This window comes from Harpegnathos saltator, unplaced genomic scaffold (assembly GCF_003227715.2).
Source record: "Harpegnathos saltator strain DR-91 unplaced genomic scaffold, Hsal_v8.6 scaffold612, whole genome shotgun sequence".
NCBI lineage: Eukaryota > Metazoa > Arthropoda > Insecta > Hymenoptera > Formicidae > Harpegnathos > Harpegnathos saltator.
Genome location: NW_020230441.1, coordinates 1 through 500,000, shown reverse-complemented (window position 1 = coordinate 500,000; position 500,000 = coordinate 1). Strand labels below are relative to the sequence as shown.

The window sequence follows — 500,000 nt, the reverse complement described above, 5'->3', positions numbered from 1 at the left end:
GTGCCGGATGACAGCGGAGCTCGTTATCCCCATGGCGCTATCCTGAGCATTTTGAACTTAAGGGAAGATTACCCCGAGACAAGTTATCGAGACCAGCGCGCCGTCTTCACCAGGAAGACCTCGTCCATAATCAACTCGGTCGGCGCTTTCAAGAATTTAATAGTCCTTAATTTAGGTGACTCTCCCTCTCCCACCCTCCCCTCTCTCTCTCTCTCTCTCTCTCTCTCTCTCTCTGTCTCTCTCCCTGCAGCTCTAAGCTTATAATGATGATCTCCAAGTTATCGGACCCTCTTCAAAGGCAAGGTGCATTTTATCGCGTTAAGATAAGTAAGATGATTGTGCGAGACATATCACGACTCTCATTCCGCTTGCTTTCCTCATTAGCGGATAATTGATTATATAAATTCTCCGGATGAACTGGTCGTTAGGAACATAAGTAGCACGAGGACGATTGGAAAGTTTTCACGGAGTCTTTCCTCCGCCAGAGCTCGACGGCGCAGTAAACGCGTCGTTGAATAGTACGCGTGCTCTCCGACGGAGAAGCGTCTCCAATCGGCAACGTAACGACTGTTATTCCATCGCGACGCTCCTCGTTAGCTCTTTCCGCCCGCGTAAGTCCTCAACTATGCACGATTGTCGCGACTCAGGCAATTAGAGAAATATCGCCGTGTCGGTGCGGACGCGCGCGTGACCTTCGCTCGACTCGCGTCCTCCGCTCCCCGTCCGATAGCTGATGCGCGCCTCTAATTGTTTATAAAGCGCCAGTCGAGCAGTCCGAATAAACGGGGGGGGGAGGCTGATTGAGTTTTGTGGGTTAATAGGCAGCGCCCTGTCGAGCCCACTCTCAGCTGACCCACGAGAGAATTCACCCGGCCCCGTCTTCAATCCCCGACATTACACTCCTGACTGAAGCTTCCATATCCCGAGGCTCGGTAACCTGTGACTGTGAGTTTAACAGATTGAGACACGACGGCCGACCTCTTCCTTTTCCTCTTCCTCTTCTTTCATCCCACCTATCGCGCCCGCTTTTTCTTTTCGCCGGCTTTCCCGTTCTTCCCCCTCCCCGTCGAGCAACTCGGGGAGGTCGATATACTACCACCATCGCGCACTCCACTTTCCTCTACCCTGGGCTCTTCGCCTTCCTTCCCTTTCTCGCCTCGTTCCCACCTTCGAGGACGAAGGCCACTTACTTGGGCTTTTTCTCTTTGACCTACTGCTGCCACCGACACGCAGATCTGCGCGATCCCTCGGCACGAAGCACGATAAGCGACGTCAGGACGTCGGGTGGCCCTTTTAAGCTCGACCTACGACGACGACGGTGGTCGCTCCGCCCGATCGGATAATGTCGCGATCGATTTTCCAAATCGAACCGGAGCCACGAGGGAGGGGGTATGAGACGGTTTGTTTGCGAAAAATATCCGGCGATCTGACGCACCGATGGCGACAGTGTTGGTAGATCCGCCGTCGCGCGCGCGCACGCGAGATCGCGTTTTGTTTCCCTTTCGCTTTTTCCCGTGTCTTCCCTCTCGCTCGTAAATTCGCGGTGTTTTAAACGGCAAATACTTGAAAAGTAGTGCAATTTTTCCGAAGCGTAATCTTACATCTGAAACGAACAATTCGTGCCGGTGCAAACGACTCTGCGCGCCACGCAGGTATCGCTTTTTATCGCTCCCTCAACGTTCTCTTTTATATATTTCATAAAGCATCGCGCGTCCAAATGCGGACTCGTTTCACGCATCGCGAAAGGGTCCAATTTTTCTGGCAAGAACTGTGGATGTACGCGCGGATAACGCGTTGCATATATAGAGGCGAAATAAATAACAAACCGCGCGCGCGCGCGCGCGTCGCGGGTCGCGGTCGGAAGAGGGAACGACTCGATTTTATTTCTGTATAATACCGAATTTCAGTCTCTTTCTCGCCCCGCTTTTTTTCCTTTCTCTTACTTTCTTTTATTCTTCTTTCTTTCGCCCCACTCGTCTGCTTTTCGTTCCGACCCGGTTCCTGGCTCCTGCTAAGCGTCGGCAACGACGGCGACGGCGGCGGTGGCGGTGGCGGTGGCAAAAGTTCGCGCGAACTGTGACATATTTGGAACACTTCGCAGCTGCTTCGCGAAAATGGCGAAGGATTGTTAGTTATTCCGCGATACTTTTTGACGAGTGCAATCTGGCAGTGACTTGCAAGGTCGCTTAAAACATTACGCTTAATACATTCCAGCTGTGACTGTAGCATCAGCGAAACCTTGAGGCGCTTGTAAATAATTTTATGCCCCGTCATTTTTCCGTTTTAATTATCCGCTTAATTATCGCTTAATTGTCCGTTTTAATTATTCGCGCGTAGGAGAGTGTGAAGCAGCGTGAAATGCGCGGAAAGAAGTCCGTTAATGAAATCTAACAAAACGCGACTATTTTAATTTAATCATCATAAATTTTCCTTCCCGCTTCCGGCTTCCTCTCATCTCCGACTGTATTCTTGAGATTTTTGTTCTTCGTTATGACACAATAAAGATATTTAGGGAATATAATACAAGTAGCGTCGTGATTACCTTAATTTAGCTCATCGCACGCGGAACTGCTTGATTGTTTAATCAGGATTGGGTCAATTAGGATATATGAACCTGCAAAATCTCGCCTCGTGGAATATTTAAATATCGTGCGCGCGCGCGAAATCTCGTTCATTAACGAGGATCGCCGGGGAACGGACGGATGGAAAGACAGAAAAGCCCATGCTTTGGTTTCTCACTCGGAGAAATAGATAATTGATCGATTGATCGATTACTTGTTGAAATAACGATGATTCCTTTTAGCGGGAGGGCCATCAAGCTCTCGAATTCTCTCCCCGAAGCTGTCTGTAGGGCGCGCATGTCCCAAATTATGCATGGCCCATGGTCGCGCGCTGTAGCCAGTCTGTTTCCACACGGCGGATACGGACTGCGTCATCGATACGCGTGAGGCTGTTCTTTATATATTTCTATTCTCGCACGTGCATGAGACGCGTGCATTCTCATGCACGTGCGACCTTGTGAGTTGAACTGGTGCTTGGATTTTTGCGATCTGCAACAACGCACTCACCGCTTGCGAGACACGCACGCACCGCTTGCGAGACCCCGCCCCGTAGAGTGTCACCGAAACGCAGAGATCGAGGTTTGTTGGCTTTCGCATTTGCATGACAGGAAACTGACACACGCACGCACACACGTGAAAGAGCGCGATCAGGACACGCGCGGCTGCAGATCGGCGATCCGAGCCTCCGAGTGAATCTTCACGAGTTGATCAATCGCCCCTGAGGTTGGAGGAGTAAGTCCGTAGAGTTACACATTTCGACGGAAGCGTCAGTATTTTGTACGTTCGTAGAAGTAGGTAAAGAACTTAGTAGAACGTAGCTGAGAGAGAGAAAGAGGGAGAGAGTGCATGCGGGACGAGGCTTTGTGACGCATCTCGCGATTATCTCGAAGTTACATGTCCAACTCCGTATCGTTTCGCGCTGGAGTTTCTCGACGCTGCGAATCGGCGGGGCGAGTAAAGAAGAAATTTGAGAACCGATGTATATACACGTATACACATAACACACACACGCACACACACACACACACATACACGCATATACGCGCGCGCTCACGTCGATATTTCGTAATGTCTCGTGTTCGGCCTGACGTGAAACAAGAACAAGAGGCATCGAGCGAGAACGACGTGGATATTTCCCTATTTTCCGAGTAGCAATCGGAACTCGACGAAGCGCGGAATTCGCCAACTTCACGAAATTCGCCCGAATACGATATAATGTACACGACTAGCTAATGTGTGCAAATATTGGCTTAATTTCCGGCGTAAAGATCCGAGTGCAATGTTAACGCGGGGAAAATGGTGAAATACAATTTCGCAAAGCCGCCGCTTTTCTTACCGCGAGAGTCATAGCTCATCGATCGTAATTAATTCGGAATTGCACGTTGATTGCTCTTTCTCCGTTCATATTCGATCCTCGGAACGAGCCGGCCGCGGCGCGGCGATGCGGCTCGCCGATGGAATGCCTAATGTCCGCAGAGAGCCTGTTTACTCGAGAGTACGATTAATTGTCGACCGACGCGCATCGTTAGAACTCGTGTCCCGTTAAAGTAACGCAGCCGCAGGATCAGGATCCCCAGCGGCGCGTGAGCTGCTAAGCGTCGCAAATTGAGAGCCCGCATGTTCTCGCGACAAATCCGAGCTTCGAGATGATCGCGCGCGCGCGCGCGCGCGCGCAAGCGATTGAGGGAGCAATGCTCGCGCGCCGGCGCCCCTGCCCTCATTAACCTGCATCTCTGATGCTGTTCAGGCAAGGTGGACGAGAAGGCGACGCAGCTGCACGCGATAGCGTCGCTGAAAGTGCTGCTGGACGCCACGAGGCCGCACAACGGCGCCGCGACGTCGACCGCCGCCCATTATTCCGGCGCGCCCTCGAAGGAGACGACCCTGCAGCTGCAGCAGGGCTCGCAAGGCACCACCACGACCACCACGACTACGACCACCACTGCCGGCACCACCGCCGGTATTCAGGAACTTCCGAACGGTGGTATTGCCGTCGGTATCGACGGCCTCGAAACGGTAATTATCGCACACGAAGGAGAGAGAATATCCGATGTCGCGCTAATGGAACCGATCGACGAATCCTGTCGATCCCGATAGGTCCCCCCATGGCCCGCATCAGGATCGCCGGATCGCGTTGCAGCCGATTCCTCTGAAAATGTATTTCACGCTGGGAGCAAAAGATCGCAAATATCAGCGAGATTAGACTTTTCTCTTTTCGGCCCCGGCCGTATTTTCCTGCTGTTTCGAGAATAAGAAAGCAGCAGTTGTAATACGCGTATATATTATTATATCGCTCGCATTATGATAATACCAATTACAAGAATAATCCTCCTAACTATGATCCTTTCGCTGTACGATAATCAGTAAAAATACCAAACACCTTTTTCTCAGCGCGCGCAGACTCTCTCTCTCTCTCTCTCTCTCTCTCTCTCTCTCTCTCTCTCTCTCTCTCTCTCTCTCTCTCTCTCTCTCTCTGTGCTCGAGTTTCCTTCGGATTCGAGCGTTTCCGTGAACTTGCGGACACAGCTTATTAAGAAAAAGCTCGTTGGCGCAAACGCATTCGTGCTGTGTCACAAAGTCGATCGATAGCTCGTCTCCACGGAAATGATGAGCGGTTCCGCTGATCATTTCCAAAGTGCAAAGTTACAAGCTGCGCGCGTTGCCGCTGTAAGAATCCGCGATTCGTTGGACGGTTGCCTCTCCGGCCGAGGGATTGGAATAATTTGCGCGTTTGCCGCGCTGTGTGTCGCCGTAAAAACAATAGGGACCGAGAAAGCGCTGATTGGAATTTGTCGTTCCACTTTTCTCGGCGACGCGCTCGATGATTCGCCCGCCGTGTATCGGCCGTCACGTATCGTGTCAAACGTGACCGTCCGGACGCTCGTTGTTTTTCAGCGCGAGCAGTCCTTCGGTTCTCCAGCGTGCGAGAATACGCGGCCGGTCAAATCCGCGACTCGATAAATCGCCCCACGATGGGCTAATTTCGGGATCGGTATAACTTGGCGATCGCTGTCGCGCGCCCTCACGAGCACGCGTCGTGAAGGGCACGTCATGGCTCGATATCGTAACGCTCCACTTTCCGTTGTGAAATGTTTGCTCCTATCACGACTTGAATATCCCGAATTAGAATAGGCGGCTTAATTTCCACAATACTGCGAATCACGCAAAGTAAATCCTTTTTAAGCCGCACGTCGAACGTCGCTCGAAACGTAACATTTCTGTCTGTGTAATTTTCAGCTCACTGCTACTCGCACACGGGCGTTCATCGATTTGAGATTGGAATGTGGTACAATTTGGTCGAAAACACGAGAATTTGTACGACGGCTCTCAGATATTCGTCCGCTGTATGAAGAAGGAAGATTGATTGAATTAACGTGAAGGAGCCAAGCACACATTATTAACGAAGGAACCAGAATTTCTCTCGGACGCGAATTTGGCTCGAGAGCGGCAGAAATTCTGTGTCCTTCGATCCAAACGTACTTGGTTCCTTCGTTGTCCCGTCAACTGAAACTCTTTCCTCCTCCTCCTCCTCCTCCTCCTCCTCCTCCTCCTCCTCCTCCTCCTCCTCCTCCTCCTCCTCCTCCTCCTCCTCCTCCTCCTCCTCCTCCTCCTCCTCCTCCTCCTCCTCCTCCTCCTCCCCCTCCTCCTCCTCCTCCTCCTCCTCCTCCTCGTGTAAAGAGTACAAAATAAGCGCGCGGCCGATAAGAGCATCGCGGCTCGATGGTTGCGATTGATTGCTTTTTGCGGAAAGATAACATCAGCAAAATATCACCCACGTCGAGATATTTTTCCGCTTCGCAAAGTACGTGCGGCCTTTATTTATCCGTCGGTTCTTTCCGACGGCGAACCGCGAGCCCACATTCCGATCATGTTAATACCAAAGTTGCCAGCCATCCCAAACGCGGTTCACCCAAGCGTCCACATACCACGTTGCGAGAAAACGCATCGTGAAAGTTACTGGCTCCATCGTCGCCGATAAGAGTACAGACGAAGAGCAGAATATACGACGGAGAGTAATTCAAAGAAAGCAAGTCGCGAGATGACGTTGTTGCTTCCCATACGCGGATGCTGGCCGAGAGTCGTAAACGCACATACCGAGCACACGGTAGTGTACTGTGGGCGTAATGGTTGAAGTCGGCATTACGAGGGAGAGCCGCGCCGGTATAAATCGAGACATCGCGTTCTCATCCATTAAGTCTTATCGGGACAAGCGCAATTCTCACCCGCGCCGCAAACCGACCGTGCGAACTTCGCGATCATAAATCAGCGTGTCGCTCGATATTTGTCGGCTTCGAACTTTAAAGTTCATCCAAGGTTATTTTACCTGCTCGGCGAACTCGGTCGCGTCAAAGGGGGAGGGAGAGAGCGAGAGCTGTGAGAAATCGAGGCCCGTGTCGCGTCGCGGTGTCTCGCAAGAAACTCGCTAAGATTTCGCGAAACGCGCGATCACGACGCGGTAGACGCGGTTTCGCGATCGTCGTCGAGGGCGGCGGATGAGTGAGGCGGGGGAGGAAGGGGAAGAAGGAGAGAGCAAAAAGAAGACTGAGGATCGATAAGGTTTTTATCTATGTCGGGCGCGCGACGATGTTCTCCTCGCGACGGGAAATTTTCTTGTCGCTTTCCGTTCTCGGGGGAGATACGACTGCGGCGAGACGGTCGATGTGGATGAAGGGGAAAAAGAGAGAGCGGGAGAGAGAGAGAGAGAGAGAGGGAAAAACCTAACGAGCACGATATTGCTTGTCTGAACTTCCCCGTTGTTCGTCAGATACTATCGCGGTGAATTCCGTCCACACTGACGGACGGAGATAAATATTCAATAATTCTCCCCGACGCGCCGACCGCCGCGATGGAACGCTCGAGAGCAAAAGAGAGAGAGAGAGAGAGAGAGAGAGAGAGAGAGAGAGAGAGGGGGGGAGGCAGAGAGAAGAAGAGAACTCCTCATTTCCCGTCTCTCTGCGCTGACCTCCAACTTGAACGAACCACCTTCTATCGCTATCCTATACTCCGGCTTCTTTTGTAACCTCCAGAGGGTTCTTTAAAGCGACGTCGCGAATTGCAGATCCGCTAACGGATAGATAGGCGCGTTTCTCTCGCGCGCTATCGGAATCCCATTTAAGCTCGTTTAACGACCGACAATGCGATATCGCGGTACGGTAAGCGGGCCGCGAGCGAACGAGCGCTCCAGATCGCGACGAATTTTCCGCGAGGGACGCGAGACAAAATGCGCGCCGGGCGCGGCGGCTCTGATCGCGTTGCTCTAATTAAAACGGAGAACCTCCCGGACGGCTATACGGCACAACGCAGCACAGCCGCGGCGGCGGCGACGGCGGATCGCTGCTCGTCGCGCGACAAATTGCGGCGAGCGCGCGCGACCCTCGCCCCTCGCGGTTCAAATCGATACGCCATGCGTCGTGTCATTTTCTTGCGTCGGGCATCCAGCCTGGCTTTTATCGCGCGCATTAACGTTTACCGCCGCGCGCGCTTAAAAAATGCATCGCACGTATAAGCGAGGCACGTTCCCGGTATCGGCCTCTTATCTCGGCATCGCCCTTCGCTTTTACGATCGACTAAGAGCGAGATCAGCTCCGGCGATTCCTCTGATTCAATCAGCCGCGATATCCTGCGAATTTCCGTTAAGCTCAGTCGCAATCCTCAGTACGCAATTCTATTTTAACGCTTATTGTTCTTGCCCCCACAAACGGGTAACGCGTCGCGCTGCCTGGCCGTAACGGCGAACGCAGAGAGAGAGAGAGAGAGAGAGAGAGAGAGAGAGAGCCGCGTGTGACCCACATCAGCGACGCGAATAGCTCGTCGCGTTGTCGCGTGTCAAATCCTCTTCTTTCCTCACAAAGACGCGAAGGGCAATGGCATTTTGAATTTCTGCACGAATCTATTGGCCTTCTCGAACGGAGAATCCGATTGGAGGCTGCGCCGACGCATCGTCATCGAACGTATCGCCGACGTAAAGGGAATGTATATCGCGTATGCGGGAACCGCGTCTTCTTTCCCAGTCCCAGCTGAGGAAAATCCAGAGTGTTGGCTTGCTTTCGCAAGTGTTTAGTTGGCTGTTTATAGGGGTAGTGTAAAGGGAACGGAAGACAGAGAGAGAGAGAGAGAGAGAGAGAGAGAGACAGAGAGAGAGACAGAGACAGAGACAGAGAGAGAGAGCTCCGCCGTCTTCGCTCGCATTCTCGCGCGTATCTGCCGCGTTCGTAGGACGACTTCCGATGACTGTAGCGATGAGTGTTGAAACAACGACAATATCCGCGCGAGCGGAGGCGTGAACGCGCGCGCGCGGTTGATCGTCGCCTCGTTTTGGCAAGTTACGACGCCCGACGATGCTGCGATCGGAAATCGACCGATCGTTGCAAGTTCGCGAGGATATTAGCCGGCGCTCGAGGTATGACAAGGCGCGCTCCGGCGAGGTGAGGGATTCGCAGTCGGCTTTGTCCCAAATGAGCGAGGAGAAGGCCTTTTCATTTTGAATGCATCGGGAATCTGGGTCAATGCTGCAGCCCGTACCCACCACCCGTCGCTGCCATTGCCGCTGCCGCTGCTACGGCTTGCCGGCCAGGCAAGCTTTCCACGGATAATCGGAGCAAAGTCGCCAACCGTCCGGTTTTCCGCGCGAGTTTCCGGATTTGCGGCTGACGGCTCGACGACGACCACGACGGCGACAGCACGACGCGACACGCGAGCGGGGCTTGTGTGTAGTGCCGGACGACTCGGTTGACAGTGAACGTTGTCCTCCTTGATTCTACAAGAATGCGCGACGAGATCCGAGACGAATGCAGGCCTCTGCCGATGCTAATCGAGCGAGCCGGAGCCCGTAAAATCTCTCGACGCTCGGACGACATCTTCGATCTTATTTCCGAAGACCTCGCCGATGTGGGTCACGTTGGGTCCTCGATATTGGTTCGCATTGCGCCGCTTTGAGCTGCCAACAATGAAACAACTCGCGGTTAGCTCGTCGCAGCGATGCACGACTCGTCTTTTTCTCTTCTGCTTTGCTCTCTGCTTTGCTTGCAGACAGCCGAGCCTCGGTGTCGTCCGGGCGATCGCTTTAGAGACGTCGTTTCCGTTTTTCCGCCGGCAATTAGCATCCTGTTGATCAGAATCGAGCGGCAGTGTCGCCTGAGCAAGCGAGCGAAACTCAATCCGAAAGCACTCGGAGCAATAGGGATCAGTCGGAATTACAAACAGTTGGCCGTACTTTCCCCCGGAACGACGCGGAACGCGTCGGTAGTTTGCGGATGTAAACGTGCGGCATCGCGTCGCGGTCGCGTCGAGGCCGGAATGACGGAAAGGGACTTTGTACCTTTGCCGCAATACTCGTAGTTTTTAAAAGGGCCTCTGAGAGCTCTGCGGCATCCCTCGTCTACAGCAACGCGCGTCGATGTTTCCGCCGCATTCTCCGCCGGAGAGGCAACGAAGTTAACCCGCGTGCCTCGCGAACACGGCCGCCCAACCGAACACACTTGACGAGCGCGCTCGGTCTTCGATTTTACAATTCCTCGTGTCGGAACCACGTCTCCCGAACATTCTGCTATTTACGAGCTAAAATAACGCGGCTCGTCTCTCAGCCGCGCTCATAATGGCCGCACTCGGTACTAACACCGCTCAGCAGGTTGAGCATTCACTGAGCTCCCGGCTTTCATTTGGCTTGTACTTTAGACCTTGATCAAATCTAAAGCTTTATGCACCATTTAAAACGAGGAACACGCTGAGCGGTTGTGCTACCAAATGACTGCAACGTACGCCCTCGTTTGTAAAGAGTTTGAACAAACGACGGGGGGAGGAGGGGGAGGGGGGGGAGGGGGGAGGCGATTTCAGGCAACCCTCACTTATCCTTCAACATGTGTTCTTCGTTTGCAGGGCGATGACGATGAGCCTCCGGAGGCCTTGGACATGGGCTGGCCTAGCAGCCCGAGGAAAAGGCTAACTTACATCTTGGTCGCGCCAATCTTATTCCCCCTTTGGTTGACGTTACCGGATACGAGAACACCCAGAGGTAATTGTCAATTATCTTTTTATACCGCCGCGCGACTTTTTCTCCCTGCCCAACCGAACGTTTCTCAATTTCAACGACGTCGTCCCCGTTCCTTGATCCCGGCCAAAGCCTGGCGCGTGTAACGCGAAGGAAAAATCAAATAATTACGCTTAGGCGCTTTTACCTTCCTCCTCTTGCTGGGGAATTGTACTTTCAAATGAAGGCGAAAGTTATAACAAGCTCGAGGAGGTCGGACCGAATAAAATTCCTCGCGTTTTCGTTCGCTCGAGGCGGCCATATATTTGCAGCAACATCAACACCTCGTCCGGTGGCCTACCTCCCTTGGGTGTTTTCACTGTGCAGACCCTTCGGATAGCGAGATATTAGGTTCTTACACACTCAATGAGCGATCGGCCTCGAGTGGGGAGGTTAATAAAAGCAGTCGAAAGCAAGATCGTTAAGCGCGAGATCGTTCGAGCGGTTTGATTTACATTCCTTGCGTCCTCCTTCTCTCCTTCCCTCTCTCCTTTCTCTTGGTCCTCCGAGAATAAAGAGAAAGAGATCTGAGAAGTCAATTAGGATATCTACGAGACGAATATATAAATCTTTGTGTAGAGGGCGGAGAGAGTCTTAATTTGTCGAAGTTGGATGGATAGAGATAGATATGAATCGAAAGCGGGACGGGGAGAGCTTTTAATCGACAAACACTTCAACGATATTACGAGAAATAGCCTAATGTCCTCCCCGCTCCCTCAGTCGTACTGCTCTTTATGCTATAAATGAAATAACGCTGTTAAGAGGCAGCGCGGAAGCGCGACAGAGTAATTTCTGGTCCAATTTTCTTGTAATAACTCGCTACTCGTGCCGCATTCGTTTCCGCCACTACCGTGACCGTTGGTGAATAATCGCGGACGTACACACACATGCACACACGTTTGTTTCTTGCACGCGCTCGACCGCGATAAATCGCTAACTGAAATAAATAAATTCTCGATCTGTATATTGTCCAGCTGAGAACGCGACTCGTTAGGGCTCAAGAATCTCTCACGCTATTTAGACTACCCGACAGCGGATTTTGTATACTCGATTACACCCGCTTATTGCATATCTAACGTATCGCTCGGCCCGTCCAAGTGTGAATGACGATTTATCGCCCGTCGGAAATATTAACCGACGAAGGGAAGGAGGCGCGCAGGAGCGTTTCGAATGCACCATTAATTACAACTCAATCTCTCTCTCTCTCTCTCTCTCTCTCTCTCTCTCTCTCTCTCTCTCTCTCTCTCTCTCTCCCCCCTCTCTTTCTGACTTTTTCCTTCGGATATGTATTTGTTTCTTTTGTTTCCTTTTTTTAAACTCGCTGAAAACTCGTTTGGGTCGGATTAAATCCTATCAATCAGCGCAGACGTCGCATAGCGCTTCCGCTCGTCCCATATCGATCCCCGGGGTAATATTGGCGTAACTCCGGGATTTCGGCCCGTCGATCTCGCGGAGCATGGAGATAGGATAACAAATTGGTCGCATCAACGACAGGTCGGTCAAACGGCATTCATAATTACGGTCCCTCGCGCGAGTCCGCCTCCGGCTGACTTATGAGTTTGTTTCTCTTCGTCCTCCTCGTCCTTTTCTATTACGCGCTCGAAGCGCGTTACTGATGCGCGATGCGCTCTGCAGCGGGGATCCACGGACGGAAGGAAACCGAATGGCGCTCGTGACCTCGCGAGAGTTTTTCGCCGCGTCGTTTCTTCGCCGCGAGAGACGCAACGGGTCGCGCGTTATCGCCGGAAAGCGAGAACGTTGCCGTCTCGGGAGAGAATTTCCTCTTAATAAGAAATATTAAGATCGGCTCGCGAGCGGTGCGCCGTTGCCGCCGCCATCAATCACGGGCGCGCTGCGTTATCACAGACCATTAACATGCCTCTATTGCGACGCCGCACAATGCCCGCGACGAAAGATGATATTGACACGCTAATTTCACATTGGAGACTGATTGTTGCGCTCATACGAATGCAATAGATGGGCGGGCGAGTGGGCGGCCGTGCGCTCGCTCGCGCCACGCCGATTCCATTGTCGGCTAAAATTCCGATATGTCCTTTGAATTTCAGCAATCTCGGCCTTTGATTACTGATCTATTAATATGGTCATTGCCATGATCAATTAACGCGGGCTCGCACGCGTCGCAAAACGCACGGAACGGTCGCGGAATCGCCGGCGATTATTTAGTCCGCTTGTTCGCGATATCGTTGTATATGTTGAAAAATTTGCGTCAAGGGACAGATGGTTTTTTGTTTCCCCTTTTTTTTATGCATACACACGCATACATGTGTGTATATACGCAGGCAAACGCGTGGTCGATTTTCTCAGTGCGATTCTTTCGCCTCTGAATTTGTTTCCAATTTAAACGCGATGCCGTTGAAAACGGTGGATGTGGAGCGATGAGCGCGAATATTTCTCACATGAAATTAAGATCTACTTCCGTGTCAAATGGCGCTGCCTCTCTTCATTTCTCGCGCGGATAAACGGATAAACGATGGAATAATTTAAACTACTCCCGGGCTTATACGTTCGACTAATCTCGCTTAAATTAAGCAAATCAGCGATCGCACGGCATTCCCGGTTGCCATGCATTTCACTTATTCCGCGATAATTTCATTTACTCCGATTAAAAGATTAATATGGACAATGGATCGCCCACGACGGGGAGGGGGGGGGGGAGAGAAACTTTCGTTCCGTTTTCTCAGCCTGCAAAGTCGCCGTGATCATAATTGCGCGAGGAGGGTCTAAGTTACGGCATGGCGATCGGTCGAGCGCATTTAGCATACTTAAACTACTCCCGTTAATGGGAACTACAGTTAACTACAACGTAGAAACGGGACGACTTCATAATTCCGCCCCGGAAGGACATTCCGTCGCCGGTCGCGGGAAAGAGGAGGAAGAGAGCGGTGTGACTTTTCGTGCGGCGGCCCCCGACTCGGGGATTCCCACGGGAGAAATTAACCGCGCACGCGGCTAGCCGATAGCCAATATCATCGGCGTCGCCAAGCTTTACGCGGCTGCGATTAATGAATCGCGATCTCCACGAGGCAGGGCGCGGCGCGACGGCGAGCCGTGTGTATTATATGTGTAACGGATGCCGCGCATCCGTTGAATTTCAGGGAAGAAGTTCTTCCCGGTGACGTTCATCGGCTCGATCTTCTGGATCGCGGCGTACTCGTATCTGATGGTCTGGTGGGCGAACATCGCCGGCGACACAGTGGCCATACCGCCGGAGGTGATGGGCCTGACGTTCCTCGCAGCCGGCACCAGCATACCGGACCTCATCACGAGCGTCATCGTCGCGCGAAAGGGCTACGGCGACATGGCTGTGTCGAGTTCCGTCGGCAGCAACATCTTCGACGTGACCGTTGGGTGAGCATCCAGCCCGACTTTCGGCGTCGCGCGACGTGAGACGTACGGCGCGTCTCGCGATGGCGATGTGAAAGCTGGCCGTATTACGACGTACGGCGAGTCGCCCGCCTGAGACATATCGGCGATATCGATATCGATATCGATATCGCATTCCGTTCTCTCGCGACGCGTTTCGCGCGCGCTTTATTACGCTTATCAAACGGTCCCGGACGACGGAGGACACTTGGCGAACCCGTGGAACACTGTGTGTCATCCGTTTCGCTCGCATGGCGTATGAATATTGCAGTTTTCGCTGTAAGAAGGCATTCCCCTTTCTCCCTGCATTCTCTTCTTTTTTTTTTCTTTTTCTCTACGAGCCGTGGAGAAGATGAAAATTCTTATCCTCTCTCGCCACGCGAAAAGCCAGCGCGAAGCTGAAAGGTATTCCGAGCCGCGTGAAGGCTGAGCCTGAGGGAAGTTATATTTTATTAGTATAATATTGTAATGGCGAGATATGTGTTAAAAGGGGAGTGACAGATAAGCACACTATCGCCGAGAGCATTCGTGCTCTTGCTACAGTTGCCATTTTGTGCCACGCGATAGCATGTTGCAGCAACGTGTGTGTCTCGTTGATCTTATACGTGAATAGAGTTTCACGATACACCCCGATATATATGGAACAGAATTGCCAGACCACCATGTAGATAAAAGCTGCAGAAAAATAACAAATGTATAAGTGTGTATGCGCGCGTGTGTGAGAGAACATCTCTAGAAAGCGCGGGATGTCATGTCGATTTTCCGAAAGGATTATCTCGAATCTCGTGAAAAGATAAAAAGAAGGAAGGGCCGCAGCATGTAAATTAGCATGCGCTAGATAACGTGGACCGGCGCGGCGGTGCGGGAAGAATAGTGTGGAGTAAACGGTCGCGCGAATATCTCACAATAGCTCGACACACATCGGCATTTGCTAAACACACAAAGATTTCGGAATCGCGGCATCTCCGCAGCACGCTAAGGCGCAAAGCGGAGCGCCTCGGAGCGACTGAGAAATTTAATACCCGAAAGCGCGCGCTGTGTTTCTTTATTTTCCATCCCGGACTCATTTACGTCACGCTACATTGAGAGATCGATTAACGAGGAGGGCCAAGTGCCAAAGAGGCCGAGAAGCTTATTCGGAAAGAGCGCGATATCAATCTCGAATTTCGGTAACGGTAATCACTCGGGCGGAATGAGGAAACGTTCCAGCGTTCCATTGCGTTTAACATCGAGCGAGAAAATACTATCGGCCGTTTCACGCCGCGCATTTAACGCTCCATATTATTATTATTATTATCATCATTAGCGAAACACGCGGCGGGATTGTTTTTCGGTGATGGAGCAGCCGACATACTCATTTCGCTGCTTTTTCAGCGTCCGACTTTAGTCCGAGTTTAGTCGGCGCATTAACATCGACGGAATTACACCGACGATCAACAAGCGGCATGTTTCTCTACCTTCCAAGTGATCGAGATGATAAATTTTTGAAGAAATACATTATGCAAAATGGGGCAAAAATGTTCGTTTATTTCTTGTAGTTTCAATCGACGTCTACGAACAGTACCAAATGCGCGTCGCTGCATAAATCCGAATAATTTTTATAAGAAACTACGCTCACTTTTGTGCGCTTGGTAGCTTGTGTTTGTAATGTTAGTAAGGTACGCGATATCACTGTCGTTTATTGTTTCTCATTTGCTCTCTCTCGTTTTTGTCCACCAAACACGAGCGCGCGCGCGCTCATCGCGATACTCCGCTTGCATTGCCGCTGGAAGAAACGATGCCATTGTTATTCATATTGTGCACTCCGGAGTATATGCGCGGCCAATGGTTGGTACAGTTATATCGATGTTACGCTGAATGGAGCTGTACTTAGCTCACCTTCAAATATGCATCCGCTTCGAAGATACATTCGCGCCGCGATCCGAATCATTAGGCGCGTAATTGGATGTTACCTGCTAATGTACCGACGTTACGGAGTATCTCGGGAGCAAATTAGACGAACTTCACAATGCATCCGACTCCTGAATCCCGACTCCTGAGTTCCCGAACGGCGGCTCACGCGTGACATTTGCTTTTCTATATCCACGAGACGCATTATTGCTGCTATTCCTCCGCGCCGCGACCGTAAAAATCGAGACACGTAACAGCGCGACGAGCATCCGGGGGCAGATACGATACCATTTACGAGAGCCTCTCCAAACGCGCAATATTATTTCGTAATTCTTGCATTCGATGGTATCGAACATTGCGAGGTGCTTTGCCGATGCTACTCGAACAATGTCAGCATCGCCGCGGCGAGGGATCCGCGGAAAACGGAAATTGATAGACGATAGGAACGATTACGGCTCGTAAGATATCAACGGCGCAGCGCAGTTCGATAGACGAGTCGAACAATATCGGAATTATGAGGCTCTCTGCGCATGCATGTGAACACAATGCATTTCATTGTGTATATATGCAATTAGTGCATGTATGCGGAAATACTATACTACGTATAACGTCAACATACCCGTACACGTATGGAATAAGTGTGCATACGTGTATGCATGTTTATTTTAAAATGTAAACATCTGAATAAACATATACAGAGATTCCGGGATGTTTTGGAAACGAAAAATTGCGAAGATTAATCAGGTCAAACTGAGGAGAAGAGCCAAGTAACATTTTGCAACAATCGCAATAGTTATTAAGTTATTGATAATTGAAAATGACCACATTTCTTTTAATAATTGATAACTTGAAAATTTGCGTATTTATTTAGAAAAAATGGTAAAGGATCTTTTTGTTCAAAATGACCCAATTTACAATTTTATGACGACTATTGTGTCTAACAATAGATATGAGTATATTGAACTTTGGACTCTGAATCTTGAACACAATAGCCGTCATATAATTGTAGATTAGATCTGAACAAAAAAATCCTTTACTATTTTGCAAAATAAGTACGCAAATTTTCAAGTTATCGATTAAAAAAGCTTCTAAATGCTATTTTCAATTATTAATAACTTAATAACGATTGCAATTTTTGCAAAATGACTTTTCTTCTCAGTTTGATCTGATTGATCTTCACATCTGATTAATCTTCATACTTTTTTAACAACCTGTATAAGACGCATACACGTATGCACGCACGTACGCTCTTTCTCATAATGTATGCTCACGCATGCGATACGAATCGGAATTTTGCCGACGAGATCGGATAAGGTTGGAAGAGGCATGCGGTATTGGTAGCCGGGACCGTCGTGGTATTCTCATTATTTCACTGTAATCGCATTCGTTATTCGCTTGCCGGCATTATTGTATTGTTGGCGGGGGAAATGCCGCAAATACTGTTCCGCGGACACGACTCACACTCTCTCTCTCTCTCTCTCTCTCTCTCTCTCTCTCTCTCCCCCTCTCTCTCCCTCCCTCCCTCCCTCCCTCTCTCTCTCTCTCTCCCTCCCTCTCCCCCTCCCTCTCCCTCTCTCTCTCCCTCTGTCTCTTTCTCTCTCTCTCTCTCTTTCTCTCTCGCCGCGATAAGATCTCGAGGAGACTTCCAGCCGCCCATGAGCCGCCGCCCAGTCGAACCGTGTTTTTCTTCAGCGCGTTTAATGAAAATGCACGGTTGTACAGCCGATCAACGATCGATCATGGTTCACGTATCCGTGATCGGCTGCCAACTGGCAAACTGCCTGGCGGAGAGAAGGAAGCGGATAAATATTTCTGCTCCGTACGACGCTCGCAACTGCGCATCAAAGGATACGCGATATATCCAAAATACATCGACCGCATTGTTACGCATAAACGGGTAAAGGCATAAATTATGGATGCTACATTTTGCACATATATATATTTTTTCGTTTATTAGCGCAATACCCACGTTTGTAACCGATCGATGCAATAGTCACAATCCCGTTGCGCAAATGCACGTACCAAGAATGTTCCGTCGAGAGCATATCACGTTTCGCGAGTCGCGTATGAAGAAATCATGGTGGTACGCGAGTTTCTATGGAGTTAGAACCGACGTGTGCGATCCGAGTAAATGGTATAATTTCGAAAAAGACGCAATCTTACTGCGCTAGGGAGGAAAACAAGGGTGCTTTCAGGATAACAGGAAAGAATTCGATTTCGAGATTCTTAAATTAAACAGCGGACTGGGAGAAGAATTCAATATGACATATGATCAATGATTCAATATGATCAAATATGTATGATCAATATGAGAGAGAGAGAGAGAGAGAGAGAGAGAGCTCTCGATAGCAGTTGGCGATAAACCACCGGCCGTCTTGAACACCAATTTCGCGTGACTCTTCGCGTTGCTGCAACTCTGTCACGAATCTCTCGGCTTTTCTTCTTTTACTTTGCGACAATAGTTGTCGAGTGTACAGGAGTGCGTTATTCTTGAAAATAAAGACTAGGATGGGGAATAATGTTACTTGCGGCGGCAAGTCAGTCAGACAGTCGGCTCGATGTGCGTTTTGGTTCTGTCCGCAGGCTTCCTGTTCCATGGCTCCTGTACGGCTTGATCTATGGGAAACCCGTGGAGGTGAACTCGGTAGGCATGGTGTGCAGCATAGCGATACTGTTCTGCATGCTGCTGTTCGTGATCATGAGCATCGCCTGCTTTAAGTGGCAAATGAACAGGGGTCTCGGCTTCACGATGTTCATCCTCTACTTCGTCTTCGTCGCCGTCTCGCTGATGTTCGAGTACCAGTTGTTAATCTGCCCAGTGTAGGACTGCCAGGACAGCAGCCGTGATAACGGGCGAAGCAGAATGCATCCCCTCCGGCAGTGCGTTGCCGGAGGCGGAGGAACACGTCTGCGGATGGACGTACACACACTTACGGGTCTCGTCACCATCATCGTCATCGTCGTCGACAGGTCTCGGTCAACGAGAAAAAACTCTTCCCTGCGGTAATCCCGCAGCTTCGAGCCCCGAGGAGAGAAAACCGTGCCAGTTATTATCTCTTCCTTCCCGCGCGCGCGTGCGCACGTGCGAAGGAAATTCAAAGGTCAAACGGCAATATAGCATCATCTTCGTCACACATCATCGTCATCATCATCACCATCACCACATCACCCCATTACCACCGCCACCGCACCATCACCGGTCATCGAGTCGCAGCAGTTTACGTACCGCGCATATTACAAGGTGTCTTGTTCTCTAGTCGAGCTGTATATATTGTATAAATCTTGAAATACCTGAAATGAAATACTCGTCTTGTTATAAGAATTCATCGAGCGCGGCACTCCACGACCGCTCGAGTGCGCTACTCTATTTAGGCACGGCGAGCGCGTTAGCCGATCGTGCCAAGGACCAAACGAGTGTAACTTCGTATAATCCGCAGCAGGGGAGTCACCCGGCTAAGTTCGAGTTCCACCCTCTCGAGCGTCTTCTCCTCCTCCTTCCTCTTTTTCGTCCTCTGTTTCTCCTCGTTACTTGCGAGCGAGCAAAAGAGCGAGTCGGCGAACGAGCGGTCCCGCAGATCGCTGTCGCTACTCGCCAGTCATTTATTATTACAGACCGTCTTGATTCAAAATATTCGGACTTTCGCGACCGGAGAGGCCGGCTTGAAGGGAACGGGTGTTCAGATGCGACGGCGACGACGTCGTCCAGTCTTGAAGAGAGCGCGTCCGCGTCGAAGCGCTGAGCAGCGTCTCTCAGCCGCAGCCGCTGTTATATTAGCAATAAATCAACGCGATTCCTCGAGCTACGGTGATCGAACTGTCGGATTTCTCCAACGTCCAACGCAGACTCACCGCGATGTTTGTACAAAATGCGCTCGTAGGACTTCTTGTTTGACTCCTTGGCACGCTCATGTCCGAATATTATATATGTATATATATATATATATATCTATGTGTATATATATATATATATATAACATTACCCTAGATGAAAAGTGGCCTGACCGCTCGCCGATTTTTCTCTAAAGCAAGACTCTCTCTTCGCCTCTACTATAATTGTAGGATAGCGTTATAATTTCATTCTGTTGTGCTCACGGGATCCAATCTGACGCGGTGCGCTGTCCGGCGTTTCGTTTCGACGAGTGAGCAGAAGGTGCCTGCTCGAGTGAGCCTTCAAGTGCTACATATACAAACGTGTTGTTTCTCTCTGTTGTTTCGGTACATGGACAAGCTTGTCAAAAATTCACACCATGAAGAATCAAAATAGTATCGTCGGAGTCATACATTCGAAGAGTCGTTTCGTTCCTCGCCGGATTTCGTTCTTCCGAGTAATTTTCGCCGCGTAAGTCGTCAATTATGATCACAAAGTGAAGTAAAGCGGTGTTTGGTCGATAAAAGAGAAATTCTACGCTCGTAAAAAATTGTTTCAGACGCCGCCGAGAGTTTCTATACGTCGTTCGATCGAACGACGCGATTCACAAACACCGATAATCACATCTCGAACAAAACGACTGACCGCTGCACCAGTTTTACAGAGCACGATCGGAACGGATGTTGCTGTTGATACGTGAATAAGAGATCGAATGATGGAGGTAATAGTAACGGTAATCAAATAACACGAGACGCTGACCGGCACCGAGCGTTAACTCCTGCTTTATTTCCTGCGTTTTCGTTGCGGTGAGTCATTATTTCGGGCAAGTTTGATGAGCGCGGCAAGCGAATTCTCGAATAAAATCAAAGAAAATGTGTTCATCGACGCGATGATAGTGTTAATTTCGAGCGAGATCACCGCGGTGACGGTCGTTCTCGGTTAATTATCCGTTAATTGCGCATTAAAACATCGTCGTCGTTTCGGGTTAGTTAAACGCGTTCTTACGACTGACTAAACTTCCGCCTTTAAACGTTGCTTTATAAAGTGCTTCGGTTGCAGTCGTACACACCGATCAAGCGAGTCCATTTAGTCCATTTATTCGGTGCTGGTCAACGAGCGAGAGTGAGAAGCGAGTCCGTTCGAGCGCAAGGAAGCGTCTCGTTCGCGTAAAGACAACTTCGATTCGATTCCGCGCGCGAGTTTCCCCGTGTTTCCTTTTAAAAATACAATTACTATTACAACTACTACAACTACTATTACTATTATTACTGCTACTACTATTACTACTACTATTACTACTACTACTACTACTACTAGTAGTACTATCACTGCTACTATAACTATTAATACTATTACTACTACTACTACTACTACACTAGGAAAAATGTATTGTTGCGTGAACCAAAATTTTGTTGTAACAACAAAATTATTTGGTTAAAATATGCCCAACAAAACTGTTTAGTTCCTGTAAACAAATATCTTGTTTGATTACAGTTTGTTCGTATAACGTAATACTTTTGTTATAGCAACCAAAAAGCTTTAACTATATGAATTTTGTTAAAAATATAATTTTTTCTTAATATATAAAATCTAAATTTTAGTGCCCAGAAAGACAAAATAGTATCTATTGAGCATTATTTTAGTTTATGTAAAATAATATTTCGTTATTATGTAATTTTTATGGATAAAATAATTAAAATGCTTAATTTTTGTATATGAAGTCTAAGAAACAACAAAATCATTTGGTCTAGAGAACAAAGCAGAAAGATATATTTAGTTGAGACAACTAAATATTTTGTTATATAAAACAAGATATTTGGTTGCTATTAAAAAATACCTCAATTAAACAGTTTTGTCAGAGATACTAAATTTTTTTCCTAGTGTACTACTACTACTACTACTACTACTACTACTACTACTACTACTACTACTACTACTACTACTATTAATACTAATACTACCGTAAAGATCTAATCTGTAAGCAACATGCGAAAGCAAACTTTCCCAAGTGCATAGAGAAAACTATTGCAAATCGCATACTCGGATTAGTGCGTCGTGCGAGGATCTCGGATTGCCCAAGAACACTCTCGCATCGCTCGCCGACGCGCCTTACGCGCGATCGAATCCTCGTACGGTATTTTCTCTGCGTGAGGAAAGTATCGAGATGTGCGCGCGCGCGAAAACGCGTAGAAATTACGGAACGTGCCGGGCACGTATGCGTTAAACAAAAAAGAAAAAAAAAACAATTCCGAATGCATGCCCTGAAGCAAGTGCGGAAGATACGGACGAAACGTCGAGTCGCTTAGATGTTGCACTTTCCGTGATGTCCTATCAGCTTGATACTCTCCGAGCGGCTACTATTTTTTCGCTAAATTCGAGTTTCCGACATTGCACTACGACATTTGACTAAGATACTATTAGAGAATATTAAATTATTAATATGATTGTTATATGTGCACAGAGTGAAGATAAACGAGTAAGCGAATGAGCAAGGATTCACATGGATGTGTGTACGTGTGAATGTGTTTGCGTGTGTGATTGCCGATGCGTATGTGTATGAGAGAGAGAGAGAGAGAGAGAGAGAGAGAGAGAGAGAGAGAGAGAGAGAGAGAGAGAGAGAGAAAACGATAGAATGAAGAAGAAACGCAGGAAAGGAGAAGCAGGGATATGTATAGACGCAGAAAGCGGGCGATTTTTAATTCAAGTTACAGGGCTCGTGTTGTATAAAGTGTTTGTAAAGGATACGTTTTAAGGGCATAGAGGTAATAGTTATAATGTGATATCGATTATATTACGTACGAAATTGGGAGGATGTTATTATACTACTTACGGTTTGAGAGATACAAAGAGAAATAATATACTTGGTAGCCTGAACGCCTAAAAGCGGCCTATAGCTTTTTATTAAGCTCACAGCTGAAGACGCAGAGAAATCGACCCATAACGTAAAGAAAAGAAAAGGAAAGACCATGATAATATATAAATATATATACATATACATATACATATAAAAGTACCGTCAACGTTAATCTCGATAGAGCGAATTTTAGATTACCGAAGAAGAAAGGAGACCGCACACCGTAGCGAATTCGGCGACGAAACATAACAGGGCGGAAACGTGCCGTACGACACATTAACGCTCGTATACACGTGTAACGATACCGACACAATCGTTTACACCTTTTTGTATGATCCTGACGTTAAAGGGCGAGGAGGGCGATCCACGGTCTTGCGGCTTTTGCGCCTCGCATCGCGGCGTCACGGTTTCACGCGCGGTTGACAGCTCTCTATTATGTTTATCGACCCTTCCAGACGAACTCTATGTCTACCTGTCACATCTGCCCGATAGCAAACAGCGTGGCGCTGTCGTGGTTGCTTTCGTGTGCTCGATCGTGTTCCAGAATCTGCAGATCCACGCCCGAATTGGATTCCTCGCGCTCGGGTTTGCCCGAAGGGCAGACAGACAGCGTTTGTGGGTCGGTGCGATCGGTGCGACCCGTGTGCAGTGGGCTGAATTCCCATATCTCGGGTCTTGCGATATCGGTTACCTGTGCGGCAAGAGAATGTTGTTGATACACGCCAATTGAAAATTAACACGTACCCATTAGTTTCCAAAGAATCAGACTCGGGACGCATGCTCGACGCACGATCGCGGCACGGGGAGGACCACGTCGTCGGACGTGGATTCTCGTCTGCGCGAGACGTGCGAGAGTCGCGTCGGATGACGATAAGCGGTAGAAGTACAAAGTTAAGTTAATCGAGAAAGAAAGAGAGAGAGAGAGAGAGAGAGAGAGAGAGAGAGAGAGAGAGGGAGAGAGAGGACGATCGTGCAGATATCACGGTAGCAATTATGATTTAAATAGAGAGCGAATGAGACGAGTGGCGACGATCTTGACAGCAATGCGATCCTCCCGAGATGTCGGTCGTTAATTAGAACGGCGATGACCCCCTTTCGCGATGGAGCTTTCAGCGTTACGCTGTTACGAGAGAGGAGGAGTTTCGCGTGCATGACGGTGCTATTTCTGAACGGACGCACACTTCTTTTGCCTTCACGGGCTTTCGTTGCCGATCGTATTCGTTCTTCTTTCCGGAGAATCTCACCCACGTCAGCGACCTCATTCTTACGAGTCGAGTCTTGAGGGCGCGATAAGGAGGAAACTACAGTAAAAATCGGAAGAGATCTCGGACGGGAGTGGAGACGGAGCGTACACGGCGGAAAAAATGTTGAATTAACGTGAAAATGGACGAGGCAAACGCGTGCGTTTTCGTGGATGGGGACAGATTTCTCGGCTTTCAGGGGCAGAGTCTGCTTCGAAGAGCCGGAAGTTCCGTCTCCAGGCCCGAGACAGCACGTCTGATTCGTTCGTTGTCGCGTTGACTCGGGTGATATTTCTCCCCCGTGTACTTCACACTTCGGTCGATGCGAGCCGTGCGAAACGGAAGTCGCTGGGGACGCGCGTACGACAAATCTGCTCTGAGAAAGACCTCTCGACGAATGCACTCGGCGATGAGTCGTCCTCGGGCGAATTTAGCGCTCGGCGGATCGCCGCTTGAAAAACAGAGTCGGGCTGCTTCGTGACGTTGAACGATAAATGGAGAAATGTGTACGAACTGCGGGAAAAGTGGGGAACGCGCCGTGCCGGGGCACTTTACAGCGTAATGTGCAGAGCACGAAAAGGATTAGTCTGTCAGTCGAGCGGCGAAACAGCGCGAAAGCGGATTAGCGGCGGCGAATCGCGTGATAAGTCGAAGGTCGTGCCGGACTTGGCCCCGAGGGCTCGAAAGCGCAGCGGCAGCTGTGCTATCGGCGTAATTTATGCTTCGTAATATACTACGGGACGGGACAAACATAACCAACGCCGCGCTGTCGGGGGGAGGAGACCGATCGGTCGCCGATTTCGGGACGTCGCGGTCGGTCGTCGGAAGCGCCTTCGACTTGCGAGATTCATTACTTCCGCGCGCGATATTCCGCCCGGATCTCGATGGCGCTCGTGCGAAAAAGTTATATTCGACCGACGATATCGGCATCGAGATAGAGCACGACCCTCGCGATACGGAATCGCCACGCTCGCGCCCGCGATAGGGGAACGCACCGGGGGATGATCGAGTGCAGCCAGCATGGCGTGTCGTTGATTCGTTCGACATTATCGCGCGCGCGACTCTGCGATCGTTTTTTATACGCAGAGGAACACCGCGGCTTGTAATTTAGAACATCATATAAGGACATGACCGTCTGATCCGATTCTTGTGTTGTCGAATTGTCAGGACGCACGCAGGCATATTCGCGCAGAGTGTGATGAGAGCAAGCGAGCATGGGAGAAAGAACGAGGGAAAGAGAGGAGGAAGGGGGGGATATTTATTTATGTGCATGCGTAACGCACGTACGTAACTTTCAGTTTGACAGGCGAACGCGACGAGACGAAGCTCGTGCTCTTGAAAGAGATGGAAATTGCTCCACAGCTTGGCTAAGAAATGCGTCGAGATTGGGATGCGAATTTTTGTTAACTCTGTTATCACGCGTGGAGGGGGCGAAATATTATCGAGACAAGAAAAGAAAGGGAGGAACAGCATGAAGATCTCATTAGCGTCATTAGTGTCAGCGCATTCTCAATTCAAAATAATGTATAATGATTATTACGATGGATTCTGCTTGATTTTTGAGGGCGCCAGAATACATGTACACACGTACATACACCTACACACACACACATATATATATATATAGAAGGTTCTGAAAATACAATTATTGTTTTATATTTACAAAAGCTTCATTTCCAAACGAGTGGCTTTCGAGACTTTTATTCGCGCGGCAAGAACGAACTTACATTGTTACGATATGTATAGGACCCTTTTATATTTTTATGTGGATGCAATACACTGTACTGTTTAGCGTTGATGGTAGCTGTTAACTTTAACGAATACACGGAATATCTGTCGCGCGCTCGTAGAAACGCTCCGAACTAGATCTTAAGCGCAATTGAGCTTAAGCATTGAGAGCATTTAGTTGATTTCGTACTTTTTAACGTAGCTTTTGAGAACCGTAGAGGAATTTTTACATCCCGACGAAAGTCGGTAGAGGTAATTAGAGCCGAGCACGCGACGACGATCGAAACGATCCCGTAATCTTCGACGCGAGTAGTTTAACAAAGAAACGAAGGAAAAAAAGAGAAAAGGACAGTGAACGACGAATCTGTTCTCAGCACCTCGATTGATCGTGCGATCTTTGAGAGCGCCCGTCGCTCTCTTTCCGCCGATTCAGCGCGATATTGTATAATTGTCACAATTATAACGTGAATATAATAATAATAACGCGGGATAGTGGAATAAAAAATGGGACACAAAACGCACGCTGTGAAAGATAACAAGATCGAACGCTTCGAATATTTTCTTGGCATTCACAAAGCGCGAACGCACATATCAAAGAGAGAAACGTTGAACATATATATATATATATATATATATATATTATATATATATATATAATTGATTACTTAGTAATATATTATTAATGACCTAAGTCGTAAGATAATTATTAGATGAGGTTATACGAACGTTATAAAGTTTCTATGATTACAGATTATATATAAATATGTATTATATCGTTCGAATTGTAAGTTGGGGATTGTCCGCCGATTATCGAATTGTATATGTATCGGAAGAAAGAGCATAGACGATTGCGATCAGCGTGTTATCCGTGACGCAAATATCGGAAGGATCTCGTTTCTCGGGCTTTTCTTTTGATATATGTATATATATATATATATATATGTATATATATATATATATATCATTGTCGTCATTATAAAAGAGGAAAACGTCACATACATAGGATTGTACCCCCGTCCATCGCCGCAGCAGTAGATTTACGGGATACGACATAGTTAAAAATTCACGACTTACAAGATAAATTAGGTCACCGCAGAGTGCTAGAAAAACAAAGGGCGAAGCGAAGAGAAATATAAATATATACATATATAAATATAAAGATAAATTATAAATATAAATATAAATATAAATTATAAATATAAATATACATATAAATATAAATATAAATATAAATATACATATAAATATAAATTATAAATATAAATATAAATATATATATATATAAATACATGAATACGCAAACACATATAAATATGTAAAATATGCAACGTTGTATACGTTCACGTCGACGATTACCAAAGTTTTTATTACGGTAACAATTTCGTTTCTTGATGTTCGTAAGATACGTCTACGACGCGTTACTTCGATCGGGGCCGAGGCGTAACAATTAATTGTTTCACGCGCGTATGCGACGCGGCGCGCCCCGGGGTGAATCGTTTTTTCGCAGAGAACGGCAATTAATTTCTCGCTATTCTCGCAATAGTCGCGACGGAAAGTCACTTTCCGGATAGAGGCAAGAGGACCGACAAAAGCGCACCAACGACCATGTTCCAAAGTTCGCGCGGGACGAATCTCAGTTTAAAAATAATTAGCAGTCGTGTAATAACCAACTACGAGTTCAACGTAACGGAGATAACTAACCGCAAACAAGAAAAAACAGTTATAACGAACAAAAGAGGCACTCTTACCAAAAAAGAAAAAAAAGATGTACGAAGAAGAAGACGAAGAAGAAGAAAGAAGAAGAAGAAGTAAAGAGAGAGAAAACACGCTGAGACGATATTGAAGGATGTCACGACGTCGCCGTGGAGCCAGCGCCGAGGATTCAAGGCTGCTCCTGTCGAGTCAGGATCGCGCTTCAGGATCGCGAACGAGGTCGACGGCAACGATGAGGCGGGAGCGCACCCGGGGAAGATCATCGATAACGATCGACGCCTTAATCATCAACGATTTCCGCGTTCGGAAGAAAACGTGAGGAAAGAAGAGAGTCTGAAACGGACGCGCGTTTGATCCGGATGCTGATGATGCACGGCGCTGACGCCAACCGGCCCATGATTGCCGCGTGTGTGCAATAAAGCTAATATAACAATATATTAATATCATTATATACAACATTTTTACGGCATATACGGACACGAAAGTAGAACAAGTGAAAACAAACCAAAGATCAGAAGTTTAGGAATAATGATTACTTGTTGTTGTCTACCATAGCGCCATAGCATAGGTAGGACACTAGTCATAGGCTGTTCGAAGGATGCGTGCGAAACGTGCGAGAACGAGACCTATCTCGACAGAGTGTGCAAGAAAAGAGAGAGAGAGAGAGAGAGAGAGAGAGAGAGAGAGAGAGAGAGAGGGAGAGAGAGAGAGAGAGAGAGAGAGCGAGAGAATGTATGTGTGCATGTCCGTGAGCGAAAGAGAGAGAAAGTAAATCCGTACGAATCCAATGAGAGGAACGAGTGTTTCAAGCGATACGAGAGAAGATCGCGAGCGTATATTCTATTGATTACTTAATTACAAATATATATATATATATATATATATATACATATATATATATTCATATATATATGTTCTGTACATATATCTATGTGTATATATATACATACTCGAAGAAGCTAGTTACTTAACGAAAAAAAAAAAATCAATGATTGAATTATACACAGAACCTATACATAATATACTTTAAACGTGTGTGCCTATGTGCGCACGTGCGTACGTGCGCGTATGTGCGCGTACGCGCGGACACTTTATCTTCTCCACCCTCGCGATCCCTCCTTCTCCCCCCTGCTCGTCCTGCTTTATTCTGCTCTCCTCTTCCCCTCTGCCCGAGTCCTCTCTTCCCAACCGATTGGTCACACGCACTTGCGCACATATCCATTACGCATTACCGTAGCCGTGTTGTGTAGGGATGTCTTTAACGAGTAAGCTACGATTTCTCATGTTACATGTTATACGACAAAAAATTCCAAAAAAAGAACATAATACGAAGAACACAGGAGCAGAGAGGAAATCTCAAGTACGACGAAAAATATTTCTTCCGGTCAGTTGCAGGATCGTTTGAAGTTACACGTTGAAATACGCGCAATTATATATATGAGCAAACGAAGAAAAAGAAGAAGAAGAAGAAAACAGAGAGAAGAAATATACAAGAGTAGAGAGAGAGAGAGAGAGAGAGAGAGAGAGGGGGGGGGAGGATAATGAAAACACGCGTACTCTGTACACTTGACGCTACGTACAATTAAGTCGAGTTACTCTCCATTCGCGACGCTTCCTCACGATCTTTTTACGATTCGATTCGGTGTCTGTTTCTTTCCTCATTTCCTCTTCATTTGCTTTCGTCGCGAGGAAAGCCACGACGGTGACGGAGCAGGAGCGATTTTTACCGTGAATTGTCGACGACGCACATTTCAAGTTGCCACGACGGAGATCCGCGTGTCGGCTTCAACATTCGAGATACAGAAGAACAGGAGAGACGCACGGCGATATCGGTTTAACGCATCGCGCTGGAACGAGTTCGTGCGATCGTGCAAACAATTCACAGTCTCGTTAAAATGAAACTTATCACTTACCGATGTAGCTCACGCGGTCCAAGTCCGACGATTATGAGAGACACCCGATCGTTTCGTTCGATGATTCGTTCGCAGTGATGATGGCAATGCTGATCTTTGCGATATTATCTTCTAACCTCTCTTCTGTCTCTTATTTATTCGTAATTACTTCAAATAAACTGCGAGATAATAACTGGGGATGCTCCAACGGACAGCTGTTAAAATTGTACGGCAACAATATACAGCGCGGTGTTACGAGGCGAAGTAACAACGAAGTTGCGCGATCCGAGAAAGACCGATTTCTTTTCTAGCGAGTGAATCTCGTTGCCGAGATGCGTTAAAACGGTAATGCCGCGGTCGGATGACGTCTGTTGAAACTCGTCTACCGTTTGCGAGTCCTCTTTACCTAATGTACAGCGTACAGCTTGTCGCGGGTTTGCCATCACTCTTTGCATGCTAACCGCTCGTTCCTCCACTTTTGCCACCCGGTAACGCGTTCTTGCGGAATTTTGCGGCAGAACGGCAGAAAGAAAGAAAGAAAAAAAAAAAAAAACGTTCTCATCAGCGTACCGTACTTTTTCAAAGGAGAACCGTGTGTTTCTTCCCGGCGCATAGCTCCTTTAAGAAGCTGCGCCACACAGTAAGTGGACCTTCGAATCGACGTGAGAGCATATTCCCTGCACGGTTAAATCCGACTTCTCTCACAAAGGCGCGCGCCTTCGTCCACTTGCGCGTCACTCTTTTCTCACCTGGAAACCTTGAAACGTTACATCGTGCGACTGAAAGATGCTACTTGATGAGGCGCGACGAAAAAGGAAAATCAAAAAAAGAAAAAAAAACAACTGCGTTTTACAAATAATACCGAATTAACGCGTAGGCATTTATTTAGAGAATACTCGTCGAGAACGTTTCCACTATGTAACGATTGCATACCTATAGACCAGTTAGCCGATTGTTGAGGGGAGGCACGACGTTACGACATAGCGATAACTTAAAAAGCCAAGTAAACGATTCTTCAAAGTTCCCACACGCAAAGAAAAGAAAAAAAAACGAGCTTTACGAGCGCCGAATAATTTACGGGCGCATTCTGACTCTCTGAGAAACGTCAAAAACTTTGATTCGCGAGCATTCGTTGTTACACAGTCGACAATAATCGAGTAACGAGTTTACATTTCTATCTATCGCATACTATCCGATAAACTTGAAGAAAAAGTAAATAAATAAAAACAGAGATACGTTAACGTACGATCGAGCTCTATACTTATCTCGCTCGAATTTATTAAGTATGTCGCGATATATCGGCGGTGTGTAGATTCCTTTACCCGACGTTTGATCCTTATACGGCAGCAAGGATCACCTTTTCTCACGCAGCGTAGCTTCTCCTTCGATTCCAACGCGACGCGCGATTCTTTTTTCCACCCGCAACGAACGCTTCTTTCATTTCAGACTGAATTGATGAAGTCTTCGAGAGGAGAGGAGAGGAGAGGAGAGGAGAGAGTTGGTTCCTTCAGAGTCAGACGAGGGTTCCCCTTCGGCGCCCTCGTGCGTTAATATATGTTGATATCAAACCGACGCAGTTACCACATTCTCTTGTTCCATTTCGTCGGCAAGAATATGTTCTCTGATTTGTGAGGAATATCCTTACCCTTCTTTCGCCGTTATCGTGGAATTTCGAATAAACGTATAACGAGGTTTCAAGTACTAACTACTTCTCAGCTACTCGTGAGCGAGCGAACATGAATATTCGATGACGTTCTAATTAAGAGAAACACGTACAGGTTTCTCTTTTCTCGTTTCAGGAATTATGGGTAAAAACGATGGAACCGGCTGATGGAGTTCGGGAAGACCAACGGGCGAGTCTCGATGAACACGGATCCGTAAGCCGATCTCCCCCGAGAAATTTGGATCGCGAATCCGTGTTCATTGAGACTCCATCGCCGCTCGTCTTCGAGAGTTCCGTCAGTCAGCTGAGGTTTTGCGTATATAAATTGCAAACGCTTCGTACATAAAACCGACAACGCTGATTCTTTTGATTACACGTCGACATATTCTCTCGTATCTATAATTACCTATCCAATTGCAATTTGCAAGTTAGATCGCAGAGGCAAGTGAACAAATATCTCGCAACGGACTCATCATCATCAGCGCTCTATTTTCCGCGTGTACGTGCCGCATGTGTGGTATCGCGGATGATCGCTATTATTAATTCTACGATCATGGTTGCGGCATTATTGCTATATCACACGCGTATCCATTTATGTACTGCGGCGTGTTAAATCGCTCGAAGTGATTGAAAGCTGGGCAATAGCAGACGATGCTCAATGAATCGGCGATGCGACTATAAAATTAGAGCACGAGTACGGTAGTGTGTTTGGGCAGCCTCCAAAACGATCTTACTATCTCTTGTTATCGGGAAGAATGGGAAAAAGGGAGCCCGTCGCCATTATGTATTATACATATATAAATATATTAAACGCATAAATATCGTCATGTGAGAGCGGGCTGGAGAGAAAGAGAGAGATGGATATTGTTGTTATTAATGGAACAAAAATCCGAATATTTCGTTGTATTTTCTAATGCCTGCGGGACAGGATAGTTATTATGACGAGAAAGAGAGAGAGAGAGAGAGAGAGAGAGAAAGAGAGTGAAAAAGAAGAATGAGCGAGAGAGAGAAAGAGAGAGAGAGAGAGAGAGAGAGAGAGAGAGAGAGAGAGAGAGAGAATGAGAAAACGTCGATAATTTTATTTTTCGATCGTTCCCTTTTACGATTATTACTTGACTCGTCCGGTGTGTAAGTGTTCCTAGGAAGCGATTGTTACCTCTCCTTTGCGTTATATTGAGTTCCACGCACCGACAATGATAACTCCCTTATCGTTAAGTCCGCCTCTCGTTTCAAGAGATCGAACGACACCTCGAGAGAACAACGGAAAGACAGCACGGCATTTTCTTCAAACGATCGCGCCGCCGTGTTCGATGCTGTCGATCGACGCATGACTTTGTGAGGCGGCTGACTAACTCGAGTGGTATCCCGCGAACTTGTCGTGGCAATAACGTACGGAAAAAAAAAAACTTGCGGAACGATACGCAGTGACACCCCATCGAGGTACATTGCGAGCGAGCGAGCGGCGGCAGCGGCGGCGATGACGACGATGACGACGACGATGACGATGACGATGACGATGACGATGACGACACAATGTTATACATACGCAATTAAACTTATAGTGTTTATTACTTAGTAGATAAGCTAGATGCGACGTAGAGAAACGCGCGTGTCACCGATGTAAATTTTTATAAAGGTTCTAAAGAAAAAAAAAGAAAAAAACGAAACGAAATGTAATGTAACGTAACCGTAATGATCCACAACCGAGGGAAAACCTCAGTTTTCAATGTCGCTAACGCGCGAGATACGACTCAGTCGAGTTAGCCGCTGTTTTGTTAAACGAGGTCTCGGGAGGGAAGATCAAGAATGCGACCGGCATTGCGATCGTCGAGCGTGACAGAGTTGAATCGTGTCGCCGGGAGAACGAAGAAAGATGTCACGAGATCCGCAAACTATATCTATTGATGAACGTGCGCGGGTCAATACACGATACTACCCTGTCATCATCTCCCTTGACCGATCACGCGCTTGATCGTCGATCGGTAGATTCCTTGTGACACGTGGCAGCGAACAACAGGCGGAGCAGACGGACGGACAGATGGACAGACAGACAGACGGACAGACAGACGGACAGATCGGTGGATTATCAATTATTAACGCCAGATATATGCATTATTCCGTACCAAGTACGGCTAGAGTTATTACGGAGTAATTTATTATAGAATTATAAAGAGTCAACTCTGTATCGCGAGTAACGGAGCACGTACGAAGAAAGGCCTGCATCGACCATCTCTACACTCTTTACACTTGCCGTTAACACCCCCTTCCCCCGTCCCGACCTCGTTACCTCCCACCCTCTTCCTATTCCTCCTCCTCCTTCTGCATCCCCGTCGCTCCTCTTGAACCCTCGACAAAAACAAAACAACATATTGTAATCTATTGTAGATTGTTGTAGATAAATTATACGGTTTGACCGTACATTGTTACTTTTTGTCGACAATATAAAATACACAGATATATAAGTAAATGCCACGTGTTCTCTTTTATTGTCATTTCATCACCTCGCCGCGTCAATCGTCGACAACAACTTCGACTCGTAAATGTACATTTCATCAAGCTGTTTATTTCTTTATAATACACAAAGTAAGAATTATAATATAATACAGTATAATGACGAAATGTATGCTTATTGGCTTTTCATACGAGAAAATCGTTGGCGCGCTAAAGAAACAATATTTACAAGATATATAGATTCGATCACCTGTTATCTTTTCATGTTCTTTTTCTTTTCTTAATTAATGAGTAATACTGGGCATACTGGGTGATCCTACTACATCGATGATGTCTGCTTTGACTTCTGGCTCCGTTTTCGGTAGAAGTGCCGGTGGTATGGTTAAAGTCTTAAACAAAAGATACGAGATTATTGTATGAAACAGTTGAAATAAGTATAACACGGAATTACATCTTTTCAAAATCTCGCGTAAAATTACCTTTCCCGGTGCTAGGGCTTCATACTGATGCCTCAAAGATTGTAATTCATAATCGCACGTTGACAATGCGCTTCTCAACTCATAATGCAAAACTATGTCACTACGTAGTTCGTTAAACTGCTGACATATTTGCTCCGTTGGTGGTGGATTTAATTCTATAATGAATAATATAGCAATTTTCAGTTTCCTATCTATAATATTCCGAGAACAATATAATATATGAAGCATAAATTACAGAAAATCTACCTAATCGCAATTCGTTCAGCATTTGTTCAATGCCTTTCATTTTCTTTTGGCCAAGACTGCTTGGCAATTTGATTCTCTGAGAACGAAGAGTAACTCCACTGTTTTTAAAGTCAGGGAATTTAATCCCAGTTGATTCTACTGCCTGCAAATTTCACAATATATGTATTATTTCCAGTTGAAATTTAAATTTTCTCACAGCTTCAGGTCAAGTTGTTTTTAAATTTTCTTGAAGCATCAATATTAGAAAAATATTTCAAATAAAAATTGAAAGAGCTTTTTTAGGTTATTCTCACAAGAACTTACATGAGAAGTATCAGTCTTATTTGGCCTATTCCTAGAATTGCTATTCTTTTTGGAAGATTTCCTCTCACTCTTCCTGGGATCTGCTTGGTGATCGGCAGCTGTGATTAATTTTTGCAAGTCTTGTGTTTTTCTGTCTCTTTCTTTTTTCCTTTGTTCAATCTTACGCAGTTCAGCTAGTAATGTCTGCTCCTCTTCTACTTGCTCAGGAGTACGTTCAAATAACTTTTTGAGTTGTTCCTTCCTACGTTTCTCATGCTCCGCATCAAACATATATACTTTGTCGGTATGAGATTTTGCTTTTGTTAATGCAGCACATACTTGGTAATATCTAAAAATTTATTTGTAACATGTATAATCAAGAAAGCTATATGGTACATAAATTGATAAAATACAAATGCACCAATAAAATATTTGCCTCTCTTTTAAGTCTTCTACAGATCTTGCTGGAAATTTGTTACGGTCCCACCTATCCTTAATGATAATAAACCTCAGATCAAATCTCTTACACAAGTCAAACAAATGGTCCGTCTCTGCTCGTGTCCAACCATTGGTTACTAAATGCTGTACATATTCTGCATTAGTATATGTTGGTATGGGTACTTTTTTATTGAACTTTGCAAAGGGATATTCCTTTCCAGCGTCAGCAACACGTCGCCAGTGATGAAATATAGCACCGTCTGTGCGTGCGGGATTAGTAAACGGTGTCCACTTCCATGGTCGCACTTTCTTCATACCAAGTTTGGCGCGGGCCTGCTTGTATCCTTTCCCAGTGTCCGTCGGAAACATCGGCGGAACATCGTTATTGTCCTTGCAAAGTAGCGCGAATACCTCACGGTGCATACCCTCCGGACGTTTTGGCACTTTGTTGTAGTCATATTTCTTACGATTTTTCTTGTCACTACCTAATATCGATTCTTTTGTAAGTTCCGTAGTCGTTGGAACTTCAATGTCTAGGATATCACGCACATCTGCCATTCTTGACAGTTCTTTTAAATTGTTTTGACGAGGTACTTTATGAGTTAGAGGTTACTTTTTCTTTATGAAATTAAATGCGATATATCAGAATACACAGAGATACAGTTTTAATTTATCATGTCATAAATATTTTTACTGCACAAAAACATCGTTCAAACGCACAAAAGCATTTCCCACTTGTCCAAGATAAAAAAGTATTAAAGGAAGATAAAACATGTAAAATCCGAACTATACTCAGAGGCAGCAATAAGCAAGGTTCATTCGTTACAAATGGCTGTATCCCGGAAAACCCCAGGCTTACGCCAATCCCTAGAGAATAAGCAAGGTTATAGCAGAGAAGAAACTGAGAGCGGTCAACACGGCGTTTTCGGCGACACCGATTTTTCGCACTGGGAATGGGCGCTATCTGCATCCATTTTGAGAGGGGAACTACGATGCTACATCCACTTTAGGTCTCGACGGTAAAACCTGCATCTGGTGGCTGTCCGTGCTACAACCACTTTCAGGCGGTTTATGTCCGTGCTACAATCATAATAGCGTACTTGACAAGCACGGTCTCGCGCATTGTTATGCATTTGTAACATGAATTAACATGTTAACATGCACAAAAAAAAAGAATTGAGATATATGATTAATATCAAAAAAAGAATTGAGATATATGAATAATATCATGAAGATTATATACGATTTATATCGATATATAAATATATGATAATAAGATAATATTTTGTGTGTACCCAAAATTAATTTTCTAAAATATTTTAGCGTTACGTTAGTATTTATTTATACTCCGGCGTTTTTTAGCGCAGTTGTGTCCGTGTGCATGTGTTGCATTGAAAGTGTGCGTGACGTACGTGTGCATATACGCACTCACACACACACACACACACACGCGTCATACGTAACAGATCGAATCTCAGGGTATATGCTTAACATTTTCAATTGCCGTACGTTTCTATGTAAGAATATAGTCGGCACACACACACAGAGAAACTGCTCCTGTCTATCCGTCTGAAGTCCCGCCCTCCGCTCGGCTTGTTTTGACGAGCCAAGCGAAAGAGAGAGAGAGAGAGGGAATGTGTTCTGTCCATCTCACTATGATTCGCAACGTTGCCGAGATTGTGCTTCCCGATACACGGCCGAAACTGACGTTTCACTCTCGGCGTGAATCCAACGAGATGATCAATAGCAATTGATTTCGACTAAACTCGTTGTGTCGATAGATTTGCATGACAAATTAACATTGCACTTAAAGATTTCTCCGTTGATATCTCCGCTTCTACTGAGTGTAGAGAGTCGTCAATGTAGTCGAAAATGTAGGGTTTTGAGAGGACTTTATTTTGGAGCCAGAACCAGGCCTGTATCTCTAACCGTTTAGGAGATATCGAAGGTTAAAGTTTTCCAGCCTCTCTCCGTCGATATCCAGCCTTCCTCCGTCGATATCTCCGCTTCTACTGGGAGTAGAGAGTCGTCCATGTAGTCAAAATGTAGGGTTTTGAGAGGACTTTAATTTGGTACCAGAGCCAGGTCTGTATCTCTAACCGTTTAGGAGATATCGAAGATTAAAGTTTTCCAACCTTTCTCCGTTGATATCTCCGCTTCTACTGGGAGTAGAGAGTCGCCATTTACGGCAAAATGTAGGGTTTTGAAAGGACTTTAATTTGGTACCAGAGCCAGGCCTGTATCTCTAACCGTTTAGGAGATATCGAAGATTAAAGTTTTCCAACCTTTCTCCGTTGATATCTCCGCTTCTACTGGGAGTAGAGAGTCGCCATTTACGGCAAAATGTAGGGTTTTGAAAGGACTTTAATTTGGTACCAGAGCCAGGCCTGTATCTCTAACCGTTTAGGAGATATCGAAGGTTAAAGTTTTCCAGCCATTCTCCGTCGATATCCAGCCTTCATCCGTCGATATCTCCGCTTCTAGCGCAAGAGAATCATTCAGTATTTTAAATCTTGTATATAATTGCAGGCTATTGATCAAGTAATCCCCTGATTGTTTCGAGCAATGTATTTTATTCAACGTCACAAATACACACATGCAAGTATCTATTTGCAATTCGCATTGACTCGAACGATATTTTTTAGTCCCACATCCGTCATGCAGAATTTTGTTTCTCTTTTCATTTTGACTCACTGAAACGACTTGCCAGTCAGAGCCGGCCATGTTCCGCAGAATATTTTGATCGGACCAATCGAAAATACGATATATTTGATGCGGATTTTATCTTCATATTTGTCCAGCATGAAAATTAAATGGACTTGAAGCTTTCGAGAAGCGATGAGGAACAATTACAAGGCAAAGATCGTAAGAGTGAACACAGATGTTAGAAAACTTGTAAACTTTACCTTCCGGCCGACCCTGCTCTGCCCGAACCGGATCCTCCGATGCGGCATCCGCGTCCGCCGGACTTGCTTCCCGCAACGTCTGGAACAAAAATTTAGTGTTCTTGGTTGGTAAGCTGCGGTAGAGAAAAAATGGTTGGTCGGGATGAGTGGAGAATATTCGAATAGAAGAGACTTTGATACGGCAATATATATTCGTAGATTTAACATTTAATACGTACTTTTATTTTTTCTGCTCCTCCCCCCCTCTTCCCCGCTCTTTTTAGACCGGCGGGCATAGTCTGGCATAGAGATGGCAACTGTCATTGCAGCACGGACATAAACCGCCTGAAAGTGGATGTAGCATGGACTTCCACCATATGCAGATTTTACCACCGAGACCTGAAAGTGGATGTACTATCGTAGTTCCCCTTTCAAAATGGATGCAGATGGCATCCTTTCCCAGTGCGGAAAGTCGGTGTCGCAGAAAATGTCGTATTGGCCGCTTTCAGGTTACTCTCTGGTTATAGCAGAAAGAAACCTGATGAAAGCGGCCAACACGGCATTTTCTGCGACACCAACTTTCCGCACTGGAAAAGCACGCCATCTGCATCCATTTTCAAAGGGGAACTACGATGCTATATCCACTTTCAAGTCTCGGTTGTAAAATCTGCATGTGGTGGAAGTCCGTGCTACATCCAATTTCAGGCGGTGTTTATGTCCGTGCTGCAACTACAGTTGCCATCTCTATACCAGGCTATGTCCGAAGGTCTAAAAAGAGCTGGGGAGGGGGAGGGGGGGAGGAACAGGAAAAATAAAAGTACGTACTAAATATTAAATCTTCGAATATATGTTGCTGTATCAAAGTCTCCTGTATAATAAACGATTTGACACGCCTGGAGACGCATGATGTATCGTTGCCCGCGTCCCGTTTCTTTCGCCCTGCTTCTCAATTCAGCATCCCGTCCATTCATTCTGGCACTGACAGTGGCCGTTAATGAGCATTCGATCCGCTCGGAAGAGCACGTGTTAATTAACGCGACGATACTCCGATTATAAATATCCCGCGAGTCGACGAAATATCTGAAATTTTAAAAAAAGCATCAAAGAAAATCACGTTGATGTTGTCATGGGTGAAATCTCACCCTGGTATATATTTTTTTATTTTCGAAATAAAAAAAGTCAAACGAATGCAATTAAATGTTATTATCATCAATGAATATTAGATGAAAAGTAGAAGAGTTATTGTCCGCAGCGGATAATCTAACATTTAATAAAAACGAGATAAAATTCGCATGGGATGAAATTCCACTCTTTAACGCTACCATGACCTTCAAGTATTCTCCGAAAACGACGTCACAACAACTTTGACACTCTGTACAATTAGTTGCTAACACATTTTCTAATCGTACACATTCCTCCTTAATTAACATAAAGCTAACAAATATCCGATGCTTCGACAGAGTAATTTTGTTTATTTTCAGTAATCAATAAATAGTAAATCAATATCGCGTACAGTTGAAAGGCCTCCTCGCATTTCCCTTGTCGTTTCGGAACCTTCGAGAAAAGAAGAGACGCCCAAGGGCAAGTCTCTCTTGCTTCAACCGCCGCCGAGGCCCGCAATGTTTACATCGCGCCGGTTGTGTTGATCGGCTCGCGAGTGACGACAACACTTTTTACCCTTCGTATTAATACTCGTGCGCCTCGCGTACTCGACCTCATTTCATCAACAGCAGCTGTGCGACCCGCTCGTCACTTCCGTCTCGTGTTGAATTGAAAAAAATGTATCTCATCATTCTTCGAGATACTCAATCCGTCGGCATCGCGTCGGCATCGCGTTGATTAACCGCACGATCGAATCGCGAGTATCGGCATTAGAAGCGTGAGTGAGTGAAATCCAGAGGACTCCAGCAGCCGGGAAGCAGGACGCCGGCAGCGATATGTCACGTTTCCAGGTATGTGGAATCATTTATTATACGGGAGGTCTCGAATAACGAGAGCGGATGTTTGATGAATTTTCCGGGAATAAGAAGTCGGAATTTCGCGCTCGACATTCACGATCCGTCATCATCCGACTAGTAATCACAACTTTATGAATCTGCAATTATTCTCGTCAATCTCTGTCTGTCTATCTATTTATTGCGTTGTTGTATACAAAAGATATTGATCCAGACAGAGACGGATAACGGTCCATGAACGCGGATTTCTAATTCATCATGTTCTCGATCAAACATTCTGAATAATTCCCAATTGTGTGAGTATACCGGTCTTGTGTAGAATATTCAACGTCATATCGCTTATTAGACTGCGATCTTTTTCGTTTTCTGTCAGCGCTTCTTTCAAGTCTGTTTACTCTCGTTACGGGATCTAAATTTAAATGTCCATTCGTAAAAGAGTATTTTCGAGAGCACACAACTGTTATCTCCGCTTCTTGTTGTCATTTTTTTTCGTCAGCTCTTTCAAGAGCTCCTATCTAGACATTCAATGTCAATGAAGAAAAAAAATCATAGCGAATATTCTCCACTCATCCCGACCAAACATTCTTTCTCTACCGCAGCTTACCAACCAGGAACGCTAAATTTTTGTTCCAGACGTTGCGGGAAGCAAGTCCCGCGGACGCGGATGTCACACCGGAGGATTTGGTTCGGGCAGAGCAGGATCGGCCGGAAGGTAAAGTTTACAAGTTTCCTACACATCTATGTTCAACCTTTTATGATCTTTGCCTTTGCAACTTGTTCCTCATCAGCTCTCTTGAAAGCTTCATGTCTCATTTAAATTTTCAATGTTGGAACAAAAATATAAAGACAAAAATCCCATATCAAAATATTTCCGTATTTTCGATTCATCCCGATCAAAGATATTCTCTCTCTACCGCAGATTATTAACTGGGAAAACTACTTTTCTGTTTCAGTTGTTGCGGAAAGCAACAACAATCCGGCAGATGCGGATGCCGTACCGGAGGACCCGGTTCGGGCCAAGCAGAATTGGTCGGAAGGTAAAATTTACAATTTCCTATACATCTGTGTCCAACCCTTTACGATCTTTGCCTTTGCAACTTGTTCCTCATCAACTCTCTTGAAAGCTTCAAGTTTCATTTAAATTTTCAATGTTGGAACAACAATATAAAGATGAAAATTCCGTATCAAAATATTTCGGTATTTTCGATTCGTCCCGATCAAAGATATTCTCTCTCTACCGCAGGTTATCAACTGGGAAAATTATTTTTCTGTTTCAGTTGTTGCGGAAAGCAACAGCAATCCGGCGGACGCGGATGCCGTACCGGAGGATCCGGTTCGGGCCAAGCAGAGTCGGCTTGAAGGTAAGTTTACAAGTTTACTATAGTCCTTTGTTTGACCCTTGGCGATCTAGAGCTGGGATATAATTTCCGACTCGACTTGAATTACGATCGCAGAGGGTAAATTACTTTTTTACTCGCCCGCACTCGTTGGTCAAATCTAATGAGCGAATGTGAATTTTTTGTTACAGAGTTGAAGCGGAACGTAGCCGACTCTGACTGCAAGTCGTTTCGGTGAGTCAAAATGAAAAGAGAAACAATATTTTGCATGACGGATGTGAGATTAAAAAATATCGTTCGAGTCAATGCAAATTGCAAATAGATTCTTGCATGTGTGTGTTTTTGTGACGTTGAATAAAATACATTGCTCGAAACAATCAGGGGATTGCTTGATCGAAAGCCTGCATTACATACGAGATTTAAAATACTGAATGATTCTCTTTTGATGTTCAGTCATCTGAATAAGAGATATTCATATCTACAACGCGATACGGTCATCAGCTGCTGTATTTTCATTTTTCAAGCGGGCCGCGGAATTATTTAACGATAATTATTTGACAATATTCAATTGTCCGTGTAAAATATATTCATACGCATAAATGCCGATACCGTTGGCTACTTTTCTTTTATTTCCAAAACAAGCTGTAGAATTATTTGGCAATATTGTCCATTCATCACGATCCCTATTGTCTCGAGTAGCGTATAATGCGCGCAGAAATTGCGCCAACGCACGCCGAGCTTGAGGTATCCTCGCTCGCGTGCCTTTGAATATCGCGATCGCGGTTATCAATATACGCGTTTTTACCCGCGCTGTTAACAAAGAAAGCTTAAATTCTTATTTCGCCAAAGTATCGCGAACGTAAGCTTCGTCGTGACGGAACTATCATGCGTGAAAACTTTGTCCCGATCTCTTTCTCTCTTTGCGCTCCCTCGGAGTGGCCGGTTTCTGATTGTTTAATCTTTCCTCGCATACATTCGCGAATATTTCACGTAGATATCGATACTCCCACATTTTCGCGACTTTTCAGACGTGATCGCAAAAGCGCCGTAAAAATCCGTTGGACGAGTCGATAAATTTTCACATGGTTCTTACTCCTCGTCGATCGAGTTTATAGAGTCCGTTTCGCAGCGCGTAAAAAGTTTTCACCGATGTCGACGTTCGTTAATTGACGCAAATATCGCCGTTCTCATACAAGTACCGACCGCGTCGCGGAAGTGTGGCGAAAGTGTAGCAATCAACGTGGGACATGCTGCAATACGGTGCTGCGCGATATGGAAAGCGGCAGCGGACATGGGCGGACATTAGTGGATCTGGTTGGATGCAACGGGACATCATCAATATCATCATCGGTGAGCGTTTGACTCAATGCTCGCAGAGAGCTCTTTTATTATTACATTGTGCATGCCGCAAATTTGCATTGACTTTTGTAACGAAAAATATATTTTATGAATTATTGCCATATATTATGGCCATATATTATTGCCATTATATTATTGCCATATATTGTTGCCATATATTGTTGCCGTATATTGTTGCCATATATTATTGCCACATATTGCCATGTATTATCGCCATATATTATGGCCACTTGAAATCGCGCGAACAATCGAAAAAACTGAATTTGCCGATAATCGCAAAAGCACGCGGCAGACGTCACGGACGGATGACAGCAGCCCGTCTCAGGGCTGCCCGATAACAATGCTATTACTGCAATTTAACTTTAAACCATAGCGGCCTCTGGTCGCAAAAAACTTTCTATCGCGGACTAACCCCTCGAGCGGAATGTTCCCGAGAAGTGCTCTTGACATAAACGCTGGTTATAAACGAACTTGCCTCGTTAGGGCCTCATCGCGGTATCGTTGTCGCGGAAAATAAGGAAGAAAGGAGTTAAACATCCGCATCGTTGTGAAAAAGGGGCGATGGCGTCCCTTCGCGAGTAGAATTTTAGGCCTTTGCGAACGCGAGCGTTAAATTTCACCGCGGCTGCGAACGTCCCCCGACTAGTTTCTTCGCGGAAACTGAATATTCATAACTCGCGCTTGATCGTGTGTTGAGACTCTATAGAGGGTGGGAGATTGAAGCGGGAGTTGATGATATAAGTAGTGACAAAGTAGTCGCGCATTTTATGATCGCTCTTTAAAATGGGCGCTTCTTTCGTCGGTGATAAAGAAATCAGAGCTTGCTGCCGGTGAGATCGTAAAAACCGCATTGATTTTTCTTCCGTAGCTGCTCCCGCGACCTAATCCACGTTTAATCCGCATTACGATCATTTTTGCGGATAAGTACGGGGAAAGTGACATCCGCGGATAACTTTTGTCCTTTGAACCGATACGTCTCGTAAAGTTTTCCAGTTCTTTTACGCAAGTTCGTCGCTCGTACTTGATAAAAAATGTCCCGAGACGTGCCTACGAAAAATGTTGCACGTGGAGAATATTCAGCGCACGTACCATCTGGAAGTGAAATACCGTGAAGGAAACCATTCTCGTGCTAACTTCTCTAACTTATGCTTTACAAGTTTCGAAATCCATGAAAATTTCAAGATCAGATACTGCTTGTTTGAGGGAGGTTTTTAGACATTCTCTGTAAGAATCTTGAAGAGCGAGTATCGATTTTTTCGAAAGATTCGAGATGTAAATCCAAATCTGTTATTTATACGCATACGAGTGTGCGATTGGCTGAGGTTTTTCTCGGGGGCGAGTTTTGTCGTTTCAAATCTCGCAAGAATCGTATGAAGAAAGCTTGAGATAATTATACGCTCACGCGTGTGAAAACAACACACTCGAATTTGCAGCGACGACATAGCGGGGATATTTAGCGACTACCTTGAAATTTCCGATTAGATTTCTCGTCAGCCGTCGTTCTATCGCCTAGCTAATCCCGTCTCTTTCACTCGAGTGCCTAATCAGGGAAATTTTTCTGGTACGCTAAATCCCATAAGGCCATCAGTCTTTAGTCGAAATTCATTGGTTATACGGTTACGCGTTACTATGCAGAAAATATGTCATGGAATTTCAAACTGTATGCGCCTAATAACATCGTATGTTGGAGTCGGATATTATTAAACTTATATTACACTACAGGGATTATTTTTATGATTTATAATATTTATTCTAAACTTTAATATGATTCAACTAAAATGGCGCACGCGTAATACGTGCTTGTAGTGTTCTAGTGTTAAGCCAGCGGCACACAATGCTTGTTTTTGTGCTGGATTGCTTGCTGGATGAAAATACTGTGTTCTGATTGGTGCATTTCCATCCATCTTCGGAACCTCTTAAGAAATATATAAGTCAACCATCTGTTCGACAATGTTTTTCAAAATCAGAGACTTGGAATTGTAAAATGCCTTTTAAACCACTTTATTATGATTATTTTTGTCAAAATTGCAACCTGCTGAATTTAGTTTATATTTTGTGATCGAGAGAAATTATTGGGTGTACAAATTAGTTCGGTCCGTTTTCAAAAGATGGCTCCGGCTGTTATGAATGGTTCATAGTGACTGCCGATTTTGGCAGTTTCAGAGAGGTTAGACATCTGCCAATAATATTCAGTTTATATCGCTTTGAGTTTCATACAAAAACCTTGTTTTTTACAGTGTTGAAAATGTCGAATTTTGTGTTAACCAAACAGCATTTGCGGGAGGTTTTAATTTTCTGCTTTAATTGGAGGAAAAGTGCAGCTGAAGCCCATCGAATGCTTGTTGAAGTTTATGGTGACGCTGCTCCAACTGATAAATCATGTAGGGAATGGTTTCGACGTTTCAAGGATGGAGATTTCAGCGTCGAAGACAAGCCTCGCTCTGGACAGCCAAAAAAATTCGAGGACAAAGAATTAGAAGCATTACTCGAAGAAGATCAGAGTCAAACGCAAGAGGAGCTTGCAGAATCATTGGGAGTGACTCAACAAGCCGTTTCTGTACGATTGAGAGACATGGGATTTATTCAAAAACAAGGAAACTGGGTTAGGTTAAAAACTGAAACCGAGAGACATTGAAAGGCGATTTTTCACTTGCGAGCAGCTGATTCAAAGGCAACAAAGAAAAGGCTTTTTTGCATCGGATTGTAACTGGAGATGAGAAGTGAATATTCTACGACAACCTCAAGAAGAAAAAATACTACGCCAAGCCCGGTCAATTGTTGCCATCGACCTCAACATCAACACCAAAGCCGAACATACATGGTTCGAAGATCATGCTCTGTATCTGGTGGGACCAAAAGGGTGTTGTTTACTACGAGCTGCTGAAACCTGGAGATCCCATTACGGGCGATCGGTATCGGTTACAATTGATTCGTTTGAGCCGTGCATTGCGAAAAAAACGGCCAGAATACGAGCAAAGTTATTCTTCATGACAACGCTCGGCCTCATGTCGCAAAAGTCGTAAAAAAATATTTGGAAACGCTCAAATAGGATGTTTTACCGCACCCGCCGTACTCTCCGGACATTGCTCCTTCTGATTACTGGTTTTTCCTAAGGATGCAGCACGATTTGGCAGGTCACTGGTTCACTTCTTTCGCAGAAATCGAAAATTGGCTCTAAACTTGGATCGCCTCAAAAGACGAGTCATTTTGTCGAGAAGGAATTCGAAAATTGCCTGAGAAATGAGAGAATAGTAGCCAGCGATGGAAAATACTTTAATTGATCTGTTCATTCATTTTGTTTTGAAATAAATATATTTTTTAACACAAAAAACGGACCGAACTAATTTGTACTCCCAATATATAGATGAAAAAATAATTTATTGTTCTCGTATTCATATATATTTACTAAAAAATAAATTAAAAAATAAACACTCTATATATAGATTAATTTTTAAAATATCACACTAAATGGATAATAATGATAAATAACATCAACATACTTCATGTATTAAGAAATGATTTATTATCACAATATTATGCAATATACAAACTATTCATGTTAAATAATTTGTCTTACAGAAAATGATATAAAATACATATTTTTTTGTTCTTTTTTTGTTAAAAGGAAATGCATTTATACAAAATATTACAAATTATGTGTTCATATTTTGTAATAATTTTGTATCTAAATTATTAATTGAGTAGTTATGATGTGTTAAAACACAATCATTTCCCTTTTTGAAAAGCAAAATGTATTATAACATTCAACTAAATAGTATTTTATATCTATTATATTTTATATTTATTAAGCAAGAAATATATTGAAAAGATAAAAATGTATCTCTCTGAAAAATATGTTCTAATATAAATAACAAACTGCCACTGCAGATATAGATACAAGATATAGACAGTCTTACAAAAAATATATAGTTAATTGCAACATGAATTATTTCTTAATTTATAATGGTTAAATACCTTATATTACATTAGATTAAATTTTTTGTCTAAAAAATATTAAAAGAATGAAACAATCATATAAGAATATTACCCTAATAAATCAGTAATAATTTTTTAAATGAAATTTCCTATCTTTATTTCGTCTTTGTTTTTTTTTTCATTCAGCATCAACTATAATGCTAAAATCAAAAATTTGGAATGATTTCATTCTTAATTATAAAGATAGAATTTTCATACCCTTTTATACATTTTTTTGTAAATATAACATTCAAAAATTAGGTAATGCAGGGAAGTTGTACATATTTTGTGAAGTACATATATATATATATAATCACTGATAATTATATATTTATGCTATTTCTATGTTATAGCAACAGTTTTCAATGTAACATCTCAATTGACATTAATATCATTAACAGAAGATATTTTGCATTTTAATTTCTCTTCTAAAAGTCTCGTTCTCCCTTATATGTAAAGAAAATTTTATGGTTCGCTTTTTATATTTTATTTGCCTATTTTCTCTTAATCACTTCCTCAAATTGCTTTTCTTTAATCGAGTTTAAGCTTACTTGAAATTCCGATTTAGAAATATCTTCACTTTCGGGTTATTTATTTAAATATACAATTCATGAGTACGTCACGTCTCTGTCTTCTCAGATGATTCATTCTCATCTAATAATTGCTTCAAGTCTGACTCTGTGGCTTCAGTTGTTTCACCTGGCCTTTCAACTACTTCTATATCTGAATCTACAATAATAAAAAATTACATATACATTGATGTTATTTATTTCCTCTACGTTGTTTAATCAACATGAAAATTGAATTATTAAGACAAACATTGTAATATATATATATATAAATATAAAAGTATGTACCTGTATCTGATTGTGTGCATGTTTCCAATTCAGTATGTTTTACTTGCTCTTCTTCTGCAGTGCAGGACATAAGTTCAGATGTATTCGAAGTTGCAACAAAGCTACTATTATCGACATCCAATTTAGGAGCAGAAGGTTTTTGTTTCCTTGCAGGATTCCAAAAACCACAGTAACAACATCGGTATGCTGTGTATGGATAATATATTTTAATAAGATATATTCTCGAGAGTATGTACACTTAAAGGGTCAGTCTCATTGATATAATTTAAAAAATCGATTTATTTTATATTCTTTAAAAATTTAATGAAGGATTGAATTGATAAGTAATTTAATTATAACAAATATATCTTCAAAATAGTTCTCAAAAATTTCGAATATTTAGAAGATTATATAATTTTTATATAATTTATTATATAATTATATAATTTTTCCCGATAATGCGCATAGACAGGAAATCGCGAGATAGTGAGACAGATCAAAGCTGAGAATATAGTTATATTCCCTTATATTTCGGAAATGATAGAGATTTTCTTCTATTGTTATCCACTTTAGTTCTAGTCGAAAAAGAAAAAATTTTCAAAGAAATATGGTATCGCACAGGTGCTGCGAAGAAACAAAAGACTTGTTATATGATCAAAGATTATATAAATTCTGGAATAGCAGATTAAGCATAAGAATAATCTATTACCAAATATACGAAAAAACATTGCAGAAATTCTCATTTTTCTTAGAACAATGTTCTCAAGATTGCGAGGAAATTTTCTGAGTGAATATTTTAAAAATTTTGCACATTTATTCTTCATATATTTAGTTTTCGTACCACAATAGTTAATGTATGTAGATTTTTTTTAGATCTTTCTCTTTTTATCTTTATTCTTTACTCTTTCTTAATTACACAGTTGTAAAAAGAAGGCAAGGAAAGAAAGTCTTGATTACATTTGGCTGCCCTGTGTTTGTCAGTTTTTCATACTTTTATTTTAATGTGGTACAAAAACTTTAGGTACATTCGCACTGATTATAATTTCTATCATAAAACTTGAATATTTTTATTTACAAAACTTCACAAAATTTCTCGCAATTTCCATGTGTTATTCTGGAAATACCTTATTAAATAAAACTCAAAAGGAAAGACAGGAGGAAAAGCATTTTTTTCTTACATAACTTTCTTATTATATGTATGATAAATACATATGTAGATTTTATTCAAATGAATATAATACTTTTCCTTCATTCCACTCTAAAAAATCATGTAATTTTAGATCTCCTTGATGAAATCAACCCTTTAGAAAGAAACATTTTACTCACCAAAATATTCGAATTCTTCTTTTAGAGCCATTCCATTGTGTGATTCACATTGTCGACAAATTAATGCATAGCGGTTTGAAGGGCCATCACCTACTAAGTAATCGACCAAACGATCAATCACACTCCTCTGTTGTGACAACACAGGTCGTGGTAAAGGTGATCCTAAAGTCACATATAAACAATCTCCAATTATTTCAAATATATTCTATATAATATATATGAATTTTTATTCTATAAATATGAGTTTATTGAAATATATCTTAGAAAATAAAATATATTTTAATAAATTTATATATATATTATATATATATATATATTTACTTACGAAAACCTACATATGGGACAGGACTAATTGTTTTAGAACTAATTTGATAAGGAGTATTTGAAAGTTGTTTAGATGGCCCACCACTTGGTGTCGGTATACCAGAGGCACCACTTTGTGTACTTTGCGGCTGATTTTGTAATATATTTTGTGGCTGATTCTGTGTAGATAAAACTCTTTTTCTTAAGTCGCCAGAAACTGGTAAAGGGGTGACTGCGATTTGTGGAATAGGACGTCGAGGTGTTTCAGACGGTGCAGGGAATTTTGTAGTAAGCTGAGAAAAAAACATCAATTTTTTTAATTTTCATATTCTATAATTCATACATACTTGAAGATAATTATATTTCATATATATATTGCTTTCATAATTGTGTATCTGTGTATGTATATTTAATTTTTATATACACACTCATAAATATTACAGATTTTTAAGTACAAACCTTTGGACTTAACTGTAAAAGAGAAACAAAAGCAATGTGAATAATATTACATTTACAAGTTCTAAAATTTTAATTTTCAACTATGTAAATATATTTAAGAGTGACTGTATATAAATAATATAGGTCTACTCACAGGTGACATGTTTAATTCATCTGGTGCAAATTTTAACAATATTTCTTTAGCTTTCTTATACGTTTCTGTTTCAATAACTTCATTCAATATCTTCTTTTTCTCTCCTATAATCGTGGATAGTTTTTCTTGATTATGAGTAATTTTACGATTATAATACCATGAAACCATTTTCTTTGTTAAAAGTATCCTAAAAAAAGAAGACACGCTTGGTCATATTTCTTATATGCAAGTATTTTTATATTAAATAACTTTCATAATTATATAGACTTACAAAATTGGAAAAAATAATAATGGTGTTATATAGAAGAGTTGATCATATAATGAAGCTGGGAAGAAGCAGAAGTAAAAGATGAATGCTATCATAACATACAGAACAACTCCATAAATGATGATAGTCCCTACTATCTTTTTATGTTTTTGTTCCGTAGTTTGTCCATATTGTTGGATTTCTTTGATTTGCTATTAAAAAAAAGAAAGTTAAATATTACTTTATTGTATAACATTATGTATATATATAGTAACAATATATATGGTAATACATACTGCATCAAGATTCTCTAAAACTTCAATAGTGGTCTTCTTTTTCTAAAAACCATAAATTTTGTATCACAAATATACTTTATCAAATTGTTTAAAAATATAAGTATATTTTTATATATTCTGTAAATATTAACTTGAAAAGACACTATAAAAATAACCATGAATTAAGTCAGAAAAATAAATAATTGGTCAAATAACACACAAAGTTGGCCTTAAATTCTATATTTAGGTAATTTATGAAATTAACATAAGCATATAAAAAGATATAAGGTTATATCTAACCAAAAATATAGAAATGGAAATTAGTTAAATATATAATCGCATATAAGCAAATCGCAGCAAATCATATAAATGAAAATATTGACCTTGCAAAATAATAATAGTCATAGTGATCTCAATAATAATGGCTTATAACTTATTCTACTGATAAATAGATGTATATGTCAATTTTAGCAATAACGCTATATCACTCATAAAATTACAATGCTTATCTTTTTATAAAGAATTAATTTTGTCTACAATTAAAAGACACGATATTCAATTCAAAATTCAATTCGGTTCAGTTCAAAACACTAGCAAAGTAAAGCATTTGAGCACAATCCAACTTTACTTAAGCAGTTTTATTATTCACGCATCTGTAATGCATTGTCTTTTGTGATGCGAATGATTAAGACCAAAGTTCATTGAATGTTAATGTTCGATGTGATTCGTATTAAGCACGGAATAAAATTATCAGCCAATTTCGTTTACTCATGGAATGGTGGTAACCGAGAAATTGCATCATGCTATGGAACAGATAGCTAAAATCGATTCTCCGCGTTTTTACGCAGCAAAAGGAAAAACGGCGATGCAAACGCACACTGATTACATGTCCGTCACGATATCTTCGTAGCGACTTCTTATGCGTTCGAAAAAGTCCGCTTTCGCGCGCCAAAGCTCATGAAATTTTCAACTGTCAAATACGCCGTCATCCGGTAACGGACAAATGGATGCTATAAATAGCGGTGAATGACATTTAAAAATACTACTCAGCGATCGCTCGACGAGTTACGCCCAAAAAGATAGATGCTAAAAGTGCTCCCGCGCATATAGATTTGGCGACATGACGGTAACCTTACGTATATGGGCCACGATACGTCAGACAGGTGGACAATCTTGACACTCAGTCGTGTTGCTTACTCACCCGAAATCTGGACAATATTATCCCCATTATCGATCGGTTTACAGCGAAGGTGGATCACGCGATGAGATTCTCGTCAATCGTGCACACGTTGAACGCGATTCGCGCTGAATCCGACATAAAAGATCTTCCAGACGTTTCAAAATAACCCTCGTTCCTGCCCCACGAGCCGGCGGCTGCTTCTTTTGTCGTTGTCGTTGTTGCCGTTGCCGCTGTTGCTGCTCGGTGCGAATCCAAATTTAAATGGCGCGGTACGTTTTTATTCCGATATTTATAACTCAGATCGCCTACAAAATTCCTCGGCGCGTCACCCGACGTACGGCCGCTATCATATTCGGCGTGAAAGAATAAATGCAGGTGACGTCCCGCCAGCCATCCGTCTATCCGTAGTCAAGTCGTAGCGAACTAAACGGACATTCGTCTCACCTAAAGTCCGTGTCAAATTGTATACTGAAGACCAAGCATCGCAAAGTGTAGATTACAATTGGACCAATTGAGTGACTACAGTTCTGTGTTCACTCTATTCTGATTGGTCAATTTCCAATGACCAGTTCTCAATTCTCAATTTACAATATATGTTTTGTTACAAGCATAATGTACAAATAGCTCGAACAGAAAATTAATTCACTTCGAATTTCAAGAATTTAAAAAATACAGAGAATAGAAAAATTTTTACCTTTTTACATTTTAATTTTATTATCGTATTCTCAAAATGTGAACTTCTTTTATTATTTATTACTTTTTCTTTATATTTTATATGTTTGATAAAAAAAAGTATCTCTTTGTACACCGCATATAAATTATTATTACATAGCATATAAATTTGTACTTATAAATACTCCACTAGGTGGAATTATATTGTCTTTTTCCTTGAGCATTTATTTTTAAAATTGACAAGAAAATACAGTGACATATATTCTACATGTAAAAAGAAATGTTAATCATTAATAATTAGAATATACTCACTGTGATAAACATTTTTTAATCGTATCTATCGTTGATAGACAAAAATATTCTTTTTATATTTTAATTTTATTATCATATTCTCAAAATGTGAACTTCTTTTAGTATTACTTTTTCTTTATATCTCCTTTATTATTTCCTCAACGTTAAAGGGGGGAGAGGGGCTGATGATTATATTAAGATATCTACAGAGATGAGTCAATTTTTTATTATGCTCATAATATAATTGCTGATTAGCATAAAACATATAAGACACATCTTCAATGTAATTTTCATTTATCTATGGGACATGGATTATTTCATATCCCTCGAAAAACATTAAATGCAATAAATGCAAAACTGGAAATTTTATCAAAATTTAATCTGCTTCACTCTTACTGTTCTTACTACCTATGATAATTATGTAATTGTATTAATGTACAAAAACATACATGCGTGAAAAATCAATTCTATTTTACTAAATACAACAAAAAAAAAAATATGACTCATAAAACAAGTCCTGACTCTTATCATAGTCTATCAGATAGTGGTGTTAGGTAAAGAAGTTTCATGCATGGTCTAGAAATAAATAATTAATATTTTATCGTAGATTTTTGGATTAAAACTTTAGATCCCCTCTACGGTCTTTCGTTTCTTTCAGAATTTTCAACTTTTCGATCAAATCCTCCACTCCCATCTCGCCGTGCACCACGTTGTCTCTCGTCCTAATGTTCACTGTGCCAGCATTACGCTCTTTCTCTCCCACAACTGAAAGAACCCATATTGATATAAAGGCATTTTGCAATAGAGAAAATCACTTCTACCGCACAAGGAATAATATTATATTAGTTAGATTATAATTTTATCGAGCTAGTTCGGTACGTACCAAGAATAAAATTGAATTGCGCAAGTTGGGCATTGCGAATCTTCTTATTGAAACTGTCGTTTGGATCTACGTCGATTTCGACCATAATGCCAGCATCCCAGAGCTTCTGCTTCACCTGATAAGCATACTCATCAAGTTGAGACGCTACCGGTACGACCATCGCTTGCCGAGGTGAGAGCCAGAATGGCCATTTTCCCGCGTACGATTCGGTTAGAATAGCGATCATGCGTTCCACAGATCCTAGAATAGCTCTGTGTATGATCACTGGTCTCACTTTCTCTCCCGATTCGCTGAAACGCACAAAAATAATTAATTACACGGTTAAACTTTGGATTAAAACGCATGTCAGTTGTCAAACTTACTTGACATAAGACAGATTGAACCTAATTGGCAGTTGGAAATCCAATTGTATCGTGGCGCACTGATGAGCTCTTTTCAGAGCATCCCGAATGGTAATATCAATTTTGGGTCCATAAAACGCACCATCCTGAGGATTCAAGGTCCATGGCTCATCAAACGTGTTCAAACTGTCTTCCAATGCTTTCTCAGCCTGATTCCAAATGGCTATATCACCCAGGAATTTCTCAGGCCGAGTGGACAGACATAGATCGAACGTGAATCCAAAGACAGAATAGACATGCCGTAGGAAGTCGAGGGCGCTTAATATCTCCTTATTGATTTGGTCGACAGAGCAGAAGATGTGCGCGTCGTCTTGCTGAAACCGTCTCACTCTGGTAAGCCCCGTTAGTGCGCCCGACATTTCGTTACGGTGTAAAACGCCAAAGTCCGCTAATCTAAGCGGCAATTCGCGCCACGATCTGCTTCGAACGTCAAAAATCATGCAATGGCCTGGGCAGTTCATGGGTTTGAGTGCATAAGTCTCCTTCTCTACGTCAAAAGAGAACATATTCTCAGCGTAATGCTGCCAGTGTCCCGAAACTTGCCACAACTTGCTGTTATAGATGTTTGGAGAGATTACTTCTTGAAAGCCTCTCTTTCGATACTCGGAACGAATGAAATCGATTAAAGTGTTGTATATGTAAGCACCACGAGGTTGAAAGAAGCAGGAGCCGGGTGACAACTCATGAAAGAAGAACAGTTCTTGTTCCTTGCCAATCTTCCTGTGATCCCGTTTGGCCGCTTCTTCTTGCAACTTCTCCCATTCTTTCAATTGCTTGTTATCTGGGAAACTTATTCCATATAATCGTTGCAGAGATTCCGCATTCGCGTTACCTTCCCAATATGCGGAGGAGTTCTTTGTGATCTTAACAGCCCTGATTTTCCCCGTGTGCCTAACGTGTGGTCCCCTGCACAAATCGATCAGAGGACCACATCTGTAAGCTGTGGTGGTGGGAGTATGTATCTTCTCGTTTATAATTCGTAATTTGAATTCATTGTACTTAAACATCTCCAAAAGGTTCTCCTTGGTCATTTCCAGTCGCTCAAAAGGCTGCTTCTCTTTGACTATATTTTTATATAGACTTTCCAAGTATGGAAAGTCAGTATAGGAGATACCTTTGTCATCCAGATGCATGTCATAATAAAAGCCATTCTCAATAGGAGGTCCATAACATAGACAACCACCATATACTCTTTCCATAGCTTCTCCAAGAATATGAGCACTAGAATGCCAAAAGACTTGCTGACCTTCTGGGTCATCAAATTTCAACAATTGCAGCTTACAATCGCCTTCCAATGGCCTGTCAAGATCCCACAGTTCATTGTTGACTTTCGCAATCACAGTATTGTCTGCTAATCCTTGGCTGATACTTTTTGCAACATCATACGGAGTAGAACGCCAAGATTGAGCGCTAACTTCCTTGCCATCTGGGAGCATCACAGTTATATCAGCTGGAGTTCTTGCAATTAATTCATTCTCGTATTCTTTTTTCAGCTTATCCCATAACATAAGACGGTCCTGAAAAGTTTCATAAATAATAACCTTTCTTGATTGCACTAACTGTTATAAAACATCCTGCATAATTATTTGACATTTTGCACAAGTAGAAAATTGTGAAAAATCTGTCTGATATTTTGTCATATTATTTTCTGTGTGAGCTTACTTGAATGTATGTGGGCCAAGGATTAAGTTCAGACACAGAGTTTTCCATCTCAGCAGTCTTCTTCTTTTGCGCTGCTTTCATTTTCGTCTAAAATGAGAGAATCTCAAGTGAAATTAGCCAACTGGACAAGTAACGTGACAAATTGACATACGTCACGACCACCGCATGTTAGGTGACCTCGTGAGAAAGTGTATTCGTGGGTTGCGTCAGATTATCGATTGTTATAGTTAATAATTCATTAAGTTCACAAACAAATGATGCATGGCAATTTGATTTTACAATTAGACAATAACGAGTGAATTCAAAACCACAAATAACAATACTGTATAAGAAAGTAGGGTCAAAATACATCTTAACCAACCCGGGCATGTGTCCACTTAGTAACGCTGTAAACGGTTCTACAAACGTGAGAACGTAAATTTGTCAGCATAGTTTAATAATATTAAAAGATGAAAAGAACGCTAAAACCCGAATTGTATGTAAAGTTGAGAGATCGTGCCTTTTCGTCCGTCAAATTCAGATTTTGCACTTCAGATACTACGTTGTCGGTCATATTGGATGGTGACACTAATCATATGAAACTATACGAGTGAACCACAATAAGAGATTCACCGCGTGCTACAGAGCTACTTATATACACATCACATAATGAGCGTTTTGTACGTTCTTGGATTTAATTGGTGTATACTTTCAGATCAAGATTTAAAAATGCACCTCAATCAAATCCGAAAATTTAATGAATACTTAGTGAGTAATTTTCACATTGAATATACCTACTGCGTAAGTATGTTCGATTATATGCGAGAAAAGTTATTAAATTTAATTTGAGATAACGATGAATCTGATACATTTAGTATGATGCAATAAATACTGTTCTCAACTTGTCTTTTATTGTATTTTAAATGATAGAATATATTTGCATGTTGAAAGAGAGAGAGAGAGAGAGAGAGAGAGAGAGAGAAAAGGAAAATAGAAATACTGCAATAAAGTGTAAAAAGTGTAATTAAATTGGAGAGATCAAAATAGAAACGTAGAATAGAAAAGAGAAATAACGTGTTTGGAAAAATGAAAAAGAAAAATTAACAATGAAAAATATATGTTTTCTTTCATAAAGTATACAAAAGAAATATCATTTATATCAAAATTTAATTAACCTAAGTTACATTTGATCTTTCGTTTCTCTGATTAATTTTAGTCTTTTGTTTCATATATATATATTTAAATCCGATACATATTTTATATATATAGAATATACTTTTAATATATAAAAATAAAATATATAAATTAGAGAAATAAAAAATTACTCGATCCTGCCAGGATTCGAACCTGGAATCTTCTGATCCGTAGTCAGACGCGTTATCCGTTGCGCCACAGGACCTTCTTGTCCTCTATGATTAAAACCAATGTTTTGCGGTACCAAATATATTCTATAATTACAACATGTTTGCTATATCTATTAAGAATTTTGTTTAATTATACTGATGTGTATATATTTTTTGCTTCTTTGTAATATGTTAAGTTTAACATAAGGCATATGATTTTCTAAGTTCAACGTGCATATGAATGTACAAAGTTCTGTTATAACAAATTGTTTCAAATTTTATAATTTTTTTATTCAAAAAGAGATATAATAAAAATATGAAATAAGTTTATACATATAACATTTAAATAAAATTTAGATAACAGACATATACAGTAAACTCTGCAACATATTGGAATATAAAAACATATAAATTTGGTTTTTGTAGACACATTCATCTTCTAGTATGTTATAAGATTGTAAGATAAGATATAATTATGTAAATGTAAATATAGATTTTATTGACATATTTGAAAATTAAATTTAAATGGAGTTTGAGTTTTATCAATATTGATAATCTGTTTTGCGCTGACTGATGTTTCTTGTATTCTATGGTCATTTGTTTGTTCTGGATGATTCTGTTCACTGCATTTGGCAGCTTTTTTGATAAATACTGATTTTTTATTAATTGCAGCAGGATTTGTAAACATGACATTTGATACAGTTTTATTAAGCTTCCGTTCATCTTCAGCCATTTTATCTCTATAGTTTCCCAATGTATTTCTCATTATTTGTCTCTTCTTTATTAATGGTGCAGTATTGCTCTTTAATGAACGTAAATATTTATTAAAATCTTGCACTTGTTTCTCTTGTAATTTGCTATTAGCTAAGCTGGCTTCTAATTGTTGTATGCACCAACATAATTCTAATTCAAATTGATCCTCTATTTCTGGATTCAAACCACTTGTACTGTCTGCAGTTGCTTCAGGAGAAATACGTGGCTCTGATGTACATTTTTTATTTTTAGTGCTACGTTTGGAATTCTGAAATAAAATGTAATACTTTAAAGTTGTTATCAAATTATTTCAATAATGTTTTTAATATCTAAATAATATCTAAATAATAAAATATGAAGTTTTCTATTACCATTGCAGATTTTGGTGGCATTTTTTTCCAATAACGAAATTATTTTCTGTTTTATTAGTTTATGTTGTCCCAAAGTAATAATACGTTACAGAAAATTGATTTATAATTAAAGTTAATCTTGTATACTGCTTCACTTTACAATACAAGAATATCAGGTTATGTATAGCATGAAATAACTACAGACCTTTGCGTAAATCGCGCTACAACCAAAACCTTCGAAGAGTAAACGCAGACTGTTGATTGACTGCAATTTGCAATGGACAGGTGGTACCTGCGCACGCACTGTGAAAGAACATTTTTGAAAACTAACTAGATCTTTAGTTTTTTTGGACATATATTCATTGAGCACTGATAATTGTTAGGCCGGGTCTACAATAAGTGTAGTAAGCTTTAAGCCTTAAGAAATTAACCAATCCTAGTCGACTTTTACAAGAATAATCGAATAAGGTTAGCCAATTTCTTAAAGCTTAAAGCTTACTACACTTATTGTAAACCCGGCCTTAAGCCCGGTCCAGAATAGGTTGCAAACACCTAGTTGCGAGTTGCGAAGAATGGCAACTACTAGTTACAAAGTGTTATTTTCAGTCGTAAGATAAGTTGCGGTTGCTAAAAGAGAGTTGCCCAACTTTTAACTTCTTGGCGACGGCAACCGGCAATCGCAACCGTCTCTTACAACCGAAAATAGCATTTTATAACTAGTAGTTGCCATCTTTCGCAACTCGCAACTGGGTGTTTCCAACCTATTCTGTCTGGACCGGCCTTTTTGATTTATGACGTTTGTAACGCAAAGAAGAATAAGTATGCAAAATAATATGGATTTCTTGCACATATGCAAAATAAGCTTTCAATGATACCTAACAAAAAAGAGCGCAATAAGTACAATAGTTTTGGTAGACTCAGCTAACGTTTAAATTGGGTTGCAGTTGAGATATGTAAAAAAAATCGACATTAATATAACTTAATATTTCTACAAATTAATAATAAATTTTGCTATTGAAAAAAAAAGAAAATTAGAGAATTTTATATGATATTCTTTTTTTCTTGTTACACATTTTTCTAGAGCGCATGCGCTGAAAAAAACGAGATGGAGTAATATGACTCGGTCATCATTGCCGCCGGGTTTTTCACTTTGCTAATATTCATAGGCAACCTAAATTTGCTGCGCTTGCGCATCGAACGTGGCCTCAGTAAAGTGCATAGTTCATGTCAAAGAGTGCTGAATATGACCACTCGTATTTGACCATTCTTAAAAACTTTATTCGAAAGCTGAAATTTGAATGTAAACATTTCAATTGCTATTTTCAAATTACAAGCTCTTGAACTTAAACTTTAAAGTGAAGATAGCGAAAATAACCAAATTGCAAATTTAACGATATACTATTTTTTGCCTCGATCCAGCACTGTTCGCGCCTACTGGCGAATGTAGTCACCGCCACCAGTAAGTACAGCGAACATGGAGCCGATCGCACACCTCGTGAAAGTGTCTGTTCCGAATTATCTTGCTGGCCTGCCGATTCCTGAATCGATAGGCGGCTGGTTTCGTCTGGGAGGTAAAATTTCATTCACTCTTCTCGTAATTTGCTTTCGAAAATCATGTTTTCGTTTTAGCATTTTTCGCACTTTGACCTAACCTGCCGATTTTTTTCTTTCGCCTTCGAACATTCAATCTTCCCAATTAATATGACTCTTTTATTTTCTCTCCATGCCAGTAAAGGACTGGTTCGCTTTGATACCGCCTACCGCAGCTCTTGCCGGACTCGGATATATGTCCTATCGAGCATTTTGTCCGCGTGCCAGGCCTGCGGTAAGTACACACGAAGAAACACCCGTTATATCAAGGACGATAGTCACTAATATCGGCCTTTGAGTGTGAGTGACTTGATACGATTATGTAACTTCTAAATATTTCTTTTTAAAAATCGCGTTTGCAATAAACTTATTATTGCAAAGCGTCAAGACGAGTCAATATTCTTTACGATCAAACTTTTGCACTTCCGCAATGTTTTCAAGAGTTTTCCATTTTTCATTTTGAATGCGTGTAGGTCCGTTCATTTTAGTTGCACTTCTTGCACTTAAAGTGGAGCAAGTGAAGGTAATTTTATGTATACTCGACTCGAGGGTGCATGAGTCAGATGTAACAAAGTGCATAAATGCAACTAAAGAAAGATGTTTTTTATGTGATTTGAGCTTTCTTTTTATCATCTGTATGGTTCAGTATTATCGTTATAAATGTTGCTTTGTAACTTTATGGTTAACCATCTATAATTTCCTATTTAATTTCTCTCAAGTGCAGAAGATGTAATACGTTTTTTCATAAGAAAAATTAAATTTAAAATCAAAAAAGCATACTATATTCGCTATACCAGTAAGGATCCTGAGATTGAATAATCTCTAGATCCACAATATAAACTATTTTTATAGGTTAGGTCTTTTCAGTATACTTCCTTTATGTATCCTTATAGGTATATAGGTATAACTATACCTATATTATTATTTATACATACAACATATACAATGAAGAAAATAAATATACATGTATATAAATATGAATATATGATTGAAGCCCGGATAAAATGCGTTAACACGACATACCATTCGATCTTTCACACTAAGCGCTAACAAATGCCGACCGGGAGGTAATGGAGAGAGTGACAGAGGGAGAGAGTATCGATTTATCGTTGCCCCTTATTCTGTGGCGCTAAATACAAATGATTAAACGGTACACATTGTGTTACGTGCTGATGATATCTATGTGAAATTTTACAAAAACTGGACTTACAATCGAGTTATAATATTACAATAATTTATTTTTGTTCGGTATGATTAACAATTCCTTTTTTGGTATAATAATCTCAATAAGTAATAATACCCTGTATAAAATGTCGAATTGAAACGTATTAAAAGGTATTGACATTTTGAATACGTCTGAATTCTGCTTTCTGATCCGAAGAAAGGGATTGAAAAGTGTTAGTTCCCATTAAATTTCACTGCGCTAAATGCAAGACGGCAGTGGTGAATGCTTCGCATTAAAAAGGGTTTAGTTCGTTTCAAATATGCCTTGCATTCAAGTGCAATCGATAATTTCCAAATGTGAACTTCCGCATTGAAAAGTATTCACTTTTTCTCCTAATTGTTTTCGGATTTAGAGGCATACAATATTTTCACATTCTATTCTCCCTCGCATTGAAAAGTATTGGCCCGTGATCCAATCCGAGATTTCGGCAAAGCAGAATTCATGACAAAATCTCGTAAATGCGAAACAATATTTTTAAATACGACATTTTATACAGGGTATATATAAAAAATTGAAATTGTTTGTTGTTTAAATTTATGTTGTTTAATTGTTTAAATTAATTCTTCAGGCTGTTCTTCCTATTGTTGCTGTTCTTTTTTACGATAATACACATACACGCACACACACATACACACATGTATGCTTAAGATATATCAATAATAGAAATATAAGAAACTATTAATATATTGCATTCTTCTCTCTCTCACACATAGCCAAGTGGATTAGTTAATCTGAAAGTGAAGAAGGACGTAGCAAAAGTAGTGGATACCGTTGACATTGAGGATATCTCCGAGAAAGCTGTATTCTGTCGTTGTTGGAGATCTGAGAACGTAAGTTCCTTCTATCAGAACTGTAGCAAGTGATACATAATCTCGAGGTTCCGTTACGTTTTTAACCTACTTAGCTAGATTCCAAAAATATGATTGCAAAATGTCTGCCGGGTAATAATAGCACTCAGATTCAAATTGACGCGCCTTCTTGAAGCAGTGAGATTTCTCAAAATTTAATAATCGTGTGTATATTATTTTTTATTATATCTTTTATTATATTTATTATATATATTTGCATATATGTTATATGCTTTTTCAATTATTATTTCTACGCATATTTATTTCTCATTAGAAAATTATTTCTTGATTGATATTTAAAAAATATGTATAACTTTTAATTATCTTTCGTATGTTACTAATTTCTAAGATTTATATGTTGTTGACGCATATGCAATCCTATAGATATATATTACAACCATTTTTCTTATATTGACTTTATTTAGTAAAGCTTATAACAGTGGCTGCGTTCAGTAGAACAAAATGATCAGTGAGCGCTTAGTGATTATTGTCTGTGATTGGAACATTTTTTAGATTCTTCATAGACCCAGAAGTACCAATCAGGAGCGAGAATCACTAAGCGCTCACTGATCACTTTGTTTTGCTGAACGCAGCCAGTGAGTTACACAGGTTGCGTGAAAAGTTCGCGGAGCGGCATCTATAAGTAAACGGTAGAATTATAAATTGTAGTCGGTTATATAGAATCACTCTTCACATGAACCTAGGTTAAGTTTCATTTCCATCTATCAATTCTTTCTGTGCTTACAAGCCAATCGAAGTTGACGTATCAGTATATTTGTTTGCAATGGAAAATTTGAAACAGCGTGCAGTGATTGAGTTCTTTGTTAAAAAAGGTTTAAAGGCAATGGAAATTCATTCCGAGATGGTAAATGTGTTAGGGGAATCTGCTCCTTCAAAAACAATGGTTTGTAAATGGGCACTTGAGTTTCAACGTGGTCGTACAAACATTGAAGATGATCCACGCAGTGGACGTCCAAAAAGCGCTTCAACACCAGAAATCATTGAGCAAATACATGTTATTGTTTCTGAAGATCCACGTGTGACTACGCGTGAAATTGCTCATACTATAGGCATTTCAGATGAACGGGTACGGCATATTTTGCATAAAGAATTACAAATGAAAAAGGTGTTTGGAAAAGTGGTGCCGCATACGTTAACAATTAAACAAAAACTCGCTCGAAAGCAAATTTCTCAGCGTCATTTGGATTGTTTTAAGAAGAATAAAACCGATTTTATGCGTCGTTTTATAACTATGGATGAGACTTGGATCCATCACCATGATCCTAAATTGAAACAGGAACGTTTACAGTGCACTGAAGCTGGATGTTCAGCTACAAAGCAAAAAAAGCATGAAAGATTGGCGAAAAAGGTTTTGGCATCAGTTTTTTGGGATGCTAAAGGGATTTTGTTAATAGACTATCTGGAAAAAGGTAAAACAATTAACTCTGAATATTATTGTAACCTTTTGGATCAATTGGACATAAAAATTCGTGAGAAAAGACCTGGTTTGCGGCACAAACAAATCATTTTTCACCAAGACAACACACCTGCTCACAAAAGTGTTTTGTCAATGTCTAAATTCAATGAATTGAAGTACAAATTGCTTGATCATCCACTGTATTCGCCAGATTTGGCACCCAGCAACTTCTATCTGTTCCGAAACCTGAAACAATTCCTCTGTGGAAAGCATTTTTTGTCAAATGAAGAAGCTATAGCAGCTGTAGAGGCATATTTCGCAGACCTTCCAGAAACACACTTCCGCGATGGAATAAAATTATTGGAGAGCCATTGGGCCAAGTGTATTGAAGTTAATGGAGACTATATTGAAGAATAAAATCATTTTTAGAATTAGGTATTCTTTATTTCAGTTTCACTCCGCGAACTTTTCATGCAACCTGTATAACAATTTTTCTTAGAAACATCGTGTATAGAGTTTGTCGTAAAAAATATACATTACTTTTTCTTAAATAATTTCTTTCATACAGTGGCCCTACTGCGATGGCAGCCACGGACGTCATAATAAGGAGCACAACGATAATGTAGGCCCGCTCGTCATCACAGATAACGAAGGAGATTAAGAAAAGTGCCAGCCAATGTTGATCGTTTGCCACAATCACTGTAAGATAGCTACTTCAGATAAAGTGACAAGATAAAGATAAAGAAACAAACAAATGCAGGGTGCATTTCTCATTTTGTTGTACAGTATAAAATAAATCAATTTGAGGGGAATAATTCAATTATACAGTGTCGATATCAACAGTTAATTAGCATTTAATATTTATTCTTATATTTTAGCTTATATTTAGCATATAGCTATATATTAGCTTATATTTATAGAGACAATAACATCGGTTTTGAAAATGCATTTTTATACTATGCGCAAGTGACATTGTAATTTACGCAAGTGGTTAATCATATATGAAAGTTGTATATATCTGTTCTCTATAAAGAAAGTGACATATACAAAAACTACACATAAAAATTATGAACATTATATAATTATTCACTTTCAAGTATGCTGCAGCGAAAAGTTTATGTAATAGACTAAGAATTATTTCCCTTCAGATTGTTCATTTGTCAGTTGTATATTATAGATAAATTTCTTTGTCTTCTTATTTTTTAAACTGCGGTTTCTCGGAAGCATTTTTAAATAAATTTATCCCATATTTGGTGATCTTATTCTCATGCGTTATTTAATATTTTACCTGCAAATATCTATATTTCAAGATTTAATTAAATACATCAATAAACAATCCTATCCCAAAGATGAGATCAAATATTCAATGTATAATTATTGTTCAGTGGAACTGTGTGTGATATACACACTGAGAGAGAGGGAGAGAGAGAGAGAGAGAGGGAGAGAGTATTCTGTGACTGTATGCTGCCTTACGACAATAAAATTGTTTTTGATACAAATACAATCATAATACAATTTATAAAAACAATAACGATACAAATACAATACATTTACAAAAACAATAACAGTACAATTGTTACAAAGAAACATACGAAAACATTCATCCATTATACATTTTTTTTTAATTAGCCAAGTGTTGTGATGTTTTCATCTGTTTATTTGCGAGCTGTAAATCGAAACTTCATACTGCAATATTTTTTAATAGAAATATCTAACCAAAAATGTTTTGAATAAAACTAAATTATATTCTTTCGTAGACTCAAAAATATGATTTTATATAAGAGTTCCTCCTATTTAGAAATTTAAAGTTAATTCCTGGAGGAGTTAGGAGACTAACTTTATTTCAGTTTAAAGGATCTTCAGGTTTATACAGTTCAAAATCCCAACTTTTAAATATAGACGATTTAAATATAAATGATGAAATAGTTCTTGAGAGATATCGGATTGTAAAGAATTATATGAGCCAAACTGTATATTTCATAATAAAACATAACAAATATAAATAATAATATTAAAGAAATTTAATATTATAATGTTTATTTCAATATATATGTTTATATTGTTACATTCTCTTAGATAGCCAAACCTGTAAAAACAACTTTTGCATAAGTATCTACTGCAGATTCTATCAGTAGCTTATTAGCAGAAATATAACAGGATCCGATGACAAAATATGACAGGACTAATGGCAGAAACCAAACAGGATCTGTTGCTTCAATGTATTTAAACGAAAATTACTGCAAATTTTGTTCGTCTTCTGCCGTCAGTCTGCTGTTAAATTCTGTCAGTATACTTTGTGGACAGAACATGAGCCAAAAGCGGATACAGATGTCTATGAATTGTCAACAAATCCTGATCAAATCCGTCAGCAAATTGCTAATTAATTACTTACCAGAGTTATTATTAATTTCTTGTCGTTATTATTGCTTGTTTCCTCCTTTTCGTTTTGAAACAAATATGATAGAATAGTATGCATATATACTAACAAAATATATATAAAAGAATGTTTTTAAGACATCACGAAGACATTAATTACTAATTTTAAATAAATCCAATTAACTTCTAGCAATGCAATAAAAGATAATGCTAATTTCCGTTAAATACACTAATTGTTTTGTAACAAATTAACTTTTTTTGAAAAAATGGTACTTGCAATATATTAAAATGAATATATTATTGTATCATTAAAAAATATTTTATAATATAGGACTGAATGTAAACCGAATATTAAATAACAATATTTGATAATTTGTTTCAATAATATATTTAACATTGGTAGGGGATAATGCTTTAGATTTATAATATATTGTAATATAATATTATAATATAAAAAAATATAATATAATATTATATAATATTATAATTATATATATGTACATTTAAATTTATGCGCATATATTACAATTGCTAAATTTAAGTGTATCATCAGTCTGTCAAGATTTATATAGATACATAATTATTTATCTATATGAAATTAATTATTTCATATAATGCTAGACCAAAAGCATTACTTTTATATAGAAAAGCGAGCCATCAATATGTTCTTTGTTACTGATACATTTTCTTATGTATTATTACATTATTACATATGTATTATTACGTGTATCACATATTGTATGTAATGTCTCAATATGACTCATATAAATTAATAAAGAGAAAATTGATGGCTTCCACAATTTAATTTTGACAACAAATAGATAAATATTATAAATAAACAATATAAAATCTTGCATAAAATCTTAGTTACGAATGCAAATAGTAAATGCTCCTGCACAGTTCATTATAATTCATTACAAATTAGTCTGAGGATAATCATTAGCAGAATAAGTTTTTCATAATAATAAAGTGAGAGATACAATATAAAAAAAATTACAAAAGAATAAAAAATTATAGACTAATCATAGATTAATATAAAAAAATATTATTAAATTATTCTTTCACCACTGATTTTAATTCAAATCCTGACAATTAATATTTTACGTTCTTGTAATTAATAAGAAAAATAATTTAATAAGAAAATATTTTTGAGATAAATATTTTGGACTTTAGATAAATTTTAGGAATTTTCAAATTAGGCAAAATATAAATTGTCGAATCTATTTGTCAAGAAACATAAACATATCTTTTATCATTGCTCATGTGCATTTTTTGTGAAAACCATCAAATATTTTTCTGGTATTTATTATTTATAAAAACTATATAAAATATGTAATATATGGTAAAATGAAATTGTACATAAAATGAGTATTATGGAAATTAAAATATCGTTTACTAAATTTTTATATTGTTTGCATAATCGCATAATTTATGATATAATGCCTTTAGTAAAGTTTCGGGCTCTAGAGAAGTATATTTTACAGAAGAATGTTCCTGTAAAAAATAAGTTATTATTAGTGACAAGTAATATAATTTATATTCATGTATTATAATCAGATGTGTTGTATGTGTGTACGCGCATATGGATATAAATATAATAAAATCATATGCAATATAATGAAAAGAATGATATAAAGAAACAAATACATATATTTGTAAATATTGATAATAACTTTTAAAAGATATAAGTGTTAATGTTTTGGTAAAATTGTTTCAGTTAAAATCTATGAATTCATATTCAATGAATAATTCATTTTAATATTTATTTATAAGTTGGAAATGAAATAATATTATAATGAATATATTTGTATCAATATATTTAATATCATAATAAAGTAATGTAGAATATATCAATGGTTGTAAATCTTAAAAAAGAAAGGAGATATGTATGTATATATATTTTACATTTATATTTTTTGTACAATTGTTTCTCTTAGATTATTTATATTCAATTTGTTTATGATATTGACTGCATTGAGTGTGTATGTAACATATTTTACTGATGTATATATATTTCACTTACTTTTTCTTCTAAGTCAAATTCATTAAGGTTTTCAGCAGACTCAAAGCGGGGATGATAGCGACGATCCTTGGAATTCGTCATCCTAAATATTGATTGTTGATTTAGTATGAACGAATAAAATTTAAAGATTATATTGTATAATATGCTACATATAAAAAGTTAATAATTTGTAAATATTAAAATTAATAATCAAATATCATTAATTTTACGAGTATTAAATTGTACTTACTCATTATCAAAATTATGAGTTTCATAGATTTCGATTAGGAGAAATAATATTATTATTAAGACTATTGTTAGTAATATATGCGCATTTTTTAATATGAATTTTTGTATCCTTTGTAGGAATGAAGTGCTTGTTAATGTAATATAATCATTATTTGTTTCATTCATAATTGTATCTAAAAGAATAATATACACAATATATTATTTTTCTACAAATAATATATACACGTTTAAAAATAATATAGATTAATGATTAGTGATGTTTAGGAGATTCATTTCTGATGGTCTTAATCTTCAGATATATTATAAAAGCCGCCTTCTTGAGTAGCCTTTAAAAAATTTGAGCTGTCGTTCACTGTTTATTAAAACGTTGTTATCAAAAGTTTCATAAATGAAAAATACTTCTTCGTCACAATATATATATTTTTTAAATGGTAAACAGTATTTATATATGCGCGGAAAGAATTATTATAGAAATGTGCCATAAACATATCAATAAATAAAAAATCGATTCTCTATTGAAAGAAAAACTTTGTATTTCATTTATATAAAATCAAACAGAAAAGAATCGATTTAAAAAATCAATTTTCGAAAGAGATCAATTTTTTTTAATGTTTTAAATCAAGATCACTCATTATTATTTTAATGTACCTTTAAGAAAAATTTGAATAATTTAAAATTTAATCTCGTAACTTGTGTGGACTAATTAAAAATAATAAGTGACATACTAGTTTTAAGATCCTGAACTTTATCATCCTTACGGGAAAAACACTCAAATATTGAGTGCAGATATTAAATATTTGAATGCTTTTTCCGTAAAGGCAGTTATATTTGAATAACAAATGAATGATTTTTAAATGTCGTCCTTACTATATTTTTTGGATAAATTCTCGTTTCTGTCTTTATCTCTTGTTTTATTGTCCATTCTTCCTATATTTTGCCAGTTTCCACCATTGCACACATAGGTATCTTGTAATAAAAATAATATATTCTTAAACTATCAATTATTATCAATTATATTAGATTATTATTGATAAATTAATTAGAGATTCTAAATTATATTGGCCTATACTTATTTATTTATTCTTAGGATATGAATATAATAAAAATATATTTACCTTTTTGAATGTATAAAGCCTGCATTTCATTTCCAACTATATTGAATGGATACGGGATGTGCGTTATTGCAATTTGAAAAACCTGGAACACTTTTTGCGTGATAGATATTAAATTTCATTCAATATAATAATAAAACATAATTAGTAAATATTAATCTTTTTTTTATATATAATTAATATGCTATATATAAAAATCTAAATTGCAATTTTGTAAATTTTGTAAAATTTTGTAAATATTTTTGAAATTTTAACTTATTTAATTGAACTAATTTAATATTATTTAATATTAATAAGAATATTATAGTTCATAGAAACATTTTTAATTGAATATTTTGATAAATATGTCAAGTCCCTTACAAGTAATTATAATCGCAAATGAGATGAACCATGGTGCTCGCAAAACAATGTGTATCATGATGGGCAAATTTTCCTTCAATAAATTTGAGAAAATAAGCAATAAAATGTTCTATATAATTGAAAACGATTGATAGATTATTCAGAAGTGCAGAAGTTTTTCCCACAGTTGAACTGTCCGTATGTGAGAGATATGTTCCTGTAAACATTTACTTAAACTAAAATTTTCACAATGTGAGAATTGATTGTTTAAGAAAGCAATATGTCTTGTGATTTTATATATAAGTCTTATCAATAGAGCGTGACAATGTTTGATCGGTAGCAACATCGCTTTTTGCTAGTTCTGTGTATAGATATCTAAAGACATGCGAAATATATGATAAATTGCTTTAAACTACCACGTTAAAAATAAAACTACATAATAATATATATATTAGAATTAAGTTGTTGGAGCGAATAAAAGATAGATATTTTATAGTAGCAATGGCTTCAATATATACATACGTACATACCTCTGCCAAACCAAATGAAGGACTGTTTCTCAGTCACCTAATGTTGTTATATTCGCAAGCTTCCGAAAATATTCTAATTTCGTTATAAGATATCCATCTATTGTCGTATTATTATTGCTGCTTACAATCTTCTTCATTTCACTTTGAAGCGTGAGTAACGGTATACATGACACGAGATAATGTGTACATATACCAACATGTCAAAAGTATGTACACAAGTGTTACTATGTATGTTTGTGTGTATATATACTTTTGCTTCAAAAAAAAAAAATATATATATATATATATACAGGGTGTCCCATTTAACCTGACAAATCGTAATATCTGGAAAACTACATGTCGGATCAAAAAGAGTGGGTAATGAAATTTGTTCGTCTCGAAGGGGGACATCAAATGATATCAAACTCGATCTCCCATCCCACTCCCGGGGGTGGAGGTGGGGGGCAACTTTGAAATTTTAAATGGGAACCCCCATTTTTTATTGCAGATTCGGATTCTACGCTACAAAATACGTAAGTTTCGTCCGAAACTTTTTTTTTTGATTCGTGATAGATGGCGCTGTAATTGCAAAAAATTATATTTTCTGCAATTCTCCAGAAATGATCATTGGATTGAAAAATAAAAAAATACCTGTTCAATATTTTTAAAAAACATAATAACAGTTATTCCCCCCCATCCCCTCGGGGTAGGGTGAGTGGTAACGTTCAAATCTCAAATAAGAACCCACATTTTTCATTGCAGAATTAGATTTTACGTGAAGTTTTTATGGAAACAATTTTTTTCATTCGTGATAGATAGCGTTGAATTTTTCCGAGAAACTACTTTTAGCGTTACCCAGGAACAACGACGAGGACGTAGTAGCTTTCTGTTCCCTTCGGGGTGCTTGTTTTAGGTGAGTCCCCTCGTCTCTCACCATCGGGGTGATTTTGCATAATTAATTTGTTAGTGGCATCTCTCCATCGTCCGCGCCCATAAACAAGCACCCCCGGGAGTGGGGTGGGAGGTCGAGTTTGATATCATTGGATGTCCCCCTTCGAGACGAATAAATTTCATTACCCACTTTTTTTTATCCGACATGTAGTTTTCCAGATATTACGATTTGTCAGGTTAAATGGGACACCCTGTATATATTTCTGTTTAATATATATAATTTCTATAGTTCATTATGAAGATTATCAAAATATTACAAGATATTCCAATCAAAAAATATTAGATTCATTCTGAATGTGTCCATTATGTCCAGATCATAATTATGAATATATTCAGGATAATCTTAAAATATCCTATGCTATCTTTCTTGTTCTCTTTTACATTATAATGCAAAGGTTTAATAAAAACTATTTTTAATAGGATTATCCCCAGCTTATAAATACTATCATTATTAAAATCATTATTATATCATATACTTTATAATATTATAAAATATATAATAATTAATTAGTTTTTAATATTTTGACTATCTTGTTCTCATAAAAAAGGCACAGGAAAACTGAGGCACCCAAACAACTTTTTTAAATTAGTATTAAGATAATTCAGAATTTAGATAATAGTGTAATATAATTATTAAGTAACATAATATACTACGAATAATATAACAGTACAATAAATTTACATATAATGACCAGCATCGATTTGAAATTTTTCAACAAACTTTTTTCTTTCTTAATTGAATTTGGTAAAAACTGATAATATATAATTAAAATATAATATATAAAATTAAAATATATATATTAAATATAAATATATAATATTAAAATATAATGTAAATTATATATCAATGATAATAAATCAATAAAAATGATAATCATAATAGATCATAATAGATAATAATCAATAAAAATGATAAATCAATAAAAAAAATGATAATAAATCAATAAAATATCAATAAATTATATATAAATGATATAATCACGCTCGATTTTCGTTGATAGTATTATGTATGATTTTTATCGTAATTTATCATTTTTACGAACTTAATATGATTAATAATGCAATTTGGGAATTTTGTTATTAAAAAATATTTTTTGCTAATAGCAACATTGTGATTAATCCGCGTTGAAAATGTATCATTTCCTTCGCAGATCCACAAGCTCGATGGGTGCCATTGCGTCCAACTTACAATGCTTCGCTTTCTGAAAATATAATATATCTGACTAATATATATCTTTTATTTTCCCTTTCAGAAGGGAATTAAGAAAATACAATAATTTTGACAGTTGTAAGCGATAATCAGAGAAATAATAATTCGAGAAATTTAAATAATTTTAAAATATAGAGATTTTTCATAAAATTTTCTTTTAAGAAAGAAATGTTTTTAAAATATAGATAATATTTATGTGAATATATATAAAAATGTGTTAAATCATTAATTTGTCAAACTTACCATGTATAACGGTGGTTCAGTAGGATGAGGATGGAACCCAGTTTCTCTACAATTTGCAATAAAATCCAAACCATAATCCAGTGTCAAGATAAAGAATCCCGTTCTAAAATAAGTAATGAATTTGAAAGACTTGTCTGAAGAAAATTGAGTATTTAAAGGCTTTTTATATGTTACTTCAATTTTCCTTGTAATAATACGAGATATAATAATAATAATACAAGATAGTAATTATATATATTTTAATTTTTCTCTTTTTCATTTTTTTTTAACTTTTACTTATTATACATACTCATCATATTTAGGTGCACAGACTATCGCTATTGCCTCAGCCATCAGCAGTTGATAAGCACAATGTGTATGTAAATCCACACTCGACAAAAATGCAGTTTGTGTAGGGTGAGTCTGTTGCAATAACGATATTTAATCTAGTAACTATTTACTATATATATATATATATACATGTATGTGTATGTATATGTACACACATACGCACACACATATAAACAATTTACTATATAATACAGAAGATACATGCTTTTTGAGCGTTACAGAAAAATTTGATCATGAAATTTTAACAGGATCTTTTTAATCGAAAATAATAAGCTAATAAACTATTATATCAAGGAACTATTATAACTGTTGTTTTTGATCAGAAACAGAATATAGTTGATATAATGGAAATGAGCTGTACATACAAGTAAATTAATTAAAATCTACATACATGAATCCAGCCAAGGGTAATCAGATTATGTTGGTCCTGATAATCAAAGATATCTTCCTCATTGTGCGTGGTGCAAGAATCTGGAGTACTGGTTTGTTCAGGAATAAGCAGATGTGTTACTAATAATTTATTTCTTTCCAATTTACCAGCTAGAATGCCACAGGTTTCTTTATTGTTCATCGTATTACTGGAGGCAAGTGTGAGGAAGTCGCGCATCAATTTGTTTGATAGGATAACATCGCGTAAGGATGAACCATCACTCATCAATAAAGAGGGTTTGGTCGAACGATCTATTGTTGGTATTTTTCTATATAAAACAAATTAGGCAACAATATTTTATATAAAATCATCATCTTTTAAAAGCTTAAATATTGTAGAATTTGAAGAACAATATATAACTTTTTATAAAGTAAGACTTACGTATCTTTGTAAGTACATGTTTTGTCATTATCACTTGAGGGACTTATCACAGGCTTGACAGGAGGTACAACAGGCAATAACTTAGTCTTTGATTCTTCTGGTAATACCATATTTGAGCCGATAGTAGCTTTTAGTGCCTTAATAGCAGCTATAGTAGCTACCTTATTTTTCCTCTCTTCTTCTTCTTTTTGTCTGAATGAAAACCAAGTAAACAGCAAAGACAATTATATATATATATATATATGTGTGTGTGTGTGTGTGTGTGTGTACAGATTCATTGGAAATTTCTTGTAAAAGTAATATAAATAATTATTTTAATACTTCTGAAGTTCCTCTTGTTTTAATCTTTCTTTTTCAATCCTTTCTTTCTCCTTTAAATCCTCTAAATATTTGTCTAGATCTGCCTGATATTGCTGCAATAACTGTTTCTTCAACTCTTCTGCTTTGGAAAAAACAATTCGCAAAGTATATCTATTCGTGTCTTTATCTTTAGCTGATACACTGTTATATTGTGGATGTTTTGTAATTTTATCCACAAAAAGTCTGTTCAAATAAATAATACATATGCATATTTAGAAATATTTAATTATATAATTTATATGTATATAAATATAAATATATTTAATAAAGAATAAAAGTATAAAAAATTACTAGTAACTACTAAATTATTAATATTATATACAATATATCATACAATAAGCACATAATAATAAGTATATAATAAATTTGATTGCTTATCAATATTACCTACGTTATGAATTTCATATACAGAGTATAGGCACACTCATAGTTTTGATCTTTCATGCACATGTCGGCATATCTAACTATTTCTACTCCAGAGCGATAATACCTGAAATTGAGAGAAGCTTAGTTTATGAAGAAAGATATTCTAATTCTTTTCGATTAATATAAAAATCAACTTTAAAATTTTTCACATAAAATTTATATTTATATATATATTCATGATATTAAAAATATAAGTATATATTTTGAGATACTCAACCTGTGAACAGGCATATGAGGATCTACACTCACTGAAGAGGCTTGCTCTGCGAGTAATTTGAGTCGTTCTTTGGGATCTGTACCTAGATCCTCCCTCAATCGCCTCTTATCCATTTTGTTGGTTATATCTGCACTGTATACTAACAATTACTTTATTTTTTAGTTATTAAAAATTTTATATATATAACCATTACATTTTTTAATATTCCAATGTTGAAAATACTTTTTTTAGTATCATTAATGGCGTAATGTAAAATTGGGAGCGGAAAATGGGGGGAAGAATAACACTCGATTCTCTTGTTCCTTTTATCAAAATTCGTCGAAACCGATAAACTACATTACTTTGCTAGGTTAACTCTGAGACGAAAGTTTAGCTCTGTTGTTTGGTCTTACTATTGAAAAATGCAAGTTCATTTGACCCATCAAGTTAAATCTCGTATTATTGGAAATAAACGTTCTCCTGACGTTTAAATGCAATATTTTAAACTAAAGAGATTATTTAATAACTTATTTACTATTTAAAAATAGCAATTTCTCTGCCCTATTATCGGGTCACACTACGACTTCGATTTTTTATTAAAGGCGTTAGCGACTCATAGCGGAGTCTTTGGAACTAATGAAAATAACCGACCAAATAGTAATGAGTCACTTAGCCAAGATTCAAACCTCACTTAATCAAGATTCAAATACGTCCTTTTACACGATACCGCTGTATGGCGCCAGGTGATCCATTAGCCAACTTTCCACACAACGAGCCTGGTTGGGTGATTTCAATTTTTTATATTAGAGATATGTTTATTAGGTATTTCTACGGCATAATATTATATTAACACACACACACATATCAATGAATTTGCATGTCTAAACTTTGAAATGGCAAATTGCTATGATATAATTTCTGGATGATCGTACAAATAGTTTGAACCTAATAATATCTTGTTGAATTTATTATAAAATAAACGATACAAAAGAAAAGATTCGGCTAAAGCTAAATTCGGACTGATTCGTCGCGGAAGGTGGAATTTTGCTGACCGTCTCTGACTATCACTGATCTTTACTGACTAACTTTACTGACTGTCGGTCTCTCATTAATTCTCTATCTCTGAGTGGCTGTCACTAATTAATTGTCGCTCGCATTCATATGTCCGCCCGCATTCCTCCGGAAAACAAAAGTCAAACACATCGCGTCATAGAAAAGGGAGGAACGGAGGGCGCATAGCAACTGCATGACAAGGTATTCCGTTTAAAAAAACAATCGCTCTCGAGAAAATCACACTTAATAATATTTCGGGGCGACCGGCGTTCGTTGCCTACAATATATTTAATGATACAATATATATATATATATATATATATCTAATATTTTGGATATTAAAACTATTTTAAGTATTTTACACATTCCAGACTGCAGATTTTTAACAAACATATAAAGTACTAGATCTGTTTTTTTGAATTATTAGATTACATTTTCTATATGTAATCTTTTAAATGCTGTAGACACATATATACATTCAGCAAATGCTATTGACGTAGTGTGAATGTGTATATTATTCATATTCTTTTACATATTTTAACGACGATAAAATTTAATTTATCTTGGCTCATTACTTTTAATCTTGCAAGAGATTCTTTTTCCTCGAAAACGTACGACAATCAACAGTATTCTACTCTTAACGATCGTTTAACTCCAAAATGCTTAGCACACAAAAGATTAAAAAGATTAAACATATAAATTTTAAATATGATATAAGAACAAAAAGGGGAGGAGAGAGAAATTGTAAGAAAGTATAGAAAATACAGCTGAAAAGAACACATCGCGACAGACTTATCGATCTATAATCGATAAAGCGACGCTATAATCGAAAACATTGATGCTTCGAGAGTCGCAATTGATGCTATATTCAGTCAATATGAGCGGATCGCGTCATGGCAGGTTAGACTGCAAAAGTCGCGCTATATTTCTCACAATCTCGGACCGTCGAAGAAAAGTTCGGCGCGCGAGTTGTCGTCGGGAGAACTGAAAATAAGTTTTGTACGTTTGTTAGCAGGATATCGTTAAAAAGACGTCGAAAGCGAATATCTCACGGAGCGGGCCAGGCCGAGAATGCCGAATGGAGTGTCGCGTGTTTGTCGCGTTATGAAATGTTGAGATTACGTTTCTCGACTCTCCGAGCAGCGTCTCGCGCGCAAATTATCGCCAAGAATGCTCAAAATATGTAAGTCTCGTGCATTTGTCCCGACAAAATGCCATTAATAGTTACGGAATGTATCTCACGGATCGCTCGGCGATCCTAATGGCCCATTAGGATCGCCGAGCAAAGTATCGAGTGCCTTTGGATAGATTTGAGTATCTCAATCGTGGCGGTGTTCGGTCAGTTACGATAATCATGGCGGGTGCGGCAATGCCATAGACGTATAATAACTAGACCGCGCATTCGGCCGAAAAGTCGTCAAATATTAGAAAGAAAGAGCATGCTTTGGGGTATCATTCTGTCTTCGTCTGATAATGTTTGGAGTGGAGATTATTTGTATCGTTCGGAACTCCCCTCCTCTACCTTCCTTTTTCATCCCCCCATCAAAGGCTTCTTCATCCTACCACGCGTCTTTAGAAAAAGACAGAATGGTACGTACAGCAACTATCTCTTTCTAATTTCTGACGCGTTCTAGAAAAGGAAGACGTTGAGATCGCGCAGTCTAGATATTATACGTCTATGATATTCGACGAGTCGTCCTGTATCTCTCGCGATCTCGGCTCGTCGAAGGAAAGTTCGACGGACGAACAATTAGTCGGGAGTGCCGAAAGGGAGTTTCGTGCGTTTATCGTAACGGGATATCGTTGAAAAGTCGACGAAAGCGAATATCTCGCGGAACGGACCGTCGGGAGTACCGAGTGAAATGCCGTGCGTTTATCGCGTTATAGTAGCTTGAAGTTCAAATCGTTGTACTTTATGCTGTCGACTTGACGAAGTGCAGTCTCGTGCGCGCGCGCGCGCGCGAATTATCGTCGAGAGTGTCGAAGTGTAAGTCTCGTGTTTCTGTCGTGACGAAATATCGTTAAAAAGCCGAAAGAAAACAAATATCTCGCGAAATGGCCCGTCGAGAGTGCCGAGTGACGAAACGTGTGCACGCCATTTTACGGAAGTACGAAATCCGTATCGTCAGATCGAATCCTGCATCTTCAACCCATCGAAAGTGTTTTGTGCGCGAAATGTCATCGAGAGTGTCAAAAATAAGGGTCGTGCGTTTATTGCGATAGAACAGTGTGAAACAGTCGCAGAAAGTGAATATCTCGCAAAACGAACTCTCAAGGGAGCTGAGTAAGGTTCATCATGCGTATTCATCGCGTGTGGCGGATCCGGCCACTGCTTTCTATGCCTTCAACCCGCTGAAAAGTTGGTAAGTACTAACAGAGTACAAAGTTACAAGAGATGAAGCGTCTGTTATTTCTGCACGTCGAGCGAAACTGAATCTTAATTTCCACCGAATGAAATTTGCCTCGTTTGAATAATATTTTATTTATTTGCTGATTATTTCTCGGGAATGTGACGAGTAACGGGGGAAGTGGCAGCAAAAAGGTCAAGAAATTTCCAGTGTTATTTTTAATTATATAACATACATGGTTACATTGAAAGCATTACAAGTGAGAATAAAAAAAAGGAAAAAAGAGAGGAAAGGTCTCTCGATCTTTGTGTTTCGTAGAGAATTAATTTTTGTCTCGCGATCAAGATCGTAAATTTTCCTTGCTATTCAAGTTTTCGTTTTAAGTCACTTATCCATTTGCACTTGACAAAAGCGATGATAATTCGGTAACTGATATACAATAAGACAACAAGGAATACACTCCAGCATAGAAATGGCGCATAATAATCCAGCCACGATATATCACGTCCGTGGTACCGCAAATGTCTCGAGTCTGGAAACTTCAATACGTGTTCCACACTCCATATCGCTCTTTCCATTGGCTTTATTAATTCATCCTTGACAATTGCCGACATCCTTCTGATATTGTTCAGATACCTGCAATTCGAATTTTTTTAAGACAACGCGCACTCGATAGCACTCTCTATCAATTTGGGTGAATTGGAATTCTAAATTTTATCCAATATCAAGACGTCGAAGATAAGACTGATTAACCGCACTTAATCTTGTAATCTCAGTCGCGTTATTGGATTCGGATTAAGAGTTCGCAAATTATAATACGTTAACTGATGTGATTGAAATAAGACTAACGCGCGGAGATGAAGACTACCGATCGCTAGTGACTGTTTAGACTGCCAACTCATTTGTCGTAACGCGCGGTAATCGGCGGTCGTCACTCGCTATTGAAAATAATGAATTTCAATTGCAGTTTCCAATATTCCAAAAATATTTTTCAAGAAAATCCTGGAGATTCTTGATTCGATAGCCAATCGTCACATATCATTCGTAAATGCGTACAGTCGCAAGAATAGCGATCGAAATGACGAAGTGCCGGTCGGGATTAACTTTCGAAAAGTCACATTCTCGAAGCGATTCCGTTCGAATCGCGTCGTGCTCACGTTTTATTTTCGACGATCTCCGTGAGCGTTTGTACGATGGAGCCCTCGGTCATGGTGTCGATGTCCAGTGTCAGTCCGATACCGGCGTCTAGGATTTTACGTGCGTTGAAAAGTTGATCCCCGAAAAAGGGGATCGCGACTACCGGAACCGAGTGGTGCACCGCCTCTTGCAACGACTGCAATCCGCCTTGCATCACGTACGCTATCACTCTGGGATGCGCTGCATATATAAAAGCGTCGTAAGTACATAAAGTATCGTGAAATGATGCTTCACGGATTATTTGCTTGTCGAGCGCTTATACGGTGGATCGACGCGGCGCGGCGCGTGCGGACAGCGGAGAAAAGCAAAGCGACGAAATAGGGAGCGAAAGAAAAAAAGGGAAAGAGAGAAAAATGAAACAAAAAAGATAAAAAGGAGAATAAAAAAGAGGAAAAGAACGAGGAACAAAGTTTCAGTGATCAGAGCGCGACCGAGAGGTGCGACGCACGAAATTTCATAAAAATGTCCGTATTGTCATATTTATTTGTTCGCGTGCTTTCTTTTTTTTTTCACGGTCGACTGATCATCGTGTCCAAGTATTAACACGTTTGAAATTTGTTGGATGCAGTTCTCTCTCTCTCTCTCTCTCTCTCTCTCTCTCTCTCTCTCTCTTTCTCTTTCTGTCTCTTTTTCTGCCCGAATGTACATTATTTTAGTGCGCGAACACGTCGAAATGAGATTTTTTCATTATGCATAATGTGATACATATCCTAATCGAAAAAAAAACATTTTATCTGTTTAAGATTGGAAATTCGCGCGATATCTGTATTTCGTATCTTAGATATCTTTAGATATCAATCAAATTATATGTTCTTCAAAATTTCACGAGTGAAAATCAATAGTTTTTTTTCGGGAATTGAGCTTTTAAAGCGCAATGAAGTAATAAAATTTTATCGTTCGTTTAAATCTTACGATCTCTTCGAAACGATCTCTTCTGAAATTCCACTTCAAGATTTAATTAGGCATCTAACGTGTTTAAAAATTGCGATATCCTTTTGGGAAGGTTTATTTCAAGCTTACTCGTAGCAAATTTCGAACGCTTGCAAGATCGCACGTAAAAAGTTGAATATTAATTAACGTCGTGCTACCGTCAAACTTTAGAACATTTTAATGCGCGACTACTGAACAAGTGAAATGAGCTGCCGTCGTAATGTCAAAGGAAACCCCGGAACACCCTTTAATCGCGTTACTTCTTCCAGTCATTAGCTCACATTTCCAACATTAGTACGTTCTCGATCAGGTAACCGCCGTCTGTCTATCAATGCACACAAAACTTTGTGTACGCTTGTGCATTTGCATCGAGGCCGTGCGTTACTGTCGACAGGAGTTGTTTGTCAGAATTTCCCGCGAGAATTTCACCGCCGTATGCGTCATGAGTTATCGTTTCGCTTCGTTCCGCTGTACGAGCTCGTGGTCGTATTTTCCTTGGTCGACGGTGTTGCCGGTGGCTCTTTCTCTCTCTCTCTCTCTCTCGCTCTCTCTCTCTTTTTTTTTTTCGGTCGGTTTCAATACTTACCCTTAAGCGGCTTCCACAAAAATAACGGATTTCGCCCTACCAAAGGCGAGAGAGCCTGGTATCGACGTGTGCATCGGCCTTTCTTATATTCCACGTTACTTTTCTCTTTGATGTGCTACGGTAGAGGAAGGCAAACGTTGCTCTCGAATTCAAACATCCGAGTAACGCGATCTCGATCGGTAGACGACGGGGCTTTGATGATCATTTGGAAACGCGGCGGCGATGCCATTTCGATCGGCGGGACTTTGTTCGGCTCGAGACCCAGTCGCGAGTTCGTGCGCAAGCGAGTTGCCCGATATAAAGGGGGAATACTTGTCTCGTCTTTGGTTGTGCGCTCAGCGGAGCCGAGAAATAGCGCGCGCGCGCGGCCGTGCGACATAGTCGTGTAATTAGGTTCAAATCGTTTAAAGACTCTGGACTGTGAAGGAGATTGCGGCTAAAGAGTGTTGCGTCTAGCCAAGGAAAATTGACGTCTTTCGTGGGTGAAAGCGGCGTCAAAGTCGAGGACGCAACTTCGTTAAATATTTGCGCAGCGATGGTCGCTAAGGCGCTCGTCGTCTTCGTCGTCTTTGTATCGTCGAACTCCACTCAACGAATCCGCGAGAAACTGAGAATGCGATCTCGAGAACGGCTGTATTCGCATTAACAAAATAAGAATGTGTAATCGCTAAGGTATGAGTTCCCGAGCTCGTTTACGATAATAGCGAACGAACAGTCGAGCACTTTGGCGATACACGGGTTTCTCGCGAGATCGTTATCGCACAATTAACTTGGGACTCTGCATTTCGTCCGTGCTGGAAAAGTTTCAGTCCTATATTTCGGTCTCGCGGTTGTAAGGCGCGGCTGCAGTGATCTTTATTCGCAATTACGACGTAACTCGGATTGATCTATAATGTCTGACGTTTACGTTAGTCTAACAATGGAGCACCCGAATCTTGTTTGGATTGAGCAGAACGTTTGCTTTTTTAATTAACGTATTAAAATGTCGCGGAGATGAATGAATTAAGTGCGGTCGCGTGCACACACGATGAAATTAAACAGCGAATTTGCATTATTCACTTAAATTCGGACGAACTTTACTTTTATGGGACTTTCGGATTTGTAGATGTTAGAATATTAAACAACGGAAAGTTGCAATAGAAAAAAGAAAGAATAATAGTCTCCGAGCATTTTCTCGTAGGAAAAATCAAACTCGGAGATTCAAAGGATTCGTTTTAAGAATTATGGGACGCGAGCGTGACGCGGATCATGCGATAAACGCGGCGACGAGAACCGTGGCTGCAAAGAGATCGAAACAAAATTTGCAAGATGAATTCCGCCGGTCTATCGTTTTCATAATCTAGTTGATTCCCTATCTGCGAGCACAAAGAAATTCCGGCATAAAACGTTTCTCATCGAACCGCGTTGTAAGTGCATATTCCGGAGCGGTTGATCCCCCTTTCGCGCAGAGCGAGGTAAAGAGGAGGTCAGTTTAGCCTTGGGCAGCCTTACCGAGGACCGCTTGTTGGGGCGCCCACTTCACAAATTTGATGTTGGCCGGATGAATGGCCATGTTCCCGCCGTGTTTCCATAGAACTCTTTGCTTGAGCGAGCTCAGGGCGTTGCACAATGCGGTCAAAGGCCCGGCGGGTAGCTGGTGAGTTTGCAGATTCGAGCCCAGAGAGAAATAAATGGCGCCATCCCGAGCGCTGTCCAGAAACTCCTGGATCTCCTGGGACGAGGACAAAAATTTCGACGAGTCTTAACGAGGGAGATACGGCAGACGCGCGACGGTATTTATTATCGAACGGTGAAGCGCTCGATTTCGATATCGGCATTGTATCTAATATCGATACGAGTCGTCGATACGAGCCTTCGTCGCGAGAAAGCTCGGAAACGAGTCTCACACTCGTATTTCGCGCTCGAACCGCACCGGCGTCATCGTTAACCTTTCATCGGAGTTTCGCAGTCGTTCTATTCGGACGTCATCGTTCGCTGGTATTTAGAAACGAGGGAATCTGTGCGTACGTGTGTGTATGCGAGGCACAGCTTATGTATACATATATCTCCCGCTCGCTAATTAATCGCATCTATACGTTTCGCTGTCATCGCGATAATCGAGGAACGCGGCCGTGAGCGAGCTTCTTCATCCTGCGAGATGGTTTTCGAATATATACGTATCTCGATGTTCGCTCGTATTTCCTGTGCGATAAATTTTCTGATATTGGGCCGTACGCAATTTCACGTCGAAATATTATCTGCGCGTAATGTTATCGTTTTATGAAATACGTTTATCCGCGAAGTATCCTTCGTGTATTTGCAAGGATTGCGTTAGCAAGTGCTACGGTAGGACGCAAATAGGACCGATTGTGCTATTAATGTGACTGATATCACTGATAACACAACTTCCTTTGTTAATTGCGGAGCCTGCGCCGGCTTTTATGGAAGGTACGGTGGCAATGGTGGCTCCATATGCACAATGTGTAGCCAAAGGCTTTGTCCTATTAATTACAACTTCTCATGGATTTCGATACGTCCTGGTATATGTATATAAAGACGAACACATTGTCGCGGTCACGTTCTGCATCTCGACATCGGGATCACGTGGTAATTGCAGTTACCTTCTGTCGTACATTGTTCTCGTAATAATCAGACAATTTCAATTCTAATACGGCCGGAAGGCTGTGAGATTTAATCTGGCTTATTTTCTCGTGTGTATTCCATCGAATTGTTCTCTTCCTTGGTGCTTGTAAATTTATCGCGTATTCTCGCGTAGAGTTCTCGATCGAATAAGTTGCCAATCACACACAATTGACGTCTCGTCTGTCTGTAGTTCTGTTTTAAACTGAAGAGAACATTCTCTTATCACACAGTCGAATAATTATCGACTGTCCATAAATCGATATTGCGTTGATAGAGAGATTGATACAAACAAACATTTACGAGATGATATACTGCCAGATTGTCCGGCGGACACAAACGGTTGACACTATTATGCCGTTACAGGCGATTCCCCAGTTATTTTTTCTACGGTGAAGGATCTTCAGCGAAATACTCCTCCGATAATATTTTTCTTGTCGGCCCTCGGGAGGCTTACAACGGTTCGCGGTAAATAGCAATGACGTTTACCTTTACGTCGCCGACGCTGAGTCGTCGGCAAACTTCTACCGACTGACTATTGCTGGTCACCTGCTAGAATAGTACGTATTTTCCCGGGAGAAATCATTCTCGAGCGACACACAATTTAGCTGTTTCCGAGATGCACTTAGAACTGCGAAAAACGAAGGTTTAATTGACGCGATTAATAGCAACTCTCTCTAAAACAGGAGACATTAAATGTGTGTGTGTGTGTGTGTCGCTGTATCCCTAACTCGATAAATTGCACAACTTCACTTTATATTTCTGTAATCCATTCCCGTTGTAAATGAGCGATTAAAAGTGGTTAGAAGTAAGTGAGGATAGTAATATAGGAGGGTAACTGTTAATATAAGCTGTGCCCACAGCTTTGCATTTGAAATATTGTAAGATGGGATTATATCGTGCCAGTATGGGCACGACTTTACGTCACGTTAATTAAATTCTGCGGTACTATACTTAATACGCAGCAAGTCATATAATTATTAGCTTCAACCTCGTTACCTTCTCGGCAGGATGAGTGTAGAATTCTGTTTTCCTTTCTCTGCAATGTCGCGATGATTTTTCGCTCTGATTTCTCTGGCATTTTTCTTTTTCCTTCAGATTTCGATAATTTTTCTTTTTTTTTTTTCGCAAACACGTTATATTCTTACCTCAGGCAAGGGATCGGGTTTTTCCGTTATTTGCAAGCTGTGCACTTCGATCACGTGCGGTAGTAATGGTTTCGGATAGCCGAACACGTGATTGTTGCCCAGAATCACTAGACTAAAGTTCTTATCGATGTCATAGACGGATATACCGGGCGCCCATTCGTTAGCGATGCGTTGAGCCCGTGGCAGGTGCCAGTATCGATAATATAATCTTGTCCACGTTGTGTAAAGGATATTCCATATACGCTCGTTCAATGTCATTCTGTCCGTGAATGGGTACGCCATGTCTGGATTCATGCTGGGGTCGTCTGGATTTCCTGTCAACCAATAATGATGACTGTTATCTATTCTTTTTTCTTTTTTTAACATAGTATATCAGCAGTGATAACATCCTTCATATGTAATACATCAAACGGAACATATTGCGGAGAAAATGTGAGAATTGTCTGTTCATACAGTACAGAAATTTATCTCTTTGACTTGAAATATAACATTATAAACATAATATAATGTTCGATTTGTGACTTATGTATAATAGAAAAATTTGGCTCTCGTTTTTCGAACTCGCTCTGCAAAATATTTTCTCTCTCTTTCTCTCTGGCGACTCGCTTTTGTCCGGGACGAATTGATGGATGGATGGAAAAGTAAGCGTTATTGCGCAGTGCGAGCTCCTTCCCAAATCGAGAAATAGGAGCCCAACGTGTCAACGCGCCAAGCGGATACCTGTTTTTCGAAAACTCGATTGAAAAACGGGTGTTTGGGTCGAAACAACATGGAGAAAGTTACCGCTCTCGAAACGCATGTGCGCCTTCTCAAAACTTGCCCGGGCTTTAATTGAAATATTTCACTAGCGGTCGCAGCGATCTATTTCACGGTCTATTACGTTCATCCGGAAAGAGTACTTTCGGGTATCTTCAATTACGTCGAAGTAAAGGAATCGAATGGCGGCTAGCTGTGGCACGTCCCTCGCTACCTCTTCTCTAGCCGCTCGTCGGGTCAGACCGGTACAAGTTAAAGCACTACCGAGTAATCTATCCTTTTCCACGAAGACCTGGTCTCCGATTGCTCGCACTTTCTGCTTTGCCGACAATTTACGTCAATTTCCGCGCGCGGTAACGACGTTCGCCCGGTGCTACCCGGGGGTGTGAACCCCCGCTAGAAAAAGACGTCGCGGAACGACCGTCCGACCAGGGTCGTACACGGCTGCCGTCGTTACCACTGGGTGACTTTTGCAAACTAATAAAATTCCCCTAGGCCGATGCGAAATCGCGCCGCGAAAGCTCCTCCGCCTCTTCCTCGTTGCCGACGTACTCACCCACGGAATCCATTACGTAGGGCAGGTTGCCTACGCTCAAAAATCCCATCAGCACCGGGAAGTTGTAGTGCTTTACGAGGACGTAATAACACTGGTACCATAATTGCTCTATAATGATCGCATGGAATGTCTCGTTGGCCCTGCAAACAGGCGCGAGCGCGAACTAGAGGCGAGATTTGTTTGAACGGAATAGTCGTAGGGCTGTTAAAGTCGTCGCGACTTTTGTACGTGTATTAACATTGCGCGCGCGACGGAGCCGCTTTTTTGTGGACGGATTTCGCGTGATCGATTCGCTTCGATCTATTGTATTGTAATACTTCGGACCGCGAGTAGATTTACGAATACTTCATGCGCAGTTGTGAATTTAGATTTACGAGTTTAAATGGGAATAACCAAGTGACGTTTGCGTTACGCTATAAGATGGTCGATGGCAGGGCTGAATAATTGCTTCTTGCACAATTCGTTCGCTTCCTGCATGTTCTTATGGAGTATCGCGTAGGCTCCCATGTGTCTGTTCAAAATAAAGGAAAGTTTAAGATTATTCATTTCTTTAGAACCCAAGATCGAGGAAATTGTATTACGTCTGTCAATTTGTGTGCGGAATATGTTAAATGTAGAGTACGTTCATACCTCAATTCTGTGCAGTCTTTTTTCTCATATGAAAATGACAAGTCTATGTTCTTGTAATTGGATGGAGGATTCTAGAGAGTAAGACAAATTGAAAATATCAGTCACGTATAAGCGATTTGACGGTACGTGATGTTATGAAAAAGATGGATATTTTTACGGTAGATTTTTATATCACAATAATTGCCTTTTTGTTTTAAAACGTGAATAAGCGTAACTCGGGGACTAAGTACACAAAACAGCATCCATTTCAGATCTTGTAGAGGATACGGTAAAAACAGTACAGTAAAAAAAATTATATTTACCAGTGAATGTTGCGAATTTACGGGAAAAAGGCAATAAAGCACCGCAACAGTTCGTGTGCGAGACAATTATGCGTTCGTTAGTTAGGTTTTATCCAGTTTACGTGAACAATTTAATGCCTAATTTTGCAGCGAAAGAAACAGGACCATCAAGCCGTGAGAAGACACATTCAGCAAAGAGAAATGTTAGTAGAAGTAAATTGAAGCTAAACGAAGTTTGCGTAACTTTGAACTCGAGTTTAGAGAGACAGGGAGAGGAAGAGAGAGCGCGAGAATGAGAGAGAGAGAGAGAGAGAGAGAGAGAGAGAGAGAGAGAGAGAGAGAGAAGGAGAGAGGGAAAGAGAGGAAGAGAGAAATATAGGGGGAGAAAGAGAGTGAGAGAAGGGGGAGAATGGATATCGACGAAAGGATGGATAGGAGAAAAGAGTGAGATGTCAGTGGAACGATCTGAGAGAAACTGAGAGAAGAATGTCAGGAAAAAAGCGAGTAGATATAAATGGAGAAAGTGGATTGATGGAAGATAAAAAAAAGGGAATGGAAAAACGCAGGCATCGAATAAATAAAATATCCATCTATCAATCTATGGTATTTCCGGGGCATTTTTCCATCGTCTGATTGTAATATTTATTTCGAGTAATTAGTCTGGCCTGAGTGAAAAATCGAGTAAAACGTCGTCGCGCGCGCGACTCGAGCATTTTTATTCGGACCGCGTTGACGCGCCGAGGAAATATCCGTAGATACGGTTAAAGTTGCAAAGTTTATCGAGACTTGGAAATAACTGCAAACTCTAGCGAGAATGTTGCAACGCCACGATTCTTCGGCGAGCACAATGCGGCTTTGTCGGTGACAATTTTCGTAAGCGACGATAAGCGGGCGTTGAATCATGTCGGTGCTCCGGCGGGCAATAAAGACTTTTTGTTTGCAATATATCTCTCGTGAGTTGGTAATACAGTAAAAATGTTAATATCTTCGCGTCATTTATACGTCACGCTGATTAATGCGGCTTTAAATGCGGCTTCAGGTGACAACTCGCACTCGTTTTGCGTTCGAGAGAAAACTTTAACGTCCGACGTGTTCGAAGCGACATTGTCCGCGCGTAAATTTGAATAAAAATAAAGCGTTAGCGAACGAGAAAAGGAATCGTTAGAGAGATCGACGTACCTTCAAGGGAATCGTTGATACCACGGTAACGTTGTGGCCACGGCCCGCCAGTGCTCTCATCAATGCTTGAAAGGGCTGTTGGTGGCTGTAACTCGTGCTCGGACAAATACCCAGTATGTTATATCCACGGCTCTGTTGGAGAGTGCAGAATAGTGAAACTGATAGCAATACGAGCGTCACGGCGCGCATCTTGGCACAGAACACTTTCGTTCGTGGACGCGAAACGGCCGTTCAATCTTTCAGGGAAAGAATCGAGGCTACCGGTCTCTCGCAGGAATTTTTAAAAAGAACCCGGAAAGCGACGGAAAAAAGGCGAGGCGGTCCATATGAAGAATTCAATACATGTTCCACGATCAGTTTGCTTGGGGCCACGATAAATAAGTGAACAACTTGTCCATTGGTCGGGTGCTTCTCACTCAGCTCTGCGAGAGAAATAATGCAGGCCTTTCGTGCGCGCGCTATTTTTTTATTTCACCAGGAATATAAAGGCGATATTCATAAAAGCACGCTGAGCTTCGACGAATCTATTCCGTTATCAGTCATTGAGAGTAATCGTGTCGCGTCGTCCACTGCCGTCGACGAACAATGTAAGTCTTGTCGGAAAATATTCACGAATTCGCGATCGCGTGGTCGCGTTCGTAGGAAACGACGAAGATACGCGACGCCCGGCGAATCGTTAAAGTGACCAATTTCAATAATGGAACCCACACGACCTCCTTGAGGGCGTCTCGCAATTTCGGAAATTGAAGAGTGTCTCTTAATTGCGGCGGAGACTCGGTTGCGCTGTGTACGGTTACTTGTTTATTCTTTATCTCACTTTCACATATAGTTGCTTTAAGTTTAATGAAATTTTGAAACACGAGTCAGTTTGCAACTACGATGCTCATCGTACGCATACTCCGCGCGAACACGTATTATGTATTTACGCACGTTTTCATTTAGACTATAAAGATATCCAAATTGAAAGCGAGGCAAAGAGAGAGAAAGAGAGTAACAGCTGGAAAAGGGTAGAAAAATATAAACGCTTGGAGAAACGAGTGGGTGGAGACAAATCACTTACCGACGCACCATTACCTTCGACATATGACTCTTCTTATTCTCGTTACAAGGAGAGCGGAGGTTCTCTGTTGAACGCGGATGGTAACTCTGTTGCTGGAAACGAAGAAGGCTCTATCGCAGAAGGAAATTTTTCCGCCTCTAGAAGAGAGAAGTTCTTTGTTTTTAAAGAATTGGGTTGACTTAATTGATAGCTTTCGTTGTGCCCGCTTGTATGTGTATGTGTATGTATGTGCGCATCGCTCTTCTGCTATGATATTCTGTGCTACGTATCAATCATATTAGAAAAGAATAAGCAAAACTTTGTGCAAAATTAAATTTTTATAAGCGAAACACATTCGGCGATATTGAATATCGGCGTGGCGATAAATCAAGGAAAGTCTTACACGCGTAAGACGTCCCGCTTGTTAAAAAAGAACAGGTGCGTCCGCGTGTCGATTTTTATTCGTTTACGAAGCTTCAGTCGCGAGAGATATATCCCGCGGATAAAATCGAGAGCACGATCGAACGAGAAAAAAATTCTCGCGGGGTTCTCTTCCTTCCTGTTTTTCTTCTTTCGAAGCGTTGCGGTTTCATGGGGTAAATAAAATTGCACGCGGTTGCTCGCGCCCGGTTGTGGTGCGACATAAATTAAAGATTTCTGACGCTGCGCCATTGATCGGCCAAGAGAAACGTCCCGTGTGTTTGAAGACAAAAGGTTTTTGCATGGTCGTCGTAAATACGGGTTTAAGCGTGGCGCATTACTTAGAGCCGTAATAACGCCGAGATACGAAAAGCCTCTCGTTAATTCGGGCCGTCGTATGCGGTGTCGCCTTGGTGTAAAGGCTGAGAACAGTGGCGCATCATGCGCGTTGTCTAGCGGAAAAGTCACGAAAACTTGCCTTTCGGGCCGCTACGTTCTGCTCGCGAGCAAGATTTACTAAGGACAATTTCCAGCGGGCGCTTTTTGACGGCATACGCGGCCGCGCTTTCGTTGTTTAGTCGCTGCGTACGATCATTGTTCTCGCTCATATATTTCGCGAGCGTTCAACAAACTGCTCGCACACGTTTCACAGCAGACTTGTATCGATTTTTCCAAAGCGCCATTCTCCCCGATAACAATATGTCGAAACCGTTCCTGCAAAGACACGTCAACTTTCCAACCGGTGTAAGTGGCTTCGAACGTCAGACTCCTCTCGCCATGACGTCTGCTAGAGAGCCGCGTCGCTCGAGTCATTACTCACGCGTTTGAAAATATTATTATTTCGCGAGGCTTTGCATATTTCCCGCGGCAATCTTCGCGCGGGTCTCTAATAGGTCTACGTCACAACTTTAAAGAGCCTCGCTGACACCGCAGGTAGACGGCAAATTCGAATCACGTGTCAGAATCAGATGCGTCTGATAAGGGTTGAAAGCACTTTTGATGAAGTCGGAGGAGGTTCATCTTGGAACTTGCAGGCGGGGCGGAATTGAGGAAAGCGATGACTGAGAGACTAAGTTTGGCAAATTGTTCGCTAGAAAAGTGGATACTGTTAACGTGCAAACAGAACGATTATAATTTCACTCACACGTGCGCGCGCGCTCACGCACATACACACACACCTTTCTCAAATTACACAGCTCTTCCTTCCGAGCTCTCGCTTTAACTTTTGCCTCGTATTGCTTTCTCTAACGAGATTATTCCCCGGGGAGGAAAAGAATTGTGTGAGAAGAGAATCGTTGCCGGCTCGTGTTATCATTATCGAGATATTGGACGTCGTTGAGCGTTGTTTCACCTTGCTCGAAGAGTGTGCGATTTCACGCAAACGAATATGTGTATGATCGCAAATGCGGGGATATTGAAATGACATTCCACAACGCGCAACGTGCTGATATATTGAAAAGTATTCCTCACAGCAGCCTCCACAGTCATTATGTACTATGTAAATGAAAAGACACGCTTGATAAATACGTCGTATTAACGTATCGATTAAAGAGCCATTCGCGTATCAATAATCGAATCTGATCGTTTCCACGATGATCGCGAGTTCGCTCGTGTTTGCGTGAATACACATCCTCCATTGTGCTTCGTGTGAGCGTTAATCCGCCTGTTGCGGCTGTCACGCATGACAAGACGACGGGTGTCCAAGCCCGGGTCGAATCGGAACGGTCGATCGGATCAGCAGGACATTTAGGATATCTGTCATTTGCGGTTTAAATTACTCCGTGAATAATACAGCGTGTTCTGGACTCCGCAGCACGACGGGGCGCGCGACGAGGGTGGCGATTACGAGAGATGCAGAAGGGCGGACGGGGGTGGGTAGGTAGGTAGATAGGTAGGTAGGTAGGTAGGTAGGTCGTGCGCGCCTGCTTTTGTCAAGCCGCAACACGAGCCGCGGCTTTAATACAATACAATACCGCCGGAAGGGTGGAGAGATGAGAGGCAGCGAGAACTGGAGGGAGAGTCCCGGCGAAGGGCTTATGGTCGCGGGCGCGAGTGCGAGCGAGAAAGTTCGGCGCGACAGCAAAATGCTGTGTGTGTCAGTAAGTAACCGTCTAGATTTGTACGCCCCCTCGCCATCCTGGAAAACCCAACAGACTGCCAGAGGATGTGTCAGATTCAGCCGCGTATGTTTTGCAAGAGCCTTACTCCCCGCTTCCGCTCTCTTTTCTCACTATCCATCCCTGCGCGCGTTCTCTCTCTTTCTCTTTCTCTTTCCCTCTCCTGCTCTGTCCTCTTCTTTCTCCCTCTTCGTTGTTTCGTATCTCTTTCCTGCGTGTCCTCTTCCGTTGTTACGCAGGGACGCAGTTACAGGGATGAATCCGTGCAAAAGCTATCGAAACTTAAGTCACGTGTACACAAGCACAAGGAACTCTCGGAATGTAATGTTCGCGCAGGCGAATCTTTGTCAGAGTTATATATCACGTAAAATAGATACAAGATCTCTCCTTTTAATATCGCTTCCTCAGGTCGCGCGTTCGCAGAGTATCAGAAGATTATTAGCTGCCGGCTGCCGTAGAGGCCGTCATTTGCGCTCGATCGCGGTATTTTGCAGATCTTGGAGTTCGGGAATGTCCCGGTTAGTTTTTCAAGTTACACAACGTGGAAAAAAGGGCGGGAATCGATCCGCTCGGGACGCGTGTGCTCGCTCGGTTACGCTTCCGTTGTAAGATGGCCGGAGGCGGTTATTAGCTCGGAGAGTTGGCGCGAGAAATCATCGTGCGTCCCTGTACAGCTGTATACCACTCACTTGCAAATCTGTCGCTATAATTCCCCCGCCTCACGTTAGCCATCCTTCTCGTGAATTCTGAGTTTTTGCGAGGGCGCTTATGCAAGCGGGATTCCGGGTATCTGCGGCTAATTTCGCGGACTCTAGCGAGTTTCCTGAACGGGAAGATCCCGCCATATGGCGCGCGGTTTGCGAATCCCCGCCGCCTCGCGGCTGTTTTGCGCTCGGATCGCGCGAGCTACGGCTGATTTTGTCGTCGCTGCATTCACCGTGGCGCGAAACGTCTGTGAGTTTAATGTATCTCTTCGGCTTCTTGGCAGGTGTTTCTTCTCGGTATTCATTTTAACGCCGGCGATGCATCTTTCAGACGGCGGACAACGCGCGTGCGAATATCGCGCGCTCGTCGTTTACACAGCCGCCAAATTATTGACATCCCGATATTTCGAGGATACGCGAGGAAAACTTAAACTGCTATCGGACGATCTCTGTGCTGTTGAAATTTAATCCGCTTGAGCCGCGGCAATCCGCACATACACGATTCCGCGCGTAAGCGCACGGATGCATCTTCAAATTGCTTAATGGGACAGAAACGTAAATTCCCGGATGCGGGGAGCTCTTCTAGAATTAGCCACGGCTTTAAAGCAGCTTGCACGATTATGTACGCGCAAGTACATATTTTAGGCAAGGATTCTTTGCGAATTGCTAGATGAGTTTACGACACGGCTAATGAGATTACTTCTGGTCACTGAGCATTATAGTCAAGACCCGAGAACTTTCTGCATTTCTGAGTCGCGTCAAGGGTTACCCGACGTTCCGCGGGTCTCGCGCTTGCGTTTCTCGCGCAAGCTTAACATAGCTCGTCAACTTAGGCAAAGATAAATATTTACGAGCTCTCCATTATACGTTATGGAATTTTTACGACGAGATCCTTCGGCGTGTAATACCACGCCGAGCACTCGCATTTTTGCGACATATTCTCCGCGGTTTATCTCAGCGAGAGCTCTCGCTAATTGGACGGACGTTAATGGCAGATTATTTAACCTCTCGCAATTCCCTCCCTCTCTCCTTGCGACATATTCACGATTTCGCTCGAGTTGCGCGATGCGCGTCACGTTCTATCGGCGAGCGACAAATCTGTCGCGAAAATGCATCTTGCACGACCGGGGGGAACCGTCCGTTTCCGTAGTACGCGCGAGTATCGAGGGTTCCATCGGAGAAATGTTTCGCGCACTTGATCCATTTACGGGATGAGCTTTCGGCGCAGGTGACAATAAGAAACCAATGGAGCATGTGAGAATACACAGCTGTGTATGTGTGTGCGTGTGTGTACGCCTATATGGATACCTAACTGGATCCTACGCGGTCGAGACGATTTCGCGAGCAGAGATAGGACTCTCCGAGCAAACGATAACTGCTCTTCGGAGACACCGGCAGGACCGAACTTCGTAATGCAACATGTGCTCTCGCATGCGCCGTCGCCTCGGATAGTTATTGTCGTGGATGTCTGTCGGCACGATATCTGTTTTTCTTATTGCTGAATATTGTTATGTAGAGTGCATTGGAAGAAGCAGATATTATTCCGTACGACTCGTTCGTTCGTCTTAGTCTCCGTCGATCGTCCTTTCGTCACGCGTCCAATTCGAAAGTACTACGGAGGAATGTTCTCGGTCGTGATTCATCCGCATAACCGTCGTACTTTCTCAGATTGATTCGTCCTTTGCTCGCGCCGCGATGATTAAAATGGAGGCAAAAACGGGTACTTTTGAGAGCTGTGTATTTTCCAGATTGCGACGCGACGTTTTTACGAAGGATACATTTTAATTCGTAATTTATTTCTTCAAACCGTTCAGATCGCCCAGGATCGCGACCGCCCAGGAAGCTCTGATTAGCGTGTGCACGGTGTTTTAGATGAATCGAGCGGAAAAATATCAAGTCCGTATCAATCGTGCGAACAATTCCTGCGCTTAATTTCGAGAAATCGATCAATTAATTTCACTTACGAAACACGCGCGTGTGCACTCGTTACTCGCGCCCAGCGTGCCCCGCTCTTTCAGCCTTCTGCAAGACGTATTACTCCCCTCTTTAATCTTTTCCTACGCTCGGCGCATCCTCGTCTTCATCGTGGCGCGTCTCGTCGTGAGCAACGTATTGTGTTTCACATTACAATATTGCGAAGTCGCCCAGCAATGGAAGGAGAGGGCCAAAAGGGGACAAAGTGGGCTGGAGAATATAAAAAGGGTAGGACAGAGTGAACTGCGCGGCAGGGAGGGTTGAGAGAGGGAGGGTAGAGAAAGGGAATGGAAAAAGAGAGACAAACGGAACGAACACGTAGAGTCTCGGAGCGCGTATAGGATGAGTAATGAAACGGTCAGGGACAGAGGTTCTCTAATCCCGCTGGATATAAGATGAAATCGTTCGAGGAGAGTAAGGGAGAGACAGACAGAGAGAGAGAGAGAGAGAGAGAGAGAGGGGGAGAGAGAGAGAGAGGGAGAGAGAGAGAGAGAGAGAGAGAGAGAGAGAGAGAGAGAGAGAGAGAGAGAGAGAGAGAGAGAGAGAGAGAGAGAGAGAGAGAGAGAGAGGGAGGGAGAGAAGGGGAGAGGAAGGGGATAGAAAGAAGGAGAGAGAGAGAGAGAGAGAGAGAGAGAGAGAGAGAGAGAAAGAGAGAGGGAGAAAGCGACAGAAAGGGGATAGCGAGCCGTAAACCGACGGGGAACCGAAGAAAATCCGGGTCCGTTACATTGAGTACCGCCATCGTTTTTAGATTAGGTTCGGCCAAACGCCAGATTTTGTTCGCCGTGCGAGAAACAAGGCAGGAAATTTACGGACGCCCGCTCGTAACGTTGAAATTCTGATACGACCGCGAAAGATCGAGCGGGTCTGCGGAATAGAATGCAACGCCGCGCCGCGCTGCGCTGCATGCGGTCGTTGCGGGCAACAGATACGTGGAATTGTTTTACTATCAAGAAATAGCGAGTAGGTCGGGTTGACGCGTGTCATTTCTGCAGATTTCACTTGAGAAATTGGTCAACGTAAAGAATGAGAGAAAAAGGGAGAAAAAAGAAAAGAAGAAGAAAGTCGGAGCTTCTTTTGGAAAAAGTGTAAAATCAGCGACACTAATCGAGCGACGAGTAGCTTGCTTTATGAAGCGTATCCGTGATCATTTGTCTTTGACAATCGGTGGAAGTTTCAAGGGTGAGTTGCAAAACCTACACAAGATAAACTCTGCAATCAGGAATGCGCGATTACGCGACGAATCGACGAATAAAGGGCGACCCGCGCGAGTCCCGGGGAGGGGAGGAGAGCAGCGAAATTTTGTGGCGCCGGCGTTGAATCAACTTAATTAAACTCCTTAATCCATTTCTATAACGTCTTAACTCCAATTCTTAACGAAGTTTGCGGAAGAAACTTGCAGACGCATTCGCATGTCGTTTTCCGCGTTGAAATCCATCGAACGAAAACTGGAGGATTAGGCGGCGGAGCACTTCGATGGAAAAGGAAATGTCGCGTCCTTGCGATAACCAAGCTTGCCGATCGAACCCTCTTAGCTATGCCAGGTATTTCAATGAAAGACTTGGATGCAAGAATCGGTCGAGGGTCCCCTCTATTGAATGCTAAGACAAGCGATAAAGCTGTTGGAGATATTTGAACATTTTATCGAACAACCTCCTGCATTATAATTTATCGAGGAATGGCAATGACATTTCGCGATTACCCATAATGTCAATTTTACAAAAGTACGAAACATAGAAGAAATGAGAACTAAAAGATGAAGCGGAGGTACTTGCGAATCTCTTTCTTTTTACGGCTTTCACTTAATGGACATTTGTAGCAATATAAGCGACATGTCGTACGAAAAATTATAATTTCAATTAAATGTTATTGTTGGATAGAAAGATGATGAGAAAAGTCTCTCTGTAGCGTCTAAAAGCTGCCAGCACATATTGACGTATTGACATTTATGATACATATGCTTCAGTCCCAATAATTTTCTAGGTGCATTTATATTTACATTTTCGCGCATGAAACGAGCACGACACGAACTGCTTGCTGGCACGGTCGGCATTGTAATCGAAGCGGCACAAACACGTGTCGTCCATAACAATTTTCTACATAAAACTTATTTTTTTCTATCTCAAAACATCCGCACTATCAAACATTTTCGGTAAACAACGCCACTCACTATACAGTCCAACAAATGAAAGAGCCGGTGATTGCATTCGCTGATCAAAAAAGTTATGATATTGCGCAGAGAGTCTCTCTCTCTCTCTCTCTCTCTTTTTCTCTTCTCCTCTCTCCCTGTCTTTCCTTCTCGTTATTTAACAACCGCTTCTCCCAGAGGCGAAAGGTGAATCGAGTATTAACTGTTTGCCAATTTCTGGCGTGATTTAAGACCGTCGACTTGTTTGCTACTGGGAAATCAGAAAAGTTACCGTTAAAGCTATCGCGGCCGAGCTATACGAACTGTCGCAGTGTCGATAAACGTTCATAACATTATTGGAGCTGTGCACCGTGTACGTTTCGATTCAACGCGGATCCTATAAATCGCGCGTGTGTGCTCGCGCGCCTCGTATCGATCGGCCATTGTACGGACTCCCGTCGGAGCGAAATTGTTTCGCGAATTCGTTTCCGCGCGTATCACGCGCTGTTATGCTCGAATAACGCCGAATTAGGTAATAATGAGGATATTGTCATGTCGAATGTTATTTAAATTGATTCCAGTGCGTTGCGCGTTCGTTCTTGCACGCGACGCCGGGATGTAGCGCGACGATCGTCGCTTGCGTTCAGGATTCGCGTAAAAGACCCGGAGTTAACCCGATTAACGTTTATTTACGTATCGCGTGTGGCGTATTATCGTGTCAACATATTACTCTAAATGTGTCAATTGACGTTTATATCCGGCTTAACCCGTCCCAGTGTGCAATTCCCTGAAATTTCGCGGTAAACCTGGTCCGGCCCTCGTAGGATATAACGGCTCTCGATAAATTTCGCCGTGGGACAGCGCGTTTTCGAGGATTTCTTAAATTTCGGTCCTGCGCGACCGAGATCGCAACCGAGATACGCCTCGGACGGATCAAAGTGTCGCGATTATAAATATTTCGATGTTCGTGCTTACCAACTCCCTTTCTTCTTGTCGCTTGACCGTGGCGTCGGATTCTGTTGCCTACAATTTAACACGGAGCCCATCAAATATGTAAGAAGTGTCTTTGTGAAGTGACGGGGCTTTTTACACTGATTACAGTGTTTCCCGATGCAGAGCTCCGTCGCTTGGCCCCACCGACCCATCTCGACCTAGTCTTCCAAGAGGAATATCAGACTTCAAAAAAAGAAAAAAATAAGATGAGAAGGAAAATAGACGAAAATATATACATCTTTATGTTATATTATACAAAACTGCAAGATATCCGGCGTAAAGCGAATAGAGAAGATGGGGATCTTTCGCGGGGAAATGTATCGGGAGCACAGACACACACACACACACACACACGTATGCATGACAGCTCCTGCGACGTAGCTGTACGCGACATGCTTGGGATCTATCAGACATTACGCGCAGAAATCTATGTAATACGCTCGCGAGACGACGACAACGACAACAACGACGAAGACGATGATGATGATGACGACGACGACGACGACAACGACGGCGACGACGACGACGACGACGACGACGACGACGACGAGAATGCGTGTGCTGCATCGGGTCGCAGCTGGGGAAGGATTTCTTTGAACGTGCCTCGCATTCGTCAAAGGGGCAAAAAAGGGGCAAAAATGGAGGCACTCGCGCTCGAGCGCGCAATCCCACTGACGTTGCATCTACTAAGAGCGTGCAATGTCCTTAAGGTCCGGAGTAAAACGTAGCCGGGGATATAAAAGTGCCGACTGATGTAAGGGGGATGAATTCTGTACACTTGCGTTTACATACGTCGGCTGACATCGAGACGGTATCTGCGTCGGAACGCGATACGACCGGAATACGTGCGATCGTCATTGCGATGAGAGTGCATCATTGATTTCTGAGCGATATCTTTGGCGCGACGTAGATGCGCACATTTCGCGTTACGTTTTAGTGTAATGATTATCGTGACACTCAATTATCGGATGTTACTTGCAATAATCTCTCCCCTGCCTCTCTCTCTCTCTCTCTCTCTCTCTCTCTCTCTCTCTCTCTCTCTCTCTCTCTCCCCCTCTCCCTTTCTCTTCTTTCTCTCTCTTTTATCTCTGTGTGAGATCGTATCGCGGTGAAATTTTATGTATTTTAAGGGGTATTTATATTTGTGTCGGATCTATTGTTGTCGGTATTCGACGCCATTTCACGATTAAAAGATAAATTGAGCTTACATAACTTAGGTTAAACGAAGAATTCAATTAGGTATCAATTAGGTATAAATTATTGCCAATCACTCTCTCTCTCTGCCTCTCTCTCTCTCTTTCTCGCATCTAATCAAGCAATTAAGGAAATAACATTTGGAAATAACATTGAGTTACTGGAAATAACAAATTCGTGGAGACAGAAAATTGTTAGAATACTTGGATTAGGTACATTTATCTTTCCCCGTTTCCCGAAATAAACATTTTCTGACATCGCATTTTTTGACATCGTGCGACGAAAGATCGAAGATAACAAGCAACTTGTTTTGCTTTATTAAAAAGCATCATAATGTACAACATCGCGAGATGATTGATGGCGTGATGTCACAAAAGCCATCGATTCAAGAGAATTTTTAAGATACAAATTATACAAGCACGTATTGCGTACAAGTGTACAAGCGTTAATGGACTTTCATTATTGAACGCACTGGATAGCGTATAATATCAATATCGGGCGTTCCGCTGATTACATTTCCCGATGGTGTGCAACTCATTTTATCTATTCTTCATACTAATGAAATATTTATTACCGCTCTTTATACAGGCTATAATATGCAGCAGGCAGCGCGTAAATGACGCGCGACTTTAAAAAGCTGTGTTAATGGTCAATCAATCTGTCTGATCGACTGCGCCGACCTAAAAATGATGAAGGGCCGTCTGCGTCCGGCTGGCTCTCTTTGCCTTGTTTCATGTATCGGATTTATTCCCCTCACGTCGGTTCTCAATACCGTAAGCGTGCACTATTCGACGTGAATCCGTCCTTGATACGAGCACGAAGAAGGTTGCCGGACTTATCTCAGTTATCCCATGATGGAGTGGTGATGCACCGTCAGGCTAATTTCAAATGCGGTCTGCAAAGCGGGCAGCAGTACGCTTTGATCGGACGCAGCGAAGGGCCCGTGAGCGATTTAAACGGCCGCTCGGGGCTTGCCCGATCACCGAGCGATCTTTAAATTGCCGTTCAAATCACAAATCCTTCTCTTCAAAGTTGGAACTTATCAAACCACGCTAATGACGATTGAATTTGATTAACGACGATTTAATTCGATGGATTTCTCGCGTTTATTACGTTAATTGCGTTCGCGCGTATTTCGCTGCCAATAAGGTCGATTACACGCGTCATCGAGCGCGCGAAATTTGTCCACTTTCCCGACAGAGAGAAGAAGAAGAAGAAGAGGAGAAGAAGAAGAAGAAGAAGAAGAAGAAGAAGAAGAAGAAGAAGAAGAAGAAGAAGAAGAAGAAGAAAGAACAAAAACAAAACTCAGAATCGCATGGCGCCGTGTCTCAAATTGCCCTCTTACCTCGCATTTCTGTTCACCCCTCCGCCCGCAAGGCGACTCTTCGCCGGGCACGACACGACCCTCTTCGCGCAAGATATTGCAGCTCGTCGAGATCGGACTTTCCGAGTCAAAGGCAATCGCCTGTTTATAGGCAGTATCCAATCTACATCGGATGACGATGGCGACGGGGGCGTTTACATCGCTACCGTTGCTTGAACAAACAAGATGTAAATTCGCCATACCGTGCAGCAGGCAGCAGGCAAGTAATTAGACGCGTTGTTGTGGGGCTCGAAGCTTTGAACTCCCTCTTGGTATCGAGGCCACTGTTTTCTCCTGTTGCCCGTTCCTCCCCCGCTTCGTGATCCCGTTCCCTCGTCCATCTTCTTCGGGAGTACACAAGCGGCGGCGGCGACGGCAGTGGTGACGGACACTGCCGCTACCGCCAGCTGGCACCCCGTCTACATACGGTTCTGCGTGCGGGAACGCACGTCTACGCGTCCGGTCGTGCGGCAGGTACACGTAAAGATACACAAATTTCGACCCTTTACGGTGATCTATCGCGCTATCGCACCGTGCTAGTGGAATTTTAATGAACATGTATGTAGAGAGACGCGAATTGTCACGGATGTGCCATCGGCCACGCGCGCGAGTTCGCACAAGGATGATAAACAAGGATGCGGTCGATTAATGCCGATCAACCCTGCCGTACTCTTCGGTCGCGGGCCTTTCGCTTTGTATCGTGTGGAATATAAAGCCGGCCGTCCCTGTTTAAAATGAACGTGCATTTCGACGTTTATTTCGTCTGCCGTCGCAAAGATACGCGTGTCGTAGGAAAATATGTGCGTATAGCTCTCATTGCATAAGCAATTAACGTACTTGATGCACGCGATGAAAAATAAACGAAATATAATATGGTAAAATGCTCGTTTTGCCTTCCACTCTCTCTCTCTCTCTCTCTCTCTCTCTCTCTCTCTTTCTCTCTCTCTTTTTCTCTTTCTCTGTTTTTTCTCTTTTTCAAACATTTTAAAAAATTCACACGCACGCGAATGAGGCTGTCGTGACGAATGTTTTCACTCGTAACACGTATCGGAAGGCGAAAGAAGTCGTGCTAACAGAAGGATTCCGTTGGTTCAACAAAACCGTCGTACCAACCAGCGGACGCCTTCTTTTACTTTCCGTCCGAGTGTAAAATCTTTTCTTGACTCCTTCGCGGTCGAGAACGCGGCGGAGGAAAAAAAGATGGCGGAGAGCTTTAGACTCGTTGGAGTACCGACCGAAGTCCCCGAGGTGGTCTCCACTTCCAGTATTTACTATGTTCGTGGAAAAAGCGCTGGCGCGCTTTCGAAGATCGTTCTCGTTCTGTCAGGAGTCGGTCTTCTCTCACTTTCTTCGTCGTATTACTTTGTTCCCACCTGTGTCCGAGGAGTCTTGAATTAAATATATCGTGAGAAATAGATGCACCTTCGTCTATCCGTTTTGTTCCCCCTACGTATCAAATCAAAATTCATTATCTCGGAGCTTCAAGTTTAACCGGCGACTAATTCGCCTCGCGCGAGAGATACTTCCCTCCCTCTCTCTCTCTCTCTCTCTCTCTCTCTCTCTCTCTCTCTTTCTCTCTGCAGTTAAACAAATTTTTCCTCCCAGATCCTAGATATACAAATTTTACAGCCCGGATATACAAATTGAGGCGATTCAATTTTCTCCGTCTACCGTTATTAACGCAACGAGGAAAAGGGGACATTTGTTAACGTGTCCCACCGTGCCGGTATGGCTCACGAAATACGGTCTTCGACATTCAGTCCTATTCACTGTTCCTATTCACTGTTCGCGAGCAATATTATTAATCAAAATCACATTACGGCCTTTCTCTCTCCCGCGTAGTGTGTAATATATTTTCAATGTAATGACGGATTTCTCTCTGTGGAAGCTGAAGAGGAACGTACGTGAGACGCATTTGATCCGTCAGACCGTCACCGTTATTCTAGACATGTCGGGGAGAAATGAGCTTCTTTTTTCTTTTCGGAGTACTGCGTAAAATATTCAAAAATTGTGCGACGTTACAGTCACGCCGGTGAGTGTTCGCTCGCCATGGAATTTCTTGAACATCGTTACGGAGGCCCTTGAACACCGACGGAGGACACACGCCAGACAAACGAGCGGGACGAAAGAGCCTGCAAAATGCACGCAGGGCGGAATATACCGAACTATATCAAACAGCACGACGGTTAATATTGGATTCTGTCGGAGGGAACGAGCGCAAGGATCGAACGTGTTTCTCGTTAAGTGAAGCAATTACCCAGACCTATCTGTTACTTAGAACACCGTCAGCAGCCACCACAGCCTTTTAGTTTTGAAGACTACCTCAGCACTACGTCACAACCTGCAGCGCTGTGCTTTTTGCCTCGCGTCTTTTTGTGTCGCGTCGCGGTGACAGTTACAGGCTGGCTCGTTTTCACTTTCGCATTTAGTGTAGTTTAAGCGAAAGAAGAACGCGAGCGAGAGAGCGAGGCGATGTTTCGCCAATTGATATCATTTCGTACAAGCAACGCTCGCAGTGCAATCACGTCCGAACGATTTAATTTTACTCAAATCCACATCCCTCTTAAATTTCTTGAAATACTCTCCCAGCTAATTTTGTGCCGGCGATCTCGATGACGAAGAAGGTACGCTATAGATTACTCCGTTAAAATTCATAGCTAAAAAACAGCGCGGATCACGAAGCGTTACTCGCGTAGAGAGCGGCGCTGAAAATTATTACCCGAACGCGATCCTCTTCTTTAGAGTCCCCGAGTGTGTGGATGTGGGTGTTTGTGTGTGCGCACGTGTATGTGCATGTGTGTGTATGTGTGTGGAGGAGGGGGCGGGGAGTGGATGTGCTTTTTTCAGCGCGCTCGGCTTTTTACGACGACACCTTCCTGGGTCGATAAATCATCGTTTCGTAACGAAGAAATTGGCCCGCACCAGATATCCGCTAATTATATATCCTGTGTTGCGTCAATTTTACTTCACGCAGCGCTGCACTCTATGCATCGGTAAACTTGTAAATAATTAACGAGCGTTGCTCCTACCGTCGTTAACATCCTAGTCCGTTATTGGCTCTCCCTATTAGGCGATATTGCTCACGATCACGTGGCGGTGTGTAAAACTCGTTACGTTTCCGGACGTGTACGGGGAGAGAGAGAGAGAGAGAGAGAGAGAGAGAGAGAGAGAGAGAGAGAGAGAGAGAGAGAGAGAGAGAGAGAGAGAGAGAGAGTGCGCGGGGGTAGCGGGCGTCAGTACATACGCGGCTTATAAAGTTCTTCTAAAACGTTCGCGTCTGTCGATACCTATCGCGTTTCTGATATTTCCCCGTGACCGCGTTCACTTTTGTCTCTTTAATGCGCTTCGGCTTTATCGAGTGAATTCCGGGATCAGCTTTCCAGCGTCTGATTGCACAAGCTACGTGATATCGATGAAACCTTAGCAACCCGTGAATCCACGATGAAAATGAAGATCCAGCAGGACATAATCGCGCGTGGTATGTAAAATGTAAAATGCATCATTATCGAATAATTCGGCGACGGATGTCGCCTCAAGGCTGTAAAATTTCAAGAATCCTTTGGAAGTCTAAGACGATTCTTGTCATCTGTACGTATTGAAAAGCGTGTGACCGTTTTGCTTCCGCGCGAATTTTATGCGCGACCAGCGGACTTACCTCCTCGGCCCTTGCATTGATATGCACGGCTTTGTGGGCAGCGTCCTTTAATCCGCGCGCTTCCGTTGTGGGATATCACTTCTGAAATTTTAGATGACCACGACGGCAGTAACGAACAGACACGGGTATGGGGTCGTTTGAAATTAGCCGGGGATTTTAGTAGGGGCGTCAGGTTTCAACGTGGCTGGGTGGCTCGTGTTAGAGTGTATGATCGTGCTTCACTTCGGAGGCATGCGCTTTGAATCTTAATTCGCATTATTAGCTTTAACTGTCTATATCGAGATCACGCTCGGTGCGATAGATCTACCCCGCGTAAAGCGGGTATCCCGCAGTTAAGACACCCAAGTCCGACGTGTTTTTCGATTCTACCTCGCGGGAATGAGAATGAGAGAAAGAGAGAGAGAGAGAGAGAGAGAGAGAGAGAGGGGGATGGGACAGGGGAGAGAGAGAGAGAGAACGAATGAAAAATATGAAATTTACGAACCGACGTGTTCCGACGTGCACTCTGTCGATTCTGTATCGACTTTGTAATCTTGCTGTCCAAAGTCTCCCCGATGAGCAGCTCACTAGCCGCCACGAAGGCGCGCGTTATATCGTGACTCTGTACGTTATCCGCGAACAACTAAATAATAATAGATAAGGAAGATTCCGCCGAGCGTAGATATCACTTAATGTCCCGGAGCCAACTTCTCTTCCGGCTTGCTATCCCGCGGGAGAGGGATATATTTCCTAAGAAATTTCTACGATGAAGAAACGATTTACGAGGTGATATAAAAAATAATGGTTTAAACAGAAGAGCCCGCGCGTAATGGAACGCTTAACATTCTTTTGTCTCGCCGGGACAGCCTATCTCTCCAGATCATATCAGCTAATTATTTCATCGGGGAATTATTGTCCGGCCGGACGCGGCGTGGTTCCGTCCGTCGATGCCGCCGCGCCGGTCCAAACATTCCCGACTCGCATCTTCCGGTGGATGCAGCCCGAACAGGTTGCGAAATCGTTTCGCGCAGTTCTTTTTTCCAGACGCGGGATGCTTTATAGCGAAGTATTCATTTGCAGCGCTACTGATTTTACGTAATAATGTCGCCGGAGAGAGTCGCTGTTCGGTGTTAATTGCCAGCGACGACGAGGACATAATACGCACAGATTGTTCTTAGACTCGCCTCTCTCGCACATTATGTAATTCGCACGTAATGAATCCTGTTTTCGCTTTGTTCCATTTCGTTCTCATTTTACCGTTGATTCAGCGCTGCCTTCTTTTTTCTTTCTCTTCTTCCCCCCCCCTCCCCGCCCCCCTCTCCTCGCTCGCTCTCGCTCTCGCCAAAGTCGACATTAAAATAAAATTATTTCCACGGGATTTATGTCTTCATCTTTGCGCGAAGAAACGCGGAGGAGTATTTAATCGTTTAAACATGTCACAACAATGGAACGCGAAGAGGAAAACGATGCGCAACGATGTACGTTTCTTTTTATTTTGCCGTCGCGCTGAAGTCTAATCAATTTAATGTTTTTGCAAATCAAAGGTGCACGTGATAAAATTTCGCGTAAACGTGCACGTATAAACATATAGATGCAAGAAAGAGATAATCAGATCACCAGAGAATGGCTTGCCTCTAAACATTTCGCGCAAGAATTATTTCGATCAAATAGATCTTCTATTCTAGTAAAATACTTGACATATCACTTGATATGTCGCAGCGAAAGGAGCCAGGTGGACTTGAGCGCGCGGCATGAAGAGTAAGTAATATCGTGCAATTATCGCGCGCTTTTCCTAATGCTGACATGTACGTTTTAAGCTGCGCACTCTCTGCGAATACACCAATAGCTATGCTTATGAAAGATGCATTGTGGAAGGTAAGCGCTTTAAGGAGAGATAGAGAGAGAGAGAGAGAGAGAGAGAGAGAGAGAGAGAGAGGAGAGAGAGAGAGAGAGAGAGAGAGAGAGAGAGAGCGGAGGAAGAGGAGAGCATGTAGAGCATTTACTGGAAGAGAGGTCAGGTGGGGGAGTTAAGAGAAGCTTCTGGGAGAGCGAAGTCAGACGAAAATCGTAATTGTTCGCTATGTTAACTCGACGTTAAAATGGTTCTCAGTTATTAATACCGCCATGAAATGGCGCTAATCTCCCTCACAGGACAGCCGTGAGTACATTCACGTAGGCGACCTAAATACTTTCCTAGAATACATGGTAGTCTTAATCGCAACGGTAGTTATTAGCACCCTTAGGTCTAATGATGGCGTGCAGCGCGTTTCAGAAGAATCATCTCGTTGCTGTCAAGTCTTGACTATTCGGGAACTTGCTCGAGCGGAATGCGTCCTCCGCTTATTAACGCAACTGTTCCTGGAATGAAATTTATTACGTCAATCGCGAGCGTGTTGATTATTTAAATGTGACGTCCCCCTCCTTCAAGGATCTCTCTGGCTCTTTTTCACTCTTTTTCGCTCGTATTCTCGTTAAGCGGTACATAATTAATGAATTTTCCAAAATCAACTTCAGTAATTGTATTAAATTAGATATTTATCTGCGATTAAACCTTCTCTGCTTCAAATGTAATAATTATTTTATTAATTAGTAACTAAATTAATAGCTTAATTAATTTTATGCAGCAGAGACGAAGGAAAGGAACATTGAAGGACACAGTCGTGTATTACGACAACGTACACACAGACCGTTACGGCTAAGGTTGTTGAATATGATTAATCACTGTAATATACTTAAAATGTTAGCTGGTACTTAAACAGGCTGCTCTCCCGATGGGCACTCTTTCCGATTCATTCATGATTGAGTGAATGGAGAAGTGCGCGTAAATGAAACGAATGGCAAAATTGAAATTACGTCTGGAGAACAGAGAAAATGAAGACCCATAGTCAGACAAGATGGATCTGCCGGTAATGATAGTTCATTTTGCCAGCGAAGATTTTAACTGCGGCGGAATATGGGCATCAGGTATATTGGCGAGAGACGAATAACGAGCCGCAATGAGCGATTCTCGACCATTGAAAGCGTTAAGTCGAAATAAATTGCATGCTTCAAGTTCTGATAGATCAGAAAGGAAGGTGTCTGTGCGGAATAAAATTTGCAGGCGTGATTGTGACACAATAGAGCGATGCGTGCGCGATTCGTCCTTAGAAAATAAAATCTAAATTCAAAGATGAAATTAAGATCAAGCAAGGGTAAGCAAGTGGACATAAATGGCCGAATTGGATTGTGAACCGCGGCAAAATCTAGCTGCTGAGACTATATTGTGTATGTATTTTTAAATATATACCTCTCGCAGAAAATGGCGTGCTCAGACAATGCAGTGTGTAATAAATTTCTAAGATAATCGATAATACCGTCGTATAGTCGCTACTTTGGCTGCGCAAATAAAATTGAAGACGAGGATCTAGTTTGTGGAGTAATTAGAAACACTTGTGCGATTCTTATGAACGAACTTGATTCAAACTTGAAGACTTAAAGCTCGAAAACTCCGTGCTAAACCGAGAAAGCTGTAAGCAACGTTAGTTTCTGTAGCTGGGTATACTTTGGGTAAACGCTTTACAGTTTCACGTAATATGTTTCGGTAGCAGTTGAGCTTATTTCTTTTAATATTTATATCGCATCTACCATGGTGAGCACGAACTCGCAACCATTTGGAATCTCTCGAGTAAAGGAGAGGGAGAGAGAAAGAGGGGTAGAAGGGGGAGGAGGCGGAGGGCGCGGTGAATTTCCAGAGTACACAAGAAAAACGACATATTAATTTTCTCTTACTATCTTTAATATTTCCTGTAGCATTGTAGACAGTGAGAAAAGAACGAGAGAGAGAGAGAGAGAGAGAGAGAGAGAGAGAGAGACAGAGAGACAGAAAGAAAGAAAACAACTACTTTAATGCTCGATCGAGAGACAATTTTATGAGACAATAAGGAGCGAGATGTGCTTTCCAAACTTATTGCTGTTTTCTACGTTGTCGCCTCATACATATTCGTTCCTTAGTGTCTTATTTGCAATTGTCCGCGGCTCGCACACGTATACGTGCGCACATCCTGGGATAGGGTACACTTTCCGGATTTAATTGCGACCCCGTGACGAAGCCGCGCCCCCGTGTTCGTTACTAGGTTCTGTGTGCATTTCCGGCTCGAATTGAAAGCTTCGTTTCACACACGAACGTACACACAGTCGCTCGCCGTAACGTATCCACACACAAGTGCACGATTTTTGCTTTTCTATCTTCTATCGTTGAGTGCGCGCGAGGTACGAGTGCTACGCATACATGCGTAAGCAGGCGTTTACATAAGGTGGTGGGTGTGTGCGTGCGTGCGTGCGCCGCGTCTTACGCACGGCAACCAAGGATTACGTGTCACAAATTGGTATTACCTACCATTGCGAACGTAGAGACGCAGAGACAGGTGTGCGCGCGGCATTCCGAGCGAAGTGTCTCGAAGTGCAGCCAGCATACCTGATGCCGCTCTACGTAGTAAGTTCTAACACGATTTCGTGACAGGCAATTTGCTTTGTAAGGAAATAATTGCAATCAGTTAGACCAGGCAACGTACCGAATTCACCACCGTTTTAAAGCTTCGAATGCCGCTCGGAAGGACAGAAATTCGTTCGCCGCTTTTCGGTCGTCGCACGTTAAACGCGATTCTCCTCTCGCACGCTAAGTCTCGATAAATTCGCTCGTCGCTCGACTAGAAAGCTACCGAGCTTGCTCCTTCGCGCGCTTTCCCGCGTGTTTGCGTCAAGTTATCGCGTTATTCTCGCGGATGAATAGTTAACGCGCCTTTAAGTAGTTCAAACACAGTTTAAAAAAGGAAGAAGCTTCGACGGGACGTCCCTTCTTTTTGCTCGCGCATCTTGGCGTGCGCGCGCGCGCGCGCGAGTGAAATCCCCATTTTCCAATTAAACTTGCGAATTTCTCCTCGCGTTTTCTCGCGCAGAATTTGCCGCCACGGCGAGTCCGCCGGCGAGTTAACCCGGCGCTAAGTACGCCGATTACACTCTCAATTTGTCCACGCAGCATTCGTGCACAAAGACGCCGTCGCTCGGAGGTCCCGCGGGAACCGTTTTGACGCGAGACGCCGATAGATACGGCGTTATCGAGCGACGGCCGTGCGACTGAGCGAGCGAGCGAACTCGATCGCCGGCGCCGATCTTCGGAAAATTCAACTTCACACACGACAGGGTGTCCTGGAGGCGTTTGAGATGCGGGCATTATGCGCTCCGACGATATTGAAAATATTTTAGGAAATCTGTCACGTGTCGCAGAATTTACCGCCCGATAAAGTCGGGCGGATTTAACAACACTGGCCGGGATTATTTGAGGAGGAGGTAGTAGGACTCTCTCGCGCCCCTCTCACTCGCGAGAGACCGACGCGCGGAATAAAAAAAAAACAACCGTCGGTGCTTTGTAATTTTCATCGACGTGCGTCGCGCCGGATATGACGGAATATCGCGGAGGGATGTAATCACAAAGGCGTTCCTTCAGCGGTTACTCATACAAAATGCCGTTCTCGCGGATATGAAGGACGCAGCTTTTGGCCGGAAAGAGGGAGAACGAGAGAGAGAGAGAGAGAGAGAGAGAGAGAGAGAGAGAGAGAGAGAGAGAGAGAGAGAGAGAGAGAGCGAAAGAGAGGCGAGAGCAGAGAGAGAGAGAGAGTACTCTTCACCTGTCAGGGCTTCCGATTAAATACTTGTACCCGTAGTCGCGAGAAACATCTCGGCGAAATTTAGGTGCTCAATTTGCGGCTAGATCCGCCTTATTGCCCCGACTTGCGCGCGTTCACCTAAACTTCCGCGCGAGGAGATTCCCCCAGCACGGCGAATAAATCCGCCATCGTATACGAAACGGCCGCTACGTGTCGAGTCATTCTGCGGGTACGACACAAATTCCTTTCCCCGAGTATAGCGCCGTTGAGGGAATCCCGGGTAAATAGAGTGCCACTGACCGCCGTGAAAGACCCGCACATTTCGTATAAGAGAAGTCAGAAGTCTCGCCGGGCGACAACGTCTTCGAGCCCGCGCTTCTTCCGCCGCTTTCGGGAGCTTGCGGCCAATAATCGCGCTGCTCCATGGCCGACAGCCGCGCGCGGAGAGGCATTCTGTTCTTCGCCCCTCAGCGTGTAATAAATTTCTTTCCGACTGAAGTTTCAACTGCGAAAGAGAGAGAGAGAGAGAGAGAGAGAGAGAGAGAGAGAGAGAGAGAGAGAGAGAGAGAGAGAGAGAGAGAGAGAGCGCTTCGGCTTATTTACGAGACCGCTATACCACGTCGATGGGGATACGGGGCTCCGATGTATATACGGGCCCATAAAACGTAAACGTAAAAACAGAGCCCGTTAAGCTAGTTAAGTTAGCAGCCGCCGTTTGTCCGTCCGTCTGGACGCGACTTCGTCAATCTCTCCCTTCCCCCCTGCCTTTTCCCTTATCCCTTTCCTACGGAAGATAAGTAATCGCGGGAGCTTCGCGCGGGCCGTTCTGTGAACGTTGATTCCTAATTCGCGGTCTCTCACACTGCTACAAAACCGGCCAGCCGGCGAGCGCGATCCCCGGCTCGCACGAACGTACCGCACACGCGATCGTATCGACTTGGTTGGACTTCTGACGTCGCTGCCTTCGTCGTTAAATAAATAACAGTAATTCCGGTATCCGTTGCTACAGCGGGATCGCGGCGAATACTTGCGCGCGCGCGCGTGCTTATTGGATCTGTTTAGAGTAAAGACTCTCGGTTACGGCGGACGCACGTTTGCGGAGCGCGCTGCATGTACGCGCGTGTACACGTCTTCCGGAAGATACCTCGCGGAATCTCGCGAACGAAACATCTCCGCGGGAGGTCGGAGGTCGGAGGTCGGTAGGTATCAAAGAATTCCTCACGACTGAGTAACGCTCGATTCGGGGCTCGTATCGTCGACGCGGGGGTGCGCAAACCGAGCACCGCGGGAGCGTACGTCCAACAATGCTGCCGCAGCCATCGCCATGCTCTGTGTGTTACGCCGGAAGATATTGCGCAGCACCCCTGCCACCGCTGATCGTCGAGGGGACGTCAAGGCGCGGATTCCGCGGCGGCTCCGGGTAGCAAAAGCGTTTTCCAGACGATGGACGTCAAACGAATCCGGGCTCGCGTGAATGCGTTTGATCTTTCTGGTTTTAGACACGGCGAACAACTTGCCGTTACCGACTCCCGTTTCTCGAAATTCTTCCGCCCTCGCCATGGCCCACACCTCGTCGTCGTGGCTTTGCGTTATTATGCTTCAACTTCACTTCGCAGCGTTACCTTCGTTTATCTAGCCGCTTTCTCGAGAACGACGGTGGGGGGGATTACCGGGGGGAGCTGCGCTGACTTTTACCGAGGGCTCGGATGTTAATAATTCTCGCGGTCCCGCGTCAGGAACGTAAACAAGCAGGCGGGCGTTAATGGACACCTGATCCTGCATCCTTCTGTAATGAAGGATGTATAATTTTGTAATATTAGATGTTCCCCAGCGAGAGTCTGTTCCTTCGACAGTCGCATCTGCGAAAGACCTGTAGCTGCTTGCTTTCGTTTGTCGACTTCCGACTTTGTACCGCGTTCATCTTTGATTTGTTTCCGACGTTTCGCGAACGTTCACTTGTTCGAGGAGAGGATTATTTAGAAACTGTTTCTGCTTGATCTTGTAGAAATGAACTGGGATGTTTATACAACGTCGAGAGAGAACAAGTCGAGGATGGACGCGGGAATCGAGCCCGGAAATCAAATCAAACATTTCTCCACGTCGCGCGGAAGCCTAAAATACCACAACTGTAACTTTTATTGTTCTTCATCGGGACTGATCCGTGGACGTATCAGTACTTTCTTAACGAAACGCGTTTCCTTCTCTTCGCTCCCTCGTTACAGCAATAATTCAACGATAGGTTATTTCCATCGATGCGCGTGCACATATTTCAAGTAAAGAACCATTATCAGTGTTGAAGTATTGTATTTCGAAGTATTCTTTTTTGAAATTCCGCTGGGGGTGATACATTTTTAATATTTTAAAATTTAATTTAATTTTTATTTTGGTCTTGCACTTGTTTTTGGTTGGTATTAGAACGCTTCCTGTTAAAGATAGAAGCGCAGGAAATCAATTCGCTGATGACCTAGATGATAAAATATTACTTTTTGAATAATTATTCGAGTGACTGAGTGCTTCATATAGATAGTTATTTTACGTTACGGCTACTTTACTTGCAAATAGGAATAAGAATTTAATTCAAGGCTGTCGAGATTTTAACATGTTAACAGTTGTCACTTATGTGCGCGCGCAAACGTCAGGCTACATTAGCGGATATCCGAATTCGATATCTGCTCCAAGTAAATTTCGACATATAAGCGTGCATTCGTATTCGCTGGCATTTTAATTTTCAATCAGGTGATGGTAAATGTCGCCATATTTATCGCCGAAGAGACCGCATTAAATTTGTTGTGCGTCGACTTCCTCTATCGATCGACAATTTTCTGCTCGCTCCAGCAGGGATAATTTTATACGTCATACCGAGAAATGAATTTGAATTCGTCCAGCTCCTGAAGGCGAGACAGGAAAGGGCGAGAAAAAAGGTGACGCGATGAAAATTAAAATTGAAATTACGTGGGAAAAATATATATTATTCGAGCGCAGGGTGAATTCGCGCTCGAGTGAATGCCGCGCCACGCCGATAACGGTCCGACGCGCGGCAAAATTTACGAAAATTACCTCCTAGAGAGAGAGAGAGAGAGGAGGGAGGGAGGGAGGGAGGGAGGGAGGGAGAGAGGAGAGAGAGAGAGAGGAGAGAGAGAGAGAGAGAGAGAGAGAGAGAGAGAGAGAGAGAGAGAGAGACGTAAATTCCTCGTGGCTTGTTTCTCCGCGATGTGAGGCCACTCTCGCGGATGACCTGGTGTTTTCTATCTCGATTAACGACGCTGCTCTTGTTTAACGAGAGACAGATCTTACCGGGGGATTCTTACACCGCGCGCGCCTTCCACGGCGCGGCGCGACGCGCCTCGTGCGCCGGCAAAAGTATCTTCCAAAGGAGGCAGGCATCAAACAACCCCCTACTGCCGGAATCGTCGCGGCATTGCGCTCGCGCAGGGTCGAGCGCGCGTGTCCGCGTGCGGTATATACGCGGTGTGGAGCAGTAGCACCGGCACCACCATCAGCACCAGCCAGCATTCAGCAGCAGTAGCCGCGACGTGGCTGAAGGGGCTTTTCGGGATGTCGTTGTCGTGCTAAGTTCATCGCGCGGCGTGTCGTGTCGATCGTCGCATTGTCTCCGACGTGTGGCTTGGTGCGGATGCTTTGCGTTTTATCCCGACGACGACGACGAGGACGACGACGACGACGACGACGACGACGACGACGACGACGACGACGACGACGACGACGGCGACGACGACGACGACGACGACGACGACGACGGCGACGACGACGACGACGACGACGACGACGACGACGACGACGACGACGACCGCGACCGCGACCACGACCACGACCACGACCACGACCACGACCACGACCACGACCACGACCGCGACGACGAAAAGGACGCCGACTAAAGCAAGCTGGCCAATTCGTGCAGGCGAACTCTCGAGAGTTCTCGCCGTGCGAGCGGCTCAGAATCGAGTTGCGTTTCTCGTATTCGAGTTTCGCAGGTGCGCGATTTCCGATCTTCCACCTCCTGCTCCATCGTCTCCTTTTCCGCCGCTCCCTTTACTTCCACCGTCACCACCATCTTCGCCTCCTCCCGCACGCTCGAGGAGGATCCGTGCCTTCGGAGGTCTTGTCGCAAGTTCGCGCGTGATCAATCGGGACAAGTTGCAGTACGAGTTTTTGTTCCGCCTGTTCTTGTCCCTCGGAACGATCGTCACTCGCCGTTTCATCGAGACCAGAGAAGTTCGGGATCGGTTCACTAGACGGGTATGTTCTCGTGTTACACGTCGCACTACCTGCACAAGGAAGATTGGAGGACTTGAAGCTGACGACTGCGAGGGTTGACGAGCCACGTGATTCCGAAGTTTCCCGGCTCCGGACGGACGTTCTCCGCTCCGGATTCCGAAATCGTCGTCCTGATTGTCGCGTTCGTACGTGCCGCGCGCTGTGATGTTCATGTATCATCGGCGTTAATTGCGGTCTTCTCTCACCGTCACGAATCCTCGCCCTGCCGGTCTTCGGCGATCGACATCGTCGGGAGAGCCAACACGAGAACCGTTCCTGCCTCTCTTCTTTCTATTTTTTTTGTCTTTTCGAAAATGACCCAAACTCGTTAGTCACGTGAAAATCGGCGTAGCAGGCAGTGCGACAGGGCGACTGTAGCGTGTTTTACGGCGAGATGTTACCGTTTGAATATCGCATTGTTCGACAACAACGTTTATACCCGGGAAATGGGGCGGGCTTTATTGTCACTAAAGCGATCTCAAGTCACGGACTTATATCGCTCTCGAAATAACCCGTTCAATCGCCGGTAATTTCCACGACTTATCGACTTACGTCGCTCGCCCCGCGAACTCGACTCGGATGCCGTTTTTCGTGATACCAACGTCCCACGAGTTTACCGTTTCTACCCACCGCCGCGACCGCGAAATAACGGGGAAAACTCTAAGCCGTCGTGTTTTCGCGCGGTAATGAGGCTTGATGCGCGTAATTCTTATGCGATAAGGGTAACTCGCTCTCTCTCTCTCTCTCTCTCTCTCTCTCTCTCTCTCTCTCTCTCTCTCTCTCTCTCTCTCTCTCTCTCTTTCTTCCAGCATTGATTAACGAGCCTCCGCCGTTCGACTCGAGCATGAATTCGTACGAAATCCGGCGACGTGCAGATATCGTTCGGTAGATTTATGACGTACATTGACGATCGTTTGCTCGGCGCGACCGCCTGTCCCGGAAGTATAATATTTCCGAATCGATCGTACGTCGCCGATCACAGAAGCCGCGAATAATCGCATTGTCGCCGGCGTGTACCGTACGCATGATTACACCGATAAATCTTCGTCGCTCGGCATAAAGGGCAGAAACCAAGAGATTCTCCTCCATTCAGGAGAGTATATAGCCGAGAGAGAATTTAAATATTTTCCGCATATTAGGGGGGATATGTCAGTGGATATTAGTCGAATCTTCAGTGACAGTGACGGCTGCTGTGTCATCACTAAAGTAGCTGTCGCGACGACTTTTTGTGGATAATTTCGAGTTTGACGTCATCGTGCGTGCGTTTCCCTCGAGACTGCTGATAAGGAAACGGAACGTTTAACACGCAGGATTCCGCAACAGCTTTCTGTGCAGAAACGCAGGCATATCTTTTCTTTTTTTGTTGAAAATTAAACGGATGCGTATGTCTGTCGATGCCTTTTCTATCAAGTGACAAAGAAATAACGCGGTCGCACGATCGGAACGCGTTGGCGTTAATCTCCTGGGTCGTCCGAGCGTCGTCGTCGTCGTTGTTGTCCTCGTCGTCCTCGTCCTTGTCCTCGTCCTCGTCCTAGTCCTAGTCCTCGTCGTCCTCGTCCTCGTCGTCCTCGTCCTCGTCGTCGTCGTCGTCGTCGTCGTCGTCGTCGTCGTCGTCGTTGTCGTCGTCGTTCGTACACATAATTGAAAAATACCAGAGGGCGAGACAGCGCGACTGAGCTCTCCGACGACGATTTGATCGCGGCACGGTGGAAACAACGGTGATTGTCCGCGCGACTTTGTAATTCGACGGACGGACCGTCGCGAAAGTGCAGTGAGATAAATGTTTCATGAACATCCGGACGTCGCACCGGGTAGCCTCACCACCTCCACCACTACCACCACCACCATCGCCATCACCACCACCACCACCACCACCACCACCACCACCACTACCACCACCACCACCACCACTACCGTCGACTCATCGATAGTTGCGGCGCAGTCGAAGGTGGTTCGAAGATCGTCGACGATATGTCCCCGGAAATCTACGGACTCCCGTGAAAAAGTACGTATTATCTCCCGCTCGGGGATACACCGGGGGTTAACGTATCGGCGATTTGGCGCCGCGCTTGGAAAGAGTTATGGAGCAATCCGCTCGTGTAATTCAAGAGTGCCTATTTATTAAATCTAGTCGAGCGTTATGGGGCGCGCAATTGTGTCGTCGTTGCCGTTCCGCTTCATTCGCTCACGGGCCTCGCTATTATCGTTCAGGCTTGTTCGTCGCGCGCCGCTCTTTTCTGGATGTTTGCTGACGGCCTCGCCGTTCAACAGCGCGTTGTTCTTCTACGCGTTGAATGTTGGTGATTTACGCGTGACCCGCGCGCGCGTTTATCTTTACTCGTGTGTCCATCGTTTCACCTATGCCACCGTTCCACATCGCATCGCATCGCTGGATGTCGGTGTCACTCGCGCGCAATGTTGCGATTATTGTTTATCGTTAGAAGCAGACGTACAGGGTATCCTATATACTTTTCGCCTATTGCTCTCTCTCTCTCTCTCTCTCTCTCTCTCTCTCTCTCTCCTCCCTCTCTCTCTCTCTCTCCTCCTCTCTCTCTCTCTCTCCTTCTCTCTCGAAAAAGCCCGTCGGGGCTAACCTTTGAGAGCGTCGACGTAACGTCAGCGATCTTCTCTCATTCCACTTCTCATTCCGCCCCTCTCTCACCCTCCCTCTCTCTCTCTCTCTCTCTCTCTCTCTCTCTCTCTCTCTCTCTCTTTCTCTTGCTCACGCTCGCCCATCGACTCTCTCCCTCGATGACTTCAAACGGTTCCCCGAGGGTGCTTGAGTCAAAGGGCTCTTACAGTTACAAAGATATGTGTGTTACCGATCGAATGTGGTGTATCCATGCGTTTCTCTCGTCGCCGCCAAAAAGTGTGTGTTCTCGACACGATCGTTCGACGACGACGAAGGGGACGGCGCGGTAATGTGTTCGAGTGCGCGCACGCGACGCCTCCACAAATCGTTTGCGCGGCCGCAAGGAGAGAGGCCGGAAGGCCGCGCGATGTCCGCTCGCGACTCTCTCGCTGCCGTGTAATACTTATCGTCGCGATTCTTCCGCACAATGCGAACGTTCCCACGCTCCGCGGTAAGGACGACCGTGGGCGATCGCCGAGGTAAAAAGGAGGCCGCTTCTCGAAAGTGATCGAAAGCGCACGTCGGCTCACGTGGCTGCTCTGCATGCGTCGCCGCGTGATCCTCGCGCGCAGAGGATCCTCAGCGCGAGAAGCGCTGAATACGGATTGTTACGCATAATGCGGCGCTACTCATCCGGCTTGCACAAAACACGCCCGCGTTCGTCGAGTTTCCGTAATCTCGAGATCCTGTTTGTCGCGGTGTACACAAACCCCGTTAGTAACCGCAACTTTCCTCGTTAAGAAATGCTGATCTGAATGAAGCCCATTCTTACGGTCGTTCGCCGTATTCGGAAGAAACTCCCGCGAAAGAGGAGTTTCATCTCCTCCTCGTCGCTCTTTCCCTTCCCGCCCCCTTACTCTCTCTCTCTCTCTCTCTCTCTCTCTCTCTCTCTCTCGCTCACTTCTTCTTTTTTTTAATGCCTTTCTCATCGCTTTTCCGCCTTTCTCGCCCTCGAAGCCGCCTTAACACTCGTCCACCGCCACCGCCGTCGCCGTCGTCGTCGCAACCGCCGCCGCTCTACGCCGGTAGTTAAAAACTTTTAATAATAGATAAATGAGCTGAGCTGCGATTGTCCCCACGAACATTGTTCCGTGGCTCGGCTGAGCTTCCAATCATTCTCGCGGGCGAGCGAAGGGGAGGAGATGCGATCTCTCGCGATGAGGCCGCATGGCGCGCGCTTCGCCGCAAGGACGAGCAGCGCTTTAGTCGCAAGCGACGTAACGCTGCTTGCGCGAAGACTCGCCTGGATCCGCGCAGACACGTTTGAGACACGCGAAAACGGCAACGTGTTCCTCGTAATAATTATTATACACACCGATCCTCCGATCCCTCCGATCTCCGTTTGTCGGCGAGCGCATCGAAATGCGCATCCATGTGCGACAGTCTTGCGCCGCAAGAGCGTCGAGACGTCGAGGCTTAAAAAATACCAGGGAATCTAAATACCAGGGGAATGCGAAGAGAATAATCTGCTAGCATTCTTCTCCACGCATCGCGATCGCCCGTGCATTCGAATTTCGGCATATCGGTAATTAACGTGCGTGCGCTGCGGTTTGCATCGCGCGTCAACAATGATCCGAGGCACAAAACGGTACCGTGAGCGCGCGTAACGCGGCCGCTTTTCAAGCCGCTCGCTTCCGGAATGCAATTACGGCTGTTTTGTCGCGTGTCTCCGCGCGACGTGTTTGCGTTCTCGGCGACTCGTCGCGCGGAGCTTTGCGCGCGCGGCGTCGCTACGACGACAGCCTGATACCGAGGACGCGGCGCGTAATTGTACGTCCCGCTTGTAAACCGGGAATTTATGATTGTATCCGCGACACTCGCGCGCGCGCTCACCTGGGCGCCGCGCCGCGACGCGACGCGGCTCGACGCGTCTCGACGCGCCGATGTTCGATATCGCTTGCAAATGCAAGCCGCGATAATTAATAATGGATTTATCGGGGCGAAGGACTTATGCGGCCTTACGTCGCGGCTAAACGCGAAGTTTTATACGACACGGCGACACGCCGTGTGCTTCAAGGAAATTTAATTAATATTTTCAGCCGGTTTCGAGTCCCCGGCAAAATATAATACTCGTCCAATGCGAGACGGTGAGACAAGAAATTGGTCTCATTTATTTCCGCTCGCAAACATTGTGCATAGCAAATGGGGAAAAAGTGTAATTTCGAACTCGATGTGATTTAAGATCCAGGCGGTCGTATTTGTCAGCGGAATACACCGCCGGAAGTCGCATGGCGATATTCACGATGTATTCTCAGATAATATGGATTTTCCACTCGACACAAAGACCGGAAAGCTACTTTCAAGTATACGCGTGGTACGATTAGTCGAGCGATATCGTCCGTCATGACTGGTTACGTCGCGCTTAAGTCGCGCGAATTCACGAGATTTATCGCATCGGCGATGACGCTCCTTTTAACTCCGGGTCGGAGGGTTTATTTCCGCGGTGGCGTTTATTGCCAGCGGTCCTCGATAGATGTCCATCGAACGACCAGACTTTCTCGCCTCGCAAACTTTCAATCGACTTGATATCGTCCTTTGTTCTTTATATACACCCGGCGGCGGTATGAAAATAGAAGACACGATGTACAGTCGCACAAGTTTCGGCAGCTATGAAGGCCCGCCGATTGAAACGTCAATTATTGATCTGTCTGTGTGCTACACGAACAGACAAATGAATGATCGCCGTGTTGACCTTTCACCCGCCGGTATCTCGGTAAGCTTGGCATCAACTTTTCCTTCGCGCGAATTCAGTCGGGCGTCATCTTTCTCTCCTGGCTCGGTTTACGTCTCGAAAAGAACACTTTTGACTCCTGAAAAGTCCTTGGCAAGCGGAGAGCTGAACAAGAGCACTGGCCTTACCATATTCTATGTTTACTCATTGTTACTCTGTTGCGCACCGTTGATGCGTAAAGTTGCAAGTTGGCGTCAAATCTCGCGCGCTTTGTTCGTCTGGCCTATTCTTCTATGATGATGTCGTCGCGACGACTAATCGTCAGGTAGACGCAGCGGGGAAAAAGCGGCGAAAGAAGGCTCTTCGCGGGGAACGGGTGTAGCAAGCTGAATATCGGCGATCGGCCGTGTCGTATAGCAAAAAGTCGCACTGTAACGTTACTTGTGCCCGAGATGTTTTTCTCACCCGTGCTTTTATGACGACGGATAATAAAAGTAATGCCGGTCGTAAAGAAAATAGAGACGTTGTCCTGTATCGAACATTGCGGCCTCACCATGACACAGCTCGACTCATCATAGCGATTGTGTCCGTGTTTTAGCTTTTACGTTTACCGTGCGCGATATACGCGACTTCGTTACGTAGCTCACGTAGGTTATTAGTCTTTAACGCCACGTCGCTAAATGTTTAATATCGCCCGGGGAAAATAACCTCCCCCCCTCGAGGGGGGAGGCCGATGCTGCGCTAATCCGACATTGAAACGTTTTAATTTGTATCCTTTTTCTCTCTCTCTCTCTCTCTCTCTCTCTCTCTCTCCCTCTATTTAATGTCTCGCGTAATACAACTTTTTAGTATCTCACGCAATGTGTAAATTTGCGCGTTTATTATTATATTCCTTAGAATATTACCGGTCGTATTGCAGCCTATATTTGTGTTTTGCAGTCAAAGTCTAACACTATATAGCTTCATACGGCATGACGTATAATATATCGTGATATTGGTTATTATTAGTAGCATTATTTGCTGCTGCCATAAATTAATTGTCACAATCGAGAGTCAGTTATGGTCATAGCACTAACTTTGATTTGAGCCTTATTTATCCAGTGGATATATAATATATTCCCGATAATTATACAATGACCATTTCATGATCGTGAATACAAATATAAAGAAGTGAATAATAATATAAAATCGCTATAAAAAGTTTGCGGGTTGAGTGAGTTCCAGGGACCTTAATTCTTCGTCGTCGATTCTTGCATCTTCCCTTCGGAAGAAACACCTTCCGTGCATTATTATGCACGGTGATCAGACAGTCTGCATCACTCGTATTTGTTTTCGCAGCGTTGTCGCGAGACGTGTTTGTCCACTCACATTCCTATTGTCGCAAAGTGTAGGCGGGCAAGAGAGAAGCTTGATTGAATCGAACCGAGAGCTATCAGCCGACGCTGTCCTCGTCGATTAAAACGACCGATTAAAAGGAGGGACGCGCGATTAAAGTACGCGCGCTGATTTCGCCGGGGCGCGCGAAATCGCGCGAGATTAAAAATGACGTTACGGCGGTGCAAAATTTAACTGCTCCTGACGTGGCGTGTTTTGCTGCTCGCGGCTACGCGAAACATATCGGGAAAACAAACCGGCGTGCGTCGCGCGCGTCCGCCCGATTTACGCTTATCGGCGACAAATTCGCCGACAAATTCGGAGCATTGCGCCGACACTCCCGTACAATGGGATTGAAGATATAACGTGTAACGGAAGCGGAGGTGGAGGCGGAGCAGGTCAGGCGAAGGAGGAAGCAGTAACGACTGTCGCGGCGCGGTAGCGGCGGAAGCGCCCGCGAGAGCGGCCGATTTCCCGGATTGGCCTGACGTTTAATGAACGCCGCCAGACATTTTGATTTAGAGGACAGTTTGATTTCGAAGCGGGGCACAATAACCGCCAATTTGTAAATCACCTCGTAAATCTCGGGCGTCGCGCAGTAGCCGAGAGCGACACAACGGCGCGGCCGACGCGGCGCGGCGCGGCGCGGCACGGCGCGGCGTGGCGACGAATCCCTGGTTGTATTACTAACAGCCATCGGCCCGATTGGATTAAACTATCGGCGCGCCGTTAAAAGAGACCGACTGGCGCGAACCGGTCAGCGAGCGTGGACGACTGTAAACACAGTCGGCCCCGGTCTCCCGGTGATATAATAATTACTACGGCGCGGCGCCGGGCCGAGAAATCGGAAATGATACGGTGCCGCTCGGTAATTGGAGCAATTTCTGGGAACTATTATAAATTAACGCGGCCGACTAATTTCACGGCACACGCCGTGCCACAGCCGCGATATTAACGGCGTGTGCATCACAAGGGTCGATAGCTTCGCACTCGTTCGCGCGAACATTCGTCGCGTCGCGTCGCGTCGCGTCGACATCTTGGAATTGGCCAGAGCGGGATGTGTCGCGGGCCGCCTTCTCTCTGCGAAAAATATGCCGCGACGAATAGCTGCAAAATCGCAAGGCCGTTTCGCACGCTTCAACGAAGGCGACGTGAACGCCGATTCGAAGCCGATAACGAGGAACGAGGCGCGCTCGTCGAGCGGCGAATTAATATCGTAATTTCGTTCCTACTTCGATATGCATACCGCAAGTGTTCGACGTGCAGTCTCTTAGTCGCTCGTTTCCCGGACGTAAACATAGCTGTACGTCTTCGAAGTTTAGCATGCACTAACTGCGGTCTTCAAGCGAGTAGATGTGACATAACACGGAGATACCTAAACTACGTGACTCCTTGCACGGCACGCTTATGCATTTGCATACAATCAACGGCGACAGCGCCCCCAATATTCAGCGATTGTGATTCTTCGTGCGCGTATGATTTTCGCGCGAGAAAATCGCACCGCGACGCGCGCACCTCGCGTACGGCATTCTCTTGTGCGCGTAGTAATTTTTTTTCCCGCGAGTTATTGTGCTTTATCGTACAACAAACTATTTTCCCCTTAGCGCGTTCAGGTCACTTTAATTAAAGCACGATGAGTCTGACGGACGAATTTCGCTCGTTCGCACGTTCAACTGTGCTTTTAACATTTATTGCCTCCTCACGCAGTCCTTGTACGTTTATCTTTTAATTGTGTTGCCATTATCAACGATCATATTGTGCTGGATTACCGCAGAGAGGAGTAACTGGCGGTGTAACGGAGAATCGCCGAGGGCTGTTCATGCAAAACATTTTTCGACGCGAACCCGTCGCAAACAAGTTTACGAGAAAAATAGATAAAGGAACGCGGACGTAGAGCTGTAACAGTGTTAGGTAACTGAGTTTGCTAATTATGAAGCGAACGCGATAGTAGAAGTAAATTCAGGGCTATAGCGACCCGCGGGTCGTTTTACTCGAGTACCAACGCGTGGCATCGTTATGAAAATCCCTGTTATATATCCCGGCAAAACTCGTGATAACATTATGAATTGCGCATTACGCGCGTAATATTAGAAGAGTTGGTGCACTTTAAATATCCGTATAACGGCCTCGAAACATTTCTGTTGCGCAGCCGGCTTCACCTAAAAAATACCTAGCTTTAATGAATCTTCAAAAGGAAAAAAAGAGGCACACATTACATGTACATATAATTCACTGCACAATTACGGGATGAAAGTGACGGGAGTATTTGTGTGATGTCGCGCACACGCATAGAGATACCACGATTAATATCTTATTAATATCTGAAGAAAAATTGAAGAGTAAATTAGTCAAGGAGACCGGCGACTAGACAGAGAGTTTCGTCCGCGCTAAAAATTATCCCGCATTTTCGACTTGTACTATTCTTGCGCGAGGATCTAACCAATCCGCGGTTGCGCCATCGCCGCTGCCGCAGACACTCTGCGTCAATTCAGGTTAATTTAAACATTGAAAAAGTTGCGCGCGCGCGTGCGCGCGCGTATCGTTCATTCATATCGTCGAGAGTCGACGGCGCACTGCGCGCGCGAGCAAATAAAAACAGCCCCTCTCATTATTCGACTTCTTCATCTATCGGTATTTCGGATCAAATGTTTCCCCCCTCCCCGCGCGCGAGTCTCTGTGTATGCCCGTAAATACATAAAATTAATGCCGAACGGCACATCGGCGATTCCTCGGATAATTATACCGCTGTGCTATTCATCGAGTTATCTTACGCTGATGTGATCTTCGTGCTCGTGGAACGCCATCGATGGTCATTGAGCTGTATGCATGCGCGATATTGGATACGAACTTGAACCGTGAATAGCAGTCGCATCTTGTCGCGTATTATGCACATATTTCAACTCGATAAGTCTGATTAACATAGGACGTTCGTTAATTACTGCGTCCGCGTATTACATTGACTTAGCCGTGCGTTAATGATTTCACGGCTGCGCGCGTTTCCGACCAATCGGCATATTGCAACATTGCAATATGCATTTGGACATGCACATTATGGCAGATTGACGTGTGCATGTGTTATTCACCGGCGCTGGCGCGCGTGCATTGTGTTAGATTTATATCATACCCTTAATGATAAAATAGGGTTATTTACTGAAGGCCGCTAATAACCCGAGCGATCTGTTTGCTCGCGGACAACAACGGCGTACGGTGATCACGCGGCGAGCTGTATCATTAATAATAAATGCCTTTTATTATTCCCTTGAAGCCGTCGCTTTCACGTGCGTTTTATTCTCACGCTCCTTCCTCGCGTTGCGGAGCGAGAGAGTAAAAAGAAAGAGCAAGAGCAAGTGAGAGAGAGAGAGAGAGCTAGCGAAGTTCGAAAAGCCGCGAAAAAGATTAACCGACATCCGACAATTTCCGTCTCATTCATACGTTTATCTCGAATTATATTCGTATGAAGATGACCGAATGTTATCTTCCTGCTTGTTTTTGCATCGCTGAGAAAAGATTGACGAGATGGAGGAAAGACTCGATAAGCGCGCATATTCGCATACTCGACCGATCGATTTATCCCGCGTTTTTTTTCCTCATGACTGAGTCCCACTTTCCGTTTTTACAGATCACCTGCGGAACTTGAAGCGCACGTCGAGGGAACAATGGCGGACCGGCAAAGAAGAAGTCGATACTTGACCATCAGTATATTACATATTATCACAATAATGTGCCAAGGTATGTGGATCGCGATATTTCCGCCCGCTATCTAGGCGGCGCGGCGGGATTGAAACGTGAGACATTTTCGTACGTTGCGCGCGCGATGATATCCGCGGGCACGATATATAATATACGCACGCACCTCTACAACGGTAATGTGATTAAATCCGCCGTAAGGCATGAATGTTCGAGCGCGCACACCGATGCGTATCGTCGCACGCGATGGATTTAATTTTACGGCTTACGGTATTTACACATCGACCCCCAATATCACGAGCTTCGTCGATCTCGTGTGTTTGTACCGCGTCTCGGTTTCAGCGCGGATATCGCCGCGTGGCGAAACACGAGAGGCGACTCGTGTTCGACCCGTACAACGCCGAGAGATCAGCGCGCGGCTACTTTCGATAGCCGACCGAAGCGGCGTCGCGTGAGCTTTGACCGTGCGGCAATTATGCGTTGAATTGCTGCCAAGGGTGAACTGGATTACCGCCGCGGATCGCGGCACTCACTCGCGCGGCGCGATGCTCACCGGCGACGAATAATGCCGCGGGCGTTATTATGCCGCTCGATAAGGCGCGCGCGCGCGCGCGATTGTGTTTCAATTAGATTCATAACGGGTCACTCGCAGCGGGCCCCGCGGCGCTACACGCCGCCGCGTGCATAGGCTAATTACGCAAGTTCGTCACGTCACGTATGAGCGTTCGGCGAAAGATGGCCGCGGCAGATCGTTGCAGCATCTGCTGGAAGAGAAATCGCGGAAGTGCAGCGCGCAGCGCGCGCTGTTGTGCGTCGCGCGCTCGAATTTTCCTCGCGAGACAGAGTTTTCTGACTGAAGTTTATCGAAACGATATCGACGCGCTCTCATCGATGGCTCCTCGCTATTCGCCGTTATTGCCCTCGGTTGTACGTCGCAGTTGTCGCTGGACGCGCCGTATCTCGACTGTAAATCGTTTCAAAACATTGTATTACGCGGAGGATGGGTGTGAGTATCGCGCGCGTGCCTTTTATTCTCGTTTTTCCTTTCCTCGCGCGCGCGCGCGCGCGCGAGTTTGCAGTGATCGCTTCACCGTATTTGCCTGTGGAACGCTCCATCGGTGTATTTCGATTCGGCGTCACGTGTAAGGTATGTTTAATCGCCGTTGAATCGTACGCTCTCGTCGCTAATAAATGTTGCATCCCTTCGATCAGCGTTAATCAGTCTTCCGTTCGCCGTGCGCTATTTACCCGCGCGTCGCGTTATCGTCTCCTCTTCCCCTCGCGCGTTTAATCAGCGGAAAGTTGAGGAGATACCTTCGAATCTTCTTTCGGCATCTCATAATTATCGCTAAATAAGTCGGCTAGTCATTTTCTCTACTTATACCCTAATAAGATATATTAAAGAGTCTCGGGGTATAAACTTTGCTTTCTCCTTTCGCGGCTATTCTCCAACTTTTAAACGATTTGACGCGGCGGTATCTACTTTATCTCGACGGCGACAAGTAGTTTGGGTTGGAGCAGGTCGGCGAGGGAGGTGAGGGGAGAAAGCGTAGGACACACAATGATTAAAAAGGAATTGGGACAGAGCGAATAGAGGTGTGAAATAGAAGACCACAGATAGACAAAGAGATAGAAAGAGGGGGGAGGGAGAGAGAGAGAGAGAGAGAGAGAGAGAGAGAGAGAGAGAGAGAAACAAAGAATAGCTTCGGATTCTCGAGTCTTACGAAAGCCGGCGACGGGAATATCCGGATTAAATTGGATCTACGCCTGCTGATATAACTTTGTAATATTCTAATTAAAGATACAACGGCCCGGTGTAACGAGTTTCGCGAGCGTCGGTCGGCGACGCTCGCGTTCTTTGTTCTCGCTTGTGTCGGCATCTGTGCTATGCGTCACACGTTGCGTTTATGGTGTTTTCTTTCTCCTTCTTTTTTTTTCTCGCGATACGCACGACGACGCGCGTCGCGTCGCGTCGCGCCGCGTCGCGTCGGTTGGATTATAAAATACAAGGGGCGACGTGCGAGCGCGGGATTGAACTTCCTAAAATTATAGCTCGGTCAGGGCTCGCACGTGCGCTCCTGGCGCGCGGTGCAATTAATTAAAATTGCACGACGCAGCGCTCGAATGACGGGGCGGCGGCGGGCTTTATGTGCAGAAATACGGTATTCACTAGTTTCGTAATTACTGATTCCTGATCTCGTGATTAAAGGGTTTCCGCTGTCCTGCGGTCCCGTATGACGTATTGCAGCGTTACATCGGGTTCGAAACGAGTGCGACGTGAGTTTTGCATACAACGCGACAATTCGTTGCCAGCTTCGTCCTCGGTGACATTGCTGAGATTTCACGTGTTCTCTCTGCGATAATCGAGGGAGAAAGGGCGCGTGCGCGCGAGTGAGAGAGAGAGAGAGAGAGAGAGAGAGAGAGAGAGAGAGGGAGGGAGGGAGAGAAAGAGAGAGAAAAAGAAAGAAAAGAGCTTGGCTTATACAGCCGTGACGGCCTTTCAGCGGCGATTACGACCGTACGTAAAGTTGCGTAACTCGTTACATCACTTCGAGTTCTCCGCCTCGGGCGAGCGTTTGTGTTCGACGTGTTAAGAGCAGCGTGCTTTATCGTTGTCCCGGGGCTTGCGAAGTTATTTTCTAATTCCCGTCCCGACATTCGGCTGTCGTTGGCCGACGCCGCGGTACGTTTGGTAAAAAACGGAGGAAAAAATGACAGCGAATGATGCGATGGCGGTCCGAGCTAATCGACCGAGTCGATCTTTCCCGCCTTTTTCGGTCGCGTGGTCAACGCACCGAATTAAAGAGAGACGCACGGACAAAACTCTCGGACTCGGCGCTTCCCGGGCGCTCGATGTTGAATTGATAATTGGCGGTATATGTCAATACAAAACGCAGCGACGGCAGCGGCGGGCCGTGAAAGCCTTCGGAATGTTGATACCGCAAGGATATTGTGTCATTCATGATCGGCCTAAGCAATTCGTGTGTATTTCACCAGCAGCCATGTATGGCAACTAGCGCCGTAATTTCGTATCGCTTTGAGGCACTAATTTAAATACATATTAATACAACGCGTATGCAATCCGCCCGGTGCGGGGGCATAGAGCAGCCACGGGCGGACTTTGCCGGCGTGAGAGCACGACTTTGCGTGCCAGCCAATCAACATGCTGGGCTATGCATACGAACGAACCTGTCGACGGCTTGCACACCGAATAAATTCGAATACGCCGGAGCACTCGCGTTACGTGCAATAATGTCAGTTTAGCAGTTCAGACGGCCCTGAATGGAGCAATGAGACCGCGCAGAATGGCATGGCGCGCGTTATAGCTCGGAATTTATCGCGAGATACCACTCGTTCCATAAGCAAAGACAGAGAGAGAGAGAGAGAGAGAGAGAGAGAGAGAGAGAGAGAGAGGAGGGGGGGAGAGAAAGGGAGATTATCGCCGCGTACTTCCCAATTTGTTACGAGGTTGAGGCTTCGGCAAATTCGTTCTGCCCTTCGCTGGGAAATTGCATTTGTATTTGCTAAGAAATACGAGCTTCTCTCGAAAGAGTACGTGTTTCTCGAATACGAACACACAAGCGGCATATTTCAAATTGAACGGAAATAAATCCGGCGGGTGACGATGAGACGCAACCGCGGATTGTTCCGAAGATAGAAACCGGCCAGGAGAAATGGGCCAAGTGTGAAATGTAGGGTCAGCGCAAAATAAAATGTCGATCGCTCGTAGTCGAAGTTTGTGTTACTCTTTTAGCCGTATTGGCGCGGAGGATCTCTCGGTGAATTGCTTTGTGTGCTATTTTTATGTGTGACATTATGATGTATGACACGATTGACTATTTTCAGTAGGAAACACGTGAGTAAATTCGAAAAAATGTTATGAATCGAGACAGTTTAAATGACTCGTAAGCTACTTGCGAATGGATATCTCGATAACGATCGCAGGCGATAAGTTGGAAATGTACCTTCTGCAAAAAGTGGCCTAAATTTAAGAATAGGCAAATACACGTATATCTTCAATCTCAGTTATATTCTGCACGAGTTTATAGCATATTTCGACAATATTACAACTCTCTCTCTCTCTCTCTCTCTCTCTGATATTCATTATGTATAATCTCGTTAAAACTGGATTAATTTAATGCTACTATCCCAAGATAATTTCTTGAAATTTACACGTTTAAAAGGAGATATAACGTTGGACAATTCGGATACCTATTGTGCGAGTTATTTCTGTCTACCTCCTATATCTATTATAGGCCAGATTTCAATCCCTGAATTAGCGCGATAAAACGATCACAGCCGCGTTAACGAACATGAACGAAGATAGGACTTTGGTAAATTGACTCGGTCTTCTCGCGGTATTCTCACTAAAATTCGCTCGTCATGTCGGGGTCAAGTAAGGACGTACTCCGCGCCTCTTCGTTTCTTATGTCGTTGCGGCGAATGGAAAAACTTCTGGTATTCCCCGGTCGACAGTAAGATCGTAGATTCTTGATGCAGCCTTTCTACCTAAAGAAAGAAAAATAGAGAAAAAGCGCGGAAATCCCTTGGAAAAAGTACCTTAGCGCTGCTGCTGCGCCTTGGGGAGGGGGGCGACGGAACACAGCAGTCGAGCTCGCAATCGTTGCGTTAAAAACTTTCTTTTTTCCTTGTCCTGCGTTCGTCGCGCTGCAGAGCACCGTACTGCACCGTACTGTACCGCAATGTATTGCACTGTATTGTGTATTATACCGTATTACATTGACTGACTGACTGACTACTAGCCGGCTCTTTTCTCGTGACGCGAGGGGACTGGTCGGGCGCGCATAAATGCAAAAACATATTTAAAATGTTATCTCACGGTGAGTCTCGAGCCGCATTCAAAGTTAAGACATTAAATGTACATTAGTGCCGTTATGCGCGTCCGCACACGCTACTTAACCTCCGGCCTACCTATACGCCCCGCGTATATACCTATACCTGTACATACACGCTATATGTTATTCATGTTCGAAGCACTCTTTCGCTCTTCGCGGCTCTTTTATCTACCTCGATACACGTGGTAATGAGAAATCTTTCGCGCGAGATACTTCCCGAATCGTCGCCGCGCACTTTTCCGACTTCCGAATACGTACAAGCAAATGACGCGATCGAAATGACGATGTATCGATGATACTTCCTCGAGGAGGACCCTCTCCGATATACACGCGCGGCATGAAGTTTATATTACATCGATCGGGGCGCGCGCGCTCGCGCGCGCGAGCCGAGTCACTCGAATTGTGACGTTCTTTCCGCCGCGCAGGTCTCCTTGGGAATGGGAAATCCGCGCTGTTCTTAACGGCGGCCTCGTATCTCCATCATTAGCCAGGCAATCGAGGGCGCAAACGCTGAATCGCGCTCGTATTTCTTCCATTAACATGCGGCCCCCTTTCATTTGACTGCAACTTCAGCGCGACGCATATATTTGATACACGAAGCGAAGAATGCAAAATGCTCATCCGCGCGACTGCGTGTGGAGGAGCGTACAAAAGGGACTAAAAGTCGCTTTGAAAGCCGCGAAAGCGGATGTGCGCCGTCGACTGTCGCCGAGCGTTTTGTTCGCGGCAAAAATAAAGGATAAAAAGAGGGAAAGGAAAAAAAAAAAATACAGGCACACACCGATACATTATATGAATCCGTTTCGCGTGTACTTTCATCGTGCTGTTCCCGTTCGCGCGTACAACGCGCTTCATTTGTGTGTCGCGCCGCGGTTATGACGGCTAAATGCTGTTGTCAAACTTTGTCGAGAGCGCTCTCGCACCGGTGCGTTATTTGTCCTCCTGCGCGATTGTCCTCGCGCGATGTATCAACATGAAGACGAGCGCATCTTATACATCCCGTCGAGCCGTCGCGACGGGAGAGAGACCGCGGATAATCGAAACGAAAAGCGACTGCCGTTGCTGTACACACATTGGCAGGGATAAAGATTCCTTACGCGCCAACCGATAAGGGCAATCTGTTTTGCGCAGACATCCAGGTTGCAAGCCTAATCATTATTCGTTACGCTCGTTGAAAGATACATTGAAATAGAAACCACGAAAAACACGGCGAAACGCCAAAGTATCGAGCGTCGACGACGATATTTTGTCGTATACACGGCAAGAACGCTTCTTCGTATCTTGCGTCTTCAACAACCGTCAACAAGCCGTCCGCTGATTCATCGCTTCTACTCGAGCGCGCCAAATTGACCGTTGATTGAATTATTGAGATTAAGAATGCCAAGATTAGTAAGCGACGGTAGGATCGAGAGCGTTCTCCTCCTCTCGTCGTAACTCGAAATATCACTTTTCGCATTCGGCCGATATTTGGCTGTTAATTGCGGCCGCTTGATTCGAACGATAGAGACGGCGGCGGGAGAGATTACAGAACTGCGAGGGGACAAGAAAACTTTCGGTACGCTAAAATTTCTTCCTCCACCAGGCGGCCACGTAGCACGATCGTTCTTTTCGCGATTGCAGACTGTGACGGTTGTTAACGAGCGAACGACTTTTTAGCGTAACGGTACGAGACCGCGGATCGAGAATAGCATAGGGAATGCCGTCCGCCGTCGCTATACATGCAGAAATAAAGGTTTCTTGCGCGCCGACCGATAAGGGCAATCTGTTTTGCGCAGACATCCAAGTTGTAAGCCTGATCATTATTCGTTACGGTATTTTCGCTCGGTTGAGAAAGACACATTGAAGCAAAAATCGCGATCGCGCTTGTCTTACACGACGAGCTTCATTATTCGTTTTTCCGTCGCAACGTAAAAGTGTTTATCTTGCAGCAAGTTCATAACCTCTACGTCGCAGACGGTTGCAATAGCGACGGTAAAAAGTTTATCAACAATGACACGAATAAATAATAAATGTCTGATGCATAAGTGATACCAGTGAAGTGTTAAACTACTTGCTGGCTACTTTCGATGAAAATATCGAACTCCTTTCGTTTCTCGCTTGTTTTCGTAAATGATTCGCATGCGCATCCCCGGTTCTCGACAGACTTCCCAATGAACTTAAATTATTCCGTGGATTATAAACGTCGTTTGACCCAGAGAGAAAAATTTATCGTGTGTGTCAGCCATGTTTCACCTCTCACGATTTTTGCGACTGATGCTCAGCATTCTACTGCTGTTTTTGTTTTACTTTTACAGCATTTTACAGCAGCCAGCTCCGATCTTACGAGATCACAATTTATGATCAATCAGTCAATAGATTGTGAGTGATTAATACCCGGCGAGAGATACCGGTCGACAAATAGCTGTGCGTTGCTTATTACAGAACGCGTTCGTGTCCCGTGTTTGCCAATGCGCAGAACATATAAGCCTATCATTTTACCACCGACTTGACTCTCCGCTCCAGAGCAGCAATAAACAAACCCGAATGGATTTTCCTATCGCGTGCTGTTTGATTCGCAGGGGCTGAGAAAGTTGCTGAAAAGGCGTCACGCGAATATCCGTGTGATGACTTTCAATGCGCTTTCTAACTCGCGCTCGTGGCGAGCGGCACGAACATATCAATCCGCCCGCCGTATTTCGCCTTCAATCGCCGCACAGAGGCGTACATAGACGCCTCGCATCCGCGATATACATTCTTAGTTCGATCTCGCTAGATGGAAACTGACTTTCATCCCGCATTCGAGACGCGCGAGCGTTCACGCCGCGCGCCGGTTTGTGTCGAGAAGCCGGCAGGCCTGTGCAAACTTTCGATTCGATGAACGCGCTCGGTGGCTTCTCGCGGGCCGTTTAATGGCGTTTCCGTGTGCCTCCGAAACGGGGAAATATTAAATTTCAAGACGCGAATTCTCGTGTCGCCGCCGCCGAATCCGCATGCGCCAGCGTATTCTAGGAGCATAGGCGGAAGACGCGACCGTTTCTCGGCCTGCTTTCGGGGGACCGATAAAAGTGTCATTCCAGAACGTAATTCCATCTCCGCGTGCTCCTCCGATTCTCAGTCGCGGCGCAAATTATACTCGTACTAGCGAGTGTTTGAAAAACCATAGTAGCGCCGCGTGCGATGCGCTACTTTCACGAGCGCTTTCGTCGCAGCTCTTTCACAGCTTCGAACTGGCGTGTTAACTTAAAGCTAATTAGTCACTCGAACCGCTTAGAGAAATTGCAGCGATACATGTCCATTTTCATTTCCCAAAAGATGGAACCCCCCCTCGCCTTGCTGCGTCATCGCTTTCTCTCGAAATCAGAGAAAGCAACGGCACGGCCGAGCTCTCCCCTCACCCCTCGTTGGAATTTTTACTTTATTATCAGAGCAATCGCAAAACCACCGAGATGGCAAAAGTTTCGGTGCCGGTGTTTCGCTTTTACGGGCGTTACATCGCGTCTCTATACATCTATACGTATACATCCCGATAGTAAGAGAGAAAGAGAGAGAGAGAGAGAGAGGGAGAGGGGGAGAGTTGTGCAGTTAGAGGGAGAGGGAGAAAGAGCGAGTCCCGGGTTACTGCAGTACGCAGGCTGCAGTTTCGCCCTGTGTTACGGTTCTGCTCGCTTTCAGTCTTCCCCGACGATACGTAACCGGGCTAACGCTGTAAAAACGTCCGGCAGCGTTGCAGGTTACAGACGTGTTACATGCGCGCCACACGGTCATTCATCTTCCTCTTGGCCGTGTTTCTGCCGCGGCATTTTCTTCGCTTCTTTACTTACGCCCGCGAGTTTTGCGTCTTTTATCCGACGAAACGGCGCGCTTCGCTTCGCCTGAGCGGCGATTTGACGTGACGGAGATGCCGCCACCGGGTTATAGCGCCTCTCCCCGCCGCAAATTTGCAATTGTTCGCCGCCGCCCAGCGAGTTCCGTTCTTTCCATTTTCGGCTTTTTCATTGGGCTGATGCACACCGCGAGGAAACGCCGAGACACGTTTAAGAACGCGGAGGAAAGCCTTCGATTCGATGGCCTTCGATAGTCGCATTGTGACGAATTTATGCATATGGTTAAAGTATTTGTATACGTATGCAATGTAATCAATTATTCGGGTAATTGTCAGAGATAACTTTTGGACGGAAACTTTCGGCAAAATGAATTGTACTGGAGAAGCCATTCATTAATTGGAACTGAGATTGCCAAACGCAAAATGACTATTTCCGGGACATTTTTAGACGACGAAAAATTGAAAAATTGGTTGTTAGAGAATTTTAGTTAAATTTTCTTTTTTTTTTTTTTACTACACAAACGGTTTACTTCATATCAATTTTCTTGGGTGACACATTAAATTTGTTGACCTTACAATTCGCGGTGCTCTCAGATCTCTCTCTCTCTCTCTCTCTCTAGTACCAGTTAGAAACATGAATATTGCGATTATAATTTTGTTGAAATTCTAATTTTCCGGAACAAAAGACTTAAATTTCGGGACACGGGACAAAAGCTTAAAAATTCCGAGACAATCCCGGAAATCCCGACCATCTGGCAATCCTAATTGAAACACATGTTAATGGTTATTAATACATTTAGCCGAACATATTTGCAATCATATGGAAGCTCTGCTTCCAAGGAATACACAGCCGCCTTAATAACCTCCGTATTAGAAAATTAGTTGTCGCGCTTTAGTGTCTCGTTCGCTGCTTCGGCGTAACACACGTCACGTCACTTGTACCACGGATGTTGGCGAGGATGTTGTTAACGTCGTATAGCGTGGGCGCGCGTAAGGGAAAATCGTAAACTCACTCGTTCGTCCGTATTATTGCCCTTTGTTCAGCAATTTTACTACTTTTGACGTTCGTTACTCGCCTGCTAACAGCTGACGTTTCGTTTGAGAGAGCCGCGTCTTATCAAGCGTTCTCAACTTGCAGCGCGAAAATTCCCGCGTTGTAATGCCCTCCCCTGCTGCATTTGACGACGCGCGTTTCGAGTACCAAAGCACGTCCGCCGACGCTGTAGAAAGTTTTGAAGATCTTTATATATCTTCGCTGTTATACGCCGCCGTTGACTTTGTAAATTTGAGAACGAACTACCTTAAAGAGCCTCGGCGAGCGCTTGAGCTTTTTTCTCTCCCTCACGACGACGTGGCGAATAATTACGTTTCGTCGTATTTTGATCGGGTCGGTATTATGATTGCGAAGTGTGAAGTGATTTTGCCCGTTGCCCGTCTACATTGTATCGAGACGATGTGAGCACGTGAGAGCAATACGTTTACTTTGGTTTACATTGTAGCGTCGAATAACACGGAAACGTGCCGCGTTGTTATACGATATATATATATATTATATCGATAATATATACTTCTCGGTGGCATTTGCACGCCACCGAGAAGATGAAAAATCCTCCCTTTGAGGTGAACTTTCCAGGGCTGAAAAATCACGACAGTTATCGTCGATCGCGGATGCTGAAAATGTCGGCGGGCTCGGCGGAGCCGAGAAACCCCCTTAATGCACGGGAGCATTAAGGCGTCTAATTTCGCCTTTTGGCTTGCGCCCGCGTTGAAATGCAATATCGCCGCGGAAGAATTCTGCACGAAGTATTTCCAGCATTTCTCAACTATTTTCCAGGCTGGACTGCTCGCTTCATTAGTCGCGGTCTCGTTTGCGGGTCATCAACCACGATCTTATTCACACGTGGAAAGTAGCCCGATTGCTTTTCCATTTTATACTGTGGTGGCTCTTAAATTATGGCGTCTGGACGCTCGAGATAAATCCCGGGGATATTTTGCCCGTGGGAAAATCGCGAGCGGGATTTTTGTACGTGTGTCTTGCAGAAAATTCCGCAACGACGGTCGCAGTATTTATAACGTAATATGAAATATTTCGTGCGCAATCTGGCTTGAACGACGCGCGATCCTCACCGTCGCGACGGTGTGCTGGTACGTTTGATTTCGAGAAATTAATATTACGATTAGGACCGAGGCTTTGAGATCGCTGCACGCTCGCCGTGTGAATGTCGAATATTTTTGCGACTCCTCTCAGACAACGTCGCGCGCTTGAACCGCCGCTCCGGCGTTTGCTGGCATCTTTCTACGACAAATTGCGGCCAAATAATTGCGAAAGACTCGAAAGGGAAAGTGGAGGGCGTTATGCGTCGGATTTGGGTCAGGTATTCGCAGTTAAAACGGGTGAACAGGAACACAATGTTTAATTGCAACGTTCCATCTATCTCGCCTCGCCTCTCCTCTCTCCTCTCCTTTTCGCCCATCCAGTCGCGAGCGCAGCCGTCTTTCGCGAAGGGCACTCATCCCGGTGAAACGAGACGAAAAAGCATTCGCGTTGCCCGATTTGAAAGCATTACAGAGGCAGCTTTGCAATTATTATCGCGCGCTGAAATTAGATGCGGTTGCGCTTCCTCGTCTGCCCCGCGTTTATCGTGTCGCTGGAAGCGCGTTCTTTTGTCGAGGGCGATTTATGGTCGTTTATATCGCTTAACGATGCTGTAACCTCGTCATTGCTCGCGTCTTCACGAGAACGGCGACATCTGAACTCGATTCAATTCGGAAAATCTCGCCGACGAGCTGGAATAGTCGCCACGCCGCGCGCGCAATGATATTCTCCCCGCGGTCGCGATGATACTCGGCGATGTCGCGCCGATGTACCGACTTGAGACGGAGAAGAAGAGAGAAGGAGGAGGAAAACAAGAGGGCAAATCAAAGACGAGATAACAAACAAGCCTCGCATCTTCGTCCCGAAAGAGAATGCCCTTCCGCGTTAATGGATTAATTGTGTGCGGCGCTTATCGTCGATGTCGAACGACGGTGCGCCAGTTGGTACTGCCATGTGTATCCCGCGCGAATAAAGCAATTTTCTCCCGGAGGCATTTTCAGAAAGAGGGTGCGGAGGAGCACTCGGCCCGCCAGCGTGCACGTCTCTATCATCCGATAACACTCCGGGATGGATCGGTTTTTTGCTCCTGGGGAACAATTCTACCCTGGCTATTATCTGCCCTCTTTCTCTCTTCCCTCTCTCGTTCCCTCGCTCTCTCTCTCTCTCTCTCTCTCTCTCTCTCTCTCTCACTCTTCTTTGTCGCTCCTTTTTCGCTTCCTTCGCGCCACCTCACGCCACGAGCTCGTCTCATACCATCTCCCTTTCGCGTTCATATTTCCGGGCGGATCGCGCGCGTCGTCTGGTAAAAACTATAATTGTATAAAAGATGTTCCAGACCGAGCACATTGTTCTTCTCCCGGTCGCGTGGACTCGAGCCAAGCGGAGGAATTTCCATAGATCTCGCTATTGATTTCCTTATGGAATCCGTCCAGCCGCGCCAGCGATATTCAAAGATTTACTCCCGGCAATATAAGACTGCGGGAAATCGCGCGCGAAAGTACCCGTCGGCGATATTGGTCTCTTCGTCGGAAGGCCATTCGAGGATGGCCATTCCCCGTTAATGGTGTCCCGTTGCAACCGATAGATTCATTCACGCGAGACGCTTAATATCCCGCCGCGTCAAGAACATTATTGAAAGCTGAACGCACGTCGGGCGTTGCTTCAAGTCAAGTCATTCTCCAACTTTGGCCAACTCGCCCAGGTTTGTTTCGCGTGGCACGGACGAACGGTATAAGCGCGGGAGGAATCGCCGTTATAGAGCATCACTCTCGGAGAAGGCTTCTCGCCCTAGTCTCTTCTCCGCGGTCTAGTCACTTCTCGTCGGCGTGAGAAGTCCGGCGGCGCGTTGCATCCAAATCCCCGATGAGGCGTACACGGCGCTCTTGTATCGCAGCGCGCGGCATGTGTATAAATTCCATGTGTTCTACAAATATCCGATTCCGCCTCATCAGCTCGGATGAGAGCCCGTTAGTCCGTCTTTTTCCGTCGCGCGGTATTTACGTTTGACTGAACGGCGCGGCCTCATGGGGGAAAAGCCCGGCTTAATGCTCCTCTCTCCCTAGCCCCGTATTCGCGGCAACTTCTCCGGAACGATTAATGCAAAGTAGCTCATAGTGTCAGTTAGCATAACGCCGAAGGTGCGCCGTATCGTGGCGGGGAGGGTCCACTAAGCCGGCTTACTGTCGAATGCCGAGCACTATTACTTCGGCCGTGGGCGTCGGCGCGCGATGCTCGCAGGTAATTTGTAGCCTTGTAACGATGGCCTTTGTGCCAATAATACCGTGCATGATTCTTTGACCGCGCACGCTATATTGGCGTGTCGGCCGGCCGGCCGGCCGGCCGGCCGGTCGGTCGGCCGGTCGGCTGCTCTGCAAAAGGGCTTTTTGCGCGGGCGCGCATATCGTCAAAATGCACTGCGCGCGTCATTACTCGACGGGCGTACTTTGCGTTCGGGAGAAACCTCGTCGAATTCAATTCCAGCGGCAGCCGACATTCGCGCTGCGACTCCGCTCGAATACGCCCCATTTTTTCACAATTTGTACCGCTACCGGCCACCGGCACGGCGATGCGGCACTTTGTGCGGAAGCGTGATTGTATTTGATTAGTCGACGCGAACGTCGAAATGGACTCCGAAGTCTCCGAGAATCGAGAACGAAGATCGCTCGTGTGTGCGAGCGATGTGTACGGCGCGACGGATAAACAATAACACGAAAGAAAAAGAGGAAGAGAAGAGGAAAGAGAAAAACGAAGAGAGAGAGAGAGAGAGCACAGGGGAAGCTGTAAGAATTCAGCGACGTTAATAAAATGTTAGTTTAACGGCGAGTAAAACAGATAGCTTTCACGTGACAGTTATTGGAGTACCGGGTATAAGAGCACCGCTTTAATAATACGGCGCAATCAATCTTGATACCGAGTACGTCATATAAAGAGAAAGACGTTTGTGTACACAGTAAGCTGTTTTTCGATCAACATTGGTAATTAATATAAATCACTGCGGAGAAGGCGGTGTGTGTGTGTGTGTGGATAGAGAGAAAGAGAGAGAGAGAGAGAGAGAGAGAGAGAGAGAGAGAGAGAGAGAAAGGAGAGAAAACTACGCTACGTCAGCGGGATTCGTTGCAGCGCGCGGGATGAAACACGCGACGTAACCGTAAGATCCGCGGGAACTGCATTAAGAGGATGAAGTCACCGTGCTTAAGAGGGGGAGACGCGAAAGAAGTCGACACAGCGGCGGTGTTTCGGAACTTTCTCGCGGTAATTTGAATAACAGTGCAACAAATACTAATTTGACCGGCGACCGTTTTCGCGCGCGCGCGCGCGCGCGTGCGTGATGGCGGCAAGCCGCCGATGGTGTGGAAGCTTTAGTGCAGGAAGCTGCGCGAAGCCTTAGCGAGAACGCCAAGAGTCTTAGATTAATCTAGGGGTGTTGCTGTTGCTGCTGTTTCCGAGCCAAAGTTTTCCTCTCGAACCGAGGCGACGCCGCGCCGGGAGGTTTCGCAGCAGCAGTAGCAGCAGCAGCAGCAGCAGAGCGAGGGGGAGAGGGAGAAACAGAGGCGCATAGGGAGAAAGGGTGGGCAGAACATGCACCCACGACCGATACGAGTACTATCAAGGGTTGGCCGAGTAAATGAATATAAATGACGCCGGAATGTGAATACCCGGGGGTGACTGCGCGTGAGCAACGTGTACCAGATTTTCGATATGCATCTCGATAATCTTGCGCATCCCGAGAACGATTGGATTGTGCAAGAGGCGCGCAATAATATCGAAAGTTGCGCGAGGGCCCGCGATACTTGGGGGGGGGGGGAGGAGAGAGAGGATACTTTGTGGCGCCGATACTTTGTGCTGCTGATATTGAATATTTTTGGCGCCGAAACACTTTGCATTACAGATAGCTATCAGGTTGGTGCAGGGCGCAGCGCATCGGCATTCCCGTCGTGCATTAAGGAAATTAAGGAAAAAAGAATCCAGGGGAGGGAGGGAAGCGAGCGATATCATCAGCACGAGTCAATAATTGGATCGGGAAATGGCGAGTTTATTCGTTATTGGAAACACAATCGGTGTTCTCTGCGACCGCTGTTCGGGCGACCGTCTGTTTGCGCTGTTCTCCCGCGAGTTTCTCGCTGCAACGATTAAAATAATAAATTTAAGACCGGCATTATACGCGAAAAGTTTTTGCAACTGAGTGAAACTATCGAGCTCCGATACGGACGCGAATTTGCGCAGCTTTTGGTTTCTCCCTTCTCTACGCGCGATGATCCGCGAATTACATTTTCACCTCGGAAATGCATCGACTCGACGAGTTACGCGCTCTTTCAAATCGATATTCCGTCATCTTTGGGTTCCAAGCGGAAATTCCAAAATGCAGCGCGCGATCCGACCCGACGAGATCGAAGCGCGCGCGAGCGAGGGATCCTGAAAGGAGTACATACATCCCGATTATTCGAGGTGCCATCTCGTTTCAGCGCTATTTTTTTACCTCATCGCGGTCGATTCGCCCCAGACCCGTTCACATGAACATATATTTCCGAATTATCGACAGCCGAGCCACGCGACAAATTGCGCCGGAGTGCCCCCCTGCCGATCACCGACAAGTTTAATAGGTTGTGAAATCATTCTGAAAAATAGTATCGGTCCCGGCGGAACGGGATGATCTCCGACGTACTATTTCGCGGCTGCGGATTTCCGAACGCCCCGTCAACTTTCTATGTGGAGGAGTGAAATATATTTGTTCACCCTCTAGCGGGCTTAAGACGCGAGTTTCGAGACTTTACCGCGCTGTATCGATAGGTCTCCGCGGATACATCACGTGTAAGGGACGCTGTGTGCGATGAGCAGCAATTTGTTCGCTTTGCATACGCGATCGTTACCGGGAATGCTCCCGACGCGATGAGTCGACCTAAAATTGCGACGTTGTTAGTCAGAAAACACATATATGTAAGCTGTACAAGTATGAGATCAGTCAAAAAGATTCACTTCGATTTTTATTAGAAGGCCTCAGATATGTGATACGGACAACAATGCCAATAATACTCTCTCTCTCTCTCTCTCTCTCTCTCTCTATATATATATATATATATTGCCAGAATATCGGCGATGAAGTAAAAATACATGGAAAAGAACGACAAGAGCCAATTGCAGGACGACAAGAGCCAATCGGCGGAGGATCGCAAACAGCGGGGACACGACTGCTTGACCGATGAATAATTTCCCTTTTCCGCGACGAAGTCAAATTCGACTGAAAACCTGAAGCGTACGTTTTGATCTATCCGACGTTAAAAACAAACGTTCGAAAACGAAAAAAAAAGAAAAAGAGAGATGAGGGAGCACGGAGCCGAGTATATTTTTTTCTCAAATTATCACGATGTGATTTATGACCGCGTGCGGGATCTTTACGCGGGGGAGGAAGGCTAATAACGGAAAAGAGACTCGGAACGGACGAGCCATTCTCCTAATGAAGTATGTGCGCACGCGAACGTACATATCGAAAGTTATCTACCATTCCGCGAACACACAGACGGGGAATATGAGCTTGATATACATATGTCAGGGTCAATAGACACTAGACGCGTACGACGGATAATGGAAATCGAAAGACAAGCAACGGTTAGGGCATAACGGCGAGCGTTTGATGCTACGCGGAAATCCAAGGGATCATATCGAGTTATTTGCCCATTGCGATTAGTACATTCAATTCGATGACTTGTACGTAATCTTGTGTCGGTACGATCAAAGCCGCTTGCTTGCGTCGGAGCGTCGTAATTCTCTCTGTATCGTCGCGCGCTGTCCTCTAATGTCACCTCTCGCCTCTCTCGTAATTCACCTCGCGTTGACGGTGACGCTAAAATCGCGAGCGATTTCTCCCCCACCCCTCCGTTGAATTTAGACTCCAGACGGCGGCCGAAGTATTTCGTCGTATTTCGTTATCGGCGTGTGTCTCTTTATATTTTATGCCCGCGCAGTCGCGGGAAATATCGTACTCTCTCGGCGGAATTAACGACGTCTCTCAGCCGCGCTCTCGCGCTCTCCCTTCAAACGATATTTCATCAATCTTCCGATCGGTTTCGCCTAACAAAAGCTTCTCGATGCATTAATATTAATACGGGGATGGGCGAAGGGGCGAAGGTGTATTATATATTCCGCGCGACGATTTGAATGTGACATTTCTCGACTCCATTGAGAAATTGCTCTGTAGGAATCTATATATGTACAGAGCGAGAGAATATCAATGTTAAAAGCTGCGCAGCTACGAGAGAATTGATTTCTCTGCTCCCTTTTTTCTCTCTTCTCCCCCGCCTCCGTGATGTCTTACAGATGTATGGAAATGACAGCTATTTTCATCTAGGGACAAATCGGTATCGGTGGTGCGAGGGAGAAAAAAGCGACTCGAGCGGTTAATACGTATTGATGTGCGCTTTATCCGGGAAAATAACTTCTGCGCGCGAACATCGTCAAGTATAAACGAAATCGCGTGTCCCTGTCCGAGAGAACGTACCGGGCTCGTCCTAGTCTCTGGTTCAACGTTCATGTCGCTGATTCCAGATAAGCCCCGAGAATATTAATCGGATTCGCGCGTTTATTTTATGCCAGCCTATATTTTATACAATCCTGTCTCTCACTCCTCGCTCGATCCGCGCCGCTGAGCTGAGCTTTACGCGGCCCGTCTCCCGTCGTAAATTGAGGCACCAAGGCGTAGATCGGTTATGCCCTCATCCGCGCGCGTACTGAATTAGAAGCCGGCGGGGCGGAAGGGAGAATTGAACGGCCCATAAATCCGTTCCCTCCTCCGACGGGCGTTTCGTCTCGCGTACACGACGGATTAACGGTCGGCTGTATCGAAAAGGCGTTAAAAAGTTCATCCGGCGTAACTCGCGATCGGTGGCAGCAGAGCAGAGCGCGCGCTCGCTTTCTCTCTTTCTTTCCCCCCTCCCCCCGTTCTCGCCCCTATTCCACAATGCGCAACGATAACGATTCGACCTCGCTATCCGCACGCTCGGCCAGTCGCGGAATGTTTGCGCCGCTCTGCGCTCAGCGCGCCGGAATACTTGGTTTACCTTTTCCAGTCGCTATAACGCGGGCTGCGGTACACGTTATGCCGGGAACTGGGCGTCTTTTTCGCGGGGAGGGAGCTGCAATTCCGGGGGATCAAATTATGGCACGAATTAGCCGAGCATTCGATTGCCCGTTGTTGTTAGGCGCGCGCGCGCGCGCGCGCGAAACGACAGAGCGGCGCGGTGCGCTCGCTTTTTCTCCGCAACGTGTGTGACCGAGCGGATTAGAAAAAATCGCGCGAGGTCCTTCATTTTTTTACACGCGCTACCACACGAGAGAGAGACGGAATGAAGGAGGGAGGGGGGGGGGAGCGGGACAAAGAGAACGAGCGAGAGAAATCTCGGTGCGTAAGTCGGCGCGTCGACGGCGTATCTTTTAATATCGCGGAAAAGGAACGAGGCGATTCAGTCCCCCCTCCCACCTCCCCCGGGCGCCCTTTTATTATCCTTAACGCACTGATGCGAAATTACTATTCTGCCCGGGGCATATGAATATCTCGGCTCGGGCGCGATCCGATGGTATCCACGTTGAATGTAACAGATTCTAATGGTTATGCTCATGGTTATCGGCCGCGATGGTGGAAAAAAAGCAGCCGGTGACGGCAGGGGCTGCCCGGGAGAGAGAGCAGGAGGAGAGGAAAGAGGGGGAGAGCCCGTGTCTAATTACTACGGCGTATCTGGCTCGTTGAGGATACCGCTCGCTCGCCACTTACACAATACTTCTCTCTATTCCGTTCTATTCCGTTGCGCCGTTAACTTTCTTCCTTCCTTCCTCCCTCCCCTCCCCATCCCACCCCACCCCACCCCATGCCACCCCGCGCCGTGTTTCTTTCTCCCCTTTGCCCTCTTTTGTTTCTCGTTCCTCTTTTTTTTTATTTCGAGATCAACGACGAGTAGCCAAATTATAAGCTGCGTAACGGCGCAGTCGGATAAAGCGCAATTTTAGAGAGCCCGCGCTGCGCCCGGATATAGCGTGCGCGGACGACGGAACTTTGTTGCGAGAGTTGAATTATCGCGTGAACTTGCTCCGCGTCGGCGGAGACTCCGTAACGACGGAGGAGAGACGTAACAACGTAATGGAATATTTAATCTCTTTTTGACTAAATTATTTAAATTTCGGAAGCAATTTCTTTCCTGTTGACGCGTAGAGAACTATTTGCATAATACATTTGCGGTTAATTGGGTCCGCTGAAAAATTTATCCTTTGTTTAACAAGATTGTTGCGCCGGCTAACAAGCGCCGGTAATTTCACAAGCGATTGTACGGACTAACCGAGCATCGCGCGTATGAAATTTCGTTACAAGAGTTTCATTTACGGACACCGCGCGCCCACGCCGCCGGTCGGCACTGCGCTTGCTCCACTCGAGAGAGTCGAACACACTTAACTCCTTTATTATTCAAATTTTCGTCGCAACTTTTCGCGGCCGATGCATACGCAATTATACTTCGGACGCGTCGTGACTATGCCTGAATACGAACGTGTAAACAACGACATTAAATAGCCTGTTAAATTCTCGAATGTATTTGCAGTCGCGTTCCGCGTGCCGCCGAGAGAGAGAGAGAGAGAGAGAGAGAGAGAGAGAGAGAGAGAGAGAGAGAAAAGAGTCGTAAAATCGATCCCGGTGTGTTCTTTCCGCATTGAATTTGCCGTGCTCCTAATTTCGCTGGAATCTCAACTCGCGGTACTCGATTATTCGAGATTTCCATCGCGGTGAGCGCGACGAAGATATTCCAATTGAAGAGATTAGAACGTTAAATGAAACCCAAGTCGAAAACCGAGAGATCGAACCCGAGACCTCTCGCGCGATCAGAAATATACACGCGATTCGACGCATACGTCGCGCACGCGAAGCAAGCTGTAGCGAGTAGTCCAATGATTAATGTATTTGTATAGATCGTATGATCTTGCTCCTCCGGGGAGATTACGGCGTTTCGGCAAACAAATCCACCGCGTGCGCAAAGTTGTGCGATTCCGATCGCGCACCGCACCGTACATAGATTGCTTTACCGGTCGGCTGGCCGACCGACCGCCGACCGATGAATCTCAGATTACAAATACATCTAGGCCAGTCGGACTTGTGTGTAATTTTGCCAAGTTTACACCGCGTCGAATACGACACACATACACGCGTACCCCGTCGTTGAAACTTTGCTGAATCGCGCCGCCTGTACACGGCCGACACCAAAGCGCCGACCAGAGCTACGTGACTGAATGTTTAATATGCTTGGACGCGCTGCCATTATCGCGCTGCGCTTTGAATATTTTATGGCTAGCGTCATTCACATAGAACCGCGCTCGCGGGTTGCCGAACGAGGTGCGAGTGCGTGCACAGACTCACGCCTACCACGCCTTGTAACAGCCCCACTACTACTAGGCGTTATCCTTCATTTGGGCCGCGCGGGACTGCCTTAGATTCGCGTCGTTCGCGCTCGTTAACGGCTTCTCCGCGCAGAATTTATGTGGAATAATTTGTTATGGCGCTACGATCCCGCGATTATCCTCTTGTACTCGCCGATATCGCGCGTAATCACAGTGTCACGATATTGCTCCGCCATCGCGCCGCGCTCTACACCCGACGCTTCATTACGCGCGAGGTCTTTCTCTCCGCGCGCATCTTGTAAAATGTAAATTAATAAGTAAATACATAAATAAGCGGCTCTCGGCGTGCCTCGTCATTTTTCCATTATCTGCACAATTTCACGCGCCGCTGCTTTTTTTTCCATTCATTCGAAAACATTGAAAGAGAGAGAGAGAGAGGAAAAGAGAGAGAGAGAGCGAGAGCGAGAGCGAGAGAGAGAGAGAGAGAGAGAGAGAATTTGCTGACTGAATTCTCGAAACCTAATTAAGTATATTGAGGCTTGACCTCCCTTGTCGCGCGGTAAAAATACATTACCGAAATTTAATCGTGATGCACGAAAATTAAACACGAATGTTTCCTAATTTGCTCGTCCGCAGCCCGGAGCGGAGCAGCGCTCGCGACTTGTCGTTTCACCGCGGGAATGACAAAAGTACGTCCGGAGGATAACGCTATATAACGAGAGGGTAAAGATCCCTGCCTGTATCTGGGCAATGTCGATCCGCTAAGAAAGAGATTTAACCTCCAAGTTAAGGAGTACTCTCGGATACTGACTGGTAAGGCGGACTCGTCGCTATGGGTGCACCGTCGAAAGAGGACAAAGTAATAAAGTTGATGGTAGCGACGAGGAAGGGGGAGGAAGGGAAAGGCGGAGGACAGCGTGGCTAGGGGCGGGAGAGAGCGGAAGAAGGGGGGCGAACGGCGTGGAAAAAGAAAGACAAAGTAATGAAATGGAAAAGTTTCACACTGCGCCTCCTCTTACTTGTAATGGCCGGTAAACGAATTAAAGAGCCAGGAATCCTCACCGCCGTGAGCTGGAAGTAACTCGTAACGAGAGTATTTTTAGATTTCGCCGGGAACCAGACGAAGTGTACGCGCGCGCGCCCGCGTGTGTGCGTGTATGTATTGTTGTATATGGTATACGCGCACGTGTATGTGTGTGTGTGTGTGTGTGTGTGTATATGTTTGCCGGCATCGGCCCGTGTTTCGCGAAGACATCGATACTTCCACCCTCGCTCTTTCTTTGGAGACATCCCGGCTCTTCATCGTTTACAAAGTTTTCAACTCTTTTGTTCAGATGGAAATGCTGAATTGTTTGTTGTTGTCGCAGGAATACTAACTTAAGTACTTCCATGCCGCCCTCTTCCCCCTCCTCCCCTCGCGTTATCGATCGGTCTCTTGTATCTTTTATGCTTCCAAGAGATGAGACGCTTTTAGTTTCCTTTTTATGATCGTGGACGATTATTTACTGTGTAACGCGCGAATCAGGAGGTATTATCCGTTCCAGAAGAAGCCCGAGCGAAACGAATTGAAGCTCGCGATTAAGCTCGCGGGGAACGAAAATGTTTGCATCAAGGTAAAAAGATTTGCTTCACACATTCAGACTCAGTAATTCCGAAATATGCGTCGGTCGAATATTGTACGGGTATTAAATTTTCCGGTCGCGTTCGCAGACCGCGTTTTCACCGCGGAGCATATGTTCTTTTTTTTTTCGTCGAAAATCGATGCGATTTGCGTCTATCGCGCGCATCGTGCAATGCAACGCTCCGCGAACGTTGAAATTGCGTGCCACCACTTCAAAAGTCCCACGACGTCCGGCCAAGTCCACGGATTAGATCCGTCGTTGCTGCATCCTCCGCATCCGTTCAGCATCCGTCCATCCAGCCATTTCAGCATCTAACATTCGTAGTGTTTAGCCGTCGAGTGCGCTTCACTCATTTACTTCACTACACTCGCGCGCGGTCATGGTGATCGTTTAATTAATTATTTCCATCGATCTAACGGAAAATTGACGGATTGCGGAAGTACGATGAATTGCAGCACTTTGGGAACGTATTTTCGACGCGCGTGTAAAAAATAAAATATTGAAGATTTGATTCATTCGGGTAAACCGAGAAGAAGAAAATGTGTCATTTCGCGGGTGATTACACTTGTTGAAAATTGTGAAAAAAAATTACATTTCGCGAGCCTTTTTATATCTCGTGCAGAGCGAAAACAGAAAGATTAAAAGCTGAAAATTGCGAAAGTCGCGAAATCAATGCGGTCATTGTCCCGCAAGCAAAATGGCTGCTAGACCAGCGCATTGTTACGTTAGATTGTTTCACGCTTCTTTATTTCGCAGATTATAGAATTTTGCGTTTATAGAACGTAAACGTGATGTGTGTGTTTACTTATGAGAAATTTAGAAAATTACCGTGAAAATTGCAAAATCTATCAATCCAAAATATATCAGCTGGAATATAACAGCTCGAATATATCTGGCCAAAATAATCTCGAAGCGATCCGCAAGCAGTGGCGTAATTCTGATGTGTGATTTTCATTGAGACGAGTAGAAAATAATCACATCGGGAATATTCCAGTTGAACAGATCTAAGCTCGAGTTGAATATAAAATCTGAAACATTTATGTAAAATTATATAAAGGCCCAATGATGAATAAAAATATACGTAATATTATAATATGACGGACAAGAAATCGATAGCTCGAATAGATCCCGGCCAACGGCACAAACATATACATGCGAGAGCCGATGTGCAAAAATCTACAAGTGTAACAAACGGCAAAAGGCATTAATTTTGCTAATCTAAGCTTGTAAGGCCCGTCACCTTTCAATTTTCATACATACTTTCTGATTCGTCGAAACTGCAACCCAAATCCAGCCGTACAGATCCGGGATAGAAAAACACTTTCACCGATTAAATTTAAAGTTTAACGAAACGATCCGGACAGGTACGACGAGCGTGTCAGCTATGTGCGATCGTAATTTAACGATGTTTATTCAATGAGACAGAGTTGTCGATCGTAAGGGATTACAAGAGGTGATAGAAGAAGTCTATAAACCTACTTTCGAGCCGACCATGCTCGGCTCGAGTTCGAATCTTCCCGTGTGGTATCCACGTTCGTCAAAAGTGCATCTCTCTCGGATCCGTTGCGACCGCGCATCTCTGCCAGATCTGGGAAAAAGTAGTTTCAGAGTTACTCGGAGAGATATTGAAACCTCAGGACGGACTTATTTAAGAATAATTTGACATCCGGGTGGTTATCTTGCGCCTGAATGCTCAGTCCATATCGAATAGTCGAAATCGCAAGAAGGTAAACGTACGAATATGGAATATGGAATGTTGGATAGAATGTTAGCCAGAATTGGCCGTAGCCGGTGACACCAATAAATTCGCTAAGTCACCGGCGAGAAACTAAAATCAAAGTTGGCGAGGGGCCAACGTAATCGTTACAATTTTCCGGAAATTGTGTTTGGAAGTAGTATAAACGAATCTTGCCCCGCCGTCGTTGTGCCATTACCCGCGAGCCGTCCGTGTGCGATAACTAGTCGGCGCAATGAATTTGACAAACTTGTTGTATTCGATTAGCACGCGCGCACGACTCCCCCATGTAACTTCGATGGTATTCAAGCTGTCGTGGAAGTGGAAAGTTACACTACTTCCACTTAACGCATTATGCGGTTATGGTGAAGCCACGGGCTTCAAAGTGCTCGACGTCTGTCGAGCATGAGCAGTTTGTGAATATATTACATCGCATCAAACACTTCCGGAACCGACAAGACGGCGTGCAATTAGAGAAAAGATCGCCGCCAAAGGAGCTACTCCCGCGCGAGCGCTAATTGAGACTTAACGGCTTAACGGTCGCTTGCTCCGAAAGTGGATTAGAATATTACTCGCGAACTAGGACTACGTGTTAATTCTATCGTTTCAGACTCGCCCACGTAGATGCGATCGAGAGAGAAGACGAGAAACTCTCGCGACGAGCCACGACAACCCCCCCTCCCCCGCCGCGGAGGATCCCTTCCCTTCCCTTTTTTCCCGCGGTATTCTTCTCGCGATATTTGACAACAGAAGATAGATTTTGGAAACATCAAACTTACCGATAGCGGTCCCCCCGGATCGCTTCGAGGGTTGCATGTTGCAAACGAGGATTATAATCGCGCGCTCTTCATGTGGGATTAACATTCGCGCAAACACAGAAAGCCTTTCGCATCTCCGCCGCGCTCGCTCGGCGCGGCGTTTGCATCGCGGCTCCGTTTATTCTCGTGGCATTCCTCCCTTCCCCCCTCATTCCCTGTTATGTTCTTTCCGTATTGTGAGGTACAGCCGCTCGGGTTTTCCAGCCCTGCTCTCTACCGCGGCAGCCACCCCCGCGTCCGCCAGATTCGCACACAGTTGGGCGCGGCGTTTTCCCACGAGTCGATCGTACGGCCGGCTAGTTGGCTGGTTAGCTGATCGGCAGACAATTGGCGCGGAGAATACGAGGAGGGCGCAGGTATATTTACCGAATCAAAAACTAAAGCCACGACTTTTATTCGGGAGTTTTGTAGTAGCGAGATGCTATATACATATATACATATATATATATATATATCGTTGCTAGTGTGAGCGCGACGAATCGAGCACCGATACAGGCACGCCGGCCAATCGTGCGGGAATCGAAAACCTATTCGCGACACGCCGGCCCGAGCTTGTTTCGTTTTCGCCCGTCAGTATGTCACTGTTTGCCAACGGCACGTGATAGAACAGTGATCCGGCAGAATTTACTTGTAATACGCTAAATGTTAGATGCATGGCGCTCCATATATTCGTCCTCCATAAATTGATTGCTGCTCGATCCAGCCGCTGCTACGCATAGAGTATCGCGCTCATGTTCGTGAGAGCTGTGCTCTGTTCTCCTTTCCTTCCTTGAACTTTTTCTTTCCTTTCTGTTCCTTTTTTCTTAAGTAAGAGAGAGAGAGAGAGAGAGAGAGAGGGTCAACAATGTGTCGCATTTTCAGCATATATAGAGCATATCCCTTCCGCCACAGGAGGCACCTTGAATTCGTCCGTTCTCATTTCGTCGTTCCTTGTTTGTTGCGACTTGCCGCGTTCTTGCCGCGGTCGCGTTGTCATAAAAAATAGAGAGCAGAAGCGATTTCGAAAGCCTTCCTTTCTCAGTCCAGATTATTCGCGAAAGATTTCTTCCTTCTGTATGGATCTACTTTAGTTATTCGGTACGCGCGGATTAGGTAATTAAAAAATGCATTTGTCACACATACATTCATAATCTGCGAATAGTTAGCGGCGTCTGCTGTTTTGTCTTGTAATATTCGGTCACGTCGGTAACAATTCATCTTAATCAAGGAAATATTATTCTCGACTTCTTCCGCAATAACGTCGTCTCGCTGGCTGAAACATTCATCCACGTTCACTAATGATTCCAGACTAACCAAAGATATCAGCCTCTTCTTAGATCTAGCTGCTGCCGAGTCTAGGGCATACGTGTTAATTTAATAAGCTAATTTGGCAGTAGGCCAACATTCTGAAGTTCCTGGTTTCTGTCCGGGGCGAAATTGCGCGGTCGCGCGTGCAGCATCGAATAATTAATTAATTATCGGATCGTCGTCGTCGTCGTCGTCGTCGTCGTCGTCGTCGTCGTCGACTGCGGCAACATATAGCGATTGCGCGTATAATGTTAACGATCCAAGAATGCTCTCACGTAGATGAAACGTCAAATTACCCACCGCTTCAGCACTTTCGTCTAGCTTGCTCGAGGCAATCTTATTCAGGTTATCAGTCACAGACAGAGCGGCCGCGACGGGACACTTCCGTATTTTGCCGGAACTCGCGAGTTACTTTGAGGTGAACGTTGGAAAAAGCTTAATTAACCGGGACGTTCTTTCGCTTTCGCTGCTCGGTTTCTCTCGCTCCTTCTTGGGCCTTGAACGCTTCGAAATCCCGGCCGTTTCTATTCGATCTTGCTCCGAAAGCTCCTCCAGACATTCCGAAACGTCCTCATCTGGAGTAAAAAAAATCAGCGATCACGCCGAGTTGAAGAGGGAGCGCTCCGCGACAACGCCGCTTTGAAAGATATCGCGATCTCCGGAGGATCGCGGATCATCGGAAACGAGTTTACCCCCGGTCGCACCCTCGGCTCTTCCTCGTCCCTCTGGCCGTCGATAAAAAGAATTCGTTCGTGCGATAACGATAGAAAATACATTCGCAGTAACATCGGGAAGAAATTCCTAGGCTAAGGGAAATGTTTATCGCGCGGGGGTAATACAAGATACGGTAGATACAGTCGGCAGAATCTCCGGAATAAGAAGATACTCCTTCCCCGAAGTCTCGCGCGCGCAGTTTCCCCGCGGGACACACCGGCGAGGACGACGCTGAAAGTTGCGCGCGTGGATATAACGTAGACGTCAATATCGCCGACTGCGTCTATACCTCTCTTTCCTCCTCCTTTTTTCCTCCTCGCGCTCCTTGCTCCCGCGTGTGTATACATGTAAAACTTTGCCCGGTCGGGCGTGTGCGGCGCGTCGAGTGCGACCGTTTAAACGGCTGCGAGAAACGGCCACTCACCTCGCGCGTTGCGCACCCCGTGAGAAGCGAAATGCCGCAGGGAGAACGGCCGTCGCCCTTTCTCCCCTTTTTCTTCTCGCTACTCGCCCTGCTCCCCCGGCCCCCGGGCCGGCGTTAAGTTGTCCGGATCCGGTTGCCCTGGCGTTCGTTTGGGCGAATATGATAAAAAGATCCGCTCTCGCCGGCTGCCATAGGACGTGTGTCGCCGGCGCTCGGTGCATTTTTTCACGACGCAACGGCTGCTTCTCCCACGCTGTTACGTCACGCGAGTGCGAATTAGCGCGTTACCGCGCGGCCGTTTTAGCATAACGGCGCCGAAGCGCGCGCTCAAAGACTGTCAGGGATTTTCAAAAACGCCACTGTTCGCGCGTTCTCCTCAACATTCGTGTTTAATTAACGGGGATGAAAGCGCGGCTCCGCTTCTTTTTTTTTTTCGGTTTTATCCGCGCGCACAATCTTTAATATCGCGTAGCATTGCATGTGCGCTCTCTCTCTCTCTCTCTCTGTCGCTCTTTTTTTGTTTTTTGTTTTTTTTTTTTTTTTTCTACGGAAGTGCCGATATCTACTCATCTATGTCAATCGATAAAATATCATTTGGGCAGAGCAATTCGATGCGCGGCCGATTGTTAATTTGGAATAATAAAATGGCCGCGTGAAAAAGCTGTCGTATCTGAAGCTATAGTTTTGCCATCGAATCCAGACACAATCGGTTTAACGTCCTGTTTGAAATTTCCGATATCCGCCCGGCGCGGTGTATATTCCTGTATAGATGGAACGATTTTTGATTCCTCGCGACTGCATTTCCCGATCGTCGTTGCATCCTGACATCGTCGCGTTCTCTCTCTCTCTCTCTCTCTCTCTCTCTCTCTCTCTCTCTCTCTCTCGTGTGTCTGTCTGGAAATCCCCGCTAGAGAACAGCGCGTTCTAATTTCAAATCGGCCGCCACGCACGATGACCTCGGCAGACTGAATGATGATCTTGGATGCTCGATGAATCGTCTGTAGTTCCGTTGGCAGTTATCTCACCTCTTAGCAGCGGTGCAAGAAACACGCAGCGCGCCCGACCGATATCCCTGGCGGAGATGCGGAAACTGTTAAGTTTCCGAGCTGTACACACGGCGAGAGTTTCCGATACGCTCGTCCCCGCCGGGCAACTGTCTGCGTTCGCTCGTATCATTCGTCCGCGTCAAGTCGAATCGTCTAATGAATTTGCGCGGTCCAGTTGGGACGCCGTCAGCACCCGTCGGGGACAGATTTACTGTCAATTTGCTTGTACGACCACTCGGAGTCCTTGCAAGTGCCGAATTCGTAGTCGCGACTGTCGTTTCTCGCTTTCGACGCACTACTGCGGCTACGATGGCCGAGATTACCGCGAATAGGCGGGTATAATTCCTGATGCATTTCAACCGCCACTCCTCGCCCTCGACGTCGACTCGGCAGATTTCACCGGCGGATGCCTTTGAGAACGATAAACAGTTTCCACCCGGCGAATAATTATTTCATTTCTCATCTCCGTGATTCCATCGACGACAGGAGGAACAGCTGGCTGTTTGTTGCCCGGCTGAACTTTCGCTGGCACTAATCGATATTTCTGCAAGATTCCGCTTCGGCGAGAAGGGATAAAGTTGCACGCGATTTCCCTCGTGTGTGTCCACGCGTGTGTGTAACGCGAGAACGTCGCGTTATATCAGTTCGCGCGTCGCGCCGTTCTCGAAGAGGTATCCGTGTTTTGCCGGCTGGACATTACACACGACACGCTTGGCATAACTATATTTGACATCGAGTTGCACAAAATACCAGACGCTTCAATCGTTTATCGTAATTAAAGTGACGCAGCGGAATAATCGCCCGGCTATTTGCGCGTGTCGCAGTCGAAGCGCGATCGACGCGACGGCTCGAAGGAGGAAGAGGGAGCGACGACATGATTTTTAATTTCGACTGTATGCGGATCGCGCGCCGAACATTTTAAAACCATCGACACCGCGGATACGCGCGTGCGCTTGCACGGCCGTTGCAGCGAGCGCTAGAAAATAATTCGCGCGCCTAAACGCTCGTTTGTAGTCCGCGCGCATAGCGATTAAATCGCGGTGCGCCGCAACAATCTCCGCGCCCATCCGCAGGGGTGTAAAATCTACACACAATAGTCACACACCGCGTGTTGTGTTTGCAACACGGACGGACGACAGTTACGCTGAAACTTATTGCACTCGGCGAGAGTCTAGCAGCCCTTATTTTCCCATTAGCAGTTTCCTCCGTTTCTCGCCGGAGGCTCGACTACTTTAGCGACACTCGTAACGTAAGAGGAGTCGCAGCGATACAATGCGGCACGGGTCGTCGCAGCGAAGTATCGGCTAATAATGCATCCACTGACCCGAGCAGCGTTTTATGTGTGCATGTCGGATTGCCGGAAACGGAATGTCGGGAATGATGCGTGCACGTACGTCGGGAGTGCATCGCAAGTTACGAAGGTAGTCCCAGAAGTACCTGGCCTAACAAAGAAAACACAAAAAAATTTGGGAAAAAAATATCTTTATTTCTCTACATAGTCTCCAGACACTTTTCCCAGCGATGTTCAGTAGCTTCGATACCCTGTTTATAGTGGGAATCGTCGAGCTCCTCAAAATAGCCATCAAGCCACCTTGGTGTCCATTGTTTTGACTGTTCCTTCGTCTCAGGTGTGAAATGATGATGGACCCATGTTTCATCCATGATTATGAATCGGCTTTACTGCTGCGAAACTTCGCCAACGCTCGATTGAAACATCCTCACGACGCTGTTTTTGTTCCAATCGCGGCACCCATCTAGCGCACCCAGCTTTCTCATGTCCAAATTTTCAGTCAATATGCGATGTACAGCACTTTTTGAAATGCCTACCATGTCTGCTAACTCGCGCACTTTCAGTCGACGGTCATCCGCTACCATTTTGTGGATTTTCTTCACCATTTCTGGCGTGGTCACCTCATTTGGTCGACCACTGCGATGTTCGTCTTGGCAGCTCGTACGGCCTCGTTTAAACTCTGCCACTCAATATTTTACTGTTGTAAACGAAGGAGCAGACTCCTTCGCCCAGAGTAGAATCTAGCTCCGCTTTTGATATTGGTTGGACTGAGGCCTTTCAAATGAAAGTATTGTATCACATAACGATGACCAATTTTTTCCATGTTTACAAATTCACTGAGAGCGTTCACTATTGATGGCTGCCAAACAAATACTAAACTAGACGTAGCGTCGTCAAACTTCAAACTTAAGCTTTATAAGGTTGGTACTTTCTACCATAGTCATTCTTTTGCAAACAACAACCGCTATCTATACGTCAGGTCAGATATTTCTAGGACTATCCTCGTATAACTCGGTCGGAATCCGAACATAGCTCGCGAAAATTGATACGCCGTGTAGAGACAGATCGGTCGGATAGTCGAAATGGCGATTTGCGAGTCGAGTATAATGTACAACGGAGAATCCGTTCGTTGGGCGGCGGGGGGAGGGGGGACACTGGATTTTGCGCAATAATTTTTTATAAAGTAGATTTTTCGTTCTTTCTTCTCTGTTCACACACAGACAGTCCCTCTCCTTCTCTCCCTTTCTCCGTTGTCCTCGCTTTGAAATTGTTATTTACGCGGTAAATTTCTTGGAATTATCTTTTATTCTCTTTGTCTCTCTCTCTCTCTCTCTCTCTCTCTCTCTCTCTCTGTTCGCGTAACGAGCATTTATAACTGTACCTTCTCGTGTTTCTCCGCGGCTCTCCTCGTTACGCTGTAAAAGTGTCGAGACTTGTGGCTCCTTAATAAGGGCTCCTTTTGCACGCCACTCTTTTTGCATTTTTGCGCGCTGATTTCCTTTCTTGAGCGAGTCCTCGTATTTACACACGCGTTAGGAAACCAATATCGTTGTTCGTCCGCCGGCGAACCCGGCCTGCGCCGTTTCTGCGATTTTATTCGCGACGTTGGCGCGGCAGCAAGACGCGTTATCATGATTTAGCGGCATGAATAATGCCGTGGATAACGACAACGTCAGATGTGACCGATGACGCAGAGGACGGAGGATGTACGGTGAAATATTCTTCGCGAATATCGCGATACATACGCGATGATCGCGCGACGATCGCTTTTCTTTGTATTTCATCGTGGTCGATGAATCATTCTGCCTCCTCCTGCTCATACGCTCGAATATTTCCCTCGTCCCGTTGGCCGGCGGAAGAATCAATCAACGTCCTATAATAAAGCTCAATTCCGGAGACTCCGATCGTACAGTACGATCTGGCTTTCGGAAGGCGGACGGCCGGAGATAACGCCGGAGCGCCGATTTAACGGGCGATTTGTTCGAAAGCCGCGAGGGCGACTTTCACCGGCCTCGGCTGCCGTCGCTCCTGCACCTCGCCAGTGGTCAAGGTAAACCATGCTTTCGCGTTGTAACGCCCCGATAACACTAATCTGTAGTTACTGGGCGGTAGGTAGGCAATTTAGCTACTCGGCCGCCGCGCCGTCCATATCTTCCTACGTGTTGGTCGGTATATATCGCTATAGCGCGCAACATTATTGGCAAATTCGTGACACAGAATCGCACACGGTAGCCGGGCCTGGGCTGGGTGTGGGTTGGGTCGAGAACACACGGGGAATTGAGAGCGGGCTAGCGAAACAGTCGGCGGCGGTAGTGCAGGAAGGGATTGGGCCGTTGCTCTAACCGTTACAAAATAGGCGTGCGGTCGCGTTTGAAATCCGGATACGGTTATTCTGCTCTCGGGCTTAATGTCGCCATTCTCCGGCCGGCTTTCGATCCCGAGCGCGAGCGCCGCGTCGTGCATCGGGCGCGCGAACTGATACTAACACGAGACCCGCGCCTTTTCCGCGGAACTTAATAATCTCGATACGTTGTTATGTTAGTAAAAAAAAAAAAAAAAAAAAACCGTGTCCCTCGGACGGCTATTTTTAACAAAATCCCACGAACGTACGTGGCGCACGATATTTGCTCGACTGCAACGAGAGAGAGCGCAGTTTTTTTTTTTTTTTTTCGTTCCCACCACCACCACCACCATCGCCGCCGCCGCCGGCTTACGTGCCGGCTCCTGCGCGCGATAACAGTTGACCCCTTGAATTTTTGGATTGGCGCAAAAACCACTCACGTCGTGTTCGCACGATCGGCCTTTGACGCCGGCGATAGGATATCGGGGACGACACGCGACGTAGATCACCGGCCGACCGACGATTTCATGATTTCATCTATTGTCTGGTTTTTAATTCGCTTTCTGCACCGCAAGTTCTCCGCTGCTATTTTCATTCGTCCGATATTACGCAGAGCGTCAATATTTAACAGCTATCGGGGGCACCTCTGCGTTCTTCTGCGCAAGCTACACAGAGAGAACGATTTAGTTGAATCGAACAAATGCTTATTTGGAATGGTCCAAATAAATTTTTTGATCGATCGAACAAAGTTTTGTTTGATGCAACAAAAATATTTTGTTGCAGCTTAGTTCCAACGAAATGTTTCTGTTGCGCCAAACAAAACTTTGTTCGGTCAACCGAAAAATTTATTTGGACTATTCCAAAGCAGCGTTTGTTAGATTCAACTACATCGTTCTCTCTGTGTAGATATCGATGTTTCCAAGTTTACAAGAATAAATCTCTACCGTCTCTGAAAATGCTTGTTATTTCAGATCGCCCGATATTTTGCAGCTATTTATTCATTAGGTCGCATCGAATTCAGATTCGGACGATGACCGCGACGAAGGCGAGGTGAAAATAAAAATTGTGCAGCCCGTTAAAACAAGAAAGCCCACCGCGGTACGAACACAATAATTGGCGCTACGTTACTCGCATAACGAGTTGTAGCAACGGAGAGCGCGCCGCACGGGCTAATTCGGGAAAGCGTTGCGCCCGGCCAAGAGGAAGAGAGCCGCTCTCGACATTATCGGTCGCGATGTTAATCGCGAAACTGCACAGGGCGATAGCGAAAAAGAGGCGGGCAAATGCGAATAGACGGGCGAGCGCCGTCGAAAATGGAGTCGCGAGCGGATCGGGGAGTCGTTTCAGCAGGTCTGCCATGTCGCCGTCATAAATCTGCGGCACTCGGCGGTTCCGCTGCGAGAGGCGCAAGTTTATAACGTGAGACCGCGGTAGGAAGTAGATAGCGGAGACACGGCGGTGGAACGGAGATGGACAGGCGGACAATGAGAAATAGAGTAACAAGAATGAGGGACGGGGGAAATCGCAGAGGATGAGGCTGGAGAGGGGGGCCGGGGAAAGGGGGAACGAAGAAGAGAGAGGAGGAGGAAGGGTCGGCGTCATGGAGCGGGGAAAGCACGGGCAGCGCAAAAGTTATTAAATTTGATTAGACTTCGCCGCATAGCGGTGCAGAAACGCGGATAGGGGAGTCGAGGTTGAGTCAGGCCGGAGCTGAGGGAGGAGGGAGGATTGAGAACAGCGAACGCGGGCTTGCCAAGGATGGGCGATGGGGCCTGAGAGAAGGGGTGAGGAGGAGGGAGCAGGGGGAGGCAGATTTCACCTGGGGTTGGTGGTCGCACCGCGAGAAACGTCGGCGCAGCTGGGTATGAGTTTCGAACTGGCATAGGTACCGCGCCGGAGTATCTATGGCTTATGACTCCTCTCTCTCGCCCCCTCGCTCCGCCAGGGCACAACGCACGGCTCTCCCTCCCTCCCTCTCTCCCTCTCTCTCTCTCTCTCTCTCTCTCATCTTATCCGCTCCTCTCTTTCTCAGGCTACGTGTAGTATGTATGTGTGAGTGCGCGCGCGCATCGGACCTATATCGTATTAAATATAATTGTTAAAGTTTACGCGGCGCACGTGTGAGGATTATGACAGTCTCGACGATTTACGTTATTGTCGCGAGCCAGAAGGTACGTCCGCGCCACCGCGACACGGTGACCGCAATAATCGATGCGTACGAGCGCGAGCGGAAAGTTCGCACACGAGTGTTTCCGAGGCGAGTTCCCGCCCGTCTCGCATGCATTCTCCCTTTCTCTCTCTCTCTCTCTCTCTCTCTCTCTCTCTCTTCTCTCTCTCTCTCTCTCTCTCTCTCTCTCTCTCTTCTCTCTCTCTCTCTCTTTCTTTCCCTCTCGCTTCTCTCGATCTTTCACGCAGGAATGAAATCTACGGGGATGTGTATCCCTCCCCGTTTCGTTCCCCGTGAAATTCGCAATTTTCATCGACGGTTTTTCCAGATTCCGACTACTCGCAATCGTGCGTTGTATGTGCGCTCTTTTCTTTGCTTCTTTTCACTTGAGGTGTATTATCAGAGGATACAACTCCATGGAGCACCGTAGGTTCGGGATAACGATTGAAATGAAGTTTATGTTGCCGCGCGGTTGCTTTTTATTTCGCGCAAAGACACGATAACGCGTAACAACGGCACATACACGCGCGTGCGTTCTCTCTTTTTCCTTCTCTTTCTCTCCTTTGTAGAGCGAAGCAGGACAAATACGTCAGAGCAATCTGCAAAACTTTCTCGATCATCGTGTTGCTCCCTGGGGAGCAGTTCACGTCCGATTTATGACGGTGGGGAAAAAAATAAGATATCGATCGGCCGCCTTATTTCTCGGCACGACACCTTCCAACTGGCAGCGATACCGGGGATCATTCGCATTAAATTCCTCCGAGACCTCCGACGGAACGTTCGCTAAGCTCGAACACGTCATATAATGTCGATTTCTTTGTTCGCGCGATTTTCATCCGATAAGCGACAGTCACGCGCCACCGACTGTCTTCGAAGATTGGCCAATCGCCGAGATTCCCAGCGGAGCTGTCATAAAAACGTGACAACGAGTCACAACAATTTTATTCCTTCCACTCACCCGGTTAAAACGTGTCGTTTCAAATACTTTATGTGGCACACGTGCTGTGCCGCCGCCGCCGTCGCCGCTGCGCCATACCGACGCTGAATCTTTCAGCATTTCAGCAGTCAAATTTAATTCTAGATCATTAAGCGTTACCGACAAGTCGCGACTCAGTATCAAACGCGTGTTATTTATTTACGCACCGCGCGTAATTATTGTGTACAAAATTCATATCAATTGTTGCAAGCCCCGCTCTGCGTTACATTACCGCGCCACCGCTCGCGCAACCTTATATGTGCCGCGTCGATTCTTTCCGCGTTTCGCGAACGCACCGCGTTTCATAACGGTAATTGGCAAACACTTTGTGTTGGCGTTATCGGCCAACGAAACAATGCCGCGGCGATTCTTTGTTTCGTTTCGAATCTCCGAACTGATTTACCGCGAGAACGCGCGATTTTCCCCGCTCCTTTCCTCGCAAACTGATAAACAGCGTGGAACATTGGCCGCCGTGCGAAAGCGCACGGCAACAGCCGTGTGTGTGTGTACGCGCTCTTTCGGGCTCTTTAATCGCATCTTAGCTTAAGTACGCGCGATGCTCGTCGCGAGGATTTCGGGAACCACCGGCACGAAACGAACACCGCTCGCGTATAATGCGCGCGCGCGCGCGAATCCTGACAGTCGGCGTTAAGCCAGCGCCAGTAGAACGAGTCTACACGGGATCAGACGGTGGTGCAACCTACATGTAGGCCAGCCTCGACTGCGACACTACGTGCTCCGTAAGCCGAGCCAGAGAGAGGAGCGCCACCGAAAAACCACCTCTCTCTCTCTCTCTCTCTCTCTCTCTCTCTCTGTCTCTCCCTCTCTCATTCTCTCGTCATCCTTCGCTGCCGGCTCGCTCGCTCGCTCGCTCGCTCGCGTACCGCTTTCCTCGCGAAACCCTCCGTTTTAACTTAATTAGATGCTGAATATTGATCCGACCTTCGTCGATTACCGAGTCCTGCCCGCGACATCGTATCCCGGCGGCGAACGCCGCAACAAGACTAATTCCGCGACATCGTTTCGAGATACACCCTCGGCCGGCGCGGCGGTCGGAACGATCGGAGTAACCACCTGTTTTAGATGCCTCGATATCTGTTTTTATGTCGTTGCCTCACGACCGCGCCGGTTGTACGTTCGATCGCTGCTGAGCAAAAACATGCTCTTCACTTCACCAATCGTGCGCGCGCGCGCGCGCGCGCCTCGTCTAAGAATACGCAACAATGTACCGATGTGGGCGCGAGGTGGAGCGCTTTGGGAAAATTGTGTATGTATATGTACGAGGTACATCGTCTATGTTATGTGCACATATGTGCAGTGCGCGCGTATACGTGTGTCTCTCCATTTACGTAAAACGGCGCGTACACGGCTGAGGACAAATCCGAACCGCTCGATGCAATCCGTTTCGAGCCGTTTAATAACGCCGGCTCATGGCGGGCGGTAATGACCGCTGCAACGGGAATACCGCCGCCGCCGAAAATGTCGCGGGGCTCGGATAAGCACGTACTGGAACTGGCGGCGCTGTTTTCGGCGTAATCCCGTTAAGTAACGAGAGAGAAGCACGCTATATTTTCTTGCCGGCGCGGCGCGCGCCTATGCCCTCGCGAAAACAATGCTTCCCGGCGGCGACCATGCGACTGCGGATCGGTTCGTGAAACGAGAAGGGTCGCCGCCGGGAAGGGGCGGATGAAGAAGAAGAAGAAGAAGAAGAAGAGAGAGAAGAAGAGGAAGGCCAAGATGACGTGCGTTTAACGCGGCTGGCCGGGGCGGGCCGGAGGAACGGGGGGAAGGATAACGGTGATTTTTCCGCGGGGGTTTCATTTTCGCAAATCGCCATCGCAGCCTTGTGTGCCGGCTGCAGTCGCCGTCATCGTCGTCGTTCTCGTCCTCGCAATCGTCTCGCCGCTCGCCCCGACACCGACGACTACCTTGCAAATCGCCGGTGATAACGCCGAACGGCCGAATCGAGCCGTTAACTTATATATATATATATACACACACACACACACACATGCGAGAGTTGAAATTCACGCGCGATGGCTTATCATACTTACCGCTCGTCGTCGCCCCGGCGACGTTCATCGTTTTACTACTCACGTTCGCCCGGAGAGTCCCGCGACTAAGAGTGTTTGTGCAGCGGGATACTTGGCCGGCGCGCTTTCCGGGACTCTCCGAAAAGTAAGGTAAGACATTTTTTCCCGCGGTAACGCATAACGGTGATAAAACGCGGCGTCGCAGCCGCGCGACCGCGCTAACGTTCGCTCGGGTTTGTTGCGGGGGGGGGAAGCACTCTCGCCGCGATGCTACATGACGACGGTCCGTGTGGCCTGACTCGGCAGTCGACGAATAAAACGGACCACGTGCGGTCATCTCGCTGAAACTCCGCCATGAATCTGCTCGAGCGAGGACCGTCGCGAATCGACGGTAATCCGGCTTCATCGTGCGGCGACAATGGCCGAATCTCGCATGCGTGTTTCTTCGCGTGTTTCGCGCTTCCGATGGCGTTCTTACGATGCGACTCTACGGCGAGAGAGTCGCTCGAGTTGCCGAGTTGCGGCAAATCTCGTCGTTACGACGGCTCGACCTTGCGCGAAATAAATCCGCGAGACCGCAGCATCCGCATTTAACGACATTATCAAAGCTATGCCGACCGCGATCGCGAAGCTATTTCCGTAAATTATGTCGCGCGGTATGGTGCGTGAAGCTTCAGGAATCCCTCAGAATGCCAATACCGCGGCTTTAATTACGACAATACAGTTACCGGTGACCAATAACGCTATTAAGCCACCCCGAAGCGCGCGTTCACTCGTCCGTCGCAAATATATATCGCAGAAAATCGGATCGTCCCGAAGCGCCTCCGCAATGTTAACAATAATCCGAAGGGATATAATTAATCATTGCGGCACACGCACGACGCTTCAATTGGTTACATTTTAGGCAGATGTGCGGTGCAAAAAATCGGGGCGCGCGTCGCACCGCGCGCGTTGAATGCGCGGCCGAAGGCGCGCGCGCGTGCGCGCGGCGGGATCTGAATTTCCGTTTTTAACGAGCGAAATTCGCCGAAGCTCCCACGACGGAATTCGTCGCTCTGATTCTAAATACGTAACGTGGCCGGAAATTAAGAGGAGCAGCAGCGCTGAACGCAGCAGTGGCAGCCTTGCTCGCAGCTCACCCTGTGTGTACTTCGACAGCCGATCACAGGTGCATTCGAACTTGCGGCTTTCGCTATTATCCGTGCGGTTCGCGATCGCCGCGCTTAATTACGCCGTCTCAATTTTGCCGGTAATAGCTCGTCTCTTTCCATTCCGGTCGGCGAACCAAGTCTCGATTTCAATCGCGCGAATCAACTGCAACATCGAATCGCGAATGATGATCGGCTGAGCCCCGCGCTCACGTATATACGAAATACGGCCCCGTCAAATAGCTGTCGAACGATCGCGGGCCGCAATAAGCTGGAATCCCGGGAATGCTCGCGCGTTCCGCGCAGCTGCGTGCCGCTCGGCAGAAAATTTCAGGTTCCTCGGTCGGATTTGCGGACGGGAGTTATCGGCGGGAGAGCACGGCGATTCTGCTAAACTAAATACCATCGCGCACGATATTTCCGAGTCCTCTTTTGTGTCACGCGAATGCGTCGGCCGCGAGTCGCGCTCGGTTCCTTCCACCGATCGCGTTTCTTCGCGTTCTGCGCGCTCCCGATTCCGATTCGGAAGCAATTTGCTCGATTGCGCGCACGCGGTCAGAAGTAATCATCGTGCGAATAAAAAGGGAAGAAGGGAGAGGAGAAAACACACGCGAGCGCGGTAGTAGACGGCGCCGAGGTGAATTTTAATGCGTTCTCGTTTCCGAAGCGGCTCGTGCATTCGACAATTAGTACGTGCATTCTCCATTTTCCCCGCTGCGTCAACAATATTACGGGCGCGCGATGCGCGAAGACTGCGCTAATAAAAAAAGCGCGACAGAGAGGGAGAAAGAGAGAGAGAGAGAGAGAGAGAGAGAGAGAGAGAGAGAGAGAGATCTCAATGCTTCGAGTAAATAACACGCGACCGTTTTGTCGGCGTATTATTAAGCCGGGATACCGGGGCGCGTACAGAATTCGAAATATTTTTAGATTATGCGAGTGGCGGCGGGCTTCTCGTGTGTGTGAGATATTAAAAGTAAACTGAATTAACTCTTCTCGCGTTGCAAATTGCGAATTTCAAGATAAGAGGACGCGTGTACGGTGTTCTCGTCCGTCTCGTAATTAATTCTCCCGCGATGCATGCGAAACGGCGTTTTTGCAAAACTTTATAATCCCATCGCGCAAATACGCGACGATCTAGCGCCCGCCGTGTGTTCTTTTAATTAAACGCTCTATAATGGCTTCGTGGCACGCGGATGAAGCGATATCGGCAAAGGAGAGATACGGTAATAATCGGACGCGGAAGAAAGTTCGCGCTCGGAATGGCCGGTAAAACAGTGGACGCGCGGGCGGTTATAAAGAGGAACCGTAAACCTTGGCGCGCGCAGTAAAAAAGGACTTGGCGATGTGAGAGCGAATAAATTTAAACACCGGCAACTTTCATTAGTCGCGAGTTTCCGCAACGGCTCTCAAATCTCTACGTCTCTACGGCGTTAATAGCGCTTACCGTCTGCGCTTTTAACGATTAACACTCTTCGACACGGAGCAATCGCGTTTTACCGGAGACTCTGTCATTTCATAATCTCCTAATTAATCGGATTAATCGCTAATTGGATTTGCGGTCCCTCCCGAACGACGAGTTGGTTTGAGCCCGAAGATAACAACGATGATCTTTAACTGACATACGCTCCGCGATGTTTCGTCGCCGAGCGTTCAATTGATTTTTCCTCTAGCGAAAACACGTTGTTTGTGCTAGCAGTTTGTCGAGAATCGTCATGTCGGAGAAAATTCTCTCTCTCTCTCTCTCTCTCTCTCTCTCTCTATCTATCTGTCTCTGAAAGAAAAAGAGAAGGAGAAGTCGCGGCGCTGTGTTACTTAAAGTCGACTCCATAAGGTAGTAATTATTAACTCGACTTATTTCTGCTGGGGGGTTAAAAGGAAAGCAGGAGGGTGGGCGAGAGATGAGCCGCTGTCTCGACGGGTTAAATAAATTGCCATTGTAAGTCGGTTTACTTTGGAGACAGCTGGTAGCAGTTCAGCCATCCGGCGAACGTTTGCACATGTGAAATCCAGTTCGTAAAGAGCGTCTTAACCCGAAAGCTATGGCGGGGGTGAGTCATCTCGGTTGCGGGGGTGGTCTTGCCTCGTTAAGACTACGCCACAAACTTAGAGAAGTGCTTTCGGTGTCCACAAGTCGCCGATCACACGGCCTTCTGGAAACTTGCGGAGAGAGAGAGAGAGAGAGAGAGAGGGGGGGGAGGGGAGAGGAGAGCGGAGGTACCTTCCTCGAGTTCCTTCGGTTTGGGCGCGTCGACGGTAGCACTGCGGGTAACTGCGGCAGTTGCGGCAGAAGCAGCGCTCGTTTAAAATTTATGAGCTAGGCGTGAGTAATAATCTTAAATATCGGATAGCCCGGAACAGCGAGACCATTAAATATCTGTCCCTTGACGTTATCGGCAGTCGCGCTTTGTACGGCGGTACGCTCGCGCTTCGTGCGACTTTTTCTCACGTCGGCGAAGAGCCGAGCGGACTGATCTTTCTATAAAAATGTAACGATAGGTATAGAAATAGAAGGAACAGACGGGTATACAAATACGAGGGTGGAAATAGATAGGCGCTGTACATGATGAAATGAAAATTGAGAGTTGGAGAGAAGATGGAAGGAGTAGAGTGCTGAAATATTAACATTTGTTTAGACGGATGCGAAAGTAGCGCAGCTGAGAAAGATTACGAATTTTATCGGCTGATATTTTTTCTCTAGTCTATTCTTCCTCGCATCAGTTCTTTTTTTCATCTTTTCCACCAAATATACTTACTTCTTTCCAAGTTTTCCAAGTGAACTAGTTCTTCGTAAAATGACAGGTCATTCTTTTCGTTGAAAGGCCGATGTGCAAGTCACGATTTATACAGAAGGTATAATAAGATACGGAGACAGTCAATTTTGCAAGTCTTGCTACAATCAGTGTCACTCGTAGCGCTTTTAAATTTGTATTTTCGTGTCCATGTTCGTATTCGTTACATTTTTAAACCCCGTCATCGAAATAACCGGTTCGTTCTCGGCAGATGGTGGGACACTAGCCGACGGAAATAATTCAAATGGACTATTGCTGCGGAAAAACGACTTAGTTGACGAGAATAACTCGCCTGATATTTAACGAAAACTACTTTCGTACTTTCGCGTGCAAAGATAAAAGAGGAAGGAACTACGAGAATTATTATTTCTTGCACAAATTACGGCTCATACGTTGGCGCGGGCACAAAAGACAAGTTCTGAAACAGGAGTTAAGTCGATAAGTATGTTAAAAAAGTTTCGAATTACATTTCTTCTTGAAAAGTAACTTCGCATACTTATATTCTATTCCTTATAGACACCTCAAATTGAATAATTAAGTAAGTTACCCTGGAAAGTTTCCTCAAACTTACTGTCTGGAAAAAGTTCAAGTAACCGCTGCGTTATATATCTCTTAATTTTACCACGTGAATTCCTCATATTAATAATACCGTATAGATATCAGAAAGAATTTCATCGCGCGGACTTCTTTCGCGACGAAAAAATTCGGCCGATTGTTATTCGCGAATATCATCGAATATTGTTTGACCTTTATTTCAAGTCGCCATTTTATCATGATATTTCTCTCATTTGTAAACGTTATTTACGACACGACATATTTACTTGGTGTATCTTCGATAACCGAATTCATACATAGTCACATCGTGTCCTCTTCTTTCTTCATTATTTACGAATAACAATGCGACAGACGCATGCTTCCTTCGCGATACATCGAAGAGCGGACCCGTCGTTTCTAGAACGACGGGTCATGTATCATCGATTACTCGCGACTCCTTGCAGTTCGCATCGGGCTCTGGGGAATTACTTTGACCCCAGCTAATCATTCTCGATCATCGCGGAATTTTTCATCATATTTTTCTCCGTGCTTCCCTCGTGTCCTCTCACGAAGCGCAGAGACTCACTTATCCTAAGCCCCGGCTACAACCTCCACGAGGCACCCTCGCAAAGTCACGAGACATTTACGATCTCGCCGTGCGAAGGGAAGCGTCTCCTCGCCAGCCGACAATGTGTCACGCGTATACCGCTCCTCAGACGGACATTACGCGTGTTACGTAATAAGGTGATAACCAAGAAACGAGAGGGCGGCCGCCTCGTGTGTAGGGGGTGCCTCAATTTTCGGAGGGATTGTCGCCGGTGCTCAGGCGGAGGAAACTGTCCCTGTTCCCTTATTCCTTTGCTCGCTTCCTCCGCGTATCGCCCTTTCCGTATCGCTCTTCATTTTTGCAGGCGGTATCCTCTCACGTTCTTCTCTCTCCGTGTGCGCGCGCGCGCGCGCACGCGCGCCTGTGTGTGTGTGTCGCTTTTCTACGTCGTGTTACTCATGTTTTCGCTTGTCTCTCCTTGTATTTCCACTTCCGGCGAACGTCGGCTTGTCCTCTTGGGTTTTCTCTTTCTCTCTCTCGTCGTCCCCTCACGCTTCTTACGTCAGGTCCATACCTCGCGTCGCTTCTTCCTCCTTTCCCCACATTTTACCTTCCTTCTTTTCCATCTTGCCGATCTCTTCGTGAAAATTCCTATTTCCTACATTATTTACGTTCCAGTTCGTCTTTCCTCGTCTTTGCCACTTCCGCCAGATGTTTGTCTGCCACCTTGCTTTCTCCTCCCTCTCCCTCTCTCTCTCTCTCTCTCTCTCTCTCTCTCTCTCTTCCTCTCTCTCTTTCTCTCTCTCTCTCTCTCTCTCTCTCTCTCTCTCTCTATCTCTATCCCTCTTTCCTTCATCCTCGCCTTTTTCATTAGATCCATATCCTATGTTATTTCTCTTCTTCTTGTCTTCCATCTTGGGTACGCTTAACTCGACCGATGCGCCGAGAGTCCGACGATGGAGGCAGCCCGGACGCGTTCCGTCGTCTCCGCCGTCGAGAGGAGATTCTACAACGAGGGCCTTTACCTTGGTAAACGTTTACGGTTGCCCCATTGCATCGAAGGATCGCCGTTCTCTTTCACTTCGTGCCAAGTGCTCCGGCCGGAGCGACCGGGCTCGTCTCAAAGACATTTTGCGTTTTATTGCCGGCAGACGCTACGAAAGTAACGCCTTCGCAGAATATTTTCGCTCTTATGAAATGAGAGTCGAGAAAAGATCGCGACGAGGAAAAATCTGTCTTATCTCTCTTACCGGCCCTACCTAGTCTCGTTCGATAAACGTTCCTGGACCTTCTCCCTGTCTCTTCTCTCTCCCGCCCCTCCTCCCTCTTTCTCTCTCTCTCTCTCTCTCTCTCTCTCTCTCTTTCTCTCGCGGTTTTCCTCTCGTTCTTCGAGATATATCCCCCTGTTCAAGATCTTGTTCTCTTCTTCGCCTCCATTTCCTCCCTCGCGGTCTTCGCATTCCTTTTTCTTTCCTTTTGCCGTTCCCACTTGTTGGTGGACATTTCCTCCTTTTCACCTCCTTATCTGCGCTCCTTTCAGTTCCGTCCGTTGTTCGTTCTCTTTTTGCCGCTATCTCCGTCGACGGGCCGGCTCTCGGGCCACGGTATCCTTTTCTCTTGCAATCTGCTCACCACTTTTCAACGTGGGAAGGTAATGTGCACCGGCTCCCGACCCCCCCCCCCTCCCCACCTCTAAGAACGGGTATACAGGCGAAGCGGCCCTTTGCCTCGGTAAACGCTTACAGTTTCCGCTAGCAGCGGAGGAGCCTTCGTTACACACAGCGCTCTTTTTTCGAAATTGCGCTGATCAGCGCTAAACCTCGAAGATGGTTTCCACGCATTCCGTCCGGCGCGGGCGTTCCGCCGCATCGCGCGCGTCTCTTCATTTTTCCTTTTCCCCCCTCTCGCTCTTCTCTTTCTTCTTCAAATCGATCCGGAATCGCCACTTTCTTTCCTCTCGCAGCGCGCGGCGCCTGATGTTTCTCGCGGCAGACTTTCCGCACTCGCGGTTGAATTTTTAACGATCTCGGCGCGCACCCGAGGAGAAGATGTGAATTTCCGCTTAACGAACGGGAACTGACGAATGAATACGCCCGTAACGTTCTAATCCCGCGCGAGGTCGCTGCCTTCCCGCGGAATCGTTTCCTTTATTATCTCCAGTCTCCGCGCGACGACCGCGCGTCTACATTTCTACACTACATCTCATCTGTCGGTTGTTTTATCGCGTCTCTTTCCGCGTTTTTTTACTCGCCTTCTCCCTATCGGCAGTTACTCCTTTCACGCGCGGTGTCCCTTTTCCGTGCAATCTACTCGCCACTCGACGCCCAAAGGAGGAGGAGTAAGTAGCAGTGTGCCTTAAAAGATGGTGCACAATGTACTTTCACCTTGGCAAACGTTTACGGTCGGCCGGCAGTCGTCCTTTATACCCGACTACGGCGCTCGCATTGAGTCACTCCCGCTGGCGGCACGGGGAGGATCTCTTAAGGGAGGCGTTTCGTCACTCTCACTTTCGTAAGGCAAAGACGAAGGACAACACTTTAAACGCGATTCCCGAACGCGAGTAATGAACACGAGGAACTGTTAGCGCGATACACATCGATAGTCATCGCGATACCGTCGCGGTCGCTCGCAGCAAGATCGTCGAGTAATGGCATTTTAATCCAAACCGGCTGTTCTTTTTCGTCGTTACTTCAAACGTGCGTATATCTTTGTCTACATTTTTTTTTCCCAGCGACGTGAAGCTGTCTCCAGTCAAGACACACACTCGCGAAACTGACGGGCACGAGCCGGAGTTTCGCAGCGGCGAGAAAGCCGTCCGCGTACATATTTAATCTCGGCGGAAAACCTCGTCAGTGCTTAATGCAAAGAGACGGCTGTGTGTTTGCAAGAATTTCATAAGTTTCGCTCATTCAACGCGAAGATTTCGCGTTCGCGCAATAATAGTAATGCACACGCGCGCGCGCGAGAGAGAGAGAGAGAGAGAGAGAGAGGAGAGCCAGAGAGGGAGAGAGAGAGAACGGCACACACACAATGTTCGCGTATAGCTGGCCATGACATTGTATACGACAATCGCCGTATATTGTATATATATCGTAACCGACGGCTATATGCACGCGTCCGTGTGTGTGTGTGTGTGTGTGTGTGTACGTTCGCGCGTGTGTTTATTCCGCAATCTCCGTCGTTACGGTTAGAGAAGAGGAAAGCGTCGCTTTCTAGCGCTTCTCAGGCGAGGATGAGAGGTGAGGATGTGGAAAAGAGAGAGAGAGAGAGAGAGAGAGAGAGAGAGAGAGAGAGAGAGAGAGAGAGAGAGAGAGCGAGAGAGAGCGAGAGAGAGAGAGAGATGGGAGGGGAAGGTAGAGCGCGGAGAGGAGCATAGTCTAGGTTCCTTCGTGCTCTCTTACAACGGACCTCTCGCCACGCCCTCGCCTACCCCTCGAGAAACAATATAATGTGATTTACTAGACCATTACTGCCACTGTACTTTCCGAGTAGCGGCGCCTAGGTACGGCGCAGCGACCTTCCATAGACACACCGCGCTTACCGTAGTCACGTATAACCGACTATTCTCTATCTCATCTGCCTTCCCGGCGACGGCATCTCTGATCCCCCCATCTCCGTCTCGCTTCCTTCGCACGTACAACGGCCTTCGCATGTTTCGCTTTTTCGCCTGTGAAACGCTAAAGTAGGACGGCGCCTTGCGCCGCCGCCACCGGCGAGAATTATCCGTGAGATTATCGCGACGCGCGGCGTTAACAGCCGTTCATCCGCGCGCGCACCGGGAGGTCCATGTTGACGCCGCACCGACCGGGTCAGCCAACGTCGGATAATAACAACGCTCGTTCGTAAAAACGAGCGATACGCGAGAACGAGTCGGGCGAGAAGCGGGCGAGGATCGGCCGGCTGCGATCGTAACGCGAATTCCGACCGGGTTCGTTCGTGCTCGCTCGCGCGAGCGAGCCTTCGCCGAGCGTATGCTCGCCGAGCTCTACGTATCGCTCCGCGATAAATCCGGTCGATCGTTATGAATAAAGGTGTTTTATGCACGGACACACGAGGCGCCTGCAATGGGGAGCATCGGGGGTTGTTAATAAAAGTAAGCCGCGCGCAGCGTGCTTGAAAATTCTATCATGCGTGAGATTAGCCGTAAGAGGATTGATCGGTGCTCTTCGATAACTGACCTGTGATCCGCACGTATCACGCACGTATCGGATATCGGTGCATAGAGTTGTAACTGTTATTCTCTGTGCTCTGCTTATATATATATATATATATATATATATATATATATACACGCACACACACACACAGGGTGTCCGGGATATTTTGGAAACGAAAAATTGTGAAGATCAATCAGATCAAACTGAGAAGTCATATGTCATTTTACAAAAATCGCAATAGTTATTAATGTTTGAAAATGACTACATCTAGAGGCTCTTTTAATTGATAATTTGAAAATCTGCGTACTCATTTGCAAAATGGTAAAGGATTTTTTCGTTCAGAATGATCTAATCTACAATCATATGACGGCTATTGTGTCTAGCGATAGATATGAGTACATTGAACTTCAGACTCTGAATTTTGAACACAATAGCCGTCATATAATTGTAGATTAGGTTATTCTGAACAAAAAGTCCTTTACCATTTTGCAAATAAGTACGCAAATTTTCAAGTTATTGACTAAAAGAGCTTTTAGATTTTCAATCATTAATAAACTTAATAATTATTACGATTTTTGCAAAATGATACTCGACTTTCCTTTTCAGTTTGACCTGATTATGTCCACAATTTTTCGTTTCCAAAACATCCTGGACACCCTGTATATATATAAACACACATATATGTGTGCCGCCCGGGCGCTCGGCCGTAAAACTCGAATCGGCGTGGCTAATTCTTTATCGCGAGCGACACGCTCCCTCGCACTCCCGATGGAGTCTCGCTCGCGAGATTTCGCGATTGGATCGCTTCTTTTTGCTCTGTCCTTTAAATGGACGGCGATCTCTTCTGCCCGACGTCGCGCGATTTCATTGCACCGCGCCGTGAGCGTCACTCGCGTTAATTCAGAGATCACGGCAGATCGATTGGTTTTAGATCAAACCTCACGATGCGAGTGGTTCCTTGCACGACCCTTAGAGTTTCTTATCTAAAACTTATTCGTATATGTTAAATCGTAAATTGCTAAAAAATATGAGGCTTCCTACGCGCTACTAGGATTAATAAGGATTAAGCCAATGACGGGCGATCTTGATTCGATTCTCAGAAAATCGATCTTTTCCTACAAAAATCGGTTTTCTTTTATCGATTTTTATACAAATCGATTCTTTCGAACATTGTGTCCAATTGAATTCTTCGTTAAACGAAACACTTGTTGATGAATAAACATACCAACGCGAGTCGAAACTTGATTCTCTATTGAAAGAGTCGGTTTGTAGAAAAATCGGAGAGAAGAGAATCGACTAAAAGAATCGCTTTTCGGGAGAAAAACATCGATTCCCTGAGAATCGAATCGAGATCGCCCTTCGTTATTACTAATGCACTGGTTAACGCCAGGTCTGAAATGTTGACGCTTGCGAGTCGCACATCGAGATTAATTTCGCCGTCATCTTTAATCGCCTCGCGATAGGCGCCAATATCAGCGCAGTCGCGGTGCTGGATCAATGACAAACAATCCGCGGTTAAAGCGATCCCATAATCACGACGGTCCGGCCGGCAGTTCGAAATTGCGCGGCTAATACCTCTCCTCGTGAAAAAATAGCGCGGCGAGCGCTCGCGGCGCCCCGGGCGTGCCGTCGTCATTAAATCAATCCGCGGCTCCTTTGGCTGTTTTCATTAATCAAACCACGAGACGAAACGCGCATTTCATATCGCCGGGATTGATTGGTTCAATATTTAAGTTAATCGCGTGATCGGTCACTCGCTCGCGTCCCGAGGTGTACCGCGCTCGAAACCGGACGAAAGAGTCCTGCGTCGCGCGGTGTACATTATCGCGGCGGTTTGATCCTCTCCCCGTGAAATGGAGATTGATATTTCCAGTTCGCATTCGACGTCTCGCATACGCGTGAAAATGAAACTGCGCCGCGTTTAGCGAATAAATACGTTCCGGCCCGGCCGTGTTTGGGCTAGTCGGAAAAACAAATAAGAACACACACCGTTCTGCAACCGGGACTGACCCTCCCCCCTCTCCTCCATCGGTACCCGAAAAACGCGGATTTTAGCAACAAATTCTCTGGCGAATAAATGTCTCTTTTTAATATCTTACTCGATACATCTCTCTCTCTCTCTCTCTCTCTCTCTCTCTTTCGCTTTTCCTTCCTCTTTCTCGTATCGCATCGGCCGCGGCCGCTGTTTGAAGCGCGAAACTCGAGACATAGCGCGGCCTTTATGGAGGAAATCCGTGATCGATCGGTGATCGTTAGCCATCCAGTCGCTTTCGCCGGCGGTCATTCGTATGATTTACGCGTTACAGCCACTGGAACTGCGATCGGTTACTCCGAAGCCGCGTGTTACATGTGAATTTTGCCAGGACACGTTCATTCTTCTCTCTCTCTCTCTCTCTCTCTCCCCCCTCTCTCTCTCTCTCCTTCCCTCTCTTTCTCTTGTCCTGCCTCGGCCCGCGCGCGCGCGTTCTCTTGAACTAACGACTGCGACTATGCATCGCGCCAATATGTTTATGCCGATGATACATTGTGGGGTGCATACGCGCGTCACGCTTCAGGCCGGTGATCGATAACACCGTTATCAATCAAACGGGCCGGAATTCGCGCGAGATTGACGACGACGACGACGACGACGAGGGGCGACGAATCGGAGCCCGGGAGTTCAAGGCTAACACGGTGCGATCGTCGCATCTCGCGGAATCTCCGCCGTGGGGCAATACGTTAGCCCGGCGTTTCTTGTGAGCGGTCCCTCTCGCCCGCGGCTCTGTCGCGGTGCGCGTCGCCCGGCCCTGCCGCCATTCGTTCTCCCTCGCGGGAGCGGCAATTCAGCTTAGCCCAGGCTGAAATAGCGGTTTCCGCAGAGCAAAAATCGCCGCCAGGAGTGCACCTATCCTGCCCGCCCACGCGCTACCGAAATGCCAAGAGGGGGAAGGAGATGGAGAGAGAGAGAGAGAGAGAGAGACCGCGACGGAGGGGGAAGAAACGAGAGGAGCAGAGACAGAGGCCGATGAACGAGGGTCGACGCTGTGTCTCGCGGCTACTTTGCATATCCCTGGCGATGGATCCGCTAAATCTGCGAGGCGATCGATCTTTTCTTCGCCGTGCCTTTTTTCCTTCCTTTCGTCCGCCGCCCTGTACGTTCGCGCGCTCGCGCGCTCGCGAGCGAGCTGGCAACCTCGTGGGAAATCGCGGCGAATCGACGATCTCGGGCCGCTCGATATCGCCCCCTTACGTATCCGTACAAAGCGGATTATGTATATTTTTAGGCGGTCACTTGTGTGTGTGTGTGTGTGTGTGTGTGTGTATGTGTGTATGTTTATGTGGCGCGCGTAAACCCTCTCCGGCGGGTTGTTTCGATCTCGGAGAATGCGCTCTGCATGTAAACGAGGACGCGACTTTTTTCCGCGCGACGACGTTTCATTTCGCCGCGCGCCGCTGCGCGCTTCCCAATTTAATTTGGCCCGCCGTATGCTTTCGGGATTCAACGAGAAATTACGGCGTCCCTAATTGCGTGTTTTCTTACGGAGTTAGGAGGACGGAGTGCGCGCGCGGGAATAAGCAGGGGAGTAGTAACGAACAGGTAAACGGGCTCGCGCGTTGTAACGTTGAAAACGGCTCTGCGCTGCGACAAGGCAGTGGAGGAGCGGGAAGAGGAGGAGGAGGGGGGGAGGTGGGGGTGAAGAAGACAGGAAAAACTTGTCGGCGCCAGAGGGTAGGATGCGAACGGTGGCGCGGGGATCGTGTCGTTTCGTAACGGCTGAGACTCGAGTCGCGCGATTGGCCTGCGCGCTCGCAGGAACAGCGGCGACTCCTTGATGATCGGGTTACGACAATTTCCTCGGCAAGACGCGAATCAGCGCGTCCTCGCGCTGTACAAGCGCGTCCGCGGGATCGATCTATCGCGTTAGAGCGTCAGAGCGCAGATCAGATTGCCGCTCCGAGCCGCGCTCGCGCCTCGCCGGCTGTCCTCTATTTTTACATTTTTTTTTACATTTCGCTCGTGGGAAATCGCGGCCCCGACTCGATGCCGTCCGGTGCCGCGCTCGATATCCTCGTAAATGTCCCTCCCTGTAAAACAGGTTTTGTGGTTCTACATGCTGCCGAGAGCGTGGTTCATAAATCCTTTTGATCGGGCCAGCCTGACCGGGGCTGGGGGATCCCGCGCATGCGAATCAAACGAGCAATTTCCAGCTTGGAATTCTAGCCGGGGGCGAAAGTTACCGTAGACAATCGCGGTCGCTGCACGAACACGCGCGCGCGCGTTGCTCCTGTAATTATTAATCGGATCGGCCGCGTTAATCGGCCACCGTTCGCCGCGCATTCTACGGGAACAAGAGGGAGGCCATAACGGATACTGTTGCGAATTTATCATGACGCAACGCACAGCGGCCGCAAAGCGGCAGGGGCAAAATCAGCTTTGCCTGCCCGGGCCTGCGAAACGTGCGCGACGGTTCCCCGACAGCATCGCGCCTGGCTTCCTTCGGATTCCTCAATGATGATCGCCGAGTGTCCGCGGTATCGGGAGCCGTGTGATGCGGTTGTTGGCGAAGAGGAACTGTCTCAGGGAAGTATGCTTGTTCTCCCCGGGCAATATCTAGTCGAATACTTTAGAGGCCCTCGCGCGCAGGCAGGATCGTGAAACCGAAACTAATTAACACATCCATCTCACGGCGAGAGCGCGGTTCGAGCTGTAATTACTCCGGAAACGTGCGCGCGCGAGGGTCGGAAGTCGCCTTTTAACGTCGTTTACGCCGGCTGATTTCGAGCCAGCGGGGAGAAAGTATCGATAAGATCGAAGTAGGATTTATCGTCGGCCTCGCGCCTTCCCCAACGGCGATCTCCCTAATCTCGCGTCTAATCTACCGGCCGGGACGGGGGGAGGTGGGAACCCCGCGTTGCGGAACCCCGGGACGGAGATATACATTCTCGCCGACACTAAGAATTCGTCTTTCGAATTTATCGCGCGTTGATTTAATTAAATCCCTGGCGCGCGAGCACGGTCGTTGCCGTCGCCGCCGCCGCCGCCGCCGCCGCCGCCCGCGCCGCCGTCGGCGGCGGCGCCGCCGCGCAACGCGGTCGCTCCTTTTTCTTAATTAACCGCCGCGCGACTACGCCGGGTCGCGGCACGACGTAGCGCCGGCGAATAAAGTCTGAGAGGGAGGGTGAAGGCCATTGTTTGATACTCCGCCATTCGCGCATATCTCAGAGCGTCGTGCGCAGATCTATGTGTCTATCGACACGAACAAAGTTGCTCGGCTCTTTTACGGGAACGCTGGAATTATCAGCGACCCATCGGCGCGGACAGTGATTGTTTCGCGGTGATTAAAATCAAGATTGAGATGTGCTGTTGCCTCAGGTAATGACTGGCCCTGGAAACCGTCCGAGCCTCGAAATGTTGGTTCTGCATTAACCCTGCAAATTCCGCCCGACTAGAGAGACCAATGGAGAGAGAATCTCGAGGTACGGCATTATACAAGCTGCCGTCCTGCCTTGACGCCGTAAATTATTATTAATTGCTGTATTCTCTGTGGAAGGAGACTTATTTCGGGATTACTTAATATTCGATTTTCTCACTACCTTGTCTGCATTTGATCTTCATACTGAATTTTCATCAGTAATTTATGAATAGCTCACGCAGCTGCAGGGTATACGAGGACGAGAGATGTTGAATAGTTTAATAAAGATTAATAAAGGTTAAGGTTTAAACGGTGAGTGAAGCGACACGATTTTAATTCTTATAATTTTGTTTTATTTTTCTCGGCGTTGGAAGTTCCGATAACTCTTGCAACTCTCAAACGAGCTGATAAGGAAGTAGCCGTAAAAGCACAATAGCCGTTAAATAACAATTATGTGTTCAATGATGCTGTTCATCTGATGCGGTGCATATTTAAAATTAGGTTTTATATAATAACAATTAGGCTAAACAGATGTGGGGAAAAAAAGTGTTGGTCAATGTCTACAAGACTAGACGATTGAAGGAGCGTCATTAGATGCATGCGAAAATCAATACTTGTCTGAGATTTACAACAGTTCTTAAAGCTCCAACATCCATAATCGAAAATTATTTATCATCTCTATGAGATGGTAATTACAAAATTATCCGTGAGTCATTATTTTTGGCCGCCCGAATCGATATTTCTTCTTGCGCCAGACAAATATAGGAGCTAAAATTGAGCTAAAATTCGCCAATAATAGTGGCTTGCAAATGCTGGCCTAAATTCCACCTCGGGTATATTTTTAGTTCCGACGAGTTTATTGAAGGCTAAAGGTTCATAGAAAATAGCAAGTTTATTAACCTCATTAAAATTGGAAATTTCCCAATATAACAATAATTTTATATAGCTGGAAATGCACGATATGTCGCTGGCTGTGCTCCCGAAGCTCTGGCTTCTCGATCCGCCATCCTACTGCTGGCTGCTCCGTCATGACACTCCGGATGCTCGCTCATGTCACCGACAAGTCCGATTTGATCGAAGAAACACGTGTCGATTAACGCGGTGCCGACGAGAGCTCGATCGAATATTTCGACAGAGTATTTTTCTTACCCAACGGGAGAATCGCAGTTTACGTGCCAACGTGCGAATGCACGGCGTTCAGTATGATAGCTTTGAGAATTCCTGCAATTATTATATAGATTATTAGGATTGTTTTAATCGTGCGCGATATTGATTTATTATTTATTGATTTATTATTTATGAATCGCTAAAAGTAGAGGAGGAGACGATTCTGTCAGAAATGTATATCATTTGCCACAGCAGTAGCTGTGCTGTGCGATGGAGCAGTCAGGAGTAGGGTACTGGATTGAGAAGTTAGGACGGAGGATGCGGGATGTCGGGGGGGGGGGGAGACACCCGGGGTATATTTCCAGGTATGACAAATCGTTTATCATGCAAGAGGATTCCGATATTAACAGACCTTTAATGAGCCCACCGGGGATAAAAATATACGCGAGTCGAAATTTAGGACGGCATTCATAGCCTGTCTTCATTTGACAAATAGTGATAGCTTCGTGAATCTCTGATTAATTATTCGCCAACCTGTGGCTGTACTTATCCCGTATATACGTATGTTTAATATGACTTGATATTAGTTTAAACGATCGAATGATTATATAAATAAACGATTCGTGCACATGAATACGTAATTCACAGTCTAATTTTCAAAAATCTTAAATAATTCATGAGTTATGAATGCCGGTCCAAGATCAATTTTCCAAGTGTTGATATTTGCGTCCAATAATATACGTTGAGCCGTAATTTTGTTCACGTTTGCCAATGTTTTCTTTCCTGTTTATCTTTACCTTTGTACGAAATTCCAATTTCAATAGTGAATTGGTAAATAGCATTATTGGACAGATAACTGTTATCTTTGCCTTTGCAGCATCAGTTTTTTAAGAGCTATATATCTTATCTACTTCCAACCTCAAAAAAGAAAAGGAAAAAAAAGAAAAATTAGGAAGAGATAAAAATAAAACGTGTAATTCTTTTTATCCATTTTCCTATTAATCTTTATTAAATTATCCAATATTTGCTTATTTTATATACTCTTTATTCGTAACTGAGCGTTATTTTATTAACATGTCGATGGCTTAAATTACGAATAACGAGCGCACGTATAGAATAATATTGAGTATAGTATAATCGAACATTAAACATTTTTGAGTAAGTACTTCTTCGAGATTCTTCGACACGGCAGACTGCCACTATTTGTAGCGGCAAGGTAGATCAGTAGCTCGCAACAGCGTCACATCCCGAGATTCTTCATTGATTTTTCAAGTTCGACGGAACTTGCAGGATCAATGGCGAATTAAAATTTCGATTTGGGTATGTTTTATCGCGTTTCTCAGTTACAGATCTGAGACAAATATTCTTTGTTTTTTTCCTTCTCTTTGCTTGTTCGCCCCTTTTTCTTTTTCCTTTTCTAAAGAATGCCGTCGATCTGCTGTTGTGCATACCTTTGAAGAAAAGCACACAATTGTAATAAAAATATTGAATTTATTCTTGCTTCTAATACCTAACCATTCATATCGTACGAGGTGTGAGTGTTGTATATGAAAATCCGAAATCGACACTCGGAGCGTTGAGAAACAACAACGATCACAGTGAGGTCAATGGTGGGGACAACGATGTGTTTACGTTTGGAAGATAGAGACGCGGATCATAAAAACGATGTCGCGATAGAGGTAGGCAGTTAGTCGCTGTTGGACGCCCGAAGACGTTACATGTGTCGTCGTAGACGTGCCGAAGTAGACGTGCCGAAGTAGACGTGCCGAAGTAGACGTACCGAAGTAGACATGCCGAAGCAGACATCGCCATCGTGCAGAAGGTTGGTGAGTGGTTGATCAAATCATTGTTTTCTAATGTTAAATCGGGTGACCGGGCATCGCGAGCATTGTTCCCTTACACAATTAATTGATTTTTCTGAATTCCGAATACCGGTGTCGTCGTGCGTTTCCCCTTCGACATCGGTCCGATTCAGATGTTTTCTTGATCGCCAGACCGCGCGGGCTCGCCGTGCATTTTCCAGTACGAACTAAGTGATCTGAGCCAGCAGTTAAGAGGGACATCTCGTGCGCTTTCCCTTGATGTCCATTGTACCTCTTGGTGCTGGATGGTGAGCTTCAGGCTGGGATACGTTGATGATTTCCTCGAGCGCTTTCCCTTAAAGATCTCCGAATGTTCGCCAGCGGTTCGAGTGTGCTCATATCCACTCGGACCGTCATTTTTAATTAATTATCACGTGAGGTAATTGCGCGAAAGCCTGACTCGAAGATGGTCTGGCACTCGGTGCGTCTCCGTATCCCGCTTGACCTCCACCGACGGGCGTCTGAATTATATTATCGTTATGCTGTCTATTGTATTTTTTGTGCTTACTACCTCGAACTCGTCTATTCATTCGGCACTTAGGCTAATATTACATGTGTCGTACGACAAGTTTGTCGGATACATTGATTGGCGTACGCGGAACGATCCTAGAAATATTCTGTTTGTTAAGCAATCAACGTATTCGAAAAGATTGTCGTACGACAGATGTAATATTAGCCTTGGTGTGTATGCATAAGGCAAATAAACAAAAGAAGAAAAGTCATGTCTATAGGGACTCGCTCCCATGTTATATTATATTTATATTTATACATCCTATACTATTTATTCTTACACAAAATAATATGAACTTTAACCTGCCGAGTGCCCGGGGTACTTTCACTACCGGCTCGCTTCAATGTCTTATCCGCTTAAGAAAAGTCAGCGAGTTTTAGTTCGCGAATCTGACGGATGAATAAAACGACCGATAGGGCCGAAATCGTACTCTGCGCGCACCGGGTGTACATTTCGACGATGACAAACGTGCATGCGTGCGGTCATGCGTCAGCAAATTCCGCGATAATAACCGAAACAGCACATCTGCCATTCAACGTTCCCCTCTCAACCCTTGTTCTTCTCTTCCACCTCCCCTTCTCTCTCTCTCTCTCTCTCTCTCTCTCTCTCTCTCTCTCTCTCTCCCCCCTCTCTCTCTCTCTCTCTCTCTCGTCCTGTATATACATATATATACATACATATATACACACACACACACATATATATGTCTACTCGTATATACATCTCATTGTTTGTCTCGTCGTCACGGATACAATAATGATTGTGTCTCGGAGGTTATTGTTGAAATGTCTGGTGCGATTAGAAGAGTGATATTACGGGTAGCATTCCCAAAAGCGCACGGTACAATATCAATCAAAGTCTTTACGCGAATCAAGGGAATCTGAATATCAATTGCCTCTGCGATATACGGTCGAAATGTCAGTTATCATATAGTCGTCCGTTGTGTCTTGATATACGGAGGAGTAATATCGAGCTCACTCAATATTTCTAACATGATCTTCGCGGAATAGAAATTATTTCGTCGCGCCGTGACGAACGTCGGAATAATATAAAACGGCGTTTCGCTATTCGCACAGGAAGCGCGATGAATAATATAACACGATAAAATCAATATCTGTATTAATATCCTTCGGACCGGTTGAGAACGAGGTGATTTCCAGAGAGAATCACGAGTTTCCTCGCCGCGAAGCGTAAGAAAATTTTGACGAACTCCTTTAAAAGTCAAATTGTTTGGGATAAATTGGACCATCTCTTGCGTATGCCTTTTTTTCGGGAAATCTCGCGAAAATGGAAAAGATGGAAGAAGCGCGCGCGCACGTGCGCGAGAGAGAGAGAGAAAGGGGAAGAGAGAAAAGAGAAAATCGGGGATCTCCGCGAGGAGGTACGTTGTTAATGCTATTATCGGAATTAATGTTTCAACGTATCCGTGGAAAGGCTGTTCAAACAATCTCATCACGATGGACTTACCACTTCTCTCTCTCTCTCTCTCTCTCCCTCCCCTGCCCCTCTCCCTCCAGTAGGTGGTAAAGGGCAAAGAGAGAAAGAAAGAGAAAGGGCAGAGACGGAGAGACTGTTTTAAGTAGTTCGTCCATTTTAACAGTCTCACCTGCCGGCTCCTTCCAGTCGACCTAGAATGCCGCGGTGTGTTTCGAAAGCGGGCTGCCGGGGCGCTCACGCGTATAGACGGCGGAAGGGGGTAGTTAAATTTGTAATTTAAATCAATGTTAATCTTACAAACTACAGCGTAACATACCGGGGTAAGATTCATTGCCGACGTTCGGCGGAAAGACGCTTATCAGCGGGATTGGCCGGGAGGAGGACTCGCGCGCGTCCGCGGCTCCGGCGACGAAGTCGTTTAGCCGTATTGTAGCTCGCGCGATGGATTAAAGAGACCCCCCGCACGGTCAATATTATTCTGCGATAATGTAACTCTCTTATCGCGCGGTATCTCGTGGACGAAATTTAAACGGAATATCGAGCGTCGCTGTTAACACATCCATAAACACGTCGGCGCTCGGAATTCCGAAAGTGTCCAATGGCGGCGGCGGCGCCTCGTTTAATCTCGAGAACTCAACGCGCACGTTACATTTTAATTGCTGAATCGCCGCGCCCTCGTCTCCTCGGCCCGGCACTCGGCCGGCTCTACCGGCGCGGTGGCCTGCGGTTTTTCTATTGGCGCGCGATATTTTCACCCCGAGATTCGCGTCATCTCTATTCTCTTAACGACGCCATTCGTCGTCGACCGTGATCGCCGTGAAATGGCTTCTTTATCTGCGCCGCGCTCGACGTTTACAGCGTGCTTCGTAACCGCGTCACGGTCGTACCCGGAGCTGCGTGTGTATGTTGCCTCCTCGTTAGGGAGGGACCACCATCGCGTCATACCGCGCGCGAGATTTACGGCGGCTTTCGCACGCGTGACTTAAGCTTTTCCACGCGTACGAAATCGATGCGCGTGCCTCGCGCGTTCTTATCGACAGGGTGTATTTCACGAGCGTGTAGATTCACACAGCCAGCCGGCCGGATGTGTGAAGTTTCGGCTGTGCGTCGCTGCGTGTCACACATTTTTCTTATTTTATTGAACATTCCGCCGCACAAATCCCTCGGTATTGCACATTTTTTTTTCACAACACGACTCCGCGACTCGTCCTGTGTGGTTGAGCATAATAATTGTCGTATAATTGCAATTGCATTTCTCTCGGTGAAGCTGTCTTTACGGAATCGTAATTATATTTTGAATGGAAGTCTCCCTACAAAATTGCATCACGTAGTTTTCGTACGATGGCGCATCGACGCGCTACCGGGGCACGTCGCAATATTTTTACGAATTATATTGAGAATCGCGCGGCTTCGTCGTTGTTTTCTTTGAGCAAAACAAATATTCATAGCTGGGGTTTCGTGGATCGACGTTTTTCGTCGATCGTCTGTAAGACAAATACCGACTCGCTGTCGTCGACTTCGAATATATCGGCCTGAAGGAAGAAGGAAACAGAGAGAGAGAGAGAGAGAGAGAGAGAGAGACAGCCCGAAACTGAGTCGTAGCTTTCATAAATCTACGGAGATTTCGTACTCTTTTGTTGCTTCTTGTTTTTCCGCGTGAACGTAGACGGCAGCGCGTACGTGTACGCGTTGGATGGTGTATCGAGGCGGTTAAATGTCGGTGTATATCTGGTTCGATCAATTATTGGATTCCTGTGAGTGCCGCGCAAACGGCAGAGAGCGGAGAATGAAAAGCTACCGGCCCGCTTCTTCCTCCAACGACTTTCCTCTATCGATGCTCTTCTAAGCTCGGGAGGCAAGAGGCGTCTCTCTCTCTCTCTCTCTCTCTCTCTCTCTCTCTCTCTCTTTCTCTCCGAGGACGATCACAACAGTCCGCGGATGAGTTCCTTCGCGGCGAAAATGACGAAAAATTTAGAGTCTCATCCGCGGGATCTTTTCAGGCGCAGCTCGGGGTAGCGCACGCAATTTATAGATTAACAAATGCAAACGACCCGCCGAGCTCGAGCCCCCGGCATCAGCGACATCGTAATGCTGTAATGGACGAGTGAAGGGAAATCGGGTTTTAAAATCTCGCCGACTCATTTCCTCCCGTTTCAATTTACCTCGTAAATTCTCGCGATTGCTAGCTGACGGTTACTTTTATATCCAATTACCGGGTTTTCGCCGGCGCGCAAGCTCTTCATTTCAAGCGGGGAAAAATTTTGTTCAACCTTTTCCTTTATGTCGTATTCTTAAAATGTATCTATTCTCGAGTATTTCTATCAACTTTTGAGAAGGACAACAACGAAATTGAGCAAAGGCGCACGGCCTGAAGTTGCCAAGTCGTTACGAGGGCCTGTTTCGCTATATTTTTCTGGTAAATAAATAGACCTTGTGAATTTTAAGTCAATTAGTCGTGCGCTTTCTTTGGAGAAAATTCTTAAAAACAGTCTTGAAAACGACCTTCAGCAAACGACTCCCCCTTAATTCAACTCATTTTTCAAATCTGTCCACCTGTTGGTATTATGCTTTCATTAGCGAAAATACGACAGAAATGAGCGTTCTCTCCCTTTCCGTCTTTCCCTCGGCTGTAATGTATTACCTTCCTTGGAAGAGCATAATACGAAATGTTAATAGAGAGCAATTTTTCATTAAGCGCTTTTCGTCGTGTTGTACAATAGAATATTTTCTATTGTCCCGCGATATTCCCCGTTGCAATATCGCGAAATTAGTATTCTTCGGTAAATCAGTCACCCCGGGGCCATATCGCGGGGGCACAAAGTATCTCCGCACAGTTTTATTTCATGTCGACGGCGCTCTCTCTCTCTCTCTCTCTCTCTCTCTCGACGACGCGGCGTGGTGAAAAACACCGGTGAGAGAGACGCTTCGCGCGGTCGATTCAATTTAATACCTTTTACGATTCGATTTTTTTTCCGCGCGGCCGTTATATTCTTCCCGCCGATTGAATTAAGAAATGAACAATCGCCGCGGCGCGGCCGCGCTCGCGCGCGCGAATCATTCCTGGCGCGCGTATTGCACTTAACTCAATTATCGATATGTACGAATACGCGCGGGCTCGAACATACGTAACGCGCGCGTCAGTTCCCACAGGAGGTTTTCCGCATGTATACACGCACTCACGCACTCATGCACGCACGCACGCACGCACGCACGCACGCACGCACGCACGCACGTACGCGTACGCGCACACGCGTAAGCGAAGAAGAGAACGGTATCCGCACGGACGCAATTCCACACGCTCGCTCGCTCGCTCGCGTGTTCGTCATTATAGCGGTACGTTGCAAAACGCAGCCGTCGGGGAAATGCAAATTGTAAATTGAATATTACGCGCCTCTCCGCTAATCTCGATACTGCTGTATCGCTTAGTCTCGCTACTATCCCCGCGTCTGTTTACGGCTTCCATGCTAATTCGCGCTCGCACGAGTCCGAGAGTAGCTGCCGTTGATTCACGAGGCTCGAAAAATCGAACCTATTCCCGGCGATCGAGAGCGGCACCGCGAAAAATTACGGAATCAGCGGACGCCGGTTGTTTTCCTTTTCCCCTGTGCTAGTTACGAGTGTGTGTAATTTTTCTTTTATCGAGCTCGCGCGACGCCCACACGCGACCTGAGAACAAACACACGAGACCACAATCGGAAAATGATCCGCTCGGACGAGTGTGAAATCCACGGCGGAGAAATCGCTCCGGAGCAATATGAAATTACTTTCTCGCAGCGGCGAGATTGTGAGCGTCGTTCTATTAATCGCTGACTGGCTGTTCCGTTACCGGTATCGATCGTCGAACACAAACATGCCGAGCAGACCGGATCTATATTCGGAATTCCGTATTCATAGTTCGGTGGCGTTTCGTCGTGAATTTCTACGCTCGTAGCGCAGCCGAGGAGACAGGCGAAATGATTTTCCTCGGAAAATACGAGCCCCTTTGTCCCATCAGGTACTTCAAAAGATCCCTCCGGCCCGCCGAGACTCTTTTCGGTCGATGCAAAAAAGAAACTCGCCGAGTTATGATTTATCGTAACGGTAAGGGGCGCGCGCGCGCGCGCATAAATATATATATAATATATATATATATATATATATATATATATATATACGTGTATATATACACGCATATATATACGTATATGTGCCAGGGACACCTATATCGCGCTGCAGGTCACATATAGTTGGCGCAGGGAATGGACCAGGTGAGCCATGGTTCACATGGGAAATGAATGTTCTGTCGCGGACGGAACATGCTGTGAACATAGGGCAAGCTGCTTCATCGACCGAGAGTCGCGCGCGAGACTGCGGCGGAGTAGTTTTGTAGGATGGAATTCGTTGCGGATTTCCCGAATCGGACCCGAGATCCCTTCGTCCTTCTTTTTATCCCTCTGCTGAAGCTCTCTCACCTTTCGCGCGACGCGCACGCTCGGCGACTGATCGTTAAAGTGGCATCGCTCTCGCGGCAGCTTTGTTGCCTCCGCGAGACGCTGAACCTCGGTGAGCGTTGATTTTCGTCGAAATTACACAACGCTATTCGAAGACAAACGAAACGACGCGGCGGAATCTTACGCGGACATCAGGCCGACATTCACGTTTAACTTGTCCTAATGTCGCTCCTCCGCGACGCGCTGCACTTCTCGGAGCTCCCCCGGGAGGAAAACAAGCAAGTGCGACAGAACGTAAGGAGGATATGTAAATGCGATGTAAAGTAGAATTGACTGAGAAAGCAACGTCGACCTATTTTTCATTACTTATGCCGCGCGCGCGCGCGCATGACTGAAAACACAGCCACACGCGGAAAACACTCCGAAAATATGAGAACCGCGATTAAAGTGCGGCGTTCGGTGCTCGCTGAAATATTATGGCCTAGTAGTTAATTCTTTCCGCCATTTTCGACAATTTTCAATCTTCATTTAAAAATCAAGAGAAAAAGATTAGTCAATGAAATATTCCCTGTTGTTGTCGTCGATGACCTTGCGCCATTTATTAGGCAGCTGCGATAGAAACTTTGTGGCTTTGAGGCTACAGAGTCATCGATGAGATCTCGTACGTTGTCAACGTTGTCGAGAAACTTGTATCAGACAGTGCGTGTTGCATCGACCGAAACAAGTAAAAATGTGACGGAGCCAAATCTAGAAAATACGCCGCGTGTGGGAGGACTTCCCAGCCCAAGTATAAGATGGTTTCCTTCGTGGCTTCCTCTATATGCGCGGTTCAGCGTTGTTATAGTCCAGTGCCATGGCCTTTTTCTCGAGTTGCATCGCTCAAACATATCGATCGCTCTTGGTAAATCTCTGCTTTAATGGTTTTACCCGGTTCCAAGAGCTCATAGTGCGGCACACCTTTTTGGTCCCGCCAGATACAGAGAACTTTTTTTCCGAAATGTTTGGGTTTTGCTGTCCGCATTGTCCGGTTGACCAGGGTCCACCTGTGATTTTTTGCCTATGTTTAGAATTTTTATACATAACCCATTTTTCGTCACCAGTTACAATTTCGTGCAAACATTTTTTTGGTTGTTGTCTGGCGAGCAGGGCGGTCGCATGTGGTCAATCGGCGATTTTTGTCGTCGTGGTTTCGGTTAACTCGTGTGAAACCCACTTCCCTTCTTTCTATATCTTTCCCATACGATGTAAACGATCGCAAGTAGTTTTACGGCTTACTCCCGGCTCTTCCGCAAGTTTTCGTTGTGTCCGTGCCGTCTTTTCATTCTGTAGATTTTGCAACTCCTCGTCTTCAATTTTTTTTTGCTCGACCGGGGCGTAGTCGGTCGTGAAGATAAAAATCATCATATCGAAAACGCGTTTCAATCAGTTTCGGCACGTGTCAGGATCGGTCACAGTATTGTCACCAGCGTTTTTGTTTCAATGAAGTGCGAGATGCACCGCGCATCGAATATGTTGTTGATAGTCATCGTGAACGCTACTCATTATTTAAGGTTATGTGCATGAAACGCCAAAGCATATGTCTATGAGAATATTTCAATTTGAAATTCTGCTCCGAGCTATGTGAATTTCATCGGAAAGAAGCGACTGCTAGACCTTGTATATCAGAGGGTTAAGATTTGATCCGGTGGCCACGCGCCGGTTAAGGGTTAATCACCGCGTCGCCATGCACAGGCTTCCCCCGTGTGTTCGCAAGCCGCTCACGAGCTCCGGCGAGGAACTTACTTCACTTTTGCTCCCACGTGCGCGGTCCGTGCGCGCGCCAGCGCACTAGATAGTAGCCGTAAAAAATACACCCCCTAGATACTCGTAGAGAAGCCGGCATTCCCACTCGGTTTCCAGACAACTTTTTATTCTTCTTCCCTCGCTATCAGGGACGCGCTAACGATTGCGGCCGGCGCGCCGATAGGGGCAGAGAGCGTCGGTAGCAAAGTGAGAGAATGAGGATAAAAGGGGATGAAGGGGTGAGAGCGGGTCGTAGAGCCGAGTCTCTCGATCCTCTCTTGCTAACTTTGTACTCTTTACCGTCCGATGGCTGTCTTTCCTTGTCTTTTTAGTTGACTGTATCGTTTTCGCACTCTTTCTCTCTCTCTCTCTCTCTCTCTGTTTCCTCGCTATCGCGTCGCCACCACCGCCACCCCCGTCACCGCTCTCGCCCGCTCCCTTCCGCAGTTGTTATCTATTCAGGAGATTATACCTCGATCGGCAGTCCGCGTGCACCGGGTAACCGATCTTGCGGTTCGTTCGCCGGTTGTGCTTTCTTTCGAAATGAATCGCAATAAGGATTATCCTTCGTCTAAAAAAAGAAGAGGAGGAACAAAGAGAGAAAAGGGAAAGGAAGAGGAAGGGCAAATACGGTCCCCGTGATTAATCGAGTGTGCGAAGGAGCGGCGGGGAATTAATAGCGACTTGATGCTTTCCACCGACGAGTCGTCGGGATTATTGTCTCTTCAAACAGTTCCCCTCTCGGCCCGACGAAATATTATACGACGTGCTCGCGAGAAAGAGCAAGAAGAAGTGTCAGAGAAAAACAAGCGGGGCGCTACGTGCGCGCGAGAGTTCCTCGCATTATCGGGCCGCGTAACTTTCGTCGTTGGCGTCGGGGGATGATTGTTTGGCGGTCTCTCTTTCGCGACGCGGCGCGGCGGTGTTTGCGGAATGGCATTCGAGCACTCGATACCGCACTAACCGGCGAGAGAAGTTTCATCTTATTGATATTAGCCCGAGAAAGCACCTAATACTGGATAGTAACTTCTTACACTTTGCGGGCTCGCGCGACCACAGAAATTTATTCAGGGTAAATACCGAATACGTGACAGATCAACTCGGTAGCGCCTCGCCGTCGCATGATTCGCCCGCGCGATCTATCTCGAAAGAACGTGACGCCGTGAGACGGGCAGTTTCTTCATCGAGAAGCGAAATATAGCCACATAAATCGTTCTACGATGTCGCACGGACAATAAGAAATTCCGCTCCGCGCGCTAAACGTCATCGTCGTCCTTCTCCTCATCCTCCTCCTCCTCCTCCTGCCCTCCTTCGTCCGACGATGAGGATCGCGCGAGCTCGCCTCGTCGGATTATCGTATATATATTCGCGGCGACGCTCTCGGACGTTCAACGAGGGTGAATGCGCCTACGTGTGCGGAAATATGATGGCGACCGTGTGTATAATAGTTATTTATGTGTCGCGGAATGCGCTCGCAGAGTGCGAGCCATCGAACGTCGATCCTGCGCACCGACGAGGCCAGGGTGGACGTGCACTCTCTCTCTCTCTCTCTCTCTCTCTCTCTCTCTCTCTCTCTTCCGCCGATGTATCGATTCGCCCAGCGGGTTGGCCGGCAAATAGCGAGATTTATCGTTGACATATTTATAATGCCGCTCTCGCACTTGGCTATTTGTAAGATACCGGCGCTCGTGTATTTCACATCACCGCCGTACACGAATTGGCAAGACGGCAAATTGGAGCAGATGTTTCCTCCTGAAAGTGTACCGCTTCTCGACGTTTATAAAACGCGCGCTGGATTTTACGATCGCGCGCGCGCTCGGATCGTCGATATTAATTCTGTTATCATGTATCGCGGCGCATCAATAACTCCAAATTTCATACTCGCCGTTGTGTACAATGAGCGCAGGAAAACGGTATTTGCGCACACGCACGCGCACACGTCTGTCCTTTCTGGGATAATTTAACAGGAAAAATAACGCTCGGAAAATGTGGCTCTATTGAAACATTTCGCATATTTTCACATGTTAAATATAAAAGTTCTCACGCTATACCACGGCGTTTTTTCTGTCTTTGCGAAACCGATTCCGGCAAGGCTGCGCAAATCTCTCTTTCACCCGTCGCATATTCCGAGGTAATTTTTATGATCGCCTCTATTACGTAGAAGTATTGTAAATCCAAATTCGGCAGTTTCGTCTCAGCGCATCGACGTGTATCATCGGCATTTCGTCGTATTTCTCGACGGAAATCGCTGGTACTCGGCTTCGGCGAAGACACTAGTCGCCGCGTAGTATCTCGTAACGTTGGAAAAACCCGTCCAAGATCGTGTTGCGAGGATTGAAGTCCGCGGATAATACAGCCGTGTTTCATAATGCTCTTTCGGAGAGCTGGTTCTCTCCATATCTCTCTCTCTCTCTCTGTGTCAGCACAACGCCAATGCAGCGCAGAAAATCAAGCGGAATGTTCGTACGAGCTACAAGGGACTATGATTACAAGGGTATCCATAATACTCGATATGCCGCGGAATTTTTGCATTCGCCGCGATCGATATCGGAAATGTATCGGCGCACGGACGATTCAATCATGCGAGCGCGAACGCCCGGCCTCTTCCGGCGGCTTTTGTGCCAATTCTTTTTTGCGGCCGGTTCAAAAAGGGTATCGAGGCTGCATCAGCGCGCGCCCGCTGTCAGCAGTAACAACTGTTGAACAGTTGTTGCCGCTAACCCTGTGCATCGTGAGAAAGGATATCGGAAAATCAGATTTCGGGCAACAATGGACAGAAAACGACGCGTACGTACCTGTTGTTCGCGGGTCCTCGCGCGCTTCGATATTAAATTTCGAGCGTGGCGACATCCCGACGAAACATTTATTCGCCGGGTTGCGGGCTTCAAAGAAAAAAAACAAGTAAGAGAGAGAGAGAGAGAGAGAGAGGGAGGAAGGAAGAGGAAAAAAAATAGACGGCATCGTCTACTCACCTGACAATTATTTCACCGCACTGAAATTAGGTATTTAAATAGGCGCTACATGCGAGTAGCACGAGGCGGGGGAGTGGGGGGAATAGGAGACTTTTTATTTTAATTCCGGCATACGCGAGCGGCGTGCGCAGCGTAGCATGTATTTACGTAAAAATGGAGGAGTGTACTCTCTCTAAAATTCATTTCTGTGATTAATTTTATAATTGCGCTCCCGCTCCCGTGCCGCCAGTTACGTCGCTAATATTTGCCGTGGGCCGGCCGCGCCGCGCGACGGCACGGCTTTTGAATAGCCACGGCCGGATGATTAATCAGTGGGAAATGTTTATCCGCCTCTCGTTGTCCGCGCGGAAACGCGTATGTCGGCCGAATGGGGATGGCGGCCGGCGTCGCTCGGGGGAGCGGGACGCTAAACGCGCAAACTAATAAAAAGGAGCGAAGATCAATAACGAACAAACAACCGAACGACCGAACGACCGAACGAACGAACGAACGAACGAACGAACGAACGAACGAACGGTTACTTTCCTCCAACTTGACGTTGTACGTCGGCGCACTTCTCTCCCTCCCCCCTGCCCCAACCCCCGACGAGAACTTTCCTATTCCCTTTTCGGACCCTCGCGCGCGACCGTCTCAAAGTATATACCCGTCGACCCCTTGATTGCGGACATCTGAGTTTAAATTGATCCCAATGTTTACAGTCGTCGCAAACATGGAAGCAGGTCTATGGGTTTTCTCCTTCGTTCTCCCTCGCTCTGCCCGTCGCGGGCTTCCCCGTCAATCTCGTCGTCGTCGTCGTCGTCGTCGTCGTCGTCGTCCTCTGCGTGCTCGCGCGCGACTTTGCTCCGTTGGCGTTTCCCTGTCGGAAACGGTACCTTATCCCTCCCGCGAGGTATATACGTCGAATAATCGTGCGGAATGTATCGAGATCTTGGGAAACTTTGCGCACAGCGGTCCATCGCGTTCTGCCGTAACTGTATATCTTTAGATGAGATCGAGAAGCGCCTCTCTACGTTGCGCGTGTCGACTCGGCAACGGGAATGGCACAGTCCGGGTATATCGGCGAGCGTGGAATTTCAAATGTTTTCTTAGCCGAATTCGGCGAGTCATTTTTAACGTTTGCTTTATTAACCGCCCGCTGTCGCGGATTTTTCAATCTCTCTCTCCCCTCTATTTCACTCTTTGACATCCGGCTCTGCCGAGCTGGAAGTTTTCTCTTCTGTCTCTTCGTTTCCCGAAGAACGACCGCGCGAAAAATCTCGAGGGTGACAGCGACAACAACAATAAGCTGATGTCTGGTCGCGCGAATTTTCGACCATTTTAGCTATCGAGATTCTTCGACTGTTTCGTAAGAAGTCGTATGGACCGGCAGCGAATGAATGATTTCACTGACACTGTCTCTCGCGTCTCAAACTCGAGCGACTCCCCATACATTTGAGCAAGAGATCCTCTTTGATTGTGACTTTCGATCGGCACAATTCCGCCTCGTCGTCGCGCTGTCGCGTTATCCTCGTCGACGTCGTGCAGCCGGAAAATTAAGATGGACGAAGGAATAGAGGTAAGGACGAGGCGGGGGCGGGAGGGGGGGTTCGCGGGACTCGCTGCGAATGCGCCGGTGGATTAACTTCTCTCTATGCATAGCATTTTAAAGCACGTTCTTAATGCCGTAAGCGGCGGCACGTAGCTAACAGGTGTCGCGCCTTCTTCCGCGCGCCGGCAAACTTTGATACTTACCCGCGGGAATTTATCGGACATCGCGCGAGCGCGAACGATAATTCACGCCCGGCTCGCTTTCGTTTCGGGAGTTGCCTTTCGTTTCGGCGCAGTCGCGAGATGCTTGCTCGAGAGAGCGCCCGGGGGGTGATTAATTACACCAAGTATCGGCGTGCACGCGCTGAAAGAAAAAAAGACGCGATAAAAGAGAGGCAGGCTGCGGAAGGAGAATCGCTTAATGCTGCTCGATGCCTGCGATGGCGCTCGCGCGATTCGTTCTCGACTCGCAAGAGACCCGCGTAAACGCGCCGCGAGCGAGCGGATAGATTCGCCACGCAGTCTTCGAGCGTCGAACCGGCCTGTCGCTGCCTGTTGTGCGGACGGATATTCATCTCGATCGCGCCATTTCGAGACTGCACCTGTTGTCGCGCTCTTCACGCCAACCATTTAGTAGCCCAGCTAGTCAACCAGTCAGCCAGCCGACGCCAGACTGGTGACTGCGAAAGTGTCTCGTCGTGTCTGCTTAAGCCACGACGAGCTCTCGGTCCCGTTACAGCGGCCGATGAATCGCGCAATTAATCTTCGATTCAGAGCCCTCCTGGCGCGGCCACTTCGGCAATCCGGGCTCCTATTCGGGGGACTCGGCTGTGCAAAACCATGGGTAAAACGATGACGGTCGCGAAATCGGCGCCGGGCCGATTCCACGAAAAGTACATTCGGACCTCGACGTGCTTTTCCTCTCGTTGTCCATTTTGCTTCCTTGTTTCGCTTTTGTTATTTTCTTACTTTCGGAGCCGGCTTCTCGAGCGCGCTTTCTTGCGCGCGGAGGGATATTTCCATGAGTATCGCACACAGCCGAGCAGTTCCTTCGAGTTTACTTTGATACACTTTACCGACGCCGATGTAAATGTTTCTCTATTAACGCGTGTTTATCTGAGAGTTTTGTTTTATTTGTCGAATAAATCGTGGGCAAAAGTTTTCGGGAAAGTTCCGAACCGACGTCGAACGGTCCGCGTCCGTGGCTTTTCGCGCGACGGATTGTCACGCGTAATAGAGGACTCGAAATCACCCGCTCTTGCGTCGGTCCGGCAAAAGAGCGAGAATTACTCATACGAGCCAACGCGCAACGCATCGCGCGAGGCGTTTGCGCGAAGACACGCGGGCAAATTCGCGCGAATGAATTGCAGCATTGCTAACAAGATGCAGCGAGGAATCAAGAGCGGGGCTTTAAATCTTGCCGCAGTCACGATAGAGAGAGAGAGAGAGAGAGAGAGCATTCGGCGCATGCTGCCGATCGATACTTTTCAATCAACGTGAGTATCGCGATGACTTTCGCCTAATTTCAATCCCGGCTTTACGAATGCAACGTTCTCATTGCTTGCTTGCTTGATGCAGTTCCTAATTCACGGCGTGACGCGACGCGATGCGACGCGACTCTCCTCCTCGGCGTGCAATACCGCGTCCTGTCAGATGATACAGACACGAAAAATCGCTACGGACCGATCGCACCGACCTCTCCCCGGACGTGACGCAACTGCGAATCGCGGAAATGCGAGTCGTCGTCGTCGTCGTCCCTCCTCCCCCGTTCGCCTCCCAACCTGTCATTTTTCTTTCTCTATTGCATGATTTTCGATCGTTCTCTTCATTAACGTTCCTGCCGCACGTCGAAGTGAGAGAACATCGCCATCGCCGCTTTTCGGACTTTGCCTACTTTGCGTTTTCCCGACACCGTGTTCTTCTCCCCCTCTTTCTTTCTCTTTTCTCTTTTTTTTCTTCTTTTCAGTAAACACCCATCGGGTATCCATATTTCGCGCTCTCGATCGCACAGCTCGCGCGTGTCCCCCGAAAATTTACATATCGCGATCGCTGCGCGGGTTTTTACTTCTCTTTTCCCGTCGATACGATTCGCATGACGGTGCGGAGCGACGGAGGGACGGAAAAGGATTACAAAGGAAAAGGACGATGCGGGCCGGGAGGACGAAGAGCGGGAGCCGGAAGGAGGCGCAGGACACTGTATGCTCGTCACGTTGAAATTTCGCCCACGTACCACTTTCCCGAAGTCTGCAACCGGGGAAAAGGGAGAATGGCAGGGAGAAGCGGAACTGTCGAAGTTCGGTTTTATAAGGAGAGCCGCGTCTTAGGTCGGTGCGAGGGGTGGAGATGATGGGCGGACCGAGGTGTGAGGGCAGATGCCTTTTGAATATCAGTATTTCACGATGCAGATGGAAAAATATTCGCAGGTGCATCTACGTGGCGCCGGTGCGGAGAGGAGAGGAGAGGAGAGGAGAGGAGAGATGGTTTCATTTACATTATGCACTCTCCTTTTTGCTGGCTCCGTTTGTGCTTCACCGACCATTCTCTTTTTGTTGCGCTCTCTCCCCTCTGTCTCCTCCCTGTTGTCCCCTGCCTCTCTCTCTCTCTCTCTCTCTTTCTCTCTCTCTTTCACTTTCTTGTCTTGTCCTTTTTTTTTCGTCTAGTTTCTCCGCTGTTCGAGGTACGTGTAACTATTTCCTTCTGGCATAGTAACCGGATGAAATAGCACGCGGCATGAATAGAGCGAGCGCGATGTTGCCGTTCTCGGAGATATTTTACGGAGTGAGGCAGAGAGAGAGAGAGAGAGAGAGAGAGAGAGAGAGAGAGAGAGAGAGGGAGGGAGGGAGAGGGAGAGACCGAGAGAGTCGGGTAGGTGCTCGCAAATGGATTGGCGGAGCGAAGTAACTCAATGCGAAAAGAATTAAAGATTGGCCGGCACTCGGTTTCCCATCGTAACGTTAAGTGCTCGGTAATGGAAGAGTTAAATGTTAAATCCATCGATAATCGAAAAACAAGCGCGCGTGCTCGCGCCCGGCCACACACGAGCGCGGGGCACCCTGGCTAGCTTCGCGTATCGCGATGTTACTGGCATAATTACCGCATGAGCGGCAAGCGATTTTGTGACGAATTCATCGGAATCATCGTATAATGATCGGATTATAATTAGCGGCGTCGATGAAAACGGCTTTTCAGCGGATGAACAGCTCGCGGGCATCGCGTGCGGGGTAGCTAATAAAAATCGATAACCGTGTAAACTCGGCGGATACAATAATCGATATTGTTGCACAGTCCTGTTACGCGTTACAAATAAACGAATATTATTGCCGTCATTACGAGCGCTATTCCGCCGCGGTTTCGGTTTTTGCAGTTGCAATCGCGTTTCATCGCGAAAATATCAAATCCGACGCGATCGACATCCGCCCTCCCCCTCCCTCCTCACTCTTCACTCCCCTCACTAGGCTTCCCGCGGGCATTTTTAAGTAATAGAGATTGATTTACATGACTCTATTGTTGTTGCTACAACTCGATCGTGTATCCACGAGAATAGGATGTGCGTCGGGCGCGCCGCGCGCGCGCGCGCGAGAGAGAGAGAGAGAGAGAGAGAGAAACAGCGGAGAAAACAACCGGAGAAAATAACTCAACCCAATTAGCCCTCGCTGCGCATTAACACACACCGACTCATTATTCCGCGTTTCGGCTCGCGTCGCGAAAATGTCGCGATGCAGGGCGCTCTCGGCCTTCCGAGCCCGTCATCGCCGCCCGCAATCCCGCGCATTATCCGCCGCATGCGCGATGAATGCTAATACACCGTGAGTCCACGATACGGTTATTTTTACCGCGTCATCCTTTGCAATTAGAACACTGTCGGCCGTCGGTGCGTGCGTGCGAGCGTGCGTGCGTGCGTGCGTGCGTGCGTGCGTGCGTTCGTTTTCCGAGCGCTCCACGCGCAGTCGGCGTTATTAAACGCACACACGCATCCCTTCTTCCTTCCCCTGCCCCGCCACGCGCCATACGTATATAATTCACGTCAATAATAATCCCCGAATTCAATAACCTCTCGGAAAGACCACGTAAAAACCCATTAAAATTATAAAATAACCGGGGTCGACGCATGCCATCCCGTAAATGTTAACCAGTCATTTAGTTCGCGCGCGCGCGTCCGTTTTATGCGGCGTTATATTTTAAATGCAGCCAGTGCGCCGGGCGTAATTGCGACGCCGACCGACGAGAGGCGACCGGGATGGAAGGCCGCCGCTGGCCCGACGGGGCTGGAAAGGGGGGGACGGCAGAGGAATGGGAGGGGGGGTGGAGGGTGACCGGCAGGCGGGGGGACACAGGCGAGACGACCGCGCCGTGTGCGAATAACTTTAGTCTCGATAACCCCGTTACCTAACCGGCCGATTCCATTATACGCCATGCGAGTGGGCGGGGGGAGGGAAATTACTATTATTCGCGCCGTTGTCGCCGCAGCGAGAGCGGACGGCCGGCAGTTTCGCGAGCGACGATGCGCCGCCTCGTTTGTCTCGAAAATACACGTCGTTTGGTCACGTAATTCGTCCTTTTGACGCAGCCTGTCACGCGATCCGACCGCACGAGCGTGCGTTTACGCCGAAATCCATGCGAAATATTATTCGCCGCCGTAGTAATTCCGCCTCGCGCAATGATATCACATGCGCGCGCGCGGCAACGACGAAACGGCACGGCGCGCGGTCTCGTCGCCCCGACGTGACAATGACACGTCGACCCCCGAACATGGCGCCCGGAGGATCTCCGGAAAATTCGTCGATTTCACCCCCTCCGCCGGCCGGCTCGCGCGTCACTCCGCGTATCGCCGTGAGCGTGTAAGCGGACGTGCGAATGATCGGCCGGGGTATCCGCGCGTTTCCGCTCGCGTTAGTCCAACGGATCGCTGCGAGTCGTCGAGGAGAACGAAGAAGTCGCTCGGCCGAAGAGCCGTTTCTCGTCCGACCCGGGCGCGCATAATTAGCCGTTCGGGCAAGAAATTGCGCACGGGCAAGAATTAATCGTCGGCGGCACGTGTTGTACGATAAAGATGGCACTTGTCGAGCACGCGCGCGCCGGGTAATTGCGACTCGCAATTAACGCCGTGTAGCCAAAGTTGTTTCGAATGGATTATGATTAACGGGTCCGCGCTCCTCGGCGTTTGCAAATCGGTCGGTGTCTTTCGCGCGGGCGCGCGCGAGCTGCCGCGAAACTTCTCCCCGCGCTCGGCGGGCTTAAACACCGGCAAGTTGCGAGCGCAGTAGCGAAGGGACATTACTCTCCGGCCGTGACGTTATATGTCTCCGAGCGACGGGCGCGACTGTCAAATGCATAATGCGCGAACGCGAGCGCAGCCGGCGCGACTGCTAATGCATTGCACTTCGGAATGAAGTACAGTTCTTGTCTAATTCAATACAAACGCCACACTCCTCTCTTGTCTACTTTAATGCGATAAATGACAGCGGCCCCCCCTCTCCTCCTCCTCCGCCGCCGCCACCGCGCTGCATCCTGCTGATTATATACCTGATAAATCCGGCAATATCGCTCGCGCGCGGCGCGCGTGCACGCAACCTGGAAGTGGAATTCGCGTCTGCGCGTGTCGCTCGAAACGCGCGTCGCCGTTTCGCTATCAATCGACGAGGGGTCCGAAAAGGGGCGCGTGATAACAAAAATATTTGCCGAGCGCCCCCCGGCCTCGCCTCGCCGGGGCGCGTCGGAGGATTATATTGTTGCTCGGGTCTCTCGCGCAGGGGCGGGGGAGAATTGATCGCGGCGGGCGCGAAGACACGCTCACCGCGAATATTCATCGCACGCGAGTGAGGTAAGTGTGATAGGGACGCGGGGGAGTGTAATATCGGCGGAAGCTCGGCGGTGTGTAATCGCGACGCAACCCGCCGCGCTGTGAGATATCGCGGAGACTATTGAGGCGGACAGGTGCTCTTGACCGCGCAGTTTCTTTTGATCGCGGCCCGTGCCGCGCTTGTTCCGCGTTTATCGGAACAAGACGAGATCGTAGAGCGCGAAGCGCGGCCGAGCCGAGCCGAGCCGAGCCGAGCCGAGCCAGGCGCAGGCACCGCCGAAGTACACCCTCTGTCCCAATATTTCCGGGTATTTCCCGGAATGGCTTTAAAAAGAACAAAAGTAGTTAAGATATTATTTTATTTATTCGAAATATTCTCCCTCGGCATAAATACAACGATTTGCACGTTCAGGAAGTGCATCGAATGAAACTTTTTTATGCCGCTGATTGGAATGGTATTGAGATTGCTCGTCGTTGACCGTTGAATGTCTTCAATTGATGCAAAACGGCTGCCTTTCGTCGCCAAGTGCAGCTTAGGGAATGGAAAATAGTCGCAAATCCGGTGAATACGGGGGATGTTGAAGCAACAGAATTTGATTTTTGATCAAAAGTTTTTACACAGAATTTAATGTCGATTCTTTGTTCTTTATTCATTTTTCGACCGAGGTATTAAATTACTGTCACTTAAATGCGTAGTATCTCGGTTTCTAGTGAACGAAATGTCATGAAATTTTTGTGGGTTATTAAGGAAGATCGACACTTCCTAACTCAATCTCCCATCAACAGAAGGCGCCACTGATTTCGTTAAAATAGAGCCATTCCGGTTATTGTTTGGGACAGAAGGTGCAGTCTCGCCGGTCGTTATCGAAGATCGCCCGACAAGTTGTCGTCGATAAATCGGTCCTGATGTAGGTAGGACGAGACGCAAACGCGAAAGTCAAACGCTCGCTGTGTAAACACGATGCCTCCTCGAGTGATCGTTGTGGCATCGCGCGATGATTATAAAGATACGGAAAAAGACGGGAGAAAAATTGTCAAGGCTCAAAGACAAAATTATCCAATGACGATTGGCTTTCCCCCCAACGCTGATTATGTCGCGATCTCGACATCGCGTCGCAGTGCGTCGTGTTTTTCCTTCCTCAGAGAGGTCTCCTCGTTTGAAATTTTAAACACGCACGCGTCCTCTCGCAGCGTACTGGCGCATATACGAGAGTAGGAAGGGAGAGGAGAGGAGAAGGCCGAAAATTCTTAATCTATATTCATTCAGCGGCTTGATTTATGACCGCAATGCGAACATTTTTGCTTACTTTAGAGGAACGGCGCGTTAAAGGAAGGTGAACTTGAAAAGACGCAAATAAGAGTGGTGAAGTCGAACGATGCGCGATCTTTGCTGGCTTCCAGCGTGTCATGTCACTTAATTTATGGGTTAATTTTAACACCGTTATAAAGCTGAACTTCTCGAACTTATTTCGATGACATTATTGAGCGACGCGTGCGGTTTAATTACGCCTCTGAAACTTTAATGGTGTCAGCGGCAACGCAGGGAAAATATAAAGATAGCATTTTTGGGACTTTCCGTCTGGCTATGCAATTACATTCCATCTATCGCGTGAGGCAGATTAATTTCGCCTGTCAGATAACTGTTAACGTTAAATATATTTCCACCGCCAAGTCCCGCTTCTTGTCAATGTATTTTTACCGCTATCGAACCGTCACCGTAAACAGAATTAATTGGCTCACCGGGAGGGTCCGTCTTTCACTAGTCAGTTAATCGAAAAAAACTTTCCGCCGACACCTGAGTACCGCGTATGATATTGAGTGTCTCGAAATATCGATACTTTGTTGCGAGTTTATTTCACCGGGACATACACACGCACGTGTGTACTCTCCACTTTCGCGATATTTTTGTCTCATTCTGGAACAACATTAATATGATTTTTTTGGATCATATTAATATAATTATTCTGGAATAATATTAATATGATACGCCGCAACGGAACCGTAAAACTACGATTAGCAGATTGAATATCGCAAACGGCACAGATTCAGCGACAGATCGCGACGCAAAGCTGCGCGCGGGAAACAAGGAAGGAAAAAAAATCCTCGCGATCGATCCCGCGGAGGGGTATCGCTTTCCAATCACATCTGAGATCGCCGCGAATGCGTGTGTGCGTGCGTCCATGCGTTTATGGCACATTCAAATGGAACGGCGAGTCCAGTCTCAATTAACGCGATGTGTCTGCTTCGCGCGCAATTCCCACCAGCGAGCGACTACCGGGCTATCGAATTCTCAGGTGAACGTCGAATAGGAACGCTGCGAAGGAGAAGGGAATATCCACGAATTCGCCCCGGCACTGTTGAGTCGCGCACAGTCAAACGCTCCTTTTGTACGGCCGCGCCGTCGAAAGTAGGTAAATCAACGTTACGACACAAACCGTGTGAATCAGCGGCCGCTCGATTTGCTCGATCAACTTTTCCTCGAGATTCAACTCGAGCTGAGCATTGTGTCCGACTCGCGGCTGTCCAATTCGGATCGTTGCGAGAGCTTCGTCGTAGCCTGCGCCCAGCCTTCTCGCCTCGCCTCGCCTCATCTCACCACCATGTATTATATCGCGAGATAACCGAGAGCGAAAAAGACGCCACACTTAGACCGTTTCCTCCACTTTTCTTCCCCGTCACCCTTGCCACCCCGTTTGTCTTGTTCTCCTTCGTACTCTATCGATCACCGTGCTGCTTTCGCGCGCGGGTTGCCTGCAATTTCGATCGTGGACCAGTTACAGCGGGGTATTTTAGGACCTAATAACTGGAATTGGAGATCGGCCGCTGGGGCAGCTCTCAGCTCTCGCTACGCCGTCTCGAAGCCGGGGGATGAGAGCGACCGGGCTTACGGCTGGCTATCTTGTCTCCCTTCCTCCCGAAAACCGTCTGACCGTTATTCTGCTCGGCAGGACAAAATATCGTTGACATGGAAGCGAATGTAAATGATTTAAGATACTCTGCGCGAGATATGTCTGAAGCGCGTGACACGAGTTTCGATTGTAGACGAGTTTTCAAATGTCAAACACGGGAACAAGAGCACGAATATTGCATGCAAAGTGCACCTTGGAACGCGTTACGTATCGAACGTTCGTGCTTAAAACACCGTTTGTGTGTCTAACGTCGAAAGTGATAATAATGATAATAATAAACGAACGAACGAGAGAGAGAGAGAGAGAGAGAGAGAGAGAGAGAGAGAGAGAGAGAGAGGGGAGAGAGAGAGAACGACAGCTCTAATGTGCCAAGTTTGAGCGAGAGGGGTGTAAACTCAAATATGCGGGGGAATTGCTTCCCGCCATATTGGTTTCTATCAGTTTACACATAGACGCATGTCTGTGAGATGTGATTAAGAGGTCAGGTGCATCGAAATTACGAAAATTAATATTTTATAGCAAAATGGTTAAGTGTATAGTGCCAGGGTGTTCAGTAACGAATTATATAAGATAAAACATCTAAATATCCAAATATTTAAATAATTGGAAATTAGAAATTCTAAAATATTTAAAAATGTCCAAAGATTCATTATATTATATCACTTATTATACTTTTTATTTATTAAAACGTACTAAATAAAAATGTTGAATGCGAAGCGATACATAATGTGATTTTTATAAATTTATGAGCGACATTTTTATGTGAGTTTCATATATTTAAGATCGTCTTAGATTTATCCTCAGATACTTCCTAGCCAATAAAACGATCCGTGCAGCATCTAAAAATGAACTTAAGATAATTGTATTAAAATATAAGATCCGGCCGTGAACACCGGTTTAAATTTTATTTTGAGACTGCAGTCTGCTTGACGCTACAAATGCATTGAAGCATTAAATGGACCGCGATAAGAGGAACAAATATGGCGGCTCCTCCCTCCCCCCCCCCCGCCGCGGACGTGTTACCCCGCTATAGCTTGTGCTCCGTCCCCCTATTCCTTAGTCCATGGTTTGGACAAACGCTTGTGGGGGACGGGGGGCTGGGGGACAAACGCTGCAGCGGCACCGTGTGCTTCCGCCATTGACTTATCGCGAAGATGATGTATCGCTACCAGTGGTTTAATTGATGAAACGGTTATTATACCGCGATAGCTGTCTCGTTTAGAGATCGGATGCGCGGAATTAATTGCTGATTCCAAAGTGCTCGGCCGCGGTGCTGATTAGCATTGCGCTAGCTGCGCGCGATACTAGTCAAAGGGTGGGGGGGGGGGGAGGAGAACGCTCGACTTGTAATTCGGTGTAACGTGTATGCGCCGCCGCTTCTCCGTCATAGTTTCGCCGTCACCGCGCGCAGACAGCGCCGACGTGGTGTCTGGAGCTCGCGAGTAATCCTCTCGTTGAGGAAACATCAATCCCCGACGCGAAATTCACCAGACAATCCGACAGCTCGAGAAGAAGAATGCGCGCGACGTCGAGCGCCTGTCCCGGCGACTGCCGCCCGCGACACCGCCCGCCGTGTAATTGCCCCCCCGAGACGCGAACGGAAAATGGAGATTGGAAAATCTGAGAAGGCGATCGAAATTATAGCTTCTCCATAACGACTTATCTCTCGCGGATAACGCCCGGGAGAATTGAATTTTCTCCATGATATATCACGAATATATGTATTACCGCCTGTGTAAGAACCCGCCCGGCCGCGCCGCGTCGCGTTCTATATTACATCGCCGTGATATAACGCGATCGCGCGATAACGCTCGATTTCAATTTATCCATATTCTCGCGGCTTCAAGGACATTATTAATCAACACGACCGCGTTGACCGCGATGAATCCGTGATCCTTCCAACTGGCGACCGCGATAATCGCTTTAAACCGCTTTTATTTCGGGAAGGATAAAGTCACATCGTGTTCTACGCGTTAACACAGTGCGACTCCTAGTCGAAATTTACGGATCCTCCTTTCCTTCCTTCCTTCCTTCCTTCCTTCCTTCCTTCCTTCCTTCCTTCCTTCCTTCCTTCCTTCCTTCGCCTCAAGGAGGGAATTATATGGCGTTTTCCCCAAGACCATTTTTACGAATTTTTGTCACAGAAACGGTAGGATCAATGGACTTGAAATTTTCACAGTGTATTCATTAATGTTTAAAGTATAAAATAAATTTGTTACTATCTATGTGGAAAGTACATATAAAACTTTAAACGCGTTTATCTGGAAACACCATTTTCTTAAACTGTCCGATTACGCAAAAACTACTGAATCGAATAACTTGAAATTTTTACACAATATACGGTAGACATGTAATTTTCGCCCCTACCTCGAACACTGTTATATTTTATTTTATTCATTTTTTTTTAAACATGATTACAAGTTGAAAAATGTTTCATTTTCGATACCTTTTTTTTGTACGGCCATTATTTTTCCAAACTGGGTTTCTCTTTGGCCTTCATTTTGGCACGGGCTGTAATGGCAACCGTATATTAAAAAAAAAATCTTTCTCAGTTTTTGACCTCAGAGTGAGAGACCCGGAATTATGTCGACAGCAAACATAGAGCTCGCAAACGGATGACCGCATTTTTATCTATAATTACAAATTGCGTCGGTTTTTGTGATTCAATTTTTTGTGATTCAACTGTGATTCAATTCAATTTGTGATTCAAAATTTATTTTATATTTTAAACATTGTGTGATGAATACATTGTGAAAATGTCAAGTTCACTGATCTTACCGTTTCTGCTAAAAGAATTCGTAAAAATAGCCTTGAAAACGGTCTTCCGCATGTAATCCTCCCTTGATTCCGCAACGAATATTCGCGGTCTCGTCATAAGAGAGACCGGGAATCGAGGGAACGACCGAAGGTGATCCGAGTGGAGCGCCCTGAATTGGTTCGACGTTGCCGCGCATAGAGGACGGCTTGGGGGGGGGGGCAGAGGGGGCAGGCCGGCGGTGCAGCCGCTTATTTATTGCCGACCCATAACGCACATATCTTCGGTACAATCTTGCCTCGCGGACGCGGAGAAAAAGCTGAATGCGCGCGATACTACGTAGGAGAAGGCTCACGTGCTTACGGCGCGTTAAACTTTCAATGGCTCGGCTACTTTTACCATCTGGAAGGTGCACTCGGCTTCTGCAGCTGCAGCCGAGGTGGAATTTGCTGGCTTACGCGCGTCGCGGGTTATTTACGCGGAAGATACCCGCCGCGGAATCTTCGTTTTGAATACACAGTAAGCGATTCTCTCTCTCTCTCTCTCTCTCTCTCTCTCTCTCTCTCTTCCTCAGCTTCAGCTTTAGTCGTCTACCGCTCTGCAGCGGTAGTGAAATCGTAAACGTGAGAATCGACGAAAGCGCGCGCGCCTCTCCGTTTCCTTCTGCCGCTCGGCAGTGCTCGCTCTTTTTCGGGGGAGAAAAAAGCGGGTTTCCTCTCTCTCTCTCTCTCTCTCTTTCTCTCTCTTTCTTTTGCGAAGTCGCGTATCTCGCTGTACTTCGCGCGTACTTGGGCCGCCAATCCGCGTCCATTGGAAAATCGATCTGTCGCGAGGTACCGCGGCGGGCACACAAATTAAGAAGAGGTGATACGCGCCGCTCGCCACCGCAAACGAACAAAATTTATTTGCCATGGTCGATTTAGCATCGATGCCCGCGCACCAGGTATATGCCGTTAAATTAATTATGAAATCTAAATATTTGCGCCGTGTTAACAAACCGGCTCTCGTTCGTGCCGTTCGCAGTTTGCCCGGATATAATCGTTACATCACGTATCCCCGGGCGAGAGCTAATCGTGCGTTTTTTAATAAGCTGTCGGCAAATACGCGCCCGGACGATTGGTTCTTGAAATGTAATCCACCTCAGAGACAGACGTCACGATCCATTTGAAATATCAACTGCGAGTTTCCATTATGAAATCGTTTGTTCTCGCATAGGAGGCGGTTAACGATACAAACAGCGCGGTGGATATTCTGGGCGAATCGAATGTAAACCCTTCTTATGCATACATTCGCCACCGGCCCCTGTCCTCCCCGCCGCCGCCCCCCCCCCTCCACCTCCCTCGCCCTTCCCCGCCCGCTCCGTAATCCGTCAGATTTAATTCACTATCACTCTCCGGGCTCGAGCGAAGCGTCGGCTGCGTCTAAAAATACCGCGCCGGCGCTCGATATGATATACACGCGGAATATTACGCGGAGGAATATCTATCGAATGAGCCATATCGCGGGCGATCCAAATATTCGCGACGCTTCTTCGGCGCCTCGTCCCGCTGACGCGGGCCCGCTAGAGAAAAATAACGTGACGTATCGCTGCCGCTTGACTCTCCCCCCGCCCGCGCCGCAAATCGGGCCCGGCTGGGAGCGAGATAATGCAGTAACGCTGTTCGTTTGAAAGCCCGAAAGCGCTCTCGCAGTTGCGCGAGATTACGTCGAGCGCCGTCTGCCTAAGCAGGAAGGACACCGGGAGGCGTCTCGACCAGCCAGGATCCGCGTAGCCTTGAAAACCTTATCATCGACCGATCGGTCGGCGGAGGGGGAGGTGAGAGGGGCGTAGGACCTTGTACAAACAGGAGAGACGCGCGACGTGGCTTAAATTCTAATAATGCGTGATATGAGTCGGCGTATAAGGGAGCGAGGCCGGAGGAGGTCCTCCTCCGAATGCACAAATACAAGACGGTCGCGCCTCGTCTTCCGCTTCTTCTCGTCCGGCGGCTTTCGTCCGCTATGCGAGATAGGACGACGATAGGGGTAGTGCGGGATGTGCAGGGTCTTTGAAAGGCGAGGGCGTGCGCGAAGATAAAGTCCCGAGCCGGCGCTCTTGAAATATTTTCACCGTCGATTACATTGGAAAGGACCGATGGATGTTTACGGACGTGACGGCTCTCGCGAGGCGGCATGCACCCCCGCGCCCGCGCCCGCGCCCGTGTATTATGTGTCTAGCGATTTCTCATATTTCAGTTTCCCGCGCGCGATAGCGTGTTCGCTGCCTCGGTGTAATCATGCGCGCGTACGAGAGAGGCGGAAGACGAGAGACGATGATGTAACACAGCGCGCGGGAAACGTCTCTCTTACCTCGCCCCGGCGGGGAAGCGGAGAGACAGGACGATGCCGCGGCGCCGGTATCGGAACGTCGATAAATATAGCGGCAAAGGGCGTATCGTTGTGCTCGCGGAGAAGTAATATCATCGTCGGATAACAATTGTTCGAGCTCGCGATACGCGCGCGGTAATATCCGGTCGAGACTCCGGGCGAGTGTAGTCGCCGCTGTTTCCGCATTGACATGTCTGTGCGCGTGCGCGTCCGACGTCTCAATTACAGTTTATTCGATTTCCCGGTAACTCGAGACGCGCGAGCTGGCGGATTCATTGGGAAATTGGATAATTTCGGCGACCCGTGCTCGCTTTCATGCGACATTTTACACGGCGACGTTACGAGACACGCGTGTACAGTACGTTGACGCGACGCGATGATTGCGCGGCGGTCATCAACAACAAGCGTCCGATACGTCCGACGTGTTGATCGAAAACTGTGCATTTACGATTGCGATTAGGCGTAAGCGAGCCGCGTCGAAAAGCAACGGCCAGCCGTTGCGCGTATTGCGCACACAATGACTACTCGCTCCGAGTCGTCCGAACAAATTGACTCTAGAGGTCGTTTTTAACGGCCAGTTGGCTTTTCAAGTTTGCATTAGCGGTGCAATATCGAGCTGCAGCGGCGGAACGAGAAATATTTGCCGACACCTGTTTTCCGAGGCCAGAGCGCCGCCTATATCGAATATGGAAAATAAAAATCGATTTTAAAGATTAACGCCCCGTTCTAAATTCCACATTCGCGCGGCGAGATGAAGTTGGGACGATAAATAAGTAACGTATCTGAAGACGCCGCTCGCGCCTGGTCTTCTCCGCCTCGGTTTTCTTGCTCGTGATTGAAAGTCGGGAGCGCGCGCGAGAGCGAGTTCGCGAAAGAAAATCGATTTATCTGGCTGGATGTGAATTCCCAGCGCGATTTTCATCGGCGGGACGCCGCGACAAATGGAGCGCGCGCTCTCGCGGGCCGCCGCCCGGCCGGGAAAATGAGAGCTTATTATATAAATACGACACGTTCGAAGTGTGTCGCCCCATTTCGAAGCCGCTAAATTACATTAGTATCGCCACGCTCGCGGAGTGTATCATCGCCGCGAGCGCGAACGTATGAGCGAACGATAGACAGCCGGACGGGACGTAAAAGTCGTAGTTGAAATATATTTCCCCGATCGCGTCTCGGCCGGCAAGAAAGGGCCACGGGGCTTGCTGGATCACGGAGGGGGCGATGGTCGTAGAGGACGAAATAAACGGCCACTAAAAGCGAATTTGCCGTGAACGACAGATTTCTCGTCTGGTCTCGACTTGCCGGCGGCGCGAAGACGCGACAACATTATCTCGAATCAATTTACGAGCTGTCACCATTATCACGGCTCACCGCAGCTTAGCAGATAAAGCTGCGGCGAGGAGGGGGAGGCGGGAAGGGGAGGGAGGGAGAGAGGGAGGCGTTGTACGCTCTGGGAGTGTACACTAATAATACATCCGTCGGTGTCATTAGTCCCCCGGTAACTGTGGTAATTACGGGTAAGTCTCCTGTTTCCGGGAAATATCGGGGATGTAACGTGTACAGTCGCGATAACGCGGCCTATCTCTCAACGTCATTGATCGCCGGCGCAGCAATGCGCATTGTTCTAATGTACCGTCGCGGGCGTTAAAAAGTAACGAAGGGGGAATATATTTTACGCGGCTTGTGTCTGTCTTTCTCTCTCTCTCTCTCTCTCTCTCTCTCACACACCGGCGCGCCGCGCTAAATTAATGGCTCGCGCGCGTCTCGTTGTTCGAGTCGGAAGTGCGGAGTATTTTCGGATTTTCGTTTCGAAATCACGCTTTGAAATCAATCGCGGAGGCGCTCTCGTATTCAGGACGGATGTATCTTTCATCAACGCGCGCGCGCACTCTCTCTCGATATGAGACGCACCGCGCACGGCTCTCTTCGTTTCTGCAAAGACTAGTATCGGCATAAATCGGATTATGCAAAATGTATTTTCGCTAGCCTTTCTCTCTTAGACGTAAATTCTTCAGCTCCTTCCCCGTCTCTCCAGCCGCCTCCTCTTCCCCCCCCTCTCTCTCTCTCACGGAACTAGGTCATCAAGGGAGCGTTGATCCATTATTTAGTTTCCTCCTGTGTGGCTACCTTCTGCTTGTACCCACTCAGAAATATTTTCCTTTGTCAACAAAAGCTTTCGTCCCACTTTCCTCGATTATTTTGCACGAGTGCGAATACACTGAATGCCCTCGTGTACCTCTCGGAGCACCTCTGAATCGCTTATGAAAGGCAAATCTCGAAGCGAATCTTGTTCGCTTTGTCGTTCTATCCGCCAGATAGACCATTCCGCCGTATCACCTTAGGAGGCTCCCCGTTTGTCGTCTCGCGAGTACGCTCGAGGAAACAAACAAATAAAAAAAAACAACGCACCGTCTATCTACACCCGTCCACTGATTCGCTTCGTGCGAATAAAGCGAGGAGCGCCGCGCCGGCGAGGGCTGCGGATTTCCGCCGAGGAGATTTGTTTGCCGATATTTATTCCGCGTCTCGACCGCGTCTCCCGCCACCCTCCCTCGCGCGCGCGCGCGCGCGCGCGTTGACGCGGTTATAGTAATTACTTTCTTCCACGCAGGAGAGCTACGGTATTTACATAGTAATTGTACCCGTGAAAATCACGCGAGAATGCGGCAGCTGACGCGTCGCGGTGAATCGTGACGGGATCATCGGCCGGCTATTTTGCAGCGGCGGCGCGAAAGCCGCGGTCGCCGTGTAAACAAACGAAACTGCGGGCCCGAATTAATTGAAACTCCGTCGAGTTGTGTGCGCGCACGTACGAGCATTCGTTCGGTCACTCTGGGATTTGGCTCGCGTTGGCGCGCGTTCCCGTCGACTCGGTCGTCTCTGGAGGCCGCCGGGGGATCCCGCGCGGCCGCGCCGTTATCGGTCATTCTCGCCCGGCCAACTTTAGATTAACATAAAACAGCGTTATCGGCGCGGCGCGGCGCGCCGAACGCCGTGAGGAGCGATCCATCGAAAGTTAATCGAAAGCGTAATAATTAGATCGCGCTGATAGATGAAGAGCCGGGAGAGCCGCGCGCGACCTCTCTTTCTCCTCTTCCTCCGTGCGAGCGAGATCTCTTCGAGTCCGCGATTGCGAGGAATTGGCGGCAGTGTCGACCCTCTCTCCCCCCTCGCGCTCTCGGTACCTTCCGCTTCATCATCGTGGATCCCGATCGCTCCGCTCCGCGTGCTTTCGTCGGCGCCTCACTTTGTCGCAATTGATTCGATAAAGCGCAGCTAATCGCTAGGATGGAACGCGTGCCGTACGCGATAGCCTCGACTCGAAAGTGTCAGTCGTCCAGCGAGACGAGTATATCGAATACGCGCGCACGCTCTGGAACACATCGCGGCTGCAGCATCTCACCTCCAGGATGGGCGCTGTAAATTTTGCGAAACATCGGGAACAGCGGCGAACTCGCCGGTGTGACGGGATCATCGGCCGACTATTTCGCAGGGGCGCGGGTTCCGCCGCAGTCACCGTGTAAACAGACGAAACTGTGCGCCGGAATTAATTGAAACTCCGGTCGAGGTATTGTGTGTGTGTGTGTGTGTGTGTGTGTGCGTGCGCGCGCGCGCGCGCGCGCGTGTGGCATGTGCGCGACCCCGCGCGAGCTCGCACGTACGAATAATTGGTCGGCGATAAATGACGCGAAGAGAGAAACAGGTCTCGTCTTGCCGCCCATTCGCGCTCCATTCCGCTTCCCTCCGACGAGGCGAAACGGCCGCATCCTTCCCTTCCTCGCGCGGCCCCGAGCGCGAAGAGCGCGGAGACGGAAGAAGACGTAGCGCCTGAGAGGGCGCGGCGGAGGGTGGTGGAGTGCACCTTCCTGGTTATAGATTCTGCGAATTCTCCCCACGTGCCGTTTCTCGCCTAAACTGCACGAGCAAGGGCTTTGATCCATCAGAATTTTCACGCAAACTTGCTTACCGCCGGCAAGAGAGACGACGTCGTTTAAGCTCCCTCTCGATACTCGCGTATCGCTCGCTCTCAGACTGCCGAGTCGCGGAATCGTGCCGCAGTCAGGTTTGAACCGGTAGCCAGAGTGTGCCTGCTGGAGGCACGCTGACGATACGCGCCATTTCCATTGTTTGCCGTGAAATCGGTCGACGCTCGCAGGACGAAGACGCGCGGGTGTCCGCGTATTAGAAAATCACAGGAGCGCGGAGAGCTCGAGGTTGCTCGTCGGAGAACTTTTGCCGGCCGGACATCGCCGCTTGGTCCACGTTCAAACGCGAGTTCTACCGCGCGAGGGGGCGGGGGGGGACGCGCGGAGGCGTCTCCGCAACAGTCTCGATCTTCAACTTCTCCGCCGAGCGCGCGTGCGCTAACGCAAAGTTAGCGGCTGTATCTTCGCGTTGCACGCGCGCGCGCGCGCGCTCGGCTAGTAGTATCTCGCAGGCCGAGAATGAGCGCGCCATAAATTCGGTCAAGTATCAAGCCATAAATTGAAACGTTAGGTGGCCGGAAGAGCGCGCGGCGAAGGTGAGGCACCGCAGGTAGCAGCGTTGCGGTCCCACACCACCCACTCACCCTCTAGCGCGTCTCTGGCTTCCCCTTTCCGCTCTTTCCTCAGCCGCGGTCTCGCCGGTGGAGCAGCGATTCCCAGCGGCCGCCGTGGATCCCTCCTCCGCCTCCTTCTCGTCGTCGTCGTCGTCGTCGTCGTCGTCGTCGTCGTCGTCGTCGGCGGCGGCGCCACTTCGTGGCCGCGATCCGTTTCGGGAAATTCGCGAGCGTTCGCGATCGAGATTGCGCTTGTTGCGAGCCGCAGCGCGCTAACGCAACCATTTTTGGGAAATTGGGTAGGATACTCCGTGGAAATAGAAGCGCCGGGTCTGCAGCAGCTGTCGCCGAGGTTAGCCGTGGCGTTCCGCGGAGGAATGTACGTTTCTTAATTCCAGCGAGAACGTTCTGCGAGATATTGCGATAAAATCTGCCACTCCGGGCTGGGGCTTCTCTATTCGGAGCTGGCGTCTCTATTTGAGAGACGCGATTTGGCCCTCCTCGCCGACGTTCCTCGTGTGCGGGTACAGCCCGAGTGATTAAACCTCGAGATTATCGAGATAATCGTCCCATCGTCGGGAGACTCGCTTATCTCCGACAATTGTCGTCGTCGACAATCGCTCGGGCTCGGCGAGGTAACGCGATCGCGCGTATCCAAATTTCATCCGAATTTCGGGCTGCCCCGAACTTCCTCGCTCCCTCCCTGTTTTCCACCGCAGCTCGTCCCGAAGCTGCGCCGATATCGCGCGGCGATCAACAAATTCCGTTGGAATTTTGCCGCGCGAAATTAATTAAGTCGCCCTCGCCGGGTCTCTCGGCGAATTTCTCGCGCTCGCGAGCCGTCAAAGGAACGAACAGGAACGCACTGCGAGACACACACTCTCTCTCTCTCTCTCTCTCTCTCTCTCGCTCTCTCTCTCTCGCCAGACGCGAAATGCACGTGGGCGCAGATTATCGCTATCTATTCCGAACTGTTGGCGAACTTTCGCGCTAATCTACCGCCCGTCGTGTTTCAACTTCTCGCGGAATTCCCGCCAGGTAACTCCCCGGCCCCCCGCTCCCGGTCATTTTTACCGCGGCATTCCCGAAATTTTCGCCAAACCGAACAATGGTCTATCTTTCCGTTCTGAACTTGTCGGGATATTCAAATATCAGACGGGGAACCGCGTAGCGTCGCGATGGGAATACATAGTCTGCGGCAGTTTTTCGCGATTGCCGCGGTATCCGTATCCGCCCAATCCCATTCAGCGTCCTTTCAATCCTTTCGTTTCTCTCTATCTGCGGTAATTCCAATTCAACGTCGTCGAATCGAGAGACTCGATCGAAGTGACTTCGAAATGTGTTGCGCCCGCCCCTCTCTCTCTTTCTCCCTTCTTCGTTCCTTCACCCCGCTCCCCCTCTCTCTCTCTCTCTCTCTCTCTCTCTCTTTATACACGTACATATGTCTGGAATCGCATTGAGAGAAGGCGAACGCGATACACATTCGGATCTGAAAATGGGCGCCGTCCCCAAACGAGGGCCGCCGTCGGTATCGCAGCCGGTTGCAGGAAACGTCGTCTTCGTGAAGCTCCATGATTAACGGTACTCGGCAAATTGCTTCGCGGAATTATACACGGCTATTTCAACGGCAATTTGAAGGAACCGAGCGGCTTCTCGGCGAGGAAGAGAAGAAAAAATAAAGTGATAATGGAAAAGGGAAAATGCATCACGAGCGAGGATTCATCGAGTCGCGGCAATTTTTTCTGGCATTTCGCGCAATCGCTGCATTTATTTTTACTCGACAGCGAGCGTACGAGCGCAACAACCGATTAAGTCATTTATATCGTCGATTTCGAACCGAAAGAATACATTTCCCGCGTTTATCGAATCGTCCAAAACTCTGCGCTGTGTGTGTGTGTGTGTGTGTCTCTCTCTCTCTCTCTCTCTCTCTCTCTCTGCGCTTGCGTGTGTGTGTCGCGCGATTACATTCTCATCCTTCTGCTTGAAAGTGGAATCTTATCCGCCCGCGTTAAACCAGAATAAAATGCACTGCCATTATCCCCTTATATATCCGTCCTTGCAACCGGCGCGCAAGGATGCGTTCGCAGGATACAGGGCTCTGTCCATCAGTGACGCCGCCTTGCGCGACGTGGCGACGGCGGCAGGAGGGAAGGGGCGGATGGAGACTGCGTGCGCTGCAAAAATCGAGCACTGTTGATTCAAGCGGAAAAGCATCTATCACATTCGGTCGGATTTTATCCCCGCCAACTTGCCCAGCAGCCCTGATTTTATCCGAGCTCGGCCATTTTTTCGGAGGCGACGTTGCGAAAGGTCGAATTTTATGGTACACTTCGAATAACATTTCCGTAAATCCGGGACGCGCGCTATCGCGCGCTTTCCGCTCGCGGGCGATCGAGTTTTAGTGAAATGAACATCGGACAGACTGCGTCGTTTATTATCACCGTCCGTTTTAATAGACGACGCGCCGATCGATGCGCGCGAATATATTTTCTCACTCACCGTTGATCCCGTCCGCCGGCTATTCTTCCATCGGTGTTTGCGCGCTGTTCCTCTCTTTTCTCCCCTCCCCTTTTCCCTCCTTTATTTTTTGGTTCTAACTCGCGCCGCGTTCGGAAAGTTGCCGGGAGGACTGGCTGTCCTTTATAATTTCGAAAAGTATACGAGAAGAAGAAAGGGACAGTTACACGCCGTCGAACGCGACGTAACCCGGAGCAAGAAAATGAGAGAAGAATGAGCGAGCGGCCACTCCAGCAGGGCGAGCCGGGACTTTGCCGCAAAACTCGTCGAGCGCACACATTTTCATTTTAATTTAAAGATAAAATTACACCGGTGCGCGGCGGAGTTTCCCCCATTGTGCTGTGTCGGGCGTCCTAAAAGGACTCTGGTATCGCTACGGTTAACGAACATTGACTTTTACGCGGTTTATGCATTAAAAATTCGCGACGACGAATATATATTTTTATACGCACACACACACACATATATATATATATATATCTTTTTCTGTGACCCAGATCCTACTATATAAAAATACTCGTATCTTCCATGCACACACACACACACACACACATCACATACGCCGACTCCCCACTGGAAGCCCAATTTTTCGGCAGATACGCGCAATCTCTCTGGATAAGATTAACGTCCGGAAAATGGAACAGCGCGATTATTTTCCAGCGGCAAAGTCGGTTACCGTTATTTTCTAACTATTTCGGACATTCCGCGTGCGCGAATATTTTTCCTGCGTCGCCCTACCTCTCACGGGTAACCCGCACGCACGCACGTATCGATATGCATTGCGCCGAGAGATTGCACGGCCTGCAGCTAGGTTTACATTAAAAATTCCTAAATCCTCGGACTCGCGTATCCACCACCGCTATATCCTGCGACCGGGACCGTCCGTATTGATTTTTCAAACGCAGCAAAATCATCCCTTAGGGTCCGCGCGCACGGGGGGGCGCCTGTCCGGACGACGAATTTCAGACGAAACGCGTCTGGGCATTCGCGCCCGATCGCTCGTAGCGCACGCGTGTGCTCACGCAAATGCGAGCGTTTGTGTCTCTACGCAGATCTGAGTGCCGAGCGAAATATCTGCGGTGGAAATTGCGCGAGAAATTCGAGTCCAGTCAAGTTGGCGCGCTGGACTCTGTGCAAAAAGTGGAATCTCCTTATAATCGTATAATCGCGAAAAATAAGAATGGATGTTACAAAAAATGCACGCGGGGATTAAATTGTACAAAGTAATTAAATTATCAGATTATCGTGCGGGAATTATGGGTGCAACGGATTTCCACGTCTCGTCGACGAGGTCTTTCGACATTCGTGCGCGACGCCTCTAATTTCCGCTTCCATTCGCGAGAACGCGCGTCGCGGCCGGCCAGAGTTTGATTCGCGATTCGCTAAAGATTACACGCGCTTTCGGCGAGAGAGCTTGCGCGTATGGAAGTCACGCGGGGTCATAAGCGACGTTCTATTTTTTGCCGCTTTTTTTCCACATTTTCTGAACGTGCTCTAAATATACGCGCATGTGTGCGTGTCGGGATGCGACTCCGGTGACACTCTCTCTCTCTCTCTCTCTCTCTCTCTCTCTCTCGAAAAAAAAAAAAAAAAAAAGAAAGAAAATACGCCGACCGAAGGGGAAAGTACGTGCGTGCGAGATAGGAGTTAGGTTAACGAAACGGCAATAAAACGACGAAGCGGTACCGCGTATAAAACGCGAGCGTGTTCCGGAACGTAAGCCGCGCCGAACTACGCGCCGGGGCCCAGATATCGTTTTACACGCAACGACGTGTACGCGCGTTCGCGGTGGGTCGGCGAATTGCAAATTAGCGGCCATTATGCCGGCCGATCGTCGAAAACAGATTTTTATTTGGCCTCGTGATGAGCCGTGCGCGCGCGCGCGCGATAGTTTCTGTTTCCATTTCTCCTGATTTGGATCGCTGCCGCATGCGAAAAATAAATAATGCCGGGCGTCGCTCGCAACGAAACGATAACCCGCTCCGATTGTTCCGCGGTACACTGCAAATATTCCGCGCGCTGTTCAATCGATGCGTCGGTATCACGCGACCCGCGGGGGCTCTTTCCTGCTCCGTTATCGGCCAAACGAGCGCACACACATACTCAAGGCGACGCGTTCCCAGACGCGATATTTCTCAGCTTGTGGCGATATTTGCGAAAACTTGTATCTCGCTCGCTGAGATAAACCGGCTTTACGCCCCGCATTCGACAGTGATTTTCCTCAATTAGATCCTTCGGCAAAACGCTCGCCCGTGACTTGTCGTCGTATTTCTCCCGTTTTTCGTTTCGCTTCCAACCCACCGGGTCCGATAAAAGTGCGCGCGCGTACGTACGTAGCACGGCGGTAGTCAGAGCGTTGCGTTTCTTTGCGGTTAGGAGTCGTGCGACTTAACATATTGCGCCCGTGGACGATAAAACCTCCCGACAGCCGTAAATCTGGAACGTCCATTGTTGGCGTATGTGTAAGACCTGAGAGAAAGAGAGAGAAAGAGTGTGTGTGTGTGTGTGTGTGTGTGAGAGAGAGAGAGAGAGAGAGAGAGAGAGAGAGAGAGAGAGAGAGAGAGAGAGAGAAAGGAAAGTAAAGTAAAAGAACAAGAAAGAGCCGGGCTCGTATATGAGGCGTGAAATAACGTGGGTCAACAAATCTCGCCTTGAGCGCGACAACGCGGAGGAGGAATTCTATACGACACTTGGTTACGGGGGAATCAATCGCGAGTGACTCGTTGAGAACATCCGCGCGGGGGAGTGGCGGACGAGACTTTGAGAATACGTGCGAAACGAGGCGCGCACCCACACACACACACACACACACACACACACAACGGCTACCTCGCGAATAGACGGCATCTCCAGCCTGCGCCACGGTTCTCTCTCCCTGCGCCTTTGTCCGGGCTGTTTAGCGAGCGGACGTGTAGATAAACGCGCGCAGATGCCTCTGATTAGCAGCGTGACGGGATTTTTGCCGTCGCGTCTCGGAACGCGTCGCATTTAGCCATTTACGTCGGCACGCGCTCATTCAGCCACGCATGGCACAGACGAGCCGAAGAAAGCGAGGGACGCGCGCCGTTGCGCACGCACAAAGTCCTCCAAGCGTCGGCCAAGGGTTGCGCGCCGCGAGGGACGCGACGCGCGTTGTCGGCTCTCCGCATTCACCCTCCTCAGGAACGAGCGAACGAGCGAACGAATGAACGGCGGTAACGTCGCACGCGCGTCCACCCCTCGGCGCGTCCCGCCTAACCCCTTTCATTCGCTTTCGCGCGGCGGGACGCGCGGAGGGATATTAGCGCGGACTAATCACATCCGTATTGTCGTTGCAGTTCCCTTTCGCTGTCCTCGCCAGCGCGCGATCAGATCTGTGTCTCTCTCTCTCTCTCTCTCTCTCTCTCTCTCTCTCTCTCTCTCCCTCCCCGGGATTAAGCGCACCGCTCTCCCTCTCGCCCTCTCGCGCCGAAGCGTCGCCCCTTTGTTTTTTTTAATTTCGCACTTAGCGCGCGCGCAGCGAAAGAGGACGGGACATTGATAACACGGACACAGCGTCGGGATTTTTGCGGAAGACGCGCAGCAGCGGCCGCGCGCTCCAGAGAGAGAGAGAGAGAGAGAGAGAGAGAGAGAGAGAGAGAGAGAGAGAGAGAGAGAGAGAGAGTTTCTCTCGCGTGACACGTCGCGAGTGCGACGAGGAGTTGCTTTATCGTACGCAATTTTTCGCCAGAGACGAAGGCACTCTCCCGGCTTGTCTACACGCGTCAAGCAAGTTTCGTGCTACTTTATTATTTTGCGCCGGGTCGGCGGCGTCGTTAATCTTCCTTACAACTTGTCTGACAAGTTGTCGAGAGGGGAAAAAATCTCGTCGATAACTTGGGCTATCTTTTCGCCCGGTAGAATCGATGCTCCGAGATCGACGTTGTTCCTGCCGCGGCGCGGGCGCAGCGAGCGGGACAAGCTTAACCGGGAAGACGTTGTGCCGAGGTAGCTATTGAATTTCTCCGCGATAGCAACGTTTCTCAGTCTTCTCCTCGTGTCCGGGCCGAGTGAATCAGTAAACTATGATGTAAAATTTAAGCTGACCCCGAGCCTTGCGCCGGCGATTCAAGCGGCGTACGAGTCGCCCGATGCGCGATGTTTATCAAAGGCGAGGATTTAAAGAAGTCGCGAGATAAACAAGTGCACCTCAAAGATACGACACACACATACACATGCGCAATGCAAGAACGTCGGGATTCGTACGAAGAGCCAACCACGGCAAGCTTTTTCACCTTACAAGAACGACCCCAGTCAATTGGGTCGTTCTTGATCAAATTCGATGAATGACGACCGAACGAACGCCGGCATTCCGCATGCAAAGTAGCTCCTCCGCTTTTCCGCTTTTACGAGACGGAGCATATCCTATAGCCGCGCGCATTCATGCCCGCTGCTTTACGCGCGTCTTCGCGTCACGATTTGCAATAACCGCGAGCAGCAACCGGCTGGGCTCCGCGGACGTAACTCGAAGAGGCGCGAGCGCGCTGCCCGACGACGTGCGACGCGCGGGCGCGCCGTGCGCCTCCCGTTGTTACTTCCGTCGTCGTAAATTCTTTATGGTTTCGTCTCGCCGTGACGCTGCATTCTTCCGTTTCTTCTCTCTCTCTCTCTCTCTCTCTCTCTCTCTCTCTCTCTCTCACAACCTCTCTCGATCTCTCTCCTTCCTTTCTCCCTTTATTTTTCTGTCTCTTCCCCGTTTCCTCACGACACTCGAACCGTACACGCTCGTTTCACCCGTTCGCTTGTTCCCCGCGCCACTTGGCGCCGCTCGCTTCCGGTAGTCCGCCGCGCTTCATCTCCGCCGGGACCGGCAGCGGCTTCAAATTAGCGCCATTTACGCGATACGCTGGAGAATGAGTATCTTCGTCGTTCCCGGAAGTGTAACTCGATTAAAACTTTAAGGTATCGGGAGAGAAAGAGAGAGAGAGAGAGAGAGAGAGAGAGAGAGAGAGAGAGAGAGAGAGAGAGAGAGCAAACTCTCCTCCCCCGCGTAGGAGAGCGGAGTCGTGAGAGAGATGGGGCGAGGGATTTTAAAGCACATTCGGCGGTGTTTCGGCGAGAATAACGATTTATGTCGGAGGGAGGAAAGCGTCGTTGACTCAACGAGAGCGGAAGAACACTGAAGAACGGATGTGAGTGAGCGATGATGAAGAAGAATCTTCGGCTCGCCCGCTCCCCCCTCTCCCTCTGCTATCTGTCCTTGTCCAATCGCGGATCGACATCGCGCGAATCCGAAACGCGAGCATACGCAAACTCGGGACTAATTAATACGCTTTCATCTTCGGGAGGATGGCCACACGCGCCTATATTGTGCGCTGGGCTGCCTGTTAAAGTTATTACGCGTGAATCTACTTTACGTTTCGTCGCTGGCTGCAAGTTCCGCCCGGTTATACCGTTAAATTACCCGAGTGTTTGCGTGCGTCGGAACTTAGCAAATTGGGGACAGCAATGTTCTACGGGTCTCTTATAATTTCGCAAATACCGGCAAGAGGCTTACCTTCGTCGCGGTGCTGTCTTGCACTTAACAAATGTGTCACGTCAGAGCACCTTAAACCTTCACCGACGAATTCGCCGGCAACAAACAGACGGAACTGAATTGTGCTCGCGAGGAGGATACTCGAATACGGGACAACGTACGACGATAAGTTTCATAATTCACGGAATTAGAAATTGCACGTACAAGCGCGCGCGCACACACACACATGCAGGAGACATTGCGATGTGATCGCGAGTAATAACTTAAATAGTAACGTATACTCCGGCGCCGCTCGCGCTGAAATTACGCGAGGTACGCTAACTGAAGCTGGCCGACGGGAAAACATGCCGAGTGAAGGGGGGAGGGGGATAATGAGGCTCCCAGAGGTGCACGAGTACCGCATATATTTATTCGGAGATGCTTGGAATATTCAGCGCCGTCAACGTAAATTTCCTCCTTTCCTTTTTTTCACAGTCGACGCAGCCAGGCGACGTCAATTGGCGTAGATAAATTAATTATGAGACGGAATGCATAAGCGCCACAATTTACACGCGTTTACTCGCGCCGATTGATCATCCGCTCCGCGGAGCGAAAACCCGTCACGCCAAAGTACCGCTAAATTACTCAAGTGTTCGCAAGTGTGTGCTCGAGAAATTGCAGGATGCACGGTCCTTGCAACTCCACCTCCTCCTCGGCGCGGGTTACCCGCGCGCGGCGCGCTCTCGCTGGCGCGGTGCATTCTCGCTGCTGCGACTTCCACGGATCGCTCGGATCGCGTAAACGACCGTAAGTCTTCCTGTGATCATCGGGGGAAGACGCTTAGCTCCTTACCGCCGTTGTTCCTAATTTCCGTCCGGCCCGATATCGATTTCGATTAACGGCCGCGAGGAGCCGCGCAGCCTGCCGAGAAAAAAAAAGAAGTAAGAAAAACTGATTACTCGCTCGCTCGATCGCGTTTCTCCGTCCGTCGTTAAACTGCACCGGAGTTGTATTGTCACGAGTAAGATAATCGCCTCGCGGCTCTCCTCCGGCGGGCGAGACATCGATTAATCAGGGAACGATTAATTCGACCGTCCAATATTCGCGCGTTTAAACACGATTGTTTCGCGGTTCTTGCGCGCACGCGCGCACACACACACACGCGCGCACACACACACACACACACACACACACCGCGAAATCGGCCGCTGGGCGATTTTCCATTTTCGGCTCGGCGACATTTATGTCAGCGCAGCCGTTCACATCCAATTTCGTAATACGCGGTTAAACGTTCAAAGGCGGACGCGGGCTTCCATAATACATGACGGTTTCTAACAAGGATACATTGTCGATGCGATAGCCAATTCCCGGGATTCGCGGCGCATTAGAATTGGATCTGCCGGCGGGTTTACATTCCGCCGGTCGCTTATCCAAGAATAATTTCCTGCTTGATTGGCATCATTCATCTCGGGGGATGAATACCCCGCAGCCGGCGGAGATGAACTTCCGCAATTAGATATCAGTTACGATCGTGACCCGCGGTAAGTGCAATTGAAACTGCAGTGATACGATATCATCCGGCGGCGCGCGTCGCTGCGGGCCACGCCGGCTTAACAATTCGCGCGGCAGGGCGAATTCCTTCTCCTCTCCTCTCCTCGCCCGTCCTCCTCCCCCTGGACTACAGCCCCGTCGACTCTTTTTCTCCTCATCTTTTGCACTTTTGTCCTTGGCTGGCATCGATTCTTCCGCCTGGCGTGGCGAGAGGGGGGGGGATCTCGCAGTGCGACGCGATGCTCCTTTGTCGAGCGACGATGAAAAGATGGGCTTGTAAACAACTTGAAGCGAAACTAATGTACGAGAGGACTATTGTGTTAATTGTGAGATAACCCCGTTCCCCCCCACCCCTCACCGCCCGCCCTTCTACCCCGGTTCTACTCGCGGTCCTGTGCAAGTTTCGTTGAATTGTTTTAAGAATTCATTGTTACCCGACCCGTCGCGCGCTATTGTGAGCGTAAGAGCGACAAAGTAATAAGCCGTAATTAAATCTCGAAAAATGACCAAGAGAGAGTCTGACGAGTTCCCGATGGCAACATATTTGCGAGACGCGAGAGACGCGAGATATTTGACACTCGGTTTTCGCGTTTGCCTGCCGCGTCCACATCTTGCGTTTGTTTCCGACGCTTCGTAAACATTTCAGTAGGTAGTGCTTCTTCGCCAGCAACGGCCCGGGTATCTCAGCCAGCAATCGCCGCGTGAAAATGTTCTTCAATAACGCGCGTTGTCGCGTCGTCGCGGGCGCGAGACGATCTTCAGCAGCGGCTAATTCTCGCCCGCGACGACGCGTCCTCGCGAGGAGGTGGAACGCGAAGGAATTCGCGCGCACAACCGGCACGAGGGGGGTTGTAATGGATGGATTTTACCGGACAGTTATGAACTCGAGGGAAAGGCGCGGGCGACAGGTCGGTGGCCGTAGCTTTCGTATATCAGTAATAAACCGGAAGAAGGAGGTCGAAGAGTGGAGGAATGGCGAGAGCTGTCGTGCGGAGCCCAATTGTTTTCCGTCGAAGTGGTTTTGTGCCAGGCGGCGCTTCGCGTCGTCCACCGGTGTAGCAATAAACTGGCTGAACGGTCAAAGGTTCTCAACTTTTCATTTTATCAGAGATAATGGACTCCGCACCGAGAGAGCGGAATGAGGAAGTCGCTGTTGCAGAGAGGTGGCAAAAGAGAAAGGGAGAGGGAGAGGCAAAGGGACAGAGAGAGAGAGAGAGAGAGAGAGAGAGAGAGAGAGAGAGAGAGAGAGATAGGAGAAAAACAACACTTGAGAGAGAGAGAGAGAGAGCGCCACGGAGGGAAAACGGAGAGCGCGGAGATTGATTTTTCACGCACGATTCTTGCACGTGCGATCGATTCTGACGGCGGAGCGTTTTTCTTCCCCTTTGTCCTAGTGCGTCCACGGATTACGGTTTTGTTGAATTCCGCTTTTTCCGCGGCCCCCGGGAAAATGGGGAGATTAACGGAATCCTAAAACGAGCGTAAATGTTTGTCTCTCCCGTTTTTGTCCGGCCTCGCTCCTCTCTCGCGCTCTCGCGCTCGTGTTCGACTCGCGCCACCGTTTACCTCCTGCGCCACCACGGCGAACGTCAACGGCGGCACGAACGTGTCGTCGAAGAGATTAAACTTGTAGGAGAAGGGACCGGTGCGCGCCTAGGTCGGAATCCGTCGTCAGTCAGTCTGTCGATACGTCGCGATCGTTTCTGCGCGCGAGCTCGGCGTGAAGCATATTTTCGCGTGATCAGCCATCGATCTGCGCGCTCTCGGGGCATCTCGACGCTTGAATATTCGCGGTTTTTGCCGAGGCGAGGACGGAGAACGAGAATAATAACAGTAACAATTGTACTTTATTGGACGCTTTGCGAGATTGCACGGCCGAAGACCGCTGTGTGTGTGTGTGTGTGTGTGTGTGTGTGCGGAATCGCAGAGAATGTCTTTTGTCGAGTCGGCTGAAAGGTGTCACACAATAGCTTTGCAGCTGATATTATCGCCGTGTCTGATGCAGAGGGATGAAAGCGCATACGCGCTGTAATATGAATTAAAATAATACGCCGTACAACACTCTATTCCGCGTGAAATTCAAAAATTAACAAGCGCAAGCGGCGTGACACAGACGCGCAGACATTTCACCGTGTATCTCGACAATTAATCAGGAGAATACGAATAAATATCGCTGAATATATTCTCCGTCATGTAAATTCTACATATCTGTTTGTTTTCCTTCGTCGGATTGCGTAACAAGTAAAACTTTGGATTTTTCGGACTGAGAAATTATCGTATCTTTATCATTTTTTCGTACCGTTATAAAATTTTACGAAACGATGCGATGTGTATGCGCGCCCTTTTTTGATCCGCGATATCTCTCGCCATTCTTCGCGTAGATTGCTCCCCAAAAATATAATCCTTGTGACACTTGAGCTGAAAAATTCAAAATTACCTGGATAGCCGCGCAATCCGACGCATTCAGAGCGGAACGTGGAATTTCGCGTCGCAGCGAAGTAATTATGCGCCGGGAGAAGACCGACGAGGTACGCACGGCAGAATATCATTCCGAGTCGCCGTTGTTCGTGCTCTACGCTCTTATTTCGCTTAACGGCTCATTTGGGCGTTCATTGATAGGAAACAATATGGCTTGTGGGACGCTAAAATACCGTAGTAAAGCTATTACGCCGCGGTCTCTCGCAGCAGTAAAAGACAACCACGAGGACTGTTCGAAAAGCGTCGTGCCAGTCGCGACGCGGTACCAGCCACGTCGTCCTCCCCCTCTTCCTCCTCCATCTCCTCTACCTCGTCGTCGTCGTCGTCGTCGTCGTCGTCGTCGTCGTCGTCGTCGTATTGAATGACTAACGCTGCACGAAAATGTTTCATTGCACCAGTCGCGGTTAACTCCCACTTCGGGCAGGCTTCCTCTCACTCTTCCCCTCTCGTCCTCCTTTTCCTCCTCATCCTCCCTGTATAAGCTGTATGCTCCTCGTGAGCCTGAACGCGAACGAAATTCGAATGCACGCGGGCTCGGTGGAAACGCACTAGCACCGGATCTTCGCGCCGAGAAGCAACGAATGCAGCTTGCAGAGCGCGCGTCGCCGCCGCCCCCGCCGCCGCCCCCGCCGCTGCCGCCGCTTCGTCCTCGTTCGCCCATTAGAAATTCTAAGTTCATCGGCGGTAAACCGCGAAGTAGGAAGTTTCGCGTCTAGCGAAGTCAACAGAGCGTTAAAGGCAGCGACCACGTTCTCTCCCTCTTGCGGGGGCGTCGGTCTCCTCTCTTTCTCTCTCTCTCTCTCTCGCTCTCTTTGGCTCTCCACCCCCATCGCCCGCTGCCGTTCCTCGCTGCGGATGGCAAGTTCGTGCGCCGCGTTCTGCGCTCCTCGCGAAGAAGGTAACAAAGCGTCGAGACACGATACCGCCGCCACCGCCGGCCTCTTGCCGGCCGCGTGGAACCCGTATCGTAATTAAGGAAAAACAGCGGTGCACCGTAATCATTGAGGCGTTGTGCGAGTTAATGGCCGGCGTGATTAATGATGCCGCGCGGCGCGACCGGGAGGAGGGAGGTGACGGACATCTGACGTACGGCCCCGAGTAAAAGTTAAGACGCAGGACGGGACAAAAGTCCCGGGGCGCGGCAGCTAAATGTAACGTCCCAGGATTCAATCGCGCCGGTGAATGGAATGATCACGGCACAATGGTGATAGCGAGCGGTGCTGATAGTCGAACGTGTACGTTTCGGCGAAGCCGGTGAAGGCAGAAGCTCTACCTCGAACGGCCCTCCCGCAACCGCTGCGGCGGTAAGTAAGAGGAGACGCGTTTCGCGCGAGATCCTCGGAATTTCTTTTTTCTCAGAGGGATGTGAGGAGGGCGGGTATCGTCATTCAAACGCGGAGCGCGTTTCGCGTCGTGTTTTGAGACGAACGGACAGACGCACGGACGAACGTCGGTGGCAGGAAAACCGTGTTTTCCCAAACGAAGTTTTTCCGGAATATAGGACGCAAGTTGGGGGTATTGCACAATGAGAGCCGTGGAAGCCGCAATTGCGAGTTAAGTGGAGTTGCAAATTTCCGCGCATCGTTCCTAAACGCCGGCAATTGCTCGTCAAAACAATCCGAAGCCCGTCGCGCCGGAAGAGGCTTGCATATTCAGCGCGGCTCGAAGCGGCAGACGTCTGATTTCGTGCGCGCGCGCGCGCGCGCAGTCTGGTTGATTCAAAAGCAGGTTTAACGATAATTCCCAACTGCGATACGAGCGAGCGACCGAGCGAGAGAGCGAGAACGAGAACGAGAGAGAGAGAGAGAGAGAGAGAGAGAGAGAGAGAGAGAGACACAGAGAGCAGAGACCCAAGGCGCCGCACCCCGGCGAGGCTCGCTTATAGCATTCGCGCGGCATCAAGGCGAATGCTAATATTGATACAGTCTCTCCTCTTCGTCACTTCCGGTTCCCGGCAGGCGCCGTCTGTCGACAGCGTCGCCGCGTCGTCGTGGAACTCGTGTCACTCGTTGCTAATGGTAATGCGCGCTAGACCTCTCTTATACGTCTCCCGAGAAATATTCGCGGTCTCTGACAAATGAAATACCGTCTAGGCTAGGATGTGAGCCGCTCCTCTGGCCCGGCATTGCGGGCTTCGTCCGCGCCAAGCGGAAAGAGGATTCCCGTGTCGCGCGAGGAACCGCAGTGCGATTTATACCCATTTTCTATTTATTACTTCGTAATCCTCCGCCGTTCAAGTGGAAGGAAGGCGAGCAGGAATAGAAAAATGAGAAGGAGCTTCGCGCAGGGCGTGACGCGTAAGGACGATGGGAAGCGTCCAAACGTCCGGATAATAATCAGCGGACGTGAGTGTGATTATATTTCGCCTCGTCTCTCTCCACGTGTGAGTCGTCTCTGTTTGCCCAATCGCATTGGGCGCGCATATTTTACTTTCGGCCAGCTCGGAGCGGCGCAGATGTTACTGTTAATGCAAGAGTTGTACGAGGCGGTCCTTTCATCCGCGCGCTTATCGCGATCACCATGTTTTTCGAGATATTTTTCCTGCCTGCTCAAACACGAGCTTCCCATTCAGGTCGATTGACTCTCTCTCTCTCTCTCTCTCTCTCTCTCTCTCGATGACGCGGCAAAAGGCGGCGACGAGGAGTCAGGGCCAACGGCAGGAGAATTGTCGTCGCGCGAGACCGTTTCTCGATTATCTATCGCGCAGTTATCGAGAGAAATTCCCTCGCGACAGAAACGCCCCGTGAGAAGTTGGCGCGGAATTATTAAAAAAATTTAGCATAAACGGACGATAAATTCATGGGGGGAAACTCCGGCCGCCGCAGTAGAAACCACGTTCCGGCACCTGTGCGGAACTCGCGAATAAGTTCTTATTTATACCGTCGAACGCACATTATTTTTCGCGGGCGGTCTCGCGAACTTCCCGCGGCAAGTTTTCGGAGCGCGTAATGGCGGTCAGAAAAACTCGCGCCGCTCCTCATCAAATATTTATTCGGAAATTCGAGGGTGGTGCGGACGACGATGGGGGCAGAAGGGGTGGTGAGATGAAACTTTCCTTTTTTATGCGTACCAAAGTGACGCAGCGCCGGAGTTCTCGGCGGAGTGTAACAGAGAGAAAATTTGACGGTCGCGGCGGCAGGGGGGAGGGGGAGGAGGAAGATGAGGTAGCACGGGATAACGAATGTCGCACCCCGGGCGCGGATGGTACTTTAGCGCAAGTTTCTTTTGCGGACGTACACGCGCTTTCATCGCGTCATTTTCCTGGGTGGTCGAAACTCACGAAACTCCATCATCGACTCTCGTATTAACTCGTATATTTTACCTGAATACACCGCGCTGAATACCACGCGCGCTGGAAGAAATAGCTCCGCCGCTCTCTCACACCGGGCTTCTTCATTCACGATGTATCCTCGAGCCTCGGGGTCGTTAATTACTCGCCGATACTTCGAGCGCGCAAGCTGTCGTTGCCGGGCAATTAAAATCCGTCGCCTGCGCGTTTTTACGCGCGGGCTACTCTCGCGTCAGACCAGCATGACGCGCGAGGCGCGCTCACGGGATTGCGATTGCACCTATTTCTCGCGCTCATCTGAGTGTCGAGAACGGGCCGGCTTCGACAACATCGCGCGATCACGGAGGGAAGAAAGGCGAAAGGATGGAGGAGCGGAACGCGACGGTGAACTGGGCCAACAGCCTATCTCGGCAGCGTAGTTTCTTGCTGTTCCTTTCGCATTGCTCTCGCCATATCCGCCGGTGGTTGCCTCGTTCGTCCTATCGCTCCATCTCTCTCTCTCTCTCTCTCTCTCTCTTCTCTCTCTCTCTCTCTCTCTCTCTTTTTTTCTTCCCTCTCTTTCTTTCCTTTGTGCTCATATACATGCGCACACATACACACCTTCCTCTCACGATCTCGCGACGGCGAGGCAGATTCATTTCGTATTTATTAAATTTCATAAAGCATTCCGGCAGACAACGGCTGTATTTTCCATTTTCTCGTCTCGGAGGGCGGAAGAGGCGAGCGTCGTGGAAAATGGAGAACGCGACTAGATGACTGCGTCGCGGGGGCCGCTCGTCGTCTCTCGCGTCGTCCTCCTTCCTCTCTTCCACCAGCTGCTCTTCTTCTCTCTCTCTCTCTCTCTCTCTCTCTCTCTCTGTGTGTGTGTTCGCGTCGCATCTTACTTTTTTGCTCTTATTAATATACATATAGGTTTGCCTTTTTCTTTCGTCGGCCGCACGGAGAACGTGAGTTAGGTGTCACCATCCAGCCGGGCCTGTTTTACATTTAAAAGCTCTCGCGGTGCGCGCCGCTCTCGAATCTCGAATCGCGCCACACGGAGCGTTCGTGTTCCAACACACACACACACACACACACACACATCGTACACACGAGTACTCGAGAGATCTACGACCCTCCACGCGGAAGTCCCCGGTGCGATGCCGGTCAGCGTTTCCGGGCCGGGATCTCTCGGCCGGTTCACGAGGTCGCTTCGGGATGAAAGGAGCGCGTCGTGATTCGGAAGTTCGGAGGAAACAGGTCTTATATAGTCGCTAGGTGACTTTTATTTCGGTGTAAACTGGATGTCTCACGCTCAGCCGAGGAGCTACAGCGCTCCCCGAGCGGTTGTTTACGCCGCGTTTCGAAAGAGCGCGGTGCTTGTGACGACGACGACGACGACGACGACGACGACGACGACGAGGACGACGTCGAATACACGTGGAACAAATTGTTATAATATTTCAACGCGCTCGCTCACGTGTACTTCGGAGCCTCGAACGTTTCGGAGGAGCCCGCCGTCGGGCGAACCGATACGTCAAATCCAATTACAAAACGTATAATAGCGGGGCAGGCACACGCTGGAGGATAAAATTGTGGAAAATTAGCAATTAGTAATTAGAATAAATTAAAATGTATTAATGTAAAATCAATAACGTAAAATTGGAATATTAATGGTCGGAATTAGTAATTACAACGTAATTTATAGATAGTGTCCGGTGGCAATCGGTCACGTAACTGGGACTCGCTTGCTCATCGATATTCTTCCGCCCTTGTCGGCATTATCAGCGCGAGCTTGGCAATGTCGCATTGGCGGCTAGCGCGTTACGCGATTCCGCGACGGACGTCCGTCGAGATGGTCCGGAATGATCGAGTATCGTTACGAGCGAGACCGGCGGGACACAATGATAACCCAATTTAGCAGCGAAAAATCCGGCGGCCCAAGCTGCCCGATATTGAAAGTTGTCGATGTCGACCGCCGATGCTCGATACATTACGACGGCACGTGTACGAGATATTGACCAATGACGCTCCACTATTGCTATTGTTGGCTGAGATCTTATTGAAGTAGCCTGCATCGACCTCGGGGGCGAGAGTGTTGCTGCGCCGCGTCAACCATATTTCAAAACGAACGGACGATATTAAAACCAGTATTAACGTCGAAAAGTTTACCGATATTTCTTCGTTTTATCGATTTCCACTTAGCCTTTCTCCCTCCCTCCCTTTCTCTCTCTCTCTCTCTCTCTCTCTCATGCGCGCGCGCGAGCGATCCGTCTTAATAAATACTCGATATTAATTGTGCTGTGAGGTTTATATATACAGGGTGTCCCAGAACAATGGTATCAGAGCTCGTGGGGACGTAGAACGAACTAAGGCGGACAAAAAAGTCCCATACTGTTTTGCAATATTCGCAATAATTATCGGGTTATTAATTGTAGAAATCCGAAGAATGGGCGCGCGCCGAGATGGATGGTTGGAGGAGCATTATACAGCCATTCGGGCTAGAGCGCGGCTCAGTTAACAATGTAGGAGCGGAGAAATAAGACTGGCGCATAGCCGAATAGCGATGCGTTGTCGTTCCTCGACTCGATAATTATTATCTCAAAACGGTGCGGGACTTTTTTGTTCGCTTTAATCCGTTCTACGCCCCCACGAGTTCTGAGCTCCAGAATTGTCCTGGGATATCTTGGGATGTAGCTTTCTCGCTTAACACGAAGCATGAATATCCTAGTTTCGCGATGTTTCGTCCATATCGCGTAACTCGTGTCTTTCTCAGGACGACACTCGACACTGAGAAAAATTATTACTTCCTTCGTATATCTAATCATGCTAACGGTGCTCGGTCTCCACATTCTTTTATGGCAGCTTATCTAATAGAGACACGAAGGAGAACGCTTGGTTGGACGAATTTTCCGCTGAAATACGAACGATTCAGAAAAATTCCAGTTGAAAATACCAGAATTCTGTTTGAGTTAACCGGAACTCTTGATAATTTAGACTGACCCCTGATAACTCGAGCCGGATTTCCTATATTGTTCATATTTCACCGGAAAATCGTTTCATTCAGCCGAACCTTTTCCTCCCCGAGAACTGCAGGGATATGGGGCGCTTCCTGTATTTTAGTTACGATAGTGATGTCTGCGCGTATCGTAACAACAGGAAGACAGAATTCATCGCGCAATTTTGAGCGACCTTGATAATAAGTAGCTTGCTTAATCATCCGCAAATAGACTGTAACCGCCACGACCTGGTCTCGGCGCGTTCCCAATCGGAGAACGAAATATAATAGCGGGATAAATGTGGGACGAGCGTTTCTCGAGAATACGATGAACGAAACGGTGAACAGCTTCGCGGAAATGGAGATCCGTTAAAATTAAGCAAGATATTTATTACCCAGCTTTCCGGCAATTATAAACGACACTGCGTTGTTTAGAAGTGATCTGCGATAAAACGCTAAAACGGCCGCAGGGATCGACTCACGATATGCACGAAGGGCTTCTTCTCGGTCGATTTCCCGCGTTTGCGAAACTTCCCTCAAACACTTGTCACAAGATATACTCGCGCAAAGTGACAACACACATCGAAGCATGCTCCTTTTGGCAGAAATACACACGACAAGAAACACCGTCCGACGTCATACGTCAGAGTCATACATTTTTGTGGGGAAAATATTCCGAGATGAGAGACGGAAAGCGCGAAACAAAGCTGAAATTCGCATTATCTCACTTGGACGCCGGTCGGAAGCCGAGCCATATCTCCATATCAGCGTTTCTCCGGCGCCCTCGGTCATTCGCATTTACCTCGTTCCAGAGGTGACCGCGCTGCAAGCCGCGCGACATTACCCGCGGCGAAAGCGAACGGAAGCGCGACGCGGACGGCGCAAAGCGGGCGACCCGATCGAAGCGCCCGCAGGAGTTTCGTCCCGACGCGCGCGAGAGCGAGCGAGCGAGCGAGCTATGGGGTGCAAAGTTTCCGCGGCTTGCGACAGCCGCGGCCTAAACTGGCAACTTCATTCCGCTCGCGGCTCGTTTCACCTTCCACGCTCCTCTCCTCTCCTCTCCTCTCCTCACCGCTCCGCTCTGTGTCCGAAAGCGGCGGTGTCTCGTCGCGCGAGCGTTCCGCCGAAGGATTTGTACGCTTTTAGCGGTAATCCCGCGGCCTCCTCGCCCCGCGCTGCTTCGCGCTCTCCGCTAACCCTCTCGTGCAATCCCGAATCACTGTTCAAGCCCCGCGACGAACGAACTCGACGGCGGCGGCGGCGGCGGCGGCGGCCCGATCTAGTCGGCGACCGCGCACCACACCACTCCGCGGGTCTCCGCGCGCCTCGAATACGTCGGCAGACATATGCGTGCGTATCGCGCGTCCGGAGTCTGCCCGTGGAACTAGCGGATTTAGCGGAGAGAAACCCCCGGAATTAAATTTTAATTAAATCCACCCGGCCGCTCCCCCCCCCCGGCCCCGTTTGTCCCCGGAGTATCGCGAGAGAGCGAATTTTTCATCGACTCCGAGTGTTGTCGTTTCGAGAGCGGGTAGACGTACCCGGCAAACCACCCCCGCTCTCGATGTCAAAACGGCCGGGGATTATCGCGGCCGCGGCGGGTCGTTTCCGACGGAGCGTGCTTCGGTTAATTATGATTCGCACGATGCGAATCTTTCGCAGCGGCTCCGTATACATTAGTTGTCTGCCTCGTGAGACCACGCCGGCAAGTCGAAGTCAAATCAGCCTCGAAGCATGCGAGCGGTTTGTGCGCATTCTCATCTACCGAAAAATATAAATGACGTTCGGTGTGCGCGGGTGCTATCCGCCCCGTGGCAGCCCCAAAGAAAGCACGGGGAAAAATATCTCCCCGGGATGAAGAGTTATAGCTTTCTATTAACCCCGCCGTAACCCCCGCTCTACGAGGGAGAAAAATCGCGCGGTGTATCAAGAGCCTTTATGCAGTCCATCGTTCGCCCCGCCCACATAATGCCTTAACAATAAAAAATATTCGGGCGGCCAGCGGGGCAAAAAATGGAAATTTTTGAACCCGATTTGCATTTCGTCTGCACCGTATCGTCGCGCATATCGGCTGAAATTAATTAAAAATCAACAGTATTCGGCGTTAGCGAAAAACGTGCTGTGGGGGGCGAAATAAAAAAAAAAGATCCTCCGGTATATGAGGAGAGAAAAAGAGAGGAGGACGGGGGGAGAGGAGTGGGAGGGGACAGAAAGGAGAGAGAACGAGAAAAAGGAAGGAGCCGAATGATCTCGCCGCCATTAATCGCACCGTTGATCCCGGAATAGTTACCGACGTTCGCCTTCAGACTGGAGAACAGTAACACCTTCCTTTTTGTTCCACGTACTACCCTCCCGCCCAGTCGTCCCTTCTCGGCTCGCCTCACCATCACATAGAAACGAAAAACGTGCATCGCGGTCTCGCCCGATGATCCTTGATGAGCGATATCCGATTCCGCTCCAGCGAACAAAGCCTCGTTCTCACCGGAAACGCCGGAACATCGTTATCGTGGCAGCGACTCCACTCATCACGAGCTTCCAGCTTGTCGAAAATCGAGCTATTACTATATACAGGTCCCTGATACGCAGCAAGACGTGCCAAAGGGTATAATAGCTCGGGCCATCGCTCTATATATGCTGCATGCGCATCCTGCGATTATCCGCTCATTACGACCTCACGTACGAGGGGATAAGACGGCGGCGATGGGGCGTCTCTCTCTCTCTCTCTCTCTCTTTCTCTCTCTCTCTCTCTCTCTCTCTCTCTCTTTCTCTTGTGCGCGCGCGCAAGTTACGAGAAACATTTTACGTTTCTCACAAATCTGCCCCCTTTAGTCACTGAAAGATTATTCCGAAACAGATACAGTTGTCGGGGGGAATTGAGAAAGAGATGAAGTGGGAGAGAGAGAGAGAGAGAGAGAGAGAGGGGGGGGGAAGGAGAGGAAGAGAATTATTAAATTCTCGCTTATATCGAAAACGGCAGTTTCTTTGACATTCCGCGCATATTTTACACGGACGTAATAGGGAGAAATATATACACCTTTGCGCGTTGAATATATTCAGAATGTTATTATATAATTATTCCTCACTTAGAGCTGTATCCCGCGGCTTATACGCGATGACAAATAGCCATTCTCATTTTAATTAACTTAGTTTTAATTAATTTCGAGTTTAACACAAAGTACTGATCCCGATGCCGATGCCGAGCACGTTCCATCGCTGATAGAAAGCCAAGATACACCCGGCGTGTTCCGATGAAACGCGAGAAGTATTGCACGTCAAATTTACCCGGCGAAATGCGTCAGTCAGACGGTATATGTTAATACCGTGCGGGACGTTATTAACAGCTTTGCGCGATAACGTGGGCCGCGCGCCCGAAAGAGAGAGAGAGAGAGAGAGAGAGAGAGAGAGAGAGAGAGAGAGAGTGGGGGGGATGAGCAAAAGAGATGGGCGTGAGAGGGAGAGAGGGAAAGAGATAAAAGGAACCGCGTTTATAATAATCTTTCATCCTGAAATAATAGTCGCGGTGTGCGACTCAGGAAGGAAATCGCGTGCGTGTGTGGCTGTGCGTCTGTGTGTATACGTGAGCAGCGCACACGTGAGAAGAAAAAAGTGATATAATCCAGAAATTTCTACTGATACAACCATGAGTCATGTGTCGTTCAGTTGTTTGCGAGCCGCCGCGGTATAGTACAAGTGAGATTTGTTTTGTGTATCACGAATAACATCTCCGTGCTAAAAACAATGGAAGCGTGAATAATGGGCATCGCACGGAAATTTCTTCGGTTATGAATCGACGCTATGATACGGTCCGCCATGCGCGGGATCGACCGATAAGATTTCGCAGGGAAAAAATCGAGCAATCTGGCGGCGACATAAAAATTACACGCGATACGCTCGGATTCCCTTGCTCCTTTTGTTCGTGCATTTTTTATCGATTTCCAGTCGCTTGTCCTTGAGCGATGTGTATGTGTGTGTGTGTGTGTGTGTGTGTGTGTGTGCGCGCGCGTGCGCGCTCGCGTCGTGATTTGTGATATTTCGACGATGAAAAATGCGTGTATTCGAGATTACACGAGAAATGAAATTTGAATTAAACTGATAAAAGAATAGGCACACGCACGCGCAGTGTCGGTTTCGTCGTCATTTTTATCAAAGGGGAACATCTGGTTGACTCTGGGCGTCGCGAAAATCTCTTGAATTCCGTCACTCGTCAATTGCGTACCTCTTTTGTAGCGTCTTCGCAAAATGAAAAGGGGGAGACCGGCAATCTCTTTAAACGTCGCGCGCGGCTCCACATCTGACATCAGATACAACGACACGAAGGAAGTCACAAAGCGGGCGTTCTTCGAAATTAGTTTTGCGCTGCAAAGAGACCAGAGCGCGATCGCTTATTTGTGTGGCCCCGCGCGCACGCGCGCGCGTGCGCGTGTCCTTCTCCCTCTATAAGCTTCATAATATTACATTCCGTGCCGCGAAAGAGCCGACGCGATCGTCGTGAAATCCATTAATGCGCGCGACGTTGTCGTTGCTGTCGTCAACGGCCGGCGCAAAGTTTAACGGGCCCGATGGCCCGTTAATCTACCGTAACGTAAACGCGTCTCATTAGTGTCTTATATTTTCGGAGAATGATCCGACGATGCATCCGACGTGTTCGCCGAAAATTCTCCCCGCTCGACCTGTGCAACGGAGCTGCACTTTTCAGTCGGACTCACGCAGAGTTAATCGACAGCCGGGCGACAATAACGCGGCCAGAGTATTGCTGCTTTCCGCTTGAGTAGAGCGTAAATCGTCCCAGCCCCGGGCTATCACGACGGGGTGATAACGCCCGGCGGTTCCCATCCGAGGAACTGCTGCGAAACAGCTCGTTCGCGCGAAATGGAATCCCGCGTCGTCGACGTCGTTGCCGTCGCCGTCGCCGACGCCGTCGTCGACGCCGCGGAACGCGCGAAACGACCGGCCGCGTAACGGCCCGCGATGGCCGTGTAAATTTGTTTCCCGGCGAATATCGTTTTCTCACATGACGGCCGGCGTGACGGTTCCCGCCGACACATGAATTTACGAGGCGCGCCAGCGGAAGGAAGGGAGGTTTAGCGTGAGGAACATGGCCTCCGCTGAGGCACTAAGTCGAGAGAAGCCGAGGGCTACCGAGGCCGCGGGGCAGTTCCAGCAGCTCGCGCGATACGTGACTCTGTTCGCTCGATCTTTAAATCAGTCTGGCCGGAGAGAGATAAGCTCGAGTTTCCGCCCTCGATATTGCGCCACGGGAGAAGCGCCCTCGCGCCCGATGTCTTCTTTATTGACCTCTTATATCGGCGCTGGGTCCGGCTGCCGTGGATCTCCCGCAGCTATTTTCGATTCAAAACGCGAGCCGGCCGCTGGCAGCTCGCAATAATTTCCCCGAGCGCCGGCGAGCTTAAATATCGCGCGTTTCGCGTCGGACGGAATAAATTAATCTTGGTGTATTGCCAGATTCCAGGCTGAAACGAATTTTAGTCAAGTCAAGTCTCTTGAGCTGTCCCGAGCGGCTCTAGCCGTTTGTAGTCGAGACTGATGACTCTTCTCTCGTGGCTCTTTATCCCTTTTTAACGGCCTTTGTAAAGAACACAAATAAATGCACTCTCTCTCTCTCTCTCTCTCTCTCTCGTTTCTCCTTTGAACCGGAACGGATGCATTCTTTAATTTAATTATCGCGACGACGATCGGGGATATCGGGGGGATTAAGAAGACGAACGTCGAGGCGTCAGCCGTAACGAAGCGACGCTCCTGTCGGGAAATAAAAGGATTTCGGCGAAGAATACCGTATACACTCGAGCGACGAGGCGGATACTAGTGTAAATTGCCGTCTTGCGCGCCATTCCGAGCGATTCGCTGCGCTCGCCGAGAGCGATCGATTATCGTCGTAGAGAGCGCTACATCTCACGTCGTCATAATTATTTCCGCACTCATAAAGGACTTCCGCAGGAGCGCCAGCGTTCTATCGTCCCCCGACGATGCAATCCTCGAAACTCACTCTCTCCCTCTCTCTCTCTCTCTCTCTCTCTTCTCTCTCTCTCTCTCTCTCTCTCTCTCGTTATCACTCTCCGGCTGAGAATCGTGAGGTCGACAACGGCGCCGGCGATGATGATGACGACGACATCGGGAAGTGTTTAGCCGCCGGGGGTGAAAAAGGGGTGACGGCGACGGCGACGGCGGTGTCGGGCGAACCGGAGTGATTATGGCGGCCGTTTTTCCACACAAAAGATCAAACAAATGAGACCCTCGCGTTCGCGACGAGCGCTTTTCCGGAACGCGATTTTCGCGAATTCTGTATCTCTTTAAGCCTCTTGTCTGGGGGCGATTAGGCGGGGAGGGCGGGCGGGCAGCGCGGCGAAATGCTCGAAAACGGTCGGATGGCTGCTCTTATTGTCCTCGTCGTAACGGCCGAGTCGGATTTCCATCCGGCTCTCCCCCCTTCCCTCCCTCTTTCTCTTCCTCCCTCACTTTCGCTCTCTCGCTTCCTCTCACACTTTTTCTCCCCGCTTTTTTTCTCTCTATCCACTTTTTATACTCTCCGTCCCCTTTCTCCTCTTTCCCCCGTCCCCTCCTGCTGCTCCTCTTAGCGCTCGTTTGCAGCTGTAAAAATCGCGAGGATGGACTGTTGGACAAACAACTCTCGAAACGAGCGCATCTCGTTAGCTCAGGCATTGCTTTGGTACGGAATCTATATTTGTTTTCCTTTTTTTCCATTCGTCATCGGAACGGATCGAAGAGCGTCTCTCGCGCGGTCATGGCAACTGCAGTTTCCTTTCCGCGACGTGAGTAACGAACATACGAACGAACGAACGAACGAACGAACGAACGAACGAATGAACGAACGAACGAATGAACGAACGAAGGAACGAACGAACGAACGAACGAACGAAGGAACGAACGAACGAACGAACGAACGAACGAACGAACGAACGAACGAACGAACGAACGAACGAACGAACGAACGAACGAACGAACGAACGAACGAACGAACGAACGAACGAACGAACGAACGAACGAACGAACGAACGAACGAAGGAACGAACGAACGAACGAATGAATGTACGAACGCCGACGTTAATCGCGGAGAACGAGCCACGTAAATTTATAGCTCGAGAGTCCCGCGAATCGGCCACACGGCAATTTTTACCGTTGACGAGCAACATGGTGGTATATTATTCCGCGGAACGTCCGTAAACGATGCGAGTTTCGAATTCACTCGTCGGATCTCGCCTATCCGGCCTATCCGAGCTATTCCGCATATGCCGCTAATCGGCCGTGCCCGTACGACGAATAACGCAGAATTACGTCCTTTATCTACGGGATCTGATTAAATTATCATCGTGTACGCCGCGATATTCACGGATCGTACTGTGCTAATGCTTAATTACTGCGAATAATTCGCAGCTTTATCGACTCTAATAATAATACTCGATGCGATTTAGCAGCGCGCGCGCGCGCTGCGCGTTTTTTCGCCGTGGCCGCGATTCCGCCGCGTTTTTCCGCTCCCTCGTGTCTCCGCTCCTCTCTCCTCGCTCCTCTTCTTTCTCCCTCCGTCTGTGCCGCAGCACGACGCGACAGCGGTTGCTGCATAATTACCCCGACGATTGACGTAACTTCCGCGGATGCGAAGCTTATCCGTCAGAACGAGTTTAACCAATCACGAGTAAACAACGCGGATCGGCGTTCTTCGTTAGCCGACGTTTACGGGCTTGATTAGATTCGAGTTTCGAGCACTTGAGTTTATCTGCGAACGCGCTCTGCCAGCAGAGCCGGCGAGCAACATCCATCTCGCGGGCTCGCGGCCGGAAATGTCGGTCGGAAATTTATAATTCAGTATTGTCGCGACTGTGTATTATGCGTCGGGACTGCTGAAATATCATCTCGGCGATGACGACGACGACTTTTCGTGCGGTAAGTCGCGGGAATCCCCCAGCCGGCTCGTGAATTCGACGCGATTCACTTATCTACTCCGCGCTAGTCGGCGACGAGACAGCGCGGCAGTTTCGCGACGGTAATCGCCGCTAGGGCGTAAATCAAATTTCAACTTTAATAGCCCTCGAAACTTATTCGATTCATTAATGCCTCGCGAAAGCGGTGGCTGTGGCGGCGGCGCGCGGCGATAATTCCTTTTCCCCTCGATAGGAGGACCTCGCCCTCCCGCCCGGCGTCGTCGTCATCGTCCCTTTGAGGACTAACGCGCCCGCCGTTCAACTTTTGCGTCTGGCTCTCGCCAGCTTGGGGAAGCTCGCGTTATTTTCACACTTCGACACGCTTGTGTGAAACTTTAATCGCGAGGCTCCCGGGATGATTCCAATTCGGATTAGTTACGCGCGCGGATCGGCCCCGGTGAGATCCCGCCCGACTCTTCAGCCGGGAGGGCTTCCATCGTTTCGGAGAAATCGGAGAAATCAAGCGCAATACTGACTAAGGTAAACGCACCGAATTACGCCACGTTAAGCAAAGACTAATTTTTGAGAGTCTATTTTTAAAAAAGTAAAGTGGTGTTAGAGAGAGAGAGAGAGAGAGAGAGAGAGAGAGGTAAGACTATGAATCTTATCAAAAGTTATTATTGTAAACTAGCGAAAACACACATACAAATTAGAGATAAACAAGATTATTTATTTATATAGAAGAATTCAGCGTGAACTGCGAATGGCTCGAATTACGCCCACTGAAAATGTAGGTTCCAATTTACGCCACTGATTATGTACCGAATGACGCCACTCTATATTACATTATATTATATTGCATAAAAACCATATAACTCTATAATATTATTTATTAACCTTTTTATCATCTTTTATTATATTTTAATCGTACAAAACTAAAATATTTTATGATATATTACTATTTTTATATTACAAAAATATCTCATTTTATCATATTATAAGGTACAATATCACTTGATAGGTTAGTAATCATTTAGAAGCAAATTCAGTCGAAAATAGTCGAAAGTGACAGATCTTTGAGATAAGCTTTCGAGATTGGTTTTCACGGAAGATCACATTATATTTTCGTATATTTATTTTAACGGAGCCTATGACGCACTATCACGACTACTTTTCGACTATTTTTAAACATTTTTACCCACGTGTGTTTTATTACGCGCATAGAACGTAAGCTAAGGTGGCGCAATTCGGTACATTTACCTTAGTATCTCCTGTGGCGTGCGTGCGTGCGTGCGTGCGTGTGTGTGCGTGTGCTCGTGCGTTTGATAAACATTATTTATAACTGCATGATTCTTTTATCACGAGACGGGGCAATACTTCAGAACCTCGGAATATTGCAATCTTCAGCAGGAGAGGCTATTTCTTATCTCCATGCACTCCTCCCTCCTTTCTCGTCACGATCTTTTCGGGCAGCAGTTCCTCTCGTCGCGATCGTGAATATCTCCACGCGCCGCCGGTGGATGTTCCTCCGAAGAAACGCGACGTGGAATGAGAGCGATAAGTTTAATTAGCGCGGATGTTTAGATGTTTGGAATCGCCGTTAGCCACGGGATAATACCGGGCATTCCGCGTAGCCGATCCTCTTTCGTAGCTTCTTCCATGACACGCATTTTACATTTTATATAAAGAGCGTAGGCGGTCGCGGAGAAGCGTCAAGCGCGCACCGCCGCTCCTGTCGCAGCTTACACGCCGGATTAAAGTAATTTCGTGGCCGTGTATCACCCGGATAACTCTGCCCGTTGGTGTTTATTAGATAAATGTAGTCGCCGCGCCGCGCGTTTCACGCGAGTCACAAGCGCGACGGCGAGGACGAGTTTCCCGCGGAGGGAGCGTGCGACGCGCCGAGTCCTGAAAGATGACGGCACGACGACGACGGGACGACGACGTGAGGTCCCCCAAGATCTTCGCTCGTACTTCGTCATGGTTCGCCACCGTCGAGACCATAAATTACCCCGCGATGAATTACGAAAATATGTCGCCGAATTTCCGCATAGTTCATGGCGAGCGGCAGCGGTCGTTTTCGCCGTTTCATGGGCCGCAGGGTAACGCAGGGTGAGGGAGGCGCGTGTGCGAAAATGAATGGAGACGTGGCGGGAAATTAATAGCGAGCGAGCGAGCGAGCGAGAGAGAGAGAGAGAGAGAGAGAGAGAGGGAGGGGCAAAGAGAGGAAGAGCCCAGAAGAAAAGATGCCCCGCGGAATCCGCGTCGGTACGGAAAGTTTCGATCCAAACGACGTCACGCGGAGATTAAGGAACCCCGAGATTCGACGAGATCAAGCGAGGCGCGGCTGAAAATTGCGGGGGGACATGGGGGTAATTGAATTATCCGATGTCACTGGTTACAGAGAGCGGTGTGTGGCCTCGCGCGAAGTGGAGCGAAAACCTCGGAGGAGCCGGCAAGCTCCGGCGTAAAACCGGCGAGCGAACGGAGCGCAGGCACGTCGCGTAATTCTCCGAGATTCCCCGCTGCGTCGTCGCCGGCCGACGACGACATTGACATCGATTACGAAACGCGAGACGACGGCTGAAAGCGATAGGGAAAACGATATTTAGCCGGCAATGACACGGCGCGCGGTGTAATGATCAGCGAGAGGTTTTCCGAACATCACTCTGGCGCGCGCGCGCGCGCGCGCGCGTGCGCGCTCTTTGGCGTGCGCGTAGTCGAGTGTATTCAAATTACAGCGATCGCGAGATGCTTGTGGTCAGGAAAAATGAATGGTGACCGGAGACAGAAATATCGTTGAGCGGTCTGCGCCATGGCCCGGTCTGCGGTGGATGGAATGCGGTGGCGTTCCGAATAAAATCCGCAAGGCAAAAGTTACGCAGGTGAATTCAAAAACAATCCGCCGGAACTCTACACCCGCGGTATCCGATAACGAGAATAACGCGTGCTCGGAATTCGCCGGCAAAACATACGTACCCGGTGGATCAAATAAAAAGGGAGAGGGAGAGATAGGGAGAGAGATAGGTGAGAGAGAGAGAGAGAGGAGAGAGAGAGAGAGAGAGAGAGAGAGAGAGAGACCTTGATTACTCGACTGCTGTGTCCCTTTTCCGATTCTTTTCCGTGCTAATTAAACGCGAGCCGGTATCCTTTACATCGGTTCGACACCGAATATGCGACTCGACAACGGTCGATGTCACGGTGATTTTTTGCGTCGCGTCACCGACCAGAGGAAGAGACAGTAAGAGAGAGAAAGGGAGATAGAGAGAGAGAGAGGGATGGGAGGGTGAGAGTGAGAGAGAAAGGGAGGAGGAGCGCACGCGTCTGATTAAAAGCGACTTTCACGCTGATGATTCGCGTGACGCACGTCAGACGCCTCCTACCCGTCGAATCTCGCGTGCTCACGCGCGCGATGATTGCGAGGATTGATTAAAAACTCGGATTCAAGACCGAAGGATACGGCGGCGGCGAGGGGAAAGGGGACTAACGCGACACGGACAGGCTCGGACGTAAATTTCACGCGGAGGCGGACGCGCGACAGCTACTACACGGCTCCGGCTGTTTTATCGCGCTTTTTAACTGCGCGCATTTTCGAGAAACGGAGCGGCTGACGCGGCTCGACCCCGCAAATTTTGCCGTAGCTTTCAGCGAGAGACAGAAACGGTCGGACGGGCGGACGGAAGGATAGACAAATAATTGAGTGCGCAAACGGCACGAGACGGGAGCGTCGGCTGGCATGCCTCCCTTGGCGAGAGAGAGAGAGAGAGAGAGAGAGAGAGAGAGAGAGAGAGAGAGAGAGAGAGAGAGAGAGAGAGAGAGAGAGAGAGAGAGGAAAGGATTCGATTAGATCTACTTGTACCGCGAACAGTAAACCATAACGGGTCGGCCTTGAAATCAAAGCGGTCAATTATCACGGGCTCAAAAGACTCCATTTCCGATTTCAATTCCGGAGAATCCGTAATGAAATAGGTTTTCGCGGCGGAGGTCCTTTGATCTTTCCTTCCCCGTTCTCTTTCTCTCTCTCTCTCTCCCCCTCTCCCGCGCGTCCGATCCTTATCCTTTCTCCTAAAACTGATAGATTCGATTGAGAATCAGCTCCCCCTCTGGCTTATTGAATCTGAATCCGCGCGCTCGCGTGCCTTGAAATTCCCTTTCTCAACGTGTCGAGCGTCCGTACGATCGAGCTTCATCACGTACGCGGAATGTCCTTTAAAGAATTAGAAATTGCGGATCACGCTGTTGCAGTCCGTAGCGCCGAGCTATCCGAGCGGCTCACGGAGAGCGGCTTTAAAAAGATCGGGGACTCACTCGGAGCACTCGGAGGAGAGAAAGGAACGAGAGAGAGGTAGACGCGACGAACGTTTGTTTTTCGCGTCGTCTTTCTTCAACATGGAGGACGGATAGACGTGCTTTCCGAACGTAACGCGGCGAGCGGATAAGACGTTTTTCTCCCCTCGAGATTAGGGATGCAATGAGCGTTGCAACGACGGAGCGCGCGCACGCGCCCGCTCGTTAACGATCTCGAGCGATTACGAATCGCCGCGCGACTCTCCCGCTCCTTCTTCTCCTCCTCCTCCTCCTCCTCCTCCTCCTCCTCGTCTGTGCTTAACCTCTTATAATATAGGTGCGCCGAGACGTGCATTCGGCCCGCGAAAGTTATAGCGACGCGAGTCAAGTGGCATTATCAAAAGATCAAGCGAAAGGCACTAACTCGTGCGTCATATATCTTGGCGCGGGTTATTCGCATCCACGAGAAACTGCTTCGAATTCCACTTTTTGCCGCGTTTCGCGGCCGCCTCCGCGAAGCCCTCGCCATAAATTCATGCCCCTTACACCCACCCATAAACTTGAGCAATATTTTCTCTCGCCCTTCGTCGTCGTAGCTCGCCGCCCGGTGGTGTAGCCACTCTTCGAAAATGTCAAGCCGATGTGCGCGGCGACGGTCGATTCGCCCTTCGAGACGAGCAGATTCGACAACCGGCACGGTTAGGTAAATTCCGGCTCCACGGTAATCTTCGAATACACCCGCGCAGTCCCACGGAGGCGGAAACGGAGCGGCCCATTCATCCCCCGGCATTTAGCGGCTTGAATGACCATTCGATCGGCGGGCGCGCGGTTTGTCTCGTGCAAAGATCGCGCGATTGTTTCCGCCTCGGCTGGAAAATCGATCGCCTCGTCGCAACGTCTCGCTCGCTCGAGAGGAAGCAGTCAATCTGTGTATCCAATTTCGACTTCTCCGAGACCGGGTCGTCGCGGTCATGCAGGACTCGTTGTATCGAGCACGCTCGTCCAACGGAGGACGGCTTAAGAAGGCCCGAAGGTCCTGCGAAGGCGAGTCGATTGAACAAATCGTGATCGAGCGAACTTCTCGCGGACACGTAAAACTCGCTTCTCGGCCGCGGCCGAGAAAAGAACGGTATTGCGGGCTCTCGCTCGTCTCTCTCGCGAGGCCGCTGATCAAATTACGGTGACGTCTCACGAGCGGGGCTCGCGGAGCGTCCGTTTTACTCCGAGCGCCAGAAGTTTACGAAACAATGTCCGCGAGATATTTATACGGGGCCGCTGGCTATACGCACGTCTGTATGATCGATCCTGCGCGGGTAGAAAAGGACGGAGGCGGAGGGATGGGAGAAGGAAGGAAGGAAGCAGGCCGAGCGAATGTATTCCGCGTGAGCTTGTATACATCTTATCTCCGGATTACTTTATCTTCTAATAGTAATGGAGGTTTTCCAACTCCGGACAAATCTAATTTTCCACGCTGAAGCTGACGGTGTGCTTTGAATATTTTATCCGCGTGAAACTTTCCTTACCTCCGAGCCCGCCGCCAGCGCGCGCGCGCGCCCCTCAGCATCTCTCCACTGTCGATTCCTATAAAGAAGTCTGAGTTTATGCGACGCTCCCGCACTCGCCGCGGCTCGCCGATTCTCAGACCGATCGATCCGCGCGCCAGACACACAATCGTAACGAAACGTACACAGCGATCGCTTCCGCGCGCGCGCGCGTGTTGCCGAAGCGAACGCGTCTAACGAAATCTTCGGCTTGGTGTTATCATCTCGAGTCGTCGACATTTTCCAGCGGGCGTGCATTTTCGCTTGTCGCGTTATTCGCCAAGAAGCCTGTTCTCCGCCTGGCGTCGTTGAGAGTCAACGATCGGGGGAATGGCGTATCACCGATTAGATAAGAGCGTTGTGGTTACTCTTTGTAACAATCGACCATTTTAGCTCTCCTCTCTCTCTCTCTCTCGAGTTTCGCCGCTATTATCCGAAACGTCGATTTCGTTAAACGGATTCCCGGCGCGTAAAGCTTGCCAGATACCAGAGGTATCGTTAATTATCGTTCCTCTCGAACCGCGCCGCGCGTAATTAGATATTAGACACCCTTATTTAATTCACATGCCACGGACGACGGCGCGAAAGACGTATCGCGGCCGGGATGCGATGTTAATTACTCGGCGGGGGGGAGGTGCGAAATTGAAAAAAAGCGCGCTCGCGCGCGCAGGACGGAAGCATTAAGTCGCCAAACTTTCACGGAGGTGGAAACGAGACGCCTCTCTTCCTCTCTCGATGCCTCTCTCGACGAGGAGTTCCGCAGCGGAGAGGAGAGGAGAGGAGAGCAAGAGAGACGCCGCGCCACGCCGGGCGTTCGCTCGCTCGTTCGCTCGCTCGCTCGTTCGCTCGCGCCAGACGATCGAACTTCCTGGAATCTTCCGGCGGGAGTAAATTGAAAGTATAAATTACAGATAAGGGATGCCGGACCCTCCCGATCCTTCGCGACCGGGGTGATCGTCCTGGATCGTCCTGAAATGGCGGTTGCGCGAGGAGTCAGTCAGTTATGCCCCGAGCGTGATGCTCCTACCGATCAACTTTCCACGTTGCCCCTCCCTCCCTCCTTCTTCGTTCTTCCGTAGATCCAGATATTCCCAAGGAGCTACTACCTTCCGCGTCCTACGGCACCCATCTCGCCTTGTGTGTATGTGTGTGTTCGAGCAGCCGTACGCGTGCATTATGCACCGGTAGTCGAGCGTAGGAATGCCAGGCACGAGGCTTTCGCGGTAAGTGGAAATATTTCTGCCGCGAGAGAGCGGCAAAAGGTATCACTGTCAGGTAACTGTTCCGGGAGTTGTTTAAGCGCGCGAAGCTGAAAGGTTCACCGGCCGGAATTCCGCGGCCGTTGCCTGCGCGGGGGCGAGTACATTTTTGCCCGGCGGGGCGCTCCGTTGGAAAAAATGCAGTCGATAGGGTTAATGCGGCGGCGGCGGCAGCGAACGAGCGGCAGCGAACGAGCGGCAACTACTGCGGACAGCGCGCGTCCGCGGTAATTATGACGGATCGATTAAAACTGACAAAATAGAAAGAAGAGAGAAAGGGAAAGAGGGAAAGCAGCGGGGGGCGCAGCGCGGCGGGGGCGAAAGTTTCGCGGGGCGAAGCCGTCCGAGCGTAAACTTGGTAAAGGCGGAGATTGCATGGCGATGAAAGTAGCTCGAAAGTTTCGTGTTTTTGTAAGCACAAGAAGAGAGGAGGTAGGTCGGCGAGAGGGGCTGCGGAGGGGAGGGGAGTCTAAGTTGATGTTAAAATCTCGCGGAAATTTTTGGACGTGCTAACGACGGCGGCGGCGGTGCGGCGCTGCTGCCGGCGCGGTCTGCTCGCCGCTTTTCATTAATAGCGGCTCTTAATTAAAAAGCGATCGCGCGCTGGATTCGTTACGCCCTCCAGCCCCCCCCCCTACCTGCCCTGCCCCCCTGCCCCTCCACCGTTTCGACAGCTGCTCCTCGGGATCTCCGCATAATGGTTTTCCCGGTTTAGCAAACACGTTTGACACCCCCGTTTGCGACGCGAATGCGCCGCGCTCTGCCGTTGCATCTCGTTGTAACCGTAGAACTTCAAATACGTGACTGCCGTCACGAGCGCGTCGTCGTCTCCCGGCGTGAAAGCTGCGAAAAATGTCACCGACACGTATCCCCTCGGACGATTTCGTAGACGCCACGGGTCATCTCGTCGGATTTCCATTCCACGTAGCGCCGCGATATTCCTTCAAGCCCGAACGTCGTAATGACGACGTTCGATCAGGCTGGCGTCGCGCAGCGAGGATCATCGCGGCGACGATTGTGTCGTCTCCGTCGGAGTGTAATCCACCTCGGCGAGTTCTGGACTTCCTCACTCGCGCATATCTCGCGATGCGATTTGCAGCTTGACGCGTTAATCGCGCATACGGGAGGAAGAACGGGGAGGGATCCGGAGTAAAGGTGAGAGAGCTCCGACGGGAAACAATTTTTACCGTAATACCGCGCAGCTGCGAGATGAAGCCAAGTTACGCTCGTGACAAAAGTAACTTAATATAACTCTGGCGACGAGTATTTTCTCCCGCTATTTCTCCGCGCCAGTCATTAGTCGCAAAGTTCCCCTTGTTCTCTCTCTCTCTCTCTCTCCATCCGTCACCGGGATTTCTGCTTTTTACGACTTGGGTACATATTGTACTTTGCCCATACCGACGATATTATAATTATATTCGCGCATATAATCCGGGAATAAGAGAACGACCGGCAAACTTCCCGTTATCCTTTAAACGGAATATCTTCTCGCAGTGTCATTCGCTCGCTCGTGCACTCACGAGCACGCGCGGCCTTTAATCTTCGCTCTCCACTTATCTCATATTCGCCGCGCGATCGATACAATTTTTCAATTTTGCAGAGGAGAGGAGAACCGCGCCGCAGCGACGGTAAGCAAAATCGAGTTAACCGAAATTCACTCGCTCGCTCGCGCTGCTCGCCCGTAGGAAGTAAGGGCACTTTGGCGAGGGATAATTGCTTAGTCTAGCGGAACAACATTGTAACTGACATCGCGGTGAAAAAGTGAGGGCACTCGCGTGGCCGCTTATTTCATCTGTCACCTGCTCGGCCGACTCTTGTCCTTTCTCGGCGAGTGTCTCCGCGCCCGCTCCAAGGACGCACACGGCTTAATGAGCGATGGCGAATTAGGCGCGAGGATCTTGAGAATCGCCGAGCCCCGGGAGAGAGAGCCCGGGATGTGGAAATTCTCTCTCGATCTCGCGCTTTCGGTCGCTTCATTATACGTCCGTCGAACGACGAGATTGCTCTCTTTGCAAGCTTCTTTTCTCGTGCAAAAATAATTTTCTATCCGTGTGAGGAAATCCCCGCGCAGACATTCTTGCGTCCTAAGACAGTGATGTGTAAATATTTATGCATACACACACACACGCGCGCGCGCGCGCGCGCGCATCCTAATACTCTCCAAGTCAGTTTACTCGCGTCTACGACGGCGTCTACAGGCGTCGAAGGCGATTCTCGTGTCGACGAAAATTGGATTATTAGTCGCGCGTGCAAATCAGGCTCGCATCTCCTCGTCGGCTCGGCGGAACTTGAGCCGTAAAACAGCGTCGCGCAGGAAAGTTTCCGTCCGTGAAAGCCTTTCCGCGTAAAGACTTCTCATTAAGTGACCGATTGCGCGTAATTAACGCATACACACACACACACACACACATACACACACAGGGCGGAAAACTTCCGAGTTATCCGCCTTCGCTTCGTATAGTCGACCTCGTCGCGACTTTCCGCCGACGCGATGCGTTTCTTCGATGTTGTCCCGGCGTTATTTGCCTCGTGCATTTCCTACCGTACAGTAGCGAACTCCAGCCCCGACCCACTTTTCTGCAGAGTCCTCGAGAGTCTTCGTCTAGAAGATCTCGCTCGAGTCGGGCTGCAGTCGAGATGCGTCGGATGCGCCCCTTGATTGGCAAATTGGTGTCGCAGCCAGCGGCTTATGTGACTACAGATTTTTCGTTGCTGTGTATATACATATATATATATATATATATACTCCCGTACATTCTGTGTGCGCCATATATACTTCGACCTGTACGTGAAGCAAGACGAATGTGTGAGATCGGAATCGAGATCCCGTTTCGCTTTTAGCTTCCCCGTCCATTTTATCCGTTCGCCCGTATCTTCGTTCGCCCAGCCTTGAGCATAGCGAGATTGTTTTTTGATAGAACGCTGCTCCCGTGGACGTTTCGTTGTATTTTAAAAGACATTAGGTTTCTCTCTCTCCCACGCCTGTCCGTCCGCTCGTCCGTCGTCTGTCACTCTCCCCCTCCCGCGTCTTGAAGAATGCAATTTGCCACACGGGGGAAAACGCCACGTTATATCTCGTCGGACACGTCGCGTGTTTACCTGCCTCCCTCGTCGCGCCGACGTAATTACCCCCATCGCGCCCGACGTCCGACACGGGGAAGGTAATCGCGCCTCGAAGAATGCGCAAAATTTCATTAACGATCCCGTGAACACGTCGAATGAGACTTCAAAGGGATGCCGGCAGCCCCGTGACCGGCGCGCGCAATCGTTCCGCCATATAGCGAAAAAGGTAGGAGGCGTAATGACATTTAACACCGTCGCGGACTCACGCTTCGTTTCATTCTTTCTCTTCAATTACGTCGGGGTACGTTCCGTTCTGATAACGCGATCTCTCGCGCGCGCGCGCGCGCGCGCGATAAAAATTGCGATTCGCGACGCGACTGTTTTCGCGCTAAGCCGCGACGGCAGATGTTAGAAAACGGTGAAAGGGCGCGTTCTCTAGGAAGAAATACGATCAATCGGACTCGCCGACTCGATTTTCTTCATGAATCGCGCCACGAAGGAGACGTCTCGCGCGCGTCATTACTCCTGCACGTGTAGACAGAGAGAGAGAGAGAGAGAGAGAGAGAGAGAGAGAGAGGTCAAAGGTGGCTTGGGTTCCGGCGATACTCGAGTGAACTGTGATCACCGCCTCTAACGGTCGCGCAGGTCAAGTTACATTTATCCGTCGCTCGCGAACAATGTTATGCACTCTGCAGAATTTCCGAAACAACGCCAGAAGTCCCAGCCTCTCTGCAATTTGAGGAAATAGACCCCCACGGATTTTGATTTTCCATCGAAGCGGCCCCCCTCCCCCGTTCACTCTCACCCCCTTTCTCTTTCTCTCTTTTTCCTTCTTTTTCTTTCTGTCGAATATCTCCGGAAGAAGATAGAATTTCCGAGGTCGTCTTGTCGATTTCGCTTAAAACGGAATTCCAAGGGTTCTATGGTTCTCATAGTTGGCACGGTGAGTCGCGGAAGGACGCGCAACTGTGCTTAAATCGTCGAGATACGGCGGCCCAGGCAGTCGGAGGGAGGTGAGACACGAAGACGGAAACGGCGCAGTCGAGACCAGCTCGGTCTTTCGTCTAACCGAGCAAGTTGCTCCTCCGCGTCGTTAACCCTTTTTGGGATGCAGAGGCCGGACCCAGCGAGAAAGGGCCCCCGAGTACCATCCACCATTAGTAGCCGCCTCGCTCGCTTCGACCTCGCCGTACTCTTTTCCCGTCTTTTCCCACTCGTTTCCCCGCGCTCTCTCTCTCTCTCTCTCTCTCTCTCTCTCTCTCTCTCTGTCTCGGTCTCTCGGTCTCTCTCAATTTTACACGCCGCGGGAAAAGGAGTCCGCGGCGACGACGGGCACGGGCACGCGTCTTAGACGCCGCGAGAATATTAAATTCCCGGAGCGGTGCATAAATTAAAAGATAGCGGTTTTCTACTCCGGCTGCGTATAAATTTTGCGAGAGTCGAGGGAGAGCCGGTGTGTGAAGGATAGCAGACAGGAGGCTTACGTCGAGCTGAACGGAGAAGGCCGAAGGAATGCACAGCCGATCCCGCAGCTGGCGCCATAATGCTGTTGAAGGAGGGAAATCTCCACGGTTCTCTCTATTCCCGCGATCCGCTGCATCTTTAATGCTCGTATCCCTCGACGACGACGCCGTCGAAGAAATCGAGAAAGAGAGAAAGCGGGAGACAAAAGAAAACGACGAAAATCATTCATTAAGCGCTGCTGTCGGGTTCCCTTAAGAGCACTGAGCCAATATACATATAAAATGGAACGAGTAGAAAGATAAATAGAGATAACTATAACGAGAGCGAATGATATGATAAAATAAAGAAAAAAAGAGCAGAGGCAGAGAGAGAGAGAGAGAGAGAGAGAGAGCCAAATCGTACACTTCAGCTTCTCCGACTGTAGTCGGGATCGAAGTAGAGTTCGAGTTTGGACCAAAGTCCGACGTATCTTTGGATTGTTTTTCCTCCCGGTTCTCTTACTCTTTCTCTGTATTTTTTCTCTCGTTTTTGTCGTCCGTCGCGGCTAAAAGTGTGGTCGACGAAAATAGTTGACGAAGCGCGGCCTGAATGCGAAACTCTCAATTCTCCGTAACGAACGTCCGTGATGTTTATTGAGACTTATATTGTTGCCCTCGTGCCTCTCTGTTGCCTTGCATCTTTCACGCGGATGCGCGAAAGGTGACAAGAGTAAGAAATAGGAATAGAAATAGTTCGAGTCGCTCGTCGAGTAGCGAAGCGTTATTTTCTTTTATCTCCGCGTATCTCCCTCTCCTTGTTAGTAGCGCGGTCCTTTATTTACGCGCACCTTGTTTGCCGTCTCACCGTTTATTTTTTCCATCTTTCTTAAGATGTCCTTTGCTCGAACACTCTGCAAGCCGGGAGTGGGAATCTTTAACTTTGTCGCGCTCCGAAGGACTGCGTTATTTTTATCTGTAAGTGTAATTCATACAGCAAGATACGCAAGACACGCACACACATACACACGCGCGCGCAAGTGCGATTATGTCGAGAACATCGTTTCTACGTCTCTATATTCGAGGAATTAGAGGTAGAGCTGTTTTCACCGTTTCGTTCATTAATTCTTCAACATTATAGGATCTTTTTATCGTCTCTTATTACTAGGACGGGTAAATTTTCACTTACAACTTTTTTCTTTTTTTTGAGTGCACATGAACTATAAATATTCGGCAAAAATTTGTGGTAGTGCGTAAAATGGTTTTAAATGATATATGATTTTTTTAAAGAAAAATAATAGCTTTTCACTGTAAAAGAAACTTCTTTTATTTGAGGATAAACGGTCTAGGATATTATGTGAAAAATATCGTCGGGCGAATTTTCATTCATCCTAGTGCTTGAGAATGAATCATCGCGGTGATTGCCGCTTTATATCGAGGTAAGAGAATCTACCTGAGCATACGATCGAAATATTGAATAAACGCTCGATTGCGCTTGAGCAATCTCCCGTAGAAATGTCGCCTATGTGTCACTCGCCCGATATTCGCGCGGCTACGATCATCGCTTCCTATAACGATCAACTTTCGCTCCAATCTGTATCGTCGATTTCGAGCGCATCATTTTCCCGCGCAGTAGCCGCGTGTTATCCGGAGCGCGCACTTTCGCGGCGTTTTTGCAGCGATAGATGCGCAGGATTGAAAAAGCCGGGTACTTTTGAACTATGAATATTAATGTCTGCTCCGACATAGATTGAAACTTGGGGGAAACGCGACCAATGGCGCGATATGAAGTTTCACGACGATGGGTGCGTGTGCAGGTAAAAACTATGGAGAATGCAGAAAAAGAGGGGAGCAAGGGGAAGAAGGGGGGACGAGAGGAGTACACGCGAGTGGTCTTTGCGTAAATTATCCTGCAGCATGAAATGTATGAAATGTGTCTCGCATTTCCGGTCGTTTCGCGTCCGCGAAAGCCCCACATGTGTGCGTGCGATACGCGCTGGGCTCCCAGCGCGTTTACTCCGTTAATGAACGAGAATTATGTCGCGTATGAAGATACTAATTAATTAAATTTATCGCTACACGTTAGGACGCTGCATATCCGGTGCACGTGGGGCTTTGGAAGGCGCCGAATCGCGTACTTTGATTTACACCGCCCGCGCGTCTTTGTGCACTTCAGGCCCGGTCTGCAATACGCGTTGTAAGCTGTAAGCCGTAAGAACTGACCAATTATAGCCGATTATTTTTGCAATAATCGACTGTGACTCGCCAATTCTTACGGCTTGCGACTTACGACATGTATTGCAGACCGGGCCTTAACGTCATTGCATTTTTCGTACTGGCGCGTTGTCCGATTTTGTCACCGCATTATGGCGATTAATCGACGTTTACGACGGCGCGAGATCGGAATTGTGTGTAACCCGAGCTTTCTATGTTTATGTTGCAGGTGAGTGCCACAACGCGACTACGCGATTACGCAGATATTCCCGTTGCGTTCGCTTTTCAGAATTACGTAAACAAGAGATGGTAAGTCTGTCTGATATTTCTTGCGCAACACGTTGCGATACCTCGCGCGCTGCTCGTGCCGAGGTATCTCTCGATACCCTCTATGCGACTCGATACTTGTGATACGCGAAAGTGTGAGCGAAAAAATAAGCTATGACGACGATTTAGCCAGAGTTTACATATTTCTTAGCTCTTATACAATTCGCGGCGTCGCGCACGGAGAGAAAGAGAGAGGCAGAGGGAGAGAGAGAGAGAGAGAGAGAAGAAGGAGGGAGAAAGATAGACACGGAGAGTCTAGCAGCGCACTGCAGTCCTTCAAATATTCATACTTAATTAGCGTGAACTAGGCGAGCAGTTAAGTGCCAGTGGTATCGTTTGCTATGCACGACACTTCCCCTCTAAGCTACGCGGCACGTCTGAACTCTAGAAAGCTGTCTTAATCTTCGGTGGCGGGGGGGGGGGAGATAGGAGGGAGGGGGCAGAAAAGAAAGATTATATAACTGGCAGGTATCGAGCGATTATATTTATTCGCGCGGCGAGGAGAGGCTTCCCCTCTCTCGCGACTTCCAAAGTAATTTACCCGCAAGTTCGCAAGCGGATTTATTCGTCATTATTCTCCATTATTAGATCACCACCGCCGAGCCTTGCCGAATAATACTCGTAACAACTCTCACCCCGTCTCGATCGGCTCGACGAACAATTTCTCCGGATAATCGTCGTTTGGAGCGGTCGCGACTGCTTCGGACACGCGGAACGTCGATATTACGATGCTAATCGCGCGCACGAACGAGGAGTTTCGTTACGTTTTTACGGCCGCTGTCCTTCCGGGAGATGACGATGCCGCGCGCTCGGAATCGACGGCGCGGAGAATGCGTGCGAGATAAATTGTCTCGCGCGGCAGATCTCCGGAATAAATTATTTTCATTTGCATGCTTAAGCAGCCGGAGCGCGGCTACTCCCGTTTTTAATCCCGAAACAACCCTATTTTCCCCATTTCTCTGCCTCTTCGCAATCCAGCCCTCCCCCTCATCCACCATCACCACCACTACCTCCTGTCTCCTGTACTCTCCCCCCCCCCGCCCGCGCCCCTCTTCTATCCGCGCGCATAGCGAGTCTCAGGCTCTCACTTCGCGCAGAACGCGCCTCGATTTATCACCCTAAACTTATTCCTCCGGCAGTCAACGTTCCCGCCCTCCTCGCCAAGCCGCACCTCCGCCTCGTCCTCCCATCCGCCGCTCTTTTCGCCGAGACGATCGTCATCCTTAGCCGGCGTCCTCCGCGCCCTCGTATTTGCGCGTTCTCGTCCCCTTCTCATTAACACGCCACTTTCGACCCTCGCGTCGTTCCCGGCGCACGGCCTGCACTTTTCATTTCGCCCCCCTCCCACCCCCGCTCCCCTCGTATTATTTTCGTCGTTGAAAGACTCACCCGACCTCTTCGCCGGCGTTATCTCCGCGAGAAGGCACGTCGGGGAGATTCGTGCAATCGATTGGGGACGACAAGAATCGACGGTCTCGGCCACGGTGAGACGACAGCGAGGGGTCCCTCGACGCGTCATTAAAGGAGGTCCCCGGTCGCGCGGGGGCTCTCCTCGCGCTTCTCTTCCGATAAACCGTTCCGCTCCGCCGGCGTCAAATTCCGCCGATTGTACAAACTCGAACGTCGCGAGATCGCGTCGGCCGTTTGAGTCTCTTCCGCTCAGCCGATTTGCTGTCGCGCGCGTGCCTCCGGAAATTAGCGCGGTACGTAGCTCGCCTTTCGTCTATTTCTCTCTCTCTCTCTCTCTCTCTCTCTACGTCTTCTTTATCTCCTCCCGCCCCCTCTGTCGTCACGGCGGTAAATATAATTACTTTAATACCTCGCGCGCTCGGAAGACGTAATTTATTCACGGTTATGATTTTGTTTCAAAGCCCGAGCGCGCGAACGCGACCCGGCAATTTGGATAAAAGCACACGCGGAAGACCCGGCTTGTGTATGCGCGCAGGTAGCGCTATGACACTCGTGCTTCGTGTTTTCTGAGACTCCTCCATTACGGCGGCGGGCGCCCTGAGTTCCCGCTAAAGCGACGGGGCGCGCCGGCGCCGCACATTAACCCCGCGGTAATGCATGCGCATTCGGGATTATTAATTACATTTCCCGAGAAAAACGTTCGTCTTACCTGGGGGATGCATACGCGCGGCCGGCCATTTCTTACCGCCGCGTTTCGCCCACGGCTCGCGGCGCGCTTCGCCGCGCGCGCCGACCTTAATACGCGAGAAAAAGCGATGCGCCTTAAGCCGATTATCAAGTCGCGTTGATGGAAAAGATTCTGCAGCCTTCGGGCGAAAAATCCGTGTAAGCGGGCTGCTGGAGGGCGGGGGGAGCAACCGAGGGCTCGGCCGCGATAACAGCGGCGATAAGTCGTTTCACCGTCGTGTCGCCGCGCGAACCTCATTTCCGAAAGCCATACGAGATCCATGCGAGATCGTCCCCGCACGGGGATGATGGCGCGAGCGCAGGGGGAAAAGTAATGTATCTCCGTCGTCGCCGCCGCCGTTGTTTCTTCGCGAATTATTCGCGTTATCAATCGCCTGGAGTTATCCGCGATGCGGAGCGGCGCGAGACGTAATTTACTCGGGGAACCGGCGCAAGAGGCAGAAACCTTTATTAGCGCGGCCGCGCGCTCGAGAGAGCTCCGCGAGATTTTCTTGAAAAGTTCCCGAGTTTGCCCCTCTTGCTCCCTCTATCTCCCTCGCCCTCATTGTCGCTTTCTCGCGTAGATGCGCCGTCGCGCGGAAGGAAAATCTTCCTCCGCGGCACGCGTTAATAAGGTGAAAGGCGAGACGCATTCGAGAGAGACCGGCAGGCCCGTCAGGCCGCGTCAAAGGTTTTAATAACGTCGAATCGGTGAAATTTCCTCCTACGCGTCCCCCTCCCCCTCCTCTCTCCTCGTCATTTACTCGCGCGTGCGCGCGCACGCGTTTCTGGACCATAATGCGACGGCTTTTTTCCATCAGCGCTGGCGGGCGGTTCGTGAACGGCGTTTCGCATGAAAAGCAGACCGTATAACGCCGCACCGTCGCGAACGACCTGCAAAACCCTACTGACCCATCCCGGATACGGGCACTTTTACGATCTCATAGAAGCCCCGTACGGAGGGAGTTTATTCGGGTTCTCGATGCATATTCCAGCTGTATTATTTTCATAATAAAACTCATTACGCCCGTCGTATCAGGAATTAATTCCCCCGTCGAGACCGGTACTTGACTTTTTTGCGTCGCGCTACTACCAGCCTTGATATATACGAATGCCATTTTCTCGACGCGTTAAAGCATGAGAAAAAAGGAGGAAACCACCCAACACGTTTTCCAAAAATTGGCAAAAGCTGGTGGCAGCTTGAAGCGAGTGAAATTCCCCGGGAATAATGAAAACGTTTGCGGAATAGCGAAATTGTTCTCTAAAGTCAGAGACATCGTATTCATCTTGTAAAATACATCTACTTGTACCGCGCGTGAGTATTTGAATTGTACGTGGTAATATATAACACGGAATAATAACGAAACATAACTTTTAGGTCAAATCATCGAGCCATATTTTTAATATTACAATGTCGTGTAATAACTTTCGTATTTCTTCTTCGTCTGTCTGAATTTCGGACTCGCCGAGGTCGTCGAACCTAGGTCCGAAAAATCCTGATCGCAAGCAGAGCAAAATATGACTCGCGCGTAAAATTATTTAAATATATAAAAAAAAAAAACAAGTCAGGCGAGCGGAGGGTCAGCGGAGAAGAGGGCGAGCGGCGTATGACGACGTTATATCAGCTGCTTTGATCCTGCAATTTGTCGTGTTCCTGCTCATCCAAGATTCAATGTCCCTAGACGAAACTCCTTTCCGGGAATCGTCCTCTCCTCTCCGGGACGTCATCTTATTTGTTCCTTCTACGTCGTGCCGAGAGGATCTTCCGCCTTTTCGTCCGCTCCCGACGACATGCACGGCGGACCGGAAACCGGCAGTACGTCGGTCCTCCTGCGCTCTCGAAGTCTCGTATCATCTCTAATTCACGTGGCCCTTTCTCCCGTTTCGAAAATGGAATAAAAAAGAGTGGAGGGATGATCAAGCGAAGCAGGCGACGTCAAAGAAACGTAAATTCGCGTTCTGAGAGGCGCATATCGAGGCGGTATTGTTCCGCTGGCGCGGATTCCGCAGAGAGAAGGAGAAAGAGAGTGAGGCCCGGAGGAGGGGGGAGCGGAAGGCGTCTCACGGAGAATACTCCAAGGGGTCATATCTCGGAGTAATCTCGAGATAATGCAACAACTGTTACGGCCGCTTGCTGCGGTCAATAAGCTATTAATAACAACGCAACCCGATATATACATTTGCATCGACGATGCGTTTAATCCTCTGCGGTTCATAATTATTTTCACAGTGTACTCCGCACTTGAGCCGAAGCAATTCGACCGAATTGAGATTGCAATTGAACCGGGAGAAATAAAAGTGTCTTTCTTTTAATAAAAATACAAGATAAACTCGACAAAAGTTAACCTTAACAAAAATAAACTTTCGTCTCCCTTATAACATTCTTGTATAATAAATGAGGTCAGCTCATCACAATTTCAACAAAATAATCGCCCAGTCACACCGGACAGAACCGCGAAGGATCAAACATGGAATTCAGAGACACTTAAACGGCGCCCTCACCGCCCCTCCGACTCCCGAGGAAATTCGCGCGCACTTTTCCGCGATGAACGCAACACCCGAGGGTCGTGACGGGAGGATGACGCTTAAACGCGCTGAAACGCGCAGCCCGAAGTGTCGTGTTCGTAACGATGAAATTTCACCGCGCTAGTCGCGCACCGTTAGCAGTCGACCAACGCCGCGTCCGCGTGGCGTCCGCGATTTTTCGTCGGGGCTGCGCGCGCGAACATACACACACGCACACGCGCGGGGGGGAGGGTGGCGCGGCAAGGCGGGCGAGACCGTGTTGTGCCGCAAGTTGGCCGTACGCAGCGAGCCGTGCAGTCAGCAGTGAGCTGCGGCGCGTTCGCGGCGCGGCTTATCGCGCGCGGAAACCGCGCGGCGTAACGCCTCTCCGTCCGTGGCCGGGTATGATGTTTGAGCGCATTTGAATATCAGGAAATGAAGCCTCTTGTCCCAAGGGCGCCCCCGCCACACAGAGAGAGAAAGAGGAGAGACACAGGAATAGAACGCTGCGGGTGGAGCAGCAGAAGGAGGAGGAGGAGGAGGAGGAGGAGGACGAGAAGGCGGAAGCGAAGGAGGCTGGAAATAGAGACACTCCGAGCGAGTGAAGGAACTACGCCATTTGAATAATACTTTGCATTTAAATGTCAGAGTCGATAAAAGAAGCCGCCCCACCATTTGAAATATCCCATTACGCGCTATTATCCGTCGCCGGCCGGCCGAGAATGTCTTCGTCTTCGGTCAATTCGACGACGTTCGACGACGACGACGACGTCACCCATGTCGGACAATCGTCGTTTCGCCGGCCGGCGGAAGTGCTCCGGTCGTCCGACGCGAGGAAGTCTCTCCCCGCGTTTTCACTTTTCGTCACTCTCGCCGGTTCGACGGCGCGTTACCCGGCGGTGAGACCGCTATTAAGTCGCGGGATGTGCGCCGTCTCTTGGACAACTTTTCAGCGATGTTGCCGCTCGGCCAATTAACTCCACAACAATGATTCCGCGTAATTCAGACGACGCCTTTAACGCGACGCGCTAATTGCCTCGCGCAGGACGAGGCTTATTTATCCGAACGGAACAATGGCTGTTTCTGCGCCCCTCTCCCTCCGCCGGCGGCGGGAGATCACCGGGGTGGTGAAAGGATGGTGAGAGGGAGGAAGAAACAGGCGTTTCTCCCTTCGTCGTCGGCAAAGTTTCTCTTGAAAATGCAAGAATTCTCTTCAATCCGATAAACGTCCCTTTTTAAGCGATTTCTATTTCGGACTCCTCCCTTTGTGGTCGGCGGCGGGTAGCTTGGCGGTTCCGAAGTTCTCTCTACGTTTTCTATATTCACGCGGAATGAACGGTGAGCTTTCCGCTCCCCCCTCCCTCCTCTCTCTCTCTCTCTCTCGCCCTTCCGCGCTCCTGAAATTACTTTCACCCATCCCAGCGCGGCCGGCGGCCGTCGATTCATTTTTATACCGACTTGATTCCCCCTCTCGCGAACGTGGTGCAACGATGCGTGATCACGTATCTCGGTAATTGCTGTTTTAACGGCCGTTCTTTTCTGCTTTTGAGGGCGCGTTGTGTTGAGTCCCCCCCTGGGGGCTGACCCGGCTGCGATCGGAATTTCCGCGACGGTGTGTCGGAACAAAACTCCGCGGACAACTCCATGGAAATTGGCGGGACCCGTTATTCCTCGGGAGTTTACGATACCGACGTTAAGTCGGCCGCTATCAATAACGCGAATCACGAGGCGAGATCGATTCTGTCCTCGAGCGGAGATTTGAGCCGCTGTCGCCGCTCGCGAGCAGTCGCTAATTGCTGAAATTGCGCCGAGAGCGCGTCGCCGCCGGCGCCGGCCGACGTGCTTCTTCGTCGTTACGACGGGATGTCGTTCTCGTTGTCGAGCCGTGCTCTCTTTGAAGCGGGACACGACGCGTGATTGCTCAGTGCCGCTCAATGTCGGCGGAGATAATTGTCGCCGCGGCGTTTGTTTCAAAACGCTCCGAAACGGAAATGGGCGAGGCTCGTTTGCTCGCTTTCTTTTCAATCTCTCGATACGTCGGCACGCGTCTGCGATCTCTCGTTGCGCGTTGCGCAACCGAGTTCTCCCCCACCCCCCTTCTCGCTCCCGCCCGGTATTTTTATTATTATTATTATTTCGACGTCGAGATCTCTTTAAGCGCGCATAAGAAATCCGCGAAGAATGAAACACGTTCGTTTTCAGCCATATACATGTGCCATACGTATGTATATGTACACACACACACACACACACACACACCACACACACACCACCACCACCGCGCGCGCGCCATACGCGGCCACGCATATGCACGGGGTCGGCCATTCTGAAAGGACCGTTCGCGTATTATTAAAGCGTGATAGAACGAGAGTGCCTATTATGCGAGCGGCGTTGAAAAGTTTCGCGAATGGCGAAGCCAACGGCGACGGCAATGAGATTCCTCTGAATTTAATGTGCTCCACTCGACAGAGCGACTTTGCTCCTTATTCCCTTCACTGCTCGTCGCTTCTCATTTCGCGCGATAATTACACCGAATATATGCGAATCGGAAATAAGTTTTAATCAAATTTGTTGGTGAAGTAGGCCGCGCCGATCCGTTACTTCGCCTCGCGGCCCGATCCGCCCGACTTCTGGCTTCTGTCACGGCTAATTCAGTCCCGCTCGTGCCTTCCGCGTGGCCGCACTGCGTCTTCCCCGGTGATACACTCGGTGGGTCTTTCCCTGCGGCGTCTATCGCGCACCCGAATTTGCCGGATCGCAAACGACGTCGCGCGATCCTCCGGCAATCGTGAAATCTCCTCGCGACGGATTCCCCGGTCGCGTGCAAGATTATTTCAACATCAGACTCGTCTTCTCGTCTTCCGCGCGGAAAAAGAGAAGGAAAGGCCCGGCCTTCTTCCCAGGAACTTTGCGAACGTGTTTGCATCAAAGTTATCCTCCGCGATCTTGAGGAAAATTTATCCGAGCGCTTGAGCAAGTCTCCGTCTTTTTGGTTTCCTCTCCACTACGCGATAGCCCGTAATTATGCAAAAAAGGGAAAAGTCTCGCGACTCGTTAGTCGCGGAACAATCAGATAACGGAGCGCTTGCGTATTAATCAATGGACAGTGAAATAATGAAACGCGGGGAGATATCGAGCGATGTAACGTCGGCGGACAACTGAAATTCATCTCATCGCGACTCCTGGATAGTTTTGACACTTGTTTCCATCTCCCCGCTCTCTCTCTCTCTCTCTTCTCTCTCCTCTCTCTCTCTCTCTCCTCTCTCTCTCTCTCTCATTCCCGCCGTTGCGGAATTATTCCAATCGACGAGCAGCTCCGGCGCGATTCAACGTAAGTCGTTAATTATTACGTGCTCCTGACTAATCATTCCTCGTGATTGTTCTCTTTTTTAAAGACCCGCGCTCGTGCGCGCGCTATCTTGTCATTCGTAAGCCGGCGAGTGTGTATATTCCGCCCGCTATTTCGCGAGCGATGACAATCTATCCGCGACAGAACCCCTCCATACAACACTGTTCGCCTGTTTCTCGATTTCCTGTTTTGCATCGCTTTTTTATCCGCTATTGTTGGCGGCACTATCGTTACGTAGTCGTACGCTACTGAGCTCCAGATACGGATTAGGAACATAAACCTGGCCTGGCTTCAGCGAGCCAACGTAAAAATAGCCCAGCTGGAAATCGATCCACCTTTAAAAAACATATTGCGCGCACACACTCCTTCCGAGTATCGAGTTGTCCAGATAACCGTTATTTAGTACGGGGCCCCCCGGTAATTTCGCACTGGCCGAGTCGTCGCCCGAGATAAAATTCCTATCGGCATTAGAAAGTGCAGCGAGCGGGCCGAGGGCGCGCCTCGACGTGAATTCCGCCGCGTCGCGCCGCTCCGCCTCTGCTCTTCACACTCGAGCGTTCGGCGAAAGCCGACGCGCACACACTTGGATATCCGTTCGTTTCCCGAGAGTGCCGCGTGCACCGCGAGAACCGCGTGTCGCTTTCGATCGACATCGCCAAAGGAGGTTTTAATATTCCCGATTTTCCCAGGCCTCTCGGAGGGAGGGCCTCTGCGCGGAGAGGGATGATTACGACAGAGAATTTCGCATTTCGCCGAGTACACGATATATTGTATTTGGAAAGATGTCTCTCCTCGTATGATTACGCCGGGATTTCCCCCTCCCCCTCTCTGTCTCTGTCTCGCGAACGTGACTGATTTATGGGCTCCTTTTATCGGGATCCCGGGACGAATTTCGCTCGCTATCACACTCGCTCGCGAGCGTTTCTCGCTTCGCGACGGTGCGCCTCGCAGCCGGTTGCCTATCGGCGACAGCGAAGAGACGGCGGGAGGCTTTTCAATTGGCTACAGCTGCCGTATGTTATCGAGAAAAAGACCGTATACGGCCGACGTGCGACAGCGCGTATACGTATAGGAATATTACACGTATATCTATGCGCGATGTGTATCCTCCTGCCCGAATAGACAGCGACGTTGGCTCCATCGCCGACAGATGGTTCCGCTATTGACGTATACCTGCTGCCTACCGGGACGCCTCTCCCGTTCAGCGTACTCGCCAACTCGATTTTTCTTTCCCCACCCAGTCACATCCACCCATCCACCCATCCACCTACCTACCTACCTACCTAGCTACCTAGCTACCTACCTGCCTTCCTCCCTTTCGGCAAGATCCGCCAACGATTGCAATATACCTTCCTTAAATTCGAGAGTCCCAACGGAGGAGCGAACCGTCCCGGCGAGAGGCTGGAATCTAATTTTCTTTGTATCTGCGACGACGCTTCGTACTTCCGCCCTTCAAAGTTCCGCCCAACTACATTCCGCGTCGGCAACATCGATATTCCGCCCGGATCGCGTTCCGGGGCAGTTACCGGCGTTATTCGCGTTACGTCGCCTGTTAAACAGCCCAGTCGTCGTAACGTTTCGTCGACACGCCGATCTTGTCTCGCCGCGGAGAAGCGAAAAGCACCGTCGTCGTCGTCGTGTTGTAACGCACCGACGTAATATCGCTTAGAATTTCGCGGCCGCGCGAAAATGATTCTCGTTCTCGATACGTAATGGCCGGGAATAAAGACTCGACGATATTTATACGGGGATCGTTTCGCTCGCTTATCGACGCGAACACATCGTATCGCCCGTTCTTACGTTCTTCCCATCCCCCTTCGCATTTTCTTCCTTCTCCAAGCGTTGACTCCCTGGGTACCTTGTTGTGTTCGGGGCACTTCCGATACACCTATCTTAAATTCGAGAAAGAAAGGGAGAGGGAGAGAGAGGGAGAGATATATATATATATATATATATATATATATATATAGAGAGAGAGAGAGAGAGAGAGAGAGAGAGAGAGAGAGAGAAAGAGAGAGAGAGGAAGCGAGAGAATAGGTTCAGGAATTGGAACTGGTCGCGTATAGCTTTCTTAGCGAGATCGCCCGTGCCATTTCATTTGCGCTCTACGTCCCTTGCGCAATAATCCCTCTCTCTCCGCTGTCCCCCTTTCTCTCTCTTTCTTTTGCTCTCCATTTCTCTGTCTCTCTCGTGAGGAGAGCGCAGGGAAGATAGCGGACCAACGTACAGTCGCAATGTACACGCCAATTTCGAGATAACGGGCCGACCACGTAATACGATCGACCGCGCGAAACGGCGGAATGAAATTATAATTATAATGTCACGTTTGCGGCAAATTTCGCTAGTAATTTACGAGAGCGGCCGCCTCGTTCGAGCGCGATTGAAGCTATAATCTCTTCGCAAAATAAATTGCCCTAACCGCAGTGGTGTGCATGGATGGAATCGGAGTGAGGTAAAATAATAGCAGAGAAACATTAAGTTTGCATCGAGAGAAAGACCCTGGTAGTTGAATCAAATAAGAATAAGAATTGGTTTGTTCATCAGACAGAAGCCGACGCTTCGAAAATAGACACAAAACATTGACGATGAATGTGCTAATTGAAAAATTTCGTTAAAACAATACGGCATATTATAGATATTAATAGACGACTAGCAGGTTTATATGTATCGCGAGTAACCTTTCAAGATTTCTGATGACAGATGTAAAATAAACATTTATTGGACGTTTATATTTATACTCATGATAGATATCTATATAAAGTCTATCATTAATGTCCGATAAAAATACATTATGTACATATGACTAGGTCTCTTATGGAGATTAAATATATAAAACCGTCAATTGGAAACGTAGGTCGTTAATTAGAGATGTAATAATAATTCATTGTATTCCAATTGACACTTATTTTATTGTTTTATGAGAAGTAATCTCTCTAAGGAAGCTCTATGAGCTTCAAAAGGTATATGTATATAAGAGATCTAAGTAATATCAATGCATACACATATAAATCCAATGTCTCCCCGCAATTTATTTATATGTGTATATTCAAAATTTTATTCTTTATATGCATATTGTATTACGCGTTTTATTGTTTTATACTATGTTACATTGTAACAACAATTGTAAAGTATATTTTATGTGTATTATATAGTATTATACAGTGTATTATATTAAAAAACAATTAAGAATAAAAATATGTTTAATTATGAACTGAGAATTTTTATATTCATGTCCATTTCACTTATTATGTTTTATTTACTTTAAACACCGCAAAAATCCAAAACTCCCCAAATCTCCTGTCAGAATTCCGTACTATCTCCTCGCATATCCTATTCTCCTGATACTATAAAAAAACGCAAAAATAGGGAAACTGAAAAATTCAAATTTCCCGTAGAACTGCGGGATACCTCTTCGGTCATTATATTCTCCTGATACAAAGTGCGAAAATCGAGAAACTGAGAAAACTTAAATTTCCCGTCAGATATTCGGGATACTTCTTCGGTCATTATATTCTCCTGATACAAAGTGCGAAAATCGGAAAACTGAGAAAATTCAAATTTCCCGCAGAACTGCGGGATACTTCTTCGGTCATTATATTCTCCTGATACAAAGTGCGAAAATCGGGAAACTGAGAAAACTTAAATTTCCCGTCAGATATTCGGGATACTTCTTCGGTCATTATATTCTCCTGATACAAAGTGCGAAAATCGGAAAACGGAAAAATTCAAATTTCCCGCAGAACTGCGGGATATCTCTTCGGTCATTATATTCTCCTGATACAAAGTGCGAAAATCGGGAAACTGAGAAAATTCAAATTTCCCCCAGAACTGCGGGATACCTCTTCGGTCATTATATTCTCCTGATACAAAGTGCGAAAATCGGGAAACTGAGAAAATTCAAATTTCCCGCAGAACTGCGGGATACCTCTTCGGTCATTATATTCTCCTGATAGAAAGTGCGAAAATCGGGAAACTGAGAAAACTTAAATTTCCCGCCAGAAATTCGGGATACCTCTTCGGTCATTATATTCTCTTGATACAAAGTGCGAAAATCGGGAAACTGAGAAAATTCAAATTTCCCGCAGAAATTCGGGATACCTCTTCGGTTATTATATTCTCCTGATACAAAGTGCGAAAATCGGGAAACTGAGAAAATCCAAATTTCCCCCAGAACTGCGGGATACCTCTTCGGTCATTATATTCTCCTGATACAAAGTGCGAAAATCGGAAAACGGAAAAAATTCAAATTTCCCGCAGAACTACGGGATACCTCTTCGGTCATTATATTCTCCTGATAGAAAGTGCGAAAATCGGGAAACTGAGAAAACTTAAATTTCCCGCCAGAAATTCGGGATACCTCTTCAGTCATTATATTCTCTTGATACAAAGTGCGAAAATCGGGAAACTGAGAAAATTCAAATTTCCCGCAGAACTGCGGGATACCTCTTCGGTCATTATATTCTCCTGATACAAAGTGCGAAAATCGGGAAACTGAGAAAATTCAAATTTCCCGCAGAACTGCGGGATACCTCTTCGGTCATTATATTCTCCTGATAGAAAGTGCGAAAATCGGGAAACTGAGAAAACTTAAATTTCCCGCCAGAAATTCGGGATACCTCTTCGGTCATTATATTCTCCTGATACAAAGTGCGAAAATCGGGAAACTGAGAAAATTCAAATTTCCCGCAGAAATTCGGGATACCTCTTCGGTCTTTATATTCTCTTGATACAAAGTGCGAAAATCGGGAAACTGAGAAAATTTAAATTTCCCGCCAGAAATTCGGGATACCTCTTCGGTCTTTATATTCTCCTGATACAAAGTGCGAAAATTGGAAAACTGAGAAAACTTAAATTTCCCGCCAGAAATTCGGAATACCTCTTCGGTCTTTATATTCTCCTGATACAAAGTGCGAAAATTGGAAAACTGAGAAAACTTAAATTTCCCGCCAGAAATTCGGGATACCTCTTCGGTCATTATATTCTCCTGATACAAAGTGCGAAAATCGGGAAACTGAGAAAATTCAAATTTCCCGCCAGAAATTCAGGATACCTCTTCAGTCATTATATTCCTCTGATTCGAATGATATTAATAATGTGGATTTTCCAAAATATGAAAATTCGCAAAAATTTTTTCAAATTTTATATAAAGGGAACATGATAAGTGAGGAGGTGGCACATTTTTAGGAAATAGATATGTAAGGAGTTTTCAATGAAATAATAATGTTATGTTTAAATAGTTATATTTATTTCTTTTTGTACGAATGTAAAATATAATTGTCTGTAATACAATGATGAGCAATATATTACAATAGAGCATGAACAGTATATACGTAAAAGATAATATATAATATTTTAATATTAATATATGTAATACAATAAATAAATATAATATAATATGAAATATGTATGATACAAATCAAAACATAATATAATATAATATGATATAAATCGAAACATATGCATGAATTTTCTTCGAAGATTTTATAAATATTGTTTAAAGTTTCTCTCAAGCATGGATAAAATGTATATATATAAATTAGAAATATATCTAATTATTATATCTCTGAATAATTTATTACATCTCCAGTTGAGATTTATTTCATATTCATAAGAGATTGCTAAATAATATTTATAAATGCTCTAATATATATAAAGCTCCAAATCATACATATGTAACGAATTTCTACGTGAGATGGACTTTATAGATATCCATAATGGATATAATATAAATGATCATCAGATATTCATATGACGTCCAACATAGAGACAAACATCTAGTGAAGTTACAGATGTTTTACGAATATCTAATATTCATTGTACATAATAAAGACGCAGTATTCCGTGTGTAGAACACGAGTATATTAATATTAATAGACTGATACAAAACCTATTTACTCGTGTTATCTTCAATTACAGTACAAATTACCTCGCATCTCCTGTAAAAGTCGCGATCAATCCTGCTGATAAGAAGTGGTACTTTGTTTTTGAGCCTGATGGCGACAGTGGGTGGTTTCCCTAGGAATGCGCAATGCAGCGGGTTCAAAATCTGAAATTATAAATTTCAATGGCATAAATTACTTAGCATTTTATATCAAATTCGCTGTCGATTATGTTGACAGCAAGTGGTACTTTACTCTTGAGTTTAATAGGGGGGTAGTTTTCAAAGGAATGCAGTGGGAGTGCAAAATCTAAGTATATTTTAGGAATATGCAACATAATAAATTACTTAAATACGTTTATTCGCGTTCAAATAGATAGCGCTTTTAGTTTTTTTTCGCGGGATCGTTTTGGAGCGCTCATTCTGACGCATCTGAGTAAGCGAGTTAACGCGAACGATCGCTACTAAATTCATAGGATTTCTATCAAGTGTATAACGGTTGTATTTACACGAAATAAACAGAGAGCCACGTACAGCCGCCCGACTCGTTTGTGATTCGACGTCGGATAAGATGCAATTTTCGCGATGCAATTCGCAGAACTGTCCGCGCGCCGCACGTTAAACGAAAATAATACGGTTTTGTAAAGTCATCATACACGAGAGCTATGAACTGTTATAGAACCGCGCATCAATTCCGAAGTAATACGTCCGGAGAGAGTTCAATTTAAAAATCGAAACGACGGGATGGAATTCAAATTGCTTCGGCCCGGTTGTGATAAAAAATACATTCGATATTGAGTATGATGCATGCGAAGTGTGCGCATCGAGCACGGCTAACGGATTCGATATAAAAAAAAAAAATGGAGCATAATAACATTCATTAGATCCCACTCCCTGCTCGCTCCCCCTCCGCCCCTTCGTCCCTCTCATTCGTATTCTGCTGTTCCCTCTCCTCTCTCCCTCCTGTCTCTCTCTCTCTCTCTCTCTCTCTCTCTCTCTCTCTCTCTCTCTCTCTCTCTCTCTCTCTCTCTCTCTTTCTCTCTCTCTCTTTCTCTCTCTCTCTCTCGTTCTGTCTCTCTCCCCGATAACTCGAATCCGCCGTGCAGCAACGTGTGTGTAGAGCTCGATCCTTTGGTTATAATTAATGCGTCATATTTATTCATTTCTCTTTTGCATGTAAATGCCGGTCATTTACATCGCCGACTAATTGCAATTATATCGTAACGCGGTCCCAAACAACGGGGAATATACGAGGCACATTGTATCCACAACGCGGTCGTACGAACTAATACAGTAAACTCGAGACTATCTCCCGTCTATCTCATCCTAACTTCGGTGTTTGTCCTCAAAACTCGTTCTCGTACTCGGTTCAATGTAAAGCTAAGCGCCGTCAGAAGACGGCGCGTCAAAGTTTCACCGGCGCGCGCGCGCACGCGCGCGACCGCGCGACGGATATTCGCGCGTACGGATGGAAAAAAAGAAACACGTGCAAAAAAAGAAAGAGAAAAAATAATACGTATTCCCCGGCGTGATTGATGGTCTTCAGGAATTAACGTGGTCGCCGCACGCATGGTCTACGCGAACGCCCGGCTAAATGCGCACGGGACGGGCGACACATTTACGTCATATCGAGTGACTAATGCGTCTATTCCCGCATTGTTTACTTCGCGTTAAAATCTTCGTACCGTACGCGATAGCCGAAGCGGCTCTATTTATAACTTGACGGAACGAGACCGGAGAAGACACACGAGACGTGCGTTCATCGCGCTGTTTCGATTCTGACACTCCTCGCGATGTCAGCCGTGACGTGCGGTACAATTCGGTGTGTTCCTAAAAAGACTTTCTTTGGAAAGTCTAGTAGTTCTGCCGTAAACGCGATTTATGAATTATCGCGTGTTTAATTTGTCGACAATTTGGAGGAAATGACGTTTCCTAATGTTCCTCAATGGTTTATTGTCGGTCTCACGGTATAATTTAGCGAAGTGAACCACGTGTGTTTTCGAGTGACGAAGGCGACAGGCGACAACTCGAATATACTCCCGTGCAAAATATTAATTATCGAATGTAATTCGGGGTTACCTGCTGCTACGTTGCGTTCACGAAACTACGAAAACCAAGATGCAAATAGACGCAATTAAATCAGTACCTGATTCCTCCGTCTCCCGGGCTGAAGTTTTTCAGTATCATCCGGCTTAACAGAGGTAGGTCAACAGAGTGTCGCATCACTTGTTGATGGGTGTGAAAAGCTCATGTTGATTTACCGCGACTCGAGGCCGGCTGAGCGACTGCGAGATGTCGATGAAAAATCCATCGACTGCGCGAAGTCCGAAGTCCGGCCGGTCACGCAAGGCTGGCTGGCTCTAAAACGTCGTCTTACTTAATGGCAGTAAGCAGTAAGAAAGTAAGCGTAAGCGGTAAGAAATAAAGGGATCACAGTCGACTATGACAAAAATAATCAACCGTGGTTGGTCCACTTTATTTTTACTATTTCTATTCACGCTTACTTCTTACCGCTTACTGCCATTGTAAAACCGACGCTTTATAGTACGCGCCGGTTTATCCGGCGTGTTATCAACTGCGCTCGATGCATCGGGCGTTATTTGGTATTCGGGCGAATTAGGCTTCGGCCTTATGTGCAATATTTATTCGCCTCGGGCGAACGGGAAAGAAGACAGGCGTGCTCTCTCCTCGCAAGGACTACTCGCCCGGCCGGTCGATGGGCGCGCGAACGTTTGTCCGAAATATGAGGGGGTGTTTAGGGACCACCCGGTATTCCCACTCCAATTCAAGTAATGGAGTCTGAAACATTCCTCTCACACACCCCCCGTCTACCCTTCCGCCATCGCTTCTCGCCCTCCCCCCGTCCCTTGCCTGCGCTTCCTCGCCGTCCTGGATGAGCGTGCCTCGTGCGATAGTCCGAGCCACCTAATATCACCGTCTTACGTTCCGCGGCAACGTCGACATAAATAAGCTGTCGAAGTTGAACGCGAGCTGATGTATCTTGCAAGCGCTAAGAGTTCGTCATTACGCCCTGCCGCTCCGACCCGGGGCTGGCGAATCTCGCGAAATTCCGATATCGATCAAACATCAATTAGGTCGGCGCATCGACGCCGGCTTCGATCAGAATTAAGCCGCCGGACTCGAAAATTGCGCGAAAGTGCGAAGTTCGCCTCGAGAATCAAACGCGTTAACTCAACGTCGTCCCGTCGCAGTTCGATAAATCGCGCGCGAGTTCGCAGCTCGATAACGCGCAGTTGGCAGATTTTCCTTTGTGCATCCCTCTCCCCCTCCCTCCCCCCGACGCGTGGCGCGCGGCATGTCGCAGTGAAAACACATCCCGCTTTCGATAAATATCTCGTTACCACAATGCACACGTGATATTATTTACCGGCATAATTATATCCAGCGCGCACTCGCGGCGGGTTAATATTTATTTTGCATGACGCGCGGTATCCATTATTTATTGCGCTTACGTTTATCCCGGTAGGAGCTGAAGCGGAAGCCGACAGAGCGGGCGGAACTTTTGAACGACTTGACGCGAGACACGTATTTTTAAGTGACGCGCAAATGAGGATTGACTTTGTCTCATCGATTCGACTCGCCTCCACCGACGCGTCAAGTGCCTATTTTCAGCGGCGCGCTTCTTCATTCACCTCGCCCTTCGGGCGATACACACGCCGAAGGGTGAAGGGGGAGGGGGCAGGGAGGAAGCTTTGTTCCTATCTTAACGAAGCGATATCAATCTTGGCGCGAGCGCAACGCACAAAGCAGCGCGCGCGGTGTCGTGTGTTGTTCTTTTATTTAGGCAACTCATCATCACCGCTCGCTACCTGTCGCAAGGACGGAAAAATCTATTCTCGTTACGTGTGTCACGTACATCGAAACACAATTCTCGTGCCTGACCGGCGATAGGGATACGTGTCCCCGGCTAAATTTGCCGGCCGGGTCGATAAGCGAAACAGATGTCGGAGTTAGATACATCTTACGTGTTGTATCTCGCAGTCTGTTTCCCGCGCGAGACTAACGATAACGGTATTACGAGGATTCATTCTCCAAATGCACTTGATGCATCACCAAATTGGCTTCTGATAATTCAACAAGGAACATCCACGAAGTGTGCGTCCCCTCCCATTTCGACGAAACTTGGCATATTTGTAGAGTAGCCCAAAATAAGAGACTCATATTTTTTATCGGCAAAATGACTCTCAGGGCTCTTTAAGGGCTGAGACTTAAGGGGTGAAGTTTCATCCCCTTTATGCTATCTCGATAATTATTGCAAATAGGAAAAAACTTTGCGGACAAAAATTGTACGGCATGAAAAAAGCCGTCCCCTGTAAGTGTAAAATACGCTAAACGCGAGGAGGTTATCTCTTGTCGCGGAAGTATCGCAAACGGAAGTATCGGAAAGTCCATTATTAGTACTCGCGCTCGCGTTGGAGTTGATCGGATAACTGAATTTCGTCTTCGCGACAAAGTAGACTCCCATTTTGGGAACGTCGTCACTCCCTCGATCTGTCTGCGCGCAGGAAATATTCAGTCGGTTATCGTAGCTCCGTTTCCGCGGAGGGAGAGGGGGAGGAGAAGGAGGGGCGAAATTTCGCAAGAAACATGCCAGTTGCTTGGAAATTTGATTAACGCGATTTGTGTCTTCAAGCGTCCGGGGAAAACGCCGAGTACGGCGCGGAGTTTTCGCCAACGGTGCGATAAAGTCGCCGTGTTCTGAAAGTTTTAAGGGTATCCTGTATCTCCAGGATCGCGCGATCATTTTCGGCACAGTTCCTTGTTACGAAAATAGAAGAGAAGCGTTTCCCGGAGACGACGAAATGACCGGGGCGCAACTTTCCGGCGAGTCGCGAGTGACGCTCGCTCGCGAACAACGGCTGCTATTATGAAACGCGCGATCGCGAGCGCGACGCGATGCAATAATATTCGACGGCGACTCGCGCACGGAAGTGACACGCTTGTGACACGCATCCTCGGTATTCTCGCGCCGTAACGCGTAATGGCGGATCCGCGCCGCGTCGTCGAATATTCACCGGCGACAATTCCTCTTTCGGCCGTAATCATCGATTTCCTATCTTCGACGTATAACATTCTAATCTACCGCAGAAAGGGAAAGAGAAAAGACGCGTGCACCAGCGCCGATGTGGTAATGAAGAGAGCGCGCGGCGCTGATACGCCGAAAAAGGACGAGCTTGGCCGTAAAATGGAGGGGGAATAAAGTCGATAAGGATCGTCGAGTAAGTATAAGGGACCGCCCCGGGACCTTTTCCGGCTGCCGTAAAAACGTACCGAGCCTTACGTACCCGGCCAATACGAGCGATTGAGATCGCTAGATGAATAAGAGCGGCAAATCCTCGAGTCGCCTAGGAAGAAATACAGCGCGAGCTCAGCCGGAGCTCCCGAAGATCGTGGACGATCGAGACCATCGACTGCGCCCGCCTGCTCGCTCTCGCTCGCGCGCGAACCGCGTCTGTGAATTTCTAGTAGATAGCGAAATTGATAGTGAGGGTGAGGGGGGGAGAGAGAGAGAGAGAGAGAGAGAGAGAGAGAGAGAGAGAGAGAGGGAGGGAGGGAGACAGAGAAATCTCCTATTGATAACACCCCCACCGCTCGGAGCTATCATAACTGGAAATCCCTCGTGATTGCGGCGGATTTAGTATAAAGGATATGTTTGCGCTTAGCTGAAATAAACTGTAAATTCGTGGATAAACCGAGCGACGATAACGACGTCCCATACGCGAGTCTAGGAGCATAAAATCGCCCCTATTAAACTATCACTTCTACCATAAAAGAGTCATGATCGAAATGATGACGGAATTAAGCGGCAATTGGATAATAATTTAGTGCCGCATGTCCGATTTTAGTGTGCTTAACGAGCGGTTGAGCAAAGGTTGTCACCCTCTGACAATCGAGAGACCTCAGAGAGAGAGAGAGAGAGAGAGAGAGAGAGAGAGAGAAAGAGAGAGAGAGAGACGTCGCGTCAAGTCAAATTGGTATCGCTGCTGCTTAAAAAGAAGGCTGGGGTGAAAAGAGAGTCCCTTTGCGACGCGGGATCGATGCTGAACCGTCGAGATACTAAAATCGGTGTGTCAGTTGGGTGCACAACAAAACACCCTTCCGACAGCGCGTGTCTGTGCGCAGGAGTATATTCCGATTACGCGGCTTAATTGCGGATAATCAATCGCTAACGGCGCGAGCGCGTCGTGCCGACCGATCGATCGCTCGCAATGATGTCGGTAATTAAAATAATTACATCGCGATAACGACGCGGGATTGTGCGCGCCGTGCCAAGGGGTGCCTTCATAATTCCGCGCGCATTTTCATAATCCACCCTCCGTCCCCTTCCCGACTCGGCTGAACCGGCGAGAGCGTTCTCCCGAAATTCACCCGTTTTTTCCGCCGCATTTATTATTCCCGTCCCACTTCGGGCATCGCGACGCCCGTCTCGTCCCGCTGCGTAAATATTTCCTCTCGTAACGCGCCCGGGTAATCCCGCGGGCTGCAGTCGGGCGCGGGTCTTGTCAAATTCACCGGCGCGTTGTCTCGATTGTCTCTCGTCGCGCGCTTCTCTCGGAGCTCCCTCGGATAGTCGCTGGACTTGGAGCCGGGCCGCTGGATCGATTCGTTCGCGACGGAACGTTGCGCGATAACGTTTCATCGCGAGCAGAACAGCGTCTAAATTACGGACGAGCTTCGTCGACGGTGAGACGAGAGACGTCCACGGCGGCGCCTTTCTCAAGAGACGCACGATCTCGCCGCGGATCGAAATGCGCATTTCAGATGTAGCCGCAGACGGTGAGACCGAAACTGTCGCGCAGCCCCACGGCTTAAGCAACGGCTGAAACGCGCCGCTAAAGTATCGCACGCGACAGGCTTGAGAGACATCGCGCGCGCGCGCGCGTGCGAAAGAGCCCGGAACGAACGGCGCCCCGAAGTGGCGGTCGCTCGCACTCGCGTCGACTTAATGTCCTATAAATTGTGCCGCAAAGTGCCGGTCCGGCTCACCGACGATGGCACGCCCGTGGCCATCCGCGGCCGGCGCCGAGGTTTCGCTGCTACGCGCGGGAGGCGCTCGAGGAAAGTGCGCGCGTAACGCATCTCGCCGCTGCGACTCCGGCTCGGATCCGCCGGAGAGCAGCACACGTGCTCGCAGGGGGATGACCGTGCGTGTACGCGCGATCATACTCGTCGACGATGCGCGACGCACTTACACACACACACACACACACACACACACGGATGTACATACCCGCGTGCGTCGTACAGTCGCGGCTGTGTGCGCTGCTCCCGAGCTTGCGTAATTAATCCCGCGTGAGACTGCACGAACGTACCGCGCTAATTACCCGCTTCGCGCTCGACCGCCTTTCACGCGCGTACGCGCGCGCGCGCGCGTGTGTGTGTGTGTGTGCGCGCGCGTATCGCGCGCGCACGTGCATACTCCGTCTCGTCGCCGCTTATCTCTGCTCGAAGTGGGAATACATATTTTAATCGCGAATATAATGAATGCCGAAGCCGTGCGGGAAGATGAGAGCGGGCGGGTGATTTACTTTTGTCCAATGGCCGATCGATAAATCAGACGCGTCACAAAGAGACGTATGGAAGTGTCCCTCATCGATTTTCATGGGCTCCGCGCGGAGCGGCTGAAAATAAGAGACATGTTTTTTTTATACATCCTCTCTCGCGCGTTCAGGACTTGTGAAGCGGCCCCTCGGAAGGAAATTCGATGAAATTGCGAGCGAGCGAGCGAGCGAGCGAAACACTGTGCGAGGCATGCGTGGAAAAAATGTCTTGAGCGCGCGGCACTCGATGCTGCTTTTGCGGTTTTGTATGTGTGAGATTTGAGAACGTATCTCGCTCGCCAACGTGGCCGCAAATCTCAAGTTTTCTTGAAAAAGTCGAGCACGAGATTATTATGGGGTGTATCAAGTGCCACGCGCGAGAGACTTTCGCTCGGAAACATCTTTTCCCATATATCGAGGTACTCACTCGTGATAAATTTGATCTCCTCCGAGGAAGGAATTGCTTTGTATGAAAACTGAGAGATCGCGTGTGAAGAAAAATAGGTGGCTCTCGTTTCTCTGAGGCGTTCGTTCTTCGTTGCTCCGCGCAGCGACACGGTCGAAGCCCAAAGTCAGAATCGGCGTGGCCGTTTTCCTCGTTAGCTCTACAAGCCCCGTTCGGTTACGCCCTGAATTTTACGCGCGTTCATAAAATCGTTCACAATTCGATCGCGCAAGGTATTCGGCCGAATATAAGTATCATAGCGCGAGCCCGTTACGATTATTGGAAAGCGGAAGCAATATCCACGGTTAAATCGCGCGCGATTGCGGCTTTATGGGCGCTCTTAAAGCGAGCGCGCAAAACGAATTGATAGCGCGCGCGCGACAAGGCTGTGAGTCAAGTTTCGTCCTCTCCGCCCGCGGCTGCGGCAATTACCGCCGCGCTTATCGCGATAACTTGATCCCGCGATCGCCGACCAGACCATTCGTTTATATCCGTCCCGTTCATTCACGTTCGCCTTGCGTTGTTCCCGTCGCTCGTCCTTCCTCGACGAAGCACTCGCGGCGCGAGGAGAACTTCCCGTGAAATAATATTCCTCGCGCGCATAACGAATAGGTCGAGTGATTTAATAATCAGAGTCACCCCTCAAGAGGTGTCAAAGGGAAGAAGAAGGACGCAGTTGGGACCTCCACGAGACGAATGAATGGACAGACGCGAATAAATTAGCCGGAGAGAAAGCCCGGAGAACTTTCAATTATAAAAAACGGAATTATAAAAGTCGCTCGCGGCAAGCGGCGGCGGCGGCGGCGGTTAAACAGGCCACGCGAGATGAGACGGCCTCGCTTCTTGTCGATATCGTCGCGAAGAGGCCTACTCTCGTCTCTCGTCTCGAGGTGCGCCGTCATCGGGAGAGTGAACGAGCTGGGAGGAAACGATACCGACCGCGCTTCACTGACCCGTGTAACGTCCGGGCGGTCTCCTCTCTCTCTCTCTCTCTCTCTCTATCTATCTATCTGTACTTTACAATCGAGGGTTTTATTGAAATCTCCCGCTCTCCCTATATAAACTCCGAGAGACATTTTTATCTGTCGGATAAATTCTCCCAGGTCCTCGCTACGTCTCCCCGGCACCGCGAGAAAGAGCGGTAAAGAATTCCCTCGAGAAGGGTGAGTCGGAGACTGGAGATGGAGGTGGGGGATGGCGAGGATGGCGGCGGCAGCGGCGGCCCAGAGGGGGCCTCTCGGCCACCCGATGGAGAGAAAGAGCGACACCGGCTTTACACTCGGCGAGAAATTATTGGCGAGATATGAAGGGGCTGAAGTTACTGCTGATAAACCGAACCTACGGCACCGAAAATCGCATATGAGCGTTTCCCGCGGAATTTATGCCCCTGCCCGCCTCTGGATTCCCCCCCCCCTCGCTCGCTCGAGCTCGTTTGGATAATTTGTCAGCCGCGCTGACAAATGTCACTGACGCGCCGAAGAACGATGGCGTCGATATAATACGTGTCTTCATCTGTACGACCGATTACATCCGGCGATAATGGTATTGCGACCGCGTGATAAAATCGGATGAATAATCAACTCGGAATCGCTCGACGGATCGCGAACGAAAAATTGGAAACGGCGCTCGCGCGTGCCGCTTCCGCTTTCCTTCGCCCTTTTGCGCTCGTTCCCGATTCGACATATCGTCGCTTCTGCAAAATATATCGCGTTTCGCCGCCGCACTTCACGCGCGATATCTCCCGGCTGCGGGAGAGGGACAGAATCAAAGAGTGGGACACAGAGAGAGAGAGAGAGAGAGAGAGAGAAAGAGGCGTTTAATAATAAATAATAATATAAAGAATAATAGCACAGAGTTTTTCCCCACTCACCGCTGTGCGGCGCGCTTTATCTCTTGCAACGGATGGTCGATTCAATTTGACGACTGCTCTGGTATCAATCGACGAGTTTAACGGCACGTATTTGACATATTCCAGCCGAAAATCTCGATTAAAAACGTTTCGCGCGCGTGTGAGATTCTCCCTTTGAGAGCCCGGAAGTTACGAATAATGGCGACACGTGTTTCGCGTGCACCGTCTAATAAACGATTGTACGTGTGTTCGCGAAACACACACACACACACACACACACACACACACATACGTTACGCAAGCCGGTGGTGTGCAGCACTCCGTCATGTGGTCTCCTCGCGATCCCGGAAGACGTCCATTCATCAGTACGTACGCTCCGTGCTTCTTTCAGGGCGCAGCGGGACACGCGGCGCTATTAACAACTCGCGTTTAAATTTGCAGAGTTCGGAATGCGATAAAATTACTCGCGCCCATGGGGCGCGATGATCTCTACGGGCCGCATCGCGGCCGAGTCGCAGCGGCGCGCGCGACTCGCTAACGTCCCACTGTTTGCGCGAAGTGCGAATTTGACGACGCAATTAACGAGCGAGCGCGAAAGCCCCGGCCGTTTCACGTCGCGCCGTCCGCCGTTGACGCCGAGCGCGGATTTCTATTTTCGTCGGCATTCCTGTGCTGCACGAGCGCGAGTAACGCCTCCAAAGGCGCGGATCGATCCCGGGGATGTCAGCGACTTGGCGCAACGTATCGGCTAAAGTGTCTCCTATCTGTTGCAGATGCAACTCGTAGGACGCGCACGTCTCGCCGGGGCGCAGAGACACGTCGCATCCTCGGGAGCTTCTGCTACTGGCAATTTCGCAAATGCGTCGAGACGCGTCTCACCTCACCGCCGTTCACCGCCTTCCTCCGCTCGCCTTCATCTATTACTCGCGATAGCGCGATACCACCGCGGTAGCGAGAGCTCCTTCTTTATCCGAAAACGGCCGGCCGTTAACGAGCGGCTCCGAGCGAGACAATTCCCACCGCGAGGAAGCTGCTTCGCCGCGCTTTTATTCCCGAATAAGTAGCGCGCGGCTGAGAATTATCCCCCCTCCTTCTGTCCAAGGAGACTCGCGCGAGTCGTCTGTTCTCCAGGCTCTGCCGAGCCGCGCAATTTCTCGCAGGAGAGCGCCTCCGTGTCTCCCCTGCCGAAGCCGTCGTCAAGCGGCGGGGCGGCGCGCAAGGATAATCGCTCACGACAGTCTTGACGTTGATCGCGCTGCCGATCCGATCGGAATAAATTCCAGTTTGTCGCACCCCCTCCCCCCTCCCCCGTTTCCCGGGGTCGCACTCGTCCCGGTGCGTGTGCCAAGTGTACGTTTAGGCTCCCCCGGTCGAACGCGAACGCGCGACATACGCCGCGCGAGAGCGGGCGGCGGGGCGTGGCTGCGTGCGCGCGCTCACGCGAAATTGGAAACACGCCGGCAGCGAGAAATTTTCAGCATTTATGCGCAAATTCAATTCGGAACTAACGCACGTGGGGACTATAAATATCAATTTGCCCAAAATATTCCGCGTGATATACAACTCCGGGCCGCGAGAGCATGCAACGGCAGACAACGGCGCCGCGGGAGAGTTGCGCATGCTGAATTTATAAAGTTTACCGCGCCTGCACAGCCCCGCCCCCTCCTCTCACCCGCCGCGTCTTCGCGCGGAAACGGCGCGACTTTATCCGCGCGTAGTCGTTCGTCGCGCGTAATATATTAACGCGTTTTTAACAACGACCTGCTCCCTCCCAACTCGTTCCCCCTCCTTCACTCTCTCTCGCCCTCTCCCTCTCTCTCCCTCTCTCTCTCTTCCTCTCTCTCTGCCTCTCTCTGTCTCTCTCGCGCGCGTACGGACTGGCGTACAGCCTCCGCGTAACTTAACTGCTTAACGTTAAGCCGCTCGTTTGAGCGCGGGGCGCTCTCTGTTCTTTGCACACGTGCGATATTAGCGCGTCGTTTCGCGCGCTAAATCCAACAACAGCGTATTAATCCACATAATTTGGCACGGGTAATTATGGCAGCGCCGGCGCAATACGGGATACAACAAATCAATTTACACCCTGAGAAATAAATTTGCGCGCACGCACGCGCTAGAGACGTGGGGAAGGGGGAGGAGGAAGCGACATCGCGCATTGATATCATTATCGCTAAGCGCGATTATTCGCGAGACGACAATGCGTGGCGCGGCATGGCGTGGCAATCCGCTCGAGCTTAATAATATTAATTAATCGCAACGAGAGAGAGAGAGAGAGAGAGAGAGAGCGCATTCGTTCTGCCGCTCGGTTCATCTGAAATTCATTCTACAATACGTGTCGTAAGTCGTAAGCCGTAAGAACTGAGCAATTATAGACCGATTATTTTTGTGATAATCGACTGTGATTCGCCAATTCTTACGGCTTACAGCTTACGATACGTATTGTAGACCGGGCCTTAATCGATTCCGGCGGCCGACTTCCAGTCGTTGAATTTTATCTCGCACGCGCCTGCGTCTTCGTGCGAGCGAGCGAGTGAGGTGGAAGGATCCCTCTCATTGCGAGAAAGCTCGCCGAAATCGAAGCGAATCTCAAGCGCGACGCAACTTGTGCCGCATTTACATTTGCAACAGATGAGAGGCGCGTCCTATACCGCGTCCTATACTCCCTTCCGCGCCGGCCATCCCTTCGATTTCGCCGCTGCATTCACGCGCAGCTGACACGTGCACGTCGGAGTGTAATCGCACGACGGAGAGGAAATGTTTGTCGAGCGACTCGGCGACCGGTCGAGAGTCAACGGCGTCCCTTCTTAATAAGCCCGTGATGTTCGTCCCTCATTACGTAAGTAGCTTCAGCTTTCAAGCGCGTTCTCAAGTCGCAAGTTCCAATTCCAGTTGTCGCGATGTTAGCCCCGATTGACTTCGTTGCTATCGCTACGACGAGATATCCGACGACGCGCGAGTTACGCGCGAAATGGGGACACTCGGTCCCCGCTCGGTGCGCTTCGCGCCGCGTGAAAGGCGCGGGGGGATCGCGGGGAAAAATTTAATTTCTACCTCCGGTCGCGCTCATGTATGCAAATAATGTCGCCAGTATGCTGTCTTGAGTCCCGCGCCGGGAGGGACGGAGGTACGGCCGTGAGTTGCGGCAGACTGTGAGGGACATCTATAATTCAAGTTACAAGTGTGGAGCAGCGGAATCGGGAAATAGCCGGGCGCGGTCTTGGGGGAAAAGGTGGGAGGGGGTGGAGAAGATAAACCCGGAATAAAAGAGAGAATGGGCGCGGAGAAATGGCGAGAGGATATCGCGCAAGAAGGAGAACGAGACGGAGACGGAGACGGAAGGATCGAAAAGGAGAAGGGAGACAGACAAAGGAAGAAGGAAGGAGAGAGAGAGAGAGAGAGAGAGAGAAAGGGAAAGAAAGGAACGAGCACGAGGTATACCGTTCGAAGGTCCAAGTGCGTCTGAGAGGCTAGTAATTTCTTTTTATATCCATCCGGCTCGATTCGAACCGTTGCTTTCCCACTTTCGACCCTCGTATTTATCGCTCGCAGCCTTAACACTTCGCGCGCGCGCGCGCGCGCGCGGGATTGCGCGACAGAATTTCTTCGTCGCCCATCGGGGGATCGGAAACAAAGTTTCCCGCTGCCACGAAAATGATTTGTCCGCGAGTACCTTTATCGTCGCGACCGACCGGGGTGTCCGAACTGCGCGCGGTTAACTCACAACGAGGCTGTCGATCGCGAGTTTCGTCCTTTAGTGCGAACTCTCGTGAAAAATGAACGTTTTCCGGCTAGAAAGCGTTTGAGAGCGTTTCCACTTTCCGCGACTTCGCGCTAGAGGAGTCGACCTGTGCGCCGTCAAAGGGCCTGCGACTTTTACGTAGAAAATCAAGTTAAAAAAAAAGAATGTTTCTTTCCATTTATTTGACGATTCGATGCGCGATGGATCGCGTTGTGGTGAAAAACAACGTAAAGAATTAGCAGCACGAGCTCGTAATACCTTCGCGTTCGTAAAAGCAAACCATAACTGGATAAATTGAAACCGGTTTTGACGATCGTAAAGCTGCAAGAGAGAAAGACAGAAAAAGAGTGAGAGAGAGAGAGAGAGAGAGAGAGAGAGAGAGAGAGAGGGAGAGAGAGAGAGAGAGAGTTTGGTTATTATTACGTTATCATAAATGGGGCACAATGAGAGACGCATAAAATCAATGCAACGCAAAATTATTACGGTCGTATCGTCGTAGCGTTTACTTAATTGCTAACGTTTTATCTCGTAATATATTAGAGAGTGCGGGCGAAATTAACGATCGCGCTTAAAATATGTGCAGCAACTATCCCCGTGAAAATATATTTACGACGCGCGCGCGCACACTCTCGAGAGATCCGAAATTACGAGGCAAAAATTACAAAGTTTCGGATTACGCGCTTTTCAGCCGCGCGGTCCGGCCTCTTCGCATTCCCAGCCGATCGTTGGTGCGTTGGAAGAATCGCGGATGAATATAAATTGAATTACCAAACGCAACGTACGATGTTAAATAACAACGTTGCTCGGATAATCTCTCTCTCTCTCTCTCTCTCTCTCGCCGCGGGAAACGAACATCTTCCGAGTGTTCGCAGCCGCATAATTCCGAGCAGATATTTGCACGACAGCGTCGTCCCCAGCCATAAATCAACTGTAAAACGGCGCGCAACTCCGGCCAGTTCGATGGCATAACCGCCGAAAAATGTCACCCCTTACACCGCGGGTATCGCGGTTCCATCGTCATGAATAAACATACACGGCTCATGAGTAAATATGCGGGTCGTCGGCCCGCTCCGACTCTTTCCTCCGGACAGACCGAAGTTCGGCCATCGGTTCGATTCCAATGGCCGACTCGCAATTCGATCGTTAACGTATCCCGCCGAGGAAACGCCGTATAAATACGCGGGCCGTGGAGACAAAGCGAAGGGAGAAGAGGAGCGGAAGACCGAGTAAGACACACAGACACGCGCGTGCATCCACGGCGATGGCCAACGAGTTTACGACACTCGTGACAAGAAATTGCCATCGCGATGAACTTTGAGGAGGACTTGGGGCTTGTTACAACCTACCGGAATGCTTGCTCGATGCTCCAGCAAGTTGCAGCCACGTAGTACTTTTACAATACGAGCGGCGAGACGCAGCCTTGTACGCGCTTGGCCGATTGCCGCCATAAGTTCGGCGCAAGCTCATTGGCAATATCATCGGTAATATCTACGTTGGCAAGACGGCGTCTTGGTCGCGGTTTATCGTGATTCGATTACCGTCCCGTTGGCAAGATACGAATATCTTATCGTATCCTGCGAGCAAAGCCGAGCCGAGCCGAGCCGAGCCGCGCAAAGCGGCGGCACAAAGGAAGCGAAGTTTCCTCTATTAAGAAGCCACACGGATGCGAGATGACCCGCCGCGGGCGTTCCCTTATCCGATCTTGAGTTTTATGAAGAGCGTTTCCGGCCTCTCTCCGGCGGAGCGCATCAACGCACTTCCGCTGTGCGCGGCGCCCTTCGCTCGTCGTCAAATCGATCGTATTTGTCTCGAATCGCCACGTACGACTTCGACATTCTAATTTCTAATCGGGCCGAGAGACGGGCTCGCGCGAGCCTTCTACTCGACCCTGCTGAAATTCGCCAAAGCTCTTTAATCCCGGAGCTGCCGCTTGACGTGCGCGTCAAGTCTTCTTTTTCGACATCTCGCACGCCGACGATGAGGCTCGCGATTTAAGCGATCCCCCGCGCGCCGAAGCAACGTGTCGCGCGCGGTGCAGTCGACAAATGACGCGAAAATACAGCAGGCGAGAAAAATTCAGCCGAGAGAACTTCACCTTCTGCTCTCTCGACGAGAAGCTCGGAAAACTCGGCGATTCGAGAGCCGAGTGCGGCGCACGTATTAACGTTTAGCGTTTAAAGGTCCGCGCGCAACAGCACGCTCGTCCGTGCTTTCGACTGATGTGAAACGTCGACGGAAAATCGTCGAAATTTCGGTTTGACGTACAACATTCGGCCTGGTTCGGCGCAGCTACGGCCGTATTCTGTGTAACGCCGGAACTATATCTATGTAATAAGCGGAGTGTGCGCGAGTGTGTGTGTGTGTGTGCGAGAGTGGTCGAATATAATAAATCGAAATTCAATCGGGCGCGCCATACGTGTCGAGACAGAAAGTAACGGAAATAGAAGCTTTCTTCATTAGACGAGTGAAGAAACTCGTGCAACGCGGAGGAGCCAGCTTGTTTAATCTCGTTATTTCTCGGCCAAAGTTCCTCCCTCTCGAGAGCGCAAGCGTACCATCTTTCATACAGTGCCAAGTAAACAATCAGGACATTTATGGCCGCGGATCAATAAGTGAAGCAGTGCGCTCGCGAAAATCTCTTTCCCAAGTCAGCAGGTCCGAAGATACATAGTCTGCAAACGAGAGTTATCTTTGATGGAGAGAGAGAGAGAGAGAGAGAGAGAGAGACTCGGCGGTTACACGTTTGTTACGCGCGCGATTCCAACATCCGGTATTTGTTATAGGCTCATGTACTTTTCATGCCGCTTTTGTTATAAACAATTCACGAGTCAATGCGATAATGTAACATCAGGACCACTCATGAGGATTATCGCCGGTCGAGCGCGATCGTTGCAGTTGAGGCTTGAATGAATTCCAAATAGCGATATCGATCGGCGCGTCGAACGGAACTTTCCGTCCGAAAACGCGGCGATGCTTCTCGCAAGATTAAACGCAGTCGCGATGCCGCGCAAATCTTGGGGATGTGTAGAAGAGGATATTGTTATTCGTGACATTATGCATTTTTATGACTTCCGCTCTATTAAATATTTTATATTATTCTCCCGTTCTCGAGGGTGAGAGAATTGCATTCGGTAACGTCGTTTCAGTCTTAATCTATAATACTTTATGTTAATCCGCAGCGCGATTTTATAATGTACGATACCTGATTTTTACACTCCCAATTATTATATACTTTACATTTCTAACTATTATACATTATATATTACTTATTTATTCGCACGTTAAAATAATTTTATTACAACAATCAATATGCACAATTTACTTCGCATAAGAAACGCTATGAATTAATAAAACACAAGAGCGATATCTCGGTCATCTGCAAAAATGCAACGTTTATGCGAGAACCGGTTTATAAAAATGCGATACACATTTTTATCTGCGAATTAGTAAAGATCGAACAGAGATTTTGCTTCGCTGCTCATTAACTTAAGTATCGCGCAGAGGCAGAAATTAGCTACGGTTATCGCGGATAAAATATGACTTTCCATGCTATTTGTGCATGCATGTGCAATTGCATTATTTGCATCGCAAACTGCATAGTCCGATTCGCGACGCCTATGTTTGTAGATAGAGAGAGAGAGAGAGGAGAAAGAAAAAGAGAGAGAGAGAGAGAGAGAGTTCTACCTGGTCTTAAAATTAATCTCTTCAGTCCTATCTCTCTTTCTCTCTCTCTCTCTCTCTCTCTCTCTCTCTGAATACTGTTTACAAAGTAACGTTTTGCACATACAAAATAAATTAGCGACTCTCATTCGCGGCTGATTTGTACAAAACTTATAAAATTTCTTAACTTACGCTTGTGTGTACGGCCTATTCTTCCGCCAAAAATCGCTCCGATGAAAACTGCCTTCTGTACGGTTCCGTAATATTGCGCTGCCGGCTTGTGAGGTAGACGATTCGAAATATGCTATGTATAAAAAAAGAAAATACTGCGAAGATACACTGATGACAGGCATTTTCAACGGTCGCGAGCGACGACGAGGTGATAAATATTACATCCTAGTTTGTGTTACGATACATATATATATATATATATACGTATACATGCTTCTCACTTAATCGTTTCCCTCCTCTCGCTCCTCGTCAACCGCCCATCTAGACGCGAACGCAATTGTACTGTACAATTATTACCTGCAGATATCATCGTTATATTCTAGGTAGAAGCGAAACATTGAAACAGTAATTAACGAGAACGGGCGATTTCTCTCGTTCGTTGGCTCGAATCTTTTCCCTCGATAACGCCCACGTCAGTCTTTTACGCGAATACGGCGCGCGCGCGCTCTTGCCGAGTCTGCGTTAAACACCTACGCAATCCCGCGGTATTTAATGCATGGATCTTTGAAAGCCAGCGTCCTTTGTGGACATCGTGTGATTAGTGCATCACGTGCACCCGCCTGCCGCTCAAACTCTTGGAACGGAAGTACAGAGTGATGTCGGAGCGCGGTGTGATGGTAGGTTGGCTACTTTGATCTTAACTAATCAAGCGAGTAGTCAATACATCGACCCGCTAGCAACTCTGCTCTAATGACCCATCATCGATGCATAAATCAGACGTCGAAGTTGTGTAATCACTCACGCTATTATAGTCTCAGGAATGCCCGCGCATTGTTGGGTGAAATGACCGGCCGCTTGCGCGCACCTTTCACGCACACGCGCGTGAAATATTCTTATTCAGAGACGCGTATTTTTTTCTTTCTCCGTCCGTTTTCAGTCGTAGTTTTGCCAGCCATCGACGCGCTCACGAACGGCTACACGAAGGAGAGAGTCCTCGCGAAAACGCGCGTGTGCGCGATGTGAGACCGAGGGAGGAATTATTCATACGTACGTTACAATACTGATCGCGAGCGGAAAGACATGCAGCGAGGCGAGCAGCGGAAGTAACAGCGTCGAAAGTGACTCTCTCGCAATGCCGCTGCTCGCACGCGTATTCCGTGCACTTGGAGTGCGGCACGTGCGGCCACGCGACGGCTTATATGAGCCTGCGGTCATCTGCGCTTAATCGGTGCTTCGCGTAGCCTGTCATTCGAACGCGTCGTTGAAGCCGCTCTGCACCGCTCCGGACCGCTGCCTTCGGCCCTAGCCGACGCGACTCGTAAGCGTTAATTTCGTCGCGTAAACGTCGTTGGTGTTTTGCAGCAGCTTCTGTATCGGACACTTGTCCTTCGCGTACCAGTGCGACAAGGCCGGGTAAGTTTTCGGGCTCTTCCGCTGGTGCAGCTCGTCGCAGAGCGCGCAGACCGTCCGTTTCGTCGTCCCCTGGCCGACTCGATAATATTTCTTCCACTGCAGGAAGCTCTGATACCGCCGCAGATCCTGAGAGAGATATTTCAAGTACGCGGCGAGCTCCTTCGGACTCTCGAAGTCCAAGGCATTCACGTAGGAATTCGGCGGTGCGAACCGACTGTAGTTGGCACCCCCGTAAACCACCGGTACGACATTGTACCTGCGGGAACACATCGGCAAGAGAGAGAGGCCCTATTATTGGCTGGCATTATCGCACCTCCTCGCGCTCTTAACCGCTCCGACCGTCACGACGGTGAGCGACGCATCGAGCGTCAAGCTCTCAAGCGAAACTAGCGATTCGACGACTCTTCAGCATGCGTCATGTCGTGAGAATTAAGCGATTGCTACGCCACGGCGAGCAGCAAAAATACAGACTCGCGAGCGCTTCGTTAATTATTCCATCGCGTCAAAAGGCCGGCTGAAGAGGCGCGCAATAACCGCCCGCGATCTCTGCACGGCGAGCGAATATAGCGACAAGATAGCGAAAGTGAACGCGGATGTCTGTTCGATATATCTAGTCGTATGTATCTATGAAAAAAAATAAACACCGTTTGCACAGTATGATGCATTTGTAAACATTAGATTGCGTTTATCGCTCGGTGCGATAACGATCGATCGCGCGTCGCAACGGCGTTTGATGCGCCGTGGCTGGCTGTAAAATTGACTCACTTCTAACTTGGAATAATACGAAACGGATATTAGCGCGAGACCGGCAAGTCGGTCGCTCGAACGAGAGCGACGCGAGTGAAAACGGGGAAAGGAGGAGTGCGACTTCGTCCTTGCGATCCCACAATCCGCGAACGGCGACGAACTCGACCGGTATCGTCGTCGGCCATCGAGACTCCGGCGATGTTTCCATCGGGCCGGCGCGGCCGGCCCGGTGTCAACTTTGTGCACGTCGCGTCTATTATTGAGCCGCATCAATGCCGCATGACGCGAGAATCCACGCATGAGTCGAGAATAGATCGCGCCATGGATTATGCAGCGACGCCGGAAAGGTCAATCCTTAAACGTATCGCTTCGCGTATTATTCAAGCGGCCGTCACTCAAAAGCAACGACGACTTCGCCGGGAGGTGACGCGCGCGCGCGATTTTAGCCCCGCGAGAAGGAACTCGGAGGAGAAGACGTTTTATTCGCGGCGAAATCACCGAGGTAAAGGAAACAAACCGATAATACGCTTAGCCGGCGTTCCTTCTCTCCCGCTTCGCATTGGCGACTTGGCGAATCTCCCCGATTCAGCGCCACCGAATAGCGCCGTCTATTCCGCGAAGCCGAGCGCCGGGCGACGAGTGAGAAGTTGCGGTGAATCGCGCACGACCATCAGGGGAAAACACCCGGTTTCGCCGGATAGCGGATTGTTAAATTGTCTTCTCCCTCCCTCCCTCCCTTCCTCCCTTTTCTCTCGTGAACGCAAAGACGAGCTGAAGCGCGCGCGCGCGATAGTCGCGGATAACGATCTGCCGTTGTCCGAGGCGTGTTATTACCTGAGCGGGTTCATCAGCTTCTCGGTCACGTAATCGTCGCAGAAGGAATTCTCGAAAGATAGGTAGAAAAAGTAGTTGGGCTCGACCACGTCGCGGAAGCAGTCCCTGGTCTTGAGGCAGCTGCGCTCGCCGCACTCGCCGTACACATCGACGCCTATGTGCTTCGACAGCTCCTTCACGTACTCCAGCCGGCCACTTTTGGCCTGGCAATTGCTTACAAACCAAGTTACCGGCTTGCTCTTACCCTTCACGACGTCCAATATCCCGGCCTCCTCGTCCGCCGCTTCCTCTGCACTCGCGAAAGCTGATTAGTCCTCGCGCGCTTCGGACACGCGGTCGAAGCGCGCGACCCGGGCTCGCACCGCGGACTCTTCGTCGGCAAGCATTCGCGGCTGCCATGCGCAAGAAATTTCGGCCCGATTCATCGTTGTTCGCCAATTGTTCGTGCCAGTTGACCGGCTGACTACGACGAAGAGGACGCACGAACCGGAAGCGCGGGTGTTCTCGTTTTCACGCTCGACAGTTGGGGGAATGTTCATCGTACTCAAATGTCGGTGACACCGCCGAGTGGCATTAGCGCGCTCAATACGACGAGGGGATTTATACTTTTCATCTACTGATCTCGCGGGACTGAAGAGATCTGCTCGAAAATCGGTTTCGGAAACTTTGCTTTCAGTTGAAAGGTTGATACGCCTTGAACTAACCCAGATACACGTTTCGTAATTGATCACGCTTGGACGTTCACAGTCGTGTGCCAACTTGGTTTTATTAGATAGATTTTTTATCGCTCATTATCTTGACAAAAATCAGCCGATCGATTGCGGGACGTATTAAGTTAGTCGAAGGTCTCTACCGACCTCTTAACCCTTTCGCTGTTAGCGGGAAGAGTGTACTTCCCACCTTTTCTTGATTCAATTTTGCGTTGTAAATCATATAATTTTGAGGAACTAATCGGGGAATTTGAGTTTTCCAGATCGCTGAATAGTTGTTCAGCATACTCCAACAAGTTTTTATATCCAATTATTCATTTGTGATTGTTTCAAATTAACAAATCAAAGTTGAAAAAAATGCTTTTTTTAGGGAAAAATCGATTCCTCGGAGAGTACTGAATGTAGAGGTCTGAAATTTTCACCAAATATTTCTCTGATGTAGTACAAAAACATATATATTTTTCAGTATTTTTTTGCAGGTTAGATTTTTTTCTATAAACAAATATTTCTACCAAAACGGCCGAAATTTTATTTTTTTGCACTTTTCAGCTCTATTTCCCTAGTTTTTTTCATTCTGTATCTCCGTCTTATCCATCCGTACTATCAATATTATTTTACTCAAAAATGAATGTTTAATCTCTAGTAAGCATAAATATGCAGTATTGAACATTTTCCCACATAAATGTTTTCCAGCTCGATCGAGTTCCATCGTCTAGAATCATATGTTCTTATTACAACCTGGTCATTATTTAATAACAATTGGAATTTTCATTAATTTTTTACATCATGATCGCCATACGGAGTCCGCCATTTTGAATTTCACGAAATCTGACTTTAGATTCGTAATTAGCGACCCAAAAAACGTAGGACTACCAGGTATTTTAATAATTTTCTCAAGGGAAATTAATTCAGCAGTGAAAGGAGTTAACCAAAAGCAGAGAGTCTCCGAAAGCAATTTCGGAACAAGCCCAAGGATACTCGTACCGTTCTGATAAGCGGCCCAGTCGGGGTCCACGAAGGGCGCAACCAAGTCGCCGGTTGCTACATCTTCTATGGTCCCGTAAGACCACAGTATGTCGCTGTCGAGCCGATACGTCATCGTGAGGTTGAAATAGTTCTCGTAGTACTTGTCGGGTATCTTCCGGTTGGCCGGGCTCTCCAAATTCACGTACACATAAAGCTGCCGCGTCCGTCGCTTCTGCGGCACATCCCGCACATACAGCTCGTTACCGTGGAAGAGGACCGCGTCGTAGTCCTCCACGTTCAGATGGGCGTGATCGTTGAAGACCTCGCATCGGTCGACGGGACAGCCGCGGAAAACATCGCCCTCGCCGAAGTAGAAGTTCCGGTTGCCGAACAGCGTGTTCCACAGGAGGATCGTCTTGATGCCGGCTCTGCTCAGCTCCCACGCCCGCATGTATTTCTCGTCGGCGAACTCCGGCTTGCTTACGTTCGCAGCGGGGTCATTTTTGTGGATCATGAACGTCTTGCTGTACGTGTTCGGAATCTCCGCGTCGTAGAAGCGCGAGAGGTAGAGGCAGAACATCACGATCGACAGCGCGATCAGGCCGATGAACAAATACAATTTCTTGTGCATTGTGTCGGTGCTGCTGCTGCTGCTGCTGCCGTTGCCCCTCCTCGCGGACGCGCCCACCGCACTTCACGCAACGGCTAATCGCTCGTGCCATCGTCAATGCTTCGAGCAGGGCCAATTACTCGGTGCATCATCGTCGTCGCCAGATACGCTGTACGGATAGACTGTTATCGTTCTGCTCGTCCTTATTGTCGCTGCGAGCATCCGTTCGCTCGCCCCGCGTATCGTGATCGAGATATAATTTGTCGCGTGGAGGAGGGGGGGGAGAGAGAGAGAGAGAGAGAGAGAGAGAGAGAGGGAGAAGAGGATAGATCCCGGCGCAATTGATCGGATCTCGTTTGGCATTCGACTATCGGTTATCGGCATAACAAATATACTTTTCGTGAATCTCTCTCCCTCCCTCCCTCCCCGTCTTTCTCCCCGAGCACTGTTCGTATAATGAGGCTGCTTTTCACGGAGGGAAAAGCCGGCTCACGGATCACGGAGGAGCCGGAGTACAGAGCGCACACAAATGCGGTTTGGAGAGATATCGCGCGCGTGTGCGTCCCCCGCCCCCGCCCCCGCCGCCACCGCCGCGGCAAGACGTACTCTCTCTCTTTCTCTCTCTTTCTCTCTCTCTCTCTCTCTCTCTCTCTCTCTCTCTCTCTCTCTCTCTCTCTCCGTGCGGAGGAAGACAAGTCGCGCGAAAGGAAAACTTGCTCGTTCAGCAACTTAGATTTAGTTCCGGCTCAAAAAGACACGGAGCGAGATATCGCTCTCGTTACGATCTCTCGGTACGCGCGGGGCGCGCGTCAGTCGCGAGATAGTCCCGCCGCGCTTAACGTTCGATCTCACGTTCGCAATTACGACGTTCCGCTGCAAGTGGCGCCACCGATCGCACTGCGAGCGACGACTCGGCCAACTAATCTCCGATTTAGCCGGTTTCGCTAGTCGCGAGACGTAGCGCGAATAACGAACACGGGGGAGGTCTCGCGAGTTAACCACCGACGTATTCGACGTTACTCTCGTATCTTTACGGTGAAGAGAATGGAAACGAGAGAGAACATCGCTCGGTCATCGTTGGTCGTGTTTGATCCGGTGCCCGCGACGCCGGTTCTCCGCTCAAACTCGCTCGTTGAGAAACGTACCGCAACCGTGGAGTCTCTCTGCCTGGAGAGGCCGGCTTTCGGATTTTCCACTTGGAACTTTGATCGCTTTGTGCATCTTCCACGCGAGAGCACACTAATTGCACACGCTCGTTTCTAATTAATTAACGCCGGTCGGGAGCCGAGCGGAGTCCCTCGTTCGTCCTCGCGCGGTATCTATACGGAGAGAAAGAAACAGGAGCCGTTTATTGCTGAAAACACGACAAATCTGAGATTGAGAGAGAGAGAGAGAGAGAGAGAGAGAGAGAGAGAGAGAGAGAGAGAGAGAGGGGGGGGGGAGGTGTGTGTATGCGCGCACGCGAATAAAGTTTCCCCTGGCATTCTTACGTCATGATGTAGCGCGCCAACGGTTTATAACGAACGATAGTTTCCTACGTCGTTAACAGCACGAGATAATTGCGTTAATAATCCTATAACCTATGAAACGCCTCCTTCTCCCTCCTCCTGTCTCTCGCGAGCGCGCGGTTGCAACGCGAGCAATGGACTGAAATCTGAAATGCAAGCCGTAAGCGTGCGTTTCAAGCTCCGAGCAGATACGAAAGAGAGAGAGAGAGAGAGAGATGCAGCCCGCTCCTTCATCTCCCTCCCTCCCTCCCTCCCGCCCGCCCGCCCTGCAGCGCCAGATGCCGGAGGACGGGCGATTAATTCGCCGCTACTTGCGCGATGAAAGGCGGTCCGCGTGAAACAGCAGACATTTTCACGGACGGATAATAATCGAGTTCCTTCAAAAGATCATAAACGTTTGATGTCCTTTCGACGATGGATGTTCGCCGTGCGCGTGCACTTTGCTCAGTATATCGTAGCGTGGCGAGGACGAGGACGGTGGGTGGTGATGGCGGTGGAGGTGAGGGCGGAGGGGGGGGGGGACGAGCTCGGGACGGGAGGGAACGCGAGGTTTCGTTTGATTAAAAATTGTTCTCTCATGATATCGAACACGACCATAGGCGGTCTTTTTGTCTACTCTCGCCTATCTGGAGCTCGCGCTTTAATCTCACGTCGCGGCAGTCGCGCCGGCGCCGGTTACGTTTCGGCTAAGCGGGCACGAGTCGGACGGGACGGTTAATTAACACTGCAAACTGCGCGCGGGCGATAAAAAGTACAAGACAAACGAACAAATCGTCGAATACCGTTAATTAAGCTTTAATAATATAAGTTCTCGCCGGCGCTTTAATTAGGCGATCGTCGAAACAGGAGGAGGAGAGGGAGAGCGACGTGCGGAATTAAAGTAAATTGTAACTTTGCTTTGCTTTGCTTTGCGAGCGAGCGAGCGAGCGAGAGAGAGAGAGAGAGAGAGAGAGAGAGAGAGGCAGACGTAAAAACAGGTTGCGACCGCGGGATTAATGACGTTGTATGACACACGATACGTCAAGTGTCAGCTGCTTCTGTTGTTTTGTCAGGGACGGCGGACAGGCGAGGGGGCGGAGAGGGCAGACGAGGGGGTCCAACACATTTGTTATTTTATCCTTGTTTAATAGATTTACTTTGTATAAATATGGTAGGATCGCGCGCGCGTGTGTATTTACGCGACGTGCATCGATAGCATTCAATATTCAGGAGTGAGTTAATATTGTAGACGAATATGTAACTGAACCATTTAATCCCAATTGGCAATAATGAATGATTGCATCAAGCCGGAAGGCGGTTAGTAGAGCGAGCGCGGGGAATGAAATAGTTAACGATTAATTTTCTACTACGATTACTCCTCCCCGCTTATCTCTGACGGAATTGTGATTGATGACTGGACGAGTGCGACGTTTGGTTACGTTACGATTACGAATAAATTAGAGACCGAGGTCAGAAGTGACGTTAAACGAGTGGTGATCGCGCGGTGATATACGCGGCGAAGTTTTCCGTTTTTAACTCCCAGGTGCGCATTCTTGGCGTTTATTACATATCATTACGTATTAAATGGGCGTGTATCACGCCAGCTTAAAAAGCGTGACAATTACGACTCTTACGGAGGGAACTCGTTGGCCTCGTGTGTGCCGTACGTACGAATTGTTGCACGACGCAATTATCATATAATAATAATAATAATAATAATAATAATAATAATAATAATAATTTTATCATCATTCGGCGGATCGGTCGATGCCGAGAAATGAGCAGAGAGAGTCTACCGGATAATATTTTTCAATTAGAGAACATTTTTTTCCGCTGGACATATTTTCAAGTAGAATAATTTTCAAGTAGAGAGATAAAACCCGTCGGATAATATTTTCCGATGAACGCGCGCGCGCACACATTTTTTAATTAATGATTGATTCCTCCTTCCGCAGAATACTCACTACTTCCACGTTGTAATCGCAGCTGCAACATTTTCCGCACCGCACCGATGTACGCCACGGAAAAAAAAAGAAAAAAAAAAGAGAAAAGAAGACATAAAACACGATACAGTTCCAGGATTCGAGCGGATCGTGTGTGACGACCGTTACGCTCGCAGCAAGACCGGACTGCGATTCGTTGTTCGCGCGAAGTGGAACTGTAACGGTGTTCGGTAACAGGCTTGATATTCCTATCGGCGAGATAATAATGTCTGCCAATAAAGCCTGTGTTCGCATGAACGCGAGCGCAGGCGAGTACAGTTAACTCGCGCCGAGTCGCCGCCGTTGTAAACCTTATCGAAATTTGCTCACATCCGCGGACGATTAGATTAGACTGGACATCGGCGCGTTAATCAGCCGCAGGAGCGCGACTCCATCTTGCCATTCGCGGGTCAATATTTGCGACGTTGTTGCTCGTGTTCGCGCGCTGCGCGTTCGTCCGGAACCGCACAGGTGCGTACAGGTAGAGGACACGTGCGAGTCTCGGTAGCACGCGCATCCTCCGGATGACTTCGTCCTTCGTGCCCCGTGCGCACGTATTATGAATACAGTCCGCCCCTCCAGCATTTAACCATGACTTCATCGATCGATAAAACGTCGTACGGCGAGAGATGAGCAAGCATCGCCGATACTTTTTCATAGCCCTTACGTCACACGAATGCGAGAGGTTCCGTGCCGGTGCATTTGAGGAGGTCACAGCTTTTGTAGCGAAGGCCATGAGCGTGTGCGCGCGCGCGCGCGCGTGTGTGTGTGTGTGTATATGTGTGTGTGCCCGGCGACATTAAACATTGATAGATTACACCGTGACCGCACGCGGCTTTCGTACGGGCAACTCATCGACGTACTAATAAACATCATTGTGCGCGTTTCCCTTTGTAGCCGACCGCTTCGCGCGCTCGCGCATGCGCGGTGTCGGTCCCGCGCGGCGGAGGGACGCGAGTGAGCGCGATCGAGAACGGCGCCGTGCGCGCCGCGCGAACTCGATCGAAGATTATCGTATCGGCGGTGCGTTGCGCAATCTCGCGGCTGCGTGCGATTCGTTCTACTGCGCACCGCATATTTGCATATTTGCATATACGAATACTTTTTTTCCGGCCGACAATAACACTTTAATTATCCGGCTCGTGCCTGGCACGACGCGAGCGCGATCATCTCGTCTCCCTCCGTCTCCCCGTCCGCCGCTCTCTTTCTTCCCCTTTCTCTGTCAGCTTCTCGCGACAATCGCGAATCGCGACAATCGACCCCGACGTCTCGCACGATTGTCTCGCGATTGTCGTGCGAGCTGCGAGGGGCCAGCGGGACTATTCAACTCGCCGTACGTTCGTGTACCACCGCGCGCGCTCCTCTCGACGTGGCCCCGGCACACTGCGGAAAATACGCTTCTTCTGCGATTGGCTCGCGCGTCGTCACAGAATCAAGTGTTTCCATCGATTGCACCACACGCGCGCGCCGAGTGACGTTTCGAGCTTCGCCAGACACATAGTCGCGACGGTCAACGCGCGCTGCGACACACGCCTTGCCGCTCCAGAAGTTCCAGCCCGACTGGTTAAGCAGAGCGTAGACTCTCTAACTTATCTAGCTAACCCAGGCTAGCCTCAGTGACGGAAAAGTGAAACGCTTCGCGGAATCCGACGCTCCGATGAAAATTGCGCGAATAGGGGACATGTGTGTGTGTGTGTGTGTGTGTGTGTGCGAGGGTATGACACGCGCGAGCGCCTAATTAAAATGCGCCACCGACCGCTATCGTTGTGCCGTGCTCGCGTGTTTTATGATTCCACCCTGCGCGTCCGTGCGCGCTGATAAACAACGACGATAATTCTCATGTTTCGACATGGAGAAGATCCCGCTGTTATTACATTTGCAAATGGTGCCTGTATGTGCGATGACGAGTTTGCGTACTAGCGGCTGCGGTAAATCGAAATGGTAAAACGCATCGCCGTGTAATGTCCTCGTGTTATATAAAGAACGGATTATGCGCGATTGTGCGCATGTTTTCTTTTTCGATGTGCAATCGATCCGCGCGAGCTGGGCGAGGCGGGCGCGTTTCCATCTCAGTCCTTGAGAACGCGAGATTTCCTCCTCCGCGCTACGACGAAAACACCAAGAGTTTTTCATTCTTTCTTTCTTTTTTTTCTCTCTTTTTTTTCTTTTTTTCTTTTTTTTTTTTTTGAAAGATAGTTGGAGGGGGAAAAGAGAGGCTAGGAGAAAGCGAGGGAGAGAAAGAGCGAGAGCAAGAGAGAGAGAGAGAGAGAGAGAAGCGATGATGAAAAGTACAAAAGAAGAGAAAAAGCTTAAAGGAAAAAGGAGAAAAAATTGAAAGAGAGAAGGTTTTTTTTAAAGGATTGCTGAGAGGACGAAATATTTTCGGGCTGTCGTGAGTACATCGATGAGGGAAGTAACTTGTTGGAAAGAGTCGAGAGCGACGAACATAGCGACAAATGAGATCTTATCTATTAGCGTCGTTGAAAGTATACGAGAGAACATGAATACAAATGCCCCCGTCGCAACAGTTGATAACTAGCGCGCTTGCGTCAGAAGCGCAAACCGGAGAAATCCGTCAAGCGACAGTCCAGGCGTGAAAAAGTCCGGGATAAGGGGATTTCGAGGTCATGCGATGGTTACCGCCCTCGTCTTCGGGAAATCAATATTAGACGAGTCGCGAAAATAGATGTGAACTGTACATCGAAAATCGATAACGGGATTGCCATGCGCCCGCAGACGCGATTACGAGTCTGAGCGCGCGAGTTCCACGCGATGGCATTGGTCCACTCGAATCGCTCATAACGCTCAGAAACTTTGCCGACCGGTCCTCGGATTTTCTATCGACGCTTCGATCAACTTTCACGCGGATGCGTTATTACAATATCGCACGCGTGTCCATGAGGCATCCTTTATACGCGTTATGCGTGTATGTTATCCGTGTAATCCTCCCCTCCTCCCCCCCTCTCTCTCTCTCTCTCTCTCCGAACACGCAAGGAAGGCGCTATTATCGGAGGATTTACATATCGGAAGCATATTAAATATGATGCGTATTATGCACGGCGTTCGCGCAACGCGGAGGAAATTTGCAATGCGTGCGCTCATGATGAATATTTCCTCTTTCTTTTTCGTAAACTCATGGGAGCAACGTGATCGATTTTCACGCTTCGCCGAGAGAGAGAGAGAGAGAGAGAGGGGGGGGGGAGGAAAGGGAATAGTCAGTCGATTATAATCATGGCTTCTTGAATAATTGATGACTTTGACCTATATAATATCGTCTTTATCGCTAAAATGCAAGCAAGGCCCGCCTGGCGCGCCTCGCGTGCGGAGCGTTGCGTAATAACGGTGCATTCGCCGTATTGTTGTATCTAGTACAATGACCGTCGTAACGCCGACTGACGCAGTGTCCCAGTAATATTCATGAGTTCCGCGTAAGAAAAAGAAAAAGAGGAAAAAAGAAAAGGGAGAGAGAGAGAGAGAGAGAGAGACAGATAGAGAGGAGGAGGGAAATAAAAGGAAAACGCGAGAGATTCGTTCCCACTTGCCTTATCTTCATCTGCTTTTCTCCATTTCATGATTAAAAATCGTGAAATAAATGTTTTCTCTTTCGGAGAGCAGAGGATCCCGGGGAGGGGACGTCTCCTCTATTTCGTTTCCGCGAGGATCGATCGCGCGTGGAGAGAGTCGAGAAATCAACGGTATCTGCGCGCAACAGTCTCGATGTATTGTCTTCACGCGAAATTACCTCCTTTCAGAACGCACCGCGTATTTTTCTTTCACCCGCCGGGACGGGAGGGCTTCTCACGCGTGCGTTCCCGAGTCGAATTACTCTAGCAGATTGATTAATTACTCGACTTGATCGAATCGATATTCGGGTCCTCCCCGCGTAACGTACGGACGCGGCGCACGAATCGAATACGCGTAAACAACGCGAGCGTAGCTCATTTTTCACGCGTACCGTTACGATCTCATCTAAAAATCGAATCTTATCCGCGACGCGATTTCTGTAGCGCTACGCGCCGCGCGGCGGAGCGTCGCGTCCCCATTCGCACACGTGCGTACCTAAATATTTTGTATTTCGCTCCGGAGAAACACGTCGTCGTCGGCGGACAGACGCGCCTCGCCGAGAGAGTCACACTCAGCCCCGTCGCGCGTTGCTTCGCCCTGCGAGACGGAGCGGGTCATCCCGCGCGACATCGATTTCGGCCGCGCGCGCGGCCTGCAGATTTTATCGACGTGTCATTAGCGGGATTGAAATTTATGCGGTGCGCAGGTAAGTGCTCTCTCCGTGCCGGCGGAGTATTACGGCGCGGCGGCGATTAAGAGACCGTGCCCGAGAAAAAGCGAGACGCGCGCGCGGCTTCGCGCTGTGCAAGCACGGTTCTCATGTCACTCAGTCGTGAACTCCGGAGACTTTTACAACTTCGGTCGAGGGCTGCGACGGACGTGTCGGCTGAAGGGCGACGGGGCAGGCCGTTACACGCGCCGGACGCCGCGAGTTTTCCGCTTTGGAAAGCTCGCCAAAGTGGGGACCACGCGCGTCCACGCGAGTCGAATCGCGCGCTCGGCGCGCAATGAAGATTGTCACGGCGGAGTAACATTCGACCGGGCGGATTGATATATCTGCGATGCACAATCGTCCGCGCGCACACGGCCTTTCTCTTTGTCGCAACGCAAGAGGCGAGGGGGCGATGAAAAAGGAGATGAAGCGAGGAAGAAAAGCATTTAACGGCGCTCTCGTCGGCTCGTTAACATACATTATAACGCCGCTTATCGGGGTCAAACTAACTTGCCGTCGCGGAATTTTTACGCCGGCCGTGCGCATTAAGAGCGGCAATACATTTATGATTTAAAAACCGAATTTATACATATTTATGAGTTACGAGACCGCTATAGCAGCCATTTGTCGCGTCCGAGAGAGATGGCGGCGAGCGCCAGGCCCTCTCGTTAAATATGCAACGGATTACAAATAGAACGTCCGATCTTACTCCCGGCGCGGAAGCCGTCGAAGAAGATCGCTCGCTCGCTCGCTCGCTCGTGCGCATCGTCACTTCCAACCGGCCGGAACGGAAGCCTCTCTCTCAATCGTCGACTCGCTACAGTCCTGATTAATTTCCCCGTTCGACACGGGCGCGCTCGAGAGACGGCCGACGAAGCGCCGCACGCTCTCCAATTTGTCTCCTCCGACTTAATAATAATCCGAAATCTGACCGTGCGACCTTGTCGCGAACACCCGCCGTCCGGAAGATCCCCCGGGGACTCGCCGTCGCGTCGGGACCATGAAGTCGCTCGACGTGCCTCGCGTTGCCGGCGACACGTGGAGCTTGCGAAAACACCCCCCCCCGGCGCCCCGCTCGTGATCCTCGGGGCTCGTCCTTCCCCGCAGCGAGCGGCTCGACATCAGCCCGCGTCAGCAGCGACCGTTGTATTGCGTTTCTCTTCTTGTCGATTCATCGCAAGCTCAGAGTCGGACGCTCGTCATTACGCTGACGGATCGCGCGTCGATAAGTATTACATCGTCACGTGGACTCGGCAAGTCCCCGGGACGTTTCCCTCTCATTAAACGCCCGGGGATTTGCCGACTGACGGAGCACGTCGGTCGTGCTTCGTCACTGCGCTCGTATCTCTTCCTCGTCCTGTTCTTCGGGGTTAAGGGATCAAGCAAACTTGCTGGACACCGAACGCAAGTGTCTTGGACGCACGAAGACGCGACGCTCGAGGTTGCTGTAAATCATACGACTCGTGGAAAGTGTTCTTGTCCCTCGTTCTTCCGATCGTATCTGCAAGGAGGAACTCTTGGCGAAACTGACCCCGCGCAACAATCAGCTCGCTCCTCTCGCGCGCTGAGGATGAAAATACTCAAAATGCTGCGGGCGAATTTTGAGAAGATTGCCAGGCTAAGAACGCCAAATTGCCGTGCTTTCCTCAGGTTCCGCAAAGCGACCTCGAGCTGCGTCGCGCGGACACAAGCGCTCGTGACGGGCGAACAAACAGTCCGCGCGCGAGGAGGCAGGGTATTATTTCGCACTCGCAGGAGTTGCAGGCGAATCGAACGCGTTCGTCGCCGCGACTCGTTCGCCGGGTCAGGCGACATCCGCGGTGGTCATCAGGGCGCGATCTCTCGGCCCGCTCGGAGACGGAGTTTCCGCCGCGGAGCGTCGCGCCTGTGTGAGCGATCGCGAGAATGTGTGTGCCTCTGGTCAGCGCGAAGTCTTCCGCCGGAATTGACGGCTGCCCTCTTCCGCTCGAGCAGCCAGCCAACTGCCCTCTTACTTCACTCTTGAGTGCACCACCTCCGAAACTTCTTCGGAGCCGTCGTTCGTCGCTCGACGCCAACACACTCACACACACACACACACACACACACACACCAACACACACATGATCTACGATGCTAGCACCGGCCTAGCTCTCCTTTTCAGCACCTTCGATCCTCGCCGTGCTCGAGCGGATGTCGTGGGTGATCCTTTCACCGCGCGGGAATGATATCTTTTGCTTCTCCGGCTGTTATTTTCCCTCGCACGTCGCGCGGCTCGTCCGGAGACAGCGCGACGTGCCCCGCATCATCCCTTCACGCATACAGACGCACACACGCGTGCAGAAAGCGGCTAATGAAATCCGAGGCGTCCTCTCGGCGAATCACGCGGAAGAAAGGAGAAACGATCGTTACTGTCGCGCATCGTGGGGACGCAAACGTTATTTGCATACCTTCGCATTTTTCACGCGACTGCGAGTCTCGCGTGCCGCTGGCATTTCGGCCGCGCGTGATTAGCGCTGAACGGCGCGGCCGTTATCTTCGGCAGAGGCCGAAACGTCCGAACGATGACGCGTTCGTTAAAAAGAGAGTCAGGAGAGCGACGTTCGTCACACAGCGAGCGCTGCACTTTTCGCGAGTCGCGCGCGCGCGCGCTGCGTGCCGGCGGGATGATTTCGGTGCGATGTCCAAATTTTTAACAACACACGTTTTCTCCCTCTCTCTCTCTCTCTCTGTCTCTCTGTCTCTCTCTCTCTCTCTCTCCTCTCTCTTTTTCTCCCGACGTGTTGTTTAAATACAAATACCTGGCAGTTTTTGCGGTCGCAAAGTGCGAAGGTATATGAAGGATTATCATCCCCCGTGACATCGCTTGAATATTCCGGCGTACACTCGCGCCCGCACAACGGGAATAATAATGATAAAAATATTGTGCATTTAATATTCTACGGACGCGTGCTATCTGCTGGCAGAGAGAAGAGAGGGAGAGAGAGAGAGAGAGAGAGAGAGAAAGAGGGGGACAGGCGGGCGAAGGGAGGAGTAGCCCCGCGGCTATAACGATATATGTGTTTTTGTTCGGCTTTAAACGGAAAGTATCGCAGCTATATAAATTTAAACTCGAATTCCGCGATGCTGCCGTTTGCATGGTAATTGATCGTTCCAAGTGCGCACGCGCGTACATGCGTGCGTAAAAACTTGAGCGGCCGCGGAAACGAGCATGGACTAAGCGTTCCGAAATATTTCCCGAATATTACGCGAATTTTAGCGGGATATTTCCAGCCGGAATTATTAACGCGATATATAAAATAACCGTTTCATTCGTTGCTACGATAACATAAATCGCGAACTATTTTTCTCGTCCCGCGAGCGAGCACGATAGTGTAACAGTCGAGCGTTCGCGGCGACGGCGACCGCGACGGCGCGAGTGCACTTTTTTAACGGCGCTATGCGAGTGCCCGCTGTATGTATGTATGTGTGTTTGTGTGTGTGTGTGTGTGTGTGTGTGTGTGTGTAAACGCGGCAGGCCGAACGTGCGAGCGCAATTTTAACATAACAACACGCAATATGCATTCCCGTACACGTGTCACGCTCTGTCTTCGTTCGCCGATCGATTCGGGCTATTCGTTTGTTCGCGCGTGTACATTTACATAATTGCGAAACCCGATTCATTAGCGGGATTACAGTCGCGTTATAAAAAATGACCGGTCCCCCCCCCCCCCCCCGCCGCGCCGCTGACCTATCTTCTGCGTTCCCTCCCTCCCGGCCTGCCGTGAAATCGATTTGTCCGAGCACAAATAATTAAGCCGCCCATTACTAGCAGCCGATGCTAATACGCATTCTCTCTGTGAGAGCGAGATTCAATAAACAAACGTCGATGGGATGAAGAAGAGTGGCGTCGCGTTGCGGCTCCGGGCTCTGCCCGGGTAATTAAAGCGATCTGGGGCGCGAACGCGCGATTGTAGGGCAACGCAGCGTTTCCGCCGAATAACGCGGGCATTATTCGAGCGGCGCGACTCGCGCGCGGAGCGCCTAAAAACGCGCTGCATTTTGCCGCTTCGCGGCCAGCGCGCCAAGTGGGCTCGAAGAGCGGAAAGAAAAATCGGCGCCGCGCGGCCTATCGACGCGATTTTACGGATTTCGGACGCGACGTGACACAATGGCGGGCGAGCGTGCCCCCGCGCCCCCCTGGCTCTCGGCCGAATAATCGTTTTTCGCTCATTTATCCTCGAACGGCTCTCGTTTATCGATGACCGCAATTCGGCGGGACAGTCCGGTCGTTCGAAGATGAAAAATTCACGAGCCGACGCAACCGCGCGCGCGCGCGCGGGCCAATTGCCTCCGCCATCTCTCTCTTTCTCTCGCCGTGGCCCTCCAGGAATTGATCAGCCCGGTGATTATCGTTTTATCGACGCCGTCAATTCGCGTTTTTACGTCCTAAAATATCGACGAGTTAATCGCGTTACTGTTTACGCCGGCACGACAGTCGTTAATTATTTCGCGCCTCCGCATTATTCCGCGGATTCGCATCCGCCCGCATGCGCGCGAGAGCGCGGGCGCGTGCGACATCGAATTTTGCACTAAATTTATTTGGAATTAATAACGGAGAGCAAGAGAGCAAGAGAGAGAGAGAGAGAGAGAGAGAGAGAGAGAGTGAGAGAGAGAGAGAGAGAGAGGGAGAGACAGAGAAGCATATTGACGTCGACGATAGGAATTACGCGTGCCCGCCGAATGTAACTACTATATAAGTACGCTTCCATAAACATCGGTCGAAGTTAATTGCGCGATTCGGATCGGCCGCATCCATCCGTGGATGCCGGTAGCATCGGCGGTCATCGTGGACGTGAACGCGCAACGGTAGAACGATGGAACACACCAGGCGGTTGAAGCGGAACGGAAAGCGGCGGCGAGAGCCTCGCGGGCGCGAAGGCGAGGCGCGTCGGACGCGCGCGCTTCATTCAACGTGTCTGATCTCGTCTTTCTCTTCTGATTACATGTTGCAGCGCTCTCGGATCCGCCGATATTCGCCGAGCCGATACCGAACGTCACGGTGGCGCTGGGAAGGGACGTGAGCCTGCCCTGTGTCATCGAGAACCTCGGCACCTACAAGGTAACACATACATACATACATACATACACACACACACACACACACATACGCGCGCATCGAAAAATTCGTCATGCCCGCGCCCCGCTGCGTAAGCACGTTTTATTACGCGCGCTCCGACCGCGACGTCGACGATGAAGCGCCTCTCTTTTTTTAGCAACACATGCGCGTGCGGACAACCGGTTCCTCTGATCCCAGTAATTTTCTTCTTCGTTCGCTGGGTGCGAGAGCGTGTTTTCCCCGACGACCGGGACCCGCTGCGTCCTTTACTAAACAGAGTTTCCTCAATTATTCGTTAACTGGATTACAAAGAGCGTGTTACAGCGCGCGAGCGAGCGAGTGAGCGAGGGCGAGAGCGAGAGCGAGAGAGAGAGAGAGAGAGAGAGAGAGAGAGGGAGAGGGAGAGAGAGAGGGAGAGGGAGAGAGAGAGGGAGAGAGAGAGAGAGAGGGAGAGAGAGAGGAACGCCCTGGAAAGACGCTCTTTACGGAGTTCCGCTTTTTGCGTTTGCGAGGTCGGAGTGCTAATTTTCTACGTGGCATTCTACGCGATATCTCGTCTCAATTTATTTTTCCCGCGCGAAATAAGATAATATTACGTTATTACGCCGTCACGTATGCGCGATACGTAATATCGCCATGAGACATGTGCATATACACTCACGCGTTTTCGCGTGTGCGTTCGCGGCGGATAAGATGTGACCGCGCAACTTTTTCAAGGGTTCGCAATTATCGCGGCGATAGATGCGGCAATAAGCAAGTCGCCTCAGAGTAAACAAGAGAAAATAAAAAGTGTATTCTGATTAATCTCTCATTTTTCCAAGTAGTGAGATGCAGCTTGAAAGAGAAAGAAAGAGAGAGAGAGAGAGAGAGAGAGAGAGAGAGAGAGAGAGAGAGAGAGAGAGAGAGAGAGAGAGAGAGAGAGAGAGAGAGAGAGAGAGAGAGAGAGAGAGAGAGAGAGAAGATTCGCCGATATCACGGAAGGATAATCTCTCGGCGGAACTTCTTCGCCAAGAAAAGGAGAAAAAAACATAATCGCTACCTGCCACGCTTCGCGATCCGCGAGTTCGTTCCGGCGGCGGCGCTGAAGACCGCTGTTAGGCAAGCGTATTGGAAACGCATCAGTTGTCCCGTCGGGGAGTTGGATGCGACCCCGCTACTACATCGCAGCCTGCGGGCGATCAACGTTGCGCACGGAACAAACGTATCGGCAGGCGTAACGAGCGATGTAGTTTTCGCGTAGCGAAGCGGAAATGTGTGTACGCGTGCGCGTTTCGTGCACACGGGATACATGAAAAATCGGGGGAAAATCCATGGACTTCATTGAAACTCGCCCGATCCCCCGCATTGTCTCGAAGTCGCGCCAAGTCGGCTGGGTGTCGAGCTCTCGCGGGAGCTCGACCCGTTAAATAGACGCCTCGGCGAGAACTCAATGTAGTTATTATGAACGATTCCATTAAGTAACGATTCCGTCGCGATAACGCCGCGCCGGCATGCTTTCATATTTCAACGTGACAGATAGTCGAATTATCGCACGCCCCGACAAAGGGACGGAAAGACGAGGATCGCCCGCATGCGTGTGTGTAGCCGCAGCACGTGTCCAACTTTTGCACCTTCGCGAGAGAGACACGCGGGTCCGAATTGGGCGACGCGCCGGTAAATTAATTTAGCGAAGAGCGACGCGTCTCCAAAGTGCGTTCGCGGTCCTGCTCACTGCGCTCTTCTGTCCCTCTCGGTACAACCAAGCGCCGATACAATTACCCGCCAGTCTTCATACACGGATAGACCGTATTGTGCCGTTAGTCGGAAAATTGCGCCAAGAACGCGGTTAAGTCCCGCACGGGCGATCTTGAGCGGCCAACGGGACCGATCGTCGACCGATCGTCGACCGATCATCGACCGATCGAGGGCACGATGGCGCAGTGCTCTCTGATACAAAGTCCACTGACCTCCGTGCGAGACGACCTAAATTCGTCCGATTATTTTCGGTGCACGAATATTTTCACTTCAGATCAATTTTACTGAAGAATCGAGAAGTTTCGAGACGGGACTTATCCGTGGAGAATAAACCGCTTTAATGCGAAATCGATGATTGTTGCGACGAATAAATAATGAGGTAACAGATCGCCCTATTCGACGATGAATTCTGCTGAGATATTTCACGCTTAGTCGCGGAATATTGAAACTGCTCGCGAGACTGCGGCGAGTCGCGATTTCGCACGGCGCGTCTCGAGCCTCCGTCAATCATGGAGCATCCTGCACAAAATCAGCGGTCCACTTTGGGCCCACGGCGACACGCGCGCCGAGCAGTCCGCGGGACCGCAAGAAGGCGGTTATCAAGGCGAGACCGATCGCTCCGGCAGCGCCGCGTGACTCGACGAACTTTCCGTACGATAACGCAGAGCTGGAAAATCAGTGATATATCAGGCGCAGGAAACCGGGAAATTGAGATTGCATCAACTTCGGAACTCTCCTACGGCTATTAAGAATGCCATTAAAGTGATACCCGCCGCCGTTCGCGTAAGCAAACGTTTTCCGATCGCGCGACGTCGCCCGAGAACGTCGTCGGCGCTCGGCCCGATAAGCGTCGTCGCCGACGCACTTTCTTCGCGCGTCGCCAGCGACACGCCTTACTTCTTGTGCGATATTGAATAAAACAGTAATTTTTTTCTTCCCCTTTCTCCCTCCCCACCCCTTGCCCCTTGTCGTCGCGCCTCAGTCACTTTCCTCGCTTACGATCCAACGTCGCCGCACTGGGATTCAGTTTGTCGATAATTTATCAAGATATCGTTCGTCGCGCCTCTCTCTCTCTCTCTCTCTCCCTCCCTCCCTCCTCCACTCCGCTCACCGAAGCGCGCGGAGCCCGAAAACAGCCTGAGAATTTTCCGTCTCTTCAACGACCGCAAAAATAGACCATTGTGCTAGAGTGAGTATTCCTTCCTTCGAGCTGTGCGCGAAATAGTTTCCATTTCGGCTTGGCAGGAATGTACGCGGTCGCGCAACGGAGCGGCGGCTCGATTTCACGAGATAGCACGAGCAGACCCTGATCGCGCCCTCCGAACCGTTCGTTGTTTCAACCGGCTGTAAAGGTATTTCGCCGGTACTCGAGGATCGTTTCGGCTTTTCGGCCGCTCCTTGTCAGACCGTCGAATCCGCTTCGCCGCGATATCGCGCGAGATGAGTCGCGTGAGAGCATTGTACCCTCTCTCCCTCTCTCTCTCTCTCTCTCTCTGTCCTTCTCTCTTCCTGTGCCTTTGAGTGATCGTTTTGTAAATGTTCACTGCTGCACTCTTCAGCATGGTCGTCGTATGAAAAACAGACAGGCACATCGCAATTTATTCGTTAGCGGTATTTACTCGCTTATCGGGCACAATAGCTCATTATTTTATGCGATTCACGTTTCCACAAATTGAACAAATAAATTGTAGCATATTATTTCATTTTGCGTAATATTATCGTAATACGGTGTACGAAGCATTGCGATGTAATACACGTCGTTGGTAATTTATTGTATCATGCTGCACGATTCGCGTTGAACGTGCGTTTTAATTATTATTAAGAATTATTACGGCAACGTCGTCCCTAGGACAATTTATCGCTCTGGCGATATTCGTCAGCGAGATATGCCTTTAATTCACTCCAAGATAGGTATATTCCTTTCTCTTCTTCCCTTTCTCTTTCTCTCTCTCTCTCTCTCTCTCTCTCTGTATTTTTTACTCTTGCGCGCACGAGATATAGGCGGCGCAGAGAGGGAGATAATCTAATTTTCTACGGCTCTGAACCGCCTTAGAGAGTTTACACGGCGCCTTGGCCGACGGTAGGACGCGCAATCGTTTTTTCTTCGAATTCAAAACACGTAGCACGACTGAGGGAGTCTCGTTAGAGTCGACATTTCGAGAGCGCACGGCCGCCCGCGCTGCAGTTTTCGGCCGAGCCCTTTGATCAAAATGCCAGAAAATTTCATCCGCAGGGTGCCAAAGTTTCTCCTTTTTTGTTCTCCCTAACATGCGCTGCTCTACTCTCGCTCTCTCTCTCTCTCTCTCTCTCTCTCTCTCTCTCTCTCTCTCTCTCTCTCTCTCTCTCTCTCTCTCTCTCTCTCTCTCTCTCTCTCTCTCTCTCTCTCTCTCTCTCCCTCCCTCGCGTTCTCTGTGCACCTCGTCGAAACACGAAGAAACCCTACGGCTTCGCGAATTTGCCCGGATTTAATTACGACGAGAAGACCTTCTCGTGTCGAGAGGAAGGCCCGCCCCGCTTTGACCCTTTCCGCGAGATGAATTGCACTGAGCCGGCCGAAAAATTGCTTCAGATCAGCGCAAAGTGCTAATGTACGAGCGCGATGGCAAATAAAATGTCCGTGGGAGACGCGGACGAGCGTGTCTCTCTTGACATCAGCACTTTCAGCGGCATGTCGCATGCCAACGCTGTGCAACGCGCAAGTGATTTTTGTGCGCGCGGAGGGCGCGGGAAGGGCGTGTTTCACTTAATGAACAATTACATTTGCGGAACGTTATTATCTCATTCCGCGGCCGCCTCGGCTATTTAACGAGACAGTTATGACCACGGTGGCTCTGGGAGATTAAAAGCAAATGTATGTTTACATCGAATTTGCGCGGGCTTTTTCTCGGCGCAGCCGTGGAAAATTGATCCTCTCCTGAAGAGGGAAGAGAGGGAGGGGGGGGGGGAACGCGCGAGCAGTCGGCGATCGAAGCCGAGGATCACACGCGGGGACGGGCACTTTGAATCACGAGAACGTGAAAGTATTAATTTCGGTCGCACGATCCGTCGCGATGAGCAACCCCGACGGTGTCGTCGTCGGACCGAGTCAGCTGTTGCTGATTAGAGGGACATTAGAGCGTGTAACGGGAGATGTACGCAAGACCGACCATCTGGGAAATCAGACTCGGCCTAATGGCTGTCGCGGCGACGCGCTGGAATATTTTTGCAAAGTTGATTAAAACGGACACAGCGTTCGCCGGCTCTCAATGGCGCATCATCGTCGGAGCTACACGAGTCCAGCGTAACTCGTTCTAATTTCGTTGTTCTACCTACGAGCCGAGCTACCCTTCCTGTTATGTTCCCGGAACTCGCGCTCGGTTTGCCTTTTTCCGCGCGTCTCTCTCCGCTGAAGCATGTCCTCTCGTTCGTCCCCTCTTCTCTCTTTCTCTCTTTCGTCCGCGCAAAATAGCTTTCGTCTTTCTCCCTTTCTCCGCTCCCTCCTCCATCCCCGTCCCATCCGTTTCTTCCATCCTCTCCCCCCCCCTCCACTTCTGCTTCTTCTTTTCCTTCTTTCTTAGCGCTCATTACGTCGCTTCTCTCTTTCCCTGGCCTCTCTTTCTCTTTCTCTCCCTTTTTCTTTCCCCGCGCTCGTTCCACGAGCGCAACCCCTCTGCTGCACTTTTGAATTCCGCCCCATCCGCAGCCATCGTCGAACATGTAGCTCCCCGCTTAAGTACCGTAACAGCACTCGAACGGGGCCGACTGCGTATCGTTTACGACCCTGCGAATTTTCCTGCGAAATTACTCCGGGAAGAAATTTCGCAGCGGCGCATCTGCTTTAATTTGCGGTTAATTAGCACACCGGCCAGCCACGGGTAATGCCCTACCGGGAGAGCCGGTGGGTGTTGCAGATCGCTCGCACTGATAGAAGAATGAGAACTCGAATGATCGATGGATCGTCGCGCCCAAGTTCCTGGATGTTTCACGGGTAAAGCCCCCGCGAGGGGGCTGCTCGAGGTCTCTCCGGGCGGGCGAGAGAACTAACGTGCGAGAGAGCCACCACATACATTCATAATTTCCCGCAATATTTCACACCGATCGCTCCGCGAGAATGCGCAATGCGCGCGTGAAATTGCATTCTCTGTCACTCAGAAATTTTATTTGACCTCCCGCTGGAGAGGATATCGGCTTCCTCGGTCTCGTTGCGACGGAGCGGAGGATCACCTCACGGCGGAGGACGCCGGTACGACGACGCGTCCGTAATTCACCGGGGTGACACAATGTACCCCGGCCACGCCGAGCATGAGCGCGAGATCGAGAAGACGGAGCCTCCCCGAGACTCTCTCCTCGGGATTAGGAAGGCCGTCCTTTCCCGCGTCCTTTCGCTTCTTCGCGAATTGCAGCGCGCGACTCTGAAACGCGGCACTCGTCCGCCGGAATTTCGTCGCCGTCGGCATCGGGATAGCATCGGTGGTGTTTCGCGTTAATTTCTCCGGACGCTGTTTCGCCGACCGCAAGTTGAGCCATTGGGATATCCAACGACGGACAAGCAGTGGCGGCCGGCCGGCGCCAAACGTCCGGGACGTGTTGCCGTAAGCGGCGCTTTCTACGTGTTCCGCTCCATCACGCTGTAGCCGGGAGGCTGCCGCCGACGGTTTAATACGATTTCAGTTATCGCGCGACGTCGGCCATCGTATAATGGCGGATAACGGCTTTCTTTTACGACGCAGCGCGGTGCTTACGGAAAGCGGGCGTTCAAGCCAATAGTTGTATTTTCGCGATGTCGTGTATCGAATATATACGATCGACGCGGAGCTGCGAGGGCTCGGGACGTGCGATAATATGCCAAGTCACGTTAATACCTTTCGACGGAAACGCGGAGCGGGATTTTACTTACAAATGCGAGGAGGTTTCCGACGGAAACAAGAGTGCGTTACGTAAGGCTGGACGTCGTATCGCTGGCAATTCGACGCAAAGCGTAATTCCCCGCTGGCGCTGTCACGACATCGGGAAAATGCGGACGACTGTAAATCGCGCGGTGCGTGTTCACTTATTAACATTCCGCCCGTTTGTCGTGTTATCACTTACCTTGAATTTAAGCGGTATTTACTTGAAAGATAATCGCTTTATCTGCCAATGTATGCACACGACTTTCCGCCGGTTCTCCGCCACAAGTCGCGGCTTGGCACTTTGCAAAACTGTTTATTCAAACAAAAACATCCAAACACCGATTCCCCCCCTCCCACCTCATAATTCGCTCGATCGTACACTCCGGCGAAGCACGCCGTAACCCAATTTGAAATCCTCGCGAATTGACGTCGTCGTGAGAGAGTCTCTCCTTTTCCTCTCTCTCTCTCTCTCTCTCTCTCTCTCTCTCTCTCTCTCTCTCATACAAATACGGCGATTCATATTTTAAAATTGTTGCCGCATTAAGTTTTTGCCGTCATGAATTATTCCGACCGTCGTTTACCGTCGGTTTTGACTTGGAAATTCGGTATTGGCTAGAAATAATACATAAATATGGATTTATATGCGTAAATAGAGGAGAACGCGCGCGTTCGCGATCGATATCGCGAGAACAGATTGCATTCGGAGGCAAGTTGAAATCATTTCACGGTATATCGAGGTATCACCGGTTACGGTTTCTATATTTTAATTATCGCGTATCCTCTTATCAGCTTTCGGCCTGTCAATCGATCGCCGAAAAATCCCCGTATAAAACTCGCGCTCTCCGGAATCGGGCTGACGGCGGGAGGCGGAGGGAGGAGGATTCGGGGCGCGGGGCCGCGAGGTTAAGCATAAAAGTGATCGAAGCGGCCGATGAACGCGTGAATCTAGATTGCATTGAATCATCCATCGTACTGTCAATAGATACCGATATGTGCAAACAGAATCTCTATCTTCGCGCGGTAGTTAGATAAATCATGCGTACCGTTGTAATTGTAAAAAACTAGATTTCCATATCGCGCGTATACGGTATAACCCGTCACGGGCACTAGATTTGTTACAATTAAACGATCGTTTCTCCATACTTTTGCTCCAGCGTGCACACACACACACACACACACACACACACACACACACACACACACCCAAACACACACACACACACACACACGTACACGCGTATTCACGCGCGTCGACTTCGAATATTATTCTTTACAAGCCGACGAAACAGGACGCCGCATTACGATCGTAAATTTCATTTCGTCACGCGAATCTGACTTTATTATGCGCGCCTGCTGAAATATTATCTCGGTACAGAGAGAGAGAGAGAGAGAGGGAGGGAGGGAGAGGGAGAGAGAGGGAGAGAGAGAGAGAGAGAGAGAGAGAGAGAGACAGAGGGAGAGAGAGAGAGAGAGAGAGCTTGTGCGTGCGCAAACATTCCAGTCGCTTTCCGGTGATCGCGACGCGCGAATTGCGATCGGAAAGGGCGCGCGTCGGCGCGACTTATCATCCAGCTCGCGCGGTACTATTTTAAGTCCGATAGAAAGGTGGTTTGTACTGGCGGTCGCTCCGCCACCGTCGAGACTGGTTTTGAACTGCTGCCAGGGTTTTCAATCGAGCTTGCAACCGGCGGGAGTTTCCTCCTTGAGACCGTTTAAGACCGATATAATACCGTAGCCACGTAACCGCGAGGAAATATTCCTTTTCAAGCATTCTTACTCGACCAGGCGGCAGACCCAGGGAAAGAGAGAGAGAGAGAGAGAGAGAGAGAGAAGGAGGGAGGGAGAGGGGGACCGGTATGATTTCGATAAGTTCTGATTTTATCGGCACGCTAGATTGATCGTTGTGTTTGCCGGTGCGAATGGAAGCGCGGTAATTGGCGCGTGTGAGAGCTACATTTTCCCCTACTTTTAACGCCGAAGGTAACATTTGCCGGAATTATTGTTATTAATTGCGATCGTTACGCGGCATACACGCGACGCTTGGACGCAGCCTCGAGGCTTGCGCATTTGTCCGCCTTTTTCCCTTGCTCCTTTTATCCTCTTCGAGGATAACTTCGACTTCGAGGATACAGTCGTCATTTTCCGCGCGAGCGCCCATTGCATTTCGTCGCTCAAGGAATTCATTAATCACCCGGCGAAATGTTCGACACGCACTACCGGGATATTGCCCGAGGCGAGGCGATAAAAGCGTCGCCCGTAAATGTCGCGTCTTACTTCGGTCAATCGTCGAGCGTGCTGTTTCGCGCAGGCAAATCTGATCGACGTTACTCGAAGTCGTGCGCCAAGCGTGGACATTAACTTAGTCGACTTACACGGCTAGATCGTATTATCGCGCAGCCCGCCATCGCCGTCTCTCGTCGCTTTTACCGCGTCGCCTATTTAATTTTCAAGATTCCAGCGAACGCGTTTATATAAGAAGAAGAGCACTCATCTTCGCGCACGTGCGCGACTTCTTTCCTCTTCGTTAGAACTTAGGAGCCATCCGCGGTGCGTGACTACGAAAGTTTCTCGTATCGCGGTGACTTTTCCGGGGGGAAGATCCTCGTCGCCGACGGAGGCAACTTTCGCAGCGCGAACAGCGCGCTGCTCTCCGTCTCGGCGACGGGCTCGCTTATAAACCGTCGCGAAAATTGCCCCGAGAGATGTACGTAATATGAAACTTATTAATCTCGCAAGTTACCGCGCGCGCGCGGTCTTATACGATGGTCAAGTTAATCTCGACGTTTCATGGCAAAGGGACACAAGAGAAAGAGAGGAGGAGGAAAAGAGAGGGACGGGGAGATGGAGGCTCGATTTGTAAACGAACGGACGACGCTAACGCGACGAAGAACGATCGAAGGCTGGAGGATCGTCCTCGGGGGACGGTCATCCCGGCTGTTGTCCCGTCACGCCGTCCCGTCGTGAACTCCCCCGGCGGCTTCCCCGTCGCGCTTTTCCCTCCTCCGGGAAAATCTACCGAAAACTCGAAGCGACACCGCATCCTCGGACGCGCGCGTGCGCGCACGGCGGATCGCGGAATTATACGAGCGAAATCTGACGAGTTCAGAGATCCTCGGTAACCGGCGGCAAATCCTGTTGGCAGACAAGAGCTTCAGATCCGCCACCATCCATCTTCTCGGCTCTTCGTTAGGAGAGCCGTCAGTGGCGTCTGACTGTTTAAAGAACTTTCCCAGGATGTACTGTGATTTCCGTACCTGAAACTTTTGCTTACCCGACGAGCGCCGACGAAAAGGAGAAGCGGTACATAGACGAACAATTCTGGAAGGAGTTGTTCGCCGAGTTCTTAGGTGAAATACCTGAGGGGGAAAGAATTCAGGGTTGGAGAGTAAAAGCCGGGCGAGCTGACGGTCGGGAGGACTTTGGGGGAGGGAGAGGACGAGGAGGAGAAGAAAGGGAGGAAGGCGGAGGGGAACGCTAACTCCCAAATATAAATGTCTCGTTGCATTTGGGATCTGCGCTGGGATAGGTTCGATTAAACGTAATTCGTCCGTTGAACGGCGTCGAATTAAATTTTCGGCAGATCGATGCGGCCGCGGCCGCACGAGCTACAGCGCGCGCGCGCTCGCTAAATGTAATAACTCGCTATTTGTGCCACCATGTGATGAAGTTTCTTCACTGTAAATAACTACCACGGGACTGACCTCTGTCGCAATTAGTTGATTACGTTCTCCATCGGATATCGCGCTCGGATTTATTATGTTTCTTCGCGCGGACCGCGGCTCTCGGATGCCGAAGTAAATCCTCGCGCCAAAGCATAAACGATAAAACGTGTATATCGAGAGAGAGAGAGAGAGAGAGAGAGAGAGAGAGAGAGAATACTTTTTAAAAAATACAGAGTGTATAATATTATCCGAACGTTAGGAACGATATGTGCTTTGAACTTTTATTATCGACATTATTTTGTTTTCCACGTTGCGATGGAATGGCGCGTGCGGAATAACGCTTCGGATAAAAGCCGGATTTTTTTGCACGATTTGAAGAAGAGAGAGAAGAGAAGGTAGAAATGATACAATTTACCCTGTCCGAACGGGCTGTTTCTGGCTTAATTTGAGGAAGTATATACGTCGGGAGGGAAAGAAGCGAGTAAAAAAGCGGAAGAGGCGCCATTTCCGCGGATCCAGATGTTGCCAAGCGGCAGTAACGAATCTAAAAGGAAACAGTAAAAGCGAGACTCGGCGAATGAATCATTGTGCCAGATCGTGAACGTTACAACGCCAACGTCCGCGTGTGCGAGCGTTTTCTCTCCTTTAATTATTTAATTTATATCAATCCCGCGATTAAAAAGGTAGAAAAAAATCGTCGCGCGCGCGCGCGCGCTGAAAATTAATTGCAAGAAAATTAATTTATCGACCTTGTCGCGAACAGTCAACAAGGCCGGCGGCCATGGGCGTTTTATTAATGTTTAACACGCGGATATTAATTTAACATAAACGATATATATATATATATTTTATATAATATATATATATATTTTATATAATATTATATAATTTTATATATATATATATGAAGTACTAATATCGTGTGCATTTACAACACAGTATACTATTTTACGTGTAAATTTGTTATTTATTGCCGAAGGGGCACCAATCATTTGGCACCGAGGTGTCCATATTTTTTGGAGACTGTAAAACACTAATTAATTGCAAAATATCGACACTTTTCTTCGTTATCGCTTCACCCTAACAACAGCATTAGCTCTTTTGCTTGTCTCTAACGCATATTCATTTGGATAATATTGCAATGTTAATTCATAGCTAAACTTCTTACTAGCACACGCACACACGGTCAACAAATACTGCAAAGATGAATAAAAAAAAAAAAAATACTGACTGAGTGGTCGTTCAAATCGTCAAGCCACGATGAAGACGAGGTCCTCTGCAAGGACACGCGGATGATACGCGCAATCGGAATTCGCGCGTATCATCCGCGCCTTTCGCGTCTTCCTTCGCGAACGAAATTGCGTGCCTAACGGCGTCTCTCGCGGCTGGACGGGAAACGGTAAGACGACCGGGATAAAAGCAACCCGAGTCGGATGAGACTCGTCGCTGTCTTACTTCCCTGGAAGTGTACTCAAAAAGGAAAAGGGGGAAAATAGCCAAGAGCGGAAAAAAGTAAGAAAGAACGGGCGCCGCCGCCGCGCTGCAACCGGCCGAGGCCCCGGCAAGAGCCGAGGAAAGGCGAGGAGGGAAGGTCTGGGGCGAAGCGGGGTAACCCAGAAATCCTTGAAAGTGCATAAGCTTTGTCGCAGAATGAGCTTAGTTAGGGGCGAGTTACCCCGGCGGAGCGTAAAATACCGGGCGTAATAATGTTCGCTCGTGGTGGCGGTCGCGCAGTGGCGCGTCGCCCGCGCCGTCGCGATCTTTTCTCTCGTGCCCCGCTTTCGTCAGTCGCTGCTTTTGCCACTTGTGGAGTATCCTTACCGACGATGATGACGACGACGATATCCTCGCCGTAGTCGTCGCCGTCGTTGTCGGAAATCGCGAACGAAACCCGTTCCCCGTCGATCGTAAAACTCGCGCCCGCGTCGAATTCGACGAGCTCGCCCCGTGGATTCGAGATGAGATTTTTCGCTGACGGGATGGCACGAGGATGTGTGAGAGAGAGAGAGAGAGAGAGAGAGAGAGAGAGAGGGGGGGGAGGGAGGTCGAGACGGCACGGGTTTTACGCCGGCCGCGAGTTTCGCAGACGGCGACTCCGTGACTCTGCGATGTGCTAATGTGGAAATTTTCAATGCAGAAACACGGCGCGATAAACGGCTGGCTGCTTCCAGGCTTTATGAAGTCGCTCGTGCGCCGCCCGCTCGAGGTGTATTTTAAGCGCAGACGTTGAAATTTTCAACGCGAGCTCTCGCTTTTTCAACTTCGTGTCGCCGTCAGCGGCGTCGCGTCTTGAATTTCGAGAGATTAAACGTGAATTTGCAAATTTAACTAGCGGATGTTTTATAACGTTTCAGATCGTTTGAGCGTCTCCTCCTCCCCCTCTCTCTTTCTCTTTCTCTCTAATACCAGAAGCGGTCTCTATCGCAACGCATTAAGCAAGCTTGAGAATATTTCATGCCCGAATTTGAGCGTGCGTCGGAGCGAAAGGGAAAACGCACGACGTCTTACTCGTCGCGATACGCAGATCCGCGTCCGCGCGTGAGCGCGCAAAACTCGCTCGACAATTCAGCCGCGCTCAAGTATCGCCTATTGCTTCTGTTTTCAGGTGGCGTGGATCCACGTCGGTCGCCAAATGCTGCTCACCGTTCACAAACACGTAGTCGTGAAAATACCCAGGTTTTCCGTGTCGCATGACAATCAGAAGACCTGGCTGCTTCACATCAGTAGCGTGCAACAGGACGACCGGGGTTACTATATGTGCCAAGTAAACACCAACCCCATGATAAGCCAAGTGGGCTTTCTTCAAGTCGTTGGTAAGTAAGCCGTCTCACCGTCACCGGCAATTGCGACCAAAGTCCCCGCGGCTGGAATACTCACGGGGAGGGGGGGGGGGGACGGCGGATAAATTCGCGCGTCGCTTCGCACGGACGCGCGCACACGCCGACCGTCGCGGCGACGCGTCGCGCTGGATGCTCGATGAGGAAGAACCCGCGCGTCATTCGTGTGTTGCAGTGCCACCCAACATATTAGACTCTCTCTCCACTGAGAGCACCGTGGCGGTGCGGGAGCACCAGAACATCACTCTCACATGCAAAGCCGACGGATATCCGCCCCCGAAACTCATGTGGAAACGCGAGGACGGCCAAGGGATAAACATCAACAGACACCACAAAGGTGCGTTCGCGGCGGTTCCTCGCTTCTTCCAATTTTAGCCGCGGCTTATCGCAACGCGAATATCCGTTTCATCTCGCAGGGCTCTTTTGACTCTTCCGCCCCTATTTCGGTCGTCCCGACCGTGAGGAATTTCTAGCTCCCGCGGACGGTCTCGTGTGTGAACCCCGTTAACCTATTTTTCAACACTGAAGTTCCCTGTTCCTTTTCTTTTCTTTCTTTTTTTTTTTTAACAGCCCGCTGCTATCTCGCCCCGGAATAAGTCAAGCCATCCCCCATCCCCGGTGATCGCGTCAAACTGGCCATCGACGTCCGCGAGAAAGAATCTCGGACGAAGCGCGTGCCCGAAGTACTCGTTCCTCCCGAAGCTGTAGCCGCCACTCCTCGCGTTCACGCACGAAGCTCTCGCCGCCGCCGCCGCCGCGCTTGTTCGACGGAGATCCGCACTTAACGCTCGTCGAACTTCGTAACGCCGTATAACACCCTGCATCGAATTACACATTTGTTTCGTACGCCGCCGCGTCCGGAGAATTCGCCTCGTTCGCCCGTGTGAGAGAACTTAGGAAACGATTCCGCGAGTTTTCCCTTACGATGTCCCGAGATCCCTTATCTCACGCTGGCCGGAACTTTCAAGTACTTTCACAAGGGGAAACGGCCGTATTTGTAATGCAGCTGAAGTTCAGAACGGAAAGTAATTTTTGGCACGACGATGTTCTCTTCCCTCGCTGTACGTTTTTCTCTTTCTCCCTCTTCCCTCCCCCCCTCCCCCACCCCCCTCTCACACGTCTTCTCTCTTCTTCCCGCTCGTGTCTGGCGTCTGCCGAGTCCCACGAGTCCCTCGCATCGGCGACGTCTCACGTTCACGTTAACGTATCGACGGACGTTTGCCGAATCTGAGAAGATTCGGAGTATATCAATTATACGAACCGTGCGCGCAAGAGAGAGAGAGAGAGAGAGAGAGAGAGAGAGCGCCGGGAAACACGCGGAATAAACTGGCAAAAGCCCGCTCTCGTAAACATCTTATCGATTTAACACAATTTCACGCGTATCTCCGATAATCCGGTTTACGAAAAGTTCGCCGGTCCGATCGGATCCGCGCGGAAATCGCGCGCGAGTGCGATACAGACGCAAACGCGAATCCGCCGAGGCGAAACATCCCGGCGAATATTTAGTTGTTCGACAAAAGCGGCTGCATTATTTAGCCGCGCGCGTAGCTGCGTGAGTTTATAAATCTCCTCGCGAACGGGAACGCAGCGGCGGCGGCGGCGGCGGCGGCGGCGGCGGCGGCGCCGCATTATGCAACATTCAAACGCTTCCAACCCCGAGATACGTTCTGAATAAATAAATAAATAAATACGCGGCGAAAATAAATATTTAACGGGGATAATCGTAAAGTGATTACGCCGTGTCGCGGCGATGCTTCTCTTCGTGCCGCCCTTCGCGGCGCCATGTTTCCGTCCTCTGTTCCATGGATAAATGGAGTCTCGAATTACAAAGCTTACATCTGTCACCCGTACACCGATACTTCCTCCCGGGCGTGCGATAAAGTCGCGTATGCAAATATAGCGACAGCGCTGTTTTGTGCTGAGGATTCGGCAATTGCCGGCTCGCGTGTCCGCCCTGTTTCTCTCTCCCTCCCTCCCTCCCTCCCTCTCTCTCTCTCTTTCCTACCGGGAATCGTCATTTTCCTACGCCGTTCTCCTGCCCGATTAATGTCGCGATTGCAAGATCTTTATAGAGAGCTTATAGGCAAAAAGTTCTTATCAGTCCCGTCAATTCCATCAGGCTGATCTGTGGGCTCTTTCTGTCGCAAAACTTGTTTTCACCGCGAATATGTTCTCCGTTTCGTACCTCCGCTAGAGTTGCTATTGGATTACGCTGTCATCTAGGTCGCAACGGTATTCCGGGCTTTACGTTAATCCTGACCCCGGATTCGAGTTTGCAGCCTTCATTTATAATTATGTATTATTTAACCGGTGGCGAAGCTCGCGGATACATTCCGCTCGTGATCAACGAGAGAGATTAAAAGCAAAGGGAAAAAGAATGAAGAAAAGAAAAAGAAAACACAAGAGAAAGAGACGAAACTTGGCTGTTGTGTAATGTAAATTGTGCGCTAATTAAAGTGCATATTAGTAATTAATATCGCACGCACGCGCGTAAACGCAGCGTACCTCGCCGCGCAGTACAATGAAATAATGAAAGTCGCTCGGCACGGCGCGAATCTCTTTAACATACGTAATTTTTCAATCACCATCGTCCGTCGTACACGGACGACGCGTAATTAATTACCGCGCTCAAAGAACCCCGCATATTATTATGCGTCCACCATACTCGACCACACGGCGGGTGGCCGAAGGATGGGAAGAGAGAAGGGGGGGGGGAAGAAAAGGAACGTTCGGTACGAAAGAACCCCGCGACCGCGTGGACGCTCCAAGTGCGAGGAGAGTTAACAAACGTCACGTTCACGAACAAGGTCAGGGGAGTTCAAGTGCCCTCGCAGGGGGCAAAAACGCGCGACGATTCAACGAGCCGGCTCGCTTGAGGAGGTGGCTGTGAAGAGGGGGGAAGAGGGAGAAGAAGAAATCTCACGCGGACAGTGTGACGCGACGGCCCGTGGAGTTGCGCGTTCGCACGCAACGGCCACGCTTATCTGCGTGATACGTCGCGGCGCGTGTTACGTCGTTATCGTCCTCGCACGTAGAGCGCGTTAAGCGCTCCAGGACCGACCGCAAACCGTACACTCTCCAGCGAAGGGTGCCCGGAGGTTGCGCGACGTTGCTCAGGGTGAGTCGATAAAGTGCGTAAGTTCTCAGCCGCCGCCGTCGCGGCGACGGCTATTAGCGATGCAATTGTCGCCCGCTCTCCGGCAGTCAACAGCCGCACATCCGGGAATCCTTTGGCGCGCGCTCCCCCGGTGCGCAATGCTTTTGCGTGTAATTCCGGACCGAGCGAAGAATTGCGCGCACATACCACGTCTTGTCCATCGCGTTCCTCCACGTCTTGCGTGTTCCGGACATGGCCGCGTCAATCGAATCGTATCCGGCGGCGTGTCTTTCGACGGGCGGAATCAAGTGTGTGTCTTCGGGCGAAAGTACCGATGCCGTCTACTTTGTGTGCTCTTCTTGCACTTTGGCCTTTAATTTTGAATATTTAAATTTTCTAGAAAGACACCGATCTTTCGGAAATGAAAAATTGTAAAGATTAATCAGGTCAGGCTGAGAAAAGAAGTCAAGTACCATTTTGCAAAGATCGCAATAGTTATTAAATTATTAATGCTTAAAAAATACATGTGCCTAGCGACGGATTCAGGGTTCAAAGTTCTATATCAACATATTCTATGCAGAAAGTTTGAATATTCATAAAGTTCAAGATAGAGCAATAAGAACGTTTCTCCAGAGAGAAATACGCTGGCGCTTTTTCCTCGTACACAACAAAATGATCTCTCCCTTAATTACTAAAAGATCATTAGGACTGAGATGATTTCGTGCTTGGCGAGACATGGGCTCACCGACGAACACGGGTCGCGGGGAACACGCAGCCCAGCTGCGTGGCAAGAGCCGCCGGCGGGAAATCTTCGTTTATACGGCGAGCGCGATACAGTCCGCGGATCCGCTCGGATTCGCCGGCGGCGTGATTAGTGCGAGCACAATTATCCGTTTTCGCGATTCCTCCCGGGCCGCCGAGTCGTCGGGCTGACCGGGCGGTAGAAACGCATCGGGACGGCGCCGCATCCGTAATCAAGTATCCCCTCTCGCCAGGCGTCCACCGAATTCGCACGTCCGGTAATTGTTAAAACGCGCGAGAGCGCCACGCCGCTGAAATCCCCGCGCGGCGGCCGCGTGGCAGGTCGCGAGTTAGCGCGCCGCGAGGTGCGATAAACTGCGTAACGCAATCGTCGCTCCCGCGCAATTCTATTTAGCAATCTGCGCCACGACCGCGCGCAAACACGAGCCAAAAGTCGCTGCGAACACTTATTGAAAGCCGCCGCGCGGGCCCCCGCTCGCGCTCGCCAGTTTATACACGGCGGATTTGCCTGATTGGCTTAAGGGCTGCGGGACATTGAAATCTGACACGCGCCGCGAGTGACGCGGCGAAAATAGATCGATCCGCCGCGCGCACATTCGCAGCGACGTTCTGCGATGTGCAATTCCGCGACCTCGCGTATTCTCCGACGAGGAGCCACCCCCATCCCTTTCCTTCCCCGCCGGGTCCGCGTTTCATTTGAACATAATCCCGGTGCGCTCGCGGTTATCGCTGACCGGGTTTTAAACGCGAGCGCTAATCTTTTTTGTTCCGTCTGTGCATTCTTCATGATTAATGCAAACTTCATTTGTATCGACCATCGATGCGTGCGGTATAACTCCGATGGAGCGCGTTCCACGTGTTCCCTGCGACCACACCGTACGCCGCCCAGAACGCCGTATACATTTTCCCGCTTGAACATTTCCTCTTTCTACCCCTCTTCCGCTTTCTCGCAGAAATCGAATTCCCGAACCCAAACGGCATGCTGCACCCCTTAGATCTCGCCTATTAAAAGCCTATCGCGAGCGCCTTTCGTGGTCGCGACCCGTCGCCACACGGTGGGTGCGAGAAGGGCGACGAAAGATTGCGTCGATAAAGACAGAGAGAGAGAGAGAGAGAGAGAGAGGGGGGGGAAGGAGGAAGGGAGGGAGAAAACGTGAGTGAGACGGAGGGAGAGATTCGCGCGGGCGGTACATCGATGCAAACAGCGGATTAGTCGAGGGGATTTGCACGGGCGAAGCTATCCTCGTAAAGCACGGGCGGAAGGCTTTTTGCTCGACCTCGGTGCGCGCTTCTTAAATATTGTAGAGATTAATCAACTCTCTCTCAGCCCTTCGCGGCGCGTGAGCGGCGGTTTCCACAGCCCGAGCTCCTGCGACGAGGAGAAAGCAAGCGAGAGCCAGCAAATAGGCGAACGAGCGAGAGAAAGAGAGAGAGAGAGGGGGGGGTCCATCAGCGAGCAGGCAGGCGGACGGTCGGTTGGTCCGTCCGTCAGTCGGTCGGTTTTCGGGAGTGCTGAGGGGTGGCAAGGGGATGGCGAGAGCGCGCCCGGAGGCGGGTGTGAGAGAGCGGCTCGAAAATTATGCACACACACGGCACGTCTATGAAATATGCACTGGTTACTAAAGATACGCGGCGGCGGTCTCCTTCGGCGTGATTCCGACGCGGAATTAAAAGGGTTGCCTTCCCCCCACCCCCCTCGTCGCTGCGCTGCTGTTGCCGTCGTCGTCGCTGCCGCCGCTGCGGAAGAACGCGACTACGAGAGACTTTAGGAGCTGATGCGGTAAAGCTTCGCGCAGTTAATTTCTTGCGGGGCAATTCTGTCGGCCGGTCGGCGCTCGATTTCCGCGTCTCGATTGTGCAACGGTAGGTCTCGGGGGTGTGCGAGTGTACATATTCTGATGCGCTTGTTTCTGAATCTCGTGGATCTCTCGCGTCTGGTTATCCTCCTTCGTGGACTCCTTTTCCGCGGATCTTCCTTTCGACGTTTAACCCGGCCGGGTAATCATCGGGTTACCAGCTTCACGCGCTAATTCCGGAGATCGCAAGAATACGCGTTTCCTATTTAACGCGCGGTCCGTAGAAATGTACGCGCGATACGGCGCTTCGTGGCGAGAGACGGCCGGTGATCCTCTTGCAGGATAACTGCGCGGCCTCCGAGGGGTCGATCGATCGGGACACGATTTCATTATTCCAATCGTTCTCGCTGTCACACTCGTTAGCGCTCATTTGTACAACGATGCACTGAATATCGAGTGGGGGGCAGGGCGAGAGAAAAAGGACAAGGGAAACTCGAATGGAGTTATTCACGAGGCGATTGGGTCCTGCGACTAATCCGATCCGCGGGATCGATTTCGCGAGGAGAGCGAGCGAGTCGAGTTCTCAATATTTCACTTGTAACTTCTTACACCGCGGCCCGGCGGTGTTCGCGGAGTAATACGCGTTAATAATGCACAACCGCTCACCCGCACGCTCGCTATATCCTTATAATCCTTCGAGGTATTCATTTTTAACAGCGCGACGCACTTTACACTAATTAAACGCGCTCGCCTGCCGGCTTTGTGCGCTCGAAGTCCCGTTCCGCGCGTCTCCGCCCGCCCCTCTCCCTGCCTGCCACCGTTCCCTTCTGCAAAAAAAAGAAAAAGAAAAAAAAAAAAAAGAAAAAACAGCGACGAAGAAAACGGAAGCTGTTCGCTTAATACCAGTCGCATAATAGGTTAAATGCAGGTATAATTCAGGCGAGAGACAGAAGGATTGCGAGGTAAGGGCGTACTCCACGTTCTTTGCGTCCGTGTATATTGCACCGCAATGCACCATACAACGGCCAGCGCGCCTCCGGACTCGCCACGGTTATAAATTGTTCCGAACAGCTTTCGAGCTATTCATTTTGCCTTGTCAGCAATTAGCCTGCGTGTTACTCGAATGATTCTGACGAGATAGTTGTAGCCCCGCGCGGAGCCGAGCGGAAGACGAACGATGGCGCGTCCACGTCTCTGTGCGTGTATCCGTGAGCCATGTTGTGTACCGTTATTAGACACTAACTATTTAATACCATTACATAATAAGAGAAACAGAGAAAGAGAGAGAGAGAGAGAGAGAGACAAGGAGGAGCGCTGGCGATGGACGGAGAGAGTTGCCGTTATTAAATAAGAAGTATTTAATATCAAGTATCAAAGATAATTTATTCGTTACTTTGCCTCGCGCGAGGATAATGTTGATCTCACGTGCCCAGAGAGAATAATCGAAGCTTGTAATTTAGCTCCCTCCCTCTCTCTCCCTCTCCTTATCTCATGAAATTATGCATCTGCAGATAGGAAACACGATACAAAGGCGTATTACATCGCGGTACATTCGCGAGGCGTATTAATATCTTCTCGCAGGAGAGTCGAGATTGCGTCGCGCAGTGTCTCTCCCTTCCCTCCTTTCTCACTCTATCTCTCTCTCTCTCTCTCTCTCTCTGTCTCGTTTCCTCTGCGTTTCCTGCTCCTTTTCCTGCGTTCTCTTTAATATCCTGCCCCGCGTGTCCTCGATGTTCGGCATACGACAGAGATATGGATCGGGCGGACGCGCGCGCCGCCGCCGCCGCCCTGCGCACGCAACGAACAGGACGTACGATTATTAAGTACATACCGCGAGCGATTAACGCGCGTCGCGCGTGTTGCGTGTGGAATCTTCCGGCGCGGCGTTATTACAGAGAGAGAGAGAGGATGCACGGCGCGCATCCATCAACAAATAGCAGGGGGAGCACGGAGGTCCCCTCAGGGTGTCACGATCAGACACGACGACAATCTAGCTCCTCGCCCGCCTACGACGTCGTGCTGCGCGTCGAGATCGAGTTATCGGACTTCGTATCCGCTTTCGGGAGCGCATCGGTAACTTTTAACGAGCGCCCAAGTTCGCGGCCGCGCGCGCACGTTCCAACGGCGACGCGCCACGGGGAAGCTTTGCTTCCCGGCGACAATTCCACGTGCGCGCGCTTATAGACGGTGTTTCGGATCGTCCGCGCGCTTTCCGCGCTGCAGCAGCGGCGTCCAGCGACGCGTGGCGATTGGCAGTGCTTTTCGCGTCGACTGCGTCAAGCTTGAGCTTGCCCTCGTCATACACGGGGACAAAGTGAAGGACAACGGCGGCAAACGGTGGGATTTCGGGAGATGATCGGGAGGACGGACTTTCTTGAGGGATTTTCGAGGGACGATCAGAGATGACACGGTTCTTCGCCCGCTTGGACGAGAATGCCGATCAACACCCGTCGATCGCCATTATACTCGTCAAATTATTTTCTTCGCAACAAGACGCATTCGGGGTCATTTGTAATTAGCAGTCGATAGCATGTACATGTAATCGGCTGGAAATGACAAACTCGTCACTCTCGGCTCTCAGCTAATCGGGACTACTCGTGAGTAAACCCGCGGAGAAAAAGCAGCGCGTGCATCTGGGCGGTCGCTTTGAACACATTTGCACGTACACACGTACACGTGCAAACATGTGGCTGTGTGTTAGTTACGGTTCTGTGCCCGTCACACACACACACACACTTTGTCGCTCTATTCTTAAACGTGTACGTGCGCGCACGCGCGTGCTGGGTGCACTTGAAGTTGCGCCGGTATGGGCGAGGCGCTCGTTACGTATCCTCCGGATTTCCACATTGTCGAGTCACGCCAAAGTGCCAGTCGCAGTAAGAGACAAGACAAGCTATATCGGCACTTTGTCCACCTCGAGGCGGAATCAAAGTTTCGCGGCTGCGCAGCGCCAAGGTATCGACGGAGACCCGGGGACTCGCTAATGGGATTGTTAAGGATAAATCGAGCCCGGAATTTCAAGCAAGTCACCCGCTGCGCGCGCGATTGACGGATCGATGCCGGCACGCTGTGATCTCACTTCGAATATTGTAATTTCGCAATCGCACGGTGGAAAAGGAGCCGATCGATCAGCGCGCGGTCATGACTGCTTATTTCATCGATTCAATTTCCAAGTCCGCGGGCGATTCGCGAGATACCTCCGAAAAGGGCCAAGCCCGGCAGCGATTTACTACTAATTAAATGCGCTCGCAGGCCGGGATTCCGCGTCGTTACGCCCCCTCCCCCTCCCCGCTGTACGAATATTAAGCCAGTGTTTGAGGAAAAAGGAGGAGAGACGGAAAGTATCATATGAAATGTAACACTGCTAGGGCTCGTGTCATTCGGTCCTTTACGTCGAAATCTCTGTCGGCCAGCGGGGGACGTGATACGAGTGGGATTTTAATTAGCAGAGACATCGTCGGGCCAACGAGGCCGGAGATAAAAAGTAAATTCCCGCTGCCGCGCGGCGCAAAGTCGCGCGTCTTCATCCGCTTTTTCAGGCGCCAGTCGCTCAAGCACCGAGACCTGCGCGCAAACATTACAGCACCGACTACTCGCTCATATAGCTAAATTCATCCGTTTCGAAGGGGCGCGATCGCGCGCCCCTCCGGGGTTTTATCTTTCCCTTTTCTTTTTATTCGCAAACTCCTCCCTCCTTCATCGAGACACGTCGCCGGCCGCTCGAGAGTCTCTCTCGTTCTTCGACATCTCTCGCGTGCACGGACCGTCCCCTTCCGCTCGTTTCTATCGATGGTATCGGAAAGAGCTCGTTCGACCGGTCGCTCGGTCGTTTGGCAGCGCGAGAACGCGACATCCGGAAAGTCGCGGAGAATAGTCGTTCGTTGGCCCTTGGGACCGTTTTTTTGTCACGCGGAATGCAATTCCACATGCTTCCTGTTTACAAGGCGCTCGGCGCCGCGCGAAGAAGACCCCGGCAGTTGCCTCGCCTTGCACGCTTCGCCGGCGTAATTCAATTAATCCCGCGAAATAGCGGTCGACGCTTCCTATCCGACGGCTTCCACTCGGAAGCGCAGCTTGCTGCGTTATTCACGAAGCGCGCTGGAACTGCTGAGCTGATAGGCGGAACTGTACCGGCTTTGGTTGAGCTTCGCGCATTCCGACGATCGACGGCGAACCGCCCGACGTAATGTGCCAGATGGACGATTCCCTTCAAGGATGTTTACTTCCGCGCCGAGCGGTGCGGGGAGCGACGGAGTGATGTCGAAATTCCAATAATCGGTATACGTCTCGTCGAGACGCCGCCTCGCACCTTCGCGCAGCGGCGGGATCGCGGCATGTCGGGAACTCGCTCGACTCGAGCGTTTCGACGGCGTTCGAGAGAGCCGTCGTGGGGGTAATCTTCCCCGGAAATACCGGACGCGCGCACACGAAAACTGCGCTTCCGCGACGTCGACCGTCTCTCACCGTCGGATCGCTGCGAGCAGCTGCAACGATTTGAAATCCCGCGCCGTAAATTCGCGCCGCTCCAAGGCCGAGGGACGCGGACGAGCTCCCGATGATCACACGTCGGCATCGTCGGGCCGCGATATTTCGGCCACGACCGGCGCCCGCACAATTAGACAATCGCGACGTCATTGGCCAGATAGATTGGTCAGATAGATGCATTCTGCCGGCCAGCGCCAGCAGGGAGACGTTTCGGCCTGAAGGCCGAAACCGCAGCAGCTTCCTGACCGTAACACGGCGGTTGGTCGTCACGCACGTTTCTCATGGGTTAATGTCGCCGCCATCTGGGACACGTTGACATCCGGACCCGCCCGGGACGCGCTACGTCTTTCCCGGCCCGGCGGGGCGACGCATCCCGCCGATGTTGCGCGGAGCGGTTTTAATCCGTCAAGTTTTACGGGCGACGTCAGGTCCGCCTGGAGTGCCGATGGACCGCCGCCGGCCTGATTATTGAATGGAGTCGCGTGCGGAATACCCCCCCCTCCCCACTCGCCTCTTCCCCTTTTCCCATTCACTCACCTCTTACGAGAAAGGGAATATCGGGGTGATGATACGCCGGTCTGCGTATAATTCGCCGATTCATCGTCAAGCAACGAGCAAGCGTTTCCCGCCCGACTCTGACCGCCCCCTCTTCTCCCCCGGACCCTCCAGTCGCCTGCTCTTATTTATCCGTTCGTCCGTACATCCGCGGATATTTAGTTGACACCTTGTCTCTTCGGCACTGATCTGTAGAAATTTTGGATATCTCCATCCCGTTCCTGGAGGACGAACTTCTAATCATTAATACATACAAGTATCCCAATATCGGTACTCCTACAGATTCTTAAGAATCTTTTCAACTTGTTGAATGACTCAAAATTCGCTCTAATGACTGGAGATTTTGACTCCCATCATTCCATGCTAGGATCTTATATTTAATAGTCTTAAATTTATCCTCAGATATCTCGTGGACCAACGAAGTGCAAGCACCAGTGAGAACGCGACCTTTGAGGCCCGTGTTTTTTGAGATTTTAAGATTTTGAGACTCTTTATTATATTTTTTGTAAATTTGCGACAATAAAATTATTCTCAATAAACGCGTCGAGTAAAATAAAGCGAAGTAGGAAGGCCAATTGTACCACAGGGGAGAAAAGTGAGTCAGCTCTCACAATGGCCTAGTTCGCATCCCTCACTTGATACGCGTATCAAGTACTATAATCATATTAAATTGGCTTAGTACAATGGTGTATTAAATTGATGCGATATGCATCATGAAGCAGTCCGCGGATGCGCGCTGTGCGGTACGGACCGCGTCGTGCGTTTATTTCCGGAAACGCGCTCGTGTTCCGCGACGCTCCGCGAGTATCATTCCTCCCGTGATTGCGGCTGGCCGTCGGCTATGCGAAGTAAACACGCGCGTCGTATTCGCGCGACGTAACCGCCGAGTGTCAACGAAACGCGACGCGAAATACCGTCGCGGATCGAAGAGCGCGCGCGCGCGTACGTATTGCTTCCGGGCGAATTAGCGTAACGGAGCGCGTCAACTCGAGCGTTAACGTCAGCGAGCGCGTGTCGCTGCGGCTAATCGAGTCATCTGTTTATCGCGAGCGATCGCGTGCGATCCAATTATAAAACAGTCTCGACGGCACGCGCAGCTCTCTCTCTCTCTCTCTCTCTCTCTCTCTCTCTCTCTCTCTCTCTCTCTCTCTCTCTCTCGTTGTTGCGGACTGCGTCGGAGTTGCGCGAGGAGAGTCAATTGCCGGCTAGCCGGAAAATTAATCGCTCGCTTGCCACTTGGAGCACGGTTTATAACCGTGCTCCGGCTAATCGCACACTCGCCCTCGCCTCCCCCCGCCGCTTCCGAGCCCGACTATCCCTCGGTACATCCTGACGTCGACGGCCGGCTGTTGCAGCGGCCGCCAGCCCGGCTAGCCGATATATCGTCTTGCAGTCGGATCGATCCTTGTAATCGTCGAAATGTGTTACGTTGGTTTACTGCTACCGAATACCAAATAGGGGTGTCGGACCGCTCCAAGCCTGTTTGCGTCGGACCGGCGGACAACCGCGGCTAAAAATAAACGACGCGCGGTGGCCTCCGCGGCTGAATTTACCTTAAAACACCTCCTCCCTGTCTCTTGCGAGCGCAAGTAAACATTGAGGCCATGTGATCTACCATGTGCTCTCTGTGCTATCTGTTTCTTATTCTTCATTCTTTTTTAGCTTGAGACATAAAGTATTATTCAAAGACAAAATGAGCTTGTATTGGTCGTAGTCTAACAACGGTATAAGAAGAGATATTTGCATTCAGAGACACTTTTTTATGTCTTGTATCCCAAACCCAGCTTATATTTAAGTTACCTGTAGACGTAGTCTAAGGCTAGTTTAACCTTTTAATTGTATATGCCCTGACTGATATCCATTGATATCGTCAAAAATCTTCCAACATTCTTGTTTGACTTTATTCGCGTTCGTACATCTTTTTTTAATATATAATGTCCTTTCTTTTTAATACCGAATCCGTCAGGAAACTTTTCTTCTCTGCGGTATAATTGGCTTTCCTACTCCGCTTTATTTTATTTGATGTGTTACACCCAAAGAAAGTATTCTATTTGTAACTTTTTCCCATAGTCTCGTATTCGAAGCGAAGCCTTTTACGGAAAAAGATTCCTCTTTCGATAAAGTAAATAAAAATAAAGTGCAGTAAGAATAAATAATAATAATCCTCTTAAAGAAAAGATTAAATAATTTATGTATAAGAGGAAATTTATACTTTTTTTTATCAATAAGATTTGCATTATACGTATAATATGTAGTCCCTCTAACTTTAAGAATAATGTATTTATAATATTTTCTTCTTAATTTCAGAGGAATCCTCTTGAGGTCATATATAATAATAAAATCCTCTAAAATTTAGATGATTCCGCTTGTTTTGAAATTACTTTTTTGGGTGTTCATTCAAGAATAATTTTACTGTCATAAATTAAAAAAATAAAGATGTAAATCAAAGTGTAAATACACGGACCTCAAGAGTCGCGTTCTGATTGGTGGTTGTACTTCAATGGCTACATCGGCTATCTGAAGATAAATTTAAGACATTTATTAAATATAATGTCCTACCGAAAATCCTAATTTCCTTAACCGGATTTACCAGATTTAAACCATTTCGGGAAAATGTTTCTCAATAATATAGTCTTGATTCATCGTTAGTCCATGGATAGACTAGAGTATGAAAGGTCTAATTGAGTCAGAACTAAACTGGGATTATTACAGTTTTCCACGTTGTCCCTGAATAGCAATCTTAAAGTTTAAGTTGGAAAAAGACAAAGAGAAAGAAACGAAAAGCAATGAGCATATCGTAGATAAAACTTTATCACGTTGCGAAAGATGACAGAAAATTGACGACAGAGTTCTGTGATTATTCGACTGACGTTTTTTCACGGCAAGATCGGCGCCGGCGGGACGTTTCCTGTTTCTCTAAAGTATTCGAGCACGTCAACGGCACGCGCTTCTTGCGTTCGCGACGGACGTCACGAATGAAATTCGAGCGTTTCGAGCAACATTTGATGAGTCGACGAGAGGATGTCTTAGATATTTATGCGCTGCGATACGGCATGACAGGGCTTGCGGCGAGAGTATGCATGCATTTACTCCCGCGACTATTGAGATTCCATTTAACCAAGCGTAGCCAAGCGAACAAGCGAGAGTCGTTCTATCGATATTTTCGTATTATAAACGGCCCATCTCGTGTCGCGCGTTATCATTCCTGTCCCCGTATATTTTTGCCGGTGACATTCCTGAAGTGAAGAGTGATGATAAGGAAGATTTTAAATCATCCTGAAAGCATCCTGACGTAAAGCATCGACCGCTACTACGCGTCAATTTGCAGCGTCAACCGCGTCGTTCTTTACCGTTTGCATTTCGGTGATGGAGCGCAAACAGTCGCGATAAGCAAACATTTTCCACGGTTTCCGTTAGCATAATGAATTGTCGGCCGGATGGACTTTCGCTCGCGTTATTTCGCATAATTATAACGAAAACGAAACGCCCGCTAATATAGACGCCCCCTTAACCGGGGCCGCGTAAACGATTTGCCGCGCTAATTGCTTCATTTTCGTTTGGCACGATATCGAGAAAAAGAGGGAGAAAGGTAGAGCGACAAAGAAACCTTAAATTAGCGCCAATTACCTTCACGTCATGTCGTAATCAGCAAAGGTTGGCGGTTTCGTCAGGCAATCAATCGCCTGACGTTTCGAATGTTGCGTAAGTAATGCTACCTGTTGTTGGCCCGACGCTTTCGTCTCTCGCGCTCCGGTAAGAGCCCGAGCGTTCTCTCTTGTGTTTTCTCTCCGCAAGGATTATGAGTCGCAAGTCACATCGCGCGATGGCATTATTCCGTCAAACCTGACAAACATGTTTCCGCAATTCTATTATTTCGATCGACGAAGTCACGCTCTCTTACAGCTCTCTTACAGCTCTCTTACAGCTGTCCGGCTGCTCCGCCGCCGAGGAATGCGAGCGGACGTCGATTGCGTCGCGAGTTCCAATTAACGAACGGCTTCGGAATCTCGAGGCGGACGCTACGCAGATAGACGGTCGCGCGAGATATCCAAGCGTCCTCCTGTATACACAAGTTCATTCATCCGCCCAGCGCGGCAAATTCGCTTCCTTCGTCGCGGCGGGCTGCCGCGTAATAAAGCCGAGATTCATCCGCTTTCGAGGATTGACGCGTACTTTAACAGCTAATATTTCCATCCGCTCGCGCTGTGTTCGCCGTCTAATCCCCGCGCATAACGCAAGCGAGCGAGCGAGCGAGCGAGCGAGCGGACGAGCGCGCAACAGAGCAACGCGGCCTATTTATAATCCCCGGCCGGCAATTTTCCCAGTCTAACCATTTTGTTGCGCACGGTTTCATCATGGTCCTCCTCCGCTGTCGTCGTCGTCGTCGTCGTAGTACTAGTCGTAGTCGTAGTCTTCGTCTGACGCTGCCCTCTTGAGTCTTTCATATTCCACTCCCTTGCGCTTTCCGTCCCTCGCCGCGTCGAGGGGCAGCGGCGGAGGGGTGATATACGCCTTCTCACCTTTTCCCGCGCGTCGCCCGTGGATGTCGCTCGTCCCGCTCGCACCAGCGCACCGCGGGATCGTAAAAGGCCGGAATTTCTGTTCAAACATCTGCAAAGCCGCGCTCCGGGGCATCTGAGCCCCCTCTAAAGCTTCATACAAATTCATGACGGAGCGGCAACCAGGACCGCGCGCTCTCGCTCTCGCTCTCGCTCTCGCTCTCGCTCGCTCGTCCGCACTATCTCTCCAAGTTTTCGGCGGGCTGTGTATGCATGCGCGTGCATACGTATACCGCGCCCGTATAGCCCGGTATAGTTCGTAATATTATTTAATACCCTTTGCGCGCGCGCACGCGCACAAGCGAGCGTCAGCGCGGGATCGTGACGCGGTAAAATTCCGCGGATTAGTCGGCGTTTTATTAATACGCGCGTCGCCGTGGAGTTCCCGCGGCTTCCTGTGCACCGCTCGGCGGATGGTCGTTAATGGATGAGCCGCGAATAGATGACTCCGAAGAGCATTGAATGGAAACGCTTTGAGTTAGATAAGGCCGATAAGAGCGAGTTATGACGAACGACAAGTATCACTCGCCTTTGGATATTCGCGATCATCTGCGAATGAGCCGCGACTCTTCGCGCGGCGGAGGTTCGGCATCGAAAATCGCCCGCCTCTGCGGAATAATTCAGGTTGACTTGTTTCCCGCGACGTTTTTGCATTTTCGAAAACGTCAAAAGTCACTAATATTACGAATGGAGTGAAAAAGGCTGTTGCAAGAGCGCAGCCAAATTAAATTAAACTTTCCGCTTGCCGCGTGAAAAAAAATATGTCAAAAGAGCCATCGGGAACACATTTAATTATACTCGATCGTGCTTTTCTTTCTCTCTCTTTTTTTTTTTTCGAGAGAGTATTTCGCGACGGGATGAAAGCGACGGGATTTTTCTCATGTCGATATTCGCGATGTCGGTCTCGTCGCCTCGGTTACGTGCTCATTACTTTCGCGACGGGACGTAAGACGCCCGAACGGACGAGCGGTTTCGCATCGACAATGCGATATCTTCGTCCCCCGATGATTGCGTATCGCATTTTCCATGTCACGCACATCTCTACATCGTCCGCGTTTTTGCCAAGCTATTATTAACGTTTCCTTTGACAGCTCCGTATATCGTACGCGCTTGAATGAGCGAGCGAGCGCATAAACCCGCGTATTCATATCGCCGTATATATTATTATATTTCATATAAAGGCGGTCCTCCCTCCCCCTCCCGCCGAACCGATGAGTTTTCGCCTTCGTCAGTCGTACGCATCTACAAAAAATGTTTTCATCTACCACCAATAATTAATATCGGCAAGAGTCCGTCCTGTATGTTTATATCTCACATGCGCGCGGGTATGCCCCTTTGCCTCTGTCGGGGCGAGCGCAAGTTTCATTGCGAATCGTCGTTAAAAATAACTATCAGTGTTTGCTCAATCCAGTGTATCGATTTGCATCCGGGCTTTGAGAGCCGCTCGCTATCTAAATATTCCCGGGCCCGTTGAAGAACGGCGGAATACATTAATATCGGATGAGTTGATGGCGAAATGAACTTGTATCGAGCACCGATGCCGGCACGATCAAAAACTCATTGCAAATATTTTATCCGACATATTGCATCCGCGAGGTAGCTAAAAGAAGCCTGCTTGAGGCGTATCAATCGATGGCCGATCAATGGTTACGCTCCAGACGCGCGTACCTAACGAGCGTAAAGAATATTATCGCCGAGCTACAGAAAGACTCAGCTCTTTGCGGCTCCGCGCCGCCGCGCGCGACTGTTTTTGCACTCGTTACTCGTTACGATTATTTCCCCATTTGCCACTTCTCACGTCGTTGCGTTGCGAATTCGCGGCTGGATCCGCGAGTAAATTCCCGAGTTTCGCCCGTCACGCTTCACGGTCGCTCTTTCGCGCAACGCGAGCGCATTACTTGCCCGGATTTTCGCGGAATATAATCGTCCTTTCTGATTTCAGGGACCACGATGTTAAATTTTGATAACGGCCGTTTATCTGCAGTTATAAACGCGCCATGGGCGCGCGTATATTTTTACACACATCTGTATGTTTAATATTTCCACATTTACGCTTCACCCGCCCCTCTGTGTCTCTACCCTCCCGTCGGCTTTCGTCCGAACGTATCAATCGCCGGCGCGTCGTACAGTGCGGCCATCGAGTGCAAAACAAGATCCATGCGACGAGGTGAAGATGCGAGACAAGATCTCGGCATCGATCGGCCTCCGGCCGATCTTTGACGAAGACGCTTCCCGCGTTCTCGTCGCGTACTTTCCTTCGCTTTCACGACTGCCCGTCCGCTACGTCGAGTTTATCGTCGGGTGTTATCGCGTCATTCGGTATCCACGAGATCACCGCTCGTCAAGCTTGGATTTTGCGCGTTCTCTCAATTATTCGCGCCGATCGATCGGCTGCGCCTTGCCCAGCCAGCCTGCCAATCCAGCGCTGCACGTCCTGCGTCCTTTCTCGGTTAGTACGTGTGGCAAGGCGGACTTGGCAGGGCATGTGTCTCGTGAAAGAAACATCGCCGCCCGCTCTAATGGCCGGGGGGTTAATCGCGAGCAGGAGGCGAGCAAAGCCGGAGTAAACCGGCCAAAAGATTTATGAACGTCACCGACCAAGAGGAGGACAAGGAGGAGAAAGGGGAGGAGGACGTATCGTCGGGGCGAGGCTCCTTTTATGGCCCGGCGTTTGTTTCGATTTCGCTAATTGTCATTACGCGGACGCGTTAAGCCCCGTAGAATCGACGTTGATTGCCCCTCTTCTCTCTCTCTCTCTCTCTCTCTCGCTCTCTCTCTCTCTCTCTCTCTCTCGCTCCTGCGTTTTTCCCTCGCTCCCTCTCTGACGATCGCCCGAGGCTTACGGTATCGCTTACCGTACCGGAGCTAACGGTCGTCGAGAGTGGTGCGCGCGCGGAACCATCGGCTCCGTCGGTGGTTAACGCGCCGCGCGCGCGTTAGATGCGCGGAATAACGTCACAATGGCGTCGTTAAAAAATACCGTATTGTTCGAGAGAGAGAGAGAGAGAGAGAGAGAGAGAGAGAGAGAGAGAGAGAGATGCCCGTCAATCGCGCGGGCGCGAGGTGCTGGCGCGAGAGGTCGGTAAGAATTAAGAATCGCCTCGGCGATTGTTGAAGCACGCCGCGCGCTGTCGGATTCCGCGGGTGCTGCGAGGGGGTAGCAGATGTCATTACAGAGCGGTAAATATCACGTCGGGCTTTAACCGCGCGTGAATCCTTTCTCCTTCCGTCGGATTTCTCCGGGCGGGCCGCTTCTTCTTTCCCGATCGGTCGGATTCCGTTCCGCCATCAATACCGCCACAAGTCGGGCGGTAATTTATCGGCGGTCTGTAACAACGCGATACACACGCGAGCACACAACGATATTCGGCGGCCGCGCGCAAATTTCAATTGTTGCGCGACAGCGGTGCGTACAGCTCGGTCGTCAAACTCTTGCGTCAAGTATCATAAATATAATTTGGCAAAGTTTGCCCATTAGCAGCTACGTTGATGAAATATAAATACCATCGTCGACCCGCGCGACTAGAGCTAATTGCGTTGATCAATTCTGCAAATCCTCCGCGGCGAGGCGCGTGCGTTAGTCGCGAGAGGGAGAGAAAGCTCTCTCCTCCTAGTCGTCGCCGCGCGATGGAGGTTTCTCCTCGAGGGAGAGAGGAAGAGACGGAGAGATTCAGCGTTCTCCAGTCGGTCGGTCGTTGCTTGTATTAACAACGCGATGAGCGCGCGAGCGATGAATTTCCGTCCGCGCGGCAAACGAGAGAGCGGCGACTCGACGCGACGCGACCGAGAAAGGAGGACTCCCCGCTCGCTGGTCCTTTCTCCGCATAATAAAAGGACAGCGCAAGTTGCCTCGTAAATCGTCAGCCGATGCAGTACGTAGACACGAAGCCGACGCATTCATCTTCGCCGATAATGACAGCGGAAATCACGAAATCACGCGAGTCGCGCTTAACAGCCGCGTCGCCGTGAGTTACTCGTAACAATCACGTGGTGACTTCACCACGAAACTTGCCCCGACAAAAAAGATCCTAATGGCAGAAAAATCCCAACGTTATCGAGCAAGTTTGACGACTCTCGACTATTAGCCCTCCGCTGCATCCCCCGCTCCTCTCGCTCTCCTCTCCCAGCCCAGCCTTTTTCCCCGTTTCCCTCCCCTCTCTCCAATTCGCGCTCGTGACTCCTATAATTTTACTATAATCTTACTTCTAAGATATAAGCTCCGCCGCGAACTTTCATAATAGACCGACGTAGATATCTAGAGGGCGTAAATCACGCGGCAATAAAAAGTCGAGTATTCCCGGGCTTTCGCAAGTTCGCTACTTCGTTCCGGGACTTTCATATCGGATCGATACACACACGTTACGGTTGCGGCGACGTCACTCGACTTACGTGCTTCGCGATCTCCGTCCCGCGAGTCGTCCCGGCTTCGATAATTCTCGATAGTCGAAGACCAGCGTCATTGATCGCGTCTCGCTTCAGCCGCGCAAACGGATCTGCGCGAGGCAAACTCGCGCAGATCCGGCTGCTAAATTTCCAGCCAAAATATCTCGCGTACAAGCCCGAGAGCCAACGCGCTCGCGAGATAACGAGATTGAAACGCTGTTTAGCCGGTTAGCGCGAAGGCGCCTGTCCGTTTCCCCAAACTGCACTCGCGCCCTCGACCGAGCTCAATCAATTCCCGCTTTTGGTTTCAGTGGCCATGTATGATGGCGAGCAATTAAACTTGACGAGGATCACGCGCAACGAAATGGGCGCTTATCTCTGCATCGCGACCAATGGTGTGCCGCCGACGGTCAGCAAGAGGATCACCGTGGATGTCGAATGTGAGTTCGTTGCGTGAGCATGCCGCGCATTATTACTGCGACCACTACGAGCGGCGGGAAATCCGCACGCACCCTACGCTCATTTGAGCCGTGGAGGCGTACATACATCAGTCTCTCTCTCTCTCTCTCTCTCTTTGCCGGCGATGTGACGAACGCGCTGTGCGCTGTGCGTGATGCGATAATGATAATTTCACGAGGTTGCACGCTAAATGCGCGGCAATAAACGCTTAACGACGCGGGCATTTAATTCATAGAATTCATGGCCGAGTCTCAATGCTCGGCGAGAAAGTATTCGCCAATTGCCACGGTGAAAATTTCACAACGCGCCTCCGCAAATCGCGTTATTGTAATTCACACCGCTAATGCGTCGCACGCCACGCTACGTGCGTCAAAGCGGCGGGAAACAGTTACATCGCGCGTGTGCACGCGCGTGAGATGCGAAGCGGCAACAGCACGCGCGTTTTAGGCTTGCTCACAAGTATAATAATAAGTTGCATTAATTGGTCGGCCGCGATCACGCCCGCCTAATGTCCGCGAGACGCTTTTACTCGCGCGCGCGCACGCGCGCTGGCGATTTCGCAGAGGAGTCCGGCGCGGAAAAAGAGAGAGAGAGAGAGACAGAGAGAGAGAGAGACAGAGAGAAAGAGAGAGGGGGAGAGAGAGAGAGAGAGAGAGAGATCGCCGGCACCGGTTCTGGTACGTATCCAACATGGCCGACGATTTATTGAATAAATTTTAAACACCTCGTCATATGTACGAGCACGCTCGCGCGCGCACGTGGGCAAGCCGCGCCGCGGCGGCGGCGGCGGCGGATCCCGGTGGCTCGTGTATTGTTTAAATTTCATTTCACGAATTGCAGCACACGCGTGCACACACGTTGCCGCAGTCGGGCGCACGTGCTCCGTCAGATACGTGTACCCAGACAAGAGCGCGAGGAGGACGCGCGATAGGGCAACACGCGAGGACGGGTGGGCGGGCGAGCGAGCGAGTGGGTGGTTAGGGATGTCGGAGGGAAAACGCCGTCGGGAAAACCCGGGGGAAATACGGGAAGCCCCGCGCAAGCCGTCTCGTCGGCCCTGGTCATTTTTCCCTTTTATGCGTTTCATTCGTTCGTGTCACTTCGTATGCTTGCACCCGCGTTGCGGCGGCTCCGTGCTGCGTGCGAGCGAGCGAGCGAGCGCGCTGTTGAGGAAAGAAGGCAGGAGGGATGGAAGGTGGCTAGATGGGTTAGCTAGGTAGATAGGTAGGTAGGTAGGTAGGTACGAACGTGGCCCGACGTTACAGAGAGAGAGAGAGAGAGAGAGAGAGAGAGAGAGAGAGAGAGAGAGAGAGAGAGAGAGAGAGAGAGAGAGAGGCCAGGCGGTATCTCTTGAATATTTAGAAGGCGGGGGACATATTTTATTTAGACAAGCGGGGAAACACACATCGGCTTCCCAGGCGCGGCGCGGCGCGTTTCGGGTCATAGCAGACGCTTCAGAAATCGTCTTCCTGCGCCAACATCGCGCCACCTGTGATGCACGATGTACGTGCGTAGGGATTTGCGGGGGACCGTCTTGTAAAAGTTTCATTGTATGTAACGAGACGACCGAACCGAGAGGAAAATTCTTCGGCGTGATCTGATTGCCGATATGGCCCTCGAACCTTCCTTGCCGCGCTTGCTCTTGCCTTTTCCCTGTTCTCTCTCTCTCTCTCTCTCTCTCTCTCTCTCTCTCTTGTACGCGCCAATCAATAATTCATCAGCATTACGACTCTGTGTCGATCTGCAATCTGTGCCGGTCCTCTATTCGATCGATATTATATTGTATATATAGTGGCGATAATGGATAGTAATCTTTGATGGTGCATTGATACGACTAAAGCGGATCGCTTCTCTCATGAACGTGGAGGTTTGTCGATCGAGGATTGAAATCAAATATCTCTCGGTGATGCCATTGGCAAATTGATAATTAACGAATGCCGTGGATGCAATCGGACGCTCTATTTCGTAAGTTTAATTTGATTCGAGATATGTATCGGTTTTCACGAGGTTGCGATTCTGAGATCTTGCGCTTGATTTGGACGTTCTCGTCGTGCAAATCCGTCGTCCGTGCATAATTATGTCACGTGTAAATGGATATTAGATATAAATAAATAAATAAATAAATACATAAATAAATATATATATATACATATTCTCGTTGTCGACTCGCGGCTCGTAAATGTTAATGCAAATTTTATATTGATTAACGAGAAATATGGTATATGAGAATATAAAATAGGCACGGTATTTCCGTACTTCGGTATATCGGATTAAATTGAATATTCCATTTTTCTTTGAGCGCGATCTTCCAAAATAGTCGTACGTAACTCAAGAGGAAGATAATAGACCGCGGAATACGACGACGACGAGAGAAAAGTAGGAAGACAGTGGCCGATCAATGCAAAACGTCGAGGCGTCTTTCTAGAATCAGAGCTCTAACAACCGTTTGACGTAATACACTGTAAAAAGAATTCTCGACAAAGGAAAGCAAGAGAAGGACATTACATATCAATTCCTGCCAATCGAAGCGCAATCCTTTCCGGATTTTTCTCCATGTCAATCTGTGCAATCTGTGAGCATTGAGAAAAAAAAATAGTTAATATTACTATTAGTTGGCCAAAAAAGTTCGTGCGGTTTGGATTCGATGCAAGTCGAGCTGTCAAATCTTACCAAATGTTTATGCGTATCATACAGTACAGATTTGCGTCAGTTAATTGGTGATGACTTTGTCGCGGTATAGTCTCTTGGTTTATGATTATTCATATGTTTTTTAAAATGTTTGTTGAATAAAATGTAATTTGAACATATTTGCTTTGTGAATTTGAACTCGGGTCAAAGACTGCAAAAGTATGTCGTAAGACACGCGTAGCGTGTTTGAAGAAAATATGCTAAAAAGGACTGCACAGACTGCACAGAAGAGGTTCAAAAAAATTTTCTTCTGGCGAGACGAATCACTTGAAGAGGCCACGTTCAGAAAAAACCATCTTTATTGATAACGAAGAGTTATCAATTATTTATTCATATATCGATTGTAACACGTTTATTCATATACCGACATTTTTTCTGAAGACTTCTGCCCTTGTTTAATCTTTAATGTATAAAACGAACTTTTTTACCTAATAACATTAAAACTATATTCGGCCCCGCTATACCTAGAAGCTTCTCGTTGTTCTAACGAAAAAATAATAATCTATACCGGCGGTAACACTGCAGCAACACCTGTTATAAAAGTATCCTGACCGTAATTCTTCCGCCGTGCGATTATTACTTGCAAATATCAAACGAACACTTTGTCCTTCACGTGTTAAATTAAATACGCTCACGTTCCGCGAAGTACCGTTCGCCGATTTTATAATCGCTCGTGAGAATCCGCCTCGCCGGTGAGCCTCGCGTCGCAAAAAAGCGTTCCCTTCGCTCGCTCGTGCTTTGCGAGTCGGGGGTCATTTTGAAAATTAGGGTCCACAATTTCGGACGAACCACACGCTTAAATCGTCGACAAAAGCATCGCGCTTTGTCGTGACAATCTTTCCGTACTTTCACTCGCGCGCGCTTGCGCGCTCCCTCGCTCGCTCTCTCGCTCGCTCGCGCCGCTGTCGGAGATGGAGCGACAGATGTACATAGTACATGGCCCAGTATATCGCGTTTTCCGTACACTCGCCCGTTGCAATGCGGGCAAAATGGTGCCGCTGCATAAAGCATAGCGAGGCGGCGAAGGGAGAAGACGCGCGCGCGCCCGCGCGGGAATGAGGACATAATTCGGTTGGTATGCACACGTTTCCATGCGCCGTCGCCGCAAGTGGTGGGTTAGTTCATCAGGCATGTTGATGAGACATGCACAATTTAGCGGGTTGACTTTTTACGTTACATTTTCGCTCCGCCGCTCGCTCCCCGTCGTCGCGCTCGCTCGCTCGCGAGGGCTGACCCGTGGCCGTTGTTGCGAAGTGTAATACCCTTTCTTCATTGAGCGTAATTACGAGCGGAATTCAAATTACGACGGGATTCTTCGGCCGGCGCCTCGTATTAAAAACTCGTATTCGGAATTTGCGCCGAGAGACGCGCGCGTTTATTTCGAGATCGCGAAAGAAACGGGAGGGGTCTTACGCCGGGAGAACAGAACAGATGAATCTCAGACGGAGAATTTTAATGATTTCCCGCGCTAACTGCAGCTTGTTGCTCCGACAAGAAGCTAATAGCAGCAATGTACATGTGAGATTATTGTCGCTGACGCTCCCCGACGACATCTCTGCTGCGTGTCACTCTTTCATGCCGTGCGATTACAGTCGCAAATAACAAAGTCGCCTCGTCGCGCTGGGAGATCTCTTTTCGAGATGAAGAGAGGAACAATAAAAAAGTGAAATCACCGTCGCGAGTCGACGCGCGACACCATCGGCGCAGCGTGCGCTCGCGTTCGCGTTTTCATTTTCGGCCTGCTGTGTTTCCCGAATTATCGACGCGGTGTACGTTTTTCGCGCGCCCGATAACGAGAAACAATGCGCGTCGGCGGTGAACAATGCGCACTCGCGCGCGCGGAGTCATGATCACTTGACCGTGCCTGTACATCAGCGCAGCTCGCGGTGAGCATCCCGGCTCACCGCAAATCCACAAATTGCCAGCGTTGACTTTAATTAATGCACACTTCTCCCTATTTCCTACCATCGATTGCGTCTATATCTCCTCCCCCTCCCCCCGCGCCGCGGGTCCAACCGCGTTGCGTCTCTATCTCTGTCCGCGTTGCGTCTCTATCTCTGTCCGCGTTCCGCGTTGTCGATTAGCAGCCGGGAAAGCAGCAGGCTGCAGCAACTCGCTTCGTTAGGAACGTCCTTCCGTTCTCCTCACTCCTCGCTTTTTCGCTCGCCCTACATTGCGCGTCGTCGTTTCTCATTCACTTCTCATGTTCTTTTTTTCACTCATTTACTATACATTTCCACTTACGCGTGGATACCTTCCGATGCTCGCTTCGCACATCAACCGCGCGCGGTGTGACAGACGATCGACTAGACATCGCGTCTGTCTCTTGGAAAAATCGATACTCGCGATTCTCCGCGAGAAATACGTACGCTTGGATGATCCTGATAATAATTTGATTGCGTTTTCCCGTTATGACTATTCCTGCCGATCGGGACACGACGATCCATCTCCGGTGAAAGATGCCGCGCCGAAGCGCAAGAAGCGCGGAAAGAAGAAGAGCTTTGCCCGGGAGGAGGAAGACAGAGGCGAGCATTTGGTTCGTCCTCTCGTTTGCGCAGCTCAAACGAGCTTCGCAGCTTCCGGTGTCGTTTTACACCGTTGCCCTCCCCTCCCGGCGGAGCGCATTATTATTCCTTTATTGTTTCACACACCGCCGTCGGAGTTGGCAACTTTAATTTAACCCGTTACCAAAGCACACACTTGCCGACAATGACGGCGGCGGCGTAATACGAGCGCGCGCATCCGACGTCGGATTAATTCGAAACGAAGAAGGAGCCGTTTCTGGGTAAGCCCCCGAGTTAGAAAATTGTTCGCCCGGAATGGCGCGGCTCGCGCGAGGAATACGAACGGGGGCGCGCGGGACGGAAACGTCGCGCGATCGTCGCGAACGGCGAACGTCGTCTCTCGCTCGCTGCCTTAACTCTTCATTGCGTAGCCTTAACGCCGGCGCGTTAGACTTGTAACCATAATAGACTTTGTTCCCAACTCGTTTCCCGACCGCGGCGCATTTTCGCGGCGCGCCATCTCAGAAAGCGCAAACTTGATCCGCCGTGTTACGTTGCGTTACGATGAAACTTGATATTACCGCGCGCTGTGCACGTTGCGTTTTTAATTTTACATCGCGCGCCGCGCGCTGCCCCGCGTACGCCGCGGACAATAGGCAAAGGATATCTCTCGCGCGGCTGGATTTCGTCGGAAGCCGAAGAGAATACCTGCCCCCGCGTGAGCGCGGGCTTCGGGATGCTCGCGGATTTCTCAGCACAACCCGCGGCACTACTTTCAAATTTTCGAAAATGTAAAACATATCTTTTTGGCCCGTCACTTTTTGTAAACTTTTTTGCAAGCTGTGCAATTTTCGGAACATGTCGTTTATTGTTGTACTCGTCTGGCACAATTCAGTACAACAGATTGCAGATTTTGATTATCCGTATCCGATTCAAAAGTTACAGAGATATGAAGTTAGAGATACACGTCAGCGGGAAAGAAAGAATATCTTTGTGTTCTGATTATATTTTTATGGGTAATCAGTGCGATTCACTACGCTACGTTAATATGCATTACGTTAGGTGACGCATTTTCAGCGTTTCAATCGCACACTCACAGCACTGGGCGTTGATATCCCACGATGTCCAGGTCCAGGTCCAACCTCCTCGGCGTGCAACCGTCGTCCACGTCGATCGCACTCTACTCATTTCACTGCGCTCGGCATCGCGATTGTTTTAGCAGTTTAACCGGACGTTCACGGCTCGACGGTTTAACGGAAAGTACACGACCAATTCCGAGAGTACACGCGCGCGGGTCATCGCGCGGAAAAAATCGGAAACAAATTCGGATCTCAAATCGTACACGTCGTGGCACTTTCAATGAAACGAGATTCGTCTCTCGCGAACATTATTTTAATTCTTGACTAACTTTCGATTCGACCGAAATGACGGCATAACTCCGTGCTATGTGTGCGAGACGTTTCAACAATTGGCGATTGTCGCGCGACGTTCGTAAAGCTGATCGCGAACGAAGCGAGCGGAATCGCGAATTCCGCGTGGAGCGACGCGGCGATTCTGATGCGCCAATTTGAGGCGCAACTCTGCTGCGTCAATTTGAGGTGCAATTCTGACGCGCGTTTTGCACCGCTTGAAATACACCGGGGGTCGAACTAAATAAGTATTTCCGTCGAATAGCTTGTATTAAAAATAATAAATTCGGACGTCTCTAATAAATAAGACGGTTGTCAAAAAGATCTCTCGAGCAGTGCATTTTAGTGGACTGTATAAAACAAGCGCAAAATTGCGCTACACTGAGAGAAAACTGCCTGGTATCTCTCTCTCTCTCTCTACGCGTCGCAATTGTATTACATTGAAATTATTGCAATCGCGGAAAACGCATTTGTAGTGACACTTTAGTGTTTTCGACAATAATTTTATGCATATGTCGTTTCTATCACTTTAGGACCACAGAAAACATCGCTCGCGGCCGAAATATAATTTCTAGAAAGATTAATAATGTGTTCTTTTCTCTCAGTGTACACGCGAAGATCTACGAGCCAATTAAATCGCACTGATTAACGGACTTTAGCAATACCCACCACCTTGAAAAATTAAGTCACTCTTCGTGCTTTGTTTCTGACTCACCGAGATGCCGGAACTCGGGATCGGCCACGTACTGCTGCGAATCTGAAGCAAAAAATGTGACGTTGGACAGATCAGATAGGATGGTCGATGGCTTTGTGAGAAAAATATACGTGCATACAAGCGCATTAACCTTTCGCAATCATTGCAGATCGATCTTAATTTTTCACTTGGGCAACTATGAGCCTCAGTTCACGGTCGCAAAAGGTTCAATGCAAGAGTAGAGGTATACAGGGACTAACCCTTAAACACTAAGGGCGTGAAAGTTCACCAATGATATGTTTTAACTGTTTTAACTGCCACTAGATAGCAGCACATTACACAGCGGTATCCCGCTAGGACTCATAATGCTCATAAATATTTGTAGTTCATGTGCGCTCAAGAAAAATAATCAAGAAAAATAATTAAAAAAAAATTGTGAGTGAAAATTCAGCCGTCCTAGTAACCCGTCCTAGTAGGAGGTAACAAAAACATCCTAGTGTTCGAGGGTTAAAAAAAGTGTTACGGAAAATATACGAAGCTATACCTTCGAGCCGATCCCGCTTGGCTCGAACCGGAACCTCCGGTACCGGCAACTGCATCAACAGCATTTCCGAGTCACCGCATCCACTGTGTAGTCGCGAGAGCTCCATTAGATCTGAAACAAAAAGCACATTTTCGAGTTAGTCATACGAATAGATGTGAATACATCAAGAACAGGAAGACTCAAGAGAGCATATTTCTCTTTCAAACTCATGGAAATGAAAGGATAACAGTCAGCATTGGGATTCTGGAATGCTGCCATTATTCAAAATCATTCTGGTACGATGATCGCGCGAGCGAAATAACGCAATGAACCTCGCGCGCACGCTCCGATCGATACGGAAAATTGGGAATCGCGCGCGACGTCTCGCGACCTGCTCACCCATGCGTGTCGACAACTATTATGATCGCTCGGCAGATGCTTGTGTGCATGTGGGACGAGCTCGACGGCACCGTTTTACGTTATCTATAATATTTGCGATTTAACGCTCTCCGAAATATAAACCGAAATATAAAAGTGATTCATCGTCTGATAGCATTCGGTGCCTCCTTGATATTTAAACTATCAGAATATACGTCTTCCAAGGTTATTTATATTTCCTTTGAATCTCCAAATCCTGTCGAATGCAAATGAACTATCGAGAATATTAAATAATCGAATATCGAATCATTCTTGCAGAAGTCTTTCCCATTAAGCTTCGACGTGGGAGGCTCAATAATGGATTATTCGATAACAGAATTTCAAATAATCCTAAAGAGAGTCTCTCGTTTATCCAAATATAAAAAATATACGCGTCGAGGAAAGATATCGCGAAGCGGGATAGCGGAATCGTATTTCTCGCAATTGAACTCTACATATTTCGACACAGACGCACACACACGCACACGCACGCACAAACACGCGTGCTCGAATATACGTAACGTAATACGAGGAACTCCGATGAGACGCAAAGAATTCAACTAAATCATGATATTTCACGGTGATATTTCAAAATTAGAATATAATAGGAAACTGAAACGCAACGCATCCGCGCCCGCCGATGTTCCAGTTTCCCCGATGATCTTCGTACCTAACCAGCTGGTGGGCGCGCCGATCGGCACCGACGCGACGATCGACTGCCACACGGAAGCCTACCCTCGCGCCATGAGCTACTGGTTCCTGGGCGAGGAGATGATACTCTCCAACGAGAAGTACACCACGACTAGCATGGAGAACAGCTACCGGGCGCACATGAGGCTCATCGTCAGGAACCTGACAACGAGCGACTTCGGTAGCTACCGGTGCATTAGCAAAAACTCGTTGGGCGAGACCGAGGGATCCATCAGATTATACCGTAAGCCGATGTGCACTTTCTAGCCCCCGCGTGTCCGTCCGGGTGGGCCGATCTTTTTGTCCCATCCTTCCATCTCTCTCGCGTTCGCGCTCGCGCGATCTCTCCCTTTTCTCTCCTGCCCCAACCGTTACTTCCATTCGTGCTATCCGCGCAAACGGCGCTTCGCACCGGCCCGGATATCACGGAGCTCGCGGAGACTTCGCGACGTGAATAATTTAAAAATGAAACGACCTCCTCGCGCGCGAACGAGGAGGCGGGCGGGCGGGCGGGCGGACGCGCGCGCGCGCGCATAAATCGCGAATCTCCTGCGCGCCTTTGTTTAATTTCGCCCGAGTCGAAGATTTATTTAAGACGAGGTGGACGTGTTAGCAGTAAATCGGCACGGTTAAATCGCCGTGGAAACGTCCGCCGTATAACCCCGCGCCGTTATAACTCCTCCTCCCCCTCCCCCCCTCCTTCGCCCCTCCTACGCCCGCCCGTGCGCGATTGTCCGGGGCGCTCGGTAGATAAGATGATTCCGGCTAAAATACGAACAAGGCGGCAAGGGAGTTCGGGAGCGAAATTTATCGGCCGATATTTAAGGAATTATACGACCGTCATTAATAGACGAACGATTTTTATTTCAGCCATCCCGAAGCCATCGGCGGCACCGAAGGCGACGGAGATCAAGAGCAGCGCCAACAAAGAAGGTGAGAAACCTTTATTGAATATATGCATTCCACGACCGCGCGGGGATCGATATCGCCTCGTCGCTCTTCTCCAACAATTCCCTCCCTCCCGCTCGCCCATCCTCGCCTCTCCGCGCACCAAGCAGCCCGGCGACGGCGTGAACTCTCATTATCCACATTTTATTCCCAAATCGTAGAGCCCTAGAGTGCTTTCTCGCCTCTTTTCCGACGCGTCGCCGCTCTCCGCCATCGGCGAGGAGCCGCAATTCTGGTCGCGGGGTCGGCTCGTTTAGCAAAAGAGAGAAAGAGACAGAGAGAGAGACAGAGAGAGAGAGAGAGAGAGAGAGAGAGAGAGAGAGAGAGAGAGAGAGAGAGAGAGAGAGAGAGAGAGAGAGAGAGAGAAGAAACAATGTCGAACTAAAACAGGCGACGAGGGACGGCATGTCCGAATCAAGGCGATTTATCTCACGCTTCTTTCGCGCGGGAAGATAATTCGCGATCTCCTCGTACGGCAGCCGCGTGAAACCCGGCCGCAGCATCGGGGATGGGCGAACGGGTGATTAAAGCGTTCGATTAATTTGTCAGGCATTTGTGTCATTTATCGACCGCCACGTCGATCAGAATATTTAACTCTCTGCGCATCCCCCCCCCCTTTTCCCACCACTCTCTTCTTCTCTCTTTCTCTCACCCTCTCTCGCAGCGGGATGTTAGCGCGTGGAAATTCAGGCGAACGAACGCGCGAACGAAAAGCCGTCGCTCTTTCAAGGGATGTGTGCGAGTGCGAGTCTCGATGAATCGAGAAGTATCCCGCCGCGTGTGGTATCGAAGGCCGCGAGAAGCGCTCGCTTGTGAAATTTCGCCTCGCTGTTTTATGACACGAGAATCGGAGTACACACCGCGATTCACTTTTACTCCGCAAAGGCAAATTTGCCTTTCCTAGATGGGGGGAGCCGAATGGGAGACGAAAAAGACAACGCAAATTGTCATCCCAGGTGTCTCCTGAAACGTCGCGGCAAAGGTTTACGCGAGCGTTTCGCGCGGAATATCCCGGCGTGATCCCGGACGTGATCTTTATATTAGGCTCGCACGGAGTCGCGCGCATCGGCGCATCGGTGTATTATTAAAACGGGGCGAATAACTTGGGCGGATGCCTAGGTCAGGTCCCTGCGGTGGCTCTCCTCCGCCCCCGTGTTCTCCGACCTCCTCACCTCGAGCTCGCGAAACCAATCTCAATATGCTGCATTATTAAGGCCATACAAGGCTCGGCCACGACGGTATTACCGCTATTAAGCTTCGCAATTTTACCGTTTCACGTGCCGGCCCGCTCTACGTGGATTATCGTTACTCCGAGTTCCAAAGTCTCCGGGGAGCGGGCGCGCGAAAGGAGAACGGGAGGGAGGAAGGAAGAAAGAGGGCAAAGGCGACCGCTTCCGATGAATAAGCGTTATCCGCGAACTCTCGCGCGAACGCGGCCACGGCGATGTCGCTGTGATCTACCCCCGCGACCGGATGATGACCGTAAAAGCCGAGGCGTCGTAAGCGGGGATTTACGAGGCGTCGGTGGCGCGAGTCTTCCTCGTCGCGCGCGATTCCTCCGACAGGAACGCGTCGGGAACGGTAATAACGATAATCGGCGAGACGTTCGTCCGCGAGACGGGGGGACGACTTTCCGCGCGCGTCAAAGTAGTCCTTGCGGCCGTGTAGTCAACGTCGCGTGCTTCTCTCACCGACTAATGCAATTTAGCGATGATGACGACGTAGCTGCAGATGCGCATACTTCGCCGCCAAGACGAGAGACAGTCCCTTCACCATAATGTATGACCTCGGCTACTGATTAAATATTACGAGAATTTTGGCAAAATCGGCAAGGGACGTGTCGCTGTTCGTCTCTCTCTCTCTCTCTCTCTCTCTCTCTCTCTCTCTCTCTCTCTCTCTCTCTCTCTCTCTCTCTCTCTCTCTCTCTGCTCTCTATCTATCTATATACCTCCCTCTATCTCTCGCTCTCTACCTTTCGCTCTCGCTCTCGAGCGTCTCCGAATCAATCTTCATACTACGGGGTTATTAATGACCTAGCCGAGGTATGCAATAACTCACGAACACGACGTTAAGCGCCCGGGAGTTTCCAATGGGAAACTGTCGTTCGTCTTATCTGCGCAGATAAGATTACAGATCCATTCCGGGACGATCCGCGATTCGAAATGCAGGGTGCATGTGACAACATATCAAAAGTCACGCGATGAGAGAATGCGCGACGCGGCGGGGGACGTCCGATCGAACGGGAAGTAGGGGACGATCCTTCGCGCAAGGGACGATGAAAGGAGAGGGACACTGCGGGAAGGTCGAGGGAATCCGCGAGTCTATCTGGCGTGCGAAGGAAACTCGTCGCCCTCCCGGCATCTTTACGTCGGCACTTTAAACTCTCGCGTGATCTATCGTCACGTTCGCCGAAATGTAAAGAGGAGAACGGGAGGGAGGGAGGGAGGGAGGGGAGGGAGGGAGAGAGAGAGAGAGAGAGAGAGAAAAAAAGAGACGACGGACGAATTTCTGCTGCGTGCGGTGTAAATGGAGCTTTATCCCGCTGCGTCCAAATCAGAACGAAGCTTTTAATTTTATATCGCGATATTACATCGGTAGCTTAACCGGTGACCTAATTAAGCGCATTTAAAATTCAATTACTGACGACGACGCGAGGACACCGGGTGGGACGCACGCAGCGCAGAGTGAGATTGCATTGTTGGCAGTGGCGCGCGGTAGATACTAGATAGCACCGCTGTTCTCCAAAGAGAAAATAGCGGAATTATATCGGGAAGCTAATTTTCCAAGATACGTTCGAACAGCCTGTCGGTTGCTCCGACAATTTTCATCCGCGCGATGCAAATCGGATTCACGTTTCTCCGCCGATCAATATCGTTACATTTAATACGTTCCTCCCCTTAACGTGGCAGTCGCGCGATATGATATTCGCATGTGCGTCCTGCGAAAGAAATTCATAAATTGTCACAAACTCCGTCTTCGTCTCAAGAATTAAGCTTTTTGACTCGTTAACTCGGGGCGCATTTTCAACGAACCTGTAAATATCGCGCTCATCTAGTCAAAAACCGAACCGAAGTACATTAGAAATCTTCGATAACTCGAAACGGTATTTTGAACATCGCGACAATCACGTCGATGAAGTGCGACGATTAATCGAGTAATATTCGATAAGTCTCACTGTCCTTTCTCCAACTTCTCATAATGCCTCATAATGCATATCGACAATATCGAGAGGCGGGAGCTCGCGCTCCTTTATTCGCGGAATCTCGTCCTTGCGAAAAGTCCACGATGGCTCGTTATTTGCGTCGGGACATCAAATAATTATGCTGTAGTACCGACTCGCCTACCAAATTATCTTGCTTTTTCTTCCGTCGAGCGGAGTCCGTCAGCAAATAAAACTCGAATTAGATCGTCGAGAGCATGCGATACTTAATAATTCGTGACCCCTAGTTGCCCCGCGAACCAACTACGGGGCGTAATTAATTAAAAGCCAATAAGGAGGCCAAAATTATTTCTGACGTTAGACTATACACGCCACGTCGCGCGCTTGCGCCTCGGTACGCGGCGGTATCTCGTTACGGCCATCGCGTATCTAAAATGCGGAGCCATTACTACAAGCACCGAACGTTAAAGCAGCGTATCTGGAAGTATCTCGGGAGGAGGGGAAATAACGTCCCTGCTATCGGATTGTTGCGCGCAGCAGCGGCGTGATACAAAGCGTGAAAACTGAGGAGGCGCCAAGTGACTGTAAACATCATTATATGCGCTCGCATTGACGAGAATTTAATGGCGCGCAGCTACGTCACCCCGAGCTTCGGTTGCTGCTGTCGGAGCAGCGACGAGCGGAGGACAGCTCCTGGTCGCAAGCGTCTCTCATTCAAACGAACAAACTCAAGGGGGGTGCCCTCGCGCGGAAAAATCAGCCCCGATGACAACGTCCATAAATTATAATCCACGAAGCACGACTCATACACCTTCGGCAAGATTAGAATCATTAATACCGCCGCGCGAATTCTTCCCCCTCGATTTTCACGTCGATTAAAAAGTTCAAGCAAGTAAAACGGGATGCTTGCCCCCTCCCCCTCCCTCCGTCGCCCTCCCTCCTCGCTGTTGGTTATATAGAATCAATTTGCTCATTAAACAGATCAAACTCCATCGGACGCGGCGGTATAAACGGGGAGCCTTCGATGAAACTTCGCTGCGTTCAACGCTCTCGCTCCGGTGTAAATTTTCCGAGGCGCGCGCGCGGAGAAGCGCGGAATCTGAAACGCGGAAAGAATAGTTTGTTAGGAGAGAGAGCTCGGCTAACTTCCGACCGTGTATATAACTCATGTATAATTACATTCGACTTATAAAACGCGCGGGAGAGGATCTATCTCTCTGCCTCTCCTCCCGTGCGAGCGAATTTTAGTTCGCGCGCGCTCCAAAGCGCTGCGCGCGCGAGCGAGCGATCTTTCTGATCGTCGCTCGTCGGGAATGGGAAAGGCGCGATCGTGCACTTTGGTGAATCGAAGACCGAGGCGATTAATATAAAGTCATTCCGCGCCACTTTATTTCCCACGGTTGCATCCGCGAATCTGTTCTCCCGTCTGCCTGCCTGCCTGCCAGCCAGCCAGCGTTTTCCTCTCGTCCATCCTCTCTCCTCTCTTTCTATCTCACCCCTTTAGCCTCCTCTCGCTTTTGCTGCTTGCGTGAAACAAATTCTACTTGGCGCTCGCTGCGGCACTTTGGAGGAGGCGCCGCGAGACTCTTAAATTTTCAACGAGTTATTTCGAAACTTCCCAAACAAGCCCCGACGCACCATCCCGGGAAAGGGTAACAAAGCGGAGCGCGGGGAGACCGGATGAAATACGAGCCCCGTTGTGATTGCCCGCTTTCAGAGAGGAGAGACCGTTAACCTATTCGTAAACGGCGCGAGCACGCTCGCGCAAACGACACTACGAGAGAGAGAGAGAGAGAGAGAGAGAGACGCGGATGCGTCCGCGCTCCGGCGCCGACGGCGGAAAGCAGGTGACCCAGAAGCCGCCATATTGTCGGAGGGCCGCGGCGGCAGGGCCACGAAACACAAAGTTCACGTCCGGGGCGTATTTAAACTTTTATTCGAAAACTTTTTAGTGCCCGGCCGGGCGCCAAGTTAGCGGGCCGGGCGGGTTAAAGGGTCGCTTGTTTGCAAACCAAAAAGACTACGGGGAGCGACGAAGAAGGCGAAAGAGAGTCGTGTCGGTGAAGGTGTGCTCGTGAGTACACCGGGGGGCCTGGGGGGCTGGCTGGGGGGAGGGAAGGGGCTTAAGGGTACATCGTCGGCCACCGTCGAGCTGCGGAACGCAGAGTTCGTTCGAACGAAAGCGACTCGAGAAGCGTCGAGACTTACTTAACAAAGAGGGAGGGAGGGAGGGAGGGAGAGAGAGAGGGAGAGCCGGGCTTCATCCGAGGAAATTAATTAAGTGACGTTTGTACGACACACCGAGTGTTTAAAACACTTGTGCCGGTAAATGTATTAGAGACTTCCGGAACACTCTGCGGGGACGTTTTTCGTGTCGCGGCGCAGGCGAAATTGCAGTTGCAACGTGTCGCGCGAAGGGGTTACATACGTTAACTTCCGCGTCGGGAAGTCCCCTCGTCCCGCTGTTGTCTCGTTTCAACTCCGCCGCGCGAGTCGCTCTCGACGCGATCCCGAAGCGGAAGAATGGGATTCGCAAGATTGATATTTTCACGCCGGTGACTCGCCGAGAAGGGAAGAGATAAAACTAAATGCGCGCGCGCGCACGAGCGCATCGCGCGGCGCGGCGTCTTGCGACCACGGTCGCACCTGCGGTATAATTCATATATACTTTGAATTACTTCGCGACATAGTTTTCGCGATCGCGCGGACGAACGGCACGCGCGGGACCGCGGCGGACGATGGTAGTTTGAATAATCTGCACGATTATGGCGGACGAAATAAGCGTCAAACCGCCTCTCCTCTTCCCCCGTCCTCACCCCCCTCCTCTCTCTCTCTCTCGCCCGCGAGAGTCACGAAAGGCGGTTCTCCGCCCCGTAAAAGTATACAGGCCCCGTGGTGAATATCAACTTGAATTACACCCCCGGCTAGATGCGCGCCCTACAGAATTATCGCGTAAGTAAAGTTTCAATCTACCGTCGGCGAAAGATGCGATTCTCCCGGGATGCGCTTTCCTACTCACCAAGATAAGACTCCGCCTGGCAGAGTAGACTATAATCCCACATTGCCGATGATGTAATTGAATTAAACGTGGCGTGACCTTTTTCTCATGTGCAGCAGCGCGGAGCTCGGCGAATACCTCGCGATCATCGCGACGCTCAAGCGGCGGGCGCGATCGCTCCTCGTCAATAATTACAGCTTTCTGTCTGTTGAGGATAGTCGCGGTTCCGCGGGATTGACTCGACAACGCGATTTATCTTGTCCTGAAATACTGCCGCGAGATTATAGATTTATCGCCGAGTCGCGCGCCGCTGCGATCGACACTGATGTGCCGAGACGTCGCCGTGATATTTTTATTTTCTCGGGCAGCGCGCTCCGAGAGCAAGGCTCGATCATTACGCTTGAGGAATATCATGGACGGAGTTTGATCGCTTGACGAGACGCGAAAATGGTAGCCCTCACGGACTGGGAGGCGTTGTGCTCGAAAAACCACACGCGGCGTCTCTTCGCGTGCCAAACTGCGTGGCTAGTTAAAAAGAAAGGGAAAAATAGAACGCGCGCGAGATGAACGCTTCGCGCGAAACTGCGGTCGCGTTCTACAGGCTCTCTCTCTCCCTCTCTCTCTCTCTCTCTCTCTCTCTCTCTCTCTCTCTCTCTCTCTCTGTCTCTCTCTCTCTGCCCCCTCTCCTTTCTGTCGCGGGATTACTTCGTGAGAAGGCATTTTGTTCAATGGAACGTCCGTCGGCATCGAGAGCAACAAGTTGAACTTGGCTCGTTTTCAAAGAAGCTCGTAGAATTCATCAAACCCGCCACGTGCCCGCGCGTATGTTCCCCGTCGTAGCCGCTCGGGATTACGTTCCGTTCATCGCGCGAATGTCGTAATACATCTGTCGTGGCAATTCGCTTCGTCTCGCTTACTTCTTACAAGTAAACCTCGGGGAACGTCAGACGCCGATTTGTCTCCAATTTTTTATAGTTATTTTTTATGTCAAAACATGAAGAAATCTGATATCATTTTTAGCTTAAATTAATTTTTCCAATTTTTTCGAAATTTTTGAAGTTTCGCACGAGTACGCTATTTTATACATATTAATCTTCTGAGAAAAAGGTTTTCTTCTTATTCTTTTTTTTGTTCGCTTCTTGTTCATTTTTTACCAGATTTTGACGTTGAAATGAGCTTGTTTGCTGGATAGTGGCCGAAAGATTACCCAACGTCGAATGTAGCGTAAAGCTGAACACTTTTTCAACAATGACGTCAGCTATATTAGATCCGCCATTTTGAATTTTACAAAATGGTTCTGACTCATAATGGGCGACATGTGTGCAAGTTTCAACAAATCAGATATATATATATATATATACATTTTTAAGAAATACTGTTTTAAACATATATAAAATAATGTACTTGTGCAAAACTTCAGAAATTTCGAAAAAATTGAAAAAATTAATTTAAGCTAAAAATGATTTGATGAACAGATTTCTTTATATTTTGACATTAAAAATAATTATAAAAAATTGGAAACAAATCGGCGTCTGACGTTCCCCGAGGTTTACTTGTTAGTTCGGTTGCGCCGCAGAATGGGGGCCGCAAACGAGAATCAAGCGGCAAGAAACGATATCTCCGTTATCGAGAATAAAACATGCATCGGCAAACGGGCATCGCGAGAACACTCGTTCACAATGAAAGTGTGTATTCATTAAAATTTTAATGTTAATTATTAAATACAGATGCCAGCCGGCGGAAAACCTCAATTGCACGAACCGGAGTTTGTTTTTCATTCTATTCGTATTACGTACTCGCTTCCCGTGTTCTCTATTCGATGTTGACCGAAATTATTTCAAAGATAATAGAGACGTTTAAGAGTATAATCGCCAGGCGACTGGCGTATGACGCTGAGAAATGCACAAAGCAGAGGCTCGTTTTCCACGCACCTGAATCCGCTCTAAAGCTAGATTCGTCCACCGTACGCGCGCTGTCTCTTTCTGTATTGTCGTCGTCGCGTCGCCGTCTCGCGACGTCTGCGCTAAAATTGTCATCGTCGTCGTCATCGTCGTCGTGTCGCGTATAATTTCGCCGCTGCGGCCTTGCATGGCGTGGAGTAGCGCGCATATACACGCATACGATAAAATTCAGGCACAGGAGCGAAAGCACTGCGCGGGAGAGATAAATAGAGGAGGAGATACACCGCGCGACTGGATTATCGGCGAGTACCGAGGCGAAAAAAAAGACAGACGCACACACAGGAAAAAAAAAAAAAAAGAGGAAAAAGAAAGGGAGCAAACGGAGAGTGCCTGGGTTAGATGAGAAAGGTCCTAATCTATTTTCAGGACGACCGAGCACGCCACCGCCAGCAAAAAGGCTGACCACCGTGTGGCCCTCCTCGTACAACCCCTACTATCCGAAAAGGACAGAGAGACCACCTCCGCCGAGTGAGGAGAGGGTCGAGAGGCCAGAGCAGAAGCTACGTGGTAGCCAAAGTACAGGTGAGGCTTGCATTCTCTCACCAGGCCCTCCCCTGCTTTCCCGTTTCTTTCTTTAATCATCGCGACCGAGCCCTTACTAGCGGAAGGACAGAGAGAAAAGAGGCCGACAAACGGGGAGAGAGAGGGAGCGAGATGAAGTGCACGCGCGCGCGTCCTTTCCTCCGCGTGTGTTCCCGCTGCATTCACACTCAACCTTGCCTAATTTCCTCGCTTCCGCGACACTGCAACCGCATTCGCCAAGTATGATATTCGGGCGGTATCATGCGCGCTCTCTCTATTCTGCACCAGCCGGATGTCGCGGACGGCAGCGACCCGTAGTAAGTCGCGTCTCGCGTATATGTTGCGAAACGAATAGCCGGGCTGAAAAGAAAAAGACGAGCAGCAGGAAGAAGAAGAGGAAGAAGAATAAGGTGATGATGATGATGAAGAAGAAGAAGAAGAAGAAGAAGAAGAAGAAGAAGAAGAAGAGGAGAAGAAAGCAGAAGAAGAAAAAGAAGGACCGCGCGCAAGCTTTGTCAGTGTCGGCAGTAACGAGCGATATTATAATATTAACAACCGCATAAGCGCGAACCGTGTTTGCAGAAAGTTCGTCGTGGTCGTTGTTTGTGTCGCCGCGGCTGCAGCGGCGGCGTTGTGCTGTCTGTGACAGAGAGGTGACTGTCTCTGTGGAAAGGTACGGCCGAGGTATATTTAAGATACGGTTACGACGTATACACACGTATGCTCGCGCTTCCGCGTCTCAGTGAGCAACTGAGAGGAAGAAGGAGAAAGAAATGACAGAGAGAGAGAGAGAGAGAGAGAGAGAATGAAAGAATAAGGGAGAGGAAGGGGGAGAGATACATGAACATCTCCGTACGGCGATACCGACTACACTTTGCATAAATCGGAGATATACACAGCGGGAAGTACCGGATACGTCGAGAGGTATCGAGAAACACGAGCTCGAGAAATATTTGTCTCATCGATATTAAAATATTAACAGCCATTAAAAATGGAAGATGGAAGAGTCCGAGACTAGTTGAGATATTCATAAATCTCGTACACGGCGGTGCTCTTTCTCCCTTCACGTCAGCATTCTCGCATTTGGATTAAAATTCATCGCGAATTTCATAATGCATTTCCGCGACTGATTTATGTAACACGAGCTATGGAACAGACCGCTAATTTCATTTCACGCGACGATGGGATCGCGTGCAAAGACGCATGCGATATTATTCTTGCCTAAAGTTCTGCCTTCAACGACGGATTTTTGTTTACACGATTTTCATTTTCACGCGATTGAGCGATATACCGAAATATCGACCGCTTCTCTTCCTCCCTCTCTCTCTCTCTCTCTCTCTCTCTCTCTCTCTCTCTCTCTCGCGCTTCTGTCCCTTCATTTTCCCAAGCAAAACGTGTTCCAATATGAGCGTATTCCCACCGCTAAATATCTTAGTCATGCTTCCCTCTCGTGACGCTATATAGTCATGCCGTCTTGACGAAGCTCGAAATAGACGAATAGACGCGCTCCGATCGTTAACAAGATAACGAGGCCTCTGCGAAATGGCCTGAGAAGCTATTTCGTTACGCCGCCATTAAATTCGGGTCGGTCGGAAGCGTAGCGTGCCAAGACGAATCCCTTAATAAGATGTTTGCTCCTTAACATCGAATGCGGGCCGCTGCGATTATCTTGACTATCGGCAAATAAAGCGGCACATCCGCCGCCTCGCGATTATTCGCTCGTTCGCTCGGGTGTGAGCGAGTCTTGCTCACGCGTGGTGCGGCTTCTTGCGCTTCGAGGTGAATACATTTGTACGAGCAAGAACGAAAATTACGAGAAAAAAAGGAAGCTAAAATGTCACGCGAGATTACGTCACGGATGAGTGCTGAAAATTATCGCGAGTTAAAACTACAAGGTCCTTTTGCATAAACGATTCCTGTTTTCATTTTCTTCGATTTTTTTAGAGTCTCTCTCTCTCTCTCTCTCTCTCTTTCTCTCTCTCTCGATAATCGAAACAGAACTTCTCGCGGGTTGCATTTCCATTTTCGCGACAAAATCGAAATATCGTCGGCGAATTGTTCGCGTTCAATTCGGAGAGATTAATCTGCCGCCTTTAAATAAATCGCGCCGAGTTAAATCACACGGCGCGCGCGGGAGAAAAATGGCCACTTGCTTGTGAGCGCGGTGCTTACACGCTCGATGCGGCGTTGCGTATCGTCACGTGCGTAGAGATATTAAGCGAAATAACGAACGTCAATTTTCATTGAAACATTTGTTGCTTTGTTATTGCGATACAAACGACCATCCGCACTTGCGCACGTACGCACGCACGCACGCACGCACGCACGCACGTACGTACGTACGTTCGGCGCTGTATATAACGAAATCCCCGGGGTGTTATCACGCGGCAAATGCGTGTCAACCGTGAAGCATTGCATGTACGTCTGCCATTCATTTTCATTCATTAAAGGTCATTAGCGGCGTGATATTTTACTTCATCAAGCCAAGGCTGTTCGCTAAATCATAAAAAAATATCTCGCCGTAAGCGTCATAATTCTTGCAGGATCACCTGTGCAAGAGTAACGTATAGGATGTATAAATAACACGGGAGCGAGTTCCTATAGACACAACCTTCCTTCTTTTGTTTATTTGCCTTATGCATACACACTAAGAGCCGAATCAATAGACGAGCAGTTCGAGGTAGTAAACACAAAAAAATCAATAGATAGTATAACGATAATATAATTCAGACGCCCGTCGGTGGAGGTCGAGCGGGATGCGAAGACGCGCCGAGTGCCAGAACACCGAGCCGGGCTTTTGCGCGATTACTTCACGCGATAATTGATTAAAAATGACGGTCCGAGTGGATATGAGCACACTCGAACCGCTGGCGAACAGTCGGAGATCTTTAAGGGAAAGCGCTCGAGGAAATCACCAACGTATCCCAGCCTAAAGCTCACCATCCAGCACCAAGAGGTACAATGGACATCAAGGGAAAGCGCACGAGATGTCCCTCTTAACTGCTGGCTCAGATCACTTAGTTCGTACTGGAAAACGCACGGCGAGCCCGCGCGGTCTGGCGATTAAGAAAACATCTGAATCGGACCGATGTCGAAGGGGAAACGCACGACGACACCGGTATTCGGAATTCAGAGAAATCAATTAATTGTGTAAGGGGACAATGCTCGCGATGCCCGGTCACCCGATTTAACATTAGAAACCAATGATTTGATCAACACTCACCAACCTTCTGCACGATGGCGATGTCTACTTCGGCACGTCTACTTCGGTACGTCTACTTCGGCACGTCTACTTCGGCACGTCTACTTCGGCACGTCTACGACGACACATGTAACGTCTTCGGGCGTCCAACAGCGACTAACTGCCTACCTCTATCACGACATCGTTTTTATGACGCGCGTCTCTATCTTCCAAACGTAAACACATCGCTTTCCCTATCATTGACCTCACCGTGATCGTTATTGTTTTTCAACGCTCCGAATGCTCATTTCGGATTTTCATACGCAATACTCACACCTCGTGCGATATGAAGGATTAAGTATTAGAAGCAAGAATAAATTCAATATTTTTGTTACAATTGTGTGCTTTTCTTCAAAGATATACACAACACAGATCGACGGCATTCTTTAGAAAAGGAAAAAGAGAAAGAAAGAATATTTGTCTCACACCTGTCCGCCGGAATAAAAAAGAGCTCATTACTGACATCGCGCGACTAGCCATTCTCACGTTTCCAATAAATAAATCGTAATCGATTTCAGTCGTAATAAATATGATTGAAAAGTTTAACGTGACGCAGCGGTTGACTCTTAAACTCGTAACTCTCGCCAAACTGACGTTTCCATCGGTTCGTTTACTTCAGCGATAAATTAATTCTTTGTTTCATGAATTTTTTGAGAGAACGAGTGCAAAAAATAGAGAGAGAGAGAGAGAGAGAGAGAGATGCGAATTAAAGCGGAAACGGTAAAAGAGAAAAAAGTTCAGATACCAGATGCAAAGCGCCAAATGTCGTGGAATATTATTAATTTACCTCACCCGAATACCCGATTAACAAAACATCGGCAGGACTGATGATATGCGCGATGATCTTTTTTATCACGCAGATGGGAATCTCCCGCGGATAAAGAGCGCGTGTCGGCTAAGCACAGCGGTCGTCGAGCGAGAGAGGCAAATGCGACGGTAAAAGGGCCACCGTCGCGCTGTGGTTGAGGCGGCGACGTTCAATTTATTCATGCGCCGCTTTTGTACAGCGCATTAAAGATGCAGAAATGACCTCTATTCCTTACACGATAGCGCCGTGCAGCCTCCGCGCGGCGGCGGGGATCCGTGTCATATTTCACTGCGTTTTTCTACGGCTTTCCGTTGTTACTATCGCGTCGTGAATATTTAATCTAATAAAATAGTGAAATAAGTCCACTCGCGCGGCGGGGACGCCGCAACCGTCGCCACCGTCGCCGCCGCCGCCGCCGCCGCCGCCATCGGCGCTGCTCCGCGAAGCGGAGCGGAGCACGTGCGTCGCTGACAGTTTCCTTACGACCGGTTGCAGCTGCAACTGCGGTTGTTCACCGCCGCTATAAGCCGATGAAGGGCTACCGTCGCAGTATCAGAGAATTTTTTCGCGAAAATCCGTAATCCACTGCGCATGCGCGCGTGCACGGTGGACTCGTGTTGCGCCGTTTATTCATACGATAATTCGCATGGCGAATTTTCTCCTCCTCCTCCTCCCTCTCTCTCTCTCTCTCTCTCTCTCTCTCTCTCTCTCTTTGCCTTTCCATTTCAATTAACATACTGATCCGTGAAACATACTCAATTTGTTAATGTTTGATATTTTACTGCGCGGAGATTATCACGAATCTGTGGGCATCGCGCTGAAACGTTAGCGTTCACGCAACATCGACGATATAATATTATAACATTTGCCCCATCTATTATTATTGATTATTATCTATTTCGCGCACACGGCGCACAATTCAGTTCCGCTTGTAATAATAATCTGTGGCTGTAGGACCCGCGGTGACCGAAAAAACACGTCGGTTCCTTGCGGTTTCCCATGCGTGAATAACGCGCGCTCTACGTACAAATATATATTCCTGCGCCTCCCCACCCCTCCCTTTTTGCACTCGGCAACTTTTCACCGACGAGCGCATAATCTCTCGTCGATGCTTCGAGCGAGAGCACACAAGTGGCGTTGACACGAAGCCGCGGCAGACGGCGCTCAAGCCTCGTCGTGATCCTCGAGGCCCGAATTAAAGCCGCGGAGGAGAGAGCTCGCGGGAGCGAGCTCGCACTCGACGCGTCCGTGTATCCTAATAATTAATTATCTATGCGTTGCCAACCGCGCGCCGACACGCACCGTAGACAAAATAATTGCATTTGCAACGGGAGACACGTAAACACGCGAGGCACGGAGTAAGGAGCCCTAATTCCGGCCTGAATAAATGTCACTATCAGACGGCTCGTACTGATTAGGGAAGCGTCTAGGCCGCGATATCGAGCGTCGTGTACCGCGGCGTCGTGATACACACACCAGGTGTCCCGAGATTATCCGCGTGCTCTCGCAGCCGCGAGTGATCGGGGCTGGAGGAGCGTCTCTCGGAATTTCCCCGCGCGGAACATTCGATCGGACGCTACCTCGCTCTCGTCCCTTGATTATCCTGGCCGCTCGGATCGATCGTTCAAATTCGGATTCTACCGCCTCGTCGTCGTCGCCGGAGAGAAGAAGAGAACCGAGCTGGAGAAATTGAGCGACTCGCGTTATGGCGGAGGGCTACCCCACTCGCCCTCTCGTCTCGTGTTCCGGAGGAGGAAAAACGCGCCTGCCGCCTGTGTGATCAAAGGCTAAAGCTGGCGGCAGGACGACGCGCGAGCCAACTCGAGACACCCTGTGTGCAACGCGCTGCACACGAGGATACGCATTCGTGCTCTCGTATTTGCCGTCGTGAAATATGCATGGGCATCCCTTAGTACGTTTAGGAGGAAATTACGTAGGAACAACACGCGCGGCCTCTATAGCATCCTGTTAATATTAAGCACGCCTCCTCCGCATTATCCTCGGCTACCAGATACTATCGGGCGTAGCCACCTGCCAGTGAGTCGTGCTTTTAGCGCAGCGGCGCTCGTCCGCGCACGTTCGAGGGGCTGCTGGGAAAGGGCTGGGAAAGGGCTGAGGAAGCAGGGTACGCCCGCGCGGCTGCAGCAGCAGCCGGCAACGAATCTCTTAAAGCGGGGACTAACGAAAGCCTCGAAAGCTCCGCTCGCGAAAGCGCGCGCGCGCGCGATTCTTCAATAATTCGCGCTCAAGAGCGCGATTTTGTCTTCTTCGGCGCGTCCGGCCGCTTCCCGTAATGGATCGGTTAACACGGCGCTGACCATAACGCGCGAAATAGCAGCTATTGCGGCTAGAAAGAAGAGCGCGGACGTTTCAGAGAATTAATAACGACGCGTCGCCGCGGCGCGCCGTGTCGTACGCGGGATGTACGAAGGTCAACGAATGCTGTTATTAAAACCATAATGAGCCCCGAGAAATTTCCGCTACACAAGTCCCGCCGTGTCCGGGCGTGTCCCGCGGAATTTAGTTCGCGCGGTAATTTCATTTATTAACCCGGCGAACTGTGTTACGACGCACCGGCGCGCGGCGAAATGATTCGAAATGTACCATTCCGAATTAATTGGCCGTGCGCGCGCGCTCGGCATATTGAAGTTTTTAGAACGGCCATACTCTCGCGAAACGTTAAAACACTAGTTGAAACGCTTATCCGTACATCGCGTACTTAAAAACAGGGTCAGCGAGGAGAGAGAGAGAGAGAGAGAGAGGCGGCGGCGGGGCGAGAACGACTCGATAACAGCCACTCGTTATGCTCTCGCGACGAAAAGCCGCGCGACTGATAGCCGCCGCGTGATTAATCACGCTTTTCGTATAAACAGCGAAATAACAAGATTACGAGGATCCTAATATCGCGCGAGCGACCGGGCTTCCCCCGGGGAATTGATCGCACGACGACCGCACCTTTCGCTCTCCCATCCCCTCTCTCTCTCTCTCTCTCTCTCTCGGTCTCTCTTCCTCCTTCTCGCTCAATTCGAGACTCCCGCGTACACGCAAAACATCCTTTAAGGAAGACTTTAATTAAGCCGTTTCGTGCGCGAGGTCTCTAAATAACGTCTCGCAGATTGGACGATTTAGCAACGTCGAGGCCGGCTGCATAAAACGGAACTAAATGTGCAACGCGTGTCGCGAGCTTTTATTGCGCGAAACAAGGTCGCACGACAGCGGAACGATATGAGGGACGAGATAAGGCTTCCGAAGGTGAACAACGACTCGCGATACGGCCGTTTTGTGCCTGAGCGCGGTTTCACTTCTGCTTATCGCTAATCGCCGATATGCGCTAAGAAAAAGACGGTCTCAGCGAGATGCTAACAAATTTGAACGTCGAACAAGCGACGAAACGATCCTCCGTCTCCGTTCATTTGCGCCCTCAAAGTTGCCTTCTTCCTCCCGGGAGACCATTTGGAATTTTCACGCGTCTCCTTACACCGATAAGCCGCGTCAGTGAAATCGCGCGCGCGTGCGCACGGCGGAGAGAAAGAGAAGGAGAGAAAGAGAGGAATTTAATTACCTCTCGGCCGTTCTTTAAAGTTTCGTCGTAACGACGCGCTTTTTGTATCCGGCAAGTTCGGAGCTACGGAGCATCCAGAAACGGCCGGTCTCGTTAAGAACAGTTGCGCCACGAACACACGTGAGCGCGGGAGAATGTAGACAAGCAGACGAATAGGCGGATGGGTATAAGTAGAGGTACGTTTTCTTTCGCCGCGCGTTCCTTGCGAATGCAATTTCACTTCAATTCCGCCGGCCGTAGCTGGCTCTCGATAACGCCGTTTGACGAGCAGTTTATGCCGGTTAATAGCGGTTTCCCCGCATTGTTTCCCCGATTCCGAGGAATTCCAGGATACACCGGCCGGGTATGTTCGCGCCAATGGCTAACCTTTTAAAACGAGGTCAATGTGTGCGTTTATGCGGGCGCGCGCGTTTTACCGGGTAAACTATACTCCCTGATCAATTAACATTCGATGAATATAAAGTCGAGTTCATGTTACGGAACATTTTGCTAAAGACCATCGCTTTGCGATCATCAAACGTGCCGATAAAATCTTTCAATTACGTCCCCATTAAAATAAAATATTTGCTTCAAACGGCGGGCGGAGCCTTTCGCTTTGTTGCCCCGCGTCGCGCCTTCAAAAGCGCAACGTTCAATTACCGGGTTATCTCGGTGTTCTTGCCCGGACAATTTTGCCGTTATTTTTGCGAAGATAACGGCTCTGCACAGGGTAAAATGTGCGCAGACGTGCGCGGACGTTTGATCTCGCTGGATAACATCGTTTGCGTGATGAGCGGTAAATAGCCAGCGAGAGGAACGCCCTTCTCCTGCCCCCTGTCTCTATTTCCACGACGTTTCGCCCCATCGAATTTCTTACTTGCCACTTTCTTTACTCCTCGCATTGAGCACTTGACGAGCGTCGGCCGCCGCCTCGTCGTCGTCGCCACCGCCATCGACGCGGCGGCGGCGGAGCAACGCATATTCCGGCGGAATGCGCAAAATCGAGAAACGGCAACATCTCGTGGGCGCGTTTTTGCCATGGTTTAATTAACCGTAACGCGTCGTCATTACGATTTTGCGAATGCGTGCCAATTGAGGACGCTACTTATAAACGGCCGACGTTAATCAAGCCGTTATATCATACGATAATAATCCGTTTTACCGCGCAGCTCACCGCGGAATTAATTATGCATTCTCATACCCCCCCCTCGCCTGTCCCTCACCCCTCCGTGCCCCTGCCTCCACGCGATACGCGCGTTCCCGATTATATTTTTATCCCGATTATTTTTTTTGCGTTTCCGTTCGTCCGGAGATATCGCGCGAATTTAACAAACAGACGCGCAACCACACGACGACGTGTTGCGCGAAAAGCGGAGCTGTATCCCGAAAATGTATCCCGTAAAAATATATTTTATTGCTGCCGTCGTTACCGCTATTGTCAAACTACCGAATCGACTTGTTATTTATTCGGCCATTGTACGACGCGTTGCGCGCGTTAACACGAGAAATGCGATTGGTAGCTTTGCGTGTGCTTTGCGATCGCTGCCGCTGAACGATAACGCGCGGCGGCGGCGGGCGGCGGCGGCGGCGGCGGCGGCGGCGCGGTGCAAATGTTGAAAGGTCTCTGGAAGTTCTGGCGCCCGAAAAGAAGCCGGCGATCGTACATGTTAAAGTCGAGGCGCCGAGTTGGGAGTTTAAACAGTCTTCGATCAACGTGGCCGATACCGTGAAACGGGCCAAGTGCTTGCGAAATCCTCCGCTATCCCGATGGACTCAACTCTGTTTCTAAACTTCGCCCTTCCGTGCGGCTAATCGCCGGGACTTAGCGTCAATCGCAAACCTATTAAATCAGGCATTAACGAGGCGGCTCTTATTTCCCGAAAGTCCATGGACGCGCGGAAAATCAGCCGCTCTCTCGGGTCGCACGAGAAAACGAATAGAAAACGGACTCGCCGCAAGAGACTCGCGTCGTGAGAGACGCTTGATCGCGCACACTTGATTGCGCGCGTTCGACTATCCGACTCTATGCCGGACAATAACAATAATAATAACAATAATAACAATAATAATTCCGCGAGCATTCACCGTCGACGCTTCCTCTCCTCGCCGTAGCGGGCCGGGCACACATAAATCACGCGTTTCGCGCTCGAAATCAGGTACAAGCGCGCTTTTAACCCCTCTCCCCCCACCCGACCATCGTGAAACTTTATACGCGACCCCGTAAAAACCACCGCCGCGCTCGCGCCGTTCGACAGCTAAATTATGCGCATATATATCGATCAACAGCGCGTACGCACAAATACTTCATACGAGCGCGGCGGGGATTATAAAGCTCGCCGACGATTGTATTTACAGTGCGCGTGAATGCATTTATTATCGAATCTCGACGTCGGCGATCGGAATGAGAATGATCGCTGATGGACGGATAATGGAATATTTAACCGCGATTTAAGCGTTTGCCGGGGCGCGCTTAAGTCCTGGCTGAATTACTTCCGGCGTTTTCCATTCGGTTCCATTAATGCGTGAGATTAAATCCCGCACGCTCAATGCAGCGCGGCAAGGGAAAGAGGTTGCCGGCTCTGCCTAGCCTAGCTAGGTAGGTAGGTAGGTAGGTAAATAGGTAGATAGGCAGGTATTCTCGCGCGTACAACCGGTGTCGTTCCGCGCGATTATTCCCGCGAGCGCGCGAAATAATGTCGGCGGCAGGCGCCGGCTCGTTCCCTTCTTCTTCCACCCCCCGGCTCGGGGCTAATCGCTGCTCGGCAAACTTTCGTTTCCGCCGAGAGATGTTTGCGAGACACAAACTGTCGCGCGCCCTCGATATCAGTCATCGATCGTCGCGCGCGCGCGCGCGTTTGCTCGGTTCACCAAACATGATACCGGCGGGGAGGAAAAAGAATGCAATAGATACCTGTTGCGCGATCAAGTTGTCGAACCGCCTGGAGACAGAGGCGGACAGATCCGGCGCATCGATACATGAAAACGGACGACAAGCGGCGAACAAACGAGCCCGTTCGTGTCTACCCCAGCGATTTCATCATTCGCACGCATCGAATCGCGATATTTTCCACCATCGTTGCGATGATCGCCGCCGCGTCTTCCGACTGCGAACGGGTAAGGCTGGCTTCACACCGCGCGAGTCTCTATCGATCTTCCGTTCAAACCGAGGTCAAATTTTGTCGACTGACAATAGCCGAGATGTATCCGTGACATTTCGGCTATTCTTACCGTGGCAGTAGTCCGATTCAACAGTATCGAAGGATGTTTCAACAGACGGAGCTTTATAATCTCGTCTGCCGCTATCTGATACAATGTGAACCCAGCCTAACACAGACGTGTGCTTTCGAGGGTAAATCGAACAAACACCGTTCCCGAGCGAAGGTGGACGCGTCGGGGACGGAGTTGGAGCGCATTTCGATTTTCAATCTTCGAATCTCCTGCTCGCAGAGAGGAAGAAGAGAGGGCTGCTGCTCTCCCGCTGGTGCACGCCCTGACCCCTCAGCAGGCCAGTTTGCCTCCGCGCGACACGTCCGGTGCGTCCGGTCCAGCAAGAATCGGCGCGCAGTCTCACGTGATGAGGAACGCCGTTGTCGTTAAAACTAGCGCCACGACGTCATTCACCGCGAGAAACGAAGAAGAATACACCTGTTGCGCGATGCCATCCATAGGCTTATCGGGAATCCGCTCGAGCGGCGAAGACGAGCGCGTAGACGCGCACAGAGAGACGTAGTCGATGATAAACAACATCGGTATATGCACCCACCCGCTCGTTTTCGCCTACGGGCGAAAAGGAAAAACATTCGCGTCCAGCTGCGATGGAAAACAAACTTTCACAACACACCACGTGCGTCTCCATGACTCAGCAGCACGCGATCCGGATGAGCTTCTTCCCGCCTATTGCAGCATCCTGCGGCCGTGATCGTGTGCACAGGCATGCATAATCGCGGGATCGGCGCGGCGCGCTCGATGTCGGCAGATCTAAGCCGGATATCGCGAGATTGACGGCAGACGTAATATAATAATTCAGCGCGAATGAATTTGCACTTAGACGGCACGCGCGGTCGCTGGGGCGCGCGATGTTTATCGCGCGCCCCAGCGCGACTCGCCGGCGAATATGATTTGTCGTGGATTTACGCCCCGATCTCGGGATACGCGATTGATTCATTACGCGGCGGGTATTAAGCCCCGGAGCGCAGGGAGCTCGCTCTCGTTTCCTTCCCACTCGCGTCGTCCTTTGCAGCGAATAATTCCGTCGCGAGCGGGACTCGTGGCGCGCTCGCGCGACACTCTCCTCTCTCTTTCCCGCTCTCTTTCCCGCAACTCCGATAAATCAGACCGTTATCTGCGCGACCCCCCGCGCGCCCGCTCTATCCGAGCATCTCTCTCTCTCTCTCTCTCTCTCTCTCTCTCTCTCTCTCTCTCTCTCTCTCTCTCTCTCTCTCTCTCCATCCCTCTCGCGTTCGTGACGCGATTTAATCAGAAATTCAGTTGCGCGATATCACCGGCACCCCCCGCCGAAAGCGTTCTTTTTGTCTCGCGCCGTGTCATTTCGCCTGCATTCGGTATAACGGAGCTTAAGGTTGACGTCACGATACGAGCGTACCTTTCGCAGCGCGCGCGCGCGCGCGCGCGTCCGCCAGTCTCGTTTTGTATTCCTCTCGCGCTTTTTTCTTCTCTCTACCGCTCCCTTCCCTCTTCTCTCGCTGTATTTTTTGTTTTCGGCCTGTGTATACGAGTCAAGCCCGTAAAAACGGCGACACAAACGCTCCATTACTCTTCTTCTTGTCCCACGTGTTACGGCGCCGCTTCGCGTGCAATTACACATAAGAGGCTAAAAAAGGAAGGAAGTCTCTCCCTATTTCTCACCCCCGGCCTCTTTCCTCTCTCGCTCGCCCGTCCGCTCACTTTCTCTCTCTCTCTCTCTCTCTCTCTCTCTCTCTTTCCGCTCCTGCACCTTTATTTCTGTCATTTGTCCAACGTACGCGGAGTTCCTTTCGTGCCGGCACGTGAGGGGCCATACACCGAGAGATGTAATTAGGAGTGGCGCTAACACTCGTCGCTTTCCGGTGCAACACGCTACGTCGCGCGGCCGGCTTTTCCTAATGCAGGTCGCGCGTGTACCCTCTATCGTATCGACATTGTTATATCGCGCGATATCATTTTAACGCGGAGATCCGAGAGGGAGCGAGAACGAGGAGAAGGGATATTAATATTCTCGCTCCCCAGCGAGAGCCATCCTTCTCGCGAGCGCAAAGATTAATTTCAGTAGATTCGGTCCATCGGGCGAGCGATATTCATCCTTGGGATTAATGTTTCACGCGGCTTTATACTTTGTACGGTTTCGCTGAAGCGGCTATTTAAAAATGAACATCGCGCTTCAGCGTCCGGCGCCGCACCGCGCCGGCCGGCCGGCCGGCCGGCCGTCGACCGGGATTACACGTCGTTTCGGGAATTGATGACTGAAAATACGAAAACGTTAATCCGCGATGTAACACGCTCGAGTCGGCACGTAATATCCGGCGTGGCGCCGAATGCGTCCTCCCCGCTTTGCTTTCAACGCGCGAGCGAGCGCGTACATGTGCGTCGTAAACGAAAACGCTGCGCCGTAAAAATGCAAAGCAGCCGCCGAGGCTGGTGGCGCGCGAGCGCGGCCATCGAACCGGGTGTTACGTCATGCAATGGTGTTTTGAACGTCGCGGTCCGAAAGAAATTCCTATTTGCGCGGATTCGACAGATCCGAGCGGTGCGACGCGCGGATAATGTCGCCCGCGTGAGCGCGCGCGCGAGGCGAGGCGAGGCGAGACGAGACGCGGCTAAATGGGCCGCGGGAATAATTTTTCTGCGGCTTGGCCGCGCGCAAGCTCTCCGTTTTCCAAGCGAGTCCCAAGCACCGGCAGCGCTTTCCCGGCAGCGTGTTCGCGAGCGCCATTCGCTTGTTATCGCGTGATAAATGGCGGGCGCGTGTGTTTAAATTTCGCCGCGATTACGTCGACGAAATTTCGTCGAGCGCTTCATCGGACGAGGAAAACAATGGGGACGTTCGTCGGGCGCGACGCTTCTCTCGTCGGCCGAGAAATGATCGCGCGCGTCTATTAATATCCGCTCTTCCGAATCGCAGAAACACGCCGACGGATTTTCATTCATCGCGCGTTTCGGCGAACGCCGAATTAGCAAGCGCCGCCGCGGACATCACACGAGACGCGTTAAAGAGCGGCTCGCGCAGTCAATTCCTACCGGCGAATTCCGAACGATCGCTCTCCGGCAGATATTAATAATCGGCGAGAGCTCACGAAGAGCGAAGCACACGCGACCACCGCTCGCTTCGGAGCGAGAGAATGGAACACCGCCGAATAACGGCGCTAACGGCGGGCCTCCGCAGGAGTCAATGTCAGCCTTCGCGCGCGCGCGCGCGCGCGCGTGCCTCTCGTTGGAAGAATTATTTCATTCTTGTGAATATTCGCGCATCGAGAGCGCGCGCTCCCGAGCCATCTGTTTCATACACGCGCTTTATTTAGAACATTGGCCGTGTAACCGGATCCCGCAAAATGGTTTCCATATATCTCTCTCCCGTATCTTCAGCGAGGTCGGAGATTTATCACGTCAATTTACATTATCCCCGAGGTAATCGGGCCACATTTTTCCGCCCGATGATAAAGGCCGTCCCCTCCTACGTCCCGCATTCCATTCGACAATACCGCGTGAGCGTGTTCGAATTCTCGTACGCGAATCACAATGCACCGCCGAGTGTCGCGCGAACGCTCCGCCGCTAAAGCGGACGGCGGTCCCTCCGCAAGAGACATACATCTTCGTCCGCGTCCCGGAGCGTATGCTTTTTTCCGGCCCCCTGCCCCCGCCGCCTCTTGCTCCCCGTCATCTCCTCATGCGCGTCCTACACTCGGGCGCGCGTGTGAAGCGCTTCACTCCCCCCCCCCTCAACCCCCAATCCTTTCTCGCCCTCCAATTTCCCACCGCCCGGCTGCCGCCACCGCCGCGCCGTGAGCTTAACACGATGTAAGCCGCATACTCTGGGTATATCGCGGTTTCCGGGGTTCCGGTGCTATCTGTATCCATAAAGAATGTAAGCTTGCGCCCGCAGAGCGCGAGCGAGCGAGAGAGAGAGAGGAAGAGAGAGAGAGAGAGCTCCTTCTTTATTGCACGCGCACGCGAGAGAGCGAGCGCGTGCAATAACAGCGACTCTCGGAATCCGAAATTTTCATGCATAGGATATAAAGCATAAACGCGACTTCATCATCCTTCCTGCCCCCCCCCCCTTCTTGGCCTTTACCTCCCTGCGTCGCGGCGATCCTCCGTCAGCAGCTCCGTCGGGCTCTTTTGGATATTTCGATTGTCGTGCCTCGCGTGCAATTTCCTCGTGAAACGTTACGATTGTTCTACGAATACGTCAATATCGGGGGAAGAGCGCGCGACGGGGCACAGTCTTGGGATAAAATCAACGGTCTCGGAGAGGAAGAGAAAGAAAGATTGGAGAAAAGTAAATGTAGTAGAAAAGCATACGGGCTGCGGAGACGGCGAGGGTGCCGCGGGCCTCTCGTGGCCGATCGTTTCCCTCCCTTCCGCTCGACCGCTCCCGATCTTGTCGGCGAAATGCCCGACGTCGGATATCGTCTGTGGTCCCGATTTTTGCATTACGTCTGCAGCCATGGAGCCGGCGGGTTGGAAGACTCCTAAAGGCGAAAACGAGACGCGAATCTACGTCGCGAGTGCGGGCTAAATTTTACAGAAGAAGTAAGATTCGCTATTTGATTCGCCTTGCGTACGCGTGTGTGTATATATGTGTGTGTGTGTGTGTGTGTGTGTGTGTGTGTGAGAGAGAGCCGCCTGCTCGTTGCAACGTGTCGGTGCAACGGTTGCATTACGGATGATTTACTCGCGCGCGCGACGTTCGACGGCGCGCGTACTCGACTCTCCGAATCGATCTGAAAAAATGGTCTCTCATTATGACGAACGTCGGATGTTCCGGCACACCGGACCGATGTGTGTGTGTATGCGTGTGTCCCACACTCGTCGCTTCGTGTCTAGTCGCGGACTCTCTGCGCCTTCGCTTCACGCGCCGCTGCATTCTGGATATCTGATTTTCGTTTCCGGCGATATTTCATCGCGCATTTCCGATGAAGTCAACGCGCGGCTCCGAGATACGAAATTCGGTCTCTCTCTCTCTCTCTCTCTCTTTCTCTCTCTCTCTCTCTCTCTCTCTCTCTCTCTCTGTCGGCGAATTTGTTAAGCTCTGCCTGCTTTGTGACTATGCGCTCTGCGAGAGAGTTGCGCAATATCGTTCGCATGGACGCCGACGGTAATCATGTTCCAACGCCGTGCGTTTTTTCTCTCTTTTTAACGCCGCCACTGCTCTATCGACTGCGGAGCGCGATTTTTTCTGCTCAAAATCGTAGAATAATGGGAAATATCTGAAATGTTACATAACGATATGTGACAAGTGTACATACAGTCAGCGCGCTGGTTTCGCGATATATTTGGAATTATAAGGGATGTGCGCGCAATGAAGCCCTTTGTAAATTGCGCCGGATGCACCATTTTTTATATTTGCTCGTAAAAGGAATTTAATATCATTTTGCCGGGTTGATTTACGGTGCGATAAAAGCGCGGTAATTACTTTTTTGCGAAGAACGCTCTCGTGTGCAACGTCACGCGCAGAGAGATAATTCGCGAATGGTGGGAGCCGCCGGCTTTACATCGCCGCGTTACATCGAGAGCATTGCTATTTTTTTTTTTTCCCCCCCGCTCCGCTGTTAAAGGAGCGCACAAAATCGCAAGTAGCCGCGCGCCATGTGATATTTCCCGGCCGTTTGAAAACTGCTATCGCCGATAACCGCATTTAGCCTGAGGTAACCGCATTCGCGCAGCGCGCTGGCGCGTTTTAATGCACAAGAGATTGCGCCGCGCGCTCGACATCGTCGCCGGGCGAAATTACGCGCGCGTTTCGTCCGAGCTTTCCCGAGCTCTCGACCGTGTAGCGCGCACGACTCGCCGAGCAATTGCTTCCCGATGCGATGAAACAACGCGCCGCGACTCGCGACGAGCGGAAACACGCGTACACGCGGATTCGCGCAAAGGCGCGACAGAAATCTCGAGAGAGCTGCGCGGAGCGCGAGAGATCGCGCGAGAGAGCAGCGATCGGTGATATCGGCGGCTCGAGATGAGGGGATGAGACTCGGCTCGGTTCGACTTTCGCGCCGAACGGATCGATTATCAATATATATGTATAACACGCAGGCCGCGCAGGCTGATCCGCGCGCGCAACACGCCGCGACGCGATGTTGGATTCTCAATTATGCGGAATTACGGAGTCGCGCCCGCCTTTCATGAAATATTAACGTTCCAATCCCGTTAATGCAAAATCGTTCCTGATCGGGACGAGATCCGGGGGGGGAGGCTGGCGCGATGGTTTTTCTCCGGGTAATATATCTCGCGGCTCTCAAACAGATAACTATTGTGTCTACGCGGTAAACGATGGGCATCGATTGACCGAGTTACACGCAACGCGGCGCGCGTTCATTCGTTTGTAGCATCAGTTCGATGTAATTATCGATGCTATTGCTCTCGCGCTCTCTCTCTCTCTCTTTCTCCCGTCCTTCCCCTTCCAGCCTCCCCTCGGAGGCCTCACCCGTCGTCCTTCTGCTCTGCGTCCTTCGTCGCTCGTACTCGTCGCCCGCGTTGCGGCGGGCCGTTGCCGTATCAAATAGTAATCAATAACGGGATTACGTATATATAAAAAATACGGTCCTAATGCGATACTTGAAAATTGCATTTCGCGCGCTGCAAACGCGGCCGGGATTGATTGATTTGAAAGCGTTGCAAATTCAAGTCTCGTATTATTAAGTTTACCGTTAATTCTAATGGCATTGTAAATAATATACTCATTGAACGTATAATGAACAATGCTTTGACCAATCACACCGATATTACGCGAGCGTATACTTAATAATATAAATCCATATTTGATTGCGTTTATTATTTGATTAACGTTATTACGTAAATAATCTTGAAAAGTAACGCAATTCCGCGAATCCGGGCGGACTGCAGGGCAAAGTACAGGAGCGCGCAGTTTGCGCGATTAATTATTCGCCGAATAAACGGGATGTCGCATTTTTAAGATTATGTCGTTTGCCGGTTACGCACGCGTGTTCCCGCGCTTTTGTCGCATCTCGCAATGGATTTTGGAGAATTCCGGGAAACCGCGTGTACGTTATCTTCGTTACGCTTAATTATTATTATCATTATTATTATTATTATTATTATCATTATTCGCTCGTACGCGCGCGCACACATGGCATAACTGGTGAAAATTACAATACGGCCCGTTTCCGGCGAAACAGAACCGAAGATTTCGAAACGCGAGCGACACGCGTGCACATCCTCGCGCAAGGATAACGCCTCTCTGCCTCGTCGTTTACATATTACATCCAACGCGCACTAATGGCGCATCGGGTCGAGCTCGCCGGTGGAACAAAGTGCAAAGCCCGGATATCATTTGTCCAAGCGCGCCTCGAAGCCTGGAGCCTTCGTTTCCGGCGCTTCTCCGTACCGCGTTAATGATACTTGTCGGTGTCTCATTAAAGGAAGAAACAAAAGGAAAGGAGGAACACGGCGTAACGGAATACGGAGCGATCGTAGCGACCGGTTAAGCAGCCCGGCCATCCGAGGTACACGAAATCACGTCGGAGGGGTATCCGCTTTTGTCCCTTGCAATGATCTCGCTCGCGATCTACGTCTTTCGGCGATTTAATAAGGTGCCGACAAACGTCATTAGCAGAGACACAACGGCACACCTTGTGTGCATCGGTGCTCCCGATGCACACAAATGCGTCTCGGTTCGATCGTTTCTCGCCCTCATCGTCGCCGGCCTCTCCAGCGTGCGCTTAATACAGTAAATTGCAATGTAGCGAATGCTATGCTAATGTCCTTACTTACGAAGACGGTCCCTGGGCGCGGAAAGTTCCCGAGACGGTCCTGTTTATGAGAGAGAGAGAGAGAGAGAGAAAGAGAGACGAGCTCTCGGCCGTTACGTGACTCTTGCAGCGTCATCGCCGTCGTCGTCTCGCAACGACGACGTCATTTCCGCGATACGCGCCGCGCGTCGCTCGGCAAGTTTCCAGGTCTCGCGATGTTAATTGATGGGTATATCACCGGAAAGTTACAAAGAAGCGCCCGCGGCGTAACGATTTTACACGTCAGATTTACCGCGCGCGCGGTTCATAAAACGGGGAAACGCAGCGAAGCTACGGACTGGAGAAGAAAGGAACCTCGCCGCTCTCGCCCCGTCACCCCTCGTTTCCATTTCGCAGGTGGTGCTACGATCGAGAGAGGCACTCCTCTCGATTCATCGGAAAAAAAAATCTTTCCCAACCGTTGCGCTAACGAGCGCGCATTCTGCGCAGATCGCGCTTCGTCATTCTTGCGATCGACACACACGCGCCGAGTGCGAGCAGATTTTGCGAAATTACCTCGAGGACTCACGCATATATATGCATGTGTGTGTGTGTGTGTGTGTGCGCGCGCGCGCGCGTATACGTACACGCACGCGCACGCGCAGAGATGGCACATATTTGAACGCGTCACGCATCCCGCGTGCACACAACACGCACCGCGTGCGCGTCGCGTGTGAGCGAATCTCCCCTTCGGAAATCTCCGATTTTCCAAGCGCGTCGAATATTACCGAGCGCTCTCCGGCGCGGCGCAGCGCGACGGCGCATTTGCCGTTCGGCTCTTAAATCTTTATACCCGCGCGGAAGCTATTTTGACGAGACGTTTACGGGGAGAGCTACTTGACGGCCGTTAATGCACGCGGCCGCCCGTAAAAGACGCGCGCTCTCCCGCGCGAGCGGCTCATACACGCTGCAGCGAGACCAGCCAAACCAACCGACGAGCTAAAGCAAGCGGAGCCGAGAGAGGCAGGTCGAGCCACGTAGTAGTGTGGGCGCGTGCACGTGCGAAGTCGATTACAATAACTCTCGCGAGTAGTAAAGCATCACGGTACATTAGCCTCGCAACGCCATGGCGCATCGGGCTCTCCCTCGCTCTCGCTAGCGCGCCCGCTAGGCGGTCATCGTTGCCGCGAGAGCGATGATTGCCGCGGCAACGGGCGCAGCTTGCATCAACGATGTCCATTTGGCGGCGGGCGATCGCCGAACGGCGAGCGTTGTTACGAAACGCGCGGCTCGTTAACGGTTACGACGCCTGTCGCGACGATAAATCCATTCGCCGTAATAAAGCTCTTCCCGGGGCATTAAGGGCGCACCATCGAAGCGTCGCGATTAATCGAACGCGACTGCAACGAACGCGCGAGAGAAGACTCTCCATTTCCCCGCGAAGTTGGCCCTGTTGGTCTGTCGACCTCGCGGCGCTCCGGCGAAGCTTCGTGAAGTTAGCCCGCGAGTTTATAAAAAAAATTTTTTCTTGCACTAAACACGTGCCAAATTGTTCGTAGAGATATGTGAGTGAAAGAATTTTTGTTTGTAGTAAAAGAAAAAATAAACAAAAAGTTGTAGGAGGGGAGAAAAGGGCCGCCCCGCAAAATTGGAGGGCTGAGTTCAAACCAAGCCTAATAGAAGCCAAATCGTTTGTAAAAATATGTAGTGAAAGAATTTTCGTTTGTAGCTGCTCCGAAAAAAAGTCACATACCCCTAAGTTCTAAGGGTAGCTATTTTCACCCCGTCCGTGTCGTGCGGGCTAACTTGAAACCGGTTTCTAATCGACGTTAAAGGGTTTGTAGAGATATGTAGTGAAAGAATTTTCGTTTGTAGTTGCACGACAAGGCCGAAATTAGAGACACTAGTTTGTACCCCTGCTACTTGGAGGGATTGTAACATTTTTCCCGAGCAACTACAAACGAAAATTCTTTCGCTACATATTTCTACAAACCCTTTAGCATCGATTTCAGCCGGTTTCAAGTCAGCCCCCACGACGACAGGGTGAAAATAGCTACCCTTAAAACTTAAGGGTGTGCAACCTTTTTTCTGAGCAACGCTTCGTGTTCTTCTTCTCGAGAAGCGGGAAAAAAAGTCAAAGGTCAACATTGCTTGGTTCGTTGGCTGATTAATTGGACCGATTAATGCGGATGTTTGCAGGCCGCGCTGTTACACGCTGTAACGAAATTCTGCGCGCGCACGTTCGTCGTATCGCGAGAGGGGTGTAATAACGTTTCAGTAGACATTATTACACGAGAGACTGGCAGAAGTGTCCAACCAACGTGTCTGAGCGCGACGTGTCATGTCTAGCGGGCGAGACGGCAACGGGCGCGAGTTCGGCGGGTTAATAAGCAATATGAACTGCTCGGGTACAAGGTTCACTAAGAATTCATTGAGCGAATCGACGCGAGTGCACGCTCCCTCATCAGCCTGATGCGCCGCCGCCGCCGCCGCCGCATGCCATCCGACGACGCGACGCGAAGTGGCGAGCTCGGAGTGCGCGAAAGAGATCGATACAGCTTCTTAAGGCAGTTTGCCTTTAAATTATTCAGCCCCGCGATTATACGCCGCGTAACTTCGCCGTATCCGGTTTGTGGACGGAATTTCATAATTAACCGGAGCGCGACGTTCAAAGTGCACGCGAAGATACCGTGTCGGCGCACGGCAGATGGAGAGAGAGAGAGGGAGAGCGAGAGAGAAGATATAGACAGGATGGAATTAGCGGGGGGTGTCGGGGGCGGAAGTGGGGAGAAGGATTGATATCGTCGCCGGTATCAGCGATCATAATGCGCCTGCATATTTGCGCAGCGCGTATGCAATGCAGCCGAGCGATTTCGAGCGGTCTCCTCTCCCTCTCTGTCCTTTCTCTCTTTCTCTCCTCTCTCTCGCCGTTTCTCTCTCTCTCTCTCGCGCGCGCGCGCGAGCGCTGAAGGATCGCGTTTCCGCATCAAACAAGAATTACGCGCGGCAGCAATGAGAGCGTAACGGTAAACGAGCCGAGTCGCCCGCTCGAAGAAACGAGGAAGCAAATTTTGTTACATGCCGCTGCAAGTTTGTAAGCGCGCATCGAGGTAATGCGCTGCGAGGACGAACCGTATCTTTGCGTTCGTCGCATCGATTCACCTCCCCCCCCCTCTCTCTCTCTCTCTCTCTCTCTCTCTCTCTCTCCCCCTTCCGCTCAGTATAAACTGCAAATGTTCCACTACTACAGCGCATCATTCTGCATCAAGTAAAATAATTAACGTGGAAAATTAGCCCATAAATTAGCCGGTAAATATTTCGTCGATATTTCAATATCATGCACACGTATGTGCACGTGTGCGTGCATATGTGTGTGTATGTGTGTATCGTAAATTTTAATTCAATATTTTTATATCGACGGATTGCGCGACATATGCGCTCGCAGAAGGAGCGTGACGAGGATGGAACGGGGGAGGGGGGAACTTTTCACGGTTTACGCTTTTCCGATGCTCCTCGAAACAAGATCTACTTTCTGGTAAATCAATCTACCGTAAATACTCGCCATTTGCGAAACTCGAGCGAAAGAGGAGAGTGACCACCTCTTTCTTTCTTTCTCTCTCTCTCTCTCTCTCTCTCGACCGCGTGAGCAAACAATCGCGTAATAGTAACCCCGATAAAACGAGAGGAGAAATATTTTCCGATCCGTGTGTACGACCCGCGCACGCGTTATAATACCGCCGTGCTTCGTGCATACAAGCGAACCAACGAACGAACGAACGAACGAACGAACGAACGAACGAACGAACGAACGAACGAACGAACGAACGAGTCGACGAGGTTTAGCCTTCGTAGGAGGCAGTCGAGTGGCATAAGAGTGCACGCGGGGCCCGCTCGTTCCGTGTCCGTTCGTTCGTTCCGAGCTAAGTGCACTTGGCGAATAATCGCAGCGTGAAGCGAGCGTCGAAACATGCACATGCGGCGATGATTTACCCTCCTCCTTCCTCTCCCCCCTCCCGCCCTCTCTTATTTGCCCGGGCCGTCTGCATTTTCCCGCTTCTATCTATCCATCCGCGTTCTGCCCGCCGGTTTCCGCCCTCAACAAGGCGGAAAAATGCTCTCTCCCGCTACGTCTTTTTTTCTGGCCTCAAAGTGGCGATTAAGGATGCGAGGAGACGAGAAGACGGCGGCGTCGTGAAATTTCCCGGCCCCGTCGCGTCGTCGGCCCGTCGATCCGGCTCGCGAGTAGACGGCGACACTGTCTCTTCTTTTTCTCTTCTTCACGTGCGACCAAACGCGCGAGGAAGGCGCAACCGACAAGAAGGAAAATAATATTCTCGTCGGCTTGTCGCGCTCATAGTGGTGCGAACGTTCGCGTGATGCGTCGTGAATTTCGAGACGCGGCGAGTATGCGAAACTGGCAAACGGCATTAACCCTTTGAAGTAAACCCGTTATCTCGCAGCGGGACAGAAGTGATCAACCCTTACGACGTTAGCGTTAGAGCTACCGTGAATAGGGTCAAAAATGAAAAATTCCTGACAAAGGTAATTCACGTAATCGTGCATGTTATACTTTCGATCAAAACGTTGGGTAAAAGCAACCGTTGAATAAACTAACAACGTCGAATAAAATAAATAAATATTTTCACCATCGCATAACGTGTTTCCCTTGAAAAAACTTGTTATTCGACCGCTCCGGCAGAAATGTGGGTCGCGTTCATTGTCGGTGGCTTGAATGTCAAAGCACCGATTGCAACGAGGTCGTCCTCGCGTCACAACGCACCGTCGCGTATAGCTCGACCTTAGCTCTGACCCGTGAAAAAAATTCGCAAAAAGATGAACCAGAAGAAAAAAGATTTTTGACCCGGCGTTCAGAGTTCTGGATATGTCGCAGCACTCGCGAGCTTCGAAGAGTTAAACGCGGACGAGTAATTCGCGAGATGTGTCTCGCGAGCTTCCACGGTAGAAAGCATCGGCGAAAACGCGCGAGTCACGCTCGCGGTCGACAGCTGCGAGTTTCCGTGATCTGCTTTCAGCGAAGAGAGAGAAAGAAAGAGAGAGAGAGAGAGGGAGAGAGAGAGAGAGAGAGAGAAACGTACCCACCCGGCGAGTCTTCGAAACACGCAGAGCGCAGAGTCGCACGCGAGCGAAGCGACTCCGCCTCCGAAGGAAACGCGCGAAGAGAAAAGTCAACGAGCGGGCTGGAAGCGGCCTGGAAGCAGTTGTTCCTTCTAATCACAACGGACGTCGTTCACGCCGTACAAATGTCTCTCGCACTCATGATCAGTTACTCGCACGGGTCCGCTCCCTGCGTGACGGATGAACGCGCGGCCGACGAGTGTGCGCGAGTTATCGGTCTTCCTCGTCGCGAGGCGAATTTGTCGAGGCGTAACCCGCAGAACGCGTCGCGTTCGATGCAGTCGCTAAGACCTCCCACGCGCGTTCATTGCATCTTTCGCGCATCGCCCCTCGGCTATCGAATCAGTTTGCTATCAGTTTACTCAACTGTCGCGGCTCAAGCGCGCGTGACTTCGCATCATTCGCCGTTTGCTGCATGCGAGGTGCAATTAGGACTGCCAGATGGTCGGGATTTCTGGGATTGTCCCGGAATTTTTAAGCTCGGGATTTTTAAGCCGTTTCCCGAATGTAAGTTTTCTGTCACCAGACCTTCTGTCATCGGAACTTCAACAAAATTATAATCATAACATTCGTGTTTTTCCTACAGAGAAATGTGAGTGTCACCGCGATTTACAAGGTCGAAAAATTTGACGCGCCACTTGAGAAAATTGATGTCAAGTGAGCCATTTGTGTAGTAAACAAAAAAAGAACGAGGAGAGGGGGCGGGTAAAAAATTCTATCGCACGGTGTCCAAACTTCTCTCTGCTGGTACCTAATTCACGCATTTATTTATTGCAAGTACACAGCGACATCTCTTAACCGTCTCTTACTCCTCTGTCTCTCAAATCTTTAATTAAAATTCTCTAACAACCTACTCTTCAACCGTCGCCTAAAAAATGCCCCGGAAATAGTCATTATGTCAGCAACCGCTGCCGAGCGGCTCGACGAAGCGCGAGCGAGCGCGCTGACTTCCCCGCGAGAAAATGTCTCCCCGCGGCGACCCAACTCGCTGCTGTGGTAATCCTCGATATCGCCGTGGCATATGCCGATCAACGAGCCCCGTCGCGATTATCGTTGGTACTTAGTTACACTGCCGGCCGCCTCCAGCCTCCCTAAACGCCTAAACGCCGCAACTGAGGCGGCAGAGGGAGCGGAAGAGAGGAAACATACGGCACTCCACTTTCCGGTAATTTGCCGTTGTCGTAAAAGGGTCAGTCGAGGGACCAGCGGTCGAGTATCTTCGCCCCGATTTCCCAAGACGCAAATGGTCTCAACCTTCATGTGCGCGGAGAAGGAAGGAAGGAAGGGGCCGTTGGAGGAGACGGGGGTTCCAATGGGGTCCCACATACAAATGCCGTCTTTAGACCGCGTGTGGTACACATCGTATCCACACACACGCACACACACGCGCGCGCGTATATCCGCATGCGGCGGACGGCGCGCGAGCGACAAGCTTGATAAATGAATACGCGGTTGATACGTGAGGAGGAACGCATCGCCCGCACGCCCGGGGAAAAGACTAAAGACACCTTGGGGGAAGCGCGCCCGGCCGCTCGAATGTATCTTGATCTCAGGTAACAAAGATGGGGGGCCGAAGACGACGACGCCGCCGCCGGCGGCGATTGCACCTAACATCCGGGTCGTCCTGATTTCTCGGCTGCGGGATCGCCGGGTCGTCGTTTTCGCGATCGCGCCGAAAAACATCGTCGCCCCGAAGCGACCCGAACGGACGCGCGTGAGCGCGCGCGGCTTTACGGTCGGCGAGTGACATTAATTTAATGACTCGCGCCGGCGCTCGTTCTGCCGCGATCGAATTGAAAATTAATTAAGCGACCCGCGGCCGCCGCTTCGGCGTCGAAATTTCATTGTCACCGCGATCGCCGCGCGCGCGCGTTTTATTTATTCGCAGTCGCCTCTCGCTCGTAAATTAACGCATCTCCACGTTTTGAATATCTCGGCTCGGTACGCGCGAGAGCGAGCGGACGTACGGCCGGATTTAACGTTTTAATTTGTCTGCTACTCGTTATATAAATATTTTAATAAGCGACGCGCGGTCGGCACGGAGGCTCCTTACGTCGTTTTCAACATTCCCAACGGCGCCGAGAACGCGAGGACTCTGCCTACGGCCGTCTCGTGCTTCCTCCGTTTGTCTAATTGTGTAAAACAGACTCTTTTGCAGCTTGACAACGAGGACGTGGGGAAAGATCTCCCGCCGTCGCACGCCGTCACAACGCGACGGCGTGGCGGTGAGCGTGTCGAAAACCCACGGCGACGACTTTAACGGTCGCAAATTCCACGTGCCGCGGCTATCACGGCGCGTTTCACGAGAAGTCCTCTTTCGCGCTTTTAGCGCGATATACACTGCTAACTCAATAACCTCCTTATTCCCTTCGACCTCATTTCCGAGCCTGTCGAACGTTATATTCGGCCCCGAGCTCGGAGTCGCGTTTAAAGCCGATGGTCCAAGGACGACGAGGGCGCCGGGAAAAATAGATTGATAACTGCGGTGACAGATAAAGGCGCAACGCGAGGAGGAGGCTTAAGGATAGGCATAGGAACGCGACGTCGTCATTGTCGTTTCGTGAAAATTAACGCCGAGAGTTCCCGCGGTCTACGTGTTGTTGCGTAAACATAATATCGCGCTTCATAACACCGTATCGCGCTGCGTGAATATAAATATTTTTCACGACGTCGTCGGAGCCGTGACAATCGTACGTATATGTCGTGCTGAACGGAAAATCATGCGCTGAATCGCGCGAGGAAGTTGCGCTTTGTTTATCCGTGATGCACTCGCGATACAGCCGTGTGCGTTCACGTTGGATATAATTTAGACGGGCGCGGCGAGTACAAAATCACTCGCGCACTCGCCGACGGAATTCGTCGTCGTTGTTTGCCGAGCGATATTCGCGCGACTGTACGAGCGTACGGCCGATGGCGGAAAGACCGCGGCACGATTCCGTCTCGATGAACCTCACAAAACGCGTCCGTCATCCCCGATGGAAAGATCTGTCTCGACTACGAATGAAAATCTAGAAAATAAAACTCCCGTCGAATGCGTCGCGACGTTCATCGACAGGAGGAAAAATGTTGCGACTTGTCTTGGACGCGTTCTTTTCTAATGAGATTAGAAGAGCTTCGACGTTTTTTAAACGGACGCGAATAGAAACCAGCCATTCGCGAGGATCAAGACAGGACTTTGTTTGTTTAGTTCGACTAGTGATGGGCGATTCAACTTTCGGAAAATCAATTTTGTCTCCAAAAATCGATTTTTAAATGCATTCCCTTCCGTTCGATTTTTTTGCAAATCGATTTCTTTCAGTAGAGAATCGATTCTCGATCCATTGGTGTTACTCGTTCATCAACGTTGTTTCGTTGAACAAAGAATTCCACGTTTGAAAGAATCGGTTTCTACAAGAAATCCAAGTCTGAAAAGAATCGATCTAAAAGACCGATTTTTTCGAGGAACAGATGAATTTTCCGAAAATCGAGTCGAGATCGCACATCACTAGTCTCGACGCATTCGCTCGGTACGACGACGCGGAAAATTCCGCGGCTGGACGTTATGGCATAACATTACGACGTTGCGCCGTGCGTAAGGCCGCATCAGCGTGATAAACAAACAAACGTGATCGCTAACGAGGCCCGGAGTGCGGTATTTCCCGCTGCACGAGCGTTCGTAATTGAATCCATCGACTATGAACAAATAACGACGACGACGACGACGACGACGACAACGACGACGACGATATAATATGAATAGGTGAACGGCGTAACAGAGCGCGATGTAATCGACGTCTAAAGCGCCGTATATCGGATTTCGAGAGGCGAGAGCCGTCTTAACCTTCGCGGATAACACGGAAAGTCCGTTCACACCGTCTCTTAATCCCTATACATAGCACCGAAATCCCATTTGCATCGACTTGAAGGCGCGCGCGAGCACTCGCTCGCTCGACATTATCCCCGGCTATATCACCGAAAACATATCGCTTGCGATATTCCACCTCCTCGCTCACCGCGCGACACCTGTCAATATCGCGACGTCGCGTTAAAATTCACCGGATGGTGCTCCTCGATTTAGTCGAATCTTCAAGACGTCTCCAAAGCCGCTGGCCCCCTCCGTCTCAGGTCGACGCAACGGTTCGCCGTGCCAAGTCGGGAGAACGCGCGATTTGCCGGCGTGTCCCTTATTCCGCATTCGACGGCGCGGGGCGCAATATAAAAAATACATAATTCTTCGAGCAAAGTGCCAATAATACGTACATCATGTTCCCGGCCGCTCGGTGCTCGCCGCGATATTTCATGCCGGACCTACCGGCGATATCCGGGAGGCGTGCTACGCTGCGGTGTGACACGACGAGCGAGCGAGCGATGCGTCGGTGTGTATGCGCCACGCGCGCGAGCCATTTTATTTTGCAATATAATGCTTGACTCCTCGTCGTCCGCGCAGCTTGACATATTGGACGTGATAGGGAGTAATCTGTTATACCAGCCCGTGTCCACGATAGGAGGCCGCGCACTCTCTCTCTCTCTCGCTCTCTCTCTCCGTGAGCGGCCGTCTCTACGGTGCAGCGGAACGCGGCCGATATATATTTCCTGACGCACATTTCCGTACGATTCGTAGGGAAAATATAGTGGACCGCGGGGCTGCGAGCGCGTGAGCCGGATCGCCGATAAATCAGGCCGCAACGTAAATAAAATCTTATGGGAAGACCGCGCGCGCGCGCGTTGCTGAGGAAGCAGCGTCTTCTCCCCCGTCTTCTTCCCGTGGCCAATTTCAGATCGCCAGCCACCACGTGGCGGACATGGGGCGAGTCCTCTTGTCCACGGCGGAAGCGCGCGATTACATTATTGACACGGGTCGTGACGGTGGGAACAATGCAGACCGCGACAGCGAAACCGACACGATTGCGCGGATGCTAACGTTATTTGTAGCTATCATTCTGTGTGTGTGTGTGTGTGTGCACGCGCGCGCGTACGCGTGCGAGCATTATTGCATGGGAGAACTTTTGTCGATACTGCCCAGTTCGAGATATCGCGGATATTGTTAGATACGCTTTTTCCGCTGCAGTTCCCTCGCTCGCGCAGACGCGATGTTTACGCGATTGTTACGATAGCAGCTTTATTTCACGTCATTCGCGACTGCCTCGCTTCGCTTATGTTATTTCAGCAAATTCGAATACCTCCCTGCGCTTCTTCTCCTGCGCGACGACCAACGCCAGCGAGGTTTACAGCGAGTTAGAATCGAGTATTCCGTTCGCGTGGTCGAGCTCTAATTCACTCGTAAGAAAGCCCGGCGAGAGGAAGACCGGCCGGCCGGCCGAGTCGAAAGGCGGCCCTCCGTCCCTCCGCCACCTGGCCAACTCTGGGCACTCCTCCCTCCGTGTCGGCGATTCTTTACAATTAATCTCGCGAGAATTACGCGCGCGCGCGCCCGGCACAGCTCGACAGGCATTTCGGATAATCCCGGATGGCGCCGCGCAATATTCCGGCGAACGCGCATCGGTGCATCCCGATGGCGCATGTCTATCGAAAAACCAAAGAGATCTCTCCGTTGTAGTTTCGCTCGGCTGGGGCCAGGATCAGGGATGGCACTCGAGACACACCCGGGGGATTTTCGAACGAAAAGTTCCGCTGGAAACTCCAGTCTCTCTCGCTTATCCAGAGTTCAACCTCTCTCTTCTCCCGTTTCCCTCTCGCTCCTCCCCTCCCCCCCGCCCCGGCTCACCTCACTCTTCTCGTAGCAAGCGTCCCCCGTTGCTTTTCGCAACGCGCGCCGCTCCGGCTGCATATAGTTTTCCCTTCGCGCACACACGAGAGAGAGAGAGAGAGAGAGAGCTCCGGTCGAAAGCTATCGCGAAAATATAGACCGTGAAATTTCTAAACGGGATTTAAAGTTCCGCGCGACCAATTTCTAGCCGCCGTTTAACCTCCCTGTACGTAATTACCGAGATAACGAGCTTTGTAAAACGGTCGGGAACTCCGGCTGCGGAAGAAGAGATTAAGCGAGCCGTTTATTCTGTAAGTGCTGTAAGTCAAATTTGCGAAATATAACGAGTTTAAACGAGACCGGCGGGAGGGGGGAGGTGGGGACGCGAGAGCAATTTAAGAGCGCGCGGAGAGAGATGATACCCGGGGCTCTCTATTTATGTCGCATAAATTTTCATGGGATTTCGATACTCGGGCCGCGCGCGACTCACGCCGCCACGATTTCTGTCCGGAGAGTTCTCGGCTGAAAGCGACGAGAGACAGGTCCAAAAATCACCCGAGAGACGCTTCTCAGGGGCGAACGTGCGCCTTCGATTCTGCAGACTGCTCTGCTTGTCGACTCGAGGAGATCCGAGGCGAGGTGTAGCGCATGATTAATTATCGACACATATCGAACTGATTAAGCGGATTAATCGTAATTCCCCGCGGGACTGCGAGAGCTATTAGTGACGCACGGCTTGCTGATTCCTCAAGTGCTCCCGGTATAAATTATCCGGCATCTTAATAATACACTGCGCGTAATTGCATCGTTATTTTACAACGTGGTCGTGCGCCTCGAGAGATTTCGACGTTGAAAATTCGAGCGTTATCCGGAAAATATTTCACGGTGCATTTCCGAGCGATCTCGCCATGAAGCATGCGTTACGCACGCGCAACACGAAATTGTCAGAATAAATAATTTTTAACAAATATGTAGATATTTTAAGCTCTGGAAACACGTCAGGCGAATAATAGCCGTCATCGTGTCTAATTTTTATTTGTTAGTAATCGTAACGATCGTTCAATCAAACGCAAAACGAATGATTGTATCGTATCGAGATTTCGAACGTAACAGTATACAGTGATAGCGAGAAAGTGACGACAGAACATGTGAGGATAATTGAATTGAAGGGTCGAGCTTAGTTGATCGCGAATTATACGATATATAAAAGTACGATTTTTTTTTACGGCGCGTTTGTTTCTGACGGCGAAGCAAATTTCTTCTCTTGATTGTTCTCGATCGACGCGAACGACGCGAGAAAGTCTCCGGGACGCTAGACTGAGGCCTGGCCTACAATATGTCGTTTGTCGGAGTTGGAACTCGAACGCATGCGCACTATATCGTGCGCTATCGTATAAAGTTGTCACAAGTTGACTGTCGGTGTCGGAACGAGGGATGTCCATGTCCCATCTTTTTCGACTTATGACTACGACTGTTGGTCGACACGGACAAGTGAATTGTGACAACTTCATATGATAGCCGACAATCCAGTGCGCATATATACTGCGTCCGACAAACGACGTTTCGCAGATCAGGCCTGTGACGAATTGATTCGACACAGAGAGAAAGTTCGCAAAACCGCGAGCGAACGACGAGGAAACCGCAAAAGAAGCGCGAGTGAATTCCATCCAAGGCTTCATTCTCTTCGTGTGAAGCGCAGAGTTTTCTCTTATTCAAAGCTTTGAGTAATTAAATCCTACGCGTTGTATCGCTCTCTCGCTCGTTCTGTTTCTCAAGTTTCCCCGTGAAACTCAATACAACGGACGAAAAGAGACGGATAGACAGAAGGTGTCGAGAAAACTATCATAATCCCCATTGCGGTTTGCAGTCACGCGATATAAATTTCTCGATATTATCTTTCCCATAATATAATAATTCCGCGCGACACAAACAATATTAATTTCCAAACATGTTGGAAACTCACAATTCTCCCTCTCTTCGTCGTTTCTGATATCCACGGAAACGAGAAATCGGTGCTTTGCGATATCTCACCGAGCCGATTTCATATTTCCATTTCAGTCGTGCAGATTAACTTCCGCTGAAATTTGGAAACACTCGATATTTCTTACCGCGACTATCCAACGGATCCTCACGTCGAGAGCGAACGACTGCATGCTCCGAAAAAGCGTGCTGCTCTCAGCCTCAGAATGGTCTTTACCCGGTCTGGGAAGGAAGATGTCGACGAGCGATCGCTCCGGCGATTGAATCGGCGGCGCGTGCTCAAAGGCGAGCACTTCCCGGGCAGACGATAGCGCCGCATTCCGTCGCGTCTGTTTACGCTTGCACCTGTTTACGGCCTTGCTCCCCACTACCGTTCACTGGCCGCCGACCACGCGGTCATTCACGCGCTGCACAACACAACATGGCCGCCCGAGCACATGCTTGACCGAGCACGTGGTCGCCCCTCTCGCTCGCGCGCACGCCGCAACTTTGGCGGGCCGTAACTCGGGAACGAATCGACGTAGGGACGAGAAACAAAAAGCAATCTCTTTGGCGCGCGATCCCGCGCGCGTCGGGATTGCTCTTTTATCGGCAATCCGGCCAGACGTCGCGCCAGATTACGGTCGATAGGCTCTTTACGCGACTACACCGTCTAGATTCTTCCCTTCGTCACTTTTATCGTGACGATCACGAGGTTAATGTTATCGCTGCAGTTATCGACGCGCGAGGGAGTCTATGAAAGGCGCCCTCATTCCTCGCGCGATCTCTCTCGAAGCGCTTTCAATCAATGTCTCATCGTTATGTTATCATTCAGTGACAAGTATTCAATCTCTCTCTCTCTCTCTCTCTCTCTCTCTCTCTCTTTCTCTCTCTCTTTCTCTTTCTCCGCTGTTCTCAACAAACGTACGATATATTAATCTAAAACATCGAATAATAATGAAATATTTATATTGTCGGTAAATGTGGCAATCTCATACTTGATTGATAATCAGCGAATTGGAGTTAATACCCGACGTTGACGTGCGCTAATACATCGATAATAATCTTGTGATGGAATATTCCATTTGCGAATTAAACGTCATCGCGTCCTCCGCAGCGGATGCATGTCTTTCCGGCTGAGTAATTCACACGTCGATTTTTATAGCGCATTTAGATGAAACAGAGACGCTGTTTGCGCGCGTTGTAACGTATTCTATAAATATAACGAGAGAAATGATTCGCTCGCGTCGGATCTCCGAGATAACATTATATCGGGCGTAATATGTTACACGGTGCCGAGTACATCGCGACGTTAATACACACATACACACACACACACACACACACGCGCGCGCGCGCGCGAAACGTTAATATTATGATATTACAGGAAAGCGAGGAACAGCCTTTTCGCGCATCCGGCATGTAAATGAACGTAGAGGTAGATATGTAAATTGTAGAGCCGGACGAGAGAGTGACGCCGACATATTCTACGGGTCAACATATTTCGCGAGCGCGACCGTTACGATGATACGTTTGCATGCAGCTGACTGATTTCGGTTCGGCCGTTTGAAAAAGCGGGAATTCCAGCGGCTGATGTGCGCCGAGATTCAATAACTTCGCGATGGAGCGCGATGGATCGCGCGCGTACCCCCTAATCAGGATAGGAGTAATTCGTTTAACAACTCGCAAATGAGCGCACGTTACGATTAGTACAATAAATCCAGGCATTTGCGATTATATATCGAGCAACGATTTCGTTAATAGGCTCGACATGTGATCGAATAATTTGTAATCGAGAGGCGTTTAAATTACCGGACATCGATTTGGTCATCGTCATTGCGTTTAACTAATCTTGCGCTGACCTTGGCCTCATCCCTCCCCCTGCCTCCCTCTGTCTTGTCAATTTGGATAACGACTTGTCCAAAAACGACTGCTCGTGAAATTCCAGTCACAGAATTGTAGATTTCCAAAGATGTCGTTATACCGACGTCTGAATGGCGAAAAACGGAGCTGATCAATAAGGAATATTCCCAATTCGGTGCGGGATGAGGGAGAGGAGTTTCCGATGAGAAATTCAAATTGAATCGAGGCAAGCGAGAAGGGAGGAGATAAACATATCTGTCGCATGGAGCTCGCAATAAGAAAGGCACTGTTTTAAAAAATGACGTAAGAAGCCGGAGAGTTCTTGACTTAAAGTAGACGGGCGGAGAAGAAATGTAGACGCGCGGGTGTTAAACGGTCGAAACGGCATTTCCATAGCGATCCGCCCACACGTACCTCTCCGCGCGAAGAAAAATGACGGCAGTCTCAGGTGGATCTGATATATATACACATGTCCTCCTCCTTCGCGCGCTCGCCGCAACTTCGTTGTTACGAGAGCGAGTTTTCCGCGCGAAGCGAATAAACGAGGCTGCGCGCGCGAGAGCCGAGTTCCATGGAAAAATCGACCAAGAAGTAACACACTTCACCGGCGACTGGCCGATGAAGCCATCTCGGCTCGGAGATGCGATTTCCGCACGCTGTCTCTAATCGGCGAAAGCCACCGGGAGCGATCTCCAGGTGAGAAGGGCAAATTGGACTCGAAGTCAGAGTCGCGTGTCGCGAGTCAAAGTAGCCGCGACGCCGGGCCATCCGGGGCACCCTATATGTACGGGAGTCGCGCGCGCGCGCGCGCACAGCGGCGCCGAGTAACACGCGAAATGCATTTCTGTTTCAGGAAGCGCGTACATCATCAGATGGAGTGCGCCGCAGTTGATGGTCGTGGCGGTGCAGTACATCCTCACGGGGCCCTATATGCCTCCCTACGTGCCCCAGACGGCGAATTAAGACGTCCGCCGCAGGAAAGATGTACCGTCGCGCACCGTGTTCATCCAAAGAGGTCGTCATCGTCGTCATCGTCGTCGTCGGCGGCAGCGGCGACGACAACGGCAACGACGAGGAACAGACAGTGTCCTGGAGTGTTCCTAGAATACACATACACACGAGTCGCGTAACTCCCGCGGGACACGTGCTTTTTGCGGAACCGCGTCTCACAGCATGGAGAGCTGACTGACTGACTGACTGACTGACTGACTGACTGACGAACGGATGGGCGGGAAATGCGCCCTTGCGAAAGGGTAACTAGTTTACGATCTGTCCTTTTCGAGACAGCTTTTGATTTTGTCACTTGCCCACTAGCGCGCTTGTCGATTTCTATTAATAGAAATTGACAAGCTACGATAATTGCGAAATATGCAATTCTGCCTGCCATGCCTTGCGGCAGGCATATATAACTTTTGTTCCAGTTTGATAATCGACTTTAAGCGTTCTGTTGTATCCGCTTTATTGATCGTGGATTTAATTTCCATTTTTGAAATTTACTCATTATGCTGCGTGACTGTGTGATTTCTTTGGTGTTTTTTTTTTTTCTTTTCTTATCTTTCTCGCTTTCTTCTTTAACTTACTTCTGCCTTTTTTGCCTTATATTGTCGAAAAAGTTGACGAATAAACATAAAGTAAACGAACGAATGGCGCATGTGCGGTACGGTGAGATTCCTGGCCGTGCGACAAAGCTCTTTTGTTACGGGCGTTGCGTATGAATCATCTTCGTGAAACGATATCGGCAATTTGCACGACATCAATATGCCTTCGTCGGGCTTCGGCACGAGTGAACGGATATTTCGTTCGACGTAAGTATGTATAAAGTTGAAGTGTCGTTACTCGACTCGGCGATAAGAGGAGAATTCACGAGTCGACTCTGAGGGAACTTGAACGAAAGGACCGCGCGTCGAAATTTGCGTGCGGAACCAACACGTATCCCGAGACGCCAACGTGTTACGCACGACGAGATGAAGCGTCTAAGAGTTTCCTCCCTTTCTCTGGAGAGCGGGAGGACTTTGATTAATGCTTCGGCACGTGAAAAATGGCGGGGGCGCGGCCGCGACTCCTCGAAATAGCGAGGGCGGTGATGACGTTGGGGAGTCATCGAGAATTTTTCCTAGCATACCGCCGCCCGGAGAAACGCGCGGACGCGCACGCCTCCGGGGCGCGGGGAGAGAAAGGGAGAAAGAGCAAAAAGATTCAACGGAGAATCACGGTCCGTTACGTTGAGTGAAGAAACTCGCGTTGAAACTGTCGAGTATCGGCAGCCATTCGCACGCGAACGGATCGATGCGGGCGCGCGTTGCACCGCGAAGCGGAGAAGTTGACGCGTTCCTAAAACTGTACAGCTGTTTTCTACGAATAATGGCGAGCTTTTGTACGATAATAATACAAATCGCAAGGGAGGAAGCGGCGCTACGAGGCACGACGCTTTTTGTATAGATTTTATCGCGCGCGTGGCCGCACACGCGCGCGCGCACAGCTTGTCGGCGCGCTATGGACCAAATGAAAATTTATCACAGATCACGGCGCATTATTGTGTCCGATGAAATTTATATCAACTTCGGATGTGTCCGATCCGCCGTCGATGACGACGGCGCGATTATCGCCTCGCGAGAATTTCGTGTATACTCGTTAAACGTCCTATTCGTTTAATTAGAGATCTCTCACGGCTGAAACGCCGTCGGCGATTTTTAATTAACACACGCAACGTCGACGTTATTATTCGCTAATTAAACGTTCTCCCGCTGAAAATTCTCCCTCGCTCCGCGCGCGTTATTCGTTGCTAACCGATCTCCACTGCCACATTGTGCAAGAAGTAGCAGGTGAAAAAGGACCGATTCCGCTCCAAATTACGATGTATAAAGCAAGATAATCCTCTCTTCCTCCCTCCCTCCCTCCCTCCCTCCTTCTGCCCCCTCTTTCTTGCCAAAAACTCGAAGAAACCCGGGGAATTACAACCGGCGATTTACGCGATTTCTTTTTATTAGCCGAAATTATGATCTCCATCAGAGCGCCACGACTGCGTACGTGTATATTTCCGTTAACGAAGCGGTTTCGACTTCGTTTATCGTCGCAAGAGAATTATTTTGCACAGTTATACAGAGGTTTCCACTACCCCCCCCCTCTCTCTCTCTCTCTCTCTCTCTCTCTCCTCTCTCTCTCTCTCTCTCTTCAAGCCGGTGAATGGAAACAATAGCGCGCACAGGACTGAATTAGTACACGCGCGCGCGTGAAATGAAATTATTTCGCAAGTAAAAAAAGCGGAGCGTATCGAGCGGCGAAATTCCTCTCCAGACCGAAAGTCGCCGCGGCGAGTTAATTGGCTGCTGTTCTTCTCATTCATTCGCTCTTTAGATGCATGCGCACCATTGTGCGTATCAAAACCTCGGCGTTTTCTGGTGCTTTGTGCTAATTGCTACGACGGTTAACGGTCGTTATTAGGGGGCAGCACGGGGCACGGGGCTACATCAAATTGCAGTTTTGTAATATTTAACGCGCAAGTTTCACGGTTAAATTTTAATTACATAAATAACGCGCGCGCGCGCATGCGGGCGGAATAATTTCGCTGGATCTCGATTATTTGCGTTATCTATAAAACTCACCGCGGTAATATGCGCAAGTTAATTATCCCGATATTATCGTCGCGGGTTGTAATTGTTGTAACGCGGCTGGAACTTTCGTCCTCCCTGTGTATAACAGAACGGTAATGTATATATACGTGTAATGTATATACACGCGGTGATATAAATAACCTGGGCACGACAAAACGCGCGGGCACGTTGCATTAAATTATAGATAACGGGCGCGATTTCGGTAATGCGCCCACCGGGGGCCCCGCGTCAACTTCTCAACTTCGAGAAGTTTGAGCGTGCAGCGGCGCAACGAGCGCGACAAGAATCAGGACGCGAATCGCCATCGTCGCGTCAAGTAGCGGAGACGAAATGAAAAAAACCACGTTCCCGAGATTTGAATGCTTCAGTAAAGTAAAGCTCCTCAGATCAAAGCCCTTCAATATCTGCCGGACACATCCGGCCGGATCTATCGTCAAAAATGCAACCTGCCCGAAGCCGCATTTACAAGCTGGTAAAATCACACCCACGCTTGCGAGTTTATTCTATGACTCTCTCATCGACAATGTCGCTGTGGTTGCGCAGCTTTTCTACCACATAACATACCCGCCTAACAATAACGACATTATCATTAAATGTATCGCGAAACAGATTTTGCATTCCCGGATTATTCGGTTAACGAGAAAGTAACTCGAACGAGACTTTACCAAAGCGTACACACAGTTTAAATTACGTGCAATAACGAATCGGGGACTTTCCTACTGGATCCTAGCGGATCCTGATTCTGACGTCGAACCTCTTTCTCACTGATAAAATTCCGAGACGATCACGTCGACTCGGCTCGAAAGAACTAACGCGACCACCCGCATGCTTCGCTTGTCTTCTCTCGCGGAATACACAAACGATGGCTTCATTTCCGCAACAAGGCACAACAGGATGCGCTTCGGACGAATCATCGCGGGGTTTCGCATCTTGACCGTCACTTCATCCCAATTCCAGTTCGGAAACGCGCTTTCGTGGTCACGAGCGAGCGAGCGAGAGAGAGAGAGAGAGAGAGAGAGAGAGGAAGGGAGGGAAGGAGGGAGAGCACGGAACTCTCGCGAGCGCGCGACACGCCGAAATATCTCGCGCGCCGATATAATTGTACAGCGCGAGCGCGCGCGCGTGTCGGAGGTATCATTCCGTAATCTATGTAGTCCCGGTCGGACGGGGGATTATGTTAAGCGATGCGTGAGCGCGCGGCCACAGTCCACAGCAATCCAGGCGTAACAGAGATACTGCTCGGTGACGTCGTTACACTCGGCACACACACACACACACACATGCGCGTCCGCGTCGCACTTATGTACGCACTCCGCGATTATGTATTGTACATAAGCGCCGCGAGGCGTACATACGCCCCGAGCGTATATTTGTGTATCGCGGCTTGATACGCGCGCGAGATGCATTACCGCGAGCGCAGCCTGATCGCGGTCTCCGAAAGGATGCGCTCAGGGGCGGATATACGGGGACATCAAGGAAGTTTAAGCTCCTGCGGAGATAACGCCGATCGGATGAGTCTGTCAGTTCTCTCTTCTTTCTTATTTTTCAAGTCGGGAAAATAAGAGAGAGAGAGAGAGAGAGAGAGAGAGAGAGAGAGAGAAAGAAAGGGAGAGAGGTCCATGTTGGTTGTCGCGACATTATAAGATTTACGGTTAGAGAAATCCTGGCGATTAAACCGGCCGGCTCGAGCTTCCGCTGAGACACGAGCTCGACTTCCGCTCGCGAATACAACGAACAATTTTCCGTTATTTAACGTTTACTCTTTTACACTTATAGAGTTTTACGCACGAGGAGTGCTCTCTTTCTCTTCCTCACGCTATTTTCCGAGTGGCTTATAATTCGAGTGCCGTTGGAGCACTCGACATTTTCTACAGCGACGGAAAGGTCGCGCCGCTTCGGAAACAATCGTCCGCCGGTGGTGATCCCGGATGTGACGTCTCGCGTCGAACGGCTCCGGTTCGTCGAAGACGAGCACGCGGCTGCGGAGTTATCAATTAGAGGCGCCGAGAAGCGGGCGTTCGGCCCTGGCCGAACGACACGTCGGGTTAATCGCGAGGGCACGCCGCGATATCGCGATTAATAAGCAGAAAATGCGGCGGTTTACCGATGTACGCGTTGTCACCGCGCGCGACAATGGCGTACCGTACGTACGTACGTACATACGTATGTACGCGCGTACAACGGATGACGCGTTTTTGGAGCGGTATATTACGGTTCGCGGCACAATTCAGCGCGCTCGCGCGCGATTCATCGCGCAAGAGAGGATTGTGTTCATGTAGGGCTGGATGCCGTTAAACATAGAGCGTGTCGGCGTTTTTTTTTTTACCGTGAATATACTGGATTGCAATGCAAACGCTGCATTTCGCGTTAGTGAGTTACGTATTCGAGTACTCTCCACCCTCCTACCAACGTCCCCCCCTCCCCCCGGCAACTCGCGGACGCGTGTCGCGCCGGGATTTTATTTTTTGTTTCTGGCGTGTTAAGAGTTGATTGTGCCGTTAAAGCGTGACGGCTTAATGTGCAATCGCGTGTTTTTGCTGGGTTTACACCGTGGCTTCACTGTGCAACGTATCGTTCTTATCACCGCAGCGAGCGTGAATTAAAAAAAAAAAAAAAAAAGGAAAGACAACAAAGTGGACTGAAATGCCGTCAGAATTTCTGATCCGTTCGACGATTTCTGCCACTCTGCGCGAATTGCCCGCGCCGGAGAAACGGACGCGCATCTTTGTCGAACGCGGCTTTTTTAGTCCTTCTTTGTCACATCGCCATGATTTTTCGGCGCAAAGATGCAGACGAGCAGCGAATCTCAAAGAACGAAGGGGTGGGGACCAGACAAGAACCGCTCAATGGCTTCCGACGCTGCACGAATGAAACTTCGAACGTCCGCATCTCGGCAGCAAATTGACACAAGAAATATATTTAGATAAGGGGATAGAGAATAACGGATACGTTTTTGTTACATAAAAATGTTTAGAGGAGAATCACTTTTAAGTCGTGAGCATTTTCGCGAAAATCGGGCTCGCGCTCGCGGGAACTTGGTATTCATCGTATTCTTTTTCTCGCGGTTACCTACAGGTTTTATACTCGTTTTACACACACACACACATACAAATACACGTACACACACATCTCACGAGTGCGCGATACTGAAAACAGTCCGAATCAATACTTCGTTTTAAAAAAGCAACGTCTTTGGATCCGAGGCCATCTTATATTCGCGTTATGGACGGAGGATCCGCACGAATTTAAAGCGAGGTACATTTTACGAGGCTGTTAAGTATTAAACCGGAAAGCTTGATACGCCCTCCGCTTCCACGGGAATTTATGTCCGTATTCATTATTGCAACAGTAAAAAGACGCTCCTCTCTAAGGAGCCTGGCCATCTAAAAAGGAGCGGCAATAAAATCCCGCGTCTGTGTGATCATTTTCTAAAAAGTGCCGCGTATACGGATTTCATCTCTCCTAAAGCCTACCGCGTTCAATCAAACCTGTGTAGGATTTGAAAGCCGTTGTGGGGAGAAGGAGGAAAGGAAAAACGAACGATCGAAATGATTCCGCGCAAAAGACGAATGCATGCGAATATTTTCATGCGCGAAATGTATGTCGCATTTAATTCAGCTCGCAACCACGCTTAAAGCGTCTCCGAAAGCGCATTTTAAAGTACTGAGCATGTAGAAAAAGTTACTGTGCTTTTTCTTAGCTACGAAATTTTGAAAAAGTACGCGGTCGATTTCCCGCAAAATTTAACAGAAACTACCGTCATACCGTAACTTTTTGGTAATATTGCTACTTCGAAATTTAACCGATTATTTCAGATCTTTATTTTCATAGACACTTATTGGACGTTGTTGATACTTCGTTGATGCCTGTTAGATATTTATGTAATAAGATTATTGATTAAATTTTGTTGTGAAAAATACTCTGCTTCCAAAAGTGGAGCGAAAAAAGTTCAATCGTTGAGATCTTTCACGTATGTGTATAACGCGACGATGGGAGTGTATTTATTTTTTATAATATTTATTGTAATATATGCTTTTATACGGAAGCTCTTTTCAAACCGATTGCATATCGTCATAAAGATAATATTCTCGCGAGTTTTATGACGAGGAATATGCTCTTGGAAAAAAACCGTGGAATAATAATTTTAAATAAATGCATCAAGGCCTTCGATATCTTCGCGCTTTTATAAATATTTTAAACATTGGTCTTTTCACATTGTCACACCTGTCAATATGTCAGGCTTCCTGCAGGATGAATAATAAAAAGGAATCAAAAATAAAGAAGAGAAAAAAGCTGAACCGGCGGTGTGTATATTTTTATTTTGACCGATCGTATATATACGATCGGTCACGATGATATATATATATATATATATATCATCGTGAGCATATCCATATCTATCGCAATGAGAAATTCGAAGCCGACTATCGATCTTGGCGTCTTACGCTGCCGAATAACAGCCCTGTGTTCTCACGCTTGCATTTACATTTCATATTTTATGCAAAACGCGTACTTCGCCACGGTGTGTCCTCTAATTTCTCCTTGATTATAGACATTAGGATCTATTTTCTTCAACGTGACTCACCGCCGACTACGGCGATATTTTTCCGTCGCATAGGACAATGAGAGAAGAGAGGAGGGCACTAATAGCGACTTATTAGACTTTACGACGTACTTCGTATTGTCCTCGCTGCGTAATCATGCGACGTGGAGGAAAGTTACGTTTGCAAATGAGTTCAATATACCACGGCGTTAGCATTGAGAGACACTTTTAATTCCAGAAAGCCGAGAAAAATGGCCGTCTCGCCCGGCGCATTATTCCGCGGCGATAATCGAAATTCGAGCCGTCCCCTCCCCTCCTCACGCGACAAGCACGCGCCGACGTTCCTCTGTTTTCTTTTCTCGCGTATCGCGAGCGAACATATCGCGCAAAATACGCGACACCGCGATTTCGCCCTCGCTAACTTTTATTGATTATCCTCGATCTAAACGCAGTCACCGTCGTCGTTACCATCGCGTCGCCATAATTTTTTTTTTCGCAACGCCATCAGCTGTCGCGAGCTGTTACGGGCTGTTTGAAAAATTCCCGCTGTATCCGCTACACAACACACAGCGGGATCCACTTCCCCCTGCCTCTCCACGGCGACGACGGCGCTATTAACGTAGCTTAAACGATTGTCATCGTATCCGAGGCGAGTGCGGCGACACGCGGAACGTATTATATCTCCATGAGAAAAGCCCATCCGCCGGGCGATATTACTCGCGAATGCCGCCGCCCCGCCAAGATTTACTTTCGACCGAACAAAAACATTTATTCTGCATTACGCCGAAATACCCTCGCGCCGGTAATTTCTGTCAACGTACAGACGCGCGCGCGCACCCGCGCACGTCTTGTGTATTAATATTTACTCTGCCCGGCGAAATCCTCTTTTCCCGCCATTTACCCCTCCGCGCTGTCACTCCATTTGATTTCACGATGTCGCGTTTATACTTCGCGTGGCGATGTCTCGAAGCGTTCGCCGGGGCAACGTGCCGCTGCGACGCCGCGATATGTTGCTCGTGCCACATGCCGACGTACAGACGTAACGAGCACACAGGATGTCTTAGCCCTAGTCCTAGCCCTTCTCGTTAATAATTAATATTGGACGCTCGGAAAAGTGTCATGCCCGAGCGCGTCGCGCAATCGTGTTTATTTTCCCGTATCGCCAGACTCACACACACACACACACGTAACACTGTGTGTGTAACGGTTCTCTATATCGACTTTCTCTCTCTTTCTTTCTTTCTCTACCTGTTTCTTTCTTCTCTGCGTCTCTATATCCTGTCTCCACCATTCTCTCTCTCTCTGCCGCTCTCGCTAACGCGCGTGGGCGAATCCGACACGTTAAAATGTAATTCCAATTCTCTCTCCGTCCTCTCAAAGCATTTCACGCTCAGTTTACTACGATCCGTCCGCGTTCGGGGTTACGACCGCCTAAGTATTGTCTCCGAATGAATTCAATCTGCCGCGCGTTTTGTGTTTTCTTTTTTTTATTTTCCTCCGCCTCGCGCTCGTTTCAACAGCCGCCGTTTATCGCGCGAAACTGCAATTTTCCGCGTGAAGGGCGATTCCGCTCGAGAAATATAAGAACGATTAACTGTGCCGATGGCGAGAGAGAGTTCGTTCGTATTATCGAAGCTATTATCCTAGTCGCGTAGGCCGGCGGACCGGAGAGGTGTCTCCTCGCGCGTTCGCGATATTTTATACGATACGTGAGCGCGGACGTGTCAATTTTTACGAAGAATTCATGCCGGCTCAGTCCGGCTGATTGTTAACCTCCGGTGTGCCATCCGGCGCCATCGAACATGATTTTAAATATTAAGCTCTCCTTTCGAGCAGTTTAAACTACTTGTTATCGTTTAAGCTATTTGTCAACATTGATATTTCACGATTTTCCTTCTTTCTAGCACAGTCATCCGCAAAGAGCGAAGAGGACCTATTCCGTGTTTAAATGGAACAAATGTGATTTATTCGCGTTCTTTAATTTGCCTTTCGTTAATATCACGTCATGCTATACGAGGGCTCAGTACTATATATTTGCTCTCAGCTGCGCGTTAATCCGCAGTAAAAGCATAATTTCATCATCCCCCCCCCCCCTCTTCCCTATCGGCGATATAAGCGCAGATTTACCGGGCGTTCTCCTTCTCCAGGCGCTCACCTATCGCGTCACGATATCGCGTTGTTCACGCGATTGCCACGCGATGCGATATATTTCGCCCGGATATTTTTTACGATTCGGACACCCCCTAAATTTGCTGACGTGCGCCGCGGTTACGATGCGCCGTTACGTAAAATTCGCTGGCTGGTCGGACTTTCAACCGCGATATACGACACGCGTGGGCGGGCGAACGTATTTTCGGGATGGTACTCGCACTCAACGAGCGCGGAGCACGCAAAATCATAGAACAACAACGAAATAACGGAGTGTCGAGGAAGCCCGCGCGGTCGGCGGCTGAAGGGGAAGCAAGCGAAATAGAGAACGCTGTTGTACACGGGGTAGCAACTTCGCGATGCCGCGTGTATTTCCGCGGGCTCTCCTCGCCTCATTTAACATGGACCATTCGTAACAAGATACAGCCACCAAAATGTTGTTCTTAAATGATACCAATCTGTTGCATTTTGCCCCTCCTTTATTTCGTCGTATCTCTTACAGTTTGTTCAACAAGATCCCCCGAGTCCTTCGCGTGAATCAAGCTCGGAAGCTATGAATTTTTCATTCAGATGGATTTCAAATATACTTTCAAGTTTACTAGAGTACGTGCCTGCTAATACCGCTGCAGCTCTCTCTCTCTCTCTCTCTCTCTCTCTCTCTCTCTCTCTCTCTGTCTCTCTATACATATACATATATATATATATATATATATCTCCTCAATACTTCGCACTATGGAGCGCCGACGCTCCGCCGTTCTCGCCGAAAACGTCCATTTACCGTAAATTGCTCGAAGAAGAAACCCAAGAGACGAAAGGGACGCGCGTGGGACGTCCGACAGCCGGTGCAGCGCCTAATAGATAAAACAGCCGGGCACGCGAGCGGACGTTCACGCTCGCGCGACGTAATGTTCGCTCCTAAGCTAGATCTTTATCTATGTACCGTTCTCGCGTGCGTGGATATTTTCGTGTGACATAAACGAGAGTGCTGTTTCAAGCGCGAGCTCTGACGATGCACGGTGAAACCATAGAGCGCCACAGGTGCAAGAAGGAACGCGAGAAATGTGGGGGGCCCCACGTTGAGCGCGACAAAGAATGGAGGGAGAGAGAGAGAGAGAGAGAGAGAGAGAGAAAGGACGAAACGAGAGGGAGACACACAGGGAACAAATGAGAAAGAGCGAGAGAGGTATATATATGTATATAATATATATTATATATATATACACATATACACATACAGACACACACACACACACACACACACACATATATATATAGGAGATCCTGTTATACACAGTCTGTATCATCACTTTGCGATGTACTTGCGAGCTTTTCCCGCCTCGTTTAACACGGCCCATTCATAATAGGATGACGGCCGCGAAAGTATTGCCGGTTATCGCACCGCGCGCACCACCTCGCTGGCCAAACATTGTCCGACCTCCGATTTAGCGTCGTTCTCGCCTCTTTCCCTTCGTCCCGGGCCGAGCAGCCATTGTCCTGAATTACGAGGCGTCGGCTCGTCCAGCCTGGGACCGCGGTCTACACTTTTACCGCCGACGGTGGCTCATAATCGCCAGATTGGTACGACAAAATTGGCCGGCGCAGTCATTCCGTTTGGACAACTATCGGGAAATACCGCTATAAATTTCGCGGCGCTCAGTATTTTGTCGTGGATATTAAATCGCATGTTGATACGCGACCAACCGAGAGGAACGGCAGGAGCGGGGGGAGAGGGGAGGAGGAGGAGGAGGAGAAGAGCAAGAGCGTTATTGCGCGGCTGTCAGACGCGACCGCGAGCGACGGCGCCTTCCGCTCTCATTTCGCGAATCAGTCAAATTACAGTCGCGGCTTCCGGCAGGTGGAAAATTTCCGAGGGACAATCTCGAAGACTGGCGCGCAGTCGTTTCTCGCTGATAAAATCCGCAGCTAACGAGCCGCGTAAACCGATAAAACTCGACGCAAAACTGGCATCAAGTGCACTTTTTCAGCCGCAATCTCCGCGTAGGGGGTGCAGGAGGAGAGGAAGAAAAAGAGAGAGAGAGAGAGAGAGAGAGGGAGGGAGGGAGGGAGACTGTGGCAACTCGTTGCGCCATTCTGAATTTTCGGCCGAGTTTTGCAGAATCAGGTGTACATACGTTCGCTTGAGGTGATAACCGAGCGTAACACCGTTGTTTACGGCTGCGCGAGATAATAGCGGACGGTGATCGTCGGGAGCTTGTAAAACGTAATCTCTCACGTGCATCACACGCCACCGTGTATCGTGTGTTTTCGTATGTAAATCTCGGCGGAGGCGACGGGGCGAGGAGGAGCGAGGGATATCGTACTTCGGGAGCAGCCTGTTCGCACAAAGTTGTGAAAGTGCTGCTTCAACGAAGATTGGATAAATACGGCCGATGTGTGAGCGTCGGGACGTAAAATCTCATCGAAATTTTCTCACGCGGAGAGATTCCCGAGGATGTAGGATCTTTTACGCGTCACCATGTCGGACGACGTAATCTGCGACGCTTCTGCGTCTCGATAGCGCGTAGATACGGTGGATAGATCAAGATTTAATTCAACAATATCGATGCACCACGCGAGACGAAACAATAGCGACGCGGTCGGTCGACGAGTCGGCCGACGGCCTCAACTATTTCCCGAGTGCGCGGAGTGAGCGAAGGTGACGAGGACGAGGACGGAGTCCATGCTGCCGCGAAGCACAGGGCGACGCAGCGTTTTCAGAGCTGGGAATTCAGCCGCGACGCACACGCAGCGACTCGAGTTCCGCAAAGAGCGCGATTGCCGCGCGACTCGCCATTGATGGAACACACCTCGGGACAGCCGCGAGCGACGAGCCGTGAAACATGTTGAAAGTATTATTGCTTATACTTTAATGTATTATTATATCGAGTGTTTACGTAAGAATTGCATGAGATAAACATTTCCGGTGCTCAAGGGAAGCGGACAGATTTATAAGATTGTAATACTAAAATATCGATAACCGGAACGCGCCGAATCTTCCGCGCTCGCGCGGATCGCGAAGGACGAAAGGAAGGAGAGACCGTCTCCTCTCCCTGTTTCTCTCCCTCGCGGTTCGCCGATCACCCGTGGCAGACTCGGCGCGCGAAGCTGTAAGACAAGTGTACATAGCTCAATGTATAAATCTTCATTTCGGTTATTTGTATAAAACATTTTCAACACATGCCCGGCGCCGATCGTATGCGAATCGATTGACGATGCCACTTCTCCTCGAGGTGCTTCATATTCCCGACTAGCGTATAAAATCTATGTACATAACTTTATCGAGTAAGAAGTGCCAAATTCGTGGAACGCGTATGAGTGCGTGTGTGTGTGTGTGTGTGTGTGTGTGTGTACGTGTGTGCGTGTACCTCTGCGTGTACGAATATATGCGTGCGTATTATATATGGTTGCGCTTACGCGCGCGATGTGACCGCGCTCGTTCATTATTCCGTACGCGTGATAAGATATAAATAATTGATCGCGCAGACGCGCGCAGCGCGATTCATAAAATGGAGCTGGAGGGGGCGGGAGTGCGTTCGCGGGTAACGTTAACATTCAACATTCGCCGTATTATACGTCCGATTGAAAGCGCGCGCGTACGCGAGTTTTATAATTAGTATTTAAATTACTGCCAACACGCGCGCCGAGATTTAAAGCGCGCGCGATACCGAAATTTCAATCCGGATAATTCGAATTTGCATTCAGCGCTCGCCGCGATCGGCGCGACGCGAATTTCGTGAGCGCCGCAACCACGAGACGCGAACGACTCGGCATCGCCGAGGCTTCGTCGCGAATCGTCCAAGCAGACGCCCGTTGATTTGATCGGTAAACGCAGATTCTCTCTGTCCTTCCCCACCCCTCTGCCCCCCCTCTCTCTCTCCGCTGATAAACGCGCGGACGGGAACGAGCGGTCGCGCATGTGTGAATCGAGCGTGTGCGTGCGTGTGAGTGTGTATGTAAATTTTCGCGCGCATTTTCGTGATTTCGCACGTCGCGCGGACAGACCGGATCGTAGGACGCGTGGTTAGGTAGTATCGAAGCCGTTGATAGAGTTACGATAAGGCTACTAATTATCGTGTAACGGAATTAGACGAATCAATGTGCTTTTTCATTCGGGAGGAGCGTCAAGCGCTTACATCACCCACCGGGTCTAGCCGATAACGTCGAATTTTGTAGTCCTAGATAAGTCAGGGCGGACACAGCTCGAAGTTTCGCGCCAAACAGCTCGCTGGAGCACACGCGGGGCTGTGTGATCCCGACAATCGGCATGCGCGACGAGACGAGACACTTACGCCCTCACAGAGAGAAAGATGACGGGAACTGTTTGGGCGAGATGACAGGGAGAAAGCGGCTAACGCGAAAAAATGTCTCGGAAACATCCCACGACCGTTCGTTTCGTTCGCACGACACTCTCTTTTTTCCGTTTCATTTCATCGCTCGTACCGTATTGCAAATGTGCAACCTGCACCACGGACTTCGTCAAACCCGATCGCTCTCGATCGCGCGAGGGGTTCCCGACAAACGAAAATTACACGTTCACAGATACTCTCCCGCGTCGTTCCCGGTGACGAGAGTGCGATGAAAACATTCAAGTTACGTAACTCAGGCCGGTAATCGCGCCGTGTACTCACTTTTATCGCGACACCTTCGTTAATCTCGCTCGGCTCGTCACAAGCTGGAGGATCTGTTTATCGGGAAACGTTCCGCGCGCGCGCGCGCGAAAAACCAGACGCTAATTCCACGCGTTAAAGCTTTTTTTACGGTTCCACGCTTTTTCGCACGTCGAAGGGGATACCTAAAGAGAGGAAAACAAAACGAGAGAGAGAGAGAGGGAGAGGGAAAGAGGGAGAGAGAGAGAGAGAGAGAGATGGATAGTGGGGGAAAGGGAGAAAGAAAGCGGACAGAAGCGAACACACAGGCCGAGACATTTCTCTCAGCACACACCGCCCTGGCTCGACTCAGCCCTGATAATGATGACGCTCATGCGACAAACTTACACAAAGGACCTAGCTTGTAAGGGGGCAACAATAATTATCACACGCCGTCGTAAGTCTCGTGTATCTCGTGTAGCGAAATCTCGTAGCACGCCCGCCTCAAAAGCCGGCCGCGCGTCGCGCGGATATTATTATTATTATTATCATTATCATTAATTGTTACTGTTGAACGCGCGATTAGAGAGCGAGAGCGAGAGCGAGAGAATGAGAGTGAGAGAGAGAGAGAATGCGATAAAAAAAATAGAAAAAAAAGATATTAGCGATCGGCCGATCTTGGCGGGCCGGTTTCTTCTGTGATCCGGCCGGGGGTGTCTCATTATGTTCCTGTACATACGTATACATAGATACGAGGATGTAAAACCCGCTTAGAGGTCGATATCGCGCACACACGGTCGTTAACGGGAAAGGGCAGGTCGACGCGCGACGACACGGTGTGTCTGTCCTCTCTTCTCTTTTACTTCTACGTATTTTCACCTAGAGTAAGAAGCGCGAAATGCGACCGTTGCTTTCCGGATTTTTCCACGAGGTTTCTACTTTTACGGTCGTACGTCCGAGGCGAGGTGCGGCATTTTCTTCTTAATTTCGAGATATTTCAGGATAACGTCCGGCGTCTCCCCGGCGACGGCGACGGGAGCGGCCGTCTCGTTGCGAGCGGTGGTGAAACACAACGTGCGTTTTCGGCCATCGACAGTCGACGTCTCTCCTTCTTTTTTTCTACCCCTCCCCTCCCACTCCCATTGTCATTCGACGTAGTTTGAAAATTTTGCATTTTTAACGGCGATAACGATGTTCCGGCGCGAAGCGCATTCAGCAACTCTCGTCATCGCAAGTCTCGTCGGTAGGAATTTCCGCTGACGTGCTTAGGAGTAAATTGCGAGCACACGGACTCGTGTTTTCACCGCACGTTTTAGCGCGACCGTTTGATAGTCATCTCGTGTTTACATTGCACTTTGACATTAATTGAACGCCGCGAATCGGACACGGTCGCGCCTCGCGTTAAACGAATCGCGCGAAAACGCGGGGTTTCAATATCGCCGTCGACGGTAGAGCAAACACGCCACGCGCGTTTTTCTTCCGACACCGAACGTTTGCGTGCGGAAGCGCGAACTTAAGGAGAAAATGCTGGAATTACTTCGTTCGCGATCCCGAGCGGACATCTCGCTGAAAAAGGACGCTAAAGTCTGCCGATCGATATTCGACGAGCGACGCGAGTCGAATGCGATCGCGATTACGACAGCGCGGCGACACACACACAGCAACAGCAACAACAGCAACAACGACACAACCAAACGGCGGGGACTCTCGTTTTATATTCGATGGGATTGCGAAGCAAGGCACATGAAAACAACGCGAGAGCTGCGAATCGCTTTTAATGTGCATCATAACTCGCTACGTAGTGTTAATCTAAATGTTGCTACATTTAATATGTAAGTATAGATTGTGTTTTAACTTGTAAAAACAAACGGGGTTTGGCAGGGGAGGGGGGTGGGAGGGGGCAGCAAGAGCGGAAGGGCGGAAGAGCGAGGAGCAGCGTTCATTTATCACTTCGAGAGAATATTGTCAATTAAGAATAAAGTCCAGTTATAGCTACTAAACAGCCGTTCCTTCGTACACACACCACCATTCTTCGGTTCAGGAGAGTGCCACACGTCATCATGCGGTCTTCATATTTCCCTTATTGTGATAAATCACCTAGACTCGAATGTACGAATAAAGGGAGAGAAATATGTCGCTGTGTTGGTTCTCACTCACACCACATCTTTCCTTTCTCGTAGCTCGTAATGCGCCTTAATTATGGCCGAGAGTGCTTGCGAATATGGGAGTGTAGCGACGTATAGATGTTATAATCCACGGATTTGCAGATACTAACCCGATTATGAGACGCAAAGAAAGAGCATGAGAACGAGTGAGGCGGGATGGGGACGGAGAGGAGGGATAAAAAATGCGCGACAACGCGCCGGTTCATTAAGTCTCTCATTAACATGTACCGTTAAAGAGGAAACGCCGCACTCTCTTTCCCTTTGCCTCTTTAATTTGATTTCACCTCGGTACGAGTCGCGCCGCCTCTCGTCGTTGCGAAATTTTCAATCTCTTAATTCGACCAATCGTCGCCGCGATATCTCACGAGTATAAAGCGTTCACGGACGTTCCAATTAATTCAGTTTGCTGTGAGTGCAATAAAGTCTAATTATGCGCGGCAAACTGCTTCTGCTAAACCGTCACAGGCATTTTCCGCGAGCGCGCTGCACAGGCTATGATATTTCACTTGCAGGCGCGCATACGCATAATTTTTGAACGGGGACAAATAAAGGATCGCGCAATGACGGTACCGGAAGGTAAAACAAAAAAAGCAGAAAAAGAGAGAGAGACGGGAGCATCGGAGGGTGAGACGAGCGCAACCAACGGAAATGCATCATACGTGTGCGTGCTCTCTCTCGATTTAATGGCCCGCTAATAAATTGCAAGTTTATTCCGCGAATCGTAACTGTATCTTGTTCGTAGCGCACGCGACAATTCCCCGCGAGCCTGATTATTTCGACGCTCGTTATTTCATTTTTCTTGCGCTCGTCGCGCGCATATTTTCAAGTCTCACGCGAGCCGTCTGTCCGTCGCGAGCGAGGTATCCGTTAGAGTAAATTTCGTTTCGTCGGAGAAGACGCAATGCACACTCTGCACGCACAATCTGCGTCTCCCCAATACGATCGACATCATCGGCGACGCGACGATGGAGTAAATAATTTACGTGGGAAAGCAACGCAGCGAGTGTGTTTCAAGTGTTTCGCCAGTGTGCGCAAATGAGAACTCACGTGACAACGAGAAATATTTGCGAACGCCGTTTTTTCGTCTCGTTAATATCCGTGTCAGTGTTATATTTCGTACAATTTGCAAGTACTTTGTCACCGTGTTTTTAATGTTTATTTAATTCCCATGTTTTGCGCATTCGCACGAACGGGAGCAAGGGCTTCATTTAGCGGACGCAAAATATTCCAAACGAAATATGCGCGCGCGTGCAATTATTTTAAGTTTTTGTGTCCCGGCTTATTAGAGGGAAATTATCAGGACATTTCGATCGCACCCGATGCGTAAACAATAGACGCCGAGCTTTTCATACATCACAGGCGCGATACAACGTGACGACGTTATGTATTATGTGTTGTTTTTCATTTAATTCTTTCCTTTCAGGAAATGGGATTTTTCATTGCATTCCTCCCTCCAAGCGTCGCGAAATACGCGCGACGCGATATCGTCACGCGCTTCGAATACGTGTGTGTGTGTGTACACGTGTGCATGCAACACACAAACATACAGATGCGCATTCATATTTTCGCCCGATCCGTTTCGTCGTCCACACGACGTAATCGACGACACGAATCGCTACCTCGCGACTTCGACTACGCAGCCGGTACGTGCGCGCGATACGTTCCCAATCTGTCAGCGAACCGGACCAAACCACGGCGATTCCGTCGTGTATTATCGACCTCTTCGTATATAATCCTCCCTCCGCGCCTGCATGACGCGCGACACGGGTAACCAGATCAAGCCGTCCGATTCCATTTGACGCGAGCCCGCCAGCGACCGTCGCGGATCCGTTGCGGCTACATCGTCTTCCGCTTCCGCCGTAATGGATTCAAGGATCCCTCGTGTACCGCAGGGAGCCACTGTCTCCCTTAGCAAGCACTTCGTCGCGAGAGACTCGCCTCGATCACGACGGATCCCGTTCATATATCCATCTCCCCGCGCTCCCCGCCCGCACCCATTCGCCAAGGCGTCCCCCGAGTCACCCCCGCCTTTGTGACTTGCTCCTTTTTCCCCTCGCGTACGTCGCAGGGACAGAGAAAGAAGGAGTGTGGCTTTTGAGGAATCGTCGCGAAAGGAGCCAAGGGAAGCTTAAAGAGGCCGGCCGGTTTAAAACGGCTGCGGTATTCCCAGAGGTGGCTTCCGCCAAGGATCTGAATAATACCGCCTTTTCACCTCCTCCACCTGCTTCCTCTGTCTTGGTCCTCTCTCACTCACTGTCTCTCGCTCCAACCTCCACTCCCGGCTCTCTCTCTCTCTCTCTCTCTCTCTCTCTTCCCCTCTGTCTCTATCTCTCTCCATGTCTTTTTCACGTTCGCATTCGAGAGCTACCGAGCTACTCTCGCAGCCGTCCGCCTTCACGCTGCCGCCGTCGTCGGCAATTGCCTTTACGGAGAGTACTTTGATTAACCTCGTAGTCCGGCGCTGCCGTTGGAAGCACGCTGGTCGATATCGAATTTTCCGAGCGTGTGTCACGCGAGCGAGGTCGTTATAGGCGACGAATCAACCAGTGGTTAAATCGACGATGGTTTTCAGCCGTCGAGGATTTTCATTAAATGCGCGATGCACCGTCGTCGCGGAATCGACGACCTGCGACGCGTGTAAAATTCAATCGCCCAACGACTGCGGACGGTATCACCGCGCTCCCCGTTACGAACTACGTATTCATCGTCGCCGGTGTATCGGCATTCTCGTCGCTCGTTTAACGCCACTTATTTACTCATCTGTACATTCATTTCTGCATACTCGCGAGTATCGCGTATTTCCTCGGTTCTTAACGCCCATTTAACGACTCGCGAGCGACCGTCTGCCACCCCCATCTCCTCCTCCTGCTCCTCCCTCTCCGCGCATTTGACTCCATCGATAACCGTCGATTACGGCGAGCGATTAAATTTAATGCAAATTACCGGGCGCCGGAACGGAATACGGAAAAGCGGGAGCAGCCGAGCGGATCGCCGTTTACGCCGGCTCGCGAAAGTGCGCGCGCTCATCGGCGCGGATGCGAACGGTATCGCATTTTGCCGCCATTCATCCCGCGCGCGCGAGTCCGCGATTTCAGTCGCACGCGATTAACTCCGCCGAAATTAGATCCCATCCGCGCGCGCGGACTCGCCGCCGCGGCGCGTTCCGAACGGAGCGCGCGCATCGACGGGAATCTATTATTCTTAAGCGCTACCTCGATACATTCTACCTCTCTCCCTCCTGCTGCCCCTCGTCCTCCTCTGACCACCGCCACCGCCATCCGTTTCCGACGTGGCGTTCCCGGCGGCGTGCACACGTGCATCCGCGCGCAACGTTAACTTGATCAAGCCTCGAATTACCGCGAGATGTGTGCGAAAGCCATCCGTCGGCCGGCTAGACGCGCGCGTTCGATCCTCCTTTATTCTCCTTTATTTTTTTCTCTTTTATTTTCACCGCGGCATTTTCACTCTGTCACGAATTCAACGCGGCGTCGCGCGCGTGCGCGCACAAAACGGAATTTTCGCTCGTCTCGACGACTTCGTCGTCGCGAAATTATCCGACCGGCATGCCGAACGTCGAGAACGAGCGATCGAGATTTTACACCTCCTCGCTACTTATCCGTCGTATACGATCGCCCCCCCCCTCCCCGCCCTCCCACGGAGCGGTCGGTCGTCTCGCGACAGCTTTATGCCGTCTACGTCGCAGAAGTCCCGGCATTACACACGGCTGTTCTGTGTAAGTACAGCCCGTACATGCACTTTACATGCGAGATCGAGGATGATGAAGCGCACCGCGCACTCGCCATATATGCATAAGCCACGTTCGCCGAGAGTATAACGTTATGCTCCGTGCCCTTAGATATTCAGATTTCACACCGGCGCTTTGTCTTCCCGGGCAGAAAAATATAACGGAGAGGGAAGTAAATCGTCGTCATACTTACGTGTTGCGTTAAAGCCCCGCCCGGGAAAAGGTACACCCCGTCGCCTTAAATAAAGAAACGCTCGCGAGAGCGACGAGAGGAGCTTCACCCCGTGCGCTCGCGTATCCGTTTGTTATATTATACGCCGCGGCGAATCGCGTTCCGAAAAAGTACCATGCGTTCGCGAGAATATTCTCTTCTTTTTCCCCCGCCACCCCTCTCACCCCTTTCTCTCTTCTCCTGCCTCTCTCCCTCGTTACCCCCCGTTCTTCTCGCATTATTTACACGCGAGGAACAAATTTCCCGGACGACTAATTTAGGTTTGGAAAGATGGCGACATTTTCGTCTGTCCCACTGAGATATAATATCTTTGTTAAAAAGTAGGTTGCGCTCGCATTGCATTCCCAACTTTTGAGCGCTCGATACTCCCTCCCCCTTCTCTCTCTCTCTCTCTCTCTCTCTCTCTCTCTCTCTCTCTCTCTCCTACAATCCTTTCGCCGTGTGCGCAACCGAAATAGCCGCCGCATTTCGCCGTAAGAATTAATACGACTCGCTGTGCGCGTAATGCAAAAATGCGAGCGCAGTACGCCCGGTCTGTTTGGAGAAATGCGCTGGCCGCTTTTTGTATTTACACTCGCGTGCGCGCAAACGTTTAATTCGAGACCCAATGCTCATTATTACGCTCAAGTACTTACATCGAGGGTATAACGAGCATTCGATACTTGTCCGGCAACGGTATTACGCGAGTGCGCGATAATTTAGATCTCAGCCGGATTGCGCGCGCGAACAGCGTTTATTCGCGCGGTGATTCGCGACGAAATCGGGAGCCCGTGCAGGATGGAAGTAATAATAAACGCGTTGCTCAATCGATACATCACCGTGGGCGCTCCGACCGAGGCCGCCGCGGCTCTCGATTAGAGCCTCGCGTGACGCCAATTAACACGTATAAACTTTCCCGTCGACCTTTAAAATCAATTTGCTCGCGAGCGCTAAACTGCGGGGGAAAACTATGTCGCTGTCCTTAAAGCGCGTGTAATTGAACTTGGCGGGCGGATTAATGCTGAATAAAATTGGAGAAAGGACGGGAGAAGGAGTAGGACAGAGGGAGGGAGAGACAAAGAGCGAGAGAGAGAGAGAGAGAGAGAGAGAGAGAGAGAAGGTGGCCAGCTGCGCTTTAATTAAGATTGTCGCCTTGCCCCGCGCACGTATATGTGTATCGAACTACTCTTGTTCTCTCGACCCTCCCCGTTTTCTCCTCCTACATTTTCTCCTCCCGGAGGGACAGCGGTAAAAAGCGACGGGATAATGACTATGCATAAGGACCCGCAAAGGATTTCATATAAATGATAATGTTCCGGGTAGTTCCTTCCGCTTCCACTTCCAGGAGTGCGGCTCAAAGGAATTACCAATTTCGACGGGACCAAAATTGGTCGCATGAAAAATACATTTAAAAATATACGCGCGCGTGCACACACGATGCCACGCCGCGCGGCCCTGGTCATCGTCTCTCGATATATCGTTGCATCGTTACATTAAGTCTTCGACGTGCTGCTCCCGATGTAAAATCAAGTCGAAAGGCGGCCACGTTTAGAGAGAAAGAGAGAGAGAGAGAGAGAGAGAAAGAGAGGAAGGAGGGGAAGGGGGGCGAAGCGAACGGACAATTTAAATATTTATAATATTTATATCGCCGGAAGTCACACGGGATATCGTGAAATATTAATCGGCCTTAGAGCGACCGCGATAATCATGGGTCGTTGCACTTTTGCGGATTAAACGATTAGCGAATTATACTTGAGCGACAGCCGCTCGTTCATACGTCTCTCGTCGTTCGTTATGCGCGAATGGCTTTACGAGCGCGGTTACGAGTGATCCGCCGCATCGGCAACTGACATGCAATTAAAAAGTACACACACATACACATACACACACACACACACAGATCGAGCAGACAACACTACGCGCTTTGGGGAATGACAAAAGTTGCGCGGCGCTCTCTCGCGCACACGTGCGCATCCCTACGCGTACCCGGCTTGCGTTTTTCACAATTAACATGCGACTGTCGTTATCGAGACACTATTAATCCTGTATTTTCCTCGAACGGAACTTCCAACCGGGCAGAGTCCGGCCAGTGTGCAAAAGAAATATAAAATTCTACGAGACGATAACACGACCGTTGAGCGGGATTCATTAAGGAAAGGGCGCGAACGCTACGAAATCCCGCATTCCCGCCGCTGCTTCGAAAAGTTAGTTAATTAACGTTGCATTAAAGGGGAGCGCTGCATTAAGCAGCCGGTGGGATTTATTTAACGTTTGTACGCTTCCTCCTGAGGGCGCGAGAATGGCACGTGAAATCGATCGACAGTTGCGAATAATCGATGCCACCCAGCCGAACTTGCGACTTCGTTCGTTGCAATTCGTCGTTTGAAGCTCAGCCGTGTCGTGCAGGAGGAAAGAAAGAACCGTGAAAAATCTGACACCGTTTCAGATCGATTGTTCAGATATGTCCGGATATATCCGACGAGGGACCGTCGGATAATCTCTTATACACGGGACGCCTGCATATTTAATTTTATTCTTCCTGCATAAATCGCAGCCCGTGATAAAAGCTATTCGCCAGGGTGAAAGGTCAAAAACCCGCCCCCGCTCACCCATGGACGGGAGGAACCGTGTGTGAAAGGGGAAATATCTTTCGCGTTTCCCGTTTTATCATATCCTCGGTCTCCGGTGTATTCCATCGATTAACCGAGCCGGGAACGACGGGCTGACGCGCCGTTAGTTCCGGGACTCTCGTGTGAGGTGCGGAAGCAACGATTACCGCGCGCAGGAGGATATCCGCGAGGACAAACCGAAGTAATGCACAAGCGTGAAAGTGCGCAGCGGGGCGACGAGCGTGCGTTCACAAATTTCGTTGTCAAATCTAATTACCGACGGAATACGTAAGCAGGCTCCTGAGGATCAGCTCTTGCCGCTCACTCCTTCCTTCTTCCTCCCTCTCACTCTCGCTCTTTCGCTCTCTCTTTCGCTCTCTCCCTCTCTCTCTCTCTCTTGGCGCTTGGCGCTCGGTATGTAACCAAACTTCGTAATTTCCAAAATTTCCGACGACAACTGGCAGCCGAGGTGTCCGGCGTTAACGACTTAATTCGCTACGTACACGGAGCCGAGCGGACGGTGCCCCCGGGGTGATCATCCCCCGGTGCACTTAATGGAAACGAATCGTACTTTTAACGAGAGCGCGCGCACGGCCACGTGTGCGACCGCGCGCTATGGATTTGGGCGGAAACTTCGCGTGTATCGAGTAAACTTCGCACGTATCGTACTTAACGGCCCGCCATCCTTTCCCAGTTGCTTACCAGCAGCCTGATGAATCTGCCCTCGAAGACAGCGCGCGATCGATTATTTTTACTTTTGCCCGGTGATTTTACGAAGAGTGCCCGAGAGGCAACGTGCACGATGTATCGGTAGATATATATTAATACCGCGGGAGAAAAATGTATCGTGTTGTCGAGGCTGATCTCCTACATCACACCGCGGAACTACAGACGAATGAGTTTTCTCTTCAATTATCCCGGCCATTTCTTACAATTATCTCGGCCAGTGAGAGGCGCGAAAGTAGGAAGCGCGTCGCGCCGTTGAAGTCGCAATTGAACCTGAAGAATGTTATCGCGCGTACGTCGCAGCGCACAACACCCCGAGCAACGTTCGCTCGGCTAGCGAAGCGAGAAAAAAGGCATTAGCGCTGACAAGCGCGCGCTTTGGTATCTTAACGGCGACACATTTGGCGCGAGTATAAGGGCCTAAATCTACGTAAGTATGCCGTTCTCGCAAGTGTCGTCGTTTGCCGGGAGACACCGCGGACGCCCGGAACACGATCCGCTCCTCCTCGCCACCGGCGAGGCCGTCACGTGGGAAATGCGCGCTCGGTGGAATGCGCTCGGCAACGAATCACATTCGTGCGCGAGCGTATTCGTTCTCGGCTGCGTTTGATGTGTCGCCGGCGTGTGTATAGAGGCCGTTCAAGCCGGACGAGTGGACGCGCGTACTTCTGGCCTGAGCGAGAGTGTGTGCCAACTGCGCGTGTGTATGTGTGCGTGTGTGCGCGTGTGCGCAGGGGGGAAAAGCACACGAGACGTCGGAAATATTTTTTTCTTCGCGTACTCTCGGTCTGTCAATAACAGCGATGTTCGAGGAGGGTTTCGGAAAGTGAGCCACACACGCGCCACTGTCGGGATCTGTGACACCGTTGAAGCCCGCGAGTGCTGGCAGCTTGAGTGCCCACCTACTCCCGGTCGCGCCTCGTCCAGATGGAGAGAAGCATTTTTTACTCATCGATATTAATCGCCAGGATAACGCTATTTGTCGCGCGAGTACGCTCGATATCGAACACTAGCGTCCAACTAGCGTGATACGAGCGTCTTTTGACGCTAAACGACAGAGCGAGGAGCAGACCAAGCTCTTCCTAAAGAAGACTATGCGTGAAGCCGCGAGCTCTTCCCGATCCGGCGAACTTAATCCCTTCATCTACAATATACAACCTACGTGCTTACCACCTTCGTGGTAAGGAATTCGGGCCAAACATAAGAAACACGAATCAGGCTCGTAGTACGTATACATCGGGCTAAATTTATTTAAGAAGAACGGGTAAGATTCGTGAGACTTGTGGTGCAACTTTCATTCATATTTAAGTCAATGTTCCGCGTCTAAGATTTGTATTTTGCGACTTGCGAATCATGCAAAGCCGAGTGTGTTATTTTGACGCGTATAAGCTGAAGCTTTCTTTACGCGTATATCTTGTCGTCTTAAATCACGCGTCGTTTGACGCGTTTAAACTCGTTAAGTGATATCGAAATGTATCAAATGACGTGATTCCAGACGACGAGAAACGCGCGAAGAAAGCCCCAGCTTATACGCGTAACACAAAATAACACACTCGGGTTTGCAGTGTGTAGACTGGACATTACAGATACAACTTTATCACCGACTTTGGCACGCGCTGTCGCGACTTAAATCATAATGCAAGGGGTTGGAAAAGCTTCGGGAAAAGATGGCCTTTTTTCTGATTATACGCGTAACTTCCGTTCGAGGGATGCGAGTGGCTCGTGCGCGGTTCTCATGCTAGCGAGAATTACTAGCTGCCAAAGGGCCGCGCGCGCGCGCGTCTTCGCTCTCGATATCTCACTTGAAAACTGTGCATGTTAATGGCAGAAATACGATTGGCGGTGTGAGAGCGCGTTGCCGCTGGACGGTCGTATTCATCCCCGGCGATGCACTTAATGGAAACGGTGGACCGCCGCCATGGTCACGCTGGGGTCTCGATATCATCCGCGCTTAATGACATTCGCGGAAGTATATGTGCGGTGGACGGATGCGATGATAAATCAACGCGGAAGAACATACTCCTGCGGAGAGCTGCCGTCTGTGCTCGACGCCGCCGTGCTCGCGGCCGGAGTGAAATTTTTCCGCCGAGCGTTGCGCGCACGAATGTGCAAATAAGCGCTTCCCGCTTCATGGTGCGACTTTCTTTTTGTTCGTTCAACTCTACCCAATGGACCGTATATTTCGTAATATTTTATAAGCGGCGTAAAGGGATATAAAATTAATTTGCCGTCGTGCGGCGTGATAACGTTTCTCTTTCGGATGACGCTAGGCTATAATAGCTAAACGCAAATAGCGGTGTAATATTTCACCGTAAAATACAAAGAGAAAATTACGCGGAAATCGCTTTAATTAAAAATATACCCTTTACATTTGCCCCGTGATTGTATAATCCTCCGCGCCTCCCACGTCCCTCCCCTCCACCTCCCGGCCACTCATCGGCCTCGATCCCGCGCGGCAGAAAGCTGCGGCGATGACGATGACGACGACGACGACGACGACGACGACGACGACGACGACGCCAATTAACGCGCACGCATCGAAGTATTCCGATCGCGCAGATTATCTCGGGAAACGGACGCACGACGCAACACAATTGACGATTGTCCGGCGGAACATTCCATTTTTTGCACCCCCCGCCGCGCGTGTCAGACTGTCGGGGCAGGCGCGGGACACACAATGTCGATAGCAGCGGCTTCCAACGGCTGGAATGATTTCCGGTTAATATCCCGCCGACCGGCTCGACCGGCTAGATATAATTAAAAACCTCGGCGTTCTCTGCGGATCGCCCTCCACCGCGAAATTGCATGTAAAATTGGGCCGAGTCGGCCGCACGCGCGCGCAACACACAACGCTGCAACGTAGTCGTTGCACGTACGCGTTGATATACCGCGCGGCCGGCCACACCGCAAAACCTCAACGCGAGTTCGCCGTAGGTAGGTAATTTTGCAGAGGGCCAGTTGCAGGAATCAAAGCGGCGAGCGGGCACGGTGGGTTTAACGTCGGGTGCGGACTCTGGCTGGCTCTGGCTGCGTGGGGTTGACAAGGGGGTGTAGAGAGAGACAGAGAGAGACAGAGAGAGAGAGACAGAGAGAGAGAGAGAGAGAGAGAGAGAGAGAGAGAGAGAGAGAGCGAGGAGGAGGAGGGGGAGGTGAGGAGAAAGGAGAAAGAGGGGGAGGAGGGGGAGGGAGTGGGTGGTTGCCTGGCGGAGAAGGAGTGGAGGAAAATCCCGAATTCGAGGCGCAGGTGTCAAGTGCAGTGCTCCGGTATTTCTACCGCCAAACACGTCGCTTTAACCGCGACTCTCGCTACTTTATGCGCGCGCGAGATGTATAAATATATTTGACTTGCGGCTGCTTTACGGTGCGAGACACGGATTTTCACAGGTAGCCCCGGAACTTTCCAAGAGTGCGTCCGGGCCGCTCGCCAGCTCGGAGCCGTGTCAGGAAACATCAACCCCCGCGCGATTCTCCTCCCCCCTCCCCTCCGTGCCCGATGTCACCGTCGTTATATTTTTCGCTCACACTCGCGGAATAACTCTATCGCGGGGAACGCAACGCGGAGTCGCCTCGCGACAAGTCGCGACGGCACGCTGCCGGTAGCAGTCACCCGCGACACGAACGCCGTCGACACGGTAGCTCGTCTCCGTCGATCTCTCGCCGCTGGCCACGGATAATAAAATCAAAACGCGCACGCACGGCCACATCCTCGTGGGCGGGACACGCGTCGCACGCCGCAAAGCGCGTTGCACCGCGCGAGTGTGAGATTTCAACGGCGCCCCCGGGAAAAGGGGAGAGGATGGGGGCATGTGCGCAAATATTGACAGTAAATTTGCTCGCGCGTGACCGGCGCCGACGAAACCCATCAAGAGAGACATTCTGATAACATATCCATAAAGGAGGACGCAAAACACTGCCGGCATAGTCTCTACTTTTTTTTTCTTCGGCGCGTCCCATCGTCGTCGTCGTCGTCACATGCCCTTTGAGGCGACTTGAAAGATAGCGGCCGTACCTGTCCCGTCCCGTCCTGTCCCTTCGCCGAGCGTCGCCCACAGCACCGGCTATTTATATCTATTTCACTCGCATGGTGACACGCGGTGGCTGCAAATGGCACGTCTCGCGAAACGTTCCCGTCTCAAATGGCGCGTTAGCGGCAACACGAGCGTCAGACCTGCCGGACCGAATGCAATACATCGCATGATAAACCGCGCGATCGGAATAAATCGGGCTACATTTCGGGACGTCGAGGGACCGCGTGAATTATGTCGTTAAGCGTCGATACACGTTTAGACTCGATGCCGTACTGAACGGCAAACGACCGCGCGGACATATCCCTGCGAGGTGCCGGAAGCGTGTAATCCAAGTGAAATCCAATCGCCGAGCGGAGAATAGCAGACAGAAATGGAGATGCACAGCCAAAGACACGTTTCAATAAGAGACACGATAGACGCGCTTCCTTTTGCACAAACCGCGTCCGATAGCAGTCGTATCGGTGAAACATGAATAAGAGCGACGGAATTAGAGTCCGTTTCGTTTTTACGCACCTCGGATAAGAATCTACCTGTCTGTCTGCCTGGCGAATAACCGTCGCACGGCTGAAAGTAGCAAGCCGTGTGACGGAAAATCCGAATCAATCGTAACGTACGTAACTGCGTGAACGCCGCTCGAACATGACCGATTATTGGTTCCCCTCGCGCGATCGGTCGATCAGACAGCCGGCCGGCTATTTAAAGCGGAGCTACGTCGAATGTATTAATATTTCATGAAATTAATAATTATCGGCCCGGTGTTTATATCAATTAAACGGTTGAAATAATCATGGCTCGATAGTCATAGAGGACGTATCGGTCCAACGACGCCGACAGGGAGACATTAAAATATACGCGGCGCCGGGGTACAGGCGCGAAACGCGCGGATCGTGCTGACACATTAAAATATATGCTAATAAACTAATGCCTGCACGCACACCCACGCACACACACACACACACACACACACGAACGCACGTGTGCGTAATGCAGAACGGGCTTAATGCTCCGCGGTTGCCACGAAGTTACACGGGGTTAAGTTATTCGCATTCCGCAAGCCTCGGAGATCCAGCCTCGCGATAAAAGGCGTAGGAAGGAGCGAGAAGACGAATAGAGAGAAAATCGCCGGTAGATACGCGGGGTGAAACGGGAAGGAGGGGGAGGAAGATTCGGCGATGCGCCGCGGAATTACCGGAGCAGGCAAGAAGTTAGTAATTTTCCACGTTGCCGTGGATAAACTATCAGCCGCAGCGTGTTTAAAGGGTAATGCGACGCACAGCGGCATTATCGAATAAGCGACAAACCCCTCCCCGCCGTTATATACCTCCATTTCCTGTTGCCGTCGTCGCTGTCGCGCCGCGCCGCGCCGCGCCGCGCGGCACGATTGCGCAAAAGACAAGATAGCGTTCCGCTCTTTTGATACGTCGGCGTCGGCCTGGAAAAGGCCATTTATCAAGCGGGAGCGACAAATGCTCGTGTGCGTGTGCCTTACGCTACGTTATGTACCGTAAATATTTGAACTACCCGCTGAATATTTCATCCTACAGTTAATTGGAAAAGTCAATTTGCATTTGGCGCATCAAGTTGGGGGGATATCGGACGGGAAGGGCTCGCAGCGATAACGCGATAGGTCTCGCGAAATAAATTTCAAGCGCGCGCACGAACCATTGAAAAACGATAAGTCATAAATGACACTTGAGTACCGGGCTCTCAAAAATTATATGTGAAAAAAAGTGTGAAGCTGTTGCGCCCAGCGCAACCTGTGGGTGTTTTTTTTTAGCTTTTTACTCGCTCCAATCGATCGATTAATTTCGCTGTGAAACAAATTCGAGAACTTGCCGCCCGGGTTATCGGGCCGATACTTATTTCAACGTTACGATCGCTCCGACACAATCTGCGAATGCGCGCAGACGTACGTACGCATTCTGATGATCAACGGATCGATCGCTCGATACCCTCTTAATCCACCGAGATATATCCGCTTTCACGTTTCGATCGCGATTTACTGCTCCCGCATGTCGAACGCAACGTAATCGAACGTACGCTCGGAGTGTGTCTTGTAGTCAAAAAGAGACGGTTCGCCCGGTTCAGTAACCGATAGACTGCGATCGCCGAACGTGCATTACAGGGTACTCGGGGAGGTAGCTCCACCTGGTCCTACCTTCAGCATCAATTATTCAGGCGGGCGCGTGATTAACGAGCACGTGGGCAGAAAAAAGGGACGTCAGTATAAATGCAAGCTCCCGCTCGCAGTCCTGCTTCATAAAATTTGTATTCGCGCGAGAGGCATCTCATGAATCTTATATCTCACCGAGAGCGCAGCCGATAGAAAAAGAGAGAGAGAGAGAGAGAGAGAGAGAGAGAGAGAGAGAGAGAGAAAGTGAGAGATGGGGGAAGAGAGAAAAGTCCATTTAGAGATCAAGGCCAAGCCACCCTTCTCTCACTTAGCCGCGGTAACGACATTTAAAAAATTCTCCCGTCGACGCGATCAAATTAACACTCGGCCTGCCGCGTGACACGTCGCCGATCATTCCGTTCGGATCGAATTGTATATACCGTTCATGCGGCGCGTTCGTTACGGTCGCATCAAGTTAATTAGACTAGGGATGGAAACGGATTGATCGAGAACACGCGAGATGTTAGGACGCACCGGGCGAGCGAATCCTATCCAATCTTGAGTGCACCGGCCGAAAATTGATAAACAGCAGGGTCGCGTGCGCGTGCACGCTATCGGGACCACCACTGAAAGGAGAAACAATCCGCAGGATCATTCCGAATCTACCGTATCTGCCATTCGAATCCCGCCATAAGCGGGATCATCAAAAGCGTCCCCCATGCGGCGATTCTCCGGTAACCGCATCCACGATGACATTTTAACTATGCCAACAGTCAAGGAGTCTGCGGAGAGCATCGGCTTCTCCCTCTCCTCCCTCCTCTCTCCCTCCCGCCACCCTCTTCCTCTCTGTATGTGTCACAAGGTCGGAATTCCCTTTGATACCGCGTAGAGGTATCGGGTCGGCGTTGTGTTAACCGATTGTGTCGCCCGATTGACATGGCCACGTTAGATTGGCGCACAGGGCTCTCTCTCTCTCTCTCTCTCTCTCTCTCTCTCTCTCTCTCTCTCTCTCTCTCTCTCTCTCTCTCTCTCTTCACGGCGAGAGTTGAGTCAAAATGTATGCATATGTGCCCTATCCAGCGAAGCATGAAATCTACATAAACTGACCGCCATTCCAGGAAGCGGCTTCTATTGCTGATCTACGATGTTTGGTTGCGTGGCTTAAGATGGATCGCTGAAGATCGATACCGCGACACGATGTTGATGTTGCGAAAATGTTAACGGGTAAACGATATTAGCAACGGTGAACTTGCATCCTTATTGGCAGAACTACCATCGAAGTTAGAATGTTATTACATGCATCTCCGGCTCGTTCCGGCTCGCATTGGTAATTTCAACCTGACCCGCGCTTGTTTAGATTTGTTCGAATTTTGGGATACCATAAAAATTCCTTTCTGAGATTTCAGGGAAAAACCTACTCATTCGGCAGCAGCAGATTAATACAAAGATTCTGCGTTGATACGAATTTCGGGATAATACGAATATGTTGATTTTCGCTTCAATCTCTGGCTAACCGCTGCAGCTTTAATGTACGCGATATAGCAAATGGCTTGTCCTATTTGTACACTCACAATTTTACACGGGTTTAATAATTAATGGTTTACAATATCATTGGATAATTTGCTATTAGACTTCGGGAATATCATGAAATTACTTGATTAATTAACTATTTTTCATGATTACATCAGATACGAACGGCCAGTTAATTAACGAAATGGAAGATGATATATCGCCACTAATTGCCAATAAGAATAATAGTACTTAACGATATGAATAATATAAGTGTACATAATAAACGATACGATTTTGTGAAATTACTGTTAACCGTTTTCAATATTACTTGCTACAGAGCCATGAAAAGACTCATCATAGAAAGAACCGCGACGTCTTCTCCGCAACAGGAATGTTGGAGGGAGAAACTATTTCTTATTATATATTTATTTGACTATAATATTTATTTGACGAAAAAAAAGAGAAGTATAGAAAGAGTAATTTTGTATTCCTCTCAAATATATTACAAACGACAGAAATGTTGTGACATCTGCTGCCATCCTTAACACGCAAAATATCGCCAATGAGGGAACAACTCCGCACATATGGCATTTACCATATAACTTATCTTGTATCAAATCTCGATGTATACGTAAAGACATACATATATATACATATATACATACACACACTCGTTTCGATTCATAGCTCCCGTTCATTTATATGCTCGTCGTCTCGGCGCGAAAAAAAGGAAAGAAATTCTTCGGTTTCGTTTTCGAGAGATGGTGGAGTCGTGAAAAGGAAGGGAGAAACAGAGAAAGAAACAAAGAGAGAAAGAGAGGGGGAGAGAGAGAGAGAGAGAGAGAGAGAGAGAGAGAGAGAGAGAGAGAGAGAGAGAGAGGGAGAGAGAGAGAGAGAGGGAGAGAGGGAGAGAAAAGGGAGAAAGAGAGAAAAAGGAAAGCGCAAAACGATAAACGCTCGTTAAGTGAATGCATTTAACCATTAAAACTGATCGTTTGCGGCAAGTACACGCGACTGGCGTTCACCTAATGTAGTCGGCATTAACCCCCCAGGGAATACTTTTGTCCCCGACACCGCCTCCGGGGGGAGGGGGTGGAGTGGCATTACGTACGAAATGCGGGTGTAATAATTGTCTGCTGCCGGAGATTGGTTTAGACGTTACATCGTCGATGCGATAGAGAGGGGCAGGAGGGGGAGGGGGGGAACTGGTGTTTCCTATTGTACAGCTAATTACATCGGGGATCCGGGGACCTGCGGTAGAGCCGGCGCCGAAATTAACTAATCTATCGATGAAAGAAGCCGCGATACTAAACACTCGTGCGCACACGGCATAAACCGGTATCGGTGCGACACAGCGCTGCAAGCACAAGGAACGCCGATGGCACGTCGTCGACGTGTTATTAGCGTCTGAAAAGGGCTGAAAAGGAAACAGTTGAGCAACGTAAGGGATGATGAGGTCTTACGCCAGATCGCTGTGACGTGCGAACCGAAACGCGCACGCGATACGAAGGCGCGATTGTTCCGCGCTTGGGAGATGAAAGAAGAACTCGCGAGGTGTCGTTCTCTTCGAATGTGCGCGCGCGTGTATGTGTGTGTGTGTGTGTGTGTGTGTGTGTGTGTGTGTGTGTGTGTAACCTTCCGGAATATTTTACACGTGTATACGCGCGCTTGCTCGCTCGCGTTGATGTTCGAATTAACATTTACCGTGTACGAGAGAGACGCTGTCGTGCGCAAAATCTCTGCCTCTTTCGCGTGAAATGCGCACGTGAGTCCCCCGCGAGATTCTCGACTATACACACCACCGTCGACTGTTTACCCTCCTCCGTGGTCCGTTGTAAAAAAGAGGCCACGAGAAAATTGCACGCGGGCGTGGGCGCGCGCGCGCGCGCGGAGCGTTAATGCCGTTTCGCGCGCGAGCCGCCGCATTCGCGCGTCCCTAATGAAATTCACGGGCGTTTCGAAACGGCGTTTCGTGACAGGCGCGCGGGGGAGGCGGAGCAAGCTTTATTAAACCTCCGGATTAAATAGCTAAAATTATTCAAAAGCTCAATTATCAGCTTATTGTCGGTCTAGCTGGCGCTACGGGGCTAAAGCCGTGGGAAGGGCGCAGATGGTGCGCGCGCGATGACCCCTTCCGCGCCCTGCTCTCGCCACCGTCCGACCCAGGCCGACGAGTCTCCCTTACCTCCCCCGCCTCGCATGCTCGCGACAGCCAGAAATAAGGGATTTTTAGTAGCCGTAGTACAAACTACAAACTCGAGATATATCAACACGCGGGAGCGACGAGGACGACGTAACGTAGCGGGGAACGTTTTACTGGCACGCGCTTTACAGGGCTCCGTTTTAATCCGTTACCGGGTTAGGTGGCGGCCTTATTTTCCCCGAGAGCGTTTTTCTCCGGGGTCGCCGGAAAAACGACCAACCGGAGTTTCCATCCGCGGCTTAACCTTCCGGGACGCGCGCGTATGTATGTGTACACACGGAGTTGCACACACGGGTGTGATACTCGACTCGCAGCTTGCTCGACGGAAAAGGGAGCGTTTTCGCCGGGTGCGCAAGCCGCTTCGATCCGGAGAACACGTTTTCTTCCGTCACCGTTCTCGATTGATCCTCGGCGATCGGCCGAACGATCGTTTTCCGATTCCGGTCCTGCTAAAAATGCGCATCGGAAGGAAGCCGCGGCGAGCGCGTGTTGCCATTTCGCTGCGTTCTTGCCTCGCAGCCATCGCCTCGTTAATTACCTTCACTTTTAAATATTGCTGACTTACGTAGCCGTTCGTTCGAGCGAGCGACTCAAACATTCTTTCGCGATCGCGTCGTTACGATGCATACACGAGGAAAGAGAAAGAGAGAGGGAGAGGGAGGAGGGGGGAGAGAGCTAGCGGAAGAGGAAGTCGTGCGTTTACGTTGCATGGATAATGAACGGAGCGCTCAAATGAGTCTCGTGAGGCGTGGCGGGCGGTATCGCGCTGTCATTAAAGCACCGCTCGCGCTGTTAATTAATTGATTAACAATTGATCGCATGACGGATTGAATATGTATGCAGCGGACGGGCGCGGAAGGGGTCGAAAGATAGACATGACGAGAGCGCTTTAACGTGATAGGAGACGAGAGCGACGACGTCGTGTATAAGGGGCGATTGCTCGTGATAATGAGTCATTAGCGGCGAGGACACGAGAGCGTGACATTGCGCATATGGCCGGCGTGCACGTGTATACTCCATGTCCTTCAAGTACGCGTTCCTGATTGACGCCAATTATGCACCTTGCGAAAAAGAAAGAAGGATTTCGCGCTAATTGCGACGGTACGCGGCGTCGCATCGCAGATGATCGCGGGCCGTGATTTATCTCGGATCGCGCCGCACGTCCCGCGGAAATAATTACACTGTCGTAATCGACCGACCGCGTCATTTATTGCGTTTGCAAACCGCTTCGCGGATCGAATCTCGCGCGGTTCTCGGTGAACCTCAAGCGCGCACGAGCACGCGGGGAGTCCTCGCGCGATAATCGACGTGTCGTCGTTCAATTATAAGTACACACTTCCAAATGAGAGACGATAAAGGATAAATGTATGAGTTACGCGAGCGAGTAATTGGATTACAGGGGGGGGGGGGGCGGGGCGGGACCAAACCGCCAAGAGAGCCCAGTCTCCGGTTACGACGGGGAATTCGACGGTCGCCATAAGCCGATCGACTTTCGGCCGCAGACACCTCGCGAAGAGCCAGGCCCAGGTCATCACGGCGATGCTGAAGCGCAAACTTCGTAAGCCCCGGCCGAGCGCATCAGCGCGAATTCAGAGGCTCGCACCTGCGACGATCGTATAACGCCGGCAGCCGGTGTTTACAGTGCGCGTGCCGCGCCGATCGCGCTGCGCCCGCAGATGCATTGTGACGCGCGAGATAACTGTAATAATTGAAGCGTTCGTGATTCCCGCCTGTTACGGCTCGACTCGGCATCCTCGATTTGTCGTAGCAAACGATGTCCGGGGACGGATGAGCCAATAGCGCTCTCGCAGCAAATCGAGATTACGGGATGAATGAATAAACGAACGAACGCGTCAGAACGCGCTACTTTTTTACGGCGCTTGCCCGTGCCGTGTCGATATCAGTTACGGAAACGACTTTGCGTTGCACTGAATATCGCGACACCATGACATCGCGTAATACTCGGGAAAAATAAATCGTCAGTTTTGCGTCAGCGCGCTGATTTCGAGAAAAAATTCTGTCAGCGATTGATTTCAAGATCGAAGAGTTTCTTTAGAACCGTTGACGAGTTTGTAAGTGACGCGGTAACGGCGCGACAGTGACGACAGTGCGACCGCGCGAATCGCGAGTAATTCCTCGTGCAAAAATAACTCGAAATTGTAGAACAATATTTTTTTAAGGTTTCGTTCCCTTGAAAAATCAAAGCGCGGAAAAGTTTACAATTTTTTTTTATTTTGTTTTTACGAGTATTCACACACACACACACACACACACACACACACACACACATACACCATGACCACGCGCCATGTCATCGCGTTTTGCTGGTCTATAACTTCAGTTTCAGTATCTGACGGAAAACAGGTTGCGTCATGAAGAGACAGTCATATCGAGGCCAGATAAATTCTAGACATCGCGGTGCACCGTTTCTCGTTTCAGAGAGCCTCGTTCCGAAGGCGACAAGATTATGCGACGGAACGTCGTACATGCAATTTCCGGATCTTATCACGCCGATACGATAGACAGCCACGTATTTCATGAATAAAACACACAAATATGCGTATTGACAAGTTTCAGAAAAAGGATAGTCGCATAAATGTGAACCGAGAGGGAGAAAGAGAAAGGAGAAGAGGGAAAGAATGAGAGCCCCTCTCTTTCCGGCGGCTGCACTATACGTGCCGCATGTTTCGTTTAGGGAGCACAGAATAAAAACAAAGTTTCGGCCGAGATACGGATGATACTTCTGCAAATTTGACATCGAATCTGTCGATTTTCACGAGAGCCCTCGCGTTTTAGTAACTTTCGGTTACACGCTGCGCATTGTTCTCGAGGCCGGCAATATCGAGTCGAGGACGAGCACAAAAGAGAGAAAGAAAGAGAAGGGGAGTGAAAAAAAACAGAGGCACAGAGAGGGAGAGAGAGCGAGAGGGAGCGAGAGGGAGAGAGAGAGAGAGAGAGAGAGAGAGAGAGAGAGAGAGAGAGAGAGAGAGAGGGAGAGGGAGAGGGAGAGAGAGAGAGAGAGGGAGAGGGAGGGAGGGAGGGAGGGAGGGAGGGGGAGGGGGAGAGAGAGAGAGAGAGAGAGAGAGAGAGAGAGAGAGAGAGAGAGAGAAGTTTGATCGAATCTGTCGCTGGGGAATTGCACGGGCACTTTTCCATCTCCATTTTATTAAATATGAGTGAATTATCAAATGTGTTGAATGAGAATTGTTTACAACTGGCAAGAGATGCGGGCTGACGATATTTCATCCTCAGGAATTATTATTCACTCATGGCACAGTATGGTGTTTATCTGTAAAGTTGGATTACACTCCGCTCGCGTGAACGTTGTGTAAAACGCGTACACGACCACGGAAGTATATAGGTGACGCGCGTAGATGGCGCAATGTTGGGACATTGTCAGCTACAAATCAACCCCGACTCGGACCGAAATGCCCGAAAGACACGTTTCCCGAATGCGTACTCAGCAATTCCGCAAATACGCACGTCGATTATACTCAATTAGTTTCTCCCGTCTCGCGTGATTCAATACTTCTCCGCCGAGTGCGCCTCGAACGGCGCGCGTTTTACTCGAAATAAGAACGATCACGACGTTCTATCGTGATCTAATTAATTCTATACATGTTGTACACCAATGTTTACCCGATCCTTCAGGATGTGATTTCTCCGCGAAATATATTCGCATAATTAACCAAATCTACACGAGTGGCCCGATGCATATGTTAGTAAGTAAATGCGGTCTGAATAACCATCCGACCATCGGGCTTAATTAATTACGCCCTCGCGTTATATTACCCACGAAATCGCTCACGACTACCCTTGCCGCCACCGCCGCCGCCGCCGCCGCCGCCGCGTACTTTTCGTTTCCCCTTGGACAAACATTCCGGCCCTGCTCGCAACGCCGATGTAACCGCAATTCAGTGTTTTCACGACAAAGTTTGGCGACACGAGAAGCTCGTTCGCAGAGTCATCGTGTGCGAGAAAGAGGGTGGGCCGCGAAACTAGAAAGCGGCTTTAGAATTTAATGCGTGAGAGGTTTCGGCTTGCAGAGGTATTCGAACGTATCCTCCTGGGTTTTGTCGTTCCCTGCGGGAGTGTTGAAGGAGAGAAAAAGGGATAGAGAGAGAAGAATGGAGACATAACATAGGAACTACAGAAAGAGGGGGGAAAGAGAGAGGAAGAGAGAGAAAGGAAAGAGATGGCGAGAGAAATGTGGGGGAAAGAGAGAAAAGGAAGAGAGAGAGAGAGAGAGAGAGAGAGAGAGAGAGAGAGAGAGAGAGAGAGCGAAAGAGAGAGAGAGAGAGAGAGAGAGAGAGAGAGAGAGAGGGAGAGAGAGAGAGGGAGAGAGAGAGAGAGAGAGAAGAGACCGAGGATTCACAAGTAGGCGAAGGACCGAAAGCTCCAGGTTTCCGCGACGACGGCGGTATGAATATTTAAACGGATGTAAATTGCGAATTAACTATTGATAAAAACAAACCAGCTTGGGTTAAGCCTTCCTCGTAAATCACCCCTATATATGAGACAAAGAGGGAAGAAAAGAAGCAGTGAGAGAGAGAGAGAGAGAGAGAGAGAGAGAGAGAGAGAGAGAGAGAGAGAGAGAGAGAGAGAGAGAGAGAGAGAGAGAACAAGTGAGTTGCACGAAACTGCCGGGGAATATAGGTCGGATTTTAGAAAAGGGAATCGCGGATCGTTTTTTTTCCTGAAACTTATCGATACCGGATATTTTCGTGTTAGGACACGGTGAAACGCGTATTTTATAACGACTCGCGATCTTTCGCATACAAAGAGTTCGACAGAAAATTGCGTCTATCGTCGAGAAGCCTAATATTTTTTGTCACGCTCGCAATTTCCGTCTGGCTTGAAGCGCTAAAACTCGCCACCATTTGCGACTGTAATCGAATAAAGATATTTACATTGAACGTTACATTGTATTTTCGAAGAAACTGCCGCGTATGATGAGCGATATAATTACGATATGAAAGCGTCGATAATAATCACAATATTAATAACAACAGCATTTCGGAGTGAATTGTAATTTTTTTTACAGACTATTATTATCACAATTACCGAAATGTGAAATTCCACAATAATTCTCGACTGCAGCGTACACACACTAGCGTGTATTTCCGAGCGGTGCATCCCCGGCCAGTCGGTGCTTCGAAACAATGCGCCCATAAATGAACGCCAGATTTTGCCGTCAAACTCGTAACTCCCGTCGTAACAACTTAACGACGACTTCGAGCCGTCGAGCTTTCGCGAATCGCCGATATCGACGCGTTCGTTCTCCCTCAGACTCCCGACGTTCCGCCGGCATCGGCGGAATACCGCGAAATCGCCGGATAAGGACTTTCGAGTCATGGCCGAGACATCGTTCAGAAATAAAGTGTCCCGCAGGAGTAATAGTGTTAGCTGGGAGATCTACTACCGGCAACGTAGTCACCATCGGTGAGGCCGAGTTACTATCCGCTAGTAGTTATTCGAGACTGGCTCGCGCATCCGTGCGTCTATGTGTGTGTGTGTGTGTGTGTGTGTGTGTGTGTGTGTGTGTGTGTATGCGTGCGTGCACACGTATGTGATAGATCTCTCTGTGCGCACCTATATAACCATAAACGCACACGACAGAAGGATTCGCCATGCAATCGCAAACACACAGCTAGAGACTCAGATGAGGGTGAGAGGTGGCCGCGTGTAAGTCGCGGTCCGTAGAGGGATGGCGGACGGCTTCACGATCGAGCGAGCGAATGAGTGAGTGAGTGAGTGAGTGAGTGAGTGAGTGAGTGAGTGAGTGAAAGAGTATGAGCAGGAAGATTATAGGCACGTATTGGCGCATCGGCCCCCTGGGTGAGCACCGGCCATGGGAGGTATGAGGATATAAATGTAATCCAGAACCCAGACGTGACGTACATAGCTGCCTAGCCCGGCCGCTTTTCGTTGGTCTCTTCTTGTGACTCTTGGCAGTCACGGGCACGTACATCTATGGACGCCGCGATAGCGACTGGGTGTAGGTAGGTGGGTGGCTAGGTGGCTTGATAGATAGGTAGGTGGGTAGGTGGATGTACACGTATATCTCGCGCGTGGCGCGAGATGAGAGTCGCGGATTTTTCGATACCGATTTTCGATTCGTTGCTCTATTTTGCCTCTTACCGCGTGGTGATTCTTCCTCCCGAGCAGTGAGAACTCCCGAGGAAGTATCGCCATGTAGTAGCAGAGATGCGTTTTTGCGCATAGCACGGTAATCGGTCAATGAGGCTTCGCGCGAGCACGCGGGGACGGGAATTCGCGTTTCGTCAGAGAATCTTGGATGCACGTTGGAAACTTATTCGGAGATCGAATGCATCGCGCAAGATCTCACAACGTGCTCACAATCGTCGAATTTCAAAGCGTTGCTCCCACGTAAAATAACGGTCGCGTTATGAGCTCTTTCCTCCGTATGATGATTTCCTGTATGAGCTGCTGCTAGTTTCATGAGGAACATTCGACTCAACAGGCGAAAGAGAGACAAAGGTAAAGAGACAGGAATGAATTCCCTTATTTATTTTGCCGTATCCGACGCGCTTCGCGAGAACATAAAATCGGGAAGATTAAAGGCGGCGGCCGACGAGATCGAGGCCGGTCAAGCGTCTAAAAATAATGTCGACATGCCGGGTCAGCCGATTGGGAATCGCGAACACGTAGGCGCTTAACGAGGGTGCTCGTGCGGAGAGAGCGAAAGGAGGACCAGCGAAATATAGGCGGTTCATATTACAGTCGCCGTCATTTCGCCTCATCGGCGGCAGGTCCACCGTCGCGGCGACTGACGAGTGTCCTGCTCCGCGTATACGTTGTGTGTTGCGTGGCGCATTCGCGCTTTCCGTCGTCGCTCGACCGTACCGATCGCCACCGAAGATCGCAAGGTTAATTAAGCTCATTGGCGAGACGCAATTCGCCGAAGCGCCCGTACCTACTTCGGGACGTGCCGAGATTTCGAAACCTGGGTAGCTCGCGATAGCGCGCACGAGACCCGCGAGACGCGCCAGATAGTTTCCCGTTAGTTCCAATGTCGTAGAATATGAAAAATCGACGGGAATCGAGCGGAATTCTTTCCGCGAAATTGAATCCCTAATCTTCGAAAATTCGGCTTCCCGCTCTCGCGACACCGACTACAAGACATATCTTATGCATGCGCCGACGCGCTCTTGTCGCGAGGAATTTGAATCATTACTGCTGGGGTCCATCCGCAACGCTTCTCATAGTAATAATAATACGGCCCGCTGAAAATCACCGCGGTCTGCCGTCGCCCGTATTTTTCTCTTCCAGCCTAACGAACGAAAGCCGCGTTAACACGGCCGGTCATGTCGTCGATCAGTAGTCGCGCTCGCGTTCCCGTTGTCTTCCCGGCGGCCGCACTCGCGTCCGCATGATAAACGGCACTTTTCGGACACAGCGTGCCGTCCATTAAACGTTAAATGGCGCGCGAGGGACATCAGATAGAGCGACGTTATGCGAAGAGAGGCCGCGCAGCAGTGCGAAGCCAAGAGAGCCGCGCGTGACGCTTGTGCTTGTGCGAACGTAGGCGTCGCGGATCGTGTTGTTTGGCTTGCGGGGGCGTCGCCACGCGCGCCCCACGTCATACAACGCCGAGTTATTACTCCATAACCCGTTGCTTTTGCAGGCACGACGAGATAGGCGACGGCGCGGCGAGGAAGCGCGGGCAGCAACACGTAGCGCGGCATAATAAACGGCCGCGTTCGCCGACGGCGGTTAAATCGCAATAATGCTGCATACGCGATAGCCGAAACGCCGTTACTTCCGGCTCGATTGCGTCCGCCGTCTGCCTAATCTTCGGAGAAAAAACCAGATCAGCTATAACATTCGGTAGATTACGCATGCTCTTCTTTTCTATTTTTTTTTTTACTTTATTTATTTTCTTTAATAGGTGCTGCGTCGCATGAGCCGCGCTTGTTCAGGAGTTCAGCTCATTAAGAGTCGCGTGGCCAAGTTACGGATTTTTTTTTTGCGCGCAGCGAATTAAAGCTTCGCATAAAGACAAGAAAACCAGTTTCTTTCGTGAATGGTCAAAATAACATACAGCAAATGGTCGAAAATGAAGAAAAGAAATTTGAATTCTTTCCGATAAATTATAGACATGCAGCGTGTGACAGAATTGTAATAAATTGTGATTTAGGAAGTTCCTGTATGTTTAGAGAAAGTTACTTTCTCCGATTTATGACAATATCCGCCGGTTAATTTGCTCTACACAACTTTCAAGAGCCACCAATCGAAGAGTCAATGTTCTTTTGCGATAATTCACTCACGCAAATAGAATAAAACCTCATTCGCGCGCGCGCGCGCAATTCCATATAATCCGAACAATGCTATTGCGCGATATGCACGATACGATAGGAACTAGACGTCATTGTGACGTTGCGCCAATAAATGACTGCAACATTATTAATAGGGTCGTAATTATGCATCATATTTCACATCGTTATAAGAATAATCTCTCTCGTTGGGCGATTATACCGGCGGGTGAGCTCATCGATGCGATATCCACGTTATCGCATCGGCCATCATTGACTACGATTTACGAACTGGAACACAGGGAAGAAGAGCTCGCGCCTGATTCCAATAACCTCGCGCGTTCCCGACACTTCTCTCTTTTTGTGGGATCTATTCCCACAGAGGGGAAGAGGAGAATTCACGAGAACGCGTATTATCCGCTTGTTTGTTATTCGTTTCTTGTCCGCGCCAGCGAATCTTTCGACGAGACAAGCGTCTCAAGCTCCGAAGGGGAAAGCTTGCGAAACGATGCCATGGACGCGAGACTACACCTGTCCACCTGCCGATGCCTTCGGACATAGCTGCCTCTACGCGACATAGGCATCCTCTCTTCGGCAGGAATACACATACACACAGGCCCCGTTTAATATTCAATATCCACACCACCGAGATCCAAGATTCTGAGAGCCGAGGATATTCATTCCGCCGTATGTGCTCGTGCGAAGGATAGGTACTTACGTGCCCCGGCCGCGATTACGTATGTGTGCCGGCGCTCCGTCGCAAAAAGTCCGAGTCGCAGACGCGACCTGCTTTTTATTCGGCTCGGTAGATCGCTTTTTGAATATTCCACGTCGTACGTGGTCTGTAGGCAGGTGTTACGGAATCCGGGGTACGCACACTATAACCGCGGAAAACAAACCGGCAAACCGGTTGAAGCTGGTGCACACGCGAGAAGGAGAAAATGAGAGCGAGAGAGAGAGAGAGAGAGAGAGAGAGAGAGAGAGAGAAAACTATCCTTTGCAAAAGTCTTCTAACGCATAACTTGGAAGAGTATAAGAATAATGCCGTGTAATTTTTTTCACGCGGCAACGTATTCTGCGATTTTTATCTGGCTGGAACCATAAACGAGCGAGGAGGTGATCATCGACCATCACGTCGACGTCAATTTCGAATACTGACCGATGAACGAAGCGAAGCGACCCTTTTTGCATCCTTGTTACTGTGAGACGCGGCGCAACGAAGGCAAAATCTCTATTTGGAATTGAGACCTCGGCGAAACAAGACATTAGCCGCTTTTTCGAGAACCAAGCCCGTCGCTAATAAGACGAATGGCGGCGCAATATCGAATTACAATAGCGAATTCGCTGAATCGCGAAGAAATTCGGTCGCCGATAATCGATCGACCCTGCTCGACGGCGCGCGGCCAGAGAGAAGGGCGGTGGTATTGCACGCTCGGCGATATTTCAGCCGCGCGCGCGGGCCAACATATCGCAATATTGTACCGTCAACGTTTACCCCGGCGTAGCGCGATTCCGTTGGTAATCATTTCTGGCCGAGCAAATACCGCGCGGCGGAACAGTTCATTCGCAACATTTTGACCCTGGTACCCCGGGAGAATTTAATCGTTGTACTTTCGACCAGCCGATAACGCCGGGAACACGCGGCACGGCGGAATCCGCGCGAATGAACGTCGATGAATTAATGAAGCTAATGACGTCTTCATCGAACGCGTACAACGCGCTGCGTGCAACGCGAATGGCAAACTGCACGTGTTGGAACAGCGAAACGGTCATTCTGCCATGACTCTCTCCTTGGAAGAGAATAAAAGCGATTGACAACGGATTCCTGACTCTTACGATCCGCGATTCTTCTACGATTGAATTGTGCATGGCACAATTTTAACGTGTTCGATTGAATTTGAAAATTTGAATTTTGATTCGGAAGTTTCGATCTGTATTCTCTGTCGTTAGCTTCGATAGCTCCTATTATTTTTGTTGACTGCATATACAGTTCTCCTGCAACCTAATACCAGCGACGCGACACACTGAGAGGCGGTATTCGCACAAACAACCGGTTATTACTCTCACTGGACAATATGATTAGTCACGGTTACACATAGAAATGCGTTAAAAATGATGGATGCAATAACGCTGGTGTTGTAAACAACAGCTGTGGGAACACGTGCTCTTGTAAATATTGAATTAGTTATACCGGCTAAAAAATGACCAATACGCACGGACACCGCGTGTAACGCGTTTAAAATAAAAAAAAAAAAAAAAAAAAGAAAAAATAAAAAAAAAGAAAAATTACACGCGCAGGGTAAATTCGCAGAAATTGAACAATCGCGAATCGCGGAAATCAAATTACTCTCTCTCTCGTTTGCAATGTGTAATTAAGCCAAAAATGTCCGCGACGATAAATCAATAAGAATGCGAGTAATCGGTACGCTCGTTTTGCGAAAGTATGCACGCCAGATATTTTCCGAGGTTTTCATGTTCGATGTTTTGGCGAAGCATCCGATACTCTTCCCCGTTCGATGTCGACTTCCAAATACCGATAGTCCTCTAATATCGGAGATAAAATTTCACCGCCAGAGATACATTCATTTCGTATCGTACCGATATTTCGTAAACATTGCTGGTCGCAACGGAGACAAAAGTAACGTGCGATTCGTTGCAATATTAAGTAGATTTGTCGACGGCGCTAGGGCTCGCCACTGAGGGTGAGGGTGGAAACAAAGAGAAAGGGTTGAAGATAGGAAAGGGTAGAGGTTATAGACGGTAGGGAGGTAAGCTGTATGCTGGACATGTGCGACCTGCACGACTTCTGTTACAGAAACGCGTCAGGCCTTGTGCCACACGTACACGCTGATATTTGATGATCCCGAAGCACACATACAAACTCAAACGGTCAGTCCAAAGGCGCGCGCGCGCGTGTGTGTGTGTGTGTGTTTGGGGTGTCATTTATGCTGCTCACGAGTGTAGGGTCGACAGCTATTGGCGGGTGGGTGGGCAACAGTTACCGCCGAGAGAGAAAGAGTTTGGATATCAATTCTGCGCGATTGAATTATAAAATCTGTTTGACGCAGCAATGGCCGATAGGTCGGCGTACGAATTTTATAACTTAGGGTCCTTTTAATCGCGTCTTGTTCGCAGAATCGAAAACTACAGATGACGTATCTTTGTCATCGGCGAGAATTTCAAATTTATCGAGAAAAGCACGAAGAAGAAGAAGAAGAAGAAGAAGAGAGAGAGAGAGATTTCAACGGATACAAATAAGACGAAAACGTGCTACCACCGGGCACCGACTATACCGTAGCACGCGAGAATGCTGTATTTGAGCAGATTGCACTGCTATTGCAGCCGCTGCTGCTGTTGCTCGCGAAAGAGACGCGAACGGAAGTCGACAAGAAGCAAAATAAATCGCGAGCGAAAAGCGCGCGGGCGCGTATCCGTTATAAACGTACAACGACGTGACGTAACAGAGCGTAATTCATTATGTCCGTGAGCTCATTACTTTCCGTATATCTAATAACACGTCCACCCGGCACGTACAACGACCCATGCATCCTCGCGCACGACTTATATCCGTTACACGGCGTCGTCATATGACGCGCTCTGCATATACACCCGCCGTCGCCGGATAGCCCAGGACGTACCGCGGGAGTACAACCTCCTCCCTCCCCCCCCTCCGCCCGGGGGTAACGATCGTTTCCAGTGTAGTAGTCCTCGTCGATATCGGTGGTGTTGTTACCCGTGCCGGACATTGCTTACGCCGGCCACGTGTGTACGGCCGATTTTCGGCGATGCGTGTTCGCGCGAGCCTCAATTGAGCTGCCCGCTACAAGAGACTACAACCCCTTCCCCTCCCTACACACACCTACGTATCATCGTTACTGTCTGTACCGCGGATGAGCTGTACAGACCTCGGTAGATAAGTCCGGGGGTTTACACGTTTACACCACATCTTCGAAATTCGAACGCAGCAACGTAATGACGCAAATGGCTCTTGCCATTAGACTCATTCTGTGGTGTTTTGTTAATTATTGTTATCGTTGTATTGAGACATCGTTAGGAAAACGCAGTATTTCATGCAGAATTATCCCCCCGACTGTGTCATTGCATGCGATAATGCCTTTCTGTTAAAAGGTCGCGTTTTAAAATTTCAGCTTTACGGTGAATTAGCAAGGGGCTCGCGCTCGATTTTGTGTTTTCGATCGAATCTTGAAACGAATTGTCGACATTTCCAAAGAGACTTGGTTCAATTCAAGAAGAATACACGATATGAAGTTTATTCTTCTCTCGAAAATAATCTCGACTGTTAAGCGCGGTAATAATTCGTCGCGATGAAATAAAAGAGAGAGACTTCGTCGACTGACAAATCGACGTTGCTCTACTTTGCGAAATATCTCTGACGAGTCCCTCTATAATTTCCCCGTAATTTCTGTTAATCTACGACGAGGAACTGTCTTCAATTAAGATCCGTAATTCATCCACGTCAATGCCGGAATAGTACGGCGAACGTGTTTCACTCGTTAAACCAAGCCTCTAATGGAGCTTGATGAATCACCTTTGACACGTTCTGCCGCTCGTAATAACGAATCCGATATTTCGCAAGATTTTGCTAATGTGTTTTTCCATAATTTTATTTTCATTCTCAAGTACTAATTCAAGGGTCGCAAGGAACAGCATTCGCGTCTCACATAATTGACCAATTTATATCAACGGACACTGAAATTACCACGTGGACTTTCGCGAGTGGAATATTTTTCACGCTTATCTACTGTGTAATGATATTACAGCGATTTCATTATAACGCGCTGCGAGAGAGAGAGAGAGAAGGAGACAGAGAGAGAGAGAGAGAAAGAGCAGCTTTCTGCAAACCAAATGCAAAGGTCTCGCCAGCCGCAGGAGTAAGGATTAAATCTAAATATCCCCAACTGTATGTAGGTCAGTTTGACCTTTAATTATTCAGGCTGCTTAGGTGTTAAAACTTCGAGCCACGTTCGCTGGCGGAATTCTCGCCCGAACGACGCGAAATATAGCGCCGGGAGTTCATCACTTAGCTGAGCCGAAAATTTTTTCGAGTGCACATAAAGTTTCCGGATGTACGTGTTCCCCGTTCACGTCGGTGTGTATTGTTCGCGTCTCTCGGTGGTGCAGGCTGCATGTTAAAAGGACACGAGCGTCGACTACTACTACCACTACTACCGCCACTACTGCTACTCCGTCGCTACTACCACACCGCTGCCAGCGGAGACGAAGGATATCGGCGTGCCGGTAGGGCCCCGTAAGGAGCCGTCGTAAAATGCACGATTCAACGACGCCGGCCCGCCTGAAATATCTCGCAGCCTCCGCGGGATCGCCGTAGTGTAGTAGTCGTTATCCCCACGGGAAGCCCGTGGAAACCTCCTTTGAAAAACCCACGGCGCATTCTTATTCCTTCCTCCCATCCGCGCGCTGCACGCGATACGCTACACGGCACTTTCCACTTCTTTCGTTCTTTCGCGATATGCGATTTCGCACGTACTTCGTGATTATCTTTCGCGGCGGAACGAAAACGAATATCGCGGCTACGGGGATATCAGGCGTTTCTGTTCTCTCAGACAGCAACGTAATGTGCAGTGCAATGTAATGTATGCATTTTTGCTGAATGGTATTCCTCGATACAAGGACATTTCTTATTGATACCTGATGAAACGTGCGATGGAAGGATTTCTCTCGTCGATATACAGCCGGTCTCGACGTGCACGATCCGAACGTGTGTTATCGAGCGCCCGTACGCGTACCGTAGCGTTTCAATAACGATTCAATCGTTCACGCAAATTTTAGCAGCTAAGTGGCGTTATGACTTCGAGAGGAAAGAATAAATATGAATGAAGTTCGTCGGTTCGGTTACACATGAGCGCACGTTAAGTGCGCTGTGTAGTTTGACTTTCCTTTGAAATTCCAGTAGCGAGCGCGCAATGCGTGGTCATGAATTGTACAACGGATTGCTTCTCCTGAATATCTTAACGGCGTATGTTGAATTACATTCGCCGTATACGCAAGTGCGTTTGCATTTAGTACTTTATCGCAGTAGTTTGTAGCTCGTTAGCCCAGAAAAGCAAGAAAGAAAGAAAGACTACTTCGCGCTCTAATTTAAATACATTGCCGGCGCATCGGAAAGTAGCGCTAAGTGCGAGAGAGAGAGAGAGAGAGAGAGAGAGAGAGAGAGAGAGAGAGAGAGAGAGAGAGAGAGAGAAAGAGAGAGCAGCGCGCGCTTAACATTCCGTAAGTGTAGTTACGGAAGTTCGAAGATATCCCCGTAATATTCATATTCGGAACTCACGTCTCGGTGATATCGGCCACGAACTGTAATTACTGAGATCATTTGCGCGAATGTTCGTCCCTTAATTATAAGTCGCGATGGAAAATAACAGCGTGCCCTACCACTTCCGCGCGAGTCGAGCTCCGGTGAGAAAATTTTAATCGCGTCTCGCGCTCGACGATTCGTTCGGTGGAGAAGGACGAGAGGAAGAAAAAGGGAAGGAAGATTAAACGTTAAGAGTATCATAGATCCTTGCGCGATACGCCTTGCCGGGTCGCCGGGCGCAAAAATATGCAGTGAATCGCGAGTGTGCGATTCGCGCGGGCCGCTCGGCTGCTAGTTTAATTAAGTAGTTAATTTAGCCGACGTGAGGCGTAACAGAGGGTGACCGACGCGACGGGGCCGGTCGTTGTTTTGCCGTACCGAGGGAGCATCGGCTGTTTTGTCACGTGCGCGGTGATAATTTGATTGTGCTTAGAGGCACGGATATGATGTCACGCGGCATCACCGCGCTCCAAAGCAGTTAATGTGAATGCAGTTCGCCAGGCTGCAGTCAAATTAACGGGACGCGGGCATAATCGAACCGTTTATAACGAGGCGAAATTAGGAGATTACCACTTATTACGAGTACAATGAGCTGGTTGCAATTTGTCAGCTTACGCGGTGCTCGTTGTAATATGTAACGGCAATCAACGACGGTGTCCGAAGTCAGGCCGCAAATTTCGCACCGTCACGTAGTGTCGCGTCGTGTCGCACCGCGACTCGTTTCGGCTCGGCTCGGCTCGCCACGTTGCGAGCGCAGAAATTATCAATTATCGGCGGCGGCGAACCGGCGGAAGCGCCCCTATGCGTGTACATTGTGTTCGCAGATTTTATTCGTCCGCTTTTATTATAGGGCGCGTTATTAATAAATTTCGTTCGGCCAGCGGGAAATATCCGAATTGATATAATAAATCCACTTGATACCCCGAATAAACGCGACATAATCCCCATGAAACGCACGAGGGCCAGTGTGGAATTGAAATTTCTACTTCAGAATCGTTTTCGCGATCGCGCGATTATCTATCACGGCGGCTCGTAATCAACGCGATTAGATTCGCGAGCGACGACCGAAGAATCGACCGCAATGATTTCGCGGGCCGGCAGTTGACTGCCATTTGTTATTCCAGAGGAATAACGAAAGAAGCGAAATAACGAGTTCCTTGGCACAACGAAAACTGTCGAGGAAATACGCAAAATGTAAGCGCCAAGGCGTACGTAGAATGGGACCGTGCGGTTGTTTGCCTTATGGAGATGTAACGAACAAAATGTCAGAGACGCCGTCTAATTAACATTCTCCTAGATATACTAATTTAGATCAACCCGTAAGCGTGCGCAATACTCATCACGTTTTCACATTGAGGTCAACACACACGACAGCCAAACCTCAAAAGGCAAAGCGGTGTCGCGCTTGTGTGTGTGTGTGTGTATGTGTGTGTGTGAAATACTAATCGCATAAACTCGGTTTCGTTTATACATAGTTAATTGACTTTTAAGTCGACAAGTTTTGAAATAGAAGGAACGGTGAGGACGATTGTATTCATGAGTGATCAATGAATAATATAGTTGCTTAAAAGCTTAAAATAACAATATCGAATTTGTCCAATTAAACATCACTAAACATATATAAAATAGGAGAACAGCTATGTTGGTCTAACGTCGGTCTTATTTTTACTATAAAATTTACTATAAAATTATATAATTTACTATAAAAATGTCCTGATAACGTTTCGATTACGCTCGATTTAACTCGTTAATGGCTCCCCTAAATACCGCAGACGCACGAACGTAGGATTCATTAAATCAATCTATGTTTTGTCTTCGAAAATACGACGTTAAATCCGATGAATCAATTTCGCCTCATCCCACGGCGCTCATAATCCCGTAAACGCAAACTAAATTATCGCGCGATCGCGTGATACTTCCGTCGCAATGGCTGCAATTATCGCAGCAGTTAATTCGCGACATAAAATCAACACCGGCACGGGCGCTCACTTTTTGCGGGTGACTCAATCCGCGAATCTAATCGAAGTAATTGATTAACGTCCGCTTTAGTGTGATACACGCCGAACTGTGTGAGAACGGACTTATCTGCGCCCGTAGACTAACTAACACCGAACTAACCAATACCGAACTACCGCGCGAATAAACTGTCTATATCGCGTTACAGTGCGTTGCTTATCGGTGATAAGACTTGCAATTTGGAGGACTATAAGTAGAATACCGTGTGGAGAAACAGCGAGAGATATAATAGGAGAAATAGCGAGATGTACGATCGACGAAAGATGGAAGGGAAAAACCTCTGAGAAACTTTTAAATCGCTTGCTAGTGAGAGTAAATGTTGCATAATTTAAATTTTTGTCTTAACGGATAAAGACACTCGGACGAGATTAAGCGAAGTGAATAATGCCCGCTCGTGCCTCTCTCTCTGTATTCCGTTGCAATTTTGAAGCTCACACGGTACAAAAACGACGAACATTTTTAAAAACCGCAGATTAAAACGACCCGGTGGCAAGAATCATTTTCCACGATGGTACCCGTTAATAATCAAGTTAATTATCACGAGTGGACATAACGCCCCGCGCGATGAACGGATCCGGGATAATCGATATGAAATTATGAAACGCTTTTCGCAATCGTCACATAGCGCGAATGCCGCGACGTTGATCCGCGCGTATAATCTCATTATAATCTCTTCCTGTACGTTCATATTCGATAGCGGTTAAAGTGGTATAAATTGCAAACATACCGAAAATAGACAAATATTTTGACGGCCACTTTATGGAAAGCGCCATAAATATCAGAATTCTAATACACATTACATAAAATAATAGAACAGTAGTCATTTATATATATATATATATCGTCGTATAAAGCAATGATTAAAAATATTATATCAGAGAAAATTAAAAAGATATTTGATAAAGAAATAAATAAACATTCTTTTTCGTAAGACAAGTCGAGTCGAAATTTTGGCTTTATATTAACTCTGCGAATTTTGTCGAATTTGTAAACTAACGAACTCGAAATCCGACCTCCGTCGGACTAAATCTCGAGTTATATCACTGTACAGGCTATCAGTTTAACGAGATTTACGGTTTTAAATTTCGACTCGAGGTTGTTTCAAAACTGTCGTGTAATATTTTGTTAATAGCATATTCTAGAACATATAGAGTCATAAATCTTAACAGAAAAAAAATTAAACTCGATAATTTGCAAGTTATAAGCGATTAAAGCTGAGCGTTAATTACACAAGCACGCGCATCAACTTGTCATACATTTACATATTTTTTCGCGACTCAGTGAACATTAATTTTTATAATCCAACTAATTTCGTACCTCGTTTTTTCGCGTATACATATCGGGTACATTGCAGCAATCGCGGCTGCAGAATATGGACAAGTCGGTTATTGATAATAAATTTTATCCGGTTATACGTAACTTTTATTTCATTTGAATTTATATTTAACCGACTTCAATTATATTCCGGAATATACTATTTAAATACCATTTTCGACAGAAATCAATACGATTTGATGTCTACACGTGCATTATATACTTTATACTATATAAATGTTGAATTATACGCTCACCATTGCGTGTGAAATCCTCTAAACTCGTTGCGTCGTCCATTACCGCGTTTCCGTAGCACGGAAACCTTTGTTCTAGGATCCTTTGTGGTCGTTGCGTTATTTGTACTTCATCATTCTACACTTTTCACTCGTGACGCGATTAATATTCACATTTCAACGACGCGTTCAACATATTAACGACGATATCGATGATATCTATTGATTCATCTCAGGCCGGATTTCGATTAAACCACGATAAAAATTGAAACCGTGAAATGAATAGAAAAATAATAATCGTCGTGATCATAAAATCCGTTAAATAAAATATATTCATGACGACGTAGGAACTGCCGGTTGCTTTGAGATCGCGGCATAGACGTATAATATCTAGACCGCGCGGTCTCAATATCTGCCTTTTCTAGAACGCGTCAGAAATTGGAAAGAGATAGTTGTTGTACGGGTACCATTCTATCTTTTTCTAAAGACGCGTAGTAGGATGAAGAAGCCTTTGGTGGGGGACAAAAAGGAAGGTAGAAGGGAGTGAAACGATACAAATAATCCCCACTTATAAACATTATCAGACGAAGACAGAATGATACCCCAAAGCATGCTGTCTCTTTCTAATATTTGACGACTTTTCGCCGAATGCGAGGTCTAGTTATTGTACGTCTATGGGTCGCGGCGCGTAAACAAACAAAAAAACTCTACGTTCTCAAACAACACTTGTGAAGAAACAAACACTCGTATACGACGGGATTTCACGATGTATTTTGTGAATTTCTTAACTTATGATTTAATATTTAATGTCTTATAATGACGGCTTCAATAAGTTTTAATTTATTTGATTGCATTACGATATTTAATTTTACTTTTCCAAAATATTGAAATTAATTTGAAAACGCATTAATTTTTATTTCCCAAATATATAATCCCGATATAAATATACGAAGAAACTAAAAATTGAGAAACTTCGCTGTGATCGCAAAATCTCGATGCGAGCAAAACACTCACCAGGTTTGCACATATAATAATTCAATTTCAATATATATATCGTACATTGCTCAAAAAAATTAGAAAACTACATTAAATAGATAGGTGTATTAAATAATTTTATAGCTTGAATTAAATATAAAAGTAAAATAATTGTAAAATATTTATATAAATTAGCTTACTAAAAGATTTTACCAAAAGAGCTTACCAAAAAAAGCTTACTAAAAGATTGTATATTAAATACATATTTAATATTTTAAACATTTGCTAGAGTGTGATATCCGTATTTAAAAAACTATTTTTTCTAATTATTTTGAACGAGTTTCTTTTAACAGCATATATGTATATAAACAAGCAAAGTACTAACAATGCAAATCGTATTGATTTATCTTCAATTGTTCTCATTGTTTTCTATTATCCAACGGTATATTATTATATAAACCCACATATTTTTCTAAGTATTGCTTATAAAAGTGAGTCAATTATGACATGTATGAGAAATCTGCCAAAACTTTTGCACTCACCCAATCTATTACATGATGTTTCAATCATGCATTCCGACACGCGTCCAACCGTTTCGATGCATATTCAAATATTTTCCAAGTAACATTAACCTCTTCTCTCGTCCCCTCTCTCTCTCTCTCTCTCTTTTCATAACCTCTGTAACCCATTAATAACACGTCCAGTGGGGCCTCGCGTATCTATCACACAATATTTAAATTACTTTAAAAGCTCGTGCACACAGGCGCTATTACTCTCGTGAACGAAAGGCGAGCAGGAATTTTGAGACCATACTCACTTCAATTATCGGACGAGCGAAACATCACGCGGCCGGCGTCTCTATCGGCCACGAATCCGCCGACATTGAAATTATCAGGCTGGCGCTCGCTCTTCGAATTCGTCGCGCTTCACCGGCCGACACTGATCCACGTATAATTTCATAATAATCCGTCTGTGTACATTCGCCACTCGAGCGGGGGCGAACCGGGCCAAAATCACGTATCGGCTCGATCCGCAGGCTGAGTTTACCTTAAATGAGTCCGCTGAATCGGTTATTGTCAGCGCGGCGCGCTGTGTCAATCCGGCCGGTGCAAATGAGAAATTCGTTTCGGCCAGCGCAGTTTGTCCATCAGGACGGAACGAGATTCCCACGATCGCCGCGGCAAGGACGTATCGTCCGTGTGTGTACCGTACCAAGGTCCTGTTGTAATGGAGGACGAAATCTCTCACCCGGCTGTCGTAACGCGCGGTCTCCGATGGTTATTAAAACGGAGATGATTAAAACGTGCTCGGCGCCTTGTTACGGCCCAACACTCGTCGCTATTTCGTGATCTCCCTCAACGATGGCACCACCGGTCGACTTAACAACGGGATTAACAACGCTTCCGGCGCTAGCTGGTCTTTCTTTCTTGCGCTACGACCTACGACAGGAGGGAATACCAACGACGTTCGTTTGTTCGGTTCGTTCGGTATATGGCTTTAAGTAGTAAGGTGTATCCATACACCACTCGCCAATACCGACGACGCTCGCATCTCACGTAGTTGGGCGCATTCTTATTTTCAAGAGCACACTGGGGCCCTTACACATGGAATGACATAGATGCATATGCATACATAAGAACTTATGAACCAATGAGCATCGAGCATTTAGTCGCCATATTGATTTACGCAAAAGCATTTAGATGCTATCTATTGCAATAGATGCTCATTGGTCTATAAGTTCTTATGTATGCATATGTCATCTATGTCATTCCATGCGTGAAATGTGACCCCTTAAGGGGTCGCACACAAAATGCATGGAACGCAAACATGACATAACATAAGCATAAGAAAGATGTGCAACCTATACAAATCGGCATAGCATGAAGCTTGACCAATGTGAACCGAGAAGAATTCAAGAATATATTTCTAACCTAAATATTAATGATATATGTCAAATTTGAAATTTGTGAGTAGCCCAGGAGAAGTTGCCAAGAAATTTTGCTTAATCTCGTTAATAATAATGAACATTATTAATTATATGTAAATTGCAGTAATATCAGTATGTTATAAAATTTTAAAACGTAGACATAATAAACGAAGTAAAAAACGATTATGGATACGACCGATATATATGGCTCGACCACAATTTGGTGATTTCGAACATCTCTTTCAAAAGTTAAAAGAATATGCAATAATGTTTTTTAAATATACTAGGATGAATGTTTCTACTTTTTATATATTAATAGACTTATTGCGACCTCATCTGCAAAAAAAAATTGGAGAGCAGAACAACGGATTATTATTATGCTCAGGTAATATTTGTAAATCCTTAATGTTGATATCAATTATTACAGTAAATATTAGTTTTATTGTATAATTTTACATCTATTCGTTTTCCGAACGCAACTTAATATAGGATTGCTATCTTAGGTTGCGTTCGAAAAGTGAATCAGCGTTAATAGTGTTCTCCTCGAACTTTCGGTGAGACATTACATCTGGCATCTAATTGGATGTGCATAGACTCAATGCATAGAAATTTCGTTCTTATTTTTCGAGGAATTTTTCGTTTGCCATGCACATGTTATGCTTATATTTATGCTATGTTATGTAAATCAATATAGCTACTCTATGCTAGATGCTCATTGGTCGAGAGATGGCCTTATGCTACATATATGCAGCTATGCTATGCATATGTATTTTGTGTGCGATGGCCTTTACAAGGTGGATCGCTGAGAGTGCAGAACCTAGACGATTTTTCCTAAAGAAACGTGACTCTCTCCCCTACATGAGTTTCCGCCTCAAAAGTAGAGCAGAATTGGAGAAATTTCTTGAAGAGAGGGAATGATATATTATATGTTGCGTCCCGTAACTTGAGACCGCGAATTTTGCGTGTTGTTTTGTGTTTACAGACTGATAGATCGATATCGCGGCAATTTAAACTATCGCATTGCGAATAACGCTTATTCCCGAAGCGTACTCTGCAATTTCCGAAATACCCGCGAAGTATTAAGCCTGGTATCTCCATTGCATGAAAGCCATCCGATTGACGCTTACGATGTAAATCCGATCGTGAGTCGCGTTAGTTACTGCGAGATTTTCTCTTCTCTTTTTTTTTTTTTTGACAAATTTATGTCGCCGGTGCAGAGCCCCCGTTTTATCCGTCGCGTTATCTCGCAAAATACCGCGGAAGAAAGAATTGAACGATGCGATGAGTTTTACACGCGAGCTTTCAGACACTTTAATAAAATTTGTGTAACACAGAGCACTGAAACAGATAGAGGTAGAGAGAGAGAGAGGGAGAAAGAGAAAGAGAGAAAGAGAGAAAAAGAGAGAGAGAGAGAGAGAGAGAGAGAGAGAAAATTGCATTTAACATGTTTTATTGAAAGGAACGTTTCCAATGTTTTATGATACTGCCGACAAAATTGTTTGCAAATTCGCAAACTTCAGCGCGATCTGTCGGGTTTTTACGTGACACCTGTCTCGGAGAATATCATAATCTTTTAGCGAACTTTACACGGAACGGACGCGCGTATATCGGCTCCGTTCAATTATGGAATTAACCGCGTGAACGGTCAGTCCTTTCGGTCAGCGACGTAATAAATGCCCGCCGTTGCAACGATAACGGCACGAATGAATGCAACGGATAGCGGTATTTATGCGATCCAGATATCAGAGGAACAATAACGGTGACTAGGTGCAGTATCGCGAGCGCACGCGCTCGCGTCCATCCGCTCCGCTCGCTCGCTCACACTCGCGTAATTATTTTGGAATTAATGGCCCGGTAGCAGGCATACTCATTGGCTTGAAATACTCTCAAGCGCGATAGCACGGAAAAAGGAAACAGCCGCGAGAATGTCCAGGACGAGGCCGGTTAATTCCGTCGTCCGATTTGGAATGCGACTGCGCTCGATTAGAATTCACCGGCTTTATCGGTTATCGTCTCCCTCCCCCCCCTCCCCCCCCCGCTCCGAGCATGGAAGGCCCCGACATTCGGGATTTTCGGTATTAACCCTCGGACGGGGACGAATACTTTCGGCCCTTGGCGACTGACAGAATTGGGTCATATTTGATTTGCGAGTGTTGCGTCATACCGACGTATTGCCCGGCCATGAACGCGGAATGTGGAAAAAGACTAATTCGACAAAGCGTAGTCTCGGGGAATCGGAAACGGTATTTCATTGGGCTTGTAATAATATTTAACTTTCGAATGAGAAACAAACGGGTAGTCGCACCTGGGCTTTGCTGGGCGCGAAGCTCGAGCGCGAAGCTCGTTGGGCGCTCGACAAGAAGCGCGGAATGAATTTTCCCCTGTCGCTTTCGCCTGACATTTCCCGTCTCCGTATCGATTATCTCGGTTAAATAAAAAAAACTGCTCCTCGTAGTTTCAAATTTCACTGGCAGAAGCTCGCGCGATGACGACCAAGGCAGGCGCGTTCCGGATCAAATGAGAAAGAGAGATTTCTTCGAGTCCACGAACGTCGCACGGATTAAAAATTACAAATCTTTACGACGTGCGATTTTCCGAGCGAGTACGTTTAGAATGTCTAACGAATGCTTCAGTGAAAACGGAAGAGAAAGAGAGAGAGAGAGAGAGAGAGAGAGGAAGGGAGAAAGAAAAAAATAAACGTCAAACACGGTTTTCCAAGTGGATACATCGCTCACCACGATGGATTGCGACTCGGTATAATTTCTCAGACAAAATTCGTAAGTAAAACGTCCTCATTTCTGCCAACGACGCCGCCACGATGCCGACGACGATGCCGACGACGACGACGACGACGACGACGACGACGACGACGACGACGACGACGACGTATTACGTAAGGCGGTCTCAAAGGATAAAATGAAACACCGTCGCAGGCGGATTTCGAGTGCGCGCATCGTCGGTTTTTTATCTCGGTAATGAGCATCTCGCAACTTTTTTCACGGCACATATATCACACGGATAATACACAGCGGTATGTCAGAGAGATGGAGAAGGAGGAAACGTCTCGGTAAGAATATTTGTGTGGGAACGGAAGGATGGTTTGGCTTAAGGCTCCCGTACTCCTCCGTCTTCTTATCTCTCTCTCTCCTCTCTCTCTCTCTTTCTTTCTCTCTCTCTCTCTCTCTCTATCTCTCTCTCTCTATCTCTCTCTTCTATCCCTCTCGCCACCCCTGCTAGATCCCCCCGCGCGGGAACCAAGCAGTGGAGGTCGAAAGACTCGACAAATATCATAAAATGTAAATGTCGTGGATTCCGCGTGGATCCCGACGAGAGCTTCTCAATTTACCAATACGCCGGTGCCTTTTTATACATGCCGCGCGTTCACGGCTGGATTAATTTGCCGTCCATCCGTTCTCCGCGTCCTCGCGATGAGTTACTCTGAAATTAAAATTTCCGCACTAGAAAGGGAGAGGGGAGGGAGAACGAGCGTCTCGTCGCTGTCCATTTCCGCGCGATGGATTTTGCGCAACTCTTTTTTTTCCCTTCTATAAAAGTATCAATCGATGTCTTTGCGTGTGCTTACCACACACGTCGCTTGATTAACCTACTTATCCGCGCGCGATAATAAATTGTCTCATTAACCGACCAATGAGACGATTGATCCATGTGCGATACTCTTCGCAGGTTAACTGTTTAATTCTCGTAATCAACCCTGTATATTATTTGTTATTTTCCTCTCTCTCTCTCTCTCTCTCTCTCTCTTTCTCTCTCCTTCGTAACTTCGAATATAGTAAATACGCGACCCCGTAAATCTTGTGATTAGACGTTGCTTTCACGGCGAACGGAATTTCAAGATGATCTGCCAGGATCGACAGCGTGAAGTCGTTTATCTCCGGATGATTCGTCGTCGAGGGACAAAACTCACGCGCTCGCTCGCCTGCTCGCGGGTGGCCACGATGCTTCGTATGCGGTGAATGGAACACCTTCACCGGCGTAACCAAGAAAAACTGCTCCCACCTTGCTTCGCTGTTGCCGAGGCATTATTGCGTTATGGCACATGGCTTTAATATTGGAACACGCGGTACCCGCACATTCGCTCGCGTTTTCCACGTAAGACGCACATGTGCGCGCGCGCGTTACTTTCGCGTATTTACACAGAACACACTTCGCGGGTCGCGACTGTCGGGGAGGACAGGAGAGTTTTCCACGTAGACCCGCGAGCACGCGAGAAATACCTGTGTTTCCTAATCGCACCGCGATGTACCGAACGATTACCCGTTTCCGTTGAACATGGAACTGGAGGAGGCGGAGGAAGGGCAGCCGTTCGAAGAGCGTTCGGTTGCCGTCTCGCGTTCTCACACCATCTCGAAATAACAATCACGCGACTACATTGGCACGGGCGTAACGTTGCGCGGTTACGAACCTGGTCGTCTCGAGCACGGGAATCGCTGTTAATTAATATGCGTGGCGCATGATACCGACTGTGTTCGATCGCGCTCGGTAGTCGCCCGGAGGATTTTGCACAGACAATCGCAGTCGTTGGCGTTTGCAACACAGTCGGTGTCGCTAATATCCTAAACGCAAAACGTGCTCTCCGTAAATCACAGAAAAACAAGACGGGCGTCCGGAGGGTGGAGGAGAGCGCGCGTTTGTAGGAACTTTGGCGTCCCCTGCGTATTACGAGACACCCTGTATATTTCGGACGTCCCGAGTTAAGTCGTATAAGATAGATGGTCCGCACGGTGTGTTTATGTGTGCGTGTGTGTATGCGTTGTGACCCTCTCTCGCCCTTAACGTTTCACTCGCATTTATGATATATGGCGCCGTCGCTAAAAACTGGCAGATGTGTTTTCGTTGCCCGCCCGGCGTTCTACGGGATGGACGACGTGTGGCTGGCTGGGGGCGCGCCCGCCGCGCGCACCTTTTCCACCTTAGCAGTTGGATAAATCGACGGAAGATGCGAACAATACTTGAGAGATTATACGCTTAGGCGACGTGTCGTCACGTCGCGCGGAAAAACGGGCCGCGGCGCTCTCTTTGTCATCGCGCCACCGACTGCACGCTTCCACGCGGCCGCGATAATAATTCTCCCAAAAGAGATTCCGCCTACGCTCTATTGTGAGAGAGACCTCATGGACAGGGAACACGTCCGAAATAATTCACCGTGTGCGTAAGGAAATTAATGCTCCGTCAATCTGCATCCACGTTGTCGTGGATACTACGTTCTCACGTCTATCGCACTGATAACGCACGGAATAACACTTGACCATGTGCTTATTGTGTTTCGATGCACAATGAAACGTAATTCCAGTGGGTCCTCGGTCTCTCGCGATTCGCGACGACTATCTGCGAGGAAAAGAAATACAACTTGCCGATCATGATAAAGCCGCGGGCTTGTTATCGACTTATTATTCTTGTACCGTAAGAATAGGCATTTTTGAGAACGGCTATGAAATCGCTGCGAATATCCCGACAGACAACGACTCGTCGTCAATTCCGAGTCGAAACTCTCGTTCTACGTTAATTCTGCAAATTCCGAACTCGACGGATCTATCGAGAGTAATCTCAAGTTATAACATCGTACAGGCTATTGTTCTGCTCAGTACCGCGATTCTGTAATTCGTTATTGAAGTTAACGACACTTTCGTTATCGTTGCGCAGCTTTTGTATACCGTAGAAAAGCTGCGCAACAATAACGAAACTGTCGTTAACTCCAATAACGAGTTACAGAATCGCGGTACTGGTGCGATAAAATTTTACTTACTGCCGCGTATCTGTGTCAAGGCTTACCATGCCATAAGTGTTCTTAGAAAGTAGATATTCAAGGTTATTCAACATTTGATGATTATGCGCGAGCAGAGATAATCAACATTTGATTATCTCTGCTCGCGCCTCGTCTTTATTCCGCGGACGAGAGATCGTAACAATCGGACGCTTTCGAATTTTTATTCCGGACCTTCCAACTTATCAAGATTGTCACACATAGTATTTATCGGAAACGCCCCGAGTCCAAATTTAGAATCTACCGTAAGTCTTGCAAGTAAGTGTTGATTTATGCTTCTAATAATGTCTCCTTCTTACGATTTCTTTCTCTCCACTCCTTTGGGATCTGCACACCTCCACGTTCTCAACGTCAATAAAACGAACAATCAATAGATTCTGAAGCAATTCCGTTGTTTTATTTAAATCAGACTCTTTTTTTAACTACCTGTCTATTTCATACAATGAAACTAAAAGAAAAGTATCTATTATTCCGAAGGAAGAATATTTTACAATAACCTTTCCGTTGCTTCTCTCTTGCGATAAATACATGAACGAATAATAAGGCTAACTTACCCCGGGGTTCCCTATATTGTTTAGCACAAAAAAGAATGGATGATATCGCTAGCGCTGTATATGAAAGGATAAGAGAGTTACAGGCTTTTTTCCTGGCGCGTCTGTTACGGGGTCTTTGTAAATTTCACTATTTCATAAGCCTGGCTTTTCCTTTTGTTTTTCCTTCTTTTTTATAAAGTATTCGCACTACGTAAAAGGTAGCGTTTCCACAAAAGGAATTCACAAATAATCCCGCGACGTGCGCGCGCCCATGCATGTTATTAGTAAAACATATCGAAGGGGCATTGTTGATTGCGCGGACGTCACGGAATGTTATATTCGCGCGTTACATCATTATTGAGATGGAACGTTTATTGTGCGAAACATATTAATGCGCGCACATATTACTGTGAGCGCTGTCGCGCATTCGCATAATCCGACGAGTAATCTCATCGCGCGGTTGATCACACGCTTCATTGCGTCTGCCGTGCAATCAAGGCGTAATGAACGTTAAAGGCGGAGATGTATCTTGAAGCGTGACTTAAACGCGTAATCGAATTTGGAGCGAGTGCAACGCGGATGCAACGACCGCGGGACGAGTGCGACGACCGTCGTAAAAATCAGAAGGACATCTCTCGCGGATTGCGGCCGATCGATCTGGATTTGAATTTCAAATTATGCGCACACGGGCGTACGCACACTGGCGGCAATGTCGCGGGATTCGAGCGTGCGTGCATCCGTCTCACGGAATTACGATCAAGCGCGGCGCGATAAGTAAAGGCGTAACGATACGAAAGGCGGGACGCGATAAATTGGCGGCAAGTAAGAAAAAAGCATGAATGCCGCGTATAACTCACTTAAGACCGAGCGACGGAACTTTGTGTGCGATTTACAGGCTGTCCTGCCGACCGACCGACCGGCTAGCCGGACGGACGGACGGACGGACGGGCGCGCGGTGCCAGTGAACTTGTATTTTTCACGGTACACCGGAAAAAGATTTCTTCCGGGAGATATATCCTAATTACGGCGATATGGAGCGTTGGCCTTAGCCAACGTGTTCGTATAAACAGGCATCAAAAGTAATAGGACGAAAGAGGATCGCGAGCGAATGGAGCGTGCTTGTAGCGCGACGTGATATTTATTATGGAATAACAATGCGCACATGTAGGGATGTGTGTGTGTGTGGAGGAGGAAGAAGCGAGTAAACTCGCCGCAGAGTTGATCCGGTCTTGTGATAATAAAGTTGTCTCACGAAGAGGATGACCGAGAGTCTTAAACATCGCGATTCCGTGAACATGTTATTTTTCACTTGAAGACGCGCATTGTTAGATTGCAAATGGCAAATCCCGTATAAATAGCAATCGCCGGCACCACGCATGTGGTGCGCGAGTGTGCTGCATTCGCGTCGCGGTCAGCGGCCCGGCCCGTAATTAAAATGTATCATTCGGTCGAATGATGCGTTTAATAACCGTGTCGTAAGCGCATCTAATCATATCCGGACGAGTCGCGTCATCGCTGCAAACGATAATCCCGACGAGAATGACTGCGAACCGCGAATTTATCTGCGATTAACTGCGAGCGAAATCGATTTCTCCGCGGCGGTTATCTTGGCCTTATCGTGGCGTGGCATGCCCGCCACGCCGCTGCGACGAGCCTCTCGACTAGCCGGCGTGAAAAATAACCGTCTCGAATGGGCTCAACGGCGCCTCAAGGGCTCTTTCGCTCACTCTTTAAGGGTGTGTATTTGAGTTTCAATTTAAAGAAGGCCACTTCAGGGGGATTTCCCGAGATGAATGAAGCTCCGGCGAGAGACCATGGACTGGAAGGGGCTCAAAGAGCTCCGCAGTACGGTGCCCTCGTCCGGCCACCGATCTTGTCGCGAATAATGGACGCTTTTCATCTCGCCGCGTTTCTTCGGCGATTAATTAACGGAATTAATCTCGATCGTACTGCTCGATCGAATCGCTCTAAGAGGGTCTCTCTCTCTCTCTCTCTCTCTCTCTCTCTCTCTCCTCTCTCTCTCTCTCTCTCTCTCTCTCCCCCTCTTTCTCTCCCCTTTCTCTTTCTCTTGAATTTATATCGATGCGATAATGGACACGACTGATACGAAACTGATGACTACTTCGTTAACTAAACAGAGCGAATAAAATGGTGGGATATTTATTTCGTTTTGCGTTAAATCTTCACGTGTTTATGCTACGTCACATCGTAAAAATTTTAAATTCTGAGTTACATATATTTACATACAATAGCATTTACATACAACTAAAATTTACATTTTAACACAGTATATTGAAGTTTTATGTATTGAGTTATAACTACAATGTACAATAGTTTATAATTGTATATATTATTTTGAAAAATCAATATTATAGATTCATGTTTTATATCGAACAATGAAATGGATAAATACGTGCGGTTGCATAAAAAATCTTTTATCTCGCTGTCGTGCATTTCAGCTCTCCGTTATTTGCGCGTAATTGATTATCATCATTTTCTCAGTTCGTATACAATGAGACTACTTCATTCGAGAGAGATCTTCAATTTCACGGAATTAGAATGTTTGTCGCGCAATAGCACGCCAAGACTGCGAAAATCTCGGCTACGGCGAAAAGAGGAGCTTCTTCTGCCTTCCAATCTCTCTCTCTCTCTCTCCTCTCTCTGTCTCTCTGTCTTTCTTCTTAGCGTACAGCTACCGGACCACCAAAGAGGGTTTGAAACTTTGGAGCGCGAGATTTCATTTTTTAGCCCATGCCACTTTCCACCAAGTTAGGACTACGCTTCAACAGTGGGGACACGGAAAATGGAGTTCGCTCTTAAATTAACTCCCGCGACTGCGCTGAACGAAGCGGCCGCGATGTGCCCCTCGCACATACACTGGAGTTTGGTGCAACTGCAGCTGCAGCTGCAGCAGGACGACGGGCAGCGAGACGAGAGGAGCTTCGTTTAAGTACATCCTTGATTTTTTCTCGCTCGACTTTACCGGACTCTCTGACGACCGACGTACCTCCCTCCGTGATCTTGCCATTATGCAAAATTTCCCGAGGCTACTTCGCAGTTACGGTTTATCTCGCCACTCCTTGCCTTTTTTCTCTTCTTCTCCTTTTCTTCTTTTTTTCTTTTAATTCTTTCCGCCACTGCTACGGACAGTCGCGGCGGCTTTGTTTTACATCACTTCGTGCTACCCTTTTGACGTACATTCAATGTAGTTTGTCTACATTTTAGTTAATTAATTAGTACGTGCAACTGTACCATTTACGTTTATTCGCTCTTAAACTCGCTCTTTTCGTCCGAGAATGTTTTTACCGGCATCGCATCAACATTCGCCGCCGATGTCATTCTCTCTGCCTTTCTCTTTCTCTCTCTCTCTCTCTCTCTCTCTCTCTCTTCTCTCTCTATATATATATATATATATATATCTTCCTCTCTCCATCTCAGCGAAAAGCTTCCAAGCTTAAGGCAAAAGTGCGCGTCTACTAATTATATAAAAAGAAAGGAATAAAAATTCATAAATTTGTAGGCGAATAAAAAAGCGTAATAATCCGCGATAGCTTCATTATATTTCATAAAGTTTTTACGAAAGAAATAATTATTGTCGTTCGCGAGGAATGTATGTATATGTGTATATGTGTGTGTGTAATTGTAAAGTCTACATAGAGAGGGGTCTGCCGAACCATAGATGTGTGTATCAGTGGATTAAGCTCAGTTCTCTGTGTGTTATTTATAGCGACCGCTCGAATGGGCTTTCGAAGAAGATAGGCAACATGATCTTCGGGAGATACCGTCTTAAACGTGACGTGGGCAAGGAGGGAACTACTTGTAGGCAGTGGGATTATATCTTCCCGTCGCGCAGCCAGGATACAGGACGAGCCTGGGGACCCTATGTACCACCCATGCGTGGGGTTAACCAACATTTACATAGTCGCAAACGTAGACTGAATAACAATGCTCGAAACGGAGCCGAAGCCAGCTGTGCCGTTCCACCAAGCGGACGTATTCGCGCTAAGACGCAGGATTTGCAACGTGTCCACGAGGAATGGATAATTTCACTCCTACCTCGGACAGTGAGTGAGAGAAACGTGAGCAAAAGTTCATAACACCTGCATGTATTTTTACTACGCGCGATAAAATTATAAATAATATAATTTTTGGTAAAACGCGAACGATTAAGACGAAGGTTCCTCTCTTGATTGAAAAAGTTATCGTTATTTTTCTTTAATCGATATTTTTTCTGTCTGTAATGTATTCGAATTTTTGCGTAAATCTATAGAGTGACAAATTTGCAAGACAGATTGAAGATTTTGCTTCACCGGAATTTGAAATCACTGTGACTTTTTCGTTCCCGATCGCTCGTGGCTTGGAGTTTCACCGGCGTACAGAATATTCGGAGAAGATCAATTTCCAACTTATATTCGGAAAATTGTAATTTTCATTGCAATCGTAAATTTATGCCAACGATTCCATTCGTTCGGGAATATGCGTTTTATTGATATTGATATATTCCAATGAATGCACATACACACACACACACACGCTGCTCTTTCTAATTATTACACGTCTGTCAAAAAAAGAAGTTTCAATTTTAATGCAGACAATAAACGAATTATCCACGTATCGCATAGTCGTTTGAATAATTGCTATCGTGTCGATGGTGCCAGTAACAGTAACGGATATTTATTATTCAATCGACAAGCGTCAATTTGGGCAAATTTAATAATTTATTCACGCACGTTTTAGTCCTGTTTTTGGCTTGCGCCGGTGTCATTATTTGTCAGAATATATCGTCTGTGCTGTACGCAAGCCGCGCTGTCAGGCTTGATAAAGTAACCAACGCCGCGACGGTAAATACTTTGGCGGTTGGCGTAAACAAATTTGGCAGGTAGTTCGCGAACGTTGACAATTGCCCGCGAAACCTATATGAATATACTTGATTACGGATCCATTTCAAGATTGGCACTTAATTACAACAGAACGGTCGTACGTTTCGCGTGTACAGCCGCATGTAAATGCCAATATAAACGGCGTTTCGAGCTCGCGCTCGCCTCTTTTGAAAAACACGAAAAATATTCATAGGTTAATTCGGATAAATCGGGGTATAGATAGAGACGGAAAGAGAGAAAAAGAGAGAATGTGTATGTAAGATATTCAATTGAAGATGTCATCAGCTACTATTAACGCGCAACACAAATTATGCTTTGTGTAAGAACAAAAATTGACAATCCAAAATTCATAGATCGAGTTCTCGTGACTGAGGATCCAGCGACAGGAAGAGGAGTCTTCAATGAGAGATCTCGCTTTTGAAGGCGTAGGTAGGAAACGTCCTCGAATTAGCCTAAGGAAGCGCATAACGAGAGCATAAAATGATTCGTCGCGCGTTGGAAAATTTCGTATTAAAGGAGCCCGACGACGAGACCGTCGGTATGTGTACGGGCTGATATAATAAAATTTAACGTTCCGTGGCGATATAAATTTAGCGGATATACGGCGGCGCACTTCCACGCGTCACGTGCGTAATATGCATGTACGTGGTCGTCCGGCCGCGGTGAAAAAGGGCAACCTCATACGGCCGCGGCATGCTAATGAGAGAAAGAGTGAGAGAGAGAGAGAGAGAGAGAGAGAGAGTGAGAGAGAGAGAGAGAGAGAGAGAGAGAGAGAGAGAGAGAGAGAGAGAGAGAGAGAGAGAGAGAGAGACACACGGAGGAGGCGGAAGGAAGGGAAGAAAGGAGGGCGAGAGGGAGCGATAAAATTAGTCTCAACCTAATTAAATCGAACGCGAGCTTTAATAGGCTAATGCCCGGTAATTAACAATTTACGCGGCTCGCGCGACCAAGTAAGTGCCAGACTGTGTGTATATACGTGTGTGTATGTGTGTATTTGTGTATATACACACTGGTGGAGAGGGTTGTCGGGGAGAAAAAAATATTCACAGGGGGAAGGGGCGGCTGCGAGCGAACGGCTCGTGCCGTCGTTTAAGCGGCACATGGTGCGTGCAAGAAGCGCACCGGTTGGACTCGATGCCACTCGCGCTCATGCATCCTCGCAAAACCATCCTGCTGCTCTCGCGATATTCGCGCTACAGACCGATCTCCTCCTCTACCTACTCTCTGGCCCTTCGCTACCCGCTCATGCCCGTGTTCGCCCGTGACGTCGCCTTTTATTTAGATGTGTCGCGCGTTGTGATCAAGTTCCGCAAAATGGAATTAATCCAGCCGGTATTTTGCGCGACGGTCCAAACTGTCAAAGCGAATGCGCGGCAACAATAGCGCGCGGATTGCTCTCATTTTTCAATTCTTTCGGCCCTTTTTACTCGCTTTTTTGTTGTTTTTGCACGCGGTGGACGCGCGGTCTGTTTTGCGGCTTATAATTCGAAGCGCAACGAGAGAACTATTAATTTATTCGGCATCGTCGCTTCTCACGCTTGCGTAATAAGCGGTATCTTTACGAGCAGTGAGATTTGCTTACATTTGTGTGCATTCGAGAGGATAAAGTCCTCGTAAGATGGGGAAACAAGAAACCACCGAGATTAATTGTCTTACGAAATTTCTCATCGAATCCTTAAAATAGGAACTTTGTCTTTTCGAAACGCTTTCTACGCTACTGCTCTCTTCGACTCGCGGTAATTCTTCTCGTTTTCCCAGATTTGGCATTCACTGAAAATAACTCGCAAATAATGGATTGTATAAATTATTGTTACATATTTTCCAGTAAAAAACGCTTCAATTCTAAAATAAAGCGAACACACGACACAAGGAACGAAATAGAAACGAAATCTTGATACGAAATTAGCGGTACGCAAATTGTTCCACTAGTTGCGGCCGATCGAATAAGGATCATCCTATCAGCGTCCTTATAGCCATCCTGTCGAGCGATTGTCGCGAAGTCGATAATCGAATAATGTTAGGCGGCTATTCCTGGAGCTGTATCCCGTACCTGCATATCGACAGTTGTCGGTGTCGTTAGCGGCAATGCGCAGGTTTTTCACATAACAAAAAAGCTGCGCAATACTACTAACGACACCGACAACTATCGGTACGCGAGTACGGAATACAGCCCCAGTAACTCGTATTTGTAATTATTATTTAAGCATGGAAAACAGAGCTTTTTCCATCGATTAGTCTCAACGTACGATCAATCTTAACGATCCGTTGAATCATTCGTCCTTACCGATCTGTTTGATGTATCCTTTAATTTTTCGTACTTTATCCTCCGTATATTTTTTTACGTAAGGTCTGCTTTTTTCACTCGCGTGATCTTTTACGCGTTTATCCTTTGGCTGAAAATCACACGGAATGCTACGCAATCGAGTCACCGATAATCAAGCGTGGAATTATTCCGCCAAGGATACATATACATGGCGCGTCTGGTCCAAGGTTTGTTAGTTTCCCCTGAGATTTACTTAAGCGTACGAACGTGCGAGAAGTGGTAACGAGCGCGTAGCCGTATGGCAGACGGAGCATAAGAGAAACGTAGAACAACGTCTCGCGCGCATATACCCGTCTCTCCCTATCTCCTCCACGGCAATCCGATCCACCTCTCAGGATTCTGCAACGTCTACATTCCCGCCGTCAGTTAAATTGTCACGATTGAATCGAGCCGTATCCTCCTCTCTGCCGGAACTAAGCCCTCGGTTTCCCATAATTTCATGACGGCAGCAGCTTCCTATGCCAAAAGTTCTAACGATTGTCGATATTGCCCGAACTATGCGCCCCACATGGAATACCCTTTAATGCACTGACGATGCGCGGCGCTCGTTATTCAGTCGGAATTCTATCCGAGAAGCAGACACGGTCTATTTGGCCGAACAGACGTGTACGATGCATTTTACATATCCCTGAAATTAATCGATATTCGTGTGCATTAATTCTATCGAATTCACGAATTTACGAATGACTGCGGCATGGAATCAATGGAAAATTTAAATAGAAAGGCACTTATATATTAATATGTATGTATATAGTGTGTATACTATATGTAAAGTAATGTAGTAGATATATGAGACTGACCTGATGGATAATTTATATTATTTATACGCACGACGGAAATAAAAATGAAGCTCGTGCTAAAATTTTAAATTTATTTTATCACAATAGATTTTTCTTTTTATTTCTTCACGTATTCGGAGACAGGCTTTTATGATATACTATACAAAGTAAGTTCAGTATTTAATTCAAGATCACGTGCACCACATTGTTTTAGGACATTTTGTTCACGATGGCTACATGCAAAGACTGCAATTGGCTAGTCCATTTATCGAGGGCATTGTAACGAGCGGCGCATACTGATTTTTTATCCAATTCGAGAACTTGATTCACCTGCAAGAAATATAAAACATATAGCTGTGTATATATGATTGCAAGTATTTCTATCATTTTTTATATCTGCACTAGACGAAAAGCTGTGGCCCAATCCAGTTATTTGAATCACCCTGCACAAGAATGCAATTTTAATCAATGAATTATAGCAACGTTACCTGATCTATACGACCACGAATAGTGCTGTCCAAGATACAAGATACCAAAAGACTCTCCACTTCCGAAACGTCGATATTCAATTCCTTACTTATAAAGGGGATGTAAATTCTGGTGTATGGTTTTATTAACTTAATTAGAACCTGAAACGATATGAAAATTACGGTATGCGATATATGTATGATTCATATATATGTATGAAATATCACATATGATGTGTAAGCGACGTTAAAAGCTATATACCTGTGTACGAATATTCCGTAATAAATCTTCAATGTGCTCTCTGATGAAAGGATCATCCATAATATTGTTCCTATTTTGCTTTAGAATTAATTCGAATTGATTGATATCATTATTCTGATAACTGACAACTAAATTTGTCATTGCTAGAATTTCAGGATCGTTTTTATACGGTTTAGCCTCTTGTGAATCAAATGGGTTAATACCAGACTTCATTAACCTACGAGTTTCGCAAATCATATATACATCAAGTGTATTAACATTAATAATTGCAATTTCATTATATGAATATTAGATAGCTATGCTCACATATTGGCTAAAACTAGATACTTCAAACATGTCGTACGTCTCGGCGACCCAGATTCATCGTAATTTTTGAAGGCTTCGAAGAAGTCGGTATGGGCTCTTTCAAATTCGCCTTCTCTTAAATGCATTTTGCCTCCACATTCTGGGAAAAGATATGTACAAACGTTTTGCTACATTCAATTTTTCCAAACAGCATATTCGTATTAAAAAAGATGACAAAATGAGAAGCCAAAGAAAGAAGAAACCAAAAATATTTCTATTTGCAATTTACTGTTCCTAGGAAATGTTCACGCTTCTCATACCTCTAATAACACCCATTATTAGGGGATGTGGTATAGCACTTTTAATATGAAGACTCTGCTCATACAACGTTTTCAACTTTTTGTTATTCTTTTGTGCTGTATACATCTGTATTTCTAAGGCATAAATCTCCAGCAGCTGCGTTCCTTTTTTCAGATCATCCTCTCCATCATCAGTCTAAAAGTATGCGTTTAAGAATAACATAGTACTTTGATTAGTGCAACAACAAAGGAATAAACATGTATGATACATACTTGACAACTCTGGTGAAGTTGTTTCAATATCTTTGCCAGTTTATTGAAATCTGAACGATCATAATATAACTTTCCCAACTTTGTATTTGTTTTAAACCATAGCCTATCATTTTTTGCATCTTTTAATGCATCTAATGTTGTTTCATAAAAGTCTTGTAATAATTCCATCTTAAAAAAGAAAAGCATTCATTATACTCTTAAAAATATTCAAGAAGATTTCAGATGGAGATTATACGAAAAAGCTTAGTGGTAATGAGAAAAAAATTCAAGTAAATATTAAATAATATTAAATACATATATATATATATATGACATAAAAAAATATTAAATATATATCAAAGTATTAAATATTTGACGACTTGCCAATATGAGACTTGCTATAATACTTACATTCTTTGATGTACTAATATAGTCCAATATGGAATTTATTGACTTTTCTGAGTGATTTCTAGTAACTGCACTTTTAATGTAAGTTAACAACTGTTTGTACCTCGCCATCATTTCTTTATAATTGGACTAAAAAGGATACGTTGTCAATACTTTAAGTATATCTTATAATTAAAGATGCAGCTCTTAATAATATCTATTAATATACCAGTTTAAAATTAATTTTGATCATCTGTTTCAAGGCTTTAAAGCCCCATTCACCCTTTTCTCCACCTTCCAGATCCAATACTTTCTGGAAACTTTGTAGGGCAGCCTTTGGATCATCTTCTTTGAGAGCTTTACTATTGTAATACTGATTTTCTAAATCTACATCTGGTTCAGAATTAGAATCTTCAGAATATTCCTAAAACAGGCAATAATTAAAATTCGATCCAAATTATCATTTGCTCTCGGCAATTGTTAATATTATAATATTAAAGATAAAGTCACTAAGTGTGATCCAATTAGAATAATCAAGTATATTCGCGCAAAGTACAACCAACTATCTCGAACAATATTTTTTTGTTAATTGTAAGAATCTTTTGAGTTATCCCTCGAACTATTTTTAAATGCTATATAGGGTAACTCCAGAAATCCTAACCTTACTATGTGCCGAAAAATTATATAAAGAGATGAGACTCGCGCAATCTCCGGAAGAAAAACTTACCAATCCGTAATCCTCGTCTTCCTCGCACATGAAATCATCATCGCCATCTGACATTTCGGAGATTCTTATCAGTCGAAAACGTTAACAAGAAAAGTTCCACGCGAGCCTGTTGACACCGATCACTACACCACTGAACCGTATTTTGAAACTCACCTGCATGCACCGACACTACATGCATACATACTGATACATACTGTTGCAGTTGAACGCGTATGTACAAAGAGTAGCCTGAGAGTGGCCATGGAGGCGATTTTCCTGTAACACCATTTTGAAGCGTTTCTATGTTTATTTATGGATATAAACTACGTAGCCAATGCTGTTATTTTCCTCAGTAGGTAAGAAGAATAAGACAGTAGCCAACTTCTATCTAACTAATCGACCTACTCATGGACATATCACTGAACAGAACCATAAAATTGTGGATACTACCTCTTACCCATTGCAAAAACTGGCAAAAATAACGCTGGCTACGTAGTTTATGTCCATGAAATGGACATAGAGACGCTTTAAAAAAGCGGTAACGGAAAATCGTTGCTGTGGCCATTCTTTAGCTTCTTTTTGATGGATATTATTACAGATTGCGATAATTTACAAGGTTAGCGATAATCATTCATATATTGATGTTTATATCTTAAAAATGATTTTAACATAAAATTGATTGATCACTTGTGTTTGATTTTAGTTTACATTATTTTTATTAATCAAGTTTCAATGTTCAATAATTCGATTCTTTACATGAATACTGTTTTAGTTGGAACAAGATAGGTCATTTTTAGGATGACATTTTATTTGATCGAGTTTGAAATGAATCGCTTATAGTTGTATAATAAAAAATTGCTAAGAGCATCATAATTATTATGATTAATTACATTTTACCAATTTCAAACCGGTAAAAAAAGAATTGTTAATTGTGAATCAAAGTAGTATATATATGATTCATTGTTTCATATAGTTTTCTACTGTTGATTAAATGTCAATTTTTTAAATAAATTGAAAATTCAATAACATTATATCAGAGGCATAACAAATATGATATGTCAATGAAAATATATAATGTAAAAAGCAAGAAAATTATTTGAGTAAATAAATATCTGTGTAACATAAACCGCGAGTATAAAATGAGTTCTTAGACTGCTTATAGGTTGTATCATTGATTTATAATATATTATTTTAAAATTTCAAGATGCATAAATTCAAGAAAGCTCAAGCACAAAATAAATTATCTATTGAGAAACATTTGGAAGCTAATGCATCATTAAATTCATCAAGTGAAGAAGAAGATGAAACAAACGAGGAAGATGTTCAAAATGTGGTGGACAAAATATTGTCTGCATATCAAGGACAAGGGATAGATGCAGAAAAAGTGATATCATATTTGGTTAATTCTTTTCAATCTAGCAGTGCAGTTTGCTTAATATGTATATCAACTGTAAAAAAAATAGATCAGGTAAGTTTATACAGTAAAATATAATATTTTGTTAATATTTTGTCAAAAATATAAGTATATTTCATTGTTAAATATAATCTATCTATAGATATGTCTATATAAAGATTAAATTTCTTAATATAAATTTTTAAATTGCTTTAGATATAACTTATTTTCTTTATTTCCTTTATTGGGAAGTTTTTGCAATATTGTCACTCAGATATAGTAAACATAAATCGTGAATGCTATTGGTCGCGTACATTGTGACGTTATTTCTGAGCGAATAACATTCACGATTTATGTTTACCGTATCTGAAAGACGGTATTGCAAAAACTTCCCATTTTCTTGATCAATGTCTCTAAATATATCTTTATATACTATATAAACAGTCATAGTTTGTCAATAATATTATTTGTTCTTTCATATATATATATATATATATATATATATACATATGTGTATGTATATATGTATCACTTAGATATGGAACTGCAAAAAATGCTATGCGTTTCTCCATTTGTCTTGCATCCTACATTGGATAAATGACAGTTTGAGTTACAAACGGGCTAAAGGAATTACTCCAATTTGGGCATGGTATTTATCTTAAATTATTTTAATATAGTCTTCCTTCTGTTTGTATAAAAATTTATATTTCATGTATTAACAAAACATTATGTTTATAGCCCTAAATGTCGTATGGAATATGGACAGAATCAAATCCCAAGAACATATGAATGTTTCTGTGGAAAAACCATAGATCCTCCATATCAGCCATGGGTGATTCCACATTCCTGTGGCGAGACTTGTGGCAAACTCCTTCAACCAGAATGTGGCCACAAATGTGTATTGCTCTGTCATCCTGGTCCGTGTCCACCATGTGCCAAGATGGTGACAGTAAAATGTTACTGTGGTAAATTTCCGGCACAGCCACGTCGCTGCAACGCCAAAAACTGGTGTTGTGGGAATATATGTAACAAGAAATACGAATCGTGTACGCACAGTTGCAGCAATTTATGCCATGCTGGAGAGTGTCCACCATGTATGGAAACAGTGTTGCTGAAATGCCGTTGCAAAAATAACCAGAAAGAAGGAAAATGTTACGAAGATGTATGGATCTGTGAGCAACCATGCAACAGGAAATTTTCCTGCAATGTACATACTTGCGAGAGCACTTGCCACTTGCCGGGCGATTGCAGTAATTGCCCCATGGAGAAGAACAGATGCTGTCCATGTGGAAAGAAACGATATGAGGTTTCATGTAGGCAGCAGCAAGTACCGACGTGCGGAGACACTTGCGATAAGTTACTGGACTGTGGCTCGCACTACTGTAATATGAGATGCCACATGGATCGCTGCGGCCAATGCCTAGAAGTGGTAACAAAGACGTGCCGATGTGGCACTTATACGAAAGAGATCGCTTGCGTAAAGGAGTTTCATTGCAACAAAAAGTGCACACAGATGCGCTTATGTGGTCGACACCTGTGCAACAAAAAATGTTGCGACTGCATCTCGAAAAACGTGTCTAATCTCTGCGAAAAAACGTGCGGCGAGACTCTCAATTGCCGCAAGCACAAATGCGCCGCACCTTGCCATAGCGGCCCTTGTTACCCATGCAACAGAATGGATGTCATACAATGTAGATGCGGCAGCAGCAAGATCACAGTGCCGTGTGGCACCAGAAAGAGAATCCGACCGCCACCGTGCAACAAGTCTTGCAAGATACCACCAACCTGTCACCACAGTAAACGAGAGACGCATAAATGCCACCAAGGCCCATGTCCGCCATGCAAGAAAGTTTGCGGTCTAACGTACAAGAGATGCGGCCACAGCTGTCCAACCACTTGCCACACTAAAGTCTGGGTGAAGGTGAACGGAGTGAAGTCACAACCCATTGGTCCCTGGGAGAAACAACAAAAGGATGTTATGCAGCTGAAGACCCTACCGTGTCCACCGTGCGAAGTCTCCGTGCCTGTGACTTGTTTGGGCGGTCATGAGACGCGCCCTTGGCCATGTCATATGTCGAGACCGAGTTCCTGCGGCAGAGTCTGCGGCCAACCATTGCCATGCACAAATCATGTCTGTGAATTAACATGCCATAAAATAGGGACCATTAACGAGGCGAACGACACGAGTAGTAATGGTACTCCGTGTATGGAGTGCGAGAACGAGTGCCTCTTCCCGCGTCCGGAAGGTTGTACACACGTGTGTCCGCAACCTTGTCACCCGGTGCCGTGCAAACCGTGTAAGCAACTAGTGCGGATTTCTTGTCATTGCGGCATTAGTACTTTGTATAGACACTGTGTCGACTTGACGTCTGCAAGTGGCGAGAAACGCGACGAATTATTACGATGTGGCAACCAATGTCCGAAAAACGTAACTATTCTTGTATTGCTCCCAGAAGTATGCGAGTTCTGTCTCTTCATAAAAAAAATATTATCTTTCTCTTTTTCTAGTACCCATGTGGCCATCGTTGCATCAACGATTGTCATCCTGGAACGTGCAAGAATGGGGAAGAATGCAATAAGAAAATCAGACTGTGGTGTAAATGCAAGCGAATCAAGAAGGACTTTGTTTGTTCGTTTATTCAAAAGCGGCAGATTATTGTAGACTGTGACGATGTGTGCGAATCGTTGAGGAATGAGAGGAACCAAGCGCAAGAGGCTATGATGGCGAAAAAGCGAGAGGCGGAAGAACTGCGTAATCGTGAAGAGATCGAGAAATTCGAGAAGAAGTTCAAACCACGACGAAAGAGGAAGGATAAGTATGACAATTTGAAGCAGTCGCAAGAGAACGCAGGATACAAGCGTAAAATCGTGTGGATTTTAACAGTTGTCATAGGTTTCATAGGTATAACAATAGCTTACACGACTGCACCAAATGTAAATATATTTGAAAGCTGATTCTTTGAGCTCATCACGAATTTATAACAGTTTTGCAATAATGATCATTATTGATAAGTTAAAAATGTAGTGATATGTATGTGCACAGATACTTGTCATTATAGAATAATATTGTATTAATTTATATATTAATACTATATATATAATTAAATATTGATATATAAATACTGATATACTATTCATATTATACAATTAATAATTTTATATTAATCCTATAGTGGTAGTAATTATAAGATTGTGGTATCTTTTATATATTAGTAGTAATAAGACTTGGTATAAATGTATTTACAGAGAGATTCTGTTTTCCTTGTGATTTAAGGATTTGTAATTTACTAGCGCGTTTTTATGAACTTAAGTCAAATATGTGTGTGATAAACAACCCAAAGAATTTTATTTTAAGAAAAGATACACAAATTTTATACATATAAAGGATACATTTATGGTTTTGAATAGCCATCACGACCATGCTGGATTAAAGGCAAGAAATGACACTGATTAACTACACAATTTGCATAATAATTATTACTTTATTACAGTACTTTTAGGTATAAGATTCACTCTCTAAATTTCTTGAAGTGAAATTTCATTTAAAGTAGCAGAGTTACTCGAATTTGAGTTATTTTCCATGCTTATAGAATGAATTCTCCACTCTGAATTGTTGAGTGAATACTGTCATTCGAAATTAGAGAATGAGTCTGATACGCTCGATAATCAGAGAAACATTCACTCGAGCTAATTGAAACATTGGCTTATTAATTAAATTGGAGTCCACAAGGAGAGGGGGTATATAAGCAATATGGCCCATCCAATTAGAAGAAATGTGTTTTGCTTCAACCAATCAGACGTGAATGTCGGACACCAGGACGGTACATACTTTTCAGGGTCATGTATTATTAGAGAGTAACCTGAGAGCGGCCAATATGACATTTTCTGCGACACCGACTTTCCGCACTGGGAAAGGACGCCATCTGCATCCATTTTGAGAGGGGAACTACGATAGTACATCCACTTTCAGGTCTCGGTGGTAAAATCTGCATATGGTGGAAGTCCATGCTACATTCACTTTCAGGCGGTTTATGTCCGTGCTGCAATGACAGTTGCCATCTCTATGCCAGACTATGTCCAGTGGTCTAAAAAGAGCGGGAGAGAGGGGGGAGAAGCAGGAAAAATAAAAGTACGTATTAAATATTAAATCTTTGAATACATGTTGCCGTATCAAAGTCTCCTGTATAATAAACAATTTGACATGTATGGAGACGCATGATGTATTGTTGTCCGCGTCCCGTTCACTTCGTTTTGTTTTTTAATTCAGCATCCCGTCCGCTCCGGACATTCGCTCGTGGCACTGACAGTGGCCGTCGGTGAGCATTCGATCCGCTCGGAGGAGCACGTGTTATTCACGTAATTAACGTGACGAGACTCCGATTATAAATATCCCGCAAGTAGACGAAATATTTGAACTTTTAAAAAAAGCATCAAAGAAAATCACGTTAATGTTGTCATGGATAAAATCTCACCCCGGTATATATTTTCTTATTTTCGAAATAAAAAAAGCCAAACGAATGCAATTAAATGTTATTTATCATCATTGAATATTAAATGAAAAGTAGAAGAGTTATTGTCCGCAGCGGATAATCTCATTGGGGATTACTTGATCGATAGCCTGCATTACATACAAGATTTAAAATACTGAATGATTCTCTTTTGATGTTCAGTCATCTGAATAAGAGAATATTCATATGTACAAACGCGACACCGACATCAGCTGCTTTATTTTTATTTTTCAAGCGGGCCGCAGAATTACTTAACGATTTAATTATTTGACAATATTCAATTGTCCGTATAAAATATATTCATACCTAAATACCGATATCGTTAGCTACTTTTCTTTTATTTGCAAAACAGGCTGTAGAATTATTTGGCAATATTGTCCATTCATCACAATCCCTATTGTCTCGAGTAGCGTATAATGCGCGTAGAAATTGCGCCAGCGCACGCCGAGCTTGAGGTATCCTCGCTCGCGTACCTTTGAATATCGCGACCGCGGTTGTCAATATACGCGTTTTTACTCGCGTTGCTAACAAAGAAAACTTAAATTCTCATTTCGCCAAAGTATCGCGAACATAAGCTTCGTCGTGACAGAGCTATAATGCGTGAAAACTTTGCCCCGCTCCTCTCTCTTTGCGCTCCCTAAGGGGGACCGGTTTCTGATTGTCTAATCTTTCCTCGCGTGCATTCGCGTCGCGAATATTTCACTCGTAGATATCGATAATGCCACAATTTCGCGACTTTTCAGACGCAATCGCGAAAAGCACCGTAAAAATCCGTTGGACGAGTCAATAAATTTTCACACGGTTCTTACTCCTCGCCGATCGAGTTTATAGAGTCCGTTTCGCAGCGCGCAAAAGTTTCCACCGATGGCGAGTAAAACGTTCGTTAATTGATGTAAATATCGCCGTTCTAATACCGCGTATCGACCGCGTCGCGGAAGTGTGATGAAAGTGTAGCGATCACCGTGGGACGAGCTGCAAGATGGATGTTGCGCGACATGGAGAGCGGCAGCGGACATGGACGGATATTGGTGGATCTGATTGGATGCAACAGGACATCATCAATATCATCATTGGTGAGTATCTGACTCAAAGCTCCCAGAAAGAACTTTTATTATTACTTTATTATTACTTTTATTATTACATTGTGCATGCCGCAAATTTGCATTGACTCTTGTAACGAAAAATATATTCCATGAATTATTGTCCTATATTATTGCCATATATTGTTGCCACATATTCTTGCCATATATTGTTGCCATATATTGTTGCCGTATATTATTACCATATATTATTCCCATATATTGCCATGTATTCTCGCCATATGTTATGGCCACTTGAAATCGCGCGAGCAATCAAGAAAACTGAATTTATCGGTAATCGCAAAGGCGTGGCAGACATCACAAATGGACGTTAGCAGCCGGTCTCAGGGTTGACTGATAACAATACTGTTGCTGCAATTTAACTTTAAACAACAGCGGCCTCAGATCGCAAGAAACTTTTTATCGCGGACTAACCTTTCGAACGGAATGTTCCCGAGAAGCGCCCTTGAGATAAATGGAAGTTATAAGCGAACCTCATCGATAGCATATTTAAACTTCGATATCTCCTAAAGGTCTCAAGATACAGGAATGCTCTTTTGCAATATAGTTCAATATCAACCCCACTTTGACCATAAAGCTCGACTTCAATTCACAGTAGAGACGGAGATATTAACATCACAAGTTAAACATTTTAACTTACTAAATCTCCTAAACGGTTCAAGATACAGGAACGCGCTCTTGCCACAATATAGTCCTATACCTACCCTAATCTTATCATAAATTTACACTCTCAATTCCCAGTAAAAGCGGAGATAACAAAGGTACAAATTGGAAAACTTTAACCTTCGATATCTTCTAAACGGCTAGAGATACAGGCCTGTTCCTTGCACCAAAATATAGTCTTCTCAAAACCCTACATTTTCCCGTAAATTACGACTCTCAACTCCCAGTAGAAGCGGAGATATCAACGGAGAAAGGTTGGAAAACTTTAACCTTCGATATCTACTAAACGGTTAGAGATACAGGCCTGTTTCTGGCACCAAAATAAAGTCCTCTCAAAACCCCACATTTTCGACTACATTGACGACTTTCTACTCCCAGTAGAAGCGGAGATATCAACGGAGAAAGCTTGGAAAATTTTAACCTTCGATATCTCCTAAACGGTTAGAGATACAGGCCTCGGTCTGGCACCAAAATAAAGTCCTCTCAAAACCCTACATTTTCGACTGCATGGACGACTCTCTATTCCCAGTAGAAGCGGAGATATCGACGGAGGAAGGCTGGATATCGACGGAGAAAGGCTGGAAAACTTAAACCTTCGATATCTCCTAAACGGTTAGAGACACAGGCCTGGTTCTGGCACCAAATTAAAGTCCTCTCAAAACCCTACATTTTGCCGTAAATGGCGACTCTCTACTCCCAGTAGAAGCGGAGATATCAACGGAGAAAGCTTGGAAAACTTTAACCTTCGATATCTCCTAAACGGTTAGAGATACAGGCCTGTTTCTGGCACCAAAATAAAGTCCTCTCAAAACCCTACATTTTCGACTACATTGACGACTCTCTGCTCCCAGTAGAAGCGGGGATATCAACGGAGAAAGCTTGGAAGACTTTAACCTTCGATATCTCCTAAACGGTTAGAGATACAGGCCTGTTTCTGGCACCAAAGTAAAGTCCTCCCCCTGGATTCTGTAACTCGTTATTGGAGTTAACGACACTTTCGTTATCGTTGCGCAGCTTTTCTACGGTATACAAGAGCTGCGCAATGATAATAAAAGTGTCGTTAACTCCAATAACGAATTAAAGAATCGCGCCGCAGAAATAACATCGCAATGTACGCAACCAATGGCATTCACGATTTACGTTTACCATATCTAAGTGACGGTATTGCAAAAATTCCCCAATAATGTCGTAACCCATACAACATACGTTATCTTAAAGACGTCCTACAATAATATTCTGAAGATATACAAATGTCCGTTGTTTTAGATCCTGTAGATATCCTACGGATATTTTTTTCAGTGATAATTTTTGGAAATTGAAAGTTTCTGGAAAGGAACTAAAGTTACTAAAAAGGTTATCCGTAGGATATCTGTAGCATCTAAAACAGTGGACTTGTATATCCCCAAGATATTGCAGTATCCCAGGATAATGTCTGTCGGACGTCCCTGAGATAAAGGCTGGTATTCATAGTCAGGTCTTATCACAGATGTCTATACTATACTAGATTGCTAACTTCTCAAAAGAGCTGTGTCCCGCCCATTTTCCGGTTCGGCCATGAAGACCGCCAAGCATGGCGGCGGTGTGTGTTTGTAGTGTGTATGTGAATACCCGATGCGTATGTAGTAGTGCGTGGTAGTGCGAATGTGACACCTGATGTGTCTACTACTATTTATGTTAGTGAAACTGCAAATCTATAAACGAGATAATGCCGAATAAGTATTGTAAATTTCAAAAATACGAACAAGAAAGAATATCATTTAAAGATGTGTGTATTAATAAGGTGTTGCTAATCTAAGTATTTGGTAAAGGTTAAAATTAAATTGAATATATACAGTTCAAAATATGTCAAAATATTTGTATTAATATTTTTTACATACATATAAAGAATAAAATGCAGGAACAGTGTCACAAGCAGGAGCTCTCAGAGCTATTGATGACACAGCCAAATTGTTTAATAGAACACTACTTATATTTGCTTTTCCATGATATCTGTAGGTAAAAAGTGAGCACTACAGATTACATGGTGTTTTTTTGGTGTAAAGTTTCCTCCGATTGCACAAATCCATTTTTTTTAAATCTCTGGACGTTTTATCGGAAATCTGAAATATTAACAATGTTTAATTGCAAGATAACCCTCACATATTACAAACCTCGAACATTTATTATATATAAATGTATTCTACTTACTTAAATAAGTGATATCCTTTTTTATTCGTATTATTGCAATTAACAATGCAACATGTACTTGGCATTATCTCGTTTATATATTTGCAGTTTTACTAATATAAATAGCAGTAGATACGACACATCAGTGTAGACACATCAGGTATCACATACTTACAGTACAGCACTACTACACATGCATCGGATACTCACGTACGCACTACAAACACACACCGCCGCCATGTTTTGGCGGTCTTTATGGCCGAACCGGAAAATAGGCGGGATACAGCTCTTGTATAGGTCAAAGATCGAAGTTAGCAATCTAGTATAGTATAGACATCTGTGGCGTACGCATTTTACGTTCCATGTGAAAGAAGCCTAAGACATGGTAATTGGTCTGTTCTTTTTAGCTGTACTGCGGAACTGCAGTGCAATAAGTTAGAATGAGACAACTATATTTTTTCTCACTTTAACTTATTGCACTAGTTCAGTAGTGTAGCTAAAAAAACAGACCATATGAATACCGACCAATGGCTGCGTTCCGATATTCACTGGCACTACTGAAAATACATAGTCTGTGTCACGTATACTATAGATTTTCAGTGCTGGCATTGAATATCGAAACGCAGCCAATATCGTGTCATTACCTTCGCGTCATCTCAAGATGATATATAGTCAATGAAACGTCCGTGGTACAAGTCAAGCAGATAGTAAACACCCAATGTAAAGGCGTGTATGTCCGTTGGTGCGCTGTGCGATTACAACGCCTGTGAACAGCTGCCCGATCACACCTCATTGTCCATGATGGTAGTCTTGTTAGTCCCGTGCTCATAGTGTGTTGGTGGTCGTGATCCCGTGTACATCGTTCTCTCGCGAACAGTGCGATAGGCAGCGATAGAATACTACGTGCTGTCGGTGGCGACGGCGACGGGGACGGCGGCGGCGGAGTTGGTCAGTGTTGGCGCAACGAGAGCAGCCCCGTAAAAAAGCCGCGGTGTGTATCGGATATCCAATTATGTCACGGGGGCGGTCGGGATCGCGCGCGCCGCTTCTTCATTGAGTTCGCGACCGAGCAACCACCATCACCAACACCACCAAAGAAAGCGCCGCGTCGGAACTCTCGCGGCAACGACGGCAGACGAGAGGAACAAAAAAGGACACACGCACACATATATACCGAGAAAGAGAGAGAGAGAGGGGGAGAGAGAAAATCTGTGGACTCGTGGACCGTCTCAGGGTTGTCGATAGCAATTACCCTGATATTTTCCTTCCGAACTGCCATCCGTTACTTCGTACGTCCGTCGAAGCTACTTCGTCTCTGCTTGTTAATCCATCTTTCTCTCCCTCGTTCTCCGTCTCCTCCCTCCCTCCCTCCTTCCCTCCCTCCTTCACCCATTGTCGTTGCGTTATCGTCGCTCTTCCTCTCGCCCTTTAATTCTACGAAACGCGTACATCCTTATCCTTCTTATCCCAACAACACTTCGGCTGGCGGGTTGGGAGAAAAGGGTGCTACCCCCTGAGGGAAGAGGGACAACGGGAAAGAGAGAGAACGGATAGAGATACACACAGGGAAAGAGAGAAAGAGAGAGAGAGAGAGACGCCGTCTCACACACGCGTTTCGTCGTACACGCGTTATTAAATGTATGTGCGATCGCGTGGAGGAAACCACTCGTTTACATCGTCGTCGGTCTTCTCCACGTTGTCGCGATTACAGCAGTGCTCGCCTTCGTCGCACAGAGGGCCTCGAATCATCAGCCGTTCCCGATACGTAAATGAGTAGTGCCCGCTGCTCTTAGGAAAGAAGAAACTGAAAAAAAAAAAAAAAAGAAAAAGTATCCTGGTGTCAATGTGCACGCGGCGCCGCACGCTTATCGCAACAGCAGCGGCAGGAACAGCAGCATCATCAACAACAGCAGCAACGTCGGGACGACGGCATTTCTGAGGATACCTTTGACGCGTCGGTCGGTACCGAAAAAAATTTGACACAATGAAGAGCAGTGCTCTAATGAAGAAGGAGAGCAAGATGCGCATACGTGCTTTCCCGGTGAGTGAAACATGATGTGATAGGATAATCGAACAAGAAGCGACTCGATGCGAGGCAGGCAGCTGCCTCTCGATGTATGACTGTCCTCTTCCTCTTAGTCTGTTTCTCTTCAATCTTCCGTACTCGACGCACGCCTGTTTCTCGATCTTATTTATCTATTCTGCGTCTTTGTTGCGCGCACGGCTACGATGTCAATTGTACGAGTCGATGTACATGCCTATGTGTATATATATATATATATATATGTATATTGCGTGCAGCTCGTATAAACATAATCTCATAACCTACCCACTCTATCTTGAGTTATCTTTGCGTTTAACATGAAAAAAATATCATCTCAAACCACCAGACGCTGCAATCGGGTCGCCGATGGTGTGCTCGATTGTATTAGCATTCTAGTATCAATTTGGTGACTCTCGCTAGTAAAATGGTTCGATGTTAGCTCTCGCGTGAGGAGATTGTTTGAATGGAAAACTCACGCCCCGAATATTGCCAAGTGCCCCTACGATTACTTGCAGTTTATACTTCTTATGTTCGCCTACTAGTGTTTATTTGATCGCACAATCTTGGTGCCACTACGATTGTTGTCGATTATGCACGATGTCTCGTACGTGCATATATGATGTATTCCAAATGTATACATTATTAAAGATGTAGGGTGATATTTTTCTTTTATATTTGCAGAGATTCAAATGATGTATAATTAGTTTATAATTGATAACAAGAATAAAGTTATATAACATTAAATTTTATTAACGATCTTTATTTTTTTTCTATTTTTATCATTTAATTTTTTTTATTTTATTCCTTGCACTGGAAATAAATTTTTTTGTTAATGATTTTTTGTTAATGATAATATATCTTATTCTCCATAAAACTTTGGAGTAAACATTATTTTTACCATTTTTATATACCATTTATATACTTTATCATTATATCAATTATCATTTATATATACTTTTGTATAAGTCAGTAAGATTGACAATAATTGATAGTTACCATAGTGATGCAAGAGACAGTTGCAACAAAGTACGGCTATGTAAATATACTATGCTACATGTTAAATTTTTAAATGTCATATTTTGCTAGAAATTCATAATGCTAAAGATATCTTATTTTTTATTACCAAATACCGCAATAAAAGGTAACACAAAGTTAATCGTACTTATGCAAAGAACAATATGCACAAAATAATATTAACAAGAATCAATGTTTATGTACTATTTTATTTGTGTGTATATATATGTAGATTTTATATAACTTTTTATATAAAACATGTTGTACAAACTTATTCAAATTAGTTCTTAAAGCTATCCTATACAAATTTACAAGAGTTTAATTATATCTAATTTAATTTTTCAATAATATGCAATAAAGAATTTGGTGAAATGAAACTATCTTATTAATATATAGATGTATATATTATTGTAACCAAGGTTATAATTGAATAAAAAGCAAAGCACATGCATACAAGACAAAATTTGTACAAAGGAGAATTAAAATCATGGATCAATATAAAAATGAAGAGCAGCAAAGAAGCAAAATGAGTGAAATAATCCCTACATTGGGATTGACACAGAAAAGCAAATTGTGTCCTCTCATAATCTTTGATACTCTTGTGAGAATCATTATCTTTTACATCTATCATATTGCATTGTGATTTCTAAAATGCTTTTTTTTTATGTATTTTTTTGAGATTTACAATTAAAAGATATGAAATAAATTGTTTCATGATTTAAGATACCACAAAATATTTCTAAAGAAAATATTCTTATAAAAAAATGAGAGGAATAAATATTTTTTGCCTCATTTACTTAATAAATAACTGATTACTACAAATGTTCTATTTTCGCAGACAAATATGGATGAGAAGTATGTCGAAAGTATTTGGACCTTACTAAAAAGTGCTATCCAGGAAATCCAAAAGAAAAACAATTCTGGCCTCAGTTTTGAAGAACTTTATCGCAATGCATACACAATGGTTCTTCACAAGTACGGTGAACGTTTATATACAGGATTAAAGGAAGTCGTAACGCATCATCTCGAAAACAAAGTGCGAGAAGATGTTCTTCGATCCCTACATAATAACTTTCTACAAACGTTAAATCTCGCGTGGAACGATCATCAAACATCGATGGTGATGATCAGGGACATATTAATGTATATGGACAGAGTGTATGTTCAACAGAATGATGTTGATAACGTGTATAATCTTGGATTAATTATTTTTCGAGATCAGGTAATTATCAAATTCTTTTCTTAATTCTTTGAATTCTTATTAGTATTAAGTTGTTTCATAAGAATAAACGTAGAAGAATCATTTTAAATTCATTACAATGTGACTTATATTTCGTCGAATGTTTTATATATGTATGAAAAAGAAATTGTCCAATGCATGTTATAAGATTATATTGATCTATTTAATTAAATATTAACTTCCTGTTTATTTCAGGTGGTCAGATATGGATGTGTTAGAGATCATTTACGAGAAACATTGTTAGGTATGGTTGCAAGGGAAAGAAAAGGAGAAGTCGTAGATCGTAGCGCTATAAAAAATGCCTGCCAAATGTTGATGTTACTTGGAATTAACAGCCGTCAAGTTTACGAAGAAGATTTTGAAAGACCTTTTTTACAACAAAGTGCTGAATTTTATAGAGTAAGTATCTAGTTTGTCAAACATGTTCAATTTATTAATTCTTAAATATACACGTACTACTTGTACACGTATATTTGATATTGTTTTCTTCTCTTTAGATGGAATCTCAAAAATTTCTGGCGGAAAACAGCGCGTCGGTATACATAAAAAAGGTTGAGGCTAGAATCTGCGAGGAATCCGAAAGAGCGAAACATTATTTAGATGAATCCACTGAACCACGAATAGTGGAAGTTGTAGAAGAAGAACTAATCAAAATACATATGAAAACCATTGTTGAGGTACTTTAATATTATTATTTTTTGTTCTCTTTAATAGCTTTGATTTATTTAAGTTATAATATAAATGTAGTTTATGTAGTTATGTCATACGTATCATATGATGTATTATAAACTATTAGATCATTAAATATATTATAAATTAGTAGTCATTTTTGTTTTTGTTTAACAGATGGAAAACAGTGGTGTAGTGCATATGCTCAAAAATCAGAAAACAGAAGACCTCGGTTGTATGTATAAACTATTTTCGAGAGTGTCGGACGGATTACGTACTGTATGCGATTGTGTATCTCAGTTTCTCAAAGAACAAGGTCGCGCCTTGGTGCAGGAAGAGCAAGAATCAACCACAAACGCCGTTCTTTATGTCCAAAACTTGTTAGACTTAAAGGATCGCTTCGATCATTTTCTACATTATTCTTTCAATAATGATAAAAATTACAAACAGATGATAGCGTCAGACTTCGAATACTTCCTTAACTTAAACGCTAAAAGCCCGGAGTATCTCTCACTCTTTATCGATGACAAACTGAAGAAAGGTGTCAAAGGAGTGAGTTTTATCGATTAAATTCGATGATTGTATTTTCATCATATAACTCTGAGCGTAGCATTGCGTGAATGTATCTACATTGATTTGTTTGCTTTCAGATGACAGAGCAAGAGATAGAAGGAATTCTAGATAAAACTATGGTCTTATTCCGCTTTTTACAAGAAAAAGATGTGTTTGAACGGTACTATAAGCAACATCTAGCCAAGCGATTATTGTTGAATAAGTCTGTTTCAGATGACAGTGAAAAGAATATGATATCCAAACTTAAGGTAAAATGGAATTTTCTAGATTCACGTTTCTTCTTTAGTTTGGGAACATTCAGTTTTCGAATCAGAATTGGTATTGTTTACATTTGAAATAATTTGAAAGTCAGTCTAGCAATGCCAGTTACATTTCCATAACCGTTGCGTGTAAATACAATAAGTTCTAAAGCAAGTAGTTCTACTAGATATATGGAGTATTCAACTCTGATCTGGACGTAATGATTAATATGGAAAATTTGTACACTGAGTAACCAAAAATTGCTCGGATATCGATTTAATGAAAATTTACGATATTCTTTAACAATTTATGCATACTCATAAATCCTGTTCCCAAACTGCTCATACGTTAAAGTAAGTGCGTATCTTACAAATTACAAATTACTATGCTTATGTAATCTCTAGAATAATAACACTCATTAGAATAAATTATATTCATTTTCACCGAGATAAGAGAAACTTTTCCTGATTGTACTAATCTTTCTAAAATATTTCGGGAAATTGACATGTGTGTGCTTTCTTCTTGTGTATGTTTCCCATTATAACGACAGAAAGCACAGTTACACCTCACTATATAATTTATATACTTAGCAAGTAATTAAAAATGTGTATTTTTAATGTTCCTGTTCATTTTCATTCAGACTGAATGCGGATGTCAGTTCACGTCAAAGTTGGAAGGCATGTTTAAGGATATTACAGTCAGCAACACTATCATGGATGAATTTAAAGATCACGTTCTTACGTCTGGTGTAAGTGATATAAATAATATCGTTTTAACAATTTGAAATTGTTCTGATATAACAAATGAAAGATTTACCTTTCATTTAGTTATGGGTATTTTAAATATTTTTGACAACTATAGGGAATATGTCAGGTGTTAAATAAAATATTTGTTTTAATAACTTTTTAAACATATTGTTTATATAATCAATTTACAAAAAAGAACATTCTATTCGCTTTATTATATCTCGAAATATTGTTTTATTAGATGTTCTGTAACAAGAACTGATTTAAGTTTCTTATTGTATCATCTTTTCATTTGTTGCTTTATACAGACGAGTCTACATGGTGTGGAAATAAGTGTACGGGTCCTCACAACTGGTTTCTGGCCGACGCAATCGTCCACTCCAAAATGTAGTATGCCCACCGCACCACGTGATGCCTTCGATGCCTTCCGGCGTTTCTATCTGGCTAAACATAGCGGTCGACAATTAACGTTACAACCACAGTTAGGTAAGTAAATAAATATTTTTGTCGTATAAATATTTTTGTCATCTTTATATATTAATTTATTCAAACATACATGTTATATCAACATGCGTATATAATAAAACATACTTGCGTAGGTTCCGCAGATTTGAATGCCATATTCTATGGACCACGTAGAGAAGAGAGTAGTTGTGGCGGTTTGGATACTCCATCGTCTTCGAGTTCTCTCGGAAATGGTAGTAACGCGAGTGGCAGCTTGCTGAGCCAGAGAAGCAGCACATGTAGTCCGCGAAAACACATAATACAAGTTTCCACTTTCCAAATGTGCGTGTTAATGCTCTTTAACAAGAGGGAGAGGCTAACATATGAGGTCAGTCTTGATACAAGTTTTCATAAATGACTAATCACACATGTATATTGTGTGTGTGTGTGTGTATGTAGAAAACTTCAAAATATATTGTTATTACATATATATATATATATGTATGAATATTTTGTAGGAAATTCAAGGTGAAACCGATATTCCAGAGAGGGACTTGGTCAGAGCATTGCAGTCTCTCGCCATGGGTAAAGCTACGCAAAGAATCTTACTCAAACACCCTCGTACCAAGGAGATCGAATCTTCGCATTATTTCTGTGTAAATGACAGTTTTAGCAGTAAATTACACAGGTATTACATTCACACATGTACAGTGCACAAGTAATGGGAGAAATTCACGCTAAAATATTTGTATTGGTCTTTCCAGAGTAAAGATTCAGACCGTAGCAGCGAAAGGAGAATCTGAGCCTGAAAGAAGAGAAACGCGCAATAAAGTTGATGAAGATCGAAAACATGAAATAGAAGCAGCCATCGTGCGGATTATGAAAGCTCGAAAGCGTATGCCTGTACGTAACATGCAAGCTTCCTATCTTTGTTCTCACTGAAAATTTCATTTATAAAGATTGTATTTTTTTCTTGTAAACATGGAAAGATATGCTTTAACAAAATAAACTGTAATACAGGCTGTATGTAATCACTGATTAATATAAATTATGTTCTCTTTACAGCATAATATACTTGTAACAGAAGTAACAGAGCAATTAAGAGGCCGATTTTTGCCTTCACCTGTAATAATTAAGAAACGTATCGAAGGTTTAATTGAACGAGAGTATTTGGCTCGCACACCAGAAGATCGGTATGTAAAATATAAATTGTTTTATACGAATCGTCACTAATATCTATGAGATCTGCTGACCGATAATTTACTTTGATTTACAGAAAGGTGTATACGTACGTTGCTTAATGCTGAATTCAAATATTGGATGTGTACAAACATGTAAGTAATTTGTAATAATATATACATCCTCTGATATTGCATATTAATGATCCTTCATATTTTATTCACCGATTCGCGTCATTATTATTATACCATTTATTATTTCTGACATCGCGCGTCATTGTTATCTTCATTATTATTTCATTTCCTGTTTGAGAATGAAATCATGTGCAAGGGATGTTCCATACCAACGAGGAAACGATATTTTTGGAAATTGTTTCGATATATAATAACCATTGATATTTGCAGCTCAAACTCAGTAAATTATAATGTTGTTTGCAGGAATAAACGATTGGAAAAATAATTGAAAATGATAGAGCGTCAACGGTATCACGAATATAGTTTAATCTTTATTTTGCTGTAACTATCACACAACATACACAAGTATATCCAAATAAACAAAGATCAAAAACGAAACAGAATAGAGCGTGTATCACTTCGTTGCCGGGTGCTGAAAACTGCAAGAGAGGTGCTTGGTTGAAACGTACGCATTATTATTTGCATAGTTGCGTGTAAATTTTGTCATCTGAAATCCAAATTCACTTTATTGTATTTTATATTATATTTATAAACTAAATCATAACGTACCTAATACGAGTAAGACGTATGCTGTACTTGTTGTGACGGAACATCCCTGTAATTGGAATAAATGGCAAGATATTCTTCTGATAATTGACTAGTTCGGTGGAAAAGGTCGGTATGTGTCACAGGATGATACGCACTTAGATTTAAATTTGGGGATGCGCATATTTTTCTCCTTTCTGGATATTGGATCCACGCTCCCCGCACTTTTCACATTTCGAACATTCGCATTTGTTACAATAGGAAATTCATGTGAGCACTCGATATAATAAATATATATTCTAAATTAGATAGACCTTAGTTAACGTGCGTTTCTAACGATGCAAAATATCGTTAAGTTACTGAAGAACTCGATGATCCGCATTGATAATACCGCAATTAGGAACTTTTCTACACTTATAAGACTGTGATTGTCTACGGTAACATAAATACTATTCGGATATGTCGTGAAATTAGGAAAGAAATGGTATTTACCTATAGTTTTATTTACGTTGATGTCTACCGATTATATATGTAAATAAGCGATGTGAATGTATTGCTAAGAATATACTTGTCTCATTTCCAACAAATTAAGATTATTTTCAATGACTGCACTTTTCTCTCTCTCTCTCTCTCTCTCTCTCTCTCTCTCTCTCTCCATATATATATATATATTATTTATATTTAAGAAAATATATACATATATTTCCTTAAATTTGTTTATTTCTCCCAATAAAATATAAAACACGCATTAAATTTTATCTAACAACTCTGTATATTGTATTTATTTCAAATCTGTTTCAAATTTATAATAATTAAAAATATACAGACTCTCTTTTTCATTTGTTGATGAACACTTAATAGCTTCCACCTCTTTCACCTAGCTTCTCAATTTTTTTTCTCATATGGCTTAATCGCTCATTGACTTGGTAAAATACGAAATATTTATTATAGTATGCCAAAAATGGGATCTAAGGATCTGTAAGAGATGCAGAATTTGTTAACGGGATAAAATATGCATATGAACCTAAATAAAGAATGGAGAACTCTTAATAAAATGCTGAAGTCCAATTTGAACACGTATTATACAGACTCACGTTGTGTAGAGCAAGAAAGGCGAAATGAACGACATCGTATTTTTATTTTCATTTATATTTTCCTTATTTATTAATATAGAAGTTTTAATATTTAAACGAAGGTTTTATCCTTTCTTACACGAAACTGAATAAAAATAAAATCCTATAACAGCATCTTATTATTCCCGAAACATTCACCTAATATATTTATTCTCTATACAATGTCTAATATGCCAAGCAGATAGAAAATATACGCTTTACCCATGCTCGTGACAGTTTTTATATAATATATAGAGACAATCTACACACATATATATATATATGTATATATATATATTTATATATACAGCTAAACGATTTTTCTATATATAGTATAAGTATATTATGCAATCATTCATAATTCTAAGAATAAATGCTGAAATTATTCCTGAAAGTTTATAGTAATAGGAATACAAGCCTATTGGCTGAGGTAAGGATACAATTCTCATATGCACAATATTTATATAATTATTTCACACATTAATATATGAGCGAATGTATTTAATTAATATTTCTACCGCTTTTAAGATACATTATATAATTATGTTATTCTGTGATTATGTTATTTTGTTAAATCTTATTGTCTTAAGGAATTCGTAATGGAGATATAATATTGGATAGAAATTATTTGTTATGAAAATAATTTATATAGTTTTGTGTCACATTTGTGATAATGTGAAAGTGATTCTCAAGTATAGATAAATTTTCCAGATATTACATAAATTACTAAACACATTACATGAATTACTAAACACATCTTCATTATGTTTGATATTAATGAATTTCTCTTTTTTTGCAATGTGCTCTTTCTTTTATGTTGACGTGTCGTGCATAATCATCTTTTCTTATGTGGTAGAAAAATCTAAGAGAAATTACAGCTTTGTTAGTACTTTCATACATTCTCCAAAATGTCACTATAAATTGTTGAAAACAGTGCACTTCCGAGATTAAAATGTAAGAAATATATACTTCTGCTATATATAATCACAAAATTTTTAAAAGCTATCGTAGCACAAACATTAGATGGATAAAGTGAAGTAATTTATACGACGTTTATATGAATGTCCAACTATTTCCGAAGTCTTTTTAATCCTGTATAAGTACAGGTATAAAACAAACACACGTGTAAAGAAAACATTTTACATTTCCACAACTCACGCTTTTTTCTATGTTATCAAGCTATGTTTGACAATACATACAGATAACTTATCTGTTCATACAGATATTATTAAAATAAAAAAAAAGATTAATATGGTTTTCGCAGAACGTTAATCTTTCGAACCATTGTAAAAACTGGAAGCTGTAGCATTTAGACAGAAAAATAAAATGACTAGAGATCCCGTTTCGATGCTTCCGATTACATTTAGATTTATTTCGTAGTGTTTTCATTGATGTTTCGAATGACAATATTCAAAAGAAAATTCGAAAATATTTTCAACATGAAATTCATGTTAGACTTGCTTATGTAAATAACGAAATGCATATTTCTTATTTTTGGTAATTGCCGCAAGCGCCAAAATATGATTTATACTTAAACTTAGTATACCAGACAAATTTCACATTAAAGTAACTTAAGATAATTCTGTACAGGGTATCGAGTATATGCAAAATTTTGTGAAAGATATCTAATATGCGATCCAAAGTCAAAAATAAAAAGACATAGACATTCATTAGTATTTTCAAGTTAAAAAAATTAATTGCTCAAGAAACAATTGAATTATATTCAAATACATATTATGTAATTTTGTATATTACTATAAGTAAAAAGAGATTGGAATAATAATCTTATGTCACGATTGGAAGTTTAATCATATTATTATTATTCCAAAAAATCGATTGGAAATCGAGAGCAAAACATCATTGTTCATCATTTATTAGTCATAATCTTAAGATTATTAACAGTTATAAAGCGGTGACTATATAAATTCGAAATGCGACAATAAATTAACACCTTAAACGACATTGGAAATTATGTTCCTTTAATACATACTGCTACATCTGATAAACGTAACGGCTCTATGTTGAACCATTTTTCATCATCGTGTACATTCCTACATAATCAAGCTGGAATGTAACGAACCTTCGATACGTTAAACCAAAGTATAACTGCATAGCATGACTTCAAGTATAAATTGTATACAATATGATACAGTTATTTATCATAATTTACTGTACTCTGGAAAGTCCGTTCCATCTTATTATAAACATTACAATTTGCGTATATTTTCATATTCATATTCATCGGTGTTAACCAATACTGTACAGAGTCATCTTAACTTGAATCTATGAGATTCAATTGAATCTATGAGATTCACAGGGATTAACAGACAGGTATACATTGGCTTGAGTTTGAATCAGTTGACGGGCGGCAGGCATCGTGGTGAGTAAAGCTAATCACTCGGGGTTATTCGTTAGACGACGATGATTCCCGCCTCTTCTCGGCATGCTTTTTCGTAAATTCCTCAGCATTCTTCAAAAACTTTTTTCTATCTTTGAGGAATTCCTCAGCTAAATCTGCTCTCAGCGGATGCTCAGGCTCAGGATCATTCACTAATGCTATCAAAGCTTGGATCACTGTAAATACAAATGAGACATTCATGTTAAAAATATTCTACTGTTTTCTATTCTTAGAAAAAGAAAAAGGAATGATGTCTATCTCATCCTTGTTTTCTATTAGAGACAGATGTTTTATTGCATGTATGATTCATTTGTGTGAGTTACAAGTGACAATTATTAGTGGTCAAGCAATTAAAATGCAGAAAATCTGACCTTGGTCTGTTTTCGTCGCAGGTTTCCAATTTTCAGCACTTATAATTGGTAAGCATATCTGACCTTTTTCGTCCACATTTGGATGATATATCTTGGTTTTGAAATTTATCCTTGGTGGTTTGAAAGGATATTCTGCAGGAAAGTTGATTTCGATGCGAAATGCACCTTTGTTATATGGTGGGTTGTCCTATAGAAACATCTTATTTTTATACTCAATTATTATCAAGTATATGAATTATATACTATCAAGTTTACACAAAACTACAAGTTATACTTAAAAAATTATGAAAACTATATATTTTCCAAGATATATAGTTTCTACATTTCCTCCAAGATAATCTCCTTGATAAAATAAAAAACAGATTTGATTATATAAAAGAGTACTGATTGAGCAACACAGATTACAGATACAGATTAGATTTCCAAATCTGTAAGCTCATTTTTCAAGATAACGCAACAGGAAGTATGCATATTAGAATGATGTTCATATTTCATTTTTTTTCTTTTACAACTGCTCATATATTTTTCTCTTTTCTTTCAGTTTCGAGCGTAAACGACACACTCATTTTACTTCGAGCGTGAAGAATAAAAAAAAGAAAGAATGCACATCTGACAGAAATAGGTCACAAGATTCACGGACGTGCACTTTGCACTTCCGCGCGCATATTTTAGGTTACGTATGTTCCTTTGCTTCAAGATAGATACCGTAAACGTACCGGCAATATCAGGCCCTGCCAGGTGAGAATATTAGATTCGTCTACTTGAATATTTGTGAAGTTTTTCATCGCCGACGCTCTCAGGTCGCCCAGCTCCTGGAAAAAGTCAGATTGCAATGGTTATAGGTCGCGGGGTAGAGGTGAGTGACGGTCAGGTAGTGCGCTGAATTTCAAGCCGCGAACACACGTCCGTACACCAACACCAGATTATTCGTATGAAATGTGAATTGGGCTTCGGAAATCAAATGATGACGGGATTGTCGGCATCAGTTATGAGTGATGATCGAGGGGTCCGGTGTCAGCGATGAAGAGCGTAATGACTGTATGCGAGAGATTCCTCCCGACCGCCATCCTCGCGGAACACAACCGATCGCGAGGAAGACTCGTCCGTCGAGCGTCGAGCGACGATTTTGCCTTACCGTCGTTGCGTCATCCTCGCAACAGCAAATTCCGAATTACCTTTTGCAATCTTCTCGTAGCAGCCATTTTGAAAATATAATACCACTAAAAGCAGCAAAACCTGTCAAGACAGTGCGCCGGACTGTTCTCTCTCGCGTGGTTGTCGCGAAACTTCCTAGCACTTGTCACGTAACGTGATATAATTCCCTAGCAGTAAATCCTTTTTTGGGGAGGAAAGAAATCTGCAAACTACTTTTGGAAAATAGATTATAAATATGCTTCTATAAAATTATGTCGATTAAAACTGTGAAATATATCTTTGTATATATACAAGATGATATATATTCACGGTTATATTAATAATGTTTTTCTACATGTGAAAGTGTATTTGATTTTATTACAGAAAGTGGTAGGTGAATACTTCATAATTATTGACTACTGTTAGGTTTATAAGAATGATCAATTCTAATGTCAGCTAATTTAGATGTATCCTGTTGATGTATAATTAAAAGCTGTATGAATCTGAAGCCAAAGACATTTCTAATCAAGTATGAAAGGAGAGATGCAGTGGCAGAAAAACTTGTATGAAAATTATGGCTTACCGGATAATTACACAGATAGTTCCTTTCTGGAAGAACTACGCAAAAATATCAAACCAAATAATGTCACATTGATAGAAGCAATAAGCTTGGGTGCCAGTATATCCATACAGTTGAGCATCGTGGTACTTTTTGTTGTAATATTTATTTGGTTGCATAATGAATGGACCACACCAGATGTCATTGTTATATCAGGAAGCGCCCTGACAATTCTTGGGTATTTTATTTATAAGATAAGAGTGCCCAATCAAAAAAAATCAGTGAAACTTACAAAGGATTTATGGACAGTATTGATATTTCTTACATTTGGTTATGTATTATCACCTATTTTAAAAACTTTAACTGAGACAATCAGTACTGATACAATTTATGCTATGACAATATTCATGTTTTTGACTCATTTAATATTTAGCAAATATGGATCGTCGCAAATATCTCTGTCAGACTCGTTGTCCATAACATCCTCAATTTTTGGTTCATTGATGTTAGCTTCGAGATTAGCATCACCATTGCATGCCTTTTCACTTCTAACAGTTTCAGTTCAATGTTTTGTATTGTTACCATATTTATTGTCGCAAATGAATAACAAAATTGTTATATCAGCTATTCTGGCAATCAGTACTATATATTTACTTTTATCTGTGTCACAAACATTTTCATACATCTTTATTATTGCTGTAACATTCATTCACTTTACATGCCCATTTTGGTATATCAAATGCCAAAAATACAAGGATAATATTTATGGTCCTTGGGATGAGGCAGTAATTGCTTCATAGAATTCAATATGATTAAATTTCTTCGTAATTACAGAAAAAATATATATAGATACTTAATTCATAAATCGTAAAACTTGTCTTGAAATATTATATCCTGTTTATTGTATGTTTCTCCACTAATCATATTTATATGTATATAATTAATATATTATAACATTTTTTTATTTATATTCATCTAAAGAGGAACATATAAGAGAGGTATATTTGTACAAATTCTATCAAATAACCTGTCAACATTTTTTGCATAATAAAAAAAATGTTGAATAAAATGTGAGAATGATAAGGAATAATTATGACTGATATTTTAATTAACTCACGGAAAGTTGTCTATATATATAAATTTTGCATAAAACACCAACAATATCATTGATTCCTCTTCTGTCTTTTATATCTATTACAGTCAATACTGCTGATGCTTATTACAAAGCAATGATTAATATCTAACGGAATATACAAGAAAATATAAAAAAATATATATATATTTAAATTTGTGACTAAATGTATATCGACACAAATGTGTACGTGGATATTTTTATTATTTTACAATTATAAACTGTAACAGCCTTTTGATTCGTCTTATGAGAGCCTTGATGAAATTACAATCTACCGTTGCATATTCACTGTGCGTATCCAACAACTGCGTAATAAATGTATCCGTAAACGTAGATACGAGTCCCTGTTTAAGTTCCATTAGCGTTTCTGACGTGACTTTCCACTCCGCCATATTTTCATCGATGCCACTCGACGACACTGTACAGATAAATACGTATCATCTTAATATAATTAAAGGTGGTCAACGATAGTTAAAAATAATTAAAGAGAATCGATAACTATACGCGCTACATATTTATATGAATATGTATGTATACATATGCATTTTTCACGAGAAAAGTAGAAGTGTATCTCACGAACCGTGCAACCTCTGAGTCTGCCGTGATATCACTTGCATGGTATAAAAATCCAAATGACTCCACAGGATGTACAGAGTGTGTTCTATGATGAGAGAGCAATATTTGATGCTTAGGCGCTTATCCTTCACCCAACGGTTCAGCCGCTGCTCGACTAGCATTCGTTGCTTTCCTATGTCAAGTTCCACTTCGTCCTCGGACATGTACTGTCGACAAGGTCGTTTAATGTTAATTAAAATCTCCGTAGCATCACGTGCAAACGAATCAATAGGAGGTCGAGAATACAGCAGCAGTCTCGTAGCAGTGCTAACCTTTTTTAATTCCGCTGTGCTCATATCGGCCACCATCTGTACCTTCTTGATCAGGGAATCTATATGTGGTAACTCGGTGTGCAGCAGATTCGTCACGGAAACCAATTGCTCGACTATTGTGCCCAGGTGCATCCCGCCAGAGGCGTCTTTCGTCTTGTCCTGCCTGCCTCCGACTTTCGGCGTCAGATGAGGATCGAACAGCACGTTCCGTATTTTCTGATCCATGCAACTGTGCTGCATCTGAAAGACGAGCATGTCAGGCTTGTAACACGTCATTAAGACTCATGGAACAATCTGCTGAAAATCCTGAGGATGCATCTGCAGACGTTTCCAACGGACCGCCTTGCGTGACGATCAATGTCACTCAATTACGAACTCAGTGCAACGTTACTTGATTACGTGTGTACAACATGACGTTGGCGACGATCTGTATGCAGGAGATGTACTTCCGGTTCACTTCGGCCTGCTGATAGTTGTGATTGATCGGGATTGATTGCAGCTGAAACTTGTGCAATAACGATAGCATCAGCTTCTGCAGCCGGTAAAGATGCGCCCGCAATTCCCTCATCCCAGTGCTATTCTCCAATTTGTAGTCGTCTATGTTCGCCTTTGCCAGTTCCTCATCCACAAGTTTGTACATGTCTGTGGAATAACAGTGTTTATCGCAATAATGACAACTACAATAATACACATGGCAGATATATGAGTAATCCGCAATGTGACTACGCACCTATGTTGGCAGATCTGGATATCACGCCGGTGAGACAGGCAATCTCCTTGAGAAACAGTACATTAGCGTGCGAGGATGCGTTTCTCAAGGCCATCTCCACAGTGTCCCGATGACTCTGCAGAAAACCGCATACTTGCACAGCACACGACTGATTCTCCGTCCCCAGGGTGGTGAAGAGAGCGTCGCAGAGGTACAAAGCTGGCAGGAAGATTTGCTGATAACGTTGGCCGACCGACGGTATGAAGGAGTAATCGCCACCCTCGAAGCCGATGTGCACGTCTGGGTGTTGATCGAACACGCACATGCTGGACATACAGGACAGGATTTTGTTTTCCAACAGGCTCTCCGCGCCCAGTCTCGTTGACGCCATACGGCAGAAGATCGCCATCTTCGCCTCATAGAGGTACAGCGGCCGCAGCGTTTGCGGCTCCGGTTGCAGCATGCACCGCAGTAGATTATCCGACTCTAACAAGCTGTCGATCATATGCTTGAGATAGCCCCTGCTCGCCAAGTAAATCATCCACGCATTCTCGCAGTCCAATTCTAGAATCTTGTCCAGACAGGACAGCGCTAACATCTTGCACACGTCGTGCCCACCCGAGCAATTGTGGCAGAGAATGTCCATCAGCTGATTGCCGAAGCTGTTGATCACCTGTATCGTCGCGTAACGTTGTGAACGTTCCTGCATAGGCATCAGTCGGTTCAGCGTATTGTCCAATTGGCTGACGTACGTCGTCTCGATCACATTCACGTGCTCGGACTTTTCCAGGCCGACGATACTCAGGAAGTTCAGCAGAGCCGCATAGAGATGCGTCACGACCTTCTGCGAAGAGGCACCGGCGTTTATGATCCATTGCAGGATGTGACTCAGAATGATCTTCATCATCGTTGTGTTCGATGGCGATGACGGCACCAGTTCATTGTCCGACTGGATCATGAAGTTGTTCCGCAGATTCACCAGCAACATTAGAACCGTGCCAGACACTAGCGTCTTGATTTCGCTCAGCGCCTCGCAGGACGTCATCTTCTGCAGGAGATCATGCGACAGATTCAGCAGCAAATTCTGCCGCTGCGTCGCCGGCAGTTGCTGATTGGTCGCGACGGAGAAGAGTATCTCCGTCGTCTGGCACCAGCCCTCCACAAACTTAACCGTCGCGTAGGACAAGACCTTCGTTTGATTCTTTTTCAACGCGTGCGCGAGTATAGACTTGACCTCTTGTTGCATAAGCTTGCGTTGAGTGGCAGTCGCGCTGCTCTGCGTGACCGTCAGCTCCTCGGTAATAAGGGAATGCAGTTTCCTGATGTCGATGAGTCGTGGGCCGCCCATCAGTGCGACTGGAGTACTGCAACGACCTAGTACCACCTCGATCTGCGACGGGTCGAAGAATTCCCAAGATTTGGCAGGCTCCAGGTAGAGTTGGAAGTCGATGTAATGCAGGAGATCCATCAGGAGCTTCTGCGATGGTACGATCTGGTCCTTGTCTTGATTTGAATTACCCACCAGCCGCTGGATAAGGGAGGTCTGCAAACTGCCACCGGCGACTCGCAATTCGATCGCCGCTATCTTCAACAACCAGGACATGCAACTGAGCTCGGTCGACCTGTTTGGTCCTTGGAACGGCAGCTTCGAGAGATGTCTCTGCACGAAGTCCTGATTACTCGTGGTACGCAGAAACCTCAGAACAGACGCCGATGTCTTGCTATTGGCCGTTAACGTGTGAAGATAACAGTAGCAGGCTTCGGTGATTTTGTCACGACCGTGATCGAGAGACTGTTCCAAGATACCTAGGATCGAGTGCAGACAAGTGCGTGGGAATCCTAGAATTCCCGGCTGCTGGATGACGGTCTTCCTGATGTCCTTCGTGATCTCGAAGCCGAGCAAGTAGTGTGCCAAGTTGGGTGCCGGACGGGTGATGCTGTGCATCATCAACAGCAGAATTCTCTCTTTGCAATTCCCAGCCTGCTGCCTGGTTTGCTCGCCGCCGATCATTTCGTCTTCATCCTCAGGAACATTGTCCGCATCCAAGCACTCGACGAAGCCATGTCTGATGTTCGTCGCTAAAGTGGAAGTCGCCGTGAACATCGCCAATAATTCAGAATCTGCTCCAGGCTCGTTGGTTACACCGTGAATAACACCGACGGCCACGAACGCCTGTTTCGGCAACCACGAGTTATAAGAGACGTACTTGACGATATTGATCATGTGATCCGGCTTGCCGGTGCGAGGATTCACCCCGAGCAGCAAACGCGACAGTCCGGTCATCAGTTTGTTCACAGGTATGGCGGCTAACTGCGTCATATAATTGTTCTGCATCTTCAGGCCACGCTCGAGCACTTCCAGGCAATATAAACTGCAACTCTCCAAATACTTCTTGCCTGGAAAAGTGTCGTAGGTGTCGAAATGAAGGCAGCCTTCGTCCAAGATGTACAACACCACGTGCAACAACTCGGTAGACCTGTGCAGTTGCGTCATCAGGTGATATCCCGGCGCCGAGTTCACCGAAGTGGACTCACCACCTTGCAGTTCCACCTTGCAGCCTACGAAATCCTCGATGGTCGGCTCGTACTGCTTGATCAACTTGGAAAAGATCTTTAGGCAAGCCTCCGCGACCTCCCACTTTTCCGCGGAATTCTTGTACGAACGGGTGTGGAATCTCAGGAACACGGTGTTGATGACGAAGTGCAAGTACGGGTCGAATCCTGGGTTGCGTTGACCGACGCCCAAGAGACGTGGTATCGGAAAATCGGTCAGTACGTCCAACAACTCCAACATAGCGCGCGTCAATGGGTACTCCTCGTTCCTGGATTCGATCTCCTCCAGTTCCGTTTGCACGCCTCTCGGCTGATAACTGCTCGTTGTCGGTATCGTAGACAAGATCTGGGCGGCCTCTAAGCTTTGCCAAACAGTGGAAGAGCTTTCTGCTGATCTGGCCAATGTTGCGAGAGTTCTCACCAACACACCTTTTAGCGGTATCGGCATCGCGCAGCTCACTAAGCCGATCAAAGACGGCAAGACCTTCCAACCGGGATGATCACATATCGCGACTCTCGACATTTCGTCGTTCTTCGCGATCACTTGAACTACCAGTAGCACTGCTTCCAGACCTTTCACCTCTTGAGGCATGATTCCTTTCGGATGACACCTTTGTCTGTACACTGTGTCTTGACTGGGAGGTAGTTCCTGTCTTAGATTATAATAGTATCGGCTGAGAGAGCTGAAGAAGTGATCCCAGGAAATCGTTGCTGAACCAGAAGTCCCTGCATACAACAGACATGTTGGACATAATTCTGCTGCGAAAGTAAGGTGAACATAAATACGACCTGTTCGCACACAGTTACACTTACCATTAGGTTTAAAAAAGTTAAACGCATGTCTGGCTGCTTGTGGTGATGATGCAAGAGACGCTATCATTTTCATGTAGGGAACGAACAAGCCTGGCGGCAAGATCTCCCGTACGTAAGCGAGCCGTACAAATTTGAAGAGGGCGACCTGTCTGGAAGGCAGGCGAATGATGTACGCCGGAGCTGTCACGTGAGTAGTATCGGTGTGATGGCACCAATAGTCCATGGCTAGATTCAAGTTCAGTGGATCTTTCCTGTATAGTTCCGCCACCATTAACATCAAATACTCGAAATGATTGTCCAGATTCATGGGGGGTTCGATGCCCTCCTGCTGGAACGCTTGTATCAGGCGCATGGATTCATCGGCGCGACTACGTAGTTCTTTGACTTTCATCGGCATCAGTAGAATAAAGTCTGAGATGAGGGTGTGAAAATAACGAACGTAGAATTCTTCCTGATGTATACAGCTACTTTTGAACAGGACTTCAGCCATGAAGTGGAAAGCCTTGTTGGACATGGCTGCTTCGATTAATATCTCGTCCTCCGTCGTGATGTTCTGCGATTGGAATTGAGTGCTGGTCGTTTTAAGCGTGTTTATAGCTATCGCCAAAGCGAATTGTATTATTCCGCGCAATCCGGCACTTTCCCAATTTATGCTTGCAGACGTCAATTTTTTATTCACTTCCTCTAGTATTCCCCTCTCCGCTATCAGCGGTATCGAGTTGATTAATTCTGCAAGAGATATTGGAGTGATAATTGCTAAAAAAAAGAAATGCATATACATCAAAACGCTGTGAAATGAAATATTGCGCGATATACCTTCGCCATTTTCACGACTATGCAAGAAATTGAAGTTTATAGCATATAAAGCAGCCATAATGAGAGCAAGTGTAACCGTATCGGGTCCTCCTTCACCTGCTTCAGATTCTACTTGACGTATTTGCAACATCGATAACAGACGGAACAGAATTGTATTCGATAATGACGATTGAGCAGACCATAAGAACAAAATGTCGGCCAGATCCTGTCGTGTGTCATTGTAAAGTTTCATGACCATTTGATGATGTTTTGCCCCACCCAATGCTCTATTTTGCTGCAGCAAATCTTGTTCCTATTTGAAATTATTTTTGAAAAAATTAAAATATAAAATTTAATAAATCAATTAAAATATTATAAAATTTAATAAATCAAGTATATAAGATAAGCTATAGAAAATGTAGACTGTATATTTTATTAAAATATAATCTGTTTTACAATCCTTTATAAGAAATATTGATATATCACCTATTTCTTTCTTAAATATTACCTTAGTAGGATCCATTTCTTCTAACAAGGATAAGATCCTGTTCAACAGGCCATCTTCTTGCAACTTGTTTGTATATTCTGTAATATGTCTTATAAGAGCAATTGGTACATCTACTGCCCAACTATGGCCAATGCGAGTGTGTACCAATATCCTTAATACTGAAGTTAGTGCTTTTCTTCCATCATAATATAGTAAAATAGCTGTTAGACCACGTGTTAATCCAGGATAATGTGGCATTTGAAGTTGAGCCGTACAGAGAAGATCCAATGCCATGAACTCATTCAAATCATACATATCTGATATGATGAGAGTTTCATCTACCAATTCCTTTGATAATACTTGATGACCCAAGCCAGGTAGTGTTATACCTTCAGTAACACCTTTCTTAATTTCCTCGCGACTTTTTATCTTTTTTGGCTAAAAACAATATCAATATGGTACTCACCATATATATGTACATTAAACAAATATAATTTTTTGGAATTATCTTCTATTTTAAAATTATACCGTCACTTATAATCAAAAAGATAATGCTATTTACAAAATATGCAAAAATTATATACTTACAGGATTCTTCAAGATGGCAAGAAAATTCTGTCTATGATTTCGCAAAGCTTCTGTAAGTTCATGATATTGTGGATCTTGTGTATCAGGAACTGATATTATGTACTTGTCAACAAGACTTTGTAGTTCTTTATATGGGGTCCACATATCTTCTGTCGTTACCTTGTCTATATCAAAAAATGTTATATCTTCAGACTCTCAATCATCTCCATATATAAATACAGATATATTATAGATAAATATATTAAGATATAAATATAAAAAATTTTTTAAATAATTTTTACATATGTAATAAAATGTATGTAATATACGTATATATGTAAAATTTCAATGTATTTTATTTGACTATTACAAGCTATTATAAAAAACATGTATCTTAATAGAAAATATAGCTCCAAAATGCATATGAAATAGTACACTTTCAAATAATGAGAGAGATTGATTATCATTACGATGTTTTGAACGGGAATTCCGTCAAATTTATTTTTAATGTTATTATAAACGGCCATTGTAAGATTTTGAAGGTTAAATTGATCGCGTGATACTAGTGTAAAACTTATTGTAAACTTGAATATTGATTACCTTCTGACATGTTTGCACGATACGCACGACGTAACACTAATATAAATTAAAATAAACTAAATTAAACTGTAATTTTTTAAAATTCAATATAGTCATGCGAGTCCCGCAAAACATAACAGAAATACCGGCTTGCATCGGTTCCTTGGCGGGAACAATTCATGGAAATGAAGAACTACGGCATGGAATAGTAACATTGAAGATAAGCGTGTTGTTCTTTAATTGACATTACAATGAAAACAGCGTTTAAATTGTACATTCAATGCGAATGCGAATATCTGCATTTTATAAATAATTTTATTCGTGCATACTCCTGAAAATATTTCTATTTTTATGAAATTCTAAATTTATCCCCATCTTTAATTTTTACAATCTACCACCTAGCTATATGTGTTTATCGATGACTAAATATTATGGTTAGTTATCATTTTTAAATAGTTAGATTTTGTTTTGATAGTTAATTCGAATGTAACTTATATTTCGAACAAGATATATTGGCCGCATTCAGCAGAAATAGCTGCTTATCAGAAAGAAACCTGAAAGCGGCCAACACGGCATTTTCTACGACACCGACTTTCCGCACTGGGAAAGGCCGCCATCTGCATCCATTTTGAGAGAGGAACTACGATGGTACATTCACTTTCAGGTCTCGGTGGTAAAATCTGCATGTGGTGGAAGTCCGTGCTACATCCACTTTCAGGCGGTTTATGTCCGTGCTGCAACCACGAGTTGCCATCTCTATGTCAAACTATGCCCGGTAGTCTAAAAAGAGCGGGGGGGGGGAGGGGGGAGAAGCAGGAAAAATAAAAGTACGTATTAAATATTAAATCTTTGAATACATGTTGCCGTATCAAAGTCTCCTGTATAATAAACAATTTGACATGTTTGGAGACGCATGATGTATCGCTGCCCGCGTCCCGTTCCCTTCGTCCTGCTTCTCAATTCAGCATCCCGTCCGCTCTGGACATTTGCTCGTGGCACTGACAGTGGCCGTCGCTGTCTGGTGAACATTCGATCCGCTCGGAAGAGCACGTGTTAATTAACGCGACGAGACGCCGATTATAAATATCCCGCGAGTCGACGAAATATTTGAACTTTTAAAAAAAGCATCAAAGAAAATCACGTTGTCATGGGTGAGATCTCACCCTGGTATATATTTTTTTTATTTTCGAAATAAAAAAACCAAACGAATGCAATTAAATGTTATTATCATCATTGAATATTAGATGAAAAGTAGAAGAATTATTGTCCGCAGCGGATAATCTAACATTTAATAAGAACGAGACAAAATTCGCATGGGATGAAATTCCACTCTTTAACGCTACCATGACCTTTAATTATTTTCCGAAAACGGCGTCGCAACAACTTTGACACTTAGTTGCTAACACATTTTCCAATCGTACACATTCCTCTTTAATTAACATAAAGCTAACAAATGTCCGATGCTTCGACAGAGTAATTTTCTTTATTTTCAGTAATCAATAAATAGAGTGCATCAATGTCGCGTACAGTTGAAAGGCCTTCTCGCATTCCCCTCGTCGTTCCGGAACCTTCGACAAAAGAAGAGATACCCAAGGACAAGTCTCTCTTGTTTCAACCGCCGCCGAGGCCCGCAATGTTTACATCGCGCCGATTGTGTTGATCAGTTCGCGAGCGACGACACTTTTTGCCCTTCGTATTAATACTCGTGCGCCTCGTGTACTCGACCTTATTCCATCAGCAGCAGCCGTGCGCGACGCGCTCGTCATTTCCATTTCGTGAAAGACTCGTGAAAGAAATGTATCTCGTCGATCCTCGAGATACTCAATCGGCATCGCGTCGGCATCGCGTTGATTAACTGCACGGTCGAATCGCGAGTATTGGCATTACAAGCGTGAGCGAAGGACTCCGAAATCCGAAGGACTCCAGCAGCCGGGAAGCAGGACACCGGCAACGATACGTCACGTTTCCAGGTATGTGGAATTATTTATTATACGGGAGGTCTCCAATAACGAGAGCGGACGTTTGATGAATTTTCCGAGAATAAGAAGTCAGAATTTCGCGCTCGGCATTCACGATTTGTCATCATCCGACTAGTAATTATGACTTTATGAATCTGCAATTACTTTCGTCAATCTCTGTCTGTCTATCTATTTATTGCGTTGTTGTATACAAGATATATTGATGCGGACAGAAACGGTCCATGAACGCGGATCATGTTCTCAATTAAACATTCTGAATAATTCTTAACTGTGTGAGTATACCGGTCTTGTGTAGAATATTCAACGTCATACCGCTCTTCTTAGACTACGACCTTTTTGTTTTCAGTCAGCGCTTCTTTCAAGTCTGTTTACTCTCGTTACGGGATCTAAATTTAAATGTCCATTCGTAAAAGAGTATTTTCGAGAGCACACAACCGTTGTCTCCGCTTCTTGTTGTCACTTTTTTTCATCAGCTCTTTCAAGAGCTCCAAGTTCTATCTAGACTTTCAATGTCAATAAAGAAAAAAAACCGTAGCGAATCTTCTCCACTCATCCCGACCAAACATTCTTTCTCTATCGCAGCTTACCAACCAGAAACGCTAAATTTTTGTTCCAGATGTTGCGGGAAGCAAATCTGGCGGACGCGGATGCCGCACCGGAGGATCCGGTTCGGGCCAAGCAGAGTCGGTCGGAAGGTAAAGTTTACAAGTTTCCTACACATCTATGTTCAACCCTTTACGATTTTTGCCTTTGCAACTTGTTCCTCCTTTCTTGAAAGCTTCAAGTCTCATTTAAATTTTCAGTTGGAACAAAAATATAAAGATAAAAATTCCGTATCAAAATATTTCCGTATTTTCGATTCGTCCCGATCAAAGATATTTTCTCTCTCTACCGCAGGTTATTAACCGGGAAAATTATTTTTCTGTTTCAGTTGTTGCGGAAAGCAGCAGCAATCCGGCGGACGCGGATGCCGCACCGGAGGATCCGGTTCGGGCCAAGCAGAGTCTGTCGGAAGGTACAGTTTACAAGTTTTGCTACACATCTGTGTTCAACCCTTTACGATCTTTGCCTTTGCAACTTGTTCCTAATCAGCTCTCTTGAAAGCTTCAAGTCTCATTAAAATTTGCAATGTTGGAACCAAAATATAAAAATAAAAATTTTTTATCAAAATATTTTCGTATTTTCGATTCGTCCTGATCAAAGATATTCTCTCTCTGCCGCAGGTTATCAACCGGGAAAATTATTTTTCTGTTTCAGTTGTTGCGGAAAGCAACAGCAATCCGACGGATGCGGATGCCGCATCGGAGGATCCGATTCGGGCCAAGCAGAGCCGGCTTGAAGGTAAGTTTACAAATTTATTATAGTCCTCTGTTTGATCCTTGGCGATCTAGCTGGAATATTATTTTCGGCTCGACTTGAATTACGATCACAGAGGGTAAACTACTCTTTTACTCGCCCGCACTTGTTGGTCAAATCTGATGAGCGAATGTGAATTTTTTGTTACAGAGTTGAAGCGGAACGTGGCCGACTCTGACTGCAAGTCGTTTCGGTGAGTCGAAATGAAAAGAGAAACAATATTCCGCATGACGGATGTGGGACTAATAAATATCGTTCGAGTCAATGCAAATTGCAAATAGATTCTTGCATGTGTGTGTTTGTGACGTTTGATAAAATACATTGCTCGAAACAATTAGGGGATTATTTGATCGATAGCCTTTATTATATACGAGATTTAAGATACCGAATGATTTTCTTTTGATATTCATTTGAATAAGAGATATTCGTGTCTACAAACGCGATACCGTCATCAGTTGCTTTATTTTCATTTTTCAAGCGGGCCGCAGAATTATTTAACGACAATTATTTGACAATATTTAATTGTCCGCGTAAAATATATTCATACGCATAAATGCCGATACCCGTTGGCTACTTTTCTTTTATTTCCTTAAAACAGGCTGTAAAATTATTTGGCAATATTCATTACGATCCCTATTGTCTTGAGTAGCGTATAATACGCCAGAAATTGCGCAGAAATTGCGCCAGCGCACGCCGAGCTTGAGGTATCCTCGCTCGCGTGCCTTTGAATATCGCGACCGCGGTTATCAATATTACGCGTTTTTACCCGCGCTGCTAACAAAGAAAGCTTAAATTCTCATTTCGCCAAAGTATCGCGAACGTAAGCTTCGTCGTGACGGAACTATCATGCGTGAAAATTTTGCTCCGCTCTCTCTCTCTCTCTCTTTGTGCTCCCTCGGAGCGACCGGTTTCTAATTGTCTAATCTTCGCATGCATTCGCGAATATTCTCGTAAATATCGATACTCCCGCATTTTCGCGACTTTTCAGGCGCGATCGCGAAAACGCCGTAAAAATCCGTTGGACGAATCGATAAATTTTCACACGGTTCTTGCTCCTCGCCGATCGAGTTTACAGAGTTTGTTTCGCAGCGCGTAAAAAGTTTCCACCGATGTCGACGTAAGACGTTCGTTAATTGACGCAAATATCGCCGTTCTAATACCGCGTATCGACGGCCTCGCGGAAGTGTGGCGAAAGTGTAGCAATCAACGTGGGACGCCACTGCAAGATGAATGCTGCACAACATGGAGAGCGGCAGCACGAACATGGACGGACATTGGTGGATCTAGTTGGGTGCAACGGGACATCATCAATATCGGATCATCATCATCGGTGAGCGTTTGACTCAATGCTCGCAGAGAGCTTTTTTATTATTACATTGTGCATGCCGCAAATTTGCATTGACTTTGGTAACGAAAAATATATTCCGTGAATTATTGCCATATATTATGGCCATATATTATTGCCATATATTGTTGCCATATATTGTTGCCATATATTGTTGACGTATATTATTGCCATATATTATTGCCACATATTGCCCATGTATTATCGCCATATATTATGGTGGCCACTTCCGATACGTATATACATATTTTGAAACATTTTCTGTGGATATTATATCAAACGGATATTATATAAACGGATTTTGCGTGTCACGTAATATCTGACTACACGGACATTATTGTTTTGATCATTTTGATTCCTTTGATATTCATTAAGAATTATCCAGAACGCAATTGCCATGTTAAACGATTCAATTGTCGTGTGAAATGTTTCGATTTTCATAAATTCGTATAAAATTTTTCATTTTTCACTAATTGACAGAAGTTTTTCACTTTTCATTAGTTCACGCTAGGGAAAAGATTCATGATCTCCTACTCCTCAGATTTCTGTCATTAATAACTCGATAATTATTGCGAATCTCGCAAAACAATATGGGACATTTATGTTTGTCTCAACCCAATCTACATTCACACTTCGAGTTGGCAGCTAATTACCGGACATTTTGTATGATCTTCATGATATTAATCATACACAATGTCAATTCTTTTTTTTTGCACATGCTAATTCATGTTATAAACACGTAACAATGTGCAAGACCGTGCTTGTCAATTACGCTATTATGGTTGTAGCACGGACATAAACTGCCTGAAAGCACGGACTGCCACCACATGCAGGTTTTATCGCCGAAACTTGAAAGTGGATGTAACATAGTAGTTCCCCTCTCAAAATATATGCAGATGGCGCCCTTTCTCGGTGTCGGGAAAGTCGGTGTTGCCGAAAACGCCGTGTTAGCCGCTCTCACGTTTCCTCTCTGCACGAATTCAGTTAGTTAATAAGTTCAGCAGTGCAGCTAAAAAGAACAGATCAACTTTTTGTTATAATTTCTGCTCTCTCTAATGCCAGCGGCACACGGTGCTTGTTTTCATGCTGGACTGCTTGCTGCAAGAAAATACTGCCTTCTGATTGGTACATTTCGGAAGATGGAAGGATGTGCCGCTGGCTTTACTCTCTTTTCCTGTCTCTAAATATATATTTATTTAAATTTGTATTACATCATACAGAATACGAATCATTAAATGTTATAAATGCTTTGAACGCCGTATAATAGCCGGCTCAAAGCGTTTGTAGTCTCAAGTGAATCCTACAAGTTATGGTTAGAAACAAGATAGCATATGCATAGTTCATGTTTGACTACATCAAATCCAACAGAGAGTGTCCCTACTATGTATACTGTGATCGTGGTCAGTTATGGCGCGGGCTGCGGAGTGATGTGTCGTGCGAGGAATCGTTGCCCGTAAATTTTCGTGATTTTGGCTCGCTATAGCTGAATCGCGCGTTTCAATCGTCGTTAGCGGGAGTGCCGAAAGTGAAATTCGCGCGTGTATTACAGTAGAATGATGTACAATAGCTGTGGAGTGAGTCTTGGAAGGACCGAGGAAAGTTTCGTCCGTTCGCTACGTAACGGCATTTCGAGTTTCGTGTTGCTGAAATTCGCGTTCCCGACTCACCCGATTCAGTCGAAATCTGTGAATTATCGTTAGATATGAATAATCTAACGCGTATGTGCCATAGCATCGTTCAATATCTGCTAGAAGCGGTCGTCTGCTTGATCGTCGGGAATGCCCAGGCAAGCTTCGTAACCGTTTTTCATCATGGCCGACTTTTCAAATTGTATGGCCGACTATTCGAATGAAACATCATGATAGGTTCGGCGACGAGGACGACGAGGACTACGAGGACTACGAGAACGACGAGAACGACGAGGACGATGAGGACGACGAGAACGACGACGAGGAGGACGAGAACGACGACGAGGGATTAGTCCGCCAGTGATACGTGTTCATCGAGTTAGTGCACAAGTGAAAAGTGAAATAAGTGGAAAGTGATAAGTGTTGTAAAAAGGCCTGTAATTATTATTAAAGTGAAAGTGGTTGTGCTACGAAGAAATATTGTTAAGTGTCCTTGGATATATTTTATGTTGCCGACTAAAGAGTAAGATTATTTTACATTCATCGTATTATAAAATTCAAAATTAGCCCCATAACGATATCGCGTTCTTTTAACTTGCTAATAGGAAGATCAATTCTTAGAACTAACGCTATCCATTTAGAAAATTGTCGATTCCTACAATTGACTCCAAAGATAACCACCTCTATTCTGTGAATCACACGTCTCTCGACAGAGGGAGCAATGTGCACGCTTAGGCTCAATGATTCGTTTTCGCATTGATTTATCTTGATCTAACCGCTTAAAATTCTCCATAACGAGTAGTTGCGGTTTATGGAAATCTTAGTTATGCTGGATCTAGACTAAAACATCATTCATTTTTCGTTCTTTATCACTTCATGACTCGTCATTTCCGAATCTATCGCTTTTCCAGTTTTCGTCGCCTGTAACTCCAAAAGACGTAATCGCAGCTCAATGCGGTTCACGAGGATATTTATTATTTTGGGTCTAGATTAAAAAACCTTATGACTTATATGTCGGTAATTAATATTTCAAAACAGGTCATTGTCGACCCTGTCACTCTTCCATCTTTCGTAACTTGTAACTCCGAAACGCGTAATCACAGCTGCAAATGATTTTGCAACTTATACTCGGTAACAAGTTATTCTTGCATTGATCGATCGTGACTTACCGGCTTTCATTTCTCGATTACGAATATTCGCACGACGTTGCAATTTCTGAGGATCTTTCTTATTTTAAGTCTAGATTAAAACTTTATTATGCATATTTCGATATTTAATATTTCATTTCCGTGCTCGTCACATTTCTATTTTTCGCGGCTTATATCTTAAAAACGCGTGATCTCAGCTCGATGCGCTTTGCATGGATCAATCATATTTCGAACCTAGATTAACGTCAGCAAATAATTTTGTAGCTTATACCCGGTGACACGTAATTTTCGCTCCGGTCGGCCTTGAACTTTCCGCTTTAGTTTCTCCATAAGGAATACGCGCACCTTGTTCTAATTTGCGAAGATCTTTCTTATTTTGGGTCTAGATTAAAACCTTATTACGCATATTTCCATATTTAATATTTCATTTTCATGCCTGTCATTTTTCCATCTTTCGTGGCTATATCTTGAAACGCGTGATCTCAGCTCGATGCGGTTTGCACGGATCAATCATATTTCGAACCTAGATTAACGTCTTACAGCAAATAATTTTGTAGCTTATACCCGGTGACACGTAATTTTCGCTCCGGTCGGCCTTGAACTTTCCGCTTTAATTTCTCGATAACGAGTACGCTAATCTTGTTCTAATTTGCGAAGATCTTTCTTATTTTGGGTCTAGATTAAAACCTTATTACGCATATTTCCATATTTAATATTTCATTTTCATGCCTGTCATTTTTCCATCTTTCGTGGCTTATATCTTGGAAACGCGTGATCTCAGCTCGATGCGGTTTGCACGGATCAATTATATTTCGAACCTAGATTAACGTCTTACAGCAAATAATTTTGTAGCTTATACCCGGTGACGCGTAATTTTCGCTCCGGTCGGCCTTGAACTTTCCGCTTTAGTTTCTCCATAAGGAATACGCGCACCTTGTTCTAATTTGCGAAGATCTTTCTTATTTTGGGTCTAGATTAAAACCTTATTACGCATATTTCCATATTTAATATTTCATTTTCATGCCTGTCATTTTTCCATCTTTCGTGGCTTATATCTTAGAAATGCGCGATCTCAGTTCGATGCGGTTTGCATGGATCAATCATATTTCGAACCTAGATTAACGTCTTACAGCAAATAATTTGTAGCTTATACCCGGTGACCGTAATTTTCGCTCCGGTCGGCCTTGAACTTTCCGCTTTAATTTCTCGATAACGAATACGCGCATCTTGTTCTAATTTGCGAAGATCTTTCTTATTTTGGGTCTAGATTAAAACCTTATTACGCATATTTCCATATTTAATATTTCATTTTCATGCCTGTCATTTTTCCATCTTTCGTGGCTTATATCTTGGAAACGCGTGATCTCAGCTCGATACGGTTTGCACGGATCAATCATATTTCGAACCTAGATTAACGTCTTACAGCAAATAATTTTGTAGCTTATACCCGGTGACGCGTAATTTTCGCTCCGGTCGGCCTTGAACTTTCCGCTTTAGTTTCTCCATAAGGAATACGCGCACCTTGTTCTAATTTGCGAAGATCATTCTTATTTTGGGTCTAGATTAAAACCTTATTACGCATATTTCCATATTTAATATTTCATTTTCATGCCTGTCATTTTTCCATCTTTCGTGGCTAATATCTTGGAAACGCGTGATCTCAGCTCGATACGGTTTGCACGGATCAATCATATTTCGAACCTAGATTAACGTCTTACAGCAAATAATTTTGTAGCTTATACCCGGTGACGCGTAATTTTCGCCCCGGTCGGCCTTGAACTTCGCGCTTTAGTTTCTCGATAACGAGTACGCTAATCTTTTTCTAATTTGCGAAGATCTTTCTTATTTTGGGTCTAGATTAAAACCTTATTACGCATATTTCCATATTTAATATTTCATTTTCATGCCTGTCATTTTTCGATCTTTCGTGGCTTATATCTTGGAAACGCGTGATCTCAGCTCGATACGGTTTGCACGGATCAATCATATTTCGAACCTAGATTAACGTCTTACAGCAAATAATTTTGTAGCTTATACCCGGTGACACGTAATTTTCGCCCCGGTCGGCCTTGAACTTTGCGCTTTAATTTCTCGATAACGCGTACGCTAATCTTGTTCTAATTTGCGAAGATCTTTCTTATTTTGGGTCTAGATTAAAACCTTATTACGCATATTTCCATATTTAATATTTCATTTTCATGCCTGTCATTTTTCGATCTTTCGTGGCTTATATCTTGGAAACGCGTGATCTCAGCTCGATACGGTTTGCACGGATCAATCATATTTCGAACCTAGATTAACGTCTTACAGCAAATAATTTTGTAGCTTATACCCGGTGACACGTAATTTTCTCTCCGGTCGGCCTTGAACTTTGCGCTTTAATTTCTCGATAACGCGTACGCTAATCTTGTTCTAATTTGCGAAGATCTTTCTTATTTTGGGTCTAGATTAAAACCTTATTACGCATATTTCCATATTTAATATTTAATATTTCATTTTCATGCCTGTCATTTTTCCATCTTTCGTGGCTTATATCTTGGAAACGCGTGATCTCAGCTCGATACGGTTTGCACGGATCAATCATATTTCGAACCTAGATTAACGTCTTACAGCAAATAATTTTGTAGCTTATACCCGGTGACACGTAATTTTCGCCCCGGCCTTGAACTTTGCGCTTTAATTTCTCGATAACGCGTACGCTAATCTTGTTCTAATTTGCGAAGATCTTTCTTATTTTGGGTCTAGATTAAAACCTTATTACGCATATTTCCATATTTAATATTTCATTTTCATGCCTGTCATTTTTCCATCTTTCGTGGCTTATATCTTGGAAACGCGTGATCTCAGCTCGATACGGTTTGCACGGATCAATCATATTTCGAACCTAGATTAACGTCTTACAGCAAATAATTTTGTAGCTTATACCCGTGGACACGTAATTTTCGCCCCCGGTCGGCCTTGAACTTTCCGCTTTAATTTCTCCGATAAGGAACGCGCATCTTGTTCTAATTTGCGAAGATCTTCTTATTTTGGGTCTAGATTAAAACTTATTATGCATATTTCCATATTTAATATTTCATTTTCATGCCTGTCATTTTTCCATCTTTCGTGGCTTATATCTTGGAAACGCGTGATCTCAGCTCGATGCGGTTTTGCACGGATCAATCATATTTCGAACCTAGATTAACGTCTTACAGCAAATAATTTTGTAGCTTATACCGGTGACACGTACGTATTTTCGCCCCGGTCGGCCTTGAACTTTCCGCTTTAATTTCTCGATAACGAGTACGCTATCTTGTTCTAATTTGCGAAGATCTTTCTTATTTTGGGTCTAGATTAAAACCTTATTATCGCATATTTCCATATTTATATTTCATTTTCATGCCTGTCATTTTTTCCATCTTTCGTGGCTTATATCTGGAAACGCGTTGATCTCAGCTCGATACGGTTTGCCACGGATCAATCTTATTTCGAACCTAGATCATTACGTCTTACAGCAAATAATTGTTGTTAGCTTATACCCGGTGACACGTAATTTTCGCCACCGGTCCGGCCTTGAACTTTGGCCTTTAATTTCTCGATAACGCTGTACGCTAATCTTGTTCTAAATTTGCGAACATTCACTTTCCTATTTGGGTACTAGCCACTTCACACACACAATCCATTATTAGCGCATGATTTCCATTATTTAATGATTGTCATGTTTCATGCCTGTCATTTTCGATCTTTCGTGGCTTATATTTTGGAAACGCGTGATCTCAGCCGATCACGGTTTTTGCACGGATCAATCAATTTCGGAACGCGTGAGATTAACGTCTTAAACAGAAATAATTTTGTAGCTTATAGAACCGGTGACACGTAATTTCTCTTCCGGTCGGCCTTGAAACTTTGCGCTTTAATTTCTCGATTAAAACGCGCGTTAGGCTATGTTGTTCTAATTTTTGCGAAGATCTTTCTTATTTTGGGTTCGTAGATTAACCATTAATTACGCATAATTTCCATATTGTAATATTCTCAAATTTTTCATGCCTGTCCATTTTTCCCATCTTTTCCGTGGCTTATTATTTGGAAACCGCGTGATGTCCAGCTCGATACGGTTTGCATCCGGATAACTATATTTCGAACCTAGATTAACGCCTTACAGCAAATATTTTGGTTAGCTTTATCCGGCGGTGATACGTAATTTTCGCCCCGATCGGGCCTTGAACTTTCCGCTTTAGAATTTCCTCGTATACGCTGTACGCTAATCTTTCTAATTGCAAGATCGCTTTCTTCTTATTTTGGGTCTAGATTGGAAAACCTTATTACGCAATATTCCATATTTAATTATTTCATTTCATGCCTGTGTCATTGTTTTGTCGCACTTTTCGTGGCTTTATCGTTGGAAAACTGCGTGATCTCAGCCGACGGTGCCAATCGGATATCAATGTCATATTTCCGAACCTAGATTAAGCCTACAAGTCAAATAATTTATTGTATGCATATAATACCGGCGGTTGACTACGTAAGTTTTCGCCCCGGTCGGCCGGTTTTGAACTTTTCCGCTTTTAAGCTTTCTTCCTCCATTAAGAGGATATGCGCCGCACCCTCGTTGTTCTAGTATTTGCGAAGATCTTTCCTGTTATTTGGGTCTAGTAAGAAACGTTATTTATGCAGTATTTCCATATTTGAAAATATTTCCATTTTCATTCCTGTCAATTTGTTCGATCGTTTGGTCGTGGCTTAAGTATCTTGGAAACGCGTGATCTTCGCTCGAATCGTGCGCGGATTACAGAATCATATTCGAACCGTAGATTAACGTCTGTACACAGCAAATAATTTTGTAGCTTTACTCGGTGTATCTGGGCGTGGCACGGCTGACGTAATTCTTTTCGGCGCCCGGTTCCGGCCTTGGAACAGCTTTGCGCTGTTTAGATTTCTCGATACGAGTAACGCTAATTTGCTTCTAAATGGGGGGGGGCGAAGATCTTTCTGTATGTTTTTGGGTCTAATTATAAACCATTATTATCGCATATTCATATTTATATTTCAATTTTCCGCCTGTCATTTTTTCCAATCTTTGCGTGGCTTATACTGGCAACGCGGCTTGATCTCGGGCAGCTGATTCGGTTTGCCACCGGATAATCTTGATTTCGAACCTATGATAACGTCTTATACAGAGGCGAATATAATTTGTAGCTT

General features: G+C 47.3%; 17 protein-coding genes, 2 long non-coding RNA genes and 1 other non-coding gene across 43 annotated transcripts in view; 7 read left to right on the top strand and 13 right to left on the bottom strand.

The window, feature by feature from the left end:
* Nckx30C (solute carrier family 24 member Nckx30C) overlaps positions 1 to 21,034 on the top strand; it is a 63,176-nt gene extending 42,142 nt beyond the window's left edge. For all 6 annotated transcript variants that reach the window (XM_025304493.1, XM_025304492.1, XM_019841428.2 and 3 more), the window contains 4 exons: positions 4,309 to 4,577; positions 10,437 to 10,572; positions 13,704 to 13,956; positions 18,445 to 21,034. In XM_025304493.1, coding sequence (XP_025160278.1) covers positions 4,309 to 4,577; positions 10,437 to 10,572; positions 13,704 to 13,956; positions 18,445 to 18,685 — 899 coding nt within the window. In that variant the 3' untranslated portion in view covers positions 18,686 to 21,034. The remainder of the gene's footprint in view (positions 1 to 4,308; positions 4,578 to 10,436; positions 10,573 to 13,703; positions 13,957 to 18,444) is intronic.
* Positions 21,035 to 33,184: 12,150 nt separating this feature from the next.
* DMAP1 (DNA methyltransferase 1 associated protein 1) lies at positions 33,185 to 35,547 on the bottom strand. Its single transcript, XM_011141148.3, has 5 exons — positions 34,715 to 35,547; positions 34,300 to 34,627; positions 33,997 to 34,138; positions 33,751 to 33,905; positions 33,185 to 33,660 (listed from the first exon to the last, which is right to left on the bottom strand). The coding sequence occupies exons 1-5, from the start codon at positions 35,272 to 35,274 to the stop codon at positions 33,556 to 33,558; spliced, it is 1,290 nt and encodes a 429-aa protein (XP_011139450.1). The 5' UTR covers positions 35,275 to 35,547; the 3' UTR covers positions 33,185 to 33,555.
* A 10,924-nt stretch (positions 35,548 to 46,471) lies between these two features.
* Positions 46,472 to 51,445, bottom strand: Lnpk (zinc-ribbon metal-binding protein lunapark). 2 transcript variants are annotated; one of them, XM_011146789.3, is made up of 9 exons: positions 51,008 to 51,445; positions 49,828 to 49,869; positions 49,556 to 49,743; positions 49,285 to 49,471; positions 49,152 to 49,163; positions 48,715 to 48,985; positions 48,390 to 48,551; positions 47,085 to 47,270; positions 46,472 to 46,956 (listed from the first exon to the last, which is right to left on the bottom strand). In XM_011146789.3, the coding sequence occupies exons 1-9, from the start codon at positions 51,032 to 51,034 to the stop codon at positions 46,847 to 46,849; spliced, it is 1,185 nt and encodes a 394-aa protein (XP_011145091.2). In that variant the 5' UTR covers positions 51,035 to 51,445; the 3' UTR covers positions 46,472 to 46,846. The 2 variants fall into 2 exon arrangements, with proteins under 2 accessions (XP_011145091.2, XP_025160291.1); XM_025304506.1 differs by lacking the exon at positions 51,008 to 51,445 and adding an exon at positions 50,575 to 50,912 and having other exon boundaries at positions 46,473 to 46,956.
* Positions 51,446 to 52,184: 739 nt separating this feature from the next.
* Positions 52,185 to 55,591, bottom strand: ThrRS (threonine--tRNA ligase). 3 transcript variants are annotated; one of them, XM_011146792.3, is made up of 5 exons: positions 55,395 to 55,591; positions 54,896 to 54,982; positions 53,195 to 54,750; positions 52,833 to 53,122; positions 52,185 to 52,714 (listed from the first exon to the last, which is right to left on the bottom strand). In XM_011146792.3, exons 1-5 carry the CDS (start codon positions 55,446 to 55,448, stop codon positions 52,566 to 52,568), a joined length of 2,136 nt encoding a protein of 711 aa, XP_011145094.1. In that variant the 5' UTR covers positions 55,449 to 55,591; the 3' UTR covers positions 52,185 to 52,565. The 3 variants fall into 3 exon arrangements, with proteins under 3 accessions (XP_011145094.1, XP_011145093.1, XP_025160289.1); XM_011146791.2 differs by having other exon boundaries at positions 55,257 to 55,442; XM_025304504.1 differs by lacking the exon at positions 55,395 to 55,591 and adding an exon at positions 55,047 to 55,217.
* Positions 55,592 to 56,200: 609 nt separating this feature from the next.
* Positions 56,201 to 56,273, bottom strand: TRNAR-ACG (transfer RNA arginine (anticodon ACG)). The gene has a single exon. It is a non-coding gene; the product is annotated as a tRNA-Arg (tRNA).
* Positions 56,274 to 56,578: 305 nt separating this feature from the next.
* On the bottom strand, positions 56,579 to 57,527 carry LOC105186523 (UPF0488 protein CG14286). The gene is made up of 2 exons (XM_025304505.1): positions 57,342 to 57,527; positions 56,579 to 57,238 (listed from the first exon to the last, which is right to left on the bottom strand). The coding sequence occupies exons 1-2, from the start codon at positions 57,360 to 57,362 to the stop codon at positions 56,714 to 56,716; spliced, it is 546 nt and encodes a 181-aa protein (XP_025160290.1). The 5' UTR covers positions 57,363 to 57,527; the 3' UTR covers positions 56,579 to 56,713.
* A 1,037-nt stretch (positions 57,528 to 58,564) lies between these two features.
* On the top strand, positions 58,565 to 63,663 carry Cisd2 (CDGSH iron sulfur domain 2). The gene is made up of 5 exons (XM_011146794.3): positions 58,565 to 58,620; positions 58,740 to 58,891; positions 59,051 to 59,145; positions 60,849 to 60,965; positions 62,969 to 63,663. Exons 2-5 carry the CDS (start codon positions 58,795 to 58,797, stop codon positions 63,059 to 63,061), a joined length of 402 nt encoding a protein of 133 aa, XP_011145096.1. The 5' UTR covers positions 58,565 to 58,620; positions 58,740 to 58,794; the 3' UTR covers positions 63,062 to 63,663.
* Positions 63,664 to 66,130: 2,467 nt separating this feature from the next.
* LOC105186525 (uncharacterized) lies at positions 66,131 to 69,272 on the bottom strand. 3 transcript variants are annotated; one of them, XM_011146795.3, is made up of 7 exons: positions 69,001 to 69,272; positions 68,500 to 68,695; positions 68,143 to 68,232; positions 67,895 to 67,993; positions 67,029 to 67,200; positions 66,800 to 66,881; positions 66,131 to 66,270 (listed from the first exon to the last, which is right to left on the bottom strand). In XM_011146795.3, the coding sequence occupies exons 2-7, from the start codon at positions 68,555 to 68,557 to the stop codon at positions 66,172 to 66,174; spliced, it is 600 nt and encodes a 199-aa protein (XP_011145097.1). In that variant the 5' UTR covers positions 68,558 to 68,695; positions 69,001 to 69,272; the 3' UTR covers positions 66,131 to 66,171. The 3 variants fall into 3 exon arrangements, with proteins under 3 accessions (XP_011145097.1, XP_019698498.1, XP_019698497.1); XM_019842939.2 differs by having other exon boundaries at positions 69,005 to 69,272; XM_019842938.2 differs by having other exon boundaries at positions 69,009 to 69,272.
* Positions 69,273 to 70,922: 1,650 nt separating this feature from the next.
* On the bottom strand, positions 70,923 to 73,711 carry LOC105186526 (STAM-binding protein). 2 transcript variants are annotated; one of them, XM_025304507.1, is made up of 8 exons: positions 73,536 to 73,711; positions 73,284 to 73,382; positions 72,854 to 73,075; positions 72,533 to 72,724; positions 72,113 to 72,419; positions 71,681 to 71,793; positions 71,392 to 71,494; positions 70,923 to 71,140 (listed from the first exon to the last, which is right to left on the bottom strand). In XM_025304507.1, the coding sequence occupies exons 1-8, from the start codon at positions 73,646 to 73,648 to the stop codon at positions 71,075 to 71,077; spliced, it is 1,215 nt and encodes a 404-aa protein (XP_025160292.1). In that variant the 5' UTR covers positions 73,649 to 73,711; the 3' UTR covers positions 70,923 to 71,074. The 2 variants fall into 2 exon arrangements, with proteins under 2 accessions (XP_025160292.1, XP_025160293.1); XM_025304508.1 differs by having other exon boundaries at positions 73,568 to 73,682.
* A 3,471-nt stretch (positions 73,712 to 77,182) lies between these two features.
* On the bottom strand, positions 77,183 to 87,081 carry LOC105186527 (UDP-glucuronosyltransferase 1-8). The gene is made up of 8 exons (XM_011146797.2): positions 86,798 to 87,081; positions 85,338 to 85,408; positions 85,120 to 85,218; positions 84,708 to 84,847; positions 83,396 to 83,709; positions 81,120 to 81,339; positions 78,073 to 78,292; positions 77,183 to 77,551 (listed from the first exon to the last, which is right to left on the bottom strand). Exons 1-8 carry the CDS (start codon positions 86,984 to 86,986, stop codon positions 77,278 to 77,280), a joined length of 1,527 nt encoding a protein of 508 aa, XP_011145099.1. The 5' UTR covers positions 86,987 to 87,081; the 3' UTR covers positions 77,183 to 77,277.
* Positions 87,082 to 111,874: 24,793 nt separating this feature from the next.
* On the top strand, positions 111,875 to 386,967 carry LOC105186530 (lachesin). 4 transcript variants are annotated; one of them, XM_025304498.1, is made up of 10 exons: positions 111,875 to 112,262; positions 122,577 to 122,686; positions 297,387 to 297,493; positions 310,360 to 310,567; positions 310,767 to 310,928; positions 330,540 to 330,668; positions 339,572 to 339,856; positions 340,483 to 340,545; positions 349,046 to 349,201; positions 383,193 to 386,967. In XM_025304498.1, exons 2-10 carry the CDS (start codon positions 122,614 to 122,616, stop codon positions 383,300 to 383,302), a joined length of 1,293 nt encoding a protein of 430 aa, XP_025160283.1. In that variant the 5' UTR covers positions 111,875 to 112,262; positions 122,577 to 122,613; the 3' UTR covers positions 383,303 to 386,967. The 4 variants fall into 4 exon arrangements, with proteins under 4 accessions (XP_025160283.1, XP_011145106.2, XP_011145107.1 ...); XM_011146804.3 differs by lacking the exon at positions 111,875 to 112,262 and adding an exon at positions 114,160 to 114,285; XM_011146805.3 differs by lacking the exons at positions 111,875 to 112,262; positions 349,046 to 349,201 and adding an exon at positions 114,160 to 114,285.
* FucTC (alpha-(1,3)-fucosyltransferase C) lies at positions 278,844 to 352,679 on the bottom strand. Of its 6 annotated transcripts, XM_025304500.1 has the most exons (7): positions 352,425 to 352,679; positions 338,527 to 338,637; positions 338,004 to 338,045; positions 285,814 to 285,987; positions 284,077 to 284,837; positions 282,383 to 282,671; positions 278,844 to 281,057 (listed from the first exon to the last, which is right to left on the bottom strand). In XM_025304500.1, exons 5-7 carry the CDS (start codon positions 284,687 to 284,689, stop codon positions 280,691 to 280,693), a joined length of 1,269 nt encoding a protein of 422 aa, XP_025160285.1. In that variant the 5' UTR covers positions 284,690 to 284,837; positions 285,814 to 285,987; positions 338,004 to 338,045; positions 338,527 to 338,637; positions 352,425 to 352,679; the 3' UTR covers positions 278,844 to 280,690. The 6 variants fall into 6 exon arrangements, with proteins under 6 accessions (XP_025160285.1, XP_025160286.1, XP_011145101.2 ...); XM_025304501.1 differs by lacking the exons at positions 338,004 to 338,045; positions 338,527 to 338,637; positions 352,425 to 352,679 and adding an exon at positions 289,475 to 290,286; XM_011146799.3 differs by lacking the exons at positions 338,004 to 338,045; positions 338,527 to 338,637; positions 352,425 to 352,679 and adding an exon at positions 288,120 to 288,798.
* Positions 386,968 to 446,514: 59,547 nt separating the features above from the next.
* Positions 446,515 to 452,393, top strand: LOC105186532 (uncharacterized). Its single transcript, XR_003113812.1, has 3 exons — positions 446,515 to 446,879; positions 447,657 to 448,008; positions 452,317 to 452,393. It is a non-coding gene; the product is annotated as an uncharacterized LOC105186532 (long non-coding RNA).
* Positions 452,010 to 454,795, bottom strand: alien (COP9 signalosome complex subunit 2 alien). Its single transcript, XM_011146806.3, has 9 exons — positions 454,591 to 454,795; positions 454,093 to 454,287; positions 453,888 to 454,013; positions 453,498 to 453,665; positions 453,246 to 453,420; positions 452,947 to 453,085; positions 452,641 to 452,857; positions 452,400 to 452,540; positions 452,010 to 452,241 (listed from the first exon to the last, which is right to left on the bottom strand). The coding sequence occupies exons 1-9, from the start codon at positions 454,642 to 454,644 to the stop codon at positions 452,122 to 452,124; spliced, it is 1,335 nt and encodes a 444-aa protein (XP_011145108.1). The 5' UTR covers positions 454,645 to 454,795; the 3' UTR covers positions 452,010 to 452,121.
* A 196-nt stretch (positions 454,796 to 454,991) lies between these two features.
* LOC105186533 (NF-X1-type zinc finger protein NFXL1) lies at positions 454,992 to 459,017 on the top strand. The gene is made up of 5 exons (XM_011146808.3): positions 454,992 to 455,185; positions 455,774 to 456,037; positions 456,499 to 456,611; positions 456,701 to 458,390; positions 458,471 to 459,017. The coding sequence occupies exons 2-5, from the start codon at positions 455,774 to 455,776 to the stop codon at positions 458,915 to 458,917; spliced, it is 2,514 nt and encodes an 837-aa protein (XP_011145110.1). The 5' UTR covers positions 454,992 to 455,185; the 3' UTR covers positions 458,918 to 459,017.
* A 5,192-nt stretch (positions 459,018 to 464,209) lies between these two features.
* Positions 464,210 to 464,764, bottom strand: LOC112589819 (uncharacterized). Its single transcript, XR_003113813.1, has 2 exons — positions 464,421 to 464,764; positions 464,210 to 464,332 (listed from the first exon to the last, which is right to left on the bottom strand). It is a non-coding gene; the product is annotated as an uncharacterized LOC112589819 (long non-coding RNA).
* Positions 464,765 to 465,141: 377 nt separating this feature from the next.
* Positions 465,142 to 473,854, top strand: Cul3 (cullin 3). Its single transcript, XM_011146809.3, has 14 exons — positions 465,142 to 466,440; positions 468,296 to 468,679; positions 468,893 to 469,096; positions 469,195 to 469,374; positions 469,544 to 469,918; positions 470,017 to 470,187; positions 470,820 to 470,927; positions 471,234 to 471,411; positions 471,525 to 471,757; positions 471,888 to 472,057; positions 472,134 to 472,272; positions 472,435 to 472,562; positions 472,646 to 472,703; positions 472,986 to 473,854. The coding sequence occupies exons 1-13, from the start codon at positions 466,384 to 466,386 to the stop codon at positions 472,668 to 472,670; spliced, it is 2,352 nt and encodes a 783-aa protein (XP_011145111.1). The 5' UTR covers positions 465,142 to 466,383; the 3' UTR covers positions 472,671 to 472,703; positions 472,986 to 473,854.
* Positions 473,855 to 476,236: 2,382 nt separating this feature from the next.
* Ubc10 (ubiquitin conjugating enzyme 10) lies at positions 476,237 to 478,419 on the bottom strand. 3 transcript variants are annotated; one of them, XM_011146811.3, is made up of 4 exons: positions 478,284 to 478,350; positions 477,865 to 477,960; positions 477,149 to 477,335; positions 476,237 to 476,953 (listed from the first exon to the last, which is right to left on the bottom strand). In XM_011146811.3, the coding sequence occupies exons 2-4, from the start codon at positions 477,931 to 477,933 to the stop codon at positions 476,784 to 476,786; spliced, it is 426 nt and encodes a 141-aa protein (XP_011145113.1). In that variant the 5' UTR covers positions 477,934 to 477,960; positions 478,284 to 478,350; the 3' UTR covers positions 476,237 to 476,783. The 3 variants fall into 3 exon arrangements, with proteins under 3 accessions (XP_011145113.1, XP_025160294.1, XP_011145112.1); XM_025304509.1 differs by lacking the exon at positions 478,284 to 478,350 and adding an exon at positions 478,052 to 478,217; XM_011146810.3 differs by having other exon boundaries at positions 476,338 to 476,953; positions 478,324 to 478,419.
* Positions 478,420 to 478,566: 147 nt separating this feature from the next.
* Positions 478,567 to 480,119, top strand: PIG-C (phosphatidylinositol glycan anchor biosynthesis class C). Of its 2 annotated transcripts, XM_011146816.3 has the most exons (3): positions 478,567 to 478,672; positions 478,748 to 479,079; positions 480,042 to 480,119. In XM_011146816.3, exons 2-3 carry the CDS (start codon positions 478,814 to 478,816, stop codon positions 480,052 to 480,054), a joined length of 279 nt encoding a protein of 92 aa, XP_011145118.1. In that variant the 5' UTR covers positions 478,567 to 478,672; positions 478,748 to 478,813; the 3' UTR covers positions 480,055 to 480,119. The 2 variants fall into 2 exon arrangements, with proteins under 2 accessions (XP_011145118.1, XP_011145117.1); XM_011146815.3 differs by lacking the exon at positions 480,042 to 480,119 and having other exon boundaries at positions 478,748 to 480,035.
* Positions 480,075 to 487,538, bottom strand: Nup205 (nuclear pore complex protein Nup205). 2 transcript variants are annotated; one of them, XM_011146813.3, is made up of 10 exons: positions 487,385 to 487,394; positions 486,806 to 486,969; positions 486,239 to 486,655; positions 485,752 to 486,043; positions 484,936 to 485,664; positions 481,591 to 484,848; positions 481,252 to 481,502; positions 480,861 to 481,100; positions 480,554 to 480,755; positions 480,177 to 480,391 (listed from the first exon to the last, which is right to left on the bottom strand). In XM_011146813.3, the coding sequence occupies exons 1-10, from the start codon at positions 487,392 to 487,394 to the stop codon at positions 480,177 to 480,179; spliced, it is 5,778 nt and encodes a 1,925-aa protein (XP_011145115.1). The 2 variants fall into 2 exon arrangements, with proteins under 2 accessions (XP_011145114.1, XP_011145115.1); XM_011146812.3 differs by having other exon boundaries at positions 480,075 to 480,391; positions 484,936 to 486,043; positions 487,385 to 487,538.
* Between the last annotated feature and the right edge of the window lie 12,462 nt (positions 487,539 to 500,000).

Bases quoted from the DNA above. Each gene is read 5' to 3' on its own strand.
- Cul3 (XM_011146809.3), top strand. From the start codon at position 466,384: ATGAAGAGCAGTGCTCTAATGAAGAAGGAGAGCAAGATGCGCATACGT. The intron at 470,928-471,233 runs GTAAGTGATATA...TGCTTTATACAG, and splicing joins ATCACGTTCTTACGTCTGGT to ACGAGTCTACATGGTGTGGA. The intron at 472,273-472,434 runs GTACGTAACATG...TTCTCTTTACAG, and splicing joins AAGCTCGAAAGCGTATGCCT to CATAATATACTTGTAACAGA.
- ThrRS (XM_011146791.2), bottom strand. From the start codon at position 55,325: ATGCTGACAAATTTACGTTCTCACGTTTGTAGAACCGTTTACAGCGTT. The intron at 54,751-54,895 runs GTAAGCTCACAC...GAAACTTTTCAG, and splicing joins CTTGGCCCACATACATTCAA to GACCGTCTTATGTTATGGGA. The intron at 53,123-53,194 runs GTAAGTTTGACA...TGTGCGTTTCAG, and splicing joins TTCAATCTGTCTTATGTCAA to CGAATCGGGAGAGAAAGTGA.
- Lnpk (XM_011146789.3), bottom strand. From the start codon at position 51,034: ATGGGGATAATATTGTCCAGATTTCGG. The intron at 49,472-49,555 runs GTAAGTCTATAT...TTCTTTTTTTAG, and splicing joins TTATTATTTTTTCCAATTTT to GATACTTTTAACAAAGAAAA. The intron at 46,957-47,084 runs GTACATACTTTT...TTATTATTGTAG, and splicing joins ATGCACACAATCAGATACAG to ATTCAGATATAGAAGTAGTT.
- DMAP1 (XM_011141148.3), bottom strand. From the start codon at position 35,274: ATGGCAGATGTGCGTGATATCCTAGACATTGAAGTTCCAACGACTACG. The intron at 34,139-34,299 runs GTAAGTTCTTGT...TGAAATTTGCAG, and splicing joins ATAAGACTGATACTTCTCAT to GCAGTAGAATCAACTGGGAT. The intron at 33,661-33,750 runs GTAATTTTACGC...CTTTTGTTTAAG, and splicing joins AAGCCCTAGCACCGGGAAAG to ACTTTAACCATACCACCGGC.
- LOC105186525 (XM_011146795.3), bottom strand. From the start codon at position 68,557: ATGATACACATTGTTTTGCGAGCACCATGGTTCATCTCATTTGCGATT. The intron at 68,233-68,499 runs GTAAGGGACTTG...TCACGCAAAAAG, and splicing joins ATTTGCGATTATAATTACTT to TGTTCCAGGTTTTTCAAATT. The intron at 66,882-67,028 runs GTAAGTACAATT...ATCAATATTTAG, and splicing joins ACTCATAATTTTGATAATGA to GATGACGAATTCCAAGGATC.
- LOC105186533 (XM_011146808.3), top strand. From the start codon at position 455,774: ATGCATAAATTCAAGAAAGCTCAAGCACAAAATAAATTATCTATTGAG. The intron at 456,038-456,498 runs GTAAGTTTATAC...TGTATCACTTAG, and splicing joins CTGTAAAAAAAATAGATCAG to ATATGGAACTGCAAAAAATG. The intron at 456,612-456,700 runs GTATTTATCTTA...TTATGTTTATAG, and splicing joins ATTACTCCAATTTGGGCATG to CCCTAAATGTCGTATGGAAT.
- Ubc10 (XM_011146810.3), bottom strand. From the start codon at position 478,350: ATGGCTGCTACGAGAAGATTGCAAAAG. The intron at 477,336-477,864 runs GTACGTTTACGG...ATGTTTCTATAG, and splicing joins GGCAGGGCCTGATATTGCCG to GACAACCCACCATATAACAA. The intron at 476,954-477,148 runs GTCAGATTTTCT...TTGTATTTACAG, and splicing joins TGCGACGAAAACAGACCAAG to TGATCCAAGCTTTGATAGCA.
- LOC105186523 (XM_025304505.1), bottom strand. From the start codon at position 57,362: ATGCCACCAAAATCTGCAATG. The intron at 57,239-57,341 runs GTAATAGAAAAC...ATTTTATTTCAG, and splicing joins TGCCACCAAAATCTGCAATG to AATTCCAAACGTAGCACTAA.
- alien (XM_011146806.3), bottom strand. From the start codon at position 454,644: ATGTCAGATGGCGATGATGATTTCATGTGCGAGGAAGACGAGGATTAC. The intron at 453,421-453,497 runs GTATGTATCATA...GCATACTTTTAG, and splicing joins AACTTCACCAGAGTTGTCAA to ACTGATGATGGAGAGGATGA. The intron at 452,541-452,640 runs GTATATAGCTTT...ATATCGTTTCAG, and splicing joins TACGGAATATTCGTACACAG to GTTCTAATTAAGTTAATAAA.
- Cisd2 (XM_011146794.3), top strand. From the start codon at position 58,795: ATGGAGCCGATCGCACACCTCGTGAAAGTGTCTGTTCCGAATTATCTT. The intron at 58,892-59,050 runs GTAAAATTTCAT...TCTCCATGCCAG, and splicing joins CGGCTGGTTTCGTCTGGGAG to TAAAGGACTGGTTCGCTTTG. The intron at 60,966-62,968 runs GTAAGTTCCTTC...TCTTTCATACAG, and splicing joins GTTGTTGGAGATCTGAGAAC to TGGCCCTACTGCGATGGCAG.
- FucTC (XM_025304500.1), bottom strand. From the start codon at position 284,689: ATGCACAAGAAATTGTATTTGTTCATCGGCCTGATCGCGCTGTCGATC. The intron at 282,672-284,076 runs GTACGAGTATCC...TCGCGAGTGCAG, and splicing joins CTGGGCCGCTTATCAGAACG to AGGAAGCGGCGGACGAGGAG. The intron at 281,058-282,382 runs GTAATAACACGC...GTGTTCCCGCAG, and splicing joins AAGCTGATGAACCCGCTCAG to GTACAATGTCGTACCGGTGG.
- Nup205 (XM_011146812.3), bottom strand. The intron at 484,849-484,935 runs GTAAGTGTAACT...TGTTGTATGCAG, and splicing joins TAACTTTTTTAAACCTAATG to GGACTTCTGGTTCAGCAACG. The intron at 481,101-481,251 runs GTAACGTTGCAC...CTCGTCTTTCAG, and splicing joins TGTTGTACACACGTAATCAA to ATGCAGCACAGTTGCATGGA.
- LOC105186530 (XM_025304498.1), top strand. From the start codon at position 122,614: ATGGCGGACCGGCAAAGAAGAAGTCGATACTTGACCATCAGTATATTA. The intron at 310,929-330,539 runs GTGCGTTCGCGG...TTTTGGTTTCAG, and splicing joins CATCAACAGACACCACAAAG to TGGCCATGTATGATGGCGAG. The intron at 349,202-383,192 runs GTGAGGCTTGCA...TTTCTGTTTCAG, and splicing joins ACGTGGTAGCCAAAGTACAG to GAAGCGCGTACATCATCAGA.
- LOC105186527 (XM_011146797.2), bottom strand. From the start codon at position 86,986: ATGCGCGCCGTGACGCTCGTATTGCTATCAGTTTCACTATTCTGCACT. The intron at 85,219-85,337 runs GTATGAACGTAC...TATTTTGAACAG, and splicing joins AAAGACTGCACAGAATTGAG to ACACATGGGAGCCTACGCGA. The intron at 84,848-85,119 runs GTAACGCAAACG...GCCTGTTTGCAG, and splicing joins GCCATCGACCATCTTATAGC to GGCCAACGAGACATTCCATG.
- PIG-C (XM_011146815.3), top strand. From the start codon at position 478,814: ATGAAAGGAGAGATGCAGTGGCAGAAAAACTTGTATGAAAATTATGGC.
- LOC105186526 (XM_025304507.1), bottom strand. From the start codon at position 73,648: ATGGATAAGAGGCGATTGAGGGAGGATCTAGGTACAGATCCCAAAGAA. The intron at 73,383-73,535 runs GTTGAGTATCTC...TCTCAATTTCAG, and splicing joins CCTCATATGCCTGTTCACAG to GTATTATCGCTCTGGAGTAG. The intron at 73,076-73,283 runs GTAGGTAATATT...TTATTTGAACAG, and splicing joins CTGTATATGAAATTCATAAC to ACTTTTTGTGGATAAAATTA.